At 44.8% G+C, this 510503-nt stretch overlaps 64 protein-coding genes and 5 long non-coding RNA genes across 122 annotated transcripts; 37 read left to right on the forward strand and 32 right to left on the reverse strand.

Moving 5' to 3' along the window:
* Positions 1-263: 263 nt before the first annotated feature.
* On the reverse strand, positions 264-7461 carry cse1l (CSE1 chromosome segregation 1-like (yeast)). Its single transcript, XM_029151470.3, has 25 exons — positions 7302-7461; positions 6520-6612; positions 6303-6445; positions 5998-6099; positions 5758-5903; positions 5577-5667; positions 5328-5435; positions 5141-5233; positions 4863-5030; positions 4648-4777; positions 4451-4516; positions 4111-4313; positions 3914-3998; positions 3676-3737; positions 3454-3590; positions 3136-3239; positions 2934-3031; positions 2683-2833; positions 2390-2598; positions 2180-2277; positions 2007-2092; positions 1799-1880; positions 1341-1487; positions 968-1199; positions 264-877 (listed from the first exon to the last, which is right to left on the reverse strand). Exons 2-25 carry the CDS (start codon positions 6602-6604, stop codon positions 788-790), a joined length of 2916 nt encoding a protein of 971 aa, XP_029007303.1. The 5' UTR covers positions 6605-6612; positions 7302-7461; the 3' UTR covers positions 264-787.
* Positions 7462-7617: 156 nt separating this feature from the next.
* On the reverse strand, positions 7618-18380 carry pbrm1 (polybromo 1). Of its 4 annotated transcripts, none has more exons than XM_029151467.2 (30): positions 18235-18380; positions 17196-17345; positions 16970-17067; positions 16739-16886; positions 16513-16662; positions 16259-16375; positions 16096-16164; positions 15916-16014; positions 15749-15834; positions 15575-15660; positions 15277-15493; positions 14820-14961; positions 14598-14692; positions 14224-14503; positions 14013-14118; positions 13262-13901; positions 12959-13170; positions 12669-12854; positions 12347-12504; positions 12010-12261; positions 11787-11932; positions 11338-11495; positions 10884-11067; positions 10530-10731; positions 10220-10421; positions 9966-10118; positions 9301-9444; positions 8599-8651; positions 8207-8420; positions 7618-8020 (listed from the first exon to the last, which is right to left on the reverse strand). In XM_029151467.2, exons 2-30 carry the CDS (start codon positions 17334-17336, stop codon positions 7857-7859), a joined length of 4902 nt encoding a protein of 1633 aa, XP_029007300.1. In that variant the 5' UTR covers positions 17337-17345; positions 18235-18380; the 3' UTR covers positions 7618-7856. The 4 variants fall into 4 exon arrangements, with proteins under 4 accessions (XP_029007300.1, XP_029007302.1, XP_029007301.1 ...); XM_029151469.3 differs by lacking the exon at positions 18235-18380 and adding an exon at positions 17738-17837; XM_029151468.3 differs by lacking the exon at positions 9301-9444 and having other exon boundaries at positions 10050-10118.
* A 1110-nt stretch (positions 18381-19490) lies between these two features.
* wdr77 (WD repeat domain 77) lies at positions 19491-22170 on the forward strand. Its single transcript, XM_029151474.3, has 10 exons — positions 19491-19895; positions 20080-20265; positions 20347-20488; positions 20602-20651; positions 20860-20930; positions 21041-21098; positions 21293-21364; positions 21443-21551; positions 21637-21705; positions 21779-22170. Exons 1-10 carry the CDS (start codon positions 19787-19789, stop codon positions 21921-21923), a joined length of 1011 nt encoding a protein of 336 aa, XP_029007307.1. The 5' UTR covers positions 19491-19786; the 3' UTR covers positions 21924-22170.
* Positions 22171-22726: 556 nt separating this feature from the next.
* On the reverse strand, positions 22727-29244 carry LOC114855933 (uncharacterized). Its single transcript, XM_029151471.3, has 5 exons — positions 29020-29244; positions 27429-27517; positions 26191-26278; positions 23489-25538; positions 22727-23400 (listed from the first exon to the last, which is right to left on the reverse strand). The coding sequence occupies exons 1-5, from the start codon at positions 29096-29098 to the stop codon at positions 23304-23306; spliced, it is 2403 nt and encodes an 800-aa protein (XP_029007304.1). The 5' UTR covers positions 29099-29244; the 3' UTR covers positions 22727-23303.
* Positions 29245-32426: 3182 nt separating this feature from the next.
* On the forward strand, positions 32427-35963 carry irf6 (interferon regulatory factor 6). The gene is made up of 8 exons (XM_029151473.3): positions 32427-32648; positions 32953-33127; positions 33313-33508; positions 33590-33688; positions 33786-34052; positions 34155-34547; positions 34614-34732; positions 34803-35963. Exons 2-8 carry the CDS (start codon positions 32954-32956, stop codon positions 35031-35033), a joined length of 1479 nt encoding a protein of 492 aa, XP_029007306.1. The 5' UTR covers positions 32427-32648; position 32953; the 3' UTR covers positions 35034-35963.
* Positions 35964-36386: 423 nt separating this feature from the next.
* eps8l3a (EPS8-like 3a) lies at positions 36387-42158 on the forward strand. Of its 7 annotated transcripts, none has more exons than XM_029150181.3 (19): positions 36387-36712; positions 37093-37158; positions 37260-37333; positions 37413-37477; positions 37559-37717; positions 38673-38822; positions 38911-38972; positions 39047-39174; positions 39244-39401; positions 39502-39607; positions 39706-39779; positions 39865-39939; positions 40008-40153; positions 40217-40358; positions 40430-40476; positions 40555-40651; positions 40726-41033; positions 41160-41292; positions 41375-42158. In XM_029150181.3, the coding sequence occupies exons 1-19, from the start codon at positions 36417-36419 to the stop codon at positions 41384-41386; spliced, it is 2298 nt and encodes a 765-aa protein (XP_029006014.3). In that variant the 5' UTR covers positions 36387-36416; the 3' UTR covers positions 41387-42158. The 7 variants fall into 7 exon arrangements, with proteins under 7 accessions (XP_029006014.3, XP_029006015.3, XP_029006012.3 ...); XM_029150182.3 differs by having other exon boundaries at positions 40726-40830; positions 40948-41033; positions 41160-42158; XM_029150179.3 differs by having other exon boundaries at positions 41160-42158.
* LOC129604162 (uncharacterized) lies at positions 38319-39065 on the reverse strand. The gene is made up of 3 exons (XR_008694825.1): positions 38932-39065; positions 38551-38852; positions 38319-38464 (listed from the first exon to the last, which is right to left on the reverse strand). It is a non-coding gene; the product is annotated as an uncharacterized LOC129604162 (long non-coding RNA).
* Positions 41687-60616, reverse strand: LOC114855217 (AMP deaminase 2-like). 6 transcript variants are annotated; one of them, XM_029150174.3, is made up of 19 exons: positions 60521-60616; positions 60150-60219; positions 49550-49680; positions 49215-49345; positions 48608-48676; positions 47827-47938; positions 47552-47738; positions 47261-47402; positions 47077-47166; positions 46854-46983; positions 46516-46710; positions 46297-46428; positions 46047-46210; positions 45829-45955; positions 45584-45747; positions 45351-45471; positions 44979-45152; positions 44784-44894; positions 41687-44572 (listed from the first exon to the last, which is right to left on the reverse strand). In XM_029150174.3, the coding sequence occupies exons 2-19, from the start codon at positions 60157-60159 to the stop codon at positions 44357-44359; spliced, it is 2406 nt and encodes an 801-aa protein (XP_029006007.1). In that variant the 5' UTR covers positions 60160-60219; positions 60521-60616; the 3' UTR covers positions 41687-44356. The 6 variants fall into 6 exon arrangements, with proteins under 6 accessions (XP_029006007.1, XP_029006009.1, XP_029006005.1 ...); XM_029150176.2 differs by lacking the exons at positions 60150-60219; positions 60521-60616 and adding an exon at positions 59117-59240; XM_029150172.3 differs by lacking the exons at positions 60150-60219; positions 60521-60616 and adding an exon at positions 57592-58024.
* Positions 57963-61985, forward strand: LOC114855220 (uncharacterized). The gene is made up of 2 exons (XR_003785898.3): positions 57963-58102; positions 61513-61985. It is a non-coding gene; the product is annotated as an uncharacterized LOC114855220 (long non-coding RNA).
* A 1044-nt stretch (positions 61986-63029) lies between these two features.
* LOC114855219 (G-protein coupled receptor 61-like) lies at positions 63030-67834 on the reverse strand. Of its 2 annotated transcripts, none has more exons than XM_029150186.3 (2): positions 67462-67834; positions 63030-66338 (listed from the first exon to the last, which is right to left on the reverse strand). In XM_029150186.3, exon 2 carries the CDS (start codon positions 66159-66161, stop codon positions 64758-64760), a length of 1404 nt encoding a protein of 467 aa, XP_029006019.1. In that variant the 5' UTR covers positions 66162-66338; positions 67462-67834; the 3' UTR covers positions 63030-64757. The 2 variants fall into 2 exon arrangements, with proteins under 2 accessions (XP_029006019.1, XP_055365186.1); XM_055509211.1 differs by having other exon boundaries at positions 67353-67834.
* Positions 67835-71834: 4000 nt separating this feature from the next.
* Positions 71835-76868, forward strand: LOC114855371 (amphoterin-induced protein 1-like). Of its 2 annotated transcripts, XM_055508857.1 has the most exons (3): positions 71835-72207; positions 72535-74056; positions 76742-76868. In XM_055508857.1, the coding sequence occupies exon 2, from the start codon at positions 72552-72554 to the stop codon at positions 74052-74054; it is 1503 nt and encodes a 500-aa protein (XP_055364832.1). In that variant the 5' UTR covers positions 71835-72207; positions 72535-72551; the 3' UTR covers positions 74055-74056; positions 76742-76868. The 2 variants fall into 2 exon arrangements, with proteins under 2 accessions (XP_055364832.1, XP_029006344.1); XM_029150511.3 differs by lacking the exon at positions 76742-76868 and having other exon boundaries at positions 71837-72207; positions 72535-75723.
* Positions 75793-82925, reverse strand: LOC114855373 (pepsin A-like). 2 transcript variants are annotated; one of them, XM_029150513.1, is made up of 10 exons: positions 80547-82925; positions 79125-80330; positions 78547-78697; positions 78357-78474; positions 78109-78227; positions 77841-78037; positions 77616-77732; positions 77396-77540; positions 77223-77321; positions 75793-77123 (listed from the first exon to the last, which is right to left on the reverse strand). In XM_029150513.1, the coding sequence occupies exons 2-10, from the start codon at positions 79187-79189 to the stop codon at positions 76995-76997; spliced, it is 1140 nt and encodes a 379-aa protein (XP_029006346.1). In that variant the 5' UTR covers positions 79190-80330; positions 80547-82925; the 3' UTR covers positions 75793-76994. The 2 variants fall into 2 exon arrangements, with proteins under 2 accessions (XP_029006346.1, XP_029006345.1); XM_029150512.1 differs by having other exon boundaries at positions 79125-82925.
* Positions 82926-83286: 361 nt separating this feature from the next.
* Positions 83287-86616, reverse strand: LOC114855374 (RNA-binding protein 15-like). The gene has a single exon (XM_041070708.2). It carries the CDS (start codon positions 86369-86371, stop codon positions 83882-83884), a length of 2490 nt encoding a protein of 829 aa, XP_040926642.1. The 5' UTR covers positions 86372-86616; the 3' UTR covers positions 83287-83881.
* A 4057-nt stretch (positions 86617-90673) lies between these two features.
* Positions 90674-100347, forward strand: LOC114855561 (sodium-dependent neutral amino acid transporter SLC6A17-like). Its single transcript, XM_029150812.3, has 12 exons — positions 90674-91043; positions 92805-93268; positions 94293-94450; positions 94933-95059; positions 95612-95793; positions 95874-95984; positions 96065-96306; positions 96389-96581; positions 96742-96934; positions 97053-97212; positions 97286-97448; positions 97542-100347. The coding sequence occupies exons 2-12, from the start codon at positions 92986-92988 to the stop codon at positions 97944-97946; spliced, it is 2217 nt and encodes a 738-aa protein (XP_029006645.1). The 5' UTR covers positions 90674-91043; positions 92805-92985; the 3' UTR covers positions 97947-100347.
* A 2-nt stretch (positions 100348-100349) lies between these two features.
* On the reverse strand, positions 100350-103093 carry LOC114855562 (tripartite motif-containing protein 16-like). 2 transcript variants are annotated; one of them, XM_029150813.3, is made up of 7 exons: positions 102718-103093; positions 102349-102444; positions 102047-102271; positions 101744-101912; positions 101596-101673; positions 101418-101489; positions 100350-101337 (listed from the first exon to the last, which is right to left on the reverse strand). In XM_029150813.3, exons 1-7 carry the CDS (start codon positions 103048-103050, stop codon positions 100787-100789), a joined length of 1524 nt encoding a protein of 507 aa, XP_029006646.1. In that variant the 5' UTR covers positions 103051-103093; the 3' UTR covers positions 100350-100786. The 2 variants fall into 2 exon arrangements, with proteins under 2 accessions (XP_029006646.1, XP_029006649.1); XM_029150816.3 differs by having other exon boundaries at positions 101744-101894; positions 102718-103092.
* A 154-nt stretch (positions 103094-103247) lies between these two features.
* On the reverse strand, positions 103248-109818 carry strip1 (striatin interacting protein 1). Its single transcript, XM_029150811.3, has 20 exons — positions 109659-109818; positions 108963-109032; positions 108794-108868; positions 108546-108680; positions 108334-108454; positions 107903-108078; positions 107685-107812; positions 107416-107598; positions 106960-107180; positions 106709-106774; positions 106508-106571; positions 106321-106392; positions 106159-106233; positions 105830-105927; positions 105378-105504; positions 105163-105263; positions 105017-105083; positions 104833-104937; positions 104553-104757; positions 103248-104404 (listed from the first exon to the last, which is right to left on the reverse strand). Exons 1-20 carry the CDS (start codon positions 109770-109772, stop codon positions 104157-104159), a joined length of 2451 nt encoding a protein of 816 aa, XP_029006644.1. The 5' UTR covers positions 109773-109818; the 3' UTR covers positions 103248-104156.
* A 335-nt stretch (positions 109819-110153) lies between these two features.
* Positions 110154-119214, reverse strand: LOC114855536 (S-adenosylhomocysteine hydrolase-like protein 1). Its single transcript, XM_029150772.3, has 17 exons — positions 118727-119214; positions 116949-117060; positions 116644-116787; positions 116331-116431; positions 116000-116102; positions 115396-115490; positions 115053-115159; positions 114846-114962; positions 114495-114558; positions 114070-114158; positions 113822-113892; positions 113646-113740; positions 113407-113505; positions 113195-113263; positions 112882-112960; positions 112542-112662; positions 110154-112429 (listed from the first exon to the last, which is right to left on the reverse strand). Exons 1-17 carry the CDS (start codon positions 118904-118906, stop codon positions 112423-112425), a joined length of 1653 nt encoding a protein of 550 aa, XP_029006605.1. The 5' UTR covers positions 118907-119214; the 3' UTR covers positions 110154-112422.
* A 905-nt stretch (positions 119215-120119) lies between these two features.
* On the forward strand, positions 120120-123932 carry srsf3b (serine and arginine rich splicing factor 3b). The gene is made up of 6 exons (XM_029150773.3): positions 120120-120253; positions 120836-121047; positions 121144-121287; positions 122973-123011; positions 123087-123173; positions 123268-123932. The coding sequence occupies exons 2-6, from the start codon at positions 120845-120847 to the stop codon at positions 123293-123295; spliced, it is 501 nt and encodes a 166-aa protein (XP_029006606.1). The 5' UTR covers positions 120120-120253; positions 120836-120844; the 3' UTR covers positions 123296-123932.
* A 1125-nt stretch (positions 123933-125057) lies between these two features.
* On the forward strand, positions 125058-129626 carry cdkn1a (cyclin-dependent kinase inhibitor 1A). Of its 2 annotated transcripts, none has more exons than XM_029152063.3 (3): positions 125058-125555; positions 127739-128186; positions 128274-129626. In XM_029152063.3, exons 2-3 carry the CDS (start codon positions 127748-127750, stop codon positions 128327-128329), a joined length of 495 nt encoding a protein of 164 aa, XP_029007896.1. In that variant the 5' UTR covers positions 125058-125555; positions 127739-127747; the 3' UTR covers positions 128330-129626. The 2 variants fall into 2 exon arrangements, with proteins under 2 accessions (XP_029007896.1, XP_029007895.1); XM_029152062.3 differs by lacking the exon at positions 125058-125555 and adding an exon at positions 126608-127396.
* Positions 129627-130394: 768 nt separating this feature from the next.
* Positions 130395-135922, forward strand: tmcc2 (transmembrane and coiled-coil domain family 2). The gene is made up of 5 exons (XM_029151323.3): positions 130395-130786; positions 132021-132428; positions 133185-133798; positions 134478-134613; positions 134757-135922. Exons 1-5 carry the CDS (start codon positions 130784-130786, stop codon positions 135054-135056), a joined length of 1461 nt encoding a protein of 486 aa, XP_029007156.1. The 5' UTR covers positions 130395-130783; the 3' UTR covers positions 135057-135922.
* Positions 135923-138027: 2105 nt separating this feature from the next.
* usp49 (ubiquitin specific peptidase 49) lies at positions 138028-143424 on the reverse strand. 2 transcript variants are annotated; one of them, XM_029151313.3, is made up of 7 exons: positions 143185-143424; positions 141898-142012; positions 140282-141753; positions 139697-139904; positions 138679-138787; positions 138340-138545; positions 138028-138242 (listed from the first exon to the last, which is right to left on the reverse strand). In XM_029151313.3, the coding sequence occupies exons 3-7, from the start codon at positions 141686-141688 to the stop codon at positions 138139-138141; spliced, it is 2034 nt and encodes a 677-aa protein (XP_029007146.1). In that variant the 5' UTR covers positions 141689-141753; positions 141898-142012; positions 143185-143424; the 3' UTR covers positions 138028-138138. The 2 variants fall into 2 exon arrangements, with proteins under 2 accessions (XP_029007146.1, XP_040926651.1); XM_041070717.2 differs by having other exon boundaries at positions 143078-143192.
* Positions 143425-144336: 912 nt separating this feature from the next.
* On the reverse strand, positions 144337-149946 carry med20 (mediator complex subunit 20). 2 transcript variants are annotated; one of them, XM_029151348.2, is made up of 4 exons: positions 149812-149946; positions 145240-145385; positions 144809-145062; positions 144337-144726 (listed from the first exon to the last, which is right to left on the reverse strand). In XM_029151348.2, exons 2-4 carry the CDS (start codon positions 145331-145333, stop codon positions 144505-144507), a joined length of 570 nt encoding a protein of 189 aa, XP_029007181.1. In that variant the 5' UTR covers positions 145334-145385; positions 149812-149946; the 3' UTR covers positions 144337-144504. The 2 variants fall into 2 exon arrangements, with proteins under 2 accessions (XP_029007181.1, XP_029007180.1); XM_029151347.2 differs by lacking the exon at positions 149812-149946 and adding an exon at positions 145607-145714.
* On the forward strand, positions 145859-148949 carry bysl (bystin-like). The gene is made up of 7 exons (XM_029151324.3): positions 145859-146253; positions 146448-146604; positions 146695-146833; positions 146972-147105; positions 147211-147371; positions 148124-148226; positions 148388-148949. The coding sequence occupies exons 1-7, from the start codon at positions 145992-145994 to the stop codon at positions 148740-148742; spliced, it is 1311 nt and encodes a 436-aa protein (XP_029007157.1). The 5' UTR covers positions 145859-145991; the 3' UTR covers positions 148743-148949.
* On the forward strand, positions 149071-151974 carry ccnd3 (cyclin D3). Of its 2 annotated transcripts, none has more exons than XM_041070722.2 (5): positions 149071-149671; positions 149758-149973; positions 150168-150351; positions 151177-151319; positions 151445-151974. In XM_041070722.2, the coding sequence occupies exons 1-5, from the start codon at positions 149435-149437 to the stop codon at positions 151670-151672; spliced, it is 1008 nt and encodes a 335-aa protein (XP_040926656.1). In that variant the 5' UTR covers positions 149071-149434; the 3' UTR covers positions 151673-151974. The 2 variants fall into 2 exon arrangements, with proteins under 2 accessions (XP_040926656.1, XP_029007168.1); XM_029151335.3 differs by having other exon boundaries at positions 149076-149671; positions 150189-150351.
* Position 151975: 1 nt separating this feature from the next.
* Positions 151976-159986, reverse strand: nuak2 (NUAK family, SNF1-like kinase, 2). 2 transcript variants are annotated; one of them, XM_029151321.3, is made up of 6 exons: positions 159428-159986; positions 156558-156678; positions 155947-156098; positions 155075-155140; positions 154576-154831; positions 151976-154499 (listed from the first exon to the last, which is right to left on the reverse strand). In XM_029151321.3, exons 1-6 carry the CDS (start codon positions 159641-159643, stop codon positions 153457-153459), a joined length of 1854 nt encoding a protein of 617 aa, XP_029007154.1. In that variant the 5' UTR covers positions 159644-159986; the 3' UTR covers positions 151976-153456. The 2 variants fall into 2 exon arrangements, with proteins under 2 accessions (XP_029007154.1, XP_029007155.1); XM_029151322.3 differs by having other exon boundaries at positions 154576-154828; positions 159428-159985.
* Positions 159987-161272: 1286 nt separating this feature from the next.
* dstyk (dual serine/threonine and tyrosine protein kinase) lies at positions 161273-175052 on the forward strand. The gene is made up of 14 exons (XM_029151302.3): positions 161273-162454; positions 163783-164192; positions 167244-167750; positions 167924-168119; positions 169225-169463; positions 169767-169850; positions 169942-170118; positions 172387-172516; positions 172674-172830; positions 173180-173312; positions 173408-173521; positions 173891-174005; positions 174126-174260; positions 174420-175052. Exons 1-14 carry the CDS (start codon positions 162259-162261, stop codon positions 174605-174607), a joined length of 2781 nt encoding a protein of 926 aa, XP_029007135.1. The 5' UTR covers positions 161273-162258; the 3' UTR covers positions 174608-175052.
* A 1490-nt stretch (positions 175053-176542) lies between these two features.
* celsr2 (cadherin, EGF LAG seven-pass G-type receptor 2) lies at positions 176543-212598 on the reverse strand. Of its 4 annotated transcripts, none has more exons than XM_029151293.3 (33): positions 208742-212598; positions 197657-198352; positions 193414-193636; positions 189863-189978; positions 189695-189783; positions 186832-186989; positions 186389-186552; positions 186071-186196; positions 185010-185176; positions 184622-184801; positions 184284-184554; positions 184065-184206; positions 183852-183972; positions 183570-183753; positions 183380-183481; positions 183130-183224; positions 182742-182951; positions 182427-182610; positions 182021-182339; positions 181785-181952; positions 181526-181649; positions 181233-181433; positions 180973-181147; positions 180779-180891; positions 180507-180589; positions 179978-180104; positions 179776-179886; positions 179389-179519; positions 179230-179315; positions 179004-179156; positions 178728-178922; positions 178451-178646; positions 176543-177662 (listed from the first exon to the last, which is right to left on the reverse strand). In XM_029151293.3, the coding sequence occupies exons 1-33, from the start codon at positions 212280-212282 to the stop codon at positions 177656-177658; spliced, it is 8958 nt and encodes a 2985-aa protein (XP_029007126.1). In that variant the 5' UTR covers positions 212283-212598; the 3' UTR covers positions 176543-177655. The 4 variants fall into 4 exon arrangements, with proteins under 4 accessions (XP_029007126.1, XP_055365188.1, XP_055365187.1 ...); XM_055509213.1 differs by having other exon boundaries at positions 176543-177714; XM_055509212.1 differs by having other exon boundaries at positions 176543-177717.
* Positions 212599-213993: 1395 nt separating this feature from the next.
* Positions 213994-222306, reverse strand: capzb (capping actin protein of muscle Z-line subunit beta). Of its 2 annotated transcripts, XM_029151342.3 has the most exons (10): positions 222060-222306; positions 218909-218998; positions 217592-217713; positions 217312-217425; positions 217085-217226; positions 216875-216991; positions 216721-216786; positions 216516-216592; positions 216094-216195; positions 213994-215037 (listed from the first exon to the last, which is right to left on the reverse strand). In XM_029151342.3, exons 1-9 carry the CDS (start codon positions 222060-222062, stop codon positions 216102-216104), a joined length of 825 nt encoding a protein of 274 aa, XP_029007175.1. In that variant the 5' UTR covers positions 222063-222306; the 3' UTR covers positions 213994-215037; positions 216094-216101. The 2 variants fall into 2 exon arrangements, with proteins under 2 accessions (XP_029007175.1, XP_029007177.1); XM_029151344.3 differs by lacking the exon at positions 216094-216195 and having other exon boundaries at positions 222060-222303.
* A 1131-nt stretch (positions 222307-223437) lies between these two features.
* LOC114855851 (MICOS complex subunit Mic10-like) lies at positions 223438-226841 on the forward strand. Of its 2 annotated transcripts, XM_029151363.3 has the most exons (4): positions 223443-223564; positions 226392-226439; positions 226560-226669; positions 226742-226841. In XM_029151363.3, exons 1-4 carry the CDS (start codon positions 223504-223506, stop codon positions 226748-226750), a joined length of 228 nt encoding a protein of 75 aa, XP_029007196.1. In that variant the 5' UTR covers positions 223443-223503; the 3' UTR covers positions 226751-226841. The 2 variants fall into 2 exon arrangements, with proteins under 2 accessions (XP_029007195.1, XP_029007196.1); XM_029151362.3 differs by having other exon boundaries at positions 223438-223564; positions 226560-226841.
* Positions 226842-228603: 1762 nt separating this feature from the next.
* On the forward strand, positions 228604-233558 carry nbl1 (NBL1, DAN family BMP antagonist). Of its 2 annotated transcripts, XM_029151352.3 has the most exons (5): positions 228604-229105; positions 229825-229883; positions 230506-230686; positions 232031-232142; positions 232985-233558. In XM_029151352.3, the coding sequence occupies exons 3-5, from the start codon at positions 230514-230516 to the stop codon at positions 233264-233266; spliced, it is 567 nt and encodes a 188-aa protein (XP_029007185.1). In that variant the 5' UTR covers positions 228604-229105; positions 229825-229883; positions 230506-230513; the 3' UTR covers positions 233267-233558. The 2 variants fall into 2 exon arrangements, with proteins under 2 accessions (XP_029007185.1, XP_029007184.1); XM_029151351.3 differs by lacking the exon at positions 229825-229883 and having other exon boundaries at positions 228620-229105.
* Positions 233559-235528: 1970 nt separating this feature from the next.
* On the forward strand, positions 235529-238936 carry LOC114855846 (transmembrane protein 88). The gene is made up of 3 exons (XM_029151354.3): positions 235529-235768; positions 236510-236810; positions 237739-238936. The coding sequence occupies exons 2-3, from the start codon at positions 236511-236513 to the stop codon at positions 237964-237966; spliced, it is 528 nt and encodes a 175-aa protein (XP_029007187.1). The 5' UTR covers positions 235529-235768; position 236510; the 3' UTR covers positions 237967-238936.
* A 9079-nt stretch (positions 238937-248015) lies between these two features.
* On the forward strand, positions 248016-249486 carry LOC114855852 (olfactory receptor class A-like protein 4). The gene is made up of 3 exons (XM_041070725.2): positions 248016-248362; positions 248431-248688; positions 248830-249486. The coding sequence occupies exons 1-3, from the start codon at positions 248135-248137 to the stop codon at positions 249343-249345; spliced, it is 1002 nt and encodes a 333-aa protein (XP_040926659.1). The 5' UTR covers positions 248016-248134; the 3' UTR covers positions 249346-249486.
* Positions 249487-249506: 20 nt separating this feature from the next.
* On the reverse strand, positions 249507-251416 carry LOC114855827 (olfactory receptor class A-like protein 4). The gene is made up of 2 exons (XM_029151331.3): positions 250787-251416; positions 249507-250717 (listed from the first exon to the last, which is right to left on the reverse strand). Exons 1-2 carry the CDS (start codon positions 250967-250969, stop codon positions 249755-249757), a joined length of 1146 nt encoding a protein of 381 aa, XP_029007164.1. The 5' UTR covers positions 250970-251416; the 3' UTR covers positions 249507-249754.
* A 12-nt stretch (positions 251417-251428) lies between these two features.
* On the forward strand, positions 251429-253325 carry fndc10 (fibronectin type III domain containing 10). The gene is made up of 2 exons (XM_029151339.3): positions 251429-251567; positions 251687-253325. The coding sequence occupies exon 2, from the start codon at positions 251851-251853 to the stop codon at positions 252781-252783; it is 933 nt and encodes a 310-aa protein (XP_029007172.1). The 5' UTR covers positions 251429-251567; positions 251687-251850; the 3' UTR covers positions 252784-253325.
* A 5582-nt stretch (positions 253326-258907) lies between these two features.
* Positions 258908-261467, forward strand: LOC114855829 (piggyBac transposable element-derived protein 3-like). The gene is made up of 3 exons (XM_029151332.2): positions 258908-259307; positions 259535-260449; positions 260532-261467. Exons 2-3 carry the CDS (start codon positions 259901-259903, stop codon positions 261075-261077), a joined length of 1095 nt encoding a protein of 364 aa, XP_029007165.1. The 5' UTR covers positions 258908-259307; positions 259535-259900; the 3' UTR covers positions 261078-261467.
* A 153-nt stretch (positions 261468-261620) lies between these two features.
* LOC114855809 (NLR family CARD domain-containing protein 3-like) lies at positions 261621-268588 on the reverse strand. Of its 3 annotated transcripts, none has more exons than XM_055509215.1 (12): positions 268344-268588; positions 268131-268176; positions 267540-267627; positions 267165-267260; positions 267014-267080; positions 266695-266902; positions 264295-266068; positions 264014-264187; positions 263566-263739; positions 263212-263373; positions 262643-262689; positions 261621-262519 (listed from the first exon to the last, which is right to left on the reverse strand). In XM_055509215.1, exons 2-12 carry the CDS (start codon positions 268147-268149, stop codon positions 261978-261980), a joined length of 3351 nt encoding a protein of 1116 aa, XP_055365190.1. In that variant the 5' UTR covers positions 268150-268176; positions 268344-268588; the 3' UTR covers positions 261621-261977. The 3 variants fall into 3 exon arrangements, with proteins under 3 accessions (XP_055365190.1, XP_055365189.1, XP_055365191.1); XM_055509214.1 differs by having other exon boundaries at positions 268131-268180; XM_055509216.1 differs by lacking the exons at positions 267014-267080; positions 267165-267260; positions 267540-267627; positions 268131-268176; positions 268344-268588 and adding an exon at positions 266510-266582 and having other exon boundaries at positions 266695-266833.
* Positions 268589-269041: 453 nt separating this feature from the next.
* On the forward strand, positions 269042-273379 carry ssu72 (SSU72 homolog, RNA polymerase II CTD phosphatase). Its single transcript, XM_029151349.3, has 5 exons — positions 269042-269315; positions 270041-270184; positions 271639-271778; positions 271905-272023; positions 272238-273379. Exons 1-5 carry the CDS (start codon positions 269236-269238, stop codon positions 272337-272339), a joined length of 585 nt encoding a protein of 194 aa, XP_029007182.1. The 5' UTR covers positions 269042-269235; the 3' UTR covers positions 272340-273379.
* Positions 273380-274025: 646 nt separating this feature from the next.
* Positions 274026-278448, reverse strand: atad3 (ATPase family AAA domain containing 3). The gene is made up of 16 exons (XM_029151314.3): positions 278123-278448; positions 277510-277586; positions 277319-277420; positions 277177-277236; positions 277018-277087; positions 276763-276928; positions 276596-276665; positions 276292-276447; positions 276150-276206; positions 275944-276069; positions 275738-275862; positions 275609-275660; positions 275415-275485; positions 275152-275319; positions 274869-274977; positions 274026-274726 (listed from the first exon to the last, which is right to left on the reverse strand). Exons 1-16 carry the CDS (start codon positions 278313-278315, stop codon positions 274322-274324), a joined length of 2007 nt encoding a protein of 668 aa, XP_029007147.1. The 5' UTR covers positions 278316-278448; the 3' UTR covers positions 274026-274321.
* Positions 278449-278743: 295 nt separating this feature from the next.
* On the reverse strand, positions 278744-280624 carry mrpl20 (mitochondrial ribosomal protein L20). Its single transcript, XM_029151360.2, has 4 exons — positions 280482-280624; positions 280142-280252; positions 279870-279947; positions 278744-279778 (listed from the first exon to the last, which is right to left on the reverse strand). Exons 1-4 carry the CDS (start codon positions 280566-280568, stop codon positions 279605-279607), a joined length of 450 nt encoding a protein of 149 aa, XP_029007193.1. The 5' UTR covers positions 280569-280624; the 3' UTR covers positions 278744-279604.
* A 47-nt stretch (positions 280625-280671) lies between these two features.
* sdhb (succinate dehydrogenase complex, subunit B, iron sulfur (Ip)) lies at positions 280672-284012 on the forward strand. Its single transcript, XM_029151338.1, has 9 exons — positions 280672-280720; positions 280904-281022; positions 281631-281764; positions 282048-282133; positions 282429-282565; positions 282759-282875; positions 282952-283053; positions 283148-283270; positions 283516-284012. Exons 1-9 carry the CDS (start codon positions 280687-280689, stop codon positions 283594-283596), a joined length of 933 nt encoding a protein of 310 aa, XP_029007171.1. The 5' UTR covers positions 280672-280686; the 3' UTR covers positions 283597-284012.
* A 460-nt stretch (positions 284013-284472) lies between these two features.
* mfap2 (microfibril associated protein 2) lies at positions 284473-288257 on the forward strand. Of its 2 annotated transcripts, none has more exons than XM_029151356.3 (9): positions 284473-284569; positions 285877-285938; positions 286105-286152; positions 286442-286468; positions 286581-286670; positions 286757-286798; positions 286875-286962; positions 287386-287459; positions 287544-288257. In XM_029151356.3, exons 2-9 carry the CDS (start codon positions 285908-285910, stop codon positions 287645-287647), a joined length of 504 nt encoding a protein of 167 aa, XP_029007189.1. In that variant the 5' UTR covers positions 284473-284569; positions 285877-285907; the 3' UTR covers positions 287648-288257. The 2 variants fall into 2 exon arrangements, with proteins under 2 accessions (XP_029007189.1, XP_055365203.1); XM_055509228.1 differs by having other exon boundaries at positions 284507-284564.
* A 1-nt stretch (position 288258) lies between these two features.
* On the reverse strand, positions 288259-301651 carry LOC114855807 (rootletin-like). Of its 4 annotated transcripts, none has more exons than XM_029151297.3 (37): positions 301491-301651; positions 299598-299724; positions 299370-299515; positions 298463-298654; positions 298310-298393; positions 298138-298226; positions 297891-298056; positions 297712-297818; positions 297408-297623; positions 297247-297337; positions 297085-297171; positions 296824-297012; positions 296510-296709; positions 296245-296427; positions 296017-296161; positions 295794-295940; positions 295487-295717; positions 295197-295390; positions 295005-295132; positions 294736-294905; positions 294477-294656; positions 294272-294406; positions 294047-294190; positions 293686-293924; positions 293455-293614; positions 293219-293386; positions 292671-293139; positions 292441-292604; positions 292238-292358; positions 291999-292162; positions 291380-291595; positions 291070-291294; positions 290839-290994; positions 290574-290774; positions 290303-290434; positions 289108-289281; positions 288259-288998 (listed from the first exon to the last, which is right to left on the reverse strand). In XM_029151297.3, the coding sequence occupies exons 3-37, from the start codon at positions 299502-299504 to the stop codon at positions 288912-288914; spliced, it is 5889 nt and encodes a 1962-aa protein (XP_029007130.1). In that variant the 5' UTR covers positions 299505-299515; positions 299598-299724; positions 301491-301651; the 3' UTR covers positions 288259-288911. The 4 variants fall into 4 exon arrangements, with proteins under 4 accessions (XP_029007130.1, XP_029007129.1, XP_029007127.1 ...); XM_029151296.3 differs by lacking the exon at positions 301491-301651 and adding an exon at positions 299896-300174 and having other exon boundaries at positions 290845-290994; XM_029151294.3 differs by lacking the exon at positions 301491-301651 and adding an exon at positions 299896-300174.
* A 445-nt stretch (positions 301652-302096) lies between these two features.
* On the reverse strand, positions 302097-305726 carry necap2 (NECAP endocytosis associated 2). Its single transcript, XM_029151345.3, has 8 exons — positions 305549-305726; positions 304461-304561; positions 304187-304291; positions 303983-304064; positions 303627-303735; positions 303367-303511; positions 303196-303280; positions 302097-303059 (listed from the first exon to the last, which is right to left on the reverse strand). Exons 1-8 carry the CDS (start codon positions 305641-305643, stop codon positions 303014-303016), a joined length of 768 nt encoding a protein of 255 aa, XP_029007178.1. The 5' UTR covers positions 305644-305726; the 3' UTR covers positions 302097-303013.
* Positions 305727-306592: 866 nt separating this feature from the next.
* LOC114855848 (SUZ domain-containing protein 1-like) lies at positions 306593-310623 on the reverse strand. The gene is made up of 4 exons (XM_029151359.2): positions 310050-310623; positions 309397-309446; positions 309048-309317; positions 306593-308972 (listed from the first exon to the last, which is right to left on the reverse strand). The coding sequence occupies exons 1-4, from the start codon at positions 310098-310100 to the stop codon at positions 308861-308863; spliced, it is 483 nt and encodes a 160-aa protein (XP_029007192.1). The 5' UTR covers positions 310101-310623; the 3' UTR covers positions 306593-308860.
* A 670-nt stretch (positions 310624-311293) lies between these two features.
* Positions 311294-317586, forward strand: fbxo42 (F-box protein 42). 2 transcript variants are annotated; one of them, XM_029151311.3, is made up of 10 exons: positions 311294-311615; positions 312549-312828; positions 313044-313160; positions 313869-314003; positions 314310-314463; positions 314546-314656; positions 315167-315263; positions 315441-315497; positions 315603-315719; positions 315811-317586. In XM_029151311.3, exons 2-10 carry the CDS (start codon positions 312555-312557, stop codon positions 316864-316866), a joined length of 2118 nt encoding a protein of 705 aa, XP_029007144.1. In that variant the 5' UTR covers positions 311294-311615; positions 312549-312554; the 3' UTR covers positions 316867-317586. The 2 variants fall into 2 exon arrangements, with proteins under 2 accessions (XP_029007144.1, XP_055365194.1); XM_055509219.1 differs by lacking the exon at positions 311294-311615 and adding an exon at positions 311738-311874.
* Positions 317587-317884: 298 nt separating this feature from the next.
* On the forward strand, positions 317885-321768 carry slc25a34 (solute carrier family 25 member 34). The gene is made up of 7 exons (XM_029151334.3): positions 317885-318273; positions 318536-318611; positions 318737-319394; positions 320480-320545; positions 320641-320793; positions 320877-321011; positions 321095-321768. Exons 3-7 carry the CDS (start codon positions 318900-318902, stop codon positions 321281-321283), a joined length of 1038 nt encoding a protein of 345 aa, XP_029007167.1. The 5' UTR covers positions 317885-318273; positions 318536-318611; positions 318737-318899; the 3' UTR covers positions 321284-321768.
* Positions 321769-321903: 135 nt separating this feature from the next.
* On the forward strand, positions 321904-324065 carry LOC114855853 (transmembrane protein 82-like). The gene is made up of 6 exons (XM_029151365.3): positions 321904-322154; positions 322243-322315; positions 322400-322586; positions 322681-323098; positions 323188-323372; positions 323458-324065. The coding sequence occupies exons 1-6, from the start codon at positions 322019-322021 to the stop codon at positions 323533-323535; spliced, it is 1077 nt and encodes a 358-aa protein (XP_029007198.1). The 5' UTR covers positions 321904-322018; the 3' UTR covers positions 323536-324065.
* A 1213-nt stretch (positions 324066-325278) lies between these two features.
* Positions 325279-328729, forward strand: fblim1 (filamin binding LIM protein 1). Of its 2 annotated transcripts, none has more exons than XM_055509224.1 (8): positions 325279-325837; positions 326153-326524; positions 326719-326861; positions 327543-327636; positions 327749-327918; positions 328040-328218; positions 328298-328418; positions 328509-328729. In XM_055509224.1, the coding sequence occupies exons 2-8, from the start codon at positions 326173-326175 to the stop codon at positions 328617-328619; spliced, it is 1170 nt and encodes a 389-aa protein (XP_055365199.1). In that variant the 5' UTR covers positions 325279-325837; positions 326153-326172; the 3' UTR covers positions 328620-328729. The 2 variants fall into 2 exon arrangements, with proteins under 2 accessions (XP_055365199.1, XP_029007163.1); XM_029151330.3 differs by having other exon boundaries at positions 325624-325837; positions 326153-326512.
* A 1364-nt stretch (positions 328730-330093) lies between these two features.
* Positions 330094-346079, forward strand: si:ch1073-335m2.2 (msx2-interacting protein). Of its 4 annotated transcripts, none has more exons than XM_029151286.3 (15): positions 330094-330314; positions 331376-331690; positions 334366-334839; positions 334932-335086; positions 335392-335592; positions 335729-335880; positions 335979-336104; positions 336213-336326; positions 336408-336521; positions 336631-336731; positions 336888-344067; positions 344391-344459; positions 344550-344744; positions 344837-344995; positions 345108-346079. In XM_029151286.3, exons 1-15 carry the CDS (start codon positions 330232-330234, stop codon positions 345237-345239), a joined length of 9570 nt encoding a protein of 3189 aa, XP_029007119.1. In that variant the 5' UTR covers positions 330094-330231; the 3' UTR covers positions 345240-346079. The 4 variants fall into 4 exon arrangements, with proteins under 4 accessions (XP_029007119.1, XP_029007120.1, XP_029007123.1 ...); XM_029151287.3 differs by having other exon boundaries at positions 334369-334839; XM_029151290.3 differs by lacking the exon at positions 330094-330314 and adding an exon at positions 333311-333377 and having other exon boundaries at positions 331549-331690.
* Positions 346080-346114: 35 nt separating this feature from the next.
* Positions 346115-353961, reverse strand: prkar2ab (protein kinase, cAMP-dependent, regulatory, type II, alpha, B). The gene is given in 16 exon segments (XM_029151328.3): positions 346115-346736; positions 347232-347370; positions 347468-347533; positions 347614-347688; positions 347764-347865; positions 347930-348083; positions 348160-348266; positions 348445-348584; positions 348664-348699; positions 348868-349106; positions 351409-351487; positions 351939-352056; positions 352236-352326; positions 352409-352728; positions 353587-353705; positions 353802-353961. Coding segments are annotated over 15 exon segments (1896 nt in total). The 5' UTR covers positions 353692-353705; positions 353802-353961; the 3' UTR covers positions 346115-346611.
* Positions 353962-354046: 85 nt separating this feature from the next.
* On the reverse strand, positions 354047-361483 carry LOC114855813 (NCK-interacting protein with SH3 domain-like). Its single transcript, XM_029151310.3, has 13 exons — positions 361134-361483; positions 360285-360397; positions 359997-360207; positions 359754-359829; positions 359048-359589; positions 357720-357890; positions 357064-357150; positions 356775-356913; positions 356613-356693; positions 356233-356361; positions 355950-356039; positions 355696-355868; positions 354047-355602 (listed from the first exon to the last, which is right to left on the reverse strand). Exons 1-13 carry the CDS (start codon positions 361302-361304, stop codon positions 355378-355380), a joined length of 2208 nt encoding a protein of 735 aa, XP_029007143.1. The 5' UTR covers positions 361305-361483; the 3' UTR covers positions 354047-355377.
* A 353-nt stretch (positions 361484-361836) lies between these two features.
* On the forward strand, positions 361837-363384 carry ndufaf3 (NADH:ubiquinone oxidoreductase complex assembly factor). The gene is made up of 5 exons (XM_029150560.3): positions 361837-362036; positions 362227-362422; positions 362528-362594; positions 362711-362811; positions 362907-363384. Exons 1-5 carry the CDS (start codon positions 361843-361845, stop codon positions 363015-363017), a joined length of 669 nt encoding a protein of 222 aa, XP_029006393.2. The 5' UTR covers positions 361837-361842; the 3' UTR covers positions 363018-363384.
* Positions 363385-363534: 150 nt separating this feature from the next.
* Positions 363535-366728, reverse strand: zgc:112334 (uncharacterized protein LOC619199 homolog). Of its 3 annotated transcripts, none has more exons than XM_029151325.3 (11): positions 366569-366728; positions 366218-366325; positions 366038-366134; positions 365813-365947; positions 365537-365735; positions 365329-365460; positions 365132-365231; positions 364862-365033; positions 364612-364756; positions 364473-364527; positions 363535-364400 (listed from the first exon to the last, which is right to left on the reverse strand). In XM_029151325.3, exons 1-11 carry the CDS (start codon positions 366608-366610, stop codon positions 364257-364259), a joined length of 1329 nt encoding a protein of 442 aa, XP_029007158.1. In that variant the 5' UTR covers positions 366611-366728; the 3' UTR covers positions 363535-364256. The 3 variants fall into 3 exon arrangements, with proteins under 3 accessions (XP_029007158.1, XP_055365198.1, XP_055365197.1); XM_055509223.1 differs by having other exon boundaries at positions 365813-365942; positions 366218-366293; positions 366569-366708; XM_055509222.1 differs by having other exon boundaries at positions 365813-365942; positions 366569-366707.
* A 364-nt stretch (positions 366729-367092) lies between these two features.
* LOC114855825 (transmembrane protein 43) lies at positions 367093-370817 on the forward strand. The gene is made up of 12 exons (XM_029151329.1): positions 367093-367218; positions 367817-367963; positions 368066-368200; positions 368292-368386; positions 368500-368549; positions 368640-368709; positions 368782-368852; positions 368931-369058; positions 369133-369207; positions 369315-369416; positions 369548-369665; positions 369751-370817. The coding sequence occupies exons 1-12, from the start codon at positions 367201-367203 to the stop codon at positions 369951-369953; spliced, it is 1212 nt and encodes a 403-aa protein (XP_029007162.1). The 5' UTR covers positions 367093-367200; the 3' UTR covers positions 369954-370817.
* Positions 370818-371203: 386 nt separating this feature from the next.
* Positions 371204-374306, reverse strand: LOC114855843 (rho-related GTP-binding protein RhoA-B). Its single transcript, XM_029151350.3, has 5 exons — positions 374146-374306; positions 373160-373317; positions 372795-372915; positions 372008-372138; positions 371204-371926 (listed from the first exon to the last, which is right to left on the reverse strand). The coding sequence occupies exons 2-5, from the start codon at positions 373313-373315 to the stop codon at positions 371753-371755; spliced, it is 582 nt and encodes a 193-aa protein (XP_029007183.1). The 5' UTR covers positions 373316-373317; positions 374146-374306; the 3' UTR covers positions 371204-371752.
* Positions 374307-375640: 1334 nt separating this feature from the next.
* On the reverse strand, positions 375641-377617 carry LOC114855840 (cytokine-inducible SH2-containing protein-like). The gene is made up of 3 exons (XM_029151346.3): positions 377399-377617; positions 377013-377168; positions 375641-376905 (listed from the first exon to the last, which is right to left on the reverse strand). Exons 2-3 carry the CDS (start codon positions 377149-377151, stop codon positions 376400-376402), a joined length of 645 nt encoding a protein of 214 aa, XP_029007179.1. The 5' UTR covers positions 377152-377168; positions 377399-377617; the 3' UTR covers positions 375641-376399.
* A 1170-nt stretch (positions 377618-378787) lies between these two features.
* Positions 378788-386258, reverse strand: LOC114855832 (WD repeat-containing protein 82-like). 3 transcript variants are annotated; one of them, XM_055509226.1, is made up of 17 exons: positions 385897-386258; positions 385713-385813; positions 385536-385602; positions 385297-385396; positions 384946-385062; positions 384713-384868; positions 384448-384517; positions 384210-384352; positions 381217-381390; positions 381039-381134; positions 380858-380962; positions 380747-380761; positions 380622-380663; positions 380421-380546; positions 380128-380278; positions 379860-379981; positions 378788-379732 (listed from the first exon to the last, which is right to left on the reverse strand). In XM_055509226.1, exons 1-17 carry the CDS (start codon positions 386055-386057, stop codon positions 379565-379567), a joined length of 1914 nt encoding a protein of 637 aa, XP_055365201.1. In that variant the 5' UTR covers positions 386058-386258; the 3' UTR covers positions 378788-379564. The 3 variants fall into 3 exon arrangements, with proteins under 3 accessions (XP_055365201.1, XP_055365200.1, XP_029007169.1); XM_055509225.1 differs by lacking the exons at positions 384210-384352; positions 384448-384517; positions 384713-384868; ... (3 more) ...; positions 385713-385813; positions 385897-386258 and adding exons at positions 381482-381559; positions 382253-382576 and having other exon boundaries at positions 381217-381395; XM_029151336.3 differs by lacking the exons at positions 378788-379732; positions 379860-379981; positions 380128-380278; ... (4 more) ...; positions 381039-381134; positions 381217-381390 and adding an exon at positions 383889-384137 and having other exon boundaries at positions 385897-386238.
* An 11-nt stretch (positions 386259-386269) lies between these two features.
* rpusd4 (RNA pseudouridine synthase D4) lies at positions 386270-388568 on the forward strand. Of its 2 annotated transcripts, XM_041070721.2 has the most exons (7): positions 386270-386405; positions 386701-387146; positions 387246-387453; positions 387540-387633; positions 387727-387877; positions 387959-388056; positions 388205-388568. In XM_041070721.2, the coding sequence occupies exons 2-7, from the start codon at positions 386717-386719 to the stop codon at positions 388403-388405; spliced, it is 1182 nt and encodes a 393-aa protein (XP_040926655.1). In that variant the 5' UTR covers positions 386270-386405; positions 386701-386716; the 3' UTR covers positions 388406-388568. The 2 variants fall into 2 exon arrangements, with proteins under 2 accessions (XP_040926655.1, XP_029007159.1); XM_029151326.3 differs by lacking the exon at positions 386270-386405 and having other exon boundaries at positions 386641-387146.
* Positions 388569-388641: 73 nt separating this feature from the next.
* On the reverse strand, positions 388642-394639 carry LOC114855812 (transcriptional regulator QRICH1-like). Of its 5 annotated transcripts, none has more exons than XM_029151308.2 (12): positions 394505-394639; positions 392936-393195; positions 392778-392852; positions 392156-392293; positions 391249-392058; positions 390802-390961; positions 390463-390617; positions 390279-390393; positions 390098-390206; positions 389868-390019; positions 389690-389780; positions 388642-389611 (listed from the first exon to the last, which is right to left on the reverse strand). In XM_029151308.2, exons 2-12 carry the CDS (start codon positions 393182-393184, stop codon positions 389422-389424), a joined length of 2244 nt encoding a protein of 747 aa, XP_029007141.1. In that variant the 5' UTR covers positions 393185-393195; positions 394505-394639; the 3' UTR covers positions 388642-389421. The 5 variants fall into 5 exon arrangements, with proteins under 5 accessions (XP_029007141.1, XP_055365193.1, XP_029007138.1 ...); XM_055509218.1 differs by lacking the exon at positions 394505-394639 and adding an exon at positions 393773-394199; XM_029151305.3 differs by lacking the exon at positions 394505-394639 and adding an exon at positions 393956-394198.
* A 60-nt stretch (positions 394640-394699) lies between these two features.
* On the forward strand, positions 394700-398805 carry LOC114855815 (proline-rich transmembrane protein 3-like). The gene is made up of 3 exons (XM_055509220.1): positions 394700-395594; positions 396246-396716; positions 396811-398805. The coding sequence occupies exons 2-3, from the start codon at positions 396275-396277 to the stop codon at positions 398469-398471; spliced, it is 2103 nt and encodes a 700-aa protein (XP_055365195.1). The 5' UTR covers positions 394700-395594; positions 396246-396274; the 3' UTR covers positions 398472-398805.
* A 1181-nt stretch (positions 398806-399986) lies between these two features.
* Positions 399987-408786, forward strand: tmcc1b (transmembrane and coiled-coil domain family 1b). Of its 5 annotated transcripts, none has more exons than XM_029151315.3 (8): positions 399987-400141; positions 402692-402867; positions 404029-404072; positions 404628-405404; positions 406112-406531; positions 406737-407221; positions 407316-407451; positions 407531-408786. In XM_029151315.3, the coding sequence occupies exons 4-8, from the start codon at positions 404802-404804 to the stop codon at positions 407843-407845; spliced, it is 1959 nt and encodes a 652-aa protein (XP_029007148.1). In that variant the 5' UTR covers positions 399987-400141; positions 402692-402867; positions 404029-404072; positions 404628-404801; the 3' UTR covers positions 407846-408786. The 5 variants fall into 5 exon arrangements, with proteins under 5 accessions (XP_029007148.1, XP_029007153.1, XP_029007149.1 ...); XM_029151320.3 differs by having other exon boundaries at positions 405139-405404; XM_029151316.3 differs by having other exon boundaries at positions 400089-400240.
* Positions 408787-410437: 1651 nt separating this feature from the next.
* LOC114855837 (protein B4) lies at positions 410438-412678 on the reverse strand. Its single transcript, XM_029151341.3, has 5 exons — positions 412508-412678; positions 411432-411688; positions 411138-411351; positions 411027-411064; positions 410438-410833 (listed from the first exon to the last, which is right to left on the reverse strand). The coding sequence occupies exons 1-5, from the start codon at positions 412569-412571 to the stop codon at positions 410528-410530; spliced, it is 879 nt and encodes a 292-aa protein (XP_029007174.1). The 5' UTR covers positions 412572-412678; the 3' UTR covers positions 410438-410527.
* An 8393-nt stretch (positions 412679-421071) lies between these two features.
* LOC129604160 (uncharacterized) lies at positions 421072-422247 on the forward strand. The gene is made up of 3 exons (XM_055509206.1): positions 421072-421346; positions 421503-421796; positions 421909-422247. Exons 1-3 carry the CDS (start codon positions 421307-421309, stop codon positions 422205-422207), a joined length of 633 nt encoding a protein of 210 aa, XP_055365181.1. The 5' UTR covers positions 421072-421306; the 3' UTR covers positions 422208-422247.
* A 9590-nt stretch (positions 422248-431837) lies between these two features.
* On the forward strand, positions 431838-433028 carry LOC121202231 (uncharacterized). Its single transcript, XR_005897683.2, has 3 exons — positions 431838-432006; positions 432686-432730; positions 432796-433028. It is a non-coding gene; the product is annotated as an uncharacterized LOC121202231 (long non-coding RNA).
* A 2672-nt stretch (positions 433029-435700) lies between these two features.
* On the forward strand, positions 435701-440672 carry LOC114855854 (uncharacterized). Its single transcript, XR_003785984.3, has 3 exons — positions 435701-436216; positions 436829-437227; positions 439987-440672. It is a non-coding gene; the product is annotated as an uncharacterized LOC114855854 (long non-coding RNA).
* Positions 440673-451672: 11000 nt separating this feature from the next.
* Positions 451673-453972, reverse strand: LOC129604122 (uncharacterized). Its single transcript, XR_008694773.1, has 2 exons — positions 453773-453972; positions 451673-452760 (listed from the first exon to the last, which is right to left on the reverse strand). It is a non-coding gene; the product is annotated as an uncharacterized LOC129604122 (long non-coding RNA).
* An 11676-nt stretch (positions 453973-465648) lies between these two features.
* Positions 465649-467018, forward strand: LOC129604118 (uncharacterized). The gene is made up of 4 exons (XM_055509052.1): positions 465649-465822; positions 466032-466058; positions 466189-466485; positions 466637-467018. The coding sequence occupies exons 1-4, from the start codon at positions 465795-465797 to the stop codon at positions 467005-467007; spliced, it is 723 nt and encodes a 240-aa protein (XP_055365027.1). The 5' UTR covers positions 465649-465794; the 3' UTR covers positions 467008-467018.
* Positions 467019-467733: 715 nt separating this feature from the next.
* LOC114855860 (uncharacterized) lies at positions 467734-469846 on the forward strand. The gene is made up of 7 exons (XM_055509053.1): positions 467734-468030; positions 468170-468554; positions 469017-469061; positions 469130-469192; positions 469428-469472; positions 469538-469594; positions 469787-469846. Exons 2-7 carry the CDS (start codon positions 468440-468442, stop codon positions 469834-469836), a joined length of 375 nt encoding a protein of 124 aa, XP_055365028.1. The 5' UTR covers positions 467734-468030; positions 468170-468439; the 3' UTR covers positions 469837-469846.
* Positions 469847-477984: 8138 nt separating this feature from the next.
* LOC114855811 (mucin-2) lies at positions 477985-484819 on the forward strand. The gene is made up of 16 exons (XM_055509047.1): positions 477985-478907; positions 479061-481312; positions 481535-481816; positions 482047-482340; positions 482437-482562; positions 482764-482808; positions 482877-482939; positions 483078-483137; positions 483252-483314; positions 483403-483504; positions 483681-483699; positions 483786-483805; positions 483940-483980; positions 484057-484123; positions 484280-484305; positions 484383-484819. The coding sequence occupies exons 2-16, from the start codon at positions 480892-480894 to the stop codon at positions 484473-484475; spliced, it is 1722 nt and encodes a 573-aa protein (XP_055365022.1). The 5' UTR covers positions 477985-478907; positions 479061-480891; the 3' UTR covers positions 484476-484819.
* Positions 484820-510503: the final 25684 nt, after the last annotated feature.

Below are 510503 nucleotides of genomic sequence, written 5' to 3' on the forward strand. Positions count from 1 at the left end.
CTCTATAGAGTGCTACTTTGGGAGGCCAACCTGGCAGAGGTGGTCAACAGCAGGTCGCCCTTCATGAATGTGTAAATGAAGAGGTCCAATGGCCACATCGAATGCTTCTGAAGTTAATCTGCTCACATCCTTGTGAATAAATACAAGCGCAATACAGACGATGAAGGTTCATCTGTCACCAATGTTGATCTCTTTGGCTTAATATTACTCAATATAATAAAAAAGGCAAAATAGAGTTAACTAAAAAATAAAGTAAGCAGGTCTATACAAGTGCTTTTTTATTCACATTAATAAACTGTGCAGAAACAAAGACTTAAGACTAGACTAGAGGAAACATGCAACACAAAGAGGTTAAGCATTATGTTTGAGCCACAAACGACAGTCTCCACAACTGTAAATTCAAACATACAGAACAAGCGCCAATGGGATTCGTCCCATATGATATCAGATGTAGCACAACACCGTTCAAAATTACGTCTGCGCCGGCGGCAGCTGTTGAAATAAACTGACAAAGTTTATCCAAACATATGTTAGCCTCTGCCACAGAGCAAAGGGCCCAAACTCAAAACAGTTATTCGGTTATGGTAACATTTGGTCATGTATTTAAAAACCCTTAAAATCCATCCGTCAGAGAACACACTGAAACTCAGATAAATCTATCATTTAACTGAAGTCAAACCAAATCTGTAAAGACAAGTTGAGCTGAAGGTGGTCTGAGCCCAGGGACACTGGGGCCGCGCTCCTGCAGTGTGTGGTGGTCTCCTTATGTCAGTGCCAACCTCTTAGATTAAACCAGCTGCACCGTGGCTGCCTGTAGGTAGCCCTGCAAGAACTGGAGGGCTTCTGCGTTCAGACTGGTGCTCAACATTGATGGAACCTTAATAGAAATAAAGAGGAGAAATTACTACTTTATTAAAACCTGAGAACACTGGGTTTTTGGCCTGAAGTCCTGCATGTCTGAACATACCCTTCCCGGACAGGCGGTAGAAAGCTTGTGGAGTGATTGTGCTAGCAGGATCTTTGGATTCCCCACAGCATCTCCGATCGGATCGTGCTCCTTCTTTCCGGCGAAGGCCAGCTGTGAGAACGCTGTCTGGTAGCCTGGGGTGTCTTCAATATCAATGAAGTGCTCGTCATCTGGGATGCTGTCATCTTCCGGCAACTCAAATAGACCAATGAGAGCCTGCAGCAGTGGAATCCTGAAGGTATGCCCAAAAAGCGAAGTAAACTATAACTTGGATATGGATAATAACGCTCACAAACACATTTGCAATTTGGGATAATAGCAAGTACTGTCACAATCTCAGCCGGTTTATTTAAAAGGAGGTTGCTTTTCTTACCAGAGTTTCGTGTACTCCGTGTCCATCATAGCAGGACACTCCGTGAGAATTTTTGTAATCCCAACAGCACAGATCTTCTTCTCAACTGCTCCAGAAACTTTCTGAACCTCTGGAATGACAATTTTCTCCAACACCATACCAAACATTCTGCAATTCAAAAAGCAGATTATATGATCGCACTTATCTTTTTACCCTTATGTCTTATTACCTCCATTTACATTAAACATAATGAAATCTACAACTTTGATGTTAGCAGAAAATAACATAAGTATCAGTGCAGCTCCAGAAATCAGCCTGATCAGCACAAGAAAGCTGTGCACCAAAGTACTCTGCCTTCCAACGGGTAATTCCAAATCCCATGAACCAACTTATTATCCATTTGTGTGCTCATCACCAAGACTCTTAGTTTGATACTAAAACCGAACTGCACTCACTCTTTCCTCTGAAAGTATACTTACTTTGGCTGGATGCAGTCAAAAACCTCCTGAAGTGCAATAGCTCCATATTTGACACAATAAAGGTTCACAAACACCAGGAAACCTGAATGAAAAACATTTTACTTTAGTAAGTGTCAAGTATTATAAAAAGGCAACAAATTAATCTTCACTGTAATGACTGACAAAAGGCATTGGCTCGGTAAATCTTCAGTGCAATAGTGATACTTACTCTTGATGAACTTGGTGGTTTTAGAGCTTTGTAGCCTCTGAAAAAGCAAAATGAAGATCTGCTTCCTGTACTGAATGATTGATTCTCTGATAAAAGAAAAAAAAAAAAATCAGTGCAACATGTCAGACCAGATGCTATACTTCATTAAAGGCGACCAACCACTGTCAACTTACGGTGGCATGTGCTCTATGATGCTGTTGAGAAGGTAAAAGCCTTGATGGTCATTGGCCTTAGAGGCAATAAGCTTTTGGAAAACTCCAAGCAAACCCGGCTGAGGAGACAGGACATCAGTATGAACATACAGTGACTGCATAATGCAAACATTCATGAGCATTACAGTGAGAGCATCTGTGCTCTCACCTGCATACCAGCACAACACTTACTATTTTATCTGCAGCAGCGGTGGCAATGGCGGCTCCTCCCTTCTCCAGGTAAGCCTGAAGCAGACGCACCAGAGGGGGGATGTTTCCGGTTCGTTCCCAAAGAACGGGCTGCAGCAGGTGAGGAAACAAAGCCATGTAGGTCGAGGGAATAGAGTTGTCGTGGATCTCTAGTAGAAGAGACATCACTTGGAACACGTATGGAAGAAACTCTGTAACAAACAAAGTAGGATTAGTCGAGTTGCCTCTGAACAGAATCCAGCTGTGCTCGTTATCTACATAGCGAAAGAACAAACCCTGGACATCATTCTGAAGGATCTCTGTGATAACAGGGAAGAGGGCTTCCTCAAAACTGGTGACAGTAGTAGGGTTGGACTTGCAGGTGATCCTCACAGACAAGCACAAGGACTCAAACAGGTAGTGGTTAAAGTGAGGCTTGCTGGGATTCTGAAAATCAGCAACACATCATAGAAAGTTATCACAATACACCTTATAAACAGTGAATATCTATTTGCCTGTGACCAAATTATGACAACGCGTGGGTTACCTTGCTGACTAAGAGGAGCTTATGAGTGAGCTGACCAATCAGTGTGGGAACGTAGGGGACAATGGCTTCTTGCAGTAGAGAGAAGCTGCGCATGATGGCTTAAAAATATACAAGAGAGAAAACCAAGAACAGATCAGACTGGTTGAAACAGTTTTAGAGGCAATACTGAAGAAAATGAATGGCGAGTACTTGGAAAGCTTACCTTTCATTATGTATTCATTTTCTGCAGAACCAGGAAGAGCCAGTGCCTTGAACAAGTTGTTGAGTAGCTGTTCAGTAAAAGGTGCCATCTCTGCAGGTGTAATACTAAGATAAACACAGCCAAGGGTAAAATTGCATTAAATACGCCATAATAACTGGATGCTTTAATTGGAGGCATAGATATACACACTTAAATCTACGTTGATACACATAATCTAGAGTTTAAGTACTTTCTAAAAGGTACTTAACACATAAAAGGTTGGGCCTGAAACTACGGTGACCAATCCAAGACACAATCACTATGTGGCTTAATACTCACAGAGTGGTGTTGTTGGGGCCTCTCATTGTGAACAGCCTCTCCAAAGCATGGGCAGCATAAGTGTGCTCCACTGTGCTCTCTGCCTGCAGGTGAGTTAGTAGTAGTGGAACGGCCTCTAGCAGCTGCTCCTTAGGAAGCTAACAGATTGGGACATGGAGGAATGTCTCTGTAAAGCCTTTGTTTTACATTTTGTTATTGTGTGAACACTGTAGCTGTCTTTACCTGGCTTCTGAAGATCATCACATACTTGATGGCATCTGCCTTCAGCACTGGGAACTCGTTAACTGCAATAAGAATTATGGTTTAATCTTAGAGGTTTCACAAACAGATGCTAAAGTTGCAAAACAATTGAACAATACACAGTCTCAAGACACTATCTAGAAATACGAAGGTAAACAGTCAAAGCCAACAATGCAGATAATGACCATGTCCTCATTATGCAGCACAGCTCCAACCTTACCATTGGGGGATTTTAGGTCTGGAAGAATGTGGTTCACAAAGAACTCAGTCAAATTCACCAACTCATTAGCTTGTGTTATTCCATGCTAGAAAACAACCAAAAGACAAAACTTATGGATTGAGCCAAAAACTTCACATACTGCTTCTGTACAGTGTCCTATCACTTACAGTAACCTTGTAACATTATTTCAACCGTACCTTCTGTGTCTGTGCTTTAGATGCTAGCGACGTGACCAGATAGATGGCAGCATCTTTGTGTTTCCAGTTTTCTCCAGGGTTCTTTGCATATTCTGACAGCATTGAATTCACATAGCCAGAGAAGATCGCTGTGACTGGACCCTCGAAAAATTTACAAAGGCCTCTCACCAAGTCACATGCTGCCCTACGCCGAGTGTCAATGTCTGAGGAAGGATGGGGAAATAAAGAGGTTATCGCCACAACCAGTATTCTAAACAATTCTTTACTAAATAGCAAGTTTCTTGTTGTATATATGTTTATATGTACTTTTTTGACATAAGATGTGGTAACAAATATTTACCTGATCCCTCTAGGTCTCTGCGGATATACTCCTCAGAGTTATCTTCGAAGGCCTCCTCATCCGCACCTAATAGAGAATTACAAGAAATTCCTTTGGTATCACTCATTACAGAAAAGCATGATTGTACACAGAGCTCGTAATTAAATCAGAGTTTACAAATGCAGTACAAGGTCTCAGAAGTCAAAATAATTACTTACTTCTAAATTCCATGTTGGGTACAATGACCTTCTCACAAATGCTTGTGAGTGTATTCTGATCTTCAAAAAGATGTTTGTAGTGTGGTCTTTCACAGACTGAAGCTAAGAACTGGATTGCATTGCTTACAAGCTGCAACAAAGAAAATTGGAATTTTTAATAAAAAGGGAAAAACTAAACTTATTGGAACACAGGTAGGCAGCATGAGCACACGTACCAGGTCATATTTGACTTCCTGGCCAGTAGATACTAAGAGGTTCCAGATAGCAGTCACAAAGCGAGGTAAATAGGGCTGAAATTCTTCATCATACTTTTGGGCATATAGAGCAGCATTGTCACAGATCTGAGACTTCAGCAGCTCTATGAGACCAGCTTCCTCCTCATCCTACAAAGTTGTCATGACAGACACACAAATACTTAGAATAGATAGAATAGATTTACATTCACAGCATTTTCTTAAAATTTACTGTTTGTGTAAAAAACAAAATAACTTACATCTGTTTGTAAAAGTTTATTATCCAAAGTCAAAAGGCCGTGGAAATTTGTCATCCAAGTTTCCATGTTGTCTTCAAAAAACTCAGGAAGGTCCTATGTAACAATACAGGTAAGATTCTCAAAAAATTGCAATGTGTTTTTTGTGAAAATTATGTGAGTAATAAAACGAAAAGCAATTTCAACAGACCTGAAAGTTAAGACTGTAGAAAAGCTTGGAGATGAGTGTGAGGGAAGAGAAGAGGACCTTCAAGGCATTCACATCTGCAGCATGAGTCTGACACAACTCAATTGTCGCCTGCAGCAACAAAAGAAAGGTGACTACAATATTTCTTCATATTGGAAAACCACCATAATTGTTATAAGCATTTGTTTGAGCCAACAACCAAACTGGTCTAACAGCTGGTTTAGAGTTGTCAAAGTTGAAGCCATCACAAACCTTGAACAGCTCTGTTAGAGGTAGAGCAAAAGTATCCAGCACTAGCTTTATCTCTGTCCAAAGCTCATTTGACTTGAACTCATGGCGGTACCTTGAAAATAGGAAAAAGGGATGAAAGGATTTAAAACTTTCTGTATAAAATCAACCTATTTGTATATAAATATAAAATACAGAGAATTACCTTTTAAAGAGAGAATGAGCTGTACGAAGCACTCCATTGATAATGTGGAAATCTCCACTTCTGAAGCGGGTGACCATCTCGGTTAACAAGTCAGGCCATTTTTGAGGGAAGTCCTCCCTCCCTATGATGCTGATGGCATCACTCAACTGTGGAGATGCAAAAGATGACCAGAAACTAGGATTCAGTGTCTAAACTTCTAGTCAATATAGAGGACAGGAAAAATGACCTGTGAAGTCATACCTGTTTCTGAATCTGTTCAGGGCTACTAAGCATCAAATTTACAATGTTTGCTTTGATTGCTGTCCGGTCTGGATCTGAAATTTTGTTTGGTTCATCTTCAACCTGTCAAGATAAAAAGAAAATGAGGGGCATTAAACAATAAACCTTCCAACTAAAATAAGCTATGAAGAAAATATGCAACTTTATCCTAAATCAAATACCATGATTGACACAGACATAAATAAAACAGTACGTTTTTACACTGACAATTCTATGAATAAAGGTACGTTACAGATGTACAAGTTATATTAGGTAGTGAGACTCACAATGCGCCAATTTCTTTTGATGTAGTTTTTGAACGTAACAGCAGCACAGACACGGATCACGTTGTCTTGTGACTTCTCCAGCAAAGTGAGTAGTAACAAGGGGTAGTTCTGGTTTCCCTCCACAGACTCAAGAAACTTTTCAGCTAAGAAAAAAACAAAACATATTACAATAGAAGCATGTAACCCAAGTCAATCGTGTGTCCTACAGTTGTACTACCTGGACGTCTCACAGCAGGGTCTGGGTCCAGAGTTTTCCTGAGGAATTCTGTGAGGGTTTGCAGGTTGGCATCATTCAGCTCCATGCTTGAAACTAAGAGTCAGAACAACAGTGTGGAGACAAGAACAAGTGGAGCAGGTGATGCTCAGGGACTAGTTACATATGAATACTAATAACCCCGTGTATAACTACAACAATGATTTATTAAGCATACATTCTGGTTGCTATTGGGTCATTACTACGTCAAATCTTTCTAGCAAAGTAAGACTACACTTTATGTCATGTCTACAGCTAGTTCCACTGATTCTGTCCGGTGTATGTTAGCTTGTTAGCAGCTAACCTGGCTATACTGCCCCAGTCTAGCATTAGCTTAGGTGCCACTACTGACTCCAGATCGGTTTCTGCAGTCTAACGTCTAAGCTAACTGGCTAAAGGTTGTCTAGTCTCATGAAGTTCAAATAAGCACATGGCAGCCGGGATATAGCCCAAATTGGGTTAGAACAAGGTTTAAATTGCATTCGCGAGTATGTTTCTATGGCTCCATAAACCAGCACCACCAGCATGACACACTACTTTATCCAAAAAGACCTAGAAATGCCAGCAGATTCTCACCTAGCAGCCGGTCCACTCACAGTCAGCCCGCTAACGTTAGCGGTAGCTCGCTAACCATAAAGTTATGGCAGCATTAGCTATTTCTCGGCAAGATGTTAGACTACGATCAAATCACTGAGTGTGAATGCAAAGATACAGAATGTGAAACGGTGAATTACAGCCCAGCTTACCTTACAGACTTCACGAAGAACGGGATGGAGAGGCACCGCTACCCGCACAGCCGCGTTAGTCGTGCCAGCTTTCAAACGTCTGGAGCAAAAGGAACTGCGCGGTCAGGCCACTGCGCATGCGCAGATGTCAAACAAAACTGTGAAACACGCCCCTTGTATGAACTTAAGCGCAGAAACGCAGGAGACGTACAAACACTAAATACTCAGTCAATGGCTTCTATGATAGACACGGAACATTCTCATACAGCTTCCAAAAGGATCTGACTGACTTATACACGGCAGGTTCTACTAATCACAGCAAATCAATCCAAACAAATTTAACCTGTTCACATTTTAATGGCGAAAGTATGAAGGCATTCATCACAGAACGACGGTTCTAACTACGATGCACTTGAACAGTATTTCTGAAATGCAAAACAAAAGCAGCTTCAACATAGAAAGCAGACCATATCAACACAAACACGTTTTTAAATAACACAAAGTAAATTATTTTAGTGAGCTTGACCCTCTTCCTGTCTCACAGGTTTGGGAGCAGAGGCTCAGAATATCAGCACGCTACAAGTTGTGCATCTGACGGATGTTTAAGGTGTCTCGCAGCATCAGGTCACGCAGTCGCCAAAGTGCATCTGCCATTGTTTTGTGGGCTCCTTTACTCTTCAGCCAGTGGGATGGCAGTCTGCTCTCCTGTTCTTTTGTTAGGCGCACATCATGTTTTTGCACTGAAATTACACAAATAAGATAAATATTATAAGAACAATTTGTTTGCTATGAAAAAAAAAAACATTATTATCATTTATAATGAAATCACTATTGCTAGCATCTAAAAAGAATGTGCATCCCAAGAATAGGCACAAACGTCAACTTTGTACCTTGATGCCTCTGAATCATTCTCAATTCAAATTAACCTGAGAGGGCTTGGTCCCACTTGCTAATGGTAGAGGATTCTGCAGAAAGGCCCTCAATGTATCTGAGGTAGGCCTCAGAGTGGAGCAGCCGGTGAGACCTGGCCGGCGGAGACACAAACACTGGGGTTGAGGGCTGCAGGAGTGCAGGTTGTCCCAGCTGGCCTTGTCCTGGATATGGTGGTGGAGCTTGCTGCCCCGGGCCCATAACACCCATCTAATAGAAATATTTGAACTCCATTACTCATTAATTTTGTATTTGATGCATGCTATAATTTGATTTCTTTATCCAGGCTCTTTTCTGAGCACACGAAGCCCACATACCGTAAGTGTCAATGTAGTAACATGCATCTTCATTCTGATCTATTATTTGCAATAGTTACTTCATATATTACCTGGGACCCATGAATGTTTCCTGCTCCAGGTCCACCTCCCATGCCATTGACACCTTTGGGAATATTTAAAATGGTGCTATTACAAAGCTCAACAAGTCATGTGCCACTGGTCAGTTTCACATATTATACATCAGTATTCATTACCAAAATAAACCAGTGTAATTTAAAGTAATTCTTAAGAGCCAGTTATGAATATATTAATCTATTATTTGACTTTTTCCAAAGGCATATTGCCAAAAAAAACACAAATAATCACACTCCAGTTGAGACAAAATTCTCTCAACTGACCAGTCAACTTAAAGGATAAGGACAGTAATTTTCCATATTTTTGTAATGTTAATGATTGCAATGAACAGACAAAACCAAACTTCAACAGCTGTGAATACAAATCATGATAGAGCAAATGTCTCTGTGCTGTATGTCTAATTGTTTAAAATGACTAATATCAGATAAGTATATGAAAAAACATGTCAGCCAGCATAATGATGGGGCTCAGGTATGTATTTTACTGGCACAAACAACATAAAATCAACATCTGGATTCACAAATCTTGATAGATGGACTTTGATAACAATACCCAACATTTTGACCTTCTCCTTTAAGGACATTAGCCTATTGGTACAGGTAGCCCCTCCAGCAAGTCAGACTGGTAGACAGGAAGCAACTGCGTGGCAGGTGGGGTGGCTATGACAGCACTCTTACCAAAGTACGGCATTCCAAGGAACCCAGGTATAACAGGCAGGAGATGTTGGGGAAAGACAGGCAGCCCTATGTGAAGTGGTGATATGCCAGGAATACTAACCATGCCTTCAATCAAAGCTGACCTATATGCACCCATCACACCTTCTTTGGAAGGGACAGCAACGACACAAAACAGTAACATGCATTAGTTAAACATGCTCTACTTCACCATTCAGAATGTATTAATATGTTATAATGTTATAATATATAAAGCAAAATAATAGATATGGATGTAAATAACACAAACAAGTATTATATTAAATGAAAAGCAACTTGTTGCACATGCACTAATTTCAAGCACAAATTCATTTAGAACACCAATCCTTAAAGGGGTTGCAGTTCGTTCTATGTCCGATATTTAAATGTTAACATTAACAACATAAAATAAGGTTATGGCCAAACTGAAGATCACCAGGATTTCAGCATGAAAGCTTAAAGATCCCTTAAGGTTTGGGTTCTTCAGTCAAGTACAAATACTGTTAGAAGCAACAGAAAATGAAATCATAATCATGCTGATATGAATGTTAGTAGGAAACCGAAAAAGTTAAATGAAATTTAGCAGTTCAGCTTCTTTTTCCAGCCTACTAGTGCACACTCGGCATCCATCTGCATCTATGAGGGGTTACCTGACACAGGCGTCATGCTGGGATTTAGCATTCCCATGGGGGTTGGAGGAGGTACCACCCCCATCAGTGCCCCTACTGGGGTACCTGCTCTAGGGGACATCTGATGATGGGCCCGGTCTCGCTCCTGCTGCTCCGCTACTTTGGCTGCTCGTTCTACAAGACACAAAAGACACGTTTACAGTAGTATATGAATGAATATTTGATGACTACCATTAATAATCAGTCCAATCAATATTGATACAGTTCATTCTCACCTTCATACTCTGCTTTCCGGGAACTCTCCAGGTTCCTCCACTCTGTGCCGACAAGGCGGCTCAGCTCCCCAAAGGAGAAATCAGGATGCTGGGCTTTGATGACTGCTCTCATTTCACTGCTAAACAGAATGTAGCCGCTCATGTTGATCTTTCGTTTTGAGCCCTCCTTCTTTGACAGGCCCTTCATAGATTTGGGTGTGGACTGTAACCAAACACAGAAAGGCATAAATAAAAAATACACAAATGATTACTTCTTAGATTTAGTACTTTAATTTATTTGTATTTTGTATGTAATGCATTTCTACTCGACCTGTGGAGGAGTATAAGACATCATATCCATATCGCCAGACATGGAAGACTGCATCTGAGGAAGAGAATGGTCCCCCAGTTCGCCATCATCATCCCCAAGATCCTCCAGCTCCTCATCAGTCATGTCTGCAAACTTAGCTTCCAATTCTTCAATTTTTTTGTTCAGCAGTGGTGATGGTTCCTTCTGGGGCACTATGAGTTTTCTGTGGAAGACAATAAAAAGAAACTGTTAAATTCATCCAGCTTTTTATAAACAAATCTTTTGTTTAGTAAGAACTTGCACTTTTATTAAACTGCAAAAAAACAAAACATATAATTACTGAACTCTAAAGCAAAAACATGTTTATCTGCTTACCTAAAGTAGTAGATTTCATCCTCCACAACTTTTCCAGAGAGTGAAAAGCGCTTAAGACCTTTGAACTTTTTCATCAGTTTCTCACTTTCAATGTAACGACTCTCACAAAGTAGAACATTATCTTCAGGCACTTCCGCTGGTCGACATGACAAATACTCTTTGAAGGAGGACACTATGCATTTTCCTGTAAAACAAAATCACTAATTCAGATATCAATAAACTACAAGCATGAATGAACTGACTCCCACTTGTGGGAATTATGGAAGAATTGGCAACAAAAGTAACTCTTAATAAAGAATGTTACACTAAGTAAGTAAGCAATTATTCCATTGTCTTGTTCCAATTCATCCAATAAAATATTTTGGCAACACTAGTCAAATATAGTCTAAAAACATTTGGTTATGGACAGTTGTTGTTTGGTTTTATAAGCTAATAAATTTGTTTTTTACTGCACCTATTATGCAGATCATGGGACACGTCTCCTCCAGGTTGCTCAGGAAAACTTCCTTCTTGTAGAACATCTTTGTAGGCTCATGTTCCGTTTCCTCTGGATGGATGAAGATGGGACCAAAGAAGTAGCCTGCCCCGTCTCGCATCCACATTTTCTCAATCCTGTTCAATGTTTTAAAAATGAAACTAGTGAATGAAGCTTTGTCTGTTAGAGATAACTAAATAACAAACATGTGATTGTTAACTGCCACAGTTTACTATGATACCAAATTAAATTAATTCCTGCACCAAGAGAAAAAAATGTCTGCCATGCTTATTAAAAAAACGGAGTGCTCTTGCATTAAATTATATATACTGTAGTCAATAAAATGCTAAATAAAAGTTATACATTTTCAGACTTAACTACACCACTTGCTAGTGTGCACTCGTATTTCAAAACCAGTACTCGCCTACCTGCCCACTCTGTGACGAACTAGACCATGAGAACCAATGTAGACACAGTCTCCAACTTTGAGCCACATGTTGTTGTAGCAGAGCTGTTCGTAGTATTGGCACCCTGGTTCCCCATTAGCCATTTCAATTGGAACATCCTCTCTTTCCTAGAAGCAGACAAGAATGCAGACTGCCATAAAGAAACAATTCAGTTAGTAAATGAGAATGGCCAGCCGGTGTTTACCTTGTCTACAATACTATCAGTCAGTTTGCTTTCATCAGGAACCTCTGCTGGTTTTTCTTCTTGCTTGGGGGCAAACATTGATGCCACTCGGACCACAGGTAGGGGGACCTCTCTGGGTACAAACCGCACTGAGCTCAAGGGCATGGCCCACAACTTGATCTTCTTAAAGGACTTGGACTTGGCAGAGTAACGCGATTCACAGACGTAGACATCCTCTGGTCTGAAGCCTTCTGGGTGAAGTTTGAAGTATTCCTTAGACGCGCCAACCCAAAAAACATTTGGTCAGTGCTCAAACACACTAAACTGCTGAAGCTCAATGAAGAAAAAAAACTCCTACCTTCACAAACATGACCACACATTTACCCAGAATCTTGCTGATGGGAGCTTTATTGTAGTAGTCACTCTTAAAAACTTCTTTCTCCAGGAACTTTCTCGTGGCGAGATGAAATGTTTCATTTGGCCTGTAAAACCAGCAGCCATACAGCCACTTCTCACCTGCGTTTAAAGAAGTGAGATAAAGTCTGAAACCTGTCTCACTGACTATTATGCATTACTGAACTACAACACTAAGCAAAGTGAGTATTCTCTTAATATATAATTCTACATAAACTGTACTGCTTCAGACTTAAACCTTATGTTTCTAGTTCTGAAGAACTGACCAGTATCATCCTGCCAAAGGCGCTCGATGTAGATGATATGAGGCTGGAGGTTGGGCTCTGCAGGTTCTACATACACATAATCTCCTACATGATACATGCTGTCCTTGAAACTGCAGTCCTGACTGTATGTGCGCTGCAGGTTGGACTGCCACAATCCTCCAATGGAATCCTCTCTCTTCTCAGCTTCTGAGGAGTCCAAAATAGTTATAGAAGGCTATAGTATATACTAAGACTATGTATCAAAAAAGTTTATATGTAGTGCAATACATGCTTATCATTTCAAAACATACCCTGTTTCTCTTCTTCCCTCTTTATTTTATCCTCCTCGAACTCCTTTGGTAGCTTCTCTTTCTTCTCCTTTTCCACATCACTGTGCAAATGTTTGGAGGAATAGCTGAGAGCTGGAGACATCAAGATCTCTCCATTCTTACACAGCTCGTCTCTGATCCGGATAAAGAACTGCTGCAGCTCCACAGCATCCTCAAAGATCTCAGAGTCCGTCCTGTGATGAACAAAAGGTGCCACAGTAGCTTTTAGAGCTGCTTTTTAGCTGCTAAACAATTTTGCAGTGGTTTTGATCAATGACATCTCACCTATTCAATCGTCTAGCCTTTTCCAGCACTTCAAACATATGGTCCTGAAATACATCCAACCTTTTATAATTTGCCCGTTCTACGTTTGTCCGGATTATCTCAAAATTGAGCCGCGGCTTCTCAGGATTTCCAGGATCTAAGGCAGGAATCTCGGCAAGTGAGTCGCTGTAGCAACGGCCCTCGTCGTCTTGGTGGCCGAGCACAGACACAAACAGGCTGCAGATGAGTTCTTGTATGAGGCGAGGAACATCAGGCACGTGGGCATCCTCACCTCCCTCCAAGTCACGCCTTGTCTCCAACAGCACCCTGTGGAGCATCAAGGCGTCGCGGTAAATCAGAGACTCCGGTTCGTTGTAAGTACAGGCATTGTTGAACATGAGCACCAAGTCCTCCACCAGTGCATCCACATCTTGGTATTTATTGGCTATCATGTGGCTCTTGATCTTCTCCATGTCTACTGGTTTCTTGATGGCAATGTAATAATCAGGCAGCTCAGCACGAGAAGGCAGTCGTAAAAAGATGGTGCTGAGACGACGGCCCCGCTTGTCTGTGTAGTTCTTGACAGCCTCATAAAGTTCATTCAGCTTCTGCTGCAGAGGCGTAAGATACTTGGATTTCTTTAGAGTAATACTGCTCTTTCCTAAAATGAAACAAGGTTTATAAGTGATGATTAAACTGTCTCTGTCATTCGTAACAAAGTCTTTGATTAAGCCAAACACGTACTGTAAACCTGGATGATGACAAAACATACTTATTTTCAGCTTTGGCGACATTTTGTCATCCTCATCAGTCACTGGCCCAAGTTCCTTGCGTTTGTCTTTCAAAATCTTCTCTAGGACGTCAGCATCATTGTAGACCTTGAGAAAAGAGGCTCATCATTCAAACTTTTCAACATCTCTATTCTCAGTCGTTCTAATCTATTCAACGCTCACAATGTGTGCATAAAACGATAAGCATCCTACCTGGGAGCCTTCCTCATTGTAGTGTCGAGCATTCCTGAACATCAGCTTCATATCTTCTACCATTGGCTCTTCAGTCATGTATTTGTCTGAGCGGATGTTGTGCTCAATGGTCCTCAGGTCCATTGGCTCCAGAATGACCTTGTAGTAATCTGGGTAATCTTTCTTCGAGGGCTTGACCATAAAAAGGTCGCACAGGCGTCGACCAGTGCCAGCTTCACGCGCCTCAGTCACAGCAGCCAGGAGCATTTTCATTCGGTTTTTCTTTGTGTTCTTTTTGTGACTAGAAACAAAATACAGATAAAGCTTCAGTCTCCCTCCACATGCGAAAAAGCAGGAAACAGACAGTTTAGCGATTAAAATGTGACAAAGTGCACCTTTTTCGTTTTGTGCTACTGGTGTCAGATGTGGCAGAGGAGAGCATGCTGTCTCCATCATCATCATCTCTCTGTAAAAGCTCCCTTCTCTTCATCTAAATAGATAACAGGTGATTTTCAGCTCAAAGGGTTAGTGCTTCTTAAAATTACAAACATTGCCAATCCACAGGCAAAGGCTCCCAGCATGCATTAAATGTAGAAGAAACGTAAGGTGCGACTGACCTGCTGAATGTGTTGGAGCTTCAGCGCACGCTTATAGATAGAGGAGTGGGGAACATTGTAACGCTTGGCATTTTCAAACATCAGCGTCAGATCAGAGTTGATATGTTCCACGCTCTCATATTCATTGCTCTTCATCTTGTTCCTGTGGGAAATTACGGGCTCTCACATTTGGAAAGGAGGGCACAGAAATTCTGTACTGTAAAGTGAGTGTGTGTGATGCCGCAGGGGTAGAAAATAAAAAGAGAGAATGTTTGTGAAACAAACTAAAACAGAAAACATCAACAAATTCTAATAAAATTTCTAGAATTCTTTGAACTTTTTTTTAATTGAAAAGTAAAAGTATTTTAAATATACGTTAATGATGATGCAGTAATGAAAAACACAGAACAGACAGGATGCTGCATATTAGATGTGTCTAGCTGTTATGATGACAAACCAGACATTTTCTGTGCCATACTTGATCTGATGGAGGCAGATGGGTTGGCTGATCTGGTGGTAGTAGTTGGGGTAGTCCTTCCTGGCGGGCAGCTGCAGGAAAGGCTCAGAGATCAGCTGGCCTTGGCTGTTCCTGGCACCTCGCACGGCTTCGTACAGCTGGAAGATGGGGTTGCTCATGTCTATGTTAGAGGTCATACTCTCTGCTTCAGATTCACCCTCATCATAGTGGACGGTCCCTAAAACATGCAAGAACATCATGTTCCTGATTCAGGGGAAGCATGAACACGGGTCTGTTTGATGTCGGGGTAACCATGTACCTGAGAGTATTCCCTCATCATCACTCTCATACTGTAGAGCCATGGTGATAGCGGACAGGCGGTCGCCCTGTGCAGACCTTCTATTCCTGACACACACAGAAAGAGAGCAACCAAATGATTCATTCAACAAAAAAACTGTTTCCTTTAACAATGTTCCTAGCGTTTCCTACGTACCTAATACGAATGCTAGACTTGATTGGTTCTCCGTGCTCCATCTCAGACTTCTTCTGGGCAAAAATCTTTTTAATGGTGTTTGCATCCTGAAACAAACAACTTGGTCTTAGATATGAACGTTTAACACTGCTGAAGACCAACACCATGAATTATAAAGACACACTCACCTTGAAAACTTGTGATCCAGGCTCATTATATGTTTTGGCATTTTTGACCAGCATATCTATGTCTTTAGCCATGGCACCAACAGTCCTGTAGTTCCCCAACTTATAACAAATACACATTTATTGAAAAACAAAACTGCAAGAAATAATGCATATTTAATAAAAAGGGCTGCAACATTATACCTGAATCTTTTGAGCAATGATCTTCAGATCAATTGGTTCCTTAATAATGGCATAATAATCTGGGTATTGCTGAAAGAAAAACACAGGTTACAAATCAACGATAAGTCACAGTCATTTTATTAAAAAAATTCATTCGAGTTAAATATATTGAATGTCCTCGTACCATTTTGGATGGAAGTTTCTGGAATAGTTCGCTAACCAGGCGGCCAGTAGGCTCAGTGTAAGACACCACAGCATCAAGCAGATGCTCAAGTATCTCTTTCAAGCTGGTAGGCACACTCTGTCATTGAGGAAAAAACAAGAGAACTATTGAAAAACTTTTGAAAAGAATAACTGCTGCTGTGACTCTACTACTACTACAATTAGGAAACTGACTCCATGCAGATAAAAGCGTTGCTTTCACTTAGCGTTCCTCACCTCATCCTCGGTGGACGCCCCAGGGTTTTCTTGTGCATCGTATCCATCTTCATCATCCTCATCATAGTCTCCTCGCTGAACAAATTCATTTTTGGTTCGAAGGTACAGGTCCCACAGTTTACAGGCTGCTCTGTACTCAGGACTGTCACACTACACAGAAACAATAATATTTAAAACTGGATGCAGAGCGATTGACTAAATTAACATTATTTTTAATAGGTATTACCTTGTAATATGTTTTTGCATTGTTAAACAAGAGCTGAAAATCACTGGTGAGTTGCTCAACGTCATCATATTCTTCCATTTTTAATTTCTGCTGGATCTTCATCATGTCAATAGGCTGAGACACCACGTGATAATAGTCTGGTTGATTCCTGAAAGGTATTTTCAATAATGCAGATACATAGCGATGTGCTGATATGCATATGCTGTAACGATCAATTAACGTTCCCCTTACCTTCGTTTCGGAGCTCTGATGAACAGCTCACACAACATCCTGCCTTGGTCATCCTTATAATCTCTAATTGTGTTGTACAATTCATGACATACAGCGATCTGCAAGCCAAAGGTTAGAACACTGAGAAACACCCACACCCCTTCCCAGCTCAAGAGCTTAAATATTATGTGCTACTATAGTTCAGAGAGTATGCTAAAAAAAACAGTAACTGAAATCTGTAAATTACAGGATCAACAGTTGGTATGTGTGTGGTCCTTCTCCTCTTTCTCCCAATTGAAGACACTAACGTTGAAGTTTGGCTATTGTCAAAATCTCCGCCACTCACACTGCTAGAGGGGGATGTTGCCCGTCTCCTTTTCAAGGCCATGGCGACACCCTGAGGTAAAGACAAATTCCACTCAATAGAAAACAACTTAGACCAGAACACCCAGATGCGTCTGCTGATAGGGATGCTCTCCTCAATACATGCTGATAAGGCCTAAACTAAAAGTTACACAGTTATCATGATCTTAAAACGAGTGTTTTACAGGAAACACTGCAGTTCTGAATAAACAGGCATGATTTAATAGACAAGAAATGCATTAAAGCTAAAAAGCTATAGCTGTAGTAACATTTTATTTAAAGTTATGATTTGCAACAAGTGGCAACAACATACAGTAAGACAAAAAGTGACTCCGCCAAACACTGCACATCTTTCATAAATGTGTCTCTTTAACAACACCTGCATCATGAGAAATGTCGTGCGTTTAACGACTGTAATGCACTTACATGAGCGGACAGTGTAAATATTCCCTCATAGACATCCTCAGAGTCAATCACTGCACAACATACCGTCAACCCACTTAAGTGCTGCACGTGAGGTCTGCGCAGCTTCAACGTAACTCTCAGTTACGACATTCGTCTCGCGCGCGCAGACTCTCCGTCATCCTTTATAAAAGGTGTCAGTCCCGTCCTCCGCCTCGGACCTCTGTCTGTGCAGACGTACGTCCGCACGTCCGGAGCTCGGACTCACCCCAAACGTTGAGACATGTACATGTCACGCAGCTGCGCAGCGGCCGCGCGGCAGCTGCCCACCTCAGGGCGGACAGGTACCGCTGAGGTTAGCTACGATTACCCGTTAGCCGTCAACGCCAGCCAGCGTCGTAGCGGAGACAAAGACGCCGCCGCGAGCACGGCCAACGATGGAAAGCTGCCGTTACGTGCGGCGACGCAACGCCTCGGGGGCAACGGTTGCGTTTAACCACGTGACATGGCCGCGCGCTTACCTTCTGTTGGCACGAGACCACACGCACAGAATCTGGACAGTGAGGAATGCCAATCACTTATCGATTTGAGGCAGCCGGAGACAAGTGTGAAGCTAGCGACACCCTAGCCGCCACTTCCGCTTGTTCAACTTCAGAATAAAAGCGCGTGTGGTTTTAACACGCTACGTTTTTGCGTAGTTAGTTTGGCCTGTATTTACATTCTTCTGTCACTAATGTTTTGATTGTTTGGTGAACAGATCGCATAATGGTAACCATTTGTTTATGTTGAAACTACATACAAATACAAACACCTTTTAAACAACGGCGACAGTGCTGAGAGAAAGCAGTTTCAAACGCACTTCCGCTTAGATGAATTCTCTTTCACATATTTTCCATCGCCATTAAACCTCCTGTTTTAACTGAACAACGCTGTTCAGTTCAGTCCGTGCAAATCTAGCAGCTCTGTTAAACAGTCATGTTCAGACACGAGCCTTGTTCTGCATCATATTGTGGAGTTCATAGACTTTCCTCACTGGCTCATTTCACAGCCCAGCCAACGTGAATGATGTGAACAGACAGACAGCCTAAAGGTTCCTGTAGCAGCAGCTGGAGCACGCAGATCATCGGGTTCCCTGGACCTGCGTTCTACCTGTTTGAAGGGCCTCTGTTGTTGTTCTCTAATACACAGACCTTTTAACAATAAACCCCAAAAACATTTACTTAGAAGGTACATTGAACTCACATTGCTTGTCACTTGTCACGTGCTAATACTAAAATGTTTACCAAAATAAGTCATCGCTTTTTAACTAAACGAAAATATGGTAATGAGATACTTCATTTCATCATGAGTCCAGGTGTGTCATTGAGCAAGACACTTAACTCTAGCCATTTTTGGCAGCCCAATGCTTCCCCTAGTGCATGGGTCAAATACATACATACATTACATACATACAGACACATTACATTGTAAGATTATAAAAATGACAAAAACGACAAAACTGTAATATTGTGACATATGACAAATAAAGATGTATCTTATTTTGTAACCAATGCTTTATATTATGTAATACTTGAAATGTATGTTTTTGTAGAAAACGTATTTTGAGAAATTATTGCTGTAATAGACATTACATTGCATTATAGACAATACAAATGTATATATGACTTAGGAGGTGTATGTCGTTTACAGAATGTAAAATAAAATCAATTACTATTTTGTCCAGTAGGTGGCAGTAACACACCATCTTGGGCACCAGCTGCTTTACTTCCTCATAGAAGAAGAAATGCTAGCGAAGAAGGCACCCGGAGCCGGAAGTACATATCCATTGAGTCCATGTGCTGTTAACTAGTTCATTCATTTCTGAAACGACAACTTTTGCAACATTTAATGCAGTTGTTTTCTACAGAAAATGCATGTTGTAACATAGGGTAGATTATAATATTCTGTAAATACGGGAACGCGGTTGTCTCTCCGGACAGGCACTATTGCTACTGTAGCTAGCTTACACAGATACGGTTGTTTTGGAAAAAAATCCCATTAATATCTAGTAATAATTGTCAGAGCGTTGTCTGGATGAGCAGTGCCGTGAATACTAGTATGGTAAAGGAAAACCGGTGGAACATACCCCCTAACGCCCCAGCGTGCATGGAGAAGCATCTGTGTTCGGCGCAATACAGAGCAGGTGGGTAACAAGTCGAGCTAACTGGGGCTTAAACCGGAAGACGGACATCCAACAAAATGTCCCTTAAGCTACACATCTGCATAGTGTTGTCATATTAAATTGGCTAAAATGCTTAACAGGTGTAAGAATTTGATGTAAATGCTCTGCTAAAAAGTTTTTTGTTTTCTGGTTTGCCACCTCCCAGATGGCACCCTGCTGCTTGGTGCCTCCAGCCTCTCTGGTAGGAGCTGGCAGGGATCTGTGTGGATCTACAGCGACCCTAAGCAGGCCCCAAATGAGGGATTCTGCAAAGCTGGTGTGCAGACAGAGGCTGGAGTCACAGATGTCAAATGGGTTTCTGAGAAGCGTGTCGTTGTTGCATCTGACTCTGGTAAGAAACTGTTTTACACATGGTATGAATCCCCTACATGACTCACCAGGAATGATGGACTGATTTTGTTCAACTGTGAAGGTGCCTTGGAGCTGTGGGAACTGGCAGAGGATGAACGGCTGCTCATGCATCGCTTTACCAAACATGAGCATGACAACATTGTCACCACCGTGAGCCCCATGAGTGGAGCAAGCAGTGCTGTCACAGGCAGCATGGACTGCCGGTTAGATTCTGTTCTATACTGATGCATGGCCGTGGAGCAAGGTGTCACTGCTCAACATGGACAGTGTGAGGGCTTTTACGTCTGTCATTGTTTGTTTCCTTTCTTTTCTACAGAATAAAAATATGGGATCTCAGTGAGGAGACCATTGTTACTACCTACAATGGTAAGGCAATATCTCAGTCTTTCATTAAGAACAATAGGAATAAAATATTTATTTCACGATGTAAGAAAAGCAGAACTCCTTGATTAACAGAAAGTTTAGTTTTTTTAATGATTCATTAAATATGCTACATTGATTTTTGTCTATTATTTACATATATATTGTTAAAAGTCTTTTTGACATTTTACGTGTCTACATTTTGTTTCTCCAGTGCACACAGAGCCGATCACTTGCGTTGCCTGCAGTCCTACAGACGAGTCCCTCTTCATCTCCTGTGGTGAAGTAAGATTCTGAACATCCCTTTGCACAGGCTGTTGTGAAGACATTACATAGTATATATACAAAATAAATTAAACTTCAAACTTAAACACTTGCAATTGTCCACCTGTCAGGATGGCCGGGTTCTCCTGTGGGACAGCAGAAAACCAAGCAAACCAGCTTCAAGAATAAGTAAGCAGCTTTTCTCAGCTAAAACGATATGAATGTATTTACCTGCACCCAAAACCAGTGTCCAGTCACGTATACTTAGTGCCAAACATAGTTTATTCTCCAATACATTTGTCAAAGAAAACTAGAGTTTGATGTGTAAATCAATATTTTTTTACACTATGACAAGATAAAACGTGTCTATGTTTTACTCCCAGATGTGGAGTCCCCCATCTGCTCACCCACCACGGTAGCTTGGCACCCCAACCACCGAAGCACTGTTGCTTTTGGTAAGGTCCGGCAGGAATGTGTTGATTGATGCAAATGTTGAATTGAGATTATGCTGATTTGTGGTTATGTTGCCTCAGGCGATGAGCTAGGAAGAGTCACCGTGAAGGATATTCTGGGAACAGATCCAGGCCAAATGGAGGCTGTCCACAGTCGCAGGGTTAATGCTCTCGCCTTCTCCACGCATAGGTACAGTACTTACAGCATTTGTTAACACACTGTCCTGTCACTTGTCTCTTTCCCAACTTTGTAACTCTTTCTTTTTCTACCCCAGTGTGAGCTTGCTGGCTTCCGTCAGTGACGACTGCACCCTTGCTGTTATGAACTCTGAACTGCAAGAAATGTGAGTCTTTGTCATGAACTAAGTCATTCCCTTCCACCGTTTGAAATGCTGATCAAATTTCTTTCTGCTGTAGATTTAGAGACCAGCGACACCAGGACTTTGTCAAAGGAGTGTCCTGGCTCTCAGGAGGCTCTAATACCCTCACGACTGTAGGCTGGGATCATCTTGTGCTTCACCACACTGTGGATCCATCTGCTGGACCCTCCAACTGCTCTTAGATCCACCCAGTGTTGAAGGAGCATAATTGAGAGTTACCCGTTCCTTGTTTTTGAGGGATTTGTCTAAAATTCTATCACTTGGTATGTATAGATAAAAGTGTTAGTCATTCTGTACCATCAGTTTATCCACAATTGAACTTTGTTTTCCTTCTTTTGGTGCAACACTACTCTACAGCAGCCTCTCTGTCCCATACTTTCATGCGAAATAAAATTTTCTTATGAATGTAATTAAATTTAAGGCAACACATTTGTATTGTATTTCGTGTAAGTTAGTGTTTTGATAACAGAAACTAACTAAAAAAAGAAAATAGTTGAACAGATGAGATGGTGTTTATGTTTATAATACCAAGGCTATAAACTAGCATCCTTTGACATCATCCATATACTGATGAAACTAAACAAGGTGGACCGGTTTACCCAGCTTACCCTAAACAAGGTGCCCTATTATAAATACTACAAATGTATTGCGTGAAATTCCAACCATTATTTGTTTGTTATGTCATGATGGGTAATTGTATTTCCCCTTAATTGTGAGGAAAACTGTAGTAATCAGTTTAAAAAATGTAATTTGGCAAGAAAACTCCCATTCCATTTGACGTCAGTTGAACTACTTGATGCTAGACGTGTTTATTTGCTGAATTGATATCAGACTGTCACTCAGTTCAATAGGAAGTCATCTATACCTCAGTGGTTCTGAATATTAAAGTATTTTCAGTAAACACAGTCTTTGACCTTGTGTTGCCGGGAGATGTGTCCTTTTCTGATTTCGGGTTCGTTCCGATACAGAATGGAATAACACAAAGTTTCTGTAACGTTTTAATAGTGGGCAAACACACAACACAAAAGCTTAGATACTTTTTTTAAAACATGCATTTAGTGCTCACATGTGTTTCTACTTGGTTCAGATGAGCAACTGTTACAACTTTCTACCAGGTTTTAAATATAGATTTTACATAAAGCCAAAATGAGCTTCGTACATGTGGAGAATAATGTACATTATCACATTCTGTACAAAATAACCTGCATACAGATAGAAAAACATTTCCTAGGTCAATAAATATTAGAAGCACTTGTACTCAATTTGCTGGTGGCTTGGCTTCAAGGGTCCTATGTAATGTAACAGTGAGAAAACATTGCAGTACTGGGGAAATATTACAGCTGTATGCACTATGTATTTTAGAGTCAAGATTCCAGATAAATAAAGAATTTTAACATTCTGTTAATGTAAATGTGAATTTAAGCATGTTCTAATGCATTTGGCCTTAGAAACATCAGCCTGATCTGATAGTGGCACTGCTTTCATGTAATCAACTACTCCATAACAATGTGATATCTTTGCATATTCACTATGCAAATAGAAACACGTGTACTGCAGTGTGTTTAATTTGATTCCCCTTTAATAAAGGGAGTTATGGGCTGTTTGGTTCCAGGCCGGATGGTGAAAGTCATACCATACGGATACTTTGATGGTCCGTTACTGAAAAGAAGAGCACATTCATGATTATGTGTGAAGAACAAACAGAAATACTGGACTCGTCTTGAAAACGTAGCGGTGGCGGTTTTACCTTGTGGGAGTGTTCAACGGCGATGTTGGCTGTTTCTTTTTGGCAACTTTGCTCTTGAGCTCCTGCATGTTCAGAGTTGCTGGTTTGTTGGCCACAGAGGGAGCGTTGCTCTGCGGTGCAGCTTTGGGGACGACGGGGACCTTCGTCTCCTCGTCAGACAGGGGGCTATTCCAGTCATCACCACCGGCCTCTGTCTCCTTCATTGGGTCCATTCTGTGATCCATTTCCAACATCTTCTTCTGTAAGATGCTAAGAAGTGTGGCTTGACTGGCTGAAAGAGTAGACGGTAGCTGCGTGGGAGCCCCTTGAGCTTTTGTCTGTTCCTGATTCTTTATTTTGACATCGTTGTCTGGAGCTGGGAGTTTTACAGATGCTGTGGGTTTAGGTGTAGGAGCTGGAGGAAGAGGGTTGATGGTGGCTGTTGGAACTGGAGGAGGAGGAGGAGGGGGAGGAACACTCGCAGGCGGTTTTGGGGGTGGGGGAGGAACAATGGCAGGTGGTGCTGGAGGAGAAACACGCTCAGGTGCTTTTGTAACTGGAGCTGGAGGAGGAACGCTCACTGGTGGCGTTGGCTTTTTTACGGGGGGGTCCGGTGGACGAACAGCAGGCGGCGGCTGCATAAAGTCATCTAAATCCCCAAACTCCGGTGGAGGAGGGAGGAACGGGAGGCTCAGCCCCTCACTGGGGTCCGTAGGTCTTGCCAGTGGAGACTTCAAGGGGCTCTGGCCCTCCACTGGGTTGGTTGCCTTCAGAAGCCCAGCAGCTGGTGTGGTGGACACGGCCTGACTTCTGATCTGCGGAGAAGATAACGTAGACGTCTGAACTGGTGGTGTTTGTTCTACACGGCCGGCCGACGTCGAGCTCTCCTGCGTTCTTTCTTGGGCTGTAGGAGAGGAGGCCGAGCTGGACTTTGGGGTGACAACGAAGGAGTTGGGGCTGGAATTGCTGGGCTGAATGTTGGCGCTCTGCTGCTCGAGGTCTTTGGCAGCGTTTTCCTTCGGCGCCGTGTGTTTCAGTTTCTGTTTCTCCCTTTCTTTAGCTGCCATTAAAAGAGCCAGTGGGGACGCCGCGTGTCCCTCTCGCAGCCTGTTGGTCTCACTGGCCTTCAGGTTGTGCAGTTTGCGATCCAATAACGGACTGATGTCGCGCCTTTTGCTCTGAGGTGCTTCCAACCTGTCCCTGCTGGGCTCTAAACTCTTGCTGCTCACCTCCTGGATCACTGTTTTCTGCGGCACAGTCGGCAGCGGTTTGACAGCTTCCTGCTGTGCTGAAACTGTCGCCACTGTGGGCTCCTTGTTCGGCTTAGACGGAGGTGTTTGAGAGGGCTGAGGAATTTGTAAGTTCTCCTTCAGCTCCGCCACATCTTTGGAAACTGGATTCGGTGGTGCAGCTACTTTAGGGACTTTCCCATCCACCGGGACAAGCACTGGGGGAGTATTAACAGACCCAGAGTCCTCCAGAAGTAGCATCTTCTTGGGTTTTGTGTCAGTCTCCTCATACGCTTTAAAAAACGAGGGCGGAGGGGCGTTATAAACTTTGGGTTTGTTCTGTGGATTAAAGCTGGAGACTGCGGGCGTCTGCGCAGGAGGAGTTGGTGCAGGGGTATGTGGTGGGGAGTCAAGGATGGGGATGGAGGACATTCTAATGGGCTTCGGAGGCGGGGTCTTGTGAGTCCTTAGTTGCTTTTCGGGTGGCTGCGGTGGGGCAAATTTGGGGTGGTCAGGAACTGCAGCTTGGGCCGAGGAGGAAATGGGCGCGGCTGAGCTGGCAGATGGAGGCTTCGGTGGGGCCATTGTCGGGGGCTGTAGGGAAGCTAGATCCGTCTCCATGGATGGAGGCAGGGCTGCGGGCTTTGGGGCGGGTACGGAAGGAATCGGGGGTGTTCCCAGGTCTGCTTTGGCGTTCAGGTCTCCCATGAAGTCTGGCGGAGGAAGGATAAAAGCCTCTGGGGGGGGTGGAGGTGCCGTGGAGGGAGGAGGAGGAATAAATATGTCCCCCTCCACCGTGTCAGGCACAGACACTGATCCATTGGACCAATGAGCCCCACCGACTGCCGAAGAGAAGAGAATTAAGAGTTTAGTACATCCATTATCAGGGTTAGAGGTTAGAGTCTAAGGCACTGAAACTAACAGTGTAACCATATAGTTCAGGACTCAACTTAGCAGTAAGGCTTTGTAGATACTTGTGATACTGAGATGCGTTTAAAGCCTGATAAACCAGTACGATGAGAACCTTACTCATTTTCAACACAGCCCAAAGCTAAAATGAACGATGACATCACTTTCTTTCTATCAATGCAAACACTCCCATTCTGTCAAAATGCCTGCCAGCCGGTCCTGTGTGGTTGTCTGGACACATTCAGGAGGCTCGTTGAGCAATCGCCTGGACCAATTTCAACCCTTCACAGGGTGCTGTGAACTGGGAACCTGGAGTCGAACAAGAGCTTAATGCGAGTATGCAAATGCCACCGGCAGTCGTCCCGGACCGATATCACCCCATCGCTGCCTGTGCTACGCTCTGATTAATGCCTAACCGGGTGCATTGAGCCCACGCACGCAGCACTGAGCGCTGAGCAAACACAGGACGCCGGCTTTGCCTCGGTGGACCTGCATCACGCGTCTCTCCAGCTTGCGATTGCGAGCCTTGCGACAGATCTGGGCCCTTCGAGAACGCGGTGGAACCGGCGACTCGTGGACGCTCACCTGAGCCGTTGACCTTCGGCGCGCTGACGGGTGGGAGAAGGGGGACTTTGGGCGTCGGGACAGCGAAGCCCTGAAAGGTGTCCGAGGACTGTGGGAAGACAAGAAAGCGCACATCACACCGTGCTCGTAGGTGTGAGACAGGGATAAGAAGCTCGTTCAGCAGAGGCGACTACATCCTGTTTCAGGGCGAAAAAGACATTTCTGCTCCTATCAAGTATTCACTGAAGTGAACAAACCAGTTCTCAGCCGGTGCAGCACCCAATGTTCTTTAGAAGTAGGTTAGCAGGTACTTTAATTATAAGCATCAACATTTCATGTACTCGCAGTTCTTGGTCTCATGAAGAACCCGTCAGGTTCATAAACGCCTTATTAGCTGTTTTCTACAACTCTGCTCGGTACCAGATGTGTTCTGCTCCTGAAGCCTCGTCACAGTGAAACTGGTGGCGACTTGTTGCCACGGGAACGCTTTCCGTTTGCCAAACTTTCACATACTTCAGTCATGAGGAATACCAAGTGAATCAGAGGACCCACCTCTCACTGGTGGCTTCACGCGGAGCGGGTTGCCACTCGGATACCTGTGTGTTTACTGGATCTGTGAGAATCAGATTCACTGTTCTCTTCATGGCCCAGTGCCACTAAAAGTAAACAGACTAGTGTTGACACATCACAAATGCATCATTTTTAAAGTGAAACACGTCTTTCATACCCATTGGACTTAAAGCCTGACGGGTATTTTACATTTTGAATATGAGTCGAATAAAACAGATTCCTGACATCAACATTACGCCCGTTGCAGGACGTGTCTGTGGTTTGAACCCTGCACCACAGAGGGCGTGTCGCCGCAGATGGCCGACGTTCCTGTTTGATTTGGAGGTTTGTTCCGTGTGCTATGAGTCAGGCTCATCGCTCGCCGCCGTCTGCGTCCTGCCCGAGCGCTGACGGGTGTGGTGAATCCGTCACATGCCATACACGCATTCACAGGACGCTCCCCGGCAGCGAGGTGTGTGAACCTGAGCAGAGGCCGGCGCTTTGTTTATAGCTGAGCCGGCGTGATAATGCGAGGCGTGACTGGAGAGGTTCTGTCAGTGAAGGGAGATTTTTTCCCAAACTAAAATTAAAAATGTCGTGTTGAGCATAAAGGAACTGTTTAGAGGTTTTGCTTTGCCCAGATTGGTGCACGCTCTCCACGCGTCATCCTGCAGATACAGAATTCCCTCACAGGCCGATGTGATACTCACTGCATGATGCTTGACGGTGGGCCGGGCCCGCACGCTGGCCGTCCCCGAGTCCGGGATCACCGGCGTGTCCAGCACCCACGGCACATGGTCTGAGGACGGAAACAGACAGAGCCTCAATAATCATCTGTAACATCTGTATGGTTTCAACAGTCTCTACCTCTGACCTTTGTGGATAATTGAGCCGCAAAGGTCAAACAAGGAAGCTGGAAAGTGACACAGTAATTCACCCAAACGCTCGCTGCTGTCGTGGGGCTGGAGCACATTCTGCTCATTGTTTAGGTAATGAGACGCTGCGAGTGCCTTTTAGCGGTGGTTGTCTGTCAGGCTGACGGTCTGCAGGGCGAGTCCGTGTGTGGCTGCAGCCTGTGTTTACATGTCACCTTTGTGTTCCAGTGAAGGTTTCACTGTCGTGGAAACTGGTGTTAATTATAGCAACACAACTACGGCGCAGCCCGTAATCAAGTCTGAAGGTCACTGTCGCACTGGCGATGCCAAGTTCCTTATTTATTCAAACACTTATTTATTTATAAAAATATTTCATTTCTTTTGTGTTATAATATTCAAATGGTTCTGCAGCCTTTGTTCTTCTTTATTATTAATAGAGTGAGTTAAACACGCAAAGGCATCGCCTGTGCTCAGAGAGGTAAACACAGTGACCAACCAGGACCGACGGAAAACCATCCTGCTAATCCACACGCTAACAAATCAGAGGTCACTGCGGCTGTTTGCAGGAAAAACACTCAGAAGTCGACCTGGCTCAGCGGTTCCTTCCAGTTTAATACGTGACTGATGAGAGAGGCCTGTCACACACACACACACACACACACACACACACACACACACACACAGACACACACACACACACACACACACACACACACACACACACACAAACGTGCCGACCAGGTCATTTGCTTCTCTCCTCATTTAAATCAGACAAATCAAGCCTCAGAATGAAACCTTGGAAATCACTGTTGCTCTGTCAGTAAAACCACTCCTCCAGTCCACGTCACAATAAAAGCACAGAATATATATAAAGTAAAGAACATAGGATAAGATGAAAAAGGAAATCTCTACGTCTATAAAAGAGCACTATAACTAAATGCATAGGGATAAAGTCCCCCTGCATTATTCACCAGCCTCTTCGCCTGTAACAATATCCCAGTGACTTATTACTGGAATACTGGATATTCAGTGACACCATGTTTCCTCTGAGCTACAGTCAGATGGGTGCTGCACCCAAACTCTTTGTTTTCTCGTATTGTTACAGCAGCGCAGCGCCTCGACAAGTCAACACTGTGGAGGACGGGTCGGTATGAACGCAGATAAGACCGATGCGTAAAGTCATCCAGTTTTACGCACAGCCTTAACTTCAATGTCTTAACACGCTTCACTGCGGCGCCAGCTGTTCGCCGGAATAATGTGTAAATAGATGTTGTGGATGTTTCCTTCGTGACCCGTGTAGATGTGTCAACAGTGAGAAAGTGTAGGTGACACGCGCTACGTGGAAAGAGGCTTCTGTCACCACCGGGTCCAAAGGTCGCTCCTGGTAAATATTGAAGCTCTGCCTGAGCTCTAGCCGCGTACTCACCCACGTCCTTGATTTTGACATTATTGGCGTAAAGAGACTGCTCCTTTCGACCCAAGAAATTCAGCGTGCCCCGCTTCATGGCTACCGAAAGTCGCGCAGACGGGTGTTCTCGGCGCTGCGGCTATTCTCTGCGCATTTTGTCGAGCGGGTGAATCCGAGCGAAGGCGTCCGCTGCGTCCGCGACGAGTGCACCGGCGGCCTCCAGGTGAACCTGACTCCAGCGCTTTAACGCAAACTTCACCCGTCCGACGGAGAAAATGGAGCCGACTCCGCCTCCGTCCCGTCACAGCGCGTCCCCGTGGACGTCCACTCCCCACAGGCGAGGCGGAGGCGCTATTTTAGCGGCATTCCTGCAGAAATCAGCGGTGACGACAGTGGCTCTGACTCCGACTCTGTCATCACCGTCTTCACTTCTTTTAACTGTGGCCTGGAGGAGAGACGTGCTGAATCGTTTTCTTTGTATCATCCACAAGTGGAGAAGCTGTACATTAATGTATATCATTTATAGCTTTATGTATGTCTATGTATCAGCAGGTAACTTACACGTGAGCCACGTTTCACACCTATAATAATAATAATAATGAGGATGATAACACGTATTTATAAGCAATCATTTTGCTGAGCACTAAGTGAGGGTGTACAAGGCAGCAGGTGCCTTAAAGCATGTGATTCACTCATGAAGAACTTTCAATTGTGGTAAAACGTGACTTGTTTCATGCTGACGGTGGTTTGGAGAAATGGGACAAATGGTTGCGTCTCCTCTGCATTTCTAATGGACAAAGAAACAGTCATAACACGAGCATCAGCAGGTGCACAAAGTGTAATTGGCTTAAACATTATGTCTTTGTTATCATATTTTCCTTAGCAGTGTGGAGTGAAACCTGTGACTTCTGAAAGTGGAATTAAACATATATATCGTCTCAAATGGCCCATGACAAAGGTTAATACCAGGGCTGGAAGCTAAATAATTATGTTTAGCCAATGCAGTTGTGACTTTGCTTCATTTACTGCTGTTTGATGTTTGTCCGCTTTGCTTCAAAGTAAAACGCTGTAGTTCATGTTCCACAAGTTGGCTTCAGTTGAACGTCGGCTTCAGTTGAAATCAGCGGGAAGAGAGAACAAGCGCACGTGATGAGGATTTCAGGTACATCTGCTTGAACTGTTCAAATGATAATAATTCAGTGAGGACAGCTGTCCTTTGTCGTTTCAGTGTTTCGACTTCATTCTTCCAGTTACATAAGAGTGTTTAAAGTATAGACGCGGTACGAAAAGCTGTTTCTATATCCTCAGTACAGTCGCTAAACCTCAGTTGTCCTGGAGACACACCAGACTGGACAAGCTGGTTCTTCTCTCCCTAGGTGGAATAGGCCACGTCGAGTGATGCTGGCTGAAATGTGAAGAATGTGCTGGGAAGCGTCTCCAGCTGGCTCACCTGCCTGCTCACAGCTGAGCAGCTCGCAGCTCAACACAGCACCAAGTCGCTGGGCTTCTATTGATATAACACACGCTGGTCATTTGTTCCCTGTTTGGAAGAAACACATTTTACATTTTATTTCCATTTTACACATATGCCTCCTGTGTTTTAATGCCACATCACACTATTATTATACACACTTTAAATTTAACAGCATAGACACAGTTATCTTCCCCTTGACCATAAAACCGTAAAAGGAAATAAAGACTATAAATATTTTGCATTCTCTAATGATGATGAATAAATTTGTTTTGAATGTAAATCAATCTGCTGATAACATCTGAGCCAAAGTGGTTCTACAGAAGACTGTTTACACATCAGAGCGGCCTGCTGACATTTCCTCATTGAAACGAACAGAATACAAACCTGTATGTGGTGCCATCATACTTCAAATGGTTGCATGATGTGCACCAAACCCACACAATGCTTGTCATGCATGCCGTGAAAGTGAATAAATATTAATTTTATTAACACATGAGCCTGATGAGCTTCTGGGTTTTTGATTCTTCGGGACAGGGAGACGACTGATAGGTCATGGATGACACAAACGATGTTCGGTGGGACATTCAAACCGAGGCATGCAGAAATGTGCATTCATAGACAGAGCTCTGACTCAGCAGGACAAACCTGCAGCCAAGACACATGCAAACAAGGAGCAGATGTGGATCCTGGATGTGATGGAAGTGCAGCTCAGAAGAGTACTGTAAGTCTGTTTTTTACAGACATAATGAAATGTTATTTTTAGGTAAAGGGTATTTTTATGGGTTTCGCCCGTTCACAGAGGGTTGTTTCAGAGCTGTTTAATGGTCTCATAGCCTGAGGAGGCAACACTGGTCATCAGGAGCTCATGATTAAGATGTATGAAATTAAATGCCATGTTCCAATTTCAACAATTGAACCCGTTCTCACTCTGCTGACATCTGCCACGTTCACCTGCGTCTTGGCAGCCAGTCTCACGGGAGCAATGGACACGCTGGGGCAACGCAGACGGCACGTAGCTGACATCTAGTGACTGAGGGGTGGAACCGTCTCTGTGTCCAGCTCCTCGTCGTGGTGGAGAGAGGCCTCTGTTGGATGAAACCTTCTTCCTGCTTCAGCTTTAAATTTAGATTTCAAGATGTTTTGTCAGTGAATCATGTGCATCCTTTCACAGACGTCTAAGCTGAACGGATCCCGAATCAATCCATGCATGTTACCATACACGCTTCATATACTGTTACTGGTAGTTTATCCCAGTTAATGGTGATTCATACAGGCTCTGCTGACATCTGCGCTCATTTGAGACACTTGCAGTGAATTATTTAGGTAATAAGCTACCTGTTTAGCACGTGGATGACAATGCATGCTCTTTAAACCCGACTGGTTTCAGGGAGTGACTTGTTATTGTTGGGCTCCTAAAGGATGGTGATCAAACATCCACGCGTCTTGTGCCACTTCATTATGAATGTTTTGCTCTCTTATATGAAAAATCAGTCTGCCTGTTACACATAAACATTGTGTGTTTAGCAATAAAGAAATTCTATCTAAACCAGTCTAGCAGAAAACCACATACGAAACATACCATACAAAATTACACAAAAGTCTGATTGTCAAAGAAAATCGTTAAAAAAACATAGCTTTAATTTCTTTCTAAATTTCTCAGATATATAATAATAGAATTCTAACTTTTTAGCCAAAGCTGTTCATGTAAACACAGAAAACATATACACTGATGTGAGCGAGTATAACAAAACCGTCCATGATGGGAATATGAATCCTTATTGTTGCTTCATGACAAATATCTGAGCGTAAAACCCCGTGACCTCGGTTAAAAGCTCCAGTTCCCCACTTCGAGCTGTTTTTCCACGTGCTTGAAACGCTACCCCGCAGCTGCTCAGAAAGGTGTGCCGCCGGCGTGACGTCACCGTCGTACCTGAGTTTCGGTGAGGAAAGGGGGAGGGCTTAGTCCGGTGAGAAAACATCAAGTGCTCGCCGTTGTCCCCGCTGAGCTCAGCGTCGCGCCCGTTGTTGTCAAACAGTTTCCTCGACGCGATTATCGATCACCTCCGCTCAGAAGGAACCAGAAGGACTTCGCGGGAAAAACGCGGTTTCGTTCCCAGTTTTCGGCGAAGAGGCCACAGACGAAAGAGCGCTCCAACTTCCTGGTTCGCCACAGGTATGTGCGCCGCTCTTTAGTTCCGTATTTCGTTACTCGGACTCTTAAATGTTTCGCCCTGGTCCCGTTGCTCGTTCCAACGTCACCGCGAGCCGCTAAAGGCCCGTGTGCAGCGGTGTGGCGTTAAAGGTCACACGTCGTCCGTCCGAATTCCTGCAGTCACGCAAAGTTTGGAAAATGCGGACGCGCAGGATTGCGCTGAACGCGCCGCGCCGAGCGAAGGAGCGTCTCCGGGGGACGTTTGAACGGGAGACGGCTCTGACACCCGTTAACGCGCAGCTGTTTGTGTTTCCTCGGCGATCAGGATGTCGGTCACCCCTCGACGCGTGCGCCTGAAGCCGTGGCTGGTCGCGCAGGTGGACAGCGGCCGATACGCGGGTCTGGTGTGGATGGACCGCGAGGCCAAGCGCTTCCAGATCCCGTGGAAACACGCCACACGTCACACGCCGCAGCACGAGGACGAAGACACCATATTCAAGGTGGACGCTCTCACTGCATTGTCTCCTACTGTGAATGCATTTAAAAGTATGTCGCAGTGTCTCATAATGGAGCGATGGCAACAACATGGAGTGGAGATTCCACTAGGATTAATGGGTTGTACATAATGTTCACACTCTAAACCATGTGAATTTAAAAACCTGCAAACCTATACCGTGCCCCGCAGGCGTGGGCTGTGGAGACCGGGAAGTTCCAGGAGGGGTCCGACGAACCCGATCCCGCAAAGTGGAAAGCTCAGCTCCGATGCGCCCTCAACAAGAGCCGGGAGTTCAACCTCGTCTACGACGGCACCAAGGAGGTTCCCATGAACCCGCTGAAGATCTACGACGTCTGCGACATCCCGCAGCCCTTCAGCAACCAAGGCACAGCGAGTTCCCGTCGCCCGCGCCGCCCTCTGACCCAGTCGCTCACGCACTCACGCAAATGGGTTCCTTATCTTTCAGGCTCCTCGGACGCCGGCTCCTGGACTCCGCCCGAGGAAGATGGCGGCGAGGAGGATGTTCCAAACACGCCAGAGTCCCTCCCTCCGTATCCAAGCAACGGTGAGTGACTGTCACTAAGGTCTGACAGCCGTCAGCAGCGACTACTGTCCACTGAGTCCTTTGCCCCCCTCCACCACCACCCCCCACCCCCCTTCAGGCGCCAGTCCCTCCCCCCTCATCATGTGGTCGCCCACTGGCTCGGAGTCGTCCCTGCAGCCCTCGAGCTGCCCCCCTTCTAACGAGGTGTGGCCCAAGGAGGAGCCGGCGGACATCTGGACCAAAGAGGAGCCAGTCGATGTGGAGATGCAGCCCACGCCCCTGCCGGACATGCCCCCTCCCCCTCTGCCCGACCAAAGCATGCAGCCGCCGCCTCTGCCCGATGCCATGTTCGCATCCCCAGAAATGTGGATCAGTTCCCTCCCAAGTAAGTGCACCGTAACCCTCAGTGCTTCCTTTGTCTTTGGAAGAAACCCAACTTTCACGTTGTACGTGTTTTGAAACGTGTCCACACTTGTGTGTGACTCAGTGACAGACCTGGAGGTCCAGTTCCTGTACAGAGGCAAGGAAATGTGTCCCACAGTGACTGTGAGTAACCCACAGGGCTGCAGGCTTTTCTACGGGGACCTCGGCCCCATGGTCAACCAGGAAGAGCTGTTCGGCCCCGTCAGCCTGGAGCAGCTGCGCTTCCCGACCACGGAGCACATCACCAACGACAAGCAAAGGGTGTTCACCAACCGGCTGCTGGACGTCATGGACCGAGGCCTGATTCTGGAGGTCAACGGCCATGACATCTACGCCATCCGGCTCTGTCAGTGTAAGGTGTACTGGTCGGGCCCCTGCGCTCCGAACCCGGCCGCCCCGAACCTCATCGAGCGGCAGAGGAAGGTCAAGCTCTTCTGTCTGGAGTCTTTCCTCAGTGGTGAGTAGAGGTTCCCCCGTGTGAAGACTTGAACTAAGACTTAGACCTAAAGTCCGCGCTGTGCAGGCGTGATCGCGCACCAGCGCGGCCAGACGGCGGAGCCCCCCCAGTTCGACATCAACCTGTGCTTCGGAGAGGAGTGGCCCGATGGGAAGCCCCGGGAGAGGAAGCTCATCACGGTTCAGGTGAGACGCGACCCCGAGACGCGGGCAGCGCCGGCGGCCGCCGCTCGCTCACCTCCGCTCCGTCCTGCAGGTGATCCCCGTGGTGGCCCGCATGATCAGCGAGATGTTCACCGGGGACAACATGCGCTCCTTCGACAGCGGCAGCGTCCGCCTGCAGATCTCCATCCCCGACATCAAGGACAACATCGTGACCCACCTGAAGCAGCTGTACTGTCTGCTGCAGACCCACCAGGGCCAGGACGGCTGGGCCTTGCCCCCAGGCACCGGCCTCAACATCAGCCAGGCCCTCCAGACACAATGAAGGCGTGTGTGTGTGTGTGTGTGTGTGTGTGTGTGTGTGTGTGTGTGTGTGTGTGTGTGTGTGTGTGTGTGTGTGTGTGTGTGTGTGTGTGTGTGTGTGTGTGTGTGTGTGTGTGTGTGTGTGTGTGTGTGTGTGTGTGTGTGTGTGTGTGTGTGTGTGTGTGTGTGTGTGTGTGTGTGTGTGTGTGTGTGTGTGTGTGTGTGTGTGTGTGTGTGTGTGTGTGTGTGTGTGTGTGTTTCTAGCTTTTTCCTAGCGAGCATGCCCTAGAAACCTCACTCTAGCATTAGTCTGTGACTGTGGAGGAACCCTGCACAGATGTAGTGGCTCCATGGGCCAAAGTCCTGCCCGCTTCAAAGAAACATTTAAAATTGTTAATGAGTTACAGAAAGTGCGCTGCGCTGTATTTGTCCAAAATGGATCAGTAACTACAAACGTTCCTGTTCATTCTGAAAAAGCTTTTTATCTTTTGATGTTTTATTTTGAAGTTATGTTTGCCAATAAATTTATACCCTTTAGAAGAATATAGGCAAATGTGAATTAAAGAATGTGCATATAGATATATATTTTTTTCTTTGCCATTCTTGTGTGAATTCCTGATTTTATTTTTTTTTCCTGTGTGCACATAATTAAATGATGGAGACTAAGCCTGGTCTTTTGACAGAAGTATCTATTTGCTGGTCATTTAGTTGTCAGTTTTGTCTTCAGCCATTTAATTTTTCCACTTATTATTTGATGTGTTTCGTTTTCATATTAAACCCTTGAAGCCGTTTGTTGTATCCAGGCATTAATTCAAATCTATGTGGCTTGAATCCTCTGCACTTTGGGATGCTGAATTGTTTCATTGCTTATTTAGTGTCTGCCTTCATCCCAACTGTATCTGTATTTTATCAATAAAACTGCCAAAAATCATTAAAGTTTGTTTAAACTTTAGGGGGTTTCAAATGTTTGCTTCTTCGTTTAGCACCTTTTTAAAAACGATGTTCAGCTGTACATTTGTAGATTCTTTAATTGCCCATCAGCTCTTTCTGCATACGTTGGTGAAACACTATTGACATCTAGTGGTTGAGCTGAACAGCAAAGCCAAGGAGCAGTAGAGTCATTTATTCATTTTCACTCTTCTGACAATAAAAGTGATCTTATAAACACAAATATGGGATTTCATCTTTACTGGAATGATGCTATTGTTGGTTGGACAGGGATTGAGTCCAGGTCTATAGATGAGGGTCGACCTCCTTTCTAAATTACACCCGTGGGCAAACGTTTATTGTCAAGCCTTTAAACGAGCAAACAGTGTCTCATTAACTCACTGTCATGTAAGTTACCATGAACATTTTCTGCTGTTTCAGGCCAATAAGCGAAGAATCCCAGATGTAGAAAAGACAAATGATGACGTCAGTGGAATGTGGAAGCTTCCCTTCATATCTGGTGACCTTTGCCCACACAAGATGCTGCTCTACAGATCTCACAGTATATCTACTGAGCCTGCTCGGTATCACCCACATCATTCAGCTACTGGCGGTGGACTCTGACCTTTTCCTTTATGAGGAAGTCTCAGGTGTGTCCCGTCGCTTATTGAGAGACAGGATTAAACCACCAGTCTCATCTCTTTGCTTCTATATTAGCCGACAACATAAATACGGGAGGAAGCAGCCCCAGCTTTCGGCCGCCACGAATCCAAGGTGAGATCCTCTGACAGTGCATTTCCACAATGTCTTTGTAGTTTGAATATTAGCCTGCGGCGCGTGGACGCTGAAAGGAAGCGTGCGGCTTGAAAATGTTTCATATTCGTTATGGTACGTGAAACTTCGGGGCATCTTTGATGGAGATGAACTAAAATACCAGTCATCCTTCACTTGTTTGTTAGTTTAATTGTACTCACATGATCCTGTCACAGTGTGTTACATAACAAAAGGTTGGCAGCACACCTGTCTTCTAAATATGAAGTAATATTAATATTCAGATCCCGGCGTTGCTAGGTGACGCTATCTATTTATCCATTTATTACTAACTAACAGACTGACTGACTGGTGAGAAACATATGTCTGTTGCGTCAGCGCAGGATGTTCAGGAGCGACAGTCCCTTCGGCAATGACACCAGCAGCTACGCCGGATCAGTGCAGTCCAAGTACGTAGCGGGCGATTCGCCGATCAATCGCTTCCTTCAATCGATGGTTCATTCCTGAATGGGCCTTTAAGCCGTGCGTTGCGTCTGTTTCACGTTCCCAGTGGTTACTCCACTATGGATGAGGCATCATCGCAGATGTCAGGTCTGTCGCGGCCCAGTGCAAAGTCAATATACCGTAAGTTAAGGCCCCGGCTGTTAAATCAAGGCGTTGTTACACTCGCTCAGAGTAATGTTCCACCACCTGCTGCCCACAGGGCAGAGGAAGGAGTACGCCGAGTCCATCAACAAGATGATGGACACGTTTCAGTACAGAGTGGAGGTGCAGTATGGCTTTTGTCACGGTGTGGCTCGTTGTGAAGCGCCTCGTTTGCCCCACGTTCAAACTGCGTCTGCGCCACAGCACCTGTTCAGCTGCGACCTGGACGGGACGGAGCTGCGGAGCGTGGCCGACTGCGTGGAGCAGCTGGACCTGCTGGAGGAGACGGGCCGCGTGTGGGCTCAGAGCATGCTGCTGGAGGTGCGCGGGGCCCGGCTGACGCTCTCCGACATCGAAACCAAGGTGACGCGTCAAGCGTGGGGCCAAATGCCGACTACAGACACAGACTGACTCCATTCAAACACTGAGCTGCTTTACTTTACCTTCTTCCTCCCATCATTGTTCTATGCTTAGCTAACCTTGTCTCGTTCTCTCCAGTTGCTTTTCTCTCTCTCTCTCTCCTAGATCTCTCTCTATACTCTCTCTCTCATCTCTCCAGTGCTTTCTATATCTCTCTCTATCTATCTCTATCTCGATATGAATTTCTCCGGAGAGAGAGAGAGTAGTCGAAGAGAGAGAGAAGAGAGAGAACGGAGAGAAAGAGAAGCGAAGAGAGGCTCTAGTGCTTCTCTATGCGAGGGAGAAACTAGTAGAGACTCTCAATCCTCTTCTATCTCTCATCTACCCTGCATCTCTCTTCCTCGTCTCCCATTTTCTTTTCTCTGCCTCTCTCTCTCGTCTCCTCTCTTCTCTCCGTGCTCCCCTTTCTTTTCTCTCTCTCTCTCTCTCTGTCTCCCTCTCTCTCTCTCCCTCTCCTCTCTCCAGTTGCTTTTCTCTCCCTCTCTCTCTCTCTCCCTCTCTCTCTCCTCTCTCCAGTTGCTTTCTCTCTCTCTCTCTCTCTCTCTCTCTCTCTCTCTCTCTCTCTCTCTCTCTCTCTCTCTCTCTCTCTCTTTCCACTCACTCCAACCGGTGGAGGCAGATTCAGTCTGGTTCTGCTGGAGGTTTCTTCCTTGTTACAGAGGGAGTTTTTCCTCCCCACTCCCACTGCTGCTGTCAAATTGAAATGATAATTTCAATTAAAGGCTTGCTGTATTTGGGATTTGTTGTGTTTTAGTTGTGTAAGGTCTTAACCCCACCTTGTAAAGTGCCTTGAGATAACTTTGTTGTGATTTGGCGCTATAGAAATAAAACTGAAGTGAGTTGAACTGAGTATGTCTGAGTCTTCCCATGTTATAACCCAGCTGCTGTGTTTGTTCAGGAGGAGCTGGAGTCCGTGGCGCTCAGCGACGTCCTGGAGATGAAGGCCGTGATGGACGGCGGCGCGTTCAAGTCCCTGCTCACGGTGTCCGTAAAGGGAGTGAGGAGGAAGAACGCCACCATCTTCATGTTCAGCTGCGATGACGTCAGGGTGAGAACAAACCCGTGAAAAATGGCTGAACTGCAAGAAAAGAAATGAACGTGGCTGTTGTTGTTGTTGTTGTTGTTGTTGTTTACAGGCTGACTATGTTCAAAAGGACCTGTCACGCGCTCTGTCCCGCAGAAAGGATGCGAGCGTCAGGTGGGAGCCCCCGGTGGAAAACGCGAGGTCACGTGACGCACGTGACGCGCCACTGACTCAGCTTTGTTCTGAAGCAGGAACGCTGGAGTCGCCGCCGCAAACGAAGCCGTGAAGAGGAACCCACGCAGCGCCGCAGCGCCTCCTGAACCTCGGGAGCAGCCTCCAGTTCGCGCCGCGTCCCCGTGGGAGGAGCCTCGGTGCGGTGAGTGACGGCACACGTGCACGCGCCGCAGTGACCGAGGAACCACAATGTGTCGTGTTCTGACCGCAGTTCTAGAAGAGGACGACATCGATGAGCCTCAGGAGGAGGAGGAGGAGGAGGAGGAAGAGGAGAGAGCGTCAACTCCCAAATACGAGGAACTGCCGCTCTCCAACAGCGAAAGCAGAATGCGTCCCACACCTGCGTACACGGAGCTGGACAGGACCGTGGTGGGTGGCCCTCATCTAATGAAAACCCATGTAAACTGAGAGCGGTTCTATCTATAGACGCATTTAGGTAAATGGGGATTTCCTTGTCTGTCTTTCGTAGGACATCCTGAATCACACTTTAAACGACATAGAAATCTTCTCAGGAAAAGTAGCCGCAGTCGTTGCTAAAAACGCAAAGAAGCAGAAGAAGAACAAAAAAGGAAAAGGTAACGCGTCGATTCCGTTCAAGCGGCAGAAGCCCGGCTCCTGCGATTCACCTGTTCCTCTCTGCTTCTTCTTCTTCTTCTCTTGTTCCTCGGCTCAGTCATGGAGGACATGCCCTCTGCGCAAGAGTTTTCAGCGTGTCTGCGTCTCATCAAATTCGCCTTCAACCTCCTGGTACGTGCCGCCGGTCGGGTTCCGCCGACCCGTCCCCGGTGCCGCCGACCCGGCCCCGGTGCCTAACGCCTCTTGCTTTGCACAGGGGGAGCTCAAAGGGAAGATCAGCAGCCCCGGCGCCCCCGAGTTCGTCCACTCCCTCTTCTCCACGCTGGGATTCGTAAGTCGACGTGGATCAAATCATAAACTCTACCACTTCCATAAATTCAGAGCGTGATTTCGGCCCAGGTGGTCTCCCACTGTTCTGAGGACGTGCCGCCGTCCGTCGTGGCGCCGCTGCTTTCCCCTCTGAGCATCCGCCTCATGAGCGAGGAGGCCTCGGCCGAGGAGGACCGGCTGTGGCAGTCTCTGGGCGACGCCTGGAACGTCCCCAGGTGAGGCGCCGGCGGCATCGCGCCCCGTGGCTCCACCGTGTGACGCTGACTCTGTGTTCCCAGCACCCAGTGGCCCGAGGACGACGAGGACGTCCCAGAATACACGCCCGTGTTCTCTGACGGATGGCGGCCCCCCGACGCCACCCGGACGCCGGCCTTCAGTGAGAGCCAGCGCAGACCCAGTCCACCGCCCGCACCCATGCAGGTAGAGCTTCAGGGGTTCCAGCTCCGCTTGGGATTAAAGGTGGAAAAAAAACCTCCGCTTTCTCTTTGTAGGTCGCAACCAAGTGGAAACCGGCATCTCCATCTCCGCAAAAAGCACGGTATTGGAGCCGTTCGGGGTTTAATCCATAGTGCGGTGACGCCACCTTCTAAACCCTTGCTGTTTGTCTGCCTTTCAGCTCGAGCGAGTCCGAACCGCGTCGCATGAGGGTCACGAAGGACTTTATTTCGAGGAACCACAGGGAGCTCACCATCAGAGCGGGGGAAATAGTGGAGGTGAGCGCGGCCGTGCCGCACGAACCCACGCGCTCACAGAGCACTCGTAACGGGGGCGCTCGGCCTCTCCACAGCTACTGGACAAGTCCAAGCAGTGGTGGAAGGTGAGGAACCGGAGCGGAGACGAGGGCTTCGTGCCCAACAACGTCCTGGAAGATCACGACGGAGGGTCTGCAGAGGTCTGTAAACGCAGCAGCACACGGCAACTGAAGCCGAAGTTCAGGACACCCACCGCAGGAAGAACAACGAGCTTAGATGTTTTGTTTGTGAACTGCATTACATGGGCTTCTTCTCAGGAAACGGCAGGCTCCCCGGTTCTGACCAAGAGGTCCAAGCCTGCAGATGTGAAAGCGTGGCTGGAGGACAAGGGTTTCAGCAAAATGTGAGAACAAGTCATTGAAAAGACCAAAAGCAGATCGCTAAGGTTTTGCAAAGAATAGCAAACCTCCACTGCCTCTAAATGCTAAGAATCCACAGACTCTAACTGGAGCCTCTGTGTGTCCGGCAGCACTGTGCGCTGCCTGGGTGTGCTGAGCGGCTCCATGCTGCTGGGCATGACCAGGGAGGAGCTGAAGTCCGTGTGTCCGGAGGAAGGGGGGCGGGTGTTCTTCCAGCTACAAGCCGTCAGGGCCTCCATGGCGGTGAGAGATCCAGCCTCGTTTGCCCGCGCTGCCGCATCGCACTGATAAACGACCCGTACGTGTGTGTCTGTCACCACCGCAGGCTGCCAGTTAGGAGAGGAGAGGCTGAGACGGCACGGAGTCCAAGCTGCCAGCAGCTGGAAGCGCTCACTTATTAGGAAACAAGATCACATCGTGATTATATGTTGATAAACAGACTCACAAGCAGAAATGGGCACGTACCAATCGTCTGATAGAGATGTAAATCATTTTGGTGCTTTGGTTTGTTATGAAATGTTATGAAATCACATCGATTGACAATTTGACAATTACATGTAAATAAAAAACATCAGGCAACCGTGTGTCTGTATCAAACTGTAACAAGAGTTCCTGATGTGTAAATCAAAGCTGCAGGTTCGCTTGTTAAACATGCTTTATTTTATTTCATGACACAGACGCAACTGGATCTGTGAAACAGTGACAGTCAGTTTCAGGCAGTAATATGGCTACAGATCACTGGGCCCACAGATAGGCAAGATAAAAAAAAGTCCCAAAGTGACAAACTGGTATCAAAACAAAGACAATGAGAAAACTATGAACTAAGCTCAAACATATATTGAGTGCAGGCATCTCAGTATTTGTAATAAATGCACTGTGAAGTTAGTACAAACTGATGAAATTGAAAGTCTCACCAGTAGAAACGTTATATTAGTTACTGTATTAGTGCACTGTGATCTATGATGTATGTCAATAACTGTTTGCATCCAAACATGATTGAAGCAGCACAATTATCAGCAGCAACTGTGATGACGATTTAATCTGTATAATACAAGCAGAAATTCACTGGTTAGAGCTCCACAAACATAAAGATTTGTTGCTTGATCTTTGTTTTCTGTGGCGTGTAGCACTTTTTTTAAACATTTATTTAGACTAAAGAGTCTAATTAAGCCAACTATTCACTATTCAGAGTTATAACAATAACGTTTCACTATCTTAGTCTGAAAATGATCAGAAGAGTAAAGCGGCCAATGCATTCACTGGTCTGAGCTTTGCCTTTGCTAACACATTGTTTGTGAGGTAGGATGCACAGACAAGTGACTGTAAAAGAATAACTTGGGCATATAGACAGGGAACCAGCAGTTACACAGCGGAACTCTTAGTTAGAACATAGCAGCCTGCTCTGTCATTTAAATTACTCCCATAATTTACTTCCAAAATGGTAGAAAGCAAGCGCCGAGCAGCATGGCCGTTAGACACTGAAACGAACGCAAGGCAATTAACGGAAAGCTGCAGAACGTAAACAGGAAGGAAATGTTGTGCTTCGGTGTGTGTCAGCAGGACTCAGTGTGGATCACAATCCAACAAAGGGCTCAAATATGATGACTGGCTACTGTAGTGAAGAACCTTTGGCTTTAAAGTAAGAGGTATCAACCTGGATCGCTCTGACAGGCATCTCACAGTTAACCTCAACCAACGAGAAATCAAATTAAGCAGGAAGAGGAGACACTAAAATAATGTGTCCGATCAGCAAATATATAGGAAAAAACTCTATATTTATGACATAATACTAATCCACAATGATCAACTGCAACAGACCTTGACGTTTATATCTGGAAAATATAAAATTTATCTTATATTACCTTTAAAAAAATACACTTTATACATGAAATCCAACAATCACACAAATATGTGACTGCAGTGCCTCCCACTACTGCACTCTTTCTTAAACACGGGTCCTTATCTTAACGCAAACGTATAAATAGCCTAAAACATAGACGGATATTTTCCAATTCTCTCCCAACCTTGGTATGAACTGGACGGTAAGGTCTGGGTTTACGATGATGATGGGAGTGGAGGACACAATTAGAGACTTGGGAGCCCAGCTTTAACCAGATCAGGGGCAAATTAGAAAGACCATGCTACCATGGTAACCATGTCCCAGCATGGTTTGCTGATGTGCGGATGATCGACGATGCAGAGTTTCAATCCATTCACGCTAATATTCAGTGCGGGTTAGTTTAGATGCTTTACATTACAGCTGGCTGTAAACTAGTTGTTCTCTCCTGCCATTCGTCACGCAGGCATGCAGAAAGCAGAGAACTACAAACAAATCAACGAAAGCTTGTTATAGGAGGGCATGCAGCTTCTCTACAGTGGACATTACAACAGCAGAGCTCCACTGTTGGCAACAGAAGAAAATATGGAACGGAAAGAGTTCGGAGAAACATGGGCATGCAGTGCTCAAGGCTGTAAAACATGAAAAGGCACTGAGAAGTCTTAGGTTAGTTCATATATACGCTGCATTCATGCAAAGGGGGGAAATATCATCAGCTTTCTGGTTTGTTCGATAGCAGGGGAATGAGGGAGGGGTCCATATCTTCATGGTGAACGCTCCTCAGACAGTGCTGGACTCACACATGCTGCTCCTATGTGTGGATGAACCGTGGGCTTTACTGCTGTGCTTACAAGCGACAACTCCCATGCTCCCTTTACACCAATGAACCAACAAGAGTGTCAACGGCTGCTGGCATTCGCAACTAAAGAGACAGTTTCATGGAATGTTTCAAATCGACCACCGAAGGTGTTTTGTTCTAAACTTCACCGCTACGCAGGGTTTCATTCCTGATGAATTAATTCTCTGATCAATATCCACAGAGACGAATGAACCACGCTGAGCGTCATGTGACTGACGCTCAGCACTGCAGCATTCAGACAGATTAATTGTCCTCTTGTTAGGATTATGAAACAAAACCTATCACAGTCGGAAGTCTTCCAGTAAAACTGTGTCTGTATTTCTTCTACAGATGATGATAGTAGCGCTATTTACTATATTTCTGTATATTTTCATATAATATATTTCATATAAAATCCAACAGTAATATAGAGTTAGAATTACTCAAGCATATGGTATTGGAGAAGCTGAAGTGCTGTGGCTGCACTGTATCCTTGGCTTTTTGGTGTCTGTGCGGTGACTTCTCTAGTTACGACCAATGCGCTCTCACGTCTCACGCTACGTCTCTTCAGTGTGATGCTGGGTGAACCACAGGACTGGGACTTTACAATGCCACACAGATCGACCGCTGCTTCAGCGGCGTCCCGGCAGGGGCCCCATGGAGAGGGAGTCCTCCTCGTAAATGGTGTCCAGCTCCTCTGTGCGCACGGCTTGAGTGATGAGCTGCAGCTCCTCGGAGAGCGTCTCGCTGCGGTACGCCACGCGGATGTCAGGGACGTTGGTGCGACGGATGTCGTTGCTCTCTGGGCCTTCTTTTGAATAACTGGGGCCCAACCAGTAGCTTTTAGCCTAGATTTGAAAAAAATGCATCAATGGGAGGCACCGATAACATAAGAAAGAGCACCACAGGCCTAAAAGCCCACATTCAGCATGATTCAAATTCTAAAGGGCTGCAGCTATCAATTATATTAGTAATAGAGTATTAAATCAATTGTGGCAGTGATTAATAATCATGCACGTGAAACATTTAGTTACTAATTAAGTGCAGAAATGTGTTTACCTTGTGTGCAAACCCACTCATGAGAACGCTGTTTCTTGCAAGCTCACACATGTCGCAGGAGCTGAGTTTCCACACCTGCGTGGCAATGCTGTATTCTTCCATCAGAGGCTCCTGCACACAGTCAAACACGTTGCACCTCTGGTGATGATGTTTTTGCAGCCATCAGCTTAATTCGGGCCATTTGACTTTACCGACCTTGGTGAAGTGAAACTGAAGAGGATCATCGGTGGACAGAGACACCATGAGGCCTCGTGACAGGTACTCTGGTAGAGGGTTGCGGTGGTAACTGAGGAACAGGCTGTTGTTGCTCAGTGGTGACATAGCGATGCCAATTTGAGCCAGGTAGTAAAGATACTGCAGCACTGGGGCCTGAAAGATCCCAAAGAGGACAATATACAATACAATATGTGTCTTTATCCTCCCTGGAATATACTGTAGTCCAAACTACTACAACTTGAATTAAACTAGCAACAAGTGAACAATAACAAATAAGTTATTTTAGCCAAACTAAGCAGTAAAGCATTTCAAAAGCACTGTTAGAAACAGCCCAGTGTTTCCAGTTCTGACCTTTCTGAGCAGCAGCCCATGTGAGATGTTCTCAGATAACATAAAACCTGACACCAGGTGGTGGATCGGCCCTGCCTCCCCACAGTGAGGTCTCAGGACAAACGTGTGGAAGCCTCGTCGCCTGTGTCGAACAAACGTATGGACAAACTTTAAATCTCACTCATTTGTTGCTCAGTTATTGTTATGTCTTAAAACCAAAATGATCTAAGGAGAATTTCACATCTGCCTCATACTTTCGAAGGTGGTTGAGCACAGTCATGTTGGCGTAAGTGTAGTAGAGGTAGTAGGAGTACGGTGGGTTGTCTTCTTCTGTCCAGTTCGCTGGCAGCGGACTCTCAAGGTTGAAAATGTGGTGCTCAGGTTTGGACTCATCATCCACACTGTCAAAGCCGACCACCTGTTAACATGCATGCCACAGTCAATCTATTAAAAATAGTCTTAAAAATAGAAAATCTGAACGTCTTGTGGCGATACTGACGTGCTCCAGAAAGAGGTGCAGCTCAGGATGGCTGCAGGGGTTGATCGTGACTTCAAACAGAGGCATGAAGATATTTTCCAACATCTCCTGGAAATTAGCCAGCTGCTTCTTTGTGTGGTACACGTCACTAGAGTGAGCGACATTTGATGACGTCACAATTATTTTAACAAACGCTTTTAGAACAAACGTGTAAACTAAGACGTAGGGAGACCACTCACAAGAGACGGGGCACCTGGACAAGCCAGCGCACGTTGTCGGAGTACACGCGATGGTTGACCGCCCACTGAGCCAACTTATCCCATTCGTCACGTGAGCGGCCATAGATGGACAGACGCAGCTCAGAGTTCTGGTACTTACTCTCCTCCAGGTCGAACATCACCTCCTGGGCAAACAGTCACAGACGATATTGCTAATGTGTTTGTATGAAATATTTGGATGCGTTTAAAAGACAAAGGAGCTGATTCATACCTTGACTATGTGTGCGAAGTACTTTCCTTCAACGTGGTTGTCAGTTTTGATGAAGATCTCTCTGAGGATGGATTCTCCGATAGGGTTGTATTTCGCATTGAACTTGTCAAACCGATGGAATGTGTTACGATCCTGACAAGTAAAGGAAATATGTTTCTTTCTACGTGTTCGTTCATAATAACAGGACATTAAGTTACTTTGTGCCACACGTATTCTCACCGCATGCATGTCCAGAGTGTCCACACTCAGGTCAAACGCTGTCAGATTCATGCTCTCAAACACATCCTTGAGGGTCTGACCCCGGCCGTTCTCCATGTGAACGATCTCCCCGGGGTATTTCTTCATCGCTCGCTTGATAAATCGCAGAAGGTGCTTCTGGTTCATGCAGGACGACGCGTGTATGTGTGTGTCTACCTGGAGTCAATAAAGAACAGGAACAATTTGTGACAGAAGAGTCATACTTTGTAAATTCAATTGAATATGTAGTGATACACAAGAATAATCATTGTAAGTCAATTAGGCAGGACATCAGACGGTCCAGTTATATTGGCTCTTGCCTTTCGTATGTTGTAAAAGTCTCTATGAGGAACTTTCTTCTGTGCTGCCAGTTCCTTCATCTCATTCAGGAGGATGTGCATCTGGAACTTAGAGCTCAAGTACTGCAAGCGGCGATAGCAGAAAGACTTCCTGTAAACAGCATGAAGACAAAATACAGACATGTATTCAAAAATCCTAAGCTAAAAAAACAATAAATAAAAAAAACATGGCCAAAGAACTCACACTGGCCCATTGATGATGAGAGCCATCATAACGTTCATGTCTGCAATGTACTCCTTTAGGTCAGGATACAGCAGGTCCACTTCAGTACTTCTGTGGAAGAAGACAGCATAAAGGTTGTCATATATGTAGTAAACACACAGTGCTTCTTCAATGGTTGAGGCATACTGTAGGTCACAACTCATACTTGTCCATATTGTTTTTCTTGGTGTATACATGGACCACGCCATCCACCATCTTGCATCCGTATCCTGTGTCTGCCGGCATATTCTTGGGGTCCTGATTGTCATAAGGGTGTGTCTCTGAAACTGGTGGATGGACAGGGGCATCTGGGGAAACAGTGGCAGAATTAACTCATTCTCCATACTATAACAAAGGCTGAAAGTGCAAGCAGTAAATGTATACTTAAAGCCACTCTTTGTTTAAAACAGACTAAAGACAACCCTATGAGAATGGATGTGTCCCTGTTGTACAGTACCAGCATCTACGGGGGTCTCTGGTATGTCCTCATAGAGTCCCACATCCACAGGCTTCATCCCGAGGTCCTGCAGTGCGTGGGCTGTGGTTTTACAGAATGTCTGCATGGAGCGGTTTATGTACTTCTCCCGAATAAATAAGGCCTTCACCACACACTTAGCAGCATCTACGAGGTCAGTGAAGGGCACCTGGAGGGACATCAAAGTTCCGCTGAGCTCAGACACAGTGGGATTTGTTTAACTTCATATGAGAACGGTTAAATAAAAATCCCCTCACTCCACACTTTTCCTCTCCTGTTATGGCGACCCGCTGGTACTCTCTCTCCATTGGCATTTCCCTCTCCTTAAAGCCATCGTCAACAGTGTCCTCAAATTTCTCCTTCATTGACCTTAAGAGAAAATATACTTAGTGAAAATCCAAAGAAGAGAACATTGGAGGAACTAAGGTGAACACAAACAGATGGAGAGCACTTCAGTCTTAGAAAAGTAAATGAATGAAAAGAGAAAACATTCTGTTTCCTTCCAGTACATGTATCTACTCCAGACTCTCGATTTGTTGGACTTTACTAATGTAAATAATTCCGGGGGCCTGTAATCACTCAGACCACTAATCAAAATTGTCTGAACTATAGTATATGTACAAAAGATCATTGTGAGTTCACTGTAAAACATCTGTTATTATCTCATTTAATGAGTCACTGCAGATAAAAAAGATACAATATAAACCTATAATTAAACTGTCAAAAGGTGATCCAGGTTTTATACTGTTTGAACTCACTGTACAGTGGTAGTGGTAGAGAGTTCCTCATGAAAAAGTAAAAAGGTTTCCAGAAGTGCTAATTTGAATATGTATCTGGTTACCAGCAGGGGGAGAAGTCCATTTCAGTATATAATATTCTCTGTCAGTGGTTCTGAAGAAAAGTAATTATGCCAGTTCCAAGGGCAAAGGGCTGTAGACCAGACACTGATAGATAGAGAGTATTGAAAAAACACAAAGATGCAAGCACAACAGAGTACAAATCACTAGAGACAAGCCTCCCGGAGCAGAGCTCACTCACTCTAGGTCTGCTGCACTGTCGATTTTCATGAAGTCCTGCTTGGCGCGGAGCAAGATGTCTGGCTCAAGCCTTGGGGTGATATGCAGCGGCGCAGCGCAGTGTAGGCAAGGCAGCGGGACAGATGGGCGTCAGAGGGAGTGAGAAGAAATTAAGCACACAAAGGGAGAGAGACCAAATATATGCACATGTAAACACGCAATCAAACGCACACACACACACACACACACACACTGGACACACAAAGCATTAACTGGATCACCAAGCATCGAGGTGACTGACATGTAAAACCATCATCAGTTAGTAGTGGTGAACCCTGAGTGACCCTGAACGTCAGAGAATCACCCAAACTACTGTGTCACAGTGTCAAAGGCAGCGTTGACCCACAGAACCTGGAGCTGAAGAAGACTGAACACCACAGTATAGCCCGGCGTTAGTTAGCCCATTAACTAGCACATTGGAAGCCGGTGAGTGCATGGAAATAAGCGTGTGTGTGTGTGTGTGTGTGTGTGTGTGTGTGTGTGTGTAAAAGGTGGAGGCGGTTACATCCCTCTGAGGCGGAGAGTTAATATAACTGCTGTGCGTTTGCGGCGTGTTTGCACTTTCTCACTTAATATCCTGGCTGATTTGCCGCTCTAATCGGTGCCGCCGCTCCTCCAGCTGTTCGATGGGGCTGTCCTCCGGGAACTCATAAGGAGCACTTCGCATCTCGCTCTCCGCCATGCTGCGTGTAAACAGCTCCTGATGGAAAGTAATCACATAATGGGCGTCAGGTCAGTTTACATGCACACGTACATGCTGAAGGCACACAAAAAAACACCTGGCGCAGGTGCTGGGGGTTAAAAAGCACCAGCCAAGGATGTGGATATGATGCAGGTTATATATTAATGTGAAAATCGCTTTTTTCCTGATCGGTTTGTCACAGATTTGACTTCCAACTCTTACCTCTGCGATCTCTTTGTATTTTTCTTCCATGGATGTTCGCAGGTCAATCGGGTAATGTGTGAGAGAAACCGGCGTCCCAGGTAGGGATCTCTGAGGCTTCAGGGGCTTGGGCCCAGATGCAGCACACAGATCTGTCAGCAGATACAGATGATACGATACAGCATGAGTCACTGGCTAAAAATCATATATTATTAATGACAGTGTTTATATTCAACCCTGACCTACAAAAACAGGGCATTTTGGCCGTGAACATTTCAGAAAAGTCAAACTGGGTTCTACTGAGTAGTATATACTTTGAGTTGAGTTCCTTTGGTCAGAAATAGTTTTGTTTGTTTCTCTGCGTTCGGAGCCGTAATTAAAGTCTCTATGTTTATATTTAGTGCTGATCCTGGCAGTCCTGGTGGTTTGAGTCAGAAAAGTACAAATTTGTGTAGTTTGCATTCGTAATCCTTAAAGCTCATACAAAGATACATACAACATATAACAGACTACATCACATCACGATTAGTAGAAAAGAAAAAAATATTACGGATGTCCTGATTAGGTTTTCATGAGCTCTCTGTTCTATTTACAGAAGATCTTGTCCTTTTTAAAGACAATAATGCAGCTTTAAGAGACCCATCATTTAAAGGAGTACTGTAGTTATGTGAGCAGGTCTTCACTCAGTCATTGGGAGTGGTGTGTTCATTCTCCTCTATAATTGGGGTCATTACTGGTGCTGTGTCTGACCTGGGACAATCAGTCTCTGCCATCTGCTGTCTGCCTTCAAGGCTGAGTTAGAAATGAGCAAAGAAGACTGGGAAGTTCTGAAGCATCTGAGATCTGCTGACCGTCGCGTGTTAAAAGCCTTGAACACACGTATACGTGCACACGATTGTTACCCAAACAACAGTGTGGCAGAAAAACATGAATTTGACAAACATTCAGTTTCACATTTTCTTAATATTTGTGGCTTTACTGTACACATGTTAGTGCCATATTTTCACATGGGTAAACAGATGACTTCAACTACAGTACACACACGGACGAACACAGATTCTCAGTATAGTATCCATCTAATCCTCCGGCCCTTCCACCACAAATGACACTTAATCCAGCACCCCTGAACTCCATTTGTCTCAGTGACATCACTGTAGTGGGGGGAACAAGCCTTCACGGCTAGTTTTACATGCTCGGTGGCAGCAAACATCACGCAAACCAAGCCAAACAATAACACATAATAACAGACTTTAGTCAAGGTCTGTGTGATTTAGTCAGTTAAGTCTTAATGTGTTCAACAGTAAAGATGAAAATGAGAAATGATTTTACTTTGATTTTAATGTTCTACTGTGATCACTGTGATGGAGTCAAGCACAGCAGCTTGACTCCAGTGTTTCCACGAGGCCTATTTACTATGGATGGTTCATTTATAAGAAGGGGCTGTTGATCACACAGGACCCATAACATAAGCTTGCGTTTTATTATTTGCTATTTCTGGAACTGCGGAACATTTTGTCAGATTCACAAGAACGTGCCTAAAGCCCAGAAAGCCCAGAAACAGGCTGTGCGTCTATTCCAGAAGGAAACGCCTCAACCTTTCCATCGCGACTTCATTTCTTAGATCAGCGAGTAATATTGACAAAGCTCTCCATCTCAGCTTTCTGTCACATCTGTGGGAGCTGAGTCCGCACACCACCCACAAACACCAGCCACCTGTTCCTTTGATCCCTAGCAGAGAGTTGTCTAGTATCCGTGGAGCTGCTGTGCTCTGTGGGGATCAATACTCTGCTTCCATCCTGTCTCATCCTCCCCGTCCCTGGGGCCAACAGTTGCAGCCAGTGCCATTCGAGCGACCCGGTTTGTTGTTTATTCTTCAATATGCTGCTGAGACTACTTTAACAACAAAAGAATCTGCATGGAACAAACAGGGAATTATTATCAGAGTTTCATCACCAGGCCTCTTCGCGGATTTGAAAAACTATGATATCTCTCCGGAGAATAAATTAGAGAGGAACAATGCTCCTTCTACTTGAGCCGTCTTTCATCACCCAGTTTAATTTCCACATTTCTTCATAGCTGTGAGGAATGTCGGTCAGTTAATTAGAGTGCGCTTACTGATTTCCAAATGATCAGCTGTATGACTGGCTGGAAGCAGCCATGGTTGTTATTCACACAGCGATGTCCACGATACGCTTGGCACCACAATAACAACTTTCAAGGTGTTTTGCTGAACACATCTGGCCTTGCGCTGCTTCTCTCAAGTGAGAAGCATTTTATGATGATCTAACCTGTTTAAGTAATGAGAACATGCGCTTTTATCTTGTATCTTCTTACATATCATCCCATAACACCAGCTTGAAACTATATTTTGTGACTGCAGTGCTCACAACCTTTACTGTTTACTGAATAAACAAAACCGGTGACAGCATCATTTGACAATATAGTTATATATAGACCATATATTTTTAAAACCTCCCAGTTGTATGCACCTTTGCCAAACACTGACATTGTCTTAATAGTCTACATATTGTTACAGTATAATAGGGTTGTTTCGAGTTTTGCCAGGGATGTCACACAGCAGCCGAGCATGATGGGCTTTTTCTTGACCACCCTTATTCCAGTACAGTGTCCAAACTTACTGTCCATTGTCTAATATGGCTCCTGTGTTCAGAAAGTATTATTTTGCCACACAGACTTCACGTCATTCCCTGAGAGGCTGAGTGATGACACATTCTTCAGATGTTCCTTAGCAACAACAGATGAGAATAAACCTGTACTTTGGATTTTCATTTTGAAAATATATAATCATGATATAATCAGTAAGCATGCGAGGTGAAACGGAGCCATCAGAAAACTAAAGCCTTCCTTTTAAAATTTCATCTTCATTTTTAGGGACTTTTTAGTAACACATTTTCTTTAGTATTTCACCACTTGCTGTAACATAAACACCCTTAGGAGAAAACAGCTACAGTGAGTCACACAACATCAACATACAAACCAGATGTCAGCTGTTTTCACAAAAAACACTGTCTTTTTTAAATATCAGGAACATCAATATGTTTAATTCCACTTTCCCAATGGAAGCTCCAGCTCCTGTATGAGCTAATCAACACAGCATTTAAATATTTATTTTCTTCCAACTTAACATTTTCCCAAATACTGATAATGTTTTTAACAAACTCACAATAATTTCAGTGGTTAAGCCACATGGCAATAATACTGCATTATGTCCTGGCAGAAGCTGGCTTAAATGCAACACACTATGAAGCATATTAGGATTTTTTGCAACAAAGAAAATACATTATGCATTTGTTTATCCTCCCACATAATTTCTACATTTCCTACCAATGTTTTCTTCAAGGTATCAGCTTCCACAGCTTCCACAAACTTTATTTACGGTCCCGTTAAGCGACACATTTAAGCATAATAGTTTCATGCCTTACACAAGACACAGTACTCACATAAGCAGGCTCCACAGTAAAAGGTACTGTTTATGAGTGTTCAGCACAGGTTACAGCGCCTCTATCTCCCTGTCTTGTCCTGTTCTCACAGTCTCCGTTACAGTCGCAGTGGCCTTGTCTGAGCTCTTGCGGGATGCTGGGACATTTAACTAGGCCTGGGACAGTCGATGCACCCTCCCCCGCTGGTACAGTAGAAGATAGAGAATGACAGCACAGACAGAGGAGAGAGACGGGATATGCTCTCTCCTCAACAGCAGCTGCTCTAACAGCAGGATTGCACAAGCTCGTCTTTTTCTTAGCTTGTAACTGTCGCAACATCCAGTGTGTTGATGAGGCAGCTTTTTTCTTTTCCCTCTGCTTCTCTCTCTCTGCCGCCGCTGCTGCTGCTGCTGCTGCTTCCTGGATTACGCCGGTTTTCAGTGCATGAGCAGCACAGCCTCCAAGCTCCCGGATTTAAATACTGGGTTGGAGCATACCACGTGGCAGAAAGGGGGAGGACAAAAGGGCCCTTCATTGTCTACTGTGCTGAAAAATGGGAGAGGCCATGCATTACTGGTCACTCCTCCTTCCCCTCCTCTCTGTTATTCATCAGCATGCAGCAGCTTCCCATGACTACGCTTGCATTTAGTCAATTTTACAAATGCCATTAAACATTAAAAAAATTACATTTTTTTGCAAAAAATCATGCCTCAAACTTCCATATATTAAATAGGATAAAAATAAATAATGGAATTAAGCAAAGTAACACTGTAATGTAGTCTCTGGCTTGTTGTTTCTTGATAATTCATTTAATAATTGTTTGGGAATCAAGTGGTCTAATGATTTATCCTTTTCAGTACTAGACTTACTAATTGTATTCTACTTGCTGTTAATATCTATGTCATCTATGTTTATGCTACTGTTGTTGTTCTGCTGATCATGTATCTCGTCTCTCACAAGAAAGACACAAAGAAGCCTGTGGCCGAAATACACAAGAAATAAGTGTATCCCAACACTACGAAAACATGTGAAAGTGAGAAAAATTAAGAGACTTTACAGACAAACGCCCGACAAAAGAGAGGGCTGCAGAAACATGCTTTAGTATGAGAAGATACAAAAGGCAGGTGCAAGACACACGAGCGACTGATATCTGGACAAATCTACATTTTTGTGTAATAACATCACTGTACAACTTTTGCAGCTGTGTAAAATCAAGTCAGCGCTGTTTCTTAGCAATGTCATCAACATGTCTCTAACCTGAGAGCAGGACCTTGTGGCCTCATACTAAAATCTCCTACATTCAGACTAAAATTCATGCATAAGTGGTTATATTACTTGACACCAGACTGAGCTGCCTATTAGTAAAAAGGTCAGCTTGCTTAGTCTAGACTGTGCATATACAGTAATAATCATTTGGCAAAACACTTTTCTCAAAAGCTCTCAGAGAGTTTGATTTATTTTTGAAACATGGCTCGACCTCTGTTGAGTTCAACACAAATCTTTCCCAAGGGAAAAATGAACAGCACATGGGAGTAGCTGTGCAGAGAGAAACACAAGCTCGCATTATAAAAGCTGTTGTCAAGCAAACCTAATCTCTAACCCTGCATACAAATTCCCAAGTGAACGACACAGGACAAACATCCAAGCAAAATACTCTGGGCTTCTCAGCATTCACACTCACACTGGTATCTCTCCACCAGGAATGTTCTCAAAACAATAAATCCCCCTCACACGCTTTGGCCGTAAAAACGCACCACAGGCACCCAAAGTCACACACACGGACAGAAACAGATCCAGAGCCTGCTGCCTGTGCGTTTTAATTAAGTGTATTCTGATTCATAAAAAAAGCCACAATATGCGCTGGGATTTATTAAATGAACAGAGGGTGCTGTGTGTTTTGTTCACTGTGGTCACAGGACAAGAAAAAGCCAAACAGAGACCACACAGCAGCTGATGCTGATTCATCTGTAATAAGATGGAGTGGATTTTCATTAGAGCACAGAGCGAAGCTGGACGCTTAACTGTACCTCAGTGATGAAATACAACCCATGATAAGCATGAGCATGAGCACAGTCTGCCAGCAAATCACACACAAGTGAGATATAGTGTGTCAAATGGTGATGGTGAGTCTAACTGCCCTGTGTGTGAATGTGTGTGTGCTTATGGTAAAAACACAGATAATGTTACACTGCCGGCCTTATATCAATACCAGACCCACTTGTCTTTGTGATAGCTTCTAGGACCTTCGTTTCTAGTTCTCTAAGGTTTCTTACTCTGAACTAAAACACTTTGTTGCATGAGGAGCAACATTGCTATTCATAGCCCAAGTAAGCCAAGACATTTTCCCTTCACACACAAAGTTGCTCTCTAGTCTGGTTTTACTGCGGAGCCGTAACTCGTTTAAAGCTGATGCTCTGACATCATACATCATATTCTTGTACACACCTTTTACATATACAGTACCGGTATTATATCACTTTATCAGAAAATGTTATGTCATTAAAAAATCACAATCACATAATCATGTGCTGTTGTGATATGAGTCATTATTTCCATACAGTACCTTTAGTAAGTTAGTCCAAAATGTGTCTTCACTGATTTAGACAATGATCTAACTGTTTAGCTGCTTTGTCCTTGAGTGCTGAAACCCACTGACTCCCTTTGAGAAGGAGTGACACTCAAAATATGCTGTAACACCCACAACTGGGCTCTGAGCAGGGTCCTGTTGGCTTGTGATTTGCTTCTATCTGTTGCAGGAGTGGTGGGTGGGGAGAGGTGGGTGTGCACTGGTGTCGCCAGTGCTGCAGGTTAAAGTCCATATGACACCAATTAGTAGCTGCGCTATTGATCGAGGAGCACTGAATATTTTTCAGTAGAGAAGCCTTCAGAGATATGGCATCGCAGGCACAGTGGACCTGGTTAATAATAAACCAGACAAAGGGTGGTACAAAAGAAGTACATCAACCAGTCCAACAGCAGCTCGGAGCATAGTCACAATCAATGTGAAGCTGACAGCTGAAACACATGAACACAGCGGTGTTTGCTCCAATCACCAGATAATCAAGCGTTAACGTTCATGATTGTGAGATACTGTAATAATATGTAACAAACCAATTTCAAACGCGAAGACAACATGTTCCAACAAAAGCAAAGATGAGCTGGCTGCACAAAGGTGAAAGGTAAACGCAGTGTCAGGACGCAGTTAAGAGCAGACAGACAGAATCCCCTTCACCTCTCAGGCAGATCCTTGAAGCATTACATACAGTATTCTGCTTCATGTGATGCACTGAGGGTCCAGTGGAAGAGGGCAGCATGCAGAGACAGGCGCAGCCCGGTGCACAAGAAAACGGACCCAATCAGTGTTTCCACCAGCGGATCAACAACACCACCGACAAAAATGATCGCTTTCATGTGCAGTAAAAATTATCTCAAGAGTTTCTTCAGGATAAACGCGTGAGGGTGCAGAGCACTGTAAAGCAGAAAATGCTGACTGATTGGCAGATTATTCTACAGCAAATCATTCTGAAAGCTAACAAAGTGATCTTTGTATTCTGAAATGTTAGTTGATAACCTACTGTACTGTACATGCTGTTCTTATGACCAGGTCTGACTGCAGAGGGCTCAGCCAAGCGGCTAATTGAGTGGACCTGAAATGACTGCATGGATGGAGAGACTTCTAAGTTATTTATTACTGCAGCAAAGACAGGCTTCCTCAGCAAATATAGTATAGTATGTGTCAACATGAATAACTGCTGAGGATCTGCTGCTGCATACTACAAACACACAACACTTGGACTGTGGTGTGGCACATCAAGCATGTGGGGTAGATCTAAATCAATAGGAACATTTAATTGCCTCACAGATGAAGTAGCGCCCCTCCTAACACGACCAGGTAGCCTCAAAGGGAGCTGCGTGGACACAGAGGACTTTGATGGGAGAGCTGAAGCTGTGAGATAAAACAGCCCCCAGTTCTGTTTAAATCAATCTGATGGTATAAGGCACATCCATAAGCAGTCAATCCCTGCAAGGGAGAAGCACAGGAAATATCCTCCGCAAATCCATTCCTACTAATTGATTTTGGTATTTCCAAAGGAAGAAATAATAAACACTTAAATGATGTATATCCATATATAGTAAGATATGTCATGGAAGGCCTGTTGTAAAGGGTTAATAGCAGGCTAGTGACTCCTGCAGTACGGAGGTGCGTTAGCACAGGATGTTTTGGTAATCTTACAGTAAAATCTGAAAAGAATTAGACAGTAAAGTGTTTGAGTCAGTTGTTAGTTGATAATTTTTAGATTAGATTTTAGATACCTATTATATGAAATGCCTGCTCAGAAACTAACACCCTCAACACTCTGTCTGTGCTGGACATTTAATTACATTTTAGACTCCATGAGCATTTACCCAGTTTCATTCCTATCTTGGAATAAAAGTGCAGAGCCCATCACAAAAGTCCCACCGACAGACAGAAACACAACTGAGAACAACCAAGAACTGCCCTGTTTCCCATCTCTTTAAACACACTTCCGAGAGCCACATGGAAATACGAGCATCTTAAATTCCCCCGCATCTGTGCAATCCCTCACTCTGTCTGTGGGGCCATCTGTCACACACACTCACCAGGACTAGTGGTGCTCTGCAGACTCCCCCTCTTGCGGAACGGGGATTTAGCCTTGGGCTTCCCTTGTCCATCCGTGGTGGAGGAGAAAGATGACATCTTGTTGCCCGTGTTGTTACTATTGGAGCAGAGCAAGTCCGAGTTGCGCATTGGCCAGCAGAGGGAGGAAGGAGCACCAGCTCTGCTGCTGGAGCTCTGCCTCATGATGAAGAAGTGGGGCGGCAGGACCTTTACTTGGACGGGAGAAGCTCCTCTGCAGAGCTGGCTCCTCCCATACAGCGGCAGGTCAGCAGACATGCTGCATGGTGACGAGCTGAACGGTAGCCCAAGGCTTCCCCAGCTCCGGCTGGGGGCCATCCTTCTTGGTTGCCCTAGCAACCAGGGAACAAGCTTCCTACCGCCAATGCAGGAGAAAATAGCCACACAGGAGGGCATTGCTGGCCGCAGAGCGAGGCTAGCATGACAGCCAGCAAGCCTGAAGACTGACTACACCCCCGCCAGCTGAGCGCCAAGGTGAGAGAAGGACAAAAGTTTTTCCACTCATCTAAAAATAGCAATTACATACGCTGAAGGCTGTGCATTCGGCAGAGGGAAAACACAGGATTCAAGTAAATAGCAAGTAGCAAAAAAATGCAGAGAATGAAGAGGGGTCAGTGTGGATAATCGGAGAAACTGGATTAGTGTGTAAGCTGACTAGTGAACTCCCAATCTTCTTTGCTGGAAAATTCTGTGGGGAGACAGAGCCTAAACACACAGAGCACAGGCCCGCCTGACGTGAGGTATTATAAATAGTGACAACCAATGCCCACCAAGTGTCCACAAAGCAACTGGTAACAAGGACAGTACTCTATAATAACTAGTAATTCATTCCCCCCTGTAATGAAAACAAAAGATATTCTGTTTAGGATTATTGCACAAAGGCGCTGAATAAAACCTAAATCTGTCACTGCACTGGTGAAAATAAGTTTTCAGTTGACTTTAGTCCTTTTGGACCAACCATAGTAGTTAGTGTCACAGAAACAATAAAGATCCCCACCTAGTGGTTTAATATTTGTAAGCAGTTCATGGTTTATAGGTTTATTTCTTCTAAACGCAATATTGCTGTGTTAGCACCTTTACATTAGTATAAAATACTGTATATACATAATCTACATAAAATTATTTCATAACACTAATAGATAATCGAAAGTAAAAATAAATAAAAGACGTTCTCTGTAATAGGCTTTAAAACACAGACTTACTTTAGCAATGATAAAATGGCAAGTCACTATTAAAAATGCTTTACAACACATCTGGCAGGTCACAAAAGTGGAAGATCTCAAAGTTTATATTTGCCACTTGAAGAAAATCTTGTTTCAGAGTGTCTCTAGCCTTTTCTGAAACCTGACCCAGTTTCACAGAGCGCTGACGCTCACCATCTTGTACAGCAGCAAAACAAAGGCTAAGAAGCAGAGGCCTACTCAACTACCACCACCAATGTCACACATCTCGCTAAAAGCAGGACACTCGCATTCTCCCAGCCCTTACCTGGAAGGAGAAGACAATTATGCTCCGCAAATAGCTCGTGTTATTCCTTCTTTGGGTTTCTCTGGCCTCTGCTGCTTGGTCAAGCTTTCAGCCAGCAACCCTTTCGCCAAAACAGGGACCACTGTGCATTTCATTGGCTGCTTCGGGGCTTTTTTTTACTCGTTTAAATCTCGGGGAATTCAGCATTTTATTTGCAGGAGCTTTACTCCTGAATGAGCCCAGTTGCATAAAGGTTGGGATGATTTATAAAAATGTACATGAAACAGAACGCAACGAATTGTGGATCTCAACTTTATTCATAATAGAACATAAAGAACAAAAGTGTAATTTGTTTATATAAAGCATCTCCTTCTCTTTAACCTTTATTGCCGTTCCTTTTGATATTTTTTTATATATAGATGCACTAAGGGGTTTCTATTGGTGAGCGACAGGCAGGACAGTTCAGCACCTGCACTCTTCTGTGAAATCGTGCTGCTATGATAAATGCAGTATGTGCCTTCGCAATGTCTTTGACCCGGTTTAACAGTACTGGAATGTCGCCTTTGCACACACCAGTAAGGTTATCCACACCACAAGATTCCAGTATAAATACTGAACAGCTGCTTTCTGGCTATTTTGTCCTCTGATGCGGAAACAACAAGGATTCTTCTGTGTGCCAATTATTAAACCTAGCAGCATTTTAGAGAGAAATATATAAAAGATATAAAACAGTGACCACAGAAAAGAGAAAGTAAAGTGTCTCAAAGTTGTACCGAAGTATAGAATCAATGGCCAAACACACACAAACCAGGTTAGTTATTAGAGTCATAACTTCATATGCTGTAGTTTGTGTCACACACACTGAAAGGAATGAGTAATAGTGGAGCTGTAGTACGACGTTATACCCGTCACACATGAACTAGAGCTCACGTTCATAGAGCTTCAGTCTGTCATGTACGCAGCGTGCGTGTTGCGAAACGTTCAGACGTGACAGGAGACTTGTGCTGAGCGTTGTGTAACGCTTCACAGGTGTCTGCGCCGCTCGCGGACTTACTTTGTGACATTGTTGACAGCGCAGAAAGGTGGCGTCGGTGTGCGGACCGTCCGGGACGAGAGGGGGTGTCCTGCCGAAGCCAAACACACGCAGCAGCACGTTAATGGGCTAATTGGCTAATGAGCTGGGTTACTGACACTGCGGAGAGCTGTCCAGCTAACCGGCATTACTGACGGACAGCGAATGACCACGTAGTGAACGTGTAGTAACCGCGTCACGTGGCTAACCGGCTAACCGGCTAGTTCATTATCTGCCACAACGTGTTACCGCTACAAATTCATTCAAGTATAATAAGAGCATTTACTCTATTCTATATTTGTTTATAAGGCCAATACATCTGTCAATAGCGTTTAGTTTTAAGTTAGTTTTACCTTTGCTCCGTTTACTGGCTTTTTGCTATGACCTGAACGCAGTTTCCTCCAAATACTTTGTTTGAAGGCGCCGCCCTCTGAGGCTGCAGCTCGGTTCAAAGGTTGACAGATGCTCGCGAGCGCGAGCGCCCACGCGCGCGCGCGCGCGCACACACACACACAAAGAGGATGTTTTTCCAAGTCCGGCCCAGATGTAGTTTCATAACACCCGTACGTGAGAGTTAATGCTTCACATAACGGTATGGTTCGCATTTAAGCGTTTTGTTTTCATTTCATGTGAAGTTGTTATTGTGTTATTAAATTGCTCGCATTTCTGTGTCAGGTAATTCGTATGTATCACTCCATGAGCAGCTGAACTATGCTGCTGCAGACACTTATTCTTATTATCAACAGACGTGGCAATTATTTTAGTAAATGATTGTTTTGCATAATCTGAATCATTAGCAAAATGTCTTTTTTACTTGTCTGTAATTTAACAACCTAAAGTGGTGCTGCCAGTTTCTTAGTGTCTAGTGTCTGGGGCCTGGCAGTATTTCACTACAATGCACATTTGATTTTCAGGCACAAAAAGTCCTTTTCATGTTCAACAGTCACAAACAGTAAAAGCAAACTAAGCCTGCCTCATGCTAAAATGGACATACAGTAGCAGTGCAGTTCTGGCTGACTCACTGCTTTCATGACTGAAGTCCAAAAGCCTTTTTAACCATGTGTGTCAGTCGTTATAAAACTTTGACCCTTGTTTAAACTGGCAGATTCCATTTATGAGTTAATAAATATAATAAATAATTCCGGTGTGAGTGGGTTGATAAGATCAGTAGTTGGAACAGTAATGGGATGGATACAGTGTGTAGGTATTAGTGTTTATGTCTCTGTTTGTTCCCCTACAAGCGTGTGTGATGCTGTGAGAAGCATATCTTCCTTGGTTAAATGTGAACTCCACTGTGTTCCCAGGTATTTTCAGTGCTGTTTTCTTGTCATCTCTGTTTTGTCAGACTTTGTTCCTGCTGCAGAATCTGGTCATGGCTTTCCTGTTACCTTGTTACCATGTTACCTGCACGTGGAGCACCAGTGTTCATCTGAAGTTAACTTTTTCTGGTTTGTTTGACGACAAGGTCAATAACTAATGACAGTGAAATAACTGAGTGAACTTCTATGTATAAAGATTTCATTGACTTACTCATGATCACGCTTATCACAACTACATTTGGTTTTGGTGCAGATCAGCTGCCCCCAGGTGGCAAAATAATGGATTACTATAGCTTTGAGCTCCTACAAGAACCATTTAGATCTTTTAATCTTGCAGATCTTCTTTCAGTGCTATTTATAGCTCAGGCCTTATTAAGTTATGGTTATGACTCAGAACTTGGTTTTCTTGCATGTTATATATCTCACAGTGTTTTGCAGATTTCCATGTTGAGCATTATTGTTTTTAGTTAATAATAAAGTCAAATATGATTTTTATTTTTATTTTGTGTGATTCGTCATGGCTATTGAGCTGGGATTTGACATCCCGTCTTTCTCATTTTTTTATTTCCCTTCTTTTTTTTTCTTGCATTTCCACACTTCTCAGTTTCCACACTTCTCAGTTTCCACACTTTTTAGTTCTCGTCTTAGTTCAGACGAGGGGTCGTTGCACTATCTGTACTCTAGCTGTGCTCCACCCAAGAGGTTAGCTAGTCACATGCACCACTTACAGAATCATTATCTGTCTTTCAGCCTCTGATGTCCATTGTTTAGGAAAAATGTTGCATAGTTGCTGTTATTTTTTAAGTATTGGCTTTGCGTTGCTTCAGTTTACAATTAGAGCAAGACAGACAACCCACCCTAATATAAAAGGTTATAATAAAGTTCATTCTTGAAATCACAATAGAAAGAGCTGGTTTAGCTCATAGTGTAAAGCACAAACACTAACACTGCTATCAAATAACAAACAACATCCGCTTTGATTCAATCTATAAAATATATTTTAAGACGTCACAGATAAGGGTGTCTTGTTGGATTCCCAATAGAGCAAACTCCTCCTACCGCCCACTACAGCACTGGAAATGTCACTAGGTAATAATTGCCATGGGGATGGCAGAGCCTGGCGAGCTGGGGGCGGCTTGACTGAGGTCCATCGTTGAGGTGTGAGGCCTGTCGCACACCAGCATCTTCAAACCAACGCACAGACTGAAACGGTACTGAGATGGACGCGTTCACACAGAGAATCTTTGCATGTTTTCTCCCTGTACGTATTTATCTATCTAACAGCTGGATATATATTGATTTATGAAGGTCATACAGTAGCTCTGGCTTTGGCCTTTGAAGTTTAAATGTTACCTTAAGGTCAAAGTGTTTGAACTGTATCCTCCCACACCCCTTCTTCAATGGAATATCAAAGCGAAGCCGGGAGATTATGCCACACACGTTGAATCCCAGAATACAGACAGGGCCCTGAGACACAGAACAAGGCCAGAAGGAGCCTCAACACCAAGCGCACGGCGGCAAAATCAGGGGGCCGCATCCAAAATCTCGTACAAACATACAAACCCTTTATTACAACATTATCCTCCAAGGTTTAGCCATGTTTCTCAAACACCTTTGTATCGTTGCAGTACAATGGAAGTAAATCTTTTACCTTAATCACAGGATATAAACAATCTCTGAACAAGTGGAAAGCCTAACACAAACATTCAACATCATTCACAGTTTTCTGATACTTAGACGTGATGACGAGAGGAGACCAAGCTCAGAAGCCTTTTGATCAAGTTTAGCTTTGTCGCCCAAATGACAACCTCTGAAAAAATATCTTTAAAAAACCTGTGTCCACATTTGGAAATTATCTGGCGTTTCAATCCCTCACGTCCACATATGGTTTGTTATAATCACCCCCAAACAGATGACTATAAAAGACGACTTTGTCTCATGGTGAAACAAGCAGGAAAGTGTATCAAAGTGGGCACTGTCATGTTTAACAAACCTCTGCCAGCCATCGCTTCTTCTGCAGCCTCCTCACAGTCTTTAAATAGAGTCAGACGCGACATGGAAACACACAGGACTGTTAAACAGTGTCTTTTCCTGCTTCTGAGGTACTGTAAAAGCCCTGACGAGCAGGGCGGTCGAGGGAGCCACATGGATTTTCCTTCTGGGATAAACTCAACTCCACAGGCGAAAAAACACACAACGAAACAGTTACTGCATACATGTCAAAACAAACCAGCCTCCTCGTAGTGAAATCCATAATAAATACCTACACTCACTACTAAAATAAGGAGAATTGGCGCACTGAGTGGGGCACACAACCAAAACATATACAGTTCTACTGAACGTAACACACAGTTTAGTACATGAAACAAATGCAAGTTCTGGATCCAAATATACTGTGAGGTCCATCACATGGCAGAAAGCTGGGTGACTCTGGATGAGTTATGAAGTCAGCCTCCAGCCTCGTCTGAATCACTGAAGCTCTGGCCCGGGCAAAATACGTTTGGAGAAGCACCAAAAGAAATTGAAACAAATTTTGTAAAGTTAACCTGCAATCAAATTTTTTACACTTTCATGAGACTTAGGCCACAACATGTACTAATAAAATCAGTTTGGCTTCAGATTCAGAGTGTCATTGCCGCTGATGAAAGCCCACCCATCAAGTCAAAGGGACAGCAGTGCTTTCACACAGCGGGACCTCTAAATACTTCGAGTACTCCTAATACTAGTCATATTTTATTGCTTTACTCTGAAAATACGTCCTTGCAATAATTTACAAAATGTAAAAAAGGCATTACACTCATCCTGTATCTCAAAACACTGATTTGGCAGTTACAGTATTTGTTGGTGTCCAATAACAAATAATTACTGAATAATGATAATTCAAACTTTTCTTATGCGTCCACAGGTGTTAATTCTTAACTTTGAAGGGAAATATTTGTCTCTGGCTGTCAAGCATTCATTTGCTAATAGAGTTTCAAACATACAGTTATTGTATACACGGAGTGATTCACCATGCAGAGTTGAGTGGCTGTGTGGAAGGCTGCGACAGCCATTTTCTAAAACCTAGCAGTAATTTTGCTGCTCGCAGCGAAATGCATCTTATACAAATGCACTGACCTGCATCGTCATGACTGCTCTCAGAAACTAGCATAAAATCTGAGGAGGAAATGTGCAATGACTTAGAGTCAGACTGGTGACCTGTGCTACCCACCGAGCAGCTTCCTCTGAGATTCGCCTCATGGGAATGACAGAACACAAAGATATTACAAGCTTAACTGTCTGTACATATGTGGTTGTTTTTGGCTTGTTCAGTCTCAATAAACTCCGACGTCTCCTCTGCAATTTGTCCAGGGATGCGGAAATCAATGGGAATGGGCTGTGGCGGTTCGGGGGGCTGCGGCTGGGCCAGGGGGCAGCAGGCCTCCCCCTTAGGACTGGAGGTGCTGTGAGAGTTCTGAGGATCCAAGTTGCAGCCAGTGCCCTGAAGAAACTGAAGGAAATTCTCCTCTATTGATCCGTCACGGCTGGGCAGCCTGTCCTCCACCTCGACCCCAGCCCGACGGAACAGGCAGGGCAGATGCTTGCCCAGCTCCTCCCGGATTTGCCTGTTGAGACAGCCATAGAAGAAGGGGTTGGAGGTGAAGGAGAAGTAGCCGATCCAGGTAACGACCTCCTCGAGAGAGGCCATAGTGGCTGGAGGGCTGGCAACCAGCGCTGTGTACAGGTGGAACGTAAAGTAGGGCAGCCAGCAGCAAAGGAACTGCCCGCCCACTGCAGCCAAGACCGCTGCCGCCTTCCCTCCCCCGAAGGGTCTCTGCGGAGTCGCCCGCCCCGTCCCGGTTCCAGTCCCAGAGCTGGTCACCATGGTGGAGCGGCTGCTGAGCGACTCGGAGCGCTGGCGCCGCGGCGTGTCCATCCAGGTGGGCAGCGGCCCGTGGTGCATGGCGGCCACTCGGGCCACTTTGAACATGTTGCAGTACACGACGAGGATGACCAGCAGCGGACACAGGAAGTACACCAGGGTGAAGAGGGCCATGAAGGCCAGGCGGTTGGAGCCGCCGCCCGTCCAGTGCAGCGAGCAGCGCCTGTGGCCCTGAGCGGCAGGCGGCGGGACGGCGCCCCCCCCTCCTCCCCCCACCCCGCCGCCCTCCAGGAGAGGCGCCCGGGCCCCCTGCAGGAACCAGGCGAGCAGCGGCAGCGCCGACATGGCCAGCGCTTTGACCCATATCCCCACCAGCACCGACGCCACCAGGCCCACCGTCATCTTGACCTCGTAGCGCATGGGGTGTATGATGTAGTAGTAACGCTCCACGTTGATGACGGAGATCGAGAGGATGGCGGCGCTGACCAGGCACACGCTGAGGAAGAGGTAGCTCCGGCACAGGGCCTCCCCGAAGAAGGCTCGGTTGGAGAGCATGCCGAGGGGCATCAGCACCAGGGCGGCCAGCAGGTCCACGACGCACAGGTGAAAGACGAAGGCAAACTTGTGGAGCTGTGGGGCCTTGGCAATGACCACCATGACAGCCACGTTACCCACCACAGCCAGCAGATCCATGAGCAGCATGGCCAGCAGGGCTAGCGCCTGGGACACGGCCCAGTTCTCAGGCAGCGAGGAGGCAGACATGTTGGGCGCGAGCTGCGGGAGCGGGTGGGAGGCGTTCCACGGCGACTCCATTGGAGGGCGGCTTGAGGCGGGCAGGCAGGATCAGTCACAGGCCCATCACCCATCCTTCAAAGCCAGGAAGTGCGGCCAGGAAAGAGTGGCTTAAATAGTCCAAGGTGGTCCGGGAGCCGGTTCTGTTCCTCGGGGGTTTTTAGAGTTTATGGTTCTTGATCATTTAGAAAAACCATCCTAGAAACACACACACAGAGCAAAATACACCGCATGAGTGTGCTTGTATCCGTTAGGGTAATATTTAAGGTGCAAAAAGTCAATTAACTCAATTATGTATGTATTACTCAAAGGCAGGCGCATTTGGTACATTCCAATCAATATCCTGACAGACGTGAAGGCGTTTAATGAATAGACTAACTCTATATCACATAAATGTAGATCAGCCACTTGAGCAGATTATGTAGTTCATAAATCTGCCCATGGACCGTGTCCAAAGTGTACGATCACCTCCAGGAAGGGGCTTAAATCACGTGTGTTTACATTTATCAGATGCTTCATTCTTCCTGAGGGGCCGCAGATCAGCACTTTTCAAGCGAACACCCCGTCACTGCATGTATACAGGCTAATTCCTTCAAACTAAGAACTAGCGCGTCCACACCTACAGCACAGCACGTGCTGCGATCGCTGTTTTGGTGGAATCGGGAGGCCTTGCTCGCAGGGTGGGTTTCGCTCATGAGCCACAATGCTGTCGCTAAGGAAGCCCTGACCGCTGAGTATCAGCGAGTTTAGTGTTTCGAACGGGGGAGCGACAATACTGTAGGTCTGCATACGACGGGGTCCAGCCCTAAACAACACAGACACGGGCGTCTGCTGCTGTCTATACGTGTGACAGACCAGGACTGTGGATGCTGTCTGCCACTGGAACCCATGCTTTTATTCTAGACCCCGTCTGTCCAAATAAGACAAAGATGAGCTCTCACCTCCTTCGTCACCTATGAATGACTGCCCTCAGACTGGGGTGCTCCCAATCCAGTTTAAGCTCCCTGTAAGATTTAGTCATGCCTAATCATTAATACATTACCATCGCTACAAGCGTTACAGTTGAATTAGACCTATTGGTTGCATCCAACTGTGTATAATCAGCAGATTAGAAGAAGGGGACGGTAACAAGCAAGGAAATGTGGTTAGAAGAGCATAATGTGATGGGAAGAAGCAGAGAGAGACCACAGACGTGCAGAGAGCATCATGTACCTGAATCACAGTATCTCCCAATGCAACTGTCTGCTGCCTTGGTCTCTGAGGATGAAAACCTGGTTTTGCTCCTACAGCTGAGCTACACGGTGGACATCAATCACTCTACCTGGTGAATGCTGCTGTGGTGCTTCCTTCCCACTGGAGGAGGCTGGATTCCATCCTGTCCCTTGATGCGCCTGGTGCTTCCTCCTCCTCCCCCCGCCCCCCAACGGGCGACTACATCTGCGGTGGCGGGGATTTTTCTGAAGCAGCACTGGTGTAAACGGCTGCGGAGACGCCAGCTCGCGTTCCTCGCTTTCCTCCTCCACTCACACACGGCGACTGCGGAGATGGAGCGGGAGGCAGCGAGAAAGAGGGAGCAGAGCGGCTGTCCTCACAGGGTCCTAGCGTCCTCACCGTATAACAGCACGCTACCTCTGGAAATAAGCACTCAGCATGATGGAAATAGGAAAACATATGCATCGATGACTGATGATCAGACGCGCCAATACCTGTCAATATATGAATATACTGCATGTGCTGTATGTACAGTATGAACATATAGACTTTATGACTCCCTTCAAAGAGATTTGGAGTTTGAGGATAATGCTAAAAAACATGCGAAGGTGCTAAATGCTAGTCTGCTCCTCATGAAGTACGACAGCACCACTAACATGCTTCTAAGAGTTTAATTGTGCACAATGTCCCACTGAGGCAGATGAGGTAGATCTAATGATGCCTGCCACTGGAAGGACCCCAGTAACCAAGCATCACCACCTTGTAGCAGGCCTGTCCTGATGTGCTACTTCTCTGGGTTTAGGTTTGTGTCTTATGGTTATATGACATCCTTCTCTTTCCCGGGTTCCACATATTTATTTATGTCTCGCTCTAGAAATGACTGGACACAAGTGAGGAGTCTCAGCCAGACTGAACACGTGACCTCCAAGTGACCTCGTAGCATTTACTCACCGAGCCGCTCACTGCTCATATCGAGTGTGCGCGCCCCTTGTTTTCGATCCCATCCTTGTTTATTCGTTTTCCCAGTCAGTAACAATTCAAATAGTAATTTCACGGATTAATGTGCGCGGCTTACGGAGACCGTGAGGCAGCGATCGGGCCGAGCCTCAGCCTTCAGCGTCCCAGCTTCTGGAACTGGGGCTCCTGTTGCCACGGTGATCTTTTTCATATGTACACTTTCTCATTGCTCCGTCTGCAGAGGACAATGAAATCTGGGCTATTGTGGGTACGGCTACTCTACTGAAGGAGCAGGCATCAAGCAGTTAAGTTCAGCGTGAGTTTCATTTGCATGTACAAAGTTTTCCTTGATCACATTTGCATTTCATGAAAGCTCTTTCACCATTTTAAAGCTTGTTTTCATTTGCAAACACCCTCCATGAAGAGACGAATTACTCTAGTTTAATATCAGAATTTTAATGCTCACATAATACTGTATTATGGTTATAAATATTCCACTTAATATATAATGTATATGCTATTTATCATCCTCTAGTGTGAGTTGCTGTTAACATATTTGTAGGCCTGCAGTGATCTACAATCTTTTAAACTTCATACCTGAGCGGTTACAAGCACTCATTTGTCTCCCTGTGTCAATACTCGCATGCACAGCACAACACAGAGGAGCCCGATGCTGTTCGGTGGAGAGATTTAATGGACAGCAATTACTACTGTTGTCATGGTGAGGATGTATCAAGATGCCGGGGAACATTAAGGAGAGATGGCGAACACGCGGGATATTAAACACAATAGTACATATGCATGCGTGGAGCAACAACGCAGGTGTGTGCGGCGTGAAAAGTGTCTGTTTGCATCTGTGTTCAGCCACGTCCACCTGAGTGTGCGAGCCAGCGATTATGTGTGTGTGCATCAGGTTTTGACTCATGACAAAAATAGCAGAGTCTTGCTCGGCCGGCAGCACCAATCACTGCCACCACAAATACAATGGTTTCCATGGCAATCTTGAAAATAGACTCCACATTCGCACTCAGAAATAGCAAAGGACGCTGCACTAACCCCAGAGAGTCCCTACTGCCAATAATAACTGCCCGTAAATATGGACGCACACATATCAGCAGCACTCAGAAATAAAATCATGCCATTACATTTACCAAAACATAATTACTGCAACCTACACAGACAGTGAAGACAAATACTAATGCACTGCCTTAGTGAGGGGAGCATTAACCAGCTGTGTTTAATAATATCAAAGCCAAAGCACGGCAGAACGGACCACAAGTACGGTGTCTGCCTGTGTCTAACACGTGTGAATGAGAATCTCTCAAATCATATTTTCAGCTGTTTCTTTAGTAAAAGATATGTTGGAGTTATGTTAGTGGAGATAAAGGGAATAGTGATGAATGTTGCCTTGGAGACACTTGGGTGGAAGGTTTATATCGCAGCAGACAGTCAGACAAGGGATGAGGATAAACTGTAACAAACGCAGGACAGAACAATACTTGTTTGGTCATTTTGATTTGTATGCATTATCATGCAGATCCATAGTGTGTTGAGCTTTGGGAGTCATGTAACAAAATGTAATAATATTACACTGCACCGGACCAGAGGGATTCATTTTAGTTATAGTTTAAGTCACACTGGCTTTAAAAACAGCTATGAGCTTAGAACTGAATGTTTACACTGCAGGTGGAAGCCCAGACATCCCATCATCGCATTTTTAGGCAGGTGGCTGAGCTTTAAAAGGTTTAAAAGCCTAACAGGTGAACAGAAATCAACATTTATTCCACCAGGTGAAAACTGACAGCTGTCACAACACATTTACAGGTACAGTATGGGCCTGTGTAGGATACCTCCAGACCTGTCACAGCCTCCACACTGACCTTTGACCTCTGCCCCAACATTAAAATCACATGCTGTTAATATTTTTACGTATTATTAATTTTACAGGTGGGCACGGTTGTTAAAATGAGCCCCTCCACTACAATAAATGCTGCTCAGACACCAATTCCCAATAATATTCTTAAAACATATGTAATTTAAAAAATCTGCACAGTTTTTTGGGCATTTTGCACAAAAAAGCAAAAGTTCAAAACACTGAATTTCAGGGTAGCTGCTGTTTGATCCAACAGGTTAACAGGAGTTATTAGTGTTCGGTAAAACAATATATTCATCTGTATTTGTTCCTGGTTCTAGTCTAGAAAATTATCTTTATAACTCTGCAAACCTGTTCACGTGCAGGTCGCCACATGTACCAACAAGGCCAGATGGTGGCACTGTGTCCACTATAATGTAGGAAAGCAGCGTACGGCAGCTTTTTCACCCACGGTGACATTATTACAGTAACATCACAAAGACTTGTCCTTTCACCACCTGACTGGACATACATGCACTTAAACACTACCAACAGGGCTGAGCCAGCAAATGGGAGATATAAGCACATGACATATAGAACGAGCACAGAAACGATGATGTCAAAAAAAACAAACCTGATAATAACAGTACATGAAAAGGCAGCTGCGTGTCTACTACACATGATAAAACACACATTTTGCTGTTTAAATGTGCTGGTTTGATCAACTTGACCTGTCGACCCACGTTATAGCCAGAACCTGAAAGGCTCTCACATCCGTTTCTTTGGCCAGCTGGGAGCAGCTACTGTAGAAGCTCTTATCCAGAGAAGAGGCTGATTTCATTTCGCTGATGGAGCGCCGTTATTACCTTGACCTGCTGAACTTCATTCATAATGCACAGGAGAATAGTAAATCTGCCAGTCCATCCACCAGACCGCGGGCCTGCATCAGTCCTGCCATCTGATACCGACCGTCTGAGCGCGTGAAGCCGCTGACAGGCAGCTGCGGGTCCACGTGACTCACTCTGGCACCGAGAATCACCACCAGGAGACAATGAGCAACCAATAAAAGGCAGCGCGGGGTTAAAAATGCCACAACCTGGAACATCTGGATGCACCCGCACGCTACAGTGCGGCAGAGTTTGGGATGTGACCGGGTCTTCATTTCAAGGGGGATGAATGTGTCCTTTACTGTGAATAGTTTCTAGGAAGAAATCATCAGCAATGTAAAGGTTAACAAGCATTTGCTCACGTTGGTCACAGCTCAACCCAGAACACTAACACTCTAATTACACCTTTCCTTCCTTGGATATTTCAGCATCACCTGTTTTGCGCCTTCGACAGCCTTAGCAAAATGAAGTCTGATCCGCTGTATGACCTCATGGTCAGCTGATAGCTTCTCACTGTGTTCTACTGGAGGGTCACCTGTCATATAACGATGCGGCTCACAGCACAAGCTGAGCTGTGTGTTGGGTTAAACTTCCCATATTGATCCTGCACAGTGTTGCATGCACGTCACGTTCTGCACGCACGCACGCACGCACGCACGCACGCACGCACACACACACACACACACACACACACACACACACACACACACACACACACACAATCAGTGTTTGCCCTGTCCTTCACCAGAGCAATAAGATGAAGGAGACAGAAAGGACTCGTCATTGACTTCATGACACTGAAGTCATCACTGGTCGACGTTATTATCACAGGAAATGAACTAACGGCAAAAGCCAATTTAATACCATACCAGCCACAAACCCGTGTTGGTCAGTTTGTTAGCTGAGTAGTTTTCTCATGTGTCTCTTTACGAGGCAGGGAGGGGACGTGACACACCCCCCGCTCCGTCGGATCGGATGTCGCCGGGTTTCCTCCTCGCAGTCCGGGGATCGCAGACTTGTTTCTCCGTCGGGACGGAGCGACGCTCGCGGCCGATCGCTGCTGTCGTGATAGGGAGGATGAGTCCGTCCGGTACCGCATCGATCCGGACGCTGGGCTGTTGAAGACCTCTCGCCTCGGATCTTCGGAGGAACGCGAAAGGTAGCGCAGTATAGCGGACGGGACACTTAAGCTGCCGGGACAGATGTTTCTGACGGGCGGAGAAAACAAAACAGCTGCGGGGGGTTCGTAATAGTAATAATACTGTTCATGAGACAAATTGCGCCGGATCATTGAATCCTTGGGTCGTTTTCCGCCGAGCAGCAACTTTTAAACAGGGACCAGGCTGCTGCAGTGCAGCTGGAGGATGGTGCAACAGTTAATGTCATTTCAATGTGAACGCGCTCCATCCTCACTGTAAACTGTCTGTCTTCCCATTTCCACCACCCTCCACTGGCGCCCGGGGCCGACGCCTTCCGGCTCTGACAGCCCCTCACCCGGACGCGATGGCGGGGCCGCGCCCCCACGCCGCCGCAGCCTCGCCCCGGGGGAGAGGCCCGGCGGCGGTTCTGACCCTGGCTCTGCTGCTGCCGGCGGTGGGCGTCAGCGCGCAGCTGCCGAGGACGCCCCTCGACTGCCGCAGGGCGTGCGTGTGCGCCAGCAACATCGTCAGCTGCCCCGGCGCCAACCTGGCCAGCGTGCCCCTCGCCCTCCCGCCTCAGACCGCCGTGCTGGACCTCAGCTTCAACTCCCTCGGCCGGCTGCGCGACGACTGGACCACGGTCGACCTGGGCCGGCTGCACACCCTGCTGCTCAGCCACAACGAGCTGGTGTTCCTCTCCTACGAGGCGTTTGGGCACGTGACGGAGCTGCGCTACCTGGACCTTTCCTCCAACGGCCTGCGGCAGTTGGACGAGTTCATATTCGAGCCGCTGGAGCACCTGGAGGTCCTGCTGCTTTACAACAACCGCATAGCTCAGATCGACCACTCCGCCTTCTCGGGCCTCGGCAGCCTGCGGAGGCTCTACCTGAGCCACAACCAGGTCGCGCGCTTCCCGCTGGAGCTGGTGAAGGAGCGGAGCCGCCTGGAGGCCCTGCAGCTGCTGGACGTGTCGTCCAACCGGATCAAAGTCCTGCCCCTGCATGAGCTGCAGGCTCTGCCCGCTTGGCTCAAGAACGGTGTGTACTTCCACAACCTCTCGCTGCCCTGCAGCTGCGAGCTGTACGACGTGGTGGCAGGGTGGAACCTCAAGGAGCTCAGCTCTGTCACCGACTTCAAAAGCAGCCACACCTGTTTATTACCAGGCCCACAGAAGGAAAGAATGCCCATATTGGATCTGGACAAGGCCCATTTGAACTGCACTGAGGTCACAATGACGAACGAAGTGGCCTATCTGCAGCAGTACCTGGTGCTGGACTGTGACACCAGGCAGAAGGACGTGACAAAGTCCTGGGTGCTGCCTGGAAACATCCCAGTGTCTCAGGCAAACAAGTCGGCCGAGATACGTTCCGACGGCGGCCTCCAGATCGGGCCCCTGATGGTGAACGACTCGGGGGTCTACACCTGCTACGCCACAGGGGACAACATGAACGAGACCCTACATGTTACTGTAGTGGTGTTCAACTCCACTGTGAGTGGTGGACTGGAGAACTTGAAAACAGCCTACACCACCCTGGTAGCCTGCATCATCAGCGTGGTCATGGTCTTCATCTACCTCTTCCTCACACCCTGCCGCTGCGCCTTTTGTCCAGGTCAGGGCCTGGAGAAGGACAAAGCCAGCGACACCCCCCACTCGTCGACTGTGAGCATCCCTCAGGCCCACAGGGAGAGCAGGGCGGAGGGCGGAGGCTTCCCCTACAGACAAGTGGCCTTCCTGGACCCCAAGGACCAGCTGGAGCAGAACGGGAGGCTGAACCCCATCCACGAGGAGGATGAGGAGTGCAAAGGGTTCAGCGGCGAAAGGAAGAGGTCAGAGGCGGAGGCTGGCGGCGCCCCCATGGTGGTGTGAAGGTCAGCGGCAGAGCCTGCAGGGTCAGAAGGTCACGGCTCTGCTCTGCCCGAGGGACCGTTGCAGCAGCATGTAGTGTAACATAGAAAAGCTTCGTGTTAATGCCTAGAAATGTAGCTAAACAGCTTCTGGCCTGCAGCAAGTAGCCGCTACTGCAAGGACAAGCATTCTAGTACTCATGGAAGCAAAAAACAGCCGCCATCAGTCCTCAGAAACCAAACACTTTGTCTGCTTGAGTTTAGTTTGCTTGTGAACGCCCTGGAGCTGCACTTTAAACAACGGCTACCCAGCTGCTCCAACAGCAACAAACTTTGCACCACGAGCATTTGTTTTAACAGATGCTCCGACCTTACGAAGAGGCTAGTTTTTATGCACAGCTCACACAATTATCTCAGCTACCGTAGTTGATTTTATTCTGTTATTTGTCTGGTTGGCCTCAACGCGGCATGGTACTGTAAGGATTACACTTATGCAATTTAATCACTTTCATTGTATTTTAATGTAGTAAGTGACCTTTTGTTGGAGTCATTCTAATAGATAATCAGCCTAAATCTCAGTGTCTCAAAGTAATAAGAACATCTGGGTTAAATCCCTTCGGATGCATCTATATATTTGCAGAATGAAGATTCTTCTATATTATAACCTTCTTTGCAGTGTATGGCTAAAACTCAGAATCCAGTCATTTACATCATTATGATACAGTAATGATTTAAGACCAAAATCCAGTGCACGGTACAAGAAACCATGTTCAAATAGTGATGCAGTGCTAATTCTAAGCATTGCCCCTCATCTGCCCTCTGTCACTGCGGCAGCTGCGACTTTTGTGTCATTTACAGACTTTCTGTTAAGTTTTCATCTTTTCAAAGAATGCAAAAGATTCATGGACCCACTTACAACATGAGGCCATGATTCCCTGATTATCTCATTTAAATAAAATGTAGAGGGCTGAAGAGTTAAAACATGTAAATAAAAATACTATAATGCTAGTTTGTGCAAAAAAAGTGCAAGTTCAAAGTCGGACTCAAATGAACAGAATATCCTGCCAAACTGGACGGTTCTAGCAGGCAGGAAGTGTGACCCAGGGGACAGAAGTGAGAGCATGTACTATCCACTGGATGCTTCTGGGCATTAGTGCTCAGCCCAGAGCAAATTAACGAACGCCAGCGAGCTAGGAATCCCATAAACACCATCAGGAATAGCAGCGCATGGAGCACGCAGGCCGTCTGACGCCAACGAAAGGCTTCACACAGAGACGAGACAAGCCTTTATTCAGGAGGAACAGACGTTTTCACGTTGCAAAATTATTTTATTGGGAGCTGAGTCCTGAAAATAGTCAAATAGATGTGAGCTTGGTCTTTTGTTACGATAATGTAGGCATATATGATGACATCATCAAATTATGCTTTCAGAGTGGCACCTATTACATTTATAGGGCAATGTTGTACTGTATAACCAAAGATGTGTTCAGTGCTTCCAGTCAGTAGTTAGATACACACACACACACACACTGTGCAGAGGTGTGTATTTAAGTCAGACCACGTTTGCTGTAATACATGCAGGTACTCCATGTGTAAGGAGTATTTGGTTTCTGTTGTACTGTACCTTGTGTATGAATGTACTGCTTCTGTGCTGCATAAACACAAATAAGGCAATAAAGAGTGAAAGAGTGCGCTGTGTCCTGCCAGAGGAATGAGGTTAAATTAGGAAATAGAGTTAGAGAAAGGAAACGTGTGACAGCTCCTTTGGGAAACCTTTAATAGAAGGCTCACAGGTGAGAGGCGCTTAGAGCGGGCTCAGAAACATACAGCACAAGGTTCAACGTGCAGCGGCGCCGGATGCGCCGCCTTCGGTAACGTACTAATGACACAGGCTTGCTCACTTAAGGATGAAATGGGAGACCACGGCGATCGCTGGAGTGGAAACTGCTCAGCCACCGGATCGTGTTTATTGCACTTTCATTCTTCTTGGCAACATTTGCGGTGGCTGGCGTTCGTCCCTTATTTGGATCATTGACCATAGGCTCTACTGAGCGCTGAGGCCTCAACCCCCCCGTTTGTTAGAACGAACAGCAGATTCTGACCATCTCACATTTTACTTGGACTTTAAAACAAGATTTATATTATAACATAATCGTCGGAAGGATGCATCCTTCCCAGTGCACAATGTTGAAAAGGGCTGTATGTGTGGATGCGTCAGCCCACATGCTGAATGCTGCAGTGTGATGCCTGACCCGCTGCCCTGTGACACCTCCTGCATTAGTGATTGAGGAGGTCTTCAGGGACGACCGCGCTGTCTCATGTTGCTTTATTTACCTGTACCAGCCAGGGACGCGTAACTAGAGCTCTATGCACATGCTGTAATGAATGCAGAGTTTTAGAGTGATTCATTCTAGTAGGTTAAATGCCAATATGGCGCTTACAGGAGGCACGAGAGGGTTAATGATAGCTGAGCTGTCTGACGCATGTGTTTAAATAGAAAACAGCTGAATGAAGCCCCCCCCTCTCCCTTTGTGTATCAAATCCAAGAGTATAATTAGAACAAGTGCAACAGCCTAAAGAAAATCTCAGATCACTGAACATCACAGATGGCATGAGCGTAAGCCAGCGCCTGGTGGCAGTGAATGACTGGCATGTGACTGTGTGTTTTAAAGGCTGAATTCTAAGTAAGATGACTCATCCTCTCCTCAGGCCCCTCCCAGGAGAACCACATGAATGATGCGATGATTGAGCTGCACTTCAGTGAGTCTCCTGCCATCTAGTGGCCCAGACTGGAGGTAAACGTTTGGACATAAAAGTCCCCTAAAAGTCAGATAGGTGATGTTTTCTCATGTGTATAAGTGTGAATGCATAAATGGTGCAAGTGGTGGTTATGAAATTAAAAAAAAAATGACTTCCTCAAAGGAGCCTTTACACTGTCCCAGGATTAAGCCGCGTCCTCCCGTCACACGGCCTGAGCGAAGCCCACCATGTTGTTGCCAACGTCGAACGCGGTGTAGAACTGCCGCATGAAGACCTCCCCCAGGATCCAGGAGGTGCTGGGTGCAAATCCGGTCTTACACTCAGACGCAGACTAAGGAGGGAACGGATGAATGGAAATGAGCGGTCCAGCTGCTGCACGCATTAAATAGGCCAGTAGGCACCACGCATACTCTGTGCTTTAGGAACCAACCTGTATGATATAAGCCGAGGGAGGGAGGGAGAAGCTGTAGCCGTTTATGTTGAAGACAACGTCGGGCAGGAGGCGTGTGTTGCTGCAGGTCACGGCGGCCTGTGTGCACAGATGCAGCGCGTCAGCGGGGAAACCAGGCAGTCGCCGACGAGAGAACCCGCCGGGACACTCACGTCGCCGTTCTGGTCCGGGAAGGCTCCCAACCAGCCGTTTATGTTGGCCACGTCGCCGCTCGGGCCGATGATGAGAGAGGTCCCAGAGTCCACGATGGCTGCACAGCCCCCCGAGCACGCGACCGTGTTCCCGTTTATGCTGACGCTGCAAAGCAGGGGTGGTCGGTGTAGAGCGGCAGATCTCCAAATTATGACATTATGTAGAGGGAGGCCAAACTACCTCTGCACTTCAATGTTCCAGTAGTTTGTCGCCTGATACAGTGGGATCCAGCTGATGCTCCCAGTGTAATACGAAGGGTCCGTTCCTCCCAGCAGCAACATGCTGCCCTCTACGGAACTAAGGGCACAGACACGAACGCGAGCAGTAAATCTCTGCACACGTGAGACAATAAAACGCTGGTTGGAAACTGCAATGCTTCTGTTTATAGCTCCGGGAAGGTCTCACCTGCTTAAATACATGGAGAACATGTACTGAGGGATTTTACCCTGATTCCACATGTTGTCAAATATAGTTGTACCTCCTTCAAAGGACATGCTGGGGAAGGCCAGGCCAAGAATCCCGTCCCAGGGGACCGATCCGAGGAACAGGGCCTCGGTGCTGGTGAGGCCGAACAGCTGGTTCGCCACATAGAGGTCACTTATCTGTCGGGAAAAATACATGAAGTAAGAGGTGTGGTCTCTGGAGCAGAGGCTGGTCAGGCTTTGCTTCTCACCTGTATGTTGTCATAACCCGTGGTCCCTGCTGCGAAGCCGCTGGTGTACGATATGTAGAAAGGCTTTGAAGCCGCCTGAAAGGTGGACGATGCCGAGCTGTTGAACTTCACGTGACTGTCTGAAAACAGAGGAGGCAGAGAGGCCTCGTCACTTAAAGCAGCAAACGGGAACACAGTGAATGATCAGCGGCCATTTGTTACAGATTTACAGCCGTATCGATGATTGTGGCCATTATTCCTTGACCTACCACAGGCGGCGCTGCTGCAGTTCACAGAGGGAACCCACAGGTCAGAGGAACCGGTGTCAAACAGAACCTTAAACATCTGCGGGGGCGTCCCGATGCTAATTTCTCCATAGTATGTAGTCTGCTCCCAGAATAAGGCTAGTCAGTCAGACAGCATGTGTGACAACAGCTACAGTGGTTACGAGCTACTTACATCGGGGTCAAAGGTCATAGGCACAACACCCTGCTCAGTCCTGGGGAGGAACTTTGTAGCAGGGTCGTATGGAAACAACCTCCGCACATCTTCAAACAGGCCCCTCTCCTCCAGCACCTGCCTAGCGGACTTTCCTCTCATCAGGGGGATCCTGTGCAGACAAACTAGGCCCATTAGTGGCTCATAGTCCCTGCAGCACATCAAGTATCGCCACTCAGCAGAACCTCAGCAAATGTCCACTACACACAAACGTCTCATAACTTTAGGGTGGTTTCGAGAAGGAAATAAGCTAGTTTGAGTGATTCACCAGTTAATCAGGTTTTGAAACACACAAAAAAATTTAACAGGTGTAGATGCATTAACAGGAAAAAAACAACTTATATTATTAAGAGATGTTTTGTCCTAAAATATAGTCTTCAGAGGTAAAAATGTATTTACTAGTGGAATAACGCTTAAAACTGTTAACAACAATAACAATAATATCTAAGAATTTTTAAGTTTTTTTTAATTATTTTACTATATACGGTCTCCTTATGGCTTTATCCATGTGTAAATAACAGGTTTAAGGTTTATCTCACCTGAGAAGAGCCTGACAGCCAGCCAGAACGGTCAGCAACGTGAGCGCGGACTTCATTATTTCCATAGTGAACCTCACCCAAGCACGAGACGTGCATTTTTATACGGAGATCAGACTCTGCTCCGCCTGTTCGCTGTAACACTTATTACAGCTGAGCTGATAAGAGACCACTTAACAAATACATACAAAAGGCCCTTATTATTAAGGGCCTCTAATCTCACGTCATTCTATTTCTGTGTTATGAATACGTCGTATGTTTGCTCTTTACTTAAAAGTCAACTTGGGCCTGAATGCCACCCATTTTAAATAACATGAACAGTGATGTGTCAATAGTTTGCTGAATATGAATTGTGAAATGAAACGCGATTTGACAGGTGCTATTCAGCTTCATTATTCAGCCAATTGAAATCAATAACAAGAAGAACGTCACGTTCAAAAGTGCACGCGATTTACACAAACCAGTCATTGACACAGTTGTGTAACTGTGCTGTAAATAACATTGAAATATTAATGTCTGTCACGTTAAGTCACGCTTTATGTCAATATCTATGAAAACAAACTTTACTTAGTTAATTCAAATATATAATGAGGTTGTTTGATGTCACTTTGCGAGAAAACTGATGAGTCAGTGGAAAAGAACACAGCTGGTGAGAGTGCGTGGTTTTACATGTGCAAAAACAAAACGCTTTCTGTATGTTGGGTGTAAAGTTTCTTTAATGTTTGACTTATCTGCATGCGAGGGTGGAACGTGCTGCTATCATTCGATGTGATTACTGGCGCCAATCTATATTTACATTTCAGTTCATAGAGTCTAACAGTAAAATGGTGAACGCCCGGTGCCGGTCAACCTTTCCCTGTCGGCATTTCTGGCCAGTTTCTGTTGACTTTTCTGGTCAACTGTAATGTTTCAGCTGCTCATTTTGTTGGACAGAATTTTGTTTTGAATTATATTTAAGCCAGTTTGTAAGCAATAGATAAGAAAACCAATCTTAAACTTGAATCACAAATCACACTTTAATTTTTGTTATAAACAACTCTGCCCCCTAGAGGACAAACTCATTTCCTCAAAACAAGAACAACACAGTTTTTCACCAGAAGCACCATTTATTTATTCAAACTGTAATGTACAATATGATTATGTGGCATTGTCTGCATAACTTAGAACTAATTTAAATTGTACTCACCAAGATCAATGTTTCTTCTTTGCCTGTGTGAGATAATTTTTCAATCTGCAAAACAACTACTGACCTCATGTGAATGTTGTCTTATTCTGACAGGACGACTTGAAAGACTCAACATTTTAATTTTGACTAGATTAAAAAATAGGAGACGTTTACACCAGAAAGCTACAAAGTAAAAACGTTGTAAGAGCAGAATGCTACATTTAGCATCATTATATTGTCCTGTGTGTACTGGCACATACCTGTATATGGACTTCAAAGGCAGGAACCGGATTTTCTGAAATCTCAAACAGCATCAGGAGATTATTGCAAAGTAAATTCAGCATATGTACAATGTTGGTATTGGTGCTTCAAACAAACCCTCTATATCAGACTAGTACTACTAGTAGTATCAGACTAAACCTTTAAATGTGCAACAGCTGTGATGAAATGTTGGGGCAGCACTACTGCTTTCTACATTTGTTTAGTTCCCAATGTTCGCACGATGTGCGACTAAAAATATCAACACAGACACCAAACCACAAAGACAAAACCGTGAATTTAAAGAAATCCAATAATTCCTGATATTTAGCCGTCGGTCACTGGTTCATTTTTAATTTACATGGTTTGTGTGTTCTGATGTTTTCCATGTTTGACACATGACATTTTCCATGCTACAACTGTTGCCTCAAAGAAAATGTGTATTATATGTAGGTAAAAGCCCATATTTTATAATAATAAATGTCTGAAATAAATTTTCTTCTAATCTTCGCTATTATGTCTGATTTTGTAACTTTAAGTGCATTTTGTAAACACTGACTCAAAACTTCAGACCTTAACACAGAGGTGATGAGCTCAAATCTAAATTTTACCCAGATTTTTACACCTGTTTAATGCTGCTGAATGTACTCACCCTCCTACCAGCTTCTTTATACTGTATGTGCTTTGTAATACATACCTACAGTATGTCAGGCCTCCTCAATACGTTACCTGTGGAGTGGGAGCCGGTGCAGCGAGGTCGAGGTCGAGGCTCCGGCCTGTGGTCTCAGCTGCAGGAGCTTCTCTCAGGGAAACCTGGCGCCGCAGTGGAGCCACTCAGGTCCGTTGTGTTTGAAGATGAATCGGCGATGAAGAGGAGCAGCGACAGCAGGACTCTTCTCTTTGCCTCCGTCTGTCGCGTGGCACCAGTATGTAAATCAGATCAACACACGAGCTAAAGCCTGGGATTCCCTGTTCAGGATTATGTCAATTTTCCTGTTGAGCTCCTTTTCCGTTTCAAGGCAGATGTTGTCTCGCCCTCGTCTCCAACACAGGATGAGACACCTACTGTAGCAGAGCTCCTCCTTAAATCTCCAATGAGGCAATAAGCCACTACACACACGAGCACCGCTCCTCTCTCGAGCTGGCGCTGATGCTCCGGAAGCTGGGTGACAACGACGACCTCCAACCGCTGCTGCTCCCACTGAGGCGTCTGCCAGAGACCCCACCTCTGGAGGTATTTGCAGAACCAGACACGCGAGCGCTCTGATGCGTCTCAGTCACACGGGCCAGCGGCCACATAGCCGACCAGGAACAGTGGTGCCTCTAGATTTGCCCTTTGCAAACACTCTGGGGAAAAGGGATTTTAGTTTGGCCAAATTTCAATTTGAAAGGTCACATGAAAAGCTCCTCACAAAGTGGCCACTCAACACGGGATGAGCACGTAAACACAGAAGCTGTCTTCACCCGCTTCTCACATATCCTCTCCTTTCTGCTGTGAAGGCTCCCTCTGCCAAAGTGATCAGGCCTTCAGAGGTCGAGAGACAATTCCAAGAACAGAGCGGTTCACAAACTGCGTCTTCCGAGGCACGTGTGTTTCCCACGAAAGAGTAAATTTATTGAGACAGAAACTATCAAGTGCATGCTGCACTTTGTGGCCTTTTCTGACAGTTAGGTCTACTTCTCAGCCCACGAGCACTGATGATCTCCATTTTTCTCTCCCGTTATCCTGAGTTTACAGTACAAGACATTTCTTTTCCCATTTGAAACACAGTACTCAAAGTAGCAAAGCATGAAAACCAATCATTCAACAGTCCGTTCAGAGGAAGGTTGTGCAGCAGCTCGGCCTCTCGTCCTGTGATGCGTTCAATGTTTCTATCCTCCGATAGTGCAGCGGTGGTTTATCCTCATCAGTCCTGATCAGTATTTAGGAGACCTCAATGGCAGACAGACAGATCTATAGTTACATTATCTTTTTTTTTTTTTTTTTTTTACCAGCACGTGCTTAGTTGGGGCAGCATATCTGCCAAATTCATTATGACACGTAGAAACGAAAGTTACACAACCAATACTTCTGAATGTGATGTAACAAGAGAGGACAGTAAAAGAGAAACACTCACAAAAGCAACGCTACATAAGCCAATCCAGGGAGTGTAGCTTAGAAAAAAGATTAAATCTTCATTCAAATTCAACCTTATAGCAACATTGATTTTTGGATATTTTCTGTAATTTACCTGCTGGATGACAGAAAACCATATTGCTACTATTGTTTTTATAATTGATAGTTCAAATGAAATTCAACAAAAAAAGTTATACGATTTTTTTTTTCCTTTCATTCAATACAATTATTAACTTTTGGACCGTTGGTAGGTTCAAACATAACATCACCTTTAACACCTGCTAAAGGGAATTATGACTGAAGTAAAATCAATAATAAAAATAGTCCAAACCTGAAACTGTGGGGCCTTAAAAAACAACAGCATGCTATGACAAACTACCAGCATCTACACACGGTTACATGTAGAAAACTGTTACAAACCGCTCAGATGTGTCTCAAAGTTACAGCGGCATTACTACAGGTCTTAATATTCATTGGCTGATTAAAGTATTAAACCTTGAGAGGCCAGACACAGTAGCAGGAGGACTAAGACTGCTGAATTTGACGGTAGACGTAACTGTCCACCATTTTCAGGAGGACTGACAGACCCAGAAAAATAGAAAAGCTGTCAATTTGGAACGAGGAAGTAAATCAAAGCGCAATTTTTACTTGTTGAGCAGAAATTAATACATATACAAAGTGGGAAAATGCCCATTAAGAGCAATGAAGAGCAAATAGATATATTGTCTTAATCAATCGGCTGATTTCTATGTACATTAGTTTGATTTCATTACCGCAACGTCCAGATGTGGGAGCATGGCCAAAGGGCTACAAACACAATGACACTGGCTGACAACACAAAAACAAAGGCTAAATACTCTGCTTTGGGTCTTCAATACTTTGCCTTATAGTCAGGTAATGCATCTAAGTGTATAAAAAGAACTGCTTGTTTTGAAATGAGATAAGGCAACATATAGTTTAGGTTTACAGAGGTTTAGTTTGCTCTTTAAGTAGAGGACCTTCAAGTAATGTACATTTCCCAAAACTAAACACAAATCACCACGTCCCCTGTAAAATTAATCAAATCCATGAATTTATCAAAATGTACTGAATTCAAGGTGACTTTCATTTCTATGAAGGCTGGAACACAGGCTACCGTGTAGGTTAGCGCTACTTCCTTCTGATTTTACGACTCACACTTCAACGGGTGTGAGATGACACCTTTGGAACTTGCACTTCTTTTCACGACGCTCCTCTGATTATGACCATCACCATGTAATCGTCCTCTGATTTGGCAAAGGCTTTGGCAGAGGCATCCAAGAACCGCTGCGAGAACTCGCAGGGCGGGAAAACGTGAAGCACTCCTCCGTTGTCCTTGTCCCGGCCGCCCCCCACGGGGAGGCTGACGATGCCGGCCGCCTCCTTCTGCTTCAAGTAGGACACCAGGTTCTTCAGGGGCCGCTCGGAGCTGCCGGCGTCCCCGCCGTCCTCGGGTTTCACCGGCATGGCCAGCAGGATGGAGTACCCGCCCGCGCCGGCGGCCTTGATGCGGCGGGACACCTCGTCCAGCTTGGGCTGGTCGAGGCGCAGGCGCTGGCTGATCTTCAGCTGCGACACCTGACCCCCCGTGCGTCCGTCGGCCAGAAGCCGGGAGGCCATGTCCACGCCGCCCTCCAGCAGGTGGAGTGACGTGGGGAAGCTGCTGTTCTTGAGGAGGAGCACGCCCTGCCAGACCCGACTCAGCGTCCGCCCGTCCGGGTTTGAGGAGGAGGAGGAGGAATGTTCCGGGCGATCCTCCTTCCTCGCCGGGCTCCTCGAGGAGTCGCTGGCTTTCCGCTTGCACTCCGAGGAGGAGCCCGGCTTGGTCGGGCTGAACGTCTTCCTCTTCTTCTCCTGGCTGTTTGGTCGCTCTTTGACGGGGGACGGTCTGCCAGAGGGGTCACTGTAGCGCCCGCCGTCCCGGCTGCTGCCGCCGGGGCTGCGTTCCAGCGAGCTGCCGCGCCGGCGCACGCCATAGTCGTTGCCGTCGGGCGAGCGATCCAGCCGCCAGCCATCGTCCAAAGGCCGCCTTTTGCGGCCCAAGTCCCTGCTTTGCAACTCCTGCTCGTGTTCTATCGACCAGGCGTCGCGTCCACGCCTCTCCAGGTGCTCTATGGGGTCAAAGCCGGCCCCCCGCATCCTGTCATGGACCCCCAGTCCGTTCCATTCGGGCCCCGAGTAGAGATCCCGCTCTCGGAAGCGAGAAGGGATTAGGGGAGATCGCTCCCTTACTCTCAGAGGGTCCGCGATCCGGTGTGAAAAGGATTCTGGGACTAAGTCGTAGCGTGGCAGGGGGAGAGGAAGCTGCATGAACTGCTGCTGCTGCTGTTGCTGCTGCTGGTACCGGTGCTCTGTGTCCGCAAAGTCCACGCGGAGTCTCCGGTCAGGACCACCGAGCGGGAAGCCTCTCATGTTGGCGCACGCAGCCTGAGCGGCGTCCAGGCTTTCATACTGGATGTAAGCCCACACCTCCCCCTTCCTGTAGTCTATAGTCCTGATGGTGCCGAAGCGGTCGAACTCTTTAGCCAGCGCGGCGAGCGGAACCCAAGGTCCGAGGCCTCCCACCCACAGCCTGGTGGTGGGAGTGGGTTTACCGTAGCCGATTTTAATAGGGTTGTGACCCACCACTTTTCCCGACATGGCCGTTTTAGCGCGATGAGCCATGTCAAGGTTCTCGAACTTGATAAATCCGTACGTGCTGCTCTGGCCCCTCACCGCCCGCTTTATGTCCACCTCGGTTATGACCCCGAAGCGGTCGAACGCCCTCCTCAGGTCGCTCTCCGTCACGGTGACGTCCAGGTTGCCCAGAAACAAAGTCCTGTTCGCCCGCTGGTCGTCCTCGGGGCTCGCGGGCTCCTCGTCGCGGAAAACGGAGCACTCGGGGATGAACGGCTGTCTGTTCCTGGCGTCGTACACGGGGAAGTCTCGCTCCCTCTCCAGGTCTCTGAGGTGAGGGGGGAGGGGGGGAGGGGGGAGACGGCCCAGGGCCAGCTGTTGCAACCGGAAGTCTCTGTAGCCCAGGCCAGTGGGGGACAGAGCCCTCTGGGCGTGGTGCCTGTGTCCTGAGGGGTAAGCGTCTTTGGAGACGGGGGAGCGGCTCCTGCGCCGGTTCGCGTACACCGTCTCTATTTTCAGAGGCCGGTCGTACAGCACCAGTTTTCCGCGCGCGTGTTTGGCCGCGCGGGCGTCGTCGGGCCTCCTGAAGTTCACGAACGCCACGCGCTCGTCGTTCTCCCGACTGATCTTGACGCTCACGTCCCCGAAGCGCTTGAACTCGTGGAAGAGTCCGTCCTCGACCTCCTCGTCGTTGAGCTGGGAGCCGAGGCCGCTGATCTTCAGAGTCTTGTACTCGCTCTCGGGGTTCGACGGAGGCCGCGAGTCGCCGCGTGAACCGGACCTGGACGTTTCCGCGCAGCTGTCAGCGCCACCGTGCGGCTTGCTCCCCGGGGCGACTCCGTAGTCGTATCCGCTGCTATTCCGACTGTATGAATTGTGTCCGTCCGCGTCCCTCATGTCTCTCTTCTCACCGTGTAAAGCTCTCCTCGACGACGCGCCGCTTTGAGTGGAGCCGTTGCTGCCGAGCGTCGGCAGGGCTCCGGTCTTCTTGCTGCTGGGGTGGATCTCTCCTCGGTCTCTGCCGTCATCTGGCGCCCGGGAACGTTTCTTTACTGGCGATCGCTCTTTTCCTTTCATCTCTATAGGCGGCTGTCACGGAATAACCGGCTTGAATGTCTTCTCAGACGCTGATGTGGATCTAAACTCTCTGAACTTCTCCGCGGTTTCCCCTGCACTCTCAAGCGAGCGTCGTCAGCGCCATGTTGGATTACTTGCGCCACTGTACGGGAAGTCCCACCTCCTCGCATGGAGAGGGCGCTGATTGGCTTTGTGAGTTGTCAATAAGTTGACTGGCCTATGACAAACAACGGTGCGGCCGCTGCGCGTCGTCTGCGCACCAACGCGCAGAAATGGGAGTAAAATGATAGAAAGGTGGCGATCGTGACATCGAGCAGCAGGAAAAGCAGAGAACGCGGAAGTTTACTGGCCTTCTCGTATCGAAAAAAGGATATTCATTTGAGTTAAACGTGGATGATTCAGCGTGTTTGTAATAAATCGCAATATTTGTCTTGTCAAGTATCTCGTCTGCACGCTGCCCTTGTAGCAAGGACACTGATAAAGCTGTGGGTAAAAGAAGAGGTCAGCTGATAGGTCAGCCAAGGCCCAGCAGTGACTCTGGCCTGGTACTAAAACCAAGTAAACATGCAGTGCTAAACTGTTTATTATATAAAAAAAATATTATTTTTTGTTTATGTGCCACCTGTAAACAAATAGGCACTTTCAAATGTATTGTTTGCATGTGACTTCTTTAAATAAATTGATTCCTACATGTTTGATATAGCTTAGCTTTAGTGCAAATACTGACTGTGACTTACACTCATCACTGTGGATTGTACTATTTTCTACCACAAGGGAGCAGTGAGGCTCCACCAACAACCACTGCTGCAGCAGCTCATTTTGAGGAGGCTAAAGTCTCCTGCTGCTGTCAAGGTATATGTGTTCACTAATTAATTTGAGCCTCTGTGTCTTTCCATAGGACTTCTCATGATGTGTTAAAATTCTATATAAAATAAGTTTAATTCAGAACTATAACACACATAACATGTACATATAGTAATTGAATTTTTGCCTTCTGAACCTTTGCATATTTTCACTCTTTGTCCTTGTTGTGTCAACAATACTTAGCGTGCTGTGGCGCAGGAGTATTTTAAAAGGATTATGTTGTCCAAAAAATGGGGACAGGAGCTTTGCCCTTAACCCCGTGAGCTGGACTGGCCCCTCTTTGAGAGACCATCTGGTGAAGTTCCTCTATAGATGGTCACATGTCCCTGTGCAAGCCAATCTGCCGCCCAGCATTAAAATTCTGGGTCTGTAAAGACAGTGTGAGGAAGGAATATCTCTGTGCATTCATTAAATCATCAGTAACCTTCAAGTTAAAAAAAAACAAACAAATGAATACACATCTGCATTATTTCAGACGTACTAAGGCTGACTCACTGCATGTGAGTCAACATACTGCATAGATATCACATTAACAGAGTGGCCTGTTCACTTTTTTTGTGAATAAACTGTCAAAGGGGAAATCTGCAAAGGATTAGTAGGGAAAACAGCTTTTAATGAGTTTCTATTTTTGTGTGTGGCATGAAGGTGAAGCGCGCGGCCTGACCCACTGCACCCTGGCTTTCATGTGAGACAGATGCTCCGCAACAGATGATGCGCGATTCTGTCATCAACCAACCACAAAACAACCAAATCCTTCACCTGCTCGTAACCTGGACCTGCAACGTGCAGTCATGACGAATTTCCCATCATGAAAGTGGACACAAAAGCCTGCTATGCCATCACTTAAATCACAGCCTTGCTTATACATATTAATCTATCGGATGCTGCGTTTCATGTTGTCTCTGATGGATTGATGGTGATTAAATGACAGGAACAACAAACATTTTTTTTAAACCCGTGTAAAGGCACACAACACATTCGAGTGCTGATGTGACCCACTTTCTCTGCCTGAACACCTGCACAACACTAGTTTGTCCCAATAGCAGGAGTTGGTGTTGTGTGAAAATACAAAACACCCCTCAGATAAGTTGTACATAAATACAGCATCGTATTAATTATGTGCAAAGTATCAAATGTCTTTTATTTCTAAATAAAGTCTATATTGATGTGAAACAACTCATCCAGCTTCAACTTACAACCTGGAGGGACTGACATCAATGACTTTTACTTTATCTGTTCACATCACAGTCACAAATACTCACATGCATTTGTTTTTAACAACTATTACTGTGTATTGTAAATAAAACACTGTTTGTTCAACTGCTTGTTCCAGGAATAATGGTCCAGATACATGATACCACACGTCACTGCAGGCTGAGGCTTTTTTTAGGATGTGAGAGTGACCCAGACAGCAGCAAGCGGGGAGGGAGGGGGGAAAGGGACGGGGAGGGTGGAATATAAATGAGAATGGTGTGAAGGAAAAGTACTGGGCGGATGTGGTGGTGCAGATGCAGAAAGCACGAGCGCACGTGAGTGGAAGTGGGCGTGGGGGAGCAAAAAAAGGAAGCGAGACAATGTGAAGTTGGAGGCGGCTGAAGGTGAACAGGCGCAGAGGAGCAGAAAAGTGTGCGAGGGCGCTGACGTCAGACGCCGAGGACCACGAGAGGCAACGAAAACGGGTTTTAGGAAGGGAGGATGTCAGGGAGGGATGCTTTCATGGAGCGAGAAGGAAGCCTGAAAGCGCTGCGCTGCCAGAAATGTGAAGTTGACACAAGCTCAAAGCCCCAGTGTGTCTGAGAATCCCCAAAGGCGGCTGCACGCATGCTGACGTGCCTTGTTAGCCCACGGTGCACCTGCTGCTAAGTAAACAGAAATGTGAGCAGACCTCAGGAGCCTCAAAAGCTGCTGATGAGGGCGGGAAAGGAATTTAGAAAGTGGGGTTGGGAGCGTGTTAAATACAGGTATGAGGAGGGGGAGGAGGGGCGGGGCTGCAGCCCCACGGGCCTGAAGCCCGGCGGTGACAGGCTGCGACGCACGCAAGGCAAGGGTATCAATACGAGCAGGGTTCAGTCACTTCCATGTTACTAGTAACCAGGTTAGTAAACCGGCCTCATCAGAGACTTGTGTCAGAGAGCAATAAAAAGAAGCATGTGCTGTTGGACCACAGCTTCCTGGTCAAAAACAGCCAAGTGGGACAATGTTACCTCAAATAAGTGACTTCTCCCTGTATCACTGCAGACCTCCAACTGAGATCCAGTCACTGAAAAGGATGTTTAAAATGCATTTTTTATTTTTTTTGCCCCCAGTAAAGCAGTTTATGAATTGAGCAGACAGGATGATACAGAGTCTGTCATATGATCCGGAGGTTGCTGTAGCAACTGCTCCCAGTAGCCGGCTTGAAGACGATGCGTCAAAAGCGTCACAAACCAGGAGCAGGCGTAGAAATAGGACGCATAGATCAAACCCTGGACTCGTCCACTGTAAATAAAACATCCGTCCTAAATAAAACAGTTTAATTGAGGACATTGACTGTGTTTTTTTTTATTTTCATGATTTCATAATGTGGCAAGAAAGAAGCCAGTGAGGAATTTGATTAAGATCCAGAGGCAGACACCTGGGAACAAAGTAGAAAATCAATCTATCAGATTGAGATGAAAAATGGCCTCTAGATAACATCTTCCTCCGCTATTTTGGTGGCATTAAAGAATCCTCCAGCGGACGGTGCGTGATTTATGGTCCCCTGTGTGACTGTGTCTGCTGCAGTCACGTCACGCGCCAAATATCTCAACAGAGGAATGACCACCGCAGAGCAGGTCCAGAGATTTAGTTTGCTGTAATCTGTTATTAAGAGATTATTAGAGCTTCTGTGTCCAGATATTAAATTAAAGACTGGTTTCCTGTCTTAAAGGGGCCTGACTGACCTAATAAAAAGTCATGAGAAGGTAACAACACATCACCACCTGTGTCCTTCTCTCCTTTTCATTGTATTATTAATTTACAATGACAACGCTTTACGAAATGATCATGAATATTCTGAATGTATTTAATATTATTCATCTTTAAAAAGCTGGAAACGTGCTCCATTAGCTTCTCAGGTCTGGTTGCTACTGCTGGACTTCTTATGAAAACTTCAAATTGTGTTTTCATATTTAAGCTTATATCTAGTCTGTTATCAGAAATCAAAAAGCTGTTTCAAAGTGCCGTCTAATAACAAAACTTGTAACTTAGATGTAGTTTTAAGACAAGTGGCTTCAGCTGCTTTTTTGCATTTCTTAAATTCATGTTTGAGAAGAATCTGACAACAGCTTTTTATTAAAACCAGCTTCTGATTCTGAGTCTCATCTATATGCATGAACGCCAGCAGTGTTTCTGTGCACCTCCTTCTGAATGTCGTGCATTTTTTATCAATTGAGAAACGCGTGACGACCGCTACGTCAGACGAGCGCTTCCTCAGGTAGGAGTGGATAACCTTGACAAATCCGCCCCCGGCTCTGCCCCGCTTCTCTTTCCTCCCAGCATCCCGGAGATGCGCTGACAGACGGGGGTCTCGAACAACAAGTGAGTGTCAGGTGATGGTGCGTTACGGTGCATGATGAGCGGCACGCTGTGCGTCACGGTGCGCCCAGGACTCCCCACCCTGCATGCCAAGTGTAGGCAGAGCTGCGTGTGATGCTCTGTCCTCCAGCGTCCTGTCCTGCGCGCGCTCCGTCAGTAGCACGTCGACGCGCGAGCTGCCCGGCGGACGCTTTCATGACTCCACGGACGTTTTCCTACGGCGGCTCCAAGCGTGGATGCTGTTAATCTGACGGTGAGAAATCAGCTCTTTAAGTGCTTCAGTCGTGTGATTCTCTGTGTGTGTGTGTGTGTGGCGTGAGCTTTTATTTCCAGAGAAGTTCACAGGCAACTGAAAAGAGTTTTGAGTGCTGTTTCGCACCCTTTACGCACGACAACGGTGGTTTTAGTCAGTCGTGCACCGTTTAGTCGATGACAGAACAGTTCTCAGAGTACAGCAAATAATCGGACGTGACCTTGATTGCGTGTGCGCGCGTGTGTAGATGGACGAGCAGTTAAAGCACGGGCGACACAGCGAGCTCTCAGCATCAGCACCAGATGTGTCACCTGGTTCTCACAGTGAGGGCTCCGAGCTGCGTCCTGGAGCTTTTAAAAAGCCGGCTTTTAATGGTCCTCCCGCAGTAAACTAGGCGGTTACGAGAGACCTAAGCAAAGGTTTGGCTGTGGAAGTCGGACAGACGGTACAATCAGCGATCGATCCATGAACCACAGTGGCCATTGAAACCTGACGCCTGCTGCCTTGTCCTGCAGGTTTCTGTGTTACTGGAATGTTCACATACACTATGTTATTAACATTTTATTAGAGGATGAGCCATAATCTGGTCAAATGTGACCTTGTTGGTAAATTGCTAACACATGTGCAATGACAATAAAAAAAAGTAGTTAGTTAGGAGTCTCTCTAGTTCTCTAGGATCCATGAATGGTCCTGATAGATAGTGAATTTGCTTGAAAATCAAAGTTGTGATTAATCTGTGTTGAGTATGAACTGAGGGTTCTGCGTGGAGCACAGGCCCTTGTTGTGGTAAAAGAGTGCTCCGCTGTCAGACCCAGGATTGACTGAGGTCAGAGGAACCTGTGTCGGGTGTTTTTTCTGGGAGGATTATGTGTTGGGTGAGTTGATGTGTTTTCATTCCTCAGCGGTGGCTGGATGATGCAGCCACTGACTGATATTACGTGTCTTGTATACTGTAGTGTGGGATTGAATGACAAGACAGAAAAGCAGGGCTGGAGGCTTTACGGTTAATGCACGCGGGATTATGCAGACTTGTGAATGACCGTCGGTGGATTATTGCATTACGGGCTCATCTTGACATGCACAGAGGAGGAAATCTGTTGTGGGATGAAAAACTAACGAAGCAAAGCAAATGCACAGCGTGAGAGCTCTGGGGCCGGACCGCTGGCAGCGCTCGCATCCGTGGGCCTTTACGGCGGAAACCAAGGGACGGTCGTGTAGCGAGCCGGCGAAAGGCTGCGGTGACGTGCACCTCACCCACCGGCCACATCCCCCCCGTTGCCTCCCCTGAACGAGGGGTGAGGATGGACGCTGCTGCAAGGCTTCAGGGGATTAGGGGATTTACATGAAAAAAAAGCTTCACTGAAGTTAAGCTTCGCAAAACAGGGAAATTAAATAGAACAATTTGCAGGATTGGGAATTTTTCGGGACCAAAACATTGCGTAAGAGGCAAATCCCAGGATAGTTGGTATTGTCAGGAAGTGAAGAAGTCTGTGTGACCTGTGCTGATATTAAAAAGTGAACCCCCAGTGACGACTAATGGGCCGTCGTTGCTCCGTAGAGGCAGAACCCTATGTTAGGTCCTATCACGAGCCCAACCAAGCACTAAATGGAGGAATGACTGTGTCAGCGTTGATGTGATGTATTATTTAAGCACGGGGCCCAAAACAGAAGCTCACTGTACGCCAAGTCTTCCTCGTTAGCGGAGTTCAACCTCGAAAGACTTCTAGATTTCTACTTGTCCTTCCTGTTTTTCTGACGCAGGACTGAGGCCAAGAAGTGTCATCTATTCGCCATCGCCCACCCCTCCTCCTCCTCCACCCTGCGCCTGCATCGCTTCCTGTCTTCCTCCCAGTCTCTCTCTCTCTCTCTCGTGCGCTCGCTCGCCCACTTGCTCTTTACCCCCGCCCCCGTCCCCCCCCCCCCCTTACCCTCAGCCTCCCTCATGCCTAAGAACAGCAAGGTGACGCAGCGCGAGCAGAGCCATGAGCACGTCACGGAGTCGGTGGCCGACCTGCTCGCCCACGAGGAGCCGCTCGACTACAAGAGCAGCTCCCTGAATGTGGACGGGGCGGCCGGCAAGAAGGTCCCACAGCTGGAGGTGCCGGAGAGCGATGGGCGGCCGGCCTGGAACAGCAAGCTGCAGTACATCCTGGCCCAGGTGGGCTTCTCCGTGGGCCTGGGCAACGTGTGGCGCTTCCCCTACCTGTGCCAGAAAAACGGAGGAGGTGAGTGTGTTCACGGCTACTAGACCTGCTCACACTCCAGACGCAGCAGAAAGAAGTGCAGAAAGTTGTACGTCTCAGCAGAAGTTGGAGCTCGGAAAATAGAGAAAAGAAAATTGTATGAAAGGTTATTGCTGACTTGATTCCTTTATTACCCACAATGCAACTGAACAGCTGACAACTAACTGGAACGTGGTCTATTGAGTCTATACCCACATAATGATAGTAACCTAAGCAGCGAATTCACCGATGTTTTGACCTTGAGCTGCATCGTAAGCCGTGAGCCCATTCGTTGCGTAGCACCTCCATTCAAGTGTCCAGAGAACAGCTGTGACGTGCCCAAAGCAGCCAGTCTAAATATAGCTGCGCTATCGATTACTACTGTCGGCGGCGCGGGCTCGGCGGTCCCTCTGGTGAACGGAGAGGAGCTGGATGGGAGGCGAGCGGGGCCGCGGCCCGATGAGGCCTCACAGCCGGCATCTGATCAGCGGCACCCTCCGTCCGTGGGATCTGCAGCCCGTGGGCAGGATCTACCAACAGGAGGCTGCACGGGACTGGACCACGGGCCATTCATCACGGTGCGATCTGCCGTTGGGGGTCCGTGATGTTCGGGGCCTCCGCTGCGTCGGCTCCTCTCTCTTCTGCCCTTTGTCTTTCCTCTTTTAACTCCCTTCCTTATTTCGTTCCGCTGGCGCTCCCGCCGTCTATCAGTCTGTCACAGGCTCCGGTTTAAACGCCCTGCGATGTGAAAACTCCTCACTTCATTAAACTTCACAGGTTTCACATTTCTGACGGAGCCTGATGCCATTTCTCCTCTCTTCGCCCCATTAGTCCACCCACTGGGGAACCTAAACCTCCCCACCTCACATATTAATAGCTGCAAATGTTTTTCTGCCTTTCCAGTTTTTCTATTGCAGCTCATGATTCAGCCTAAGCATCCTGATAATTAACATTACAACTCTATCCAAATGTATGCCGTTCTCCATCAATCCTCAGTCATCTCACGTGTGCCTCTGTGTTCGTGCAGGTGCCTACCTGGTCCCGTACTTCATCCTCCTCCTCATCATTGGCATTCCGCTCTTCTTCCTGGAGCTGGCGGTGGGACAGAAGATCCGACGCGGGAGCATCGGGGTGTGGAACTACGTGTGCCCTCGTCTGGGTGGGATCGGGGTGTCCAGTCTGATGGTAAGGGCAACATGTGAAACGCTGAGCTGCTGCCAGAGCCTGCAGGTAAACAGAAGCACGTTCGCTGAACGCGCAGCAGCCTGTGAAGAAGACACAAATATGCATCTGACTGTGAGAAACATGGTTTGAGCAGAAACGAGCCCTGCTGCTTCCTCGGGCCCTGGCGCGTGTATGCAAGGTATTGATGTGTTCGAGAGGTAGCCTTTCTTTACAGATCCACAGCTGGTGCAGAAGCAGCTATAAATATCTCTGAGAAGATCACTGCTGAAAAGAGAGCACTTCAATTATTCATGCTTTCCTCAGCCGTATTTAGCTTGTGAATGTCCTGGCTGGCAAAGAGCAGCGTGAGCACACAAAGATGGAGGCCGCATTAGCATGAAGTTAACAGCAACGACATGCTGATCTTTCTCTCTCTCTCTCTTCTCTCTCTCTCTCTCTCTCTCTCTGTCTCCATCCCTCCATCCGTCCGTCTGTCTGTCAAGGTGTGTGGCTTCGTTGGCCTCTACTACAATGTGATCATTGGCTGGAGCATCTTCTACTTCTTCCAGTCTTTCCAGTATCCTCTGCCGTGGAGCGACTGCCCCATCAGAAAGAACGGCACACTGGCCAGTGAGTGACGTAGTCAGTGGCATTCAGTAGCACAGGGATGATGGTGTATTATACTGTATTACCGCTGGCAACCATCCAAGTGAAAGTCATAAACAGTGGCCACGAAATGAAATGATTAAAATCATTTTAGTTTCGTCTCACAGTAAACCTGCTTTGGCTCCAGGTCCCAATAAAAAAGACTAATTTGTGCCAAAGGTCAAATGTTATTATACTATAGGTAAATAGCAACATACTCATGATTGAAGGAATGTTTATATAATTAGAAATTCAGTTCTGTCGTAATTTAATTCTAGTTTAAACAACAACAACAACACAGGCAACAAACATCAGACAGTTTCCAGTGTAGGATTGAATCAAGGCCTGTGTAATAAAACCCTCTGGAGTTTTTCTGATTAGTGGCGATAATAACACAAAAAGGTTGAGCTAATGACGCATTGCGCAGGTTGTGTGTGTATCTGCATAGATATACCGTGCCATCCCATAATATGCCCAGCGTGGATATGTCATTGTTGAGATTACCTGAATCTCTGCCTCCATCTTTCCAATGCGCAGTCGTGGAGCCCGAGTGCGACAAGAGCTCGGCCACCACCTACTTCTGGTACCGTCAGACTCTGAACACGACCAGCACCATCGCAGAGAGCGGAGGCCTCAACGTCAAGATGACGCTGTCTCTGCTGGCGGCCTGGATCATCGTCTGCCTCGCCGTGATCAAGGGAATCGCCTCCTCCGGGAAGGTAGCGGTCAACGGGGAGGAGGATGAGGATGAGGAGGAGCGAAGGCTCTGACGGGTCCACTTCTCTCCTCTGACCCACAGGTGATGTACTTCAGCTCTCTCTTCCCCTACCTGGTGCTGTTCTGCTTCCTGGTCCGCGGTTTGATGCTGAAGGGCTCTGTGGACGGCATCGCTCACATGTTCACCCCCAAGGCGAGTCCGAACGCTGTCTCTCTCTCTCCCTCCCGCTCGCCCACTGGCCTCCTAACCCTTCCGTCCCCGTTGCCTCGCAGCTGGAGAAGATGCTGGAGCCGCAGGTGTGGAGGGAGGCGGCCACGCAGGTCTTCTTCGCCCTGGGCCTGGGCTTCGGCGGCGTCATCGCCTTCTCCAGCTACAACAAGATCGACAACAACTGCCACTTCGACGCGGTGCTGGTGTCCTTCATCAACTTCTTCACCTCCATCCTGGCCACGCTGGTGGTGTTCGCCGTGCTGGGCTTCAAGGCCAACATCATGAACGAGAAGTGTGTCGTGGAGTGAGTTCAGCACCGGCGCGACGACGCGAGGCGACAGCGAGAACGCTGATAGTCATAATAACTACAGGTTTGGTCTCTGCAGGAACGCCGAGAAGATCCTGGGATACCTCAACTCCAACGTGCTGAGTCATGATCTGATTCCCCCGCACGTCAACTTCTCCCATCTCACCACGGCCGACTACGCCGAGATGTACGGGGTCATCAAGACGGTCAAGGAGGGCGGCTTCGATCAGCTGGGCTTGGACCCCTGCGTCCTGGAAGACGAGCTCAACAAGGTGGGAAGGTGGTTCCGTCAGGGGTTCCGTGGGCCCGGACCCCGTCCAATCCGGTCCTCCGTCTGACCCGGCCCTCCGTCTGACCCGGCCCTCCGTCTGACCGGGCTCTCCATCTGACCCGGGCCTCCGTCTGACCCAGCCTCTCGTCTTGTCTCTGCAGGCCGTCCAGGGCACAGGTCTGGCCTTCATCGCCTTCACCGAGGCCATGACCCACTTCCCGGCCTCTCCTTTCTGGTCGGTGATGTTCTTCTTCATGCTCATCAACCTCGGCCTGGGCAGCATGATCGGCACCATGACCGGCATCACCACGCCCATCCTGGACGCCTACAAGGTCCAGAAGGAGATTCTGACGGGTAAACGCCTCTAATGGCCTCTTACTCAGCACTTATGGGAAACCCATTTGGAGGGATCAGATGGCAGTGACGGGAAACAAGCGCCAGGTTCTGGATCTTCTCATCCTCTCCTCCTCAGTTTGCTGCTGCGTCGTGGCCTTCCTGTGCGGCCTGCTCTTCGTCCAGCGCTCAGGGAACTACTTCGTCACCATGTTCGACGACTACTCCGCCGGGCTGCCGCTCACCGTCGTGGTCATCCTGGAAAACGTGTCGGTGGCCTGGATCTACGGCACCAAGAGGTGAGGCGGCCCGCGGGCGCCCGCTCCCCCGTGTGTCTCCACTTTAACCCTTTGCCTTCTGCTTCTCCCTCAGCTTCATGCGGGACCTGGAGGACATGCTGGGCTTCCGGCCGTACGTCATCTACTTCTACCTGTGGAAGTACGTCTCCCCGATCTGCCTCATCGTCCTCATCTCAGCCTCCATCATAGAGATGTCGGTCAGCCCGCCAGGCTACAACGCCTGGGTCCAGGAGCTGGTCAGTCGCCTTCTCTGTTGTTGTACATGTGGGCTGCTTCGCCTTCACTTCCTGTTTGGTTCTGTAACGCCGGCCCATTGGCCCTGTGTGCAGGCTCAGGAGCGCTTCCAGAGCTACCCTCCCTGGGCGCTGGCCATGTGCTTCGCTCTCATCGTGGTGGCCATGCTCCCTCTCCCCATCGTCTTCGTGGCCCGTCACTTCAACCTGGTGTCCGACGGCTCCAACAAGCTGTCGGTGTCCTACCGCAAAACCATAATGAAGGACATCTCCAGCCTGGAGGAGCAGGACGAGGCCCGCTTCATCCTCAGCGCCCGGCCCGGCGAGGCCCCGTCGGCGCCGGCGCGCAGGGCCTACCTCGCCCCCGGGGGCAGCAAAGCCCTGGACCCCAACTCGCTGTCTCCCAACAGCTGCTACGGTACCAGCTACCAAAACGCTGCCATCAGCCCCACCACCCCGACCCCGCTGACCTCGCCCGCCACGCCCGAGTCCGACTCATGACCTGTTCACCTCACGCTCCAGCCGTCCCGTAGCACAGCTCACCTTCCAACGTAACGTCTCCACTGGGGGTCGCTGCAACGCCTCCACCACTGCCCTCCCAACGCCACCAACCAACCCGCCATCCACCTAATGTATCTTCACCACCAATCACCCGAGGAGGCGCCCTACGTGTTTCCACTACCTGGAAATAATCAGGAGAGCAGGGTTTCATTTCAGCACCCGACGGACAGTCAGAGGCTGCACATCAGCGTCTGTTCTGTGTTTTAGTCACAGGGTGAAGACGCTCTGATCTGCTTTTCTTTGCCTTAGAATAAAGATCCTCAGCACAGAGTCCTCCAGGGCGTGAAGCACAGGGGGTCTGAAGGAATGAACGGTGCAGTGCCACAGAAAGCCAGCGAGAATGTGAGCGCAACCTTTAAAGTCAGAGTCATGCAGTCACACATTTAGCTGCAGATGTTACGCAGCTCAGACTCTGAACTACTCCACTACTCTTTGTGTTTGCAGCCACGATCACAGTCCCGTGTGTGTAGCCAGTGTTGTAAAGTAAGATGATATAGACTTATAGGATCGTGTTTTGTCGCACTGTCCAGCACACACACACACACACACACACACACACACACACACACACACACACACACACACACACACACACACACACACACACACACACACACCAGTTCAGTTCCACCACCAAAGAGTAGATAACACCTGAATTTAACACACGGGTTGTGATGAAAATGGCCGGCGCACACTCACAGGAAGCACAGCTCGTTCACAGTAAACAATCAGAGACCTCCTGGAAAGTAACAGTGATCACAAAAGTACAAACACTGTGCACAAACCGGTACCAACGTATCCATGATCTATTCTTCTTTAAGCACACGTACCATTAAAACAATCACAGCTCTCTGATCTGTGCTGCACAACGAGCAGAGCAGCATTTATTCATGCTGCAGCACAAGTCGAAATGCACAAACTGTGTTCACCGTCTGAAACAGAAACATCAGCACTGGACCAAAACATATATGAAACACAACGCTGAATCCATTAGACTCACTGACAGGATGAACTTTACGCCTTAGACTCATTAGACAAAGAAATAAAGGCTCAAGGGCACACAACCCTCAATGCTTCTGCCCATCCGTGAGATAATGAACGTGCTGAAGCAGAGAGGAACGTCTGCTGGTCAAACTGGAGCTGAACCAGCAGAAAATGAGGACGGTGTCATCAACCTGATCACATTTAAGTTAGAGGATACCTCCAATTATTTTTCTATCACACTAGTCAAAGCCATAGCGTTAAGGTAGAGGTGGTTATATTATATTTATATTCCTGTACGTTTCTGTGCAGTGTGGTGAATAACTAAGCGTACGTATCCTGTGTGTTTTCATCCCGTGTGCGTTTTTTTTGGGAAACATACCTGTGTTGTAGTTTGTGTAACCCTGCTGTCGCGCCGCCGTCTGAGCGTCTCACTGTCGCAGCTCGTTTTTAGCCACACTAGATGTGTGCTCGTATAGTAGCTTAGCCAACGTACAAAGGAGCCTGTCCTATACACAGCATATTAAATCCTAGCACTAGTAGCCTATGCTTGATTTAATTTACCCTAAATATAAGTGTTCTGTGCATTTTTTCAACTAAGTGACTGTCATCTGACTGGGAATCAGACAACAAGGCAATTGTGTAAAATTATTTATTTATTTATTAAGGGGAATTCTAAGCTGCATGATGTTGAGCACAGATGGAGAATGTAAAGGTGAGTCAGGTCCTTGATGTGACCTTCGACCTGGTGAAACCCCCAGGCTAAGCTTTATATCTAAGAAAAGTGAGGCCTCTGTTTTTCCGGGACCTAGTGTGGCTTCAAACCTCACGTCTTGTTTTGGTTCTTGTGTCGTTGACGTCTCTGTGAGCAGCTGGGCCTGTTCAGTTTTCTGTGAGCCTGTAAATAATGTTATTCTGAAGATAGATTTTATTCCCGTGAAGTATATCTACAACTGTCTTAGCAGTAAATGTAACAAAGTAATAACAAACTATGTGATGAAGCACTTTTCACAAGGGTTGTAAAAATATTAGCTTTCGTTGGATTGTAAAGACGCAGAAGCAATATCATGTTATTTTAAGTGACTGAAAAACCTCGACAGCAGTGATTAGGAATCATACTGTATAATTAAAGGGACATCATGACTCTTCCTTACAAGTGCTAGTGTGCGTGTGTGCGCGTGTGTGTGCGTGTGTGTGTGTGCAGGGCCTTACTGAGCACATGTTTCAAGCACTGTCTGTACAGGAGACGTATTTAGAGATGTCCTGTTGCAGTCTTATTCTGATTGTACAATACTGAAGGTTACTGTACAAAATGTGAACATCACCTGTAATAATATTAATAAAGCGTAGACAAAGCCGTCGTCGTGTTTCTTTATCTTATTGGGTCACTTGACTTTATTAAAACACATTTTAATTCCTGTTCAATTTGGCAAATTCAAGTATTTCACTTAAAACCAAAAATAGATTCAGATGTAATTTCTGTGCAAAAGTTTTACTTCAGTATGAAAGTCACTCAGTTTTAAAAGGTTATAGCAGAAAACAAACAGTACATGAAAATATATTTTAAAAAACCTTCATCAAAAAACCTGTTAAGAACAAACTGTACAAAAGATCCTGGAGCTTGTTTCTCTATCGTTCATTTTTATCGTTAATCAACCTGTTTTAAATGGTACATTTATTATTTATTATTTTAAAAAGTGCAAATAAAGAACTAGTAAACTGCAGTGTGATAAGACCTAGAATAAATATTTCATATTGTTAATGCAAAACGACGTAAAACCCGTATTTATAAGTTGTTCCTACTCCCCCTGCTTCAAATCACAGATCCTGATGCAGCATTTCTCCTCGAGCCAGAAGCCTGGATACAGCGGCTCTTTGAATTGGTATTTATCCTTGTACAGATATATCATCTCAAACACATCTGACACCTCATAGAACGCCAGCGTCCCCTCTTTGAAGCTCAGATAGACCCCAATCCTGCGATGATGGGGGGCTCTTATGAGCTCGACGCCGTCAGTATTGTGATTCACAGAATAAATTGTGGACCGATCCAGACTCCAGGAATTAGCATTGCCCCCAAAAGCAGAGGATAGGGTTAAGGATTTCCTGTCTATTCCTTTGTAAGCGAGGGCGATCTCCACCTTTCCACCTACAACCTCGACCTCGTAGTAGCATCGCTCGGCCCACAGCCCCTCCCTGCACAGCACCTGTCGGCGCTTCAGAAACCTCTCCGAGCTGCGAACGCTTGGCGCCTTGTCTGTCTGAGGGCTCAGCTTCACCTTTTTGTCTCCTGCAGAGACCACCAGGTCTTTGTGAGCAGTGAATGGGTCCAGAGTGAGCTCACGTGCGTCTGGGGGAGAAAGGGGGGGGCGATCAAAGAGGGCAGCCGTGGCTGAAAGGCTGATGCATGTGTGCATTAGGTCAACTCACATTGCAGGAACTGGGACCTGGTCGTCGGCTCCACATCCGCTCCATTCTGAACTCTCGCAACTCCAGAGAAGCCTGCCATCAAATAGACACCAGAAATGTGTTGCACACAGTTTATTGCACACTGACTGTTATTTATAAACTGCAGAGATGCTTTAATCAGCAGTTAAAAAACACAAACCAGAGGACTGTGAGCTGTTTGCTTGTCTCCCTTTCTGTGCATCTTCCTCCTCTGATCCCTGTTGCTCTCCACCATCAGCTGTAATGAATAAAGGCTCAGATGTTCTTTCAAGAGGCCACATGTGCCATATAGACAGTAAGACGCCTACCGGTTTGAAGGAGCGAGGTAAATTCTTTGTCACAGAGTTCCTCCACTTGCCTCCCGATTTGCTCAATGACAGTCTTTGTGGTTTTCAACGGGAGCAGAGGGTCCTCAAACGCCTCGCTGTGACAGAGGGGAGCGAGGTGCGAGGGCCATTCCTGCAAGGAGAGACGTGCCTTCTGAAGGTCAGTACAGCTTCTTTTCTCAGGAGGCCTCCATCAGACAGTAAATAAACTCCCTGTCGTGAAATGAAACCCATGGATAATAGAACAGCTGCTTCCCGAGCACGTAGCACTGTTTACTGACTCACCTGCAGGAAACCGACGTCACACTCAGTCTGTGCCAGCTCAGCGTCCCTGCTCTTCGCTTGCTGCAGCCGCTCCTGCAGAGTATGCAGCCTGGACTGAAGCTTGGCCGTCGCCTTCTGCTCCTGAGCCGCAATCAGCCCCTTCGCCGACAGGTAGTGTCTCTGCAGAGAGTCGACGACGCCGGAAACGACGATTTCACAGCGGTCCTCAGCTCTTCTCGCCTCCTCCTGTTTCACGCACAGGTTAATGACATCGATGAAGCCGCCAAACAGGAGAAACCAGTTCGATCATGTGACCTGCTCACCTTGACCTCACTGAGCATTGTTTTTATGCTTTCACATTCCTTTTCCTGTTGCTGGAGAATCTGCTTAGATTTCATCTGCATGTTCTTCAGCTGCTCCTTTAATGTGGGTTGAACAGAGAGACACAGCGTCTGTCATCACTGCACGCGCCCTGAGGCGTTACACAACATCCTGTCTGCACCATTTGAAATGAATGCTCACAGTTTGGCGGGATTTTTCTGGCTCCTGTTAAATTTTGTTTTCAGAATGCTTAACACACATCTACACAGACGTTATGTAAAAACAAAGGTTGATCCCAAACTCACCCTCTCCCACATTTAACAAATCTTAAATTTTAAGAGTGAAAACCTGTAGCATTCAGTTTTACATACCTGTTTTTTTCGTTTTTTCGACGCTCCAGCGTCCTGCTGCGTCCTCCGTTTGCTGCCACTGCCGCTTGTTTCTGCGTCGCTCACCATCTCAGCCAGAGTCAAGTTTATGATCAGCTCAGGTCTGCTGGGAAAGATACAGCCACATTCAGGGCACCCGATGCTGTTATCACGGTCCCAGCGGTCCTGGATGCTGTTGTCACGGTCCCAGCGGTCCTGGATGCAGTACAGACAGAAGTTGTGTCCACAGGGCACAGTCACGGGATTCCTGAGAAACTGGCTGCACAGTGGACAGCAGAGGCGCTGGACCCTCACAGGGACACAAGACTCTGCCATGTCTGAGAAGGGATGAGCGGCGCAACATGAGTTTTACTTTCATTTCCTGAAATGGGTGTGACTTTTATGAAGGTGGGGCAGAGTGACATGACTTACAAAATCCTACGCAAATTTAACTTGTGACACAGTCGTAGCCTTAATAAAAGCCAAAGTCGGATGAGTTGAAAAGAACAAATCAGAAAAGAAAAACAATTAAGTCGCAATGACAGTGTCATTTTATTACAGTATTTATGTGGAGGTAAAACAAAGACAAATCCATGATAAATAAGTTTCACAATGTACATGTATTCTTATTTTCTTAACCTTTATGAGACAAAAACAACCTAAATCAAAAAGTAGAAAAAGTTAAAAGAAAACCGCTGTAACTGGCAATTTTTCCACTTGGACGTGATCAGCGCCCCTCACCTCAGACTCCCATCACTCCTCCAGTTTTCCTTTCTAACGTCTTAGTGATGTGAACACGTACAACTCATTTTCACACAGGTAAATCAGGATACGTTATGTAAAAATTCAAGTCTGTCTGTTCCTGTCTGATTGTTCCCAGAGTATAGGTGTGTAGGCCGCACGGACGTCAACAATTTACATTTGAATCATATGCAAAGAGGAGTGAGAGTCAGATAATGCCATTGCATTCATTTCATTTGCCCACAAAAGCAGGACATGAACTCAGGAAATGTTGTCTTACTGGTGTGTAACCGGTCTTGTACTAAACTATTTTTTGATATCAAGACATGAACATACTGTAATGTAGTGCTTCTGGTCCAAAGCTCCGAAACCTCCTGTAGCAGGTGTAAATGATCTGCACAGAAATGATAATTATGAGAAATTTTATCTGTAGTTTTTCATTTAAAAAAAAATTACAATTATGCTAAAGGTCATAAAGGCAAAGGTCCATCAGATAAAGCATTAGGTTTGACCCTCAATGACTAAAGGTTTTACACCTGGGTGAGTCTTTAGGGTGAAATGCCTCCGGCATCTTCAGTCTCTGCACAACGTGTAATATACAGTAGTGCTGTCATCAAAGTTCGATGCGAGCACTGTTGGTGTTTTATTTTGATCCTGATGAGAGTTTTGTTTCAAAGTGAAAAACCCAAAGACGCTGATTTTTACTGTAGCAGTTCCTCCCAGGAAATAGGTTTGGCGAAGACCTCCCGCTCCAGCCAAAGGTCGTAGTTCATTTGGAAGTCCTCGGGCAGATCAACCCGCTGGCCCAGAACGCTTTGCAGACAGTTGTCCACAGGCAGGAATTCCGGGTTACTGTGACTTTTGTCGTAGCGGCGGCTGTTAAAGCGCTCGATGTTGGCCCTCAGCGCACACTCCTCAGCCTGGAAGTCCCAGGGACGAGCGTCCAGATCTGAGGCAAAACAGGAAATAATATACATAGCACTGGTTAAAAATAAACAAATAAAAATATTTTAATGTGTGTCATTATCCGAACAATATTTCATTAGTTTACAAAAAGTTTTAAAATCCATAATTTTGGTGGACAATAGTAACCTCACCATTTCCATAGGCCCAGTCATCGTTTAGGCGATGTCGGACCTTCTGGTAAATGGCAGACATGGTCTTCATATTGCTCTTCCTCCACTGACGTCCAAGGTATTTTGTCTGCACTTTGAGCAGCTTGAGGACGTACAGCTGCATCATGGCCTGCTTGACTTTCAGCGCCCTCTTCAGGATAGGAGCCGACTTAAACACCACCAACATCTGGGGGAGGGTTAAGTATTTTTAGGTCTCTCTGAGGCACAGGCTGTAGCCAAGTGTGTTTCACCACACACTCACCATTGTTCTGGAGTGCTTCCACTTGGTCAGCTTGTTGAGGATCCTCAGCAAGTTAATACAGGAAAACAGATTCCTCCAGCAAAACTGGTTGTTGTCTCCCGCTTCCTGTAACCGAGAAAATACGTGTCTAAAATTTAAGCGATAAAGTGTCAATTTAAAAAAAAACAAGCATCAGAAAACTTACCAAACTCTCTGCAGTTAGTTCAGGGAGCTCATGCACCACACAGTACGGGAAGTCAAGCACAGAAATGCTATCGGTGAAAAAGCCAAGAGTTAAATAAAGTAGTTATTTATTGTAAACGGGAGCCACGTTGTTTGCTGTAAAGGTACCTGTTCTTGGCGGTGATGTAAGACATGATGTTCTGGTTGAAGAACTTCAGAATCAGGGGGATGCAGTTAGCAAAGACCAGGTGCTGAGCCATGTATTCAAACTATAAAACACATTCAGGTTGAAAAGTAAAAACCAAGGGAGATGAAGGCCCTTAAAATACTGACACAGGTAAATGTAAGTCTCTTATTCTACACTAGGTTAGCGCAGTCCGTACCTGGTAGATGTGGTTGAGTTTAAAATGTTTCAGAAGAAGCAGCAGGATGGCGGAGATCGCCTTCACGATGATCTCTTTGTGCCGGTTCACATCAACTCCAAGTTTCATGCTTTGTAACACTGTGGTCCTGCAGAGTTAAACAACAATGAGTAACTCTTCAGGTTCCTAAGGAAGCTTCAAAACTGGCCTTATTAAGGGAAAGGATGATTATAACAGATGTTATATGGCTTTATTTGTACTGTTACAGGTAGACACAGACGATGTATTAGAATAACTGCAGCAGTTAAGGTCCAACACTTTCCAGAAACATGATCCATTAATCTGCTCTTACTGTAAAGCTCATGTCACATCCTGATGTAACCATAATACTGTTACTAAACTTTATTTGCTTATTCGGGAAACACAAAGTTACACTGAAGGACAAAGCCTTTTAGAGACACTTAATCACTTACGGCATTTCTTCTGGCAGCACGTCTGCCAGGATGTTGATGGAGTCTGTTTTGGCTTTGGAGGTGGGAGCTGCAGCCAGGAGAATCTTCAGCAAAGCAATCTGGTGTAAAAAGGGACAAACCATGGATTAATAATGTGAAACCCGTATAGAAAGTAATGACTTTAGTTGGTGATGAGAATAAGAAAAAGGTTTTAGGTACTGTAGAGATGCCAGATAGTTTTGAAACTGGGCACAGAACACAGAGTTTAATAACATATAATGTGTCAGCCTTGACTTGCCAGAAAAAAAAATCTGTTTATCTAAAAGATATTGCCTCCTGACAACACTGACCATGTACTGAGGCAAACTGGGAAGAATCCCCTGATAGAGCAGCTCAGTGGCGCACATCTCTACCTCCTCTTCTCCCTGGAGATGAGCAGAAAACACCAAAAAATTATTTAACCCCAACATAAAAAAAAATACTTTCATTTCACACATTTCATTTCCACTTACACCAGACAGAGGAGTTTTCTGAAACTCTTCCTCCTTGGATATTTGTGTCTCAGCTATGGAGACGTATTTGTGCTGAAAAAGAAAAAATGACAGAAAAGTTCAAAATGATTTTGTAAATTACGCAGAATTTTTAAGACGTTATAAAAGAAACTAAATTATAAAAGTACTGTGAAAATTGTTGTAATACCTGCTTTAAAGTCTTAATGCTCTCGTGAATCGGCCTGGGCAAACCAACAACTGTATCTGTATCACTGTAAGGCATGAACAAACAACAAGGTTTATCCCACTATCCAAACAGAAAATACATTAAATTAGTTTTCATTTAAATGCACTAACAGCAACATCAGTTAAGAAACATTTAGTTCTAGCCAGCAAAAAGCCAATTTACCTCCCAAGTGTGTAGCCAATAAATTTACTTCTACTTGATTCCAGGAAGTTTTCAATGTCCTTTTCCCTGTTGCAGCAGAAACAATAAAGTTATCAACAAATCCAAGCCAGAAAAATACTAAACATTAAACAAACAAAAATTTACAAAATTATCTCTCCAACTTCTCATTATATGTAGATCACAAAGCACATAATCATTCACTTAATTCAGAATTCATTACATGCTCCAGTGTTATTGTTCTGTGACAGTACCTGACTTTAGGAGCCCACGGAAGCCCTTTGGGGAAGGAGACCCTCTCTGATGGGGGGTGAGGGATAGGGGGAGGCATCACTTCATCCCTCTCTAGAGGGAAAGTCTCAGCCTCTATAGAGTTGTCATTGTCATCATTGTCATCCTCATCATCACGGGAGTCGTCAGCTTTGTACGGGTCCTTCTCATTGAATGCATCCAAGTTGTCTTGTTTAATCAAAGCCTGTGAAAAACACAAAGACATGTGTAAGTCACACTTGCAGGGACTAATTATTTACTGTTGAATCAAAAAAAGAGGACCATGGATGAAGAAAAGTCAATGGACTCAATGTGCTAAAATAGAGACACTTAAAGTCATGTGCACTAGTAGGCTATTTAAAGCTCCTTCACATCAGCCTTATTGACATTGAATCACTCCACCAAAACAGATCCAGTAAGATGTGAATGATGTACACTACCTTGTGTTCACGGCGTGCCCGTTTTTGTTGCTGCTCTATTAGGTCAGATGCTGATGCAGGAGGAGAAGCTGCCCTCATACTGCGAATGACTCGTATGCTGTCCTCTGGGAGAGGAGGGAGACCCAGTTCCTCACGCTTACGAACCTTTATGCTGAGGAGCTGCTCAAACCCACCTAGTGTAAACTAAAAAAGGATATGAGACCTACATTTCTTTGAACCCAATTAAAAGTGGACATGAGCTTTACATGGAAAATGTTTCCATTTCTCACCAGTATACTCTTCCACAACAGTAATAACACCTTCTTCATTGGGAAGTGTGGGGCATGTCCACTGCAGAACTTGGTAACCATTCCAAAGAGCATGACAGATACAGGCTCATTATTATAAAGAGGAGAACCTGGATAAGAAAATGATATGGAAATAGTTTAAGTGGACATTTTGGTTTATAGTCATAAAGTGACTGAAGTGTTTGAGAAATAAAATTTACCCAGCTCTGCCCTGAATGTTTCCCTAATGAGTTTCCATTCAGGTCTGTCAGCTGGGTCATCCTGTTGGATCGTCTCTACCATCAGGTACATTATGTTAAGCAGAACTCTGAGATCTGTACTGTCTGCGAGGGAAATGGCTGGTTTTCTCACAGCACTGCTACAGGCAGCACTGTTACTGGAAGAATGAACAACGGATCCAAAAATTTTATATTATCCACACTAACATATCAAGACAAGAGAAATATATAAATGTGTGAAACCCAACCAAAATCATGTCTTTATTACTACTATTAAGCTACTCAGTGTTCAGTGCTAAATGTCACACATGTAGCAAATTAAATGTCAACTGATGATTTCCATAATAAGGCCTAATAGAATTCCCAATGTAGGTGCACTCATGCACGGCTAGAAAATGGATGCAGAGCCATACTCAATCTCCATGTTAAGCAGTTCCACTAGGGCAGAGAAGGTCCCCACATCCAACAAGAGAAAGATGTTGTATCGCATCCAGTGCTGCACCTCAGCCTCAGAGCTGCATTCTGCAAAGGTTCCTAAAGAGAAAGTGATCGATGACATTTCTTGCAAGATGTTCCTGTCTTTTAATCTATTTCAGGGTTAAACCAGTTTAGCACATGAACTCACCCTGAGCCATGTAAAGAATGGCTCTGGCTACCTTCAGCCTCTTCTCCCGAGCAATAACCTCAAGACTGTCGAGCAAGCGCATGGCATGCGCTCTGTGCTGGGCTGCATCAAGCTCTGTCCACCTCTTATCAGACACTTGAACAAAGCAGAGGACGTAATAAACTAGATTACTTATATTCTTTAAATGTAATAAACAATTAAATTCATCAGATCTGACTTAGTGAGTGAACTGTAGCCACTGAACATACCATGAGTTCTGAATTCCTCTTCAAAGCACTTCCTATTAAGAGCAAACTCTGGCCCTTCAGTGTAACTGTAGAGCTCTGGAAGAATCATACATAATAATATAAACACATTTTGACAAATTGCAGAAAACTGTAATGTCCATGAGGACAATATACAAAACAATCTACACACCTGACAGCTCTGCAGCCCACTTATCTGTATCAGCATATTCAAACTCAAGGTCTGGAGATTCAGACAAGCCCTGCAAAACATGGTAAGACATAATCATCAAACTAGTCATTATGTTCTTCTTATTATGTAAATATGTCTTTTTCCGATCTTCAGTTGATAGGAATTTCAGCATATAGTTCAGTACGCAACAAATAATCTAAGTCTTAAGTCAGTATAGGACACAATCATATGAATAGTCTAATCTTATTTAGGGAGTTACTGCATGATAATTAATGAATTTTCTACCTTTATACATAGGCTTAGATGAGGAACTCAAATAGTTGGCATCATCATGTGCCAATACGTCAGAAAAAGCGTGTAAAAGACCTTTCAACAGGTTCCTGACAGACAGCTGAGTCTGGCCTGTGACTAGCTAACATCAGCTACATTGGAAGCCGTATCATTTATAGGTTAACACTGTGCTTCAAATAAAACATGGCACAACGTATAACTCCACATGTATTAAAATAACAACCCCACGACTACAGTTACAGTTGTTATTCTGCAAGTCTTGATAAAAATGATAGTTGAGCTGTATTAGCTTGACAAAGCTAATACAGCTAACGCTATATGTTGCAAGAGCAGCATGAAGGGGTCGTTCGTTAAGCATTCGCCCAATTCTCACTCTTAAAAAGTCCCAGACTTTGGTCTACATACCTCCGAATCCTTCCGCAGATTACGGGTAAAGTCGCCCCTGCTTTTGTTCGGTAGCATAGCTTTCTGTTTATTGTTTACAGGCAGCCCACTACCGTTTCCACCGACGTCCATCATTTTTGGGCGCAGTGTCCTCTCGCGAGATCTCACACCACCTACGGGAATTCAGACGCGCAATCTGTCAATGTGTGACATACACGTTCATCTTGTAAATGCTGAAATACTGCCGTCTGAAATGAGTGGAAACACTTATTTTCAAGTTAAAAACACAATCTTGTGTTTTTACAAACTGCATCTATTTTTTATTTTGGGGTATATTTACTCCTATTATCACTTTCCTATTACATTTATTATTAAATATTATTAATATCCTGTTAAATGTTTCCCTTTATGTGTCAATACAGGCATAACAGTATGGTGGAACACATCTACTGGACACATAAGATACAGTAAATACTAAGACCTAACCATGTCTTTGAAATAATGTGACTGAGCCACTTTCAAATTTAAACTGCAGTTTATTAAAGTGAACTGTGCACATATTAGGGTGTACACTGCTGAAAATGTGTCCTTTAAACCAATGATGTAATATGGAAAATACAGACCTTTATAGTAAATATATCACTTACGGACATGTCCAAGTGAAACACTTCAAACCAGCAGTGAAACAGTCAAGTGACAGTGTGGTGATGTAATTCAATCTGAAGAGTCCATCTGTTTTCTCCAACCAGTAATAACACATTCATTTGTCTCCACAGTGGAGTTAATAGAAGGATAAATGATCCACTGATATTATAAGGGTAGAGAGTTTTCTTAAAAAGGCATATATTCTAATGGCATTGATTTAAAATTGTTAAATGAAATAAAAAAAACTTTAATAAAAATACTCCTCAAATTCATGTAAATAGAACATTTGAACATCATAGTGTAAAACTTTGCCTATTATTGTCTAAAACTATATTCTTAGACAAAGTATAATTGAGTAATTTGACACTGATTTAATCATTCTTTGCCACTGCAGGAGTAAAACACATTTAACAGAAGGAAAAAGAGCATGTTTGCTGCATAGCTGTCATCATATATATATTGCAGAAGAAAAACCATGTTGGCTTTTACCACACATGGAGACACAGTTGTACGTGCTAGAACAGTTGTACGTGTGAAAATAAATTACTAAGTGAGTCACAAGGCACTGTCAACTGATCAGTAACCATGGTTGCAGCTCTCATTTAGCTGACAATGATGTCCTCACAGAACATCATGACTAAAAGCCCTAGAAGCTGCTAGTGCAAAAGAAGGTTTTGTTATAGTAGCAAACTATGTCTACTATTCGATGAACAGGTAAACGAAAAGTAAAATCACACCAATTACAAATATGTAATTATCTGAACTGCAAATGGATTGTTAGTTTAAATAGATACTGAATGAGCAACACCTTTATAGAGCAGCAATGACATAATCATGTCAACTGGAATTAGATCAGCCTATGGACCCTGTGTGAAGTACAGCAAATCTACCTCTAAATGTGTTAGCAACATTCACCAAGACACCAAAACAGCCTGTAACCTACACAGTTTAAAATAAGTAAATATCTGTTGACTTGGTGTATTTAACAAGCAATAAAACTGTGCCATAGGCGTTTAAACAACTAAATCTCATAATAAGCTTGATGAAGCTAAATTTGTGGCAGCACAAAGTAGCACAGACATAAAGGTAGCACTTTAACAGGCTGGAAAAATGTACTGATAACAAAGCACATTCATGTCCAAGCTCAGTACAAGTGTGGACTGATTAATTTAAAAACATACCAGCTAATTAATATGCATATACAGTAATTAATACTGTATTTAGGAGATCAGAGATAATAGAAAACACTCTTCCACACCCAATACCTCTCTAAATGACAGTGAGCTTAGACATGGAAACTATGGCAGTGCAGATGTGGTAAAAACACATTTCAAATGATTTGAGATATCCTGATGTCCTGTGGTGAGGACACTAGAACCTGAATGAATACATCAAAAATGTTGAGCTATTCTGCATCCATTTACATTGTTTATTTCCCAGATCTGTTAAATGTTAGCTGGAATGTTGACAGCGCATAGGGCATTTGACCTGTAAGGAATGTATCGGATTAAGGGCTGCCACATCGAAGAAAAAGATCATTTTAAATTAAACCTAACTCACAGAAACTGGTTTACACCAATCAAATTTGTATGGCTCGATTTAAAGCAACTTAAGTATCCAGCACAACTCTAAATATAAAACAACTATATTTTCTACTGGTCTCTTGCTGTGGTTTGGTCCAAGTGCTTGGGAGACGTTTGCCTTTTCTAGAAAAGACTGCTAACAATAGGAAACCCCAAAAAAGAAGCTAAGAAGGAATTTGATAAAACATTTCCATCAAGTATCACATGTTGGTTAAATTGATTCCTAATGTAAGTAGTAAGATTTCACAAGGGCTTTCCCCTTTCCTTCTCACAGTCATTTGGCACAACGTATTGATACAATTATATATTGATTCAACATCTATCAGAATTGTAAAATAATCATAAACAGCATAGGTGCTGAGGTTACACTGACTTTAAATCGCCAGCGTCTGCAGCAAATAATCTAAAACAAGACGTAGTCACTAAAATACAACTGAATGTAAGCCATGCATCCTGTGTGAGTATAAAATAATAGTCATTCATTTTTTTTTGTCGCAGGGTAAGATAAAGGTGGGAGCCATTCACATGCAGCTGTTGTTGAGGTGGGTCTTTGTAGACTAATACCTGTGAAAAAACAGATCATATATATGAGACAGGAAATGGTGAAGCCTTAATAAATGTAAATAAACAATGAGCAAAAGAGACTAAACTGCCCTTAAAAGGTGAAGGCTTGTACCTGTAGTAGTTGGGTTTGAAAGGACCATTCTTGTTGAGGCCCAGATATTTTGCCTGCTCGTCTGAAAGCTCCGTCAGGTGAGCATCAAAAGTAGCCAAGTGGAGACTGGCAACATATTCATCTGAAATACACAGACAAAGTTTAAAAGGAATGACTAAATAACCCACTTACAGTAAATGTAGTACACGGAGTGATAGTGAGCAGTTACCAAGAGAAAGAAGAAGCCTTTTAAATTTTTAAACGCAAGGAATAAATCACACACTTTTATAATGTAACTTGGAAGCCATTAACAATAAAAATAATCAAGTCAAGGTTAGGAATTTGCACTATTTAATCTTACCCATCTTCTTGGGAAGCAAGTAAACATCCTGCTTGTATCTTCCCTCTGGAGCATTGTACAGCTCTATCAGGGCCAGAGCCTCAAACCAAACAAGCATTAATAAATTAATTTATTGCAAGTAATGGATACAAATCTGAAGAGATGACTACAGAGCAATGCAAATCACATGCAGGACTACACTTTACGTTATTAAACTAAGCTCAGCTCAGACGCCCGCTGTTGCACTTACAGCATATGGAAACACAAACGATGAGGCAAATATACTCTGTGCTGTCAGCACCGGCTTAGGGCAGTAACTATACGTCTACAATACCTGAGTGGTGGCTGTGATGGACAAGACAAAGGTTGGCACAGTGGAGCAGCTGAGGTTAAGAAGACGTCCCTACAGAGTAGAACGGCGTGTCAGGATGCTGTTAAGAGCAAGTAGCACTGCTCTAACATAATAAACCAACTCTGATGCAACCACAGGAATGCATCAACACTCCACACAGATATTTTGCATAACTGACTGATGTAGGGAGTCACCTCAGCTAGAAGTATAACTCGCTTGCCATCAGGCCAAATCACATGATCCACCTGCGAGCGCACTCTCTCCCACGTCAGCTCAGGGGTTCGGAGACTTGCCTGGAAAGAGACGCAGTGGTCAGACACCCTAAGCTTCAGGGTAGTTCAGCAGGGTGGAATTAGCCTTCCTTTAAAAAGCATTGTAACGTTAACACACACGGGTTAGACGTGGGGCTCCCTCATCCCAAAGAGCAGCTTACCACATCGATCTCAGTGTTGGAGTGGCCCATGTTGCAAACAATGGAGCCATTTTTCATTCGGTCCAGCTGGTCTCTGGTCACCACGTTCTTGTTCCCTAAAGAGACATAGCCATTCGCCTTCAGCGTACACACATATACACGCCCTGCCCAGCGACTAACACGGCTGATCAAGTTACCAGTGCAAGTGATGATGACATCAACCTGGCGAATGACCTCGTTCAGCTTGACCACCCTGAATCCATCCATGCTGTTCAACGTGAGAGAAGACGACAAACAACAAAGCATGTATTTCAGCTGGGTTTAACCTGCTATGTAACATAACCTCATAATCAACACACACAGCTGTGCTACTGTACGTCTCTGCTGCCAGGTTATGCATGCCTACACGCTCAACACGTCTCATCGCAGCTCTTTTTTCCCTCACCAGGCCTGCAGAGCACAGATGGGATCGATCTCCGTCACGTAGACGATGGCGCCAAGAGCTTTCAGGGCAGCACAGCAGCCTTTTCCAACCTGCAAAGACAAAACAGTATGCTGTACGACGGTGTTACGTAGCCTGATAGGCATGACCTTAGAGATAATAGGTGGTGAAACACAAGACTCCTTCATATGAAACCATCAAGGTTTTGGCTACTGAACGCAACAAGCTTTAATCTCAATGACCTGTAAACATGGATTCTTTACAGCCATTTAGACTGAAGGATTTTTTTCTGTGGCCTCTAAAGTGATGCGTTGTGTGACGTGATGACAGCTACAGTATCTGCCCATGTTCGTGGTTCATGTCAGTGCATCATTATGAATGTTTTCACAGCTTTACGATTATGATTAATGTCATAAGCAGTATCGCACCTCACCATACCCACATACGACCACCTGCTTCCCTCCAAACATGACATCTGTGGTTCTCTTCAAGCTGGACAAAAGGAACAGAAGGTCACCACATTCTTTGGAGGCCGAAGCTTGTCGATCTGCATGTGCAAATTAAATACGAGCCTTTCTCTGTGATCACACAGTAAATTGCTGTTAATCACCATTCATACAAAAAGCATTAATTGATGTCTATCATATAGACTGAATTTAAACTGCTCTTTCAATGTGTAGGTGCACTGTAAACAAACCAGGGACTGTGAAGCAGAGTTTAATGTGACTTGTACTTTGTAGCCTTCTAACAGCCAAATGCCTCAAAGCAAACACACTCACCCGTCCAGAATCGACTCTCTGCAGCAGTACAGGTTGTCGAACTTCTGCTTGGTCACAGAGTCGTTTACATTCATTGCTGGGACACAGAGTTTTCCAGCTTTAGACAGCTGATACAACCTGGAACGGAAACGGAAACCATTAATGCCATGTTAGTGTGTGCTTCACATTACTAACGGGTAGCTCACCATCAGTTAGACAACACATCACCTGTGAACACCAGTCACACTCTCCTCTACAATACCCCTGATCTTCTTGAATACATTGGGATATTTCTTGTACATCCAGTGCGTCAAGTCTCCTCCATCATCTAGGATCTACAGATAGAGAACACGCTGAAAGTTTGATCGCGTGCCGTGACATTATTTTATAATAACAAGAAAAAATAAAATACAAAATACAAGAAAGAATATTCAAATACATGTACATGAACTGAAATCATGTCTTTACCATTTTGGTGCCTATTCCAGACATTATTTTTTTACATAAGTTACAATAACATTACAGTCTCCAGTTGCAGGAAGCTCCAAAGTAGAAAGTCAGGCCTATGTACCATGTTAGGCTGCCAACCCTCAGTGTTGACACAGCGATCAATACACCACCAGAAGTCATCCTCAGACTCCCCCTTCCAGGCGAACACAGCAACCCCTGGCAAAATAACAGAAAGGTACAAGTGATTCAAGAAGTCAACATCATTATTAAATGCTAGCTGGAGAACTGGGTGTTCTTTTCACCAGCATGTACCTATCCCACGCAATAACTTTATGTACTGCAAATTAGATACAAACTAAATTCCCCCAAAAATGCAAGATCTCACAGAGCGACTCTTAAATCTGCTATAAAGCCTTCAGCTTGTCAGATCAAGAAGTCCACTGTGAAGATTTGGTGCCTAATTACACCATCACGTAGCAACCACAAAAAAGAACTCTGCTTAAGCTTTTGCTTCACTAAATGGAAAATCTTATTTCATAATCTCTTCAGGACTGGTTTTCCATTTATGTAACATTGTATCGCTGGTTGAATAATTCAGCAGACAGAAAACTTTACACTTCAACAGCATTAGAAAATCAAACCTGTTTCTTTATTGTATCTATATTTAAAGGATTTCGGATTAAAGCTATGATGGTGGTTCCCAGTTGAGCTTCCCTAACTCGTACCAGACTCGCAGAGGGCAGCAGCCACCTCATTCTGAGTGGAGTATATGTTACAGGCGGTCCAGCGGCACTGAGCCCCGAGAGCCACCAGAGTCTCAATCAGCACCTGAGAACACAAAGCAACAGCACAGCAACAGTAATCAACACTAAGCATTTGCTAAAATTCTGCATATCAGTAATTGTTGTTTTTCTTACTCATTTACACAGACTTTTAAATGAAGCCATGAGCAACACAACAGCCGCTGTGACTATGACCTCAAATGCCATTCTGTTTAAGAGTCATTATCACACTACAGTCTTTGTGTGGATGTTCAAAGCCGGTGAGAAATCTTACTGCAGTCTGGGCAGTGATGTGAGTGCAGCCCACAATTTTGGCACCTGCCAATGGTTTCTCACTCTGCGCTCTCTTCCTGAGTGAGATCAGTGCAGACATATCTGAAAAGAACGTGACACAAATATCAACGTGGAGAAAAGACATCTACCGTATTGAATATAGACAACAATAAAGAAACTCATCAAACTGAGTTATTGAGGGTGGAAATCAAATAAAATTCAAGTTTCAATCATATGTTGTGAAATGCTAATTTTAGATGAAATGTAACAAAGCATGAGCAACAACTTGAAACTATGAGGTAACCATGTCTTACCTTGTTCTGCGATCTCAATCTCACGCCTGCCAAACTCCGCCTGCTTAATATTCTTTACACAGAAATCACTGCTGCCCTTGGAGTTGACCTGCGTTTTGTCCCGTGGTGAAGTCTCATCATCAGAGCTATCTGTGTAGGACGCAGCTGGAAACAAAATAACTTCTGTTTAATCAACAAACTGCTGATGGTATAAGACTGACTCAGCATCTGCACTGATGTGTAACAATAACTAAGATGTGATGTGACGAAAGGCTAAAATGAAACCAAAGTGCAGACAAAGTGATCTTAGCGTCTCCCCTTCATACCGGAGCTGTAGCTGTCCGTGGACGACTGAGAGATGGACCGGGACAAGGAGCGACGGCCTGCTTTGGTAGGAAACCGGCTGAACTCCTGTTTGTCTGCCACAAACTGGATTTGCTGAAACACACCAAGTCTTTGTTGATCACAGCACATTCAGCTCTTTCATTTCACATTTGAACAGAAGGCATTTTACACAAGCACAGGTCTCTGCAGGGCTGTTTTTGTTATGTCTAGTTCAATGTCCTGATTGCGCATTCAGCCTTGACTGGATCTGGATGGAGTGGATGAAGATGTTTTATGCTTTGGGCACATCCTACTCAAACTTGTAAGATGACTTTCTTGTTTTACCAAAAATAGCTTGTCTGCAGCCAAAAATACATTGTGCGATTAGGACTGATGTTCCATAAATAAAACATCCAAGATAAATCTTGATTTATTTTGATTTGGTAAAATGTCTTGTTTGCAATCTTATAATGTTGCATATGGACAGGCCAACTCTCTTCTCATGTGCAGAATTCTGTTAAACTCCAGCAACTCCCTTGACATTAAAAATAGTAATCAGCCATGAAATGCATTATAATATAACGTAATTACTATTAAATTATGTAATATTATTGCCTGACCTGCCTTTTTGATGCTAGAGTTAGAAATATCAGCTTAGCTTTGCACCTGAATGAGTTTTTTAACCAAATTGAGGGAGGAAACCCAGGGTGTGTGTGCAAGAACTGATGTTTTTGTTGTGTAGTCAGTTTTACGCCTCATCGAGTAACCTTTCACATCAACGCAAAAATGTGTTGACAAGACATTTTCCATTAACCTAAACATCTTAAACTAGTGAGACATTTCCTGCAGGTGCTGGCTTAATAGCTAAACATTTGCTACAAGCCATAACCCGGGTACAACATACTTCAACATAAAATACCTATTTCTTTGCCATTTATATTCTCTAGTACCTGAATTATAATCTCAAGTTTTCTCATTATTTAAATAATGCACAGATGAATCTCTGCAGATGCAAATGCTTAATAATGTAATCTGATAATGTTCTGTATCATTTGATTTTGTTGGATCACTTTTTAGGACCAAAGAAATTAATGAATTATTTTAACTGTACAATCATGATGTGACTGCTACTTTGCTTTACCAATAGAATAATAATAATGTTTGGATTACACAATGAGAGAGAATGACTGCTGTGATAAGTGCTTCAACAAAAAAAAGAAAAAAGGATGTGAAACCTTGTTCTGCTGCTTGTGCTTGGGCTGATCGCAGTTGTGCAACACATCTGCACACTGCCAGCAAAGACTTAAGAGTTTTTTTTTCCATAAGACTTTAGGTTGTAGCTCTTCCTTGTTCCTTGAACATTCGAGTCATTATTTTGTGATCAGGAAATCGAGCAGTGTAGGAAATATGAAGTAATTTAAGTCGTAGTGAACTTTTAGTTCACATAGTGAGCTTTTACTTTACACACAGAACCTGCCCACATGGACCCTTTTACTGTGCTACCACCAGTCTCAGCAGAGGGCAGAGTAGTTTTTATGTAAATGTATTAATCTGACTGTTTGTGTAGTGGAACCCCGTGTTGTAAGAGGCATGCGCACAGGGATGATCTTAGCTGGCAGCAGTGATCTATCTATAGTATATAGATAAATATAGATAAGACATATGACCAGTCCAATGATAATCAGAACCACAGAGCAGCATCGGATGAAGTGCGTCTGGCACAACACTATTAAACCCCACGGACTGTATATGATCATCATATAGTCCGTGTGCGTCTTACCTTTTTAACTGGTTTATGGGTGGGCACCGCGCTGAAGGCAGGCGACAGGTCTCCCATCATCATTTCGCTGTTCTTGCTCACGGTCATAGCTGAGTATTTTTCCGCTACGTTTTCGCTCTCCTTCACCTCCTTGCTCGCCTGCTTCACCTCCGCCTTCGCCTCCACGGCCGGGTCTGACATTGTTCCGTGACTGCCGAACGATCCCTGGACAGGAACTCCCGCTGAGTCTTCTCCGGTAACGTCAAATGCTAATGGCTGCAAGCTAGCTGCTCTGTAACGGTGAGCGGAAGTGGGGCTTTCAGATTCCGTACATATAAAGACACAACAAGCAGCACAACTAAGAAGCTGTTGGATTATACTATGATTTAGCGCTGACAGAGGTCGTTAAGGTGCCTACTACGCTGCGTGTTGACTTCAGACGTGATGATTCCCTGCTTCCTCAGCTGTCACCTGGCTGACTAAGATTGTGGGCGTTGACTAACTGATGGAGGGGCGTCGACTTTATGGTGATGCGTTCAAAGTATGCAATCTATCAATGAACGTTTGTATTTTGCCAACTAAAAATTATAATGCATATTTTGTCTGTAAAACACCACATGGTAAAGTATGTAAAAATATATATTAAAAAAAGTTTTATAAATGTTTTGTCATTCTCTGAAGTTTTACTCAGTTGTGGGACACATGGAATACATTATCTTCTTATTGTCAATCATTTAGTGTTTATTACTTTCAAATAATCAAGCAGTCTAGGAAAGGATAATGAAATAATTTAATGCTATAATGTCATCGTGAATGCATTTTGTGAGTTTTTATAGCTTTTACTTTACACACAGAACCTTCCCAGAAGGCCCCTTTTACTGTGGGACCACCAGTCTCAACAGAGACACACGGAATTTGTGTAAAACACAAAGAGTAAATTGATTCAGTTGTCAGTTAGCTTCTTCACACAACGTTTATATAAAGCTCCAGATTTAAGTCATGGTAGCTTTGTCAATATTGAAATTTAATTATGTAATTTCAGAGCTGCATAACATTTATAATTCAACATTTATATTATATTCTTATTCTCTTATTCAATTGCATTTCTATTTTTATTTTATATATTGTTAATGAGTGTTTTATATTTCGATTTCTAGATATGTATTGTATTTGCAACATTTTTTCAGAGTCGTTTACTCGTTCTGGTGAAAACAGCGCTACAACCGCATTGACTTTTGTTTAGTGGTCACATATGATATTTCAGCGTACGTTTGATAATGGCTCGCCGTAATTCCAATTTAAAAAAATATAATTGGTTTAAACATGGACTGTGTAATCAAGTAATAACTGTTTTTTTGTGATTAAATTATTTAATTATTAATTTTAAACTTCAACCGATACGTAAACTTAGACCCCGCCCTCCTTTGAGCGGCATCCTGGTTATAATACAAACGTACTTCCCGGTGCGCCATTTTCCATTGACCAGCGAAAGGGGAAAACCCGCAATTGAGGTGTGGAGTGAGTGAGCTCTTAAAAACAACAAACACGGTAAAGTTTCATCTTTATAGAATTTGTATTGAGATGTTGTTAAAATGTTTAGGGTACAGTTTATACTTGTGTTTTCACATTTACTTACATTTGTCTTTTGTTTTCCGACGTTGGTAGCTTGGCTAGCTACTGGCTAATAGCAGGCCGCATGAGTGCGACAGCCATTTTACCTATTGTCAGAGGCTAGCTAGCTAACATTATTAGCCGTCGTTAGTATTGAAGTGTGGGTTACTATTAGGTGCACATTTTGATTTGGGAAGGAAACATATTCACATAACCTTAGCTTGTGTATAGTACCGAGCAGCATTACGTACTAGGCTCACCGTTTCTGTTAGCCTAAGATCAGTTAGCATGGATCATGTATCCGATTCTTGGTAGGCCTCGAATGCTTTTAAAACGGAGTATGTTTGAACCGAGCACATTAGCAATCATCAAGGAGGCGAACTAGTTGCTAAACCAGCTTTAGGTGTGGTTACAAAGTAACACTGCACAATATGTTAAGTATCCGTTCAACGCAGCTGCCTCTTGGCTGAAGGTTTGACCACGGTGCATTGTTAACCAGTTCTCAATCTCTGTTTTTAGGATCCTAACATGCATCGCGACTGTCCACTTGACTGCAAAGTCTATGTTGGAAATTTGGGCAACAATGGAAACAAAACCGAGTTAGAGAGGGCATTTGGATACTATGGACCTCTCCGCAGTGTCTGGGTGGCCAGGAACCCCCCAGGCTTTGCCTTTGTAGAATTTGAAGATCCCAGAGACGCAACTGATGCTGTCCGTGAGCTTGATGGAAGGTAAGATCAAATCGTTTTGAAATAGTTTTAGTTTTGAAATAAAGTGGCTGATCTACAAATGGCAACAATATGTGATGGTGTGTATTTGTTTTTTAGAACATTGTGTGGTTGCCGAGTGAGAGTAGAGCTGTCCAATGGAGAGAAACGCAGCCGTACTCGTGGTGCACCCCCTTCATGGAGCCGGCGTCCTCGGGATAGAGATGACTACAGGCGGCGTAGCAGCCCACCACCTAGGCGAAGGTAACCCACTTACTTTTTGATGTCTGAGAATAGAGACACAACGCTTAACTCCCATATGCTATGATCTTACATTGTGACTGTCCACAGAATTATTTCTGATAATGCGTATGTCTTTTTCACTAGACATTTTTCTCTTGCTGACTATGCAAATGTCTCTAGTTTCTAATACTTGCAGTTTCATCTTCATTGACATTATGGTTCATTATGTGTAGGGGTCCACACAGAACCATTCAAATCCAAATGAGAAATAGTTTGGAAATACAATACTAAATTATTTAGTTAGACTCCAAATCTGGCTGGTGAGATTGTGTATATTTGCAGGGTACTTTAACAAAGTGTAAAAGCTTTTTTCAAAGTAGTGAATTCTTTGAGTAAAGAGGTAATATGTCAAATATCTGTTTTGGGGGGAAGTAAGTACCAAATGTAATGCACTCTTTTTGTTTGAGGTTGCTTTTTATTTTCCATCTTTATTAATAAGAATGAACCCGTTGCAGAGCCACCACCATGCCTCTTCTCACCACCCTCTGAGTCAATCAACTAGTCTTCTTTCAGCATCATGTGACTGCTGACCATCGTGCCCCAATCGGCTTGGCTGGTGCTGTCACATGACCCAGGCATGGCCAGTCGTCAGGTTGCACCAGCCCATTGGTTCCTCAGCATGCCGTTCTCAGCCTCCTCCTCCTTCAACCTTAACCCAAACGGCAGCGGCCCACCTCACATTCCCGACCAATCGGCGTATTACGTTCCCAAATGTCTACAACCTACCAGCAGCAGCCTTCGGCTAACCAATTAAAGCAGGAAAAAAGCCACAGCCAGCCCCCATCTGCCTGCCACCTAATCACCTTGCAGCATCTGGCCAGTCCCATTCAGCCTATTCTACCTACCCGACCGACAGTCTGCCTCCCTTTCGTCATATCTAGCTTGTTGAAAACCAAAAATACTAGTAAGTTTTCCTGCTTCATTCAGTACACTGCTGATTACAGTTTTGAAAGTGAAGAGACAGCTGGGTTGACAAGGTTGTTCCTTTTTTTTTTTTTTTTTTTTAAATATTATCTAAATTATTGGTTTGTCATTGTGTCCTTCATCATTACTGTAATTCATTTTTTCAGTGCAGAATGGTCCATCAAATGTCTGGCACTTCACATTTCCAGTGATTTCCATTAAAAAGATAATCATCTGCTATGTCTTGGGCACTGAGCAGAATTATGAAATCACACCAATCAAAACACATCTCAGCTCCCAATGAATATAAAATATCTGTGCTGTATGGTTGGCTTAAGCAGATCTTATTGGATTGTTATATTCTCTTGAAATGCAGTGGACTAGTTTCATACAGATTGTGGCCTCTGTCTTTCCCACAATAGGACCAGTCCACTTGGGTGATTGATTGAGCTAATCACTGCTCTATTTTCTAATAGCCGGTGAGGTTTAGGCAGCGTGAAATTTTATTAATCAGATCGTGGATACTGTAGGTAGACTGTGTAGGTGAGGGAACCTGACATTTTTACGCATTAGGTTCATTACCAATAGCCTGTATATTTTTTTTCTGTACAAAGAATACCACTTCTGAATTGGGTGTGTTGAAGGAGGCCCATGTAATTAAAAGCTTTAGAATACATGGAGCTGTACCGAGGGTTTCAAATGCTCCCGTCTTTGTTTTTAACACTTTAATTTCTCCTGCGCAGATCTCCACGCAGGAGGAGCTTCAGCCGCAGCCGTAGCAGGTACTTTTAAGATCTCTACTGTGGTTTATGTCTGTGAGACTCAAACGGTTTAATGAAACTGTTTGCTTTTTGCAGGTCATTCTCTAGAGACAGGAGGAGGGAGAGGTCCCTCTCTAGGGACAGGAACCACAAACCTTCAAGATCTTTCTCTCGATCAAGGAGGTATTAATGTTGTTCTAATAATTCTGTTTTGTGATGATTAGGTGCTACAAGGTTTATTTGGTTTTAACAGTTGGTTTTATTTTCTTTCCCACAGTCGCTCCAGATCGAATGACAGGAAATAGATGGATTTCAGTGAGTGTAAGGAGAGCAGAACATGAGTCGTTGTACGAGCTTTGGCGTTTCATACAATGGACTTCTACGTGACCACCTGGTCATTTCTGTGTTGGGTTTTTTAAAAACATTCAAGAATTTTAGTGCCCCCCCCCCCCCCCCCCCCCTTTTTTTTTTCTTTAATGTAATTTTCCAAAAACATTGAGTGGGGTGTGTTCAGGAATGAGGCCTCACCTCATTCATCTTTCTTCAGTCTTGAAAAAGTTGTGCCACCCAGCATTCCACATCACTAGTTAAACGTAGGAGCTTTGTTTTTGTCAGTGAATGTACTTTGTAGTTTAACATGTGAGTAGTTCCTATTCATTGTGTAAATGCCAGCATTTTTAAAAAAAATTGGGATTTTGTGTAATAAAATCCCTTTCAATTGTCTGTAAAGCCAATCTGTTTTTGACATGCTACTTTTTTCATACTGACGGTTTATGGTTAAATTGTATCAAAGAAGTCCTCATTCAAGATTTAAAACCACAGCATTGACGCTGTAATAAACACGTAGTTTTTTGGTTTTTTTTGTCTTTGGTGTTTCCATTTGTTATCTTTTGTTGATACTGTCTTAATGGTCTTGATTAAAAATATTGGTTGGTGACAAAACTGTTGTAATGTTTCTCATTTACCTCATGAGCTTTTTGGAATACAAAAATTGTTGTTAGAGGGCACAATGTCAGAGCCTTTTACATGTATTTGTTTAATCTTTGTGTCTTAGTAAATCTATGATATGTATTATTACTATAATTATCTGAATTGAATCTATGTATCGAAATCAATTGGCTTTATATTGTTTTGCCAGGGTACAGACTAATCTGTTTAAGTGACGTGACAAGTTTAATGTTACGTCATCTTGTCACAGTGTATTTCATGGTTGTAATCCCTAAGAATTTGTCAATTACATTGAATTATATAAGTGTGTATACATAATTGCAATTCTATAATTGCAAGTTCTTCAGCACCATGGTAACCACATAGGTTCTAGTAAGACTCCTAAATGCCGCGTGGTAATCAGGATCCCCCCCTTCAGCAGCACTAGGAAGCTGCCATTTCCACTGGCCAGCGCGTTACATCTCCCACTGCTCTCGTTGCCCAATAGCTTTTGTTCGGCCCCACCCGACAAGCCCGCGAGTCTGTTTTCACGCACACGATCCACGTGAACCGGCTTCAGACTGGGACACAGCGCTCTCAAATTTGCGCGCTCTTTTCCGCGAGTGACTGGAGTCGACGTGACGTCACAGAAGGGCTGACTCACGGTACGTGTCTGTAGGGAGACGGGGCCCACGCCGGGAGCCTGCGAGAATCCACGTAATCCACGTAAAGGAGGCTATTTGTTCAGAACATATTTGTGGAATATAACTTCATATTATTTCTTCAAGTTCACGTTGTAAGTTACTGTACTACAATTTACCAGCATTAACTACCTTTCTTGTTAATTTTGAGATTGTCTGGTTATAGCTCAGACCTGTGCAACGTGTTTGGAATTACATTTTATCAGCCTGAAATGATGATTGAACGACTGGCTTTTGAATTTTAGAGCCACAGAATCTGCTGACTTCCCAGCATGCAATGAGCTGAACGCTCCTTATTTGTAGTTCGAAGATGTTCTGTATGTCTCGAGTTACTATTATTACTGACAAAACCAGCTATTGACAACAAGACAAAAAAATCTCTGAAGATGTCATTATACTCTGTAGTATTTCTGCTTCTACCTAAGCTACAGGTGAGGATACTTCTGGAAAGCAGCCCTGAAGTTGCTGGGAGGAAGTCTACACATGCTGGAGCCGCCCTCCTGCTTTCTGACATGCGCACTGAGAGGCAGAGGGCGCGCCGCGGTGGACGGTCCCGAGCTGGAATTTTCTCCCATCTAACTCCGAGCCAAGCTTCACGTGCGCTCGTGTGTTTATCGAACGGAATCCACGTGTGTGAGCGAGCAGACCCCGCCCCCACACCCGAGCGGAGGGTCCCCGCCCATCGGAGTTCATAAAGTTTAGTCCGTGCCCAAGTCTGGGAGAATTACTTGGAGAAATTACGAAGGAGTGCGGTTTTATACAGGCTGTTCGACGGCTGCGATTAAACAAAGTCAGCCTCGGGTGGTTTGTACGTTAGAGCTGCTGTGAAAGCAAGAAACACAAGGAGCAACAAGGAGGCAGCCCCGAAGTCCAGCTTCATTCAACAGGTCTGAATTAAGGAGCATATTCAAAGACTGGACTTCTGTCCGCGTAACATGTAAGTAAAACTGGGCCGATGCTTTACGTGTATTAAACTATAGATATTTAGCATATTGACGATTTATACTAGAGTTTGCGTTTGTTAGTCGAAACAGTTGTCAAAGTAGCAAGTTTTACCTATGAGAAAATCATATAGTTTACATTTATTCGCAGGCATTTCTTTTGTATATTCGGTCGTACAGTTGTTATTAGCGGAGTAAAAGCTCTTCTGTTGAAGCCATGTTGGGTTTTCATTCATTTCTTCCTTCTCTTCGTTCAGTCTTAAAACTTCAAAAGTAACTCAAATAAAACCTCATCGGACTTCTGCGTCATGGGTGTAATGTATAAAGGGAGTCTGTGTGGTTGCCGATTGTTTGGCACCAGTAACAGCCCAGTTGGACGGGGTGACACGAGCGCCGGTCTCACGTGTACCCGTGTAGTAACTGGGCAGGGTCTGCTGCTCAACCTCCGGAGCCGGTGCCTCCGTCGCTCTCCCGCCATAAACTTGAATCACTCCACCACGTGCCGCCCCGCCCGGCGCCTGTCCTCTGACGTCAGAGCCACCAGGGGGGTGCACGGAGAAAGAGGGGGACCCGTGTAGCGAGACTGCTTGCAACGCGTTTTTGTGCCACAGTGGTGCCAAGGACACGTTAAATTTCGGTTTTATTCGATTTTCGAGCGTGTTTATTCCACTTAAAATAAATTACCTGCGGAAGGACGCTCAGCTCCACTGTTATGTAACACCGGGTGGGAGGAGACAGAAAAAAACGGTGTTTAAAACTAATTCATCCTCATTATCTTGCCTGGGTATTTATTTAGTGAAATTATTTGTACTTTAATTTAAAGTGTTGAACACTAGAACCTTTTATTAACTATTGTTCCTAAATTTATTATAAATATATTATTAAATTATTATTAATTAGTATTATTTAGGATAGATTGTTTTTCTTGGGGCTTTAAAATTGAATTTACTTACGTCAGGTATTGTATATAAAAATACAATTGTCTAACTATAATTTAACCTAAATTAAATACGTTTTAACCCAATTAAGTGTCAAAAAGCTTGAAATGTTTGTGTTTAAGGTAAAGTCAAACTGAAGTTGGTGTGTTGCAATTAGTTATTTAGTTTATCAGCTCACATTAAGCAGATGTCTTCGATTGGATCGTTGACAAAGTTGCGTCATTGTGACCTGTGTGAACCCTTTGTAAGCAATAAAACACGTTTATCTACTCTGATAAATTATCATCTATTAAATGAGCAACAGCAGACTCCATCTATTGATCTAATTAAAACGACCTCTCCTGTCCTTCAGTCCTTTAGCTGGGTAATTGCGGTGGGCTGGGACCCGTCTCTGTTGATTGTTCCATGAAATGTGAATCCTGGGATCCTGTCCAGTCCTTCCTGGATGACTCTAATGACTTATTATTCTCCTAAGAAGCAGCTGATTCCTTCCTGCAGTTCTTACTTAGTAGTGCCTGCTGTGGAGCATTTTTAGAGGTTGTCTGTATAACTGTGTCTTGTAACTTTTAAGCACCGTTTTTATCAACTGATTCAGAAATCCATCGTCTTCTCTCTGACTTTTAGTAAATAAAAACCCTCGACATGCAGCTCATTGAGCTGTTGCGCTGTCTGTGGACAGTCTGCACTGCCACCTAGTGGTGACCGCTCGTGTCTGCAGTCTTACGACCTCTGTAGGAAACTTGTCCCTACATGTTTGTGTGAGGTTATGTCCAGGCATGTACCAGGGAGGAACGTATGAGGGCTCCGTGAGTCACACTGTGCTGTTATAAAGAGCTCCCCGTGACACAGGCTGAGATGCACTGTGTTCACTGAGGGAGCGTCAGCTGCTTGAGACAATGGTAAGGCCTGCTACGAAAATGCAAGAAGATCCGCTTTTTTGGGATGTTCCGCACGTTAGGCTTGGTGTTAGAATTAGAGTTTTCATATTTGTTTTAAATGCGCCGAAAGAATGTGTGTGTTTATTTATAAAATGTTATTAACAAATATTATTTGTCTTTTTTTTACAATGTTATGCTGAACAATTTTGTGTTGTAATTGTACCAATTATTAACAGTCAAAGTTGTCACACACTTACTTTTTTGTGTTCCCCTAGAAATTATTATTTTATTTGTCAAGGAACTAATTAGAGTGGTTTAATCAGTGATCATACTAACCAGTTTTGTCACCTCTGTGTCCTGCAGTGCAGAACGATGGCTTCTCACAATCGCATCCTGAGCGTCCTGAAGAACGGTCCTGCTCGACGAAACCTTTTTGGGCCTGTGGACAGAGAGCAGCTGCAGGTAGAGTACCAGACCGCCCTGCAGCAAGACCTGGAGGAGGCTTCACAGCGCTGGGGCTTCGACTTCATCCTGGATAAACCATTGGCCAGCAGCAATTTCCAGTGGGAGGGGGTCCCAGGTACCAAGGTGCCACTGCTCTACAGGTCCTGTCTGCTCGATGAGGAACAGGGAGCCAGTCGAAGGGCAGCAGGGCGGATTTGTAAAGTAGGAAGGGTGGAGCCACAACACAATGACAAGGAGAACATCCCACACACACCAGAAAGGTGTGCAGTCAACATGCATGACCTGGAGAAAACACCAGAGAGGGGAGAGAATGCAGGAGTGAAGAGGAAGCAGACAAACCTCACAGGTAAATAGTTCAACATCAGAAATTGAAATGTGTTGTTTATTACTATGAATTCATTTGATTTGAGTTTCCTGTTCTTTCTGCCAACAGATTTCTATCAGGCCAAAAGAAGAGTGGTTTGGATGCCGCGCAAATCTGGCGAGTGATTTCCGGTGCAGATTACTGCGAAGGTGCCAATACTCCAAAGGAAGCAGACAGTACTATGCTCAGGAATACTACGCTCTGGACAGACACTGGCCAGTGACTCAGCAGGGGGTGTTATACCCATCATTAATCATCTGCAGCCAGAGGAGCACTCGCCTACACATTCTTTAAGTTTAATTAGGGTACTGTATTCACTCTGAGGGGGTTGGCGTTGTTCCCAGTGGTGAGAAGGGGACATTTGAGCAGAGAAGATTAACGGTAATCTCCTGAATCAGTGGATTTATACTCATTTGGATCAACGGGATGCCAGAGTGTCGACTCTTGCAGCATGGACATTAGATCGACATACGCAATACTGTACACACTTGAGACTCATGTCATAAGGAAATCTAGTTGTTGTGATAAGGCTGCAGAATGGTTCACAGTGGTAGAAAACGGTCAAAGCCCTTTGGCTTCTTTTGTTCACATTTACGGCTGTTGTGATAGGAGGGAGTTTCCTGTGTATTTAAAGTGTATTTTGCATTTTTATAAGCACTTCTTGACCAAAGTGTATTATGCTTTATATTCCCAGCTGCACAATCATGTTTCTTTTTGTACCATCATTTACTAATAGGAAAATGCTTGAGTTGTGATATCTTCTTCTCGCAGTTGCTTCGCTTAGATTTTGAATGACAGAAGTGCCATCACGTTCTCATCCGTCTACTAAGCTCCATGAGTGCCCTGTGTAAACACTAACACAGAAGTGTACAAAGGTTTATTTAGGTATATATTTATTAATAGAGTTTAATTCTTTACTATTAGACCGCAGGTGTATTGCACATACACCTGCTTGGTGGTGTGGCCGCAGCAACCAGTATCGACCCTTTATGCTGTTTGTTTCAATATTTGAAGTTCCGTGAATGACGTTCAAACAAGTGTTCAGTACCATGTTCTAAGCTAAAGCTCTATTTGTTTGCAATTAAACAGGCAATGCGATATTTGTCTGCCTCAAACACACTATGTAATTTCATTTATTTATGTCTATGCTGGCAAATCCTGCTGCTATGGGGAATCTGAGTTTCATGCAGCATCACTGTTTGTCCTTACAGACGCTTTATAATGTTGCGAGTGCAAAGTAAATGACAGCATTTCCCCAAACAATGAATGCACTTCTGTTTATAGGCGCTTGTGCACGTGTCCTGCATATTTTGTGTAAAAAGCAGAAAGAAATCTATTATTTATTATGAAACCCTATGCCTTGTTAATATAGTTATCATTTAATTATGTGAATTCCAAATTAAAATAAAAGTTTAAGTCATTGTTCTGTGGTGGTTGTTGTTATTGTTGTCACTATTTTCTTTGATCCTCCTCCTAATGTAGATAAATATAAAAAACTTTTTTTAATCATCCAACACTACAAAATAAATTAATAAAACATGTTAACAACTGATATTTAATCAAAAATCACACTAAGCCAAAGCATGTATTTAGTGTTATTGTTGATCACTAAAGAGACAAACATAAACATTCACCAGCTCACAGCATCAGACTGATGAAGGCAAATCAATGGGTGAAGTGGGTCAGAACCAAAGCCCTAATTCACGCCTGGAGGCAGCAGAGAGCGACTTTACAAATGAAACTAGTTCAGGCAGAGCTGGACGCCACTAATTGTTGTTTTTCTGGCCGTAGATGAAGGGAGGTTTCTCTCTTTGAAATGTGGCTCAGGTTTGTTTCTGAGACGGGATGAAAGCCTGTTTTCATCTGCCTTCTACTGGGTTTCCCTCCACACTCACACACACACACACACACACACACACACACTGAGGCCCATCTCGGAGCGGTCCTGAGTCTGCTCTCGTGACACGACACTTTCTTCTTCCTTTTGTGAAGCAAATGAAGAGAGTGAGTCACCGCTCAGGGACCCTGTGTGGTCTGGCAGCACATCAGTGGGGCTGTGTGTTTGTCTGAGGGTTTACGGGGATGAGCGGGCGCCGCCACAGGCCCCGGCTGTGGACCCTCCCTTCGCCCCCCCCCCCGCTCTGAGCTACCTGCACGCCTGCGCTAAGCTCTCCCATCCCCCCGCCCTCCTCCCTCCATCATCTGTCCCCGCGCTCCCACATCCATTATAGGGCAGGACGGCTAGAATTTGTATTTAGACTGAGAGAGAGAGAGAGAGAGGGAGGGAGAAACGGGGGGAGGAGGGGGGGAGCATATGACACAAAGGAGAGGGAGAGATAGATCAGAGCGGTGGAGAGAGGGAGTGGGAGGCTGCGGATATCGATAGCATCAACAATGGAGCGCTAGGATCTGGAGAGGCGATCGCCAGCCCAACGACGGCTGAGGGTGAAGACATCTGAGGAGGGGGGTGCCTCCTCGCTGAGCTCAGGGGGAGGAGGAGGAGGAGGAGCGGGAGGAGGAGGAGGATGGGCCTCGAACACAGACTCGCAATGGCACTGCACAAATTGGATTAAAGCAGTATGGTAACGTCTCTAATTTAATTCCTCGCTGTGCTGCTCGTGTCTCATCCCCGTGTGTCGGCGTCCACGCGTGTTGACATCCATCGGCCGCGTCTCGTGTCACCCGCCGCTCTGCCCCGCTGTGTGTGTGCCGTCTCCATCCCCGTCACGCTCCTGCCTCCCGCGGCCGTCCCCCGTCACCAGGCGCCGCCGCGCGCGTCGGCCGAGGCGATGTCGTGTTCATCTGTTTTCACCCGTGGCCGGACGCCGCGTCCTCCTCGCGCGCGCGAGCCGTCGCCGCGGCCGCTGCGTCGCCTCGCGGGCTGTTATCACCCAGCGGGGACTGCAGTCATCGGCGGTCCTCGCATTGTAGCCTGCTGTTTTTAAAAAAAAAAAAACAACAAAAAAACACTGCCTGTTTGGGACTTGTGCTCATTTCACACTGTCACGCGAATAGAATACGAATAAATCCTTCCACCGTCCCGTCTGGAGAATTAGAGCAGCCGCATGGGATGTTTGCTGTCATGTGTCCGCTTGAGCCCATGTCAGCAGGGTCTGATTACAATGTTTGGCCGTCATTACCCGTCCCACCATCTGCTGAGCCTCAGACACAGCACCGCGCAGGGAATCCCCTCACGGATCAATGGGAAGTCAGCACAGGGCCCGGGCCGAGCCAGCACCCAGAGCAGGTCCAGGTTCACACACACGCACACGCACACACGCACGCACGCACACGCATGCACGCACACACACACACACTCACACACGCACATACACACGCGCACGCGCTCACAAACACACACACACAGACACACACACACACGCACAGACACACACACACGCACGCACACACATACACGCACACACAAACACACACATGCACAGACAGACACACACACACAAACACACACACACACACACACACGACCGACGCGGTTTCATAATGCGCCGTCACACGAACGACGCTCTGACTCTGTGGCCGAGGCCGTGCAGGGCAGGAAGTGGAGCAATTAAGCATCATCCAATTAATGCATGATGGCCTTTCTGTGTTGTCAGCGCCTCCATCAAATCAATTACGGCCATTACCACCAAGGGCGGAAAGTAACTAAGCGCAGGCACAGCTCATGAGAAGTGTTTCTTTTGTGTGAGTGTAACTCAAGGCCACCATGATGAAACGTTGTGATTTTAGCTTAGAACACAGAACGTCCCCATGCGGCCTCAGCAGTAACTCACCCTCCACTGCCCCCCCCCCCATCAGCTGGACAAGAGCGAGGTGGCGACGCTGGGGCTGCCCTCCGCCACCAGCCATGGAGGCTCCGACGGCAACATCAGCACGGACGGCGCCGCGGCGCCGGCGGCAACGGCGACGGCGGGCGGCGTCGCCGCGGCGACCGGCGCCGACGCGGCCGAGCCGCAGCGCACGCGCGCCGCCCTGGAGCACCTGCAGCAGAAGATCCTGAAGGTGACGGAGCAGATCCGCGTGGAGCAGGAGGCCCGCGACGACAACGTGGCCGAGTACCTGAAGCTGGCGCACAACGCCGACAAGCAGCAGGCGTCCAGGATCAAGCAGGTGTTCGAGAAGAAGAACCAGAAGTCGGCGCAGAGCATCGCGCACCTGCACAAGAAGCTGGAGCACTACCACAAGAAGCTGAAGGAGATCGAGCAGGTGGGCGTGAGCTGCATCGCCTCCCTCCCGCTCCTCTGCCTCCTCACCCCTATGACACCCCTCTCCATCCTCACCCTCTCCCACCCCTCTGCCTCCTCACCCTCACCCCTCTCCCTCTCTTCTGCCTCCTCACCCCTCTGCCTCCTCACCCTCTCCCTCTCCTCTGCCTCCTCACCCCTCTCCCTCCTCACCCCTCTCCCACTCCTCTACCTCCTCACCCTCACCCCTCTCCTCACCCCTCTGCCTCCTCACCCTCTCCCGCTCTTCTGCCTCCTCACTCTCACCCCTCTCCCTCCTCACCCTCTCCCTCTCCTCTGCCTCCTCACCTCTCTGCCTCCTCACTCTCACCCCTCTCCCACTCCTCTACCTCCTCACCCTCACCCCTCTCCCACTCCTCTACCCTTACCCCCTTACCCTCACCCCTCTCCTCACCCCTCTGCCTCCTCACCCTCACCCCTCTCCTCACCCCTCTGCCTCCTCACCCTCTCCCGCTCTTCTACCTCTACCTCCTCACCCTCACCCCTCTCCCTCCTCACCCTCTCCCTCTCCTCTGCCTCCCCACCCCTCTGCTTCCTCACCCTCTCCCCTCTCCCACTCCTCTACCTCCTCACCCTCACCCCTCTCCTCACCCCTCTGCCTCCTCACCCTCTCCCGCTCTTCTGCCTCCTCACTCTCACCCCTCTCCCGCTCCTCTACCTCCTCACCCTCACCCCTCTCCTCACCCCTCTGCCTCCTCACCCCTCTCCCTCTCCCCAGAACGGCCCGGCCCGGCAGCCCAAGGACGTCCTGCGGGACATGCAGCAGGGGCTGAAGGACGTGGGGGCCAACGTCCGCGCCGGCATCAGCGGCTTCGGCGGCGGGGTGGTGGAGGGGGTCAAGGGCGGCGTGTCGGCCCTCACCCACACGGCCGTGGTGTCCAAGCCGCGGGAGTTCGCCAGCCTCATCAGGAACAAGTTCGGCAGCGCCGACAACATCGCGCACCTGAAGGACGCGCTGGAGGACGGCGTGGGCGGCCCCTCGGACGACGCGCCCACGCCCCGCGCCCTCAGCGGCAGCGCCACGCTGGTGTCCAGCCCCAAGTACGGCAGCGACGACGAGTGCTCCAGCGCCACGTCCGGCTCGGCGGCGGGCAGCAACTCGGGCGGCGCCGGAGGGGGGGGGCTGCTGGGCCCGAGCATGGGCAGTCCCAGGCTGGACGGGCACCATCATCATCATCACCACGTGCACAGCTCCTGGGACGCGCTGCTGGAGGGGCTGCAGGAGATCAAGGCCAGCCAGGCCCACATGGAGGACGCCATCGAGGACATGAAGGGCCAGCTGCAGAGCGACTACTCCTACATGACGCAGTGCCTGCAGGAGGAGAGATACAGGTAGGAGGCGCCGGCAGAACCCAACCCGGAAACCGCCGAGGCCTCGGGTTCAATGGGAGGAAACACACAAGTGAATCAAGTGAAAACAAGTGTGTGTGTGTGTGTGTGTGTGTGTGTGTGTGCTCTTGCGTATGTGTGTGTGCTCTTGCGTGTGTGTGTGTGTGTGTGCGTGCCTGTGTGTGTGTGCATATGTGTGTGTGCATGTGTGTGTGTGTGCATGTGTGTGTGTGCATGTGTGTGTGTGCGTGCGTGTGTGTGTGCTCTTGTGTGTGCTCTTGTGTGTGTGCGTGCATGTGTGCGTGTGTGCGTGTACGTGTGGGTGCTCTTGCGTGTGTGTGTGTGTGTGTGTGTGCTCTTGCGTGTGTGTGTGTGTGTGTGTGTGTGTGTGTGTGTGCGTGCATGTGTGCGTGTGTGTGTGTATGTGTGTGTGCTCTTGCGTGTGTGTGTGTGTGCTCTTGCGTGTGTGTGTGTGTGTGCGTGCGTGCCTGTGTGTGTGTGCATGTGTGTGTGTGCATGTGTGTGTGCTTGTGTGTGTGTGCATGTGTGTGCGCGCGCTGTGTGTGTGTGCATATGTGTGTGTGCATGTGTGTGTGTGTGCATGTGTGTGTGTGCATGTGTGTGTGCTTGTGTGTGTGTGCTTGTGTGTGTGTGCATGTGTGTGCGCGCACTGTGATCTCAGGTACGAGCGACTCGAGGAGCAGCTGAACGACTTGACCGAGCTGCACCAGAACGAGATGACCAACCTGAAGCAGGAGCTGGCCAGCATGGAGGAGAAAGTGGCCTATCAGTCGTACGAGCGGGCGAGAGACATTCAGGTTAACGCTCCCGTCCACGTGGACCTTAAATAGGAATCTAAAAAGCAGCTTCTACAGAGTCAACAGCCCAGAGACGCTCCTACAAACAGGTTCTGGGCCCAGGTGGGCTGTAACTAACCCTTTGTGTGGCCTCCTCCCCCCAGGAGGCCGTGGAGTCGTGCCTGACCCGCATCACCAAGCTGGAGCTGCAGCAGCAGCAGCAGCAGGTGGTGCAGCTGGAGGGCGTGGAGAACGCCAACGCGCGGGCGCTGCTGGGCAAGCTCATCAACGTCATCCTGGCGCTCATGGCCGTGCTGCTGGTCTTCGTCTCCACCATGGCCAACTTCATCACGCCGCTGATGAAGACGCGGGCCCGCGTGGCCGCCACCGTCCTGCTGGCCCTGCTGCTCTTCGCGCTGTGGAAGCAGTGGGACTTCGTGGAGCCGTGGCTGCTGCCCAGCTGAGCGCGGGGGTCCGGGGACTGGAACGGGGGGGGGAGACCCGCTCGCTGCTCCTGCTTCCTCGGAGCGGAGAGGAACCAAGGGGAGGGGAGCGCGCCAGGAGGGAACGTGGCACTTTTTGTTGAGAACAGGACAAATCCAGCCCACAGAGCGCGTTGAGGGACTAGAGGCACCGCCTCATCGCGTCCAAACCTACTGGTGTCGATGACCAATCATTGGCTGCGTTGCTGTCACCAAAAACTGCTCAGCTCATCTTAGAATTGTCTTTTCTAAATGATCACCATGAACACATTGCAAAGAGTGCGACTGCAGGTGGCCGGTCATGTTCACGTGGGAGGAAACGGGTTCTCCATGAATGTTATGTGTTGATGCATGTCTCCACATGATGCATCTAGCTGGCATGAGTTACAGTTCCATCAGCGTCAGACTTCCAGTGCAGGTTTGTGGCGTCGCCCGCGCTCCATCTCACATCCGGTTCTGGTGTTGAAGCTTCTAGACGCATTTCTTGCTTTTGGCCCTTTTCTTACAGTCCAAAAACTGCTGGTCTGCTCAAGATCTGCATAATAACTCAACTATGGAAAATCTGTCCCCACCATTAATGCTATTTTACATCCACTATTGTAGAACTGCTGTCCAAATAACTGGCATGTCAAATTGTATTAAGGTTTATATCCAGTTTGCAAAAAACGACTATTGCTGTTTTATTAAACAATGTAAGAAATAAATGATTTCATAATAATAAATGAATGAAAGAGGAGCATCTCACATCATTAAGATTTAAATAATTACATCCAGTAGCTCTGTTTAAGGGGATTGTGCAGTGGAACCAATAGCTTTACTAACAGGTAATAAAGTGTTTACTAAAGTTCCATGTTTTATAAGCTATTTATTCAACTTTAACCAGTGGCATGGCTTATTAGGCACAAGGCATTTATTATGTTTTCATAAGAGCACTCACACTGTTCACACCCTCCCAGGTTTAATTTGCACTAAAATGACTATGAAATGAATAATGACTATTCCTGCATAGCTGAAGTTATTACCATGTTGATTTCAAATCTATGGTAAGAAGTAACTAAAATGCTAAACTAACTACATTATTAAAAATTCTGAATTAATTTTTATTCAGCACATTTGCGAAATTTATCCAACTTAGTTGTTACAAACAAGCCTCACCATTGTGGCATCAGCTGAATGAGAGAAGAAAGAACTAAACTATATGAGTCTTTTACTAGTTTTTGTCCAGGTAGAATGAAGAGTCCTGTTTACTTAATACAACTGAGCAGCAGATATTTTCCTCTGTAACTGACATATAGTCAGTAATGCAGCACTAAAGTTATAAATATTTAATGGTTCTTTTAAGAGGCTTCTTCGCTTTCATAGTGTAGACATAATTAAATGCAACTGTTTTGTTGCCACTAATCAGTTTGTAACAACGACTGCAGCACTAAGTGTCCGTTCGAGTCCTGCTTCAGCAAGACGGGAATGAGAACAAACAGCTGATTGTGAATCATCTTCCCATTGGTGTTTTACAGTTAGTTTCACACAAAGGACATTTCTTATTTGTTTTTGTCTTTTTAATCTTTACTGTCAGGCAAAACCCATATGATCGGTACACTTAATGACAGGTATTCTTACAGTACAAGACAGAACTCAAGGGGATCAGAGTCCGTGGCATGGCCACAGCTGACCTCTAAAAAGTAAGACATTCATCGTCATTAGATTGTTCCAACTTTTACATCGAGTTCACAAATGTAATATGTATTTGACTCGTATCAAATACAGCTTTCCTTGATTAACTAGCAAATTCTAAAAGACTCAATAGAAACAGCAGAGTAGAAAAAAACATAAGAAGAAGAATTCCTGATTTTATCTTAATTCCTGTTAAGATGAAGGATGTACAATATATTGCTTTCAGGTGCTGAACTCAAAATGGGTTTGCCAGTCCTGTAAAACACATTCTTCAGTATCATAGTCTGCCCTTTTAACGCACGTTGTGTACGCTGCAGGTAAAACACACATGCAGTGTCTCAGACTACTTTAACCATTAAACCTCAGGGGGAGCTGCCATTTAAAGAAGGTGCAGGAGCTAAAAGATGAGCAACCACAAAGGTTGAACCTACAGTAGGAACCCCCTCCTCAAAAGTGCAGCTTTCCATCACTCACTATCAATCAAGTGTCTGAAAGTCGTACTTTTCGCTTCTTTTTGTGAAACAAAGAAATAAAGACTACAAAATAAAGTAGAACCAAAAACCTACGCCTGTTCACTGAGCGCGCACACCGAGGCCTCAAGCCTAAGACACAGTATCCAGTCACAGCAGTACAACTCAGGAGAGGACATGATGAAATACAAATGACACAAGGATGAGTATTAAAAGTTCCATAGGTGAAATTTCACAATAATTAAAAAAGCTGAACAGAAGGCAACACACGATTTGGACTTTAGTGTGTTTATCAGTAGACTCCTTGCATGCGAGGGGATCTACGCAACAATGCTGATAGATGATGTCCTTTAGAACATTTACTGCACTGAGATCTAATGCAGTCATACACACACACACACACACACACACACACACACACACACACAAGACACGCTTCTCAACATTATTGTGATAAAAAGCTCCAAACTCCAGAATCTGTGATGCCTTTGGATGTAAAATGCTGTCTTGGCTGTTCCCAGACTCACGACAGACATGAGCCTGATAGTTTTTAAAAATGTGGACACACAACCTGGTGTTCATCAGGACCAAGTCGGACCTGCTTCCACAGTCTTTAGGCCTAAACCCAACATGGCGCTGGCACAGGCAGAGAAACATGTGGCCTCACTCATGAAAAAGGTTTTTCCATTTATTGTCAGTTTTTTTTATTAACTGTATACAATTATTTCCCGCTGTCATTTTACTGGTAAAACTTTATTCTTCTACACTGGCTGTCCTACTGCCCTCTTTGACTTTTTATAGGAAGTCATCAATCGTCATCATAAATCAAGAGTTTATTTGACATTCAGGAAAATATCAGAGAACCTTTTCATAAATGCGGCCCCAAGTTGTCACGTACAGGTCGACATCACAGCGAGAGGTGCTTAGGCAGACCTCTGGGTATAGAAGAGAATGTAGGCCTGAGTGTTGCACACTTCCTCCACACTGCAAACCTTCATCTCAGAGTCATTACAGTGGACCCAGAAACCTGAAAAAAGGAAACAGACAAAACGCGTGGTAACAACACAACAGCGGAACAAATACTATGCACTGATCTACTGAAACAAATCCAGCCTGTCGCTCACCTCCTTCTGTGTTGTAGCAGTAAGCGGTGTAGTGCCCTGAGCCAAAGCCTTTACCATGATGCATAACTACAGCAGACAGATCGTAGGTGTAGCCACCTCTGTGGACAGAGTGACCTGAGCCCGTGCAGCAGTATGGTTTGATGTTCAGAACCTGGTCAAAGGCCACGTGGACGCTGATTTTCTCTCTATGGTTCCGTCCTGACCATCTGCCATGTAACACAAACAGATTAGTGTCCAAATGGTTCCAGCCTCGTCCCTCACGACAACAGGACATTCTACACTGGGTTTCTCAGTTACACATAAACATGACATGACAAATGGTCCTTGAGGGAAACTTGCCTGAAGCGTTTGAGGTGCAACCGTAGAACCTGAGGTAAGCGGTAGATCAGAAGCTGCTTACACGCCTCTGACAAAACTAAGGGTTTGTGGGATGATTTCCGTCTTCTTTCTACAGCAGAGAGTGTACAGAGTGAGGCTTTGCCACACTGTTACAATAACCCAGACCTCTAAACAAACATTTAGTTTGGCTTCCACAAATCTAGTTTTCATGTCTGGCTCCTCCAGACATGAAAACTCACTGTCAACAGTGAGTGAGACAGTGGAGGAAGAGATGGACAGGAGAAGAAAGGCCTCCTGCTCCAGGCACAGATTCTGGCATTTAACACACACACCCCAAAAGGCTGGGGTATCATTACCAAACAATAAAACACATTCAAAGCTGAATGGGGGAAAAATAAATTCAAATTAACACATTTACAGCATTAAACAGCCACAACCCTAAATACAACCATGCCTGAGCTCAATGTAGAAGAAAGACAACAAAAGAAAAGAGATTCATGGTGTGTCCAGGCTGCATGATTGGTTGTGCAACTGTTTGCACTGAGCCTGCCTGTGTGTGTGTATTCACTGGGTTTGTGAATCATGAGGCCACATCTTTGTGTGCTGAGTCGTCTTTCTATTTGAAGCCTGTAATTTGCCAAATACACATAGATATATGTAAAGCTGTTATTTAAATACTGACTTAAAAGTTGTATTTTATTTTTTTTTTCATTTATCTACAACTCTTTATTGGTAGATAATCCACAGACACACATTAAGACGATGGAGGTCGAAATCTCTGATTAAGAAACAAGCAGTTAGTGCTGACAAACCATCAACAAACTAATGAAATTGATGTCACTGTCCACAAAAAAAATCTTTAAATGTGTTTTAATTGTGTACAAGGTTTATGTTTAGCATATTAGACAGTTTGATTGTAATAATGCTCATGTTGTGTGTGGTTCTGTAGAGAGAACTTCATGGAGCTCGTGACAGAAAAGCTGCTGTTTGCCTGCACCATATGAAACATTGCACTTACTGTTGCAGTGGTTGCAGGCATAGATGCTGCCTTCAAGAGCCTCCATCTCTGTAAACTTGGACAGCATCTCAGTGAGGGTGCAGCTGCGCTGGTAAGCTGTGGAGCCAGAGCCTTTGTCGATGCTGTGATACCGCTCTGGAAACTCCAATGACAAATCCCAGAATGGCTCAACTGTGTTCGATTTGTGCTTACAGGACAGACACGTCACCTAATAAGGAAAGAAAATGTGGAGGAAGAAAAAAAACTATTAAAGTCTGACACCTATTTTTTGGGGAAAAAAAGAGTAATAAAATAATAATAACAACCTCTTAAGACAATAAGACATTAATGTCAAACTTTACTTTTTGCTTTACAAAATCTACAGCATGTGCATATTACAAACAAAACAAGGTGTTAAGTGCACTTTATATATTGCTGCAGAAATGATTAGCCTTCACTATGCTACAAACAGACTTAGGTGGCATAAATAAAACAGATATGGTCATTTTCAATGACAATCTTTATCACTGAGATTATGGCAACGTTCAGGATTGAATATTGTTCTAATTATATTTTTGAGTCTTCACATCTGTCTAATAGTCTCACCTGGCTCAGTAACTGCCCATGAAAGATGGTATTAAGAACCTTTAGCACTTGCTTGGATAGTTTCCTCTTTGTGATGGGGATAACAATCCTACGCTTGGAACCTTCGGTGTCCAGCTCCTGTTGCACCTTGTCCAGCAGCTCACACAAGAACTCCTGGGCATCCTGTTGGTCGTAGCCCCGGAAAGCTGGGATGAGGTTCCACACGGAGTGCAGCATGGCAAAGGGAGATACCAAAGTCCACCGGCCTGACCACATGACCCTGAAAAGTGTATGCAACTCATGGCACAGAGACATCTGCTGGCGGGGGGAGGAGCGGGGCTCCTTGGGCTGAACCAACTCCGCAGCCTGCGGGGAAGGAGGAACGCTTTCCTTTTTGCCCTCTGGCAAATTCCAACAACCTGCTTTCCCCATGCGTCCGAGCGGGCATCCTGACAGAGCCGTGTTATCGCTGCTGACGACACCTCCTGTCACTCCTGTCACTCCCTGGGAGTGATTGGTCTTAGCCAACAGCTCCTCGGTCTCACACAGGTCCAAAGTGAGAAAACACTCCCTGAATTTCTGCAGGTGGCTCAGCACTTGCAATATTGAGTTCATGTAGCATGTGTTCCCCAAGTTGCGGAGACCAGTGACACCTGGAGCGAGTCTCCTTCTGGTCACCGCATGCGTGGAGTAGTATCTCCTCAGTTTAGCAGGTCTGCCATTCTGAGGAACCTTGCGGGACAGGGTCAGAAGGGAAGGCTTCTTGGGAGGAGGAGGTAGGCGTTCTGGAGGGTCACGAAATTTGCGAGGAATGAGTGTGATGGTTGAGCGTGGCGCCTGAGTAAGAAGCCTAGCGCTCTTTCTGGGAGGTACATTGATAAGCTCTTCCATGAGTCTCCTTTTAACCTCTTTCTTTTGTCTTTTAGCTTCCTCCAGTTTCTCTTTGCGTTGATTCTCCAGGTCGTGATGTTTGCCAATCCACGTCCGAAACATCTTCCCTAGAAGTGCTTTCCTCCTGTGCCGCGAGGCCAGCTGCATGGCGGGCTGAGGCCCGCCTTCCCCGGCCCTGGGTGTGCACTCCCCACCAGTGGAGGAGCGTAGCGAGCGTCTACCTGGGCTGCGGACCGTGGAGAGCGCCCCTCGGAGGAGTTTGAGATCTCCCTCTGCATTATCATTGAGTACATAGTCTCCACAGGCGAAGCAGAAGACGTCCAGCTCACGCACCTCCATAGCCAGTGGGTGGTGTGACTCCTGGAAGTGTTTGAGCGAGTGCTCCTCCATGAAACGTCCACATGCCACGTGGGAGCATTTGAGGCAGGCCCACACCGAATCTGTAGTGCTGCAGTCCACACATTGCCATTTTTGTGGATTGAGGATGGAATGGTCTTGGCCCAGGCGAAGGCGTACCACGTGCTTACAACGATCCATCTCTCCAGATACACATGTGGCCTCAGTGATAGGACACACGTCCTGTAGCCAAGCAGCAGCTCATGCTGAAATAGAAGTCAGGAGAAAGTAAAGATTAATAGATGGACATATCCAGATCAATGTCTGAACAGGATTTAGTATGGTCAACCTAAATTGTTCAAATACAAACAAGAGCTGTTTTTTAAAGTGACTGTAAATGAAATACTTACTGGAAATGGGGTTTTCTTGACCAGGTTTAAAAAGATACATCACAACCTCTGCAGGGAGCTCAACGCCACCAGATCACCCATGCCCTCTGTCACCACCAGCACCAACAGGAACATTCTGAGAAATAAAGATTCAAACTGACCATGAGGCCTAAATGCATCAGCACCACTTCTACAATTCAACATGATGTATGATAAATATGAATGCTGTCGATTAAGAACACACAGCAACTGGTGACTATTAAGTTTAAAAAAAACAGTGCATATAAAATATTTATAGGTAAACATTTAAAACGTAAAGTTAAAGTTTAATGCTCCACGGCACAGTGATCACTTTATTAAATGCTTATGAATACGACCTATAACCACATTCACATGCGGATCGTCATCAGGAGGAGGGGGGGGGCTGGTTGGCCATTTAATTTCGCAGTTAATCCATGAAACCGTCTACTCCAGCAGCACCAGCGCTGCGCTAGGACCGCGGCTCTTTTTGTTTTCTTTGTGTGGCACAACCACTAATTGTGAGACAAAATAATACCAGCACCGCTGACAAACAGCCTGCGCGGCCGGCGGCTGCTTAGTTCGGGCTCCCGCCCGGATCGCGGCTTGTTATGGTCTGCTTCACATATGTAACTGTATTTACGCGTCCGACGTCGATATTCGCCGATGTTGTAATAACGCAGCGGTGCCTGGCGGCTTTAAAGCCGGCTGTCTGGCTCGGGCTGTCCGCCGGTTATCGCCATGCTAGGCTACTGCACGATTACCACGCTTATTCAGAACAAAGACCAGTTAGAGAGCCTCTCTCCAGGAACATCCAGCAACTTTGTTGGTGTGAGGCAGCTCAGCCTGCACTAAGTTAGCTAGAGTCGCTACGTTAATCGCTAGCCACGGCGACGCGGAGCGGAGCGGCGCTGGCGGTGCCTAGCATCGGGTCGTGTCCCACCAATAAATGCACTTTAACGCGCAAAAAAACGCGTCCCCCGGCACCAAGTAAGTAGCCACCGTTTATGTTATTAGCCCACCGCGGTAGCCGCCGTTAGCCGCGCGGCTAACGCGACTGCCGAGGACAATCGAAGTTAACCTAACGGTTGTTGCCGACCGCTAACGCGAACTAACGAGCTCGGCTTAGCTCGCTAGCAGGACGGCGCCGCTGAACGTTTGAAAACTCCCCGGTGACATTCACCGCGGCACGCCGGCAGCGGAGAGGGCGCGCGCGCGCGTGGGCCTCGTCCGTGCTCCTGGGCTGTTGCGGTCGTAAGCTCCGATAATGGAAAGGCTAGATAACGTTACCATCGCCGACACGCATCCATCCGGTGCACTCGGAGCTGCTTGTTGTCCCCCTCGCAGATTGAACAACCCAACTCTCGATCCGAGCCCGGACCTCGCGGCTCTCATTGGACCGCGACCGAGCGGCAGCCGCGCTCTGATTGGCCGAGAGGCTGAACAACAGGCGGCAGGATGGACCGCGCATCCGTCCTCCCACCGAGGCCACATGGAACAATAAGAGACTGCGGAGCGGCCGTGGAGGACGAGTGACCCCCGAGCTTCTGGGCCCGGCGGGTGTCAGCGGGTCGGTGCCGATCCCCTCACGCGTACCTGCGCACGTGCGGCTCTTGAGCTCAGCGGCTGTTGGGGCTGTCACACGGAGGGCGCTTATTCTGGAGGGCAGGCTGGAGGCCTCTATTACAGCAATTAACGCAGGCACGTAGCGGTGCCGCCTTAAAGATGCAGTGGAAGTTTTCAGCCTGTCTCACCTTTATCAGTGTTTTGGAACCAGACCCAAATGCAGATGCACTAAACGACTGCATTCATTGTGCAGACCTTGTTAGTTCATATGCTTCAAGAGTCATGTAAATATGTCTTGAAAATGAAATTTTGCTTGATTTTACTTGATTACGTTAATCATTAATACTGCTGCCATCCGTTCTTTTTACCGTTCTACATACTGCTGTAATGTTTAATGTCTCCTTGCTGCTGTAGTCAAAAGAATTTCACTATTGTGGAATGAATAAAGTTTATCTTATCTTAAAGGTATACTCAATGATAAAAGATTTAATTATGTAATATGTACAGTACATAAACTGGTTAGAATTAGCTTATTGTTCGTCAGATTACTTGTTTTGCTTGTTTAGTTATTTTAATAATAATTAAATGTTTTTTACTATAACTATTTTGTTGTATGTGTCTAATACTGCTACATACAGTACACCACTGTACACATTCAAGTTTTTTTCCATTCTCCTGTCCTGTTCAAATAATGTCAAATTAAGTAAATAGAAGTGTTTTGTTTCCCTACAAACAGATAATTCACTTCACTGTATTATTATTTTACAATCTTGAACTAACCCCTTGAGAAGGTCATACTCCCCCAAGAGGACATTCGAAGTATGTGTTCTACACAAATAGACAGATTATAAGATGAGAAACAGAGATTGTACCTAGTGCTGTTAACTACGTCACTTTAATTTAAACAAGATTTTTTTTTTATCAAATAGTGTATGACAGTGATCCAAATATGAAAATAAAATCTCTTGGTTTTTCAAAATTCTGATCCATGGGACCAGAATTGAAGCAACATCAATACAAACATAAAAAAAAATCCCACTCAATTCAACGGACATTACTTCCTTGAATTTGAAGTTTGCGAAGTTTGTTAAACAACTCTAGGTATTGAGTCATGGTGTCCACGCAGTCTGCTGGTGCGAAGAGTCCTTCGGGCTTGGTGGCAAACGCGGATGGCAGCTCAGGGACGCTGGGGCCAAGAAAAGACTGCATGAACTCCTTCATTAGATTCCAACAGTCCCCTGGCACTACGCAGGGACAGTACTCCACCTGATGAGACACATGGACAGTTAACACAGTGCAAAAGTAATATCTCCACTCTCGCTCAAGAGATCAAAGTACGTGTGTGTACCTCCACGGATATCCCTCGGGCGCTGGAGCTCATTGTCACAGTACCGACTTTTATCAAGAAGTCACAGTAGCGATATCTTGAACCACGACACTCCACCTTGTGCCCCTTGGCATTCTGGAAGTGGCTCTTTAACTTCACCATGAGCACATCAAAGTTTGCATCAGCTATCAGGCACGGGCCGCCTTCAAACAGAGCCAGACAGCTCAAAGGGGTTTCAGAGTTGTGCATTACATATAGGAGCTTGGAGGGCTGACCTGTAACAGACAAGTGGGTCTGAGTGTGAAGTTAAACTTCAATGCTGGAGAGAGAGGAATTTTGAAGGAGCATGTGAAGAATATAGTCCATAAACCAACACCAGCAATGAGATGCTAGTTACATCTTTAACGCTTCTATGCGAAGAAGCATGTGACATGTGGCTCTCTTAATACTACCGCTGACGGTTCCCGTGGCGTGGTACGTCTCGCAGTCCACGCAGAAGCTGCCCTGCTTCACGGCCCCCAGCTGCTCCAGCTTCTTGTGCAGCATGTCCACGGTCTGCTGCACACTCTTCCCCTCCAACACCGGAACGCCGCACACACTGCAGAGCAAACACGGCGTCAGATCGCATCTGGTGTAGAAGTTATTCTGGACACGTAAGGTGCGCAGCGCTGCTCCCTGATCCGCAGAGCATCGAGTGAAGGAGAGCGAAGCGGCTAAACGACCAGGCTATGTGTACATTTGTAAGATGGTTTTCTAAAACTAAAATATAAAATATTATTTAATATAATATGTATAAAAACAATAATATTTTAATCTTACCACGTTACCCCCATTGATTGTTTTGTTTTCACTGGCGGTCTAGAGCGTTGATTGAACACTTCCGGGTTAACAAAATATCTTCCGGTAAAGTTAAGTCCAATAACTTGACATAGTAGGCAAAACATTATTGTATATTTCTTAATTTTTCTTAATTATTTAATTTTGTCGACGCATTCTAATATAGTTACGTTTAGTTAACTAAATGGTTAATGTCAACGACAAATGCTAAAAAATACATTTTAAGTATCGTCACGCCTCCTACGTCACGTCCGCCCTGTAATGGCCAGATACACGTGTTGAGTCGGAGCCTGTTTACAGGTCTTGTTGAATTTCATACAAAAGGTTTTCAGTATTAAAGTTACAACGGCACCGTCAGGTCACAGTGATGCCGAAAGTCAAAAAGTCCAAATCCAGCGGAGAGAGGAGCGGAGGAGCGATGGCGCTGGCCGACCAGATCATGCAGGACGACACGGTCCGAGCCCGAGGCCGAGTTAAGAGCAAAGACGGTCGGACTGAAAACGAGGACACGTACGTAGACGAGCGACTTTCACGGAAGATCTTACAGCAGGCTCGGATCCAACAAGAGGAGCTGCAGACAGAGTATGGCCTGGCACCAGAGAAGAAGAAACCTCCAGTCACTGTTCTCGGTAATGAACACACACATTACACTGAAGCTGACCTCACAGCATCTCACTGATGGGTTTAGGTGTGAACTGATGACCATTATCCTCACAAGAGCACCACTTCATAATTGTTGGGTTGTTGTAAAAAGTGCCAATGCTTCTTTGTGACTCAAAATAATCTTTAAATGCCAGTGTGACTATAAGTGGTGATATTTTAGGTTCCGTTGCTGAAGATGTGGACTCGGATGAAGAGTGGCCAGCAATTGAAGCAACAGGTGCTGGAGGCGATGACAGTGAGGGCGATAAAGAAGTTGTTGTTGATCCTGAAGATGAGAAGGCCATTGAAATGTTCATGAATAAGAACCCTCCAATGAGGCAAGACACAACCCAATGCTGATTTATTCTGGAGCTATGTTTGGTGACATAGGTTGTGAGCAGTTCCTGCTTGCTTTGCCTTATTTATAGACGGACTCTGGCTGATATTATCATGGAGAAGATCACAGAGAAGCAGACTGAGGTGGAGACAGTGATGTCGGAGGTTTCAGGTCGTCCAATGCCACAGCTGGACCCCAGGATAGTAGAAGTGTACAGAGGTGTGAATAAGGTGAGTTAAAATGTAGGTTCATGACACATGAACAAGTGGACAGATGTGACAAATCAAAGAGAAATATGTATTAAAACTACACTCTGTGCACAGTTGTCCATTTGCATAGTAATCGTTATTTCTCTTATTTTGTTGCAGGTTCTGTCAAAATATCGCAGTGGTAAATTGCCAAAAGCTTTTAAAATAATCCCAGCGCTTTCAAACTGGGAGCAGGTTCTGTACTTGACCGAGCCGGAGACCTGGACTGCCGCTGCCATGTACCAAGCCACACGGTGGGTCTCTCTCTGCCTAACATCTTACCTGTTGGTGACAAATCTGGTGTCGTTTACCGCATATAAAGAAACCGCTATAAGAACAATGTTCATCTTGTGTTGTAGAATATTTTCCTCCAATCTGAAAGAGCGAATGGCACAGAGGTTTTACAACTTGGTGCTGCTGCCCCGTGTACGAGATGATATTGCAGAATACAAGAAACTCAACTTTCATCTCTACAGTGCCTTGAAAAAGGCCTTGTTCAAACCAGGAGCATGGTTTAAAGGTGAGACCGTAGCTTAATAATTAGATGGAAGGATTTAATTCATCCGACTTACAACAGACAGACCTGCAAACAGTAGTCATCATGCTTTACTAGTTCGACTCTGTGTTAGGCTTAGCATATGTCACGTGACCCTTTTAAAATAAACTGAAGTGAACAGAAGGGTTTGACACAGACGTGCACATGCTTTCTGTGACATGTCACATTTCTGGTCTTAATGCTAAATTTAGATCTTTTATTCTCAGAACACTGGTATAGAATCCATGTCCATGGGCTAAATAACACCACTGGTTATTGAAGCACAGTAAATAACACACTGAAATCATCCTACATATGATCACAGTTTAGATTTTTGGCCAATGATTCTTGAAGACGTCTTTTTTTGTAATCCCGTGTTCACAGATTTCCACTAAACATCCAGCAATCCATACATAAACGCTAATGTCAGACATGACCACTAGGTGGCAGTGTTGCTCAAAAATACAGTGTACAATGGATAATAAGGATATAACATACAATGTACGGGGAGTGGATTCTACGATTATTACTGTATAAGTCTGTGCATGTCGAATTAGAGAAAAACATTTTAAGTAGCAATAAACATTTATATTGAAATTAATCTCAATGCTAGTTATATTTATGTAGAAATGTCAGTCCCCAATCATAAGTTTGTATTAAACTGTAACTCAGAAGATGGCTGCTTGTTGCTTTTTAAAAAAAATGTAAATTCACACCTTGTTCCCTGTCTGTTACAGGTATACTGATTCCTCTGTGCGAATCTGGGACCTGTACTCTCAGAGAAGCCATCATCATCGGGAGCATACTCACAAAGTGCTCCATCCCTGTGCTCCACTCCAGGTGGGGTTTCCTTCTCACTGACACACACCAGCAGATTAATATCAGCCTGCTGCTGATAGATTGTTCCTGAACGCTTTATAATGCGAGGTGTTGGCAGGTGACACAAGGTCAAAGTTGCATAATGCGGATGATTGAATATTGTTCACAATTGTGTCTTTCAGTGCTGCAATGCTTAAGTTGGCAGAGATGGAGTATAACGGTGCCAACAGCATTTTCCTGCGCCTCCTGCTTGACAAGAAGTACGCCCTCCCTTTCCGTGTCCTGGACGCCCTGGTCGCCCACTTCCTGTCCTTCCGCAGTGAGAAGCGCGTGCTTCCCGTGCTGTGGCATCAGAGCCTGCTCACCCTGGCTCAGCGCTACAAGGCCGACCTGGCCTCTGAACAGAAGGCAGCACTGCTGGAGCTGCTCAAGATACAAACGCACCCCCAGATATCTGCAGAGATACGCAGAGAACTGCAAAACTCGGAGTCGAGGGATGTTGAAATCGGGCTCCCTGCTACAGTTGAGATGGACTGAGGATTCAGAGCGGGTGGCGAATCCTCCTCGCTTGCAATTGTTTCGTAAAAAGCATATTTTCTCATGTTATTTATCTTCTTGTCCTATAAAAGGACAGGTTGATTGAGTCATCACAGATTGAATGGTAATAATCAACGTTATTCCTGAGGTTGTAATTTACTGATTTGTTTTGAATATATTAAAAAACACAGAATCCTTATGTCACAATCATCTTTTCCATTTCTTAATTTTTATTATCAAGCACACTTAGAAGATTCTGGACTTAATAGTGTTTGGTTGTAATGACAATTACAGCCACCCAATAGTTTTTTTTAAATATATTTACCTCTCTCCTCCACAATCATCAAACATATTAGTAAACCCATATTCTACTTTATAGCAAAATTTGTAAAATTTTACGGAAATGTTTTAGCTATAATTTACTGAGCAGCCAACAAACCTATTTTAGCTAATGCTATTCGTGTTAAACATAAATCTCTGACTCATTTACTGTAAACCAACATATCTGGCGCCCTGCTGATTAGTTTTGCGTTTGGCTCTAGGTGGTTAGCATGAGTTAGCTTAGCTAGTTAGCTAGCTCAAAGCGAACGCTAAATTAAAACATCTCAATCCCACAGCGGTGAAATTAACAGTGAATTTAACAATACATCGACATTTTCTGTTGAGAATATATCGAATGTGCTGTTCGTCGAATGGATCTTTCTGGAGACAAGCTTCTTGGAGATGAATTTAAAGTTGAAAAGAGCTGCTGCTCGCAGTTCGGGGTGATTCTGCGGGCCCGCAGCGACCCGGCGGTGGTCGGCGACCGGAGAACACTGCGACATCTGGCGGCTCTGGAAAAGACGTGCCGGCGGCCCGGTCGCGGTGTCTCCGCGCGGGGGGACGTCCCGCCGCGCGCGAGGGGGCTCCTGGCGGTGTGGATGCTACAGGTAGCCGCCCGCGGCCTGCGCCTCGTGCGCGACAGCAGAGCGAGGGCCCGTCACCGGACCGTGTGTGTGTGCGTGTGTTACTGCAGGTGTGCGAGGAGCAGAAGTGCGAGCAGGAGGTGTTCCCGCTGGCCGCGCATTACCTGGATCACTACCTGAGCCTCGTCCGCGTCGAGCGGCCCCGGCTGCAGCTGCTGGGCGTCGTCTGCATGCTCGTGGCCTCCAAGATGAGGGAGACGGTTCCTCTGACGGCCGGCGCGCTCTGCGTCTACACCGACAACTCCGTGTCCGTCGCAGACGTCCTGGTAAAACCTCCGCCCATCTAGTCAATATATATAGTTAAATGTGAGCGCGTGATGGGTTATTATAATCATCAATCATGACCCCATAACCCGCGAGGACACCGCCTCGTGCCCCGGTAACACTGGATCACATCCAGATGTTTCTCCTTTCCCCGGCAGCGTTACTAACTGGATAATAGACGGTTTGTGACCTGCAGATGAACGCGTGTGTGTTGCAGCAGTGGGAGGTGGAGGTGGTGTCCAGGTTGGACTGGTGCCTGGCCTGTGTGGTGCCCTCGGACTTCCTGGAGCCGGTTCTTCACGCCCTGCCGGGTGTTGGGCCCGTCCACCTCCAGCACGTGCGCAGGCTGGTCCACTCCTATGTTGCTCTGGCAACAACGGGTACGTTACATAACTGTCAGCTCTACGTCAAAATGTGAAAAAAAATCCTGCGTTGAATGATTTATGTGGACATTTGTATCATAACATCCGTATCGTGTATCTCTCGTAAGGGAGTAAATGATAGGGGTTTTATTTAGTTAGTACTGCATGTATCTGATGGAATAAGATTTCTTTTTTAGCATTGAACAAAGGCCACAAAGCTGCCGTAACTATTGGTGATTACAGCCCGGCGTGTCAGCAGTTCATGTTGGAGACACAGAGGTGCGTTGGTGTAATCCTGTATTGTGTGCTGTGAAAGACCTGCGTCCAACTATTCAGCTGGCCGATTTCCCACGAAACTCTGTGATGGAGCCGGAGGCAGCAGGTCACGGGGATATACAGCCGGTCGCAGGCGTTTTACACAGCCTGTGACATAAACTCACGATAAGTCCTGTCTCCCTGCGTTGTAACCCATTCAAAACAATGACTCAGCCCGGATTGAATGGCTGGCTTTTTGTGCGTCTTTCTCGCCAGAAGCGTTGGGGATATTGTGTCAGATTATTGGGTTTTGGGAAATGCCGGCTTTTGAGGACTGGCTTTTGTGTAGAAGGGTGTGTCCAGAGCGGTGGCGTCCGTCGAGCTGTCTGCGCTTCAGTGACGTTCTCATTGTGGCCCCAGTCTGTGGGGAGCCCCACACGAAACCACACCTGTGCAACTACACGCTGAAAGTGATGAAGCAACAGCCAACTAAGGAAACATGTTAACAATTAAACACTAAATTGAGCTTGTCTCTCGTATTTAGGAATCTTTCAAGCTGAAGTGTGATTAATCCCTGTGTCCTCTCAGATAGTGGCTTCTCGCCGTTCCTGCCCTCCACTCTTGCGTGTGCCTGTGTGACCTTTGCCCTGCGTGAACTGAAGCTAATGGCCGCCGCCGTCTCTCCTGAGGCACTGATGACATTTCTGGCCAACCTCACGGCCACCGATGTGGTAAAGCTAATGTTTGACGGCCCTTTTACGGCGGTATCTTTTTCGACTTCGCCCGGTTGTCAATATTGTGTTTCGATCAAACAAACAGAGGAGCTTATGAAGGTTTATCTTTCTCTGCCAAACAGAGCTCTACCTTCCTGTGCTATGACAAGCTGGGGGCCGTGTGGGGCCTTAACCTTCCCCGCTGGTCTGAAGACGGCGTTTTCAGATCGAGAGCCCACGGCTCAGAGGTCGACTTCACTCCTGCTGACTCTCAGGATGCTGCACCGACCGCGAAGCCCCAGGTGGCGACGTTAAAACACTTCTCCATGACATCAGACGGGACGACTGTCTACAGCCATGAGGGTGAATAAGAGGCCTCAATACAAAGTCATGTAGTTTAACGCCACTCATTGTTGCTCTGAATTGTTCTTTGAAAGTTGCGTCAACAACAGTTTAAAGAAGTGTTTTTGTATATCAGGTTCTGTAAGAGAAGGTTTTGTAGACCATGCATTTTTTGTTTAATTAGACTGAATCCTAGTAGGAATTATTTATACAGTATATGTGTTTACCTGGGTGTTGTAAATATAAATATACCTTTGTACTTTGAAAGTTCTGATTAAATTGAGGTGTATGATAAATATATACAAACATGTAAGACACAAATTAGCCAAGACTCTGTTGTTCAGTTTTTATTGATTTCTTCAACCCAGTCACATCATGGCAGGTCACGTGTTCATCAATTAGCCTGTCACTTTGGCAAAGAAGAGTTTTGCAAAACAGTTAGACTGAATAAAAGTATAAAATAACTCTGCATACCTGCATGTTCTGGGACAGCAAAAGCAAAAACATTGATGAAATGCTCAAATGTATGTTCAACTATACAAAAATGAAACCCTGGAGACCGGTCTGCCCACGGGCTGACTGCACGTCAGCCTTCAGGGGCAAATGAGAATTTATCAGTGAAAGTCCTTGATACAAAATTGAAAATTTTAGAAATGACATGAATTTCTGGTTTATACTTTTATACAGACAAGCTTCAAATTCCTGATGAGCCAAACAAAAATATTTACATTCCAGTTTCCAAGAAGCAGCATGTTTTGTTGCTAAAGTGGACTCCCTGCATATTTTGCCACATGACCCCTACACTCAAACTAGAAAAATAAACTGTATCAAGTTTCAAAGGTCTGATAAAGTGCGTTTCCCGGCAGTGGCGCTTTAATAGAACAGGACAATAGGAAGATAGGATTAAAAAGCTGAGTCAGCAGCAACACAGTTAGGTGGCTCACGTTCTAACTCAGATCCCCGTTTAATACACCTTCACTGGGACTGAGCTTCAGTATGTTATTAGACAGTAGTTCGCTGAAGCTGGTGTCTCACATTCATCACACAAACAAACTTATGAGCCGCGCCTTTTCTGTGAAACCGCCGCCTGCAGGCACGGACCGACAGCCACAGATTTGGAAGTAAAAGCAGGTTCTACTGGTCACACTTGTTGTGAGTCATGGCAAGTAAAACCATGTCCAAACAAATTATTATTATTAAAAGAATATAAAAAAATGCTCCTCCAGAGGTAAGATCCCTGTTAAAAGCAGACGTCCTGCTGTCACGTTTTGCTAAGTTCTTTTTTTAAATAAAGACAAACAGGTTGATAATATTACTTCTTTGGTTTTCATGAAATGCCATTTTCACAACTTGCTAAAAACACTAGTGTTATTATACACAAACACATTCTAACCTGGACGCTGTCTATTATTGCCCTCATCCTCAGTAAAGCTGACAGCTGATCAACCAGTCAAACATGATTGCCATGTTGACAATAAGACACTTCATTTGTTGCTTAAAATATTATGTAATTGTGAATGAGGCACTAAACCACTGGATCTGCTGCGACTGAGACGCTACGTTGAACTAGCAGAGACGGACATTTGGCTTTCACTGATGAGTAACTACACTTTTAATGCTAAGCTCAAAGCTCCTCCTCTCATCTTTGACATGGACGCATTTAGCTGCACTCAGTTGTGCGTTGTGCGTATTTTACTCCACGTGTCACATCCCCAGCACCGAGGCCGCTCCCTTTTTGGTACGTGTAAGTCCATCATGCACTTTGGCTGTCAGATCAGCAGTAGTTTAGTCCTTTAAGCCTCCACACCGGCCTCTAGCTCGCCTTAGAGCCTTGTATCACCATGGCCTGTTTGTAGGCCTCCGTCACATTGTCACAGTCCGTCAGGGAAAAGGCACTGTCAGCCATTCCAGACTCGTAGCAGCTCCAGGGCCTCAGCAGCCCGTCCCCCAGAGTCCTGTCCTCTTCGATGTCCAGCAGGTTGTCGGCGGACACGCAGCCTCTCATGCCGGCCTTGGCCGGCTTAGCCATTTGCATTTGCGGCCCCACTCGGTCGGGCAGGTCCAGCTGGTCAAAGGACTCGGACGACAGAATGCTGTCCTCGCTGATGGCCCCGTTGGGTCTGGACCGGGCGCAGTTACGAGGCAGAGAAGCTGCCAGTTGGTCGAGTGAGCCAAACTCGTGCAGTCGACCAGACGAGAACTTTCCATTGCGCTTCAGAATGCCCTTCCTGTGGGTGGGGGCCGAGGGGTACTCTTTAGTCTGCGGTACCCAGCCAGAATCGCTGTTCTCCGGGGAGGAGGAGTAGTATCCCGACTCCTGCTCCGCGGGCTTCTTCAGGATACCTTTGCGAGGCAGCGTCTGGGGCGGGGCGTTGGGAGGTGCCGGCGCTCCCAGAGCGTTCGGAGGCTCCGCGGGTCCTGCAGCCGAGGCCTCGCTCGCCGCCTTCTGCTTCACGCTGTTGCGCCTCTTGAGGATCCCCTTGGAGGGGCGCCCGTCCGCGCTCCCCTCGTGAACCGTCTGGGAGACGTTGTTCTCCTTCCGCGACCTCCGCAGGGACCGCTGCCTCGCCACGTCGGCCCCGCCCCCCTGCGGGCGCAGCAGGCAGCGCACCTTGGAGCCGTTCTCCAGCAGAGGCCGGGACGTGCGGCGCAGCCAGCTGGCGACGCTGCCCAGCCCCGCGGGCTGCGAGGCGGCCGGGGGGACGGGGGCGGAGGCCGGGGCCGCGTCCGTCTTCACCTCCGACAGCAATGGCCGCTGGTAACCCCAGTTGAGCCACCAGTGTCCGGCGATCTCCTCTATAGTAGCTCTGCGCTCTGGATTTACCATCAGCATCCAGCGGATCAGTCCACATGAATCTGAGGAGGCGGAGGAGGAACGTTCAGCCCGTTTCATTCTCATCATGGGAGAAGAACACAAGGAGGGAGGACTCACCGGACGGGTTGGTTGGTTTGCGGTAGTTTCCCGTGCTGATCTGCTGGACCAGTGCTTTGTGGTTGTTCCCGTCGAACGGCATGGTGCCGTGAACCAGCGTGTACAGCAGCACGCCGAGCGACCAGGTGTCCACCTCCGGCCCGCGGTACGGCCGCCCGTTGACGATCTCTGGGGACGCGTACAGAGGGCTGCCGCAAAACGTCTGAAGGTACTCGTCGCCGTGGTAAATGTTCGACAGGCCGAAGTCTGCGATCTGCTGGGACGAGACAGAGGTCAGGGGTCAGGGGTTAAGCCCACTCACATCTCCGGTGTCATCATTTCCACTGAAATTCAATACAGTTGCATACAAATCTGTTGGCCAAAGAATTCCTTATATTACATTTGTGTGTGTGTGGTGGTCATTATAAATTATCATAACGTTAATGATCAGGAACTGGAATGAAGGTTAAATAAACAAGAATGTTTATTTATTATTTTTCATCTGGGTCCTCACACATACCTTAACATTTCCTTTGTCATCTAGTAGAATATTCTCCAGTTTCAGGTCCCGGTGTACTATTCCATTCTGGGGGAGGAAACAAACAGAAGACGATTGTTATATTTTATAGTTTTAATATTTTTTGGTGTTGCCACATGACCCCTACACTCAAACTAGAAAAAACAAATTGGTGTTTTCCAGGTTTCTTCACTGGTTCGACTGCATTATGTGAACGCGTTCTTCTCTACTGGGTTAGAGTGCATTCCTTTTTCCTGCTACGTCAGCTGTGCCTCATTGTCCTTCACTCAGCAGGGGGGCATGCCTGCGACTTGAGCCGCGTTTGTTTTGCTTTGAGGAAGAAGAAGAAAAAAAAAAAAAAAAAAAAAAAAAAGCGGGTCAACTATTTCATACGTATCAGCGCTTGTTGTGGCAACGGACACATTCCGCACACGGCCGTGTTTCGCAGCGTCGATAACCTTCAACCTTAAGCTGCAAGACGCCGATCAGAGACGAGACGTGACGAAAACAGAGAGAGAGACAGATGGTTCCCGCGGACACGATGTCGGGTCGCTGTGTACATATCGCTCGGCAAACAGAGATTATGCAAGGTGCAGAACATCCACGGCTGTGGACGCTGGAGGGGGCGGGGGGGTTCCATCACACCCTCATTAACCTGTGAGACCATGCGTGTGGCTGGCCGTTGGCCCGCTCACCTCCCCCTGCGTCGCTCCCACAGGCTCCCTGTTCACATCATTGAATAAGGCCCTTACGTAACTTTGGGGGCGCCCTGGAAAGAGCTGAGTGAAGCTCTGCTCATGCAGCTTTTTATGCAAGACGCCGCGCTCGTTCCGACGCCATCCCGCCGACTCTGCTTTCATAATGGTGGCGCCTACCTGATGGCAGTAGTGCACCGCCGAGACGATCTGCCTGAAGAAGTGCCGGGCCTCCTGCTCAGATATGTGCCTCTTGTCGCAGACGTAGTCGTACAGGTCGCCCCGGCTGGCGTACTCCATCACGATCACGATTTTGTCCTTGTTTTCAAACACTGCAAGACAAGATTCATTACAAATTATGACCTCCGATCATCCCAACTAAACAAAAGCCGTGGGATTTGTTTCACACCCTGAGGCTGATGCCGGAGCCTTTAAAAATATTGACACAAATAGTCTCATGAAGGTGTTCCCAGTAATGTTGTGCCCGCAGCCTTTAAAGCCATGCACACACTGAGTGGCTGATGAACAAAGCCCTGTGGTGAGCGGCCTGCGGGCGAGCGCAGCGATGACCATCTCATCAGAAGCTGGAAGACACGAGGCTGCGCTGACGGGGCGACGCCGGGGTCCCGGCGCTTATGTAACCCAGCATGGGTCCTCGGCCCAGGACCTGCGTGACCAAACTCCACCGAAGGCGTCACGTGTGAGTCCGCGTGTGGCTCAGATGTACAATCACGATGCAACAGAAAAAAAGAAAAACCCACACGACAATCGTAACCAAAGTATAAATGTACCTTCGTATATGCTGATGATGTGCGGGTGGCAGAGAGAAGACATGATCTCAATTTCTCTGCGGATGTGAACCAGGTCCTGCTCATCCTTGATCTTCTCTTTCCTGATGGACTTTATGGCAACCTTAAAACAAAAAGAAAGACGTTAAAGTGAGACACGGGTCCGGAGAATGTCAGCCAATGAATAGCGCTGACATGGGACTTAGTCACAGCATTATCTCTGTCGCAGCGGAGGGGAAAGAAAGAGATGAACATGTACAAACAACAGCTGCCCCTCATCCGACGCTCGTGAGAGGAACATTGGGCGGTGAACTGAAAAATCTGCTGTGTTGTTTCTAACAAGGCGGTCGAGCATTGTCTGTGGGGAAGCCTATTGTCTGCCGCTACGTCTGCCCACAGAATGAAGAGATTTCAGCGTGAATGGGCCTCTGTCCGCAGGCCGGTGCCACGTGGCCTTCAGACGAGCCCGCGAGTGTCTTTACGTCTGTTTGGAGCTCAGATGCCTGAGATTCCTCCGTGCATTGAATGCGTCATCTTTGAGCCAAAAGGTTGGAGGGCGTCGGGGAACCAGATGGCAGCGGTGGTGGTGGTGGTTTCCTCTGTAACCCTCAAGGCTACAGACACGGGGAAAGGAGTGAAGCAGCGCCGTGTCATATCAGTTTCAGCTCCAGACTGTCTCCGGTTGTGAGTCAGCGTCTGGCCTCAGGTCAGCTCAGCTCAGCTCCAACACGCAGAGCGATTTCCTGATTCTGGGAACGGAGGTTTCCTGCGTTTGTCCGTCGGCCGAGGAGCCCGCCGTGACCTCACACCCCCGTGAGGTTCCGCGTGGATGTGTTTGCGTCCGTGCACCAACGCAATACGCACCGAGAGGCAGAAATCTCCGATATTTCACACGCGGCCTCTGAATAAACACGGAACCGGTTGTGCCGGCTCTCGCCAAGTTCATCGTGAAGCCGCACGCCGGAGAAAAACCCGTGAATCACCGAACGCGGCGGTTTCTGCAGACATCACGTGCAGGCGCTTGCACTTGACCGGTGCGGAGCCATCGGAGCCAGGTGACGAAGACGGTACTAAGCTGCTGTCACACGACATTTCGAAACAATAACCACAAACCAAACATGTTAACAACATGAACAAATGGTGGCTGGAGGAGCTTTAGGGGACATTTCCTACTCGCTCCCACTGAAAATCTAGTGTCCACTTACAAAAAGCAGTAAAATCATACAATTACTAGGGACTGAATTAGAAATAATATGGACAACGAATTATAAATTAGAGATTTACTTTTTTATCCAAATGATTACAATATAATTAAGATATTCATTAGTTCTCGCTCTAATCCAAATGTGTCCTAGTAACCTGTTTTTTAACCAATTAACATGATTCATAGAAAGGTCGAGTTAAATTAGTCAGGAGACATGTGTTGTGACTTGGATCTATTTTAAAACCGCCACCTGAGAGCTTGATTACCCAACTGAGGAACAATGAAAACAGCTGTAGCTGCAGCACCAACACACGCGAGGTGAAGCCATCCTTTGTGCCGGGTCCCTCCCTGCGTCCAGTTACGCATCTTCATCTCACACACAGTCAACACGGTGAAAGGCAGGAGAGAACAAAAGCAGACGCACGTGCTTCCACCTCACGCCCGACTGTTTTCGTGGCGTAGAGGGGTTTCGGACACCGGCTCGGCCCAATGAGAGCCGCGGCGCTGGGCGTGTGGACAGGGCCCGACATGTTTTGCAGCCTCCTCGCTGCAGGTGAGGGCGGGGGAATTCCTTCCACTGCCGTGACCTCTGAGCACTTTCACCGACAACAACGTCTCTGCCAAGTATCTATTATTCAGAGCAGTGACCCAAAGAGAAACTAACTCACCACTTTAGCTTTGGCTCCTTGTCCTTGTGGAATATACATTGGGTTAACATAAACTAAGCTGCTTTTTTATTAGACAAACCCAGTTTAAGCAAAACGCCGCTACAGTAAGTGACATTATTTCATAAAGGTTTAAATTAACCAGTTTAACTAATTACCTTTAAGCTCATTTCTGCAGGGCTGATGGACTGACTGTCACTATAAACTGAAGAGGTTAGACTGGCTGATAGAATCAGCTGCTGTACAGATAAGCCCTTGTTTAAAAGCATAACGCTGACTCCAAAAGGCAGGTTCTGATTAAGGTGAAGCTCCTATATTTCACAAGGGCCATTGTCTCCTTCACATTCCACTTCAGTGGTTATCTCTGTCCCCCTGTTTTAAATACCTCCCATTTCCCCCTCGGGCCGCGGGGCGCTGGAATCCACCTGGAAGCCTATTTGCAACTTCCCCTTCAGCCTCTGACAAGAAAAGAAAGAAATGCCTCGAACCTTTGTCCTGGGATAATTTCACCTAAGTCTTCTTCCTGCAACACGCCTTTCCGTTGAGCTGCCCGTAAACTGGCAGGAGGTGAAAGTGCCACTAATAGAGTGGCAACAGATTTACAGGAATCAGGAAGTTTGGTCCCTGTGCGACGTGTGATAGGATCAATTTTCTGTAAACTGATATTTCATTTTTACTTTTAAATAAACAAACAGGCTCGTTTTTGAAATGCTGCGTTTGTCCACGTGACTGGTTTCACTAGAAGTCCGCGTGTTTCTTAAAGAGAGGGACGTTCAAATGTGTGACATAGTATGAACTCCAGGTCCGTTAGAGGAAACGCGTGCTGCCCGTGCAGACACCGAACTGAACGCAGGTCTACCTGTGCGCAGACGGCGCGTCTTCTAATAATAACGCTCCGTCTGCACACAACAGGTGGCCGACAGCGCTCAACGCCGGCTGCAGATGCGGCCCCGCTCGCCTCGCCTCGTCGCGCTCTCATCACACCACGAAGCGTCGGCACTCACCGGTCTGCCGGACCGCTCCCGGGCCTTCTTCACTTTGCCGTACGTCCCCTTCCCGAGCGTCTCCAGGAAGTCGTACCTGTGCTTCAGGTTGTGTTTGTGGTGGTGCCTTTTCACCGCCTGCTTCTTCACGGGCGCCGGGCTCGGAGCGCTCTCGTCGGGCGCGAGCCCAACGGCCGGCGGCCGGCAGTTCGCCGAGGCACGCGCCGAACTGTCCATAATGGCAAAAACGGAAAAACAAACAAAAACAAAACAAGAAAAACCCCTGTGGTTGTTGGTTATTTTGAGCGGCGGAGACGGTTGTTTAAACGCATCAGGTGGTTGTTGTTGGAGCGAAGTTGCTTCCAAAGGTGACCCGGCTCGGTTCGGATAAAAGAGCAACGCTGTCCGTACAGGCTGTCGAGCAGATTCCTACGACTGGATGCTGAACTCAGATCTCTAACATCCACCTCAGGACCTGCAGGTTCCCTCGTCTGCTCCTCCGCACTGTGGCTTTGTACCAGCAGCGCGCTGGGACAGCAGCGAAGCACCGGAGGCGGCTACGTCACACAACCGGGCGGTGTTTCGAGGTTTGGGTGCGTTCGATTTGAAACACCCGGATACTTAACTCGCTAACTTCGTCACTCACAAGACGCTGTTTCATATGGTCTGCTTTTTGTTACTTCTCAAATCTTGGACAAGATATAAGTTAGGTGATACATTTTCTTTCTTATACCGACTACCTAAATGCGGTGATCTTTAAGGCTAGTTTGAAGCAACAACTGAACGCCAGTAGTAGGTGTACATGGAAGATAAATCAAGCGCACCAACGAACGAATAGAAAAAAATACACAAAACTGTCCTCGTTATACTTCTACTTTCTAATGAATACTAGTAGGATTACTACTACTTACTGCTCCATCCGTAAGATGACCTGGATGAAAGAAAGCCGCCACAGACAGAGGGTATATAGCACATCGTACATTTTTAAGTCACATATCACTTACAGGCTAAAATGTACCAATGATCTTATAAAACATCACGGTAAACCTTCATGACTGCAAACTATAATAATATAACTAACAAATATACAAAAACATAACAATATACAATTTACAAAATGCCTTTATCTGCGTTGTATTTTCGGTAATTATGTGCAGCAATATAATTACTTTTCCACTAATTTTTATAAGATAAATAATAAACCAGAACTAGATTGGTTTGGCATTGTTGTTACAGCTATTAGCCACTAGAGATCAGCATGCAGTAACCAGTAATTAAATCGGGTTGGTGAATTGATTTGGACCAGTTGGTTTCGCTTATAGACATCCTAAAACGGTAATACGTATTAAGATGTCTATCAGATACACATTTAACTGATACTATTAGAGTAAATATGAGTAAATATTGTTGTAGGTTGAGAGTTTTTTATCATTACCTGAAGTGCATACTGTGTCTAATGTTAAATCTAATGCAATGTTTTCTAATCAGACTCGGCTTATAGGTCTGTCGTTACAGAATAAATACAAAACAATACAGTAATTCTCTGGTTTTCAAAAAAAAAAAAATCTCACACTGTGTAGTACAGGGAACAAATAGCTACAATTTTCCTGTCGTGTAACGCAACAATCCTGCCAGGAGAGGGCGCTTCATCATGACGTTAGCTCTTAATTCATTCGTCACAAACTATAACAAGCAGCCCATTTGTAGTTTGATCAGTCAGTACCTGGGTAGATTAATAAAAGTTGTTTAGGTTTATGTACTTTACATAAGTATTTTTTATTTTATCATACTTTGCTCCATCATGTTCAAACATAGAACTTTCCTCGTAGCTGCAAAGATAGAAGTGCAATACTACCGGGAACATTTCATTACACGCATTCAGTTGTACTTTAAACAGAAAGTGACATCTGTAAAGCACTTAATGCACAGAACCTAGTGGTCCATCTGTTATGGAGGCGTGTGTGCGCCTACGTTTCCCAGAGTGCACTGCGCCTCAGCGGACCCCGCCTTTCGCTGTCCATAACTTCGGTCTCGTCGCCTTTCAGTTTGCAGTGATTTGGATGCTTGGCTTCAGCTATGTGAGTCGGTCCTGACGCACCTCGCCCTGCACCACCAGTGGCTCCTCTTCATCATCACCGAGAGGGAAAGCGGAACCCCCCTATTTAACGGCGTTCCCGTCGTTCCCCGGAGCGGAAAATGCCCACTGGCTTGTCCGGGCCAGAGCCAGTTCAGCGAAAATCCTTTCCCACGTAGGCGCATCGGAGAAAACGAGTCTTCAGGCTGTTGTCAATGACAGGCGGCTGTTAAGATTGTGTCCACAATTACCCACTGAGCTACATGGCTGCACGACTGTGGCCTGGCATGTGAAGTTAACGGCGAGGACGGACAGGGATGCTTTGTAGCTAACAGCGCTAGCGTCAACTGGACCAGAGCTAGGTCGGAAAGCACGGATTATTAACGCGCTAAGTGGTCGGTCGTTTGGACTCTTTGTTCTGTTTAAAGCACTCCCCGTCTCACAGCGAGTGCTACATACAACGTTATACGCGCAGGCAAAGTGCACAGAATGCCTCAGTGTCGGTGAATATGTTAGCTGCTCGTTCGTACAGCTAGCTAGCTAGCTGTGCTGGTCAGCAACTTCATAACCAAAGCCAAATGCCTACAGATTAGCTAGTCGCTGGCACAAGACTGCAGGGACTGTTCAACACTAATACACTAATGGTTTTGCTCTGCTAAAAACCTACTACGGGTGAAAAGGGTGCTGCTCTTTGACGTGTTTACCCACAAACTCGCAGCTGGCGTGAGAGCGGCACTGATTGAAGCCGTGCATCCACACGCGCGTGCCATCGTTTACCATGGAGGGAAATGCGCAGCAGAAGATCACTCCTCTAGCTCGGGAGCTGACGAGGACGTTTAACAGCTACAACAAGCACTCCATCCAGCTGAGGAAGAACCTCAAGGAGACCAACGCGTTCTTCCGCGAAATAAGGCAGAATTACAGCAATGCTTGTGCGTCCACCATGAGCTCGGCGTCAGCCTCTCTGGAAGCAGGTAGGTTTGCACACAAGCCGCATCCGCTTGTAAACATCGCAGCGCCAAGGCGGCTGTTTGCGCCATCCTTAATGTTGAAAGCTGAATCATATCCACAGCCGTGTTACACTTCTCCATCCTGTAGAGGAATAAAGAAGTAACACATTGCTGAGGCCAAATGATTTCTCCTTTTAACACAGACGGAGAAAAATGCATTAATTAGGGTTATGGCAAACCTTTAAAACCTTTTAAGCCCCTTCTCAAAGGAATGAGCAGACTAAGTGCACAAAATATGCTGAGATTTGTGTTCATTCTTACAGTTTGGATTAATTGTGCTGTGTGTGTGTGTGTGTGCGTGTGTGTGTGTGTGTGTGCGTGTGTGCGTGTGTGCGTGTGTGTGTGAGAGAAAAGTTGGATTAAGATTGTGCACATGCTTGTTTTCATTTTTAAAACATGGCATCACATTTATGGAGTTAAGCTGCAACAGATGCCCTTCACACATTTCCCTGTTTCATGCTTAATTCAAGAAACACTCAGCACTGATGCCCCATAAAATATTGTTTATCATATGTATAGGAGAGACATAGCTGATCAAAGGCGGCCTCCTGAACACAAGCTCAGAAAAGTTTTCTGCTATGTTGAACCAAAGGGTAATCTTAATGGACAGAAACATTCAACCATAACAATGGTAACACGGGCAAAGCCCCAAAGCATGTCTTCACCTGCTAACTGCATTAATCTTTCAAATGTCTTGGTTACACTCGCTTATCAGGACAAAAATGCATGTCACAATAGGGTTTTTTATGCACAGGTCAAGCAGTCAAATGCTCTGCACAGGTCAGTGTGAAACAATGAGTTTTAATGTGTCATGCTAGGTCAAGGGTTAAATGCTAGGAGAGGAATGCTACATTAGAGTAACCAGTAATCGTGAAATCACATGTATGAAAAGCTGTGAGTTATTGATGTACAAAATGAGCTGTGTTTGCTATTTGTTTTATAACATTTTTAGTCTGTGACTCGGCATCACTGAGGATTCTCAGTAGTGGGGCTGAATTTGTTGTTGTGTACTGCACTGTATTTTCAATATGGCCCAGGAAATAATAGCCAAAAAGTTATATCACTGTTAATGCGTTTCCATCGTAGAACAGTGCTCTACTGTAAGTGCTGGGAATGATGCTCCCATGCAAAAGGATAATGTGTGATTCAGTACTTTATCTATGTTCAATCAGGAATTCCTCAATTTATTAGTGAACCTATTCCAAGAATGGACATGATTGCTTAGGGATAATGATTAAGATAAGCCACCTCCCAAAATCATATGCTCCTTTTTGCTCTGTCTGTGCCTCCAGGTCAGCTCAGCTGCATCTCTTTCCCTAGCCATGAGGAAGAGTTTCTACGCAACACAGTGGGTGCTGCCCCATACATTGTGATATTGGGCCAAGACTGTCCTGCCCGCTACCAGCTGCTTAACTTCCTTCTGGGGGAGAGGCTTTTGCCTCTGGGCCCTGAGGCTGGTGAGCCTTGTGAAGGAGTCCAGGGAATTGTGTGCAAGAGACGAAAGCTGTGTTTCACCCATGGGAGACAGACTAGGCTCAGCTTGGCACTGCCTGGCCAGTATGAGCTGGTGCACCAGTTGGCAGCGAACTGCGGCCGCTGGGATACAGTGCCCCAGGAGGACTTGGAGATCCACGAAGATTGCGAGGACCCAGCTCATCGGCTAGCAGAGCTAGAGATTACCCTGCATCATCCACTGCTACAGGTAGGCTTTAAGTTTGATTCTGCAGAATCATGGCCTGAACATAACCCCCTGGTTTTAAACAATAGCTTAAAATGAAACCACTCACCTTTTGCTGTGTTGATCCCCTCATTTTAAGCTTCATGCTCTTAAGGCAGACCCTTGCAATAAACAATCCAGGGGGTGGTGGGGGATTATTGCTTTGTGTGGCTGTGAGGCGGTGGAACTCAGTTAAAGCTTTCTGCAGGGCTAGACAGAAACTCTGTGATCCCTGGCTATGATGAGCCTGAGGTATTCAGCTGAAATATAGCATTCACATGTAAAGGTCCATCAGGAACGCACACTTTGTGTGCATGTGATTAGCCAACACAGCACCCTGTTGAATAATATCACATTTTGTCACAGAAAGAGTTGAATGAAATCCAACTTATTTTCCTCATACACAGTAAAATGTGAACATTGCCTTGTGGCTGTGACCTCAAATATTAGCATAGTGACTACATCACTACTTTGTTTTGCATCTTTTGTGGGCCTTATGTGTCCCATCGCATCACATTGACATAATTGGATACGCAAGGATCCATTGTTGTATTCGGGCGATAGCAATATTAGAGCCATGATGAGAAACGGCATCTTATATTTTTAGTGTAATCTATTATTGTGTGTTTTCTATCGCCTAATCTGATGTTAATAACAGGTTAAGTGACACTGGACGAAAAGAAAGAGGGATTCATTGGGTTTTAATTTGTACCACCTGCCAGTGTTTGAACCAGCCTTTATATTCACACATCTTAGCTCACAAACAGATTAGTGAACAGAGCAGCTTATTTCCTGCGCTGCTCAGTGGTTTCCTGTAACCCCGCTTGCGTTGAACATTATTTTCGAATTGTTTTTCTTTTGTTTTTGAGCATTTCTTCAACACACGTTTGCAGGATATTGTTGGAAGTTTTCGTAGGAAAAGGTCAGATAGTTGGACCCGATAGTATAGTCATATTTCAGACAATATGACCCAGGAACTGTATTAGCTTGAGGTAGTGAATTGATTTAACTAAGTAGAAGAATTGTAGCCAATATGTGACACGTGGGAATTTACCTCTAATCCTCTAGACCAAGTCCTTCACATCACAGCCCCTGAAACTAGGCCTAGTTGTGGCTCGGGGCAGCCCACCCGCTCCAGTCCCCTTACGTAATGCCACTAGTCTGGTGCGATTCACATGACTAGGCCATGTAACAAAAAAAAAACATCCCAAACCCTCCGCTGTGATGATGTTGCCATGGTTAGATTTCACTTTGAGGACACTGGTTGTTCATGATTCAAAAAGTATTTAGAGGTTTCATAGCTTAATTTTTACAAGGCTTGTGTTAGTCTAACTACTTATCTTTTGTGTCATTTTATCAAACATTCCAAAGACCTTTTGCTCATGGTTTCCCTCATTTATTGCGAACTTTGCCTTAGCTGCCATTTGTAACTGTCAGGTGTTAGGAATTCAGTTTACAGTTATTTTTTTAACACTACTCTGATATAGGCTGCTCTGCTTGTCATTGCATTATAAATATGCATTGCATTCTAATTGATGCTCTTCTTCACTGCTTCAAGATTTAATATATTTTAAAGAAAAAGCTGAAAGGGAAACTAGTCAGGATGTGTGATAGAAGGGAAACTTAATACCCTGGCTCATTTTCTTGTGTGACTCGAAGCCGTGGGAGCTGAAGTCACATTTGTGACAGTTGAGAGGATCCCAGTGACCCAAGAAAACTGAGTAATTGTTAGTAATATCTCACAGGGTGGACACAGATTGTTGGTTAAAATATTGTTTTATTTGTTGATGATTAAACCTTTAAACAGTGTGTCGGTACAAGCTATGACCACTGTCTCTGCCGAATAAAATAGATGAGCAGGTTTAGATGGAAGTATATGAAGGCACTAAATCTCCCTGGTCACTGAGGTTTTCACACATTCCTGCCACAATCACACCCCTCTGCTTCTGAGGCCAGCAAATGACAAGCCACTTGCTAATTAGTTGAAATTCATCCCTTCAGTCCCAAGTTTTTCCACTTCAGCTTAACCACAGCAACATAAAGGGGGCTGAAGGGGCCATCACCACATTTCTAACATTCCTTTGATGTACATATTCTGTCACTGGTTCCTCTGACCCATTAATTTATCCCAGACACAACGTCTGTTAACAAGGGACTGTGATATTAGCAGTTACCCTTAAATACACTAATGGAACTAAGTGATATTGTCCTGAATTGGGCCAAGTAGCAGCTGTAAGGCTAATGCATACAGACACAAGTTGAAGACGCCCACAAACATTCCTGTGAAGGGCTGCTGTTGAACACGGGCTGCATTAAGGCAATTCAAACATTGCACTGATTTTCATGGGTTGTTAACTAATGCTTGCAGGCTATCTTTGTTCCAGTGAGCCTGCTCAGATGGCCTCCACTCTTGTTTCTTGGAGACAGGACTGACTGTCTCCTTTGTGTAGCTGTTGCTCATTTCTGGCTCTTTTCTCTGACGCCCCCCCTCTGTCTCAGACTCTCTTACATGTCTATTTTTGTTAATGCAGTTATTTATTGAGGGTTAAGCAAAGCTGTTTACTTCATTTATCTCCTCTTAGTGACGTACCCTAGATACCTAAATATTTATGTACCCATATATTTATAAATGGAGACTGTGATGGATGTGTATTGGTTTGTTTTCTTGAGGGTAGAGTTGAAATATCCAATATACTGTGCGTCATACTGCTTTTCTGGAAACTTGGTATGTGTCAGCCTAGTGTTTGCTACCTCCTCATTCAGCCTTTACTAAATCCTGGGAGAGAATATTTGACTGCTAAATCTGCCACCACCGTCTTTAGCTAATGTCAGTCTGCTGTTTGGTGCCAGCTGGTGGTGTACAATTTGCTCAAATGGCCAATTTAGTTCTTCATACACTGGACAATAAAATAGGTTGGCTTGTTTAAGGACTAGGTTTAGCTTAAGTGGCCCTTTTTTGTTGGACCACATTTCCTAATAAGTGCCATTTCTTGAATTCATTTGCCTGGAACATACATTTTTGTGGTTTGTTAACAGGAAGCAAAGGTCATGGTGGTGCCTTGTCCTAGTGTTCAACCTCTGGAGGAGGCCCTTGAGGACTGCACTCGCAGTGTGATCCCCATCGTCCTCTATGCCATCAACAAAGACTCTCTAAGCACAAAGCAGGTGGCTGAGCTGTGGAAGGTCAAAGAGATGCTCCCCTTTCCCATCTGTTTTCTTCGCATCCCTGACACCACGCCAGCCGCCTCCCCAGACACGGGCCGTCGCGTGGAGAAGGAAAAAGAGAGAGAGAAGAGCGCCCTCCATAAGCAGCTGCTGTCTCTGGGTTTCATAAGTAGCCCAACGGGAAACTGCTCCTGTGGCGCCCCTACTCAGGCGCCCATCCCAGGTGCCAAGCCCCAGAGCATGTTGGGAGAGGCGTTCGAAAGGCTGCATCGATTGTTGGTGCCGTTTGCTCGCCAGGTGCTCCAAAACCAGCAGGTGGAGGCTGCCAACCTGCTTAATGGGATCCACTGTCGCTGTCTAGATCTCTTCATCAACCAGGTCAGAGGATGAAGCCTAGCTGTTTGTCTGTGGTTGTTTTAGAGGCTCATATTGTACTCATGTGACCGCTTTATTAATGCTGCATGAATGGTTTGCTCTCAGTCTACTTTGACCTTGTATTTACCACTAAAACCATCAACAGACCTTTGCCATCTCTGCTTCACCCCCCACAGGCCTTTGACATGCAGAGGGACCTGCAGATAACTCCCCGCAGGCTGGAGTACACCCGTGAGAAAGAAGGCGAACTCTTCACCTCCCTTATGGCCATTGCTAACCGCAAACAGGAAGAGATGAAGGAAATGATTGTGGAGACACTCAGCAGCATGAAAGATCAGTTACTGGAGGATGCTGCCAACCTGGAGTTTACAGGTTAGTAACCATTGATGGATTATACCGGCCAGACCAGTCACCCAAAAGGAGCAAAGACAAGAGAGGAAGTGTAAAAATAGTGAGTTTAAAGGAAAAACATTATTGTGTTTTATTACTCCAGAAGCTTCAGGCTGAAAACTTCAACGTTTTATGTGTTGTTTTGTGTTTAAGATATACTTATAATAAATTGCAATCTTGTGATTTAAATTGCTGTCAGAGAGGGTATGTTTTGACAGCAGCACAATTAGGTTTATCATGGCATTTAGCGTTGTTGTGTGGTAGGCAAGGGTATAACATACATGCTTTCAGGAAATAAGAACAATTTAGTTATGTTTTATTCAGCTCGCATGCTTCCTATTATGATTCAAAGATAAGGAGACAAGCCGTCATTCATCACATGTATTGATTTACTTGTTTGTTGAAAGACCAGTGTTTTGCCTTGTGACAGTGCCCTTGAACTTGATTGTAAAACAAAATATGTATATAAAGTTATGCTAAGCTAGGTTTTTGTTTGCTAGGTACTAGTTCTGCAGTGACATTGTATTATGTACAGTTGGAAGCATATTCTCCAAATATATGTGAAGCTCTAGGACGTGTGGAGGTGTGATTTGCTTATATGCATCATGAAAATGTCACGCGTGTCATCACTAATAAGAGAGGTTTTCCTCTTTATTAGGAACATAACTGGCTCGTGGTTCCCAGACTGCAGCTTATTTTGGCTGTCTTCTTAGATTGATATCATAGTTGATAAGGCCAGTCCTTACTGGTCAGAGGTTTCTAGTCTGGAGCGTGAGTTGATCACAGCCTGTTTCCTCACAGTCATGGTGTGTGTGAGAGAAGCTTGTTGTTGTTTCTCTTCTCAGTGATCTGTGGCTCATACTAGCTAAACCCAGCTGGATGAGCAAAGCACAGCCAGAGTTGTAAAAATGTGAATCGATGCTTTGTTCTCATGTATCTAAACATTCTGTTCAGTATCAAGTGACTCGGTGTCTCATACTCGTATCTAATGATAACAATCCAATAAAATTTCTCTTTTACTACACACACACACACACACACACATACACGTGTTCTACAGGTTGACCTGTTTTCTTTCTACTGTCAGACATCATCGTAACAACTAATGGAGGTCCTGTTACATCAAAGGAGATCAAATCCTGCATCCATCAGATCCAGGAGCTGATTGTGGTCCGTCTAAATCAGGCTGTGGCCAGTAAGCTGATAAGCTCTGTGGACTACCTGAGGGAAAGCTTTGTAGGAACTCTGGAGCGATGTCTCAACAGTCTGGAGAAGTCAACAAATGATTCCTCTGCTCACAACATTACTTCCAATCACCTCAAACAGGTGAGCATTGTAACCAGAGAGGGGGTTTACAGTTAATCTTTTGAGCTCTGTAAGGTTTGCAACCCTGATGATGTTATTTGTCTAAGCAGGTAATGAGAGGTTTTACAGGTATTCCTGTATGTAGATATGTGATTAAACAGGAAAGGAAACATTCATCTTAACCCGACTGTAAAGATATTTATAATTCCTGAGAGTTTGACTGGGTGAAGGATGCTGGGCCATGTCTATAAATCAGGTTGGCCTGCACTAAACTAGGACCAGGACCTACTTGTATGTTAAGCAGACATTGTCTTTTTTCTATAGTTGTTAAATGCTGCCTATCACGTGGAGGTCACCTTTCATTCAGGATCCTCTGTCACACGACTCGTCTGGGAGCAAATCAAACAGGTCAGCATCTCCAAAGACGTGGATTGTTATTGCAAGGTGATGGGAGACATGAAGCGGCGTTTATCATTTGTTGTCATTGTCTTGCTCCTAGATCATCCACAGGATAACCTTCGTGAACCCTCCTGCCATCACTCCAGAGTGGAAGCGGAAAGTAGCACAGGATGCCATAGAAAGTCTGAGTGCTGCCAAACTGGCCCGAAGCATCTGCTCCCAGTTCAGAACCCGCCTGAACAGCTCCCACGAAGCCTTTGCGGCATCGCTGCGCCAGGTTAATTTTCACTGTTCTTTTATTTTCCATTGCACAGAATTTTTTAGAATAATGACCTATTCAACAGTGAACTAAAGGGCTATTTGCTGCTGTTTTTTTCCTTCGAAATAATTAAATACCCAATTTACTTGGTTTATTATTGTAACTTTTAACACTGAAGTTGCTGAATGCTCATCTACATCTGTACTTTGAGTGTTAGAACCCTAGCAGATTCTTTGACCAGGTAGCTACATTTTAAGAGCTAAGGGGTCTGGGTTCCTGTCCAGGGACAGGTAATCGTGGGTCTAGGATTCCATAATTTGCAACATCAACACTGTTTCAGTTGATAATTGTCCTACCAGCTGAAAAAGAACAGCTTTTTAGCAGATGGCAACAAGGAGACATGGAGGCTAAAATTATTACTGCGTTTGGTTTCAATGACTGCGACACTGAATCCCTGCCGATTCACCTGAATGAGCAGAAAGCTTGAATATGCATCATCAGTGGGTGCACTGGTATTTTTCTTCTTTTTTTACTTGCGTCCTTTAAATTGTTTAGCAATGTAAAGCTTTTTATTCAGATTGGTGCAGCCTTTAAGCATATACATTTAAAAATTATAAAATAATTTATTCAAATTATAAATATAAATTTAAAAATCCTCAAAGTTTAATACCATAAACACTTGAGTCATGTCATGATGCGTGACAGCCTTATAGAGGACAAAAGTGTTGAAGATCAGCTTTTTCTGTTGCAGTGCTTTCAAAAAGACCAGAATAGAGTTTCAATACAAAAGTAGATCATGTCTTTTGGTCTGGTGTTGAGTTTCACTTGTTGGGGGTGTTTTGAATGTGAATGCAAATGCAGTGTGTGCTCTAAAGCCTGCCTAGTCACTCTGGAAAATAAAAGCAGGCCCTGTGAAGAATAGAACGATGTCATCGTAAACAGCCTATTGGCCAACGATCGAGTTGAGTGTCTGTAGTTCACAAACCAGTTGGGCTCCAATGTCTTCGTTTTTGCTGCGTCAGCCTGAGTCTTAGTCCTGACTCGGTTTATAATAGGTGAGGTCATCGTTTGCACAGTACAAGGTCTATGTGTTATGTTAAGCAGTGCATTTCCAGTTTGTCTTAGTTTTAGTTTATCTGCAGCATTTACATTTATTTAGTCGACTAATCGTTCAGTGGCCTGTAAACAGACTGGATGTATACAAGCAGCACGTGTGTCTTAAACTGTAAGAGCCGCCTATAAGGGATTAACAGGTCTTTTTTTAATGCACGCTCTTCTGATCTTTTACAGCATTGCTTGATATCTTTTATCAATTTAATTATTAACGATTGACATCTCTAATGCAGGCTTTGAACTGACAGCTCAAGCAGTGAAGAGTCTGAATGTATCAATTTCTTATCGTTGATGGTTGTACCAAAGTCTCCGAATGTTTCACATCTGGACAAACGCAGCTTGTTAACACAGCTGTTGACAAGTGCTTTGCTTTACTGATGATGAAACAAACGGGATGATGTGATCGGAGAACTCAGTGTGTGATTTATCTAAATGCAATAAAAGTACTTTACAATGTCAGTGGACTACCTCACAGATAATGAAAACAGGTTAAGTCTTAAAAGGAAAGTAATACGATCGGTGTGTGTGTAGCTGAGCTGCCAGTTAGCTTTACAGCATTACAGTTCTCAGGGAGACATGAGAACTGGAGCCTGATGGAGCTTGATGGAGTATAGGAAAACAGCAGCATAGGCAGACATTCATTTACTGTCAGCCTTTGGGTCAGTGAGAACATCTGTAATGGGCCTTCACAACTTGTTTCCATGGTGATGACAATTTCTCATGTATTAGAAACTTGGCTCTATCAAAAACTGTCATTTTTTACAGTACGAGTGAGTAGCTGTGTAGTTCAATCAGCTAATAAGTGTCAGTAATGATTGCAGATATCTCTGAGTTCTGACTGGCTATAATAATGAGTTGCATGTGCTTTTGTTCTACTACTACTGTGGTTGTGGTTTTTACCACTTTAGTCTCAACATGTAGTTGGCAGCTGCCCCCACTCAGGGATTGTGGCCTTTTTTCTTTTGCAAAGTTTCCCAAACAAGAACACGTCTGTGTGCATGTTTGTGTGGACTGTACATATGAAGGGAAACAAATGGAGCCGCTCTCAGTTCTCTACAAACGGAATATTGGTTGAAACGCAGCGCATACAGATCAGTTTGCATGAACGCAAGCAGCCAGTCAGCAGTTGTTCATGCTGTAAAAGCGTGTGTGTGTGTGTGTGTGTGTCTGCAGCTGGAGGAAGGGCACACGGGGCGCCTGGAACGCACCGAGGACCTGTGGCTGCGTGTGAGGAAGGACCACGCCCCTCGGCTGGCCCGCCTGTCTCTGGAGAGCCGCTCCCTCAGGGATGTGCTGCTGCATGGTGAGTCACCGCCAAATCATCCCATTGTTCACAGCAGGGAACTTTTCACACATTCACTGAAAGTACATACTTTGTAAAATATCACACTCTTGCACATAGAAAAACAGCCAAGTGTCCACCTCCAAGGTCAATTAAAATGTCATAATCTGTCGGACAGGTAAACCTAAGCTGGGGCGAGAGCTGGGTCGTGGCCAGTATGGAGTTGTGTACCTGTGTGATAGTTGGGGTGGACACTACCCATGTGCCCTGAAGTCTGTGGTGCCGCCCGACGACAAACACTGGAACGACCTGGCATTAGAGTTTCACTACACGAGGTGAGTCTGGCTGCTTGGGCCTGATCACAGAGCCGGTCGTCTGTTTGCAGAGCGAAGGGTGTGCATGGGAATTGTCAACTATGTTTATCGTCACACTGGAAATGACAGCTGCTTTTATGAAGGTCACATTCCACCCACGTACTCAAACATAGATTGACAATTAAAGGCCGGAGGCTGTTATGTGCTTACATCAATTTTTTTTTTTTTTTTTTTTTAAACATCAAAATTGTTGAAAGGGACTGTGCACCCACCGACTGAGGGAACGCAGACAGGAAGCTGCAGCGTGGTTGTGTTAAAGTGGGCATAGAGTTTAGTTTACCGTTTTCCTCCTCCCGTGTGCTCCCTTCAGGTCCCTGTCCAAACACGAGCGGCTGGTGGACCTTCACGGCTCTGTGATCGATCACACCTATGGAGGCGGCTCCAGCATCGCCGTGCTGCTGATCATGGAACGGCTGCACAGAGACCTCTACACAGGCTTGAAGGTGACCCAGTGGAAGTCTAGTCAAAGAGCTGCATCCAGCTGAGTCTTCGTTTTGGTCTCTTTGTGTGATGTGCTGCTCTGCTTGTCCTGGGCCAGGCTGGTTTATCACTGAGGGAGAGGCTTCAGATTGCCCTGGATGTGGTCGAGGGGATTCGCTTCCTACACAGTCAGGGCCTGTTGCACAGAGACATAAAGCTGAAAAATGTTTTGGTAAGTGATGTATGTGTGGTCTACTCCAACAACACTTCCTATGATTAATTGTTGATGTGCTGCCCATGGGCTTATCTGCTGGCTGAAAATCTAAACACTTCTCACTCTTTTGACGCACTGAGCAAAACCACAATTTAATAAAATAATAAAACCGATAGAAGAGGATGACATAGTCTGTAGGCAGTAGAAATACAAGAGAAGCCACAATTCAGTAACTGCTGTTTAAACTAAAAAAAACATTGTTACATCATTCAGCCCTTTTAGCTGTAGCAAGGTTTTACATTTTATTTCAATCTCCTCTAGAGTGGAGTTTTCCAACATAAAAATACATTCCATAAGTCTGACCCTTAACACTGACACTTCTCCTAGTTGGACAAACAAAATCGTGCCAAGATCACAGACCTGGGCTTTTGTAAACCGGAGGCCATGATGTCAGGTAGCATTGTTGGGACCCCCATCCACATGGCTCCAGAGCTGTTTACAGGTACAACCGCTCCAGTTAACCATTACGTAATTGTCATGTTTTTTTATTTGAAAAAAATGAATGATTCTAAATTGTAACCAAACACGTTTTATGCTTTTTGACCTTTTCTCCTCTGCTCAGGAAAGTACGATAACTCTGTTGACGTCTACGCTTTTGGGATCCTTTTCTGGTATCTCTGCACGGGTTCAGTGAAGCTCCCAGAAGCTTTTGAGAAATGCTCCAGCAAGGACCAACTTTGGACTAATGTTAAAAGAGGTAATTGTTAGGTTCATTGTTTGGGTTTGAAGTGGGTTAACCTCAGTTAATGAAACGTTATTTGTGTCACTTTAACTGATTTTTGCTTGATTATTCTCCTGCATGTGGGGGATGTGTAATGTTCCTCACCACTGAGCACTCTGATTGTGTTGTCTCCAGGTTCCAGGCCAGAGCGGCTGCCCACGTTTGATGAGGAGTGCTGGCAGCTGATGGAGGCCTGCTGGAACGGCGACCCTTCTCAGAGGCCCCTGCTCGGCATCGTCGAGCCCAGTTTGAAGAGCATCATGGATCGGCTCTGCAACTGTGACTCGGAACAGAAAAGCAGCAGCCTCGAGGACTCAAACTGAAAAAACACTCCAAGCTGAAAAACACTCCAAGCTAACACACATGTAATTGAAATCCACTCCACAAAAGTATTTTTGTTGTATTTATGAAAAAAAAGAACTGAACAGGTGACAGATGGAAAACTTCTCCTTGTGCACAATTGTTGGATTGACCTTATTTATGGGGAGTTGATAAAGAAGTTCACAAATGTGTGTTTTATTTTTTTGTGCTCTGGTATTTGTCTTCATACTGTACGTTTTGCTTTTGCTGTGCTAATTGCTGCTTGGTGATAGAATTGTTACTAGATGCAAATTGTTTTTAAAAAGTAGTCCATTCTCAGTGTTATGAAAAAAGATAAATATATGAAAGAATAATTTTAGACTGTATTTAAACTGAACATACCTGCACCTGTACAAATGTCTCTAATTTTTTTTTTTTAAATAAAATGATCTGTTACAACAAACATTACCAGTTGTTTTTGGGTTATTATTTATGACTGGTCAAACACACTGGTATAAAACAGGCACCAATCATATCATCCAGGACATATACTACTACTAAAAGTTAAGGATATTTGACTTTGTGTGAATTATCATATAGCATCTAAAATATGCTACAACATTTACAGGCAAACCTGAAAGCTAAGATACAGTATCTTAACTTGTGAATGCACATTCCAAAATGCTCTGTGTGTAATTACGCTGTGTGACTTGCTGCTCTCTAACGAGATACTTAATAGCAAAATTCACCTCAGGTGAATGATCAATGGACCAATGCAACCTCGGGTTCAATTAGAACTGGTATTTAAGCAGTCCTCTCCATGCTGTCCACATTTGGACGCAATGAGACCAAGACGACACCTAACGATTGATGAACAGTACCTCACCATTGCGAGGCTTCTAATGGGACTTTCTCAGAGACGTGGCCACTTAGAGTGCGATCAGCAGGTCGCAACAAAGATACAGAGAAACTGGAACAGTCACAGAAAGGCGTAGAAGTGGCCACATCCCATGCTGATGACCGCTACATTGTGACCAGTGCCCTGCGAAACCGGATGTCGAACGCCACTCAACTTCAGGCACAGTGAGGTGAGAGGCACCGAGTGTCACGTCGGACCATTTGAAACCGTTGACATGGGCGTGGTCTGCATGCTAGGCTATGTGCAAGTGTACCTGACCATACCATCAGGCACAGGCAGCATCGGTTTGCTTGGGCCAGGAAGTATTCACACTGGACAAGGAACCATTGGGCCTCAGTGCTGTTCTCTGATGAACGTTATTTATTTAATACACGTTTTTGAGGCATTGTCATTCTTTGTTGCAGTATACCCACCACTGTTCTTGACCTTTGCATCAATAAATAGTAATAATAATCTTCTATATAAATGCCCTACCTTCATGATCTATAATCACTTTTGTGTGAACAGCTTACATTTTCCGTGAATTCCACCCTAAAGTTAAGTAGTGTGAGTAGTGTATGTTCATTCCAGCAGAGCTCATTCAAGGTTTAAACTGAGCACAGAGTCCAATCAGCTCTCAGCAATACTTAGACATAACATAGTTTCCCATAGATGTCAGGTTAAATCACCACAAAGTTTAATTTGATTTACTAATAGTACTGTGAAGTATGAAAAAAGAATTGCGTATGTTTTGCAATGTGTCTCTAAATATTGACTGAAAAAGCATTGTCTACTCAGCTGGATGTTACTTTCATCTGCCTTTTACCCTGCGGCAGCTGCACTAGACTCCAGCATGCTGCTACTCTTTAGATTATGGATGCGCAGAAATAAACACACTCATATTTTTATAATGAAATCTGGAAACTGATTCTATCTCAGATATTCAATTATTCTACTTGTACAGTAGCAGGACGCGTGCTGATCAACGAACAGCTCGAACCACAACACAGGGAAACAACAGATATGTGAAACAGGAGATTATTAAAAACTGGAGGTTAGATGAGAATGGTAGAAAACATTTTAATCAGTAAAAACAGGGAGATACCAGTGATTGACATGGTAGCGTTGATCAATATGGCAGGAAATCTACACATTTAACTCACGTAGGTAAAAATGGCATCTAGAGACGTCACTTCGCTTTAACTTGTGATGCTACAAACAGGATCTGATTGTAAAGGAGGTCGGCTTATTTACTTACAGTTAAACATGTTCTTAATTCATTTACAGGCCGCTCTGTACAGTCATAATGGATTACAGCTCAAATAGTATTACAGCACCAGTGTGCGTGTATTTCTTTATTTTACAAAAGACACAAAAAATCTATAAAATACAGCTGTTTAGTTACTGAACTCGAACAAATGCGTTCATCCGTCAGAAAACGCGACAAGAGGCGAGAGCGTTTTTTTAACGTCCATAAAAAATAAGCTCTCAGAAACAAACAGAAGCCAGAAGTCCTTTGAGTCCTTTTTATGTCTACACACGTTCTCCCTCCTGAACGGCTGAACAGCGTCCGTCATTGTGAGAAGTAGCTTATGTGGAGCGTCTGAACAGGGAGACGCTGCAGTTCGTCCCGTTGGGAAGTTCAGTGTCTGTGGAGCTGCACGTCACCGTCCGGCGCCTCGAGGACGTCTCAACAGCCACAGGTACGAACACTCAGCTCAGACAGTTCAATGTAGTTACTCATGAAAACAAAAGTTCCCTGAAGGTTTGCAAGTCTACGTCTAAATCACCCTCCCAGAAAAACACGACCCATTATTTGTTCCACAGCATTTAAAACCAAATCTGTACCTGGAACATAAAAACCCTACAAAAAAACTGCCAACAGCTCCAGGCAGTAAATTAAAAAAGTGCATTGCTTCAAGTATGTAAACAAAACGATTTGTTTAAAGGGGGAGTGAGACTTGTGTCAGGGTTCGTGAGCCTGGACCAGTGTAGCGACTCCTGAGGTTTGGCACCTGTCTGAGAACACACGCACGCACGCACACACGCGCGCACACACACACGCACACACGCGCTCAGGATCAGGATGACGACTGGCGGTCCCTTCTTGTTTCGCTTTTCGAGGGGAAAGTCCACTGCTCCCTGTTTGCAGTCAGAGCTGAAGGAGGAGCCTTTACGACCTGCAAAGACACACCCCTCCATCAGCGCCATCACATGGAGGTGTTGCAGTGGCTGCTGGGAAAACACAATGATGCATGGAGGAGGAGGAGGATGGTGAATTGATGGAGGCGAATGCAGCACAAAACGAGAAAGAACACAAAAGCAGTGAAAAAGAAACAAAAGTGAGGTGCACACACACACACACACACACACACACACACACACACACACACACACACACACACACACACACACACACACACAATGTGGGAGGTGACAGGTGCACCAATCTGAAGACAGTGATCCTGATCATTTCTAAATGAGGATCAGAGCTTCATGGGATAAAATTAAAGAATAAAAATCTATGATTTTAGAGAAGAGAAAATGAGCAAAGAGAGTCAATTAGTGAACTACAGCTTATGTATTAGTACTGTAAACACTGCTGTATTATCAGTGATGTTGATATACATAAAAATGTAACTGATGTAGTAACTACCAACTAAAGCACTAATGCTACACGTTAATATTTCTTCAATGAGGAATCAAAAGACAGTCAGCTCTGGTTATGGACACAGTCAGGCTGGATGGGGCTGCTGTGATCCAGGCTGCGGGTACGGTCAGGTTAGTGCGTGTCATTGACGAGTCATTCTGAATGAGAGCTTCTATTTATGCAGTCTTCATTCGGCTCAATACTAACACTGAAGACCATTAGGTGGAAACGTGACGCACCACAAACAATGACGACAACGATCCCTGATGGCGACAGCACCAGTCACGCTTTAAATGATGACTGGTGACACACACTCACTCTGATCCTGACGAGTCTCCGTCCACCGTCCCGGCCTTGATGCTCATGGCGACGCCGTTGAGGTGGTCGGGCGGAGCGGCCTTGGCGCTGGAGGAGGAGCCCTGCGGGGACGCGCCGCGCTCACACAGCTCGTTGTGGACGCGCTTCAGACAGTTCCTCTCCGCGATCGGAGAAAGCTGCTTCTTCTTCAGGATCCCTGCATGGGATCAAGACAAACGTGAGGTCTGTGAAGGTCTCACACCCGGGTTTGGAGGCCTGCCGTTAGGCTGAGCCGCACCTTTGTGAGGGTGGCCGGCGAGGCTGGGCAGACTGGGCAGACTGGGCAGACTGGGAGGCGCGCTGTCCGGCGTCCGCTCGTCCGACGGCGCCCGCGTGTCGAGCTCAGACGCCTGCGCCTTCAGCCGGTCTGCAGCCGGGACCTCGCCTTCACCCGCCGCCGCTCCGGCCCACAGCGCCTGCCCCAAACTGGCGTCTGCAACACAGTCACACGGAGTGAGCGAAGTGGCTCCGACGTGGCGACGACGCACGGGCCCAAAGTGCGCGGCGTCAGCACCGTGTGGCGGCGGCCTCTTGGCCAGCTTCTCCCAGCATTCCTCTGGGCCGAGGGGCCCGTCCTCGTCCTCGCTGTCGGACGAGTGCGTGGAGGCGTAGGAGCCGCTCTGGTCGTCCTCCAGCGACAGGTCGCTGTCCGAGTCGCTGTCGTGATCTGAAACGCAGGCGGGGAAACGTTGGAGCGGCGGCAGCGGCGGCCGCGCGTGCGGAAGCGTGCGGTAACGTACCGTCCAGACGCTGCTTGGCCTCGTGGTACAGGGACGCGTGGTCGTTCAGGGCGATGTGCGCCTGGCTGCCGCTCAGGCCCTCGTCCCTGAAAGCAGAGCACACACACGCTGACAGCTGCTGCTGCGGCCGCTCGCTCGGCGCTCGGAGGCGCTTCTTACCGGAGGACGAACGGCACGTAGCTCTGCTGGCTCTTGCCGCTCTGCATGGTGCCGTTCAGAGACACGCTGGAGTCGCCGAAGGGGAGGTGGTACAAGCGGCCGTCAGCGCAGCTGGTGTTGCATTTGTAGCCCTGGGGAAAACGAGCGTCACTGTCATTCAGTGTAGTTGATGTGATTATGCTCCATCTCTGATCAAACACATGCTGTGTGAAGAGTCCAGGACTCAATCTGATCTGATGCTCTCTGACACATGTTTCGATAAACTGCTGTGAGATCATTACAGATGTGGTGAGTGTGATTCCCTAGCGCTTAGAGACGCTCCCAGCATGTGACCGAGGATGAGCTCTGCATCCCAGAGGTGTCAGACTGAATGGAATGTTTTCTCACAGAGGCCTTGGACTTGATCATATGATCCGGGCGCTTGCGGCTGCAGCAGTATTTCATGGCGTTCCTCGCTTCTTTATTGAACACAATGCGGAAGAGGAACACAAAGGGGCCCTGGAGTTTGGGGCGAGACGAGAGAGGAGGTCAGTGCAAAAAGAGCGGACGTCGGAGCGTTTCCCGGGCGACGGGGAGGAGGGGTTCTCACCTGCACGCAGTTGAAGCCGGCGAACAGGTAGTGGAAGAGGATCATGTCGCTGTTGACGGAGAGCAGCGCCAGGAAACACGTGAGCGAGACCAGGAAGAGGACTCCACCTGCGGTCTTCAGGCCCGAGCTGCATACGAGTCACATGAGGGAGAACAGAGAGACGCTAGTGAGGAGCTGTCAGGACGATTCCCATGCAGCCGGTGATCTGACGATGGGAGCCGGCGATAAGCGAACGCGCCCAAACCCGCGTCAGGAGTTGTGTCAGACACGGAAAACACTAGAGCGTTGTCTCGTAATGGGAGGTTAAGAATAAGTGTGGGCCTCAAACGCAGCATCGGTGCTGACACCGTCCATACGGTGACGTCACGCCCACCGGTGGAGACCTGAGCACCTAAACTCTCCACCGCTGCAGCATCATTTCATGACCTAATCGACCAATCACGAAATTTATCAGCGTGTTTTTGCTTCTTCAGACAGACAGCGTAGAACAGTAACTGCTGCCGGTTTGTTGGATCTGCTCCACACTCACACGCGAGGCTCTTTTTTCTCGATGCTGTGGTGTCGCGGCGAGCAGGAGGCTCTGGAGGCCAGGACGTACAGGAAGACGTTCATCTGTGGACAAAACACCAAAGTAGGTTAGACGGCGGCGGGAGCGAGAGAGTTCACGGGTTGAACAGTGGCTGCTGTGTTCCATGCGCTAACAGCTGCAGCGCGGCCGCGATGAGGGGCATGACTCTCATATGTACGGTGGGAGAGCGGGCGTGTAACTCTAGGCCTCAGGAGGAGCTGGGCGTGACTCACCGACACCACCAAGGCAATGGGTCCAGCAAAGCTCCAGATCAGCGTGTCGTACATGGACAGCCAGCAAAAGTCTGGGTTCCCGTAGCCCTCGGGATCCAGCCCCACGGCCAGACCTGGAAACGGCCAGGAGACAGCGGTGTTCAGCCTGTCCGGCCACAATCTGGAGCGTTTCACTTTAAAACGTGGGCTCAGACCTGTGATGAAGGCGGGCACGCCCCAGCCGATCAGGTAGTAGAACCTCATGGGCCCGTAGTTAATGTCTCGCACTTCGCTGATCATGCGATAGACGTGCAGACCCTCCAGGAAGAGCCAGGAGAAGGTGCAGAGGTAGAAGAAGTGCAGCAGGATGGCGATGACCGTGCACAGGAACTGCAGAGGCAGAAATGACCGGGACGTTAAAACTCACAGGCGTTCGTAAGAGGCCAACGTCAGAGCAGTGGAGCCGATTGGTCACCGGGTTGTCGGCCTGGTTGATGCCCAGGATGAAGATGAGCTCGGAGAGGAACAGGGCGGTGGCGCCGTTGCTGACGATGCTCGTCTTGTTGCACTGCATGGCCCTCAGGCACAGGAGGAAGACTATGGTGAGGAAGAGGAAGCCCAGCGTCACGCTCACCGTGCTCCACGTCAGGACGCGAATGGGCAGGATCTCTCCGTTCTGGATCACACACAGAGGGGGAAAGGGGCCGGTTTGGGGGGCCGGGCTGGGCCTCTGGGTTCCCGTGGGTTCGGGGTTCTGCTTGTACTCACCTCTCGCCTGGAGACGTCCATGAGCACGGCGAAGCTCGTCATGTGGTAGCACTGGCAGCTGATGTGGGTGCCGTTCCTGAACACAACCTCGCAGCCCTTGGCCGACCAGCCGCCGCTGCCCGAGCTGAGGTCACACGCACGCACACACACACACAGAAACACACACGCACGCACGCACACACACACACACACACACACACACAGGGTGAGAACAGCTCAGCGCCGGGCGCCGGCCCCGCTCGGCGTGGGTGCAACTCACAGTATGGTGTGGTTCCAGAAGACGCAGATGGGCTTGGAGCGCTCCTCGGTGGCCACCAGGCGGAACTGCACCGTGATGGGCTTGTCCAGCGCGTGCTGCAGCAGCTCGTCGTTGTCGTGGACCGTGATGCTCACCACCGGCGTGTTGATGACCGGACGCTTGGGGACCCTGGTGCCAGCGGAGGGTCAGCGAGGCGCCACCAAAGCAAAGCGCTGCGCAGGCAGAGGCACACTCACCGCAGGCTCCTCTTGTCGGGATCGTAGCTCTCCGGCAGCAGCGCGGCCAGGCTGTGGAAGATGATGACGCTGGCCACGGCGTCCTGCTGCCCGTCGTCGGGCTGCCGCCGCCTCCTGCCGGCCGAGCGGTTGCGCGGCGCTGCCTCCGGGAACACGTCCAGGTGCCTGTGGCCCTTGTTGTCCACGGGCGGGTGGAAGACGGAGTCGGGCAGCGTGACGGCCGTCTCCAGGTCGGCGGGACGCGGGCCCCTCAGGGACTGGTACCGCGGCAGCTTGGCGCCGGCAAAATTCATCTTCTTCAGGCGGTCCACGGAGACGACTGCGGGCGGCAGCACGCGAGAGGAAGCGGAGGATGTCAGTTAGAACAAGATCGCGTTTCTGATGGATCAGCTGTTCAGACACTGACCTATGTTGGGAGTGACGATGGTGAAGGGGCTCAGGTAGGTCTTCCTCATGTTCTGGGCCAGCGTGTTGGCGTAGTCCTCGTAGTGGCGCAGCAGCGCCGCCGTGCCGCCCTCCGTGCGCTGGATCAGCTCCCAGTGCGGCCCGGTGTCCGGCGCCAGGATGGCGCTGCCCACGCGGACCAGATTCTGTCACAAAACAGCGAGAGGGCGCTGTGACAGGCTGTCACGGCTGAGGAGAGGGGGGCAAAGTGCGATGCAACTCCCGCAGACGGAACAGAGCGCGGCGCCGCGACCCGCGTCCCCGTCTGCGTCTTCACCTCCGTGAAGTGGACGTCCTGCGTGGCGGTGAGGTTGAAGCCCCGCTGGCCGCTCTCGTGCAGCAGCAGGCTCCGCGTCAGGCGGTACGCCACCTTCACGTCGCTGCCGTAGAACCGCTCCGTGTGCGCGGTGGCGTTGGCCAGCAGCGCCGCCGTCTGCTGGACCGGCCCGGCGTCCAGCACAGATGCATTGTGGGAAAGCTTGTCAGACTGGAGGAAAGGCAGACGATTCATTAGTGAGACGTATTGTAGCCACGGCAACGGTGGTGAAACACACAGCGGACGGGCGGCCACTAGGGCAGATAATCATCTTCTACCTCCACATCCTCCTGATGGAGGACGCTATATGTGCTAACAGCTAATTCTGCCAAAGGCAGGAGTCACACACCAGGACTTTGAGCTTGCTGAACGTCACAGAGGTGCAGTTGAAGAGGTTGGGCGGCAGCCAGCCCTTGTGCTCGTCACAGTGTCGGACGGCCGTGCCTGAGCAGGAGGAGAGAGAGGGAGCGCTATCACACACACACACACACACACGAAAATGAAGGCTCTGCCTGAGCTGCAGCCAGATCGCTCGAGGCGACATTCATATATTGCCGTTATTGTATGGAAATTTAACGAGCTGCCAGAACCCCTCATACCCAGCGTTCCCCGGGGACAGGGCACCGCAGCAGGGAGGCCAAACTTAGTCCTGGGCCACCAGATCCCGGCCTCGATGGCCTGGGGACAGCTGTCATAGATTACTGAGAGACGGAAGGAGACGAGCATTGGAGAATCAGCGCTACGATGGAACGGGGATTAAAAAAACGGGACGTGGCCGTGAGCGCTCACCTTCGCAGCCGTTGGGGGAGACCTCGGCGAAGGGGTTGTCGCAGCGGTCGCACTGGCGCCCGATGACGCCCGCCTTGCACTGACACTGGCCGCTCTCCCGGTCGCACGCTCTGGAGAAGGAGCCGACCGGGTAGCAGTCGCACAGCAGGCAGCCGTCGCTGCCCTCGGGGCGGTAGTGGTTGTCCTGGAAACGGGACGGGAGAGAGGGCGCTGAGCGACCGTGCACCGTGGGAGCGGCTCCTCGCTCCTCAGCATCTCTGCAGTGATGAGCAGTGGACTCACCTTACAGCGACACTCGCCGCTGGTTTTGTTGCAGTCCGAGTCGAAGCCCTTGTCGGTCTGACAGCCGCAGGGGCCGCAGGTCTTATGGCCCCACCAGCCCCTGGGACACGGCAGGTCCGTCCTGCGAGGGCGAACGGCACGCGTTCAGTTCACTTCACACAGACGGTGGAGGAGGAGAGACCGCCGTTGACACACAGAAACATAAACGCGTACTTTTTCTCGCAGTAGTGGCCAAAGTAGTTGTTGGGACAATCGCAGGCGTAACCGCGAGGCGAGCTCGGCTTCCTGCTGCAGGTCGACTCGTGCTCGCACGGGTTCAGGGAGCAGGCGTCGGTGCAGTTGCTGCCGTAGTAACCTGTGAAGCGCAGCGAGTTGATGGGAGGTGGTGGGAGGTGAAACGTGGCTGAAGGCCTGGGGAGGTGGAGCACTGACCGCTGAGGCAGGTGCAGGAGAAGCTGTCCCAGTCGTCGCTGCAGTAGCTGTTGGGGGGACAGGGTCCGGAGCTGCAGGGGTCGGGCACGGCGCAGCCCGGCTCCACGTTCACCTTCCGGGCCTGGGACAGGCTCAGGGCGCCGCCCACGCGCAGGCCCTGGACGCAGCCCCGGAAGCCGTGCTGGACCTTCCCATCGAGCCGGGCCACGCCGCCCACGCTCACGCTCTTCAGCTTGGAGTCCCGCAGCCTCCCGTCCACCTCCATGCTGGCCTGGTGGGACACAGGAGTTAGGAGGCGCTCGTTCAGGGTTATGAGGGGCCGGACCTCGGCGTCTCACCTGGTACAGCCCGTGGTCCACAGACAGCAGCGCCCTGTGGCGGCCCGCGGCTCCTCCCAGGGCGCTGATGTCCAGCTGCAGGTGGTGCCAGTCGCCGTCGTTCACCAGCACCTCCTCCACGCGAGACAGGGCCGAGTCCTCGCCTCTGTGCAGCCCCATCAACACGCTCCCCCCACGCAGCTGCAGGGAGGACACGGGGGCTAGGAGTGAGTCGGGCTAGGACCGCATCATCGGGCTGAGACAAACACATTGAATCGTTCCTGGGACATTCGGAAATGTGCTGGGACTCAGGCGGCCGACAGGTGGAGCCTGACGCCCAACACTTGGTCCCGTGTGCCTTCTGGACTGAACTGGGTCTGGACTTCCCAGGTCTCACGGATGGTCTCACCTGCAGCGTGAGGTTGTGCTGGAGGCCGGACGCGATGTGCAGCAGCGTGGCGCTGGCCTGACGCGTGCGCACCATCAGCTCCACGTGCCAGGGGATGGCCGCCGCCGCCGCCAGGTTGGTCCACTGCAACAGGCTGTTACCCAGGAAACGCTGCGGGCTGCCCATCGCTGCAGACGGACAGGAGGTGACGTGAGACAGCGAGTCATTATTCTCATCAAGCTCAGCCTGTTCTGGGCCGAGGCTCAGGCGGTCGGACAATCGAGTAATCAGGAAACGCTGGAGCTGTGTGATATCAATCACCACCGGCCCAACAGCTGGACTGAAGAGCAGGAGATGTGATTCGGTCCTGATGCTGACCTTCATTGGAAATGGTTCACAGGCATCCAGCGCACGTGTGCAGAGAAACAACCTTCAACTGCGTCACCAGCGGTTTAAACACGTGAGACGGTTTTTCTCCCAGAACAGATATAATATTAAAAACGCTTAACTCGATTGAGCATTTTTAAATGAAATCATGAATTATGATTTAAAGCGGAACTTCAAACGCATCCAAATATTCCCTGTGAATGTTGGGTTTTCCTACAGGAGGAGGCCGTGGTGTTTGTAGTTTCCTCTGACAAAAGGCCTCTGCTGCTGCTGATGTGCAGCGTCTGTGTCCGTTTAACGCCCAGGTCCCAGTGATCGATTAATGACGGCGTATAAAGACGCGGACTGTGAAATACTAACAATGGTGGACTTTCACTCATTTACATCAATTACTGTCTGTGTTATCTTCATTAAGCCTGAAATGTACGAGACTCATTTCCCTTTTTTTCTAGCTTTGTCTCAAATTGCCTTAAAGCGTAAATCAGCTCAGGGAGCAGCTGCGTTGTCTCGGGTGACGCTGTAGAACAGGACGGCTGAAACACTAGATATGTGCAGTGCAACGCGAACATTCACAAAGCCATTAGTCTTAGTCAACTGAGCCGACAGCAGATTATTATGGTCGGACGGGGACGATCTCCCTTCATACGAGGACAAACAGGCCCATGTGTTGGAGCCTCTCTGCTCCTCTCACTCACCTCGTTCACAGTTCTGTCCCCCGAACCCGAGCGGGCAGTCGCAGCTGAAGGAGCCCCAGAGGTTCACGCAGGTTCCTCCGTTCAGACACGGGCTGTTGTTGCAGAAATGCCTTTTGGCGGAGCATCCTAGAGGAGCGAGAAGATAACGGATCTCCCTGTTTCACTTCATCCCACATCAAAATCAAAAAGAGAGAAACTATTCACGGCCGACACACGGATCATTTCCCACTGACGCCGTCCTCCCGCTGAGCTCATCACAGTCGCTGTTATTCTCTCCTCTTCAAACACGGGCTTGAAGGGCAGCAAAGCGCTTGGTACCTGGCAGGGTGCCGTTGTTGGCGATGAAGCCGGCCATGTCTATGTGCTGGCTGTCGATGCGCAGGTTCTTCATGCAGCCCACGAACTGGCGGCTGTGCACGGGGAAGTCCTCTGGGAGCTTGGGGACTCCACCGAGCAGCAGGGGGCCGGTCAGGTCCAGGGATCTGCAAGGACGGGAACCAGGAGCGCGTGAGATTTACTGTACGACCCAAACGCAACGTCAACAGCAGCGCAGAGGGAAGAACACATGAAATATTTATCACACAAGTGTAGAGATATGTCACCCCCCGGAGATGAAAACAGGATAAACAGCCCAAAGAAACATCACAGCCTGGAGATGTGGAACCTTCCCTCAAAACAAGTTTGCTCTTTCTTTTACTTACTAAAGACATTAATAAATGAAACGGCTGGAGTCGTGAAGGACTCTGTGGAGCCGTACTCACTTCTTGGATCCTGACTGGCTTCCTTGAGCCGAGCAGGTGTAGTTCCCAATGACGTGGCCGAACCTCAGGGCGACAGACGCGTCACAGTTGTCGACCGTGACCACGACGACCTTCTGGTCCGAGGGGCCCTGCGGCAGGCCGGCCTGGTTGAGGACGGGCTGTGGAGGGAGACGGGCTCGTTAGTGGGAGAATCAACGCACAGCTACACACACGCCGTGACATCTGATGAACTGGTAAAAGACATGTTCATCTGATATGCTGCTATTCCTGCCGTTCAGCGGCCATAAATAGTTTGTCTGCTACGAAAATATTTGCTTATTCTACAGAGCAGAAATCTATAAGGCAGCGCAGAAACGCTTGCTGATCCCCGTCTCTGCTGAGCCGAACGTAATTCATTGATTAAAACTGGAAAACACAAAGTAAATGATGGCTGCATCACATTCAGCATTTTTAATAATTCATATCATGACAGTCAGAAGAAAGGCAAGACACACACACACACACACACACACACACACACACACACACACACACACACACACACACACACACACACACACACACACACACACACACACACACACACACACACAGGACTCTGCAGGACACCGTCCCTGTCGACAAAGGATCTTCATTGTCTGGTGAATCAATAGGGGGGAGCCACAAAAGGAGGCGGGGCCTGCAGGGGCAGAGTGATGATGCCGTCAATAAAAGGTTGCGACCTCCTTTCAGAGCGGCCAGTTACTCTGAGGTCACGATAAGCTCATATTAACCCCGAGCGTAGGTTCAAGCTGGTGTCGCAGGCTGGGAGCCCCACGCGGCGCCCAGCGGCCCGAGGGCCCGCGGGGCGAGGACAGGCTGCAGAGCCGGCAGCTGCTCAGACAGACTGGGAAGGAGGTAAATAACATCTCTGGTGACATGTTATCATTTCACCACATGGATTTTCAAAAAAGTACAAAATCATTTATTCATTTAAATTCCACCAAGTTGAAACGGACCTTGTTCTCGAGCCCCGTTCCCACAGGAAACCATTTATTTCTGTGTCTGTCCAGGACCCAAATGTTAAGTGGACGGGAACCCGGACTGACAGTGGCCTTTACTTTCCATCTGATGTTCCTTGAGACCAATTTGTTACAAATTGGTTGATGATGAAACAAGCTAGCGCCGTGTGAGTTGCCAAAGGTGAAATCACCCGACATGCTTTTCTTCCACGCTTTTCCCTCCGCTGTGAAAGCGGAGGAGCAGGCAGCGCTCCAGCTTGGACGCTCCCCTCGCTGACCTCCGCTGTCATCAGTCACGGCTGTTGACTGAGCAATAACGCCTGTCTGTCACCGCTGCACAAAACCTCACCCTGTCGCCGCTGATTGGAACACACACATTTGCTCGGGAGCTCGTTAAACACTGCTGTCACCCGCCGCTGCAGGGGATTATGGGAATATGAGTCGTGCGGGAGGAGCATGGCCGGAATCGGCTCCAACGCGGGATCGGAGATTGACTGGGAAAACCATAGCAACAGGAGGGTTCGGCCTTGAAGCGCAGCATCTCCGTTCAAAGCCCGAGTCAATACTTCTCCCTCGGCTTTTCTTCAGCTCGCTTTTTGCTCCTGTCCTGCTCCACTTTTCTGTCCTCGCTGGATGAAACAGAGAGAGGGGCACCTTCCCCGGGGCCACATCATTCACTGCCCCGGGTCCCAAAGGAAGCAGGCCCAGGCACAAAGGCAGCGGTCATTGCCATTCTCCACAGTCCCCCTCCACCCTCAAAGCCACATTTCAATCTCAAATGCCCCCTCCCCGCCTCACCCGGCCCCACCCCCCACCCCCACCGCGGACAGGGAGGGGCCCGGACCGGCCGCCGTGGGACACCTCAGGTGGGCGGTGCCGCGGTGAGACCAGGACGGAGCGGATTGGTTCAGGAAGGACGGAGACGTGCGGTTCTGTCAATGAGTCAGGGCTCAAAACCAGCAACACGTCCTGTAAAGAAGCTCACCTGTGCAAAATGCACTGATCAGTTAAAACCCAAGGATTTATCGAGTGCTGAGAGTAACTCTGAACTCTCACGTCTCTGAACTTGGCAGCAAAGGTGTAAAGCTCACGCTCACGCGCAGCACACTTACAGATGAAAAGCCTCCAGGTCACAGCGACAACTGGAGAATCCGAGTCATTTGATTTGGGCCCTGATTAATGAGCCTTTAATGCGTTGCTGGCAGAGCGCTCAATAGTTTTCAGACTCTCCCCCTTCGTCACTTCTGCTGGCTGAAATCTGACATGGTCACGTTGTCATCCAATGGAAAGCGTGCGCAGCGGGGGCGTTGCCTGGCAACATCATTATGATGCAAAGTGACTTCCTCAATGGACAGAAATGTGACATCCCGTGGTCCTGGGTGGGAAAAGGCACTGGGAGCGGAGACGACAGCTCCATACATTCCTCCGCCGATTGAGTCGTTGTGAGCTTCTTACCAGGAAAGTCTGAAACATGAGTGGCGTTGGTCTGAGCTCGTCTGGAGCGGCGCCGGGTTCGCGCTCTCTGCCGCTGAACCCGACCCTCCGCCTCCGTTTAATTGCTGCGTTGGCCGTCTTCCAGATCATGAGCCTGTCAGTCTGAACAGCTCCCGCCTGCACGCGCTCAGCCCCAAACACCAGGCGACTCCTCACTGGAAGAGCTCCAGGAACCAGAGCTGGGTTCTACTTTCCTCCAGTGGCTTTAGGTGATGCTGAGGCTGACTTTGAACTAGTCCTTCAACTGTGTCTGGAGCATCAGAACAAGAATCTGACCACCCTCTGATAGAACCAGACGCTGCTTGAGCCTCTGAACAAGTCAAAACCTTCATGTTTATGATTTCACAGACTCTGGTTCTGCTCATTACCTTGTTGTAGTAGTGAACTTCCACCACGTGCCACTGGCCATCGCTGACTCCGCCCAGGATTTGTGGTGAGACCGTTGTTTTGGTCTCGCCTGCGAATCAAAGCAAAACGTGAGTACGATTTAAAGATGCAAAACCTCAGTTCACAGGTTTACGGTGATAGACTCTGACCTGCTGAGAAGGTGAGCTGTATCTGCTCATTGATGATCTCCATGGCGATGAAGTCGTGTTTCTCATTGAAGCGGCCGTTGTACAGCAGCAGACCGTCGGGCTCTCGCGTGGCAAATCTGCAAAATAAAAAACAAAAAAACGAGGACAGTAAGAAACCCAGCGGCGCTCAGATGTTACGGACGCCTCGACAGACAACGAGGCCGAACGTGAACACGGAGACACAGCGATGGAGTCATACGGGCCGTGAATAGAATACAGTTATCACTGCAACATGCAGACAGAAAATCTAGGGCAATGTCAAAGCAGCGGGGTGTGTGTGTGTGTGTGTGTGTGTGTGTGTGTGTGTGTGTGTGTGTGTGTGTGTGTGTGTGTGTAGGAGCACATGAGCCTGTGCAGACGTACTCTCTGATCACGGCCCGTAATCACAGCCTTCGCTTCATATATTCAACCTCGAGAGGTCGCGGCCGTCGTGTCGCATATTAATGCACATACTAGTACACACTGCATGTATTTATACACGTGCACAGGAATATTTTTAGAGTTCAAAGGCCGGCTCTGCTCTGCCAACGGAGCCTCACTCCTTCACTGGGATCAAAGTGTTTGGTCGGCGCACATGCTTGGCAAATATGGCGCCGTACCTGTCAGCTGTGGTCCGCACTCGTAAATCTGATCCGGTTGGAAGTGGGTCAGTGTGAAGTGTGAAAAAAAAAAATCAAACCCAAATCCTGCACTTGCTACATGGATTTGCTCATTATCCATCATCTCACAGGGGGCCGAGGCTCCGGAGCATCTGCTCACAGACGAGCACGTGCGACTCACTGGCGTCGGTGCTCCCTGTCTGTCGGCTCAGTTGTTCCTCAAATGCATCTGTGCTTTCAGAGGCAAGACGACCCCCCCCCCTCGTTCAGCGATGGGGCTTGGAGGAAACACTGAACGTGATGCGGTGCAGTGTTGTGGAGCAGCCGAGGAGCCGGGGGCCACGGCACCGCTGACCTGCTTACACAGAAGCACCGCAGTCACAGCCTCCGGGGAGAAAGGAGGCTGACGCTGCGTCCGATTCTGTGGCGGCGCCTTTAGAGCGCAGGCCGAGCAAACGGAGCAGTCGGACCCCGGCCTCGCCGGCGTATCGATATAAAAGCCTCCTCCACGTCCCCCCCAGGGCCCTCTGAACTGTGAGAGTGCTCGGAGTAATCAAGTGGAACTAACCGGCATCACTTCATGTCGCATTAGGCAGCCATCAGTAAAAATAACAACCAGTCTGGCCCTTATGTGGGGAAGCGTGTCACGCGATGCTTACATGCTGTAATGCATAAGATGTGTGCAGCGAGGATGAAAGAACACGGCGCCCTGATGACTTTTACAGCCAATACGAGCCAAAAGGAGCCACAAATCATTTCCTTTAGAATTAGAGTCAGGCAAAATGAAGACGCGGTGAAACAGGTTCAGCTCCTGGGATGACGACAAAAGATGCCTTCCATAACCTAATAATAAGACACAACTGAGTGAATCACATTCACATTCCGACAAATATCATGGTTGTTGGACATCTGATGGCACAGTCTCTGCTGGGTCTCAGAGCTTGTACAATGTGGAATTGGCAGTAAATTCCTCTCTATCCTTCATTTGTGGCTGTGGCAGAAAAAAGTGTGTGTGACTAAAAACAAAGCGCAACGTGAACCCCAGGCGTCCCCTGACCTCCAGTTAGCGCGCATGTTGGTTTTGATCTCGAGCCTTCTATAACACGTTATGTCACACCTGCAGTGTGAGCATCATCAGCTTCACGGTGCTCAAGTACGACCTGCACAGCTGCAGCCACAGCTAGTTATCAAGATGGAAAAGAGCTCAAGAGCAGCATCGGCTGGATAATTAGCATCACCGAAATCAAACCGCTGCGTGCTAATCCCACCCCCTCCGCATGTTTTTGGGGAGAGCTCAGCTTTAATTGTACAGCTCCAGAGTGAGAGGCCTAAAATTAGCCGTCACTCTCCGCATCCTGAGCCGCTCGTCACAACAGAGGCCCCTTCTGAGCGTCGGCGCCGCGCCGGCTCAGGTAACAGCCGCTCGTCGCGTTTCCGCCTTTCGCACATCTGCTGCCTCGCCGTTTCTCTGACCCCGCCGGAGTAAATGTAGACGCCTCCGAAACTGGTCGGAGCAGTTCTCCGTCAAATAAAGGCTCAGAGAAAGGCCGAGTCCACAGAGCTCACGCGGCGGATAGTATTTCCACCGGCGCGTCTGAGGTGACAACAGGCAAAACGGTGCAGCGCGTTCCCCGCGATCCCGTCCGGAGGCGACGCTTGTTGTCGCTTGTTGTGACAGATATCAAACGGAACGCGCGGCTTTTAGCGTCGATGGCGTTGCAACACATGGGTGATTCACGCGGATCGCTGGACCCGCTGTCTGTGCATGTGCTCAGCATTCACAGCCCATCTGCTCCCACCGAACCGTCGACCACGCGCTCCTGAAGCTTCACCTGCTGCTGTAAAACCTAATCAACACAATGAAATGTACTCTAAGCTATTTTTGCTAAATGCTGATAATGGATTGAAACAGTAAGTCTGAGTAATCGTCTCACGACACGTCCTGTCTGGAAACAGAGCGTCTTTATATACGTCCTTTTCCTGCTTAGGTGGTCGATTAACATCTTCATGACATTTTAGTAAATTAAATTATTGATGTTCCTGACGAACTAATATGAGGAAGTCAATGACTTTCACAAAGAGTGCTAATAATCGAGCAGAGCGGCCACACACTCCTCACGTCTCCTGTTCGCTGCAACAACGCTGCTAAATTTAGTGCTTTAGTTCTAGTCTTGCTTTTCATTTGGAGAACCTGGGGTCCGGGTAGAAAGCTGCTTGTCAGACAGGTTACGAATCCCTCAGAGACCGATGTGTCATACCTGGTTATTCAATCAGACTGATCTCACTACATGCATGCGGCGCCTAAAAATACCAGCTGCTCCTGACGGGGTTACAGAGAAGAAAAGGACCTGACAATAAGGAACACACACGCTTGCGCGCACACACACACACACAAGCTTAAAGCTGAAGCCGGATGCTCATTACTGAATAACGACCTAAACAACCCCATCGCTTCCATATATTCCTAAATCCTAAAACACTAATTCTCATTTTTTCAGGGAGACTGTGCTGAAATAGGCCAAACGCTGACTCCCAGCTCAGTGACCGCTGACACTGATTGAATAGGATCAAACTCACTCTTCCCTTTAGGATGAACACCCTCGTGTTATGCAAGTCTCCTGCAGCTCAGAGAAGCAGCGCATCAGTACATCACACAGGCCTCCAACGTCAGACAGTAGCTGCTATAGTTTAGTGGATTAGTATTTATAGCGCCGGCGCTTTTATATCCACAGTCGCTCCTCAACGATCCCATTACTGCTATTAAACGCTATTATATCACATAAATGTGCAGGGGAGGGGGTGCACTTGAGTGGAGAGACTGAGCCTGCGGAGGTGTGGATGCATGTGTGGGCACACGAGGGGTGAGTCACGCTGCGGCGGAGCAGGTGAGCGGTGGGAGGCGGCGGCGCTTACGTGAGGGAGAGGGTGAAGTGGAAGCGCTGGCGGAGGCCCCGGAAGGTCAGGAAGGAGTGCGGGGGGAAGTTGCGCGTGGTCATCTCGCAGTAGGGCGCCTCGTAGCCGCCCGGCGGACACTCGCACCTGAAGCCGCCGGCGAGCAGGTTGACGCAGGAGCCGCCGTTCCTGCAGACGCCCGGGGCGCAGCGGCCGGAGCGGGACGACAGCTGGCAGCGCTCGCCTGCAGAGAGAGAGGGAGGAGAGGGAGGGATGAGGACGAGCAGCGCAGCCGACGGAGGCTGCCGATACACAGCGCAGGAAACATACACACAGCTTTGTAAAACAAACCCGGGAAAAAATAAAATAGATTTAACGGCTCTCTCTCCTTTGTGTGACACACACACACACACACACACACACACACACACACACACACACACACACACACACACACACACACACACACACTTAGATCACTGCGACCACATTTCATCTCTAACTGCTATCTGGCACTTTATTAAAACAACAGTCAATGATGAGGGTCAACGTCGGACGCGGTCCTGGACCGCGGCGAGTGGAACGGGTCACACTAGGCCGCCGGAGCGAGCGATCGAACGGTGATTCATGCGAGAGGGGGGAGCAGCGCTGCTAATAGTGAAGCCCGGCTCACATGTGCTGCTTCGGGAGGCGCCGCAGTTGCTCGGGTGAGACTGGAGCACAAACGCTCCCATGCGTGAGCTGGAGTTTGTGTCAAAGCCACTCAGTCAGCAGCGTGGAGGACTTCCTGTGTGTGCAGCTCTACTGTAACACACACACACACACACACTCCTCATACACAGGCCCCTTATTTACTCTCAGACCATTAATCACCTCATTGGGAGTCCACTGAAAAGAGGCTTCTCTCTCTGAAGGTGTCCATTCAATCAAAGCGACCCGCTCAATCACCAGATGCTGGATGAGCCCTGAAAGCTGCTCAAAGCTGCTGAAGCTGAAGTTCACACAGTTACGTTTGAGCAACTCATGAGGTTTTGTCCGTCCAGGAAGACGTTGAATTCTCCTGATGAACTTTTGACCGGTCGTCTCCAGGAAGGAGGCAGCAGAGCGTTGAAGCAAAAACCCCCCGTTAAAGATTCACCAATAATATAACTACAGGCCTGAGTCTCAGCTCACCGCCTGCAGAAAAGCCCCTTTTAATCACAAGTACAAATACCTCAAAGTACAACTTCCTCCCCATTTATTCAAACAATATCATTGCTTTTGTTCATGACTGAGGAATAATTATTATTATTCCTAAGTGGTTTCAGCAGTGTTATTGTCCTATCTGCTGTTCTTGTTCCCACCGTCGCCTCCTGATGACAGACAGCTACTACCAGAGACTAAAGCCCTTCTCTTTGCCTCTTTAATAATTCAGCAGCTCACTGAAGGAAATAAACCACTTGTTTCTTCACGCCGTCCAACGCCGCGTTGGGCTTTAATATCGGATACGAGCCTTCAGCCACCGGCGCTGGGGTGCGTTTGAGTGGTGGAGGCGGCGTAAACGTTGTCAGGGATGCGGGCGTGCGGCTCTGCCCCGCGGGACGTCTCTGCAGCAGGTGCAGCTCCGCGTCTCCAGGTGAGCGGCGCCGCGGGGCGAGGACGAGCGCCGCAGCAACATCCTGATCAATAATTCAGCCGCTTCTTCCGCGTGAGTCCATCTCGGCGCTCACACGCCGCCATGAATCATTAAGGAAGCAGCAAATTGCACAGACACCTCCGAGATCCCGTCTTTATTTGGACGAGAGGCACCTCAGCGACGACGAATCGACAGACCTGGATGAAGATGTTACCCAGAATTCACTGCACACGCGTTTCCGCTCGTAATTAAACTCTAATTCAGAAATAGATCAAAGTTTCTCTGCTTAAAAGGAAATGGATGCAAATACATGCAGAGCATTAACATCTCTGTCCACATGTTAGCTGCATTTCTGTTTGTCCTCCAACACAAAAGTGTTTATCTGCAAAACGTGCCTGCAGCCTTTTATCTGCCTTCCACTTCATTATGAACGGATCCCCAGAGACAAACACAAACAGACAAACTGGACAAATAAGCCTCATGACTATGTGGCTCGGTTAATTAGCAGCCGGCTGGAAGTCCGGTGAACGAATGAAAGCAGCGTTGAACTCGCTGAAGGGAGAGGCCGACGCCTGTGTTCAGTCAGAGGACGGCTCCTCAGCGATCCTGAACCCGAGCAGGGGCGTCTGCGCTGCCAGGCAACAGACAAGGCAACAGACGAGCGGGTCCCTGTGGACCGACCGACCGACCCGCAGCCACGTGCACCACAGCTCACGCTCCAAACCGTTTCTGCTGGAATTCAAACACGGCACAAACTCTAGACTTTTCTCTGCAGCACAGCCTGTGCGTCTGGCCGCATTCTTTTACCCGTGGCGGCTTTCAAAGCTTGGCGGGTGTTAAATTCAACCGTTGAAACTGTGAGTGTGAACGTTCACCACTTCTCTGTTCCAAAAGCATCCCGGCACTTTAAAAGCCCGCGGATGAAACCTCGGCGGCGGAACCGGAGCCGGTGGACGGTCTCTACGAAGGCGCCGCCTTCGCGCAGCCTTGTACCGACGCGATGCTCCTGCCGTGTGTTTAAAATAAAGCAGGTTGACATCGCGTCGCTCGTCATCATCGTCTCTTGAATGACTCAGCTGAGCCAAAACGTTGACTCTTCAACAGGAAAAGCGGTGGCTGTTATTTCATTCTTTGCCATTTTCTTTCCTGCTACCATCTGGCAACGCCTACGATCCAACAGTTCCCACCACAGAGTGTGAAAACCGAGCCCTCGCTGAGGCTGATGGCGAGAGATCTGGAGGAACACACGTCCTGTAAAACCTTAGTGAAAACCTTGGTGGATCAGAACCGGACGCGGCTCCGACCAGAGAACCCGCCGGCTCCTGATGTACCGGCATCCACCGGTGGAGCCGACCGGACGCTACACCCACTCTCACGTCCACTCTCGCGCGCTGTCGACCGCCGTTAAAAGCTCCGCTCCGACGCCCACAGCGCCGCACGAGTGCCACTCAAGCCGGACTCGGAGCGACCGGGCTCACACACACTTCAGTGCGGGTGTCACAAACAGGTGAACAAAGCTTTTAATGGTCCACGCGGAATAATGGAAGCTGTGCCATTAGCGAGACGGGCGACGCGACTCGGTTTCCACGCTTGGCTCCACTTGTTCGCTCAGACGTGCAGTCTTAGAAAATGTGACCGTGAGGCCCAGTCTGGGGACGAAAGCTGGCGACGGAGCGCTTTGCTTTAATATTTATCATTGTGTGACTTTTTATACACTTACAGAAGCTCAAAGGTGTCGGTCTGTAATCTAGATACGAACAAATGAGCAGGACACTTCAAAGACCAGAGGAAACTGGAAAGCCCATTAAAAAGTCAGCATTTGAGCCATTTAACCCAAGCAAAAGAAGGAGAAACTGCCCTAATATTCATAGCGTATAAATTAACATATTTAATTCTCCTCCTCTTTCAACTCTTCTTCAACTTCTCCCTTTTCCTCTTAACTATAAATGAGCGCGGAGGCAGCATTTAACCCTGTGAGGCTGTGAACATTTGCCAGCGCTTCACATTTCTGCCGCCAACAGGAATAAATGAATTCTTCATTATCGCTGTGCGTGGACCTCTCCTCTGCGTCTCCACGTCCTGTGTGCTTTGTGACAGCACCGTATTTCTGACCACCGGGTCTGACGGCCGGGGGACACCCTCCATCTGCAGCCGTCCATAATGAATCGCTTCCTTCTACTGCGCTCAGCGGCGCTGAACTCAGGAGCTGCTGTTGTTTTCCACACTGAGTAAAGACCTGTCTGAAAAAGCCACCGCCTTAACCTCTAAAACAAGCATCGTTAACACGCGTCCACGCCCACAGCTCTGGTGGAGTCACAGAGGGTGTAGGTGGCAGCTGTGGGGGTATCTGGGTTATAAAGTCGAATCTGACGCGCGCTAAACACTGGATTCAAACAGGGTGGTGTCTGTTCCTGTTGGCTTCTACTGTGGCAGCGGATCAATAAGTCATCACTCAGCCTGTGTGTGCAGAGCTGTGGTCGTCAGCGGACAGGACAGGACCCAGGCGGGCCGGGTTCAAGGGGGGCAGATGTGGACGTCGGGGCTCCCCAGGGATCAGAGGGGAGGGCGCGAACGCTGTGGAGGCAGCCTAGCATAGCGACCATCACGACCAGTCCCTGGGGCTGTTAAAAGCAGAGCGAAGGCCCTCACCTGTGTAGTCCTCCAAGCACTCGCAGGTGTAGCCTCCCTCCCGGCTGCGGCACACGCCGTGAGCCCCGCAGGGCTTGGAGTAGCACAGGTCGATCTCCGTCTCGCAGTAGTCTCCCGTGAAGCCCGCGGGGCAGCGGCAGCGCAGCCCGGCGATGGGGTGGATGGGCCTGAACAGGATGGTGTCGGACGCCACGAACGGCGCCAGGCTGTCGAACTTCAGCACCGACACGCACTTCATGTAGTTCTCGCACGGCTCCCGCAGGCAGATGTTGTCGTCGAAGGGGAGGACCTCCTGCGAGGAGATCTGGGCCAGGAGGCTGCGGTTCAGGTACAGCCTCTCCTGGAGCTCCTCGGAGCCGAAGAACTCGCCGCCGCCGCCGCTGCCCAGCCGCGGCGCCGGCCCGTCGCCGCCGGGCCGCTGGCGCCCGTAGCCCAGCGCCGGCACGGCCACCGACAGGCTGACGTTGAGGATGCGCGCGCTGACGTCCGTGTCGTCCTGCACGTTGAAGATGACGACGTCCTGGGGCGCGGCCGACAGCACGCGGGCCACGCCGTCCAGGAACTGAGCCAGCAGCAGCGACAGGAAGTGCTCCTGGGAGGTGTTGGCCAGACGCAGCGTGATGCTGTTGGACAGCATCTCGTCGGTGATGACGGTGACCTGGAGCAGGCACTGGGCCGACACCGAGTGGACGCCGTCTGGAAAGGAAACAGCGGATGCTTCGTCAAACTAACAACTCCAGTCAAGTCAGGAAAAATGAGCCCATATCATATTTGATCATCTTATACCCAACAAACCTGATAAAGAAGTCTAAAACAACACATCACTTATCACGCGGTGTTTAAAGATTAAGTAAAGCGGTAATTATGGCATCAACAGCTGCAGCAGCTGCACCATCAACAGGATGAGTGCAGGTACATGCATGATGGAGGATTAGCAGCAGCTGCTAGTAGCTGTAACTGTAAAAGCACAAATACATGGGAATGACGCTCATGATAAGTATTAGACCTCTAATAATGTGCGTACATTCTCATAAATACTGAGAATATTCATATCCTTGGCTCAGATGAGTGTTTTTCTCTTTGATTCTCATGCGCCAGAACAGATAACAGATGAAACGCACGGATGCCAAGACTAAGAGGGAACGAGTGTATGTTTTCCTTCAATGTATTCCAAGTTTCTAATCAGCGATTTCACGCCTGCATTCACAGCTCACTCTTTGCCGTCTTTGTCCGGAAGCAGAGATGCTGCTTCATTATACATGCGATGCCGAGCGCCCGGAGTCTCCGATTCGAGCGCCCAAGCATTTCTCAGCTCAGCAAATCTCTCTTAGTTTGTTGTTTTGACACCAGATCCCGCTCGCGTTTTAGCCCGCGCACATTCGGCTCTGGCTGTGAATGCGTCTGCTTCTGTGCAGCCGGGAACACTTTAATGTGTGTGATTAAGCAGGTTAGATTCCTTATGGAGACCTACATGAGGTAAATCCTCCAGTTTCACGACCACTTACTGCTCCACTTACACTAAGTTAAGCCTTTTTCCAAACTTATATAGTTGCTTGTTTTCTATTTTAACCGTATTTTCAGTTTAATGAAACTGCATGGATGAGCTGAGGGTCCCTGAGCAGAGCGCAGGACGGTTATAATGAAGGCTGACCCCATCCTCAGCCGTCCAGTCAGTAACATGTAAAGACAGGCGAATGATGCTAACAAGCACCTGTGTCTGTTGCAGTCTTAACATACAGAATCTGTGTAAAATCAAGCAGAAACATCTGATCTGACGACTTATTTTTGTCTCTGAAATATGCTTACATAAATCTGCCATGTTCTAGATCTAACACTTTTTATTTTATACGACAACAACAACATCAAGTGTGCTTACTATCATTAGCCTCATAATGATACTACTATCATTAGCCTCATAAGCTACAGATCAGACCACGGAAGCTGCATAATGGAGCATTTAGGAAAGAGACCACTTTCATCTATCTCACCCCCTGCCGACCTGACCCAAACAGGTCTAATCAAATCAAATGAGTCATTAAAATGGCTCGGCCGCGCCCTCCATGATAATCAATGAGAGCCTTTGTTTCAGACGCCTGGACGTCGGCCAGAGACCAGAACCTGTGAGCAGAACTCGCACAAACAAACAGCACTGCCCGAAGTTACCAGATCCCACTGGCACTGGGCAGGTTTAAACACAGGCTGCCAGAAAGGGAGGGGGGTGAAGGAGGGGTGGGAGGCGGGGGGAGGGGGTCATAGAGGAAGTGAAACAGAGAAGCATGTTTGACACGGCTTTAATCCTTCTGCTTTCAGTCAAGCGCTTCCAGCACAGTAATAATACAGGGCCTTAGCAGAGGAAGTGGGGAGGAATCAAAGGAGACACACCAGCAGGCTGGTTGTCGTATTCACACCTTACTGTAAACACACACGCACGTGCATGTGCACACACACACACATGCACGCACACACACTCATGCACACACACGTGCGCACACACACACACACACACACACACACACACATACAAACACAAACACACACGCACACACAAACACACACGCACCTGTGTACACAAAACAACACTTACATATAGCTGCGAGAACAACACAGGGGGAACACAAATAGCAGCTCTGCACTTTCTCGGGCAGAATAAATTTACAACTAAGGAAGCTGCTGATGATTGTTTTCATTATTTAAAGCAGCGGTTTCCAATAAATACATTATTGTCTCTAAATAAACGTCAGCTGAGGTTCCAACACCACATCAGGTGCTTTTACGGGTTTGAATGAGTCACATTTTGTCGGCTGGAGACACTGAAATATTTTCTAAGCTGAGTCGGTTTCCTCTTCATCCACTCAGCTCATGTTATGAGTTACTGCAGCACAGCGCTCAGCGATCGGAGCCCCTTAAAGGTTAGGCCGTGTCTGAGGACAGACATCGCCTTAATTACCTCCTCTGCCAATTGGCATTCTTGGGCTTGGGCCCGGCTCCAGACGCGGACGCAGCGCTGGGAAACTGCGCGCGAGGAGAATCTGCCCTGAAAGGAACCAGACCATCCTTCAAAGAGGTCATTCTCCGTCGGAGGATCCTGCGCTCGGGAGCGGAGGGCGAGCGGAGCGTTCGGGGCCAAAGAAACGCAGGGGAAGACGGATGCTTGGTTGGTGAGGGAGCGCGGTGCCAGCTCTGGAGTGTGACAGTGCTTTTGAGCCCCGAGCTCGACCCCCTCTGGGCCCGGGGGTGCCAGGAATGCTCTCAGCTTGGAGGTGGCGCCAGGGAAAAGATTAAACACACACACTGTGGCTGCGGGCCCGCCGTGGTTGTGTACAGCATTGTGCGCCCCCAAGATGTGGTCACTGTTGTCATTCGGAAAAAGAAAAAAACAAGTCGCTGTTTTGGGGCGATTTTATGCTTTGGAATCATTTCATCGTTTGAAAATAAGGCCGCTTAAAAATCAAAAGATGAACACAACAAGCCTTGGTGAGGTTATGTTTGCTATAAATTAACATATAATCAGTCCAACGTGTACGGATTTCCTGCTGGACTGGTTATATATTCATTACTACTACGACTTCTACGGTCGTAGCATTTGGGATACGGAGCCGCCCGAGAGACAGAGATGAAAGTGAGAGAGAACAAATCGCTGCGACTGGCCTAATTAGAGCACAAAGTTGCCATCGAATCTCCCAATTGAATCCCAGAAAATGTCAACAAAGTCATGGTGGATAAAGATCAGAAAAGCCTCTGTGTCCAAATGACAGAGGACAGAGACATCACCCACAGCAGCGCGGCCCGGCCCGGCTCGGCCCGGACCCTCACAGATGACGGTGGAGCAGCTGTTTGCACTGTTCTCTCCATGGTTAAATGTGACTTTTTAGCTTTGTCTGTTTAAAGAAGGGGCGACGGAATATAGAGGAGTGGAGCGAAAGTCGTCCATCACAATGAGGACGACAGTGACGCAGATTAACCAGGGGTCAAATTCACAGGCCTGAAGCTGAACCTCCTCTGAGGACGAGAGGACCTGCACAGGTTCAACTCTGAGACAGTGAGGACGCATTGAACGTAGTACCTCAGTACTCACAGACACACACATGCACACGCACACATCACAGAACCTCAGTGTTCTGTTACAGTTCCTGTGGCAATAATAGAACATTTACATGGTGATATTACAAAAAGCAAAGACCTGAGCAGCATCTGTGTACGCGGTAAAGGGTCTCATTTCTGTAGATGATGGACCAGTGCAGCGCTGCACAAGGTCAAAGACACACACACACACACACACACACACACACACACACACACACACACACACACACACACACACACACACACACACACACACACACACACACACACACACACACACACACACACACACACACACACACACACGACCTGAGAGAAGAGTCCCACTGGGGCCGGCAACAGGACACACTTTTATTTCATCAGAATTAACTACTCTGCTCCGGCCTCAGCCTGAAATCACCCACGTTAATTACAAAGTTTCTGGTGCATCGTGTGCGTGTGTGTGTGTGTGTGTGGACTCTAACTCATGTTTAACACTTCTCCGGCTCTGGCCTGTGCAGCTCAGTCCCGTCGTCACCTTGACACATTTACGGCCCGTCTGACACTAAGCCGTACAGGTGCTGGGACCCATCAACATGGGGCCCGCTGAACTTTGTATCTGCTGCCGTGTATTTAGACAAGGCTGCAACACAGGAGACGACTGGAGGACAACTGTTCCAACACGCAACCGCAAGCTAAAGTGGAAAGCTAGTGGTTCTCTTGACTTTGGGATGTTTTCATTTCATGGAAGTAGACGTGAGGTGGACACAGCACCGGAAAGCACAGATTTAGTCGTCACCTTCAATCATTAGCTCAATCACTAGTGAGTCCAGTGAAGGAGAAAGGAAGAGGAACGGGTCCTGGCTGGGTGGCGGTAACGAGGCCTGAAGTGGGTTAAAGACCCGGGGAGCAGGAGTTTATCATGACGTGCTCCGGGACTCAACTCTCGGTCAGAAAAGTCGAAAAATCTGCGAGATCAAGCTTATCAGATGTCTCCTTCATTAGAACTAAGTGCACTCTGCCCAGTGTCGATTTAATTTAAAAGCTGGATTCTCCCGCGCGGGTGATCAAAAGAGACGCAATAAAATGTGGCTGGGGAGCTTGAATTAAGCAGGGCTGAAAGGTGAAACACACTCAGCTGCTGCCTCAATAGAGACTTATGGCTGGATGGGGGTGGAGGCCACGCACTGAAAGGGAAGGACAGGTTTTTCATCTCATTACCTCCCTTCCTCCCCTCTTCCTGACCCCCCGCCAGACAAGCAACGGCTGAAGCTGACACCTCCACATGCAACACTCAAACAAGTCCCGCCGGGCCCTCGACCGTCTGATTGAGAAATACTAGAAAGCGCCGATTTCAGGGCTGTGAAAACGGCCCCGAAGCTCCTTCCTGTGCTGCTTTCGCCGTTGAACGAGTGCAAGAGTACAAACTCCAATACAACTGCAGACCAGCAGCTCGTGTCAGGAGCCCACGTGCGGATCCCACCCAGCGACGGACAGCGCGCTCACCTCCCACGCAGCAGATTCGCTCCCATCGCTATGTGCACGGCGTTCAGGCCTCGCGTCAAACCGCCAAAGAAAAAACGCCGCAGTTAGTAATTACAATGTGTGTGTTTGTTTGATTGCTGCCTTGTTTCCAGTAAATATGCGGAGCAAACAAATAATCATAATCTGTGACCTTGTCCGCGAGACGCTTCCACAGCGTCCCGCAGTAACTCAACGTGCCGTTTTATCTCCTCCCACAGAGGATTTAAGCGTAAGTAGCCAGAATGCAACCAAAGATCTGCTGTAACGATAGCCACAACACAAACGCACATAATTCCTCCGCTGGCTGAGACGTCAATAATGGAAACCGCTTGCACAGCTCAATGTCAGCCCAAGGATTTGAATCCAGAGGCGTGGGAGCGAACGCACAATCCCGGCCCGATTCCTTCATTCAGGAGGAAAGCTGACGATGCTGGGGATGCATCTGCGCCCCCCGATGACACCTGAACACCACACGAGGAGGAAATTCCACAGATTCTCCTTCTGTCGAGAAAAGGATCTAAACTCTTCCAATCAAAACATTTGCGTATCAAAGGAAAACCGCTGTCAGTGAAGCAGTGAAGACAAATTAGCACAAGTCATTTTAATGAGATGCTTTGGAACAAGAGCAGCGTTTCAACACTAGATTCTATGTCTGAGGTGCTGAAGACAGGACAACTAGGATGTGAATGATAAACTGTGAATGTGTGCTGACTGGGGAGCAGCTCCAACCTTCATGTCAAACGCTGCCACAGCGACAGTTTGCACTGTGGAGATGAAGCATATGAAACCAGGTCACTGTGACATTGAGTCTGACTCAGTGCTGTTTGTAAGAGTAGGACTTCAGGTGCTGCTGGAGGAGGAGGCGCTAACATTCAGAGCAACCCATCACCATCTGAACCATATGTTTGAGATAATTAATAGGTGCTTCAGATGATAAACAGTGTCTTCATCCCCAGTCATAATGTTCAAGCTTTGTTTCTTCTTTGTTCATTATTAATACTCAGCTGTTCCAAGCTGTTCCCCACTGTAGGAACTAAAAAAGGTATCTTTATTATTATTATTATTATTATTATTATTATTATTATTATTATTATAGGTATCCTTTTAACTATTTCAACCACGATTAACTATTTTAATTCATTCTTTTTATTCATCATACATCATTTTTTTTAGATATCATTCATTTAGAGTAATTTATTAACCACATATCCATTTCATGAAGCCATTCAAGTCATGTATGTTTCAAATATTACAACTCTACGTTTTATAATCTTCATTTAGAATCTATGTTTCTCGCTCTCTGTTCCTGCTCTTCCTGGTGGAGGTTCATGGGCTCCGTCAGGTTTCACATGACTATGAGACCTGGTGAGACTCTCCTGAAGACAGCATCACCGACCAAGTGGACACAAAGGGGGGGGGGTGGTGGGGGGTTACAGACAGAGCCTGCTCCCATTGTGTGCTGGGATTGTGAGGACAATGCGGGACAGATACATGTGAGCATCAGAGGGCCTGACCCCGGCGATGCACCAGCGATTTCCCCTCCTAGCGCACAGATGATGTCACCCGACCCCCTCTGCTCCCGAACCCGCACCCCCCCACCCCACCCCACCGCGACCAAGCGTGGAGCAGCGCGGCCCGCAGGAGGATGCGCCGCCGCTGTGCCACCAGCAATTGGATACTCTCAGAGTGCATCTGTGTCGCAAATCAAAGAGTTTACAGGCGACGGTATCATATCACAGTGAGCTTTAAGCTCCGGTGGTTTCAAAACAACAAGGGGCCTCTGAAGTCGGTCACACGCAACACGCTCCAAAGCAGATGGGACGTTTCCGTCGGCACTCAGGTGCTGGCTGACTCGGTGCACGTCCTGTAAAAACGCCGGCAGGGTGGGAGCCGGCGTTGGGACAGGTCAATGTGACCCGCAGCACTATAGGTCCAAAGAAAGCCTCACATGCTTCACTGGAAAGAGGGGGGGGGGCTGCCTCTTTAGAACTTTATGCGCCTCCCCTCACCTCCCCCCTCCTTCGCTCCACAAAAGAGACCTTACCCCTCGTCCCCACCCACAAGGAATTTCTCAGGCATTGCTGGGTTCACCATGACAACTGGGTGCTTAACAAAGCATTTCTCTTAGGCATTCTTCCTTTCACAGGGGAGGAGGGGGGGACAACAGTCAAAGAAAGACGGGCCAGGGTGGGGGGGGGCTGGAGAGAGAGAGGGTGGAGGAGTTTGAAATTATGGGAGGGAACAGCGGAGGTTACGGGGGTGAGAGCCATAGACCCGGGTAGATAGGACAAAAACACGGGAAATGGTGACAGGCGAACAAAACGTGGGAGAAGAGATACAGAATCAAGGTGATAGGTGACGTTAGGGGGGGAATTAAAGAAAAGAAACGGCGCTACGAGCATTCCAGGCGAGTGAATGTGACAAATGTTAACCAGGGGAGGACGACTCCAGTCACACAGAACTAGGCCGACCAAAAGCAGCCTGTGAATCAAGCACGGGGCAAACAGAAAGTCATCGGCCCCAGACAGCACAGAGAAGCAAGGTAGGCAGCGCTGAGGTGGAATAATTATAGGATGAGGAGGAGAGAGGCAATCACAGCTGCTAGAGACACACACACGCACACACACGCACACACGCACACACGCACACACGCACACACGCGCACACACACACACGCGCGCACACACACACACACACACACACACACACACACACACACACACACACACACACACACACACACACACACACACACACACACACACATATCTTGATGGGCTAATGTTACAGACCCCCGAGGAAGTCCCTCCACTGTCAGCGTATGCTTTAGAAGATTATAATGAAATTATGCTGGCTGAGCGTCTTGGCTTGGCTTGCTTATACAGTAGCCATTAAAATTCCAGTCCTGTAGCTCTCTGTCTTATGTGAAGATGGCGTGGAACAGTGGCAAAGACCACCAAAGATATAAAGGCACATAGGACTTTATGTCTGAATCCAATTAAAAAAAACATTTTCACTTTATTTTAAACTGGGCAATTATTAAACGAGCACTAAAGCATCTGAAAGAAAACTTCTCTGTCCCTGGTTGATGTTCTCTTCATCTCAGCATCCACTTCAGACTCACACTTCACATTCAAAGTGACCAGAGAGACACCGTAGCTGTCCACTCTGTGATTTGAGTGTGTGTCCAACCTGCAGTGTGATGTGAGCTGAATCTAAGTGCCATCATTAGTCCTGGAGGAGTGTTTGTCTGATCAATCTCTGCACTGGCCTTTTAATGGGGCCACAATCTGATTAAAACAGGCAGGAAGTGTCCTGAGAGGTTGTACTAACCTAAACATGTTGTATTGGCTCCTCAGGAAGCTCTATGTAACGGTGTCACATCTTCAGGCTCCTCGTTGAGCAAGACACATACAGAAAGTGTCAAAAGAAGAGAGCCTCACACATGGAGCATATTAAAATGTTAAAAATGAAGAAAGGATTAGATATACGATCTATCGGAAAATTAGCTTGGCTTTAAGGATGAAGGAAAAAGTAGGAGGGAAAAATCTCTGCAGTCAAATGCAAACACCTATTTATGCAGGCTCACGCTTGCCTGGCGACGGCAGTTCAGCCCCGCGTCTGTCAACACTGCTCCCAGGAAGGAGACGCAGCAGCTCTAATCCCACGGATGAGGGGACTTCACCTGCAGAAACCACCGCACGGCGCCGGCGTCGTCCTCGCTTCATCCCATCGACTACATCGCTCTGAACGACGCCAGGAACGACGCAACCTGAAGCTCAGCTGACACACGCCGAACGTCAGGGGCTGTCATTCGGCTTTTATGTGTCGGCTCGTGGTTTGGGGGTGAACACAATGCCTACAGACAATACTGGCTGCGATTTTAACAATCTGAAATGATGCGAGTCACACGAGAAGCAAGTTAGGAGACGCTCTTAAAAAGGAAAAGTAGAGCGAGTTGAGGGGATGCAATAGAATTAGACTAAAGTAGTAACGGTTACATTGTCAGCATTTGAACACGTGGTCCCATCTGAACCACTGCCTCCATGTCAGAGCTCAGAAACAATGTTAATCACAGTCCAACAACGTACAAAGGAGCCCATCAAAAACCGTCCGTCATAAGGGGCCTCCTGAACGACAACATGGAGGCAAAGATAATGGGAGGACTTGGGAGGTCCCCGGAGGGAGACGCCTCTAAAATTGGGGTCAGCAGCTCATCTTCCTCCCTCCTCCTCCTCCAACTGTCTAATGACGTCCCGCTTCTTTACAGTACGACTGTATGGTCCGAGTTTCCAGCTTCCTCCCCTCCCCTCCTCTGTCCTCCGTCTCCTGGAGGGGGGGCTGACACATAAACCCCAGCAGGTGTGGGACGCGCTGGGGAGGCACTGGCTCTACTCGGTCAGCGGCAGAGTCACAGCTGCTGCCCCCCCCCCCCACGGTCGAGTATGAGCTCCATCGCCTGCCCCTCAATCTGCAGCTCGCTATTGTTCTGCAGAGGGGTCACAGCAGAGCGCCAACCTATCATAACGACTACCCACGCTACCCATACAGCATCAGCTCATCAACCAATAGGAAAACACTTAACCCCGGCGCTACATCGACGCGCAGCCCCGTCAAACAGCTCCCAGGATTCCCAGCAGCTTTAATCCTCCCTGTTCTTGTTCTCTGGTTTCATCTGCACCCTCAAGAACGATTCCAGATCGGCTTCTCTGAGGCTGTGCCAAGGTCAGGGAGAAGGCGGCTTTACAGCGGCTCACGCTGCGTCAGGCAAACTCCAGCTGAGGTTAAGGCAGCACCTTCGCTCAGTGTGTGGGTGAAATTAAGCCCGGTCGCACATTTGGGAGCAAATAAAACAGTAATTTGCGCTGGCACGCAAAACTGAAAGGATCACACGGGCGGTTTAAGACTCGCAGGTCGGGGAAACAGAACACCGGCACTGGCGGAAGCGACACTCCAACCAGATTCACCAGCCTAAACATTGGCAGCGTTACATTTCAGCCTCTCTATCAAATTAGAAACCAACAAGTCAGTCAAACGCAGCAACACTGAATCAGGAATGTGACTGTGTGTGTGTGTGTGTGTGTGTGTGTGTGTGTGTGTGTGTGTGTGTGTGTGTGTGTGTGTGTGATGATGATGAGGCTGCCCACTGGAGTGAGGATCCCACAGGATGCAGACACGCTGACACAAACAGCTATTTCCATCGTCACAATAGACAAGAGCTAAATCAGGCATGTGTAAACAAGACTCCTCATTAACGCGGGGTCCAAAAGATTACAGTGTTTAAAAGCTTAAATCTCAGAGACTTGGCACCGTTGCTGTTCTCCTTTTTATGGAATGGAGTGGCAGTGAATATTAATCTTGCCTCACGAACATTTCTATTATGAGGAAATCACTTGAGGATACTGAATGAAGAGAGACTTAAGTCATCATCGCTTCCATTATCTGCTGAAGTGAGAATGCAAATGAAGATGCAGGAGTAGGAATAAAAAGCAGTCTCACCTGACACTGAGATCCTCATGGAGGCCTCCAGGGGCCTGTTGTTATCCAGGGCCCGGCTCAGCTGGATCTCTCCCGTGCTTTGGTTCAGGAGGACCAGGTTCAGCTCGTTCCCCACCTCGAAACTGTAGTGGAGCTGATCCGAGACGTCGGGGTCGAAGGCGGGGATGCGTCCGATCACGCCGGTGGGGAAGCTGCTCGCTTTGTCCGTGACGTAGTTGTTGAAGATGATCTGGAAGTTCTTCAGCACGGGCACGTTGTCGTTCTTGTCGATGAGCTTGATGTGGACCGTGGCCCGGCTCACCAGGGGGGCGGAGGTGGCCTGGACCACGATCACGTACTCGGACCTGGTCTCGTAGTCCAGGTCTATCAGTGCGGTGAGCTCCCCAGAGAAGATGTCCAGCTGGAACACCTCTGGGATGTTCCCCTCCACGATCTGGTACATGATCTGTGCGTTGCTGCCTTCGTCTGGGTCCGTGGCCGACACGTGTGACACCACCACGCCTATGGGGCTGTTCTCCTCCACCAGGATGTCGAACTCGTCCTTCTCAAACACGGGGGGGTTGTCGTTCACGTCCAGGATGGTAACTTGGATGTTCACGGGCGTCTTCAGGGCAGGGGCCCCTTTGTCCACCGCGAACGCCTGCAGGCTGTACACAGGCACGTTCTCCCGGTCCAACCTGCGCAGCGTGCGGACGATGCCGGAGGTGGATTCGATGATGAAGTCCCCGTCGCCGTCCTCTCCGCCTTGGAAGGTGTAGAAGACGCGGCCGTTGAGCCCAGAGTCTCGGTCGGTGGCGGACACCTGGACCACGCTGGTGAACACCGGCACGTCCTCCATCACTGAGCCCACGTAGTGATCCCTGAGGAAGCGCGGGGAGTTGTCGTTGACGTCGTTGACCAGGATCTCCAGGTAGGTGGTGTCGGACTTCTGGGGGATGCCGTTGTCCCGCGCCGTGATGGCGAGCGTGTAGGACACCTGGTCCTCGTAGTCCAGCTCCATCTGCGTGGTGACGGCGCCGGTGTCTGGGTCGATGTCGAACTGAGGGATGCTGTCGTCCATATAGTAGGTGATGCGGGCGTTCTCGCCCGTGTCCTCGTCCGTGGCGCTGATCACCACCACCGTGGTGCCCACGGGCCGGTCCTCGTTGATGTTGACCGTGTAGTGTGAGCTCTGGAACACGGGCCGGTGCGTGTTGGCGTCGGTGACGTTGACCATCACCTTGGCCGTGTCGAAGCGGGTGCCGTCGCTGGCGGTGACGGTGAGGACGTACTGTCGCTCTAGCTTGTAGTCCAAGGGCAGCGCCAGCGTGATGAGGCCGCCGCCGCTCTGGCTGGTGATGGAGAACCTGTTACGGGTGTTTCCGCTGGATATCTGATAGGTCACCACGCTGTTAATGTCCTGGTCCACGGCCGACACCGTCACCACGCTGGTCCCCACGGCCGCGTCCTCGTTCAATCGCATGTAATACGCCTTCTGGGTGAACTCCGGGTTGTTGTCGTTGACGTCCAGGATGGTCATGCTAATGCTGGCTGACGAGGACATGACCGGGTAGCCGTGGTCGCGGGCCTCCACTCCGAAGTTGTAAAAGTCTACGCTCTCCCTGTCCAGCTCGGCCGCCACCACGATCCAGCCTGTGCTGTTGTTGATGCTGAAGGGGAAGTGCGGCGTGGTCTCAGTGAGCCGGTACTCCAGCCGGGAGTTTTCCCCGGAGTCGGCGTCCACCGCTTGGATGTGGATGATGGAGTAGCCCAGGGGCACGTTCTCCAGCACGGTGGCCTGGAAGGGAGTGCTGACGAAAATGGGGGCGTTGTCGTTGACGTCCAGCACCTGCACCGTGACCAGGCCGCTGATGTTGGACAGCGGCGGGCGTCCTCCATCCTGAGCTCTGATCCTCAGGGTGTATTCCTTGTTGGCCTCGTAGTCCAGCTGACTCACTAGGTCCATCTTACCCGTCTGGGCGTCGATATAGAACTGCCCCCTCGTGTTCCCGCTCATGATGCTGAAGTGCACCACAGCGTTGCTCCCTCTGTCCTGATCCGTGGCGGTGACCTGCAGGATCTCCGTGTTGGGGGTCATGTCCTCCGGCACCTGGACCACGTAGCGCTTCTCGCTGAACTGGGGAGCGTTATCGTTATCGTCCTCCACCACTATGTGGACTGTGGCCGTGGCACTGCGGGGCCCCGGGTCTCGGCCTTGGTCGTTCGCTTCCACTAGCAGCATGTAGGATTCCACCTCCTCTCGGTCCACCAGGCCCTTAGTGCGGATGACGCCGGAGCGCGGGTCGATCTCAAACACGTCGCTGGAGCCGTTACTGTTGAGGATGTGGTAGAGGATGTTGCCGTTGACCGGCGCGTCCCCGTCGGTGGCCCTCACGGTCAACACCTCGTAGCCTATCTCTAGGTTCTCCCGGATGCTCTCCTTGTAGTCCTGCTGCTCGAACGCGGGGTCGTGATCGTTCGTGTCACGGACCGTGACGGTGAGGGTGGCCATGGCCGTGCGCCGCGGCGCGCCGTGGTCCACCGCGGTCACGCGAAACACGTGCGTGTCTTTCGTCTCCCGGTCCAGCACCTCTACTGTGGACACAAGGCCACTGGCCGGGTCCACGGCAAAGAGGTTGTTGGAGCGACTATCAAAGAGAGCCTCGATGAAATACTCCAGCCTGCCGGCCTCCCCCTCGTCCGAATCCACTGCTTTCAAAACAACAACAGAGGCCCCGGCTGGTTTATTCTCCGCTACAGACACTTGGTACATCGGGGGCTGAAACTGGGGGCTGCTGTTGGTGCTTCTCCTCCTCCTACTCACAATCCCTGCATTAGACTGCGCTGCCTTTTGCAATAGCTTCCCTAGGCGGCCCTGCCTAAAGGGGCCCTGGCCCACGCGCCAGTGGATGGAGACGGGGTGGACCTGAGCGCTCAGCCCGCTCCCTGTGAGGACGTCGCAGAGCAGGTCTAGCTCCAGGAGGGTGTCCTGCCTCCAGCACAGAGTCTCAGACACAAACAAGTCCCCCTCAGAGAAATAAAAGTCCCGGCCGTTGGTGACTCTGCAGCGGACCGGAGAGCCCGGCAGCAGCCCCCCCACTGGGAATAAAGCAGAGCCTGCTGGGTGGCACCGGGAGAGTCGGTGGCCGTGCGGGATGAACAAGCTGAGGACCTCCATGTCCCACCGAGGCTTACTTTTACGCGTGTTTGAACAGTTCCTACCGTGAACGCGCACGTCATACCGGCTGGTGCGGAGGTGCCTGAAGCCGGAGTCCGCGCAGTCCGCCACGGTGTACACGGCAAAAGGGTTGGAGCCCAGCGAGCGGCACCGGATCGAGTCCGACACGAACACGACGCCCGCGGCCGCGTCCGTGCCCAGGAAGCGCTCCGTCCACTTGGGAGCGAGGACCTGACGCAAAGTACAGCGCGCGCTCCTGCGCGCGTCGGCCACCACCGTCCCCGGTCCCGCATCCTCGCCGGTGTGGACGGAGAAGCAGCCCGCCGGCGAAAGCAGCCGGCACCAGCAGAGCAGCGCCAACAAATTCCACTTAGCGAAGTGCATCGCGGCTCAGTGTCGCTCCGCCGCGCTCCGAGTGCGAATGTTCCTGCCGCCGCTTATTCCTTTAAACTTTGCGCCCGTGAGTTTCCCTTTGTTGCGGAGCAGCCATGCTCTCTGCGGGGCGCACTTCCTCCGGGCCACTCCGGGTCGCGTTTTGAGGGGCAACCTGGCGCTAATCGTCGGCCGAAGCCCCTCGCACGCGCTCGCTCACACGCAGCAACAGGGGCAGGAGCGGCAGCAGCTACACCTCCGCTCCGTCCGCGCGACTCCGCTTGAATGATGAAAAAAATGGCTCCTGCTGCCGCTGCGCCTTGAGGCTCCTCATTATCATAAACCTGTGTGCGCGAGTAAGATAGAGAGACAGAGAGACAGAGAGAGAGAGAGAGAGAGAGGGAGGGAGCGAGCGAGCGAGCGAGAGAGAGAGACTCACTGGAGTCTAAACTAGACTTACTTATATCAGATGGCGTTGGAGTTGAAAGCATATAATGTATCACTATTGTTACGTTATTTTTAAAACCTTATCATGCGTTTACATCACAGAGACGCAGTGTTACGTAATATTTCGTAGGCCAATAGAAATTTATTATAAATATGTTGAAAAAAGGAAAAAGATTCAAACAAACGAAATACTAGAGTTGTTTGATGTGTGACGTTTATTAATATTGGTTTATTTCCTTTTTCTGAATATTGTGCGTTTAAAACACGATTTTAATGAACCCGTGTGGCTTATATTTCACGTGCTGCGTGTCACTGCCACCTAGTGGACAAACCGTGGCCGCACCACAGCTTCAGAACCAGTTTGTTCTCGCGCTGCAGATGAGGAACCAACCATTTGAAGAATTAACGGGACTCTTCACCTCTTGCAAAAGTGAGTCGAGGTTTTAATGCCTGGCAGCACAGAGGAAAAATAATCTGACTAAAAAGTCCAATTAGTAGCTCTTCAGCTTTGAGCGCATCAATCACATGATCTCCATCAGGGTGGATTTCTAGCATATTAACTGCATCTTTTTCATCTTGGCTCCAAGGTTGAAAGTTCATTACATTAAAAGATGTTTAATACATTACTGCCATCACTGAGAAGTATGCTCCGTTCCATCATCCAGTTATATATATATGAGTAAGAAGCTGACATTTTAGTGGTCTGCTTCTTTCCAACCATATGAAGTGAGGCGGTTTCAGGCTGAATTGATAGTTGCTGTTTTAGTCAGGCCTCTAACTTAAGGCATTTGACAGAGAAAACAATTTACCTCCAACTAGAAGTGATCTGGTCAAAAAATGCAAAACAATTTACATTATTAAAATGGTAGAGCTTAAAATCAGGCCTGAAGCAGGTACGTGGGTAAACGGCTGCCAGAGGTTAAAATATCCAAGAGCAATGAGAAGGATACTAGAGTGGAAGAACTAAACCCAGTAGAAAACTGAACTTGTTCTCCCCCAACTTTAGTCTTGTAATAAACACAGTGGCAAATGCTGATTCGGTGCTTCTCATGGCTTCTCTAATGTTTAGCCTTGTACAGCATTTCTTAACCACTGTAACAAACTATATAAATACAGTACTAGACTATTACACATCTGCCTGCACCAATGTTACACACACTACCACATGAATAAACCAATAAAGTTTTTAAAACTTTAAGGGTAATAAGGCATTAAGATGTGTCTTTTTAATAGTGCAGCTCATCATTAATCGATGAAAAACAAACAAAAAAACATCTACTTTTTACTGTTTTTATTGTTGCTGGAGGCTCTAATACAATATGAATAAGCTTTACAAAATAAAAACAAAACAAAAATACAACAAAAGATTCCCCTCCAAAATGGAAACAAAGGTTTCCACTGAGACACAAAGACAAACTGTGACCCCCAACAAAGACATAAGTGAGCGAGAAGAGTTGAATAATCTAAACAGAGGGGAAGCAAACGGTCATGTTATACACAGTGTAGAGGGCTGGGCTGACCATGTGGGTGTGATTCTAACAGTCCATCCCCATGTTTGATAGGTCTACATTTCCTCTGACTGCAGCCCGATGCTCCCATGCACGCAGACAGAGTGGAAAACAGAACCAGAGTCCGCCCTCATGTTTGCACCAAGTACATCACCCAGAAAAAGTACAGTTATACACTGACAGTTATATTCTATAGAAATATATTGTGGGAGGTGTCATAGACAAAAATAGGTGCAAGAAATAAATTTGATGTACATAATAACGACATTCCCACCAGGCCTACACAGTCTACAGCAGTCTGTGTCCGTCTCCTCGTCATGGAGGAAGAGTTGCGAAAGTCGCTCAATTCAAACTGACTGAAGACACATCAGCTGTGAGAACATCTGGGAGTATTACTACAATGATCCTCACACTGTAAGATTATCATTAACCATGGTAATACTATCATTATATTCATAACATGAGAGAAGAGACAGAAAAGAGGGGTAAAGAGAGAGGGGGATCTAATGGCTTTATGACAGGTGAAGAGATGCATGAAAAAAAAATGACAGGAAAAAAAACAAAACAAATAAAAGCTAAGCATTTTCTCCTTTTTGTTTTTCCACAAATAAACAAGAGTGCAGTACTGAAACAGGCATGGAGGAAGAGATGCAAAGAAACAGAAAAGACAGCAGAGATGAGAAAGAGAGAGAGAGAGTGAGAGAAGAAAACAACAGTAGCATTTCTAGCTGTTCTGTTTGCGTTTGAGCGCCACCATCAGTTCGCCCTTCAGAGCCTCCTGCTTCGACTTGTCAGCCAGAGACTGAACACTCCTGTATCAAGACACAGAAAGAACAACATGTCAGCATATGATCAACCAGGAAAAGAGCGAGGAAGCTGGCGATGGGAAGAGAAGATCTGGTGAGTTCAGGAGAAATTTCAAAATGTTAGTTACATCAACAGCACAGTCCAGTTGTCTCTGGGGAGGGAAGATGGTGCAAAACGTATATGAACATGCATGAAGGATAATTTAGGCATTGCACACATGGAACACTAACATCAGGCAAAATAAACTATTTGTGGTCATGCAGCTGAATCATGTGCTTCACCTACTTGCGGAAATCATGAACTCTGAGCATTACACTAAACTTAAAAAAAAGTAAACACTTGAATTGAAATTCTTTCACAGGCATTTTTACAGAAGTTTCTTCCTTCAATAAGACCGTGTGTTACACACAGTACAAACACACCACTTAACACAACCTTATTAGGCAACAAATGGCAAAACAGAGAAGGATTGCTTTGCATTTTTAGTCACGTTAGTACCTTTCCTCCAAGCAGAGGTCCCGGTTAATACAAACCTGCACAACATGCTCACACAGCTGCTCTTTACGCTCTGAAGAGCATGCGGTTTGTTTACATACAGTCTCACATCCACACACACGCATTCAGCGCTTGTTATCTACTAATACAGGCATATCTGCACCAGAAAACTACACAACAACCTCCTGCTTGTTTGTTTTAATGGCTGCATAAAACCAAAAAAACTGGCAAACAGTCATTCAAGTGTTTTATGACATCCCTGTGAATCTCTTTCAATACCATCTTCATTTATCTGTTTGAACTTAAATGGTAAAATACTTAAGAAACTGTCATGGTAGTTTTTATCTTACACCATTCCTCTGGATTTAGCAACAGGCTTCAGTTCACATTCTCAGCACTATCTCACTATAGTACTATATGTATCTGATGTGGCTTCAACTGGAAACTAAATGTGATTTTACTCAAATGTCTTATTTTAAAGAATGAGTAGACATTTTCTTTTTACCATTAAATCAAATACACACATGCGTTCATACACATACACACGTTTCCATGCCAGCTTGTACCTCTGACCCTAGTCAATGAAGATCTGACGCTGGGTGAGGACCTGTGACAGCTCCTTTTGGAGCTGCCGGTACTTTTGGTTATCAGGCAAAGACTCAATAGATCTGAGGCACAGAAAGGAAGAAGAAGGCGGGAATAGAGGGGACAGACAGTGACAAGAATGCAGCAGATGGAAGACAGTAAAAATGAACATTGAAATGAGCAGTTGGATTGAAAATAACACTGAAAGATGGACAGAAAAGGAAACTTAAATAAAACAAGAGATTTTGATTTAAGAAATAAAAGAAAAAATCTGGTCAAACAAAAGACAACCAGATTCTGGTTCACAGGACACATTTACAAAATACTTTCTGCAGATGCTGCTGAACCGCAGGCCTGTAGAAAAAAAAGGTCCAAAACAACTAGAGCAATTGTGTCACAGTACCTTAGGCCATTGACAATATCCTTAGTCTTCCCAAAGTAGATTTCATTCAGTGTGGAACGAATCTTGTTCTCCATATCCTAAAACAACAAACAAAATAGTTGCAACATTGCTGAAAAATTCATCATGTGGATCACAGCATCTTATGGCTGTTTAATCATTAGGAAACATCAGAATAAGGAAGTGGGGCAATAGAAGTTGTACAGACTTCGACAAGGCGGCCGATGTTGGCGATGTGGGGTGAGGATTCTCCAACTGTTTCATCCTTTTCCATCTGTGAAAAAATGAAGCCAAAATGAGTTGAAACAAGAGTGGAGCACAGCTGGCTCCTTTTCGGCGGATTTGTGGTTACTTCGTCATACCTGTCTTGTAAGACTGCCGCCCAGGTTCATAGTTCCAGAATCAGTCTTGGTTGTCTGGAGCCACAGCATGACAGTGGAGGTGAGTTTGTAGTGAGCAGTGCGACCACTTGACTTTTCCTGCACAAACAGACAGACAGACCAACACACTAGGATTTTTAGTGCAATTCAATGCCATTAGCATCCTATTGCAAATATCATGCTGATTCTGACCTGCACTTCCACCACATGGATGGAGTCCCAGCAGCCTTTGATCTTCTTGGATCCATCTCCAGCCTTCTTGATGAGAATAACTCCAGCGAAGCCATGATCCAGGTCCCATAGGTACACAGAAGACACACCACCCTCAAAGTACCTTAACACACAAACACAACCCAGGTCACAAAAAGTCGACACTAACCATTCATTAAAAACTCCTGCTATCCATCGCAGATACTCACAGGTCTCTGTACTGGTCAAAGGCGTTATTGGCTTCAACCTCGAGTTTCCTCAGACGTGCTGATGGCATGGCACCGTCTTCAATGGGAGGTTCATATTTATTGCTCCACGGAGATCTGAAATATGCAAGAACATAATGTAATATGTGACACACATCACAAAGAGTTTTCCATGATTCTTGTGACAGTGGCCTTGGTACCGAATAGTATCATAAAAGAGGACATTTAGCTACTCTCTATTGGCTAGAAATCAAACTTTTATAAGATCTGGGACTTTTATAACCTGTAGGAGTCGCCGTCTCTGTTGTAATCACAGAGCAGATAGTCTTTTCCCACCACCTTGTCCCGGGCAATCTTCAGGGGCTGGTCCACAGAGGACAAGAGGTCCTCACACAGGCTGGGTACCTGGACACAAACAAAATGAGGAAAAGCTCAGCACAATAACGTTATAATGACATTGGCACAAAACCTTTCTGCAGCAGAGAGCAGGATTGCACAGCAACAAAGTAATGGTATAAAATACAATACTCCTTTTAAGTCAAACATGATTCCAAATTCTTCTCTGCATCTCAAATTCTAGCAGGGGTTACTGAGTGGTGGTAAAATGAAATATCCATGTGAAACATAATATCAAGATAAGAGGATACAAATTACTTCTCAGAGTGACATGGACCCCCTCTTCTGTCTTTCTGCATTGGACCATAAACACAAAAGAGGCCCTGTTTTCCCCAACTCCAACACACACCTGGTCCCAAGGCTCAACCCAGAATGGGTAAAAAAAGTAATATGAGGGGGAAACCAAGCAGGACAAGTGTGTTAGAGAGGATAATGCGGAAATCGGCGATGGAGAAAAGTGGCAGCAACAGCAACGACAGAGGGGATTTTAGTTTATTCTGAAATGGGAAGTTTGAGCGTGGATGCTGCAGCCTTAACTTCCCTGCAAGAGGAATTGACTGACAGCTGTGATAATATTCACTAACAACTGAACACAGCTAAATGGGAGAGGAGAGGGCTGCCTGGGGGAACGAGGTTAAAGGTGTGTGGAGCGGGAGGAGATCAGGTGGGGGTCTGGCTGTAAATGAAGGAATATGCCCGCAAAATTCAGTGCCATGCAAACACTGGTATACGTGTGACTTGATTTGTGTCTAATTTAGCTTAATCATCTGGCACACCAAACTGGCTTTTAAATGAGGAGCTGGAAATGGGAAGATACAATAGTTTCACGTACACCGAAATTTTAATGGGTTATCAAGATGACAATGTTTATAGCAGATAGTATACTTAAATAGTATAGAACAACAAACATGTTCTGTTTCTGTTTATTATAATCTTCTGTAATCATTGTTCTACCAGTTTTACTGGGTCCTTCGTGAGGTCTTTAATCCTGTTGTGTCACAATTTTAATAATTTTTGTGCATTTGCTTTTTATATTACCTGGAAAAGACCAACTTCACCTTTAATGTCCACAAGTCATCTAGTCAGTTATCATGTATGACAGCACTGATAGGTATTTAACCCACATTAAGTAGAACAGGTTAACCTACACCTGGCACTGTGTGTTTTTATTATGACAAAACTGATAGAGAAGACAAAGACTCACCAAGTCAATGAGGTCACTGAGGTTCTTCTCGATCTGCTGAGGAGGCAGACGCCTCATCAGATCCAGGGCACAGTCTAGCTGCTGGTCGTTCTGAAACACATACAACCAAAAGAAGATCAGCTATCATTTACCAATTACATAACATTAAGTTGAATTAATATATTAATTATTGCTAGGAAACCACACGGTTTCACGTCCTTAATAAATAGACTTGAACCTGACCCTGTAACACTGTGTATACTTTGAAACCAAACTCACAACATGCAGACACATCGAATTGAGTAACAACCACTTAAACAAGATCTTACTGGTGAGCTACACCTACTGTATACACAACTGCAGGCCGGACAGTTCACTTTTCATTCCAGACGTGACAACCTTAAACAAAATAGCATCACTCTTGTCAACACAAGCCCGTCCCTGACAATTAAAGGTAGCCTGATTATCTAACAAAATGCTGATAAATATAATAAAATGCAGGTAAACCCAGAAATATCTATTTAACAATGATTTTATTGCACCATGCAAGTCCTAATGATATGATGCAACAACCTGAAAATTAGTGAATAAAATATTTCAAAGCTGTCTTACGTGATTTGCTGCAGTATTAAATAGAAAATAGCACAGTATTGTCCCGACTGTATAATCTCCTACAGTCTGTGTCAGGATACTGTTCTGCAAGAAATATTCACACCCTTGCAAACAAACTCTGCTCACTGTGAAATTATATGCAGAGTTTCCAGATGAGCAGACTAAGCACGACTCGTGATTTGTCATGCGAGTAGCCCAAACGAACCGTTCAATAACTAGAAACTGCTTTGTGTGTCAAGCACTGACGTATGTGACACACCTGTCCTTATCCAAAGCAGTGGTGCCTGAGCAGATGTGGCTCCTGAGCTGTACACAGGAGCACATGTCATCTAGAAAGACAGCTGGAAAAACGCTCAAAAACAAAGTCTTGATTTGAAGAGTTTAGAATATTTATTATTCATTTCCAATAAAGGAGCTTTCTGTGTGTCTGATATACCATTTATCATTGTATTTTATGCAAAACAACTCAATTGAAGTTTTGAATAATACTGGCAAAGTGAATGGTGAGTCTGATCAGACAATCACCTGGTAAGTTTTATCAGACTCTAGGTCTGGTCTATCCATGTAGTTAAAGCATGATGACCTAAGGAGCTCATCAACATCTTTAGTCTATATGAAACAGGAAGATGGAATGATTGGAATAACTATAGAAACTACAAAAAGGTATTCATCCACAGTGGTCATAAATAATAAAAATGTGTGTTTAATAGGAAAGCTTCACTGACATTACATTACAGCCTTCAGCACAACCCAACACCAACAAGAGCAGTTCCGTTTTTGGTTACATGAGCCATAACCAGAGGCTTTGCTGTGTAATTCATCACCGTGTTCAAATTTGATAATGTGTTCTTTAATTACACACTGTGCAGCAAGAGCCATGTAACAGATCAGCATTCCTGTCTCCTGCTTGGGTTACACTCTTTAAAAAGGTTTACTGTAGGTTTTATTCTATGTTCCCCCTAGGCTCTCTCTCCCTTAAATATGCAGTGAGGTGTGTTAGTGACCAGAGGAGGGAAGGCCTGCCACAACATGAAACTTTGGGAAATGTGTAGGAAGATGCAACTAAGTCGGTGTGTAAGAGTAAAAGAACAAAACATGTTTTTCAGGTAATGCTTTCAAGTTACAGGGTTTGATTTAGTTCCTTTTGTCTGCAATGTTAATCAATGTCAAGAAACATGTTCTTTTTTTTAGGAAAAACTAAGTTTTAGGCTTATGCAGGCTTAGTGGAGGCTGCATAAGCCATATTCATATTAATAACATGTCAATGATATCAACACGGTTATCATTTGCTATGCCAATTTTAAAAAAAATCTGTTTTTTGTCTGAAAACACTAATTATCTGTGGAGCAACTGCTCAAATGAATGAGGCAAACCAAATAGGCCTGTAGCTGCTAGCTGATAAAAAGATGATGACATGTTATGGACCCCCCCTCCCTATAAACACTTTTCTTATGGATGACCCCAGACATAGCAGATGTTTCTAGGCAATGTCCGTCTTGCTATTTCTTCTTGTCAAACTCTCTCAGGTGATGAATCAGTCTGCTCCATCAGGCACCTGCGCTCCTTGACGCTGTGTTTACCAGCGCTCCTGTCTCAGTGTAAACACTAGCTCATACCAACATCCCCTGGGGTCTGTGGTGAGTCTGAGCCAGCGGGATGGATGAGGTGAAGCTGAGGACAGTGGGGAAATGAGGAGAAAAAACAGCTGCTGTTCCCAGCTTAAGAATAACAAATTTGAAGCTAGGGGAAGTACTACAGGTCATACTTTAATAAGCTGCCTGGGAGAACAAGACGGGACTCTAGACAGCCAGAACAGAGCACCAACAGTTTAGTGTAATAGTATGCTCTAAGCTCGACTACGTGTCAATTACAGTGTCACTGCCACATAAGCTGAACAGGGAGAAAAACATTCAAAAGCAAGGACGACAGTTGTGATTTATAAAAGCAACAATTTCCTTAAAGTAAAATAGTAAAGTCACGATGAACGTCGCAGGACAGGAAAACTCAGAACTCAGCAGGGCAGCCTGACAGCTTGCCATAGTTTGGAATAGGAGGAGCAAGTCTTTATTTAGCTACAGGCATCCCAGCCCTTGACTATTTTAGCCACGGTGCGCGTGTGTGCGTGTGCGCGACCAGAGGGTTGTATGTGCGTGTGATATATTCGGGCTAGTCTCTAATGCTGTTCACGAACTTGTGTCACATCCAAAACATCCTGTGCTAACTTCATGACTGCAGGGCATCCAGCTTGGCTAACAGCTAGCAACGAGCTAACCAGCTATAAGACGATGCTACTAGCTTAGCCGTTAAGCTAATTCATTCGTATCCGGTAGGGACAAGTTTTGCACATAGTGCGGGTCAGTCACACGGAGGGGATTTATACACTTGGCTCTCCCGCTGCAGGTGCTGGCGCTGCTCCTCTCGTGTTTCCCGCAGCTCCTCCACTCCGCGTTAGCCTAGCTTAGCAGCCCCAGCCGTCAACGGTTAGTTAGCAGTAGCCAGCAGCCCCACCAAACCCATTACCCGTTCCCGTCTCTCCCACTAGCTCTTCCGCGGCCCTTACCATGTCTGCGGCGGTCTCAGCGGGGCGAGGAAGCACAGGTTCTCCGACGGTTGTACTCGTTAGCTCGACTGCGGCGCAACAAAAAGCTCCTCACGCCTTTTGTTGTTTTTTAGTGCCCCTTAGAATATGTTTTGTTCGCCTCTCCCTCACTGAACCCAGCCCTGTCAGCGAAATTCACTTCCTCAACCGGGCTACAGGAAGAAGGCTGCGTTGAGAAAACAGGCCGCGGTAGCATGTCCGGGTCACTCCGGGCTTTCTCCGCAGCAGCCAATAGCCGAGGAGCGAGACAGGCATTGCCAAGTATGGAAGGAGAGGTGTGGTACGGTAGACACGCGCTCATAGGGGGCAGCACGTGCACAAGAGCGCTGTTATCTAGATGGGTTGTTTTGGAGTAATAACAATACAATAACAAACCAGTAACGCGACTTCTCATTTAAATGTCACAAATAAAGCGCTGTTAACGTCATGTTTTAAATGTACTATTTCGATTTATTATAAGTACAGACTGGTTCACTCGTTTTTATCTGATTGTACGTAGCAAATGTTTTTTCAGTTTCAGGTTGTTATGTCATTCATGTCATTGACGTTCCTTTGTCTCTGGATATTTTTGTATTCTTGGCTTCATTTGTGTCTATTTTTGACCAACAGTCTATTGTTTTGATTTGCAAGTTTTATAGATTCACAGGAAACAAAACCCGTGATGTGAGATTGTGAAAACAATTTCTTGCACTCAGTTTAAATTAGGCTGCTAACAGAGTTAGACCTACACGTGATTTCCTGTGATGCACTTATGTGAAGGTAGCTTCTCAGCACTCATCTGGGTTAGATGTTTACTGAAGCACTATGTTCATATAAATATGTCAATTAATTAATTCAAAAACGTATGCATGTTTTATTACAGTGTATAAACATGCCCATTGCTGATGTGTTTGGTAATGTTCAACTCCACCAACATCTGCATATTATTTAGTGTGTGGGCAGCAGTTCTCAGTGTGCTGGAATTTATAAGGGCAGGACTGCTCCAGTTACAATCCCAAAACAATCAGCTGTCATCCATGCAGTGCATTTCCTGTCCTTTTATTTGTGTAGATGAGATAAACAGTCAAACTAGCAGTCAAAACTATGGATAACGTGCAAGGTAAATGAGAGGGCTGGTCAGATACAGTGATAAATTGGCTATTATAATATAATATATATATAAAAATATCTGTTTAGACTAAAATGGTCAGAATCAGTAAGAATAACCAAAAATCCAGGGGCTATTTATTCTACGTGTGTTTTATAAACAACGACATGCACGATAACGAAAGCGAATAAATCATCATCAAAAATGGTTATCAGTCAATGTAAATGTGTTTTTCTAAACTGTACGAAGTAAACCAAACTTCACGTGAGTTTATATTCGTCTCGCGATATTTTACGGCGCTTCCTGACTCCAGGAAACATGGCAGACCAGCACGGACGCAAATGGGACCGGTGCGTTGCTGACACCGCCATTAAAACAGGTTTAAGCCTTTTACTTATGCGCGCAGTCTTACTTACATTTACCGCTACTTTTGCACATAGTAAATGGGCCGCTCCACAGCCAAGGCAGGAGTCGAGGTCATTTCCTGTGAGATATTTGTCCGACAATGGTCTGATAAGGTCAAGAAACTGAATGGATTAAAGCAGCGACTAAGTTGGTCATTTAGTGACAAACATGGTGTGATTCTACGCCGCGTGTTCGATATACACGTTGAAGACTGTGTTTTGATGTGTCTATTCAGAGTAAAAGCCTTAAAGCATTGACTGTTAATCTGTCTACAGGCTCGGATAGTTTTTCCTGTCTACCAGCTTTATAATTTTTTTTACACCCACAGCTTAAAACAATATTTATAGCAGTGGTTCCGCCTGTGGAAATCAAATTTATGTAGGTCTAAAAAAATATCAAGTCTCTGTGAGCTTTGCCAGATGTGAGTTGACTTATATAAATATAAAACACTGTCTTTTAAGGTGAGAAACAACTGAGCTGATTTTTGAATAATAAGTATTGTGTTAAATATGTTCAGTTATTTGGACTTAAAGATGGACAAAAAACTGAACGGCGTAGCTTAAAAGTTTGTCTTCTGTTTCACATTGAGTTCACGCTTAAAACTGCTGAGTTAAGCAGTATAACTATTACTTTAAACTTTCAGCGCCTGTCAAACGCAGTAAAAGCACATACTTTGGAATTTCATATTCAATATTCATACTGTCATACTGTGGCTTTTATGGTAGAAGAATCATGCGCCAGTTGTTTCATGCATTCATCTTTGATTAAACTGTAAGGCGTTTGGCAGAACAGCAACAGCACTGTTATTTCAGATTGAGTTTATTTGCAGTATTTTGTTGTTCCATTACTTAAATACTCAGGCTGGCAAACAGTGTGCACCAAAAGACAATAATGACATCAGCTTTGGCACGGTTACATACGACTCTCGCTGGTAGGAAAAACATCTGCATTATTGAAGTTCTTTGAACTTTGTGCAGCGAACTGCCATCTGTGCCAGTGTGTCTCTGGTAGCCAGACAGGCTCTGCAGCACATGTTCTGCTCAGGGGATTATTTAAAAAGTGTTTTCATTTCTTACAGTAGTAAGATGTAGTAAGAAATCTACTAGAAACCTACATTACTTCTAACGGTATGCTGTAGTTTTGACTTGGTAATCCTATAGTGTTGAAGAAACTGAGTGTCTTGGAACAGTTATTGAGTTGCCTTATAAACAGAGACTATGCTCAGAGGTGTGTAGTAAGTGTGACAAGGTGATGGTTATTATTATTATTATTATTATTATTATTATTATTATTATTATTATTATTACTATTATTATTTGAGGAACTAATAAAAGTAACAAAATTTCATTAAGGTGTTTCTCTCTGACTGAGTTTATCCACAAAATAAAATCCAGTCATCATTTATTTTAACAACACATTTCTTTGGAATTTAGTATGTTTACTTAATACATTTATTGCATTGCTGCATCATCAAGAGGTTTCAGCCAAATGGTTCCCTGACGAGAGTCCAAAGCAATTTATGCAGCTCTGAGACTAAGGCTAACAGCACAGTTAAAGCAAAACAATTTTTACTACTTCAGTGTAATGAATGTAATCTAGTTATGTCCGGTAAGATGCTGCTTTATTTAAAGTGGAGCAGAGACAAACAATGCCCCTTCCAAACACAGGCACATTTCATCATTTATCTCACAAACAAATGTGCTGTCACAATCATTTTAGAGTTCAGCGTTGAACAAAAACCATTGCCAGACTTATACCACTTAACTAAATTCAGTAAATCATGTTGATTGAAAATGAATGTGTTATTGACGCCATTTGTTGAACAAATGAATAGCAGTACAATTAACCAGCTCTGGACTTATTTACTTTGAAAACCTGCAGAGCGTTTTCAGGCCTGTGGGTTATACATTTCATTTTACTCCAGCACAAATATTTGTGCTATTATCCATCCCGCCTGGAGATGTCCAGAAAACGAGAAAGGAGGCCAAAATGCGATGCTGATCTGCCCTCATTGTGCCAAGGTTTTACTGTATTACTGTTAGTGGAAAACCAGAGCTTTCAAAAACGCTCTGGCTGAAGAGCAAAGACTGACTGAGGCTTTTATATTTAAGTGAATCTTTACTTGGATGCAGAGGCAACGCTTTATTGTTGATCTACACTGATAATGACAACACAAGTTCTTTTTTTTGCGGTCTTGTTTGACATTTGTAGGTTGTGTAACAGGGAACAGTTTGCGGGTTCTGGTTCAGGCACATCGGTCATGCTGCATAGCTCCCTGAATCCAATTAAGCATCGGAGGGGCCCGGACGGTTGTTTTATGTATTTTCTTTGCTGGCTGGCTACTGCTGGGTGTGGTGTGGCCTGCAGCGAGGTGAAGCTAAACGCACAAACACATTCCTCCTCTAAATCCCACTCTGGTCTCGGCACTTCTGACGGCCTACGCAGCTTTTGTGCCGCTGACTTACCTGCAGCCAGACCCATGTGTGGCTCTTTGAGCCATCGCCCAACACCGTCTTTGCTCCTTGTAACTGAGCTTCCCTCTCTCGAACCCCTCTTATTGTTTTCCTCTTTCTTGGACCTTCAAGCTCTTTCTGGGTTTTCTCTCTCTCTGTCTTTTCCTAATGAGTAATGTCTTGCCAACTTGCGCTGTTTACCCACGCTTCAAACAGTACTAGCGGCGCCCCAGTGACCTTGATGCAACACATTCGCTTCTGCACCATGCAGTTGTGCTCTGGTTCTGGTACAGTGTGATAGTGTGAGGCACATCGTTTGCTCAAACCCCTTTTTTGTTGTTGTTACAGCGACTGGCCTTGGTGTGGGCCTCGTGTTCTCCCTCCTCTTCTTTAAACGTAAGTGTCTTCACTAAAATAAAGTTAAGTCATGGGAACTGGACCCATCACTTCTCATTGTGGATTCCAGACTGGACCCAAGTCCTGCTGCCTTTGAAATGTGACGCGTTTCTCCTGCAGGTCGCACATGGCCGCTCTTCTTCGGTTCGGGTTTGGGGCTGGGTATGGGTTACGCCAACTGCCAGCATGACTTCAGGTCACCATATCTGGTTCATGGCCGCATTGTTAAGGTGATCTCGTCTTTAAAAAAAACTTTTTAGGTTGTTGAAGACACACCATGATACGCTGTGTTAATTTTTTAGGAGCAGTAATGAAGACGAGGAGGATTTTCCCAAAGATCTACCCGTGTTGTTTTGCTGCTCATTTCTGTCTCGGATACTTAATAAAGTTGTTTGTGAAGAACTCGCCCTGTGCTCGTTCTCTTTCGTTTCTGTGTGCATGCTTGAGAAGAATGAAATGTGGTTTGGGGGTGGGATGTAATTTTGTGTGTTAATGAGCTGGGAGACTCAGACTCCTGCTGTTTTGGAATGAGGGCCAGGTTCAGCATCTGCAGCCCTGTTAGAGAGTGGGAGGATGAAAAGTTTGCAAGGAATGATGGAATAAAGGAAACGCAGTTGTTGGAGGAGAATTTCTACTTTCAAGACGGACTTTGAGAGTTTGAAAAACAAGATCAAATGCAGGTTTCTTTATAAATGAAGTATGGACAGATTTGTTTAGGAGAAGGCACAGAAGCACATCACTCGATGGCCACTTATCCATCACGTCCTGGTTTAAGCGGAACAGGGCTGTTCGCTGTGACTGTTATCACGGGGGTCGAAAGGAACTCCGATTTCCCACTCGTGTGTTCTCCGCTGTGTCTGAGTGTGATTGATCACTCGTGCGCTTGTACGGGCCCGCGAGGGGAGAAGGGTGATTGTTTGTGTGAACATGCACACGTTTATCCAGCCCCCCCCCCCCGTGGAGCAGAATCCGTGGAATGCAGAGGAATGCCATTTCTGGACCGGAGCGCCGTCTTATTACTAACAGGTGAGTTCTGCACTTTGCACGTCTGAACATAACACGCGTCGCACGCTTTCACATCAAAGGGCAGAGCACGTTTTCTCAGCAGTGTAAGCACGTACATTCCTGCGCACAATGGAATCAAACTCTCTCCAGTGCGCTCCGAGGCCTGTTTCCTTTACTCCGGTGCCCTGCAACACATCACACACACAGTAACTCTGTCTGGAATTGAGCCGCGTCACTCGTCCCCTGTCCATTAAAATATTTGTTTGCAGGTGAAGCGTGAAGCAGATAGGGGAGCTGGTGGCCACGGGCCAGGCTGCACACCTGTGAGCGAGAGCGCCGTGGTACCATGAAGTGTGTGTATGTGTGTGTGTGTGTGTGTGTGTGTGTGTGTGCGTGTGTGTGGGCGCTGGAGACCGCCGAAGGCCACCTGTGTGCGCACGTCTGGAGCCATTCTCCGCTTTCATGAACCATAATCTAATATTCATTTAATGATGAAACTGATGAGTCAGTGCTGACTTGAAACAGAACCAGACGTGACTGAGCTGCTGCTACTGGGAAGCATTTTATGGGGGGCTTACGCTTCCTTTTGAACTTCACTTACTGTCTTCATCTACAGTAAATATATTAAATATATTCTAAGTGTGGTTGGTTTATGTTCCATTTATTCCTTTAGAGACTTAACGCACTGGTATTTATCAGCAGGTGACCTTCGTGTCGTATCGGTTTGTACTTTCACTGCAGGTAGGTTTCACATATTTCCATTTGAAATGAGCCAGCTCACACATCAGTAACCAGGGAACACAATGCCTTTCAGCAACTCCTGCTTAAGAGTCTGTCAACGATTTCAGTCCAGATATGTTGAAGGCCTCTAATTACATCAAGTCGTCATGAGCTTGTGCTTAGGTAAGCCGTTAGTCATAGCATCCAGGTGCTTTTAATGTGACTTTCAGGGAACAAAAAAACAGATTAAAGAAAATAGATCAGAGCAGTGACGCACATCTGTTCTCCAGTTGTACTAGATTAATAGCCCATGCCATGTTATTATTGTTTCAATTTTAAAATATAAAAACACATGTCAGCAGAGCAAAGCCAGACGTGAGTGCATAGCTGGGGCTGTAAATATGCCCCTAGTTGAGAAAGTAATCTGATTATATTTGCCTGTTTGCCCCGTAAATCTGATCTGGGGTCTGGCCTCCATCCTGCTTCGGGAAACATTGGAGACCTTCCCTGTTGCGCTCCCTCCCCGTTTTCTATCGCTCAGAAACGGCGCAGCGGGACCCCGGTGCGAGGACTCCGCCGCGCCGCGCCTCACCCCTGCGGCACAGTCCACGGCCACGGACGTCGCGGCCGGAGCTGCGCGGGGATTTACCACGGGGACGGTCCGAGGAACAAAGGGGAGGGTCGCTGTGGGCCGCTGGGCTCGGAGATGAGCTAGTGCTCTCGCCCAGCTCCCCATCCTTCTCCGCGCTCGGCACTTTTTCTCGCCGGATGATGTAACTGTTTCATCTGGGTGAGCTCGGACGTGTCCTCGCCGCTCACGCGCTGCTCGCATTTTCCGTCCGTTATCGGAGAGATCCGCCGCGACCGAGACGCGTCCGCCGGTTCCAGGGGCCCGTGTGCGGCTTTCGGTGACGGGAGCTTCCGCGGTGGTCAACTGGCTGGTAAGGCTCTGATCTGCGTTACTGAGGATGAGGCAGGAAAGCTGCGTGCGTCCACGCAGTGTGGAGAAACACGACCAGGTCCTACGGAAAAGACAGAAAAGGAGAAGTGGACGTTTCTGTATCGTCCGTCTGTTTCTTGTTTGGGAAAGTAACGCTACAAAGTAACGTGACATTAGTCAGTTCAGAAGTCAGCTACAAAACTGGAGCTACTGCTTCACTGGGGTATTTTTCTTTAGGTTACTTTTAATTTTACTTTACTACAATTCAGAGACGTTTTATGTTGTTTTACTCCACAACTCAATCAGTTAAACAGTTTGAGCTCTAATAGTCGACTTTGCAGATACAGGTTTTCTAACTAATTCATTATTGTCATTTATTAACTACGTAGTCACTAAAACAGGGCACTTAGTGTGGTTTAGTAATATAATAAAATAAATGAAAAACTACAAAGGTTTCTTTTTACTGTATATTCCCAACGTAAAGGACAGATTTTCTGAACAGTATCAATTAGGTCAGTTTTCAATAACATGATCAGAAGTAAGATTTTGGTATTTTCCTGTGCACATTAATTAAATTAAATGTTTTAGATTTCTTCAGAAACTTATTTAGGAAGCGAGAGTGGAATCAATCTGGACTAGACTTTTACATGTTCAATTAACTCAGTGGAGCTGATTTTAGGTTCGCGTCTGTCTGACACCTCTGTATCTGTCGTTAAACAGATCTTCAGAGAACTAAGTGTTGAGGCAAACTGACCTTAAGGGGGTGATTGCAGGAGAAGGTAAAATGCTATTAAAGTTGAAATGTAATTGTCTAATAAAGTCTGATTGATATTTATTCATCCAAACCGTCCCTGTCACCAAAGTACATCCTGTTTTAAATGACGCAGCAATAATTCAGAGGATGCTGTGTATAGACACAATGTATGTGTGTGTGTGTGTGTGTGTGTGTGTGTGTGTGTGTGTGTGTGTGTGTGTGTGTGTGTGTGGGTGTGTGGGTGAGCACTTATAAGAAGCAGGAGAAAGTTTTTAGTAGGTTGTGAATGGCGTGACTGGCAGAGACAGTGATACAGCGAGGACAGCGTTGTTATTGAAGTCAGGTGGTGTGAGGCAGACATTTTCTTTCCTCTGCTTCTTCAAGTCAAATCAGGATAACGTTGTTCTCTTTGCAGCTGCTTGTGCGATTGGGAATTAGTTTAGCTAAAAAGGAGCCGACCTCTGGGTTTTCAGGCGCCCGTCACTGGGACGCGGCTGCTCTTCATCATCACTGTAAAGTTCAAATCTGACATCGGCCGCGGGTCCGGCCGCCATGTGAGACAGGAAGAGACTCTGTGTGACAGCGTGTTGCTGTTGTTCACGCGCTAAACGCTGCAGTAACTGCTTGTGGTCTCTCTGCCCCTGTAGGTGCAGTCATGTGGCAGAGAATTCCGATTTGCTGCGCGCTGCTTGCACTGTGTTCGGCAGCACCGCCTGCACACATCAACCGCCTGGCACTGTTCCCTGACAAGAGCGCCTGGTGCGAGGCCAAGAACATCACACAGATAGTCGGGCACACGGGATGTCAGCCTCGCTCCATTCAAAACAGGTCGGCATGAAGGCCTCCTCTGTCCCGCTCGCTCCCGTTGTCTCCCTGCAGCTGATCAGCGGATACTGTCTACATGTCAATAACTTGCCTCCTCACAGTCTCTCGCTTTGTAAGGCACGTTGAAGTTAACATTCAGGATGTACGGCCAGATACTGATTATTTATTGTATAGAGTTTGTGCTCTTTAGCAACCACAACACTAGCACGAAGAGATTTGTCTGAAAGATCTAGGTCTGAACAGCTCCAGACTCGAATGAAGGTCAAGGGCTGACTGACATACTTCCACCTCACAGTGTAGTAGCAACCGTGTCAGCTTGAACCAAAACCATTTTATAAACCTTTATATTAACTGGAACTTGCCTTTTTTATACATTAACATTGTAAATGTAACAACATTTTGCTGTATGTGTTATTATATTCTTCTTCTTCTTCTTCTTCGTCTTCTTCTTCTTCTTCTTCTTCTTCTTCTTCTTCTTCTTCTTCTTCTTCTTCTTCTTCTTCTTCTTCTTCTTCTTCTTCTTCTTCTTCTTCTTCTTCTTCTTCTTCTTCTTCTTCTTATTATTATTATTATTATTATTATTATTATTATTATTATTATTATTATTATTATAGTCTAGACATGACCCAGACTTATGTGAGATAGCAGATAGCAGATCAGTCCACTACATAAAAAGAAAGTATGTTTCCACTTCTCCCCACTGGAATAAAGCCTTAACATTGACGTAAACAGCGCCTGCCTGCATCGTTGAGAAACAACATTAAAAACTTCTCATTTGAAGGAAAATCATAGCAATTCTTTGGAAAAATACAGGCGTTGATGATAATGGAAAAGGCTTTAAAACAAGTCCACTTGTTTGTACTGGAGACATTAATATGTAATTACAGTAAAGAGAGCCTCAATATTTTCCTAACAGAGCTGGATAGTGTACATTGTAGCAGACAGTGCTGCAAACTACGATCCAGTCCAACTATGCGGCTTATTGATGCCTTTTTAATAGTATTTGGACAGTGTGAACGCCTGTGTGGCACGGACGAATAAGCTTAATGAGGACTGAGCTAAACAGACAGTGCTTATTGTTAGAATCAGCTCATTGTTGGCTTTTGGCTTTTCACTGGATAGCTCGACATTTAAATGACTGTGGACAGCAGCACAATTTAGCTCCATCAGTTTGGACACGCTTTATTTTTCAGAGTGAGGATCATTTAATTTAGGATACCTGCTCGTACCACACACTACAATCCACGAGAATATTTATGTTTCCAACTTTTTCCACTAATACATAAACTTGTTGTGCCTATAAAGTGATAATACAAATAATATTAATGGACTGTGTTCTCGATGCAGAGCGTGCCTGGGCCAGTGTTTCAGTTACAGCGTCCCCAACACGTTCCCACAGTCCACCGAGTCTCTGGTGCACTGTGACTCCTGCATGCCGGCCCAGACGCAGTGGGAAGTGGTAAGAGTTATTGCACATTAGCTCATGTGAGACACACACACACACAGCAACACTCACTTGTTAAACTCACACACAAGCCTCAAGTTTCCATCATGAAAGAAGGTAGGTATGTTCTGGACTCTCCCCAATCACAAAGCTCAAGACGAATGCGAGTGGAGGCTCTGGAATAGATAGTTCTCTGTAAATCTTAATCCCGTTCTTCTAAAGTTCATTGTCCGTCTTAGCCCGGCAGGAATTCAGATTTTTTTTTTTTCGCGACAACAAAAGCCTTGAAGTTTGGCGTGTGTAGTTTGGAAAGCTGCCAGGCAGGCCGGGTTGGTGGGATCACAGGTGAGGTCACTTCATGTTTCACTGGAAATACACTGTATCTATTGGAGCATTTAGCTGTTACCTCATCGACTGGTTTTCTGTCTGAGAAAGACCAGAGAAAGTAGAATTACTGTCTGCTCTCCAGTTCTCATTATCTGGAAGTGGATTCGATGTCTGTACGTAGGATTGTTGCTTCAGGGCTTCACACAGAATTCAATGTGAAAGCCGACAGGCAGTTCTCATGAAAGTGGACACTGCTGCATGCTGGGTTGGCTCTGGTCGATCTAGATAAAACTACAGAATGATCATTCTCAGTGGATCATGGAAACAGTGGGGAGAAGTTACGTGAGCTCTGGACTGGAAGCCGAGCTTGTGCAACAGTGATTTACAGGGAGTAGCTGTAAGTGATGTATTTGATTCACATTGTGTGTGTGTGTGTGTGTTTGTGTGTGTGTGTGTGTGTGTGTGTGTGTGTGTGTGTGTGTGTGTGTGTGTGTGTGTGTGTGTGTGTGTGTGTGTGTGTGTGTGTACAGGTGACTCTGGAGTGCCCGGGCAGTGAAGACTCTCCACACGTGGACAAGCTGGTGGAGAGGATCTTCCACTGCAGCTGCCAGTCCTGCAGTAAGGAAGGTGGCCAGGAGGGGGCAGTGATGCAGCTGTATCCAGCGGACAGCGGCCTGGACGCTCCGTCCTTACCCGACACCCTGACTGGGGCCCAGTCCCACCCTCCGCCCCATTCAGATACACACTCTACTAAGCAGGCTCTCCCACACATAGACCACCACACACTGCCTCACACATCAGACGGAGGGTAGCTTTGTCACTGCACCACCCTCGGACGTCCTCTGGCCTCTTTATTCTCCTCCACACTGCATCATTTGTAGTATTGTAAAGGCACTTTGACTTCACTTTATGTTAAGACGCTTCTCTAAAGGCGCACACACTCTCACAAAGTCAGACATGTACAAACACAGTAATGTATGCACTCTTTTACTTTGATTTACACATGTATGTGTGCATCCAGACACGACTATAGTCTGTTAATAAACTGCAGTGTCATTACATTTAATCTGCTTTCAATGCAATAAATCCTGTTGTTGTGATAAATGCTTGTTTGTCTATTTTATTTACACAACTGTGAACCCTGTTTGTACTAAACAACATAACTTTATAAAGTCTCCAGCGTTTTATGATCATGTGGCTGCTGTGAATTCAGGCCACAATCTTGTGTTCTTGATCAGCAAAACTGAATAACTTTCCTAGATGTTGGTGCCATCTATCTTGCTGGAGCATGAGGTGCATGATGGGAAGAGAGCCTGCTGTTGAGTATAATTGTGCGAAGATTTAAAAAGATCTAATTATTCGTGGTTTGACAAAGAGAATTTAAACAATATACTTACTTTAGTAGTAGTGCTCAAACGCCTATGTGCTAAAAGCATTATTAGATGCTGATGTAATTATTCCTCTTCATACCAGCAGTGCTCCTTCTTTGTGTGTCGATAAAGAAGCAAATGTTTACTAATCCACTGAATATTTTCATGTATTTAAGAGGATGTGAAAGAGAAACAAAACCAAACACCCTCTTTGGTTTTCAGGACAGTGTCATAATTTATGAATAAAATGCTTTTTATATTTTAGAGTTTAGATAGAAGAAAAAGAAAAAAAAACACAAAAATATAACATTGACTGAAAAGTTTTAAATAGTGGAGCCGTGGCTTTGACGCCTCATGAATGATCATTTAAAGATAGATTTCCACACTGAGAAATAGTCCATAACAGACTGATGCTCTCCTTCCAACAGGGTTCACAGATGATGGGCCTTTTTGACCTCAAGTGGCACTAGACTAAGATTGGTTACCACGGCAACCTGTCAGATGCTGTTCGGCAAATGGAAGGCTAGTGGCAACCTAAATGGCTCAAGGCTGAGTGACAGAACCAGCGATGGACACACAGGACTCAGTGGATGATCAGGCACTGCTGGGTGACATGACAATAAAAACAGAGGATGCAAAACAAATATTACTGAGATGTGTATGAAGAATATGAATTTAAGATGTTCACTGATGGTCCAGCAGATGTCAGCAGCTGTCACAGTTTAGGGGGGATTTACTTTTCACTACCAAACCGGGGAAAACAAAGCAAACATCCTCTCCCTTCTTCATCAATCTGCCTCTCATCCATATCTCCACGCAAAGCTTCTTCCTTCCATTTCTCACCGACCCATATCCTCACATCTTTGCTCTTGTTCGGCGTAATTAAATTTGAACAAGGAAAGGTTGGCTGTCTGTGTGCACTGCAAAACAAATCCATCATCCCCTTATCTTGCTGCCACACAGCTGACAATGCTGTGAGGTTGTGAAAGCAGACGGCAGAGCGAGAAGCTCAGGGGGGACATTGCTGAGCACATCATACTGTACTGCTTCTGCTCACATATTAATGAATATACCGTACGATTTATGTTTTCCTTTAAAATTTTAGTATATAGCTTTAACCAGTGAATAACCTGCCATGTAAACATTGCAGTTGAGTCTGTTTATATGTAGTTAGAGATTCCTTTATAGCAGTTTGAACTCTCATGTTCCTGCAATTAATGAACACCCTAATTTAATTTCCTTCAGAGGTGGATTAAACAGTCACACAATATATTTAGGCACAAACCAGAGGTCTACAGGGAACAACATGTCTGTTTGACACAGCATTAGAGCATTTTGCACAATATCAGTCACAGTTTAATGCCAGTCCCAAAATAAAAACGTTTTCTATTCTGTTTTGATTAAACCTGATTTACTTTGGTTTATGGCTAATCTTCCACAAGCAGTGTTCAGTTACAAACCATTTGATGACGTGTAATGTTTGGTTGCCAGGTTGTAAAAAACGGTTTGATTTGATTTTTTTTTGATAAATTTAGTTTGTTTTTTATTTAATGGCATCGTTTGCGTTACCAACTTTTAACTCGCGGTGCAAACGATTTTATGGGCGTGAAACTAAAATCATTTAAAGCAATTTCGCAATTTCACAAATAAAAGTGGTTTTGCTTGTGAATTAAACTTACGTGCGCTCACGTGGACGCGCAGAAGCGGCGCTGCGCGTGGCCTGGGCGCGCTCGCTCCCACAGACTCTCGTCTTCTGCTGGAGCAGCATCACTTCTGCGGCGCAGGGTTCAAGTGACCCACGCTCCTCTACGCTGCGGGGAAACAGAGCTGCGCGATAAGAATTTGTTTTAATTACTACGGAAAGTGAAAAGCCCCGGTCGATCAGCTGACGAGGAACGGAACCCACACACACACCAGAGGGGATTTGACGGGATTTATTTGGAGGTAAGCTACTCGATTCTCACTCAGAGCAGCGTTGCATAATTGTTTAAAGACGCGCTGTTAAAGCTTAAATGAGACTAATACGCGGCGTGCGTTCAAGGAGCAGCTCTTGATTACATCGGTTTCTAAAGGGAAAATTCACCGTAACCCCTAAAACACTGTAACAGACACGCTGTGCGCATCAAATGAAACAATGCATGTCCTTAAAACCACATCCAGATGCAGTAAAGGTGCAGAGAACGGGGCCAGAACTTGTATCCAGCTTCGTGTCTTTTAAAAGCTTATTGATAAGACCTATTGACAAACCGTCCGAGCCTCAGCGACAAAGTCAATGAAATCGACCCGGAGGAGCGACAAAAAGATGCAGTGTGTGTGTGTGTGTGTGTGTGTGTGTGTGCGTGTGCGTGTGCGTGCGTGTGCTGTTGCATAGTCTAAGGAGCCACTGCCCGGAAAAACGTCCATGAGATCAACACTTCTTATTTATGATTTTCATATTCAGCAGGTGTCCAGGAATTACACAGGATCACTTTAGTTGTTTTAGTTGTTTACAATAAAGCAAGTTGATCAATAAAAATGACAAGGGTTAAGTACTTTTTTTGCCAAACCCCACACCTATTTGCACGTGCTCTCAGTTTATTGCCTGTATCTGTTTCGGTGCATTACACTAAAACCTGAATAACCGCATCAGTGATGGTGACGGGATCTGACCACATCCTGGGTCTCCTGCTGCGTCTCTTCCCTCAGGATGTGCGGCGGCGACGTGGACCTGGACGACGGCGGCGGCGCGGGCGAGGAGGAGAAGGAGGAGGAGCTGTGGGTGGGGGAGGGGGTGAAGATGCTGGCGGCGCCGCCGGTGGCCCGCAGCGGCGGCGGCGCGTGGGGCAGCCGCCGCGGCCGCTGCGGCTGCGTGGCCTGGGGGGCGCTGCTCGTCCTCTGGAACCTCGGCGTGGCCGCGGCCGGCGCCGGGCTCCTGGCCGCCGTCTTCGCCGCGGTGCTGCTGCCTGCGGTGCTGCTGCTCTACGCCGGCTTCCTCTGCCACTCCAGGGTGAGTTACAGCCGACCCCCCACCACCCCCCTCCTCCATCAGATGCTCTCTGCTTATCCTCTTTGTTGGAAGGACGCGCCGCGAGCGCCATCAGCTGATTCATGGACGCGGCTTGAGCTCTAATGTTCAGGTCGTCCACTTGTGTCTGAGTAAATCACGGGATGTTGAAGTAGCTAAGTGGGCAGAGATTTACTGTCGGGGGGTTAAGATGAAGACCTCAGAGAGGAAATCCTGTCAGCTATGAACACACGTCATAAATGCAGATTTCAAATAATCTTATTAACGCAGGGGTTTTAAGCCCATGTGTTTTGTGGTGAATGGATGGATGTGGATGGAGGCAGGCGATCACATCCTTCAGGGGCAGTGCTCTTTGCACTGAAGCTTCACCTGCTGCTCCCTTTACCGCCATCTTCTCCACAAAGTTACATCCAGCGCAATGAGGAGGAGCGTGCGCCCAACGGAGGCACAATGTGCACTCGACGGCGCCGCGTCCGCGTGGATGCACCTCCCTGTTGCTAGGGTACGTTCAGAGGTGACGAATGCCCTCTTGAAAGTTTGAAAGGAAACCATTTGGTGAAGGGCCTCGAAACGCAACAGATTATTTTGAGTGCGTGAGCGTTTTTAAATAAAGGAGAGCTGCGAATGGAACCTGTTATGAGGATGATCTGACCCGACCTTCAGCTTCGCTTTATGAGCTCCTTTTCCTTCCTTGGAAGGATTCCTCCTTTCCATCAGGTGATTGACAGCTCAGAGAGTCACTGTGGGGAGTCTGTGGGAGTCTCTGTCACACCCTACTACCCACACAGACCCACTAATGTACTGAGAACACACACACACACACACACACACACACACACACACACACACACACACACACACACACACACACACACACACACACTGATCTACTGAACGTCTGTCCCCGCAGGTCCTCAACGCCTCCTCTGCCATATGTCAGTACCTGGACGACAACAGCTGCTCGGCGCTCATCATCCTGGGCTTCGTGATGATGTCGCCGCTGGTGGTGGCGGCAGCCGCGGTGTTCTGCGGGCTGCTCCGGAGGTCCCGACTGCTGCTCTACATCCAGCCCATGGCGCGCGCCTGGTACCGAGGGCGGCTGCTGGACGGGGTGGGCAGCGTCCACGCGTGGGTGTGAGGCGGGTGGAGGAGTCAGGAGAGAGGGGGTCATCAGAAAGGAAGTGGGGGTTATAGTGGAACAATGTGGAACACACTATAATACAGTAGAATAGAGTCAGTCCTCATTGCAGGGTTTGTCAGACAAAGAGGGTTGAGGGGGGAAATCTATTGATAAGTCTTTTATTTTTGGATCCCCTGCACATAATTGTGGCTGAATAGAAAACATGATCTTGCTTAGTTCTAGCGTAGCGGGTTTCACCTCGATTGAATTTGGCTTTAAATTAGAAACCAGCTCAGTTTCAGAATCATAAACATCATTTTTATACTTTCTCTCTGTATACAAAGATCCCAAAGATGATAAAACTCACAAACGATCAAAATGCAAAACTCAAAGCTGTGATGTGGAAAGAATTTGGGACAACAGTGTTCAGTTAGACGGGTTTGTTAAACCTTTTGTATTGACGTGTCAGTACTTGTGTTTGCACATTAGAAGTGTAGTGAAAAGTGACTGGGCCCATGTAACAAAAGGACACAGACTCAGACGTTTGTACTTGAACTCGTCCGTCAGATGTAGCATGAGTCCTGTCTCCAGTCCCCTTTGTTGCTGGCGGCGCCGGCAGGTAGAAGCTGCTCAGTTCAACTTCCAGCCCATTTAAATCCATCAGCGCATCCTCGCTCACATATTCAGTGCTCAGGTTCGAGGTTTCATTGAGGAGGAGCGTCTCCTGCTCAAACCCGCTCGCTCTCCTCCACACGCGCGTCCGTCTGCTCTGTGTCATTCGTCAGAGTGACGGAGCCCCGTTGGGCATTTATTTATTTAATTGTGCTGATTGTATGCCAGTAAATACCACACAGGAAATAAGTGACTGGAAAGGTTACAGCGGCTCATTATTTGCCATGGCTTATTTGTCTGTTAAGCGTTCCGCTTGAGTGGAAAGGCGACGCGCGGATCGTTAATAAAAGCAGGACTTCTTTTTTTTCTCAGTGTCCTATTTGTGCCGAGTGAATGATGAAGCATTAAGCTCCGACTTGTCTCTGGAACAAACACACAAAGCTCACCGAACCCCTGCAGTTTGCTTTCTGTCACAGTGGCTGAACGAGTTCACAGTGGAAAAGATACGTAAGATCACGGAGCTGACTCACATCAACACCTGCAGTGTGCAATAAATAGAAACACCAGGGTTTGTATCATATATACGGTTATGATCACACTTAAATACAATATGTATAGAGCTGACTTAGATTAAGAACCAAAAGTAAACCTGGGACACTGACTTGCCAGCATGTTCACATTACTATTCTGACATACAGATGTTAGACAGATGTGAATCACGTTAGCATCCAGATTTGATGTGTGAATCTAAATACAAAGAGCAGTCGAGGCTCATCAAAATGTCTTTAATTTGATCATGTCTGTCTCTTTATGAGTTATAAAGCAACACTCGAATGAGGACACTTTATCAGGACAACATCACATTAAAAATGTTGTTATTTAAATATTTCGGTCTGGACAGAAGTACAGTATCGGATGCAGCCAGTTTCCGAAAAATACCAAATGTGCTTTTTAGAGGAGCCGAAGAGCAGAAAGCGTTCTTGCAGGTAAGTGGGCAGCAGATGCTGGTTGAAAACCCCACCGGCTCGTTAACGTGGACTCCGTCAGCGCGAGGGTCCTTCCAGCGCCTCTCAGCGGCCCCACGCACCCTGGAGTGGAGTCTGCCACGGACGCTTCTGCCCGAGAGCCGCTTTTAAAACGTCGCTGGATCAGAACAAGTGACAACAAGGACGTGGAGCACGTACTCACAGATTGTTGGGTCGGGGCCTGTGTGCGCAGCTTTTATTCTGTTGGAGGAGGTGAGTCTCCTCATTCACCACACTGAGTACAGACACTTGTGAACGGCACCTGCTGAGTTATCATCAATACTTTAATGCATGTTCTGATTAACTTCCTCGCAGAACTACAACGATTTATCGCCATGACAACTTGGAGTTTCCACGTATTTTCAATGAAAACACAATTATATTAGCGCGGAATCTGATTACTTGTCATTTGCAGCTCTGGGAGTAGCAGCCACGAAGCTGAGACCCATCAGCATTCATTTGTTTGTGTGCTTATATGACTCATGACTCAGATAAGAAGTTAAATCCACGCAGAGAAACACATTCAGGTCACACAGTCAAGTCTTCAGTTGCAAACTGTGCGGAGAAGAATAAAAGATGTTTAGAGAAGTGAAATGTTTCTGAAGCATTAGGTTTTGGACTAGACTTATTATGAATCATCTCTTGAGGATCTAATGGGTCTGTAAGTGTCCTCCTATTGTACAGTAATTACATAAATTAACATTTGGAACATTTGATCAAATCAAATCACTTTGTTACTGAAAATGTGGGTTCCTGATCTGAGTCCAAATCAGATCAAGCAACGCAAAAAACATTTGTCACGTTATAAAAAATCCTCCCAATCAAAGACTAGACATAAGGTTTTTCCTCAGAAAGACAAAAAAGCAATAGCTGAAGGTTAAAATATGTAAAAACTGAAATGACTGTTGGCTTGAATCCGTCTCTATGGCAGCAGGTGTTGAGCTGTGCGTGGTTCTCGTGAGCGAGCGGTCCAACAAATGATCACCGCGTTAGAGCGCAGATGTTCACCGGCACAGACGAGCGAACGCATTCAGATTCTGCATTTTGAGCGGTGGGAAAGCACCGGCGCGGCCACCGGCGCGGCCTTCCGGGGGTGTGGACGGGTCCAGGCTTTTAACGACAGCCCTTCGGTTGTAGACACACTCATCCACTTAGCTGCCGGCCTGTGGGAGGTATGGAATCCTCCAGGGCTGCACGAGAGGCGGGCGGCGTCCAGATGTGGAGACTCTGATAAGCTGGAGTAAAACAATGGCGCTGTTCCGGTTGAACGGCCGGCCCAGACGCCAGCAGGACTCAGCACCTCCAGAGCTTCCGTCCCCGTCCACAGCTTTGTGCGTCTAATGACGGCTCCGTATTATCCATTTTTAAAGGTAACACAACCAATCACCGCTCGGAATCAGAGCCACGAGCTGTGCTCACAATCAACAGCAATCACGGGCGCATTCACTGGGCTGATTGGCGTAACGCTCCTCGTTTCCCCGGCTCTCTGCCGTGTGAAGCCTACGAAACGCTTTTACGTTGAAATCACCGGCACGAGACAATTAGAGCTGTTCGTGTCCCTAAAAAGGAGCCGCTGTCATAATGGCTTTGGTGCTTTGTCTCTGCCTCGGCTGATTTGTGAAGCGCTCTTGTGAAAATGACTCCGTACCTAACATCAGGCGCTCTCAGTCCATTTTCCACTCGTGTGCAGCCCCCTAAACCTACACACACACACACACACACACACACACACACACACACACACACACTCGGCCTCTTTGCTTTCACAGTATTTACCACCGACGCCTCTGTGTTGTCTCTGCTCGGTGTCTGACGGATGAAGATGTTCCTGATCCAAAAAACACATCTTCTCCTTCGTCATCATCTTCCTCGTCGTGACTCTGTTGCTCAGTGTCATCTAAGCATGTTTTTAGCCTGCTGGCTGAGTCACATCCCCTGTTTTGTACTCACCACCCTGCCAGTCACACAGCTACTGTATTGTTGTTTTAGATTTTCTAAATGAACCCATGAACACAATGGTGTGAGCCTGTGTCAGCCACACACTGTGTGTCATTTCCCCCCCACCTGGAGGAAGACGAGCGCTCCCAGCACTGCACATTAGCTTTCTCTCCTCTTCACTTCCGCCGCTCATTATTCTCCTTTCAGCTGAAGGCTCTAATACCTTGAGTCTTTACCGAGCGCTGCCATCCCGCCTCGTCCCCCTCGTATTTTCAGAAAATTAAAATCCATTTTCCATCGCTCCACTCTTGTCTCATTACCGCGTGTTCCTCATCTCCTGTGGCTGCAGGATGAAGAGGGGAATCAACCGAGGCTCTTTATGAGCGCACATTTTCTCCTCCGTGAGAGGATTTCACTGCACCTCACGGCAGCAACACGTGGCACAATGCGTGTGTGTGTGTGTGTGTGTGTGCAGCGGTGTACTTCACCTGTTTTTGTTCTGGACAGGAAAACGATTTTTTTGTGTGCATGACGAGGTGAAGAGAAGAAAGCTGTAAAGCTCCTTTTAAAAGATTAGTTAGACTATAATCACCTGATGCAAATACTGTATTGGCTACTGCTGTGATGATGATAAAGAAGATCTGCAAAGCAGTAGCCTAGAATCGAAACAAGCTGGCGACCACATGTCTTCACTTTGTCCTGGTGCTGATGCTTGTAACGATATTCAGTTCTGGCAAGGGAGCATTTAAATGTGCATTGTTATGCTTTAGCCAGTTTGAATAACTCCGTAAATGACTTGCAACCTAATTATTCTCAGCATGACTTTCAGTGAAGCTCATCACACATGCTTTACGTCCCAGAGTTGACTCATCTTCCAGCTACTTACCGTCGGCCTTGCTTCACATTTCGGGGTTGACCTCCGTTTTCGCGTCCAGTTGTCTCAGCTGCAGCAACATGATTTCCCTTCAGCCTCCTCACCCTGTTTCCTGAATCCTAATGACCGCTGAAACGGGTTTATCCGATTACAAACGTGACTGGCAAACATTGAAGTCAATTATGGGGCTTCAGCTGCTGCGTGAGCTAAATGGTGTTTGAATGAGGAGAAACTTAGCATCATCTGAATCATAGGAACTCCCAGATGATGTGCAGGTCTTCAGCAAAATGCCTGGAGCCAAAGCTACATCAGCGAAGAGCTTCTGTGGTTTGATGAGGCAGCACTCAGACAGGGAAGAGATTTATTTATTCCTGCAGAATCCGTCTGTCTTCTCCTCTAACATCAGCACAGGGTTAACGTTTGAGGTTTATAAGTCCATATGAAATGAATACATTGCCGTGAATGAACTCCAATATGTGTGCAGGACATTGCTTTATGAACACATAATTGCTTTGCATTTGTCCCAGTCCTTCATGTGTGCTAATTATGCATGCTAACATGCTACACTAGGACGATACTGCACAACATGCTGTAAAATTGTTAAAAACATTGACGCACAAACCCAAACATGCACCAGACAGGGCATGAGTTTGGAGACATAAGAAAGAAACTTGAAAATCAGCTCTTTATTATAGTCAGTAAAACCCATCAATATGTGGAAGTCTGACACATTCACTGCTTTTACAAGAGAGATGTTTTGAGTTCAAAGCTAAGAAAAGCCCTCCTGCACCAACAAAAGAACACAAGTTGTGCTATTTGTAGATCAAAAGAAGCAGAGGGAAGAGGAAAGTGATGCACGGAGCGCAGTAACAGGCTGATGGAGGGATGACTGCATAAATGACGCAGGTGTTTCTGAGGAAAAGTTTGCATCTGAGCTGAACCCTACTGGCGAAGCTTCAACACAGGCAGCATCATTGTTGTAACTGAGAACTGCGATGGGAAGAGTCGGGATTTCACCTGACTGTTGTGTTTCTAATGGCATAAATGAGCCTCTGAGCTGCCTTAAACGGATGAAGCTGTGTTTTTCTTTGAGCTTTGTCGTACCTGCCTCAGGTGAGTCTGTACCATTAGAAACCGAGTCACAAAAAAACATTAAAAAATATAATTTTTACGTCCAGAAATGTAACTGCAAGAATCACTTCCACTTTTAGTCTGAAAAAACACATAACAGCAAATTAAAAAATGCTGCTGTTATTCTTTGAACCTGAACTCATTTAAGACTTGACACAGAAGAACCCTCTATTCACCCAAATACTCGGCTTTGTTGCAGATATGTCATATTTGTACGTCTTCTTGACAAAGCCATTAAATGCAACAGTAATTCATTTAAAAGTAGGTGCATTATGTTTCTCCTCTGCATTGCCATTAGTGTTGTTGTCTGCATTCATATATATATATATATATATATATATATATTACTTGTCTTCCTCTCAAGGAGTTAGATAATAGGAACAATACCACATTATTGCAAAGCTGAAGAGAAACTAGAAACAGGAGGAGACAGGGGGGCAATTAGGAAACCCACCAAGCAGCTAAACAGAGACTACAGCAACGCACTGCTCCCACAAGACTCAGTCCAACAAAACCCGCATCAGAAGGCGAATGGGCCCATTAACAGAATCAGGCAAGCGAAGACGACCACGTTCAACTTGTGTGTGTGTTTTCAAGATGGGTTTTAGAGACAGAAGTGCCGGGTGAACCACTAAACACCAAGCAGGGTCACCGACGCACGTTTAACAGGACGTGTGGAGTAAAAGGCGCTGGTTTGTTGGTTCGGTTGGAAGCGGGACGTTCTGACGGCAGGATGCTCGTGTGGTCGTTACAGGTGGTGCAGATAATTAAAAGTAAACACTGCCGTCTGCTCGGCTCCACAAGGCTTCCGTCCTGCACGGGCTCCACTGAATGTCCGTGGCTCCCTCAGCGTTTGGACGCCGCCCGCTGCGGGTTCCGTCCGCACTCCGTGAACCTCACGGCAGCATTATCACATCTGTCACTCGTGGCACGCGGCCCTGGCGCCGCTTGAAACCACCTGAACGGCGGATGACGAGCTCGGATTCATGGGCCTTTTCCTCCTCATCGGCAGCTCTAATCCAGCCGTGTTCTGCCCGTGTCATGTTTGAGCCTCCTCGTACATGGCCGAACCGTAGACCCCCACCTCGTTCCCCTTTTACGCCTCTCTCGCTTTGCAACCTCTGTAATTTATCGGCTCTTCATTAGGATGATGCCTCCTCATGTGTTGATGCTGTTCTCCCCCATTTCCTTTGAGCCTTTTATATTTTCCTACTGTACCACCCAATAAACATTTTAAGATTATGGACCCACTGAAGCAATAAAACAGTGAGCCTGGTCTGCAGAGGTCCTGCAAAGAAAAAACACTCAGGACTGTAAAATGCAATGTGAAAACTTTTGCAGTCAAACAAATGCACATACAATAAAACAGCCGAGTTCGGGGTGAACTGACGTCAGTGTGTGTAATAGAACCAATACTCCCGACCCACAGGAGTCAGCAGATGTGCTGTGCGTGGGTCCGATGTGGCAGGATGAGGATGATCCTTGTGGGTAAAATTGATTTCTTCCACTGAAAACCATCCCAGTAAGACAATGTGTGAGGAAATGGAGCTTGTGAGAAATGAGGGGTGGGCACATAAAGAAGGGAGCAGGCGTCCACTCAGGCGGAGAAAACGCTGGATTTTCCCTCCACTGCTTCTCTTTTTCAAAGTTTTAATCTCACACGCGTTTCAGAGGATAAATCTGCTCCTGTGACCAACTATCCTGTTGTTTTACGCTCATAAATCCTCTCAGGTTCCAGAAAATCTAGTCCAGTTTCTTGTTTTCTCTGTAGCAAATTGCTTTTAACCGTAAAAAAGCCTAGATCTGAGCAGGTGGAGGACGCGTTGAGCGTTCGGCCTCACAGCTCACAGTGTTGAATAAATTCAGAGTCCTAATAAAAGATATTAAAAAGCGGGAAAGGAGTCATTCAGCTGGCTGAGAGCATGTCACCATGGTTGTTAGTGCTTCTGCTACACATACTGTATTCACTGCAAAGGGAGTTGTCCAAAGTAGAAATAAGCACAACCCTCCACTCGTGTAATTGCAGCAATTTAAGCAATCACACTGAGATCACAATGATTGTTTGTTTCAACCGACGTGTGCATGTTTTAGCATGACATTTCCCAGGTTGGATCAGATGTCTCCATTCATCATAGTCACCCTAAAACCGGACGCCTCTGTCCCGCGCCCGTCCGCGGTCTCCCCCGGGTCCAGGGCTACGCCGTGGAGCGCGGCGGCGTCCGGGCCGCGGCGGCGCTCGGCCGGAGGACGTCTGCTCTGCTGACGGGCCGGGAGCCAGACACCCAGTATCTGGTATCCATCAGCGCCTCGCATGTGAGCGGAGAAGAAAGAGCCATGTCAGCGAGGGCACGCACTCAGGAAGGTATGCGCTCATTGTGTGAGCCCATGTTAGTTTGTGTCATTAGTGGATGTTATTCCTTCCAGATGACTCAGTTGTCTCTGCCTGAAAGCTTCGCTTTCTTCTGTTTATTCTCTTTTGTGAGAGCGGAAACGTCAGGAATCCAAAGCTCTTTTGTGGCTCGATTCCTGAAAGTGGCTCAGTTTCACTTGGTCAAGCTGATTAAATCTTTCTACCTTCGCCTCCTGCAGCAGCTCTACCTGTTCTGGACCTCCAGCTGACCCCAGTGAAGCAACAGCAGGTTCAGGTGACTTGGTCGAAAGGTTACCGGCCCAGCTGGGACAGAGAGACGTCACATCCCTCTGTCCCCTCCGTGTATTTGCCTCCAACCTGTCATTCTGTCCCCGATCTGCGGCTCAGGCCGAGGAGACGGGTTCTGCCGCACAGCAAACGCTGGGCTGAACGTTTGATCAGCCTTAGTGAAATCACCCATCATGTACATTCATCGCAGATGTGGTTTATTAGTGGAGGTTCAGTCAGCAGTCTGCAGCAATCAGGCATTTTAAATCCGAAGATTGATTATTATTTCTGAAGGTACATTTTCATCCAGAAATGAATTATAGTAACACTTCAGACTCCATCACGTCCACCTCGTCCTCTTCTTTCAGTGACTGAGACAATATCCACCACAATTAACTCTGGATTTCCTGCAAAATGAAAATATCAGCAACTTGGCAAGAGGCCGTTCACTAAACCAGCACATTACAATTGGCAATTACCTATGTAATGTCAGCTCACTTTGAGCGGAGCTGGTTCATAATTATGTGTTGTTTATGTGCATTCATTTGAATTGTATGTAAATGTCAGAATGTTTTTGCAAATGTTCAACATGGTCCTTTGCAGCACGAGTGTAGACTTTATGGCATCACCTGTCAATCAAACCCTCAAATCAAACTTATATGTGTACTTTTTAGTTTGACTGTTGCTGTGGTAACAACACCTGAAATAGGATAAGCATGAAAAATGGCAGATCACAGACCATTCTAACATTAACAACAGCAGCTGCAGCTCAAGCTACGCAATAAAAACACAAGTGCTTCAGTAAACTGTGACCGAGCGGGTCAACGTTGACTCAGGTCACCTCAACCCCAAAACTGTTCTACTCCACGAATTTCAATCTAGTCTTCATTCACACACGTTTCGAATGTTTGTTCTTTGATGAATAAGAGGCTAATGACGCTATAAAAAGACTGTAGCACAACCTGTTCCATATTTTCATACTAACCGAAGCTGATTCATCCATATAAACTATACAGTAGCAAATATGAGCTGCTGTGTAGCTGTGAACCCCAAAACAAAGCTTTACTGAGCAACAAGTATTGCTAATAAAGAGTTTGGAACTGTTTCTGATAAATATTTCTTCATATTATGTTCACTTTAAAGTGACATGTACTCATTTTGAAGTTAAAACTAAAATAAAAACCTGGAAACCTGTATTTTAGTACGACAATTCAATTAAATATATATATACGTTCTTTACATATACATAGATATGTAAAATGTTTCTAATAACTGTTACTAATGTGTACACACAGTGTTTAACTGGATTATTTTTTTTCTTTTTTTTTAAGAAGAGAAATCTTTTTAAATGTTGTATTTAGTTAATCATGGCGCCATCTAGTGCCTGGTGGCGGTAAACAGAAATTGTACAGTAGTAGAAGATGAATATGTTGTGCAGCCACATGACGTTATAAGATAAACAGTCATGGTCCATTACATTCCCTAATTAACAAAATTGCAAATATCAGATAAAAAAATAACTAATGGCTTCATAATTATCAAATGATGCCATTTGTCATTTTTGTGTAAATATTCATATTTATACATTATAAATATTAAGACATATGAGCTTATCAACTTTATCAACTAGTGTTTAGTTGATAAATGTAAAAACAGTGAAACTTTGTTGCGTTGCTCTTGAAAGAACTGAAAACAATTGTGTGTCAGGGTTCTGTTGTTTGTGTTCATTTACAGAATACACACTCATAAGCAAGTTCACAGATGACGACAACAATTAATAATCCCTTCTGGTTCATTAACATCCATCAGCCCCCTGGGGGGGGGGGTGCTTTCTGGGGGACTGTCAGGAATTGTCGTCCTGTGCGTTTTCTTGTTTCTTGACGACAGCAGTTGCAGAACCTTCTTCTATCGCGGTGGAGCTCCGCTTGCTCGCCCGTCACGCACCGGCGAACCTGCCCGAGGGCGCCGATGGCTCGTCTGCTCGGCTCGCCTGCACAGACGGCCCTCTACACCGTCCTGCTGGGCCTGGCCGTCGTGGGGAACGCCACCGTGGCGCTGGTGGTGGGCAGGAGTGTGGTAACGAAGCACGGCGGGGCCGGCTGCTCGGACGCCATCATCCTGAACATGGCCCTGTCCAGCCTGCTGGTGTCTTCGACGAGGAACATGGCGGTTCTGGTTTCAGACTGGGGCTATGAGGTACGTTACCTGGGAGTTTGCTGGGGCGAGTCGGAGGAGAAAAACCAAGTGGCCCCTTTCCTCCACAGATGCCTGCCACTAAAATGCTGTGTCAGCTCCTGATGGGGGTGTGGGTGTGGCTGCGCTCGGTCAACGTGTGGTCCACGTTCTGCCTCAGCGCGTTCCACCTCCTGACCCTGAGACGAGCGCGTCCGACCCACGGGAGCCTCCGTCGGGCTGTTCCCGCGGCGCTGCCGATGAGCCTCGGCCTCATCTGGCTCCTCAACTTCCTGCTCTCCACCCCCGCGTTCATCTTCTCCACCAACGGGGGCGTGAACGTCACAGAGGTGAGATGTTTGACTTCAGGACATTTAAAAAAAATGGTACCTTTTAAAATTGTATTTCTTCTACTGTTCTCTGTATATTAGCCGGGTCGTGACTCTGTTGAGTGAAACCATTAACTCTCTCCCTGCGCCTGCTCCTCCCAGTCGCTGATACTGGTGAGCAGCACCAACCGCCCCGTGCTGCGCTGCGTCTCCGACTTCCCCTCCGTCCACAGCGGCCTGGCCTTCGCCACCACGTCTCTGGTGATCCATGAAATGACCCCCGTCGTCCTGATGGCCTTCACCAGCCTCTCCTCCCTTCACACCCTCTACAACCACGGCAGGAAGCATCCTTTGGAGCGAAATGCCGTGAGGCGCGTTCCTGCGGAGCTGCGGGCCGCTAAGGTGAGGTGCTGCGTCGCGGCGCTCGGACCCGGCTGCTTCATGCCGTTTTACCTCTTCCACCAGGTGATTCTTTCCCTCGTCATGCTGTTCGTCGCATCCTGGGGAACCAGCGTGATCTCCGTCACCTATTTCAACTACAACCGCAGCTCCTCGACGGAGTTCCTCCGGGTCATCACTCGCTTTTGCAACGTCGCCTTCCTGTCTCTGTCGCCGGCGGTTCTGGCGTTCGGGCATCGGGGGCTGCGTTCGTTCATCAGGTCTGTGCTCGCTCGCTGATGGAGCCCGGGGCCCTGGACGCGCTGCTCACTCAGTGCTGCTAGTTAGAATTACTGCCATGAAAGTAGTTTATAGCACAATTTATAGCGAACGTGTGATAGAAAATGTGATGAAAGGTGTAGTCTGCATTCGAAGGCTGCTGTGGATTAAAGAGTTTGTACTAAGCGTTCAATCTTCATTTTTATTCCATTCAGCTTAATAGTAGAAACAACCTATGGAAGAACTGCACATGACATTGGTTTATAGAAATGTGTAGGAAAAATAGGATAATAATTAGGAATCACGCTGCATATTAATATAATAATATGCAGACATAATAATAATATTATGTCTGCCTGTACTGCAATATCTAAAAATAATACTTTAGTTGTCAAATGTACACAATAATGTGTGAGTGCACATCGTTTGGTCATTTTCGTGATTTAAACGTCTCCTTCCTCTCCTTTTGCACAACAAAAATAGTTTGACCTCTGGCCTCTGGAGGCGTCCTGTCCTCACCGTGACATGGACGAGCCGCCGTCCACCTCGCCGCCATGCTCGCGATCCTCCTCCTCAGCCTGCCGTGCCCCAGGGCCACCACCATGGGACTGAAGCCCCCGAACACGGAGGCGGAGAACTGGGCCACGGTGAGCAGCCCCTCGGTGAGGGCGCCGCCGTTGTGGTTGTAGTAGGTGACGGCGGCCAGCTGCACGGCCCAGCAGCACACGAACAGCGCCACCAGCGCCGTGATCACGTGCGCCGCCTTGCGCTCCGCCGCCCCGCTCGCCTGCGCGTCCGCCTCGCCCCGGACGGCTCGCGCGTGCCCGACCAGAGCGCGGAGCGTCGCCAGGTTGGTGCCGAGCATCAGCAGCAGCGGCAGCGCCTCGTTGAGCGCCAGCGACGCCGAGGCGAAGGCGGCGCCCTGGCGCCGCGCGGGGAACTCCCACACGCAGCCCAGCAGGGGGCGCGTGGTGCAGCTGATCACCATCAGCTGCACGGTGGCGTTGCCGCTGACGTGGGCGCCGTAGGCCAGCGCGGGCGCCGAGAGGGCCAGGTTGGCCCCCCACACCAGCCCCAGCGCCCCCCACACCCCCCGCCGCGCCCGCCGCTGGGCCAGCGGCCCGGAGGCCACGCGCCGCCGCCGCACGGTGGCGCAGTGGAGGACGCTGAGCGCCAGCGTCGCCCAGCAGCCCACGCCGCGCCACCACACCCACAGCAGCATGAACACGCGGCACCAGCCGGGGGACAGCGACACGCTGAAGCCCAGGTCCGACACGAATATGGGGACGGTGCGGAAGAGCGACGTCAGCAGGTTGGCGAGCGACAGGTGCGCCAAGATGGTGTCGGACGGAGGGAGTCGCCGCGACGGACTCTCGCTGGCGGATTGAAACACCTGAGAGCGGAGGAGAGACTGAGAACAGGCCCGAAGCAGTCACAGGCGGCCGGTACCGTGTGATCTCACCACATGGATGACCAGGATGTTCCCCAGGATGCCGGAGAAGACCAGGAACCCGAACAGAACCGCGTCTACAGTCAGATCTCTAGTCATGGCATCGTCCTCTGCACAGAGACGCGTGTGCGAGAGCGGCTTCTTCCGCTGCTGATGCGCTCCTTGTGTTTTATACACGCGAAAGCATCGATTCATCACACAGAGGGTTCTGTCTTTGCTGACCGGGATCAAGGTCAATTTATTTCATTGTGTCGCCTGAGTGCACATCCTGCATTCACTCTAATGCAGAAATGCTCATAATATCAGATAAATGACCTCCTCAGAGCTCAGTGTGACCTTTCAGGTGCAGGTGATGCTGATGCAGCTCGTGTTCCCTTTGTCAGCATTTTATTCTCTCCCTCGGCACTAATTGCTTGTGGAGCTGCACAGTTTCTCTCCTGGGACCGTCGCCCCTAAGCACCGCTCTCCTGAGTTGCTCGTGGAGAACAGAGATGCTGATGACGACGCTCGCACCGCTGGGGCGCGTGTGGGGGAGGGGCGCCCAGGTGAGCGGCAGGTGGGACGCGGCCTCCGTCCGCTCCGCGCTGGCTCCGTAACATACACGCGCCTGAGGCGCCGCGTGGGCCGATGACTCACGCAGCCGCTGTTAGAGACTACAAATGTTTTCGCGCACGCACCCACGCTCCCAAAGCGCTCCGCGGCGCGCGCGCGCCCGCGCTCCCCCACGCATCAAAGCGTTCCATTCAAGGCAGACGGGAAGAGGAACGCGGAGCTGACGCTCCTGCCAGAGCAAGTACGTGGGTTTCATACACTGAGCCGCGAGGTTCGCCGCCATCAGCTTCGTTCCGACCAAGGTCATTGTCGGATGTCTTGACTGGACGGTCGCATGACCACATGTTATTTCTGTCGCAGACGCACGCGCGCCCCTCTCGCCCATGGACGCGTCGGCTCTCGCGCCGATCTCGTCGCGTGCGCTCAGGCTGAGCTGAGCCTATGGCCGACGTCGCACCGCTTTGCGCCATCGCCCGTCACGTCCACCGCGAGAGGGAATAGTCCGACGAACGGGAGCGGGTGAGATGCGGAGCCGGGAGCGGCCGTGCCTCGTCGCCGTGTCGGCGCTGCTGCTCTGCACGGCGGCGTCCAGCTCGGCGTCCGCGGCAGCTCCAGCATCCCCATCAGAGGTGAGAGGCGGGAGCGATGCGGGGACCTGGATGAAACAGACAGACACGGACTACGGCAGCAGGAGCAAGAATCGGCCAGCACCGAAGCTTAAAGAGGGCCCGGGCCGCGACGATGGCTTCCCTTTAAATACCAGCAGACGCAATAGTACTACTGTGACATCGGAACGGCCTGGCAGGATGCCAAGGCAGAGCCCGGAGGAAGGTGCGTCACCGCTGTGTGCCTACCGAGTCATAGAGGCGGGCATCGGAGGGCAGCTCTGCTTCCGACACACGCTGCTCGGCTACAAGTGCCACGAGGGGGACTGCAGGACAGCGGTGTCCGTGGGAAACCTGGTGGCGAACATTCTCACCAACGGCAGCGTGCTGCTGCAGTGGAGCCGCGAGGGGAACTCCACGGTGGCCGCGGCGGAGCGCGCGGCGGCCGGCGGGGCTCCGGGGACGCGCGTCTTCGCCGGCCGCCGCCACAGACGCGCGGGCTACGAGCTGAGCTGCTGGTGGAACGGCAGCTACACTCAGTTCGAGTGCGCCGGCGTCCACCTGGGCTCCGGCTGCGCGGACTTCCTGCTGACCGAGCTGCACGAGAACATCCCCTACCGGCTCTGCCTCCGGTCCGTGGCGCGCGCCGACCCGGCGGAGCGGCGCGACTGCGTGGAGTTCACCCTGCCGCCGTCCGGGATGCAGGACATCGTGATTGCCATGACGACCGTGGGGGGAGCGATCTGCGTGATGCTGGTCATCATCTGCTTGTTGGTGGCGTATATCACCGAAAACATCATGAGCCCCACGACGCAGCACACATACTCCTACCGCACGCACTCCCGTCACTGACGCACGGCTAAATATACACAACGGCCTAAATTTATCATCCACAGTGATCACATTAGTCCCACATTCACAAACACACATCACTAAAAGGATTATTTACATTCAGTCAAATAATGATACATGCATCCTGTTTTGTTTAAGGTGAACTGAAGCACAATCTACTGTGGCTCTGCAGATTAGATGCCTTGTCAACCTCTGAGAGGATGCACTGAACCAAAAGTTATAACCTACATAAAATACTGTGTTGTGTTTCTGTTCAAGGCTGTGTGTGAATGAGTCTGTCCTTATGTGCTGGGGGCATTTATACAGCAATACAGCTAGTGAAACAGTAGGAAGAGCTGTGTTGCTAAATGTGCAGCCTGTGATAGTGTTCAATTTAGTGGAGACCTGTCATAGTTACGTTACAGGGAAATAAAACTTTGCTAAACTGCGTATTTCAACTTGACTAAATCATCCCACTGTCTAGTTCTGCTTTTACATCTGCATACAGTATGTATTTGTACTGTTTAGTGAAGGGCAATAAAACCTGGTGTACATTCTCCAAACACATGTGTTGTCATGCTTTCATATCATGTCATCCACTCTTGCCAATGATAACAGTGGTAATGCTTCACAACATTGTGTGATAACGTGTGTCTAACAATGCCAAAGTAACCAGACAGTAAGGTCTATTTTTGGCTAATGTGGAAAAATCAATTCCTGTAAAAGTAGTTCATAGCCTAAATCATTTCAGACCCAGTACGGTCATAACAGCTGGAGCCAGTATGTTTAAATGCATCTAGAGATCCTTGTAAAGGTTTTAACTGTTAGTTCTGTAACCGTTTCCTTACATGTGATTTAATTTCATTTTTAATTAAATTGTGGTTGATATTGTAGCCAAAACACAGCTCCTACATAGCATAGAATCTGTAATGAAAGAAAAGTTGCATTGACATACAACGGGTCTTAACATTTTATATATAATGCTACTGAATTAAACGAGCAAATAGAAAGGAAATATGCAATTAATTATGACATAGGCGTTTGTACTGTGTTGATTCTTTTTACAAATACATTGTAATGTCTAACTGGGAAAACGAAACCGTTTTTCAATGTGTTTTCTGGTTAGTTTAGTTAATTTGACATGGGCTGTTATGTAACTGAGTGACTTGTTGCCGGTAAAGCCCAACAGAGGGCGCTAGTGTTCTTCATTAAAAAACAGTCATGTCGACGCTGAGGAAAACCACAGTACTGTTCAGGTAACAACGTTAAAGACAGGATGTGTGGCAGAGAGAGATGTTAGTGTGTGACTCACTGTGTCAGTGACTGCTGCTTTCAGCTTCATGCATCAACGCAGATTAGGCTCAGGCGACGGGTGCTGACAAAGGGAGGCTGTGTAGTAGTGGCCTGAAGGGAAACAAGACTAAATTCTGAGACCTATGGCATAAACATATACTATAAGATAGAGAAAAGAAAAACACACACACACTGATGTTACAGAGTTCTGAAATAACAAACCTCACCTAAAGGGGACACAGTCACGTGTTATTTATGTAGTTATTGATGTGCAACAGTCTGATCAGTCTGAACTCCACAGTCTGAAAATAACCCTGAACCATGAAGGTTGTGTAGAATAACTTCAGCTTCATATTTGTTCACTCACTGCGTCTAATAAATGTTGAAATGCTTCCAGAAGACAAGTTTTAGCAGCATTTTGTGTAGCGTCACATGATGCGAGCTGTCAATCATTTCCTGCAGTGACTCGGCTCTTGGCCGTGTACTGCAAACAGCTTCAGCTCTAGAACTGCAGTCAGGTCCCTGTGCGTGTGGCGCCCTCTGCTGGCAGCAGTAAAACTACACGACCATCACCTGCAAGTACGTCTGTTCTCAAGTACGTCGATTAATAACTGATCAATATTTTATTATATTTTATTTTAAAAAAATTTCATCCAGACAAGTCAAAAACTTGGCAGCCCATGATTTTCCAGTAGTTACCATTGCTCCAAAGTGTGACGCTTTCTTGGGAGCAAGTCATTTTTAATTGTCGTAGTACAAGGACAGGCAGCCGGTGCTCATGTGAAAATCAAGTAATGGATTTACGCGTCCCCTTCTGGAGGTATCGATTGAAATCAAATCGTCTTCTAATTAATTTGTCCTTAAGATAAAATGCAAAACACTTCTCGTTTCTTTTGATATTAGCAAAAAAACTGAATATAATCAATGTATGTAAGACCCGAGATCAACACACAGGGGTTTTCGCTTTGTTGCTGAGATTTATTGATAAAATAGTAAACAAAAAAACATTTTAGACATATTTGCAAACATTATTAAAAAGTGAGCGAGTACGTGTCACTCACTCGCAGTCCTGGCACTGCCATGGTGCCTCCTTTCTGCATTTGCCACACGTGTATCTGTAGCAGCCAACACATCGCACAGTGGCACGATTGCTGGTGCATCGTTTGACCTGACACATGGCTCTTTTTCCAGGTTCAGGTGTGGGAGGCTGCTGCCGAAGCCTCTGCTCCTTTCGTGCCTTCTTCTCGCCCACATGTGGGTTCGCCAACTCCGTGGCGAGCTCCGCCAGGAAGTCCGCCCGTCTCTCCTTCCTCCCGGTGCACGCTTCGTACAGCGCATGCGCATTCAGCGCCGCCATATCGATCATGTAGTAGAACACGGCCACTGGCCAGCGCCGCGTCGCTGCGCGGACGCTGTAGTTCCGCAGCATCTGCTCCATGGCATCCGCGCCGCACCTCGTGCTGCTGTACAGGGCGACCGTGTTCGGCTTCCGTTTGGGGGCGTTCTCCGTGTGAACCACGCTGTGCATGCTGCTCAGGACGTGCACGCTCGTCCTCCGCGTGCACGCGTACGCCGTCAGCGCGGCACCAGTGGTTGAAAACACCTAAAAAATGAGACAAGTTGTTATTTTTATTGCACGCTCACACACACAGTAGAAACACATAAACACAGAACCTGCGACGCACCTGAGTGGTGAGTCTTTTGCGGTCCGTCTGTTTAGCGGATTGAGGAATTTCCCGGTGATTCTCGTCGACTGCGCCGAGGATGGTGGTTTTGCGGCGAAGCAGTCGTTGCGCAAGTGACAGTGACGTGAAGCAACTGTCCGTGGTGACGTTTTCTGCCCTTGTCCAGGAACGGTTCCATCAGACGCATCACCACGTCTTCCCCACCGGGACCACTGGGACCACTGGGACCACTGGGGTCGTTGCCAAGACACGGGAGGACGTTGCAAATGTACTTGGACTTCGCGTCGCAGGCGACCCAGAACTTGATGCCAAACTTCTCCGGCTTCGACGCGACGTACTGCAGGAAACGGCAGCGAGTCTTTGTCGGGAGGAGCTGCGCATCAACGGCGATGTGTGGACCGGGGCTGTAGGAGGAGATGCAGTTGGAGACAAAGGACCGCCACACACCGGAGATGGCAGCAAACTCGTCGGTCTTGGCTCGCTCCACGCGGGTGGAGCTGTCGTCAAAGCGCAGGTGTCGCATGATGTCCTGGAAGCGGTCCCGTGACATGATGCCAGTGATCTGTGGGTTTCCCAGGTTTGATGACCCCCCGCAAGATGACAATGGCAATAAACGCCATTAGTTCAGGGATGTCCACCAACCAGTCATGCTCCGTTCGCTGTGCGTGTTGAATGGTGCATTCTTGAATGCTATGAAGCATGTCAAGACTGATGAACCTCAGGAAGCTCTCCAGGCGACTGGAGACGCTTGTCCTGACCGTGGGCGTCGGCTCTCCGTCTGCGGCGTACGCTTCTATGGGGGTGAAAGGGAGACGCGCCCTCACCCGTTCTTCACGCCACACGGGGCCGTCTTCCGCCGCCTCCGTCAGGTCAGACCTCAAACGAGCTCTTTTTGGTTGAGGACTAGTCTCCTCATCTGCAGTGTGGACAAAGTCACATTGTGAGCAATGGGAAGTTGATATCACAAATGCGTGCATAGATGCTAATAATAATTCTATCTCCTCCTCTGCATCTGAATACTGTCTGAAATGTCTTCCGAAATAAAAAAGGCAGAGTAGATATTTCAGCCACTCCACTCTTCTTCTGTGCTTTCCACTTTCTTGTTTAAAATGAAATAGGAAATAATATGAAATGAAATCTAACCTGAAGACAGCTCAGAGTCCGAATACGGCTGAAGGTCTATGTCTTCTCCATCCGAGTCACAGGGGTTGACTTGGCTCAGGATCGCGTCCAGTGCTCGCTGAGTGAGGCCTTCCTGCATGTTGGTTCCTTGGAGAGGAGGTTCGTCCACTACTAAGTTCCCGAGGGCACTGAAGTAGCAGGCTGTGTGCAGTGAGGTATTTATCCACCTCAGCACAAGAGGAACTACCTCTCACCTGAGAGCAGGCTGCTTCTATGGGTCCATGGATGTGCAAATCTACATCCATTGAATACAACTGGGCGAGGCCCTCCGTGCCAATGTGAGAAATGTCCAACCAAGTCCTCTTGCTATGCATGAACGACCCTCAGTCAGCAGCCCCCCCTCCTCCACACCAGCAAACCCCCAGCAGCCAATGTGTCAGTGTTTTTTTCAAAAAACATAGGTGATGTCTTAAAATTATTTTGTGTTTGTCTAGTTTAGGAGTTTTGTTTTCATTCTCCTTAGTTTTGTGTTTGTAAACAGGAAGAATGTGTACTCACCCACTGCATCGTAATATATTGGCTTCACATATTTCTGTGGTTATGGATCACGATTTAATTAATTTAATATATAATACTTACATAATTGTATGCGCGCATTGCCACCTAAAAACGTGGAACGCCCCTTATTTCGGTTTTAAACTGCCATAACTTGTTAAGGCACGTGTTCCAGCGGTTGTAGATGTTATGTTGACAACCGTCATAATCACCGTAGTTTACTTTACAGCAGGTCTGCGACTCATCCACGTGTTCCTACATAAGCTGCGCTGGTGATGGGGCCGTTTATCGGGTGATGCTTACAGCAGAACACGTCCTCAGACATAGATTTCACAGCAGTTGCCAACATGTATTTATTTGGAGAAAGCTTGTTTAGCAGAGGTACCACTTCATAGCGTGCCAGCTGTTTGTCTGCATCAACAGGGGGCGCGTGTGACGGTTACGTGTTCGTATGTGTAATAAATACCTATTTCACGACGCCGTGCTTTTGATTTTTGACTTTTGAAAACGAGACGTTTTCTCGTTTTCCCGTCTTTTAATCCGGTGGGGAAATGAAACTGGACCCCACACACACTACTGAATTAGAACATACTGTGAACATACTGTGAAAGGCACCACCGAATGCGGCACTTGAAACCAAACATCACCGCGCATTCCCAACTTGATGCAAGTCATCGTGATGTAAATAAGCTGCTCCACGGCCCGTATCGTTGGAATGTCCCCTAATGGCTGTGACGGCGACGCCCCGCTTTTCTTTCGCTCGTGCGTCTCTTCTTTTATTGTGTGCGATCAACGAAGATGAGAGTAAGTGGCTGTTGATGGACATCTCCTCAGCTGGTGACCGGCACTAATGGCTCGTTTTTGTTCCTGGAAGAGGCGCATATCATCGCTGCAGTTTATAAACGTGAAGGTTGTAGATGTTATGTTGACAACCGTCATAATCAACCGTTGTTTTTAAACCAGACAATGAAATGGATTTTAAATTTCCCGTTTTTTCGCGTGGCACGCTATGAAGTGGTACCTCTGTTAAAAAGCTTTTTCCATCGAAACCGTAAGAGTCATCACCAAATAAATACATGTTGGCAACTGCTGTGAAATCTGTGTCTGAGGACGTGGAACTACCGCCACCGCAGCGAGTTCTGCTGTAAGCGTCACTCGATAAACGGCCCCATCACCAGCGCAGCTTAAGGCAGACACGTGGCGTAAACGTATGTAGGAACACGTGGATGAGTCGCAGACCTGCTGTAAAGTGGTATGCGCGCATACAATTATATAAGTATTATATATCAAATTAATTAAATCGTGATCCATAACTACAGAAATATGTGAAGCCAATATATTACGATGCAGTGGGTGAGTACACATTCTTCCTGTTTACAAACACAAAACTAAGGAGAATGAAAACAAAACTCCTAAACTAGACAAACACAAAATAATTTTAAGACATCACCTATGTTTTTTGAAAAAAACACTGACACATTGGCTGCTGGGGGTTTGCTGGTGTGGAGGAGGGGGGGCTGCTGACTGAGGGTCGTTCATGCATAGCAAGAGGACTTGGTTGGACATTTCTCACATTGGCACGGAGGGCCTCGCCCAGTTGTATTCAATGGATGTAGATTTGCACATCCATGGACCCATAGAAGCAGCCTGCTCTCAGGTGAGAGGTAGTTCCTCTTGTGCTGAGGTGGATAAATACCTCACTGCACACAGCCTGCTACTTCAGTGCCCTCGGGAACTTAGTAGTGGACGAACCTCCTCTCCAAGGAACCAACATGCAGGAAGGCCTCACTCAGCGAGCACTGGACGCGATCCTGAGCCAAGTCAACCCCTGTGACTCGGATGGAGAAGACATAGACCTTCAGCCGTATTCGGACTCTGAGCTGTCTTCAGGTTAGATTTCATTTCATATTATTTCCTATTTCAATTTAAACAAGAAAGTGGAAAGCACAGAAGAAGAGTGGAGTGGCTGAAATATCTACTCTGCCTTTTTTATTTCGGAAGACATTTCAGACAGTATTCAGATGCAGAGGAGGAGATAGAATTATTATTAGCATCTATGCACGCATTTGTGATATCAACTTCCCATTGCTCACAATGTGACTTTGTCCACACTGCAGATGAGGAGACTAGTCCTCAACCAAAAAGAGCTCGTTTGAGGTCTGACCTGACGGAGGCGGCGGAAGACGGCCCCGTGTGGCGTGAAGAACGGGTGAGGGCGCGTCTCCCTTTCACCCCCATAGAAGCGTACGCCGCAGACGGAGAGCCGACGCCCACGGTCAGGACAAGCGTCCCCAGTCGCCTGGAGAGCTTCCTGAGGTTCATCAGTCTTGACATGCTTCATAGCATTCAAGAATGCACCATTCAACACGCACAGCGAACGGAGCATGACTGGTTGGTGGACATCCCTGAACTAATGGCGTTTATTGCCATTGTCATCTTGCGGGGGGTCATCAAACCTGGGAAACCCACAGATCACTGGCATCATGTCACGGGACCGCTTCCAGGACATCATGCGACACCTGCGCTTTGACGACAGCTCCACCCGCGTGGAGCGAGCCAAGACCGACGAGTTTGCTGCCATCTCCGGTGTGTGGGGGTCCTTTGTCTCCAACTGCATCTCCTCCTACAGCCCCGGTCCACACATCGCCGTTGATGCGCAGCTCCTCCCGACAAAGACTCGCTGCCGTTTCCTGCAGTACGTCGCGTCGAAGCCGGAGAAGTTTGGCATCAAGTTCTGGGTCGCCTGCGACGCGAAGTCCAAGTACATTTGCAACGTCCTCCCGTGTCTTGGCAACGACCCCAGTGGTCCCAGTGGTCCCAGTGGTCCCGGTGGGGAAGACGTGGTGATGCGTCTGATGGAACCGTTCCTGGACAAGGGCAGAAACGTCACCACGGACAGTTGCTTCACGTCACTGTCACTTGCGCAACGACTGCTTCGCCGCAAAACCACCATCCTCGGCGCAGTCGACGAGAATCACCGGGAAATTCCTCAATCCGCTAAACAGACGGACCGCAAAAGACTCACCACTCAGGTGCGTCGCAGGTTCTGTGTTTATGTGTTTCTACTGTGTGTGTGAGCGTGCAATAAAAATAACAACTTGTCTCATTTTTTAGGTGTTTTCAACCACTGGTGCCGCGCTGACGGCGTACGCGTGCACGCGGAGGACGAGCGTGCACGTCCTGAGCAGCATGCACAGCGTGGTTCACACGGAGAACGCCCCCAAACGGAAGCCGAACACGGTCGCCCTGTACAGCAGCACGAGGTGCGGCGCGGATGCGATGGAGCAGATGCTGCGGAACTACAGCGTCCGCGCAGCGACGCGGCGCTGGCCAGTGGCCGTGTTCTACTACATGATCGATATGGCGGCGCTGAATGCGCATGCGCTGTACGAAGCGTGCACCGGGAGGAAGGAGAGACGGGCGGACTTCCTGGCGGAGCTCGCCACGGAGTTGGCGAACCCACATGTGGGCGAGAAGAAGGCACGAAAGGAGCAGAGGCTTCGGCAGCAGCCTCCCACACCTGAACCTGGAAAAAGAGCCATGTGTCAGGTCAAACGATGCAACAGCAATCGTGCCACTGTGCGATGTGTTGGCTGCTACAGATACACGTGTGGCAAATGCAGAAAGGAGACACCATGGCAGTGCCAGGACTGCGAGTGATTGACACGTACTCGCTCACTTTTTTGCAAATATGTCTAAAATTTTTTACTATTTTTATCAATAGATAAATGCTGAGACTTACGGCAAACCGATTTAACATATACTGTATAAGATAGACAGAATTGACTTTACAGATATCTACAGTGTATTTCAGCCTCATCAAAACTGTAATCGAACATATCCATAATTACATGCTGACTAGTCCTATCCAAAACGTGAATTACAGATACCTGGGTCAGTGTCTGAGAAAGTGACTTTTTGTTTTCCATTTTACTCTCAAATCGAACAAACGGGAAAACAGATTTAAAGATCAGATCAGCTCAGCGATTAACTGCTGCTTCAGTTAACAGACAGTTAAACTGCCTTTTGTTGTCATGTTGCCACTACCTCACATTTGGGTGATCAGTGTACGGTTGCTTCTTGTTGCCCTGGGTAACTTTCCTGTTGTCCTCAGAGAAGACAAGGAGATTGTGAGCTGTGTCAGGGTCCACTGGGCCAGGAGAACCAGTGTCCTGGTTTGTTAAGTTTGATCAAAAGGTCACATAAATCTATGGATTTTAATTTTATTTACAAAGATTTAATAAGATAGAAGAAATGTAATATTTCTTTAGTATCACATGACATCAGTAGTTCACAAAAATAATTTAAAGAATTACAGTGTTATAACATAGAAAAAGTAGTTTGATGTTTTTTACTTGGATTAACAGGATTCGAATATCATGGAGTGGAGATGGCACTATGAAACCATGGAATTAACTATTGACAGGTAGAATAAACATCTAAATTATTTGAGAATGAAAATTTGAATGAAAATTTTACTGCTATTATTACTAAAACACAGTTGAAATTTAAAAGAGCTGATTTTGAAAATACTGAGGAACTGAAATAATACTAATAATGTTACTCGAGCTGACACCATGTGAGAGAGGAGCCGTAGTCCCAGACTCTAAAACCTGGGTACAGAGGCTCGGTGAATGTTGTGTAGAAGGTGTGTAGGTGAGTCAGTGACCTTTCAGAAGACACTCTGTAGAAGGAAAGCATGCCTGCCTCCCAGTCCAGATACACTGCTACTCTATGAGAACCCAGTGAAGGGACTGGAATAGCAATGCTTTTGATGTTGTGGTATGCAGCATAGCCATGAGCGGAGCAATGCAAACCCCAGGACATCCTATTGTATCCAATCACACAATCGTTTCCCACACCCTTGCGACCAATGCCCTTGTAGGTTACGCCAAGGCCTGCCCAGTTTCCCTGCCACTCCACCTCCCAGTAACAGCGGCTGGTCAGGCCCTGCCTGAACAGGACTTGGGTCCAGTGGTCAAATCTGTTGGGGTGATCAGGGTACGGCTGCTCGTTGTTGCCCTGGGTAACTTTCCTGTTGTCCCCAGAGAGGACAAGGAGGTTGTGAGCTGTGTCAGGGTCCAGTGTCAGCTCACATGCATCTGACAGAAAATATTAACAATTTATATTTTAATAATATTATTTAAGGAAACTATTAATAATTAATTATAATTTTAAGTTTCTGAAAATCCTGGAATAAAAATAATAACAAGCTCACAGCTTACATTTGGTTAGTCCAGGTTTAAACCAGCATTCTGCATTGTGGTCCACACTGTGGATAAGCACATGAATCATACTGTCAGAACATGCCCTGCTGTAGAATAGGAATTATGATATAAAACATGTTCTTTATACTGTAGCGTATTACATTCACAAAATCAAATGAAAATTTTGCCATATTTTTAGCAAATCAGTCACAGATCAGTGGAATTCTCAGAATTCCTGTGGGGACATGGAATGAAAAAGGTGCAGAAAAAGTCAGATGGTAACTGGTCTGTGTTTACAACATTGCCTGGCTGTAGGTCCATGGTGCAGGAGGTTCATATGCTGTAGCTACAAAGTGCATTTTCTAAACAACCAAACTTTAACTGTGATTACTGCTGGACCGGTGCTTTAAGGACCAAACACTAACCAGAAAACGTGGAAATCACAACTCTCCTGCAACAGTGCATGATTTTTCAGAAAAGTAAAACATCATTTTATGTATTGTTAGAATAGGAGTCAAGTAAAAACGATTATTAGATTATTAGTTTGTTTATATTTTGGTGGCAATTGATGACTGGCGTCATCTTACCTCAGTTTGGTGAATTCCTCCAGAGTTTCCGCTATGAGCTTGGCTCCTGACTCTCCTAGGTGATTGTAGCTCAAATTCAGCTCCTTCAGGTGAGATGAGTTGGACGCTACTGCATTGGTCAAGAAACCACAACCCTTTTCCGTAATACCACAGAACGCCAGCCTGTTGAAACACATTTGTGGATGAGGCTCAAGCAAAAACTAGAAATTAGCTTAGAAATCAGTGTTTTTCTTAGAAAATAGGAAGAGTTAGTGTCCTAACAGTGACATGTGAGTGATTCACTTCATTCTTGACTTTCTTTATGAGATGAAATGAGTATGCTTCACTTGTGTCATGATATGGGAACAGTGCTACCTCAAAACTTTCAGTTTACAGCAGACATTTCTTAATCCTGTGCAGAGCAGCTGCACTCCCGAGTCTCCAATATCGTTGTCACTTATATCCAACTTTCGGAGTTGTGAGTGATTACACCTCAGGACTGACGCCAGTTTTTCACAACACTTATAAGTGAGACTGCAACGGTTCAGCCTGAGGGGACACAATAGAAACAGGACATTTTAGTGATTAGGATGCACCTTCTAGGGACCAAAAATATGCTGAACTGAGATGAATTAAGGAGATTTTCTATCTTTATCACCACAAAACATTTGTTACAATAAGCTAGTGTTAGAAGTTAGAAATAACCTGTGAATATACAGAAATACACACAATTATAAAAGGAAACATATTTAAAAGGTAGTTTTGATAACCATCGGGACATTATTGAAAATACAAACTGCACCGCAGTCTGTAGAACTCTCACGTTAGTGTCTTCAGTCTGCAGTTTGGGCTCAGGAGACCAGTGGATATACACTCAACTCCAGAATCCTGTAAATTGTTGTCACTTAAGTTTAAGTCAAGAAGTTCTGAAGATGCTGAGCTCAGAGTGGTAGATAGTGCCTGGCAACAGTTTGCGGTGAGTTTACAGTCATTCAACCTGATAACACAGACAAATGCAATTTTAAATTTGCTTGAAATTTCTTACATCGGCTACTTTAGACCAAAAACAACAATCTATAAAAAAGATTTGGCGTAGATACTTGCTTTGCACATCTGGATGCTTTGAGGACTGGTAGAAGCATGAGAAGACCTTCTTCATTCCTGCAGTACTTTGTGAGTTCAAATACTTCAAGATGCTTTTGTGAGGTGAGCAACACAAAGGCCAAAGCTGCCCACTGAGCTGGAGAGCACCTTTCCATTGGCGAGTCTCGGTCTGTGTCTATGTAGTTCTGAATCTCCTCCACCAGAGAGTCATCGTTTAACTCACTTAGACAATGAAAGAGATTTATACATCTTTCTGGATGAGGACTCTGGCTTATTTTCTCCTTGATGTACTTGATGGATTCCTTGTGACTGTGTGAGTCACAAGCTTCTAGTTGTAACTTCAGGCCTTTGAGCACAACCAGGCTGGACTCCAGAGAGATTCCAAGTAGGAAACGCAGAAAAAGATCCAGATGGCCATTTTTACTTTGTAAGGCTCTGTCCACTGCAGCTTTTTGCAGCTCAAATACAGACCTGGTTTGCGAGTCTTCCAAAAGCAAGTTTACGCCACTGATGTTGTACATCACATGAACATACAAAGCTGCAAGAAACTCTTGGACAGACAGATGAACAAAGCAGAAGACTTTATGCTGTATACAAGACTCTTCCTTGAAGACTTGAGTGCAGACTCCTGAGAAGATGGATGCCTCTTTCACATCAATGCCGCATTCTATAAGATCCTCTTCATAGAAAATCAGGTTGCCTTTGTCCAGCTGCTGAAAAGCCAACTTCCCAAGTGACAGAATCACTTTGTTATAACTGTGGGTGTCCAGCTTTTGTGCTTCATCGTACTTGACATGCATTTGTGCAGTCTGATGAGCCAGAAAGTGGATGTACATCTGTGTCAAGGTCTTTGGCATTTTTCCTCCTCCAGGTTTGGCAAACATATTTCCCAAGACAATAGAGGAAATCCAGCAAAACACTGGAACATGGCACATGATATAGAGACTTCTGGTTGACTTTACATGAGTGACTACTCTTCGGGCTAAGTTCTCATCTTCAATTTTCTTCTGGAAGTACAGCTCTTTCTGTAGGTCACTGAAGCCTCTTATCTCAGTCACTCGGTCAACATACTTTGAAGGAATGCAGCTGGTGGCACCAGGTCGAGATGTAATCCACAAATACGCTGTTGGTAGCAGGTTACCCTTAATTAGGTTTGTAAGTAGAACATCCACCGAAGCTGGCTGTGCAGCATCACAACAAGTCTCATTCCCTGTAAAATCCAGCAGAAGTCGGCATTCGTCGAGACCATCCAAGACAAACAGAACTTTGTAAGTCTTCAGGTCTTTAACTCCAGAATCTTTCAGGTCTGGATAGAAGTGATACAGGAGCTCCATAAAACTTCCTTTTTCATGTCTAAGCAAATTCAGCTCCCTGAAAGGAAGTGAGAACAGGAGCTGGATGTCTTGATTGGCCTTTTCCTCTGACCAGTCCAGCATGAACTTCTGTACGAGTACAGTTTTACCAATACCTGCTATGCCCTTGGTGAGCACCATTCGGATTGGGTGGCCTTGTTGGGGTAAAGGCTTGAAAATGTTCTCACATTTGATTGCTGTTTCTGCAGACTTTGGTCGGTTGACGCGTTTCTCAATTTGTCTCACTTCATGTTGCTCATTGATCTCTTTAATGTCTCCATCAAGAATATAGAGCTCTGTATATACCTTGTTGAAACTTGTGGTATTTCCTTGATTTGCTGTCCCTTCAGGCATGAACTTAAACTTCAGTTTCATGCAAGATCTAAGCTTCCGCTGGTAGACAGTAAGATCTCCATAACATCCTAAAAAGAAATTTGTAGTTAGCCGTAACTTCTTTAAAATATAGGTTTATAAATATGTATAACATACACATCTTAAATTACATTATTATCTGTATTCATTGTAATGATAAATTATTATTCATCACTGACTGATCTTTTTCTCTCTGCTGGGTTTCTTTTCCCTAAACATGTTTTTCCCTTTTCGATGCAAGTTTTACAATGAATCATCTGCAGCTTCAAAAAGGACCAGCGCAAAGGTATTCATGTGCATCCAAGATCAGCAAAAGACTCAATAGAACAGTTTCAGTGTCGTAATTCATCATTAAATGTGATTTTAATTTCACTAAAAAAACAATATTTCTAAAGAAATAAAGGTCAAGGTCTGTGTTTGTTGGGTATTTGATTGAAACAGTGAATGTATTAATCTGTGTAGAAATATATCTGCATCAGTACCATACTTACAATGGACAGAATGAGTTGTTTTCAATTTTTATATTTGCTACTGGGTGCTAATCCAATCAGAGCTTGTGCAGACCTGTGGTTTTTAAAGGCGAGAGTCACCATCCGTTTTATTCTGGGCCATTTGTAGTGTTTGTAAATGAGCAAAATGAACAACACACAAATTAGGAGAACGCTTAGTGTCTTACGTTGTTCGAGGATGAAAACACAATTACTCAGTTTCATCTTCTTCAGGACATGGAGAGCGATCTGCAAAAACGCTTCTTTGGCTGCAGCTTCCGAAGGATCCAGTTTATCATGGTCTTTGTCATCCTCAATCACTCCACCACCTCTGAGAATCTTCTGACAATCTGTCATATTTGACTTCACAAAGTCCAGAACTTTGGCTTCAAACTCCTGGAAAAAAAGCATTAACTTCTTCCAAACACATGAAAACAATGATGAATAGAGCTGTGTTGTGTTAGAGTTAGGGACACAAAAGTTGCGGTTTAGATGTTTAGTGCTTACCTTTAGGTCAAGGCTCTGATTCAATACAGATTGACCACTGAAAACATCCACACTTGAAGGTTTGTTTCTAAAATACAGTTGCATTCAAGTATTAGCTAATGACTTTACAGTCTGTTCCCGTTGTGCCATATGGCTTGTATGTCTGTCTCACCCCTCTTCTCCTTTGAATTCCTCAGGGACGCCCATGGACATGTTGCTTTTCATGGAAAATCCACAGGAACACAGAGACACTGCTCCTGCTTTTACACTGAAAATAAAATCTCTTGTTTTTCATGGTACTGCATTTGTTAAATGACACAAAACACTACATTTGGTGGAACTATCATTTATATCTAAACTGAAACACAGCCTACTAAGAAAGGATGTGTTTTAGAGCCAATCACCAATGTTTTCAAATGCAGTTATCTGGAAAACAACCTGAATGGATCAATTGAACTTGACTTAATTCAAGGTTTTGTTGAGCTGCTCAGTTCAGATTGTTTTTAGCAATGTGGCTCTACACCGGGAGACACCAGCTCAGTCTCACCCCTCTTCTCTTTTGAATTCCTCGGGGACGCCCATGGACATGTTGCTTTTCATGGAAAGCCCGCAGGGACATGCAGACATTGCTCCTGCTGTAAAACACAGTAAAACACGTCACAGGCCATTTGTAGCGTTCTTCCAACCACAACCAGTGTCCACTGTTTGTAACCTCTGTGATGTTTGACACATCAGTTGATCTGAAAGCGCTGCTGGTGTCAAACCCAGGCCTGAACCACACCATTTCTAAAAGGTTGTGGCTTTGTTGTTTCAGGTCTGGAAGCTGGAAGCCTTCATCTCCCACTTTTTTGAGGTAGTATTCTATTAAATACTAAGAAGTACTATGAATTTACTATTTACAATTGAGTCCAATTGCCTTCTTATACATTCCATTAGTGAGTATTTCTAAACATACATTGTAAATTCTATCAGTTCTTAAAATTTTCACTTTACTGTATGTTTCCTTAGGGCATTCGCCCTAATATAATAATCAGAGAGCGCAACACTGTTATTATTAATATCACACGAATGTTGTGGATTTACTTAGTTGTTCTCTTGTTCGCTGCTCTTAATGTGTGATTGCTTAGAAAAGACTCACTCGTCTGCGCCCGGTGCATCCTCAGGCTGGACACGCGGATCCTTAGCTTCCTTAGCACACAGTAGAGGGAGAAAAGCACAGACACGAATTATTAACGCGTTGATGGATCACTTGACGTGATTCAGCGACTCGTTACTGTAAAGAGACATTATGCTGCGGTGATCTTTAACTGGTAAAAGGCATCGTGTACTTAACATGACAAACGGATTTTACCAGTTTCCCAGATTCTACGACGACGACGCCTTTGTGAATGCGTTGTGTGTCCGTGTGACGCAGTTAAAGTTGACTAAAGTTTCATTTTCACATCAGGTTCGCTTCTCCCTCAGCTCACTGCGGTGAGTTTGCGTGGTTAATTAAGACGTCTCTATCGTTTGCGTGCAGCATTCATTCGGTGTTTACGGTAAATACGGAGATCGCTGAGAGGAGCCGTAAAACCTATTACACTGTAGAATAGAAATAATGAGAGCTACTGTATATGTGCTTACTGCACACTACAACATTTATAGCCCAAATTTACTGTATAAGTTTGGAAATATCCACTAATCAAATGTATTGTTTTTCAAATACATTTTTTAAATACAGTTTTTAATTTTTCAAAATTAAACAGTTTGATTTTAATCGGTTTTCTCGTTTATTCGTTTTGGGAGTAAAACGGAAAAGGGAAAATTAATAGTTGTCTCGTTTTCTTTTAATTTAGTGGAGAAATCAAAGTGTTAAGATGTAAAATGTACATGGATCGATTATCATATGTCTTCTTTTATAAGAAAATACAGGACAGTCGCTAGTTTTTTTAGAGCACTTTTCACGAAATCACGTGTTCGTTGCCTGGTTACGTCACTAGATTTTTGCCACTTCACGTCGGAAACCCCGCCCAAAATGACATCACCCCATAAACCGTAGTCGACTCACGGCTCTCCGCCATTTTGACTTCCTGCTTGAGGAGAAGACGACCACCAGCACAGCATAGCATTCGCCAGCGAAACTCTTTTGTTATTTAGCGTAACGTCGGGGTCTCGTGCCGTTCGTTCCTGTCACGGGGATCAGAATAGCTGCCTGTCTCACTCTGTGACAGCGTGTATCGCTTAGTTTCAGCCGGGGAGTCGCAATGCCGAGCCACCCGCTGCGTGTAGCGGTTGTGTGCTCGAGCAACCAGAACCGCAGTATGGAAGCGCACAATATCCTCAGGTAAAGACGAGCCGCCGGGCGGAGAGCGGACCCAGAGCCCCGACAGAACCGAATCAGGGCGCTACCAGGCCGTTTCCGAGCCGCTTGCCAGCTGGGCCATCAGGGCGGCACGTAGTTGGGCCTCGACGCCTTTTAACAGTGGATTCGCTTTTTTTGGCCGGCCACACCGGGGCTTTTAACGCTGCTCTGGCGCTGGGGTTGGGGTTGAAGGTTCCACATGGGTTTTTGTTATAATCAGATTCATGGCCTTCAAAATACCGGCCCAAGTTCGTGGCTAGTTTTTTTTTGTGTGCTCCCCCCCTCCACATGTTGACAGGAGCGCCCCCTGTAGGAAGCAAACCGGAAGGGAGCAACTGCAGTTGTGTCACACTGGGATTGTTCTCGGCCTGTGCCCTAAATTCACAGGTTTAGCTTTCAGATTGTGGGTTTTTCCAGTTCAGTCAGCTTGGTTTCATTTTTCGTGCGGGTGGAGAGGAGATTAAAAGCCAAGCGTCCCTGTCAATGAATATTGTGGTTCTACATGTGAATTTTCTGCATTAAAGAAAACCAGTCTGACATAAGTTATGGGAGATAGACAGTGAGAGAGAGAAGTATACAGCTGTCTTTGGGCCGGAAGGAATGGTGTCATAGTTTGGACAGAGTTGTATTGTCTTCTGATGGTTGTTGTCTTTTATCTAATGCATATTAGTGATTGTAATATGCTCTTATTCTTTTCCTCTCTGCAGCAAACGTGGATTTGACGTGCGCTCTTTCGGGACAGGGTCTCACGTCAAGCTGCCCGGTCCGGCTCCGGATAAGCCAAATGTTTATGACTTCAAAACAACATATGAACAGATGTACAACGACTTGGTCCGCAAGGACAAGGAACTGTATCCCCTCCTCACTCCTTCTTTCCTCACACACATACACATACAGTCTAGGTGCCAGAGAAGTAAACATGACCCTGTTACATGTATCTTGTGTACATGTATGTACCTTGGAACCGTGGATGGCGATGCGGCAGGTTGGAGAGCGGTTGAGGGTTAAGAGGTTTAAAAAGTGTAACAGAAGCACAATATGCTTTATTATATAATGTGTAGATGCAGGAGATGAAGAAGCACCTTGCAGTACAGCAACCATGCAACAGTAAGTGCAATTTGATTAAAAGCAAAACATGTTCTTGCTGAGGCCATTAGATTAAAATTTAGTCTCTTAGAATGTTGAAGTTTGAATGTTTGTTCATAGTGAAGGTTTTATTGCTTTTGTCACTGGTTTTTGTACTTGGAATAACACAAGGATAACCTTTTTAATTTGCTTTAATTACCTCTTGTAGTTAACTGCAATTAATATGAAATGAAAGAGTCCTTGAACCAAGTAAGATCATGATAAAGTAGAAAATGGTAAACTTACTCAAACAAAATTCAATCCATAAATCCTAGGTATAACATTATTCCAGTAACAAAATACTGCTTAAAGTACTTTTATCAGAGGTGGTTTATTTACAAGTGTATATATGTATATTTCCTATAATGCCTTGAGGTAAGTTGTTTCCAATCACCTGTGAAATCACAGCTGTGTGTGTTGCACCCAGCTGAGGTCTCGAAGAGCTTAAAAGTCTAATTTGACAGTATTCTAACTGTTCATACAGACAAACCTGTTGGCAATGAGTACTGCATTATAGTACTTTTAGACTGTGAGCAGATGCATGTTAAACCTGTAGTTAAATTGCACAGGAGTGAGAACGTGCTCCCTGCAATTAGTTTAATTAAAGTGCTAGTTGTAACTTGAGTGTGTGTCAAACACTATACTTTTATTGGGGTTGAAAAAGGTATTTTAGGTGCCAATTATACTTCGTATGCAGGCATTGCTTCATTAGACACTGTTACTGAGGACCTAGTTTCTGAAGGTTAATGTATATGGAGGCTGAAGTCCAGCCCGTCGGATGACCTGCTGTATTTTACTGCTTTAATGTTAATGGCGCTAATAGCCACACTCTTGACTGCATTGACAACGTGGGTTCTGGGTTTCGCTAAACCAGACCTGACGTCATTCTCTGCTGGCTGGATTATTCGCCTAACAAGCGGCATTTCTGTGAGTCACCACCAGAGGGTGCTGACGTTCAAAGTGACGCTGATTCCCTGCGGCGCTCAGGTGTTTTTTCCTGCTGAGTCACGGGTAATTCCTCAGAATAGTGTTATTGAGACAAGTAGAACTCTCAACCCCATTCCCAAATGCTTCCACACGGTTTCTGTCTCTTTCTTCATATCCTGACAGTGCAGTGATTGTTCTTGATTACTCTAGTGTATTTCTGCTGTTGCTGTGCTCCTTGACCTCTTCCACCCAGATACACACAGAACGGCATCTTGCACATGCTGGACCGCAACAAGCGGATCAAATCGAAGCCAGAGCGCTTTCAAAACTGCAAGGACAATTTCGACTTGGTCATCACCTGTGAGGAGCGAGTCTATGATCAAGTGCTGGAGGGTGAGGCCGCTCGTAATGTTATCGCTGAAGCCTTATAATTGGTCACTTGAAGCCACCCGCAGGGACATTTCTTTAATATTATCCTAAATATTAATGTGTCACCTTCGTCGCTGTTTTTCTTCCCAGATTTAAACTCGAGAGAGCAGGAGACGCTGCAGCCTGTGCATGTCATCAATGTAGACATTCAAGACAACCACGAGGAAGCCACGCTGGGTGCCTTCCTCATCTGTGAGCTGTGTCAATGTGTGAGTTCTACTTTCTAATGCGCTGGGAATATTTATGCCTATAATGGCTTTGCTCTGCACTTCTTCTGTAGTCTTGTATGTTGACTACAGGGTGTATAATTACAAATGATATGCAAAGACAGTTGTTGGTCTCAATGAAATTGCTGCTAATACTCTGAAAAGGTGCCATAGACGTGGAGTGATGTTTAATGTGCACCCCCCTCTGCCCCTGTAGATCCAGCACACTGACGACATGGAGAATGAAATCGATGAGCTCCTACAAGAGTTTGAGGACAAAAGCAACAGGCCTTTTCTCCACACTGTCTGTTTTTACTGATGCACAACAGAGATTTGCAATAAACACATACCCAGATCAAGCAATCAAACAATAGTATACAGACACAACACACATGCTACACTCCTCAGTCATCAGCTACACAGTACGTGCTCATTGTGCCTACACAGCCTGACACATACAGTCTTGGGCCAAGACCTGACTAATGGCTGCTGTTGGACGTGTGGGTGATGATGCAGAGGACAGACTTGCTGCTCTTGCTCTGCCTTTATTACTTTGGATCAAGGTCAGGCCAAGGTTCCTCCTCCATCCCATCCCAGTCCAGTAAAAATCACCCGACCATGTCTCCTCAGGGAGAGCCATAACACCACCCCCTGCGTTCAGACTGCTTTACAAGTCCCTCAGAGCTCAATTAATTACAGCATATTTGTGCTGTGTTTTTTTTTTTTTGTTTTTCTTTTAAGACGATGAATTGTACTTAATTTGAGGATATGAGATTTTTATTCCTGACCCGGGACCGTGTACATGTGCATCTTAGGGTCAGATGATGAGGAGAATTATTAATTTGAGTGCGTGTTTCTGTGCGACCATGTGTTCTAGGTTAGTTAGGATTAAGTTAAATGGGGCGGGTTAATAATGCATAACCAAACTCAGGCCTCTCTGAGGCTTTTCCTCCAATGTGTTTCCAATATATAGTGTTGATTCATATTTAAACTTGGATATGCTGTCTTTCAGGGCATAGTATTTTGTTTTTCTTTTGTAAATGTTAAAGAATTGAAGCGTCGTAATTATTTGCAAACTGCGAGCTTAGCTCAGAGTGCCTGATTTTTCTGTATGTACATATGAATCCACTATAAAAAAAAAAGAGAAACCTCTAAAAAAAACATGTCATGTCTTTTTATTTACTGGTTTGTAGTGGTTTCATTTACTTGAATGACCCTGCTCATGTTTTAATTAGATGTTAAACTATGCAGGGCAATGCATTGAATTGAACCTTGTGCTTTATTTTGACAGTAACCCTTTTTTTTTATCCACTATGTCGCTCACTCAGAGAAACTGCTAATAAAGCTGGATGACTCTTAGACATTGTATTTAAATACATTTGGGTAAAATGTCCGAATTCCACTTAGAGGTTAGATATTCAGTCGGTTTTGAATCCGGCGCCCGGAGCTGCCAGACGTAAAGCTACGGTCACTGACCATTAAACATCGTCCCATTGAAAATACTTCAGGTACTGCAACATTTGTCTGTCAGGGACATCAGAGTAGAACTTAAACCTAACATTAAATGGTGGAAAAGACCTTATAAACTATACTGATACAACAAACCAGATAATAAAAAGCTGCTGTTGACAGTGGCCACATGCTCTTTTAGTGCCTCTTGTTTTCTAGTTTGGCGAGTTTTTGTAAGTCTGAACATTTAAATCACAAGGACACGTGCCACTTTTTTGTGTGGCCTGTTCCCTTGAAAAGCCTCATGCTCTTCACTGTGCACACACTTGCTCACCTGTTTCTGTAATATTCAGAAATCCTGAATGGATTGTTTAACGCAGGGTCACTCATCCGTGTTGACCCCCTCCTTCCTGCTTACGTCTCTCCCATTATGTGCCATGCGTTGTAAGGACTCGCCTCTCTAAATATAAGATATGCATTCTATTGGCTAGAAATACTGCAGTAGAAGCAACGGCACACTAAAAAAAAAGGTTTAGAAAAGTTTATGAACAAAACATTTAGTCTTAAAAAACATGAATGAATTTAATCATTTCAACAAAGACACTGTGGACAACATTTATATAACGTTAATACCGAAGCACCTTCAGGTTTCCATGTGTAGTACACCTTTACAATGTATACATTATATATTAGAATCAGAGTCCCGGGTGTCATTTGTTTTGCGATGTTAATCTTTTATCGTCACCATCCACTGTCATGAAGGCAGTCCAACAGGCTATTATAGTAAACTACCTTACGGGGCAAGCCACTAATCTTTCTAATCCAGAAAGCCCCACTGAACAAAGGTAACCCTCAAACTGGGGTTCCGTCCTTCGGAGGCGAGGATCCAGTCTTGTCTTCTTTGCCCTCGCCATCAGCCGAGGGAGCCTGGGATAAACTGTCTGCTCTTTCTCCCAGACAATTGGCTGATTGGCTGATGTCTGAAGAAGGTGGTAAACTTTCACCCCCTTGCTTCGTACTTAGCTCCAGATATGGAGCAACCACCTCATGAGCCTGAGGTGCCTCATGGACAGGCAGAGTGAAGCCCATTTTGCCGCCACTGCCTGGGGCCCCAGGTGTTTTGGGTGTGAGCGTCTGAGCCTCCTGTTCCCTGTGCAGCCAGTCCATCTTCTGTAGGTGCTGCTTGACGGCATCGTCAACCCGGGCGTCAATCATAGCCTCAGTCAAGACACCGTCTTCCGAGGAATATGCTGCAGCCTGCAAGAACATGGAACACAATACAGGTCTGTGCATTCTATCCCTAATTAATAAAACATGCAAGGTGTGCAGCTGTGACTTAGGTTTCCCACCTTTTGAAGGATTAAAACAAACTAATTAGCAGTGAAATCTGTCAACATACCTGCCAAGTCACACCAAGCTTGGAGATCTCTCTTCCAGACATGCCTTCAGTCCTCTTTGCTATCTCAGAGCACTTCTTACCATAGTCAAACTGTGCCAGCTTCATCCTCCTGCGCAAACGAAAGAGGGGGTAAACAGTAAGTTTTGTCACTGTTTTGCTGCATTTCGGCAAACTACGTCATTTGTCTCTGGAACTAAATCACTTTCAATATAAACTTCTAATGTGCAGCAATTTGTTCCCTATTTTAACAGATGAAGATAGAGATAATTAGTACTGTACTCACTGCCTTCCACTAGTAGCAGGCTCCAGCACGTATTTATCGAAGTACAGTCGCACCAGCCTTTCCCTCTCCTCTGGACCCGGCAGAGCAAAATTCACTATTTCATCTATACGGTCATTTATGGCCCAGTCAAACTGCTCTGGCTGGTTGCTGGCCAACACCAACATGAACCTGCAGAAAAGAAACCAAATAGACCGTAAACTGCAGCTCAGAGTTGGGCTGGAAGAAGCCAGGTCACCTTTAGGTTGGCCTGTGGAACCGCTTACTTGTTGCTCTGCTCTCCAGTGCGATACAAGAATGCATTCAAGGTGGCGCGGAGGTCTTCGCTGATTTTCTCCTACAAAATCCAACAATGGAAATATCCAGCCCGAGTTAAAAATAAAGCAAGTGGTGTGTAATTTAATTTTTAAAAAAAGGAGACAAGCACAAAAATATACTACTTATACATGTGGTGTCTTACAGTGGATCTCTTCCGGAGAAATGCATCAGCTTCGTCAACAAAGAGCAGCAGCCTGTGACAAGATTCACACAAGTCAGCGTGTTGATGCTTTAAATGGAGGCTACGTGTTTGTATGAGAGAGACTCGAACCCGCGTCGACTCGTGCCGGCCCAGTCAAAGACTTTGTGCATGGCAGTCACACCATCACGGCCCATGGGTGCCACATCACCACCGGTCATGATGGCGTAGTCCATCCCAGAATGCACTGCCAGTTTCTAAGCGAACACAAAAAAAATTGCTCACACTCAGAAGCACCTATATTTATGTGAAGGTGTTGGATCTGAGCTCGCTCGTACCTTGGCGAACAGAGTTTTGCCTGTGCCTGGGGGACCGTACATGAGGATGTTCCTGTAGAGGCCGTTATTCTGCCTAGTGTTTCTTGTTGCTATAGCAATGTCACGCACACGTTCTTCCAGGGAAGGCTGAGGAACAAAGATAAGTTCTATCAAGAAATTACTTAAAAACAAAAAAAAAAAAAAAAAAACGTTTGCTGTGCACTTACACTGAGCACAACCCCCTCAAGGGCATCCTGAGGTTTGCTCATCAGCCGTTTGGAAGTCTACATATTGAGGAGGAGCATGATAAAACTAATTAGTACATTATACATTAAACATCTACCACACCTTCAGTTGCTCTTTAGGTACCTTGACCGGATGCTTGATTGCCTCCCCCACTGTAAAGCGAGAGGTCTCTCTCACAAGGGACGGCTTCCCAAGCCTGGCCTCGATGTAACGTCCTGCCACCGCTGTTGCATTTCGGGCTGAGTATACGCCCACAGCTAAAAGGGTCAGTCCTGCTACCTGGTGGCAGAAACGGTTGATGGTTTCTTACTTCTAAACTACAAAGCTGAAGTTCACACATTGAATTGCTTATTTTAAATACTGTAGTTTTACTATTTTAACCTAATCACTGACTAACCTGCCACACTTATAAAAGGAGGTTTCTCACCGTGGCTGTGACTTTGTCCCAGTCTGATACAAAGGCCCTGAATCCTTCTCCGAACACAGCACCTGCAGTTCTACAAACAAATGAACCTTAGCTGTCAGCTGACAAGAAGTTAGATACTTCAACTGATCTAACCACCTCTATTATAAATACTTGGTGTTAAATCTTACTTTATGGACTCCAGGACCGTTTGCCTGTGTTCTGCAGCCTTCAGGCGAATTTGCTCACGGATGATATCTGCGTTCTCTCTCTCCACACGAGCTCGTGCTTTAGATTCGGCCTCTATGCGCAGAAGCTCGTTCTTGTGCCTCAGCTCCATCTCATGCTCTATCGTTGCTATAAATTCCACAGCATAATCAACACATACATCAGCCACTGCTCGAAGGTTTTTAAAGCTTCTACTGTAACCGTGAGGAAGTCTGTACCTTTTCTCATTGCCTCCTGTTTCTGTACGGACTCCTCCTGTTTACGAAGGTTGTCCTCATTCAGGGCTTGCTGTTGAAAACAAACTGTAATGCTGAGTTTGGCCCTGCAGTTAAGAATAAAATTAAACCCTCTTCCGTTAAATGAGCCAGGAACCTCACCTGTTGCCGTAGTTGGTCCTCATATCGCTGTCTGGCCAATTTATCTTGGTACTGAGCTCTCTGTTATAGATAGAGAACAAACACAGGTTCTAGTCCACTGCAACAAAATTACAACGCAACTTTACAACAGACATTTCCTCACCGCTTGATGCTGCTTGGTCTCCTCATTCAGAGTTTTCCTCCTCTCCTCTCCCTGAATTCGTATTTGCTCGCCCTTGAGCTGCTCGAGTGCTGCTTCGTACTCCTGTTAACGTGCCACACAGATGATTCCTCTGTTAAACTTCAACAGCACACTTGGTAAACGTTTCACGACTGAAGCGGTGTCTGGTGTACCTTCATCTTGCTCTGGTGCTCCATCTGAGTGGTCTGCTCCTGCATGCGAGCCAGGTCCAGAGCTTCTTTGGCATGTCCTGGTAGACGTGACAGGGGAGAAAACATCACAGAACTGAAAGATTCGGGTTTGGTCCAGAGACAAAAGGACTGCAGGACAGAGCAGGTTCCACATGATCCTGCTTTTTGGGGTTTTTAGATTTAAAACCACTTCCAGCTGTAAAAGCTAAAATGTGAATCACAAATCAAAACTAAAGCAGTTGATGAAGTTTTGCATGCATGTGGCACCAACACAGTGTGGATGTCGCAAGGTTTGACCTTTGAACCCAGTCCCTTTGTTTGAATGAAGGTTGTTTGAACAGAGAACAAACACCTTTTCTCATATGCTACCAAGGGATTACCAAGATTAAAGTGTAAAAGGTGAACATGTGCATGCTGTCGCCGTGGGCCTGTCTATGCAGTAATCCGTTACATGACTGAAGCCACTAAAACGACCACCACCCTCCTCCAGAGGGGGCTGGATGCTGGTGCATGAACATCCAGACTGGGCTTTAGGTGCTTAACTGGAGCTCCGGTGACCGTCCCGTTCAGAAAGCCGACCCTCCGTATCACTTACGAGACTTGTCGAGGTCCCTGGCCGCCTGGGCAGCCCGCTCCAGCCCGGTGGGATCGAAGTTGCTCCATTTGTCCTTGGGTTTATCTCCACCGCCGCTAGAACCCCCGGCCGGCGGCGGCGGGGGTGGTGGCTGGACCGGGAGACCGGGAGGCGGCTCCGGCTGCCCCTTGTTCAGGCCGAACAGCCACGACATTTTCCAGAGGATAAATGAATCACACTTTAGCCGGTTGTGTGAAGAGATGGAGGAGGTAGCGGTAGCTGTCACTTCCTCCACACGCGAGTCACGCTGCAATCTTCTGCATGAAGGGAATCAGGAAACGCAGCTTTCGCTGAATGTCAGCACAGACGATTGGCTGCTTGGGAGTATTACACGTTGTCATTGGCTGCAACAAGCACGTTGTTCATCAGAGGTCATCACGTAGCTCCGCCCAAACGTCCTACGGTGGCTGCAGAGGGTCAAAACTGTTTCAATTCACGTGGTTATGCTCTCGTTGTAGGTCATTGCAGTGCATGTGCCCATTTAAGACGAGGGACATAGCAAATAGTGGGAAAGATCCTAAATAAAATACATACAAACGGACATCACAGAAGCAGCTTAAATAAAGAAAATGAAGAAAGGACTGTGTGTATACAAATGTTTAATGGGCTAAACATTACCAACATGTCACACAAATATTTACATGGCAAAACTTCTCAGCCTCCAAATTTCTCAATCAATCAGCATCAAATACCATAACTAAATAAAGGGTGAGTATGATGAGAACAACCAGGGTGAAGGGGAATTAATCTTGTTGACATTTGAGATAATGAGCACATTCACAGGTAACACAGAAGCAGTCCATGTCTTTACTACTTCCTTGGATTGACTCTTCATGGTGATTTAAAAAAAAAGCCATGAAAAGAAAAACAAGATAAAAGAATTGCCAAATGTCACCACTGTGACACAGGTCAATGAAATGAAAGGAACATAATGAAAGGAAAAATGCTCCTTCATGGTCAGAGATCAAGGCACTTCAACAGAAATCATGTTCTATAAGAAATCACATTTCTGTTGGCAGAACAGGCAGATTTTGCTGTTTCTACAAAGCCAAGGAACTGACCTGTGTGCAAGATTATAATTCCAGGTAACATAAATTAATATCAAAATATCATAAATGAATATTTTGCAGGCAAGACACACAAGTCAGGTAGTGCATAATGGAATTCTCTGGGCAGTGAATTCTCCAGCAGGTGTTAACTTGTTTTCATAAAACAACATACATTAGATACAGTTGTCAGCTCCGGCCTTAAGGTAAGTTCCTTTCTCTTTATCGTGACCAATAAACCATCACAAAAGTAAACAATAATTTGCTCAACATTTCCTAAATAATTATCTGAATCATACTGAGCAAGAACTGAGGAAATCGGGTGAGTGTGCTCCTGTTCGCCATGAATATCTCAACAATCGAAGAGCAACTGAAAATCCACACATGTACAAGTCCATCACTGCAGGCAAACAACACGGGAAAAGACACCAGGAGGCCCCTTGCTGTCACCCAGCGCTGCACGGAACCCTTCCTGTTGCCGAGCTTTGGCCAGCTTCGCAAGCGCTTGGAAAGACCGAGGCTCTGTGATGGCCAGGTCACTGATAACGTGCCTGTTCAGCTGAACGCTGGTCTGCGCAGAAGATGAGAAGACACGTGTTACATACACACATGCACAATAGGCAACTCAAACAAGATGATGGAGACATTAGAACCAAACTAACCTTGATGAGGTTGTGGATGAGGACAGGGTACTTCAGGCCATGCTCTCGTGATGCTGCTGCAATACGTGTAATCCAGAGCTAAAACAGAAGACAGTGTAAACTAAAAAATATAGTTGTGATTTTATTGACACTTATTGAAAACATTTCACTGAATCTCTTCATCAGTCTGTAAAGCAACACTGTGCAGTGGTCCAGAGAAAAGCTGACATCCGGACATTAGTACACTTAGTCGTCAGCAGCCTCGTTGACAAAGCAGAGAGGTGCGTTCCTACCGTCCTCATGTTGCGTTTCTTGAGCTTGCGACCTTTGGTGGCGTAGACGAAGGCTCTCCTGACGGCGCGGACGGCCAGACTGTAGCACCGGTTCTTCCGGCCTCGGAAGTGCTGTGGACAGAACCGACGGCAACGTGACTTCAACTAAACTGAATTACTGTTCTGCTGAAATTACATCAGGGCGATGAAGCGTCGTCATTTCGAACTGGATCAACCTGCGTTAACAGCATCTCTACGCTGTAAACACAACAGAAGCGCTGTCCGAGAATGGTGGTAGTTTTAAACAGATGTCATGGGAACGGGTTAGCGCTGTCGGTCCAGGACATAATCACCACCTTACCCGAGCATGTTTGAGAAGTTCTTGAACCTTCCAGAATCTGTCGGGTCCCCGATTTCTTATCCAACACGACAGGGATAGGAAAACCATATTAATTCGTTGGTTAACTCCACCGCAGTCTTAAGTGACCTTAAGCTAGCTTCACCTGCAAAGAGACACAACTTCAAGCACCGCACCACGACTGGGTACGTTCGTTTTGTAAGCCGGAATGTCTAACGCAGGCGGTTCCTTGGTTCCACCAGGTTAGTAGTCAGAACTGAGTTTCTGCGAACTAGCAAAATTTGTCATAAAGAGCAAACCCATCCAAAACTAAATGTAATTTAAAAAGTGTCACAAATCAGTCACAAATACTAAATCTGATAGGTGTTAAGTAACGAGAGACGTTGGTAAACAAAACACGCGTTCCCTTTTGCGTAACTACGCAGACAGGGTGCATGCTGGGATAGCAGGCATTGGAGGTCAGAAAAACGCCAAAATGTCGGCTGCTGGTCTCACGTCCTTGACTCGCTGTGGTGTTTTGGTGCTTCGCTCTCCTGCGGGATTGGTACGTTTAACACACCATGTCACAATTGATCAATTTGTTTCAGCCGTTTTGTCATATACCGTTTTTGTGCAGAAGGTTTGCCCATGTCACAGATTAGCAGGTTAGTTGACAGTGGTGGGCTCCGTCTATGCTCTGAAGTCTGGTTATAAACGCAGACAGTTTAGCCCGAAACTGTCTTTAGACCAACTCAACTAAAGCGAAAACAGAAGATACATGTCTCGTGTTTGTCAGTGCTCTTGACTCTTAAATACAGACGTTGACAACAGTGTAAACATACAACGCGACATGGAAAGTGTTAACGAAAGCTGTAAACACTGTTCAGCTAAATATAACATTCAAGTGTTGTGGTCATTTCGACACCCTCACATACCAAACGAAAAGTACAAAGGAAAGCTTGAACCGCTAATGCTGTTAAACCTTCATTAAAGTAATAATGATGTTAAATAATAGCCAGCCAACGCGCAAAGCATTGGAAGACGTAAGCAGGTCGAATGTTTATGCGCATTATGTTTATGCGTAACAATGCCCTTGAGCTTGATGGTCTTTCGTATATTGAAAACAACAGAAAGCCAAATTGTGACATTTCTTCCCATTGTCTCCGCTGTCAGGCGGTGCGTTATGCACAAACGGCCGCAGCTCCCGCAGCCCAGCCCAGAATAAAGAAGTTCCAGGTGTACAGATGGGACCCAGACACTCCAGGAGACAAACCACGCATGCAGACCTACGAGGTGGACCTCAACGCGTAGGTTATGATAGGGATCAATTAACGTTATGAGACAGTGCACATATTCACATGTCTATGAAGAATAGTTCATTTTGTAGTATAACATCTAGACTAGGTATGAAGCTTTTCTTATTCTCATGTTATTTCCTCCTGTTTCATGGTCTGCATTGATAGTGGTTGGATAATTGCTGTGTCGCAAACAGAACTCTGAGCAGTAGCTCCTTTCAGGTTTTTGTCAAGTTGAGTAACCAGTTATTAGAAGTATCTCTACTGACTCACTCACCGGCTGTTGTCCCTATAGCTGTGGCCCCATGGTCCTCGATGCCCTGATTAAGATCAAAAATGAGATGGACTCTACTCTGACCTTCCGCCGCTCCTGCAGAGAAGGTTGGTAACATGCTGGACCTTTTGTGTTGTTGAATGTTAAATTCAAATTAACCATTAAACCTTTTAAATAGGTCTGTGAAGATAAATTGGAATGTTTCTTTTTGTTTATGCTAACCCAGTCAGCCCATTAAGAATTTCTTTACAGAATTTATAATCCTACACAAATATTTGTTATTACACCATGAGCAGAATAATTAAATATTAAGTGTTCAGAAAAATGGTGCTTTGTTTTTTTTTACTTTGCCTGTCTCAGAATTTTAATAAATCTTTTCTTGTTTATTTATTTGAATTTTAGGTATTTGTGGATCCTGTGCAATGAACATTAATGGAGGAAACACACTCGCTTGTCTCGATAAGATTGATACCAACCTTAATAAGCCAACAAAGATTTACCCTCTGCCACATATGTATGTGGTCAAGGACCTGGTGCCTGTGAGTCCTGAATTACTCCACATCTGTAGAAATATCAAAGTTACCAGTTGACAATTACTCATAGTTAAAGGCTTGTAATAAGGCATCACTAGTTTGCCATTACTTATATGTGTATGTTTGTTAGTGGTAGACTAAAAAGAAAGTTGTATCCCGACATTTGAATGCTGACTGGTTTTTCAATGTCTAACTGCAGGACATGAGCAACTTCTACGCTCAGTACAAGTCTATCGAACCCTACCTGAAAAAGAAGGATGAATCCAGGGAGGGCAAGGAGCAGTACTTGCAGTCTGTGGAGGACAGACAGAAACTGGTACACAGCTTTGATTCGGTTTAACAAATTAAACATTCAGTTTCCACAGTCACACTGATCGCCCCCTTCTGTGTAGGATGGACTGTACGAATGCATCCTGTGTGCTTGCTGCAGTACGAGCTGCCCTAGTTACTGGTGGAATGCCGACAAATACCTTGGGCCTGCTGTGCTGATGCAGGTGTGTGTTGGCATGTAAACGTCCGCTGCTGACATTCTTCTCAGTACACAATAAGGTATAACGGTTGTATATTCTACCCATCACCTTCTCACAGGCGTATCGGTGGATGATTGATTCACGAGATGATTTCACAGAGGAGCGTCTGTCCAAGCTTCAGGATCCTTTCTCTTTGTATCGCTGCCACACTATCATGAACTGCACCAGGACCTGCCCCAAGGTAACTCCAAGGCCGACAGCTTTCACCTCACACATCAGGCACATCATAATTGCCTTAATTCAAAGTTTTTCAAGAAAACCTACAGAACAAACTATGTTGTTCACTGGTTTCTTACGGTTAATGAAGGTCTAAAAATGTATTAGTCCAATTAAGCTATACAGCTATCAAGTGGATTTCGTATCGCATATAAAACAGACTATGTCGGCTTATTAATCAGATTGATTGTGGCTACTCTGTTATCTCAGGGTCTGAATCCAGGAAAAGCGATTGCTGAGATCAAGAAGATGATGGCAACATACAAAGAGAGGAAGACGGCTACTGTCTGAGTCTTCAGCTGTTGTCTTCTACATCTCCAACCCTCCTCAATTAAATTATGTGTTGATTTAAAAAGATACCTTTTTAAGGTCTGCAGGGGCTGTACACCTACCAGCCCCACCACACACCCCTGGCTCTACTGGAAATGGTGTGTGTGCAGGTGGAGAGGTTGGTGTTACGCAAACGCACATGTACAGTGTAAGAATGTGTGACAAACTTAAACGTGTACCATAAGAGGTATTTATCTCTAGCTCCACTGTGTGCATGGTGGAAAAAAAATTAGACGTTTCCTTTTGTGTAAACATTGTTTAGTCTGTTGCCACCAGATTAACAGCAGCTTCAGAGACTGTGTATATGTTCCGTCAGATCTTCCAACAAACCAACAGCAGTTTTTGTTTTGATAAACAATAAACAGTTAAAATATGTACTTTTTTGTTTTCTGTTGTTATTATCGCTCCCATTAAAACCACTGGCAATTAGTGACCACTAGATGTCAGGAGTAAATGAGTGCATGGAGTCCAGCAGTGTCACTGTGTCCTGTGCTTCTTACAGAAAAATGATTTCTGTAAAGGCTGTAACATAGAACTTTGAGGAAAGTTTTCATTCTATCTATCTCATGACCATTAAGTAAAATGTCTAGTTGAGCTGCCTTAAGGTTTGTGACATTATTGTTTAATGGTAACCACACTCCTGCTTTTGTTAGTGTTAAATGGTTTTACTACATTGTCTTCACAGTGCTAAGAATGTATGTGACCTACGTACACGTCTGTCATGATCACTAACCTGTTTTTGTCCCTTTCCATTCTCTATTAACGCGTAATGAATGTGACTTGGTCTAAGCAATAGGGGGACCGGGCTCTGGGGGGCTGGGACTGGGAGGAGACTACAGCTGTGGGGTGGGACAATGTGGCGCTGTGAGGTCCTACTGCACTCACAGGACGTATGAGAAGTGAGGAGAGTGGCAGCAAAGAGAGTTAAAGTAAGGTAAGAGACATGTGTTCATTTAGCAATTCTGCATGTGTCGTGTTCAATGGCTGTTGTGTTTTTAGATTCACGACATGCAATCATATATTTAAGTCACTGACAGAGCTGAGGGAGAAATGTGGAAATGTGAGGTGATTGGCCACAGAAGATGTAACATCATCCATGTGTCAAGGTCGTAACAGCATCACATTCTTTCAATGTAAAGGCAAAAAAAATAAAAATAAATTAATAATAATAATGTCTGGCTGCTGAGCGATGACATGTGGTGCTGTGTTTTCACTGGAGAGAGGGAGGAGGTGGGACTTCACAGCCTGCCGCTGCTCAGTTACAATAGAGAGAGGGGGCAAAACTAAACAAATCACAAGCCCTGCTGCCTCCAGGGCCCGGGGTCGACGAGGACAGAGGGGGCTTTGAATAACGGGGATTTAATGGGCATGGTTGTGTTAAAGTGCATATAATAAATACATGACAGCATTGTAACCAACTGTTACTGTCCTCAGACGCTGTGTGTGTGTAGGTGGGGGAGAGATGGGGTCTCTAGCTGGAAGGGAAGGACTCAGCCGGGAAGAGGGGGGCTAATGGCTCCCAGATGTTTGCTGTGAAAAGCATATGGTTTCCGACAGCCACTGTGATGCACAGGAAGAATGTTGTGTGTGTTTTAAACAGACACAGACTCACATTTATTGATGCACATTAAAAGTTCTGGTGCCTATCACATCTTTTTTGACCACTAAACATCTGGACGGAGAAAAGTGGAATGTCCATGGTGCAGCATGGGGAATAAGCCCATATCAACAGCTGGTGGTTGTGTGTGAAGGGGTCTACAGCTCTGTGGCAGAGGAGGAGCACGAGGTGGTGAAGTAGTCAGTAATCTCTAATGGGTTTTCACACGGTGACCTCCTCATTGAAGTTCTTTGATCGTGTAGTGAGGCCTTGTCAGCGTCCGTGATTTTCATCTTGACTCAACCTGAGAAGCTTTTTCTACTTGGTGGAGTGAAAAAGGGAAAAAAGAGGGGGGAAGGGTTTGAGAAAACGAGTGAAGGCCAATGAAGGGAAGTGAGGGAGAATGAGGCAGAATGAGGGAGAAGGAGGAAGGGAGGGATGAAGAAAACCCAGAGAGTGGGGGCGGGGGTGAGGGGTCCTCCGTTACTTTTCCTGGAATGCAGCCTCGAGTCTGTCTGCTGCAGCAGAGAAATAGGGAAACAGAGCGATTGTCCTTCTCCCCTTTATTTGGCCAGTCTGGGGCCAGTGTGTGTGTGTGTGTGCGTACAGAGGTCCTCATGTTGGTCTTTCCTGGTCTCCCGCAGCCTTGAAGTCAGTCTACCTCCCACAGTGACCATGAGAGTCCTCCTGCTAATCTGCATGCCAGGTATCTGCACCCCATGCCTCCTGAAACACGCTGCTCGTCCTCGGCTCCACAGACCTGTTCAGTCTTAGTCATGTACAACTGTAAAGGCTAAAGACTTCTTGGATGCGAGGACGGAAGCCAACGTGAGCATGAACCAGTTTGATTTGCGTCTTCTTTGTGACCACAGTTCTGCTGCTCGCCCAGGCCCAGTACCAGGAGCCGTTCCCTTTCTTGGGTGAGTTCAACTACAGATTATCGCCTGGTTCGTTATGGTGGGTAACATGGGTTCATAGAGCTGTGTCTCCAAGCCTCTGGGACCTCTCTTCTAAATAGCACTTCCACCACTGACTGTTCTTTGCAAACATCTTGCCTATGAAGTCAGACTACACCCTCACACGCTGCTCGCTCTCTGGTTTTGGTCGGCAGGTGGTTCATTTTATGTTTTGCTGTGTTTTGTGTGCGTGTTTGGAGGATGATCTCATGTAACAATTGTTCTGTGCTGCTCTTTGTTTTTGGCTCCACAGAGGATTATGACACAGATTATTTTCCAGGTAAAGCCTCCTCCCGTTTATGGAAACTTGTACCTTGATGTTGTCAAAGACACATTTCTGTTAAAGCATCAGTGGATTTGACAAAAAAGGGACACGTCTGCTTCTTTATCAGCGAATTCAGAGTCTGAGAATCCTGATTCAGTCCCTGGAACGTTCCAGCAGCAGGTTCAGATCCAGCCAGTGGTCCGTCCAGAGAAGTCTGGTATGTCTGAGCTCACCTCCTGTCAAGCAAGAGGTTTTAATGTGTCCCGTGGAACGCATGTGTAACCCTGTCTTCCATGTGGACAGAGTCCGATTTGGAGACGGAGCCCACGGAACCCGGACCTCTCGGTAAGAAATCTCCAGCCAGAGGAGGACAGATCATGGGACGTTTATTTGTATTTCTAAATGGTGTTTGACTGTTCAGATTGCAGAGAGGAGCAGTATCCCTGCACCAGACTCTACTCTGTTCACAAGCCGTGCAAACAGTGCCTCAACAGCCTCTGCTTCTACAGGTAAATGTGAAGACCTGCAGTCGCTCCACAATCAAGAGTTACAGCCGCACAATCTTCTATCTAGTCTAATATTTATTACATTCTTTGCTGTAACTTCCTCATGAACAATGCGGTCCGGTCAGTTCTGGGTCAGTGTATAAATGTAGCTACAAAACACATTGTTTTGCTACAAAACAACTCATTTTCCACGTTTCTAAATGCGATCGTTTGATTGATTGTTAGTAAGAGACCCTCGTGTACAGAGGCTGAGAGCCAGACAATGAGTCAGTCCACCTGGTTACCACAAACCAGCTCTTTAGCCATAGTTGCTGGTCCTTCTACTTGTCTTATTACAGATTTGATGGCGAGAACAAACATGCACTTATAGAGTTATGCCAGTTACTTATAACATAATGATGCTGCTCCTTCGTCGTTTTCCTCCAGTTTGCGACGGGTCTACGTCATCAACAAGGAGGTTTGCGTGAGGACCGTGTGCGCGCACGACGAGCTGCTCCGAGGTGGGTGACGTCTGCACGTTTGCTCGTGTGCGCGTGCCCGTCCCCCTAACTCCTGTCTGTCTGTCCGTCCGTCCGTCCGTTCAGCCGACCTGTGTCGGGACCAGTTCTCCCGCTGCGGCGTGGCGGCGCTGAGCGGACAGTGCACGTCGCTAGGAGGAAGCTGTGGAAAGAGCTGCGGTGGCTGCTGATCGAGGCCCGACTCCACCTGCCCACAAACTGCCGCTCGCCTCCATCTCCAGATCCTCCAGCGTCTGAGGATTTGTGTAGTTCTATCTCTCTTTGCCTTTTTTGTAGATCCTGTGTGTATGGATATATATACTTCCAAGAGCAATCGTGATTGTATAAACCACTGGTGCTATAAAATCATCACACTGGTGCTATAAAACCTTTAGAGATGCACATAAAACATCTTTTTTATGTACTGTGTTCTATTAATCTTGTGCTCTGACTTTGTTGATATGTTACTGTACTTGCGTCGAGAAGCAGTCCTTGTCAGGATGATCAAATCATCATTGGTGGCCACTGTGCACGGACATCAGACAGAACTAATCGATCTCCAACCGTCACCGGCGAAGATGGCGACGCGCGCGAGCAGACAGCTGGTGAATGACCTCACTTTTTGTACTACTGCCACCTGGACCTGGGCTTAGCGACCAAGCGGCGAGCTTAATGAGATAGAACCAAATTCCAGTGACAACAAGTGCTGTCAAAATGCATTTAACAAAAACAGACCCTTTTACTACTGCTTTAAAAATCTGTCACTATAAAGACTGAAAAATAAACGTTTGTACGACAGCTGTCAAGTGTATGAGCATCATTTATTACTGTGTCTGAGGCTGCAGCTCGATGTGCTGGCAGGGTTCTATTGGACATCACATTGAGTTTATTCTCCTGTAATTGTGTAGCCTTCATGTGCTACTTGTCGGCCTGTCAGTAAATTAAATCTATTCAACTAATAAAACTAGTATTAACCAATAGCATCTTATTACAGAAGTCAAATGGTCCTTTTTCACTTAAAATCATCTCTATTATCTAAAACCTGTGTCTATTGATGAGAAAATCACAGAGCAGCTCTGTCATCTGCGCACACACACACACACACACACACACACACACACACACACACACACACACACACACACACACACACACACACACACACACACACACACACACACACACACACACATTCCTCGCAGGTCCTGTACAGACGGGAAAAGGCTGCGGTGACGTTTGGGGAGATGGTTCTGGCAGTGTTGGGTGTGAGCGTGTCAGACTAAGTGTTAAGTTCTGTGTTTCCATTAATAATACATTATCAAAATGACAGTATTGTTCATTTTAGTGTGAGTTAGTTCGTGAACACTTTGTAACATTGCTTTCAAACATTCGTGACAAGTGGTTTTTCCCTGGATCAGAACTTTGGTGCTGGTGCCGGTGGCCTGAAGCTGCACCTCAGTTCCCTGCCGACAGTAAAGACGATGGAAGAAGCGGTTGACGCCGCTTCATCTCCTGCTGCAGCTGTTCCTTCAGCGTGGACACCTAGCGCGTGGGGTGAGAGAACGCAGCGTTTCTAACCTTTAAAGGCCACGGTTACACAACGATGCTACAAAGCCTGCGGCTGGTTTGACTGTGATTCTCATTCACCTACCTGCTCCTCCAGGCCTTTGACCCGGTGGCGGTGAGCTCGCTCTCGGACGCCCAGGCTTCGCTCCACGTCCCGGAGGCTGGTCCTCAGCCGCTCCGCCTCCCGCTGGGACTCGTCACGGAGCCTCACCAGGTCCTCACACAGGCCGTGAGCCTGCTCCATGTCAGCCAGCTGCGTCTAGACAGGACACACACACACACACACACACACACACACACACACACACACACACACACACACACACACACACACACACACACACACACACACACACACACACACACAGGTGAGCATGTGAGAGAGACGATGTGCGAGGTTCCTGCAGGGAACAAGAGGAGGAATAAAAAGGAAAACAGGGAACGTGTGAACTAATACAGTTACCTTCCACACATACAAGTTATTTAATGGCTCTACTTACACGTGAGTAAAGGTCACAAGCCAAATGTTTGACATGCAACTAACACCCGTGGGCTTTATTGGCCTGAAGACGGTCGTCTGACAAATGGCCTGGAGCCGAAGCTGCACCATGAAAGTTGGCGTTCAACACCTCTTTCTGGCCACAAGAGTCATAAACTGGGGACGCACTCAATTCAATGATGCTGCTTGCCTCAAAGGACAATTAAGGAAAATGCAAATGAAGGAATGAAGTTGAGGTTGTTTAGTTACACAGTTTGGAACATAATGAGAGCGAATGTTTGGGGGTTGGGAAAATGCTCTGGTTAAATATTTGAGCTAAAAAAGGAGAAATGAACAGTCAGCCTGGAATAAACAACTTTAATGACTATTTCTACATTCTTGTGAAACCAGCGGTGCTTTATTTATTTTCTTGTTTATGTAAAGTATTTTATAACCGTATACGTAGTGCAGACATATATTATTGCTTTGGCAGAGCCGGTCTCGTTCTGTAACATTAACCAGACAGGGCACCTCCTCTCATTAAAACACAGACGGCTGCACTGAAAACGCTCATAACTCAAATCAGTGAAAAAATGTTTTTTTGTAAGTGAAAACGTCTGTTTAAATGATGAGGGTAAAAAAATATTTCAATGGAGATAAATTCATGCACCACAGCTACACATGGAGTTCTAACTGTGGAATTAAGTGGTCATCGTATGAAGCATTTTCCACTGTGAAGCGACTCCATCGTGAGCAGCGAGCGGCACTGAACTCGCGGTCCGAGCGGCGTCCGCGGACCCACCTGCAGCGTCACTATCTGCTGCTGAGCCTCCTGCAGCTCCTGCTCGGCCGCGTTCAGAGAGCGGTCCAGGCGGCTTTTCTCCGCCGACAGACGCATGCCGCCCTCCTCGCTCTTCAGCTTCTGACGCTCGACCTGCAAAAAGCGGGAAAGTGAGGGGCCGCTCGAGTCTGGGAGCACGGGTCAATTATGGCGTGAAATTGATTGGTTTAATTGATTGATTGATTTAACACAATAAACCCAGGCTCAGTTGTCGTTCCTGACCCTGTCTGACCTTGTCCAGCGTGCTCCTCAGTGCGTTCTTGTCCTTCTCCAGTCTCACCGCCTGTCTCTCAGCGTCCCTCTTCTCCGTCTCCAGCGTGGCGACCGCCCGCTGCAGCCCGCGCAGCCGCTCCTCCGCCGCGGCCCGCTCCGCGTTCGCCGCCTGGACGCCGCGCTGAGCCTCCGCCAGCGCGCCGGAGCGCTGCCGCAGGGTCTGACGGGGAGACAGGGCGTCAGGGCCCCCGAGGACTCGCTTTGAGGACGTTTGTAGGTGGTACCTTCACCTCCTGAGTGCTGCGGAGCTCCGCCTCCAGCTCCTCTCGCCTCAGCTCGCTCTGGTTCAGCTCGCTCTCCAGGCTCTGGACGCTCTGGGTGTGAGTGGCCATGCTTCTCTTCACGTCAGCCAACGACGCCCTGGCTTCGTCCATTCGCTCCTTAGAGGCAGACATTAATAATCAATCCATCACTGGACTGCAGTCCGGCAGCGTGGAGGCTTCTGCGTCGCTCACCTGCTGCAGCCTCTTGTCCTGCTCCGCCGCCGCCAGCGTCTTCTGCAGCGCCGCCAGGCGAGTCTGCGTGGCGCCGTGAGCCGCCGCCGCCTCCTGGAGGCTCTGGGTGAGCGCCGCCGCCTTCTCCTTCAGCAGCGTCTCCCCCTCCTGAGCTTTGAGCAGAGCCTGGCTCAGCCTGTCCACCTCCCTCTGGAGCCGGGACACGCAGACCTCTCCTTCCGCCACCTGCGTTCAATCAGAAGCGTCTGACCGGACGTTCCCTCCCACCGCCGCGACGACGGCGAAGGCGGCGCCGGGCGCTGCTGCTCACCTGCTTGAGCAGGGAGTCGTGGCGCTGCTGCGAGGCCTGGCTGTCGGCGTCCCGGTCGCCCAGGCTCAGCTTGAGCCTCTGCAGCTCCCCCTCCAGGCTGCGCCTCCCCAGCTCCACCCTGGTGGCCCGGGCCTCGGCCGCCTCCAGCGCCTCCCGCAGACGGCGCCTCTCCGCTTCCAGACGCAGCTCAACGGCCCGCTGCTTGTTTAACTGGTCCTGCAGAGACGGGAAGTGACTGGAAGCAGCTGGCGCACATTCAGGGGACAAACGTATAGGGCTGTATGTGTCTGCTGTTTCAGATTGAAAAGAGTTGCTTCTTCTGTTTAGAACCTCACTCGCTTCGTCTTCCCGCTCCTCCTGTTGTGCAGAAGCTGAACTATTTTGAAAGGTGCCGGATTAGAGCTCAGACATATGGGGAGTCGACGGGAAACCCGACAAGAGGAGCGGCGCCGCGTGTGCGTGGCATCTGCTGTTGTTGCGTCCCCTGACGGCCCTTGTCTGTGCCATATGGCGGCTCTGGGTGAGACCCAGCGGAGGAGCGAGGGCGCCGCGCTTACGTGAGCAGGCGGGGGAGGAGGGGTGAGTACCCGCACGTGTCTGGGGGAGGAGGGGTGAGTACCTGAGCGTGCCTCTTCTCCGCCTCGCAGGTCTGCAGCGCCCGCTCCAGATCCTTCACCCTGTCGGCCAGCGCGCGCCGCTCTCGCTCCCCTCTCCTCGCTGCCTCCTCCTGCTGCTGCAGAAGAACCTGAGTAGTGGCCAGATGCTCCTCGAGCCCCCGTCTCCCTAGAAATGGACACAGAGCGTTAGCTTGTGGGTGTGTGTGTGGGGGGGGGGTGAATGGACTGAACAGGGGACCACCTTCTTGGTTTTCCTGGAGGCTGAGCTGCAGCTGAGCGAGGCGGCCCAGCGCCGACGCCCTGTCCTGACTCAGCTCCTCCACCTCCCGCTGCGCGGCCCCCAACCGGCACCGGGCGTCGTCCTGCAAACAGACAAACACACACAACGGATGCCTGAGGCGTCGGGATGAGCCGCTCAACGCCCCCGGGTGTTCTGCTCCGTACCCGCTCTCTCTGCGCGTCACGCAGCTCCTGCAGGAAGTCCCTGAGGCCGCTCTTCAGCGCGTCGGGCTCCAGCTCCAGCTGAGGGAGCAGCAGCGGGGTTTCCCCTCCGTCCGGAGACACGGCCCCCGAGCCCAAGGTGTTGTCGGGGGTGCTCACGCGGAACTCTGCGAAATCAAACCGTTATGAACTGAAGGGTTACGTAAGGTGATGAATACCCCCGTCACCCTTACCTTTAGGGGGCGACAGAGAGCAGCGCAGGGGGGAGGCGCTCTGGTGCCGTGACATGGCTCCGGGGGACGTGGAGCTCCCCCCCGGGCTCCTCCCCCCCGGGCTCCTCCCCCCCGGGCTCCTCCCCCCCGGGCTCCTCCCCCTGCCCCCCCGGCCGCCGGCTCCGATGCCCAGCGTTCGGGTCAGCGCCGACTGGAGGCTGCTGAGGCGGAAGTCCAGGTCCCGGCGGGCGGCCTCGGCCCGGCCCAGCTCGGCCTCGGTGGCGGCCAGCCGGCCCTGCGCCTCGCTGAGCTGCAGGCCGCACTGGGCGGCCGCGTCGTGGGCCGACTGGGCGCGCAGCGACAGGCTCTTGGCCTCGTCCTGCAGCTTCTTCTCGCAGGCGCGGGCGTCCTGCAGCTGAGCGCTCAGCTCCCTCTCGCTGCTCCGCCAGCAGGACTCCGCCTCCGCCAGGCGCCTCTGAGTCGCGGAGAGCTACGAGGGGAAACGCGGAAATCATCACGCGGCCGCTGGGGCGACGCGCGCCAGTCCGTCCCCCATCGCCCGCCCTCACCTCCTTTCTGAGGGCGTCTCGGGCCGTTTCGGCCTCAGCCAGCTTGTGTTTGAGCAGGACCGCCTCCTTCCCTCTCTCCTCCTCCCGCTGCTCCTCCAGCGCCAGACGGGTGTGCAGCTCCGCCGCCTCCCTCCCTCTCTGCTCCTTCTCCCCGTCCAGAACCTTCAGCTGGAGGCGAGCGAGGACGTGAGCCACCGCGCCGCCTCCCGCGTGACGGAGCGGCGGGAGGGTCTCACCTGTCTGCGGAGCTCCTGCAGCTCCCTGCGGGCGTCCAGCCGCGACCGCTCCACCTCCCTGAGGCAGCTCCGCAGCTCCGTCACCTCCTTCTGGGCGGAGGCCAGCGTCTCCCTCAGCACGGCCAGCTGCTGCTCCTTCTCCTCGCACCGTCGCTTCACGCTGAAACGGACTCACGCTCAGCGGCGCCGCTCAGCCGTCTGGTCTCCCCCGTCCGCCGGTGCGGCGCTTACCTGATTCGCTCCGTCTCGGCGCTCTGCAGGTTCTCCCGGAGCAGCTTGTTGGACTGGCTGATGGTGTCTCTCTCGGCGGCGGCGTCTCCGAGGCCGCGGCGCAGCTCGGCGCCCTCCCTCCGGTAGTTCTCCGCCGCGTCCTGAGCCTGGCTCAGACGGCGCTCGAGGTCCAGCACGTCCCGTCTCAGCTGGTCTCTGCTCTCCTCGTTCACCGACAGCGACAGGCGGCACTGCTCCAGCTGGTGAAGGACGGTCAAACGTTACACCATCAAAAGAAGAAGAGATTCACACCCGCAGATGGCGTCAGACACCAACTGAGCGCGCTCAGTGCCACGTTATGGTAGATCTGATACTGATCTACCTCTTTAAGAGCAATGGCGGCACGTGACTGCAGGTCGGTGCAGGTGTCCTGCAGGAGCTGGAGCTCCCGTTGGTGAGCGGAGGCCGCGTCCTCCAGCTGAGAGCGGAGCTCCTGCAGCTCCGCGGTCAGAGCCCCGACTCTGGTCTGAGGAAAACGGAACACAGAGGCGCTTCAGCTCAGCTGTGCGTTTCCTGAAGAGAAGCCGAGCCTGAAAAAAAGCATCACCTGCTCCTGCTCCCGGAAGTGAGCCGCTTGTCGGGACGTGCGCTCGGCCTCCAGGGCTGCGGCCGACAGCTCCGCCTGCAGGACGGACACCCTGTCGCACAGAGCCGCCTTCTCCGCCTCCTTCAGCGAGAGCGCCTGGAAAGACGAGGATCACGTGTTCAGGACCTCGGCGGGCGACGAGTGGACGCGTCTCTCGGCGCCTGACCTGCTGCTTGTCGGCCTCGGCCTGTAACAGGCTCTGGTCTCTGTCCCGCTGGAGGCTCCTCGCTTCCTCCTGCAGCTCCTCCCTGTCTCTCTGCGCTCGCTGGACCTGATCCTCCATCTCCTGCCTCAGCTTCCTCAGACTCACCTCCTGCTCCGTCAGCAAACTGTGCCGCACGACCTCCTGTGAACCGCGGAGCCCTCAGCTTTAGCCGCGTTACGCCACGCGTGAGGAAAGCTAGGAATAAAGCTAAAGAGCGGACCTTTTCTGAGATGAGCCTCTCCACCTCCTGCTGATGCCCGGTCACGGCCTTGCGTAGCGCCTGCTGGGCCTCGAGCTGAGCAGCGCTTAGACTCTGAGTCAGGGCCTGTTTGTCCCGTTCAGCCTGCGCCAACGCACTCTCCCCGTCCGAGCGTACGCGCCTTATTTCAGCTTCAAATAACACCAGGAAGATGAGGAGGAAGGAAGCAAACACACGTCAGATCCCGTCTGTCGTGTCTCCCGTCCTCCGTGCGTGTCTTCCTCCCTCACCTGCCGCGGTTTCGCAGCGGACGCGTAGGTTCTGACTCTCCGACTCCAGCTGTTCCCGGCGAGACTCCGCCTGAACCAGCTGCTGCTGCACCTCGAACAGACTGGTCTCCAGCGACTCCCTCTCCGACCTGGAAGGCTGACACTTAAACGCGTGTATCCGTGAAAGCATTTGTGAAACACAGCGACACACACCTGGAAGCGGCCAGTTCCTCTGACAGGACCGCGTTCTCCTTCTCAGACGCCGTCAGCTGGACCGTCAGAGCTGCTTTGTCCCGCGCCAGCTCCGCCCGGCTGCGGCCGGCCTCCTCCACGGCCGCCTCGCTCCTCTGGACCTCTCCTTTGGCCAGACTCAACTCCGATCCTAGAGAGGCGACCTCGCCACAAAGCTGTCGGCGCAGAACCGGACCGCGGCGCGGTGAGCGAGGCAGAAAGGTTTAGTTCAAAGCTCCCTTTAAACCGCGGTGTGATAAAGTGCCGCGTACCTGCGAGACTTTCTCCTGCAGCTTAAGCCTCTCGGCCCTGAGGCTCTGCAGCTCCGCCTCCATCCCGGCCCGGCCCAGCTCGGCGTCCTGCAGCGACCGGTGCAGGCTGATGCGAGCCGAGTCCAGCTCCAGCCGGTGCTGCTCCAGCCGGACCAGCTCGTCCCTGATGGTCAGCTTCTCCCTCTCCGCCTCCCGCTTCTGCTCCTGCAGCAGGGCCTTCTCCTCCTCCAGCTTAGAGACAGCGCCACTCAGTCAACGCAGATGGAAAACGCCCTCGAGAACGCGCCGGACCCAGAACCTGTCCTACCTGGAGGATGTAGGTGTTGAGGTGGACCTTGTCCTGGGCCAAGCCTTCGTTCATGCTGCTGATCTTGGCCAGAGCGTCTCTGCGCGCCGCGTCCTCCGACTGCAGCTTGTTGATCAGCACACACAGCTCCGCGTTGCTGCTCTCGGCCTGGTGGAAGCGGAGAGGGCGGCCGGTCACGGGCGGCACCACGAGCACAAGCGCCGCGGGGCCCGACGGTGCTTACCCGGGCCAGCGCCTCGGACAGCTGGGCCTTCTCCCGCTCCAGCAGCTGCCGCTCCGCCTCCCCCTTCTGCTGGGCCTCCCTCGCCGCCGACAGCTCCGCCCGCTGGGCCGAGGCGCGGGTTTCGCTCAGCTCCAGCTGCTTCTGTCTGCGGGGAGACGAGGCACGCGCGCGGTTCAGAGCCGCGGCGTCCGCGGGAGCCCGTAGCGAGCGTACACGCGTCCTGCTTACGTCCTCTGAGCGTCCGCCTTGGCCCGGTCGCGCTCCGCCGCCGCCGCCTCCTTCTCCTCCCTCTCGCGGTCGCGCTCGCGCTGCGCGGACGCCGCGCTCAGCTGCAGCTTGTCGCAGTCCATCTGCAGCAGCTGGCTGCCGCTGTGCGCGGCCTGCAGGCTCTTCTCCAAGGCCGCCTTCTCCCTGAGGGGGCGACAGGTAACAGTCACACTGACATCCGACACTGAAGGGCTGCGCATGAGCGGTGCTGCGGGCGCGTTCGAACCGGGCCAGTGCGTCTCTCTCCTGCTTCAGTCGCTCCTTCTCCCTCTGGGCGGTGTCGCGCTCCCTCTGAGCAGCCTCCCTCTCCCGGCGCTGAGTCTGGCTTTGCTGTTCGGCCTCTTTCTTACCTGACTCCGTCTCTGCGAGCTGCTTTTTTAGCTGTTGCACTGAGGTTTGGGCTGAGAGCAGACGGGCCCGGACGTCCTGCAAAGACACAAAGCACATGGACGGGACACTGAAGGCACTGCGTGCTCCTTCCTGCAGCTACGGGGTCAGAGGTCACCAGTCCTGCTGCGCGGTTTAGAGCCGACGCGTCACCTGCAGCTGGTGCGTTTTGCTCGTGACCGCGGAGCACAGAGCGGACAGCGCCTCCGGGGGCGGCGCCAGCGAGGCGGGTCGGGCGGGGGAGCGAGGCCCGCGCGGGGAACAGGTGACCAGGGCCAGCAGCGGCGCCCCGGCAGGGTCCTGGTCCGCTTCCGACGACGACTCCCCGTCCGACAGAACCGTCTGTGGAGCAGAGACACAGTGACGCGGGCGCTTCGATGAGGCCGAGCTGAGCGTGGCCGCGTGCGACCGGACCTGGGCGATGTCCCGCAGGGCGTCCATCAGCGCCTCCGTGTGGGCTCTCGCCGTCTGCGCGTCAGTCTCGTCGCTGCCGCTCTGCTCCTGCGGGAACACCGGGAAGTCATTGGCTCAGAAGCGGGAGAACGGCGGCAGACGATTAAAGGAGCAGTGTCTCACCTCCATCTTCCTCGTCAGTGCGACGATCTCCCTCTCTCGCTCCTCAATCAGGCCCTTCAGTCGTTCGCCCTCTCTCACTGAATCTGCCAGTCTGGTGGTGGACACGTTGTGCTTTTTACAGCAGCTCATCCAGGTCCGGTTGGCTGTTTGCAGCTACTGACCTGAGGGCGAGCTCGCTCCTCTCCGCGTCCGTGCGGGTCTGGTAGCTCATCATCTCGGCCACGCGCTCCCTCAGCTGCTGCTCCATCTGCAGCCGCAGGGCTTTCTCGCGCTCCAGGGCGGCGGCGGCTCCTCCCTCCCGCTGGTGCAGCCCGGCGCAGGACGCCCGGGCCGAGTGGGCCGCCCTGGACATCTCGGCGCGCATGTCCGACAGGTCCCTGGGAGTGGAGACACGGCCGCGTGAACGGGGGCTCGCCGCAAAGCGCGCGCGACGCAGAGCGGCGTCGGAGCGGCCGGGCCTCGAACCTTTCCGTGGCGCTCTTCAGCTCGCACACGTGCCTCCGGAAGCCGACCACCTGGCGCCACAGCAGCAGCAGGCGGCCGTGCTCGCCGCTGAAGTAGCTGTGGAACGACTGCAAGCGAAGACAGCGCGGGGGTTAAGAGCAGGAAGTGGGATTCGCCGGTTTGACCTCCGCGCCGCCCACCTCCTCCTCTCTCCTCCAGTCGGACTCCTTCTGCTCCAGGTCCTCCCGGGCTTTGGTCCAGTCGGCCGTGAGCCTGCGGATGTCGCGGCTCAGAGCCTCGTTGGCGAGGCCGGCCTGCTCCAGCTGCTCCCTCAGCATGGCGTTGACCGCAGACAGGCTGCTGCTCCTGAGGACGCAGCAAAAAACAAACGCCATGCACTGATGTGTCTGATGTTCCAATAGCACATTAGGCAAATGAATCGTTCACCTCTGCTGCTCCTCCTCCAGTCGGATTAAAGCGTCTTCCAGGCTGCTGCTGGACTCCTCGTTGTGGCCGTTGGACGCGTCGCCGTGACCCTGAATGAGAAGACGTGACCTCTACAGACTGTGCGGATGCGATGTGGCCGATTTCATGCTAACATGCCTTAAACCTTACTCACGCTCAGCATGTGTTTCTCCAGCTCTGAGGACTTCTCCTGCAGCATCTGCTCCACGTCCCCGCACCGTTTTTTGTACTGGAGAACCTAAAGCAGCAGCTGATTCAAGTCAGTCGTCATCACCATCACCATCATCACCATCACCATCGTCATCACCTTCGCCTGTAGCCTCTGCACCAGCTGGGCCTGCCTCTGCTGCCCCTCCTGGTAGGCCGTCAGCTTCCTCTTGTAGGCCGCCTGCTCCTCGTCCAGACGCCTGCGTAGGTCCACGTTCTGCTGAGTCAGGCTAAGTGACTCGGGGGAGTCGCGGCCCCCCTCCCCCGTCTCCAAGCGCAGGGCCTGCTCCAGCTGTGCGTTTGATTGGGGGACAGAGGCACAGGTGTGTTCGCGCTCACACGTGTCTACCTGAGCTAGTCGAAGTCCGCAAAAACGTTCTCAAATCAAGCTCTATCAGCAGCAGTTCAGCAACAAAACAGCCCTTGAGGCGACTGTGAACCTGCAACACGCTCAGACGTCACGCTTTGACTGTGGGCGTAAACTTGAGTTGCTTGTAATTTAATAGTACAGTGTTTTCACACTTGTCTCTCGCGCTCCGCTCCCATTCGTAACAGTAGCATTGTGAGCGTTTTACACTTCACATTCTCACAGTTTGTCTCACTTTGATACGTTCTACGTGGGTGAGATCAGACGGCACCTCCCCTCAGAGGCGCCCTCTGTTTCTGGACCCCCCCACCTGTTTGCTTCAGTAAAGCTAAACCCGGACTGAGCCGTGGCCCCCACCCATCACCACATCCCCTCTCCCCTGAAGCCCCCTGTTTACGGTCGCCCTGGGTGACAGGCGCCATGGCAACAGTACACTTGAGTTCATTCCAGACCCCATCACCTGGGAGACCAGCAAATCTCAGACAATGAAACGCCCAGAAAACAGTCAAATGGGACAAAAGGTAAACAAGCTAAAACACGTCCTGCAGTGACCTGTTACGTTGATTTACATACACAGACTGTGTTTTGTATCGATCTGCTTCCATTTCACGCCTTAAAGCACCTGTGTGTCTTATCGTACCCGCTCACTAATGGCTCCGTACTTGATGGCGAGCTCGTCTCGGTCGGCTCTGCTGTGGGCCAGCGAGTCCTCCAGCCGGGCCAGCTCCCCCTGCAGCACCCGGTTCTCCTCCTGGAGGGACATGACGGAGGACATGGCTCCCGCCGCTGAGGCGGAACCAGCAGAGGTGGACGTCACACAGTGAACCGGGTCACAACTCCAATCTGAAATGACAACGCAGCCACTCACTGCTGTCGCTGAGGTTCTTGGTCACAATCTCTCGGACCCGCGCTGGGAGACACGTGGGGGCGGCATCGGGCGAGGGGCCCCGGACCGTCAAGCACTTCTCCTCAGACAAAACACTCTCCTCCAGCCTCTGAGAGACAAAAACACCCAACAACAAACGTCAGAATCTACGGAGGGAAGCGTGTATTTGAGGCATCACGTGGAGCCAGGTCACAGAATGGAAGCACAACGATGTCCGCGAAGACAAATGCAGCGGCGCCACAGCCGGTCCACACAGACGGGGCGGTCCGGCGCTCCTCACCTGTATCACACACTCCAGTTTGGTGGAGTCCGCCTCACAGTTTTCTGCAGCGCTCATCGCGAGGGCAGCAGATATTTAACCCCCCCCCCTCAGGGAACGGGAGTCACTCCGATCAGCAACGAAAAAAAAGTCCCGACAAGTTCAACGAGCGCTTTGCTTCTCACACAAGCGAGAGCGAGGGGACGTTTCCGAGCTGGAGCCGCCTGTTTGTCGCTGCTGCAGTAGAGCGAGGGTGAGCGTCCTGTCGCTACGGGCACACGGGCAGATTGAGGACAGCAGGATTAGAAGGTTTAAAGACGCTCCTCCTCCTCCTCCTCCTCCTCCTCCGGTGGCTCAAATCACTACACACCACTGGATGGAGGCAGGGCAGCTAATTCATTTACATACAACTGACTGTCTTTTTTCATTAATACATTCATGAATATTTCCATGACATGCAAATATTCTGTGGTTCAGCTTTAAAATTATGAAAGTGTTTATGTAACTGTTGTTAAGCCCTTAAACGTTTTACACTTTTGTTGAATCAGTTATTGCTTGTATTATTTTGTTACAATTACAAATAATTTCATTTTGCTGTGTTGATCATCACATTTCTGTTCTGTTGTGAGTCTTAATTGTTTTGTTCTGCTGATGTTCCTGTAAGTTAAGTTTCTGCTCTGTTGAGACGCTTTGACACGTGACTGTTTAAACGCTGCAATACGACGTGTTTGAGCGTCAGCGTGACAGACACTGGGACCATTGTGTGGTCAGACGCAACACACATGTATTTGTTCCTCTGTGCGTGCGATGACCCCTCGCTGACATTCTGGATTCTCTCAATCTTAAACTTAACAAACAGCTGGATGAGCCCAGGCTCTTATTCTAAGCTCAGGACACACATCACACAGCAGTCAGTCTATCTAATACACACAAAGGTACAGTGAAACACACTGTCTGTCAAAAAAACAATAATGCAGCAAGGTGAATGCCTTTGCATGTATAATAATAAACATAAATGTATTATTGGTTTTCTATTTCTACCTACACCATCTGGATCATATTGACCAGTTTTATCATGTTCAGGCAGTGATTTCACAGCGTTGCACCTGTTCTTTCATCTTCACAGACACATTGTTAACTTTCCACCACAGCTGCCGTTTGCTCCACCCCTCACTACAGATATTCAGACACAAATGAAGGTCTAAATGAAGAGCGTTATCTATTATTCACTTCTTCCTCTCACGAACGGGAAGTACAGGTTGCACCGTGACTTTGGCTCCATTAACGTCCCTTCATCCTAAAACGCAGAACGCAGAAATGCAACCAAGCGGGCGCGCCCAAGTTTCCAAAACTCTGTAGGAGTTGGAGGAGGAGGAGGGTGATGATGATGAAGATGAAGAAGGGAGCTGGAACTGCGCAGCATCCGCACAACAGTAGCGAAGTACTGATGCATTAAGGGTTTAATTCCTAACGCTGAGTGCAGAGAAGAGCCGGAGGAACCACAGCTGGGACTAAACAGCTTTGTGGAGTAAAGCGAGTGCGCGTACGTGCGCCGCCTTTCCTGCAGAGCTCGCAGGGAAAGCAGTCACTTCCCCCCGTCTAACGTCCAGTCTCACCTCCGGTTACGGGTCTCGCTCCGTCCCGCTACTCCTCTGACCGGGATTTAGTCCCAGAGGCAGAAACTCCAGCCACCCTCCGTTAGAAACGAGCCATCAGCTGCTCGCAGCGCCGCCGCCTTGTTCTGAAACCTTCTCCATGCTTTTTCCGGGGAGGGACTTCCAGTTCACAGACTCCAGCCTCCAGCCCGCGCGCATCATCGCGTCATATGATCGCACGCATTTCTGTCATAACGCACGAAGAAAGACACTAATCTAGAATCGTACGATTTTTGTATATTAGGACCTTTAGACATCTTAAACCAGCGTCATACAGGATTTCTGAGATTCTACTATGTTTGTCGTTGAGGTAAAAGTTAACACCAACTTATTCAAAAGTGAGCAGATAAATGGTAAGTTTACAGCATACAATAACCCAAAACATAAAATATTTAAAAACCCATGTGCTTAAATGTAGTTTGTGACTGGGTAATTTAAAGATAAATTCTTTGTTTTGTAAATTAGTATTGTAAAAACACTAGGAGCTTTAAATGTGTTCAAAAAAATTGGTAGAAACTCTTAAGTGTTTAGGAAAGTGGTTCTCTGGCACATTAAATAAAACAGGAGCCAATGAAATATATTGTTTATTTACAAGAAAACCAAAGGTTTATATTTTATACAATTTAGATCAGAAAGGCACTGGTCAATACAATCAATGAAACTTCTATTTGGTAAAAGGCACATTTAAAATAACGCGTGAGCCATGAGAGACACTTGATGAGTGTACACAAAAATGTTCACAAACAGACCAAGTGAACACATTCAAACTTTGACGTCAATCCATCTTTCACACCATCACCACACATTTAAAAAGCCCAGTATTTTTAATAAAGGCTTCAGAATTTTAATGTACATCTAGACATCAAATGTCAATGTAGGTTTGCATAATTTCCTAAAACAATAACTAGAAAGGCGGGAATAAGTAAACTCAAATGCTGGTGCACAGCTTAACTAAACAAATACATCGATGGGCAAATAATTTCTTTCTCCCAAAAAGTAAAGAAAAAAGGAAAATTAGTGCTGGTGTAATAAAATGACGCTGTGACATGAACGGGAACGTATATGCACAGACGAGCAACAGAGACGCAAACACATCTGGAACCTAAAGGAAAATCAGAAGCATTTGATTTGAGGCATTAGAAGAAATGTCTTCACCCTTTTTAGTGTGACAAGAAAATCTTTCCCTTCAACCACCAATAATAAAAAAGAGCAGGGTCTCCAGTAAGTTTAGTGGCTCCCTGAAGAGTACAATCAAAGACAGACGTTACTGCATAGCAGAGTGTGGAAAAATGTCAAGGGTTAAAAGACTACGCACAGTTTCATCCTCCAGAGTGTGTGCTCAGTCGGCTGCATGTGCTGTGTGTGACCACACTATTCATGCAGTGAAGCAAGGAGCTCCCCACTTTCAGCGTATTTTCTTTTTGCCACAGTTATCCTGTCGGTGGAATGTGTGGAACCTGAGCGTGTGCATGTTTTCTCACATCTCAACTAAACTGGACCCATCCTGATTTGACAGCATCTTTACCAGAGCTGGAGAGAAAACATGAAGGGTTGCAGTTATGAAGTGAGACAAAAAAAAAACAAGCCACTGAAACTAACACATATATGACTAATGAATAAAGGAGTTTACTGCAGAGAACAATATACTTGAAACTGAACAACTTACTTGGAACCTGCAGATGTAAAATCCCCCCACGCGTCTGAGCTCGGCTGGGCTGCAGGGACCGGGGAGCCAAAGTCTAGGAGGGGGGCTGGATTAGGAGAACAACAATTTTAAAAGAATGAACAATGTTTATATCATGTGAAGACTATTTAGATTTAGAAGCCAAGTCATCACCAGTGTTAGTCTGGACAGAGGGGGCTGTTTGTTGTCCTCCAGGGGGAGGAATGATACCTCCAGCCTTTGCTCCCGGTGGAGGTGGGAGCAGAGCACCACCCATCGACCTGGGTTTGACACCACCTGCATCCTTTTTCTTGATGTTCTGTGGTAAACAAACTCATTTGAGTTTCTAAATGCCCATGCCATTTAAATTGTTTCAAATCTAATCATGTAATTATTATAGTTTCATATCTGTGATGCCAGGACTATGCGCTCACCCCAATGCTGATCTTGATTGTCTGTCCCTCTTTGAAGCTCAGGTCCAGTTTTGTTGGTGGGGTTTGAGAGGCCTCAAGTTTAGCCAGCTCACCTTCCTGTTTCACCCATCTTTAGGGATTGTGTTTGAAAACATGATAGAAGTCAAAATCAGTAGTAAGTCTATTATATCATAAACTGGATATTTGTAGGCAGCTGTGTGTGCTAGTGTTCACTTTAATTTAATATCCCTTAAAAATAATGTGCATGATCTGCAAATGTGCAATTTGCCCACTTACAGCCAATATGCAGGCGTAATAGCTTTACATACACATTTACATGAAAGAGAAAATCCTTACTGCATCAAGGGCTGACTTACTTAAAATGGTCTTGTAAAGCAACATTGAAGTCAAATGAGTCTCCGCGATCAGTAAAGCCCAGACCGATAAAAGCATGACGTCCTTTACAGAAAGAGCAAAGAAAAAGAAACACTACTTGTTTTCTGCTTCAGATCGCAACAAGAACTTTGGGAAACAATAATTCTCCACGTAGCTCATGAGATCGAGCTTAGGAATTGTCTTACCGTTGCCATCTTCTATCCGGATCACAAAGTACCTGCTCGAGTCTGTGACAGCTTCAACTGCACAACTTGGGTACTCTTCGACTGGGGCCTGTGCGAACAGCTCACCTGCCCAAAGCAGAACAATCTGTGTATTGCGATTCATCAAGGAACAAAATAATAAACACAGCATTGTTTTGTTCTGCTAATCAAAAAAACAGCATGTGTTGGGGACAACAGTGACAGGACAAATGTAAAGACTGTGGTAACTTAAGGTGAATGATGTCATTCTGTTTACCAGTGTTTTTGTCCTCTAGCTTGATGAAGGCCATCTTGCCTTTAGCTGTGATTTTCATCCTACCGTTCCATGCTGGTTCGTCCAGCTTCCAGTCAGCGGCACTGAAGAAAAACAGGAAACACTCATGTGAACTTGAGAGTGGTTTGTGTGAGCCTAACATGCAGAAGCAGCTGACTTGGTGGCTGTCTTAATGGCGGGGCTGTAGCTTTCACAGTAAGCAGAAGTGAAATTAGCTCATTTGGTGTGTTTGAAATTAGACACAAAGAAATAGGTCACGTAGGAAGCTTTAACGTGTTGACAAAACTGCACGGCTTATTTTACACCTGGACTGTTAGGTCCAGAATTAAAACATCGGTGACCTCACCAATCAAATAAAACAAATAATTATTTGCATTCAACTGACAGAATCCAACCGTGACACCTCAGCCGACAGCCCAAACCCGGAGAGAGGGTCTGAAATGAAAACGCATCAAAGCTGGATTCTTATCTTCAAGTTGGTGTTCTTAGGTTTACGTACAATAATTGTTTTGGCTGACCAGACCACCGTCTTAAAGCATTTATGGTAGAATTGGGGACTAATCACTTGTAGTAAGCTTAGCATTAACCGCTAGCTTAAACTCTGACAACCTGCATCCATTTTCGGACAGGCGTACGTCCGACAATTTACAAATATTCCAATTTTCCAACAATTTACAAGTCAACGTAATCGGCAGTCACGCCACCATTGAGGCTCTCGATGCTTCTCGCAGCTAAACGTCACTTTATTACAATGATAACTGGTAGCTACGGGTAGCAGCAGTTAAATTAATGTTTGTTGGCAAACTCGGAATGACGGTGTCCGATTTCCCTGAGCAGATAACGTTACAGCTGTGAACTTATTAAAACATGCCCAGATAATGCTTAACCGCAAATAATTATTAAATGATTCATGCAATAAATACTTGTTATCTACAATATACGTTTGTAGCTACTAGAAGCCAGACTTCGAATAAACTTTGCAAACAGTCATCCTCACAGCTGTCCGATAATGGATTCACAGCTCGTTGACAGACACTTTTCGCCTTAACTTCTCACTAAGACAGTCTCACCGATATCCCCGGTTGGACGCCCGCGGCGGGATCCGGTACACGTAAACATCGGGTTTTACACATAGCATCGACTCGTAACTATTATCTTCTGCCATTTTGTTAAGTTTCGTCAACTAAAAGCCAACTTCCGACTTTCAATGGAGATCACGGCTGAGTTGAGCCCGACAAGTCCCCTGGTGCAGTGCTCGAGGCAAACAGCGCCCCATCCGGTCCGGCGTGGTATCGTCATTGTTCGTGTGACCAAAAAAAACATTATAATCAAATATTTAAAATATAATCATATATTGAAAAGACTATATATAGCACTATGTCTTAATTTCAGTGCTGACTTTTCTTCATTCTGAAGGTTCTGTTGATATAACTACCACCTTCTGGCTGGTAGGGCAATAAGCTCACCAGTCATTTCAGAGTTGACCTTTGATACATGTGGCCAGGACCCTGAATGCAGCGTTTGTTTTAGTGTGTTTTTGTTTACACTAAGTGGTATTATTCCAGACTGACACAAGTTTCGTTCTTTGCTATATTTGTGAACAGAGGTGCTCGATTTTTAAAAAGTAAAAATGACATTGAGTGAGCCACACGACGGCACTGTCTCCTGGAAAGAAGTTTTCACACACTGAAAATTGTCTTGCTAATTTTCAGGTTTAAACGCTTTTTTGAACTGATGTTTTTGGGTTTTTTTTTTTGAAATATACAAACTTACTGGTTTAAATATGTTCAGCTAAAAGTAGCATGTAACCTACATTACATCAGGTCAAAAGCTATAATGAGTGATGTGTATTCCATTCCTGCATGTGTAAGACAACAAACAACAGTGTCAGTCAAACACACTGAACTCATCAAGATAAACATGTGCATAATATGCATATTGGCTTCAGTTCACTTTTTGCATGCATTACGTGTGAGTGATCGGCAGTGTCCATCCACTAACGCTGTCTGTACCTGGCATCAAACCAGGGACCTTTTTGTGTGTGAGCGAATGCAATAATCACTACACTACACAAACCACGAGTTCAAAAACATAAATAGATGCACACAAACCTCTGTCTATAAAGTGTATTTATTAAAGGGTATTCAGCGTTAACTTTTGTTTTTCCAAATCTGAACATATCAATGACATCAATCAGCCTCAAACTGGACAGATGGCTTTGAATGAAAACAATCACCAGTAGAATACACAGGTTATTTGCTTTTAATTATCCACTTGAATTGATAACAAATCCTTGTATAGGGGGCATTAATACTGTAGAGTTCAGTGATGTTACAACATGTCACACTGCCTAAGTGTGTTATCTCATTAAAGAAAATTACTCATATATTAGACCTACAATAAACACTGTAGTATCTCAAACAGCAACAAAACTTTAATTCTACTCTAACTTCTTAGTGAACAATGTACTCACTGAGCCTACGTTTCCTAGTAACAGTAGCTAATTTACTCTGAAGAGGATACAAATGCAACAGTAGCATCCACACTGACACTTTGCTCCATGATGCACTCGCTCGCTGCAGCGTAGGAGCGAATGGGTCAACCCACTGTTTTTATTGTTGCAGTTCAATACATAACATGAGTATTTCTAATGAGCAGTTGTACAGACACCTGAAAACAGTGAAGCAACACTTCACTGTCCTACACAACTGATGCGCAGTTGTGCAGGACATGTTAACCTCTCGGGCAAAAAGGAAGGTGAACACACGAGTAAGGAGGTTCATTGATATTGTAAGGCATTGAAGGGTCAGAAAGACTCTGCAGGTTCAATTACCGTGATCTGTTCGTTAAGTTCCTGAACTAGTTATCATTTCCCTCATAATCAATATCATTGTTGGGAAACACATTTTCAGTTGAAGGCAAACAAGCAAATAATGTTGTCAATCCGGCTGTATGAAATTCTCCCCTAGTGACATTAACTAAAACTAAGTAGAAAATAAAAGTACTTGACTCGGGCTTCAAAATGACCGATTAAAAGACAACATTTCCCACTTTATTAAATTGTTTTTATAGTTTTCTATCACAATGTTCTCTGTGGGAACATTTGCCTAAAAGATGCTCCTCTGCTACAAATAAAACATTCCATTGGCAAACAGTTAGTTTCCTTGCTCACACAATCTATGTGAAATTCTCCTTTGTAACTAAAACTGCAAGTGGCCATAAGATAAGCTCTATTAAGCTTTATTACTGTGTGCCGAATAGAAGAAGCAAAGCAACATAAACAGGGACTGGTGTATGTTCGCTCTAGGGTTTCCATTCAAATACATGTACAACTTTTTCCAGTTTCATAGAATTGAACAGCACTGAATATGTTTCCAATACAAGTTACATCATCTAATCTGTTGCACACCAATGATCGCTTGACTTAAACACACGAGCGGGGAAAAAAAACACAAGTAGGGAAAATGTAAATTAAAAAGAAAAAAAAAACCCCACAAGACTCATAATTAGGCAACACATAAAAAAAAGACAGGGAATATTTATATTATTGTTATTGCTGGAATAAACTTAGATTTCGTGATGATCTGTTCTTCCAATCTACAGTCTTTGGCCACAGGCTGCGTGCCCACCAGGCGTTTCTTTTTATAGCCACCAGAGCAAAACAGAGGCCTGTACACTCTGGAAAATGCTGGTCTAGGCCACTGCCACTGCTTATTCAACTGCAGGATTAAAACCCACGCTTTACTCAAAGTTGAATAAGTGTGACTCTCTATTCCTACGGTGCCCCAAAGCTGCTGAACACAGCAAACTCTCAGATCCACCAAGCACTCCGTTTCCACTGAAGCCATCAAACCGACGTCAGTTACTCTGTGGACGCCAGCCCAGCCATCCAGTGCGATGGCCAGCTCGGTCTTTTGCTTGTTTCTTCTAGAACCACAAGCTCTCCTTACGTCTCTAAAGAGACCAACAACTGATGTCCTGGTGTGTGGCCTGCCAATCAGTCTTAAAATCACAGGGCACCTTACGGTACAAGTATCACAGTGTGTAGGGATATGAGGCGAAAGCCTGTTCACAGTGCGGAACAGAAGGGGTTTCATAGCGCTGGCTGCTCTCTGCCAACCCCTTGCAAAGTCCCACGGGGGGAAAAGACAAGGTGAAAGGCAAAGACCACGCCAGTAAGTGAAGAAGAGGAAGAGAGAGAGAGAGCGAGTGAAAGAGGAAGAGAGAGAGAACGCAGAGTGGTGCATCTCAATCCATGCTTCATTTGTAAAATCACTCGGTCCCATCTCTCTGCTCTTGATACCGCCCAACACCCCTTTAACTGCCACCCTCCATGGCCTCCCAGGGAGACAGCTGTTTTCTTGCAGCAGGAACCTCCCCGCTTATCTGCAGAGTCGAAAGCCTGAGGTGCCATCGGAGCCTGTTGGCTGGCGGATCACGTGATTGTTGGGACGAACTGGTTCTGACATTTGCTGCACACTTATCCGAGCTGGCCTAATAATATGATGGGAAATTAGGAGTAAATAATCAAAACATCATCAGACTTTTTTTCCAACTTCATCATCTTACCTGTCCTGGCTTGGATTGTCCTGAGACGTTTCATCTGAAGAGGCACTGCCTAAAATCCTTCTCCTGGCTTCGGCATACTCTGCCTCCCGCTGGGCTAAAGACTTCATCTGCTGAGAGGGTCGAGACGAGGACGCAGAGCTTCCTGTGGTACCATTGTTTGACGGGCGCTTCAGAATTCGAATTTGAGGCGGTGGTGCTGCAGGCAGGGACTCGTCCTGGATTACAATGGCCGTTCGCACAGGTGAACCACCCAAACCCATGCTGGACCTCCTTAACAGAGAGTAATGACATTATGCCAAGACATTTATGAAATTTTAACAAATGATCAATACATTTTCAGTTTACTTACTTTGCTTCCTGGTTTATTTTCAGTTTAGCCTCAAACCTTCTCTCAATTTCCTGAAGGAAAGATGAATTGCATGAATGAATTGCATTGTCTGTTTATTACCTGACAAAATGTTAATAATGTGGCTCACTGTAAATTAGCAGCTAGCAATACTTCCATCGATTAGGGATGTCAATAAAGGGATGAGGCAGTAGTCACGCTGCCATCATCCACAAACACGTGTTGGAAAACTCCACCTGGCTCACATCTACTATTGTGGTATGGTAATGATTCATCTCCGTGCAGCCCTTCATTTCCGCAATGGGCGGGTCTAAACAGCAGACAGTCTACTTTGTCAAAAGCAGATTCTCTCCGTTTTTATCCCTCGCGTTCTCCCAAACATTTAAAAACAAATAATGCTGATGTGAACAGCTGCACAAGACGCCAGGCGCAGTCTCACGTCACGTTGGGACTGCGAGGCCTGCGAGACTACTCCAGGAAGCTTGGCTGCTTCCTGTGAGGTGGAAACAGGCGAACGACATACATTTAGGCACCAAAGCGTCAGATCCACCCAGACTAACGTGGGTCCATCCCGGCTATGACACACCCCGAGGCCGTCTGCTCATCTGGCTGCTACGGGCGAGTTAAGGGAGCGGGCGCGTGGCGGCGCGTCTTACCCCGCTGTCCGCTGCCTCTTCCCAGCTCTCCGCAACCTCCTCGTCCTCCATGTTGGACCGGGGGACTGCTGCTCGTTAGCTTCACGGCTCCTCCGAACCTACTGTAGCCCGTCCACGTGCACGCAGGGGGGCATGAGACGGTGGTTCTGACTCAGCCCGCCGGGTTGTGGTGCGCTGATGAAGGCTAAACAGGGGGATTACGAAGCCTCCGCTCGGCCGCGTGTTTAGCCCGTTAGCTCGCTGCGCCCCGGCTGGATGCTAGTCTAAAGCTGGCGTCACGTCCATGGAGGAACGACTCGACGGCCACCGGTGTCGTCCCCACGCCGCTCGAAAGAAAACCACGGAGCGCACGCGAGCTCAAATGGTCGACCCGTAAACTAGATGGGGTTTAACACTTTGTTAGGAAACCACTCTGGAGTTTAGCAGCAGGAAAGGGGAAATGACGTCATGCTAATGACATAGGTAACGTCAATAGAAAGGCTCCCTGTTTATATCGTCTGGCGTAAAAGTAAAATTACACAAATCACTTTTTAAACACTCCCCTTTGTGAATCAGTCGAATTAAACCTATAGTATGTACGATAAGTAATGGCTATACAAACCTACAGCGATATGGTTTTAAAGCTTCAGTTTTCCAATCATAAATTGATCAACGACATCCAATTAATTGTTATTTGAATATTGGTATAACATTGTCTTTAGATAATGTACAACATTGGTCTGTAATAAACTATCGGTGTACATTCTTTTTTTGGATTTTTTTACAATGTAACAAGTTCCAAAAAGAAAACATTTTGTAGTTAGGAAGGAGCAAATGATGTTACTAATTTGGAAGATTGAAACCTTATATTTTGACTTTAGATCGACTTTTAATATATTATTGCATAGAGGTAAGACTGCAGATATAATTATATTCATAAGAAAGATCCTTCAAATGCCTGAATAAAAGCAAACTACCCTTCATACAAGTAATTATTGTTTAAGCACAAATTTTAATTTAAGTCCATCACCAGGTCCTTTTTTTGTTGATGTTCAGTGGGAGGGGGTTCTGTCCACACCAGTCCACCACTCCCTGGTACCCTGTGAAGTCACCACCCTGGATACATCCTACAATAGCAGAACAGCTTAACATTTACCAACAGTTATCATATATGGGAGGAACATCAGGGAGTTTGTAAAAATGTGAAAAAGAGAAACTGGCATCACAGTATTAGAAACTAAAAGTTGGTGTTCAGTTAATTTAGTGGTTTATATACTGCTTGCACACAGTGAGCATAAAGTATCCATATGTTTTTGAGGCCATCAGATTTAGTTCGGCAGATTTCATGGAGTAGTGCAACACGTTTGCCCACAGCAGCTGGGGGCGCAGTGCTCGGACTGAGCTCCCACCCTGGAACCAGAGGCGGTCGTCGGTAGTTGGAGCGTCGCTGTGTCGTGGACGACGCGGTTCACCGAGCGGAAGATGGCGACTGTTTGGAGGCTGCAGAGAAACCTCCGGAGCTGATACCGGGGGGGAGAAGATAAAAGACACACGCACGACCCACTTCAGAGCACATCTAAAACAACGGTATTAATAAAGCCGTGATATTTAGAGAGTGAGACTGTTAACGTTTCAGGGGGAATCCTAACCGAGAATCTGACGTTAAAGGTGCTAATTACAGCAGCCAGTCTCTGCTGCGGCTAGCGTTAGCTAACGTTAGCTAAGATTATAAGCAGTACACTAGACAAGATATCTGATAGCTTGTTAGCTACCAGGGTGAATCTGAAGGATGTCATGTTATTAAGATTACAAATAAGAGTGGCGTTACACATTTTTACAATCAGAGGTAATGCTATTTGAAAGATTTGAACATTTATCAGCATCTACTTTTAGCTAAAGAGTCAATGATAGCTAGCGGTAGCTGGGATGCTCATAAACGTTAGCTAGTGTCGCTAGCGGTTGCTAGCACGTTCTCTGGTTACATTCCGTAATGTTGAACGTTACACGCTGGTTGGTTTTGTAGCAAAAAGCCATACTTAGTTGAGCGTTTACGCTAGCAACAGAGTTCATTCGTTAGCACAAGGAGTTAACCTTGGGTAATCACTAGCCATTAGCATTAAACATATTTATAATGTGAATGCTAACTACAGCCAGTTGGATGTAGCCAACGAGGGACGAGCTGTGTGGAGAGGCCAGCTGCTCAATGTAAAGAAAAGGCACCACCCGTTTGAAACAATGGATGTTACAATTAAGCTGCTAAACACCTAACTGGCACAAAATGCCATAATAGTTACAGCCTGCAGTGGCAATAACTTTTTTTTGGTTGAGCTAACATCTCATCCTTGTTTGTTAAGGGCTTCATCCTCAGTACATTTGATTGCAGAAATTCAATTTAAATATATTCCACAGCTGTGAGGAGGATTTATTATAATAATGGATATATTGCAGTATCGTTATGTGTAGCTGAAGGTAAACATGAGCTTTAGCACATTACTAGCATGTCTTCCCATGTCTCAACAGACAATTATGTCCCGCTCTCTTGACAATGACGATGGATGCTTTGTTGCCATGGATACAGAAGATGATGGTACTGAGCCTGCCGGGATAACAGAGGATGTAGATGAAAAGATGGGGTCCTGCCGACAGGAAGGGAACATGGATAGTGGTGCCAAAGGAGAAGGGAGAACGATGGTGGAGCTGCCAGAGGAAGTTCTCGAATATATTCTGTCCTTCCTTTCACCTTACCAGGAGCACAAGACTGCTGCACTCGTATGTAAGCAGTGGTATCGCCTCATCAAAGGTATGTATTTTCCGCTTATGCAGCCCTGTAAAAGACTTAATTAAATGGTGGTCTGATTAACTTCACTGCATGAAAAGTTTACATTATGACATAGTAGTGAATTATACATTTGAATAAAACAATGACTTATTTGAATGTAATTTTGCTCCACTAAAAGTTTTAGACCTACCTAAATTTTATGTTTTTGTAAATTACTGATGTTCTGTCTGATGTAGGTGTTGCCCATCAGTGCTACCATGGTTTCTTGAGAGCTGTTCAGGAGGGAAATATCCAGTGGGAAAGTCGCACATACCCATATCCAGGAACCCCCATAACGCAGCGCTTCTCCCACAGTCAGTAGTCAAAATGGGTAGCACATGTTCAGAGTAGAATGACACCACATTTTCTGGCTTAGGAAATACTGACTGCAGAAGCTGGAGTACAGTACCACAAACAATTTAAAGCACTTTCTGTTGTGAATCAGATTATGTGTCCACGGTACAGCAGATAAAATGATCTGCACAAGATTAGTGCTTCATGAAAAGAGCAACATCAGTCACTTAATCCATTTAGTTGCCCGATGGACTCCAACATGACTGAAAATAGACCACTATGTAGCTAAAGTGCTCCAAACTATAGGGCAGCGTGCTCAACTGTGCAGGACGTCCGAATGCAGCATAATATTTTAAATGGGAACATTTTTTTTTAATTGATAATATAACACATACATCATGCATACAGTATTTGATGTTTAAATGAAAACACCCTTCTAATGTCCAGTCTGGGTTGTTTAAATTCTTACTGTGTGAGTCTTATCCCTGAAAGTAAAATGATTGAGGGGGCATTGTAACCCGCTTTTAGTAATGGTAAACACAGACACTTCAGAGGGAAGAGGCTTTTTCTGTTCTTATTTGTAGCCCTGGCCCGATGTTAGTAGTCCCATCAAAGGGCTGTATTTTCAGAAATACACAAACACTCTCACTAAACATATATGCAATTTTAATGTGTAGAGAAACAAAAATGCATCTTCTGTTGCTAATTTGTTTTCCTTTGGATTGCAGGTGCATGTTATTATGACTTAAACCAGTCCATGTATGTGTTTGGGGGTTGCACTCAAAGTAGCTGCAATGCTGCCTTTAATGATCTATGGAGACTTGACCTCAACAGTAAGGAGTGGATCCGCCCTTTAGCCTCAGGTACAAACATATTTGAAGCAAGTTTCTTTCCACAGCAGTAGTATGGAGGTAGCTGGAGTTAACGCCATGTGGTGTTTATACAAGAGGCACCACAGGAAGAGAGTAGTGAGATGCAGTTTGAGGTTTATTGCTGAAAATGTTAGAGCCTGTTAAAGATAGGATTGTGAATGTCACCTCTGCAAGAAAAGACATTGTACATTGTACTTGTGTTTAGGGTGCTATTACTTCAGTTTGAGCCTTGAGAAATTATAATTGCAACTACAACAATTGTCTACTATGGCATTACTTTGAGCTTTTCTTTCACAGGCTCTTATCCGTCTCCTAAAGCGGGAGCAACTCTAGTGATGCACAAAGATTTGTTAGTGCTCTTTGGGGGTTGGACTCGTCCCAGCCCATACCCACTGCACCAACCAGAACGATTTTTTGATGAAATCCACACCTACTCTCCTTCAAAGAACTGGTGAGAGTAATTCAAGCAGTGGATATAGAAATTTGGGTTCTTTTTTTCCACTCAACTTCTTCTCTATTTTGTTCTGTCTCAGGTGGAACTGTATAGTAACAACACATGGACCTCCTCCCATGGCCGGACATTCCTCTTCTGTAATTGGTAACACCATGGTGGTGTTTGGGGGATCATTAGGAGCACGTCAAATGTATGTTTGATGTTTCCTTTGTTATTACACATGTTGTATGTTGAGTATAGCATATTAAAGCTGAAATATATATATTTTAGGATGATGGTGCATCATGTTTGCAAAAGTAATTTGTTCTGTTGTTCTAAACGAGTTCAAATGCATCAGTGGGCCACTTTGCTGCTACATATCATGTTTCCTAATGAAATGTATAGAGTCTGTCTTTTGTCAAGAAAGGGCTTAAGAAGCTCTCAAAGTGACATTGTGATGTGTGAGATTAGTCTGTCTCTGTTGCATTTTCTTCTAGTGAGTACTCCAGCTCAGAGTGCAAACAACTGAAAAAAAAAACTGTGTGGACTAACATGACATGCAGGCACTGTGATGTGTCATTAGTAGGTTTTAAAAAGCACAAGTAAAAACTATGAAACATCTGAAACATTAGTTATGCAGAGCATGAAGTATATTAGTGCATGAAAAGTTGCCCATTGCACATAACTGTGTTTTCTGTCTCTCTGCCTTTTTTCTGAGCAGGAGTAATGAAGTCTGGGTGCTGGATCTGGAACAGTGGTCCTGGTCCAAACCACCGATATCTGGCTCATCGCCTCACCCACGAGGAGGCCAATCACAAGTAAGGATTTATTCAGATATTTCAAGCTACAAGATGATTTGTTCATGGGTAGTGTTCTACTCATTGAAACTGTATCATGTTTCAAATTTTTATGTAGTTTGTCAATGGGTGCAGTAGTTTCAGAAGCAGCTACGTGTTTTGCAAATTAAGTGATAATGTTCACATTTATTACCTTAGATTGTGATTGATGATCAGACATTGCTCATCTTGGGTGGATGTGGTGGTCCTAATGCAGTAAGTTTCTATTTTTTTCAACTTATACATATGCGTCTCCTAGCAGAGTGTTTATGTATGTAAAGTAGATAAGGTTTGACTTGTGCTTTCCCTTTTACCTTAAAGCTTCTTAAAGATGCCTGGCTTCTTCACATGGATGCACCACCGTGGAGGTGGCAGCAGCTGCAGGTAGAAAACGAGGACCATGGAGCCCCAGAGCTCTGGTGTCATCCAGCCTGTAGGGTAAGTGCCTCTTACACCTGTGTTGGTTGTGCACACAGATGTGAAATCAATCACTAATGTGTCATTTTCTTATTATCTTATTTACTTGCAGGTGGGACAGTGCGTGGTGGTATTTTCACAGGCTCCGTCCGGCCGTGCACCGCTCAGCCCAAGTCTTAACTCCCGACCCTCCCCAATAAGTGCCACCCCTGCCCCTCTGGGCCCTGAACCGCCTTCCTTGCGCTCTCAGTCTCCTGTTCGGAGTGGGGCTGCAGGTGTTGTCTTGGGAGCTGTTGAAGAGGCTCCATGTGTAAACGGTCGATGGGGCACGCTGAGACCCCGACCTTCAGCGAGAGGGAATGCCAGAGATGGAAGTCCATCCTCATCGCAGCAGCCATCTCCTTCGCAGGGCCCAGACAGCCCCCCTCTTCCTCCCCTTCACCAGTTATTAAATGGATCGTCCCCTTCACCTCGTACCAGCCCTGCTCAGGCTGCATCTCCCCCCTCTCGCCCCCACCTACCTGCCCCCATAGACTATGGCTGGGAGTCTCCCCCTTCTGCCTCCCACCACCCTGAGGCACCCAGCACCAATGGCCTGCATACGCCACCTTCTGTCTCCCCGCGTACTCCCCCAGGAGCAGTTTCCCCTGCTGCCTTACGACGAGGGCTCGAGGCAGTGAAAAACAGGTCTTCCTCGTCTTTACCGTCTTCATCGTCATCGTCTTCCCTTCATACACAAGGAGCTTCTTCTAGCGGAGGAAGTGTTGGAGGAGCGGGTCCCCCCGGTACCCCTCCGTCATCATCCTCCAGCCCACCACAAGCTGCGGGGGCCGATGGACATGCCATTCCACCTATTGCACGACGCCTCGGCCACCACCCGCCACAGAGCCTGAACGTAGGGAAACCTTTGTACCAGTCGCTCAACTGCAAACCCATGCAGATGTATGTGCTTGATGTGTCCCGAGCCAAATCTGCTGGGGTGGTGTCCTGGAGAGTTTACGGCAATGGGACCCCTGCTGCAGTCACAGGGCCACCAGAGACCAGCCTTCACACTGTGGTACAGGGCAGGGGGGAGCTTATCATTTTTGGGGGCCTCATGGACAAAAAACAGAATGTGAAGTACTACCCTAAAACCAACGCCTTGTACTTTGTACGCGCTAAAAGGTAATGCAGCTCCAGGTGGGACATGCTTCACCCTGTGACCACAAGGAAACTGACACACAAGGCCTTTTTTCTTTTAGAAGGATTATGGGGAAAAATATTGTTAGATGTTTCACTTCAGAAATTCACTATTCTCCCTTCTGCCTACTCCAAGCGATCAAAATAAAACACTTTAACTACACTTTGATAAAAAAACATTAGTTTGAATGAGAATCTTGATTTTGTGTGTGTGTGTGTGTGTGTGTGTGTGTGTGTGTGTGTGTGTGTGTGTGTGTGTGTGTGTGTGTGTGTGTGTGTGTGTGTGTGTGTGTGTGTGTGTGTGTGTGTGTGTGAGTGTGTGTGTGTGTGTGTGTGTGTGTGTGTGTGTGTGTGTGCTGTGATTAAAGAGAAGTGGACATGTTTTTGTTGTTCCTCAAAAAGTGATCAACCAAACAGTGATATTTCTGTTTCTCTCCTAAACTGAAAGTGAGGAACTGTGGAAGAAAGAATGGACGCTGTCGACAGAAACGGTTGATGACTACCTTGCTTTTTGTATCACTCTTGAAGCCTGCAATGTTTACATTAAAACCGTATGAGTGTTTTGTGTGTGTGAGTTGTGTGTGCACGGTGGTGGTTAAAAGTTGTTGACTCAACTGTGTCGGGGCCATGATGAGTGAAACGTGTGACGCTGTACTATAAACATAGTAAAACAATAAAGGCCTCCATGTTGGCGCTGTCAGTCCTGAAAGTGCTGCATTTTGTTTCTTTATTGAGGAAAACATCCAGTTTCTAGGTTAAATAGATCAACAAAAATATATCCTGTTTGTTTTATATGATGTGAGGTTTAATTCTCTTCGAGGCCACAGTTGCTGCAGAAGGCTGTCCTTTAGTGACCCGCATCCATGCAGCACAAAAGGCTAAGGTCGCTCAACTGAGTCATCTAAATTGCAAATAGCCTTTGGTATAAATATAGTTCATAGTAAATGCATATTCAAATAATGTTGAATGTTTTATTTACATTGAGGTTTATTTTAGTTGTACTTAGACAAATGTTAAATGTGTCTGTGTAAACAAGCCTTGTTTGTTAGTGTGGCTAAGCTCATCCCTACTATTTTTAGCAGGTTAACCTTGTTTCTGCACCTTTTTTTAAAATTTGGATCCTGCTCTCCTTTCCTCCCAGCGCTCCACCCCACCCCCCTGTCTGGACCAGCAATAACCTTTTACCCAGAGAGCTGCTATAGGAACGGAGCAGGGCTGGTGCAGAGCGGCGCTGCGTGATTGGTGCACACTCTGGGAAGCGGTGAGAAGGCAGACAGAACCGAAGCTGTATTGGCTCAGGCCTGATTTAGTGGGAGGGGACTTTGACAATGAGGACACATGTTTACAGTGATGAAGCATAGAGAAAGAATGGAGCCGGACAGGAGCACAGGATACGGTGAGTTTCTGAATGAGTCGTGCATTGCTGAGATATATTTTATAGCTTTTACAAAAGCACATTAAAGCAGTTTCTTCTTCTTTTAAGTATGTTTGTGTTACTTTGCATGTGTTTTGTTAGAGTAATTCTGACAGAAGTGGTGTGTGACTTGTGTTGGTTGGTGGCTTATGTGTGTTCTTGATTCATTTCTCTAGGATACAGCCTTTCATTTTTTTAAATTTACGTTTGCATTTATCATTCTCTTGGGTTTTTGCATTTTCAGATGAAGTCTTGCTGATTTTCCATATGATCAAAGTTTGGAGTTGGACTTCCTGATTCATTTCTGAACCGCCTGTTATGTAAGCTCAGCCACAATGTTTCAAGGAACACAACTTGATTATATGATTCAGAGCTCTCCCTCTCTCCTGTTATGAGCCCTTGCAAACATGAACATCTGTCAAAATAAAGGTAACTTCTCTTGCAGGTGGGCCCTGTCTTACACAGACCGATGCTTACCACAGAAAAACACTGACCCTGACATGTGGGATACTGAAGGAATGAAGGGCTGATTGCATTTGTTTCAAGTACTTCAGTCTGTCCTTGTTCCCTGTAAACAAGGAGGACCAGTTGTAAGGACTGTCTCTGGGATGTCCAGTGCTCAGCTGCTAAAAACTCCCCCTGACAAGCCTGTGCGTGGTGGATGCCACGGCATGGCTTCTCCCGTGTCCAACGTGCCCCTCGGAGTGTTCGGACCCTCGCCGCCCCCTCCAGCCGTCTGGCCTCCTCTGGATTTCGCCCTGGGTGCGCTTGCCTGTTGTGCAGCCTGCGTGTTCACCAATCCTCTGGAGGTCGTGAAGACCCGTTTGCAGCTCCAGGGAGAGCTGTGTGCGCGAGGGTCCTATCAGAGACACTACCGCGGCGTCCTGCAGGCCCTGTGGGTGGTGGGTCGCACGGACGGGCTCCGGGGCCTGCAGAAGGGGCTCTCAGCTGGACTCATCTACCAGGGTGTGATGAATGGTGTGAGACTGGGCTGCTACTCCTACTGTGAAGCTCTGGGCATCACCTCCTTTTCAGGGGGCAGTCTTCTGTCAGGGGCGGGGGCCGGGGCACTGGGCGCTTTCATTGCCTCACCTTTTTACCTGGTAAGTTGTCCATGCAGTCGCTCACCATAAAATGCATGTCTGTCATGACTGAGTTGTTTGACATATTGAGGTTGGCCACATAACAAAGATAAATGGTTATAAACACAATAGGAGGTTTATGACTTCTAACATATCAGCCATTGTGTCCTTGCGATGGTTTCTGTTGTACTGTTTGTGTGTGAGCAAGGTCAAATATTGGCCCATTATGAAGCAGTAACTGTGTTTATTATTAACAGTCAATCACCTGATTAGGTTACACTCAACCTGTAAGTGTAACATGTTAAAATAACAGCAAACATAATGACCAGAGGGTCACTGTGTACGATGTCTTCAGCTGTATTCTAGAGTAGACTTGTAAGAGGTTTTATCTTATCACACTTTTCATGCAAATGAGCTGATTGAATGAGCCACATGTTCATCTGTTTGCAGAAAGCAGCTCATGTTTGCACCTACTGAAACTGTATCATGGCTGACAAACCACTATTACTGTAGATCCAGTTTGGTCAGTCTTCTTCAAACAACCTACAACAGACGTTGGTGACATTAACTTACACAATGCAATTTGTAAAACCATTTAGTGTGTTGTGTGTTAAGGGTTCATTTAAACCTTGCAAAGTTAGAATGAGAATCAGACTAAAGGAATTCAAAGAAGGCTCCCGTTTCACCGCATGGTTTCCTGTTTGTCCTATTTTAAGCGACAGTGTTGTTGTTTTTCTGACTTTGTAAACCATCTTCTGCACCCTCATTGAAAGACAATATTGTGAGACGACATGCTTGCCTACATGTAGGTCACTAAAAATACCCTGCACACAGCTTCAGCCTACACACTGGTGCCAACAACGTACAGCATTTTGTGGCTCCCTGCTGTGCACAGGGAAAGAGCTGCTGAGGGGGTTGGTGAATGAATCACCGAAGAACTTCCTGATCGAAGATGTTATGCAACCGACGCCTTCTGAACATTAACAGAGTCACCTGTGATTGTTACATAAAGTTCGCCTCCAACTTAGTGATCAGTCCGTTTTTACCCATGATTGTATTGAGCTGTTCACTGTGTGTTAAAATGATTGATGAATGGTTCGTTATAGGTCAAGACCCATCTGCAGGCCCAGACTGTACAGGCCATAGCAGTGGGTCACCAGCACAACCATGTGGTAAGACGCTTTTTCTGCATTTATTTAGTAGTATGCACTAAATATTATATTCTAAATATTATAGTGAGTTGTTCTTTTGTTGATTTTTATTTCAGGGGGTGTCCGATGCCTTCGTCACCATCTATAGACGAGAAGGTTTGATTGGTCTGTGGAGGGGTGTGAACGGGGCCGTGCCTCGTGTAATGGTGGGATCAGCTGCTCAGCTGGCAACCTTCACCTCGGCCAAGGACTGGGTGACACATTCCCAGGTAGTTGATCTGAACAAGTCGCAGTTAACACAAGGCATGAAACCGAAGAGCTGTCCTCACGGCATCTGTCGTTTATCCCGCAGTGGTTTAGTCCCAGCAGCTGGCTCAGTGCTTTGATAGCCGCCATGGTCAGCGGAGTCGCTGTGGCCATCAGCATGACGCCATTTGACGTCATTAGCACCCGACTCTACAACCAACCGGTGGACGAGTTCCGCAGGGTGCGTTTAAATGACTGATGAAGTCAGTCCTGATGTGATTTGATGGATGATAACACTCTCTGTTTTCTCTGCTGGGCTTTCAGGGTCGCCTGTATCATGGCTTTTCAGACTGCATGCTGAAGGTGTGCCAGGCTGAGGGCCTGCTGGGCTTGTACAAAGGCATGGGTCCTGTCTTCCTTCGCTTGGCTCCTCACACGGTGCTCAGCATGCTGTTCTGGGATCTGATGAGACAACAGACAGTGAAGGGCCACCAGAGCAAAGGAAGGAGCTAAACCGTTCCCACATATTGTACAAGCATTTGACTGCTAGAAAATGGTCCGTGGGTTAAAGAAACCTGATTTTAAGGAAGCATCTGAGATGAACATTCTCCGGCCTCTGGCAGGAAGTGACTTTCCACATTGTCAAACTATAACTTCATGTGATGGAGGATGACCAGTAGGAACGTCTTAAATAGGGACACAAAACATGACAAACGCATGTTGACAAATGATCCAGCTGCACTTTAATATACCTCAAAGAATCTATAAGCAATCGCTCCGACTCTCACAGAACTCTCACAGATCTGAAATAAATGGTTAAAAAACATTTTGGGTTCATTGAAAAGTAAACTTTAGAGAATATTCCAGGTTTCTAATGGTGTGTGTGACGTGTCTGTAATGTAAAAAAAAGATGCGTGATGGAGATGTTTTTATTTCCTCAGAATTTGTTTTGTATCCAGAATGACTGTCTGTTTAAAATACATGAAATATAAAATCAAGTAAGCAAAGTGTGGTCTTTGAAACACAACTTAAACTAAACTAATTGTCTTTCTGAGAGGACTTTCAGCCTCTTTAAAGGGAAATTGATTAGATTTACCCAGAGTGAAATCCCTTTTGACCCTTGGAACCGTAGCATGAGAGGCAGTCAGACGTGAAGAGGTGAAGGCATCGTGAACCTTAACCTTTACCTAATGTTCACCTACTGGTTGCATCTTAGAAAATTAGCATGAAGTGACTTCAGTTCTACAGATGGTAGTAGTGAGTGAGAGATTAGTGCTGTGTGTGTGTCCTCGAGAAACCAGTAAAATGTTTCTCCTCTCTGGGATCCTGAGAACCTTTGAATGGACGCCTTTTTTTTCAAACCCAGTTGAGTGCTCTCTCCAAGGTTGGTTGATGTGTTTTGTGTTCATGTTCTATCTCTCCCCACTGAAGGGTAAAGAAATGGTTTTAGTTGTGGTGTTTGTGATTCAAAGGTCTAGTGGGCGCGTGTGGAGTCTCAGTCCTGTGCAACCTGGCGAGAGTTTATTACTTCGTTCAGACGTGCAAGTGAGTTTCTACTAAAATAAACACTAATTAAAACAAACCAACTTTTAAAATCTACGAGTTATTTCAGTTTTTCCTTCCATACAGTGCCTCAGAAGCTGAGAGCAAAGAGAGGTCATCCTCCGCCGGCAGTGCTCGTACCCCAACGTGGACAACGACGCTCCGGTTCTGGGTCCTGTGTGTCCTCCTGTCTCTGCTGGGACAGCGGGTTTGTTCTCTCATAGTCCTGGAGTTCACTGTCAGGTCTGTTTCTGCCTGGACGTCAGCTGGACTGGTGAGGAGCTCAAACTAACATGTTGTTGGGTTTATATTCATCATATTGATCTTCCTGACTTTAAATAAACCCATTTCACTCAATGTTTGCGCAGGAGTCCCGTGGTGGAAACACGGACATCCTCCTGATCCAGTGTCAGTTCTCCCTGGGCTGCGGCCTCGTGTGTCTTCTGGCCTTTCTCCATCAGGGGGCTCCACACAGCTGGGCCTGCCTGTGTCTGGCGGCCGGGCTCAGCTGGGCGCTGGCAGGCCTCAGTCACAGCCTGTGGAGCCATGTGGCCAAGCTCTACCCGCTGCATAGCACAGAGCGTTACTGTGGGAAATGCATCACCCTGCTGACCTCCGGACACAACGTACTGGCTTCTCTGCACAGAGTGGTTATCTTGGCTTTTGCTCTAGCGACTGTGGCTGCCGCCGCAACGGTTTATGGACAGTTCCTGGTCCAGAAGGATGCTCTCAAGTTTTGGATTCCCCTGACTCTCTGCTACACTGCTGTGGTGGTTTATAGTCCAGGTGACGGGCCGGGCAGCTATGTGGAAAATGAAATCTTCTACAGAAATGACACAAGCAATAAAATGATACCTTTTTCACTTTTCTTGCAGAGGATCAGCACCAACAGAGCGGGACAGACACCCTGTTACAGACGGCATTCCAGCGGCTGGGAGCCTTATTAGTGCTGATGCTGACAGTGGGCGACTGGTCTGATTTCTTCCAAGTCTTCATCACTTTCCTGGGTGAAGCTGTCTGTCTGCTGCCTTCTCAAGACCTGCTGGAAGCCGTGCTAGAGGTCTGCATCTAATATTTACTGTAACTGCACTAGTCTTAGCTTCATTAAATATCTAATATGTTTTCTTGTTATGTTTTATTTTCAGGATAACACAGACATTGCTTTGAGTCACGAACAGAGCTCCAGACACACAAGGATGAAACGCACAAGACACTCATCCTGAATCACAATGAAATGATTATTGTTGCTTCACTGTGTGATGATAATTGTGTAGTGACTTTCACAGCTGTTTGAAACTGAAGGAGTTTGTAACGTTACACCGCGTTGCAGCTGCTGTTTTGTTTCCTGCGTGAACATGAAGATTCAAGACCCTGGGCTCAGAGGATTAGTAGCGTCGGCAAATCTGACTCATGAAATATTTTCTTTTCGCTATGACGATGCACTTATGTTTGTTGCTAGACGTATATGTAAAAAAATAACCATAAAATGTATTAAATATTCTGTACGCAGTTTTTTCTGCTTTTGGTTAAAGTAGTTTTAATAAAAGTAAATAGATCAGAGCCAAACCAGCACAAAATGGAGTAAGACAGGCAAGAATGAAGCGTGATGCATGAGTTGAGATGCTTTCTGATTACATGTACATTCTACACATCACATCATCAAAGGAACCAAAAAACAAATGTTTATTTGAATATGCTTATAAAATGAGACACTAACACCGATGGTGGACATATGGCTTCAATTAAAACAGGAGGAACCGCCCGTTTTATGCATAAGTTACTTGTCAAAAGAATAAACAATCCTAGTGATGTCATCAATTTTAGCTTATCGTGGATCTTGGCTGCAAATCTGCCATAACTTAAGAAGCAGGAATGTAGGTCCCAGTGAGGTCTGATGAAAGACTTTCTACTGTTGTATAATGGGAAATGTAGGCACTTAAAGCCTTTTTTTAGACTTAATGTCAGACTATTGTGGCCCGTGCTCCTTAGCTTTGCAGCGTTTCGCCTTTCTCCACCCCCACAGATGTTTACAGTTAGGAAATCAGCAGCAAACGTAATTGTAAACATCCAATTGTTGTTCTCATGTGGCGTGTTTCTTCCCGTTCCTTTTCCTTGGTTTAATTCTCTTTGGTCTCATTTTGCACCTCCACCGAAGCAAGTAAAAAGAAGAACCTCCCTATCATTTTTCTGAGTAAATTGAAACGTCGTGCTGTTAGAAGCAGTGGTGGGGTTCAGGGGGTTTAATGATGATTTGGGCTGTTGGGAGGAGAGGGGGGAGCACGGAGGTCTGGGGATTGTGTCATTAGTAGGCATGCTCCCTCCTGCAGCTGTGACATCACTGCAGCATTCCTTTCCACAGAACTAGAACAACAGAGACCCCCATCACTCCCTTCATCTCCCGTTAACCCTCTCCCACTCATTTCCTCCTCTTCCCCTTTTCCCCGTCATGTTTTACTCCACATTTAGCTCCTCGTGTCGATCTGCTGCTCGAAGACCAGACATCACGCTTGGCTTGAATAACGAAACCGTGACATGTGCTGATCAGCCGGCCCGATAGCAGCAAATGCAACAAAGCCGCTTTTTCACTGTTTTTTCACCGTTCCCCTCACTGTCCCTGATATACCAACATCTCCTGCTGCACAATGGCCTGATTCATTGCACTGCAACGCTCTTGCACAGCTGAAGACAAAACGCCTCAGCAGCGTCTGATAAAGTCCAGCATACGCGACCAGAGCGGTCGCTCCCCTCTGGGTGTCCATGAAGTACGAATGGAAGCAAGGCCGAGACCCTGATGGTGATTCAAGGCTAAAGTGATATAATGTAGTGGGGGAAGGGAAAAGGGAAAGAGGGAGAAGAAAAAGGGAGGCAGACTCGATGAGGGAGGTAGGGAAAATAAAGCTGACAGGACAATAAGGGCAGAGCTGAGCAGGAAAGAGAGCGAGGACGGATTGAGATAGAGCTGCTGCAAAGGGCAGGTAGAGTCACATCCTGCAGGCAGGCTGCGCGATAGAGGGGTAGGAGGTGTCTGTGTGTCGGCACTTGTCTATTTAAGGGCGAAAAGCTTTCAGGCAACTTCACCAAACCCAGACGTGCGTGCGCTAAAAGTCTGTGTACTTTGGCCGAGATTGCACAAGTGCTGCGTGACGCAGCGCGTGCGAGCGCGCGTGCGTGCGTGCGTGCGTACGTGCGCGCCCGCCGCCGTGCGTGGGCCTGCCAGGCCTTCATAGTGGATGCATGTGTCATGTTTTTTACTGCCTGAGATTAACTGTTCACCTTTTACGGTTGGGAGGGAGGTGGTATTGTCACTCAGCTAGGGAAGGAGGAGGGGTCGACGGCCGAGGGAGCTGGGGAGGGAGGTGCAGAAGGAAAAGGAGTGGCCTTTTGCAGATAGTCGCCCTCTCCGCCGGAGTGAAGTCTTCTCACTGTGGCAACTTATAGGAGGGAAAACAAACCAGCAGTTTTCTGATAACAAGGAAGGACAAAGGAGGAAGGAGGCGGCTGGCCTAACACCACATTTTCTCACAGGTACGTAATATGGCAGCTCACAGCCTGTGTGAGGGGGTCAAAGCAAAGAGATGATTCCCATTTGTGCTTTCTGCCTCTGAAACCAATCATTATGGATAATGAAGGTTGTGAGTGTGTGAGTTTCACTCTCTGAAGAGTGAGCTCTCCCTCAGTGTTTAATCAGAGGGTGTGATCACATAGTTTAAATATGATTGAGGTGACAGCGATAATGTAACATGTTTACGCTTGTGTCTTATTCTTAGAGGCGTAGTTAACAAAGAGAGAGCGAGATGTCGATTCTAAGATGCGTTTCGTTTTGTGCCATTGTTTCTCCAGCGGGGACTTCAAAGCAGCACATGCTGCATGCGGCCATGGCATCAGCAGCTCCACCAAAAAGGATGGTGTCCTCGGTCTTCATCACCCTGGCGCCTCCGTACCGGGCCACTGTGACGCAGCAGCAGCCCGCCCTCCAGGCTCACGGTTCCCCAGCGAGAGACACGCAGCACGCCGCGCTGCGGGTCGGCCCCGGCGACAGCATCCCTGCCCCCAGACACGGCACAGGCGACCACCCGGCGCCAGGGCCTCACAGAAGCGTCGACAAGCCCCGGGAGCGAGCTTTAGACAGCGCTAGTCCCAAAGCAGTCCAGCGTGAACCTAGCAGGGAGAAGCTGCAAAAAGGCGACAGGGGTTCTGCAGGTATCTGTGACGGTACCTACTTTGAGTACTACTACTACTGTGCGTTGGACAAACCTGAACTGTACCTGTGTTGGACAGAAGCCTACTGCATTAATGCACAACTTAGTCACCAGCACAAAGAAAATAAATAGCCCCAGAAGATGCTGCTTGCTTCTTACAAATACTGTTTTAATATACAGCTGAAATGTCTCCATCTTGCCCCTCAGAGCGCTCCCCTCCTCCCGCTTCAAAGCCTTCGTCTCTGGGAACAGCGCTCGCTCAAGAATCAGCACCTCCACCCCGTCCTCCAGGCCAGACACCACCTTCCCACACCCCTACCCCAAGCCAGCAGCCGCTTTACAACAGAGAGGTATGCACCCGTGTTACCAGTCACATTTACATGATTCAGACCTTTATTCTGTAAAAACACTCCCCTTTCCCCAGTTATTTTCCCCTAGAGTAAAAAAATCATTTTTATAATAATGAAGGATAGCAACTTTCCACAACCTTTCCACATATTATGTTCTGCGCTTTAGTGGCTTTAAAGAACAATCTGCAAAAGACATTATGACGAAACAACAGCTGTATTTTAAATTTGCAATTTACACATTCGCCTTTCACCGAGATCCTTTCAAATACTTTTAAGAACCATGTTGTTCACTTCGGCACCAGCCTCTCTGTGTGTAAAAGCAAAGACAGCTCATGAAATGGAGCTAGGTCTCAAAATGTGGGCTACAGTTTCATTCGTGTGCTTTTTGTCTGCATTTCTGTGAATTCATTGTTTTAATTTTATTGTATGTCATACATGGAAATAATGATGACAGACATCTTCTTATGAAATTAATTTCACCATATTTAATTGTTTAACTTGAGGAAAAAATATTGTCACCCTGTGAAAATTTTCCAGCATTTTCAAGTTTTAACTTTACCACCTTTCTGAAAATATTCCCTTTCTAGCATCTAACATGAACGCTAGATTTTCAATATGAGGTCAAACTTCTCTCAGCTTAAAGTTTAGTATTGAAATATTTGTATGTGCTTTGCTTTTAAGATGGAAACAAAGACACCATCTAGTGGGTCAAACCAGGATGAACAGCCCCAGACAACCTATAATAACGGCCAAGACACAAGCAAAAAGTGCAAAGGTAACGCAGTTAAAATGTTCACATCTACCACTCAGGGTTGAATCTGTTATGCTTTCATATCCCATATGGCACTAATAGCTGCTCTGACACTGAATATTTGTGTATTATACAGAGGTGTGTGGCTTCTGTCGGAAGCCTGTGGCTTTGACCGAACCTGCGATAGAGGCCTTAAACAGAACTTACCACGATAGTTGCTTCCAGTGTAGATCCTGTCACATCCCCCTGGCTGGTAAACAGTACTACAACAAGTCAGGAATCCCGCTGTGTGAAGCCTGCTATCAGGTGGGTGCAACTTCAACAAGCCTTATGTAGGACCACATGCATTCTCATTGACCCAGTTACTTGTGATAATATCTGTATTGTGGTAGTTTACGAAAGTGCATTCAATCCATCTGTGTCTTAGGCAAGCCTGGAACTCTGCTGGTCCTGCGGGGAGGTTATAACAGATCACGTGATCCGTGCACTGGAGCGAGCGTACCATTTGTCTTGTTTCACCTGTATCACATGCAAGCAACAAATTGGCGAGCAAGCCTTTGCACAGGGAGAAGTTGGAGAGGTGTACTGCCTACAGGACTACTACAAGTAGGAGTTGGATTTCAACAAATATCATAAATAAAAAAAGTTGCCCTGTTAATATTTTATAACACATTGTCCAATGTAGGAAGTACGCTCCATTGTGTAACAACTGTAAGCATCTCATCATTCCCAAAGAGGATGGTACTGACAGCTACACTGTTGAGTGTCTGGGACGCTCCTATCATGAGAACTGCTATCGATGTGAGGTAAGCAGTGTACAGACTCCCTGTCAAGTATGCAAACATGCAGACACACATTATTGACCAGCGTGAATCAACCTTGCATGTTGTCTGCAGATCTGTATCATCCAGCTGTCTCCTGAACCCAATGAGCACGGATGCTATCCTTTAGATGGGAAGCTGCTCTGCAAATCTTGCCACCTGGACCTGCTTTCTGGCCAGCACTAACACTGGTCCCACTAGCCCGGGATAAACTGCAACCGATGAAAAAGTGCCTTAAGCCTCGGCTTTAGGAGATGCAAGGCTGTGCATTTGCATTTAAAAGTCTAATGAACAACTCCCACAAATCTTTTTTCCTTTAATCATAAACAGAATATGATTGTTTTTTTACAATATATCATGCTTTCTGAAGACTCTCTTTTATACTTGATAATTTTGCACTCAATAAACTCTACATAATGCACCAAATATATTTATACGAGTTTTCAAAAACGCATATCAAGTCTATTTAGATTTTTGTTACTCTCACCCACATTACTTCTTTAGATAGAAAAAAAGCTGTAGATGTAAAGTAAACTAATATATTTAATCTTATGGCAGGCTTCAATAATAAATAAATAAATATATTTCATATATCAAAGTACTAAGATGTAGAAATATAAATAAATATTGCAAGATAATTGCTCATTGGTTATTTGGAGGTCAACACACATTTACTCTTATTCTTTCACAGGATGGTTCACATCATTCACAGGCACAAATTGAACTATTTGAGTTATGGACTGAATGCGGTTTATTTTTAAACTTGATAATTCTACTGACCTACAGTACTGATCTAGATCAGTTAGAAACCTTCAGGCAACCAATTCAACTAAAACAACAAAACTGCCCTGTTTGTTCACTTGGCTCATGTAATTATTAAAAACTGAATACTGACATCAGAACTTTCACTAAACAGTGTAAAGAACAGGTGTACCAGGGCACAATAACAGATGAAGGTGCCTGTAATGTAAATGTAATTACATCTGCTTTTTATAAACTTATAAATATTGTCACTTGACCACAGGGCCACAAATGTCAACACTCAACACTATTCATATTGACATGGCTCTAAATATTCTGGTTTATTTCTAAGCTAAACGTTTTTTATGAAATCATATTTCTGTGTATTGAAACATTTACTAATGTTCAAATATATGGCGAATAACACTAGTATTAATTTTTTTGTTTAATTTCAACTTTTATATTGATGCAATCACCTCAAATGGGTTTTGTATACAGTATATACATTTATATATGTGTGTAACAATTTAAACTCCAGACGTAGGGTCTGTCAGGAAATTACTGCTGTACATGAACAACAGGTTGCTTTATAAATCTGAACCCAGGAAACAGTTGCATTTCTTTTAGCATGTCGTGTTGTAATTGTTGCTACATAGAAAAACTGTAATAAAATTAAAAATAGTGAAGTCTACTAGGAAAATACAATATGTATTAAAATGATGATATAACAAAATATTTACTCACTTTAACCATGCAGATATCAACCGTTGCTGAGTGATACTCCTCGTGCTCCTCGTCGTAGCCAACACACGCTTCAAACTGTCGAATCGATTACGTGAACGCGCAGCTCGCTCCCAACGCCGCCAAGAGCGAGTCGGTGCGCGTTCGCGTGCAGGTCTCGGGGACGCAGAAGCTAAAGCAGTACGGGCAGCGGCCACCAGGCCTACAGCGTTGACGGAATCCACCGTCGTTCATTTTGTTCAGGCGGACCTCCGACCGGCTGGGATTAGAGACGTGCGAGATCTTATGTGTGTGAAGGGGGGAAGAATAACGCACGATGGTTCGGGAAACCAGACACCTTTGGGTGGGAAACTTACCCGAACATGTACGAGAGGAAAAAATTGTGGAGCATTTTAAACGGTAGGTTACGCAAGATGGGTCCACTGTTGGCGAAACAGCGCGGGCTAGGCGAAGCTCTGCGTTAGCTGTGAAGCCTGCCGCGGATGCTAATACGGCTAACGCTAGCATTTTAAGTTTTGAAAGTCATAGTGTTTCTTTTTATGTAACCGTGCTGTATTATAATATAGTGATACTTGTGGGTGCGAAATGCAACGATTTAAATGATTTCAGTGCGCATGTGTGATATTTATGATGTTTAGCTAACTTTTGCTAACGCCAAAAGGCACGTAGCTAGGCATGCTAACCGCCGAGCTACCACCCAAGCAACCAACCATTTTGTGGGAAGACGAGACGTTTTTATGGTCAGAACGAGCCAACAGGCAGCTAACGTTAGCCGGAGAGCAGCTCGCATAACATTAGCTGCCTTGTGTTATTTTTGTCACAGGAAGCGACTGACACAAAACGTTATATCTCTGATCATCCGTGTTGTTAGGTAAAAGTCGAAATCAAGATCAAACCACCGTTAACGTTAGCATGTGACGCTTTAACGTTTCTATAATTAAGCTTGGCTAAGAAACGCGAAAGATTCCTAAATAGGCAAGGTAGAGTTAAATCGCAGATCTTGCTTCCACTGCTGAGTAAACAGAACAAATACCCTTAAGTCGTGTTTAATAAAGCCCATTGACCAGATTATAGTGGGTTAATGTCGTTTATCGTTATGTTATACGAAGTCTCTGCTCAGCTCTCCATTACCTACTCAACCACACACCAGTACAAGCGTCGGTTTTCGTTACTGGGGGCAGAGTGATGTCAACGCCACACACTTAGTGGCCTGGTGACAGCTGTGTATTTGAAAATAATGCATTTTATAGTCAAACACTGGCATGTGATGCGTGCCAGCTCCCAGAAGGTTGTCTGATTAGTGCTTTAGCAGAATCTTGATTAATAGAATCTTCAATCTTCCCAATAGTCAATAGCCAAATTTAATTTTAGCATAACCTACTTTGATCTTAACACACAAACCATTATACCCGTGTGTTTGCAGTATATGTAATTTTCTTTTTTCTTGCAATCCCCCTCAGGTACGGGCGTGTTGAGAGTGTTAAAGTTCTGCGAAAGCGAGGGTCAGAGGGTGGTGTTGCAGCCTTTGTGGATTTTGTGGATATCAAAAGTGCGCAGAAGGCTCACAATGCTGTCAACAAAATGGGAGACAGGGACCTTCGGACAGACTACAATGAGCCCGGGTCAGTCCCTAGTGCTGTTCGGGGCCTGGAAGACGGCTCTCCCTCGAGCAGTCGAGACGTTACAGGATTCTCTAGGGCAACAGTTGGTCCAGTGTTTGGCCCACCTGTGTCCCTTCACACCAGAGAGGGACGTTATGAACGGAGAATAGATGGGTAAGTGGATGCAGCCTCCGTGTGAAATCCAGGGATGTCTAGTTATTGGATAGGTTTAAAACCTAAACACACAGCAGGGGTTACTCTTGAGGGCTAGATGCCTCAAGTGGGGGTAACAAAGGTTGTCTAGGGATCGTTCCACTTTCATCATAATTGACTCGCCTTTCCCACGGGATCTAAGTAAATTAACTACTCGCTGTCATTTGGTAAGGTAACTAAAATTCAAGGTTTGACATCTGGTTTGGATATTACATCTTTAAGGAATATCCTGGTGAGTTTTGGATTTATTACATCTTGTGGAAAATTGCCTTGGAGTTACTGGATTATTTATATTTTTTCCCCAAATATTTTGCTACACATCGGATTTAACCTCCTTTTTATTCGGAATTGCTTAAAACCGGAAGTAAATCCCTAGTATGAAGGATGCACTTTTCTTTAAATTATTTCCTCGGGCAATCTAATCCTTATTTCATGGACCTTCCATCTTGGGTTGTCATTTTTTCCTTTGGGCAACAGCTGATGGTTGGAGTACTTTTATCATTTTTGTGTCCATGGATCCTGCCTATTCTGGATTTAACTTTTAAACCAGTGAATGGAAGAATTTGTTACTCATCACCAGAACCATGGAAGTAACGTGTATATATCCTAGGCAACTGCAGTCATGTAGGGATAAGATTAACTTTATATTATTCACATTTTGTGTCCCAAGTATGGAGGTTATACCAAGAAGACTGTGCAAGAACAAGGATCAACCAACCAGCTAGCACAACCAGTGTGTGGAGCTATTCATGTTTTGGACTGATGGCCATGAAGACACTGAAGACCACATAAATGGGATCTAACCTGGATCTATGCAATACGATATACCATGCTGGATGTACTGATGTGGACCCTAGAATGAATAGGTGTAGCTTTCTTTCATTTGGAATACCCAAGTGTGGATGTAGTGGTGTAGAAGTTCATTGTGGGGAACACCACTCAAAGTATATTAGACAGCTGAAAAAAAGTTTTTTCCAGTGTCTTGAAATGTTACTACAGACAGATGACACCGGTGAGTGTGTACACCTCAGCTATAGATTGTGGAATTATGCCATTTGTTCAAGACCAAGAGGATTATATGCGGTGGCCAAAGTGCCTGCAAGTCTACCACTTTTTGTCACATTTACTCTCTTAATATCAACCAGTGGAATATGTTTTTCATATTTTTATAATATAACTTATGTTAACTTTTGGGACACAAACTTTCCTCATAAGCCAAGCCAAGACGAGACATATCCAGTTGGATGTATTTTCCAAGTATGCACTGACCATATTATCATCCAGGAATGCGCTGAATTATTATTAAGTTCATTTTTTCCCCAAAATTCATATTAATTTATGTTCTTATGATTATTTTTTTATTCACACATATCCCGAAATCCATAGCGCGATCCATTTCTGTGGTTGTTTTTATTTTTTCCCTTTTCCATCCAGTGAAGAATATTAGATAGCCTCACTGTGGATTATACATCACCTATCTACTGGCTGGGCACATCAGTGTTTGAAGATAACATTTATTCAAGAGAACCGTTTTTGCCAAATTAAATCAATTGCTTTTTTCCCCATCCCCTGGTTTTTCAGTCGGGCTCTCACTTTCTGACCACCTAGATTTTATTTGGATTAGTTTTGGTAACTTCTTTTCCACAAGGTTGGTATTGCTCTGCCCTCTGCATATTTTCTTTCTCTAACCTTCTGTAGTGTTTTGTCTAATATTTTGCACTGCTTTTAGGGAAAGTTTACTTGATGCAAACAAATGAAACATTTTACAATTAGTCATCTGGCAGATTGCTTGTATTCAAATTACTTTAAAAAATTCCTTCAAAGCAAGGTACAAAACAAATAAAACGCATTTACATACACTGATGGCTATATAGACATTTGTGTATGCACGTGCCTTTTTCTATTTTACGTTCTATTATTGTTTTCCTTAAATATATCCATCAAACTCTGCATGGCATTTTACATTTTTAACCAATAATTGGATCATTTAATGACTTAAATTTGTTTAAATATCTTTTCATATACTAGCAATAGTTCATGAACAGTCATCTTTTGAAATTAGCTCCCCATTCCTGAGGAGCCTGAAATGCCTGTTTTTGCTAGTGAAATTGAAAGAAACTAAGACCAGCATTTCAGCATTGCTGGATAGAGGTTGCATTATCTCCAAAGTCTAAAATGGCTTTTTGTGTGTGTGACTGTTTATGGATTTGCATTGTAGGAAGTTGGTTGTAGGTTTTGTTCCTCCTTAAAATGTAATTTTATGTTGCTAGTGGTTATATTTGAGAAATGTCAGAAAGTTGTCCATATTTGCAGATGGTACCAGTATTTAATCGTTTGAGAGTTTATTTAGGAGAAAAAAAATGTAGTCATAGAAAGGGGGGTAGAGGGGGAATTAAAAGAAAATAATCTAATCTAACAGTGAGATTAGATTAATAATTAATACTGGCACTTCTTCTGTAGTAAGATTTTTCAATAGACTCTATCTAAAATCTTATCTGATCAGTTCTCAGCTGTGCCATGGCTGAGCGTCACTGTTGTGTATTTAGAAAATTATGACATTAAATAGTAGCTTTTCATTGTGTTTTAAATCATACAAACATGTTTTTCTTTTGTCTGCCCTTTATCTTACTTTGCAGTAGCTCTGAAAGCCGTGACCGGGGATATGATCACAGCCCATATGGACACCATGACCGCAGCGGCACTTTCGACAGACAGCGTCACTACAACGCAGATTATTACCGGGATCGTTCTCTGTTTGCTGCTGCTGGGCCAGGGACCAGTGCTATTGGGGGAAGCTTTGAGGCATCAGACCCACATTTTGAGTCCAGAATTAGAGATCCCTTCACTCTCTCCACTTCTTCACGACGTGACCTATATAGAGATGACAGAGGACGACGTGTTGACAGAACCTACCATCACCGTCGGAGCCGCTCATCTCATTCCTCACAATCCAGGCACCCTTCACCACAACGGACCATAGGACAAACACCTAAAACTCATTCCCCCAAACGAGCTCCTTTGTCACCTGGAAGAGGCCCAAGATCTCGATCCCGTAGCAGATCTTCAAGTTCAGATTCTGTCAGCAGCACCAGTAGCACAGGAAGTGGCAGGTACAATGTGTTTATTTAATACATTATTTCGAGCTTTTTGTTGTTCAAATTAGTTTCACCAGTAGCTAATTTTGGGATTTCTATGACTACAGTGATTCAAACAGCAGCTCAAGTGACGGTTCGAGGGCACGTTCGGTTCAGTCCTCAGCTACACATGCACCTCCTCAGTCATCTTTGGTACTTGATTCAGATGAACCACGCAGGAGCTTTGGAATTAAAGTTCAAAACCTACCAGTGCGCTCCACGGGTGAGTTTTTACATTTCGACCACTGCAATGTTCAAATTCTGAGACTTGTATTTAGATCACACTGGTTTCTTTAGAGAAGGTAGGTTTTGATGAAATTGGACAGAATCAGTTTACACACAAAATGATTTGGATATAAACGTGTTTAAAGTAGCTCATATATCTTAGAGAATATAGAAATTTAGTATATGGCTCCTACAGGTAAAGATTTTTGTTGTGGCTTGTACTTTGTTTGACATTGAATTACTGGAAATTGGCTTTGTATTTTATTTATTTATTTTTGTTCTAATTCATATTTCTCCTGGCAGACACAAGTTTAAAAGATGGACTGTTCCATGAATTTAAGAAACATGGGAAAGTAACCTCAGTGCAGATTCATGGAGCTTCAGAGGATCGATACGGTTTGGTATTTTTTAGACAGCAAGAGGATCAAGAGAAAGCTCTTAGTGTGTCTAAAGGAAAGTTGTTCTTTGGCATGCTTATTGAAGTCACCGCCTGGAACGGGCCTGGTGAGTTGTTACAAATATGTAGAAGAGATTTTCGTGCAGCCAGGTTAATTTCACCAGTATTTTTGCAAATCTGTGCTGATAGAAATTATGTTAATAGCAAAATTATATTGATAAATTTCTTTCTTCTCTGCCTTAGAAACTGAGAGCGAAAATGAATTCAGACCTTTGGATGGGCGAATAGATGAGTTCCACCCAAAGGCTACAAGGACACTGTTCATAGGGAACCTTGAGAAGACAACTAGTTACCAGCAACTTCTTGACATTTTTCAACGCTTTGGAGAAATTGTGGTAAGTTACTGTCTTTTGACATGTAGCTTATAAATAAATGTATGCTTTGGATTTACTTTAGATTTATTTTTTTAATTGTTGTATTTCATCTCTTTAAGGACATTGATATCAAAAAAGTAAATGGAGTTCCACAGTATGCCTTTGTGCAATATTCTGATATTGCCAGTGTCTGCAAAGCTATAAAGAAGATGGATGGAGAGTATCTGGGCAGCAACAGACTTAAGGTATTGGTGTCTGTCTGCAGATGTTTCATTTCATTTGATTCAATATATTGTTGGGGTACATGTATAAGAATGTAAGTCGGTATCATGTATGCTATCTTTTCTGTAAAGCTTGGATTTGGCAAGAGTATGCCCACGACATGTGTTTGGCTAGATGGATTGGCAAGCAACATCACAGAACAATACCTATCGCGGCATTTCTGCCGTTATGGACACGTAGTAAAGGTAACGCGTTACATTTTCGGTCAGTGCTAAAATTCTTTAGTGCAGTAGCTTTAAATTGTTTGTAATACATTCTGTTTTTAGGTTGTGTTTGATAGATTGAAGGGAATGGCCCTCATCTCGTACAACAACACAGACTTTGCTCAGGCAGCTGTAAGGGAGACCAAAGGCTGGAAGATTGGTGGAAATAAAATAAAGGTAAAATATAAATCAAATGGGCAAATTATCAAGTTATTTTAGATAATTAAATGTTGTTGCATGTGAATGTATGTATAAATATTTACATGCAAATATTTGTTTATGATAGGTGGATTTTGCAAGTCAAGAGAGTCAGATGGCATTCTACCGATCTATGCAGGCATCTGGGCAAGATATTAGAGACTTGTATGAAATTCCCCCTGAGCGACGGTAATTTTCCAGTAGTGTTATTACTTACCTGCAATACTTAGATAGTTTTATATAACTAAGGAAAATTACATTTAATAATTAAGACAGATGTTAAACATTTTCAAAATACGAAAGTAATTGTGCAACTATATTGTTTAATCTCTTTTTACTCTTTAGAGAGGATCGCAGACCTCCATACCATGAATTTACTGCAGAAAGGACTTACTATGAGAATATACGAACCCCTGGCCTTTACCCTGAGGATGCTAGAAGAGACTATGCTGCTCGCAGCAGAGATCGCTTTCCTGAACTGGAACATTACCAAGGAGATCACTTTGATCCTCGTTATCATGAAGATCCGAGAGACTATAGGGACTACAGAGACCCCTTTGAGCAAGACATACGCAAATACACATACATTCAACGAGAACGAGAAAGGGAGAGAGAGCGCTTTGAGGCTGATCGGAGCAGGTGGAGCCCTTCTCATCCAAGGCGACCTCTTACTCCAACAGTCTCACCATCACCATCTGAACGTGCACCCAGAGACTCAGAACGACGGGTTTATAGCCAGTCCTCTGAGCGAAGTGGCAGTGTGAGCTCATTGTCACCACCACACTTTGACAAATCAGAAAAGAACCTTTTGGAGCATTCATCCAAGAGTGACAAAATTGAAAAGGCCAGTCAGCCAGATCGTGTGGCAGGTGCTGAAAAACCTAAACGTCCAAAGCGAAAAGAGAAGGGTGACAAGGAAAAAACTGACAAGATTAAATCAAGGAAAGCAAAGGGTCAATCGCCATCTAACCCTGTGCCTGAAACAGACATTGAAGCTGGATTTGATAGTGGGACTGTAAGAGGAAGAGTCTCGGACCTAGATGTTCACGATAGACAAAAATGTAAGGGGGAGAGTGACTCTCTTACTGGAAACCAACTGTCAACTGCTCATCTTGACTCTGTAAAAACTGAACGATCTGAAATGAGTAAAACTGAGAATTCTGATTTGGACACAAAAAACATACTAAAGAAGCATTTGAAGTCTGATATTGGAAATGATGGAAAAGATTCAGCTGATTCAGTTCGTCTTGCCGCACGCAAAAAACGCTTTGCCGATCCTGGTGGTAGGACCAGTCGTCAAAAGAGAAGCAGACATGAGGAGGAGGATGGAAATCAATCATCTGACCTTGGTTCCAGTGCCACGTATTCAAAAGAGGTGGAAGTTGACAAAAACAAGGATTTACCACGAAAAGATTCAAGACTCAAAACAGAAAAAGGTACGACTCCAAAAGATAGTCAAGATGAACCTAAAGAAAAAAGTGAGAAAGCTGAGGGATCTCTGGATACACTTGCGTTACGACAGGCAGGATATACCTTATCCAGAAGGTTTTCACATGAGGGGCTTACAGACCAGAGTAATGCAAGAGAACAAGAGCACCATATTGCTTCCAAATTTGGTGGTCAAAATACTGACTCTGACAAAAGTGCTAAGAACAAGGAAGATCATGTTTACATTGACCTCTCTCAGAGTTACCGCAAGCAAATGGAGCAAAATAGACGTCTGCAACAACAGCAGAGGGAGTCTGACAAACCTGAAAAACCAGGAAGTCCTCAAGGAAGTGAAACGGAGGACCTGGAACATCGCAGCCTTGTGCATGAAGTTGGTAAACCACCTGAGGATGTCACAGATGATTTCCCATCTCACAAGCTAAAAAAAACAGAACAATGTGACACTGAGTCAGGTATGAAAAGAGAGCGTGTTTACAGGAGTAAAAGTGAAGATCCTGACTGGAATAACGCTTCCTCACCAGGACATCAACAGCTTTCTCACCATGTCGATGAAGACTTTGATCCTTCACAGAAAGAGTTAAACAAGAGTGATGAAAAAATTCCCCCAGATCTTGAACTCTTGTTTAAAAGGACACACAACACACAAGTTGGCAAAACAAATGCTACTTTGCTTAGTGTGGAAGAAGAGCAACACAAGAGATGGGAGAGCAGAGTAAAACAAGATTTGTTACCTAACCTTTCTAGAAATCTAACTAAAAACGTACAGAATCGCAAACATTCGGAGTTTGGCATTTGGCATGACTTGGAGCCTGGTGAGGTGCGATCAGACCCTGAAGAGGAGCGTGAACCCAAACCGCACTCTCCCATGCCCTCAACATCTATGCCTTTTTCTGATAGACCAAGAGTTGAGAGGTTTTCAGATCCCAAACAAACACATCTCGAAAGAAACAAGTTCTACTCCTTTGCACTAGACCAAACAATCACGCCTGATACAAAGGCTCTACTAGAGCGTGCCAAGTCACTCTCATCTTCCAGAGAAGATAACTGGTCATTTTTAGATTATGATTCTCACTTTGCAAGTTTCCGCAACAGAAAAGATACTGAGAAGGCTGAAGCAACACCAAGGCCTACACCTTCCTGGTACATGAAAAGGAGAAAGATTCGACCTGGATCTGAAGACAAACTTGATGACAGAAAGGAGGAGCCTAAGCCAGAGGAACAAGAACGCAGGGAACTATTTGCCTCTCGCTTCCTTCACAGCCCTGTCTTTGAGCTAGACTCGAGGCGGCTTCAACACTTGGAACGCAAACATGAAGACCCTGAGCATACACAAAACCAACAACCTGGTCAGCAAGGGACATCAGAAGGAGAGCTTGACTCCGTGCAGGTTGGTCTTTTCTATAGTCGCTTTTTGGAGCTACAGCAACAGAAAAATAAAACCCAGCAGCTGCAAGAGGCAAAAGATGATACTGTGGTTACTAATGATGACAAAATGGAATCGACACATGTTCAAGACCAAGAAACTGTTCAGTCAAGTCAAGCAAAAGAATCTGTTGTTGAACCTGAAATCAAACCGGTCAGTCCTGCTGAAGAGCCAAGTTCTGAACCAAGACTCTCTCCTATTCTTGTCACTCAAACTGCCCTCAAAGGCTCACCTCCACCAGAGGAAAAATGTGTGATCTCTAATCCATCTTCTGACAGATATTCCCCCGTCTCTCTTATAAAAGAGGTTAGTGTAGATGTACTTGTGTGTGACCTATCAACAGAGATGTCTGATTCTGAATCAACATCTGCAGCAGCATTAGAAACGTGTTATTCATCAGAAGGGAAGTCCAATATTGTTAAAGATGATTTAAATGTTACAAAACAGCCATCTCAACATGATTCCCATGATGAATTTATTACTTCAGAACCAGAGCTTGAGCCTGAAAAAATGCAACCAGAAGTGCCTCAAGTGACTAGTTCTGTGCCCCCTAGTGTTGTAGAGGAGGCGGTTGTAGTAAAGAAAGAGACCCATTCCACTTGTAAAGTGGTAGCAGAGCCACAGGCTGAGAAGAACCTTCAAGATGGTAAAATGCAGACAGCTGTTGAGGATGAAACCAACACCGAAGCATTCTCATGCCGGAAAGAACATAAAACGAAAGATATGAAAATTAAGAAAGGCAGACAATCCCCAGCTCAAGTTTCTGCCATTCCTGTCATGTCTGCATCTGAGAAACAGGCCACGCGCAAGAGTGAGCGCATTGACAGAGAGAAGCTGAAGCATGGGTCATCCCCAAGAGCTGAATCAAAATCCACAAGTAAATCTCCTATTCATGGATCAGATTCTGACGTGATGGAACCGAGCATATCAGTAGGTAGATCCCGAAGAAATGTGAAATCTGTCTACGCCACCCCAGTTAAAGATGATGCATCAGTTCGCCCTGGAAAGGAAATTACAGAGTCTCCACGCTCTGTACGAAAGCGCGGTAACGACAAAGATGCAACTCAACACAATTCTGATCAGGATCTACCTGCTCGAATGCCTGCAATTAAACGTGGACGTCCTCCCAAGAAACCCAGACAAGGTGACGATGGTTTCCCTATTAAAATGGAAAAATCCAAACTGGACAAAGACACTGATTCAAATGAATCAGAAAGTGGTGAACGAATTCCAAGAATGTCTAAAACTAAATTTTCTCACATAACAAAGAGTTCATTAAATCAGTTGTCTGGATCAACAAAGAAGGGGGAAAAAACAGAGGTAATTGAAAATGATGATTCTCTTACAGATGAAGATACTCTTGCTTTGCAAGATTCATCAAGATTACGTGTAGAAGATCAATCAGTGATAGCTGACCAAAAGAAAGAGGAAAAAGACACACCAAGCAAAGGATTTGTCAAAGATGTTCTCAATAAAAAGGCTAGCGAGGGAAAATCAAATGGGAGAGAGATGGATTCCCTAGTCCAAGAAGAGAAACCTACATTAGAGAAAGAAAGGATGGTCAGGGGAAAAGCAAAGCTGACGGGAACTCCTAAGTCTCCTGTACTCAAAGATCTTAAAATACACCTGAATGTCACAGAGGTGAAAGATCATCTTCAAGGCAATGATGAGGGTGGAAATCAGGAAGAGTCATTTAAAAAGTTCAGACCTCCTGACCATGGGGATCATATTTTAAAGTACGCAAATGCCAACAAAGGAGATTCCAACAGTGAAGAAAAGGAAAGTATTGTTTTGGAAAAAAGGGATCCCCTGGAAACACCAAAAAGCTTAATTTCACAGGAGCAGGAATTGGAACAGGCTGTGGAAAACATTGCTAAACTTACAGATCCAGCGTTTCCAACTGAACCACAGACTCCGATTGTCCCACAAGCAGAAGGTAAAAGTGATGCAGAGGAAGAAAAACCCTCTAACCCTGCAAGCGAGACAGAACTCATAGCTGCCATTGACTCGATAACTGATGAAGATTCAACAGCAACTCAAGCACCTCCAGTTAGTACAGTGATAAGTTCAGAACCAGGCATTCAAGACTTGATGCAGTCTGCTAAGGAGGATGAACCTGAAACAAATGCATCTCCTTTACAAGAGGCAAGTGGCTTTCCTACTACACCCAGAAAATGCATTAAAGGAAGACCTAAAACACCTAAGCGTGCCAAAGGCCCAAAGCAAATAAGAAAAGATTCAAAGGAAGAAGACCATTCTGTAAGTGAGGAAATTACAACTCCTGTAGAAAAAAGCACGGCTTCCGGTGTGAAGGTTGTTTCTGAGACTCTATCAGCAGGACCTACAGCTGTTATTACACCTACTAGTTGGAAGTCAGAGCCTGAGGCTTCAGTTGTCAAAGCCACAGTCTTAAATCCAGACTCCAAATCACCTTCTCCAGAACTGAGCCAACATCTTAAACCTGCTTGCCCACAGTCTAGGAGTCCAGTATATTCAAAACCTCAACAGTTTCCACCTGAGTGCATGTCCACTTCCCCATCTCCACTAGCAAGCAGGCCAAATATTAGATCTGTTCAAACAAGTCGAGTTCCTGCTTCTCCACCAGATTGGCATGTCCAGTCCAAAGATCCAAGTATTTCGTCTTCAACTGGTTTGCCCTTGTCTTCCAAGGAAAACCAGCCTTTGCCTCAAGACTCAGAAAACATGGACACTGATCGTAATAGAAGTGATGTGAGGCAGATCCTTATTAAACACAAAAATACTTCACTGCCAGGCAGCAGTTCTATTCCCAGTAATCTGCCAACTCTTCGAGAGCAGAACCTTTCTGAAGGTAGTACTTCATCAGCTGTTTTGCCAAACTTATCTGTATCACCCGACAGTAGAATAACGACTCATTCAGTCCCCCCTATTGTTCGCCCTCCAGTCTCAGTGCCTGCTCCTGAGATGAAGTCTGTTATCTCTGTTATTGCATCCACTGCAACTTCTGTCATCAGCCGGGTTTGCAACCCTCTTGACCCTGAGAACAAAGTAAATCTTAACACTGGAAATCCCTGTGTAGACATGACTCTAACTAAACCACCATACAGGCCCAGCAAAGATGATACAGGATCATATCATGGAGCATCTATTGATGAGGGTGGCAGTTCTGCGCGCTTTGTTGTTGACGGCCCTAATCTTGGTACAGGGTCTTGCCCAGGCCTGAGAGTAAATACTTCTGAAGGAGTGGTGTTACTAAGCCACTCGGGCCAAAAGACAGAGGGTCCCCAGCGAATCAGCGCTAAAATAAGTCAGATACCACAAGCAACAGCAGGTGACATGGAATCTCAGCAGTTGGTATCTATGCCCCAGATAAAACAGGAAATGTATGTTCATTCCCAGTCAGGGCTGCCAAAGGGAACTTCATTACAGACTGATCACGGCCATCCTGGAAAGACACAAACAGTGTTGTCATCAGTTAAGCAAGAAAGTACTGGGCTCGAAAAGATGGATTCTTCATACCAGTCTGGACCTCAAGGAGTAGTGAAACGTCTCCCACAAGGCTGCCAGCAAGTAATGAGTTACTCTCCAGACTTTATGTCAATAAAACATCCAAAGAAAATTGACAGTGCTGATTCTCACAGTACAGATGGAACTAAGCCACCGTGGACTTCTGCACTAAGCCCTCATTTGCCATCTCCACCAGGCAATCATGTGGGGTTTGTCTCAGCTGGAGATAGAGCGCCTTCACATCTCAGTGCGGTGAAACAGGAACCTCGGTCCCCACGCAAATCAGGGCATCCACACACTTCGTTTACTAAAGTGCCCTCACCAATAGGCTCTTCATCTCCCAAGGGCATACCAGTAATGTTATCTACTGGCATTCCTGCCATGCAACAGTTTATTACTAGTGTGCATCATGCAGAGCAGTCTGTTATCATGCCACCCCACAGTGTACCCGGAGGTTTGGGTCGAATGTCTCCTCATTGTGTTACCCAATCAATTCCAGTGGGGCATCTTGTTCAAGGAGATGTTCGGGTAAATACTCCACCTCTGTCTGTGATGAGCTATGGGATGCACAGTGAGTCACTTTCCTCTCCCTGGTCGGGTGCCATTCCGCCCCAGCCCACATCACCCCAGGCTGTTGCCAGAGACAAGGTTCTGAAGGTTAATCCTGGTTCTTTGAGGAGTCACGACGAACAAGAAGAAGCCAGGCATTTCCATATGGCTGCAAGACCATCAACTGCACAGTTAAAACCAGAGGCATTGCAGACAGATCCTCGCGGTACCATGCGCAGCAACGTGCCGTTGGAAACGTACATATCTCAGAGAGACATGCGCGTGCTCATACACCAACAAGGAGATCGTTCAGGAGCAGACCCCCATTCTGGACACATTCAAGAGACTCTTCCTGCTTCTTCGACACCATCCAACCTACCTTTGTCCTTGTCTCCGCGAACGCATGTTTTGCCTAAAGCTGTGGCTGAGAAAGATATTACAAAGCCATTAGAGGTGAAGAGGTCTCCTCAGAGAGTTCAGATAATTCCTCCAGGACCTAGCAGCTCATTCCCAGAGTACACAGGGGTGTACTCCAACCCAAGAAGCATCCATTCGCAAATACCCGAGTCGTCTTCTGGTGGAATTAACCAGGCTCCACCTAACGTTACACAGACTATGGTGAGTACACTTGACTGAACTTAATGGAATCTCTGATTTACAATCCAGTTTTAAAAGTTTATGACAAAGAAATTGTAATAAAAAGGGGTTTGTTCACTCATTCACTTATTGAAGGTTTGTTATAGCTTCATTGATAAAATTAAATAGTAAAAGAAGTTGCGTTAGCGAAACTGAACAATCTAATGGTCTGTGAAGGTAATTTCAGGACTGTTGTATAAGGCAGCGTTTTATCTTTGTATTAAAGACATAATTAAAAGCATGTTTGTAAATGTGTGTTGATGTCATGTTATAGAGAATGCTCATGTATTTCACGACTCTCTTAGGGTGCAGACCTTCAACCAAAACCAGACAGCAAGACAACACAACCTGTTAATATGGTCCAGTTGCTCAAAGTAAGACACAACCATTCATTTCGACCATTCTGCTGTAACCTTTCGGCTTTTGTTTGACAAAGTGTGTGTTGTGTCCCCTTTTTTAAACAGAAATATCCTATTGTGTGGCAAGGCCTGCTAGCACTAAAGAATGACACAGCTGCAGTCCAGTTGCATTTTGTTTGTGGCAACAAAGCATTGGCCCATCGATCACTGCCCTTGCAGGACGGAGGTGCATTGCTTAGGATTGTCCAGAGAATGAGACTAGAAGCTTCACAATTGGAGAGTGTGGCCAGAAGAATGACGGTATGTCTCCTGTCTGTCTCTCACTAAATAAGTCTGTTATAGAAATTAAATTGAGGTTAACACCAATTACTTCCCCCCCCTTCTCTCTCCAGGGTGACAGTGACTATTGTCTTCTCCTTGCTCTACCATGTGGACGAGATCAAGATGATGTCCTCAACCAAACACAAGCTCTAAAAGCGGCTTTCATCAATTACTTGCAGACAAAATTGGCTGCTGGTATCATCAATATTCCAAACCCAGGTTCCAATCAGGTGAGACAGAATTGTTGATTCCTTTCCTTTAATCTGAGTGAATGCAACCTCTAATGAATATTGTTAAATTATAAATGTATTTATCTATATATATATCTTTTTTTTGTTCCAGCCTGCCTACGTACTGCAGATTTTCCCACCATGCGAATTTTCAGAGAGCCACTTGTCGCAGCTCGCCCCCGACCTTCTTAACAGGATCTCCAGCATCTCACCACACCTCATGATTGTCATCACCTCTGTGTAAACCTTTTTACTGCTGGAAACACTCATCAATTGATGTTCTCACTGATGAAGAAACCAGAGGAATATCAAGTGTTTCCTGAATACAGTGGGAATGTGTAGGACATGGCCTCCAACAACACTCCCCCACACATCAACCCTTTTTTATTTTGTCAATCCTGTCTGGTATTTTTGTCCTTCTCAGAAGAACTCAGGGATGGACCGAACCAGTATCAGTCTTATTTGACCATTTCTCTGCTGTATTTTTATTTATTGGAATTTTATTTTTTAACGTTCAGAGAGACTCTGAAGGAGAAAACAGGATGAATGGCTAACTGGGTGGCCTTTTTTCTGTTGATTGATTGTCATATTCATTTCTTCAAGAGGATCATAGACGCTAAAAAGACTATTTAACATGTAATTTGAAATAACTGTACAGATCTCCTCGCCCTGGCTTTCTTTAGAAGAGGAACCATTTGTAAAGCTATGGAGACCCTGTAGAGGACCACATTTGTTTTAACCGTTCCTTTGTTCCACCAGCTCTGCTTATTTTCTCACTACTGAAGCAGTACCTGTGGCACCTGGCGCCTGCCTATTCATTGAACAAGCTACAGTATGAGAGTTTTTGAATATAGGACTTTGTAAATATTTTAAATATTTAAAATCTGACTGTGGAACTTGGAGAATATGACCGATGCTTCAGCTCTTGTACGTACCAGAACGAGAGTGGATTTAGATGGATATCCTTGATTTTTTGGATGTAAATACTTGTAACACAAGAAGATTGGCAAACTCCCACGTGGAGTCTGCTGATGGCACTTCATATTTTGTAACTCAAATAAAACAAATTCCATAAAATGTTTAATATTTAATAATTTATTTTGTGCATTTTTAGTAGTCAATAATGCTAAAATTATACGAATAGAAGTGTAGTAAAAGCAGACTGGCTGAACAGAGTGGGGTCATGATAGAACAGGTGTTGTTCTTCAGACTGCAATGTTCTAAACTATGATCCACCATACAAATGCAAGCTGAATTTGAATCAATTCTCTTCTAAAATCAAATCAAGAAGTAAATATAATTATAAGGACTAGGAATGACTTGCCTGACGTGAGCAACAGTGGATGGAGTCCTTCCCTGATTATTTTGAATGGAAAAGCCCCATGTGTGACATTGTATTAACAACATATTTACAGCTAAACAGGCACTGGTAAACTAGGAACCGATGAAAGGTTTCACCAGAGTCTGAAGCTGAGGTACTGTTAGAGAATCCATGCGTCCTCAGGATTCACTGATCGCTTAAGTTGACTTTACTCACTGGTTCTACTCAACTTCTACTTTGATGTACAGTCTACAGCAGTTCACTGATACACACCGAAATAGAATAATATTGTGGACTAGTGTTTCAAATCTACACTGGAGCCAAACAGTGCCACCAGCTGGTCTTCATACTGGGAGATGTTCCTCTTCATGATGTCCATGCAGGGACCCAGCAGACGCTCGAAGGCCTGGATGTCAATTACTGGAAGAGAAAGAGCAACACTTGGTTTAATTATACTGTTACTGACTAGTTCAATCAAGATTTAATCAAGAGTTATGTATATAATTCTAATCAGTGAAATAACACTGTGGCTGCCAACTATCAGGTTTCACTTTAGGCATCTTTAGTTGTTGTTTCTCTTGATTTTGCCTCTTTTGACAGTTGGTGGAATTCAAATCAGACCTCCATGTCTGTTGATGAGTATTGGATTTGTGTCTTTGTTTTGCATTACTTTGATTTTCATGTCTCTTTGTGGCCTTTTGACTTTCTGCCAGAAAATGATTAACCGTCACGTCAGACAGAGTCGCCCCTGGGCCGGCGACCATTAGCTCCATTCAGAAATCCATCTGTGGTTCTGACCGAACACGTTACATAACAGCTGTCCACTGTGTGGGGTGGGGCTGGCATTCGGTGCTCTTCGCTGTCCTTCACTGAGAACTAACCTACAGGAAGGGACACAGGAAACACGAGACGTACCTAAACACTTAGTTTCTCCCACCGCATAAACGGACGCTGCTCGAGGTTTGTTGTTGACCAGCGCCAGCTCCCCAAAGTACTGCCCTCTAGAGCAACGAGCCACCTCAACCTCAGCGTTGTTCTGCTGACCCGCCTTCGTCTGTAACCCACACAGGGACAGAGGTAATCCTCCTGAACCCAATACATTATGCTGACACTTCTATCTATCTAGACACATTGTTGGACACTGTGCTTACTTTGCTCTTTATCATAATCTTCACCTCCCCTGATTCGACGATGTAGAAGCAATCAGCCATGTCCCCCTGCAAGAACAGAAGCAGGAGGCACCACAGCATGAGGTCCAGCCCAGTCAGTACCACAGCACACGGCCCAGCAGCTTCACCTGCGTGATGATGCGATCGCCGTCTTGGAACGCCCGCGCCCCCAGGACATCCACAATCTTCATTCTCTCAGAGAGCTTTGGACGAGAAACGAGCCATTACGACAAATCAGGCACATCGGTTATTATTCAATGTGTAGAGAGAGACCGGACCTCCAGAGACTTCAGCAGAGGAACACACTCGATGAAGGCCTCGTACATCCTCCTTTTCTTCGCATTGTTCTTCACAATCAGCCTGTGAAACGTGGCCCGATCCTAAAACGGCACCAAACAGTAAGAGTCGTTTCTCCACAGCATCACCGCTGGAATGTGAACTCACCAGGCCCCACAGGGCTCCGTCCTGCGTCGCCACGATGGTGGCAGCTCGTGGCGTGTTGTACATCAGAGCCAGTTCACCAAAGCTCCCCTTGTTGTCGTACTTTCCAACACACACACTCACATCATCCTTCTGCACAAAGATGTCATACACACCCCTGGAAGTCAAAAGGAAGTAGAAGCTGACGTAAAGTGGCCACATCGTCCAGATTTCTTTTGCTAAATTTCACTCACTTCTCTATGACGTAGAAGTTGTCTCCATCGGCTCCTTGGTCAATTATGTGCTCCTGAGGCTTGACCAGCACCTCGAACATGGCGTCCAAAACCTCGGAGAACTGCTCCTGGAGGACATCAGAAAGGAGAGTTGGAGCATTACTTCGCCTGTTTCTACTCTGACGGCAGCAGAAGTGAGAAGCCTCCATGGGTCAGAACGAGGCGCAGGTTCAAAGTTATTAAGTTGCTGAATCTGTCCAAACCTACACACTCTCTTGTGCTTTAATACAATGTGAGATGTTGTACCTGATCCAGCGTTTTGAATAATAAAATGTCTCTGCACGCGTCCTGAAGCCTGCGGCGCTGCTCGTCTGTTTTAGGATGAACGACCCGAGGCTCGGAGTCGTCGTCCTCGTCCTCATCAGGGTTGTACGGCTCTGCACACACTGCAGCACAGCAAAAGCGTCAGAACTGGCCTATGGTCGACATGAAGTAAAGCCTGATCACTGTGATCCAGCTGCTGACCTGAAACTCTGCGATTGCATTTACTGGTGGTGGATTCTGCACAGAGGAGAACGGAGAAAAAGAAAGAAGAGAAAGGAACATTGTAACATGTCATGCATTTTTACACAAATATATTGATTTTCATGTCATTTATTATCAATTTCCTTGACTTTAAGCTTTAAAATTAGAACCGTCATTATTCATAGTCAGCACCGTCTCACTCACCGTCAGAGTCGTTCTCCTCTTCTCCCTCTTCCTTAGAGGGTGTGATTGTTTCAAAGGTGACGCCCTTTTTGGTTGATTTGACGCTGCATTTGTTGTCTTGTTGCTCATTTCTTTGATTCTCCAGGATTTGCGTGAAATGCTGCACGGCAAACTCAACCAGGTCCGGCGGCTTGCGACGCAGAACCTCCACAGTGTATCCCTGTAGGAGGTCCTTGAGCCCAGCTGGTATCTCAACATTACTCATCATTCAGGTTCAGCGGTCAGACACTGGATGCTGAGATTTAACCAGAACCCTCAAAACTTAAATATATCAGCGTGTCTGTGTTTCACACACACACATCTGTCAGACACTGACTGACTCCTTCTCTCATCTCTCTCTCTCTCTCTCTAACTTTCAGCTGCTCATTGATTTCTGTTTATGTAGCACAGCCTGTTGGAAAATATTGACCAGGACGTTTCACATCAGATGTAATTAAAGGAGGTCTGATGGACTATGCTTCATAACTTTGTGGCCTCACAGATACAAACTCTCTGAGGGACTGATGGACTGATTGTGTAGTCAGGCTGGTGTTGACATCTGCATAGACAGAACACAAGGCTACTATTCAATTAAAGCCTTAAAGTTTCATGAATCATAAAACTGCTGATTCACCTGTAAAATCAGAAAATCATTATTATTATCTGCTTGTGCTTTTCATAAACTTCTTCTATTTGTTTAGATGTTCACTTAGTTTAACAAAAGCAGGTAGAAATATACTTCATTACCCTATTTGAATGTTAAACGCTGCAGGTAAGAAAAACATTGTTAAGCAACAAAAGGTTTCTGTGGTTTTGGCAGCTTTGGTAGTTGTTTACCCCCCAGAGAGAGGAAGAGTCCATTTTGTTCCTGATTTGGATTCCACTTTTTATTTCTATACTGTACATGCTGACATTCATATACCATTTCATAAATCTCATCATGACTACTCTCAGAATTTCACATTAAACAGACAAACATTGGTTTCGGTGGCCGCGCAGTGGAGCGTGACCGTGCCTGATGCAGACGGTGTGAAAAGTGTGCATTGCTGAGAGACTCAACACACACAGTACAACAAAATGCACCTTTTCCCTGATATGTGCACCTGCTCGCAGACAACAGAAGTTAAGGCACGGCATGTTCACTTCACTCCTTCTCTTACACAAACAAGAAAACCACGTTTAAAGAAGGCATAAACGAGTCAAACTAAAGGAGGAGACAAGAACATTCGGCTGAGTGTGCGCGAGTGGCTGAGTGTGGAGTCATCCGAGCGTCTCTGTCCTGAACCCTCGGCAGGCGAATGATCCAGATGCTCTAGGTTTTTAAAAACTATTATCTACATTATTGGAAAATGGTAAATTATCTTCTCCGTCATGGTTGGTTTTCTTTCTGGGATTTCATGTACGACACCAAGCCTTGATCACAGGTCAGGTGCTAACCAGTTGAGGAACTTCATTGCAAGCTCAAATCCTAGGAAGCAAGCCTGAAATAGAGAGACACATGAGGTTTGTGCATACAGATTAAGAAAAAAAAAGTTAATTCATTGTAAGAGGTTCTGGACTGACAACATAAACTCTGAGTCACCTCATGATTTGAATCAGGAGCTAAACAGAAAACCTTTTCTAAAAAAAGGATTGATTCATTTACTGCCTGTTGTGAAAGTCTCCCTCTAGCGTTACGACCTAGAACTATTCTCCTCATGCATCATCCTTTGTGGTCATATTTTAAGTCTCTGAACTACTCAAACTGATCTTGTGGTTCCACATGTACCATCTGAGGACCAAGTCAAGTACACTTACTGCGTTTGCAGGGAAAGCTCTGAGCATGACAGCGTTGAAGCCTTTGTACAGCGAAGTTACACCCTCCTCCCTGATGAGCTCACGCAGAACGTCCCGGAAACCATTGGGATATTTTCCTTCAGGAGCTGAGAGACACAGAGTAAAACAGAATAAAACTAAACAGTCGTTTCTGCACTTCATTCGTCTTCAGTTCAGTATACAGTGACTTCATCTACCCAACAAATTTGTTATTAGCCTGTATCTATTTTACATTTCTATTGTCAGATGCAACTGATTTTAGGACCTGGTGACAAGATGACAAACTAAATACAGGTACAAAACTGTTAGATCTACTTTGGAGTAACATGTAAGTCACTGCTCCATAAAGTAGCAAAACCAAAAAAGAAAGACCCAAAGAGTGACTCATTGCCATGATGTGGAGCTTGTAAAATAGAAACCGTAAAGTCAGCTGAGATGTTGATTCCTGTCAACAGCTAAATGTTAATAAATGTCAAATCTAAATAAAAAAATGGAAAGAGTCATGTACTCAAACAAACCTGTCTGGAAGCGAGACTTGAGAACGTCGGGAGGAATTGCGACTGCCCAGTTACAGATTCCAGCCATTCCACCAGCAAACAGCACACTAGGAACACTGAGCTCGTTTGGGCTGCGGAGGAAAGACAACGAGTTTGGCGGTGTGGTCCTTTTTATAACCGACAGCTGTGAAGAGTGTGATGTAAAACAAACATCCACCTTTTTCCTGCTGGCGTGAGGACCTTCTTCAGCCACTCGTAGGACATGAAGTACATCCCACTGGCTGGAACATCTGAGTTACAGAACATAAGAAAGAGAGAATTAAAGTGTTCACTCAGTGATAATGATTAATCATCCTGCAGCAATGCTTGTTTCATGTTTAATTAGATTTAACTTTCTGATGGCTTCAAACCACTCTGCTGATCTACAGGCGACACCAACACTATGTACAATGTGCAAACACAGGTAGCAATGCACGTCATTTAAATAAAACAGAAATACGCTTATGCATTAAGATGCATATTTTTTAATTAAGATTAAGAATTAAGATTAATGCATTCATCTTCTCTTGTCTCTCAGGCATCATGGACACAGAGTGTTTGGTGGATAGAACTGAAGTTAAACAGAAAGTGTTTGTTTGAGGTAAAACTCCGTGGGGCAACTTAAGCAAAGAGGCTTATATCAATATCCATAAAGTAAACAGCTTTAGCTCAACACAAACTAATTAAGAGCAGGTAAATCACCTCTCATCAGAGTCAAGGCGGTGCCTTTGTAGACTCCTCTGATCCCAGACTCTCTGTACAGCTGTTTGACGCAGTCCATTGGTCCTGCATACTTCACTTCTCCAGCTGCTGCCTGGATCTGGGACACAAACAAACACACACATATTTTACACTCGCTGTACGGTGACTTGTCTTCCAGATTAAAACTTGACTGGTGAAGTAGCAGCTCTATTTTGGCATGTGGCATCAGCAGGACAAAGCTAAATGATTATATCATGCTTATTCATGTGTACACACACTAAGTAAACAACCTCTGACCTGTAGAAGACATTTGATTCGCTCTCCAGGAGCCATGATAGCTGTGGTGAACACACCGGACAACATCCCTGCAGCAAACAGCTGTGGGTACCTACAATAGAAGAGTGAAAGAATCTGATGTAAATATAAACACCCACGGATGTCAACTGAGTGAGGCTGCCCATGAAACCTACGAGAGGATGTCATCAGGGGTTTTCTGTTGTAGTTTCTTGCCCAGCCCGAATCCAAAGAAACAGACTGCGAACATGGGTGTGACTCCAATGATGGGGGCTGCCATGCCTTTATAGAGACCCTTCACACCCTGGCATGACAAAAACAAGGAAAGATTAGCACAAGAGAAGACAGGCATTCTGGGAAATTCATCCTTCCTTCAGCAGTTCTAGGGAGCATGTTCCCTCACCTCTTTCACTAGGGTCTTTTTGAAACAATCAATGGTTCCAGCATAGAGCAGGCTCTCCCCTGGTTTTGGTTTGGGTTGAGTTTGTAACCTCACCTAAGAAAGCAAAAAAACATGATACATGTGAAAACACGATAAAAAAAAAGTTTTTTTCTTTGATGAGGAATAATTTCACAGTAAAACAAACACTGGCTGGAGGCCACAATTATACGCTCAATATTTAGGGAGGAAATATTTGACTTCTGCTAAACTTGGCAAATAATATTCAGTGTGGTTGTGTAAATATGTGTCTGACATAACAACTTTGTAAAAGAGATTAGCGGTGTTAAACCAAAAGTTAATTGAAACATATTCTGTTAAATTAATGCAGCTCTAGAAGCCACTGCCATGGTTGATGGACCATGGATGTGTATTAAACTGTTATGAGCTGCAAGTGCTCACAGACAACTGGTTAACTAAAGCTAATAAATATGTCTGATATCAATGTGCCTATTATTAGCCTTTAATAACATTATGGAGGCATGTTCACTGCAGCCCTGAGTATCTGCAAAGAAGATACTCCAGCAACATTTACCTTTAGATTTGTGTTATTGACCAGTCAAACCTGATTACCTGTTATTGATAGGACCAACACAAGACACATGACCTGCACAGCAGATACCAGCTGCAGGCTATAACTGAGTAAACGTTTAATACAGTAGATGTAAACCATTTATGTTTATCCTGAGCTGGTCCCAGTCCTCCATTCAGGTGAGACTCTACCTGTGCAGGAGGGCGGTGGTGACCGACCGAGGCTCACATGGCTGCAGCAGCCTGAGCTCACACTCAGATCTGCGCTGACCCCAGGACTTTGTCCCCGGCTGCGCTCTCTCTTCCCATAGAAAAGACTGAATCCCGTTCTTTTATTACTACAACATGTTAAAAGGCTCAAGAGGCACATAGTGCATTCATTACTTTAATTGTGTCGAGTGGATGTCCGGCGAACACCAGGCAGACACCTCCAAACCCCCCTGCGAAGAAATTCTTCAGCGGGCTGATCGGCTGCGGCTGTTTGGACATTTTCGCTTTCCGTTCTAGAAGAGAAACACAACGGCGTAGTATGAATGAAATCGACACTTAAATGAAACCGAGACATGACGAGTAAGTATCAATACTAATAACACAATCACCTTCTTCCTGGTCGAATGTGGCTCTGTGGGATGACTGTATTTACTGCTGTCACTGCCGCTGGACCTTTCACCCAATTATTGACCGGACAGGTTTGACTGGAACACGGCGTGACTCTGGTCCGCTAACGTTTAGTGTCCGGGTAGAAACACAAACATTGTTGTGTCGATAGCTTGTGTATCATCCACATTTGTCGTGCATGGTCCCAAATTAACACCTTCACCCTTTCCACAAACAATCAAATCACTTTTACTGTTAAAATATAGCTTTATTAGTTTTATTATTACACACAGGTAGGGCACATTAGCAGATAGCGTTCATCACAAGGACATGTTCATATCACTTCCTCTCACACATACTGTAAACAGACAAATCTGATATAAATTCTGAATTGTGTCTAATACCTCAGAGAGATTTCCAGAGAACCCATGTCAACAGATACGTTTGGGAGAACAACAACAATTACAACAGCATGAAGAAGAAACAAGGAACGATTGTTACAGTATAAGACCATGGTGAGATAAAAGAAATGCCCCCTTCCTCGTTATAGGAGTGTTAGAACGGGAAAACAACAACATCAATTAACAAATGTAATATCATATGTTATGTAATATAATGGTATTATTTCAGATGATAATTGCAGAACATTTACTATCACATCAGCCAAGACTCATTATTATACAGCAAGTTGTTATAAAGCCTTAATGCAGCAGAGTTAGGTTGGCTGTGAACGCAGCATATGGAGAAAAACCCTTCAGCAGTGCAACCAACTCATCTCATCTGTCAGTAGCTTCTTTAGATGCTTGAAAAGATTTGCATATGTAAGCAGAGAGTGGTCGTCATTAGGATAAATAAAACAGCAGACAGAGCCACACCAGAGTCTTGATATTTAGCAGCAAGTTAGTCACCGAAAAGCTTAGAAATGACAACATACGTCAGTCCTTGCTTTGTCTCACAATGACAGTTCACTTGCTCTGCTAGATTAGATGTAACTGTAGATGTGAAGTACTGTACTATATGATGAAAACAATACTCTCAGTAACACACAGTAGTTTGGTCCCACTATTAGGGAAACACACAGACTTGAAATCCTCGCACGCCACTTCACACCTTGGCACCGTTATGGTAACACAAATTATTCAAACCTGCCTTTTCATCAAAATGATCTATTTGGTTCTACTATTTTGATTGCAATAAAATTTAATCCTGGTTCTTGTTACGTTGATTGAAAAAATACTTTAGTGTATGATCTTTGATTATTGCTTAGAATTTTAATTAGGTTAAGATACTGTCAGTTGACTATTCTTAATCTACAAGTATGACTAAACTCATATTTCCTCCTCTTTAAAAAACACATGCTTATTATTAAGCAGCGCTCTTTTAAATAAGGAAATGTGTGAAAAGCCCTGAACTATGAGTCCAACAAAACACTGGCAAACTGTTTTTTTGTCAGTACACACTGGCACAGAACACTCTAGGCATCCCATCAAACGTCAGTTCTACTTTTCTCAAGCTTTATTGTAGCTCCCTGCACTAGATGGGAGCAGACTACAGTGTGTGAGCAGAATGCTGATACTGTTAGTCCTGGTTATCACAGATCTGTGGGAACTCCTTGTAGATTTGCTGTACAATTAGCTTATCCATCTGTTTTGCTGTAGCACTCCCTTCATCCTCTCCTGGATCTTCCTCCTCCCTGAGAATCCCCTGCAGCGCCCCCTGAAGGTCGCACAGGCGGTGCTGGTGCTCGAGGTAGTCCGTCGAGCGCATTATGGAGTGCATGAGGGAGAGATACTCCATCCGCAACTTCACAAAGTGAGAGAGAGGAAATTATGATCAGACGAGTTGACGAGGTGCTAAACCTGAACGGGTGAAAGCGTGGGAACAGCAGCGTCTCACCTTGTCTCCCGGTGAAAGGTCAGATATTTGCCGGACAGCGATGTCGATCATCACCATCATGTCAGTGTGGTAGAAGATATCAGCCGTCTCACTGCTGGCGAAAACATCCTGCAGAAACTTAAGCACTGCATGTGGTGCAGGTGGGGTGTGTTTGAACATACACACGGGATCGTCTGACGAAGACAGAGGCCAGAAGGTGAATTAATCACACATTATTCTAAAAAAGGCTCAGCAATGGTAAAAGGTATTTTTACCTCCTCTATTCAGAAGCAGCAGCACTTTCTCTGACAGGATCTTGACATTTTTCTTCTTCAGCTCCTTCATAATCACATTGTCGCTAGGAGCTGTGCGACAGAACACACACACACACACACATGCCACAAATAAATACTTATATTGAAACTCTGCATTGTATTACTTTACTATAAACCTATGACAGTGAGCCAGCAAGTATGCAATAAAATGCAGACAGCAATAAGATCACTATACTATGTTATATTATCTGCTGTGAAAATGACCTAGTCAGAATGTTCTCACTTGTGTGGTGCAGGTTGAAGGCCAGTAGGAGGTTGAGGAAGGTGTCAGGCAGCTGCTCCGTGGGATCAGAGGGAAGCCCGTCCTCCACCACACCCAGCAGGAACCGAACAAAGTCAGCATTCAAGTGTTCTGAAAGGAGGGAGAGTCAGGATTATGTGTGATTATTATTCAAAGCATTCCTTTAATCTTAGGAAGATTTGCTTGACTTTTGAAAACCTCCCATAATCCGTCAGATCAGATCAAAAAATGTCATAAAATGAATTGTTTTGCATTGTTTGGAAGGAACATTCTGCTCTCATGAGTTTAGCATTAATGCATGTGAATAATGTGTGTGTTATATGAAACGTAAAAATAGGTCAAATGTCTCCGATTTCTCATACCATAGTGATGATATGGCACCTGTTCGCCCATTGAGAAGATCATAGTCAGAAGCAAGGCTGTGTAGCACATCTTCTGGTGTTCTGAAGATGAAAAAACACATTAAGTCAAATGTATTAGGGCTAATAAAGCAGTACCGCATGCAGTGAATGTTAAAATGTCACCTTGCGTGTCAGTCTGAAGGTCTCTGGCCAGCTCCATGGGGAGAATGGAGTTAAGGAGGGTGGAGATGAAAGCAGCATCCAGGCTGCACATCGCCCCGAACACCTTCAGCAGCAGCAGGCGCAGAGACACGCGATGCTCCTGCGTGGTCACACGGAGGCAACGGTGAGCAAACACTGCACATCACCAGCAAATGGGATAAACCTGGTTCAGTCAACTGGACTAATAAAGAAGAATAAACACCCAGAACCATAGGAGAAAACTGTATAGTGACAGAAACTTGTGTCTTACCATCTGATAATATGAAACCAGAGACAGCACATTCTCACAGTGGTTGGCTTTACACATCCTCTTACAAACCTCTGGGTCCGCATCAGTCTGAAAAAAGACAGCAGTGACATAATTACATCATAATCTGATCCACACCCACGGTCCCAGGACCCAGCAGAAGATTACAGAGCCCAACAACAACTCGTCTGAACATCCAGACTCTGACTCTAGTCTCAGTCGGGACAAACTGCCAACAAAGAATACTTGGCAGCCTGCAGGGTTTAGGTCTATAACCGGTGATGTAGAGTCATCTGAGCCTCTCTGATCCCATCAAACATGTCTGGTGGTTGAAACCTGACATCTGGTTGGGTCCTGCAGCCACATTACACATTCATCCCAAGAGCAAACCTTTCCATCAAACTCCAGCCATGCCAGGATATCCGTTGGAAGATTGTTTTTTTTCTCTAAATGAATGTTCCTTATGCTGAATCAGAAATCAGCCCAGAACTGGATAAGTCAAGTTAATGCATCTGTTCTATTTCTACTTACAGAGCAGTTATAAGCATTGGGTGCCGGGAGCAGAAGAATATTGTTGACATATATTTGTCATATGTCATGTCATAGCTAAGGGTTTACATGTGATAGAGCCTGATGCTGTGTCTTGCACACCACCATACCAGTATCTTCAGCAGCTCCTCCAGGTAGCAGGCGATGAGAGCGTGGTCCTCGTGAAGCGCCCAGCTGCGCTGCTGGGAATCATCTCGGTGGCGAGCGAGGTCGCCGAAGATCACCTCCAGCCGCTCCTCGTCATGACACACCTGGCCCTGCGGCAGCGCGGCGCTCAGATCCTGCAAAGACACGGCGCCAGCGGCACAAAGGCTCATCAGGATGCTTAGAACGTAGACCTTCAACATGAGGCTAGTGATCAATATACTTCAAACAGCTTTTTCTTGTTACTAGGTTTTCTTGTTACACGGCAGCTGAAGCCAAATTCCTATTTCTGCTGCGTGGTTCTGAGCAGGCCGCGCGCATGTTTAACACACTCAGAGCTGCTGCTGCTGCTGCTAAAAGGAGCTCGATGAGAGCGGGAAGTGCAGAAAAAGCGTACAGCTGCAGACCATGAAACCAAAGCCACGATCTGAGACCTGCTAAAAAGAGGCACCGAACCGTGTTCTCAGAAAATGGTTGTCACCTATTAGTTACTAAGATTTACCCTTTGAAAGTGCAGATAATTTCATTTATTGAGAACTATTTATTTATTAACAAAAATATTGATCAGTGTGGTTTCAAAGGACAATAAAGATGTTTTTGTAGGTTGCAGGTTTCTCTGTGTCGATCCCTGATGCAGGAAGCACAGCTGGAGACATTACCACTTATTCTCTGTAAATTCATTGACCACCAGCCTGAGCTACAACCCACCCAGGCAACAGGCACTTTGTTTTCTAGTCGTTGATGAATTGATTTGAGAACATTTCTACCTAACGGTCACAAATAACCATTCATGCATAAAGTCTTTGAATGTGAATCTGGACAGATGTGAATGTGAACTGCTTGACTTATTTGGAACGTACACCTGTAATGTGGTTTCTGTGCTGTATATTCTATTATCTGTAGCTCAGTGCTTCACATCTAAAAGCAAACATGCGAGGTCTCTGCTACACCTCAGAGAACATCTTGCGCCTGCATTAGACGAGCGCTTCCGCTTCTCAATAAATAGATGTGGAGGTAAAAGCCGTGGTTCAGTGTTGCGTTACGATTTACTGATTTAGCCACATTACAGCAAGAGGAAGATGCAGAGACATCTGCCAGGAACAGATCAGCAGATCGTTCATGCTTGGTTTAACAATGCAAAGCTTAAATTTAACAGCAGAAAATGGAGCAATGACAAAACAAGTACCAGTAAGCTGTGGTTATTTCTGACTTTTAAATGACTGGGAAATGTCTGCTGAATGCAGACTGAGCTGTGAATGGAGCCAGCACTGATGTGAAATCCATCACGACTGACCTTGCTTTCCACCAACGAGATGAGAACTTGCTCCAAGTCGGAGGAGGCCTGAGGTAAAGCGGTCTGGAGATGGCCGACCACCACGCCAACAGCAACGCGCGACAGCTCGTAGCTCAAGCCCGTGTTCTTCCGCACCAGCTCGATCAGCTCGGCCCCGATAGTCATGGGAACGGGCTCGGAGACGGTGGGGCTGCGGGGGGGGCTCTCAGCTACCGATGGGGGCGCGACGGGCCAGTCGCTCTCCAGCTGCTCCTCCACGGGAGGCTGCGGCCGAGGGGCGGCCTGCGGAGGCAGAGGAGCCGGGCTTTTCCTCGCAGGCGCCGGCTGTGGGGGGGGCTCAGACGGCAGCACGTCCGGAGGGGGAGCGGGGGGCTTCACGCGGGAGGGCACCGGAGGAGGGGGGGTGCTGGAAATGCTGGGCAAGCTGACATCGGAGGTGGCCAGAGAGCGGGAGGAGCCCGACTCCAAGGAGGTGGTGCTGATCGAGAGGGAGGGAGCAGGGGAAGGAGAAAGGGAGGACACCCTGGACGGGACCTCGGGCTCTGCAGAGCGGGAGAGAGAGGCTCCAGTTACAGAGGGGAGCGTGAAGGGGGATGACGTGACTAAGAATAGCGTGTGTTTGTGAAGTTAAAGCTAAAAGCAGAGGCCCACACATGTTTATAAGACGTGAGCGGGGACTCGACATGTGCGTGCGCTGTTCGCTGACCTGGGCGCCGGCTGTTTCTCTGTTTCTCCGGGGGAGGAGGGGTGATGGGAGCCGCCCGTCGGGGCTGAGGAGGCACCTGAGGGTGAAGCAGACGGAATAAAACTGCCACAAACTCTGGGTTTTGATATTAAAACCAGCAGTCCAGTCACTTCCTTGTTGTGAATAAAGGGGATTATATTATATCTTCAGAATATTTACTGTCAACAGTGTGACACAGGTGGTGGTATTGAATGCGGGCGTTACCTGGTAGAAGCCCTGTTCTCCCTGCATGTTGTCCACGCTCCCTGACAGCGGCATGCTCCCCTGACGGCCATACTCTCGGTTAAGGCCGTTGGGGGGAGGAGGCGTGTGGCTGAGCGATAGGTCACTGTTGGAAGACGTCAGACCCTGTTTGTGACCGGAGGACGAAGAACTCCGCCGCGCAAGCGTCTCCTTTCTGTGATGGATCAACTTCCTGTGACGGGAGAACGGGGATTCTCACAGGCAGCACAGCCAGGACATATATATCATGTTTGTTACTCGTGGACTCACTGCAGAACGTCCCTCTGCTCCAGATTGTATTTGCCTCCGTTCTTTAAGGCCACGTTGTGGATGCCTTCGATGGCTCGGTCGATGGACTGCAGAACGTCGTCTTGCTCTGGAGCCTGGCGCGCAGAAAGAGAAAACACGCAGGGTGGAGTGGAACATATGAAATATTCATTATCATGGCAGCGTGCATGAGTATTAAACTTTAAACTGAACGGAACAGGCTCGGGGACACGTGTGTCTCCGGGCACGACGCAACTGGGGCAGTTATGTTAGAAAAGCAGCATTTCCCACCAGTCTCACACTATTAAGCCCTCGTAAGCATTAAGCACGGGAGCAAGCGTTCACACACAGCCTGTGATTTTACTACATGCTCCGACTAGTTCACTGTAAGTCTCCTCTGGGTGTGACTGGGAGAAAACCTAAAGCTCTGTGCAAGGAAGTAGCTACTCATATAACAATAGGAGAGTTACTTATTATTACTATAATCTGAGCACGAACAAAAGCTTTGTGCTTCAGTGGCCTTGGATCTGTCCTCTCTCACATTGTCTCCTGTATCATCCGATCCTGTCACATCGCATCCTTTCCCTTCTGGCTCTTGCTCTACCAGTTCTTACCCCGTTCTCCCCTCCATTCACCCACACAGTGTGAATCTAATAATTCACGGGATCTACAAATGTGTGTACTTTCTGGCGCAGACCCGCAGCAGTCGGCTTCGCCGTGGCCTGCACTGCAGCACACACACGCTGCACCAAGAGCGCCCGCCTCGATCCCATCAAGTCATCCACGCGCATTCACTGCGTTTCTCTTTACCTCGAGACGCGACGAGCCCGTGGGTCAGAGAGCGGCATTCACCTGGACTTTTTCGATGTATGAGGCGGGGATGTAGCCGGTTTCCCCCGAGCTGCAGCGGGAGCCCAGCCACCAGTGTTTGTTGCTCCTCTCCAGGATTAAGAAGCTTTCTCCGGCAGCGAAGTGCAGCGAGTTGGGCTCCGCAGAGCGGAAGGCGTACAGAGACCGGTACATGGTTTAATAACACCGTAACAGCCCGAACTGGACCGAAATACACAGAGAAGGAGTGTCTGAGGATTAGACGTGTCCGACTGGAAACGAGTGCTCCGCTAGAGGTGATTTAAAGAGGCATGGCCCCCCTCACTTCTGTCTATTTACAATGTAGCAAGGATCATCTGACCTGTGACCACTACCAACAACCACCGGAGGGGGCGCTGCGACACCCCGAACACGCCCCCCAGGCATTTTAATCAAAGACAGAGCTCTTCATCGATCCTCTCAGAGTTCATCTTGGTAATGTGTTATTGTAAGGCAAAGCTGTCAGTAAAAATGAAAATGTACTTGGCTGATTTAATTTTTTAATGACAAATCACTACAAAACGATTTGTTCATAACTATTTAATTTTTGTTTTCTTGCATTTTCTCGCAGTAAAACACTGTTTATTAAATAAAAACAAATTAAACATTATTTTTTAAAACGACGCTTGTCGTGTGTGTTTGTGACCAGTTCAGTTCAATTGAATTTAAAATGAAAGCGTTTGAAACTCTACAAATGCGATATATGCCAATACAATATACTATATACACAAGGCCGGAAGCCAGAGAATGGTGTTACACTAAAATCCGCCCCCCGTGTTTCGCCGGTGTATTCTCGGTCAACATGGCCAATTCAGCTTGTGCCGCATTTCTCCTTGGGAGGACTGCTCAAGGGTTTCTCTTCTCCAGGGCAGCGCCTGCGTTCTCGAGGTGAGACATTTGTCATTAAATGCCCTTGTTTTTTTACTATTTGAAGTTCATTAGTTTAACTTAGCTTGGTCGTTAGACCACACGTTGCTTTCCCTAAACAACATTAAACGTTAAAAAATATGTTGTAAATATGAGGGTAAATCTGTTTTTGTATGTTTTTGGATCGAATATAGTCTGTCTTTTGTTGCAGCCCATTTCTGTGTCGTGCTCATCGTTTGGGTCCCAGTGATGATGAGATGTACCAACGGACCATGGTGTCTATCATGCAGAAGGAGCCTGGCGGTGCGTTCATGATCCAAAGTTACACCTCCAGAGGATTTACCATTAACGGCAACAAGGTGTTTGGACCCTGTGCTCTGCTTCCTCCTGCTATCCTACAGTGGAACGTAAGAGAAATTATACTGAGATGAATCTTAGGCTTCTTTGTATTTAATTTAAAGTTAGACATGAATTTCTATGGTATTTATTGTTTTATATCTACTTATCTACAGGTTGGCAGTTATAAAGACATCACTGAAGAAAGTGTTTCACTCTTTCATATGTTGGAGCCAAGAATAGGTAAGAATAAAACCTCACCAACATGGATGTTGTAAAAATTAATAGAAAGTGTCTGTGTTTTTATTTTATTTATATTCACTGTGTTTGCCATAAACAAATCACTTGTTTTTCCGCAGAAATCCTTGTGTTGGGCACAGGTGCACGGCTTGAACGAATCAACCCCTCAGTTCTTGCTCTACTCAGAAGTAAAGGTATCGCTGTGGAGGTGCAGGACACGGTAAAGTGTAACCAGTGTCTATCTGTAAGACCTCATACCTGTATATCCCGATATGCTTTGATTTTACATTTGTTTTCCTGGCTTTCTTTTTTCAGCCGAATGCATGTGCAACCTTTAACTTCCTGACTAATGAGCGCAGACTGACAGCTGCTGGTCTGATCCCTCCACCTGCCAGCACAGCTCTGGAAATAACGTTGAAAGGATAGATGCTATTGAATTACCCTGGGTCTGGCACAAGGCAACGCTAATGCAAAGATTATTGTGTTAGGAGCAGATGTGGTGAGGCCTCACACTAAACATCCGCTTAATTTGTATTTGATATTTCACTCAAAAGTTAAAACAAATGTTTAATTTAGGTATGATGTTAGATTTTGTACCAAGGTTCCAAGCAGGCAAAATATTTTTTTACAAATGATCGTTTTGTCTGAGTTTATGCATGTGTTTGTGTCTCTGCCTCCTTCTGTGTGTTCAAGTAAAGACTCTTAATGATGGAGAAATACACTGTAATGAAGTAAAGCTTTATCCTTTCAGTTTTGTAAATAAATACTGTGTAATAAAATGTTTATATCAGAATCAGAATCCTTTTTATTCCTCAGGTTTGCACTAGACAAACAAGGTCCGACTCCGTCTTTTCATACCCTCATACCGAACAGTACTTATTTACACATCAGTTTGAGTTATATACATAAATTATTTGCATGAAGGAAATAAAGAATAGAATAAAATAAAGTAAAAATTGCAGCACAGGTGTTTTACTGAGTCTTTCTCTATGTGATGGAGTTCAGCTTATTATGCGTTTATGTTTTGTCTATAACAAATGTCTATACTATACTATAACAAATGTATAGTATAGTAAAAGACATTAAACTGTCATTGTTTATTCCCAAATAGAGAGAGCGAACAAGCTGTTGTTTGTGCTGTCAGCAAAAGAAATCTGAAAGCGTGCGTGAATATTTTCAGTCCCTGATCTGCATGCTGGAGGTGTCTGTACTTAACCAAACACTGTGCTGCATTTGGTTAAGCCTCTTTACTCGTCTGTGCGCCCTCTGTCTCCAGCACCGTTGCCCGTGTGCAGCATGTGACATCATTCAGTGCCTTTGTCCTGCTTCATCTGCAAATCCTCTACATATCAGTGTGATCCATCTCTCATCATCTGTCTCTGTGCCACATGCCCACTTTCAGTTTGAATGCATAAAACCCTGTCATTCCCAAGTGTGATGTTTTAAAACATTTTCACTGACCATATACTGTAAGAGACAGTTAAAGAATATTTTTCTCATGAAATATTTCATACATACTGTAAAGGGAACACAATTCAGCCAACAACATTTACATTTATGTAGTTCACTAGTGTGCTACACAATGTAACACCTACAGCCTCACAGCTGTGTAGTATCATTATTACACTACGGCTGTCCGCAGGTTCATTAATGTGAAAGTGTTTGTCAGTCGTCGTCAGAGTTGTGAGACTGGTGTCTTTGTGATCCTCCAAAGAGCTCAGCTCCTGTGATCCGGAGGTACAGGTCTTTAAGATCTTCACATTCATCCTCAAAGTGATTTGTTGAATCATAGGAACGTGACACAAATATCTAGTTAAGACAGAAGAGAAAATCTGTCATCCTTTTCATTTTCTATTTTTTGGTTAAAATTCTTCACACTACCTGACTCCTTTTTCCGTCCTCATTGGGAACATACAGGCTGCTGATGGAAACGAATCTACAGTCACGGTAAAAATAAAATCCATCAGATGTGTTCAAAAATACAATTAACTGACTGATTAAACATAAAACGGTCACTAACTTTTGCATGATGGGTTCAAGAAGCTCGAGACCAGGCTGAACCTCTTTCTCTGGGTTTCTGGTTTCTGCAGTGGTGCTCACTGTGGCGATATACATCCCATCTGAAGCCACATTCTGAGCGTACGACACCACAGATATATAAATGTCTGCTTAGAAAAGAGCCAAAATAAGATTAAATTCCACTGAATCCATCATTTACATTAAACAGGCTGACGCGTTCAGACTTTTCATTGCTATGCTGATGATAATACCTGACTTTCTGTTGAGTTGAGTTTGAGGGATAATGATTTGACAGGATTTGGCCTCGTGTGTGTTTTTAACCGGGTGATTTAATAAACAGATGACCCTTACGACCCGGCCCACTTTCCTCACTCGGTTGGGAACGTAGCTGGGATCACAGATCAGCTGTTTACAATGGAACAGCTGTTCACGGGGGAGAAAAAATAATAATAACACAAGGAGCACAGTTTGGCCACCGGACATTTTATCCTGTATCTCCACGCTTTGTTTGTGTAGTTTACCTTCCCCTCAGATTTGACAGCTTTCACTTGGCCACTCTCCATCACAATCTCGTCCACTGCTCTGTTCAGCAGGAACGTTCCTCCATACTCTGCACTCAGCCTGAGGTTCAGAGAATCATAGTCTATTAAAATTTAAGAACAGCGCTGTAAAAGAAAGTCACAATACGGATTGTGCACAGAACTAGCGTGAGTACAACCTGACAAACCCCTGTGGTAGCTCCCCCAGGCCGTACACAGGGTAGAGGTACGGGCTGATGTTGTGACGGGACAGAGACTCAGAGTACAGCTTGATCCGTCTGATGGTTTCCACACAGGGCTGCTCCAGGTAACTACAGAGAGATCAGCTTTGTATCATCTGTGATTCTTGGCTTCACTCTCAGGTTTGCAGCAGCTTGTCTGACAGACCTCTCGCTGGTGTGTAAGGCTATGGCGTGACCTGTGAACTCCATCACGTCCAGCCCCAGGTCGAAGCGGCTGAACAGGTCCCTCGTGGTGGTTTTGTGAGGATCCACGTCCTGGTAGGTCCGAGGGTTTCGCACATCGAAGTTCAGAGCAAAAAGCAGCAACTTCTTGAATCTTCTCTTGTCAAACATGCCCATTAGATCTAAAAGATTACGGCGTATTTAACATAATTAACAGAATGTTGAATGTGCATGAACAATGCCGTTATCTACACATCACCTGAATTATGTGCATCTTCCTCTGTGGCAGGGACTTTGTGGACCTTTCCTCCTTTGTACATATAGCTGCCTTCAATGACCTTGAAGTCCACATACCGGGTAACCTCAGTGTGCACCAAGATTTTCACCAGCTGACCTGACGCAGACACACAGACTTCGTTTACATTTTCACCATCAATATAATGACAATTGCGATGAACTGCACTGTACAAATCAGTGCTCTCACCACTGGCAAGAAAGAATTTGGGGATAAGGTCGACACTCCACTCTTTTCCACGGTCCATAGATTTATCAGGACCTGGAAACTTAAACTTCTTGTACAGCTGTAAATGTAGAAAATATAGAATCATAGACATCAGATATATCATCAAGGTGCAAGTGCAAGGAAACGTGGATGCAAACAAACCTCCTCAAGAGGAGAAATGGAGGCGCTCGCTCCTCCATAATAAGGATTCTTGTCAATGTGAAGGACTTTTTTCCCACTTTGAGACAATAAACCAGAGAGGATGCATTCCTGAGATAGTGAAGAGCGATAGAATGGTAACGTTCATAAGAAATGCTAAATATGTGTTCTCTATATAATGTAACAACAACAACAAAATACAATTCTTAGTTCATTCAGGTCACAAAGATAACATTTATCATGTTCTGAAGGTAACTGCAGTTTACAGTGTGAAAGTAGTGACTGATTCTCATAAACCAGCGGATGCTTCTTATGCTCATTCAGCAGACAACATACAGGCTACTGTTCTCTTACCTTCAGTCCTGTTCCCAGCACTATTACATCATATTCCATCATCCTAACTGTCTGTCCTCGTGTATCACTTGTTTCCCACTGTCTCCTTAAGTCCCAGTATTGTGTATGTTTGTGTTGGCATGTGCATATGTGAACGAAGACAGACGGAGACACGGGTATGATGACGAGTGACACTAAATGCTTTGTGTTCCCCTTTGCACTAATCCTCTTAAGGCTGGCACATCTATGCAACTCTCTGTGTATGAGAGAGGGAGAACAAAGGACTGGCTGCAAGCAGTAAGGTTGGGTTGAGTGAGGTGTGCGTATATAAAAAGTATATCAAATATGACAAGCATACTTCAAAAACCGTGGCTAATCTGGGTACTATTTAGTGATATCTACATCTAAACATTATTACAAAAAACATAAATATAAACATTTAGTGCTGCTAGATGAAGAAAATGACATTAAATGTAAGTAAATGATTAGTAGTTGAAATTTCACCTAAAATCAAACCAGGAACTTCAATACCCATAATGCCTCTCTGTCAAGGCATCATGGGTATTTACACAGTAGCTCCGGTCACTGTCATCTTCCTCATCTCCGAGTTTTCAGTCTGACTGAGAGAAGTTGTACAAGTCAGAGACACAGAAATGTCTTCAGCACAAACAGTAAGTTTCTAAGCCTAAAGACTTTATTCACAAACGTCACCTTTTCTGGTTCTGACCAACGTAACCGCTGCGGTAGCATCCTTATTAGCACTCTTATTCTGCTGTAGCTTCATCTGACGCTGCAAAAACAACACAAACTAGGTGGTGTCAGGAGCACTTTCCAGTGGTTCGTCATATACTGTGTGTAACAATATTTTAGTTTAGGAAGTACATTTACACAGAACAAAAGTCGTGCACCGACATGACCTGACACAGATGTTGGCTAATGTAATAGCGTAATGGTCTAATGTTAAGAGTTATGGTTAACATGCAACTATTGAATCCAAATATGGACAAAGCGTTATTATATTTACTTTTTTGTTTCTGATGTAATTTAAGATTTTAGTTCTGTTTTACAAGTTGTGATCTGAAACTAGATTATTGATTAAATGCTCTAGGATTGTTGTAATCTAAGCAATCACGTGATAATGAGTTGAACGTAATTAAACACAGGAATGGTCGTTGTTGTTTTAGTGTCTCAGTGTGGACTGACTTCTTTTGTTGTGTGTCATTATTACTGGCATCTTTTACTTAAGATGTTTTTGCATGTGTATGTCAGTTTCCAGGTAAAGACCCAAACCAACACACACGTGTCTCTGTTAAGTCTAACCCTGGCTTCCTGGAGCGATTGAGTGAAACTGCTGGAGGGACACTTGTTGGTGTCGGACTGTTTTTCCTTTCAATTTATATTCTCTTCACCAATGAGGTATGACACTTTAACTTTTCAGTGCATCAAATCAAAATGTGCACTGTTCCAATCAGGGTGTGTGAGAGCAGACTGGTGCAGCTGTAATTGTGCTCTTCTCAGGGGCGAGCTCTGCAAACAGCATCTTCCCTGGATGAAGGTCTTTCCCTTGTTGTGTCACTGGGGCCGTACGCCAGCCTCGACCTGCAGAACAACAATCACTTGGTTCACCTATCGGCAAAGCTACGCACGGCACAGGTGGGTATTGTCTAGTTACTGTTTGCAGTTTAATTCTTTAATGGCTCAAATGCTTCAAGCTGATTTTTCACCTGCACTTGTGTCTGTGTAGCCCCTCCACGACCCCAACTACAGAGTGGTGCTGCAGGCAGTGAAGCTGAAGAGGCAGGTAGAGATGTATCAGTGGGTGGAGCACCAGGAGAGTAGGTGAGTGTGTTGTCTTCGTGTCATCATTCAGGGAGCAGACAGGTGTGAAAATGATGGCCCGAGAACAAATTATTATTTGACTCAACACAAGTGAGTTTGTTTTCTGTTTTTAGGGACTACAAAGAGAACGGTGAAACCAAAACTGAGACAACATACACTTATAGTAAGTTTCTCTATTTGTAGAACATGACCTCTAACTGTTCACTTTTTTTGATTCTGTCCACTGTGAAGTTGTGTGATTCCTTTTTTTTAGACACAGAATGGAAATCAGAGTTGGTCAACAGTCGTAATTTTGATCAGGAGATTGGTCACCAGAACCCAAGGTATTCAAGTTCCCGCGAGATGATTCTGTGGGTATTTCTGTTTATCTGTGTTTGAATGTATCATTGTTTCAGTGCCATGCCAGTGGAGAGTGTGACTGTTGTGGCCCCTGAAGTCAAAGTTGGGCCTTTCGTCCTCTCAAAAGGTAGAGGCGGTTTAAAACATTCTGACATGAACATCATAAAGCTACTGTTTCACCACCTGACCTGTTGCTGATCCTCAGGTCTGGTGGAGCAGATAAATAACTTCCAGACACTGAAACTTTCTGATTACTCTGCTTTCAACTTGGACCCATTCTTCACCATTCATGATGATTATTTCTATCACACTCCATCTCCGCTGAGGCCGGAGGTAAGAATTAGGATGAGATATTTCCAACTTCTGTGTAAAAGTTCCTCTGCTGAGGTGTTAATTTTATTTTTAAGGTTGGAGTTGTTCGTGTGAGATTCTCCTTCGCTGGGTTAAGTGGTGAGACGTCCCACCTTGGCCCAGCCCAGACTGTGAGTTTAAGATTTAACTCATTCATCAATATCAGTTCATGAGAAATTAACTGTGTATTAAAAACGACCATAAAGAAAAGGGGGTGAAATGTTAACATGTGTTTCAGGCCAGTGTTGTGGCCATGCAGAGAGGTGACCAGCTGAAGGCTTTTAAAACTAGATCAGGAGACAACCTGGAGATCCTGTACCTGGATGATCTCTCTGCAGAGGTCAGTGTTGATTCACTGGCTCAACACTGTTCGCTTCGTAATGTAACTTTTTGAGGAGTAAACAGGTTTCTGGTTGAAGAACGTGTTCCTTGCCACTACACAGTGATAACACAGTTGTCTTTTGCGTTCAGGAAATTTTTGAGAAGGAGCATCAGCACAACAAACTGAAGACTTGGGGACTCAGGGCTGCAGGCTGGGCCCTCATGTTCATCAGCATTCAGCTGACCATGCGAATCATCTACACACTGGGTAAATGCCCTCACTGCCAAGCAATACACAGGATTCACTCGTCCCTGCATATGTTGGTCATAATCTGTCTCTTCTGTGCCTGCAGTGGACTGGGTGCCTCTTCTCAGGGAGCTGGTGTCCGTGGGGCTGAAGATCTTTGCCCTGTGCGTCTCCTGCTCTCTGTCTCTTATCACTATTGGCGCGGGTTGGCTTTTTTACAGGCCATTCGTGGCAGCAGCTCTCTGTGCACTAGCTCTGTTTCCAATGTTTTTAGCCCGCTCAGGATTATCAGCGAAGAAAAAGGAGTGACTAGTAAACTGCTTGTTTCTGATGACATTCTTTGAAGGCGTTTTCAGTTTTCTGCAGGGTTGGAAATCTTTTCCTGGGTTAAATGGACATTTTAAGACAAATGTTTAGGTGTAAAAGCTTTAATCCATCATCCATCAGTGATCAGGTAGATGTGACTATTTAGGCGAGAGGCACTATAGACCTCGACCAACCTGCAGATACTGTGTTGCACACAAATGAAAGTTGATGTATTTAGACCAGAAAATGTGTCAGATGACTTTCAACAATGCACGTTCTCACTGTGTCCTCACTCAATTTTCTGCTGCTTAAGAGCAATGAGGAGGGCGAGCAAGCGGTACATCAGATTTGCTTGGATTGCTTGCTATAGTGCAGGGGTCTGCAACCCTGGTCCTCGAGAGCCACTGTCTTGCTGGTTTTTCAACTCTCCCTGCCCCATCTAAGACTGATCACCTTGACCAGGTGTGTTCAGTCAAAAAGCAGCTAATTTACACAGCTGATCAAATTAATTAGCACAGAGAGTTGGAAAACCAGGACGGTGGCTCTCATAGGACCAGGGATGCAGACCCCTGCTATAGTGGTTGGGTTAGATTATTGAGGTTATTTTGTCTAAGTATTAATCTTAAAACAGGACAACGGGAAAAACAAACTTGAAACTTGTATTTTATGTATAAAACATTTTGTTTTTCATACAGGTGGTTTAAGTTTGATTTCAAACTTCAATTTGTTCCTTCATAGGAACCCTGCGTATTGCACTGGTGTTCAGGTGAAGGGTTTAAGTTTACACAGTCCACATTTTTGTCATGACCTTGTTGGAGCTATTTTTTCAATATGCACATTAAAGCTTGTGTTCATTTGTGATATAAACTGCTTCTGGCTCATGTTTGCTGGTCCCATCTCAAAAAATACTAATAATACCCCATTACAGTAAGTTATTTGAATATAATGAATTTATCAAAATGTATCAATATTCCAGATGACTGACAGATACATATGGGGTGGTAATTATTTGACTGAAGTGCTACAAGACCCAATGTTTAAATGCTATCAAGCAGTTGACCAGTTTGTTATTTACTGTGAATATCCTTAATTCCATTTCAGGCATCTGTAAAAAATTCATTATCTGTTGTTTTTTTTATTGGTGAATCAGTTAAACCGTTAAAGCTGTGAAGGTTTAGATTGAGCCCTGTCTCTATTTTCCATTCAATACCTTTAGTGGGTCTGTAAATCTGTGACTAAACACATATTACAAATTGTCAAGATTCTTAGAAAGTAATTTATTACACAAAACACTACGTTTCCATTTGTGTTTTAACAAAATGAGATTCCAGTCTCGTTGTGCATGTAATAATGCACAGAGGATTTGTTTATGAAACACACAAACAAATTTTGACTTCATGTGTGCTTCAGTTTGTCAATATAATTAAAAGGACTATGGGGTCACAGTGTACAGGTACTACACCCTGGCCATGAAAACATTCCTCAGATCAGCAGGCAGGGATTAAGCACTTAACTGTGGTTGGCAGGTCAGGCAAGAGGTCCCCTGGCTGACATAGTACATGTTGTTAAAGGTTGCTTCTTTATGGCAAATTTACTCATGTTAAAAGTATAAAAATGCATTTACATAACCCCAAAATTGAATACTGACAGAACCTGACTACTTTTGCTTAAGACAAAAAAGTAAAAGCAATACACCTTTAGTAAAAACTGGGGAGAACAGTCTTTTTTGTGGGTGTGGTTGGGGGTAGGTTTGACCTAATGCTCCTTCTTTCCCCTGTTGGAAGCAGTCCTCATGCCCCCATTTACAGTAGGACGCATTTATTGCTCTTCTTCCCCCGCCGGGCTTGTAGTGCAGCCCTGGTGGCCATCTCGAACACTTCTCTCACGCCATCCTTTGTTTTTGCTGAGCACTCCATGTATCCGAAGGCACCAATCCTGTTAGCCATGTCCCGTCCATCCTCTGGCTTTACTGGTTCCTTAAGAAAATGGTTAAGTTTAAGAAGTGTTCCTTCACTACAGTAGGAGACTGTAATATTGTGTGTGCTTTAATATTTTACCTGCTTCATTTTGGCGAGCTCCCTCCGGGTGTGCTCATCGTTACGCAGGTCTTTTTTATTTCCCACCAGTATTATGGGAACATTTGGGCAGAAGTGTTTCACCTCAGGTGTCCACTTCTCAGGGATATTCTCTGAATGATTGACAAAAGATGCAATCAGTGACAGGTTGTACATTCACATTAAATAACCATATTTTCTTTATCAGTTTGTGTGTGTATGTTAGAGTAGGCAACACTCTGAGAAACATCTGTAACAGTGGAATCTTAGCCTTCTACAGAGCACTTTGGTTTAGTTTCAGTCTTAATCGGTCTTTGGGCGGACTCAACTGAAAAATGAGGAGGTGCTGCTCTCTTTTCCTGTCTGCACTTATAACTGACTAGTAGCACAATTATGAATATACTCATGAAAATGAATAACTCTTTGCATAAGCACTTAATTCAAAGCAAAAATCATCTATTATTGACTCATGGTTTGCTCTACAAAAGAGCCCAAGAATAAAAAATACCCAAAGCATTTGTAAATTTAGTACAAAATCTAGAGAAGCGATAAAACACTCAGATCTGGAAGTCTGAAAGGTACAAACAAGTGGAAGAATCACCAGAATGAATCATCTCCACAGAAAGCGTAACGGACTTATTAGGCGAATGTGATTTAGTGTTTCTAGCAACCTCCAGTTGGTCTTGTTTAACTCTGTTTACCAGACAATTGGAACTTTACAAAACTATGTAATACGCCCACATTTTTTACATAAATCCTTAACATGTCAGAGGGTCTCATTACCACTTACCAAGACTGTCAGGACTGTCAATGGAGAAGCACATGAGAATGACATCAGTGTCTGGATAAGACAGTGGACGCAGTCTGTCGTAATCTTCTTGGCCTGCCGTATCCCAGAGAGCCAACTCAACCTGCCACAAATGTTTAGAGGTTATGAACCAAATGAAGCAATGCCACATTCACTGCCAATGTGTGCAGACACACTAATATACGGTTCTTAGACATGAAAAAAGCATTAAGATTTCTGTCAAAAGCCAGACTAAATCCACCAATCCAATACACAAAAGCAAAAAGATATATAATTGAAATTTTAACTTTGTCATCACTACAGGTGTTGTGTTCCACAAAAATCTATCACCAAGTCACAAAACATACCTGTTTACTATCAACTTCAATGTCTGCAACGTAGTTCTCAAACACTGTGGGAACATAGACCTCAGGAAACTGGTCTTTGCTGAACACAATGAGCAGACAGGTCTTTCCACAGGCTCCATCTCCCACTATGACCAGCTTTTTCCTGATTGCTGCCATTGCTGCAAAAGAAAAGGTTACATTTGAGCCATTTAGAAGAACTGGGATATTTATGAAGACAATTCATGGCATCCAGGCATTGTACAACAATTACTCGCACGAATCTCGTGAGAAACCGTGAACTGCTAGTAACCTTCAGCTGTGTTGACACAACGCTAAGGACGTTCAAACCAACACCCGAGGCAAACTATTATTTTATTTAGTTTTCTGTTGTTACTGCAACACAAAGGTTAAGGGTCCGTGTTTTAGAGGACCTTGGCTTGGATTTTGCAAAACATGAACCCTCTTCCATGATCATACATACCCGCTAGTGTTTCTGACCCAGCCGGTATCAAGAAAGACAAATTAAATTTCCCCCTAAACACAGCACACCGTTAACACGCTGCTCATCGCCACGAACTGCTGCGGTGTCTCCTGACCTAGAACTTATCTCGCTGGGAGGATGCTCTGTTTACAAAAGGCTTCACGCTAGCTACTGCCGCTAGCGTTAGCCGCTAGTGCGCTAAGAACCCACCTTTATGGCCATATTCAAATGTGTTTCAGAAAACAAGCGCGATATTTACCACATCACTAATGTGACACCATAGTGATGTTAACGGCATCTGTCTTCATACTCAAGCAAACCTCGCATTTTCCCTTTAATCAAAAACCGGTACGGCCAATTAGCTAGCAACCCAGGTTTAGCTTAGCCTAACGGAAGTCAATGCGACTCAATAGTTTCGTTACTTAAAAGATAATACAGGTTGAGAAAACATATTCAACAGTTGCCGCAAATGAAACAACATGACCACACACCAGCTCAACCAGCCACACACATAACGCTTTCCTACCTAGTAGTTGGTGTAAAAGCTACTGAATGTTCTCCAAGTAAGCTAACGCCGAATCTGTGTGGCCTCCTCCCTGACTGCGCTGCTGCTGCTGCTGGAGGATTAACAGGATGGAAGCGAGGAGGAGGGGGACGGTAACAATGCGCCTAGAACATAAGGCTTTATGTTAGGACGGCATCGCAGTAGTGTCTGTGCTTCATATGCGGCGTCAGTGAGCATGCTTAATGATCAGTAGTAACGCTTTTAATTTTCTTTATGATAGAAAGTGTAGACTTTAAAATGTGTGTGGCAAAGGTAATTAAGCAGCAAATTAATTAACGTAATTAAAGTAATGGAATTATAATAATTATAATAGTAATGGAGTTCTGTTTTGAAATATACTATAGATTTGTTAGTATAAAAAAGTATAAAAGTATAAAAGAAAATAGTGAAAAAATACAATTAAACATGAAACACAATCAATCAATAAATCAATCAATCAATCAATCATGAATCAAGCAAGCAATCAATCAAGCAAGCAAGCAAGCAGCCTGTTCCACTCACAGCCAAGGCAGCAGGGGGCCCCATTTACACCCTGTTTGTCCACTACAGTCTTGCAGGGTGTGTTCTTTACTTTAAATGATAAGGACTTGAAGAACTAACAAAAGCTTCACAAAAGAAATATTATACACACTATGTTAAAAAACTCATCCCCATGAAATGTCATAGGAAAAGCATTTGTTTAACTAGTAAAAACAGTTGCTTTAATTCAAGCAGGATGCCATGCCCTCATGGATATACCACGGAAACAAAAGTAAAGCATTTAAATAGTATACAAGCATTATTGTCATGTGTCAAATATAAATATGACAGTGGACAGGACACCAAAATCAAGTAAAACAGGATGGGTCTAAATCTGTGCCGTCTCATCAGTAGGGGACGTTGTCATATTTATTTAAGACAATAATCTCTGTCCATATCATCTTAAATTGTGGTTTGAAATTCTCTGCAATTTTAAAAACAACCAATCAAATTACACATTTCATTGAACGTATTATACATATTGTATAAGTATTTTTTCACTGTGGTATTACTAACTTACTCCGAACTGAATACTTTGTCCAACACCACATCTGCCTGAAAATGCAGCGATATCAGCTACAGCCTCATACAGTTGTTCAATCACTGGTGTTGCTGACTAAATATGTATGCTTTAGAATAGTGGTAGGTCTTGTAATGTTTCACATTATTCTGGGAAATGACTTTTACATTTTAGAAGGTTGTGGCAGAGACAGACATGCAGAGATAGCCTGTTCTCAGCTGGTGCAGCAGTGTATTAATAACTGCAGCTCTTACTCTAATCCTGATAAGAGGCTTTCTCAGAGGCTCAGTTGCACCTCGTGGAAACCAACTCAGGCCTATTTCTGTGAAAAGAATAACACTAATATGTCACATTCATCAGCACAAGTGACCAGCTATTCAGCGGCGCAAACGAAGAGACCTTGAAGCAAAGGCAAAGCATTTCTGAGGTCTTTATTTCGCTGAAACCCACAGGCACGTATGAACATCTTCGGGGAATAGAACCTGTTTGTAAACAGATGTCCCTTACAGTAACTGCTGACAGCGTTTTCTATGAACAGGCTGTGATAATTATTCTGGGAAGGGTCGTTTGACAGGGCGTGTTTTACTGTTATTTGGCTTTGTTCATTAAAAAAGACAGTATCCTGCCTTTAAGTTGATCTTTTGAAAGATTTGCCACCCACGTCTGACCCATCTGACTCCAGCGGAGCATCAAACCTGTATCCACTTTCAAACCGGTGATAACGTGGGCTTTGAACGTACCGTCAACCATTTCTAGTGACGGGGTCATGACAGTGACACAGACCTGTTGGCTCAGCCCCGGTTCACTGGGTTCATTGATTTCACAAAGAGTGAATAAACATTTCTCTTGGCAAATGACCCGCCTTGCAGTGGGCTCCAACCAAGACAAGACAGAAGACCACAGAAATTATGATGTGCTGGGGCTGTTTTATAGCAAAACAGACACCACTAATCTAACAGCAGGCAAAAACCCCTCTTACTGGTGTTGGTAGGGAAAATACACAGACATAAAATAATTTACAGTCGCTGAAACTGATATAAAAATATCACAGTAGTAAAGCGGAGTTCATTCACGAGAAGTGAAGTCACATTGAGGTTAATTGTCCTTAAACCTCTTGTCCGTGTTTCCTGGTGAGCCCGGCTGTCCAGGATCTGCAGCGTGGGCTCAGACAGTGTGTCATATGAGGAACGGGTAGTCCTGCAGGAAACGCCGCAGAGGCTTCGGGAGAGGCAGCCGCTCGGGACACTGCGTGTGCCTGTTGATGGTGAGGCGCACCAGGTGCTGCAAAGTCGGGAAGGCTTCGGGTTTGAGGAGGGGCTGCATCAGTTTTAGAGGGACGCCGCTGCCTTTCGTGGGGCGCCGGACGTGCTCAGGCTTTGTCTTACGGCGAAGGTCGCCGGACGCCGGCTCCTGCGGTATGTGGCCCGAGCCGGTGTAGTGCTGCAGGAGGCTGAGGACATCTGGGAAGGACTGCAGCTGAGGGCAGCCGGGGGAGATGGAGTCCAGCCAGAAGGCGCCCCTGCTGTACTCGATGCGCACACTGGTGGGTCCACAGCAGGTTTTCACTGACAGCGCCAGCATGTACTGAGGGTGGCTGCTGTCCCGCAACAGGAACGTGCCCTCAGACTTCGTCAGCAGAGCCTCCCGAGCTTCACCCGCCGAGATGGAGCCCCAGTACCAGCCTGTGATCAGACGGACGGTTGATTCTCCGGATTTATTAAAGCTTTTTGAATAATGTCAAACAGCTGAATGTCCTACTGTAAGGATGTAAAATGAGCGTCTTGTGTACCTGAGGTCTGTAAATACTGTAAGGTGGTGGTGATGCAGTGGCGGTCCTCTGCTGGGTCCCAGGGTGGAGGAGTGGGGTTTGGGCAGCAGGGATCTCCTTGCTCCTCTGGATGGAAAACTGTCTCCGGCTGGGCGACCATTTCTGACTGAAGTGAACCTGTAAAACAAAGAAACAACATTTCTGCCTTTGACGTTAAACTGATTATTGTCTTTTACCCAAATACTCTGAGTAAAAGCCAGATGACAACAATTAGTAAAATACTGATAAAATATTAAAAAATCTAAAACAAAACAACAATAACAACAACAACAACACTAATCTATAAATTAACTAATTTACATGTTCTAAATATCTGCTATAAAAATGTACACAGGTAATTTACTTACCTTGTATTAAACAGAAACATAAAGATTACAAGCAGCTGAATAGGTCATAATCCAGCAAAGTCCAAGATGAAATAATGAGATTTGATCTGTGAATATTCCTTATAAAAATGCGAGCAGAGCTCCATGTGTCCTCTATAAATAACAGTGAGAGACTGAAGCTGTGCGTGTCCGTTTTATTCAGTAAACCGCAGGGCAGAAACAGCTCAGTTCAGTTTGGACTGACAGAGGTTCCTGGAATCTGTTTCCCAGAAAGGTTTTGTGTTTCAGCGCCTGCAGTGGCAGACGCGCTCCGTCAACACACAACACATCCTGTAAGGATTTCAAAATAGTCCTCACCCCTGTTACGAATGTTAAGTGTATGAACAAAGGCTCAGAGGTTCTCCTGGATAAAAGCAGTTAGTTAAAATGATGCATCACAATATGGGGAGTACATACATTTGTCTTGACTGACAGGCAAATGAATTTTGGGTACATGAATACGATGAAGTCGTGTTTAGGGAAATTGCATTGCAAAACAACAAAACAAACTTTGTTAAAAGTACTTTTTAAGCATAGAATTAGCTGGAATTAAAGAAAATAAATACACAATATGAATTCCAAACTATATCAAAATATATCTCATAGTTTTACATTAGGACCAATTAAGTCTTATAATGATGTTATATTTGCGTATAATCAAACTTTTTTACAGTAGATACAGATGTTTTAATAGATGGTTTATAGAAGCTTATATCATATTTTAACTATACTGCCCAGGGACTATTCTATGGACATTTATGCGCATGAGCAGCTTTGAGGATTTATTTTGAAAGCATTACTTTCTGTAGATTCAGGTTAATGCTGTGTCTTGATATAGCTGCGTGCAGTAGTGTTTCCAAGCATTATACACAGAATATAATAGTTTTATGTAACTGAATGGTTGTATGCACAAAAAACCATTACTCTAACAGATTGAAGTCCAGTCACTAATTACTAATTATGCCTCTGTATTCAGCACAATCTTAACTGAATTCTCTTATTTTATGTGGTTGCCCTTGAGGAAAAAAATAATCATATCAATTTACTGAACTGAATTATGTCAGAGGTCAGGATGTGGCTCATTTTGGCCCCAGCAATTCCCATGTACAGAGATAATGACAAAAGTGCAATTCAGCTCTGACTGTGTTTCCAAGAAAAAAACAGCGTTTCCTGTGAGGTATGAAAGCAGCAGAACGCACAGCTGAAGGCTTCTGAGTAGAGCACCTTCCTGGAAAACACACAACAATCTGACCTCTACTCCTGAGCTGTGATCCCTGCTGCTGCTGCTGCTGCTAATGGCCCGCACGGCGATAGGATATCACACACAGCCACAGAAGGAGAGGCAGAGAAAATGACACTAACACAAGAGAATACAGAAAATATTTTATTGTGGGACTGTGTAAAACAACAAGCCTTCGTCAGACACTGAACGTGTGCCTGAAGAAGACAACTGTAAAAGTGGTGCGAATGAATTTACACGTGGTAAAGAGGGAACAATGGGCACAGTGTGGGCCGATTACTGGCAATTATAAAGGACAATGCACCCTAAAAGAGACAACTCCCAGTGATCCTGATTCGATTTTTAGTGGTCAAAAATGTAAGAAAGTCATTTCCCAGACGGAAGCTCAGACAGAAGGCAGCTCAGACGGGAACTCGTGCCCTCAGCTGTAGTGATTGGCAAATTTAATTTAGTTAGAAGCCTTCTGCTCGATGTCAAACCTCAACCTCAAGCTTTGGGTCCTCACCTGTGTTTAACATGGGCTCCCGTCCTCCTAAACATACAGTATGTAACGTGTTAATATGACCCCTATTAATAGACAGTTTTTTACCTGAGGTGTCTACTGGTTGCCAGACTTCACTAAATCACTCTTCCCGTCCAAAAACAGCACTCATAAGATCACACTTCACTATTTTAGTACATGCACCAGTTAGGCAAATTCAAATATAGGGTGTTAACCAGCAAGTTTTAAAAATGTGGGAGGGTTTCATTACCAATAAATATTATTAATTTACAACAACCGGTTCCCTTTACAGTCACATAATCCCCATGTTAAAGGAAGAAATAGCTAGAAGCTAAAGAGTAAAACAGTTACATCATAGATGTTGGCTCACTTTGCCTCTGTACTTTTATATACGTGTGTGTGGTGTCTAACTTTCCTCTCCGTTCTCCCCGCCACCCTTAATCAGTCGCTTGTTGCCCCTTTTGCCCCCCGGTCCACGGGGCTTGGCGAAGGCCTGCTTTAAGGTGTGCTCCATCGGGTGGACCTCCTCGTACAGGAAGTCTTCTGTCAGGCCATCGCCGCTGTCTATCTCCATCTGTGGAGACAGGAGAATCAGTTAACATCCTGTGTGTGTGTGTGTGTGTGTGTGTGTGTGTGTGTGTGTGTGTGTGTGTGTGTGTGTGTGTGTGTGTGTGTGTGTGTGTGTGTGTGTGTGTGTGTACCTTTTTGGTGACCTCCAGCTGGTAGTCTCTCTCCACCTCATCCAGTAACCTGTTCTTACAGCTGGAGTACAGCATCCTTTCCTTGATGCTGCAGGTGTATCCAGGCATTGAGTATATGAACACTGGAAGAGGCAAGAAGCCTTTAGTTGGGCAGCTGGGAATATTATTTATTATTATTATTATTCAATTCCTATGAATTATGCCTCTCTAAAAAATTGAAGAATCACAGGAAACGTGTAGTGTAGCACAGCACGCGGTGAGTACGGACCCAGCGCCTCATGCATCTGGCCCTGATGGGAATGTTTGAAGACGAAGAAGTGGTATCTGGGTGAGTCTGTGGGAATCCTGTAGGGAAGCTCGCGGGTCTCTGTGGGTTTGGTGTGAACCAGCTCAATGGTCTCTTTCTCAACATCCAGCCTCTGTGACCCAGCACATGCAAACCAGCGCAGGTTAGTGGTCAAGTCATGCACAGCGCGTTGGAAAAACAGCTGCTTACAGCTGGAGACGTGCGCTGGATGCTACAGCGCACGCGGTGTCTGTCCGTCAGCTGTCGGGGCTCACCAGCTGTATGTAGTTGATGCGTTTCTGCTTGAGTTGCTGCAGGGCTCGTTTGGCCTCTTCCTGTAAAGGGAACGCGAGGCCCTGCAAGGCCTGCGCCCGCTTGTCTAGGCCGAACTCCATTGTAACCTGCGGTGTCACAGTATGAGAGACTCAGGAGGACGCAGCTCATAACCGCACGTACGTGCACAGGACTGAACCGACCTTGGCTCGCGCGGTTGGAGTCCCGATTCGCCTGCGTTCATCCTGTGGGAACGCGAGAAGGTTTTCACATCTGTTCTCATGCACAAACGCTTGAATTTGTATTCGAAGGGAAGAAATCTACAAACCCATACAACTTTTTCCTGTAGACAAAAATAAAAAAACACAAGATGAGTACAAAACAGCCACACAACATATGCCGCTATGGTGCGTTTATAGTCCTCGGACGGGTCCTTCACCTCTGTGACTTTGATTCGTTGTAATTCCTGCTCGGCTGCTGTGAGTGGAGCCGGGGACGAGTGAGAGGACATGTGTCGGAGGTAACCCTGGAAGCACACGTCCTCCTGCAGAGACACAAACAGGGCCGTCACCGGCAGCAGCACGATTCATACTCATCAGTGACTGAGGTTCACGTCTCACCTCCACCGTGCCAAACATTTCATCCCTGATGTGACCTCCTCCGAACTCTTTCTTCAGAGTGGCCCGTGTTGCTGCGTACATCATCTTCTGCCTCACCTGTAACGTGCGACATGTCAGCGGCCTTTAACGCGTGTGAGCCTTATGCTTAGCTGTCAGTAACCTGTCACTGAAGACATACTGGCGACTGGTCGGGCGACCAGGCGATGAAGAGCCACTCGTATCCCTGTGCATTCTGGGAGTCGAGGCGGTAGAGGACGTAGCAGGGCTCCTGAGGCACGAGCAGAGGAAGCAGGAAGTGATCGTAGTCCTTGTCCCAGCTCTGTGCAGGTTCTCTGCACGAGTCCAGCACCAGCTCCTCTGCAGATAAAATGGGCGTTAGCGAACCGATCTGTGTCGTTGAATGAGCCAGGTGATTTCAGAGGTGGGATACAGCTCAGGCTCACCATTTCTGATGATGATCTTCATTATTCTGATGACGCCGCCTCTCGCTTGAGCCAGGAACTCTTTCAGCTCAGATGTTGCTGAAGTAACCAGATATAAGACAGGCAGTCAGAACTGAGCACGAGGGCTTGACAGCAAGAGACACAGAGTTGGGTAAGTGAGACTCCGCTCCACACAACATTTGATCCACTGCCAGGTACTCACGCCGTCACCTGAAGTGACTCACACTTCAACATATGCTTGAAACAATCGCTGTCAAACTTCAGTCTGAGGCTCCAAACAACCTCATCGCCCTCTAGTTTTACAGTTGGTTCTGCTGACAACTAGATCTAGCTGTTTGTGAAGCTCCTTCCTTTCCTCTCACCATGGTTACCAAACACAGCGGCCTCATAAATAATGGAAGATCAGGTGAGAAAGGTGAGAGAGGTATGCTTCCGCCAACCTACACTCCGATTACCAGGCGCCATAAAACACAATATCTGTAGCTGCTAAATACTGTTTCAGACGTTTACAGTCTGAAGCTGTTATGGCGTCAAACAGTAGATGTGCAGGTTTCACTGTCCATAATTGGTAAATGTGGATTATTATAGAAAGTAAATGATCTTTGAACATACAACAAGAAAAAATATCTGAGCAGAGTAGCTGATAAGATGCAGTTAAAAAGAAGTTCAACTTAATAAGCACTGAAACAAAAATTTGAACTAATTTAAAGGCAGCTACACTGAAACAGCCCTTAACTGTATTAAAAAAAGGTTGCAGTGATGTGAACTTACCAATAATTCCAGTTTGGTGTGACATCTTCTGGCAGTCAGATTTCACTGCTTCACACGCTCCTGCAGCAATGACCAGGTCCAGGTCTGTGTCCTCGGTCTCCTTGCTCAGCAGGTAGGATGCCTCCGCTGATGGCAGACAGATGGACCAACGCGCACTAGTGACATAAACGCCTCGAGGGTGACTCGGGAGACTCCTAACACTTGAAATACAATCTGCGGAACTTTGGCTGATGAGTAATAACGTGCCTGTCAGTGGATATGCCACCCCAGCCTCTCTGCGTATCGATGGCCACCACTTGGGCGGAGATGCGTCTGCCGGGTCAAACGCCGTCCTGTGTCCCAGCTGTGTAGAAGTCCACTGCCGGTGACATCACGCTGTCAGTGATGACATTTTATTATTCGTTCGCATAGGGCGGCCGATCTGCTCGGGCTCAAGTTCCAGCCACCCGGTCACGGAAATGTGACACCAACCAAGAATCTCACCGCCACATTTCAACGTTTGTGCCTGGACCGCAAGGTAAATGGGAGGTTCAGGTATTTGTGGTCAGTAATTTTTGTGCATATTGACAATGGTGTGATAAAAAATTATTTAGATGATGATAATGACACTAGTAACCCAATAAACACCTGCACACATTCAAATAAAACACTTTCATTTTATTTTATTATGAATTTACTTATGGAAGGATACAAATACTACTCATCAAGTCTGTAACTTCCTGGAAACAGAAACACCACCCAGGTCACGTACGGTGCACACGCGGTGGATGGGGCAGTTTGTATAGGGAGGCTTCGCCTGGTAAGGATCTGATTGCCAGTTCCTTAAACCATCACAGCTTATCTCTCAGCTCCTTAACACACCTTTTGTGGCCACACACAAACCCGGAGGTGGGTGAGAGAAAGAGAAGTGTGCACCTGTGAGGTTACCAGTGATGGGAATCATTCATTATTCACTCACACAACCCAAGCATCTATACATTATTCAACAGAGCCCCCAGTCCCTCCTCTGCTTCAGGGAGAAGCAGTTTACGTGAAAAAAAGGAAAAAGCGCCATTCATCAAACTGATCAACTTTTGTGTCCACAAATTGGTTTACTGAATGCCTGAGCTTCTTCTTGCACCTTTTACTTTGAGTGAGCTCATACAGGTGATGTCATCGCTGTGAACTAGCAACAGATCCATTTGTAAAGACTTCAGAGCATCGTTCACTGTGTTTACATTGTCAAATCTGTTTTGTTACATAGAAACGCCTGTCCTATTTATTGAATATATATATTGAAATGATCACATAATCTTCTCTGACCAGTGAAGCTAAGCACTGATGTTCATCAAGGTGAGGTTACCTGGATGTTAACTATTGCGTTTATAATCTACACCAGCATTGTGTAAACAATCGTCTCTAGTTAACTCATTAAAAACCTATTTGGGGTATGAGGAGGTGTAGGAACACGTGTTACATCTGCAGGGTTTACGTAGGTTTAACCTTCCTCAGTCTGAGGAAGCTACTTCATGCAGTGGTGAAATGTTTTATACCTGAAGGGAGACGTCCAGGTTCCATGATTCATCCTCCATTTGACATTTAAAGCAATCAAAAGTAAATTAGACAGACCAATAACCAATAACATAAGTTACAAATGTTCTGTGTTTAAAATAGTTTATTTTAAAAAATGTTTCAAAAAAATTATGTCATATGAGCACTTGGTAAAAATACAAACCTGAACTGAGTAAAATCAAGTTTTTAAAAGAGGTATGTGTGAAACAGCTGCATCAAAGTCAAATTAAAGCAAATAGTGTTATGTCACGAGGTTCTGATGAGACGAGCAGTTCAACGGGGACTCGCGCTGGCAACACTGCTATGAGTCATCGACACACGGGAGCCAAAACGTCTGTTAGGAGAAAGAGGCAAAAATCAACGCGGTGCTCAGCCGCCGGTCTGTTAGCGCGTTAGCCCGTCTCACCATGTTAGTGCAGGCGCTGGCAAACGTCATGTATCTGGGATTGAACTGCAGCGTGTTGATGGGTCCGGTGTGCTTCCCGTCCAGCACGGCCACCTTCATCCCGCTCTCGGTGCTCCACACGTGCACCCTCCCGTCCTCCGAGCCTGCACAGCAGCACAGCAGCACAGCCGTTAACGCGGTCCTGGCAGCATCATGTCACGGGCAGAGCCAAACGTGAGGCGGCGTTAACCCAGCTCACCGATCATGACGAACTGGGAGTCAGGAGTGAAGCAGGCCTCCAGGGTGACCCCTCGGCTGTTGTTGTAGCCCTTGAATGAATGATGAAAGCCTTTAGCCACAGAAAATGAATCCTACTTCTCCCAACAAGATGAGAGATGATCACTGTAGACGAACTGGCAGGTACATTCACCAGTATCATGTTAGCATGAAGCTAACATGATCTCATCATGATGTAAACAGATGAAATTCAGTAGCGTAGTAACGTTACAATGTGTGTCTCTCACAGAAAACGTGTGCAGCACAGATCCACTGAACGCATTGAGGACACGGATCATCCCTCCATTTGTAGAGATGAGAATCTGTTTCCCATCGTTACTGAACTTGAGTCCGGTCCAGTCACAGGCCCGGTTAAACCTCGTCTCAAAGGAGGCGAATGGACCCTGTTTGCAGAAGGATTTACCACATCAGAAGAGATTTAGAAGAACTGGACGAAGACCAACTTAGATTTGGCTTTTACCTTGTCAAAAGCACGGAGGTCGTATAATTTGATGGCCTGCGATTCCACCCCTGCAGCAAATATCAGCCCGTCAGGGTCAAAGGAACACACAGGCTTCCCCAGCGGATTGGTCAAACCCTGAGACACAGACACACAAGAACCTTCACATGAGAAAGGACAGATCTGAGTGAAGAGGCTTTGGAGACACCCAGTGGAAGAGAACTGGAAGAGTGGCAGCTAATAATATATGAATATCACCATAGTGTGAGTAACGCCTCCAGTCCAGATTAAAGTCAGAGCAGCTGTACATGGTAATTGTCCATTTGAGTAACTGCCGACAGACAGTGGAGATATTTTCCAGAACACACACACCTGACAGTCTGGAGAACGCAGATCCCAGATCCGGATAGTCTTATCCAACGAGCCTGAGATAAACATATCACCCACCGGGGACATGGAGAGAGCAATAACTCTGAAAAACATTCAGACAAAGACACCAAGTGAAATTTATAGACGGATGGTAGCTTTTTAATGTGAGGTGCAAATGTGTCTAGAATGGGGTTCTAACATCCAGATGTTCAGGTCAGGTCCAGGTGGTCGCACATACTCACCGTGCAGTGTGACCTGGGAAATACCTGATGTACTTGTTGTCAGCGAGTGACAGGTACCGAATGGTGTCTGCAACGCAAACCAACGAGAATTAATTTTAGTTCTGAAAGCTGAGCTGAGGGCACGGGCTCGGTGGTTGCGTGCTGCTGACGTCCACGGCCACGGGGACGTGAACGCACCGTCCAGTTTGTTGGAGCTGTAGATCACAGTCTGCGTGTCTCCGTGTGTGTAGCGGATGATGTCTGCCCCATACTTCTTGCTGAACAACGTCCGTTTGGGTCTGATGGGAGACGGAACAGCACCAATCGCGCGTGACCGTCTCAGAGCATTGGTACATGCACACATTCATGTCATTATGTTTACCTCCCCTCCCGTATGTCATATAACACAATGCAGTCGTCGTCGCTGCTTGATATCGCATTCTCCCCGTTTGGACTGTAGTCCACACAGTTGATTTTCTGAGAGTTTTCTCTGTACGTCCTGGCAACTCTGAAGCTCCGTAACACGCTGTCCGTGATCTTCATGTCTGCGGCTGCGCTCGATTCAAATAACCAACAGGCTGCGCCCGAGCTAATTGCGCTGTTTGCTTTACACTGACGGACGTCTGAGAGTCATCCTGCTATGTTTTACAAGCGTATCCCTGAAAACAATTCAATCATTACATTTTACAATAGGACAACAGCACACCTACGCTGCAATGGCTCGAATTGGAATAAGGTGAGATTGGTTTGGGTCTCACTATCTACCGAGAGGGCGGTGTCCACAGAAATCACAATGGCTGCAACGGACCGGGGTGTTGTACTGTAAAACGAGCACACACAAAAAGAGGAAACAGCGACATGACACAGGAAACTGTTGTGGAATACAGTCCGGTATGTAACTGTCCTACTCGTAAAATGAATTATTATTTTAAATTGTTTACATAAAAGACATACTGTAGCTACATGCGATATAGTTCTTCCTTATATTTTAGGTTATTGTTTAATGTATTGCTTTTTTAATTTTGCATAGCCCTCTGGTATATTCTATTTAAATATTTTATTAACTGTATATATAAACGTATAAGAGTTTGGTACTGTAATACAGTTATAATCTATTTAATAATATTTTATTCTGAAAAGCCCGACCCGGATATGATTTCATGGTACAAACAACGTGGTTCCTCAGTTTGTGGGCGCTTGACATGTCAACACAAGCTTCAATGTACGCAACGATGAACGTCTGCTGGAGAACCGCCTGCGGAGGCGACTGGAGCTCCGGCCTCAACGCGCTCCTCTCCCTTCAGCGGTGTCTGCGGACGGCACCGTCCTGGGTCCGGGGTCGGTCCGCCGCCGCCAAACACGCTCCAGGCTCCGACGCGGCAGAGAAACCCCGGCTCAGAGCCATCGACCTGGCCCGGGCGGTGCAGCGGGAGAAGGCCAAGTCTCAGGCGGCGGAGGCGCCGAAGGACGCGATGTCCCCTCAGCAGAGGAGGGTGTCGGAGCTGAAACAGTTCAGTCAGCAGCTGCAGCACGTTCACCCCAACGTGTTGGCCAAACACCTCCACAGAGGCGTGTTGTACCAGGACCAAGACCTGGTGGTCATCAATAAACCCTACGGTGTCCCTGTCCGAGGTAACTATATGGTCAGATTGACAGGAGCCTGGATATGTTGCAGCACAGCAGGACTCCCACTTACAGGTGCATTATCTGAAAACCTGTCTCGTCTCTCAGATGACTCTGGAGCCATATCTATTTCCTCCGTGCTCCCTGTCATCTCCATAATGATGGAGGGCAGGAAGGCCCGGTCCGGTTCTCAGCTGCTGCCCTGCGTGGGTCTAGAGAAGGAGACGACGGGCGCTCTTCTGCTGGCCAGGAGTGAAGAGGCGGCGGAGCACGTCCTCAGCCTGCACAGAAACAACCAAGTGCACAAGAAATTCTGGTGAGACACGCAAGTGTTGGTGAACGGTCATTTGACTGTTTGCTTTGAGACTGGGAGGAATTCTGACATTTCTGGCTTCTCCACAGGGTCGTCACGGTCGGCGTGCCTGTGCCGTCAGAAGGCGTGATTGACATTCCCATCATAGAGAGGCAGGTCTCAGGCCCTCAGCCACACTACAAGGTACAGACACCTCATCTGTGTGTAGTAAATTTACTAAAACAACGCAGATTGCTGCTCTGTGTGGTTTCAACACTTCTCCCATATACGCTGCAGATGGCGTTAAGCCCCGTTTACAAAATGAACGACGCAGGCAACGGCGTGACCAAGGTCCGATCCCATCGCCAAGCCAACTCTGCAGTGACCAAGTACAGGGTCCTGGACAGCAGTAGTGGTTGCAGCCTTGTGGAGCTCCAGCCTTTTACTGGTAAACGTTTTCATCTTCAGTCAGTCTCTCTCTTGGCTGAGCAGACACTTCACATGCATGTCTGTGTATGCGCCACCGTAGGAGTGAAGAACCAGATGAGGGTCCACATGGCATTTGCTCTGGGGTGTCCCATTCTAGGAGACCATAAATATTCCCACTGGAGCAAACTAGCACCACAGGTAAAATGTTTTTGCAATGCACAACAGAAGCACAACAAATCTGTCTGTTGACCTCCCACTACTTAAAACGTCCCTCATGGATCCTGACGATCCCACTGTGGCCCTGTCTCCTCTTTCCCAATAATTAAAAGAACATTTATCCACACAGAAATTGCCTGAACGCGTGCTGGCAAAGCTCGGACTGGAACAGAGCAAGGCGCGACACGTTCCACTGCATTTACATTCACGACAGCTGATACTTCCAGGAACCAGTGAAGGGGACATCAGTGTGTTTTGTCCGCTGCCCAAATACTTCACACAGACGTTAAAAAGACTGCATTTAATCCTTGATGATGAAAAATATAAATAAGGCACGCTTGGTAAACTCTGATCCTACATTGTGTGTGTGTGGGGGGGTGTATTTAAATGAAATAGTAAAACCTTTATAACAGATATTTTGTAAGTTTGTCAAAGACTGTAAATGGACTGCAGTGCTATAGAATTCATTTTAGTAATAAAATGTATTACAGCTATGTCAGTGTTGTTAATTCAATTTCTTTGGCAATACATGTAGAGTTTCATTTCCAAAGACAACACAGCTATAAATACTTCTCATGTTTGATTTACTTGACACTCTTGATACAAGTAATATTGTGGATTACCTGTATATCATGTTTAATAACCCTACTATACATATATACATACAGGAAATTGGTAAAAATCCTTGATGGGTGTCTCGATCGCTAACACTGACCTGAGAGAAATGTCTCCAATCTCTTGAATGACTACAACATAGCACTTGACTTTGAATGTTGAGATTCTCCTCACTGAGCCACAGGCATATTGTCACTTTTGAAAAGAGCAGGCACAAGTTCTTCAACTCTGAACATATCAATACATGAATCAAAATGCAGTACAAAAGAAAGTTGTGAACCACAGTCCCCGTAATTGTCCATTTACATGTTTCATAATGGGACCTTAAAACAGGGAAAACGGTTTACTGCCTCTGAGGTTAAAGAGGTGAATGGTTAAATATTCCATTATCATATTAATGAACCTCTACAGGAAAATGTAGCTCCTCTACTCAATTCAGAGCAGCAGTGCTACCACTTAATCACAATCCAGCAGTTCAGCGACTAAAGTTAAACTTAATAAAACATTTTACAGAGAAGATGGCTTAAAAAGGTAGTTGGAAAATAACAGTGCACCAAACCAGATGAAACACAATTGAAAAAGAAGATAACCTGGAGTGCAATCACTCCTCAAAATGGTCGATTCTGATCTCCCCTTTTGTTTGAGATGGTCTGAGGTCTAGAGTCTCAGCTGGTACTGCATAGCCGACAATCAGTGACCGACTTGGAATTGGTTCCTGTCCGTCCTTTGGGTTTAGCCCACGTTCTCTGGATTAATGCCGATGACTTCCTGGATCTCCCGAACCACAATGATGCGAGCCAGCATGCGCTCCACTTGCTGACTCGTTAGGGGCTGAGATGAGTACCACATTGGGCTGTTGGGTGCGACAACAGGCTCTGGAGTCATGTAGTATGCATCACTACGCCCTTTAATGCTCTGAGGACTAGCGACAGATGAGAGAGTCAGTGAGAAAACGTTATAATTAAGTTAACTTGGATTATACAATTCGAGTGCTACTCACCATTTGAAGAGGTAGAAGTCATAAAGTTTAATGGGGCAACGAAGAGGATTCTCCGGATCTTCAACCTGTTCTTCGTACATGTCGTCGGTTCCTGAAAAGAATACACACAAGAAGTCAGCAACAGGAACATCTGCTGCTGAACAGCAAGACTTCAAAATAAAGCAACTGTAGCAAACACCTTTTTGTCCAGCGCTGTTCGGACCTTGTCCTTTGAGAAGGCGGATGGTTGTCGCTTTGTCCTTGTTATTAGTGGGGTTCTTCCGCGCGTGTCTTAACACCTTGGAGAAAGCTACTTTCATGTGCTGCTCAGGTGTTAAGAGGCGGAAAAACCTGTGACAAAAAGCATTTATTTAATCACGCATTATTTCCCTCAAAGTATCTAATACAGCAGGTTTAACGGTAACTTACTTAGTGTTAAAGTACATTAGAGTTGTGAGCAATGTGGCAGGTGAATGGGCCCCGAGCTGTTTACACTCCCACAACATCTCCTCAGTCACATGACTTGGAATAACATAACCTAAAACCAAGACACGTAATTAGCTGCTGAAGGGTGTTTTGTTTGTTTATTAGTAATTGCTGATTCTCATACCTAAAGGATGAATACTGGGTTTCCATCCATCCAGGATTTTGTGTAAACACCCACAGAAACGTTCGTAATACGGATCAGAGAAAATATCATCCACGCGCCCATTTTCTGAGAGATACTGTAAAAGGAAAAGCATCATTACCATCTGACAGACTTCTGGCATACGTTGGAGCGGCTTGACACCAACCTTTTGTATGCACAAGAAGACATAATATAGAACATCAGGAGCAAATTGCTGTTCTTCCTGTGCTCGTGCCTCCTGTGTCATCAGGGAAAGACCCAAGTTTAGCTCCGCTACAGCACTGGACACCAAGTCTTCTTGAAAACGTAGAGGCTGACGACCTGATGACAGAAGAACAATTGTTGTTTTTATGCAATATGTAAATACCTTGTTTGCAAAAGTAGCAATACTAAAAAAAAGGCAACGCATGAGGAATGAAAGTAAACCTGCAAAAATTAGTGGTTGAATATATACAATGACTCACTTATTTTTAAAAATGCATTACAATGATTATAGCTCACTTACGTCCTATAGGTGCCAGCTTTGTCTTCTCTTGTTTACTCAGCTCTGTGTTTTTTCGATTCACCCAGAGACGCCAGACCTCCAGGCCCTCCTCTGGCTTAAGACAGACAGGAACCAGAATCTCTGTAGGTGGTTCCGCATGATCCTCTGTCTCTGCTTGACCCTACAACAAATAAAACTCTCAGCTTTCTGGGAAAGTGGACTGCAAAGGTTGAAGTGATGATCACAATATGAACGCTAGGCTAACACCCACATGTATTTACAGGCTGCTGCTATCTGTAGCTTTGAGTTGGAAGATTGCATGCACAGGTATTTTTGTTTAATTTTTAATCACAACAAAAGAATTTAATATGATGTTTAGTGTATTCGATGCACCAAGCACTTACCTAATCTAGCACTGCTGTACAGTACATGTGTATTTTAACTGAAAGACAAAAGTTGAGGTCTAACCTGCAGATGGAGCTGCTGTTCCTGCCCCTCTCCTCCTTGCTGTTGACTTGGGTCCCATATGTGCAGCGACTGTGTAGTGTTGTACGTCCCTCCAACAGTCTGCACTGCCAAAGGGATGTGAATGTTCCCATTCATGAACTGTGCAGGGAAAAGTGTCTGTACTATTTCTTCCTGTGTCCCAGTGGAGGCTGACTGTAGATCTGCAGACCTTGATGTGGAACTTGGGGACAATTTGTCCTTACCGTTGGTAGTGGTAACTTGCACTGTACTGTACGTCTCCTGTGGTATGGCAATGTGAGTTACACCCTGCTGCTGTGGAGTGGAGTACACAGGGATGGTCCAGGTCTCCCCTGTGGGACCTGTGATTGTTCCTGTGGTGCTATATAGTTGAGCACTGTCCACTGTGAGCAGATCTGGCCGTAGTGAGACGTAGCTTTGCTGTTGTCCTTGAGGAATAGTCAGAACTGTGGCCACCTGCTGGCCCTGTGGAACAGCATATGAAACAGCTACAGGCACATCCACCTTACGCTTCTTAGCAGGCTGAAGAACTGTTGAGACAGTGCCCCCCCCCCTTTCTGCCTCCATGAGAGAGCTCTGTTGCTGCGAAGGAGACATGGCCTCGATGGCCTCTATGGTCTGGATCTGGATCTGTTGTCCACCTTGTAGCTGAATCTGTTGACCGGCCTGAAGTTGAATTTGTTGCCCTCCTGGCAGCTGAATATGCTGCGTCCCTTGTAGCTGAATGTGTTGACCACTTGACAACTGGATTTGCTGTCCCCCGGTCACAGCCGCTACCAACTGTGCTTGAATCTGAAAAAACATCAAGCTTTGTAGAAAAGCAGCTCGAATGCAACACATGCACGAAATCGACACGGTTAAAAAAATGATCCTGAAACTGATACTGTACCTGCTGTTGCAGCTCTTCTGTGAGTTCTCCCTCGTGGACAAGTTGAGCTGTTGAGATTTCCTGCAGGTCCTGTTGTGAAGGAGAGGTCACCTGAAGAACCTGGTTAACAGTTTGGCCCTGTTGTTCCTGAATCTGCACCTGGCACAAAAGAAGCATGAAAAAGAACAGGTCACAACAAAAATTTACATGTATAAACAAGGTTCACAAACACACCGTGACTCTATAACAAAAATGAGTTTAATTCCAAATTAATCGAAAATAAAATATGAACATGTGACAATAACAGATTTAAAATCAATCAGTGAGAATTCGGCCAAAGAAAGAAAAATTCCTCACATTTAGACATTCGGCTTTTACTAAAAAAAATATATTACAGTAATGTAAAGACATGTGGTAACAAAAGTCCAGCAGCACAGAGATGATGAGTGACTAATCTCGCATTAATGTTTAATCACACAACCAAGCAATGGGGAGAGTGCAGCGTACCCCAGAGTGACAAACAGAATAAGTGAGATTGTTCGAGGGTGCATTATGAACATACGAGTAACAAAATATGAATGATTAAACATTTCCCCTATCTGTCTCCTGTACTTTCAACTTTATAATAGTGCAATATACACACCTGCACTTGGAGTTGCTGTTCAGACCCTTGATGCACTGAGAGTTGAGGCGAGATCTCTCCCGAGGTCACCTGGACCTGCCACAGAACACGTTCATATACATAAGAAGCGCGGCAGATGCCACCAACATCCCATCATAACAGAAGGTAGAGACTCTTACGGGGCAGGCCAGCTCCAGGAGGGACCCGGCCACCTCTGTGCTGTCTGTGTAGACACAGCTGGCGTCCTGCTGCTGGTAGACCAGGGCTGTGGTGGCGGCCGCGCCTCCCTGCTGGCTGAACTCCTGCAGCACCTCTGGGCCTTTGGCGAGGGAGTCCAGGAACTCCTTCATTCTGTGCTGAGGCACCGTGCGGGCCTTCTGCCGCACATATTCATCAAACGAGACCACCCCGCTCTCTGGCTCGTTCATTATCACTTATCCTGGACAGACGAGGATGGACAGTCACCAACCGGCCGACGCGCACCAATACATTCAGACCCACGTGCACCATCACGCAGACGTGTCATGGAAAACACCCACGATTTTAAAAGCACGACACGAGGAAAAGGGTTATTTAAATCACACTCGGATCAAAGTGCACGTTGGCATCAGACACAGCTGGGTTTTTATAGAGCACGTTAACAGTGGCCGAATCTAAATGTGGACAACCACTGAGCCGAGTTATAGCTTCGTAGAGCTTTTGATAAAAGCAATCGCCACAATGTTTACAGGACGTTTTACAAGTGCTGTTGACAGTGTCTACGCTGTAGCAAGACGTTAGCATGTTAGCTTTACAGTGTTAGCATAGCCCTGTTGTCACAACCCATATAGATAGTGGGTTCGTGTTCAGTCGTATTTGTGTCCGTCATACTAATATGTAGTTGCTATTGTATATTACTCAAACAAGTGGCATAATTTGTCCCGATACACTTTAACATGCGTTAAATCAGCAGTCCGTTAATTTCCATTAGCTACAAGATGCTAACTAGCTAGTTCTACTGTTAGCTAGTTAGCTACCTCGATGGCTCCGGATTCTGTCATGCTACCTTAAATAAAACGAAATCCTCTCCTTTCCGCCAAGACACGGCGTTTAAAACTAAAAAGGCGATAAACGTCCGACGGCTACCAGCGGCGTGCCGTTCACTTCGCTACATAGCGCACGTAGCCGCAGTTCGTTCACGCAAACAAAGCTGTGATTACAGTGCGATAAAGGTTCGCGAGCGGCGACGGGCTCTCTGACGTCCGCTTGTCTCGGGGTGAGATCCAGGCTGGTCCGGGTGTCAAACAAGTCCCCCCCGGTGCCGGCGAAGCACTGCTGCGACCACACACCACACGGCAGCGCGCGGAGCCAGGAATCCACTGTTTATCCACGGCGATAAACAATGACGGAAGTGGAGGCCCCTGAATCGACGCGATGCCTCCGCACACCGTTCAGCGAGGCAGCGGCCTGTTAACACGTCTGCCTGCCCACAGCATGACCAGCACCTGCAGCAGCTGCCTGGAGTTACACCCATGCGCGCGCGAGCGCAATCAGCGCCCGTTGCTCCGCTCTGTAATAAGAGTTTGGGGCCAGTTTGTGTGCACGAGCATGAAACGCGGCTGGAACGCGGCCTTTCAGGCAAATATTAGGGTTTCTGTTGGTGTGGTTTGCGTTGCATGTCATAAAAAGGGCCGAAGAAAGGTGAAGTTTGTGCGTTAGTTCAGTAAAGAAACGCGCGTCTGTAAAGGCAGAATATCAAATGAACATACCATTAAACATTGTGTTGGCATTGAGCTTGGCGGCCGCCGGTCGCTATGATGCACAGGACCATTTACTGTTTTGGGGAAAGTTGGCACCGTGGCCTCATTTTGTTGACCGGCTCCTCATCGTGTCACCACCACCACACTACTAACCCACACAGAGCTCTGGCCACGGCTGGGAAACATTTGATTGCATGTGCCTTTAACAAAGTCTAACTTCCCCAGTCTGCCTTAAAGCGCCAGGCGTGTGTCGCTGAGAGCCTCCCCCTGTTTGCTCCACAACAAACTGCCTCTCGCCCTTCTTAAGGTGGCCCAGGACAGATGTACTATGAGCATAGGCCATGTCCTGCGCACATTGGACACGAAAGGGTTAATTCCCACACTCACTGTACTATTTAGGATTCTGTAAAAGCTGCTAATATGTTGCTGGAATTTATACACATAATTGTATGAATGGTCACCACTTGTAGGAAACAATGAAAGTGGCACATGTGTCATTAATTGCTGCTAATAATATGTGTGATCCATTTGATTTGCTTGGTCTTGTGAAGGGTATTTCTGAAGTATAAGCCTGTGAGTGGCCATGAAAGACTACTACCGTGCTCGTGTCTGTTTGGCTTCACATTGTCACTTCATGTGACTTTGGGCCACACTAAGAACCTTATTTTAATCCTTTGGAGAGGCGATTTACCTTCACACAACTGTTGTAGGGAGACACAGGTGCCGCTTGTCAAGTTGTGTTAAGTTAATTATATACAAAAGGTGTTTGTCTCCCCAACAGCAACACAAAAGACAAATACCAGGAATATATTTATGAGAGTGTTTGTTTCAGACGCAGCCTCTGGCCCCTGGTTCCTGTTCGCTCCATTCAGAGGCGATGGGTGATGGGAGGCTGCCAAGGAAGCAGCCGGTGCATAATGAGAATAAGGCGTCAGCTTGAGGCTCACTGGCTGAGAGCATGTCTGCAAATCCAGCGTGTTCAGCCCTCCCTGTGGTGCTCTTTGACTTCAGGAATCAGACGTTACACACTCGTCCTGCAGCCCGACAGGGAGCGCTGCCCATGGAGAGCTGAACAGAAGCAGGACCCAAGGATTCACAGGTGTGTGACTTTCATTCAGCGCTTAGCTTTCTGGTGGGAATTTAGTATTATAGCAGGGAAACATTTGACATGTTTTGGTATTTTGCTGTGAAAAACTGTTAATTAAAGATAAATTATATATATTTTAGAACTTTTTGTTGAGCCTGCAGTTAGATTTGGATAAAGAGCAATAAAAATAAATTTAAATTCAATTGTAAAAGTAAATTAATACAGCAACTGTGTGGTTAAGATGAAACATGATAAAATTATTATGACGTATTTCATTCACGGTGTTTTCATTGGTATCTGAGCTGCATCATGGCCCTAGGGACACAGACAGATCAGACAGGCTCATGCTTTGCGTTTGCCAGGCTGTGTTGTAGTTTGGTTGACGCTGAGCACACGCATATGTTGTGGAGTGTGACATCCACTGGATTAAACCGAGGAATGATTGCTCTATTGGATTAACTACCTGTGAATCTGTGTGACTCTTCAGCCGCCACCTGACCTGTGAAATCACTGCAGGGTCAACCTTTCTTAATTATGGACTAGACAGTGAAATGATAACCATACACTAACCATACATATACTGCGTTGAATCGCAGTCTGGGGAGCTGTTTTCTTTGTGTCTTGTCTGACTGGTGGCTGCTTTTCTCACTTTTGGTTCTCCAGGTGGTGGTGTTCAGCCGACGCAACCAAAAATGGGGCATTCCTCCGTGCTCTTTTTCACTTTGATCGTGTCTTTCATATCACGTGGAAGCCTGGTTCAAGCCACACATTCGCTGGACTCTGACTCGGTGCGAGTCCCTCAAAGTGCAGGCGGGAAGGCTAATGCCAGCAGGGACCTAATCCCCCTTTCAGGCCGGGCCGAGGGCAGTGGAGACGCTGTCGACGGGAGGACGTCACACATCGACACTGAGCCGGCCGGCGCTGGAAGCACAGCTGGAGTCACATCTGCTGCTTCGACAGCACTTCCTCCACAGCGCTCACGGGGTCACGATCAAGAACCTGACAAAGTCAATAGCTCCGTCGCTGGACGTGCTGAGTCCAGTGCAGAAGAGGCTGTGATGGAGGGCAGTCCCACTGCTGATGAACCAAGAGAGGAGAGTCCTCCATCAACAGTGAACGACGACTTCCCAAGTGGTAAATAAACGTGTGATGCAACCTTCTGATCCTACTAATATATAATATATATAATATATAGAACTACTATACTGCCATGTTCTCCGTCCCTCAGGTGGGGAGAGGCCTGTACGTCCCGTCCAAACCAATGCGTCCGCTCCCCTGAGCAACCAGAACACGTCTGGGCCCGGAGACCCGTGCGTGCTCGGTCGCCGGCCTTGTGTGGTCCCGAGGACCTTCAACGGCACCAGTCTGCTGTGGGACGACATGAGTCGCACGCTGGCGTTCGCCTGGGAGCTGCACGTCTTCGGCTCGGCCGGCCTCTTCCTCCTCGCCGCCGTCCTGGCGTCTCTGGGCATGGCCGGCGCCTGCGCCTGTCCCCGCCCCCTGTGCGACGCCCTGACGGTGGCCAACGGCCTCCTGGTGACGGCCGGCGCCCTGCGGGGGGTCCTCCTGCTGCTCGACCCCTACGGCACCCGGCAGGTGCTGTCCCGCGCCGCGCTGGCAGCCCTCCACAACGTCCCCCTGCAGCTCCTCCTGTGGGCGCAGGTCGCGCTCGCGCTGGTCACGCTGAGGGAGCTGAGGCTACTGCCTTTTCCCCTGAAGCTGCAGCGCCCGTGGGTGGTGGGGGGTCTGGCTGTATCACACTGCGCGCCGTTACTCGTAGCGGACCTGTACGCGTCAGCCTGGACGCCCGCCCTCCCTCTGCTGCTACAGACCCTCTCCCTTTGCTGGGGTCTCCCGTTCTGCATGGGGATCCTCACGAGGTCTCTGTCTCACGCACACCCCTTCTTCAGGTCCTCAGCACCTCACTGGGTTCCTTCACAGAGGACTGAGCGCAGGGCGAAGCGGGTGACGGCGGTGTGTGCCTTCTTTGGGGTCCTCTGCTGCAGCGTTCACATGTACAGCCTCCTGTGGCTCTACGGGCTTCTGGGGAACTGGAGGCGCTTCGGCTGGGGCTGGTGGCTCAGTCAGTTTTGGGCCAGGATCCTGGAGCTGGCCTGGGGATTCTCTTTGCTTTTTCTGGGATCCTGGGTTTTCTGGACTCCCTCCAGGAGCCATTCAAAAGGTGATCAGTGGCCGGGCAGAGGCGAGGTGTCTAAAAGGATGGACGGGAAAGGCTTGTGGGGGAGAGTGTTGGCTGGTTTGAGGAGGGGTCCTCTAAGAAAATCAGAGAAGACCTGGGAGGATCTGATGCCAAACACCTGGGCAAAATATAACCTGTCCAGAGCGGGAATCAGCAACAAGGTGATGTGCCCGTACGATGATCATCCCTCCATCATCATGGCGGGGCACACGTCCGATCCTCTCAGCAGCAGCAGCAGCTCTGACCCTCAGGCTGCTCTGCTGTGGCAGAAAGTTGGCGAACGCGAATGCGTCCTGTCACTCATAGAGTTCGACATGCGGCCGCCCTCCCCTATTAATCTGAGGCGCAGCATCGACTACGCCCTCCATCGCGGGCAGCTGGTGGCAGGGGGTCTTTTCACCACCCCCCCTCCCTCCTGGACCCACACCTTGGAGGCAGACAGCGCGGATGGAGACGGCGGTCCCGCATTGCCTCCAGCCTACGTCGGCTACAGGTGGATGCTGGACGCCGAGCCTGTCGCTGCATCTCTGGACCGTGTCCAAACCAAAGAGCCACTGCAGCCGCCCGGCGCTTTGACTGATTACACCGGCAGCATTGGGTCCCCGTTCTTTGGAGAGGAACTGGGTTCAGTGTTCTCAGCATTGAGGCTCCAGCGTGACTGGCCTGATGAGGACGTCACAGACCTCTAAGTTCTAACTTCACACTCTAGATCATCTGAGCTTGATTAGACGGTAACGCTCATGCAAAACATGGCCTCGGCGGATTCTACATCCAATAGCACGATAGAATCGGAAGAATTTAGAACTGCACAGCTTTCCATGTTGGTTTCATGTAGGAAAGAAGTGTGATTGTGAACCCTGACTCACGAGGATTCACCAGTGCAGCGATGTTTACGTCTACGCCTGTGTGCAGGATAGACCACCTACACCCATTGTCCTGCTAGCATCAAATGAGTCTAGTAACAAATGTAACGTTTATGGATATTTTTACTGTGTTTGTAAATAAAAAAATAATTTATTTGAATTGTCTGTTGTTTTGATTTGGTTCATCCTTACAGAAAATAAGTAAAAAAGTTAATTTCTTGATGTAAATGCTCAAAGCAGCTGTTCCTGTCAAAGCAGTGATGGTTTAGTCACTGTATAAGGATGGAATAACGGATTGGAACAGTCTTTCATAATCATTAATGTGGAGGGGAAATGTGTGAGCAGTGTGTTGGGAAAAACCTTTGTTATCATCACCTGTATTCTGCTTCCTGCTTTCAATTGAGGAGAGGATTAGTGGAAGTTTACTCTTTAGTTAATTGGAGGTGACTAATATGGTTATTGAATTGAAAACAAGTTTAGCCCATTCACTCATCTGATACTAAAACTGATTCTGAGTCTATTGTGTGAAAGTCATCTTCATCTTTCGTTCCACGTGTAAACTTGCTCTTGTTCTCTTCGGACCTTATAAGAAAGACTAAAGACGAAGGTAACGTGCGCACTCTTGTGGTCACATGTGGTTTTGTCCAGGTTGTTTCCTCAAGATTAAATATTTACAGTGTTCTGTGCGTACATAAACTCCAGGCCTCTTGTTCCATTATGTAGGTTGATTCTTCCATACCACAAACCTCCTTCTTCCTGCTGTTAACATAAACAGCAGAGCCACCTGAGTTGGAAAACCAGCGGCCACAGTTCACATTTCTTGGCATTCTCTGAATCTCTGTTGTCCAGAAGGTCAGGAGAAGCTGTTCTCGTCCCCATCACCTCACAGCCACCACACCCCTAACCCTGCCCAGGAGTTTCATCATCTGCACCCTTACGAATCCAAATGTTATGCTACTCAGCAGGTTTGCGGTCATGTATTACCTGAGTATCAGGCCAAACCCAACTCCATTCAGCGTAAACATCTCTCAGTCTGTGGTGCCATGCGTCTATGTAACACTCAGTTCAAGGTGTTATGATGAAGCTGTAGCAAACAAATGTGCCCAGGGTCTTTTCTTATGATGGCAACGTTACTTATTGTGCTTATGGAGAATTACAAATGTTCAATGTTATAGTTATTGGAACATTCAGGGCTGTAGGTTGGAGATGGGTTCTTCAGATGTTAGGACCGCTGGTGGTCGTTATGTGCTCGCGTACAGCTGTAAATACACCCCGTTTATTCGCATTATATTCATTGAGCTCTTTTCGTTGTATGCTGATGACTCCACCCATCACCAGCAGTAACAACGGCGTAATGTCCTCCGCGTCTCGGGATCGACGCTCCGCTCTGCGCCGCTCAGCTGGTGTGACGTGGAGCACGCTATATGACGTCACCGTGGGAGTGTCCACCATCGGGAGAAATGAACGGTCATCAACACAATCCTCTCAGCGCTCATGTAAGTCCACGCCAGCACCGCACGCGCGTCGCGAAGCGCTCCGTGAATGAGATGTGCGCCCCTGCGCTGCTGCCGGAGCTGCGGGAGCGTTCGCGGACGGTAAACGCGTTATATCTCGTTGTCGCTGCCGCCTGGCGCGGTGCCCCGAGCGCCTGTAACTCAGGCGATGTTTGTTAGCTTAGCCGCGGCTGCTAACTGACAGGCTGAGTGGCCAGGCGGCAAGTAAGCGCCTGATTTCCCCTACAGCATCGCCGAGGTGGGCGACGTTAAGTAAATTCTGTAATTGTGTTTAAGAGAAGCAATTTAATGTATATTATGTGTAACATTTTAACTTTGGAGACAACACCCAGACTACAGCTTTCATAGGATTAAACCCTGAACTAACCACGTCATTGCTATATGTATTATATATATTATATATTTTTTGTCCTACAGATGCATGTGTATCTTACTAACCATAGTATAGGGACTTCTAGCTAGTGCACGCCTATACTGGAGGAGCTGTAGCTCTACACCTACATGAAATACAAGACACTGAAGTGTGATCAAGGAAACCTATAATGGGCGAATGTGACAGGTGGCCACTCAATACCTCTAGTTTAAACTTACCCCGTGTGTTCAGGCTTTTTACACGTGTGGGGGTTGGCTTTTCGTTCCTGGAAGGTTGTAGAGTTCGACTTAAATTGTGTAAATTGTTAATTGCATGTTTCCAATAGAACTAGACAAACAGGCTAAACATCTCTCATGGTCTCTCTGTTGCTATGTTACCATTAAATTCATTCATGTATTTGACTTTCAGATGGGTTCAGTGTAGCTGTAATAATTATCTATTGTGACATTAACACAACATTTGTCTCATATGATTCCCCAGTGATTCTGATGTAGTATTCAAGTGTGTGAGTACACATCTATTACATGACACACTGCTGGTCCTCATCAGCGTCTGTAGCAGTGATGGGAGTTTCATTTGATATTATTATGCATATGTGTCTTCTATTCTGTAGTGTGGGTGGATGCAGCATTTATACAGTTAAATGCTGCTTTTTTCCATTTACACATAAATAAGTCTGTGCCTCACAGCTGATTAGATACATTTAAATACATAGTGCTCAGATTGTTTATGTCGCCAGTGCTTCTAGACTACGTGTGCCTGCTACTCAGATGAGCTAAAGCTTCAGTGTAAACGTGCTGTATTTGCGTGGTGATAAAGCCACACAGTGACCTCGCCCCGCACGGCAGCGCCGGCGTACCCCGCGAGCAAAACTAAACGCCCTGACGTGCACCACGTTAGCCTGACGGCTAGCTGCTAGAAGACACGGGCCACGAAAACGGGGCCAATGGTATATTCTGACTTTATCCAACGCGTCGATTTGCCTCAGGCTTTAGGGAAACTTTGAACTACGCTCACGGTTTTATCAGATACGTCTCGCTGGTGTGTGTTTTAAAGATCAGGCCCGCGGACTTTGGCTAGCGACCTGCTAATTTCATCCTCTTCTTATCTCTAGCTAATGTTAAACCGCTGGGATCAGACTGTTTGCACTGACTTGAAATCATTAGCCGTTAATACAGCCTAATATTAGTGTGCACTAGTGACTTTATTCCGCTTTATCTGCCTTTACATGTCACCCAGGAGCGTTACTACAGGTGCACTAACGCTACTAACATGTAGACGGAATGCACCTGTAACCCAGGAGTCATTTATTTACCCTGTAAGTTAAATGTCAAACAAAAAAATGTGACTTTATACTGAGTGGGAGTTTTATTAATGACACTTTACACCCCACTGTAAATTGCAATCTCATCAAAAAAAGCCTGTGTTATTTCCGCGGTAGACGTAATTACTGAAGGAGTGGCGATGATCTCATCGGATCAGTCATGCACCACGTAGAAGCTTATCCGTGTTTTCAAACACGGCAGCATTTGTCTATTGTTACTGTGTGTGTGGACATTTTAATGTTTAGTTGTCAGCCTGAATAATTGATCTCATTTATGTCTCCATTCATATCCAGCAGATGCTCCTCAGGGGGCAGTTGCTGCTCTTAATTAACATTACACCATTAATTAAGCTAAAAGGCCCTGGAGGTTTGTGGAGCTCAGAAATGAACTTAAATGTCCTTTACCCTGATCACATTCATTATAAGTGTTTCTATTCATCATTTTGTGAGTATTAATGGCCGATCTTACTACAGGCTGCATTACATTTGACCTAGGGAGAGGCACTCACGTGTACAAATTTAATCTTAAGCCTTAGTATTAACTATACTTAAACGCTTTGACCTGCGCTAATTGCCATGTTTTTTTAATATTTCACAATAGCATTCCTCGGTTGGTTGGTTGGTGCTGCTGCTGAAAACCAGCACTTGCTGCAACTGAGTTGATGAGTGATATTTGCCATCACTTTTAAACTAATGCCATCATTTATATGAAAACGTTTATCCATTGTTAAATGATTTTGTGAAAGACAAATCACTGAAGGTTTGTACTGTTAAAATGTCACTATTCCAAGTTTCTTACACTGTCTTGCCTCTGTTTTCTTGTTTCTCGTTGCAGCATGTGATTTTTCTAAATGTCCTTGGACTCAGCTGACTAAAGTTTGACAGCTGTCCCGCTAGATTTCATGTGGAGGATTTACCCAGAGAGAGTGGCGATTCACATTCGCTTTGATTATTAAGCCTTTTCTTGCGTTAATAGATGCACAAATCCACTGCTGATGACCACACCTGAAGGTATGTCTATTTAAATAGCAGTTCATTTTCTTATACATTTTTTGCAAATAAAATCACAAGCAAATGAGAGCTACACACGAGTGACACTGAGCAATGCAGAAACAATACAATAATGCTGAAGGCCTGTGCTCTCGTGTCTTCAACACAAGATAAAACCTAAATGCTCCCGGACATGTCCAGCACACTGAGGATGGTTTGACCTTGGAGCACGCTGAGTGATAGGCAAATGTTGGCTGCCCTACTTTAAAGAGAACACTTTGCCCCCAGCGAGGAGGAGTTGGATATCATTATATTGTCATTGTAGATCAAGGATATAGTTCTTTGTCTGTTCTTGCTTTTGGTCCCACAAGGCTCACTGCACCGAATCTCTATGAATATCAGTGATTCAGGAACTTTAGATGATGCTGGAAGGCTGCTGTTGGAGTATATAATGTATATAACATGTACATATATTTATGAGAAGGGAGGATCTGGCTTTTATTCCTGCTGTCTAGCCAGAGTGGTGGGTGCCTCATTCTATCAGCTTATTGATTTTCTTCTATGTAAATAATGTATAACGTACTGTAGTTGGTTGCAGTAAGTGAAAGTAACACAGTGATACAGTTAATGCAATTATCAGCAAGAATTTCTAAGCCCTTCTTTTCCTTGCTGTACAGTCCACCTACCACCTACCCATAAACAAAGTGCTTTTCTTCTCCAACGCTGCAGATCTAACAGCAGGACCAGCTCTGACTCACTGTATCACTACTCATGAATTTGGTGCTAGATTGCACTGCTGGCTTGTTAAGTGATACTTCGTCGTTGCGCTGACTCGCAGAATCATTGTTCTGTTTGTGAAGGAATCCATGTACACAGTAGACAGCCTGATCCATCACTGTAGGATTAGTGGAGCTCAGGGAAACAATGCAAAGTCTTGTATAACTGTTTGGGGGTAAACACATTGTTTTAATCCAAAAACGATGACCAGTTAAAGACTTCCATCCTGGTTGATGTCACACACAGAACATTTATAAAAACAACTTAAAAACAAACTGAATTGGCCAGATTGAAACCTGGAGTCCTGTGGTACGTTAGCTGCTTACTAGTAGTGACAGTACAACAATGATTTTTGTGTTGTAGGATAGTCTTTAAGTTTATTTTTTATATTTCTGTTTCATTTAGCTCATTCTAAGTTGTGAGTAAGAAGAGGAGAGGCTGGGCTCATGGTAAGCTCTCTGTAAAACCTTATCTACTGTGCTCTTTTGCTTTCTGAATATTTCAAGAAAAGTCTGCTGTGGATTTTAAAGTCAGTTAAGCATTCGATGATTTCATTTGATTTTTGTAGTGTCTTTAATAACATCATCAAAGTACTCAATTATGTTGAATAATAATTTACTAAGAGAATACTTTCTGAAATGCAATTATTAAACAGTCAGAGATTTTGTTCAGCTGGGAATGAATGCCTAGAAATAAATAATGGGCAATGATTTCACAAACAGAATAAGACATTTCAGAAACTGTTCTCAAAATTGCATTGATTTTGTAGAACTGGTGTTTTGTGTTGTACCTGGTTGGCACCCTCAGACATGCCACGTGCTAAATTAACTGTTGTTAATCAGTAGTGAACATAAATGCTTAAGGAAGTTAACATTGAGCTGGTCACCGTGGTCATGTCTGTGTCAACCCAGGTCTGTGTTAGTTTACTGTTATGTTCTGCTGCTTATTATGGTCATCGCTCACTGCTGCATGTCGTAATCCATTTTATTTTCCTTTTGTGGTAGACAAGCATGACATTGAGCCAAGCCACAGATGCATGCCCACTCAAAAGGCCCAACTGAGCGCCATCCCCCTGCTTCCCCGGCTTTCAACCAGCCTCTCAGAGGGGGGTGCCGACGGGGCGTAGCTAGTCCCCTTCACCCTCAAGTAGCACCTCACTGTGAAACTGGAGGTCTCTGATGGATCAGGGTAGTAGTGAGCAGAGTCCAGAGGAACCGGACACAGGAGGACGAGCAGAGGTGGAGGTCGGCAGGAGGGCGTCCGAGTCCGAGCACGGCCTGTCCAAAATCACCCATAATGCCCTTGAGAACATGGGAGCGTTGGGCCATGGCCTGAAGCAGTTTTTCCAGCCACAGCGCCGACGCTCCTCTGTTTCCCCACATGACTCTGTCTCGTCCTGCACAGGCGCCCCTCCCTCCGAACCCCCCGAGGTTGGGTCGGAGGTAGGAGACGCTCCTGCCTCCTCAGCCCTCCCTTTGGATTCTGACACCCCTGCCGCTTCCGCCCCTCCTGCAGCTCTGAGCCGTGTTCTGCAGCAGATCCGCGGCGCTCCACCGATGATGAAGCGAGGCACCAGCCTGCAGGGCCGGCGCAGCAAGGGGGGGGCCGCTGGGGATCCTCCTCAGAAAGGTAGCCCCCAGATCCACAGGCGTAGTACACATGAAGCCCTGCTGCAGGTTGGGCGCCCGCGCTCCTCCTCGACCACCGATACGCCCAGCAGCCCAGCCCTCGCTGACATGCTGCTGACCTCTGGCTACCACTCAACTGAGGAGCCTGACAAGGTGAGTGCAGCAGTCCTGTCATCTGCTCCTCCATGGAAAGGAGCATTTCATGGTAATTATGGAATAAGCGCTAGTAATGAGACATTCTCCTCTACAGTGTTAAAAACTGGAATTCAAATATGTGCAGTCATGACCAACAAGCGCGTGGAATTTGTTTGCTCGCAACCCGCTGGCTTTTTAGCTGTGAAAACTAAAATAGACTAACGCATTAACATCTGTGAAAGACTCTCACAAAAGTGAATCAGGCAAACGTGTTAACAGGCTGGTTTCGATGTGCCTGGATGAACTAGTGAGCTGTCAGTGGTGGAAGGTCAGAGATTGCCTTTGAGTGTTTGGTCGCTATGTGCTTTAAGCCTTTCTAAATTTAGATTTCGCTGTCTGTGAGTGGACTTCAGGTCAGAGAAAGCTGCAGGAATAAACAAAGTCAAACTTCCGCAGTGATTTGTTTTCTTTATTGAAAACTTCACTTGTCGATTAGTGGCCACTCAACAGCACATATTGATATTCACAACCACCATCAGTGAATAAGCTAAATTCTCCTTAGATTATTGTTAGCATGGCTTTCAAAGTAAGTAAAGTCAGGATAAGGAATCAAAGTATCTAGTGGAGATAACTTTAGATACTTTTTTGAAGTCATACCTTTAAGGGGGATGTGCATTAAAGTACAATAACATCTGTTGTTTCTGTCGTAATTATTCTTTTTCCAGTTGGATCGTTATGATGGCTCAGGTCCTGCCGTGTCACCAAACGCCCTCCCTTATGGTGCAGACGGTTATGACGTAGTGGACAGCACCCCAGACCCCCAGCGAACTAAGCAGGCCATCGCCCAACTGCAGCAGAAGATCCTCAAGCTCACCGAACAAATCAAGATTGAACAAACAGCCCGCGACGACAATGTGGCCGAATACCTGAAGCTCGCTAACAACGCAGACAAACAGCAGAGCGCCCGCATCAAGCAAGTGTTTGAGAAGAAGAACCAAAAGTCGGCCCAAACCATCCAGCAGCTGCAGAGGAAGCTGGAGCATTACCACCGCAAGCTGCGCGAGGTGGAGCACAACGGCATCCCTCGCCAACCCAAAGATGTTCTTCGAGACATGCACCAGGGACTGAAAGATGTTGGAGCCAAGGTGCGTTCTTCATGCCAGTGCAACTCCCTCTGCATTTCTGAAAATCATTTATTGTCCCTTTACCCAATAAATGAGGCTGCAGATGTGCCTACAAATGTTTCTTTTAGCCACTAAAAGCGCTAAACAGGAATATATCATCTGCCTATTGCATCAGCACAGTCCTTGGTTTTTAGCCTTAGGACTGACATGATCTTGCTTGTTACAGGTGACGGGCGGCCTTTCCAGCTTCTCTCAGGCCACTCACTCCGCCGCTGGAGCTGTTGTGTCTAAGCCGAGAGAAATCGCTTCCCTCATCCGCAACAAGTTCGGCAGCGCTGATAACATTGCCTCGCTGAAGGATTCCTTGGATGAAACCCAGGGAGATGAGGGTGTTGGCCCCGCTGGGACGAGGACCCTGGGAACTGGGCAACTCCAGTGCAGCCCGAAGTACGGCAGTGACGATGACTGTTCCAGTGCTACTTCTGGCTCTGCGGGGGCCAATAGCACCACTGGAGCCCCAGGAGGGCCCCCTAGCTCCAAGGGCAATACCCTTGATCAGGCCCAGGCCTCGGGCTTTGATGCGGTACTCCATGAGATCCAAGAGCTCCGGGAAACCCAAGGTCGGCTCGAGGAGTCTTTTGATAACTTGAAAGCCCACTATCAGCGTGACTACACCATGATCATGGAGGCACTGCAAGAAGAACGATACAGGTAACCTGTCACATCTTAAAGTCTGGACTATAACATAATTGTATGGTAGGAAAAAACTGATCCTGGTTTTGATGCTCTGGATTTTATTTTGTAGATGTGAACGTTTAGAAGAGCAACTTAATGACTTGACAGAACTGCACCAGAATGAAATATTGAACTTGAAGCAGGAGCTCGCCAGCATGGAGGAGAAGATCGCCTACCAGTCTTACGAGAGAGCGCGGGACATCCAGGTAAATAAATGACAGCCAGGACACGCGCCGGTTCCTGTGCGCGGTCAGACCCACTCACAGTCTCGTCTCTGACCCACAGGAGGCGCTGGAGGTTTGTCAGACGCGCATCTCCAAGATGGAGCTGCAGCAGCAGCAGCAGCAGGTGGTGCAGCTGGAGGGTCTGGAGAACGCCACAGCAAGGACTCTGCTTGGGAAACTAATCAACGTGCTGCTTGCTGTCATGGCAGTCCTCTTAGTGTTTGTGTCCACAGTGGCTAACTGTGTGGTGCCGTTAATGAAGACACGCAGCCGCACGCTGTCCACGCTGCTGCTCATCATCCTCCTGGCCTTCCTCTGGAGGCACTGGGAGGCCATTTCAGAGTATCTGCATCGCTTTCTTCTTCACCCCAGATGACTAATTTAAGAAATGAAGGGACAGAGGTGTTGGCACTGATGTATAAAGGGAGGACACGTGGGTAGTTTAATCTCAATAGTCAAACCTTGTCTTCTTTAGCAGCTTCTCCAAACACTCAGGAGGACTGCGTCAGAGGTTTTGTCACTTTATAACTTTCTGAAATGTGTTTTGAGAAGACTAAAACAGATTAAGGGGACAAAGGGTCAACGCGATCTCTTTTTGTGCGTTCGTGGCACAGGCACATATAGTAAAGCTGAAGGGGGCATAGTTGAAGAAGAGAACTGCACATTTGATTTGTCTGTTCTGAGTGAATTTGTTTACACGTGGAGAACTTTGCATTGTTTCCCCACAGATGAATTGTAATTTGTGGTTTTATTCCTTTTGAGCTGATCCAAGTGGTGTTGTTTTAAAGTCACTGCTTTTTTTAATACAGCTAATTGATGGCTTTTATTTTCTTTTATCTAACGGTGCATTCTCTCTCTTCTAGTCTTGCCACTGGGGGTTCCTCTCTAGTTTTTTCTTGGCCCTTTAACGTTAAAAGTTCTGCTTATGTGACCAAACCTTCGTCTCCCTGCTCACTACACTGAAGAATCGGGTACTTGCACATCAGACTCGTCACTGGATCAACTAGTAGTGGGTTCTTATGTCTTTTAGGTGTGTGAAGTCAAACACTGCTTCTGCAACAGGACAACCTGTTCACCATCAAGAGCACTGAGTTTGGAGCTGCAGCCCTGTTCTCTGGGCCAACTGGGCCGGCCGTCCTGATGGTTTCCTCACTTAAGAATAATCTATGAACTGAATAAACATACTTGAAGAGCGGTTTAAGTGCTCAAAGACTCAGTGCTTCCGTACTGGTTCTGTTAGTGACAATGAAATAGTAATACCTTTTAGTTGATTTTTTTATTTTTTAAAAACAAATAAATTTGTTTTTAAAGGTGAAATTTAATGTGTGGCCTTTATATGTTTCCTTGTACGCTACAAAAACACTTAGGGATTTTTCTTATCAATCAATGTTTGTTTGGTATTTTTGAGGTTTTTATGAGCAGGCACTGGTGTGAAGCCCCGACTTGTAATCCCATTAATGAAACCTCCTGAAACAGAGTGAGAAAAGGCACCCAGGATTTTTGTTTTCACATTAGATCATCTCACTTTGCTGAAAATGAAGTTTAGCAATATATACAAACTACTAAACTCAAACTCATTTTTTGTCTAGTTTACAGATTTTTGTTTCAAATCTACCACATAATTAAATTCATTACTGACACAAATTAGACACAGGGTTAATCATGTTGCGATAGCAGAACTTAAGAAAGCTTTGTAACAGGTAGATGTGCTCTCCAATTAATCAGAGGCAGTGGAGGCTCGTCAGACATGAATCTCCAGCAGCAGCACAAGCAACAAATGGTAAAGCTAAGGTTGAACAGCTGTTCTTAGGAAGGTTCTCTTTGCGTTTGTCTTTAGTGGCCGGTTTTGTCCTCATAATGAAAATCTATGTTTGCATGTTTCCTCTCTTCTTGTAGGCTTTAATGTTTACTGCTCAGTTCCTATGCTTTCTGGCTGATGTTGTGGTCACATTTGAACGCTGGCGGTGCTTTCAGGTAGTGCCGGCTCATCCAGGATGGCGCGTCAATGCCAGCTGTGGCAGGAAGGTTTGCTGTGTCTGTCAGCGTAGTGTCCAGAGCATGGAGGCGCTGCCAGGAGACGTGGAGGAAGCCGTGGGAGGGCAACAGCCCAGCAGCAGGACCGCTGCCTCTGCCTTTGTGCAAGGAGCAGCAGGAGGAGCTCTGCAAAATGACCTCAATGGGTTAATAAATGATTTATTTTTTGAGCAGTATAGTTCAGAAAGTATTAAAAGGTTAAGATTTATTATGTTTTAAAGTTTTTCTGCAGCCTTCCTCCGTTCTCTCCCAATTGTTTTCCCAGCCTTGCTGCTGCTTGAGACTTGTCCTTAGTGGCTGCTTTCACATATTTAGCTTTAGTTGCACTAGAACCTGCCTTCACTTTTTCTGCTGCAGACACTCTTGCTTTTAGCTTCTTTGTAGCTATTTATTAGACACATTAACGCAGATATTTAGTAAAAGCAGAATTCTGATTGTAGTCACTTAATTCATAGCTGGTTCTTTGGGTGTTTTGGCTCCATGCAAAGCTTTTACAACATTAGGATTATCTGTTTCTTTTTTGGCCTTGTAATTTCAGTTGATGCAAGCAAAGACAGATGATGTTTTCCCAGTTTATGACATCTCTCCTCCTGCCAATTTTACAGAACACACATGCACATCTTACCCTAAAGCTTCCAGTGTTTGAATGTGCAGGACGCACAACTTTTCAGTTTTCCAGTCAAGATCAAGGTCTTTGCTTCCCCTATGGCCACTGAAGGGTATTTTTAATTTTAGTAATGCGTCGCTAAAGTTGTAACCCCTTCGCGCGAATCCAACACCTCCAGTGCCTCCTTCATAACGACCATGGACGGATGAGGTGGAAGTTTACTCAGCGCCTCTAACTTTGGAACATTGGAAACTAGAACAACCACATTGTTGAACACATGGAGGGGATCAGTAAAGCTGACCGCAGTACAGTCTGGATAAATTCAAGTTAGATTTAGCACAATGACTTTAATGCAGTTCAGAAAGTACACAATAGTTAAGATTAATTGTTTGACAAAATGTTTTAAAACTGTTCAGTTTACTCTGCAGCCTTCCTCTGTTTTCTCCCAGCTGCTTTCGACGTACCACTGCCTGTTTTCACAGCCTTGCTTTTGGTTGCCTTCCCCTCCTTAGGTGCTGCTGCTGCTGCTGCTGCTGCTGCTGCTGCTGCTGCTGCTGCTTTGGACTTGGCCTTAGTGGCCTCCTTCACGTCTTTAGCTTGAGTTTCAATAGAACCTGCCTCCACTTTTTCTGCCGCAGCCACTTTTGCTTTGGGCTTTTTTGCTGGCGCAATCTTCGTAGCAGACTCTTCACTTTTCTTTGACTTTTTAGGAGGCTTTGGTTCCTAAAAATCATTAAGAGCAGAGTCAGACAAGACAAATACCAGAATTATTTAAATGCATTAAATCCAAGCCATCCACTTCACCCTGCAATATTTCTACAATAAAAATTGATGGTTTAGACTTAAACCCTGCCCCCCAAAGGCTGGATCATCAACACCCCCTCCCTGTGTGTTTTGTAAGCACACTGGTTCTCACCTGTTCTGTCTTTGTGGAGTCCTTCTTTTTTGAGGAACCTATTTTAAAGTAGACCTTATTAAAACAGATATTTAGTAAAAGCAGAATTAATTATAGTCGTTTAATTCATACCTGCTTTTTTGGGTTCCTTGGCTCCATCCTTGGCTCCATCCTTGGCTCCATCCTTGGCTCCATCCTTGGCTCCATCCTTGGCTCCATCCTTGGCTCCATCCTTGGCTCCATCCTTGGCTCCATCCTTGGCTCCATCCTTGGCTCCATCCTTGGCTCCATCCACATTAGGATCACTGTTCTCCTTTTTGGGCTTTGTCTTTTTGGTTGGTGCAAGCTTAAGGCAAAGATATTATCCTAGTTAATGACGTTTCTCCTCCAACCAATTTTAGAAAACACGTGAACATGACATCTTACCCTAAATCTTCCCTTTGAGCCTGTGCCGTCACTTGAATTTGCAGGACGCACGATGGTTCCGTTTTCTAGTCCTTTGTTCAGGGCTTTGCGGATCAAGGTCTTCGCTCTTCCCATGTCCACTGAAGGGTATTTTTGTTTGATGAAGTTATGTATCGCTATAGTTGCAACCCCTTTGCGAGAGTCCAATGCTGTAAGCGCCTCCTTCACCATAACGGCCGTGGACGGATGAGGTAGAAGTTTACGCAGCACGTCTTTAACTATGAAATAAATCATAGTTATTATTCAAACAGTTGTGCAAATAACAGCATTTAAATTACCCCGTTAACAGCTAGATTAACTACACAATGGCTCACAGGAGGAACTTTGAGGGGCCCAAAGAGACCAGCTTTATTTTCATAACACTATTAGCAGTAATATTAGATATCAAAAATAGTTTATATACAAATAAGACTAAATCACTTCTTATTTCTGCCTCTCGGGTCAAATTACACCCCTCCTCCCATGTATTACATGGTTCTGTCCATATGGATCCTATAGACATGATACCGATAAAACATTAGTCAGATAATCAAGGGTTAAAGCAGCAAAGTCCTCGCTGTCAATGAAGCATAAATCAGGCCATCAGAAATAAATTTAATAATAATAAATGAATAATAATTATTCAAGGTACGTTTCAGAAACTTCTCCTGGTCAATGCTAAAGCGATCTTACAAAAAGGGGAAATTACGTCTAAGATGCACTATTTGCGCTCACTGGAACTACTTCCCAAGAACCAGTGCGGAGCTCTCACTGACAGGTTTACAGAATCATTAACACATTCTCCTCACCTGATGGGCATCACACTAATTCAATAGCGTACGTTCTTCACTATTGAAAATTAAATTTATGTGATTTTGACTGAATACCGATACGTTGCCATCAAAACAAAGTATTCCTGCCGCTAGATTTGAACCCACAACCCTTAGATGAGCGTCATCACACGTTTACCACCTGCATCAACATACTAGGATCACTGTTATGCTCGTCCCTAATCTAATGGTGACTTGGTTGTGACTTTTCGGCGTGTGAGCACGTACCTTTGGATGGTTTGTCTTCCACCGAGTCGTCGCTGGAGGAAGGAACGGCCGGATCAGAGTCCATTACTGGATTCGTATGAGGCACAACTGAACCACGCTATAAAAATCCTCAAAAACTCGACTGGTGCGTCCAGAAAGCTGCTACAGCGGCTTCGTCTCCAGAGTCTCCGTCTTTATGCAGGTGCTTCCGGTAAAGTGAGACCAGGTGAAGCGCATCACGACAGGTGCGACCTATTAGGAGATGGACCCTGAACGCAACGTGTACATGCAGCTGTTTGTAAAGTTATTCACTATAATTTTACTACTCACAATATAAATATGTGAAATCAATCTTAAATGTCATGTCTTGCCAATATTAATACATTAACTCAACATAATAAAGATCAATACATTTGATTTTTGAGAAAACCAGATATTTATGATCTGACATCTGCAAATACATCTAAGAAAATAATGGAGAAATATATTGTAAAATAGTAATGGATATTACTTTTTATCACGCTGAGCAAATATTCATTATGAAGAAATCCCACTCATGCAGCGTCACAGACCTTCAGTTCACATATAGGAAGAATATTTAACTACACATTCAAAGTATGAATCCTCCTTCACCAGCCTTTGCCGTTCAGATCCACGATGCAGTCTATTAACCTGAACACGTGAGCTTCTGACGTTGTTCATCTCTGCCATTAGCTGTGGTTTTACTGAGAACAAGCAGCTCACACTGTCACTTCATGGTTTTAGATCCTTTTTTGCTCCTTCGGTGGAATCTGGATAGTTTCATTTTGTAGCTTCATCATGTTTCGACACTTGTTTCTCATCGTGTGTAAGTTACAACTCTAAGTGTTGGTCTTCATAAGTGCGTACAGTTAAAATAGACTTTTATGACGTGGCCGTGACTCTGATGGTTGTTTAGTGCTGTGTATTTATGATGCAAATGTCCTAATTAAAGGAATTCCACAAGTTATGCAAATGAATAAATTTAATTATTAATTAATAAATCTACAATCTATAATCAAATCTTCTTCACACTTGTTTTTTATTTTTACTTCTAGGTTGCTTTTATCAAATTCAAGAACAAGGTAAGTCTGTGATGTCTTATGTTCATAGCTGCAGTTATATAGTATTATTTTATTATTTTTTTTGTCTAATTATTTAACTTTGTAGCGTCACTTCTTTCATGTACATTAAATCATAATTTCTTCTTTTTCTCACCTCTTTCTTCATTTAATCTAATAGCGAATAAGCATACGATCACAGAGTCAGTCATCTGTTTCTGTGCGTCAATGTTATTTCTGTACTGATAGAGGACAAATTGATTGATTTGATCAACCTCACTATTAATACTGAAGCAAAATCATCTCTGAGTTGTGACAAACTGACTTAAATATGCAGAGTTTAAAACTTGATGTACTTGGTAAGTCAGAGAAGGCAAACACACATTATATAACTGTGAGCTGAGCCTATTGCTTATTTTGTCTACACTAGAAAACGAAAGTTCACAACAGTTCACATGTAGCTTTATATGGCCATCAAGTCCGTTTGTTGCTGCGCATCATTCAGTTATTTCTATTTCACCTTCTGCACCACAACATTAAAGCCACAAGTAAACGGTTCATCTAACACATGAATTTATTTCACCAGGTTTTTGTATTGAAAGTTGTACAATGAAGCACAAATCCAGAACATTAGACCAGTCACTATTTAAAACATTTACAGGCCAGAGAGCTGCTATATTAATATTATGTCACTTTTTAATGGTTTATGTGTGAATACATTACGGAGATAGATAATCAGTTAAATGTGTTTCAATTGCCAGTAAATATCTATTAAAGGAGCTTCACAGCATGTGATACATGCATTAATCTATATTATTTAACTGGCTTTCAGTGCCTGCAGATTTAATGAAACCCCTGATTACGCTGTTGCTTGTCATGAGCTCACAGATGATTTGACCACATTTCATTACAGCTAATGCAGAAACACAGAGTGTTCCAGCAGCTACTGTCACCACAGGTACATATAGACATTTGTTACGTTGTCATTGCTTCACCTCAAATGTTTATGTAGTTTTCCATCCACAGGTGAAACTTCTGATCTGTCAAGTAGCGTTGCTGTTTCTAGTTCTACTTCTCCAACAGCATCAGGTAAGGAAACGTGCAGGTTTCTTAAGAAATCGCAAAAACTGAGACACAGTGACATCTGAAAATATAAAACATGTCTGTAAAGTCAACATGCTGCACATTTAATAACATTAATAAAACCAATCAAAAGGTGAGACTGCTGGTACTACTACAATATCTGTGGATCAGGCATCAGGTGAGTAACGGCTCATTGCAATAAGTATCTGATAATCTAATAATTTATTTATAATTGGTAAGAAAATATTTTTTTCTGTCCAAAAGCAGTGTCTGAGATGAGCAGCTCTACTTTGACTTTTTCCAATGAATCTATTAATCCAACAACAAGAGACAATTTTGTAGGTGAGATATGTCTTGAAGAATTAAAAACAAAAAAGAGTTACTTGTTTACCTTTGAAATATTTTCAGTGATATTATTATTATTATTAATATTTGCAGTTTTGTTTAACTGTTATCGCTCAGGCTTACATATAGTAATTTAACAATAGCTTGTGTATGCAATACAGGATTTTCACTATTGTGCATACAATGTGACAAACACAGTGTTACATCCATTTCTATATATAAATCTATTGTATAAAAATCACAATAAACCAAAAATGAACAGTGAGAACGAACCAACCAAAAAGCGTGAATGTCAAACAAATTCTAAGAACTAGGTGAAAGTAAATATCTGTGATTCAGAACCCAAAAAAAAGAAATGACAGGCTGACATTATATCTTCAATTGTGTATATTAATGAATACTTAGACAGCCTTCATATTCAGTGTTAGTACATGTTAGTAACATGCTTTTCTGAATGCAGAGATGATCAGGATGATTGGAATCGTTACGACTGTAACTGTTCTCCTGCTCGGTTTGACGCTTGTCGTTAACGCGAGCAGGACAGAAGCAGGTACGAGTCAATAAAGTTATTATTCTGAGTCTCATTTGCACTTGTTATGTTTGTCTCACAAATAGCTTTAGCTTTTTTGATATAAGATGCAGCTGAATGAAAATGAGAATGAAATATTCATGAATGACGTATTCATTCACATGTCATGCTGTTATAATTTGGGTTAATTGAAGCTTCCTGATGTCCTGATGAAATCACTGTTTGATTATTTGTTTTCATGTCTAGAAAATCCTGCTTTCATGAGGTAAGAATCTAAACTGTAACAATGTTAAATAACATCAAGTGCATGTTTTTCTCCACTGTGATGGTAACAGTGATTAGTGTTGGGTTTCCCTGGATAATCTGATGTTTTTGTGATGCAGTATATTCTTTGCAAGAATAATTTTTATTGTTTTATCGTTCGTATTGTTTAATGTGCTGTAAAAACAGATCTTTAAAAAATGTTTTACATTTTTTTTATTCAGCACCAAAGTCAACTTCATTGGAAAATGTATGTATGTTGTTGATTTGAATCCACTACAGTGATCATCTCAGTGCAACGTGTTCCTGTTTGAACATTAAGTTCTGCTGTGGTTTGTGTTTAAGGTGACCTGGGACATACAGTAAGTCTAATAACACTACTAATCATTTGCTATCAGTTATTTATCTGTCTGAGATAATGTCAGGTTCTGCTGGATGATGGACCCAAACGTGCAGCTCGGAGACTGAGAAACGCTTAAAGGGTTTATTCTGACGCTCGGTCACACAGGCTGAGGTGGGTTCACAGTAAATCACAAGGCTGGAAAGAATAAGGAACAAGCAGGAAGTTAACAAAACAGGAAATGGCGAGAAACGACAACTGCAAGTCTCTATTCTTGTCAAATGAAGATGTTCTCTGTCTCTAAGATCATCCCTCCACATTTTTGCAAATAAGGAAATTGGAAAGAACCTTAGGGAGTCAATTTGTCCAGTCATTCATCCTATTTCATCCCAGCAGCACAAAATACAGTATAGAGCAAATAAATAAAGACTGACAGTGTCTTTGTTATGAGGTTCTCCTACTGTAACACAGTCTGTGGAGGCCTGACGTGTCCTGGCTCAGTAGTCGGGAGCCAACAGGGCCTTTATACAGTGTTCACCATGTTAGCAGGCGTATGAGGAAGTCCATGAGCATGCGTTTGATGCCTGGGTATGAAGGCAGCCTCAAAGGACTCCTCCTCAGGCAGCATGGTCAGAGGTTGGTGAGAGGATCTGGAACTGAGTGACAGCCTCTTCAGTCAGAGCTGAGGTTCCAGTCTATAACAGGTACCATGACCACGTTCTGTCTTAACTTTCAGACTGCGTGTGATGAAACCTACAGTATCGTCACCTATGAACACAAGACTGGTGAGCAGCTCCTCTGTTTACTGGAAAACAAAACCAAAAACCAAAAACCAACAGCAAATAGTAATTTTTCATTGTTGAGTGAATTGTAATTCTAATCACACTGTATTCTGGCATTATGTGTGTTACCAGGCAGGTTGAGTTCAATCCTAAAATATTGTTTAAAAGTATTCCTAACTTTAGTCTATAATGTTCTTCCTCTTTTGCAGAGTGACAACAACTGCATCAGTGCTGAGAGAGAGCACAGCAGTCACTTCAATATCCATCCATTTTCTGTTGCACATTTCTCTTTTTTCTTATCATTAAAAACAAAACAATCAATAAACATGTTTGTAACATGTTTGTTTGTAACATGTTTGAATGCATATACAAAAATGAGCAAAAGACTGAATGCAGCCTAAAACATGAATAAAGAATAATTCACTTCCTCATTTGTCTCTAATGGTCGATTCAGTCTAAATAAAACTTGTTCGCTTCAGTCCAGATGCTTTAAAGTGAATGTTTCTGTGTGTCTGGTTTTGTCTGTGTCTTCACTGAAAGGAAGGATGTAGTCGTTTATTATAGCGCCCGTGTAGTCGTTCTTGTATGTTACTGATTTTGTCATTAATCTTAGAGGCTGCTGTGTTTCAGCTCCTGGTCATTTCATCAGGTTTCATTGTTTTGTTGCTCAGTTCATTCATTCCGTTTGGGTCTGAACGCAGACGTCATGAGGCCGACCGACAGGCTTTCATGACAGTAGCATCCACTCAGTAGAACAGAAAAGTGTAATGGTACATCTGATTGGGCATCAACAAATAAATGACAAATATACAAATTTACCTTGACAGAATCTAACACATATGTACAGTATTATTGCATTTACTTTCAATTTAGTTTTCAGAGGAATAATTTAACTACAGAATTTTATTACTGCACCTTAAATTTATTAATCCTCCCTCACCAACTCTCACTTCATGGCTACTGGAACCTACGATTCAAAACACATAAGGTACAGTAGGTGACTTCTATACTACTGCACATCTTAAACTTGACGATGCTGTAACTGTAGAGGCCTCACTGAGTCTGTTAATATGAGCCTGTGTCTAATGCACAGCAGCTCTTCATCACTGAGATAAACTGAGACTAATCACAGTCAATAAGCTTCATTGAGTAAATAACAATATTATTAAACTAATACGAATGGCAGAATTTATAACCTTTGCATGACTGTAGTAACAATAAATTTGCTTTCAGCTTGTGAGTCACAGAAGGCGTAAAAGACATAAATAGAATGGTTCTGATGTCTTTCACCTCTGCTATTAGCTGTGGTTTTACTGAGAACAAGCAGCTCAAACTGTCAGTTCATGCGTTCAGATCATTCTTTGCTTCTTCAGTGGAATCTGGATAGTTTCATTTTGCAGCTTCATCATGTTTCAACACTTGTTTCTCATCGTGTGTAAGTTACAACTCTAAGTGTTGGCCTTCATCAGTGTGTACTTAAAATAGACTTGTTTTTCATGATGTGGCTGTGACTCTGATGGTTGTTTAGTGCTGTTTATTTATGATGCAAAGGTCCTAAGTAAAAGAATTTCATAACTTATGCAAATTAATAAATCTACAATCTACAAATCTTTTTCACAAATAGTTTTTTATTTTTACTTCTAGACTGCTTTTATCAAATTCAAGAACAAGGTAAGTCTGTGATGTCTTATGTTCATAGCTGCAGTTATATAGTATTATATATATATATATATTAAATTTGTTCATACAGTATTGTAAATCTTTGGTCTTTATCATTTGGACAGAGCTGGAATACATTGTTTAATTTCATTTATAGTCTGTGGATCTTTTGATCTGTTTGGTCTTGATTAAAAAAAGAAGTTATAATGTGAGTTATTAAATTACAATATTTATCTTCTTCACACTTGTTTTTTATTTACAACAGATTGCTTTTATCAGATTCAAGTACAAGGTCAGTCTGTGATGTCCTATGTTCAAATCTGCAGTTTTATAGTAATATTTAGTTATTTTCTGTCTGATTATTTTACTTTGTAACTTATAACTTTGTACATTAAACCACAATTTCTCCTTTTTCGCAGCTCTTCCTTCAGCTAATCTAATAGCAAATAAACACACGATCACAGAGTCAGACTCAGTCACGCTGCATTGTCAGACTCCGTCATCTATTGCTGTGGATCAGTGTTATTTCTATACTGATCAAGGACAAACTCCTAAAATCTTCCCCTGCCTGCAGACACTGACAGGAACTGATCTACTGTCTATGTCACAGCAGCGCCCACCTGCTAATGTTGAAGTCAAGTGTTTTTATACTATAAAGTATGAAGACACACGTCCTCCATCTCCACACAGTGACTCAGTCTCCATCGCTGTACACAGTAAGCAGCTGCCTTTAGATTTGATGGGATTGATTGAACTGACTTGAATCACAGTAAAAACATTTTGAGTAGTGACAATCTGACCTGAATATCAGAGTTTAAGCATAATGTACTTGATGCCAGAATTACAAACATTCATTGTCTTTATGTTTTGAAGGTGAAAAGCCACAGATGAGCTGTTCTGATTTGGGTGACCACATTGTCTTTACTTGCTCTTTGCCTGAATCTGTTGAACATGGTACAAAATGTAACTTGTACATTGGAGAAGCACATCATCCAGTCTCAACAACAACCGACATGAAGAAAACCACCTTAAGAAAACAGCAGTTGTGTCAGTTTTATATCATGAGAGACGATTTGCTGAAACTCCTACAATTAGTTCAGCTAAAGGAGGCCAGCTGTGATTACAGCCTGGAACATGAACCCAACTTTTCTTCTGCTCGTAGTGATGGATGCAGCTTGATTGGTAAGTCAGAGAGAACAAGTATATACATATTAAATGACTTTAACATGACCTGAATGGTTATTTTGTTTACTGTATATTGGCAAAGTCATCATGATGCTCTATTACAAGTGCTAGTGGCTGTCCATTCAGGTTTTTCTATTTTACTTTCAGCACCATATCATTAAAGCCACAAGTAAACGGTTCAAAAATTTTTAATACTTTAGTTTATTTTTTATTGAAAAAGAACAATCACAGTAACACAGTTCAAGCTGTGGACACTGGTTTCATTCTGTTTTCTCCTTCATTTTTAGCCTTTTGGTCGTTAGGGTTGAATATGTTCATAGTGAAAGCTGCAAATAAGAACTGAGACAGATCACTGTTGGGCGGTTGTGAACTGTACTCAAAACCTTATCAGCTTCACACGTACAACGCTTCCTGTTTTATCACTCACATGTTCCTGCTAACCAATCAGAGACTAGAGAAAGGTTAGACTGAAGTACTGTGGTTATGAGCCTGTTGATGAATCACTCATACTTTGGCTCTTAGACGAGCTCTCAAACATGAGCTTAGATTCACTATAAGAATGATCAGATGCTGTGTTTGGTTCTTTTAAGGTGCCAAGAAAATATTTTTATCTGTTAATAAATTATTGGAAGGTGAAAACTACACAATCGATTCAGCTATTTTAGAAAAACATGAGCAATCTTTTACTTCAATGGATCACTCCACATCAATATAAATGAATGACTGCGCCCTCAACTGTTGGTCACAGTCATTACACACAGTCCAGTTATGGAGCACTAAATGCTGATTCTGATCCACCACAATTATAGACAATAAATATTATGTGTTTATGTTTTCTGACCTGTTTAGTCAACACTGTACTACAATAGATGTTGTCTATTTTCTGTTCAAGTGAAGGCGTGACCTTCTATTTGTCACATTCACTCCTGATACTTAGTGTGGTTTCCTGAGAGCAACTTCTGCAAACAGATATTTTGTCATAAATTAAATTCAGAGCAGTCAGAAAAGTATTGTGTCTGAAGAAAATCTGGACATTCACACAATGACTTCACTCCTGCTGCTATTTGTTCTAATGTGTAAGTTAAAGCTCTAATTAGTTTTTCCCAATATCAGAATTGTGTACAATACACTGTTGAATGATTAACAGGCTAAATTCAGTTTTATGATGCAGTTTAGAGCAGCTAATGATTTCTTTTTTGCATCTTCTTTCTTACAGATTCATTTTCTGGTATAAAAACACAAGGTGGGTGTGAGTTTAATGATGGTTTTGTTACTAACCATGTGATCCAACATAATTTTACCATTAACATTTCAGGTCTGGTTCCACCTGAGCTGAGAGTGACTCCACTGGTGATCACAGAGTCAGACTCAGTCACTGTGAACTGTCAGACTCCATCATCTGTTCCTCTGAGTCAGTGTTACTTTAACTTTGGTAAAGACAAACCTGCCAAACCCTTCTCTTGTCAGAAGACGCTGACAGGAACTGAACTGCTGCAAATCACAAACCAAAATTCACCTGCTGAAGTTGCAGTCAGCTGTTTTTACCTTAAAACGCACATGTCTCCAAACAGTAATGTGTTCTCCATCAGCATACGACGTGAGTAAATACTGTGATATGAACTAATGTCAGAAGAATTAATGTAACAATAATGTAACAATCAGATTTAATCTTTTAAATAAGTAAATTATATAAATTGACATGCTGTCAATGCAGTCTTCAGTCATGTGATCCAACACATCTTTATCTTCTCAGTACCTCGGCCTGAGCTGACAGTGACTCCACCGGTGATCACAGAGTCAGACTCAGTCACTGTGAACTGTCAGACTCCATCATCTGTTCCTGTGTCTCAGTGTCACTTCACTGTGATGGGACATTTACGTCTTGGAGACTCATCTTGTCTTCAGACAGTGACAGGAGCTGATCTGTTGGACATGACAGGTCAGAGGTCACCTGCTGAGGTCAAACTAAGATGTTATTACACTGTGAAGCTTGGAGAGAGAGAGTCTGCATCCATATACAGTCAAACATCATCCATCACCATAAACCGTGAGTGAATTTATTACTGTGGATGATGATGATGATTGTTGTTGTTGTTATTGTTGTTGTTGTTTTTGTCGTTTTAGGTAATTTAATGCTATTTTCTATTCCCTACTTTCAGCTCTTCACCAGCCTGAGCTGACAGTGACTCCACTGGTGATCACAGAGTCAGACTCGGTCACACTGAACTGTCAGACTCCATCATCTGTTCCTGTCTATCAGTGTTTGCTCTACTCAGTGAGGGATCAAACCTCCAGAGTCGTCTCTTGTCTTCAGACACTGACAGGAACTGAGCTGATGAAAATGACTCATCAAAGTTCACCTGCTGAGATTGAACTTACATGTTATTACAGTGTAGAGCAAAGAGGAACTATATCTGTGTCTTCACTTAGTAACTCTATCATCATACAGAGTAAGTAGCTACTGGGATACGTTTTATTACAGCTTATTACAATATCAACTGTAACTCAACACAGCCACATCTGTACCATCACATGCTTCAAGCTGCAGACTGAGCTTTAAAATGCTGTTGTATAGTTTATAAGTCTGTACTACTGTACATTGAATATATATTTCTGAATATATTAAATATATAGTTAATTAATTTAAAATTATTATTTTCAGATCTGGTTCCACCTGAGCTGACAGTGACTCCACTGGTGATCACAGAGTCAGACGATGTACAAAGTGAGTGAATGTATGGTAATGAATTAATATGTCTTACTTTTCTGTATCTATATCTGTCAAGCTGTCGAACATTTGCAGTTAAATCAGTTTTCAGGTCCTAATTAAAGGAATTCCACAAGTTATGCAAATGAATAAATTTAATTAATAATTAATAAATCTACAATCTACAATCAAATCTTCTTCACACTTGTTTTTTATTTTTACTTCTAGGTTGCTTTTATCAAATTCAAGAACGAGGTAAGTCTGTGATGTCTTATGTTCATAGCTGCAGTTATATAGTATTATTTTATTATTTTTTTTGTCTAATTATTTAACTTTGTAGCGTCACTTCTTTCATGTACATTAAATCATAATTTCTTCTTTTTCTCAGCTCTTTCTTCATTTAATCTAATAGCGAATAAGCACATGATCAGAGTCAGTCATCTGTTTCTGTGCGTCAATGTTATTTCTGTACTGATAAAGGACAAATTGATTGATTTGATCAACCTCACTATTAATACTGAAGCAAAATCATCTCTGAGTTGTGACAAACTGACTTAAATATGCAGAGTTTAAAACTTGATGTACTTGGTAATTCAGAGAAGGCAAACACACATTATATAACTGTGAGCTGAGCCTATTGCTTATTTTGTCTACACTAGAAAACGAAAGTTCACAACAGTTCACATGTAGCTTTATATGGCCATCAAGTCCGTTTGTTGCTGCGCATCATTCAGTTATTTCTATTTCACCTTCTGCACCACAACATTAAAGCCACAAGTAAACGGTTCATCTAACACATGAATTTATTTCACCAGGTTTTTGTATTGAAAGTTGTACAATGAAGCACAAATCCAGAACATTAGCCCAGTCACTATTTAAAACATTTACAGGCCAGAGAGCTGCTATATTAATATTATGTCACTTTTTAATGGTTTATGTGTGAATACATTACGGAGATAGATAATCAGTTGAATGTGTTTCAATTGCCAGTAAATATCTATTAAAGGAGCTTCACAGCATGTGATACATGCATTAATCTATATTAATTAACTGGCTTTCAGTGCCTGCAGATTTACTGAAACCCCTGATTACGCTGTTGCTTGTCATGAGCTCACAGATGATTTGAGCACATTTCATTACAGCTAATGCAGAAACACAGAGTGTTCCAGCAGCTACTGTCACCACAGGTACACACAGACATTTGTTACGTTGCCATTGCTTCACCTCAAATGTTTATGTAGTTTTCCATCCACAGGTGAAACTTCTGATCTGTCAAGTAGCGTTGCTGTTTCTAGTTCTACTTCTCCAACAGCATCAGGTAAAGAAACGTGCAGGTTTCTTAAGAAATCGCAGAAACTGAGACACAGTGACATCTGAAAATATAAAACATGTCTGTAAAGTCAACATGCTGCACATTTAATAACATTAATAAAACCAATCAAAAGGTGAGACTGCTGGTACTACTACAATATCTGTGGATCAGGCATCAGGTGAGTAACGGCTCATTGCAATAAGTATCTGATAATCTAATAATTTATTTATAATTGGTAAGAAAATATTTTTTTCTGTCCAAAAGCAGTGTCTGAGATGAGCAGCTCTACTTTGACTTTTTCCAATGAATCTATTAATCCAACAGCAAGAGACAATTTTGTAGGTGAGATATGTCTTGAAGAATTAAAAACAAAAAAGAGTTACTTGTTTACCTTTTAAATATTTTCAGTGATATTATTATTATTATTATTATTAATATTTGCAGTTTTGTTTAACTGTTATCGCTCAGGCTTACATAAAGTAATTTAACAATAGCTTGTGTATGCAATACAGGATTTTCACTATTGTGCATACAATGTGACAAACACAGTGTTACATCCATTTCTATATATAAATCTATTGTATAAAAATCACAATAAACCAAAAATGAACAGTGAGAACGAACCAACCAAAAAGCGTGAATGTCAAACAAATTCTAAGAACTAGGTGAAAGTAAATATCTGTGATTCAGAACCCAAAAAAAAAGAAATGACAGGCTGACATTATATCTTCAACTGTGTATATTAATGAATACTTAGACAGCCTTCATATTCAGTGTTAGTACATGTTAGTAACATGCTTTTCTGAATGCAGAGATGATCAGGATGATTGGAGTCGTTACGACTGTAACTGTTCTCCTGCTCGGTTTGACACTTGTCGTTAACGCGAGCAGGACAGAAGCAGGTACGAGTCAATAAAGTTATTATTCTGAGTCTCATTTGCACTTGTTATGTTTGTCTCACAAATAGCTTTAGCTTTTTTGATATAAGATGCAGCTGAATGAAAATGAGAATGAAATATTCATGAATGACGTATTCATTCACATGTCATGCTGTTATAATTTGGGTTAATTGAAGCTTCCTGATGTCCTGATGAAATCACTGTTTGATTATATGTTTTCATGTCTAGAAAATCCTGCTTTCATGAGGTAAGAATCTAAACTGTAACAATGTTAAATAACATCAAGTGCATGTTTTTCTCCACTGTGATGGTAACAGTGATTAGTGTTGGGTTTCCCTGGATAATCTGATGTTTTTGTGATGCAGTATATTCTTTGCAAGAATAATTTTTATTGTTTTATCGTTCGTATTGTTTAATGTGCTGTAAAAACAGATCTTTAAAAAATGTTTTACATTTTTTTTATTCAGCACCAAAGTCAACTTCATTGGAAAATGTATGTATGTTGTTGATTTGAATCCACTACAGTGATCATCTCAGTGCAACGTGTTCCTGTTTGAACATTAAGTTCTGCTGTGGTTTGTGTTTAAGGTGACCTGGGACATACAGTAAGTCTAATAACACTACTAATCATTTGCTTGAAGTTATTTATCTGTCTGAGATAATGTCAGGTTCTGCTGGATGATGGACCCAAACGCGCAGCTCGGAGACTGAGAAACGCTTAAAGGGTTTATTCTGACGCTCGGTTACACAGGCTGAGGACGGTTCACAGTAAATCACAAGGCTGGACAGAATAAGGAACAAGCAGGAAGTAACAAAACAGGAAAAAGAGAGAAACGACAACTGCAAGTCTCTATTCTTGTCAAATGAAGATGTTCTCTGTCTCTAAGATCATCCCTCCACATTTTTGCAAATAAGGAAATTGGAAAGAACCTTAGGGAGTCAGTTTGTCCAGTCATTCATCCTATTTCATCCCAGCAGCACAAAATACAGTATAGAGCAAATATATAAAGACTGACAGTGTCTTTGTCATGAGGTTCTCCTACTGTAACACAGTCTGTGGAGGCCTGACGTGTCCTGGCTCAGTAGTCGGGAGCCAACAGGGCCTTTATACAGTGTTCACCATGTTAGCAGGCGTATGAGGAAGTCCATGAGCATGCGTTTGATGCCTGGGTATGAAGGCAGCCTCAAAGGACTCCTCCTCAGGCAGCATGGTCAGAGGTTGGTGAGAGGATCTGGAACTGAGTGACAGCCTCTTCAGTCAGAGCTGAGGTTCCAGTCTATAACAGGTACCATGACCACGTTCTGTCTTAACTTTCAGACTGCGTGTGATGAAACCTACAGTATCGTCACCTATGAACACAAGACTGGTGAGCAGCTCCTCTATTTACTGGAAAACAAAACCAAAAACCAAAAACCAACAGCAAATAGTAATTTTTCATTGTTGAGTGAATTGTAATTCTAATCACACTGTATTCTGTCATTATGTGTGTTACCAGGCAGGTTGAGTTCAATCCTAAAATATTGTTTAAAAGTATTCCTAACTTTAGTCTATAATGTTCTTCCTCTTTTGCAGAGTGACAACAACTGCATCAGTGCTGAGAGAGAGCACAGCAGTCACTTCAACATCCATCCATTTTCTGTTGCACATTTCTCTTTTTTCTTATCATTAAAAACAAAACAATCAATAAACATGTTAGTAACATGTTTGTTTGTAACATGGTTGAATGCATGTATAAAAATGAGCAAAAGACTAAATGCAGCCTAAAACATGAATAAAGAATAATTCACTTCCTCATTTGTCTCTAATGGTCGATTCAGTCTAAATAAAACTTGTTCGCTTCAGTCCAGATGCTTTAAAGTGAATGTTTCTGTGTGTCTGGTTTTGTCTGTGTCTTCACTGAAAGGAAGGATGTAGTCGTTTATTATATATTATATATTATGGTATAGTGTAGTCGTTCTTGTATGTTGCTGATTTTGTCATTAATCTTAGAGGCTGCTGTGTTTCAGCTCCTGGTCATTTCATCAGGTTTCATTGTTTTGTTGCTCAGTTCATTCATTCCGTTTGGGTCTGAACGCAGACGTCATGAGGCCGACCGACAGGCTTTCATGACAGTAGCATCCACTCAGTAGAACAGAAAAGTGTAATGGTACATCTGATTGGGCATCAACAAATAAATGACAAATATACAAATTTACCTTGACAGAATCTAACACATATGTACAGTATTATTGCATTTACTTTCAATTTAGTTTTCAGAGGAATAATTTAACTACACAATTTTATTACTGCACCTTAAATTTATTAATCCTCCCTCACCAACTCTCACTTCATGGCTACTGGAACCTACGATTCAAAACACATAAGGTACAGTAGGTGACTTCTATACTACTGCACATCTTAAACTTGACGATGCTGTAACTGTAGAGGCCTCACTGAGTCTGTTAATATGAGCCTGTGTCTAATGCACAGCAGCTCTTCATCACTGAGACAAACTGAGACTAATCACAGTCAATAAGCTTCATTGAGTAAATAACAATATTATTAAACTAATATGAATGGCAGAATTTATAACCTTTGCATGACTATAGTAACAATAAATTTGCTTTCAGCTTGTGAGTCACAGAAGGCGTAAAAGACATAAATAGAATGGTTCTGATGTCTTTCACCTCTGCTATTAGCTGTGGTTTTACTGAGAACAAGCAGCTCAAACTGTCAGTTCATGTGTTCAGATGCTTCTTTGCTTCTTCAGTGGAATCTGGATAGTTTCATTTTGCAGCTTCATCATGTTTCAACACTTGTTTCTCATCGTGTGTAAGTTACAACTCTAAGTGTTGGTCTTCATCAGTGTGTACTGAGTTAAAATAGACTTGTTTTTCATGATGTGGCCATGACTCTGATGGTTGTTTAGTGCTGTTTATTTATGATGCAAAGGTCCTAAGTAAAAGAATTTCATAACTTATGCAAATTAATAAATCTACAATCTACAAATTTTTTTCACAAATAGTTTTTTATTTTTACTTCTAGACTGCTTTTATCAAATTCAAGAACAAGGTAAGTCTGTGATGTCTTATGTTCATAGCTGCAGTTATATAGTATTATATATATATATATATATTAAATTTGTTCATACAGTATTGTAAATCTTTGGTCTTTATCATTTGGACAGAGCTGGAATACATTGTTTAATTTCATTTATAGTCTGTGGATGTTTTGATCTGTTTGGTCTTGATTAAAATAAGAAGTTATAATGTGAGTTATTAAATTACAATATTTACCTTCTTCACACTTGTTTTTTATGTTTAACAGAATGCTTTTATCAGATTCAAGTACAAGGTCAGTCTGTGATGTCCTATGTTCAAATCTGCAGTTTTATAGTAATATTTAGTTATTTTCTGTCTGATTATTTTACTTTGTAACTTATAACTTTGTACATTAAACCACAATTTCTCCTTTTTCGCAGCTCTTCCTTCAGCTAATCTAATAGCGAATAAACACACGATCACAGAGTCAGACTCAGTTACGCTGCATTGTCAGACTCCGTCATATATTGCTGTGGATCAGTGTTATTTCTATTCTGATCGAGGACAAACTTCTAAAATCTTCCCCTGCCTGCAGACACTGACAGGAACTGATCTACTGTCTATGTCACGGCAGCGTCCACCTGCTAATGTTGAAGTCAAGTGTTTTTATACTGTAAAGTATGAAGACACACGTCCTCCATCTCCACACAGTGACTCAGTCTCTATCGCTGTACACAGTAAGCAGCTGCCTTTAGATTTGATGGGATTGATTGAACTGACTTGAATCACAGTAAAAACATTTTGAATTGTGACAATCTGACCTGAATATCAGAGTTTAAACATAATGTACTTGATGCCAGAATTACAAACATTCATTGTCTTTATGTTTTGAAGGTCAAAAACCAGAGATGAGCTGTTCTGATTTCAGTGACCACGTTGTCTTCACTTGCATTTTGCCTGAATCTGTTGAACATGGTACAAAATGTAACTTGTACATTGGAGAAGCACATCATCCAGTTTCAACAACAACCGACATGAAGAAAACCACCTCAAGAAAACAGCAGTTGTGTCAGTTTTATATCACGAGAGACGATTTGCTGAAACTCCTACAATCAGTTCAGCTAAAGGAGGCCAGCTGTGATTACAGCCTGGAACATGAACCCAACTTTTCTTCTGCTCGTAGTGATGGATGCAGCTTGACTGGTAAGTCAGAGAGAACAAGTATATACATATTAAATGACTTTAACATGACCTGAATGGTTATTTTGTTTACTGTATATTGGCAAAGTCATCATGATGCTCTATTACAAGTGCTAGTGGCTGTCCATTCAGGTTTTTCTATTTTACTTTCAGCACCATATCATTAAAGCCACAAGTAAACGGTTCAAAAATTTTTAATACTTTAGTTTATTTTTTATTGAAAAAGAACAATCACAGTAACACAGTTCAAGCTGTGGACACTGGTTTCATTCTGTTTTCTCCTTCATTTTTAGCCTTTTGGTCGTTAGGGTTGAATATGTTCATAGTGAAAGCTGCAAGTAAGAACTGAGACAGATCACTGTTGGGCGGTTGTGAACTGTACTCAAAACCTTATCAGCTTCACAAGTACAACGCTTCCTGTTTTATCACTCACATGTTTCTGCTAACCAATCAGAGACTAGAGAAAGGTTAGACTGAAGTACTGTGGTTATGAGCCTGTTGATGAATCACTCATACTTTGGCTCTTAGACGAGCTCTCAAACATGAGCTTAGATTCACTATAAGAATGATCAGATGCTGTGTTTGGTTCTTTTAAGGTGCCAAGAAAATATTTTTATCTGTTAATAAATTATTGGAAGGTAAAAACTACACAATCGATTCAGCTATTTTAGAAAAACATGAGCAATCTTTTACTTCAATGGATCACTCCACATCAATATAAATGAATGACTGCGCCCTCAACTGTTGGTCACAGTCATTACACACAGTCCAGTTATGGAGCACTAAATGCTGATTCTGATCCACCACAATTATAGACAATAAATATTATGTGTTTATGTTTTCTGACCTGTTTAGTCAACACTGTACTACAATAGATGTTGTCTATTTTCTGTTCAAGTGAAGGCGTGACCTTCTATTTGTCACATTCACTCCTGTTACTTAGTGTGGTTTCCTGAGAGCAACTTCTGCAAACAGATATTTTGTCATAAATTAAATTCAGAGCAGTCAGAAAAGTATTGTGTCTGAAGAAAGTCTGGACATTCACACAATGACTTCACTCCTGCTGCTATTTGTTCTAATGTGTAAGTTAAAGCTCTAATTAGTTTTTCCCAATATCAGAATTGTGTACAATACACTGTTGAATGATTAACAGGCTAAATTCAGTTTTATGATGCAGTTTAGAGCAGCTAATGATTTCTTTTTTGCATCTTCTTTCTTACAGATTCATTTTCTGGTATAAAAACACAAGGTGGGTGTGAGTTTAATGATGGTTTTGTTAATAATCATGTGATCCAACATAATTTTACCATTAACATTTCAGGTCTGGTTCCACCTGAGCTGACAGTGACTCCACTGGTGATCACAGAGTCAGACTCAGTCACTGTGAACTGTCAGACTCCATCATCTGTTCCTCTGAGTCAGTGTTACTTTAACTTTGGTAAAGACCAACCTGCCAAACTCTTCTCCTGTCAGAAGACGCTGACAGGAACTGAACTGCTGCAAATCACAAACCAAAATTCACCTGCTGAAGTTGCAGTCAGCTGTTTTTACCTTAAAACGCACATGTCTCCAAACAGTAATGTGTTCTCCATCAGCATACGACGTGAGTAAATACTGTGATATGAACTAATGTCAGAAGAATTAATGTAACAATAATGTAACAATCAGATTTAATCTTTTAAATAAGTAAATTATATAAATTGACATGCTGTCAATGCAGTCTTCAGTCATGTGATCCAACACATCTTTATCTTCTCAGTACCTCGGCCTGAGCTGACAGTGACTCCACCGGTGATCACAGAGTCAGACTCAGTCACTGTGAACTGTCAGACTCCATCATCTGTTCCTGTGTCTCAGTGTCACTTCACTGTGATGGGACATTTACGTCTTGGAGACTCATCTTGTCTTCAGACAGTGACAGGAGCTGATCTGTTGGACATGACAGGTCAGAGGTCACCTGCTGAGGTCAAACTAAGATGTTATTACACTGTGAAGCTTGGAGAGAGAGAGTCTGCATCCATATACAGTCAAACATCATCCATCACCATAAACCGTGAGTGAATTTATTACTGTGGATGATGATGATGATTGTTGTTGTTGTTATTGTTGTTGTTGTTTTTGTCGTTTTAGGTAATTTAATGCTATTTTCTATTCCCTACTTTCAGCTCTTCACCAGCCTGAGCTGACAGTGACTCCACTGGTGATCACAGAGTCAGACTCGGTCACTGTGAACTGTCAGACTCCATCATCTGTTCCTGTCTATCAGTGTTTGCTCTACTCAGTGAGGGATCAAACCTCCAGAGTCGTCTCTTGTCATCAGACACTGACAGGAACTGAGCTGATGAAAATGACTCATCAAAGTTCACCTGCTGAGATTGAACTTACATGTTATTACAGTGTAGAGCAAAGAGGAACTACATCTGTGTCTTCACTTAGTAACTCTATCATCATACAGAGTAAGTAGCTACTGGGATACGTTTTATTACAGCTTATTACAATATCAACTGTAACTCAACACAACCACATCTGTACCATCACATGGTTCAATCTGCAGACAGAGCTTTTAGATGCTGTTGTATAGCTTCTAAGTCTGTACTACTGTACATTGAATATATATTTCTGAATATATTAAATATATAGTTAATTAATATAAAATGATTATTTTCAGGTCTCGCTCCACCTGAGCTGACAGTGACTCCACTGGTGATCACAGAGTCAGACGATGTACAAAGTGAGTGAATGTATGGTAATGAATTAATATGTCTTACTTTTCTGTATCTATATCTGTCAAGCTGTTGAACATTTGCAGTTAAATCAGTTTTAAATGAATAAAATAACGTTTTTTTACAAATAAAGTCTACATCTGCAGATTTATGAAAATCTGATTTTTAACCCAATCATATGTCTGAGCTCACATATGATTTTACCACACTTTATTACAGCTACAGCAGAAACACAGAGTGTTCCAGCAGCTACTGTCACTACAGGTACACACAGACATTTCATACACTATTCCTACAACACTTCAAATGTTTAATGAGCTTTTCATCTGAAGGTGAAACCTCTGATCTGTCAAGTAGCACTGTTGTTTCTAGTTCTGCTTCCTCAACAGCATCAGGTAAATAATTGTCTAATCTCTTTAAAAACTTATCTTTTATGTAAATCAGTTTGTGGAGTTACTTCATACAGGTACATACATACAAGTACAGGTACTTTGATAACAAGCCTATAGAATAAAGGTTAAAGGGATTACACAGTTTCCTATTGGGAATGTCTGTAAAGTCAACAGACTTAATGAAACCTGTTTCATATCATGAGTGTAACTAACTCAATTGAACTTTGCGTCCAACCGGTTAGTTTAGCAACCCTCCTTTAGTGACTCTGCGTTGTGTTTTATATATTAAATGACGGTCGGGAGGACGTCGTCTGTTCACTTTGTACCGTTTATTTATGGGACTAGCACAAGGTACTCATCTCCATGCAGTTAGCATCCTTGAAGCAAAACCTTTCCCAAAAAGAGAGAACAATACGCATGTGCAAAACACTCAAACAAACTTCCTGGACTGAACAACAGTCTGGCCATTCACGCTGCCATTGCTACTTTTTCAGTGGGGTCATCAGGCGTCGTTCTTGACTTCTTCCCCGCCACAACGCTTCAGTCTTCTTCTTCTCTCTTGTCTTCTTGGTGACACCCCACCCCGGAGGGGGGAAGACAGCGCCCTCAGCTGACCACAAGTGGAATTAATATTAACTCCGTTACATGAGCTCACTGATGATTTGACAACATTTCATTACAGCTAATGCAGAAACACAGAGTGTTCCAGCAGCTACTGTCACCACAGGTACACACAGACATTTGGTGCATTATTTCTGCGTCATCAGATATTTAATAAGTTTCCATCCACAGGTGAAACTTCTGATTTGTCAAGTAGCGCTGCTGTTCATACTTCCACAACAGCGTCAGGTAAATAAACATGTAGGTTTGTTAAGGAGTCACACAAATTGAGAAACACTGACATCTGAGAATATAAAACATGACTGTAAAAATAACATGTGAAGATAGATGCTTCACATTTAATATAGTAATATTTATTAAACAATTGACAGGTGAGACTGCTGGTCTTTCCACTGGTATTTCTTCATCAGGTGAGTGATAGCACATTACTATCTTATAAATATGTTATAATATAATAACACATTTTAAATTGGTGAAATTTTTACTAAATTTTTACTTTTTTGTTCAAAAGTAATTTCTGATGTGAGCAGCTCTACTTTGATTATTTCCAATGAATTCATTAATCCAAAAGCAGGAGACATTTTTCCAGGTGAGAAATGTCTCTGAAAAATTCAAACTGTAAATAAAAGCTGCGTCTCTGAGAAACACTGGGTCTGTGGCTTGTGTTGTTGTAAACAGGAACCCTGATGAGGATGCTGCTTGTAATTGTGACCGGTTTTGGAGCAATTGTGGGTGTTACTTTACTGGGACTGGTTCTGTTCTGTGTAAAAAGAAGAAACGGTAAGAACTGGAGTCACATGATCTCTATTAGTAAAGGTTAGAATCTCACCGTCAGGTGGGAACAGCTAGAGCTGCAGCTACGGAGTCAGTAAACAGACTCATCTTATTGTGGTCTATCAGCTAATAATTTGAACAGCTTATTTGTGGCTTCAGCTGATTATTTTTTTTTCTTTTCCAGTAAAATTTCATTATCAAAGGTAACACATGTTTTTGTACTTTTCAAAATCAAACGTTCCGTGTTTTGCATTAACTCAAATGTTATTTTTCTCCTTGTTTCCATGTAGATCACAGGCCAAACAGACTGGTAATGTTCACATCATCATTGTCCAAATACAAATACAAAATACATGCAACATTCATGCTGTGCATTGAGCACAGAGTCGGCTGTTTTGTCGAATGCATCAAACTTTGTTTTACCTTCTGTGACAGATGAGCTGTTGGAGATGAGAAACATCAGTCATGGAGGACAGGTAATAAACCTGTTCCTCATTTAATCCAGCACCTGAATTAAAGGCTGGTCAATCAGCTTGTGATGTTTTTCTAGGTTCCCATAGGTTGTAATGAAGGCTACAGTGAGATCACATCAGCACCTGGTGTTGCCTCCAACACTGGTGAGTTGTGTTTGTTACAGCAGCTAATCCTCTCAAGTGATGTGTGTAACATTTTAATGGATTTTAAATAAATCTGCATACAGTAGATCAAGAAATATTACTTATTATTATGGATGATGCAATAAACTGTCAGACCTCATTGAAAATCGTTATTCTGTGTGGTTCTAGCAAAGTCAAAGCGACTGAACAATGAGGTAATAAACACACGTCATACATCCGTCTCCGTGTAATTTGAATTTCACATGTTCTCACAGACGTCTGTCTTTTCCAGTCGGATATTTACCATGTTTACGCCACGATCGCAGAGGAACCAGCTGAAGCAGCTCTGCCAGCTGCATTATACAGCACGCTGCAGGCTGTCTGAGCACCACATGAGCATTAGACAACGTGAAGGCAGGCTGTTAACGCTCAGTACAAGGCTGGACCAGTGACATGGATGTTGTCTTTATGACTGGACTCAACTTAACTTAATTAAAATATACTGTAGCATCTTGGTAGCCTGATGATTATTGTTTTGCTCATTACTTTTAACTCTGTTCTGATGGTCAATGTAAGGAACGCTGACACAGACATTCTCAAAAAAAATCTGATTTGGTTTGTTAAAGAAAGAAATACGTGTTTTGTAATTTGCTTTCTTTTATAATTTAAAAACGTTTGAATTTCCACCACATTTTCTATGATTGGGTTTAATGCATCAGAATAAATTCTCAAAGGCTTTTTCTTAGTGGGGGTTATTCTCTTGAACGACATTGTAAAGTCGACACTTGTACAGTATCTATAAAACTATCTTGTGATAAAAATCTGTATAAAATTTAATTTCTTAGTTTCTGTAATCAACTACAGTTTTATTAAAGAAGATTGTGGTAGCTCTTCAATGATTGTATTTCCTACTAAAATATATTAATTACTACTTTTCTTACTTACTAATATTCCTCTCAGCGCTGTGTGGAAACAATGCAAGAAGAAACTGAAAGGAGCCAGAGGAAACTCTACGCTGGTGCTGCTCTATGTGTAAATATATGTTTCTGCTGTGGTCTGTTCTCTAGCGTTGGTATTTAATGCTGTGGTTTGTAAATGACTCTCATGCACAGGTTCAGTTAAATGTGTTCCAGTCACATTTATGGCTTCATCATGATTCAACAGCTGCTGCTAATCGTCCTCATCCGTAGGTTAAACTTTAACACTCCTATGAGATTCATGTAACTTCTACCCATCAGTAAATCTGCAGATTAGATCAATATGTACTGACGTATGTTGTATTTGTTGTCACCTTGTTTCTCAAATAGATTTTTACAGAGGCAAAGCACAAGGTTGGTAGAATTTAATCTTCGTTTTTAAAATCTTCATTTGTGCTCCATATTAACACATGATACCTCTACATTTCAGCTGTTCCTCCGCCTGAGCTGACGGTGACTCCAGTGGAGATCGCAGAGACAGACGCAGTCACTCTGAACTGTCGGACGCCGTCATCTGCGTCTCTTTGTTTTTTCTACACTGTGAGTGGACGAACCGTCAGAACCTTCTCCTGCCTGCACATCCTGGCACCTGCTAAGGTTGAAGTTCAATGTTATTATACAGGAATTATATATTATATATTATATATTATATAGGAATTTTCCGCTCAGTGATCCGTCCTCCATCACTATACAAAGTAGACGTCCATCAACAAACGTTATTGGTCATAATGGAAATTTCATGTATGGGAAAGTATTTTCTGTTGTGATAGAACTTATATATGTAATCCAATGAGTAATGTTATTTGTTCGATGTGTTATGAAACATTGCATTTAGCATAAGATGATCAAACCTATGAACACTGTGTTCTTTGTATGTTACTCTTTTCACTGAGTTGTTACATTTTGACTCCTTAGCAACAATGGAGATATTAAGAGAGGCACAGAGAGAGGGATTTCAGAACTACACTCGCAGGGCAACTGCACCTTTTCCTGTGTACTTCTCTTCTTGCAAGAATAAACCAACAGGAAGACAACTTTGATTGACTCTTATTAATTCATCAGTTCCCAACATTTTTTTGCCTCAACAATCTGGTGTCAGAAGTAGGATCCGCTGGTGGACGTCGCCCTGAGCGCAGCTCAGCCTCATCCTCTACAAAAACAGAGTGAGACGGGGGCCAAAGGCTCCACCTCTGATCTCCATCTGACGGATCCTGCGAACTCAAAACTTCACTAAAGGGGAACGTGGTGAGTGGTTAACAGTTTTCCTCCTCATATGTCTGTGGAAAAGTGTTAATCAGTGAACACTATAATTGGGCACTGATATGTACACTATGATATGACACTGACACGGCTGATCAGGTACCGGTGTGAGTGTTAGTCAGTGGACACTATAATTGGGCATCGAACTCTCACAGAGACGTCTGTGACCGTCACCACGTGTGGTGCTGTTCCATGGGGAACAGTAAAGGTAAACCTGTCTTGGAGCCGGAGGGTCCCATTGTTGATTTCATGAGGGGAAAGTATGGAGACAACAGCATCAGTTGTCTTTCTGTGTGGACAAAACAATATGGGTTTCCAGAAGGTGGTTCATTAAAAATAAAGCAGATTGATAATTTGCGTGATAAACTGACAAAATGCGAACACACAATAAGAAAGGGAAAGACGGTAAAAACAAAGGATTTAGAGGATGTGGAAAAACATAGGAAATGCTGGTAACAATGGAAAAATGAAGCTGAAAGTAGGGAAAGAAAACAATTACAAAAAGAGATGACTAAAATTGGTGGTAGAACAGACAACTCTGCACCCGTGAAAAAGCCACCACCACACTGTCACGGTGCTTCTACTCTTTATCCGCAGGTCACTGCACTGAAGCTGGACCCAGACCTGGATTCTTGTCCATTTGCCCGATACCTCTGCCCCATTCCCCTAACTGATTCAACCTCAGAAGAATCGCAAGGAGCTGCGGGGGGAACAGGTTCCATCACAGACACATACTGGGCTGGCCTACACTTCAGCCTGACAGTAACTGCAGAGGAACTGCACGAGGAGATCAACAATCAGCAACAGCGTGCTTTAAACGCGGTAAAGAGGGACATTGGTCTAGAAATTGCCAGTCCACTGAGGGACGGTGCCCGTACTGCAAAGTGGAAGGACACAGACCAGCTGACTGTCCACAGAATGATGCTGCCGGGGCAAAATGACGGGTGAGGAGCCCGTTGGGTTCTGGTGGCAATGTAGATGACCCTGAGGAGGGAGGTGAGTGCACTGACACACACACACTGCAATTATGACACGCTTACACACACGTGCACTGATGACGTCACAGCTGACAGTAACATCACTTTTCTAGTAGATAGTGGAGCTACACAGAACTATGCCAAAAATGAATGGGAATTATGTAAACAGTGTTGGGGCTTCAGGTGTAACAGTAAAAGAATACTTGACCAAACCTTTGACATGTCTCAGACCAGATGGTACCACCTTTAAACATGCTTTCATGCTTTCTGGTTTGTGCCCGATAAATTTGTTGGGGAGAGATTTGATGATAAAACTGAGCATTTCTCTGATCTCGTCTCCAGAAGGATTGAAGGTCTGTCTAAAGCGCATGCGTTAGTGAATCCCGGAGGAACAGACTACATGGATCCAGGAGAATTACACTGCATTATCCACATATCACAGGGCCCAGATAAACAATTTGAACAACAGTGGACGACTACGTTGTCTGACAAATTGACCACAGGACGTCTGTACTGGACAAAGCATGACTGAGCGCTGTCCGTCACTCTTCCACCACATTTAGACAAACTATATGACTTGTTTTCTTCTGTGTCATACGTTTCTCTCACTAAAAGTAGATCTGCAGACTGGGAAGACTTGGGGTGATTTGTATCAAGATGCAGACGCATGACTGATTGGCAAGGCACACCTGAGGAAACGGTTTTGTACTCACCCACTGGTAGAGTTAAATAGACAATGTTTCACCTCTATTGTACACACAATTCAAGTGATGGTTCCTGTAAAAAAAGATAGAGACAAAGATCAACCCACTGAATGGAGATTAGTACAGGATCCACAAGCAGTGAATGCTGCAGTTCAGCCCAGAGTGAATAATGTACCTAATCCTTACACCTTGTTATCACAGGTGCCACCTGATGCAAAATGGTTTTCAGTTAACGACTTGGCAAACGCCTTCTTCCGTGTTCCTGTTCATCCAGAGTCAATTCTGGTTTGCGTTTCAGTTCAAAGGCCGTACGTAGACATGGACCAGGCTGTGTCAGGGGTATGTGGAGTCGGAGTCACACACCATCTTCAATGAGGCACTCAGACGGAGTCTTGAACACCTTTCACTCACTGTGGGAAGCGCTTTGTTGCAGTACTGTACGTTGATGATGATCTCATTGTGTGCAGTCCCACAAAGGATCAGTGTGAAAAAGACACAGTGGTTTTGTTGAAACATTTAGCTGCTGAAGGCCACAAAGCTACAGTAGCTTGTTCAAACTTCAGTTTGTCCAGCAAGAAGTTACCTTCCTTGGACATGTTATCACAGCAGCTGGGAAATCACTCTCACCCAAAAGAGTTGAAGCTATCCAGACCGTCCCAAGGCTGATCAAGCCATAAATGATGTCTTTCTTGGGAATGTGTTCTTATGGACGAAAATTTATTCCCAATTATGCTGTTTTCGAAGCACCTTTGAGTGCTCTCATTCACGGAAAATCATCCCAATCTCATGACAACATTCATTGGACTCCTGAGGCAGAGGCAGCCTTTGTAAATTTAAAGCTCACTTTGCAAACTGCTCCAACTTTGGGTCTTCCAGACCCTAATCAACCATTTGTTCAGGTTTTGGATGGAAAAGACAGGTGCATGGTATCTGTACTGCTACAAAACATGGTGGAGAACTACGACCAGTCGCTTACTTTTCTGCTGAATTCTGCATCTCTCATCATGATAAAGTTTCTGACCTCTTAGAAGCTATCCTGTTACCAAAACAAATTGCTGTGTGCAAGTGCACAGCACCCATGGCAGGATTTGACTCTGTTTCCAGGGCAGATGCAGCTGCTAAGGCAGCTTCACTTTTACCACTCCCTCTGACTGCTGTTTCCATCACTCCTTCAACCCCACCTGATTCTCTCTCTGCACTCCAATCTTTTTCAACTCCACAGGAACAAGCACATTGGAAGACGCGTGGAGCAACGTTCCAGAACGACGTGTGATGGGACCTGATGGAAAACTATGTTTGCCCAAGCATTTCTTTCCTCATTATGCTAAATTAACACATGGATTGGATCATGTATCAAAGGGCTGGATGGTGACAGCACTGACTCGACATTAGTTTACAAAGGGGTTTTGCATTTATGCACAGAAATTCTGTCAAGAGTGCATGATTTGTAATACACACAACACAGGTCGTAAACAAAAACAAACAGTAGCAGCACATCGACAGCCAACCAGACCAATGGAATACCTAATGATGGATTTCATTGAGCTGACGCCATGTCAAGGGAAGAAGTACTGTCTCACCATTGTGGACATGTGGTCCAGGTGGATTTAAGCATTTCCAGCAAAACATGCCACTAGTGGTACAGTGGTCAAGGCGTTGCTAACTGAAATACTGCCCTATGGGGCGTCCCAGAGAGAACCTCCAGTGACAATGGCACACATTTTGTGAACAAAGCCATTAACCAAATTGGTTCCTTTTTAGGCATTGACATAAGAAGACACTGCGCTTACCACCCAGCCAGTGGAGGGGCCATAGAACGAGAGAATGGCACCCTGAAACGTAAATTGGCTAAATGTTGTGAACAGGACTCAGATGGATTCAGGCACTACCAGTAGTGACCATGTACACGAAGATGAGACAAAGATCTAGGGTAAATTTAATCCATTTTGAGATCCTGTTTGGAAAACCCCAACATATGGGAAAGCACCCCACTGAGAGGCCGTTACCATCCACCTCTCTATACGAGGACGACATGCTACAGTATTGTAAGTCGTTGTCTGCTGTTCTCTTTCAGATCTCTCAGCGAGTGACAGCAGCCTTGCCAGTTCCAGCCCAAGGACCACTGCATTCTCTGGAACCGGGTGACTGGATTGTGGTACGGGAACACCGTCCAAAACATCGTAAGGGTGGGAAGTGGGTTGGACCCTTCCAGGTGCTGCTGACCACACAGGCTGTGAAGGTTGCAGAGAGGACGACGTGGATCCATCCCAACAGCTGTCTGCCAGGACGACGGCTCGGATCAACAGTAACACTCTTGTACACAAGAGGCAGCGTTGTCCAGCACAGTGGGAGAGGCACGTTGAGTGCTTCTTCGCTGCACCGGTGATATACACTCTTACAGTAGCTTAGCACATACTACACGTTCCTGAGAAAACACATACAGGAGTCACTTTGGGTCACCTACGAGGGAAACTCATGGCTACACGTTTGTACAGTGCAATAGTGTCTCTGGTGACACAGGGGAGGGAAACCTAACAGTGGTGACAAAACTCCCTGTGAGACTATAAGGACCAGTTGCTCGGGTGAACTCTATACAAACTGGTTGACTATTGCATTGACACTCACAGTGACGCAGCATTAAAGAACTGTGAGAAATACAGTACTTTGTGTTGTTGCACCCATGACTGACGATGACTGTGCTACAGACTCGTTCTCACGGGAAAAAGACCACCGTGAGACTTCATCTGATACTAGTAATGACACCGAAAAAGACTACTTTGTGTAAATAGTGATACTTATGCTCTCTTGTAAACATTGACTGTGTTTTATTCTTTTGCTTAGCTTTATCATCAGAGGTGCTTTCACTTCTACAAAAACAGCTCTTGCCCTTTTCAGTGAACAATTTATGATGATAGCTACTGAAAATCTTTGTGAATTTGGCTATGCTCATGTTTCGGTGTTCACTCCATGTGTTGATAATCAAAGGGGAGGGAATGTAAAGGAAATTTCATGTATGTGAAAGTATTTTCCATTGTGAATTATATATTATATATTATATAGGAATTTTCCGCTCAGTGATCCGTCCTCCATCACTATACAAAGTAGATGTCCATCAACAAACGTTATTGGTCGTAATGGAAATTTCATGTATGGGAAAGTATTTTCTGTTGTGATAGAACTTATATATGTAATCCAATGAGTAATGTTATTTGTTTGATGTGTTATGAAACATTGCATTTAGCATAGGATGATCAAATCTATGAACACTGTTCTTTGTATGTTACATGTTTCACTGAGTTGTTACATTTTGACTCCTTAGCAACAATGGAGATATTAAAAGAGGCACAGAGAGAGAGATTTCCGAACCACACTCGCAGGGCAACTGGACCTTTTTCCTGTGTACTTCTCTTTTTGCAAGAATAAACCAACAGAAAGACAACTTTGATTGACTCTTATTAATTCATCAGTTCCCAACATTTTTTGCCTCTACACCCCCTTTGTCGGCAGACTTTTTCCCTCCCTCGGTTGGGTTTTTTCTCACGGACAATACTACTCGGTTCCCTGCACCTGTTGTCTTTTGTAGTGCGTGTTGTGTATCCACCTATAGATGCCTTTGACTTTGCAGGCTGTAGGTGTTGCCAGCGTCACACTGTACAGGCCTTCTATCGGGGTGAGGTCCAGTTCTTGCGTTTTATGACTCTGATGAACACCCAGTCATGAACCTGCAGTGGTCCCCCCTGTGGGAAAGGCACATCTTTAAAAGCATTTTTTTCGCTATAAATTATTTTTGGTATCCCGAACCGAGGTATTATGTCTCGTACTAGTATTTTTGCAACAGCTAGTGCATCATTTGTGGTTGTGGAGAACACTTCTACCCATTTAGAAAAAGCATCTACTGTATAATTGTCAGACAATACTTTTTTCCTTGACATCTATTTAATTCTATAAAATCCATATGTAAATATTGGAATGGATATTCTGCTTGAGGAAATGTTCTTCTTGTTTGTCGAATATTTCCTTGAGGGTTATATTTAGTGCATGTGATGCATTGGGAACAACATTTTTTAGAATAATTTGTAAATCCATATGTGGTATAGTATTTGTTTATTATCCGTAACATCCCCTCCGTTGAGACATGAAAAGGCATCTGCATTTCTTTTAATAATGTGTCCACTGGGTCAGTGAGATAAGTGTAACATCGCTTTGCAGCGCTTTTTGCTTCCTTATCTGATTAACCATTGCCTTTTGACACCCTGTCTTTAGCATTAGTACGAGCAGCGTATTTACAAATGGCTATTTTGTCTGGTAGTTGTACTGCCTTTAACAGATTTTGTCATGTTTTTGGTCTCAGTTCCGGTTTTATTTTGAAGGACTTCCTGTTTTAACCACCACAGCTGCTCTCATGCCAATCACTGGTCCACGTCAGACACACCTGCTAGTAATCATGTAATCAAGCTCCAGTATTTAGGCTCCAGATCACACACCAGTCACTTGCCACATTGTTGCGTGTACTCACCACTATCCAGCGTTCTTGTTCTTTCTCTGATTCGTGATCCTGACCTTGCTTTGACCTCTGTTACCGATTCCTGCCTGATCCTAGCCTGCCTTGTCGACCAAGTCTGTCTGATAACTACTTTGCCTGTTTTATGACCTTGAGACCGCCTGATCCTGAATTGTACTGTAATCAGAGCTCACCTGTTAACGAACCCTGCCTGTCCACGGACCTGAGACTGCCTGACTCTCTGCATATTGATGCTGAGTTTACCTGTGTATGACCTCGCCTGAACCTAATCCTGTCGCAGCCTAATAAATCTTTTTTTCTACTGCAATCCACATCTGTCTGAGCTGTGCCTGTGGGTCTGCCACCTCAGAAGATATGACAGATTTCTTATTTAAATCACCGTGCATTATAGTCTTTCCCATTGATGTTATCATGTCTCTATTTTCCCATTGACTGGCAAATATATGAATAGTTGAGTGGGCATATGCGCTGTCAGTGTAGGTGGTAACTATCTGACCTGTCATGAGTGTGCAAGCCTCAGTCAGTGCAGTTATTTGTGCTTGTGCTCTGTAGTGTGGGGGTAGCGGTTCTGCTTTTAAGGTCTCACTATAAGTCAAAACCACACAGCCACTCTGCGTTTTTCTAGTTTCAGACTTTGTGCTTGATCCATCCACAAAGACAAATAAAGAACCAGGTATTGGGTTGTCCTGTCAATCTGGTCCAGGTTCTCTGACTTTTGAACACTCTGTTTGGATCAATTGTCCAGTTGCTGATATGATCTGTTCTAAATATTTAAGTTCTTTCTTCAACAGCTGCGGTTTGTTTTTACTGACCTTGCAGCAGCATCACAGTGAGGGACAGGACGAGACTGGACAGGATCAACAAGAAGTCCAGCTCTGTCCTGGGCTGCACTCTGGACACGGTGCAGGAGGTGGGTGAGAGAGGGGTCCTGGCTAAACTCACATCCATCATGGACCAGGTCTCTCACCCACTGGAAGACTCACTGTCTGCTCTGGAGAGCAGCTTCAGTAGCAGACTGATCCACCCTCGCTGTGTGAAGGACAGATATCGTAGATCCTTCCTACCTGCTGCTGTCAGACTGTACAATCAGAACTGTTGACCACATCCCACCACAGTCACTCACCCACTGCATCAGTGGTTTATATAGCAACCTGCTCTGCACAATATTTGTGTAAATCTGTGAACAATCATGTATATTGTTACCGGTACAAATCGTATACCCATTACTGTGCAATAACCCTGCAATGACCTCATACTCACTCTAACTGTACTGTAACTGTACTGCTTTGTACTGTGCCAACACATACTGTTCTGTTCCTGTATTCTCGCTCATCTGTACTGCTGTTGTAATTTCCCCACTGCGGGACTATTAAAGGTTTTCTTATTCTTATTGTGACTGTTCTCTGCCACAAATGAAACAAGTGCTACAGTATTTTTCCTGTATTCTTCTTCAGTCTGTGATGCCATCTACTGTACGTACAGTAATATCTGACTACCGTGTGGGGGTGTGAATTTAGCAACATTCGCTGACATACACTGTGACATACACTGACATACACTGTGAAAATAGTCGGGCTTTCACAATAACCTTATTGTAGCCTGGTGGATGTAGCGCTGACCTTTGTAAGTAAACGCAAACCAAAATTGTGAATCTGGGGGAACTGGAATGCTACAAAAGGCATTATTAATATCTATAACTGAGAAAACCTGCCTATCTGGGTGTAAATTATTCAGTAGAGTGTAGGGATCAGGTACCACGACTGCTCTTGTTTTTACAGCCTTTTTTACAGCCTGAAGGTCTTGTACCATCCTCCAGCCAGTGGAAGGAGGAGCTTTCTATACTGGGAATATGGGAGTATCGTATAATAAGGAATAATCACAGAGTGTTAATATTCATGCACCACTCCCACAATGTTCCATCTAATTAATCAATGAGCTTGTTTCTTCCTATGTTTTAATTGAAGCATGCAACATCCCCCAAGAGCCCCCAATTATGTTAGGAAAATTGTTAGTAAATTTTAAATAAAGCAGACACAATCAGCTGAGAGCTTCTTCAGGAGCAGTTTACAGCAAAGGCAACTTCCTCTCACTGAAGAGAAGACAAGGATTCAGCTCATATGTATTGCATTCTGGGAGGTGCATAGTCACACAGTACATGGGAAATATTTTCTGCACAAAGTAAGCATTGAGCTCCCTATTTCTTGCAGAGCATAAGGGAGGAAACGTCAAGGCTTTAGCACAGCTAATGAGGTTTCACCAAACTACGTTTCACTAAAATATGTTTCAATGATTAAGTGCAGTATTTTTCCAACACCAGTACGTCAGCCTTCCAGAGAATCCTAGTAAGTCCATGGTTTTGACTGGTGCCTGTACCTTGAATGTGTTTTTGCCTTGTCCCTGCCTGTACCTCCGGATCTTTTGACCACTGGTTTTGACGATTGCCTGCTTGATTCCGTTTTTTCCTGCCATTTGGTTTTGAAAACCCATAAACCCACTTTGTTTTAAGTCCTGTCTCCCGAGCTGTGCGTTTGGGTCCCTCACTCCTGTTTGCTCCTGTCGAGTTGTGACAGGGAGTGTTATGGAAAAAATTGTTTGTTTCTTCTCCAATGGTTGTCTCTGCCTGCCAAACTTCTAAAATCTTCCCCTGCCTGCAGACACTGACAGGTACTGATCTACTGTCTATGTCACGGCAGCGTCCACCTGATGTTGAGGTCAAGTGTTTTTATACTGTAAAGTATGAAGACACACGTTATCCGTCTCCACACAGTGACTCAGTCTCCATCGCTGTACACAGTAAGCAGCTGCCTTTAGTTTTGATGGGATTGATTGTTCCTTGAATCACAGTAAAAACATTTTGAGTAGTGACAGTCTGACCTGAATAATTTAAGCATAATGTGCTTGATGCCAGAAATACAAATATATTTATTGTCTTTATGTTACAGTTGTGTCAGTTTTATATCACGAGAGACGATTCGCTGAAACTCCTACAATAAGTTCAGCTAAATGAGGCCGGCTGTAATTACAGCCTGAAACATGAACCAAAGTTTGCTTCTGCTCATAGTGATGGATGCAGGTTGACTAGTAAGTCAGAGAGAACAAGTATATACATATTAAATGACTTTAACATGACCTGAATGGTTATTTTGTTTACTGTACATTGACAAAGTCATGGTGATGCTCTATTACTGGTGCTTGTGGCTGTGCATCATCGCCACCATTCAGGTTTTTCTATTTTACCTTCAGCACCACAACATTAAAGCCACAAGTAAATGGTTCTAAAATTTTTAATATTTCAGTTAGTTTATTAAAAAAGAACAATCACAGTAACACAGTTCAAGCTGTGGACAGTGGTTTCATTTTGCTTTCTCCTTCATTTTTAGCCCTTTGGTCATTAGGGTTGAACATGTTCATAGTGAAAGCTGCAAGTAAGAACTGAGACAGATCACTGTTTTGGGCGGTTGTGACCTGTACTCAAAACCTTATCAGCTTCACAAGTACAACACTTCCTGTTTCATCACTCACATGTTCCTGCTAACCAATCAGAGACTAGAGAAAGGTTTGACTGAAGTACTGCGGTTATGCTGCAGACAGAGCTTTAAGATGCTGTTGTATACTGTAGTTTCTAAGTCTGTACTACTGTACATTGAATATATATTTCTGAATATATTAAATATTTAGTTAATTAATATAAAATAATTTTCAGATCTGGTTCCACCTGAGCTGACAGTGACTCCGCTGGTGATCACAGAGCCAGACGATGTACAAAGTGAGTGAATGTATGACAATGAATTATGTCTGACTTTTCTGTATCTATATCTGTTAAGCTGTCGAGCATTTGTCGTTAAATGAGTTTTAAATGAATAAATTAACAGTTAAAGCATTTTTACAAATAAAGTTTACATCTGCAAATTTATGAAATCTGATTTTTAATCAATTGCATGTCTGAGCTCACATATGATTTGACCACATTTCATTACAGCTAATGCAGAAACACAGTGTTCCAGCAGCTACTGTCACCACAGGCACACAGAGACATTTCATACACTAAACATTTGAAGTATTGTAGGTATAATGAGCTTTTCATCTACAGGTGAAACCTCTGATCTGTCAAGTAGCACTGTTGTTTCTAGTTCTGCTTCCTCAACAGCATCAGGTAAATTATTGTCTAATCTCTTTAAAAAAATTATCTTATGTAAATCAGTTTGTGGAGTGACCTCATAGGTACATTTAAAAGTACCGGTACATTGATTGACAAGCCTATAGAATAAAGGTTAAAGGGATTACACAGTTTCCTATTGGGAATGTCTGTAAAGTCAACAGACTTAATGAAACCTCTGTTGCATATTATGAGCTCACCGATGATTTGACCACATTTCATTACAGCTAAAGCAGAAACACAGAGTGTTCCAGCAGCTACTGTCACCACAGGTACATACAGACATTTTATATACTATTCCTACAATACTTTAAATGTTTAATGAGCTTTTCATCTACAGGTGAAACCTCTGATCTGTCAAGTAGCACTGTTTCTAGTTGTGCTTCCCCAACAGAATCAGGTAAATAATTGTCTAATCTCTTTAAAAAAATGATCTTTTATGTAAATCAGTTTGTGGAGTGACTTCATATAGGTACAATTACAAGTACAGGTACTCTGATAACAAGCCTATAGAATAAAGGTTAAAGGGATTACACAGTTTCCTATTTGGGAATTAAGGTGAGAAATGTCTTGAAAAATTCAAACTGTAAATAAAAGCTGCGTCTCTGAGAAACACTGGGTCTGTGGCTTGTGTTGTTGTAAACAGGAAGCCTGATGATGAATCAGGTTGTGACCAGTTTTGGAGCAATATTGGGTGTTACTTCACTGGGCCTGGTTCTGTTCTGTGTAAAAAGAAACGGTAAGAACTGGAGTCACATGATCTCTGTTAGTAAAGGTTAGAATCTCACCATCAGGTGGGAACAGCTAGAGCTGCAGCTACGGAGTCAGTAAACAGTCTCATCTTGTTGTGGTCTATCAGCTAATAATTTGAACATCTTATTTGTGGCTTCAGCTGATTATTTTTTTCTTTTCCAGTAAAATCTCATTATCAAAGGTAAAACATTTTTTTGTACTTTTCAAAATCAAACGTTCCGTGTTTTGCAATAACTCAATTGTTGTTTTTCTCTTTGTTTCCATGTAGATCACAGGCCAAACAGACTGGTAATGTTCACGTTGTCATTGTCCAAATACAAATACAAAATACAAACAACATTCATGCTGTGCATTCAGCACAGAGTCGGCTGTTTTGTCTTTTAGTAAAAGCATCAAACTTTGTTTTACCTTCTGTGACAGAGGAGCTGTTGGAGATGAGAAACATCAGTCATGGAGGACTGGTAATAAAACTGCTCCTCATTTAATACAGCGCCTGAATTAAAGGCTCGTCAATCAGCTTGTGATGGTTTTTTCTAGGTCCCCATAGGTTGTAATGAAGGCTACAGTGAGATCACATCAGCACCTGGTGTTGCCTCCAACACAGGTGAGTTGTGTTTGTTACAGCAGCTAATCCTCTCAAGTGACGTGTGTAACATTTTACTGGATTATTCAACATAGATCAAGAAATATTACTTATTATTATGGATGATGCAATTTACTGTCAGACCTCATAGAAAATCTTTATTCTGTGTGTTTCTAGCAAACTCAAAGCGACTGAACAATGAGGTAATAAACACATGTCATACATCCGTCTCCATGTACTTTGAATTTCACATGTTCTCACAGACGTCTGTCTTTTCCAGTCGGATATTTACCATGTTTACGCCACGATCGCAGAGGAACCAGCTGAAGCAGCTCTGATAGTTACATTATACAGCACGCTGCAGGCTGTCTGAGCACCACATGAGCATTAGACAACGTGAAGGCAGGCTGTTAACGCTCTGTACAAGGCTGGACCAGTGACATGAATGTTGCCTTCATGACTGAACTCAACCTATCCTAATTTAAATGCACTATAATGTCTTGGTAGCCTGATAATTACTGCGTTGCTCATTACTTTTGACTCTGTTCTGATGGTCAATGTAAGGAACACTGACACCGACATTCTCAAAGACAAATCCCTGGTTTAATTTGTTAAAGGAAGAAATACGTCTGTAATTTGCTTTCTTTTATAATTTAAAAAAAATTGAACGGAGTTTAAGTGCATCATAATAAATTCTCAAAAGCTATTTCTTAGTGGAGTTTATTCTCTTGAACAACATTGTAAAGTTGACACTTGTACAGTATAAAACTATAGTGATCAAAATCTGTTTTATATTTTAATTTCTTACTATCTGTAATAAACTACAATTTTATGAAAGAATATCGTGGTAGCTCTACAATGATTGTATTTCCTACTCTGCCTACTAAAATATATTAATTACAACTTTTCTTACTTACTAATATTCCTCTAAGTGCTGTGTGGAAACAATTCAAGAAGAAAATGAAAGGAGCCAGAGGAAACTCTACCGCTGGTGCTGCTCTATGTTTAAATGTATGTTTCTGCAGTGGTCTGTTCTCTAGCGTTGGTATTTTATGCTGTGGTTTGTAAATGGCTCTCATGCACAGGTTCAGTTAAATGTGTTCCAGTCACATTTATGGCTTCATCATGATTCAACAGCTGCTGCTAATCGTCCTCATCCGTAGGTTAAACTTTAACACTCCTATGAGATTCATGTAACTTCTACCCATCAGTAAATCTGCAGATTAGATCAATATGTGCTGATGTATGTTGTATTTGTTGTCGCATTGTTTCTCAAACAGATTTTTACAGAGGCAAAGCACGAGGTTGGTAGAATTTAATCTTCGTTTTTAAAATCTTCATTTGTGCTTCACATTAACACATAATACTTCTACATTTCAGCTGTTCCTCCGCCTGAGCTGACGGTGACTCCAGTGGAGATCACAGAGACAAACGCAGTCACTCTGAACTGTTGGACGCCGTCGTCTGTGTCTCAGTGTTTTTTCTACACTGTGAGTGGAGGAACCGTCAGAACCTTCTCCTGCCTGTGGACCCTGACAGGGACCGAGCTCCTGCACATGGCACAACTGAGGTCACCTGCTGAGGTTGAAGTTCAATTTTATTATACCTTTTAATGGAAGAAATTCTCCGCTCAGTGATCCGTCCTCCATCACTATACAAAGTAGACGTCCATCAACAAATGTTATTGGTAAAGTAATATTACAATATGTTAGGCATTCATTTGCATTTGGACAAACCAGCGACATCCTCCACTCACATTTAATGGTCACATTAAAAGTTTGAATTTAAGGAGGTGAAGAGATGACAGACATGAAGTGTCTCATCATCTCATCTTCTAATGCAGATACGGACACAGAGTCAAGTGTGATAACGACTTCTCCAAAAACCCCTGTGACCACAGGTAGGACAAGCTGATCAGAACCAGAGAAACCAGAACATAAGAATAAGAAAACCTTTAATAGTCCTGCAGTGGGGAAATTACTTCACACAACAGCAGTACAGATGAGCGAGAATACAGGTACAGAACAGTTTGTGTTGGCAGTGACATTGTCACTGATACGTCAGTCTGACAGTTTTCAAACCTCCAAGTCTGACGCTCAAACCCGCTCGTACTTCTGCTCCTGTAGCTCGTTTAGAGTCAACATCAGGTGAAACTACAGGTAAATAAAGTCTCACTCTATTAATGGACTGTGGGATTTAAAATTATTATGACTTTGTTTAAACCATCCAACCAGGGGACTGGGTGATCATTGGAGTTCCAGTTCTTCTTCCTGAACCCCACAAACGATGGCGAGGCCCCTTCCAGGTCCTTCTGACGACCCACACGGCTGTGAAGATCGCAGAGGGAGCGACTTGGATCCACTCCATCCACTGCAGGAAGGTCCCGGATCCAACAGACGACACTCCGTCTACACCGCACGGAGACAACCACCAGAAGTGAGGAGACGTAGAAGGACGACCCTCGCTGTCTCACACACACACACGCACTGAGGCGAGGCTGTGTTGACCGTCCAGCTAAAGGTGCGAGCCAAGCGCCGCCTGAAGCTGCGCCGCTGAATCACACTATCAGACCATACATCTACACACACACTCCTGAGAAAACACACACACGAGCAACCCTGAGTTGCCGACGCTGGACGACGTGTAGACTCTTCACATCATGGGAGTGACTGTGACTCAGACGACATTGGGAGGAAACCTGGCGGTGATAACAAATCCCATGTCTCTCTGTGATCAGCTGATCACAACCTGAAGGACCCCAACGAACTGTCAATACTTCAACACACAGGTTGGAAACAATCTAACGCTACTGTTCAACAGGACGAAGCGGATTGTTATTAGACATCAATTGTAACCATGCTGTGTTAGACTTCATTTTATGTTACTTTGATTATTACCTTAATCATAAGCAACAGGACCCCAACAAAAAATTATGACTAACATACATTAATTGTCTTTATTATCATTGATGACATTTCATTAATGTTACACGTTATGCAACGAAGGGCATGTCTGAACAATTGGCTCCTTTGTCCCACATGGCGTGGCAGAATCAAATGGCCGTAGACACGTTGTTAGCAGGGATAGGAGGCGTTTGTGCTATGTTCAGAGAGGCCTGTTGTACTCACATCCCGAATAACAAGGATTCTAATGGTACTGTGGCGAAGGCGCTCCATGGCCTTCAGTTTCTCAGCTATATAGATTCTTCCCCTTGGCATTGGCTAGACCAAATGTCTGGAAAATACCCTTTCCTTTGTTGTTTGTTATCTGATCACGAAATATAATCTGATACAAATATGATTAATGGCTTATTTTCTTCAAATGCTCATACAGAGGTTATTCTTGTATAACTTCCCACAAAAACAGCTCCTAACCTTTTATCCCTAAGTTATTACAGCATTTTATGTGAAGGTGTATTTTTGAATCTTGATGAGTTGTTACACTTATTGTTTCATTTGCAAGGGGCTTTTATTATTAGGAAATGCGATGTTTGACCATTTTTATTCTTAGTGTTTAATTAATGTGTAATCAAAAGGGGGGAGTGCCATGAACCGGGATTGTTCTTGTGTTCACCTTTGCTTTCCAGTCATGTGATCACCAGCTGCACACTATCAGTAATCACTCTCCTGCATTTAAGCTCCAGTATAACCACACTTCTAGCCAGTTTGTTGTTCAAGCACCCGGTTGTTAGGAAAATTGTTTAGTTCCCTTTGTAAATCTTAAATAAAGCAGACACAATCAGTTGAGACCTTCTTCAGGATTTTACTTGCAAGGAGTGAGCAGTTTACAGCAAAGGCAACTTCCTCTCACTGAAGAGAAGACAAGGATTCAGCTCATAATATGTATTGCATTCTGGGAGCTGCATAGTCACACAGTACGTGGTAAATATTTTCTGCACAAAGCAAGCATTGGGCTCATCAGATAACAATGCTACACACTGGTACTCCCTATTTCTTGCAAAGCAGAAGGGAGGAAACTTCAAAGCTATAGCACAGCTAACGAGGCTTCAGCAAAATATGTTTCAATGATTAAATGGAGTATTTTTCCAACATTTCCCTGTTTAACATTGAAACATTCATTTAACAATCATGCATACATCAGAACAGCACAACTTCTTTCGATTTTCACACAGTCATCATAAAACATGGAAAAAGGGTTGCAACATCGTAGGGTCAAAAGCACAGAAGCACAAAATTCACAGCTTAGCGTCCATTTCCGTGGACATCGTGGAGGTTCTCTTCAGTTATGAAGCTTTAAAGGTGTATAGTGTATTTGTCAAGAGTGCATGACTGCGCACACCCTGAGAAGGCCTTGATTCACCAGCCTGATGATCATGGCCCTCAAACAGGGAATTACGCAGAACACAATCAGCATCAGAACCAGGAGAATCACAAGAACCGGTTCAAAGATCTTCAGGATATCATTCCTGTGCCGGACCTAAACCAATCAAACCAGGATTTGTCCTTCATTACGTCACCCGTCTGCACATTGGATATGTGCTGTAGGTCACGGAGTGCCTGTTGGGTCATGCAGTAATTTATGGTTTTAACTCTTAGCATGATTTTTCCTACCCCCAACCATGGAAATAGGGATAGTGCCACGTTCTGGCCTGTAGTCCATAGCTTTTTGTCCATGGGAACGTCTGATGTCCAGATCCGATCACTTTCCTTCAGGTCAATCTCTTGCTGACCCTTGGAAGTCGTCTGCTGTGGTGTTATCACGTAGAAGCCAGTTGTCAGCGTCACTCTGTACAGGCCTCCCATTGGGATGAGGTCCAATTCTTGCATTTTATGACTCTGATGAACACCCAGTCATGGACCTGCAGTGGTCCCTCCTGTGGGAAAGGCACATCTTGAAAAGCATTTTCAGAAAAACATTTCTTGTGATGTTTTAACACCTTTGACATATGGAAGGCATTGGAAGGTTTGTATAAATTTAAATATTGTACAGGTTTGCACAAATGTTGCACAGAGGAGATTATTACATAAACCACTGATGCAGTGGGTGAATTAATGTAGCGAGAGGTAGTTAACAGTTCTGGTCATAAAGACTGATAGCAGCAGGTAGGAAAAATCTGTGTGGTCCGTTATTGCTATAAATTATTTTTGGTATCCCGAATCGAGGTATTATGTCTCGTACTAGTATTTTTGCAACAGCTAGTACATTATTTGTGGTTGTGGGGAGCACTTCTACCCATTTAGAAAAAGCATCTACTGTATAATTGTCAGACAATACTTTTTTCCTTGACATCTATTTAATTCTATAAAATCCATATGTAAATATTGGAATGGATATTCTGCTTTAGCAAATGTTCTTCTTGTTTGTCGAATATTTCCTTGAGGGTTATATTAAGCGTATGTGATGCATTGGGAAGAAATTTTTTTAGAATAATTTCTAAATCCATAAGTGGTATAGTATTTGTTTATTATCCGTACCATCCCCCCCGTTGAGACTGAAAAGGCCCATGGCTCAATATTGCTGCTCAATTATAGAGGGATGCTGGTAGGACAGACTTCCCCTCCTGTCAAACATAATAACCCTGTGGATTAATTAACAGTTGCTCCTTTAAGAGTCCGTTTGCCTTTTCACACTTGGGGGCGCTGTCCTGCATTTCTTTTAAGAATGTGTCCACTGGGTCAGTGAGATAAGTGTTACATCGCTTTGCAGCGCTTTTTGCTTCTTCATCTGCTTTACCATTGCCTTTTGACACCCTGTCTTTAGCATTAGTACAAGCAGCGCATTTACAAACGGCTATTTTGGTAGTTTTAGTAGTCATGTAATCAAGCTCCAGTATTTAGGCTCCAGATCACACACCAGTCACTTGCCACATTGTTACGTCTACTCACCACTATACAGCGTTCTTGTTCTTGTTCTGTTTCTTGGTCCTGACCTTGTTTTTGACCACTGTTACCAACTCCGGCCTGATCCTTGCCTGCCTTGTCGACCGAGTCTGTCTGATAACTACCTTGCCTGTTTTATGACCTTGAGACCGCCTGATCCTGAATTGTACTGTAATCAGTAGTGATGGGTAGATGAGGCGCCATGAAGGGCTGAATACTGACACCTGCTGGACATTAAAACTCCCTACAGGCAGCCTAGTTGACGGACTCAGCTGACACTGGTTTGATGACCTAATATATACAATAATATAATTTAATCCATTGTATGTTATATAGTATTTTTTCATTTCTATATTTAAATTTAAAATTGATATTTTTAGATGCAGTTGATAAAGTAGACATGTATCATAACATGAAATTCTAAGTTAACATGTTGTGAATGAGGATGCCTTTTTTTTTTTTAAAACAACTTTGGTCTCTCTGCCCACTGCAATGAGGAGATCTTGCCAAAGGTTATCTAGAAACAACAAACTGGCATTTTAGTACATGATTTCCAAACAAGGGCGGCACGGTGGTGCGGTGGGTAGCACTGTCGCCTCACAGCAAGAAGGTTCTGGGTTCGATGGCGAACCTGGCGCCTTTCTGTGTGGAGTTTGCACGTTCTCCCCGTGCTTGCGTGGGTTCTCTCCGGGTTCTCCGGCTTCCTCCCACAGTCCAAAGACGTGCATTAGGTTGATTGGCCTCTCTCCATTGCCCGTAGGTGTGAGTGTGTGAGTGAATGCTTGTCTGTCTATGTGTTGCCCTGCGATGGACTGGCGACCTGTCCAGGGTGTACCCTGCCTCTCGCCCGTAGCCAGCTGGGATAGGCTCCAGCACCCCCGTGACCCCGCACTAGGGAGTAAGCGGTTAAGAAAATGGATGGATGGATGGATGGATTTCCAAACAACAAGAAACAAATAATGCTAAATAACATGTCTGAATTTGGTGTAGACAGCTGCTGTTCTGACTGCAGTCTACTGACGGCCTCATTGCACTTGGAGGAACCAGGGTGATTTAAATCTGGGGTCTAGAAGTGTTGCTGGGGTCAACACACTGGGGTGATTTTGTTTAAATAGGAAAGTTCTGTCGAACAAATGTGACATTTAACCTGGACAAAATACTATTAGTAAACTAAGAGTCACTTTGAAATTAATCTGAATTCAGATAGATCAAGTGAAAACTTTTTCAAATTAATTAATTATTTTATTAATACACTTTCAATTTATTATAAAATTAAATAAAAAAGACACCTTATTTTCCGACATGAGATGAATTCTAGATGAAACGCTCAGGGATTCCATTCGGCAGATGCATCCCGACACATGCGCTTTCTTATAAACACAGTCTGGCGCGTCAGACGGTGACTGATACAGGAACGTGCTTTCCCAACGCGATACGCGCACATACGAGCTCTTTGAGCTCGAAACAGGCGCCGACACTCGGCATTGCCGGACCCATCACTAGTAATCAGAGCTCACCTGTTAACGAACCCTGCCTGTCCACGGACCTGAGACTGCCTGACTCTCTGCATATTGATGCTGAGTTTACCTGTGTATGACCTCGCCTGAACCTAATCCTGTCGCAGCCTAATAAATCTTTTTTTCTACTGCAATCCACATCTGTCTGAGCTGTGCCTGTGGGTCTGCCACCTCAGAAGATCTGACAGATTTCTTATTAAATCACCATGCATTATAGTCTTTCCCATTGATGTTATCATGTCTCTATTTTCCCATTGACTGGCAAATATATGAATAGTTGAGTGGGCATATGTGCTGTGTAATGGAACAATTGTACTTTAATGCTTCTTGTGTTCATTTCTGACTCTGTATAATAACCTTGCATTCTGTACTTGTTGATTAGACCCAGAACTGAACATTATTAGACAAACAATCTATCTTCCTCTCAAGGTTCTGTCGCACATTAAGTGCTGACATCTAATGTTGTGTTTCACTGACCGATTGTTTATGGCCTGTGTCTGCCTTTTACCCCTGGTCTCTGGCTCCTTTCTATCTGATGCCTCACCGGACCCAAGGCTGTAGACCTTGTGTATTCTCTGTGTAATGTAAACATCTTCACCCACAGTGTGATAGGAAGATTCCACCAGGTCCCGGGAGAAAGGTTAAAAGGCAGAGACAACCTCAGAACGGGGTGATCTTTGCATTATACCTCCGTGGTGTATGTTCTGATCTCCCCAGCTGGCTTTTTGATTTGCTTTCCCCATTATTTTTATTTTCTTTATTATTTCAATAAATCGCACAACAGGACAACTCTCTCTCATCTGCTTCTTTATGGAAAACTTCCACCACAACGCACAGCTCGGAGACTAAGAAACGCTTAAAGGGTTTATTCTGACGCTCGGTCACACAGGCTGAGGGCGGTTCACAGTAAATCAGGAGCTGAGGTCAGGCAGACGATGGTCAGAGCAGGCAGAAATCATGCACCGCAATTTACAGTGCAAAGGTATCCAAAAGGGCAAAGACACAGTCAAGACAGTCTAGACAACAATTTGAGTACGCTGGAATGTTGGTGTGTGAGTACAGACAACCTGGCAAAGAGTGCGGTGGTTACTGGTGCTTATATACAGTTTATATACAGCGTATATACAGGGTAGATGACTCACTAAACACAGGTGGTGAACTACTAATGGCAAAGCTGGACAGAATGAGTACCAGGAAGGAACAGGAAGTTAACAAAATAAAACAGGAAATGTCAACTTGTCCAGTCATTCATCCTATTTCATCCCAGCAGCACAATATACAGAATAGACCAACTATATAAAGACTGACAGAGTCTTTGTTATGAGGTTCTCCTACTGTAACACAGTCTGTGGAGGCCTGACGTGTCCTGGCTCAGTAGTCGGGAGCCAACAGGGCCTTTATACAGTGTTCACCATGTTAGCAGGCGTATGAGGAAGTCCATGAGCATGCGTTTGATGCCTGGGTATGAAGGCAGCCTCAAAGGACTCCTCCTCAGGCAGCATGGTCAGAGGTTGGTGAGAGGATCTGGAACTGAGTGACAGCCTCTTCAGTCAGAGCTGAGGTTCCAGTCTATAACAGGTACCATGACCACGTTCTGTCTTAACTTTCAGACTGCGTGTGATGAAACCTACAGTATCGTCACCTATGAACACAAGACTGGTGAGCAGCTTCTCTGTTTTCTGGAAAACAAAACCAAAAACCAAAAACCAACAGCAAATAAATTAATTTTCATTCTATATCACACAGTATTCTGTCATTATGTGAGTTACCAGGCAGGTTGAGTTATTAAAATTTTACCTTAACCAACAAAGTATCAACTTCAGTAATGCAAGTGGCTCAGTTGGTAAATCATGATTCTGAGAAGTAGAACGTTGTCAGTTCAAGCCCATTTTGCTCCATCTCAAAATGTAGTTTCCCAAAATGGGGAAGTTATCTCTCCTTTCATGTAGATATTTCCCAAAAACTGATGAAATAGTTAACGTTGCATTTGACAGAGAAATGACAAATATACACATTTACCTTGACAGGATTGAACACTTTTGTATTTACCTTCAATTTACTTTTCAGAGGAAATCCTCCCTCACCAACTCTAACTTTATGACTACTGGAACCTACCATTTAAAACACATAAGGTAAATAACTTAAATACTACTGCGTATGATAAACTAGACGATGCTGCAACTGTAGAGGCCTCAGTGAGTCTGTTAATATGAACCTGTGTTTAATGCACAGCAGCTCTTCATCACTGAGACAAACTGAGACTAACCACAGTCAATAAGCATCATTCAGTAAATAACAATATTATTAAACTAATATGGATTTTTGACCAAGAATGGCAGAATTTATAACCTTTGCATGACTATGGTAATAAAATTGCTTTCAGCTTGTGAGTTACAGAAGGCGTAAAAGATATAAATAGAATGGTTCTGATGTCTTTCACCTCTGCCAATAGCTGTGGTTTTACTGAGAACAAGCAGCTCATACTGTCAGTTCATGTGTTCAGATCATTCTTTGCTTCTTCGGTGGAATCTGGATAGTTTCATTTTGCAGCTTCATCATGTTTCAACACTTGTTTCTCATAGTGTGTAAGTTGACATTCCTTCATAAGTCTTTTAAATCTTTAGAGTGTTGGTCTTTATCACTTTGGACAGAGCTAGAATACATAGTTTAATGGTGAGCAGACTCCTCTGTTTACTGGAAAACAAAACCAAAAACCTACTGCAGATAAATTTTATTTTCTTTCTTGAATGAATTTCTTCAATTCTATTCACATTGTATTCTCTTCATTATGAGTTACCAGGCAGGTTGAGTTATTAAAAGTTTAATTCTGTAATGTTTTTTCAAAGTGATTAAAGTTGTTATTTCATACTGTTTCATCGTTAATTACTACCATTAGTTTATAATTTCTTGTTCCTCTTTTGCAGAGTGACAACAGCTGCATTAGCGCTGAGAGCGAGCAGTCATTTCAACATCCATCCATTTTCTGTTGCACATTTCTCTTTTTTCTTCACATGTTTGTAACATGGTTGAATGCATGTACAAAAATGAGCAAAAGACTGAATGCAGCCTAAAACCTGAATAAAGAATAATTCACTTCCTCATTTGTCTCTAAAGGTCGATTCAGTCTAAATAAAACTTGTTCGCTTCAGTCCAGATGCTGTAAAGTGAATGTTTCTGTGTGTCTGGTTTCGTCTGTGGCTTCACTGGAAGGAAGGATGTAGTCGTTTATTATAGAGGCTGTGTGGTCGTTCTTGTATGTTGCTGATTTTGTCATTATTTTTAGAGGCTGCTGTGTTTCAGCCACTGGTCATTTCATCAGGTTTTATTGTTTAGTTGCTCATTTTATTCTTTGTGTTTGGGTCTGAACGCAGACATGAGGCCGACCAGCAGGTTTTCATGACCTGGTACAGTAGCTTCCACCCAGTAGAACGGAACAGAGTGATGTCACATCTGACTGGACATCACCAAAGAAATGATAAATATACACATTTACCTTGACAGAATCTAACTCATATGTATTATTGCATTTACTTTCAATTTATTTTTCAGAGGAATAATTTAACTACACCTTAAATGTATTAATCCTCCCTCACCAACTCTAACTTCATGACTACTGGAACCTACCATTCAGAACACATAAGGTAAATGACTTTTATACTACTGCATATGATAAACTAGACGATGCTGTAACTGTAGAGGCCTCACTGAGTCTGTTAATGAGCCTGTGTTTAATGCACAGCAGCTCTTCATCACTGAGACAAACTAAAACTAACCACAGTCAATAAGGATCATTCAATAAATTGTTATTTACTGAATAGAGAAGAATTTATAACCTTTGCATGACTATAATAATAATAAATTTGCTTTCAGCTTGTGAGTCACAGAAGACATAAAAGTCATAAATAGAATGGTTCTGATGTCTTTCACCTCTGCTATTAGCTGTGGTTTTACTGAGAACAAGCAGCTCAAACTGTCAGTTCATGTGTTCAGATCATTCTTTGCTTCTTCGGTGGAATCTGAATAGTTTCATTTTACAGCTTTATCATGTTTCAACACTTGTTTCTCATCTTGTGTAAGTTGAAATTCTTTCATATGTCTTTTAAATATTTAAAATATTGGTCTTTGTCATTTTGGACTGTTGATAATTCATCAGATGGTAAAAACATTAGACAACAATTCTAAACTAAATTTAAAAATCAACTTAATTGTTGCCACTTTAGCCAATGTAAGAAATTAAATCAATAGTCTGTTGTTTCTTCTAGAAATTAGCTTCTCCCATTGTTTGAATTATTAAAACATGTTCCCATGACCCATTTTGAATTAGTTTTGAGTCCAAAGTTTGCTCTTGTGTCAGTCCAATCGATCCAGCTATTTTAGAAAAGCATGAACAATGTAGAAATAATTATTGTGGTTGTTCTCTCTGGTATTTCACCGATAGTAACCTTGACCTGGGCTCAGGTCTTTTACTTCAACAGATCACTCCACATCAGTGTGAACTCAGTGATGCACATGCACCCTCATAACACTGTCCAGTTGTCGAGCATTGACTGCTCTCTTTGATCCACCATAATCAGAGTTTATATTTTCTGAGCTATTTAACCAACACTGTGCTACAGTAGATGTTGTCTATTTTCTGTTTAAATGAAGGCGTGACCTTCTATTTGTCACATTCACTGCTGATACTTAGCGTGGTTTCCTGAGAGCAACTTCTGCAAACAGATATTTTGTCATAGATTAAATTCAGAGCAGTCAGAAAAGTATTGTGTCTGAAGAAAGTCTGGACGTTCACACAATGACTTCACTCCTGCTGTTACTTGTTCTAATGTGTAAGTTAAAGCTCTAATTAGTTTTTGCCATTATTAGCACTGATAAATAGTATTTTGTTAAATATGATTAATAGGCTAAATTCTGTTTTATGACACAGTTTAGAGCAGCTGATTAATTTTTGCATCTTCTTTCTTACAGATTCATTTTCTGGTATAAAAACACAAGGTGGGTGTAAGTTTAATGATGGTTTTGTTATTAACCATGTGATCCAACATAATTTTACCATTAATATTTCAGGTCTGGTTCCACCTGAGCTGACAGTGACTCCACTGGTGATCACAGAGTCAGACTCAGTCACTGTGAACTGTCAGACTCCATCATCTGTTCCTGTGTCTCAGTGTCACTTCACTGTGATGGACATTTACTTCTTGGAGATTCGTCTTGTCTTCAGACAGTGACAGGAGCTGATCTGTTGGACATGACAGGTCAGAGGTCACCTGCTGAGGTCAAACTTACATGTTATTACACTGTGAAGCTTGGAGAGAGAGAGTCTACATCCACAGACAGTCAAACATCATCCATCACCATAAACTGTGAGTGAATGTATTACTGTGGATGATTATGATTATGATGGTGGTGCGTTGGGTAGCACCGTCACAGCAAGAAGGTTCTGTGTTTGATTCCCGGAGGCGGCCCTGCTGCCTTTCTGTGTGGAGTTTGCACGTTCTCCCCGTGTTTGTGTGGGTTCTTTCCAGGTTCTCCGGCTTCTCCTCCTCCTCATTAGGTTGGACTCTCTACATTGTCCTTAGGTGTGAGTGTGTGTGTGTGAAAGGTTGTATGCCTCTGTGTTGCCCTATGATGGGTGTACCCTGCCTCTCGCCCATAGCCAGCTTATAGCCAGGGCTATGGTAGGTTTAGGCTCCAGCACCCCCGCGACCCAGCATATGGGAATAAGCGGCTTGGAAAATGGATGATGATGATGATGATTATTTTTATTGTTGTTGTTGGTTTTGTCATTTTAGGTAATTCTTTATTCCCTATTTTCAGCTCTTCACCAGCCTGAGCTGACAGTGACTCCACTGGTGATCACAGAGTCAGACTCAGTCACTCTAAAATGTCAGACTCCATCATCTGTTCCTCTGAGTCAGTGTTACTTTAACTTTGGTAAAGACAAACCTGCCAAACTCTTCTCTTGTCAGAAGACACTGACAGGAACTGAACTGCTGCAAATCACAAACCAAAATATACCTGCTGAAGTTGCAGTCAGCTGTTTTTACATTAAAACGCACATGTCTCCAAACAGTAATGTGTTCTCCATCAGTATACGACGTGAGTAAATACTGTGATATGAACTAATGTCAGAAGAAATAACGTAACAATCAGATCTGATGATTTAAATAAGTAAATTATATAAATTTACAGTACATGCTGACACTTCACATGTTTTAAATGTTAATTCCTTATCAGACTCCATGTTTAGATCAACATAGTCTTCATGTGATCCAACACATCTTTATCTTTCAGTACCTCAGCCTGAGCTGACAGTGACTCCACCGGTGATCACAGAGTCAGACTCAGTCACTGTGAACTGTCAGACTCCATCATCTGTTCCTGCGTTTCAGTGTCACTTCACTGTGACGGGACATTTACGTCTTGGAGACTCGTCTTGTCTTCAGACAGTGACAGGAGCTGATCTGTTGGACATGACAGGTCAGAGGTCACCTGCTGAGGTCAAACTTACATGTTATTACACTGTGAAGCTTGGAGAGAGAGAGTCTACATCCACAGACAGTCAAACATTATCCATCAATGTACAGAGTGAGTGAATGTATAGGAATGAATCATGTCTTACTTTATCTGTCATTAGAAAATGTTTTAAATACGTGAAGTTAAGTCAGGTTTAACATCTTCATCTTAATAGTCTTATATTATATGAATTATGACTTTATAGTCATTCTACAACTATAGTCTATATCTGCAGAAAGTCAAACATTATCCCTCACTACAAACTAACTCTCTAAAATCACTCTGCATCTTTATGTGCCAGTATATAGGAAGCCAATCAGTTTAATGTGTTTTAACTGTGTTCTTTTTTTGTGTAACTGTGTTCAGTTTTTAAAATATCTTCACAGCATATGATACATTGTTTGAACCTCTGTTGCATATCATGAGCTCACAGATGATTTGACCACATTTCATTACAGCTAATGCAGACATTTAATATAGTAACATTAATAAAACCAATCAACAGGTGAGACTGCTGGTTTTTCAACTGGTGCTTCTTCAACATGTGTGGAGTTGGCATCAGGTGAGTATTGACCCATTGCTGTTTAATAAATATATAATAATATAATAATTAATTTTAAATAGATGAAGAAATAACTTTTCCTGTCCAAAAACAGTTTATGAAGTGAGCAGCTCTACTTTGATTATTTCCAATGAATTTATAAATCTGACAACAAGAGACAGTTTTCCAGGTGAGAAATGTCTGAAAATTTGAAAATGCAGATAAAAGCTGCACCTCTGAGAAACACTGGATCTGTGGCTTGTGTTGTTGTAAACAGGAAGCCTGATGAGGAATCTGCTTGTAATTGTGACTGGTTTTGGAGCAATTGTTGTTACTGTACTGGGCCTGGTTCTGTTCTGTGCAAGAAGAAATGGTAAGAACTGGAGTCACATGATCAGTATCACTGAAGGTCAATCACTGTTTGATTATCTCTTCTTACGTTGTCTAGAAAGTTCTGCTTTAATTAGGTAAGAATTTAAATTTTATTAGTATAAACATCAAGTGTATCTTTTTTCTCCACTTTTGCTCTGGTTTAAACTGACTCTTACACTGATCATTTCCTTCAAACCTTCGATTATCCTTTAGCACATCAGTGTCATTAAAGTATAGAACTTATTATTATCTGTCTGTGACATACCAACTGGAATTAAACACACAAATAAGCCAACTCTCACATATGAGGTGCCATTTTAAAGTAAACTGTCAATATTTGTCAAGGTACATGTGACAAGACAGTGTTAAAATGTATAAAGGAGTCAGTGACACGAGCTCAGTGATAGTGATGGTGACAGTGATTAATGTTGGGTTTCCCTGGATAATCTGACGTTTGTGTGATGCAGTATATTGTTTATAAGGATCATTTTTATTTTTTATAATTCATATAGTTTGATGTGCTGTAAAAACAAACCTTTAAAAACATTTTACTCCATTTTTTCTATTTAGCACAACAGTCAGCTTCACTGGAAAATGTATGTATGTTGTTGATTTGAATTCTCTACAGTGCTACGTGTTCCTGTTTGAACATAATGTTCTCCTGTGGTTTGTGTTTAAGGTGACCTGGGGCATACAGTAAGTCTAATAACACTACTAATCATTTGCTTGCAGTTATTAATCTGTCTGAGATAATGTCAGGTTCTGCTGGATGATGGACCCAAACGCACAGCTCGGAGATTGAGAAACGCTTAAAGGGTTTATTCTGACGCTTGGTGACACAGGCTGAGGGCGGTTCACAGTAAATCACAAGGCTGGACAGAATACGGAACAGGCAGGAAGTTAACAAAACAAAACAGGAAATGACGAGAAACAACAACTAAAGGTCTCAATTCCTGTCAGATGAAGCTGTTCTCTGTCTCTGAGATCATCCCTCCACTTATTGCAAATAAGGAAATAGGAAAAAACCCCAGGGATTCTTCTTTAAAACAAGTCAACTTGTCCAATCATTCATCCTATTTCATCCCAGCAGCACAGTATACAGTATAGTGCAAATATATAAAGACTGACAGTGTCTTTGTTATGAGGTTCTCCTACTGTAACACAGTCTGTGGAGGCCTGACGTGTCCTGGCTCAGTAGTCGGGAGCCAACAGGGCCTTTATACAGTGTTCACCATGTTAGCAGGCGTATGAGGAAGTCCATGAGCATGCGTTTGATGCCTGGGTATGAAGGCAGCCTCAAAGGACTCCTCCTCAGGCAGCATGGTCAGAGGTTGGTGAGAGGATCTGGAACTGAGTGACAGCCTCTTCAGTCAGAGCTGAGGTTCCAGTCTATAACAGGTACCATGACCACGTTCTGTCTTAACTTTCAGACTGCGTGTGATGAAACCTACAGTATCGTCACCTATGAACACAAGACTGGTGAGCAGCTTTTCATTGTTGATTGAATTGTAATTCTAATCACACTGTATTCTGGCACTATGTGTGTTACCAGGCAGGCTGAGTTAAATCCTAAAATATTGTTTAAAAGTATTTAAAATTTGTCTTTTCATCATTAATTACTACCATTAGTCTATAATGTTCTTCCTCTTTTGCAGAGTGACAACAGCTGCATCAGCGCTGAGAGAGAGAGTACAGCAGTCACTTCAACATCCATCCATATTCTGTTAACCATTTCTCTTTTTTCTTACCATTAAAAACAAAACAAACAATAAACATGTTTGTAACATGTTTGTTTGTTTGTAACATGGTTGAATGCATGTACAAAAAGGAGCAAAAGACTGAATGCAGCCTTAAACATGAATAAAGACTAATTCACGTCCTCATTTGTCTTTACTGGTCGATTCAGTCTAAACACTGCTGAGGAGACTGAGTCTTTTGGAGTGAGGGGCCACTCCTGAACACCTTCTATGACTCTGTGGTGGCATCAGCCATACTGTACGTGTGGTCTGCTGGAGCAGCAGCATCACAGAGGGGGACAGGAAAAGAGTGGACAGGGTCATCAAAGTCCAGCCCTGTCCTGCGCTGCACTCTGGACACGGTGCAGGAGGTGGTGAGAGAAGGGTCCTGGATAAACTCACATCTACAGCACTACAGCAAATTTTCAAGAATTCAAGATTTTTTCATTCTTTAATTAATTGCTTCAATCCTAATCACACTGTATTCTGGCATTATGAGTTACCAGGCAGGTTGAGTTATTAAAATCTTACCTTAACCAATAAAGTACCAACTCCAGTAATGCAAGTGGCTCAGATGGTAAATCATGATTCTGAGAAGTAGAACGTTGTCAGTTCAAGCCCATTTTGCTCCATCTCAAAATGTAGTTTCCCAAAATGGGGAAGTTATCTTTCCTTTCATGTAGATATTTCACATAAACTGATGAAATAGTTAACGTTAATATGAAATTGTTAATATTGCATTTGACAAAGAAATGACAAATATACACATTTACCTTGACAGAATCTAACACATTTGTATTATTGTATTTACCTTCAATTTGGTTTTCGGAGGAATAATTTAACTACACCTTAAATGTATTAATCCTCCCTCACCAACTCTAACTTCATGGCTACTGGAACTTTCTATTTAAAACACATGAGGTAAATGACTTAAATACTACTGCATATGATAAACTAGACGATGCTGTTACTCTAGAGGCCTCACTGAGCCTGTTAATATGAGCCTGTGTCTAATGCACAGCAGCTCTTCATCACTGAGACAAACTGAGACTAACCACAGTAAATAAGCATCATTCAATAAATAACAATATTATAAAACTAATACAGATTTTTGACCAAGAATGACAGAATTTATAACCTTTGCATGACTATAATAATAATAAATTTGCTTTCAGCTTGTGAGTCACAGAAGGCGTAAAAGATATAAATAACATAGTTCTGATGTCTTTCACCTCTGCTATTAGCTGTGGTTTTACTGAGAACAAGCAGCTCAAACTGTCAGTTCATGTGTTCAGATCATTCTTTGCTTCATCTGTGGAATCTGGATAGTTTCATTTTGCAGCTTCATCATGTTTAAATACTTGTTTCTCATCTTGTGTAAGTTGCTTCTTGCTTCTTAATTCCTTCATATGTCTTTTAAATATTTACAATGTCAGTCTTTATCATTTTGGAGAGAGCTCGAATACATTTATAATCTGCTGGTTGTTTTAATCTTTTTGGTCTTAATTAAAATAAGAAGTTATAATGTGAGTTATTAAATCTGCAATATTTATCTTCTTCACACTTGTTTTTTTTATTTTTAACAGATTGCTTTTATCAGATTCAAGTACAAGGTCAGTCTGTGATGTCTTATGTTCACATGTTCACTGCAGGTTTATTGTACTATTTAGTTCTTTTTCTGATTATTTTACTTTGTAACTTGTAACTTTGTTCATTTAAACCACAATTTCTCCTTTTTCGCAGCTTTTCCTTCAGCTAATCTAATAGCGAATAAACACACGATCACAGAGTCAGACTCAGTTACGCTGCATTGTCAGACTCCATCATCTATTGCTGTGGATCAGTGTTATTTCTATACTGATCGAGGACAAACTCCTAAAATCTTCCCCTGCCTGCAGACACTGACAGGAACTGATCTACTGTCTATGTCACGGCAGCGTCCACCTGCTAATGTTGAAGTCAAGTGTTTTTATACTGTAAAGTATGAAGACACACGTTATCCGTCTCCACACAGTGACTCAGTCTCCATCGCTGTACACAGTAAGCAGCTGCCTTTAGATTTGATGGGATTGATTGTTCCTTGAATCACAGTAAAAACATTTTGAGTAGTAACAATCTGACCTAAATAATTTGAACTTAATGTGTTTGATGCCAGAATTACAAATAAATTCATTGTCTTTATGTTTTGAAGGTCAAAAACCACAGATGAGCTGTTCTGATTTCGGAGACCACGTTGTCTTCTCTTGCACTTTGCCTGAATCTGTTGAACATGGTACAAAATGTAACTTGTACATTGGAGAAGCAGATCATCCAGTCTCAACAACAACCATTATGAAGAAAACCACCTCAAGAATACAGCAGTTGTGTCAGTTTTATATCATGAGAGACGTTTTGCTGAAACTCATACAATTAGTTCAGCTAAAGGAGGCCAGCTGTGATTACAGCCTGGAACATGAACCCAACTTTGCTTCTGCTCGTAGTGATGGATGCAGCTTGACTGGTAAGTCAGAGAAGACAAGTATATACATATTAAATGACTTAACAGTGTTTAACCTGACCTGAATGGTTATTTTGTTTACTGTACATTGACAAAGTCATGGTGATGCTCTATTACTAGTGCTCGTGGCTGTGCGTCATCGCCACCATTTAGGTTTTTCTATTTAAACCTCAGCACCACAACAATAAACTAGATATAAAGTAAAGGATTCTAAAATTTGTAATACTTTAGTTTATTGCTCATTGAAAAAGAACAATCACAGTAACACAGTTTAAGCTGTGAACATTGGTTTCATTTTGTTTTCTCCCTCATTTTTAGCCTATTGGTCGTTAGGGTTAAATTTGTTCATAGTGAAAGCTGCAAATAAGAACTGAGACAGATCACTGTTGGGCGGTTGTGATCTGTACTCAAAACCTTATCAGCTTCACAAGTACAACGCTTCCTGTTTAATCGCTCACATGTTCCTACTAACCAATCAGAGACTAGAGAAAGGTTAGACTGAAGTACTGTGGTTATGAGCTGGTTGATGAATCGCTCATACTTTGGCTCTCCACAAACCTTAACCATGAGCTAAGATTCATTAATAGAATGATCAGATGCTGTGTTTGGTTCTTTTAAGATGCCAAGAAAATATTTTTATCTGTTGATAATTAATCGGAAAGTAAAAACTACACAACCGATTCATATTTTATACTATTTTAGAAAAACATGAGTAATCTTTTACTTCAATGAATCATCACTATAAATGAATGACTGCGCCGTCAAATGGCGGTCACAGTTATCGAGCACTGAATGCTGATTCTGATCCACCACAATTATGGACAATAAATATTCTGAGTTTATGTTTTCTGACCTATTTAGCCAACACTGTGCTACAGTAGATGTCGTCTACTTTTTGTTCAAGTGAAGGCGTGACCTTCTATTTGTCACATTCACTCCTGATACTTAGTGTGGTTTCCTGAAAGCAACTTCTGCAAACAGATATTTAGCCATAGATTAAATTCAGAGCAGTCAGAAAAGTATTGTGTCTGAAGAAAGTCTGGACATTCACACAATGACTTCACTCCTGCTGCTATTTGTTCTAATGTGTAAGTTAAAGCTCTAATTAGTTTTTCCCAATATCAGAATTGTGTACAATACACTGTTGAATGATTAACAGGCTAAATTCAGTTTTATGACGCAGTTTAGAGGAGCTAATGATTTATTTTTGCATCTTCTTTCTTACAGATTCATTTTCTGGTATAAAAACACAAGGTGGGTGTAAGTTTAATGATGGTTTTGTTATTAACCATGTGATCCAACATAATTTCATTTCTTTCAGGTCTGGTTCCACCTGAGCTGACAGTGACTCCACTGGTGATCACAGAGTCACACTCAGTCACTGTGAACTGTCAGACTCCATCATCTGTTCCTGTCTATCAGTGTTTGCTCTACTCAGTGAGGGATCGAACCTCCAGAGTCGTCTCTTGTCATCAGACACTGACAGGAACTGAGCTGATGAAAATGACTCATCAAAGTTCACCAGCTGAGATTGAAGTTACATGTTATTACAGTGTAGAGCAAAAAGGATCTCTATCTATATCTCCACTTAGTAACTCTATCATCATACAGAGTAAGTAGCTACTGGGATACGTTTTATTACAGCTTATTACAATATCAACTATATCTCAACACAACCACATCTGTACCATCACATGCTTCAATCTGCAGACAGAGCATCAGCAGATGCTGTTGTATAGCTTCTAAGTCTGTACTACTGTACATTGAATATATATTTCTGAATATATTAAATATATAGTTAATTAATATAAAATGATTATTTTCAGGTCTCGCTCCACCTAAGCTGACAGTGACTCCGCTGATGATCAGAGTCAGATGATGTACAGAGTACATCTGTATCTATATCTGTCAAGCTGTCGAAAATTTGCAGTTAAATCAGTTTTATATGAATAAACTAAAAGTTAAAGCATTTTTACAATTACTGTAAAGTCTACATCTGCAGATTTATGAAATCAGATTTTTAATCCAATCGCATGTCTGAGCTCACATATGATTTTACCACACTTTATTACAGCTAATGCAGAAACACAGAGTGTTCCAGCAGCTACTGTCACTACAGGTACATACAGGCATTTCATACACTATTCCTACAACACTTCAAATGTTTAATGAGCTTTTCATCTACAGGTGAAACCTCTGATCTGTCAAGTAGCACTGTTGTTTCTAGTTCTGCTTCCTCAACAGCATCAGGTAAATAATTGTCTAATCTCTTATTATAAATTATCTTTTATGTAAATCAGTTTGTGGAGTGACTTCATACAGGTACATACATACAAGTACAGGTACTTTGATAACAAGCCTATAGAATAAAGGTTAAAGGGATTACACAGTTTCCTATTGGGAATGTCTGTAAAGTCAACAGACTTAATGAAACCTCTGTTTCATATTATGAGCTCACAGATGATTTGACCACATTTCATTACAGCTAATGCAGAAACACAGAGTGTTCCAGCAGCTACTGTCACCACAGGTACACACAGACATTTGGTGCATTATTTCTGCATCATCAAATATTTAATATGTTTCCATCCACAGGTGAAACTTCTGATTTGTCAAGTAGCGCTGCTGTTCATACTTCCACAACAGCGTCAGGTAAATAAACATGTAGGTTTGTTAAGGAGTCACACAAATTGAGAAACACTGACATCTGAGAATATAAAACATGACTGTAAAAATAACATGTGAAGGTAGATGCTCACATTTACTATAGTAATATTTATTAAACAATTGACAGGTAATACTGCTCTAATTTGATTATTTCCAATGAATTCATTAATCCAACAGCAGGAGAGATTTTTCCAGGTGAGAAATGTCTTGAAAAATTCAAACTGTAAATAAAAGCTGGGAAACACTGGGTCTGTGGCTTGTGTTGTTCTAAACAGGAACCCTGATGAGGATGCTGCTTGTAATTGTGACCAGGTTTGGAGCAATTGTGGGTGTTACTTCACTGGGCCTGGTTCTGTTCTGTGTAAAAAGAAGAAACGGTAAGAACTGGAGTCACATGATCTCTGTTAGTAAAGGTTAGAATCTCACCGTCAGGTGGGAACAGCTAGAGCTGCAGCTACGAGTCAGTAAACAGTCTCATCTTGTTGTGGTCTATCAGCTAATAATTTGAACATCTTATTTGTGGCTTCAGCTGATTATTTTCTTTCTTTTCCAGTAAAATCTCATTATCAAAGGTAACACATGTTTTTGTACTTTTCAAAATCAAACGTTCCGTGTTTTGCAATAACTAAATTGTTATTTTTCTCCTTGTTTCCATGTAGACCACAGGCCAAACAGACTGGTAATGTTGACATCGTCATTGTCCAAATACAAATACAAAATACATACAACATTCATGCTGTGCATTCAGCACAGAGTCGTCTGTTTTGTCTTTATTAGCGAATGCATCAAACTTTGTTTTACCTTCTGTGACAGATGAGCTGTTGGAGATGAGAAACATCAGTCATGGAGGACTGGTAATAAAACTGCTCCTCATTTAATCCAGCACCTGAATTAAAGGCTGGTTAATCAGCTTGTCATGTTTTTTTTCTAGGTCCCCATAGGTTGTAATGAAGGCTACAGTGAGATCACATCAGCACCTGGTGTTGCCTCCAACACTGGTGAGTTGTGTTTGTTACAGCAGCTAATCCTCTCAAGTTATGTGTGTAACATTTTAATGGATTTTAAATAAATCTACATACAGTAGATCAAGAAATATTACTTATTATTATGGATGATGCAATAAACTGTCAGACCTCATAGAAAATCTCTATTCTGTGTGGTTCTAGCAAACTCAAAGCGACTTAACAATGAGGTAATAAAAACACGTCATACATCCGTCTTCATGTACTTTGAGTTTCACATGTTCTCACGTACTCTCACTTCTGTCTTTTCCAGTCGGATATTTACCATGTTTACGCCACGATCGCAGAGGAACCAGCTGAAGCAGCTCTGATAGTTACATTATACAGCACGCTGCAGGCTGTCTGAGCACCACATGAGCATTCGACAACGTGAAGGCAGGCTGTTAACGCTCTGTACAAGGCTGGACCAGTGACATGAGTGTTGCCTTTATGACTGGACTCAACTTAACTTAATTAAAATATACTGTAGCATCTTGGTAGCCTGATGATTATTGTTTTGCTCATTACTTTTAACTCTGTTCTGATGGTCAATGTAAGGAACAGTGACACCGACATTCTCAAAAAAAAAATCTGATTTGGTTTGGAAAGAAATACGTGTTTTGTAATTTGCTTTCTTTTATAATTTAAACACATTTTAATTTTCACAACATTTTCTATGATGGGGTTTAATGCATCAGAATAAATTCTCAAAAGCTTTTTCTTAGTGGGGGTTATTCTCTTGACGACATTGTAAAGTCGACACTTGTACAGTATCTATAAAATTATCTAGTGATAAAAATCTGTTTTATATTTTAATTTCTTAGTTTCTGTAATAAACTACAGTTTTATGAAAGAAGATTGTGGTAGCTCTACAATGATTGTATTTCCTTCTCTGCCCACTAAAATATATTAAACACTGCAAGAAGAAAATGAAAGGAGCCAGAGGAAACTCTACCGCTGGTGCTGCTCTACAGTATGTGTAAATGTATGTTTCTGTTGTGGTCTGTTCTCTAGCGTTGGTATTTTATGCTGTGGTTTGTAAATGACTCTCATGCACAGGTTCAGTTAAATGTGTTCCAGTCACATTTATGGCTTCATCATGATTCAACAGCTGCTGCTAATCGTCCTCATCCGTAGGTTAAACTTCAACACTCCTATGAGATTCATGTAACTTCTACCCATCAGTAAAGCTGCAGATTAGATCAATATGTGCTGACGTATGTTGTATTTGTTGTCACATTGTTTGTCAAAGAGATTTTTACAGAGGCAAAGCACGAGGTTGGTAGAATTTATTTTAGTTTTTAAAATTCTCATTTGTGCTTCACAATAACACATGATACCTCTACATTTCAGCTGTTCCTCCGCCTGAACTGACAATGACTCCAGTGGAGATCGCAGAGACAAACGCAGTCACTCTGAACTGTTGGACGCCGTCATCTGTGTCTCTGTGTTTTTTCTACACTGTGAGTGGACGAACCGTCAGAAGCTTCTCCTGCCTGCACATCCTGGCACCTGCTAAAGTTGAAGTTGTTATTATTCCTTAAATGGAAGGAATTCTCCGCTCAGTGATCCGTCCTCCATCACTATACAAAGTAGACGTCTATCAACAAACGTTATTGGTTGTAATGAAAATTTAATATATGTGAAAGTATTTTCCATTGTGATAGAACTTATATATGTAATCCAATGAGTAATGTTATTTGTTTAATGTTTTATGAAACATTGCATTTAGCATAAGATGATCAAACCTATGAACACTGTGTTCTTTGTATGTTACTCTTTACACTGAGTTGTTACATTTTGACTCCTCAGCAACAATGGAGATATTAAGAGAGGCACAGAGAGAGAGATTTCAGAACTACACTCGCAGGGCAACTGCACCTTTTGCTGTGTACTTCCCTTCTTGCAAGAATAAACCAACAGAAAGACAACTTTGATTGACTCTTATTAATTCATCAGTTCCCAACATTTTTTTGCTTCAACAATCTGGTATCAGGAGTGGGACTCCCTGGTGGTCGCGGAGGGGTTTGCTGAACCGTCGCCCTGAGCGCAGCTCAGCCTCATCCTCCTCTACAAAAACAGAGTAAGACAAGGGCCAAAGGCTTCACCTCTGAACTTTGATTGACTCTTATTAATTCATCAGTTCCCAACATTTTTTGCCTCTACACCCCCTTTGTAGGCAGACTTTTTCCCTCCCTCGGTTGGGTTTTTTCTCACGGACAATACTACTCGGTTGCCTGCACCTGTTGTCTTTTGTAGTGTGTGTTGTGTATCCACCTATAGATGCCTTCGACTTTGCAGGCTGTAGGTGTTGTCAGCGTCACTCTGTGTGGGCCTTCTATCGGGGTGAGGTCCAGTTCTTGCATTTTATGACTCTGATGAACATCCAGTCATGAACCTGCAGTGGTCCCTCCTGTGGGAAAGGCACATCCTGAAAAGCATTTTCAGAAAAACATTTCTTGTGATGCTTTAACACCTTTGACATATGGAAGGCATTGGAAGGTTTGTATAAATTTAAATATTGTACTGGTTTTACAAATGTTGCACAGAGGAGATTATTACATAAACCACCGATGCAGTGGGTGAGTTAATGTAGCAAGAGGTAGTTAACAGTTCTGGTTATAAAGACTGATAGCAGCAGGTAGGAAAAATCTGTGTGGTCCGTTATCGCTGTAAATTCTTTTTGGTATTCCAAATCTAGGTATTGTGTCTCGTACTAGTATTTTTGCAACAGCTTGTACATCATTTGTGGTTGTGGGGAACACTTCTACCCATTTAGAAAAAGCATCTACTGTATAAATGTCAGACAATACTGTTTTCCTTGACATCTATTTAATTCTATAAAGTCCATATTTAAATATTGGAATGGATATTCTGCTTTAGGAAATGCTCTTCTTGTTTGTCCAATATTTCCTCGAGGCTTATATTTAGTGCATGTGATGCATTGGGAACAACATTTTTCAGAATAATTTGTAAATCCATAAGCAGTATAGTATTTGAGACATGACAAGGCCCATGGCTCAATATTGCTGCCCATTTATAGAGGGATGCTGGTAGGACAGACTTCCCCTCTTGTCAAACATAACCCTGTGGATCAACAGTTGCTCCTTTAAGAGTCCATTTGTCTTTTTTAACACTTGGGGGCGCCGTCCTGCATTTCTTTTAATAATGTGTCCACTGGGTCAGTGAGATAAGTGTAACATCGCTTTGCAGCGCTTTTTGCTTCTTTATCTACTGAATGCAGCGCATTCACAAATGGCTATTTTGGCTGGTAGTTGTACTGCCTTTAAGAGAATTTGTCATGTTTTTGGTCTCAGTTCCGGTTTTATTTTGAAGGACTTCCTGTTTTAACCACCACAGCTTTTCTCATGCCAATCACTGGTCCACGTCAGACACACCTGCTAGTAATCATGTAATCAAGCTCCAGTATTTAGGCTCCAGATCACACACCAGTCACTTGCCACATTGTAGCGTGTACTCACCACTATCCAGCGTTCTTGTTCTTGCTCTGATTCGTGGTCCTGACCTTGTTTTGACCACTGTTACCGATTCCTACCTGATCCTTGCCTGCCTTGTCGACCGAGTCTGTCTGATAACTACTTTGCCTGTTTTATGACCTTGAGACCGCCTGATCCTACTGTATTGATACTGTGCCGATACTGTGTCACTGAATACTGACACCTGCTGGACCTTAAAAATCCCTACAGGTAATAGTTGACGGACTCATCTGACACTGGTTTGATGACCAAATATATACAATAATATAATTTAAGCCATTGTATGTTACATAGTATTTTTTCATTTGAATTATATATATTTAAATTTAAAATTGATATTTTTAGATGCAGTCGATAAAGTGGACATGTATCATAACATGAAAATCTAAGTTAACATGTTGTGAATGAGGATGCCTTTTTTTTTAAACAAATTTGGTCTCTCTGCCCACTGCAATGAGGAGATCTTGCCAAAGGTTATCTAGAAACAACAAACTGGAATTTTAGTTGATTTCCAAACAACAAGAAACAACGCTAAATAACATGTCTGAAGTGGGTGTAGACAGCTGCTGTTCTGACTGCAGTCTACTGATGCCCTCATTGCACTTGGAGGAACCAGGGTGATTTAAATCTGGGGTCTTGTTCTTGGGGTCAACACACTATGAGTTAGTTTTGTTCAAATAGGAAAGTTCTGTCGAACAAATGTGACATTTAACCTGCATAAAATACTATTAGTAAACTAAGAGTCACTTTGAAATTAATCTGAATTCAGATAGATAGTGAAAACTCTCTATCTCTCTAAGAGTGAAAACTCTTTCACTTTATTATAAAATTAAATAAAAAAGGCACATTTTTTTCCGATATGAGATGAATTATAGATGAATTTGATGATGAACGGCAAACGCTCAGATTCCTTTCGGCAGATGCATCCCGACACATGCGCTTCCTTATAAACACAGTCTGGCGCGTCAGACGGTCATTGATACAGGAACTGTATCGGTCACGTGCTTTCCCAACGCAATACGCGCACCGACACAGTGTTTCGCTCTATGAGCTCGACACAGGCGCCGATGCATCGGCGTTGCCGGACCCATCACTAGTAATCAGAGCTCACCTGTTAACGAACCCTGCCTGTCCACGGACCTGAGACTGCCTGACTCTCTGCATATGGACGCTGAGTTTACCTGTGTATGACCTCGCCTGAACCTAATTCTGTCGCAGCCTAATAAATCTTTTTTCTACTGGAATCCACATCTGTCTGAGCTGTGCATGTGGGTCTGCCACCTCAGAAGATCTGACAGATTTCTTATTTAAATCACCATGCATTATAGTCTTTCCCATTGATGTTATCAAGCCTCTATTTTCCCATTGACTGGCAAATATATGAATAGTTGAGTGGGCATATGCGCTGTCAGTGTAGGTGGTAACTATCTGACCTGTCATGAGTGTGCAAGCCTCAGTCAGTGCAGTTATTTGTGCTTGTGCTCCGTAGTGTGGGGGTAGCGGTTCTGCTTTTAAGGTGTGATGAACCCTCCCCCAAGAAGGACACCACACTGAAAGAGTTGACATGACTCAACTTCCACACAACTTCACCTGAGCCATGAAAACCAGATATATTTGTAAACTGCTTAAAAAGAAAATTCTTCATGGATCCATAACTTTAAAGGTTACGCACAAATCAAGGCCCTGTTAACAGAATGCTGTATGAAGGAATTTAGTTACTGTCCATACAGTAGGTCTCCGTCAGAGGACCAACAGCCTGCTGGTTAAGACACAGGAGCTCCCAGCTAGAGACTGCTGGTGTAAACTTGCCTCTGAATTCATTGCACATACAGTGTATATAGGTTTGTTCGTTGCTTGTTTTGGAACTTTTTGATTGTTTTATATGCTTTTGTTTGTTTTAACCTTAGATTAACTGCAGTAAAATATTTTTTTTCATGAGATGCGTTATACAAATGTTTGACGGACCACACCCAGTGTAGAATCCTTTCTGTTCTTGTAGATTTAACATTGTTATTTGCTGACTTGTTTCTGTTGTAACCAACAATTTTCATTTTCAATCCATATCTTCTTCGTGAAATCAGGTTTTGATGAAGTGTGGACCTGGGTTAATCCAGGTGCACATGCTAACATCTCTTCTTTCTTTTTAGCACAATTGACTCATGGGTTGAATCAATGTGTCAAAAGGGAGGTCTAAATATTTGATTTTTTGTGTTTTTAAAAGTGTTTCTGATTTCTCATCCAATATTAAGAGTTGAAAATGCCTGAATTTTATTGATGTTAACCTAGACAATTTCTTCTGAGAATGATAGTGTTGGTTTCTATTTTATTGCTTATCATTCGTTGTTTCATGTTCTGTAAAAACAGATCTTTAAAAAATGTTTTCCATTTCTTTTTATTCAGCACCAAAGACAACTTCATTAAAAAATGTACGTATGTTGTTGATTTGAATCCACTACAGTGATCATCTCAGTGCAACGTGTTCCTGTTTGAACATTAAGTTCTGCTTTGGTTTGTGTTTAAGGTGACCTGGGACATGCAGTAAGTCTAATAACACTACTAATCATTTGCTTGCAGTTATTTATCTGTCTGAGATAATTTCAGGTTCTGCTGGATGATGGACCCAAACGCACAGCTCGGAGACTGAGAATCGCTTAAAGGGTTTATTCTGACGCTCGGTCACACAGGCTGAGGACGGTTCACAGTAAATCACAAGGCTGAACAGAATACGGAACAGACAGGAAGTTAACAAAACAAAACAGGAAATGGCGAGAAACGACAACTGCAAGTCTCTATTCTTGTCAAATGAAGATGTTCTCTGTCTCTAAGATCATCCCTCCACATTTTTGCAAATAAGGAAATAGGTAAGAACCTCAGGGAGTCAATTTGTCCAGTCATTCATCCTATTTTATCCCAGCAGCACAATATACAGAATAGAGCAAATATATAAAGACTGACAGTGTCTTTGTTATGAGGTTCTCCTACTGTAACACAGTCTGTGGAGGCCTGACGTGTCCTGGCTCAGTAGTCGGGAGCCAACAGGGCCTTTATACAGTGTTCACCATGTTAGCAGGCGTATGAGGAAGTCCATGAGCATGCGTTTGATGCCTGGGTATGAAGGCAGCCTCAAAGGACTCCTCCTCAGGCAGCATGGTCAGAGGTTGGTGAGAGGATCTGGAACTGAGTGACAGCCTCTTCAGTCAGAGCTGAGGTTCCAGTCTATAACAGGTACCATGACCACGTTCTGTCTTAACTTTCAGACTGCGTGTGATGAAACCTACAGTATCGTCACCTATGAACACAAGACTGGTGAGCAGCTCCTCTGTTTACTGGAAAACAAAACCAAAAACCAAAAACCAACAGCAAATAAATTAATTTTCATTTTATATCACACAGTATTCTGTCATTATGTGAGTTACCAGGCAGGTTGAGTTATTAAAATTTTACCTTAACCAACAAAGTATCAACTTCAGTAATGCAAGTGGCTCAGTTGGTAAATCATGATTCTGAGAAGTAGAACGTTGTCAGTTCAAGCCCATTTTGCTCCATCTCAAAATGTAGTTTCCCAAAATGGGGAAGTTATCTCTCCTTTCATGTAGATATTTCCCAAAAACTGATGAAATAGTTAACGTTGCATTTGACAGAGAAATGACAAATATACACATTTACCTTGACAGGATTGAACACTTTTGTATTTACCTTCAATTTACTTTTCAGAGGAAATCCTCCCTCACCAACTCTAACTTTATGACTACTGGAACCTACCATTTAAAACACATAAGGTAAATAACTTAAATACTACTGCGTATGATAAACTAGACGATGCTGCAACTGTAGAGGCCTCAGTGAGTCTGTTAATATGAACCTGTGTTTAATGCACAGCAGCTCTTCATCACTGAGACAAACTGAGACTAACCACAGTCAATAAGCATCATTCAGTAAATAACAATATTATTAAACTAATATGGATTTTTGACCAAGAATGGCAGAATTTATAACCTTTGCATGACTATGGTAATAAAATTGCTTTCAGCTTGTGAGTTACAGAAGGCGTAAAAGATATAAATAGAATGGTTCTGATGTCTTTCACCTCTGCCAATAGCTGTGGTTTTACTGAGAACAAGCAGCTCAAACTGTCAGTTCATGTGTTCAGATCATTCTTTGCTTCTTCGGTGGAATCTGGATAGTTTCATTTTGCAGCTTCATCATGTTTCAACACTTGTTTCTCATAGTGTGTAAGTTGACATTCCTTCATAAGTCTTTTAAATCTTTAGAGTGTTGGTCTTTATCACTTTGGACAGAGCTAGAATACATAGTTTAATTTAATTTAATTTTTTTTTTATTTTCAACAGATTGCTTTTGTCATATTCAAGCACAAGGTCAGTCTGTGATGTCCCATGTTCACATCAACAGTTTTATAGTAATATTTAGTTATTTTCTGTTTGATTAATTTATTTTGTAACTTCTAACTTTGTTCATTAAACCACAATTTCTCCTTTTTCGCAGCTCTTCCTTCAGCTAATCTAATAGCGAAAAAACACACGATCACAGAGTCAGACTCAGTTACGCTGCATTGTCAGACTCCATCATCTATTGCTGTGGATCAGTGTTATTTCTATACTGATCGAGGACAAACTCCTAAAATCTTCCCCTGCCTGCAGACACTGACAGGAACTGATCTACTGTCTATGTCACAGCAGCGTCCACCTGCTAATGTTGAAGTCAAGTGTTTTTATACTGTAAAGTATAAAGACTCACGTTCTCCGTCTCCACACAGTGACTCAGTCTCCATCGCTGTACACAGTAAGCAGCTGCCTTTAGATTTGATGGGATTGATTGTTCCCCTTGAATCACAGTAAAAACATTTTCAGTAGTGACAATCTGACCTGAATAATTTAAGCATAATGTGCTTGATACCAGAATTAAAAATATATTTATTGTCTTTATGTTTTGAAGGTGAAAAGCCACAGATGAGCTGTTCTGATTTGGGTGACCACACTGTTTTCGCTTGCTCTTTGCCTGAATCTGTTGAACATGGTACAAAATGTAACTTGTACATTGGAGAAGCACATCATCCAGTCTCAACAACACCAATCATGAAGAAAACCACTTCAAGAAAACAGCAGTTGTGTCAGTTTTATATCACGAGAGACGATTTGCTGAAACTCCTACAATCAGTTCAGCTAAAGGAGGCCAGCTGTGATTACAGCCTGGAACATGAACCCAACTTTGCTTCTGCTCGTAGTGATGGATGCAGCTTGACTGGTAAGTCAGAGAAGACAAGTATATACATATTAAATGACTTAACAGTGTTTAACCTGACCTGAATGGTTATTTTTTGTTTACTGTACATTGGAAAAGTTATGATGCTCTATTACTAGCTTCTATTTTACCTTTTAATACCACATCATTAAAGCCACGAGTTAACGGTTCATCTAAAATTTTTAATACTTTAGTTTATTTCACCAGGTTTTTGTATTGAAAGTTGTCCATTGCATTAGAAAAATACAGAAAAAGAACAATCACAGTAACACAGTTTAAGCTGTGGACACTGGTTTCATTTTGTCTTCTCCTTCATTTTTAGCCTATTGGTCATTAGGGTTGAACATGTTCATAGTGAAAGCTGCAAATAAGAACTGAGACAGATCACTGTTGGGCGGTTGTGGCCTGTACTCAAAACCTTATCAGCTTCACAAGTACAACGCTTCCTGTTTTATCGCTCACATGTTCCTGCTAACCAATCAGAGACTAGAGAAAGTTTAGACTGAAGTACTGTGGTTATGTAGTCGGTTGATGAATCGCTCATACTTTGGCTCTTAGACGAGCTCTCCACAAACCTTAACCATGAGCTTAGATTCATTATAAGAAACTTAGCTTTGCTTGACGATCAAATGTTGTGTTTCTTTTAAGATGCCAAGGAAATAGTTTTATCTGTTGATAATTTATCGGATGGTAAAAACACACAAGTCTAAACTATGTTTAAAAATCAAATCAATTTTTGCTGCTTTAGCCAATGTAAGAAATTTAATCAATAGTCTGTTGTTTCTTCTACAAATTAGCTCCTCCCACTGTTTCAATTATTTAAGCTGAGGCTTAATAACACATGTTCCCATTACACATTTTGAATTAGTGTTGAGTCCAACTTTTGCTCCTGTGTCAGTCCAAATGATCCAGCTATTTTAGAAAAACATGAGCAATATAAAATTGATTATTGTTGTGGTTCTCTGGTATTGTACCTTTTTAGTAAACTTGACATGGGCTCAGGTCTTTTACTTCAATGGATCACTCCACATCAATATGAACGAATGACTGCGCCCTCAACTGGCGGTCACAGTCATTACACACAGTCCAGTTATTGAGCACTAAATGCTGATTCTGATCTACAGTACCACAATTAGAGACAATAAATATTCTGAGTTTATGTTTTCTGACCTATTTAGCCAACACTGTGCTACAGTAGATGTTGTCTATTTTCTGTTCAAGTGAAGGCGTGACCTTCTATTTGTCACATTCACTCCTGATACTTAGTGTGGTTTCCTGAGAGCAACTTCTGCAAACAGATATTTAGCCATAGGTTAAAGTCAGAGCAGTCAGAAAAGTATTGTGTCTGAAGAAAGTCTGGACATTCACACAATGACTTCAGTCCTGCTGCTATTTGTTCTAATGTGTAAGTTAAAGCTCTAATTAATGTTTCCCAATATTAGAATTGTGTACAATACACTGTGGTATTTTGTTAAATATGATTAATAGGCTAAATTCAGTTTTATGAAACAGTTTAGAGCAGTTGATGATTAATTTTTGCATCTTCTTTCTTACAGATTCATTTTCTGGTATAAAAACACAAGGTGGGTGTAAGTTTAATGATGGTTTTGTTATTAACCATGTGATCCAACATAATTTTACCATTAACATTTCAGGTCTGGTTCCACCTGAACTGACAGTGACTCCACTGGTGATCACAGAGTCAGACTCAGTCACTGTGAACTGTCAGACTCCATCATCTGTTCCTGTCTATCAGTGTTGGCTCTACTCAGTGAGGGATCAAACCTCCAGAGTCGTCTCTTGTCATCAGACACTGACAGGAACTGAGCTGATGAAAATGACTCATCAAAGTTCACCTGCTGATATTGAAGTTACATGTTATTACACTGTGGAGCAAAGAGGAACTAAATCTCAATCTCCACTTAGTAACTCTATCATCATACAGAGTAAGTAGCTACTGGGATATGTTTTATTACAGCTTATTACAATATCAACTGTAACTCAACACAACCACATCTGTTCCTTCACATGCTTCAAGTTGCAGACAGAGTTATAAAACCAATGATGAACCAGATGCTGTTCCAGTGTTTTATGTTTGTCTTACATTAAATATATATTTCTTTGTATATTAAACCTATTTTTATGGATTATGAACCGATTACTTTCAGGTCTGGTTCCACCTGAGCTGACCGTGACTCCACTGGTGATCACAGAGTCAGACTCAGTCACTGTGAACTGTCAGACTCCATCATCTGTTCCTCTGAGTCAGTGTTACTTTAACTTTGGTAAAGACAAACCTGCCAAACCCTTCTCTTGTCAGAAGACGCTGACAGGAACTGAACTGCTGCAAATCACAAACCAAAATTCACCTGCTGAAGTTGCAGTCAGCTGTTTTTACCTTAAAACGCATCGGGCTCCAAACAGTAATGTGTTCTCCATCAGCATACGACGTGAGTAAATACTGTGATATGAACTAATGTCAGAAGAAATAATGTAACAATCAGATCTGATAATTTAAAAAAGTAAATTATATAAATTTACATGCTGACACTTCACATGTTTTAAATGTTAATTCATTGTTGCTACTTGACATGTTGTAAATGTTAATTCTTCATCGGACTTCATGTTTAGACCAACACAGTCTTCAGTCATGTGATCCAACACATCTTTATCTTTTCAGTACCTCGGCCTGAGCTGACAGTGACTCCACTGGTGATCACAGAGTCAGACTCAGTCACTGTGAACTGTCAGACTCCATCATCTGTTCCTGTCTATCAGTGTCACTTCACTGTGATGGGACTTTTACTTCTTAGAGACTCGTCTTGTCGTCAGACAGTGACAGGAGCTGATCTGTTGGACATGACAGGTCAGAGGTCACCTGCTGAGGTCAAACTTACATGTTATTACACTGTCAAGCTTGGAGAGAGAGAGTCTACATCCACACACAGTCAAACATCATCCATCACCGTAAACCGTGAGTGAATCCATTACTGTAGATGATGATGATGATGATTATTATTATTATTGTTTTTGTCATTTTAAGTCATTTAATGCTATTCCCTATTTTCAGCTCTTCACCAGCCTGAGCTGACGGTGACTCCACTGGTGATCATAGAGTCAGACTCAGTCACTGTGAAGCTTGGAGAGAGAGAGTCTACATCCACAGACAGTCAAACATCATCCATCAATGTACAGAGTGAGTGAATGTATGGGAATGAATAAATATATCCTACTTCTCTGTATCAATATCTGTCAAGCTGTCAAGCGTGCAGTTAAATTGGGTTTAGGTGAAAATTAACATTTTATTAAAGTCTAGATCTGCAGATTAATGACAGCTGATTTTTAACCCAATTGCATATCATGAGCTCACAGATGATTTGACCACATTTCATTACAGCTAATGCAGAAACACAGAGTGTTCCAGCAGCTACTGTCACCACAGGTACATACAGACATTTGTTATGTTGCCATTGCTTCACCTCAAATGTTTATGTAGTTTTCCATCCACAGGTGAAACTTCTGATCTGTCGAGTAACACTGCTGTTTCTAGTTCTACTTCTCCAACAGCATCAGGTAAAGAAACGTGCAGGTTTCTCAAGAAGTCTCAAACTGAGACACATTGACATCTGTGAACATGTCTGTAAATATGTGAGGGTATGTGTGTATGTGTACAGTATATGTGAAGTCAGATGCTGCACATTTAATCAACAGGTGAGACTGCTGGTCTTTCAACTAGTACTTCGACTTCGACATCTGTGGACTTGGCATCAGGTGAGTAATGGCACATTGCAATCTAACAAAGCCATAAAAATATAATAATTAAATTTAAAATTGTGAATTGATTAATTAAATATTAATTTAATTTAATTATTTTTTGTTCAAAAGCAATTCCTGAAGTGAGCAGATCTACTTTAATTAATTCCAATGAATATATAAATCCAACAACAGGTGAGAAATGTCTTAAAAAATTCAAACTGTAAATAAAAGCTGCGTCACTGAGAAACACTGGGTCTGTGGCTTGTGTTGTTGTAAACAGGAAGCCTAATGAAGAAGCTGCTTGTAATTGTGACCAGTTTTGGAGCAATTGTGGGTGTTACTTCACTGGGACTGGTTCTGTTCTGTGTAAAAAGAAGAAACGGTAAGAACTGGAGTCACATGATCTCTATTAGTAAAGGTTAGAATCTCACCGTCAGGTGGGAACAGCTAGAGCTGCAGCTACGAGTCAGTAAACAGTCTAATCTTATTGTGGTCTATCAGCTAATAATTTGAACAGCTTATTTGTGGCTTCAGCTGATTATTTTTTTTCTTTTCCAGTAAAATCTCATTATCAAAGGTAAAACATTTTTTGTACTTTTCAAAATCAAACAATCCGTGTTTTGCAATAACTGAATTGTTATTTTTCTCCTTGTTTCCATGTAGACCACAGGCCAAACAGACTGGTAATGTTCACATCGTCATTGTCCAAATACAAATACAAAATACATGCAACATTCATGCTGTACACTCAGCACAGAGTCGTCTGTTTTGTCTTTATTAGTGAATGCAACAAACTTTGTTTTACCTTCTGTGACAGATGAGCTGTTGGAGATGAGAAACATCAGTCATGGAGGACTGGTAATAAAACTGCTCCTCATTTAATACAGCGCCTGAATTAAAGGCTCGTCAATCAGCTTGTGATGGTTTTTTCTAGGTCCCCATAGGTTGTAATGAAGGCTACAGTGAGATCACATCAGCACCTGGTGTTGCCTCCAACACAGGTGAGTTGTGTTTGTTACAGCAGCTAATCCTCTCAAGTGACGTGTGTAACATTTTAATGGATTATTCAACATAGATCAAGAAATATTACTTATTATTATGGATGATGCAATTTACTGTCAGACCTCATAGAAAATCTTTATTCTGTGTGGTTCTAGCAAAGTCAAAGCGACTGAACAATGAGGTAATAAACACATGTCATACATCCGTCTCCATGTACTTTGAATTTCACATGTTCTCACAGACGTCTGTCTTTTCCAGTCGGATATTTACCATGTTTACGCCACGATCGCAGAGGAACCAGCTGAAGCAGCTCTGCCAGCTGCATTATACAGCACGCTGCAGGCTGTCTGAGGACCACATGAGCATTAGACAACGTGAAGGCAGGCTGTTAACGCTCAGTACAAGGCTGGACCAGTGACATGAGTGTTGTCTTTATGACTGAACCCAACTTAACTTAACTTAAATGAAATGCACTATAATGTCTTGGTAGCCTGATGATAATTGTTTTGCTCATTACTTTTGACTTTTGTAAGGAACGCTGACACCGACATTCTCAAAGACAAATCCCTGGTTTGGTTTGTTAAGGAAAGAAATACGTCTGTAATTTGCTTTCTTTTATAATTTAAAAACGTTTTAATTTTCACAACATTTTCTATGATGGGGTTTAGTGCATCAGAATAAATTCTCAAAAGCTATTTCTTAGTGGGAGTTATTCTCTTGAACGACATTGTAAAGTCCACACTTGTACAGTATCTATTAAACTATTTAGTGATAAAAATCTGTTTTATATTTTAATTTCTTAGTATCTGTAATAAACTACAGTTTTATGAAAGAAGATTGTGGTAGCTCAATGATTGTATTTCCTACTCTGCCCACTAAAATATAATAATTACATATTCCTCTCAGTGCTGAGTGGAAACAATGCAAGAAGAAAATGAAAGGAGCCAGAGGAAACTCTACCGCTGGTGCTGCTCTATGTGTAAATATGTGTTTCTGCTGTGGTCTGTTCTCTAGCGTTGGTATTTTATGCTGTGGTTTGTAAATGACTCTCATGCACAGGTTCAGTTAAATGTGTTCCAGTCACATTTATGGCTTCATCATGATTCAACAGCTGCTGCTAATCGTCCTCATCCGTAGGTTAAACTTTAACACTCCTATGAGATTCATGTAACTTCTACCCATCAGTAAAGCTGCAGATTAGATCAATATGTACTGACGTATGTTGTATTTGTTGTCACATTGTTTGTCAAAGAGATTTTTACAGAGGCAAAGCACCAGGTTGGTAGAATTTAATCTTCGTTTTTAAAATCTTCATTTGTGCTTCACATTAACACATGATACTTCTACATTTCAGCTGTTCCTCCGCCTGAGCTGACTGTGACTCCAGTGGAGATCGCAGAGACAGACGCAGTCACTCTGAACTGTCAGACTTCGTCGTCTGTGTCTCAGTGTTTTTTCTTCATTGTGAGTGGACGAACCGTCAGAACCTTCTCCTGCCTGTGGACACTGACAGGGACCGAGCTCCTGCACATGGCACAACTGATGTCACCTGCTAAGGTTGAAGTTCAGTGTTATTATACCTTTAATGGAAGAAATTCTCCGCTCAGTGATCCGTCCTCCATCACTATACAAAGTAGACGTCCATTAACAAACGTTATTGGTAAAGTAATATTACAATGTTAGGCATTAATTTGCATTTGGACAAACCAGCGACAGCCTCCACTCACATTTAATGGTCACATTAAAAGTTTGAATTTAAGAAGGTGAAGAGATGACAGACATGAAGTGTCTGTCATCTCATCTTCTAATGCAAATACTGACACAGAGTCAAGTGTGATAACGACTTCTCCAAAAACCCCTGTGACCACAGGTAGGACAAGCTGATCAGAACCAGAGAAACCAGAACATATGAATAAGAAAACCTTTAATAGTCCCGCAGTGGGGAAATTACTTCTCACAACAGCAGTACAGATGAGCGAGAATACAGGTACAGAACAGTTTGTGTTGGCAGTGACATTGTCACTGATACGTCAGTCTGACAGTTTTCAAACCTCCAGGTCTGACGCTCAAACCCGCTCGTACTTCTGCTCCTGAAGCTCATTTAGAGCCAACATCTGTTACAAACGAGAGTCAAACTGGACTGAACGGTATTCTAAAACACACTCGCTATGAGTGGGAAACAGGCTACAATGGGCTTCAAACTGAAGTGGGAGAGAAGACCCAAATGCAACGACCCACAGACAGGACTGACGATAAATGGTTTAATAATAAAAACATACAAAAAGGACAATACAAACTAAGGTCTAAGGTCACTGCATATGCAGGCTAGAGCAGAAATTAGGAATGCAAAACCAACACATAGAACTCACTGAGTAAAAAAAGCTTACTGCCGAGCAGGAAACTAAATGACTAGTGATGGGTCCGGCAACACCGATGCGTCGGCGCCTGCGTCGTATCGCGTTGGGAAAGCACGTGACCGATACAGTTCCTGTCAGTCACTGTCTGACGCGCCAGACTGTGTTTATAAGGAAGCGCATGTGTCGGGATGCGTCTGCCGAATGGAATCCATGAGCGTTTGCCGTTCATCGTCAAACTCATCTATAATTCATCTCATATCGGAAAATAAGGTTTCTTTTTTGATTTAATTTTATAATAAAGTGAAAGTGTATTATTAAAATAAATAATTAATTTTAAAAAGTTTTCACTTGATCTATTTGAATTCAGATTAATTTCCAAAGTGACTCTTTACTAATCACATTGTTTAATGCAGGTTAAATTTCGTATTTGTTCGACAGAACTTTCCTATTTAAGCAAAACCACCTCAGTGTGTTGACCCCAGCAACACTTCCCAGATTTAAATCACTCTGGTTCCTCCAAGTGCAATGAGGCCGTCAGTAGACTGCAGTCAGAACAGCAGCTGTCTACACCCACTTCAGACATGTTATTTAGCATTATTTGTTTCTTGTTGTTTGGAAATGGTGTACTAAAATGGCAGTGTGTTGTTTTCTAAATAACCTTTGGCAAGATCTCCTCATTGCAGTGGGCAGAGAGACCAAATTTGTTTAAAAAAACAAAACAAAAAAAAGGCATCTTCATTCACAACATGTTCACTTAGATTTTTACTTTATGATACACTTTATCTACTGTATCTAAAAATATAAATTTTAAATGTAAATAAAGATATGAAATAATACTATATAACATACAATGGCTTAAATGATATTATTGTATATATTAAGTCACAAAATCAGTGTCAGCTGAGTCTGTCAACTAGGCTGCCTGTAGGGAGTTTTAATGTCCAGCAGGTGTCAGTATTCAGTGACACAGTATCGGCACAGTATCAATACAGTTTTGCAATGTATCGAAACGTTTCATGACGCCTCATCTACCCATCACTAATTTAAAATGACCCTACTAAGAACACGCAAACAACATAACCTAACACACTCAGAAAGAACACACAAACCTGGACAAAGAGCACAATGACACGACGACATGTAACATGTAATGCACCGAACACAAGGACAACAGAGACTAGACAAACCTTGACCAGGGACAGGACTAGACTGGATAACAAAAGAGAAACGACTTCTAACAGGAACCGCCGTGTAACACCAATGGATAACAATGGATCCAACAAAGACTGTACCCAAACCAGAAACTTAGATACTCACTAAAACAGGTGACTCTAATTAACCTATTAACAAAAAACAAAGAACCAGCCAAGAGGGCCTTCATGCAACGTGAGCCAGAGTGCCCTCTGGCGGCCGGGAAGCTGACTCGCAACAACATCAGGTGAAACTACAGGTAAATAAAGTGTGACTCTATTAACCGAGGTTTTAAAATTATTATGACTTTGTTTAAATGCTCTAGAATGTGAAGAGGGAAAAAAGAGTACTGTAAGTAAAGGATAATTAAAAATCAGGAATGTCGTATATATTATTTTGTATTTTTTTGTATGAATCAACACTAAGAGCAAGTGAGTCTGTAATGTTTTTTAATGTTAACCACACTAATTCTATCATATACTGTATGTGACACATTTACAGGATGAGCTGTTGTCTCAAAGCAGAGTGGATGTGGAGGGTAATAATTGGAGTGGCTGCTTGTGGCGTAGAATGTGGCATAAATTTGCATATATGATTAGATATTTTTAAAACAATAGTTGTTTTTCAGCATGAACTTTACCATTTATACTCCGTCATCACTGAGGATCCAGCTGCACAGAAAACTCACTAAAGGTATGGAGACGTACAGTAGAAGGACGACCCTCGCTGTGCTCACACACACACACACACACACACACACACACACACACACACACACACACACACACACACACACACACAGGCTGCGTTGACCGTTCAGCTAAAGGTGTGATTCAGCGGCGCCTGAAGCTGCGCCGCTGAATCACACTGTCAGACCAACATCTACACACACGTGTGACGCACCAATGGGAGTCAAGGAGCGTATTTTCTGTTTTGTAGGAGACAGATGGGGCGCATAGGGGGACGTTCCTAGTTACGACCACAAGGGGGCAGCTCCCCACAGGTGAGACGTTACGGTGCTGTCGGAGCTCGTTTTTTGTCAGACTGATAAACGCGAGCACAGATGAAGCAGCATCGTTGTCCGTCTCCCCTTTGTCCAAACTGTTTTACAGTTTACATTTAATCCGTAACTGGGACCAGTCGGACCTGTAACACACGCTCCTGAGAAAACACACACACGAGCAGCCTTGAGCTGCCGACGCTGGACGACGTGTAGACTCTTCACATCACGGGAGTGACAGTGACTCAGACGACATTGGGAGGAAACCTGGCGGTGATAACGAACCCCAAGTGTCTCTGTGATCAGCTGATCACAACCTGGAAGACTTCAATGGACACTCAATGCGTCAACACACAGGACTGCGGTCAAGTGAGCCGTCGTTCGTTCATCCGTCGTTCAGCCAGCCGCGCTTCAGAAACGTCTTGCGCCCGTATTACGCGCTTTACAGCAGAGCACAAAACACGCTCGTCGCGACTTCCTCATTTAATAGCGAGACGTCGGTCTGTTCAAAATATGGAAAACTACGAAACAAAATATTGCATATATAGAAAAACTGTCGCCTAATAAAGATCTGTATACTTTTACTGTAAAATTAAGCATTTATTAGTATTTAAAACTACCATGTCATACTGTGAAACTTTTATAATTAATAACTTAACTTTGGTGCATAGTTCCAGGCCCAGACCACTTTCCCCTTGTTCTACTAGAGGTGTACTATCACCCCACAAAGATCTGTATATTTTTACTGTATAGTTTTGGATTTATTAGTATTCAAAACAACCATGTCATACTGTAATACAGTCAATTTTGATAATCAATAACTTGACTTTGGTGCATAGTTCCAGGCTCAGACCACTTTCCCTTTGTTCTACTAGCAGTGTACTATCACCACACAAAGATTCGTGTATTTCTACTGTATAGTTTTGGATTTATTAGTATTCAAAACTACCAGTTCATACTGTAACTGAATAGGCCGTATAGTCAACTTTAATGATCAATAACTTGACTTTGGTGCATAGTTCCAGGCTCAGACCACTTTCCCCTTGTTCTACTAGAAGTGTACTATCACCCCACAAAGATTTGTGTATTTTTACTGTATAGTTTAGGATTTAGCAGTACTTGAAAGTACTATGTCATACAGTCAACTTTGATGATTAATAATTCAACTTTGGTGCATAGTTCCAGGCTCAGACCACTTTCTCCTTATTCTACTAGTGATGTACTATCACCACACAAAGATTCGTGTATTTTTACTGTATAGTTTAGGATTTATTAGTATTCAAAACTACCATGTCATACTGTAACTGTATTGCACAGACAGATTTACATACGTTTAGTATTTCTGAATAATAATAATGTTCAGTGTAAGAGTCATTTTAAACCAGAGCAAACAGTGGAGAGAAAACATACACTTTATGTTGATACTAATAAATTTTAATTCTTACCTCATGGAAGCAGAGTTTTTTAGACAAAAAACAAACAGACAAACAGTGATTGACCTTCAGCGATACTGATCATGTGACTCCAGTTCTTACCGTTTCTTCTTGCACAGAACAGAACCAGGCCCAGTACAGTAACAACAACTGCTCCAAAACCAGTTACAATTACAAGCAGATTCCTCATCAGGCTTCGGACCCAGTGTTTCTCAGAGGTGCAGCTTTTATCTGCATTTTTAAATTTGCAAGACATTTGTCAACTGGAAAACTGTCTCCTGCTGTCAGATTCATAAATTTATTGGAAATAATCAAAGTAGAGCTGCTCACTTCAGAAACTCTTTTTGCACTGAAAAAGTTATTTCTTTATCTATCTAAAATTAATTATTATTATATATTTATTACAATTACAAAGCAATGGGTCCATACTCACTTGATGCCAACTCTACAGATGCTGAAGAAGCACCAGTTGAAAGACCAGCAGTCTCACGGTTTTATTAATGCCACTATATTAAATGTGCAGCATCTACCTTCACATGTTGACTTTACAGACATGTTTTAAATTTTCAGATGTCAGTGTGTCTCAGTTTGTGAGATTTCTTAAGAAACCTGCATGTTTCTTTACCTGATGCTGTTGAGGAAGTAGAACTAGAAACGCACGCATGATGAGACCTCTAACCAGTGGGATAACGCAACAACCAAGCAAGAGAATCACAGCCATAACACTGATAAAGGAAACAGCTGAGAACAGGTTTCCATTTTCCAGATATTTGGTCTAGCAAATTCCAAGGGGTAGAATCTATACCAGAGTTAGCTGAGACTCTGAAGGCCGTGGAGCGCCTTCGCCACAGTACCATTAGAATCAGTGTTATTCAGGATGTAAGTACAACATGCCTCTCCGACTTAACACAAACACCACCTTTCCCTGCTAACAACATGTCTACAGCCATTCAACTCTGCCACGCCATCTGGGATGTAGAAGCCAATTGTTAGAACATGTTGTTCATGCCATCACGAGTAACATTAATGAAACGCCATCGATTGTAATATAGACAATTAATGTATGTTAGCCATGAGTTTCCGGTGGGATTCTGTTTTAAATAATCTTAAGCTCGTTTTGATGCGTTTAGATCTTTAATTGTACATTTGGGTGTAGGTGAATAGGAGAATCAGGGATTCATATTGCTACTTGTGTTGTCTCATAACCTCTATCATCTGTCGATGAAGGATAAAAGCTAATTGTCAGTGAATAAAGTGAGCAAACTAAACACCAAGTCAACTTTAGGATATTTGAACCCAGTGTTGTTGTGAAATTTTCTCATTCAAAAATAGTGTATAAAATTACGTAGAAACATCATATGATTAGGGCAATAATCAGAGTACAGAAAATGAAGTAATGAATAACACAGCATGGTTACAATTGATGTCTTGTAACAATCTGCTTCTTCCTGTTGAACATTAGCGTTAGATTGTTTCCAACCTGTGTGACTGCGGTCAAGTGAGCCGTCGTTCGTTCATCCGTCGTTCAGCCAGCCGCGCTTCAGAAACGTCTTGCGCCCGTATTACGCGCTTTACAGCAGAGCACAAAACACGCTCGTCGCGACTTCCTCTTTTCATAGCGACACGTCTGGTCTGTTCAAAATGTTGAAAAATACGAAACAAAATATTGCATATATAGAAAAACTGTCGCCTAATAAAGATCTGTATACTTTTACTGTAAAATTAAGCATTTATTAGTATTTAAAACTACCATGTCATACTGTGAAACTTTTATAATTAATAACTTAACTTTGGTGCATAGTTCCAGGCTCAGACCACTTTCTCCTTATTCTACTAGTGATGTACTATCACCACACAAAGATTCGTGTATTTTTACTGTATAGTTTTGGATTTATTAGTATTCAAAACTACCATGTCATACTGTAATACAGTCAACTTTGATCATCAATAACTTGACTTTGGTGCATAGTTCCAGGCTCAGACCACTTTCCCCTTGTTCTACTAGAAGTGTACTATCACCACACAAAGATTCGTGTATTTTTACTGTATAGTTTAGGATTTATTAGTATTCAAAACTACCAGTTCATACTGTAACTGAATAGGCCGTATAGTCAACTTTAATGATCAATAACTTGACTTTGGTGCATAGTTCCAGGCCCAGACCACTTTCCCTTTGTTCTACTAGAGGTGTACTATCACCCCACAAAGATCTGTATATTTTTACTGTATAGTTTTGGATTTATTAGTATTCAAAACTACCATGTCATACTGTAATACAGTCAACTTTGATAATCAATAATTCGACTTTGGTGCATAGTTCCAGGCTCAGACCACTTTCCCCCTGATCTACTAGAGATGTACTATCACCACACAAAAATCTGTGTATTTTTATTGTATAGTTTAGGATTTATTAGTATTCAAAACTACCAATTTATTCTGTAACTGTACGGGCCGTATAGTCAACTTTAATCATGAATAACTTAACTTTGGTGCATAGTTCCAGGCTCAGACCACTTTCCCCTTGTTCTACTAGAAGTGTACTATCACCACACAAAGATTCGTGTATTTTTACTGTATAGTTTAGGATTTAGCAGTACTTGAAAGTACTATGTCATACTGTAATACAGTCAACTTTGATGATTAATAATTCAACTTTGGTACATAGTTCCAGGCTCAGACCACTTTCTCCTTATTCTACTAGTGATGTACTATCACCACACAAAGATTCGTGTATTTTTACTGTATAGTTTTGGATTTATTAGTATTCAAAACTACCATGTCATACTGTAATACAGTCAACTTTGATCATCAATAACTTGACTTTGGTGCATAGTTCCAGGCCCAGACCACATTCCCCCTGATCTACTAGAGGTGTACTATCACCACACAAAGATTTGTGTATTTTTACTGTATAGTTTAGGATTTATTAGTATTCAAAACTACCAGTTCATACTGTAACTGAATAGGCCATATAGTCAACTTTAATGATCAATAACTTGATTTTGGTGCATAGTTCCAGGCTCAGACCACTTTCCCCCTGATCTACTAGAGATGTACTATCACCACACAAAAATCTGTGTATTTTTATTGTATAGTTTAGGATTTATTAGTATTCAAAACTACCAATTTATTCTGTAACTGTACGGGCCGTATAGTCAACTTTAATCATGAATAACTTAACTTTGGTGCATAGTTCCAGGCTCAGACCACTTTCCCTTTGTTCTACTAGAGGTGTACTATCACCACACAAAGATCTGTGTATTTTTACTGTATAGTTTAGGATTTATTAGTATTCAAAACTACCATGTCATACTATAACCAATTAGCCAACTCCCACACATGAGGTGCCATTTTAAAGTAAACTGTCAATATTTGTCAAGGTACATGTGACAAGATGTGGTTAAAATGTATAAAGGAGGCAAATACATGAGATCCATGATAGTGACACTAATCCAGTGATTAGGTTTCACTGGATAATCTGATGTTTGTGTGATGCAGTATATTGTTTATAAGGATCATTTTTATTGTTGACCATTCATATTGTTTGATGTGCTGTAAAAACAGACCTTTAAAAAAACTTTTTCCATTTTTTTCCATTTAGCACCAAAGTCAACTTCAGTGGAAAATGTACGTATGTTGTTGAATTGAATCCACTACAGTGATCATCTCAATGCAACGTGTTCCTGTTTGAACATTAAGTTCTGCTTTGGTTTGTGTTTAAGGTGACCTGGGACATACAGTAAGTCTAATAACACTACTAATCACTTGCTTGCAGTTGTTTATCTGTCTGAGATAATGTCAGGTTCTGCTGGATGATGGACCCAAACACACAGCTCGGAGACTGAGAAACCCATAAACGGTTTATTCTGACGCTCGGTCACACAGGCTGAGGGCGGTTCACAGTAAATCATGAGCTGAGGTCAGGCAGACGATGGTCAGAACAGGCAGAAATCATGCACAGCAAGTTACAGTGCAACGATATCCAAAAGGGCAAAAACACAGTCAAGACAGTCTAGACAACAAGTTGAGTACACTGGAATGCTGGCGTGTGAGTACAGACAACCTGGCAAAGAGTGTGATGCTGTCATGACCTGGGTTTTTGTTTTCAGTTTAATTTTGAAAGGACTTAGTTTTTATCCATGTTGTCATGTTTTGGTTCCAGTTTCCATTTCCTGTTTTATGTTTAAGGACTTCCGGTTTTGGGGGCAGTGCGGTGGGTAGCACTGTCGTCTCACAGCAAGAAGGTTCTTGGTTCGATTCCCGGAGGCGGCCCCTGTGCCTTTCTGTGTGGAGTTTGCACGTTCTCCCCGTGTTTGCGTGGGTTCTCCCTGGGTTCTCCGGTTCTTCCTCCCACAGTCCAAAGACGTGCATTAGGTTGATTGGACTCATTGCCTGTAGGTGTGAGTGTGTGTGTGAATGGTTGTCTGTCTATGTGTTGCCCTGCGATGGACTGGCGACCCGTCCAGGGTGTACCCTGCCTCTTGCCCATAGCCAGCTGGGTTAGGCTCCAGCACCCCCGTGACCCCGCATACTGTATGGGAATAATGGGCTTAGAAAATGATTGGATGGACTTCCGGTTTTGTTCATGTCACAGCTGTTTCCTGTCACTCCCGATTCACCATGCACACCTGTCAAAAATCTAGTAATCACCGCCAGTATTTAAGCACCACCTAGTTGCCTGATCCTGTCTGAACCTACGCCTGGATCTCTTGGTAACGTTCTGACTATCTAACCATGATATAGCCTACTCTTTATCTGTACCTCTGCTGAGCTCACCAGTTACCCAACCCTTGCCTGTCTCTGGACCTGATTAAGCCTGCTCCTGTTATACTTAAATCCTATGCTCTATCGTGTATGACCTGGACTGTCTGTGACAACGATTTCTGGAATAAACTCTGATTTTTTTCACCACCTACCTCGTGTCCTGGCACTGTGCATGTGGGTCCGCTCTCTGCCGCATCCTGACAGGTGCGTACTGGCGCTTATATACAGTTTATGTACAGTTTATGTACAGGGTAGACGACTCACTGAACACAGGTGGTGAATCACATGAATAATGACAAGGCTGGACAGAATGAGGAACAGGAAGGAACAGACAGGAAGTTAACAAAATAAAACAAGAATGTCAAGGACTTGTCCAGTCATTCATCCTGTTTCATCCCAGCAGCACAATATACAGTATAGAGCAAATATATAAAGACTGACAGAGTCTTTGTTATGAGGTTCTCCTACTGTAACACAGTCTGTGGAGGCCTGACGTGTCCTGGCTCAGTAGTCGGGAGCCAACAGGGCCTTTATACAGTGTTCACCATGTTAGCAGGCGTATGAGGAAGTCCATGAGCATGCGTTTGATGCCTGGGTATGAAGGCAGCCTCAAAGGACTCCTCCTCAGGCAGCATGGTCAGAGGTTGGTGAGAGGATCTGGAACTGAGTGACAGCCTCTTCAGTCAGAGCTGAGGTTCCAGTCTATAACAGGTACCATGACCACGTTCTGTCTTAACTTTCAGACTGCGTGTGATGAAACCTACAGTATCGTCACCTATGAACACAAGACTGGTGAGCAGCTTCTCTGTTTAATGGAAAACAAGACCAAAAACCCACTGCAGATAAATTTCATTTTCTTTCTTGAACGAATTTCTTCAATTCTAATCACACTGTATTCTGTCATTATGTGAGTTACCAGGCAGGTTGAGTTATTAAAATCTTATCTTAACCAATGAAGTGCCAACTCAGGAAATGCAAGTGGCTCAGTTGGTAAATCATTGATCTGAGAAGTACAGTAGAAGGTTGTCAGTTCAAGCCCAGTTTGCTCTTTTTCCCGAAGTTTCCCAAAATGGGGTAGTTATCTCTCCTTTCATGTACTGTAGATCTTTCCCATAACCATAAACTGATGAAATAGTTAATGTGAAATTATTAACAGTAATGTTGCATCTGACTGGGCGTTAACAAAGAAATGACAAATATACACATTTACCTTGACAGAATCAAACACAATTGTATTATTGTATTTACCTTCAATTTACTTTTCAGAGGAATAATTTAACTACGCCTTAAATGTATTAATCCTCCCTCACCAACTCTCAATTCATTGCTACTGGAACCTACCATTCAAAACACATAAGAAACAGTAGGTGACTTCTATACTACTGCACATCTTAAACTTGACGATGCTGTAACTGTAGAGGCCTCACTGAGTCTGTTAATGAGCCTGTGTTTAATGCACAGCAGCTCTTCATCACTGAGACAAACTGAGACTAACTACAGTCAGTAAGCATCATTCAATAAATAACAATACTATAAAAATATGAATTTTTGAGAAGTTTTAAGAATGGCAGAATTTATAATCTTTGCGTGACTATAGTAACAATAAATTTGCTTTCAGCTTGTAAGTTACAGGAGGTGTGAAAGATATAAATAGAATGGTTCTGATGTCATTCACATCTGCTTTTGCTGTGGTTTTACTGAGAACAAGCAGCTCAAACTGTCAGTTCATGTGTTCAGATCATTCTTTGCTTCATCTGTGGAATCTGGATAGTTTCATTTTGCAGCTTCATCATGTTTCAACACTTGTTTTTCATCGTGTGTAAGTTGACATTCCTTCATATGTCTTTTAAATGTTTACACTGTTGGTCTTTATCACTTTGGACAGAACTAGAATACATAGTTCAATTTCATTTATAGTCTGTTGGTTATTTTAATCTGTTTGTCTTGTTTTTTTTTTATTTACAACAGATTGTTTTTATCAGATTCAAGCACAAGGTCAGTTTGTCATGTCCTATATTCACATCTGTCACATTTGTCTGATTATTTTACTTTGTAGCTTCACTTCTTTCATATACGTTAAAACACAATTTCTCCTTTTTCGCAGCGCTTCCTTCAGCTAATCTAATAGTGAATAAACACACGATCACAGAGTCAGACTCAGTTACGCTGCATTGTCAGACTCCGTCATCTATTGCTGTGGATCAGTGTTATTTCTATACTGATCGAGGACAAACTCCTAAAATCTTCCCCTGCCTGCAGACACTGACAGGAACTGATCTACTGTCTATGTCACAGCAGCGTCCACCTGCTAATGTTGAAGTCAAGTGTTTTTATACTGTAAAGTATAAAGACACACGTTCTCCGTCTCCACACAGTGACTCAGTCTCCATCGCTGTACACAGTAAGCAGCTGCCTTTAGATTTGATGGGATTGATTGTTCCCCTTGAATCACAGTAAAAACATTTTGAGTAGTGACAATCTGACCTGAATAATTTAAGCATAATGTGCTTGATACCAGAATGTCCAATATATTTATTGTCTTTATTTTTTGAAGGTCAAAAACCACAGATGAGCTGTTCTGACTTGGGTGACCACTTTGTCTTAACTTGCTCTTTGCCTGAATCTGTTGAACGTGGTACAAAATGTAACTTGTACATTGGAGAAGCAGATCATCCAGTCTCAGTACCAACCACCATGAAGAAAACCACCTCAAGAATACAGCAGTTGTGTCAGTTTTATATCACGAGAGACGTTTTGCTGAAACTCCTACAATTAGTTCAGCTAAAGGAGGCCAGCTGTGATTACAGCCTGGAACATGAACCCAACTTTGCTTCTGCTCGTAGTGATGGATGCAGCTTGACTGGTAAGTCAGAGAAGACAAGTATATACATATTAAATGACTTAACAGTGTCTAACGTGACCTGAATGGTTATTATGTTTACTGTACATTGACAAAGTCATGGTGATGCTCTATTACTAGTGCTCGTGGCTGTGCATCATCGCCACTTTTCAGGTTTTTCTATTTAACCCTCAGCACCACATCATTAGAGCCACAAGTAAACGATTCTAAAATTTTTAATACTTTAGTTTACTGTTTATTGAAAAAAAACATTCACAGTAACACAGTTCAAGCTGTGGACACTGGTTTCATTTTGCCACAGGTAAGGGGTTCATCTAACACATCTAAAGCTTTAGTTTATTTTTTCTTATTGAATGCTTATCAGCTTCACAAGTACAACACAACCTGTTTAATCGTTCACATGTTCCTGCTAACCAATCAGAGACTAGAGAAAGGTTAGACTGAAGTACTGTGGTTATGAGCCCGTTGATGAATCGCTCATACTTTGGCTCTTAGACGAGCTCTCCACAAACCTTAACCATGAGCTTAGATTCATTATAAGAATGATCAAAAGCTGTGCCAAGAAAATATTTTTATCTGTTGATAATTCATCAGAAGGTAAAAACATACAAGTCGTAAACTAACCTTGACGTTGGCTCAGGTCTTTTACTTCAACAGATCAGTCCACATCAGTGTGACCTCAGTGACGCACATGCGCCCTCATAACACTGTCCAGTTGTCGAGCATTGACTGCTCTCTTTGATCCACTACAATTATAAATAAATGAATAATAAAAAACAAAATAAATATTTAGAGTTGATATTTTCTGACATGTTTAGCCAACACTGTGCTAAAGTAGATGTTGTCTATTCTCTGTTCAAGTGAAGGCGTGACCTTCCATTTGTCACATTCACTCCTGATACTTAGTGTGGTTTCCTGAGAGCAACTTCTATCAGTGTTTGCTCTACTTAGTGAGGGATCGAACCTCCAGAGTCGTCTCTTGTCATCAGACACTGACAGGAACTGAGCTGATGAAAATGACTCATCAAAGTTCACCTGCTGAGATTGAACTTACATGTTATTACAGTGTAGAACAAAGAGGAACTATATCTGTGTCTCCACTTAGTAACTCTATCATCATAGAGAGTAAGTAGCTACTGGGATATGTTATATTACAGCTTATTATAATATCAACTAATATCAACTAATATGAACCATCACATGCTTCAAGCTGCAGACAGAGTTATAAAACCAATGATGAACCAGATGCTGTTTTAGTGTTTTAGGTTTGTCATAAAATATATAATTTTTAATATATTAAACAGACAGTCAAACATCATCCATCAATGTACAGAGTGAGTAAATGCATGGGAATGAATCATGTCTTACTTTATCTGTCATTAAAAAAACGTTTTAAATACGTTAAGTTAAGTCAGGTTTAACAGGTCTTCATCTTAATAGTCTTATATTATATGAATTATGACTTAATAGTAATTTTACAATTATAGTCTACATCGGCAGAAAGTCTGCAATGGACTGGCGTCCCGTCCAGGGTGTACCCTGCCTCTCGCCCATAGCCAGCTGGGTTAGGCTCCAGCACCCCGTGACCCGCATATGGGAATAAGCGGTTTAGAAGATGGATGGATCTGCAGAAAGTCAAACATTATCCCTCACTACAAACTGACTCTCTAAAATCACTCTGCATCTTTATGTGTCAATACATGGAAAGCCAATCAGTGTAATTTGTTCTTCAGTTTTTAAAATATCTTTACAGCATGTGATACATTAATTGAACCTCTGTTGCATGTTATGAGCTCACAGATGATTTGACCACATTTTATTACAGCTAATGCAGAAACACAGAGTGTTCCAGCAGCTACTGTCACCACAGGTACAAACAGACATATGTTACGTTGTCATTGCTTCACCTCAAATGTTTATGTAGTTTTCCATCCACAGGTGAAACTTCTGATCTGTCAAGTAGAGTTGATGTTTCTAGTTCTACTTCCTTAACAGCATCACGTAAAGAAACGTGCAGGTTTCTCAAGAAGTCTCAAACTGAGACACACTGACATCTGAAAATATAAAACATGTCTGTAAAGTCAACATGCTGCACATTTAATGAGTAACATAAAAAAAAAAACAATCAACAGGTGAGACTGCTGGTCTTTCAACTGGTGCTTCTTCAGTATCTGTGAAGTTGGCATCAGGTGAGTATCGACCTATTGCTATGTAATAAATATATAATAATATAATAATTAATTTTATATAATTATAGATGAAGAAATAACTTTTTCTGCCCAAAAACAGTTTCTGAAGTGAGCAGCTCTACTTTGATTATTTCCAATGAATTTATGAATCAGACAGCAGGAGACAGTTTTCCAGGTGAGAAATGTGTTTAAAATTAAAAAATGCAGATAAAAGCTGCACCTCTGAGAAACACTGGGTCTGTGGCTTGTGTTGTTGTAAACAGGAAGCCTGATGAGGAATCTGCTTGTAATTGTGACTGGTTTTGGAGCAATTGTTGTTACTGTACTGGGCCTGGTTCTGTTCTGTGCAAGAAGAAATGGTAAGACTGGAGTCACATGATCAGTATCACTGAAGGTCAATCACTGTTTGATTATCTTTTTTTACGTTGTCTAGAAAATTCTGCTTTCATTAGGTAAGAATTTTAATTTTATTAGTATAAACATCAATCATCATCAGTGTATCTTTTTTCTCCACTGTTGCTCTGATTTAAACTGACACTGATCATTTCCTTTTAACCTTCTATTATCATTAGCATCCATCAGTGTAATTAAAGTATAGAACTTATTACTTAGAACTAAATATGTTTAAATCTGTCTGTGAAATACAAACTGGAATTAAAAAGACAAATTAGCCAACTCCCTCCATATGAGGTGCCATTTTAAAGTAAACTGTCAATATTTGTCAAGGTACATGTGACAAGATGGTGTAAAAAATTTATAAAGGAGGCAGAGATACGAGACCCATGAGAGTGACACTAATCCAGTGATTAGGTTTCACTGGATAATCTGATGTTTGTGTGATGCAGTATATTGTTTATAAGGATCATTTTTATTGTTGATCATTCATATTGTTTGATGTGCTGTAAAAACAGACCTTTAAAAAAACTTTTTCCATTTTATCTATTTAGCACAAAAGTCAACTTCACTGGAAAATGTACGTATGTTGTTGATTTGAATCCACTACAGTGATCATCTCAGTGCAACGTGTTCCTGTTTGAACATTAAGTTCTGCTTTGGTTTGTGTTTAAGGTGACCTGGGACATACAGTAAGTCTAATAACACTACTAATCATTTGCTATCAGTTATTAATCTGTCTAAGATAATTTCAGGTTCTGCTGGATGATGGACCCAAACGCACAGCTCGGAGACTGAGAAACTCTTAAATCGTTTATTCTGACGCTCGGTCACACAGGCTTAGGGCGGTTCACAGTTAATCACAAGGCTGGACAGAATACGGAACAGGCAGGAAGTTAACAAAACAAAACAGGAAATGGCGAAAAACGACAACTGCAAGTCTCGATTCCTGTCAGATGAAGCTGTTCTCTGTCTCTGAGATCATCCCTCCACTTTTTGCAAATAAGGAAATTGGAAAAAACCTCAGGGATTCTTCTTTATGACAAGTCAACTTGTCCAGTCATTCATTCTATTTCATCCCAGCAGCACAATATACAGAATAGACCAAATATATAAAGACTGACAGTGTCTTTGTTATGAGGTTCTCCTACTGTAACACAGTCTGTGGAGGCCTGACGTGTCCTGGCTCAGTAGTCGGGAGCCAACAGGGCCTTTATACAGTGTTCACCATGTTAGCAGGCGTATGAGGAAGTCCATGAGCATGCGTTTGATGCCTGGGTATGAAGGCAGCCTCAAAGGACTCCTCCTCAGGCAGCATGGTCAGAGGTTGGTGAGAGGATCTGGAACTGAGTGACAGCCTCTTCAGTCAGAGCTGAGGTTCCAGTCTATAACAGGTACCATGACCACGTTCTGTCTTAACTTTCAGACTGCGTGTGATGAAACCTACAGTATCGTCACCTATGAACACAAGACTGGTGAGCAGCTCCTCTGTTTTCTGAAAAACAAAAACAAAAACCCACTGCAAATAAATTTAATTTTCTTTCTTGAACGAATTGCTTCAATTCTAAGCACACTGTATTCTGTCATTATGTGAGTTACCAGGCAGGTTGAGTTATTAAATGTTGAATCCTATAATGTTGTTTAAAAGTAAGTAAAGTTGTTATTTCATACAGTTTCATCATTAATTACTACCATTAGTCTATAATGTTCCTCCTCTTTTGCAGAGTGACAACAGCTGCATCAGCGCTGAGAGAGAGCACAGCAGTCATTTCAACATTTATCCATTTTCTGCTGCACATTTCTCTTTTTCCACTATTTAAACAAAACAATCAATAAACATGTTTGTAACATGTTTGTTTGTAACATGGTTGAATGCATGTACAAAAATGAGCAAAAGACTGAATGCAGTAGTGGTGGGCGATACTGCAAACTTTGGTGTTGATACGATACCAAGTAAATACTGGACAAATATTGACACCGATACTTTTTTAATTAATACATTTTCAAATACAAATACATTTTCAAGTATCGATTCAGTCTAAATAAAACTTGTTCACTTCAGTCCAGATGCTTTAAAGTGAATGTTTCTGTGTGTCTGGTTTTGTCTGTGGCTTCACTGAAAGGAAGGATGTAGGCGTTTATTATAGCGGCCGTGTGGTCGTTTGTGTAAGTTTCTGATTTTATCATTAATCTTAGAGGCTGCTGTGTTTCAGCTACTGGTCATTTCATCAGGTTTTATTGTTTTGTTGCTCAGTTTATTCTTTTTGTTTGGGTCTGAATGCAGATGTCATGAGGCCGACCGACAGGCTTTCATGACCTGGTACAGTAGCTTCCACTCAGTAGGACAGAAAAGTGTAATGGTACATCTGACCCGACATCAACAAAGAAATGATAAATATTCACATTTATCTTGACAGAAACTAACACATATGTATTATTGCATTTACTTTCAATTCAGCTTTCAGAGGAATAATTTAACTACATCTTAAATGTATTAATTGTACTTCAGCAACTCTAACTCCATGGCTACTGGAACCTACTATTTAAAACACACAAGGTAAATGACTTTTATACTACTGCACATGATAAACTAGACGATGCTGTAACTGTAGAGGCCTCAGTGAGTCTGTTAATATGAGCCTGTGTCTAATGCACAGCAGCTCTTCATTACTGAGACAAACTGAGACTAACCACAGTCAATAAGGATCATGTAATAAATAACAATACTATAAAAATTTGGATTTTTGACCAAGAATGGCAGAATTTATAACCTTTGCATGACTATAGTGACAATAACTTTGCTTCAAGCTTGTGCAACACAGGAGGTGTAATAAAAGACATAAATAGTGAGGTTCTCATGTTGTTCATCTCTGCTATTAGCTGTGGTTTTACTGAGAACAAGCAGCTCAAACTGTCAGTTCATGTGTTCAGATCATTCTTTGCTTCATCTGTGGAATCTGGATAGTTTCATTTTGCAGCTTCATCATGTTTCAACACTTGTTTCTCATCATGTGTAAGTTGAAATTCCTTCATACAGTATGTCTTTTAAATCTTTGGTTTGTCTTTATCATTTTGGTCAGAGCTAGAATACATATAGTAGTTTAGTTTCATTTATAGTGTGCTGGTTGTTTTGATCTGTTTGGGCTTGATTAAAATAAGAAGTCAAAATGTGAGTTATTAAATCTGCAATATTTATCTTCTTCACATATGATTTTTATTATTATTTTTTTTTTAACAGATTGCTTTTATCAGATTGAAGTACAAGGTCAGTCTGTGATTTCCTATGTTCACACCTGCAGTTTTATAGTAATATATAGTTATATACTTTGTAACTTGTAACTTTGTACATAAAACCACAATCTCTCCTTTTTCACAGCTCTTCCTTCAGCTAATCTAATAGTGAATAAACACACGATCACAGAGTTGATTGTGTTGATTTGATAAACTTTTTACTCCCATTTAATCACAGTAAAAACATTTTGAATTGTGACAATCTGACCTGAATATCAGAGTTTAAACATAATGTACTTGATGCCAGAATTACAAACATTCATTGTTTTTATGTTTTGAAGGTCAAAAACCACAGATGAGCTGTTCTGATTTGGGTGACCACGTTGTCTTTACTTGCACTTTGCCTGAATCTGTTGAACATGGTACAAAATGTAACTTGTACATTGGAGAAGCACATCATCCAGTTTCAACAACAACCATCATGAAGAAAACCACCTCTAGAAAACAGCAGTTGTGTCAGTTTTATATCATGAGAGACGTTTTGCTGAAACACTTACAATTAGTTCAGCTAAAGGAGGCCAGCTGTGATTACAGCCTGGAACATGAACCCAACTTTGCTTCCGCTCGTAGTGATGGATGCAGCTTGACTGGTAAGTCAGAGAAGACAAGTATATACATATTAAATGACTTAATAGTGTTTAACGACGTGACCTGAATGGTTATTTTGTTTACATTGGCAAGGTCATTCTGATGCTCTATTACTAGTGCTAGTGGCTGTGCATCATCGCCACCATTCAGGTTTTTCTATTTTAAGTAAAGGGTTCATCTAACACATTTAAGAGCTTTAGTTTATTTTTTTTATTGAATGCTTATCAGCTTCATAAGTACAATGCTGCCTGTTTATTCGCTCACATGTTGCTACTAACCAATCAGAGACTAGAGAAAGGTTAGACTGAAGTACTGTGTTTATGAGCAGGTTGATGAATCGCTCATACTTTGGCTCTTTGGAGACAAGCACTCCACAAACCTTAACCATGAGCTTAGATTCATTATAAGAAACTTAGTTTTGTTTGATGATCAAATGTTATGTGTTTCTTTTAAGATGCCAAGAAAATATTTTTATCTGTTGATAATTTATCAGACGGTAAAAACTACCGATTCAGCTTTTTTAGAAAAACATGAGCAATATAGAATTGCTTATTGTTGTGGTTCTCTAATATTGTACTTTTAGTAAACTTGACGTTGTCTCAGGTCTTTTACTTCAATGAATCATCAATATGAACTAATGACTGCGCCCTCAACTGGCGGTCACAATCATTACACACAGTTCAGTTATGGAGCACTGGATGCTCATTCTGATCTACAGTACCACAATTATGGACAATAAGCATTCTGTTTATATTTTGTGACCTGTTTAGCCAACACTGTCTTCCTCCCATTATTGGAATAATTAAAACATGTTCCCATGACCCATTTTGAAATAGTTTTAAGAACAACCTTTGCTCTTGTGTCAGTCCAAATGATCCAGCCATTTTAGAAAAACATGAGCAATATAGAACTGATTATTGTTGTGGTGTTCTCTGATATTGTACCTTTAGTAAACTTGTCATGGGCTCAAGTCTTTTACTTTAATAGATCACTCCACATCAATATAAATGAATGACTGCATCCTCAATTGGCAGTCACAGTCATTACACACAGTCCAGTTCTGGAGCACTGAATACTCATGGTTAAAGTCAGAGCAGTCAGAAAAGTATTGTGTCTGAAGAAAGTCTGGACGTTCACACAATGACTTCACTCCTGCTGTTACTCGTTCTAATGTCTAACTTAAAGCTCTAATTGTTTTTCCCATTATTAGAATTGATATAGTATTTTGTTAAATATGATTAATAGGCTAAATTCAGTTTTATGACGCAGTTTAGAGCAGTTGATTATTAATTTTTGCATCTTCTTTCTTACAAATTCATTTTCTGGTATAAAAACACAAGGTGGGTGTAAGTTTAATGATGGTTTGTTATTAACCATGTGATCCAATTTGTGATAATTTTACCATTTCCATTTCAGGTCTGGTTCCACCTGAGCTGACAGTGACTCCACTGGTGATCACAGAGTCAGACTCAGTCACACTGAACTGTCAGACTCCATCATCTGTTCCTCTGAGGCAGTGTTACTTTAACTTTGGTAAAGACAAACCTGCCAAACCCTTCTCTTGTCAGAAGACGCTGACAGGAACTGAACTGCTGCAAATCACAAACCAAAATTCACCTGCTGAAGTTGCAGTCAGCTGTTTTTACCTTAAAACGCATCGGGCTCCAAACAGTAATGTGTTCTCCATCAGCATACGACGTGAGTAAATACTGTGATATGAACTAATGTCAGAAGAAATAATGTAACAATCAGATCTGATAATTTAAAAAAGTAAATTATATAAATTTACATGCTGCTACTTCACATGTTTTAAATGTTAATTCATCATCAGACTTCATGTTTAGATCAACACAGTCTTCAGTCATGTGATCCAACACATCTTTATCTTTTCAGTACCTCGGCCTGAGCTGACAGTGACTCCACTGGTGATCACAGAGTCAGACTCAGTCACTGTGAAGCTTGGAGAGAGAGAGTCTACATCCACAGACAGTCAAACAGCATCCATCAATGTACAGAGTGAGTGAATGTATAGGAATGAATGAATATATCCTACTTCTCTGTATCAATATCTGTCAAGCTGTGAAACATGTGCAGTTAAATCGGGTTTAGGTGCATAAATTAACAGTTAAAGTAATTTAACCCAATAGCATAACATGAGCTCACAGATGGGTCTGTGGCTTGTGTTGTAAACAGGAAGCCTGGAGCAGCTGCTTGTGATTGTGACAAGTTTTGGAGCAATTGTGGGTGTTACTTTACTGGGACTGGTTCTGTTCTGTATAAAAAGAAGAAACGGTAAGAACTGGAGTCACATGATCTCTATTAGTAAAGGTTAGAATCTCACCGTCAGGTGGGAACAGCTGGAGCTGCAGCTACGGAGTCAGTAAACAGTCTCATCTTGTTGTGGTCTATCAGCTAATAATTTGAACAGCTCATTTGTGGCTGATTATTTTTTTCTTTTCCAGTGAAATCTCATTATCAAAGGTAAAACATTTTTTTGTACTTTTCAAAATCAAACGTTCTGTGTTTTGCAATAACTCAATTGTTATTTTTCTCCTTGTTTCCATGTAGATCACAGGCCAAACAGACTGGTAATGTTCACATTGTCATTGTCCCAATACAAATACAAAATACATACAACATTCATGCTGTGCATTGAGTACAGAGTCGGCTGTTTTGTCTTTATCAGTGAATGCATCAAACTTTGTTTTACCTTCTGTGACAGAGGAGCTGTTGGAGGTGAGAAACATCAGTTATGGAGGACAGGTAATAAAACTGCTCCTCATTTAATACAGCGCCTGAATTAAATGCTGGTCAATCAGCTTGTGATGGTTTTTCTAGGTCCCCATAGGTTGTAATGAAGGCTACAGTGAGATCACATCAGCACCTGGTGTTGCCTCCAACACTGGTGAGTTGTGTTTGTTACAGCAGCTAATCCTCTCAAGTGATGTGTGTACCATTATAATGGATTCTGATTATTCAAGAAATATTACTTATTATTATGGATGATGCAATAAAAACTGTCAAACCTCAGTAAATCTTTATTCTGTGTGGTTCTAGCAAAGTCAAAGCGACTGAACAATGAGGTAATAAACACACGTCATTCATCCGTCTCCATGTACTTTGAATTTCACATGTTCTCACAGACGTCTGTCTTTTCCAGTTGGATATTTACCATGTTTACGCCACGATCGCAGAGGAACCAGCTGAAGCAGCTCTGCCAGCTACATTATACAGCACGCTGCAGGCTGTCTGAGGACCACATGAGCATTAGACAACGTGAAGGCAGGCTGTTAACGCTCTGTACAAGGCTGGACCAGTGACATGAATGTTGTCTTTATGACTGAACTCAACCTAACTTAATTAAAATACACTAATATGTCTTGGTAGCCTGATAATTACTGCTTTGCTCATCATCTTTTAACTCTGTTCTGATGGTCAATGTAAGGAACAGTGACACCGACATTCTCAAAGACAAATCTCTGGTTTGGTTTGGTAAGAAATACTTGTTTTGTAATTTGCTTTCTTTTATATTTTAAAAATGTTTGATTTTCTACCACATTTTCTATGATGGAGTTTAAGTGAATCAGAATAAATTCTTAAAAGCTATTTCTTAGTGGGGGTTATTCTCTTGAACGACATTGTAAAGTGGACACTTGTACAGTATCTATTAAACTATTTAGTGATTAAAATCTGTTTTACTGTATATTTTAATTTCTTAGTTTCTGTAATAAACTACAGTTTTATGAAAGAAGATTGTGGTAGCTCAATGATTGTATTTCCTACTAAAATATATTAATTACATATTCCTCTCAGTGTGAGTGGAAACAATGCAAGAAGAAAATGAAAGGAGCCAGAGGAAACTCTACCGCTGGTGCTGCTCTATGTGTAAATATGTGTTTCTGCTGTGGTCTGTTCTCTAGCGTTGGTATTTTATGCTGTGGTTTGTAAATGACTCTCATGCACAGGTTCAGTTAAATGTGTTCCAGTCACATTCATGGCTTCATCATGATTCAACAGCTGCTGCTAATCGTCCTCATCCGTAGGTTAAACTTCAACACTCCTATGAGATTCATGTAACTTCTACCCATCAGTAAAGCTGCAGATTGTCATGTTTCACGCCATCTGTCACATCCTGTTTTATTTTGTTAACTTCCTGTCACTCTCCGGTTTCCCAGTATCCACACCTGTTACCCATCAGTAATCAGTACCTGTACATAGCCTCCACCTCTCACAGACTCCAGTTGCCAGATTGTTAGTTTCCGTACTCTTTCCAGCATCTCTTGTTCAGCTACTCGTGTTTTGACCCTGATCGCCTTGACCCTTGCTTGTTGCCTGAACCCTGTGTATCCCGCTGCCTGTGAGAGAACCGTGCCTGATAATCTGACCGTGAGTTTTGTCTTATCCTTGCCTGTACTTTTGCCGAGCCTGCTTGTGTACCGAACCCTGCCTGGACATTGGATCAGAGATTGCCTGCTCCCTTGTGTACTGCTTCATTGAACGCCTTGTGTATGACCTGGACCGTCTGACCCTGCTTTGTCTAATAAACCTGTGTCTAAACACCATCGTGCTTCTGCGCCGTGCATGTGGGTCCGACACCTGCCCAAGTCTGACACAGATTAGATCAATATGTACTGACGTATGATGTATTTGTTGTCGGATTGTTTCTCAAACACATTTTTACAGGGGAAAAGCACCTTAATCTTCAGTAGAACCTTCTACTGCCGGCACATCCTGGCACCTGCTAAGGTTGAAGTTCAGTGTTATTATACCTTGAATGGAAGAAATTCTCCACTCAGTGATCCGTCCTACTATACAAAGTAGACGTCCATCAACAAACGTTATTGGTAAAGTAATATTACAATACGTTAGGCATTCATTTGCATTTGGACAAACCAGCGACATCCTCCACTCACATTTAATGGTCCATTAAAAGTTTGATTTTAAGGAACTGGATAAAACAGATTAAGGTGAAGAGATGACAGACATGAAGTGTCTCATCATCTCATCTTCTAATGCAGATACTGACAGAGTCAAGCGTGATAACCACTTCTCCAAAAACCCCTGTGACCACAGGTAGGACAAGCTGATCAGTACCAGAGAAACCAGAACATTGTCACTGATACGTCAGTCTGACAGTTTTCAAACCTTCTGCTCTTGTAGCTCGTTTAGAGCCAACATCGGGTGAAACTGCAGGTAAATAAAGTCTGACTCTATTAATGCCAACATGGACAGTGGGATTTAAAATCATTATGAGTTTGTTTAAAGGTTCTGTGTTTATTTCAGAAAGTCACACTTTTGATACGAAGGCTTTAACATCAGTGAAACAAGCAGCAGGTGATGCAGTTATTTGCTTCACCAACACACCAAACATGTAATAATCACGTGAAAAATCAATGTTTTTCTTTTCAACATGAATATCATTAATATGATTATAACATTTGTTGTTCTTCTGTATTTTAATGTAGATTTAGAGATTAGTACGACGTCCATAAAGGCAAAATTTGAAGAGGAAAAAAGGTACTGTGAATAAAAGATTATTAAATATCAATAACTATGTTGTGTATGTATATATATATATATATGTATATATGTATATATGTATATATATATATATATATATATATATATATATATATATATATATATATATATATATATATTTTTTTTTTTTTTTTTTTTTTTTTTGTATGAATCAACACTAAGAGCAAGTGAGTCTGTAATGTTTTTTAATGTTAACCACACTAATTCTATCATATATGTGACACATTTACATGATGAGCTGTTGTCTCAAAGCAGAGTGGATGTGGAGGGTAATAATTGGAGTGGCTGCTTGTGGCGTAGCATCTGCTGCTTCCAATAGTTCCCAGACTGCTGCAAAGTGCTGGTGAGATTTATTACTGATGGTCCAATAAAGCCCCTGCTGTGTGTCCACACATGTACAGTAAGAGTCACACCAAAGCCTTTAATTTCTTAAATCCAGTTTCTAGCACTCATCTGTGATGTGATCAGGTTCACCAGCAGGAGCTGAGGCAGTGGAAGAAGACGAAGGTGGAGACCGTTCTCAAAATGAAGACGTAAGTTAATTATAGTTTTTATATATTTGCATATATGATTATACAGTTTTAAAACAATAGTTGTTTTTCAGCATGAACTTTACCATTTATAGTCCGTCATCACTGAGGATCCAGCTGCACAGAAAACTCACTAAAGGTATGGAGACGTACAGTAGAAGGACGACCCTCGCTGTGCTCTCTCTCTCTCTCACACACACACACACACACACACACACACACACACACACACACACACACAC

This window comes from Betta splendens, chromosome 5 (genome assembly GCF_900634795.4).
Source record: "Betta splendens chromosome 5, fBetSpl5.4, whole genome shotgun sequence".
Lineage (NCBI taxonomy): Eukaryota > Metazoa > Chordata > Actinopteri > Anabantiformes > Osphronemidae > Betta > Betta splendens.

Bases quoted from the DNA above. Each gene is read 5' to 3' on its own strand.
- cse1l (XM_029151470.3), bottom strand. From the start codon at position 6,604: ATGGAGCTGAATGATGCCAACCTGCAAACCCTCACAGAATTCCTCAGG. The intron at 3,032-3,135 runs GTAAGCTTTCCA...TATATTTTTAAG, and splicing joins AAATGAATACATAATGAAAG to CCATCATGCGCAGCTTCTCT. The intron at 1,200-1,340 runs GTAAGAAAAGCA...GCATACCTTCAG, and splicing joins ACGGAGTACACGAAACTCTG to GATTCCACTGCTGCAGGCTC.
- pbrm1 (XM_029151467.2), bottom strand. From the start codon at position 17,336: ATGGCCTTGAAAAGGAGACGGGCAACATCCCCCTCTAGCAGTGTGAGT. The intron at 16,165-16,258 runs GTACGAGGACAT...TTTTTCTTTCAG, and splicing joins AGAAACTTCCATCCAAAATG to CAATACCCAGATTATTATGC. The intron at 14,504-14,597 runs GTGCACTTTGTC...TTTTGTTTCTAG, and splicing joins AGTAGCACAAAACGAAAAAG to TCACAAAAAGAACACAAAGA.
- wdr77 (XM_029151474.3), top strand. From the start codon at position 19,787: ATGAGCAGTGCCGTGAATACTAGTATGGTAAAGGAAAACCGGTGGAAC. The intron at 21,365-21,442 runs GTAAGGTCCGGC...ATGTTGCCTCAG, and splicing joins CCGAAGCACTGTTGCTTTTG to GCGATGAGCTAGGAAGAGTC. The intron at 21,706-21,778 runs GTGAGTCTTTGT...TTTCTGCTGTAG, and splicing joins AACTCTGAACTGCAAGAAAT to ATTTAGAGACCAGCGACACC.
- LOC114855933 (XM_029151471.3), bottom strand. From the start codon at position 29,098: ATGAAGCGGGGCACGCTGAATTTCTTGGGTCGAAAGGAGCAGTCTCTT. The intron at 25,539-26,190 runs GTGAGCGTCCAC...TCTCTTCGGCAG, and splicing joins GCCGAAGGTCAACGGCTCAG to TCGGTGGGGCTCATTGGTCC. The intron at 23,401-23,488 runs GTAAAACCGCCA...TCTTCTTTTCAG, and splicing joins CCGTTGAACACTCCCACAAG to TAACGGACCATCAAAGTATC.
- irf6 (XM_029151473.3), top strand. From the start codon at position 32,954: ATGTCGGTCACCCCTCGACGCGTGCGCCTGAAGCCGTGGCTGGTCGCG. The intron at 34,053-34,154 runs GTAAGTGCACCG...TGTGTGACTCAG, and splicing joins GTGGATCAGTTCCCTCCCAA to TGACAGACCTGGAGGTCCAG. The intron at 34,733-34,802 runs GTGAGACGCGAC...TCCGTCCTGCAG, and splicing joins GGAAGCTCATCACGGTTCAG to GTGATCCCCGTGGTGGCCCG.
- eps8l3a (XM_029150179.3), top strand. From the start codon at position 36,417: ATGATGACGTCAGTGGAATGTGGAAGCTTCCCTTCATATCTGGTGACC. The intron at 37,159-37,259 runs GTACGTAGCGGG...TCACGTTCCCAG, and splicing joins GCCGGATCAGTGCAGTCCAA to TGGTTACTCCACTATGGATG. The intron at 37,334-37,412 runs GTAAGTTAAGGC...TGCTGCCCACAG, and splicing joins CAGTGCAAAGTCAATATACC to GGCAGAGGAAGGAGTACGCC.
- LOC114855217 (XM_029150172.3), bottom strand. From the start codon at position 58,024: ATGCCCTCCTGTGTGGCTATTTTCTCCTGCATTGGCGGTAGGAAGCTT. The intron at 48,677-49,214 runs GTGAGAAAGTGC...TATCACCCCAAG, and splicing joins CAAATCAGCCAGGATATTAA to GCTTGAGCCAGACATCTTGC. The intron at 47,403-47,551 runs GTACTGTACAAC...CTGTTTCCCCAG, and splicing joins AGAGACCCCCGTAGATGCTG to ATGCCCCTGTCCATCCACCA.
- LOC114855219 (XM_029150186.3), bottom strand. From the start codon at position 66,161: ATGGAGTCGCCGTGGAACGCCTCCCACCCGCTCCCGCAGCTCGCGCCC.
- LOC114855371 (XM_055508857.1), top strand. From the start codon at position 72,552: ATGGCGGGGCCGCGCCCCCACGCCGCCGCAGCCTCGCCCCGGGGGAGA.
- LOC114855373 (XM_029150513.1), bottom strand. From the start codon at position 79,189: ATGGAAATAATGAAGTCCGCGCTCACGTTGCTGACCGTTCTGGCTGGC. The intron at 78,475-78,546 runs GTAAGTAGCTCG...TTCTGGGAGCAG, and splicing joins CTATGACCTTTGACCCCGAT to ACTACATACTATGGAGAAAT. The intron at 77,541-77,615 runs GTAGTTTGGCCT...CCTGCTTTGCAG, and splicing joins TGGAACATTGAAGTGCAGAG to CGTCAGCATAAACGGGAACA.
- LOC114855374 (XM_041070708.2), bottom strand. From the start codon at position 86,371: ATGAAAGGAAAAGAGCGATCGCCAGTAAAGAAACGTTCCCGGGCGCCA.
- LOC114855561 (XM_029150812.3), top strand. From the start codon at position 92,986: ATGCCTAAGAACAGCAAGGTGACGCAGCGCGAGCAGAGCCATGAGCAC. The intron at 94,451-94,932 runs GTAAGGGCAACA...CTGTCTGTCAAG, and splicing joins TCGGGGTGTCCAGTCTGATG to GTGTGTGGCTTCGTTGGCCT. The intron at 96,582-96,741 runs GTGGGAAGGTGG...TTGTCTCTGCAG, and splicing joins TGGAAGACGAGCTCAACAAG to GCCGTCCAGGGCACAGGTCT.
- LOC114855562 (XM_029150813.3), bottom strand. From the start codon at position 103,050: ATGGCAGAGTCTTGTGTCCCTGTGAGGGTCCAGCGCCTCTGCTGTCCA. The intron at 102,445-102,717 runs GTATGTAAAACT...CCCACATTAAAG, and splicing joins CGAAAAAACGAAAAAAACAG to GAGCAGCTGAAGAACATGCA. The intron at 101,490-101,595 runs GTTTGTGTTTTT...ATTTGATGGCAG, and splicing joins AAACAGCTCACAGTCCTCTG to GCTTCTCTGGAGTTGCGAGA.
- strip1 (XM_029150811.3), bottom strand. From the start codon at position 109,772: ATGATGGACGTCGGTGGAAACGGTAGTGGGCTGCCTGTAAACAATAAA. The intron at 105,505-105,829 runs GTAAGTGATTAA...TTAACTCTGCAG, and splicing joins GTGCTGCCAGAAGAAATGCC to GACCACAGTGTTACAAAGCA. The intron at 104,938-105,016 runs GTAAGTTTTCTG...TCTCGGTTACAG, and splicing joins AACTAACTGCAGAGAGTTTG to GAAGCGGGAGACAACAACCA.
- LOC114855536 (XM_029150772.3), bottom strand. From the start codon at position 118,906: ATGTCAGACCCGGCCGTGGAGGCGAAGGCGGAGGTGAAGCAGGCGAGC. The intron at 115,160-115,395 runs GTACATAGGCCT...CTCTATCTGTAG, and splicing joins AGGGTTGGCAGCCTAACATG to ATCCTAGATGATGGAGGAGA. The intron at 113,893-114,069 runs GTGAGGGAAAAA...CACGTTGAACAG, and splicing joins ATCTGTGCTCTGCAGGCCTG to CATGGATGGATTCAGGGTGG.
- srsf3b (XM_029150773.3), top strand. From the start codon at position 120,845: ATGCATCGCGACTGTCCACTTGACTGCAAAGTCTATGTTGGAAATTTG. The intron at 123,012-123,086 runs GTACTTTTAAGA...TGCTTTTTGCAG, and splicing joins TTCAGCCGCAGCCGTAGCAG to GTCATTCTCTAGAGACAGGA. The intron at 123,174-123,267 runs GTATTAATGTTG...TCTTTCCCACAG, and splicing joins TCTTTCTCTCGATCAAGGAG to TCGCTCCAGATCGAATGACA.
- cdkn1a (XM_029152062.3), top strand. The intron at 128,187-128,273 runs GTAAATAGTTCA...TTCTGCCAACAG, and splicing joins GAAGCAGACAAACCTCACAG to ATTTCTATCAGGCCAAAAGA.
- tmcc2 (XM_029151323.3), top strand. The intron at 132,429-133,184 runs GTGGGCGTGAGC...CCCTCTCCCCAG, and splicing joins AGCTGAAGGAGATCGAGCAG to AACGGCCCGGCCCGGCAGCC. The intron at 134,614-134,756 runs GTTAACGCTCCC...TCCTCCCCCCAG, and splicing joins AGCGGGCGAGAGACATTCAG to GAGGCCGTGGAGTCGTGCCT.
- usp49 (XM_029151313.3), bottom strand. From the start codon at position 141,688: ATGGATCGTTGTAAGCACGTGGTACGCCTTCGCCTGGGCCAAGACCAT. The intron at 138,546-138,678 runs GCAAGTTTCCCT...GTTACATGGCAG, and splicing joins TTGCACCTCAAACGCTTCAG to ATGGTCAGGACGGAACCATA. The intron at 138,243-138,339 runs GTGAGCGACAGG...TCCTTTTTTCAG, and splicing joins CTGCTACAACACAGAAGGAG to GTTTCTGGGTCCACTGTAAT.
- med20 (XM_029151347.2), bottom strand. The intron at 145,063-145,239 runs GTAGTATTAAGA...TGTCTGTTACAG, and splicing joins CGCCACGGGAACCGTCAGCG to GTCAGCCCTCCAAGCTCCTA. The intron at 144,727-144,808 runs GTACACACACGT...GTGTCTCATCAG, and splicing joins CCCGAGGGATATCCGTGGAG to GTGGAGTACTGTCCCTGCGT.
- bysl (XM_029151324.3), top strand. From the start codon at position 145,992: ATGCCGAAAGTCAAAAAGTCCAAATCCAGCGGAGAGAGGAGCGGAGGA. The intron at 146,605-146,694 runs GCAAGACACAAC...CCTTATTTATAG, and splicing joins AATAAGAACCCTCCAATGAG to ACGGACTCTGGCTGATATTA. The intron at 147,106-147,210 runs GTGGGTCTCTCT...CTTGTGTTGTAG, and splicing joins GCCATGTACCAAGCCACACG to AATATTTTCCTCCAATCTGA.
- ccnd3 (XM_041070722.2), top strand. From the start codon at position 149,435: ATGGATCTTTCTGGAGACAAGCTTCTTGGAGATGAATTTAAAGTTGAA. The intron at 149,672-149,757 runs GTAGCCGCCCGC...GTGTTACTGCAG, and splicing joins TGGCGGTGTGGATGCTACAG to GTGTGCGAGGAGCAGAAGTG. The intron at 149,974-150,167 runs GTAAAACCTCCG...TGTGACCTGCAG, and splicing joins TGTCCGTCGCAGACGTCCTG to ATGAACGCGTGTGTGTTGCA.
- nuak2 (XM_029151321.3), bottom strand. From the start codon at position 159,643: ATGGACAGTTCGGCGCGTGCCTCGGCGAACTGCCGGCCGCCGGCCGTT. The intron at 156,679-159,427 runs GTGAGTGCCGAC...TTTTGTTTTAAG, and splicing joins GGGAGCGGTCCGGCAGACCG to GTTGCCATAAAGTCCATCAG. The intron at 156,099-156,557 runs GTACATTTATAC...CTTGTCTTGCAG, and splicing joins CATCATCAGCATATACGAAG to TGTTTGAAAACAAGGACAAA.
- dstyk (XM_029151302.3), top strand. From the start codon at position 162,259: ATGGAGGGAAATGCGCAGCAGAAGATCACTCCTCTAGCTCGGGAGCTG. The intron at 164,193-167,243 runs GTAGGCTTTAAG...GTTTGTTAACAG, and splicing joins TGCATCATCCACTGCTACAG to GAAGCAAAGGTCATGGTGGT. The intron at 172,831-173,179 runs GTGAGTCTGGCT...TGCTCCCTTCAG, and splicing joins TTAGAGTTTCACTACACGAG to GTCCCTGTCCAAACACGAGC.
- celsr2 (XM_029151292.3), bottom strand. From the start codon at position 212,282: ATGCACTTCGCTAAGTGGAATTTGTTGGCGCTGCTCTGCTGGTGCCGG. The intron at 183,973-184,064 runs GTACGCGTTTAT...TCGCCCTCGCAG, and splicing joins GGCCACTACTGCGAGAAAAA to GACGGACCTGCCGTGTCCCA. The intron at 180,105-180,506 runs GTGAGTGTGGAG...ACTCGTATGCAG, and splicing joins GAGAAAAAAGAGCCTCGCGT to CTCGGGCCTGAAGACCGCAG.
- capzb (XM_029151342.3), bottom strand. The intron at 216,787-216,874 runs GTATGACGAAGT...ATTTTTTCACAG, and splicing joins GCGGCAGTCTTACAAGACAG to ATGGAAAAGGATGAAACAGT. The intron at 216,196-216,515 runs GTACTGTGACAC...TCTGTGCCTCAG, and splicing joins GATATTGTCAATGGCCTAAG to ATCTATTGAGTCTTTGCCTG.
- LOC114855851 (XM_029151362.3), top strand. From the start codon at position 223,504: ATGGCAGACCAGCACGGACGCAAATGGGACCGGTGCGTTGCTGACACC. The intron at 223,565-226,391 runs GTTTAAGCCTTT...TTGTTGTTACAG, and splicing joins TGACACCGCCATTAAAACAG to CGACTGGCCTTGGTGTGGGC. The intron at 226,440-226,559 runs GTAAGTGTCTTC...TTTCTCCTGCAG, and splicing joins CTCCCTCCTCTTCTTTAAAC to GTCGCACATGGCCGCTCTTC.
- nbl1 (XM_029151352.3), top strand. From the start codon at position 230,514: ATGTGGCAGAGAATTCCGATTTGCTGCGCGCTGCTTGCACTGTGTTCG. The intron at 230,687-232,030 runs GTCGGCATGAAG...TTCTCGATGCAG, and splicing joins CCTCGCTCCATTCAAAACAG to AGCGTGCCTGGGCCAGTGTT. The intron at 232,143-232,984 runs GTAAGAGTTATT...GTGTGTGTACAG, and splicing joins CCCAGACGCAGTGGGAAGTG to GTGACTCTGGAGTGCCCGGG.
- LOC114855846 (XM_029151354.3), top strand. From the start codon at position 236,511: ATGTGCGGCGGCGACGTGGACCTGGACGACGGCGGCGGCGCGGGCGAG. The intron at 236,811-237,738 runs GTGAGTTACAGC...CTGTCCCCGCAG, and splicing joins GCTTCCTCTGCCACTCCAGG to GTCCTCAACGCCTCCTCTGC.
- LOC114855852 (XM_041070725.2), top strand. From the start codon at position 248,135: ATGGCTCGTCTGCTCGGCTCGCCTGCACAGACGGCCCTCTACACCGTC. The intron at 248,363-248,430 runs GTACGTTACCTG...TTTCCTCCACAG, and splicing joins TTTCAGACTGGGGCTATGAG to ATGCCTGCCACTAAAATGCT. The intron at 248,689-248,829 runs GTGAGATGTTTG...TGCTCCTCCCAG, and splicing joins GGGGCGTGAACGTCACAGAG to TCGCTGATACTGGTGAGCAG.
- LOC114855827 (XM_029151331.3), bottom strand. From the start codon at position 250,969: ATGAATCGATGCTTTCGCGTGTATAAAACACAAGGAGCGCATCAGCAG. The intron at 250,718-250,786 runs GTGAGATCACAC...CTCCGCTCTCAG, and splicing joins ACATCCTGGTCATCCATGTG to GTGTTTCAATCCGCCAGCGA.
- fndc10 (XM_029151339.3), top strand. From the start codon at position 251,851: ATGCGGAGCCGGGAGCGGCCGTGCCTCGTCGCCGTGTCGGCGCTGCTG.
- LOC114855829 (XM_029151332.2), top strand. From the start codon at position 259,901: ATGTCACGGGACCGCTTCCAGGACATCATGCGACACCTGCGCTTTGAC. The intron at 260,450-260,531 runs GTGCGTCGCAGG...CTCATTTTTTAG, and splicing joins GCAAAAGACTCACCACTCAG to GTGTTTTCAACCACTGGTGC.
- LOC114855809 (XM_055509215.1), bottom strand. The intron at 267,261-267,539 runs GTGAGACTGAGC...TTTTATTTTCAG, and splicing joins GAATTCAAAAGAGAAGAGGG to TGTAAAAGCAGGAGCAGTGT. The intron at 267,081-267,164 runs GTGAGACAGACA...ACTGTATTTTAG, and splicing joins GAATTCAAAGGAGAAGAGGG to AAACAAACCTTCAAGTGTGG.
- ssu72 (XM_029151349.3), top strand. From the start codon at position 269,236: ATGCCGAGCCACCCGCTGCGTGTAGCGGTTGTGTGCTCGAGCAACCAG. The intron at 271,779-271,904 runs GTGAGGCCGCTC...TTTTCTTCCCAG, and splicing joins CTATGATCAAGTGCTGGAGG to ATTTAAACTCGAGAGAGCAG. The intron at 272,024-272,237 runs GTGAGTTCTACT...CTGCCCCTGTAG, and splicing joins TCTGTGAGCTGTGTCAATGT to ATCCAGCACACTGACGACAT.
- atad3 (XM_029151314.3), bottom strand. From the start codon at position 278,315: ATGTCGTGGCTGTTCGGCCTGAACAAGGGGCAGCCGGAGCCGCCTCCC. The intron at 276,448-276,595 runs GTGAGAAACCTC...TTCTGCCACCAG, and splicing joins GGGACAAAGTCACAGCCACG to GTAGCAGGACTGACCCTTTT. The intron at 274,727-274,868 runs GTATGTTGACAG...ATGTTCTTGCAG, and splicing joins AGCTTGGTGTGACTTGGCAG to GCTGCAGCATATTCCTCGGA.
- mrpl20 (XM_029151360.2), bottom strand. From the start codon at position 280,568: ATGGTTTTCCTATCCCTGTCGTGTTGGATAAGAAATCGGGGACCCGAC. The intron at 280,253-280,481 runs GTAAGGTGGTGA...TTCTGTCCACAG, and splicing joins AACTTCTCAAACATGCTCGG to CACTTCCGAGGCCGGAAGAA. The intron at 279,948-280,141 runs GTAGGAACGCAC...CTTCTGTTTTAG, and splicing joins AGAAACGCAACATGAGGACG to CTCTGGATTACACGTATTGC.
- sdhb (XM_029151338.1), top strand. From the start codon at position 280,687: ATGTCTAACGCAGGCGGTTCCTTGGTTCCACCAG. The intron at 282,876-282,951 runs GTACACAGCTTT...CCTTCTGTGTAG, and splicing joins TGGAGGACAGACAGAAACTG to GATGGACTGTACGAATGCAT. The intron at 283,054-283,147 runs GTGTGTGTTGGC...ACCTTCTCACAG, and splicing joins GGCCTGCTGTGCTGATGCAG to GCGTATCGGTGGATGATTGA.
- mfap2 (XM_029151356.3), top strand. From the start codon at position 285,908: ATGAGAGTCCTCCTGCTAATCTGCATGCCAG. The intron at 286,963-287,385 runs GTAAATGTGAAG...GTTTTCCTCCAG, and splicing joins AACAGCCTCTGCTTCTACAG to TTTGCGACGGGTCTACGTCA. The intron at 287,460-287,543 runs GTGGGTGACGTC...CCGTCCGTTCAG, and splicing joins GCACGACGAGCTGCTCCGAG to CCGACCTGTGTCGGGACCAG.
- LOC114855807 (XM_029151294.3), bottom strand. From the start codon at position 299,952: ATGAGCGCTGCAGAAAACTGTGAGGCGGACTCCACCAAACTGGAGTGT. The intron at 298,655-299,369 runs GTACGATAAGAC...TCAAACGCACAG, and splicing joins ACGGAGCCATTAGTGAGCGG to CTGGAGCAGGCCCTGCGCTT. The intron at 292,359-292,440 runs GTACGGAGCAGA...GTCTGTTTGCAG, and splicing joins GTGACGCGCAGAGAGAGCGG to GACGACGCCCGGTGCCGGTT.
- necap2 (XM_029151345.3), bottom strand. From the start codon at position 305,643: ATGGCAGAAGATAATAGTTACGAGTCGATGCTATGTGTAAAACCCGAT. The intron at 304,562-305,548 runs GTGAGACTGTCT...GTTTTTCTTCAG, and splicing joins GCGTCCAACCGGGGATATCG to TGCCGCTGACTGGAAGCTGG. The intron at 303,281-303,366 runs GTGATGACTTGG...CTCCTAATCCAG, and splicing joins CTCTGTCCAGACTAACACTG to CCCCCCTCCTAGACTTTGGC.
- LOC114855848 (XM_029151359.2), bottom strand. From the start codon at position 310,100: ATGGAGGACGAGGAGGTTGCGGAGAGCTGGGAAGAGGCAGCGGACAGC. The intron at 309,447-310,049 runs GTAAGACGCGCC...TCTTTCCTTCAG, and splicing joins AAGAGGCAGCGGACAGCGGG to GAAATTGAGAGAAGGTTTGA. The intron at 308,973-309,047 runs GTAAGATGATGA...TCATATTATTAG, and splicing joins GACAATCCAAGCCAGGACAG to GCCAGCTCGGATAAGTGTGC.
- fbxo42 (XM_029151311.3), top strand. From the start codon at position 312,555: ATGTCCCGCTCTCTTGACAATGACGATGGATGCTTTGTTGCCATGGAT. The intron at 312,829-313,043 runs GTATGTATTTTC...TGTCTGATGTAG, and splicing joins GTGGTATCGCCTCATCAAAG to GTGTTGCCCATCAGTGCTAC. The intron at 314,657-315,166 runs GTATGTTTGATG...TTTTCTGAGCAG, and splicing joins TCATTAGGAGCACGTCAAAT to GAGTAATGAAGTCTGGGTGC.
- slc25a34 (XM_029151334.3), top strand. From the start codon at position 318,900: ATGTCCAGTGCTCAGCTGCTAAAAACTCCCCCTGACAAGCCTGTGCGT. The intron at 320,546-320,640 runs GTAAGACGCTTT...TTTTTATTTCAG, and splicing joins GTCACCAGCACAACCATGTG to GGGGTGTCCGATGCCTTCGT. The intron at 320,794-320,876 runs GTAGTTGATCTG...TTTATCCCGCAG, and splicing joins ACTGGGTGACACATTCCCAG to TGGTTTAGTCCCAGCAGCTG.
- LOC114855853 (XM_029151365.3), top strand. From the start codon at position 322,019: ATGGTAGTAGTGAGTGAGAGATTAGTGCTGTGTGTGTGTCCTCGAGAA. The intron at 322,587-322,680 runs GTGAGGAGCTCA...ATGTTTGCGCAG, and splicing joins CCTGGACGTCAGCTGGACTG to GAGTCCCGTGGTGGAAACAC. The intron at 323,099-323,187 runs GTGACGGGCCGG...CTTTTCTTGCAG, and splicing joins TGTGGTGGTTTATAGTCCAG to AGGATCAGCACCAACAGAGC.
- fblim1 (XM_055509224.1), top strand. From the start codon at position 326,173: ATGCTGCATGCGGCCATGGCATCAGCAGCTCCACCAAAAAGGATGGTG. The intron at 328,219-328,297 runs GTAGGAGTTGGA...TGTCCAATGTAG, and splicing joins TGCCTACAGGACTACTACAA to GAAGTACGCTCCATTGTGTA. The intron at 328,419-328,508 runs GTAAGCAGTGTA...TGTTGTCTGCAG, and splicing joins AGAACTGCTATCGATGTGAG to ATCTGTATCATCCAGCTGTC.
- si:ch1073-335m2.2 (XM_029151286.3), top strand. From the start codon at position 330,232: ATGGTTCGGGAAACCAGACACCTTTGGGTGGGAAACTTACCCGAACAT. The intron at 344,745-344,836 runs GTATGTCTCCTG...TTCTCTCTCCAG, and splicing joins GTGTGGCCAGAAGAATGACG to GGTGACAGTGACTATTGTCT. The intron at 344,996-345,107 runs GTGAGACAGAAT...TTTTTGTTCCAG, and splicing joins CAAACCCAGGTTCCAATCAG to CCTGCCTACGTACTGCAGAT.
- LOC114855813 (XM_029151310.3), bottom strand. From the start codon at position 361,304: ATGTACCGGTCTCTGTACGCCTTCCGCTCTGCGGAGCCCAACTCGCTG. The intron at 357,891-359,047 runs GTCAGTCGTGAT...GTGTCTTTGCAG, and splicing joins TCTCGTTGGTGGAAAGCAAG to GATCTGAGCGCCGCGCTGCC. The intron at 356,914-357,063 runs GTAAGACACAAG...GTGACCACGCAG, and splicing joins TGGTTTCATATTATCAGATG to GAGCATCGCGTGTCTCTGCG.
- ndufaf3 (XM_029150560.3), top strand. From the start codon at position 361,843: ATGCGATATATGCCAATACAATATACTATATACACAAGGCCGGAAGCC. The intron at 362,423-362,527 runs GTAAGAGAAATT...ACTTATCTACAG, and splicing joins CTGCTATCCTACAGTGGAAC to GTTGGCAGTTATAAAGACAT. The intron at 362,595-362,710 runs GTAAGAATAAAA...GTTTTTCCGCAG, and splicing joins TATGTTGGAGCCAAGAATAG to AAATCCTTGTGTTGGGCACA.
- zgc:112334 (XM_029151325.3), bottom strand. From the start codon at position 366,610: ATGATGGAATATGATGTAATAGTGCTGGGAACAGGACTGAAG. The intron at 366,326-366,568 runs GTAAGAGAACAG...TCACTATCTCAG, and splicing joins TGCTGGGAACAGGACTGAAG to GAATGCATCCTCTCTGGTTT. The intron at 365,232-365,328 runs GTTGTACTCACG...TCTGAACCTCAG, and splicing joins CTACCACAGGGGTTTGTCAG to GCTGAGTGCAGAGTATGGAG.
- LOC114855825 (XM_029151329.1), top strand. The intron at 368,201-368,291 runs GTGGGTATTGTC...GTGTCTGTGTAG, and splicing joins CAAAGCTACGCACGGCACAG to CCCCTCCACGACCCCAACTA. The intron at 368,387-368,499 runs GTGAGTGTGTTG...TTCTGTTTTTAG, and splicing joins GTGGAGCACCAGGAGAGTAG to GGACTACAAAGAGAACGGTG.
- LOC114855843 (XM_029151350.3), bottom strand. From the start codon at position 373,315: ATGGCAGCAATCAGGAAAAAGCTGGTCATAGTGGGAGATGGAGCCTGT. The intron at 372,916-373,159 runs GTATGTTTTGTG...CATTTGTGGCAG, and splicing joins TTGAAGTTGATAGTAAACAG to GTTGAGTTGGCTCTCTGGGA. The intron at 371,927-372,007 runs GTAAAATATTAA...CATTTTCTTAAG, and splicing joins AGCTCGCCAAAATGAAGCAG to GAACCAGTAAAGCCAGAGGA.
- LOC114855840 (XM_029151346.3), bottom strand. From the start codon at position 377,151: ATGGTCGCCCAGCCGGAGACAGTTTTCCATCCAGAGGAGCAAGGAGAT. The intron at 376,906-377,012 runs GTACACAAGACG...GTCTGATCACAG, and splicing joins ACAGTATTTACAGACCTCAG to GCTGGTACTGGGGCTCCATC.
- LOC114855832 (XM_055509226.1), bottom strand. From the start codon at position 386,057: ATGAAGATCACGGACAGCGTGTTACGGAGCTTCAGAGTTGCCAGGACG. The intron at 384,353-384,447 runs GTGAGCTGGGTT...GCTGCTGTGCAG, and splicing joins CTCCCAGTTCGTCATGATCG to GCTCGGAGGACGGGAGGGTG. The intron at 380,547-380,621 runs GTCGGTTCAGTC...GTGACACCGCAG, and splicing joins CTCCAACCGCGCGAGCCAAG to GTTACAATGGAGTTCGGCCT.
- rpusd4 (XM_029151326.3), top strand. From the start codon at position 386,675: ATGGTACAAACAACGTGGTTCCTCAGTTTGTGGGCGCTTGACATGTCA. The intron at 387,454-387,539 runs GTGAGACACGCA...GCTTCTCCACAG, and splicing joins CAAGTGCACAAGAAATTCTG to GGTCGTCACGGTCGGCGTGC. The intron at 387,634-387,726 runs GTACAGACACCT...TATACGCTGCAG, and splicing joins GCCCTCAGCCACACTACAAG to ATGGCGTTAAGCCCCGTTTA.
- LOC114855812 (XM_029151308.2), bottom strand. From the start codon at position 393,184: ATGAACGAGCCAGAGAGCGGGGTGGTCTCGTTTGATGAATATGTGCGG. The intron at 392,294-392,777 runs GTGTGTATATTG...CTTTTGTGCCAG, and splicing joins AACAGCAACTCCAAGTGCAG to GTGCAGATTCAGGAACAACA. The intron at 390,207-390,278 runs GTATGAGAATCA...TCTTGGTTTTAG, and splicing joins ACCCAGTATTCATCCTTTAG to GTTATGTTATTCCAAGTCAT.
- LOC114855815 (XM_055509220.1), top strand. From the start codon at position 396,275: ATGGGGCATTCCTCCGTGCTCTTTTTCACTTTGATCGTGTCTTTCATA. The intron at 396,717-396,810 runs GTAAATAAACGT...TCCGTCCCTCAG, and splicing joins GAACGACGACTTCCCAAGTG to GTGGGGAGAGGCCTGTACGT.
- tmcc1b (XM_029151315.3), top strand. From the start codon at position 404,802: ATGGATCAGGGTAGTAGTGAGCAGAGTCCAGAGGAACCGGACACAGGA. The intron at 406,532-406,736 runs GTGCGTTCTTCA...TGCTTGTTACAG, and splicing joins TGAAAGATGTTGGAGCCAAG to GTGACGGGCGGCCTTTCCAG. The intron at 407,222-407,315 runs GTAACCTGTCAC...TTTATTTTGTAG, and splicing joins CTGCAAGAAGAACGATACAG to ATGTGAACGTTTAGAAGAGC.
- LOC114855837 (XM_029151341.3), bottom strand. From the start codon at position 412,571: ATGGACTCTGATCCGGCCGTTCCTTCCTCCAGCGACGACTCGGTGGAA. The intron at 411,689-412,507 runs GTACGTGCTCAC...TTTATTTCATAG, and splicing joins GGAAGACAAACCATCCAAAG to TTAAAGACGTGCTGCGTAAA. The intron at 411,065-411,137 runs GTATGAATTAAA...ACTTTAAAATAG, and splicing joins CAAGGAACCCAAAAAAGCAG to GTTCCTCAAAAAAGAAGGAC.
- LOC129604160 (XM_055509206.1), top strand. From the start codon at position 421,307: ATGTCTCCAAACAGTAATGTGTTCTCCATCAGCATACGAC. The intron at 421,347-421,502 runs GTGAGTAAATAC...TTATCTTCTCAG, and splicing joins GTTCTCCATCAGCATACGAC to TACCTCGGCCTGAGCTGACA. The intron at 421,797-421,908 runs GTGAGTGAATTT...CCCTACTTTCAG, and splicing joins ATCATCCATCACCATAAACC to CTCTTCACCAGCCTGAGCTG.
- LOC129604118 (XM_055509052.1), top strand. From the start codon at position 465,795: ATGTTTAAATACTTGTTTCTCATCTTGT. The intron at 465,823-466,031 runs GTAAGTTGCTTC...TATTTTTAACAG, and splicing joins ATACTTGTTTCTCATCTTGT to ATTGCTTTTATCAGATTCAA. The intron at 466,486-466,636 runs GTAAGCAGCTGC...TATGTTTTGAAG, and splicing joins AGTCTCCATCGCTGTACACA to GTCAAAAACCACAGATGAGC.
- LOC114855860 (XM_055509053.1), top strand. From the start codon at position 468,440: ATGAAAATGACTCATCAAAGTTCACCAGCTGAGATTGAAGTTACATGT. The intron at 469,473-469,537 runs GTACACACAGAC...TTCCATCCACAG, and splicing joins AGCAGCTACTGTCACCACAG to GTGAAACTTCTGATTTGTCA. The intron at 469,595-469,786 runs GTAAATAAACAT...TTAATCCAACAG, and splicing joins TACTTCCACAACAGCGTCAG to CAGGAGAGATTTTTCCAGGT.
- LOC114855811 (XM_055509047.1), top strand. From the start codon at position 480,892: ATGATTAATTTTTGCATCTTCTTTCTTACAGATTCATTTTCTGGTATA. The intron at 482,563-482,763 runs GTGAGTGAATGT...ATTTCATTACAG, and splicing joins ATCATCCATCAATGTACAGA to CTAATGCAGAAACACAGAGT. The intron at 482,940-483,077 runs GTAAAGAAACGT...TTTAATCAACAG, and splicing joins TACTTCTCCAACAGCATCAG to GTGAGACTGCTGGTCTTTCA.